At 43.3% G+C, this 553,449-nt stretch overlaps 2 protein-coding genes and 1 long non-coding RNA gene across 3 annotated transcripts; 1 reads left to right on the top strand and 2 right to left on the bottom strand.

Annotated features, from left to right (window-relative positions):
• Positions 1-54,197: 54,197 nt before the first annotated feature.
• Positions 54,198-57,948, bottom strand: NKX3-2 (NK3 homeobox 2). Its single transcript, XM_029606223.1, has 3 exons — positions 57,664-57,948; positions 57,472-57,606; positions 54,198-55,753 (listed from the first exon to the last, which is right to left on the bottom strand). Exons 1-3 carry the CDS (start codon positions 57,946-57,948, stop codon positions 55,280-55,282), a joined length of 894 nt encoding a protein of 297 aa, XP_029462083.1. The 3' UTR covers positions 54,198-55,279.
• A 46,379-nt stretch (positions 57,949-104,327) lies between these two features.
• Positions 104,328-545,414, bottom strand: BOD1L1 (biorientation of chromosomes in cell division 1 like 1). The gene is given in 25 exon segments (XM_029590831.1): positions 104,328-106,024; positions 106,476-106,619; positions 132,166-132,328; positions 135,312-135,396; positions 135,515-135,567; positions 144,151-144,189; positions 144,735-144,765; positions 176,633-176,706; positions 255,653-255,745; positions 307,565-307,631; positions 329,464-329,537; positions 331,383-331,470; positions 362,829-362,920; positions 366,627-371,085; positions 371,087-371,253; positions 371,256-372,132; positions 407,183-407,258; positions 451,181-451,313; positions 481,903-482,017; positions 500,750-500,922; positions 521,628-521,777; positions 540,264-540,899; positions 541,963-542,153; positions 543,929-544,053; positions 544,941-545,414. Coding segments are annotated over 25 exon segments (8,340 nt in total). The 5' UTR covers positions 545,058-545,414; the 3' UTR covers positions 104,328-105,906.
• On the top strand, positions 179,794-191,222 carry LOC115085161. The gene is made up of 3 exons (XR_003854749.1): positions 179,794-179,972; positions 180,091-180,111; positions 191,114-191,222. It is a non-coding gene; the product is annotated as an uncharacterized LOC115085161 (long non-coding RNA).
• Positions 545,415-553,449: the final 8,035 nt, after the last annotated feature.

The following is a 553,449-nucleotide window of genomic DNA, read 5'->3' as shown; positions in this document are numbered from 1 at the left end:
AAAGTAAATGGGGTAGCGGTGAATACATGAGGAAAACTGAGGTACAGGAGAGAGACGTGAGAAAAAAAAAAAAACCGAGAGACGCAGAAGGAAAATAAAGGCGAAAGAGCTGCTATGAGCTCAGAGATGGTGTCCTGGGATCAAACAGGAATGCGTGTGGGGTACCAAAGTCACTAATAAAAAGCAAGGCCAGCCTTTGAACAGAGCAAGCTGAGCGGTCACCCAGGGTGCCGAGAGGCAAGCCCGGCCAGTGGCCCTGCGGGTTTGGTATGGACCTAGTGCAGGCGAGACAACAGGGAAATTGCTAACTGCAGCGTGGTCGTCCTACCCGGTTGGTGGCATTGAAATCGTTGCCAGCCTATACTCCCTTTCACCTTTAAGGGAAAAGAGGTTGACTGTTTTTGAGGCGAGAATGCACTTTTACCCTTCGCTTTTCAGCCAATTCAAAGCGAATTACAGTCAGATACTGTATTTCCTGTTCCCAGAAGGTTTGCAATGTAAGAAGCTCATTCACAAGCCTACATTTTTTGCATGGTAAATGGTCTAATGTGGGGATAGTACGAGGCATTTCAAGTACTTCATGCTAATTGAGCACCAGTACTGCATATATTTAAATGATCTCACTAGCATGTAAATTCCGTTCCCATGAGCAGAAGTATTTAGGGATCCCCTCTTAGGAAACAAGTGAAGGCCCTGTTGTTTTGGGAGACATTTGGTGAAACAGTAAGGGATGACATGGGCAAAGCAGGACATGGTGCATCGAACTTGCTTCAACCCCACAAAAAAAAAACCACACACGCACAGGTCTGGCTTTATAAAAGACTGCAGTTTATTAAAATATCACCTAACCTGAGCCTGCACAACAATATAAACAATGTTCCCCCACCCCTTCAATACCCCCAAACTCATGCCACAATGCCCTCCTGTGGCATATGGAAGCCTCCAATATTCCTCACCCCGCCGCATCCCAGCGAGGGTGAGTCTACAGCCTGAGCAACCACCCCACTGCTCACCGACCGCCTTGTGTAACAGTGCCCCCTGGCTACATGAGTCCTCCACCCCCACCAGTTGCCATCCCTTTTCAAGTTAAATCATTAACAATTGACAGTTTGAGCTCGGGTCTCCACCACAAAGCAAGGACAACCTCTGTTGCCCTTGGTCCCCTACACTGCGGCCCTACCTACACCCACCCAACAATTTTTCTAAAGCCTCCTGAAGCGTGTTATTAAATAAGTCCAGGCCCTCGTCTGACAAATGAACTGCATTGCCCAATACAGCCCTTCACAAACGTCCCACGCCCACTTATGCCTCACCCAGAAAACTTGACCCACAGCCCGATTTGCCTATTCGATTTCTTAACCCCAAGATTCCAGAAAGGGTCATCCTTCAATTTAAATCTAACAATACTATCTGACCAACTCACCATAGTATTTGTCACCTCATTCATTATGCATGCAAAGACCTTTCTTGCCATAGCAATGAAATCTTTGCAAGAGTAATCCCCTATATCATTGTCCCTGAAATGCACCAAAATAATTTCCGGCACTTCCAAACTCTTACCAGCCCTGAGACCATACCCAATAGTATCTCATTCCCCAGTTATCAAAGCAACAAATTTGAATCATCTTCGCCTGCAATCCCAGATGTTCCCCATAAAGTCTCTGCAACACCCTTTGTTGAGCCCAGTGCACAAAAGAACATAAGAAATTGCCATACTGGGTCAAACGAAGAATCCATTAAACCCAACAGCCATCCTGCAATGCTTGGCGACGGCTACAACTATTGGGCCAGGAGTTCCGGCTGCCAAGGATAGCAGAGAAGAGCTTTCCTCGGCTTCGGAGGAGACATCCCTGAGCCCGCTTGATGTCAGGCCTCCACCGCAGGAGCGAGAACGCCCACTGCAGCTGGCAAGGCAGAGCCCCGGAGAGGTTATTTCTGTTCTGAGCCCCGAAGGAGCTTTTGCGGTGAGTGGATCCACTCCAGAAATGCTGGGAACCCCAACTGGAGACCCAAGATGGCCCCCAGCTGAGGAAACATTTTTCATAGTCGGTGGAGGAGAAGGTGAGAGGCTGTTGGAAACCCAGAAATCCTTTGTGATGATCCAGAAACCAGCAACAGTAACCCTGGACTCAATTTGGGACTTAATTAAAAACATGGGTAATGCTATAAGTGATTGCTCCACTAAAATTTCAATGTTATCCCAGCAGCTAGAAACAGTTTGCAAAAACAACCAAGTGCAAATTCAAGAAAAGTTTACTTGTATAGAGGAAGAACTGAATGTAATTAAAGGGGTACAAAGTTCCCTTATTCAGGATGGTGACACCCTGAATAAAAGAATTGAATATGTGGAAAACAGATTGAGGTGTTTGAATCTACGCTTTTAAAATTTTCCAAGGGTGGTGGGGGAATTGCCGTGATTTACTCTAAAGAGATATTTCCTGGAAATACTAGAATTTTCTTCAGAAGAGACTCCCCTCCTGGACAAGGTGTATTTTTTACCATCAGGTTCAAGATCTTAACCGCAGATACTAACCGTGGATCTGGAAAATCTTACTGATTACCTGGAGACCTCAAATTTGATGAGTCTGACAGCGATTTAAGCACAGTCATGAAGAAATATTTTAAGAAATCTAACATCTTATTTATGGGACAACCAGTAAGAATCTTCCCTGACTTTTCCAAGACTACCCAAGAAAGAAGGAAATGTTTCCTTGCTTTGTGGCAGGAAACCATGGCCCTAGAGGCATCCTTTCTAAGATACCCATGTAAATGCTTGGTTAAGCTGAGAGGAGATAATTTTGTTTTCACTGCTCCGGAACAATTAAAACTGTTTATCGAGTCAAGGAAACTGGTAACACCTGTTGGGATCAATGCATTGACATAAAAATTGTATATGTAGCCGTCTTATGCTATGCATTTTCTTATATTTGTTTCCTGAAATTCTCTTTATTATGGCACCTCCCTCATTAGATTGGGGTCTAATGGATACACAAGATGCATTGTGAGAATGTATTTTTTCTTTTTCTTTGTAATTTCTTTAAACAATTGCCTATGTTTTTTTTCCAATTAGTTTTAAATATGGTACATGCTAACTTCATGGAGTGCCCCCTAGTCCTTCTATTATCAGAAAGAGTAAATAACTGATTCACATTTACCCACTGTAGACCTCTCATGATTTTAAAGACCTCTATTATATCCCCCCTCAGCCGTCTCTTCTCCAAACTGAACAGCCCTAACTTCTTTAGCCTTTCCTCACAGGGGAGCTGTTCCATTCCCCTTATCATTTTGGTAGCCCTTCTCTGTACCTTCTCCATCGCAATTATATCTTTTTTGAGATGCGGCGACCAGAATTGTGCACAGTACTCAAGGTGCGGTCTCACCAAGGAGCAATACAGAGGCCTAATGACATTTTCTATTTTATTCATCATTCCCTTCCTAATAATTCCTAACATTCTGTTTGCTTTTTTGACTGCCACAGTACACTGAGCCGCCGATTTCAATGTATTATCTGTTAAGATGCCTAGATCTTTTTCCTGGGTGGTAGCTCCCATACTGAGTCAGACTGAGTCAGACTGAGGTTCCATGAAGCCTAGGATTCTGTTTCCATCACTGTCCAATCCAGGATACAAGTACCTGTAAATACCCAGACAGTAAATAAAGGCCATGCCATTAATGCCAGTAACATGCAGTAACTATTCCCTAAGTCAATTTGATTAATAGCAGTTTATGGAATTCTCCAGAAACTCGTTCATACCTTTTTAACAACTCTAAATAATTTTGTGTCATTTGCAAATTTGATCACCTCATTTATTGTTCCCCTTTCCAAATCATTTATAAATATATTAAAAAATATTGTTCCAAAAGATTCTCCACTGTTTATCTTTCTCCAGTAAGAAAACTGATACATCCTTTCTGTTTCCAATCTTTTAGCGAGTTTGCAATCCACAAATGCACATTGCCTCTTACCCCATGATTTTTAATTTTCTTAGGAGTCTCTTTGCCAAACAACTTCTGAAAATCCAAGTACAATAAATCTACTGGCTTAATTTTATTCACATGTTTATTAACCCCTTCAAAAAAAATAGATTTGTGAGGCAAGACTTCCCTTTGGTAAATCCATGCTGGCTGTGCCCCATTAAACCTTTTCTATATATTCTGTGATTTTGTTTTTTAGGATAGTTTCTATAATTTTTCCCAGCACTGAAGTCAGGCTCACCGATCTATAGTTTCCCAGATCACTCTTGGAACCCTTTTTAAATATTGGGGTTACATTGGCCACCCTCCAATTTTCAGGTAGAATGGACAATTTTAATGATAGGTTACAAATAACTAGTAATAGATCTGAAATTTTTTAGTTCTTTTAGAACGCTGGGGTGTATACCATCTGGTCCAGGTGATTTGCTATGCTTCAGTTTGTCAGTATGGCCTACTATATCATCCAGGTTCACCGTGATTTGGTTGAATTTATCTGAATCATCATCCTTAAAAATTGTTTCCGGAATGGATATCTCCCCAGCATCCTCATTAGTAAACCACGAAGCACAGAATTTGTTTAGTCTTTCCATGATGGCCTTCTCTTTACTAAGTGCCCATTTAACCCCTCGTTCATCTAATGGTCCAACCAACTCCCTAACAAGCTTCCTGCTTCAAATATATTTTTAAAAGATTTTATTATGAGTTTTTGCTCTACAGCCAGATTCTTTTCAAATTCTTTCTTAGCCAATCTTATTAATATTTTACATTTAACTTCCCATTGCTTATACTTTTTTCTATTTTCCTCCAATGGATCCTTCTTTCAATTTTTTAAAGAAGTTCTTTTGGCTAAAATAGTCTTTTCCACCTTGACTTTTAACCATACTGGCAGTCATTTGGCCTTCCTTTCTTTTTAAATATGAGGAATACATCTGGACTGGTCTTCTAAAATGCTATTTTTAAACAATGTCCATGCCTGTTGTAACTCTTAACCTTTGTAGCTGCACCTTTCAGTTTTTTCCATTTTCCTCATTTTATCAAAGTCTCCTTTTTGAAAGTTTAGTGTTAAGAGCTTTAGATTTATTTATTGTCCCCCTTCCATTCACTAAGTAAAATTTGATGATTGTATTTATTGTTCCCTTTCCACTCACTAAGTAAAATTTGATGATTACAAATGTGAAAATGCAACAAATAAGGGCAATTTGTTTCATTTGGAGACACCGAAATGAGTTGAGGGCCTCCGAATGAAACGAACCTGGGGCCTGTCACACCCTGCTTCCTCCTTACATGTCCCCAACAACAACAATCGGCTTCACTCCTCCTGCTTCTTCCTTACACATCCTCAACATCACTGGTGCTTCACTCCTGTTTCCTCCTTACACGTTCCCAGCAACAATAGTGGGACCTGACTCAGCCTGCTTCCTCCTTAGACGTCCTCAAATACAACATTGGGGCTTCACGCCTCCTGCTTCCTCCTTACAAGTCCCCAACAACAACACTGGGACTTCACTCCTCCTGCTTCCTCCTTATACATCCTCATTAACAATAGTGGGACCTTTCTCAGCCTGCTTCCTCCTTATATGTCCCAGCAACAATAGTGGGACCTGATTCAAACTGCCTCATCCTTACATGTCTCTGAAAACAATACTGGGGATTCACTCCTCATTCTTCCTTTCACGTCCCCAAAAACAACAGTGAGACCTGATTCAACCTGCTTTCTACTTACACATCCCCAGCAACAACACTGGGGCTTCACTCCTCCTACTTCTGCCTTACATGTCCCCAACAAAAACACTAGGGATTTATTCCTCCTAATTGCTCCTTGTACCTCCCCAACAACAACACTTGGGCTTCAGTCCTCCCTCCTTACACATCCCCAACAACAACAGTGGGACATGACTCAACCTGCTTCCTCCTTATACATCCCCAACAAAAACAGTGGGACATGACTCAACCTGCTTCCTCCTTATACATCCCCAACAAAAACAGTGGGACATGACTCAACCTGCTTCCTCCTTATACATCCCCAACAACAGAACTTGGACTTCACTCATCCTGCTTCCTCCTTACATGTCCCAAACAGCAACAGTGAAACCAGACTCAACTTGCTTCCTCTTTACATATCTCCAACAACAACACTGGAGCTTCACTATTCCTGCTTCCTCCTTACATGTCCCCAACAACAGCACTAGGGCTTCAATCCTACTGCTTTCTCCTTATACCTCCCCAACAACAACAACAATGGGGCTTCACTCCTCCTTCCTCCTTACATGCCTCAACAACAACAGAGGGACATGACTCAGCCTACTTCTTCCTTACACGTCCCCAATATCAACATTGGCGCTTCCCTCATCCTGCTTCCTCCTTTCACATCCCCAACAACAATATTGGGATTTCTCTCCTACTTTCCCTTACAGGTCCCCAGCATCAACACCAGTGGAACCTGATGCAGCCTGCTTCCTCCTCAAACGTCCGTAAGAACAACACTGGAGCTTCACTCCTGCTTTCTCCTTATACATCTCCAGCATCATCACTGGGGTTTCACTCCTGCTGCTTCCTCCTTAGACATCCCCAACAACAAAAATAGTGGGACCTGAATCAGCCTGCTTCCTCCTTACATGTCCACAAAAACAACAGTGTGGCTTCACTCCTGCTTCCTCCTTACACCTTCTCAACAACAATAGGGCTTCATTCCTCCTTCCTCCTTACACATCCCCAACAACAACAATGGTACCTGACTCAGCCTGCTTCCTCCTTATACATCTCCAGCAACAACAGTGAGACCTAATTTAGGCCTGTATTTATCAAAATGCACTAAATATCGCATGTGATAGGAAAAGGGGTGTATTTTCTCTTCTACAAGGGGGGGAAGGGAGGGAGGGAGATAGAGAGACTAGCCATAATGCCCTCATCCTAGGTAAGTATTTATATCTCTATAGGAGGCCCACCTAGTAACTCGAGGTGAGGTTTAGGTATTAGTGTAGGGGTTAGGGGCCACTTTGACATTCAAAGTGAGATGTACGAACAGAACAGTGCTCTCTTGTGAAAATTTGATGACCTTCGGAGTGAGGAAACTCACCCAAAGATGAGATTTGTGCAATGTTCTCTCAACCTAGCTTGATGTTACCCAGGTAGAGAGTCCATCAAGCTAGGTTGAGAGAACATTGCACAAATCTCATCTCTAGATGAGTTTCCTCACTCCAAAGGTCATCAAATCTTCACAAGAGAGCACTGTTCTGTTCGTATGTCTCACTTTGAATGTCAAAGTGGCCCCTAACCCCTACACTAATACTTAAACCTCACCTCGAGTTACTAGGTGGGCCTCCCATAGAGATATAAATACCTATCTAGCATGAGGGCATTATGGCTAGGCTCGCTCTTTCTCTCTCTCACTCAGCTTAAACCTACTAAACCCCCAGTGGTTGTATGTAGGACATACATCAATTCTGGCACTTATTGCAAAGTGTGAAAAGTTATTGCAATTTGCGCTAAGATAGCGCTTCACATAGGTATTAGTGCAAATTGTGATAAACTGCCTATTACCATAAAACACACCACTTTTCCTATCGCATGCAATATTTAGTGCATTTTGATGAATCCAGGCCTAAGTTAGCTGGATAAGTAGGGCTGCCCCAATCCACTCACTGCCCTCCCATTGGATATCCAGCTACTTAGCCAGATAAGTTGGCCACTGAACATAGCTGGATATTCAGTGGCCGCCACTTACTGGGTAAGTCCTTACTTATCTGAATAAGTAGTGCTAAATATTGGCCTCTCAGTGTTTAACCTGTCTAAAACCATAGAAAAGCAGGAAGGTTTTGTGGTGGACCTGTCACATTCGCAGTTGCTTTGACAAGTAGGTTGTTTTCATCTTTGAATATATGTAAAGTTTGGTGATGAGTGAAACCTAGGACCAAACTGTATGGTGATCAATATTTGTACCATAGGCAAAAAGAGCTCTCATCCCTTTGGGTCCACTTGTTTTATAGATATCATTTGATTAATGCATAAAATAGAGTACTTGCTTCCATAAATACAGTATATGTACTGTATTAAGTTTCACCTGCTTTCATGACTACTGGATAGAATAGGCTGAATTCCCACCACCAAATCATTGATGTGTTTAGGAACAGAGCAATAGGATATAATATAATTATTCCAAATAATCTAGTAATGTTAGCCTAATAGTGTAAAGTACTAATGTGTTCTTTCCACAAAGTAGAACACAACACGATCTTGCCACATTATAGAGTATGCAGTCTTCTAAAGTCTATATTCATTTTCAGTTAATCAACTCTAACATAATTGATCGCCATTATTTTTAAAAGGCTTTTAAAGTTGGTTCAAATATATTAGACCCTTGGTACTTCTAAAACTGGGAATTCAGTTCACATGATGGAAAAGAATGTAAAAATAGTGAATAAGCAGGAGAAATAAACTATAAATTAATTTTGTCAGCATCTTGGAGCTGGTACTGTTAGCTTGAACTGCATGTTCTAGAAAGAGCTGATTGCCATCGACAACTACTGAGGCTTTGGAACAAGTTACTAAATAGTTCGAATATATCACTGCTCTTAATATCAGATGTAAAACCAGGGAGGTTTAAAGATCAGTCCTGTGAACGTCCACTGTGTACTATTTCTCTCTGGAGCATTGCTCTTTTTCTAAAGCAGTCTATACACTTATTGCAGTGCTATTTCTGCAATGTTTATTTTTCAGAACCAAGGGTAATTACAGTGTTTTCTTCCAGCCACATCGATCTGTGGGAAGGGGGTGTGCAATGTGAAGGGGATTCTGAGAGCAGAATATAATTTTCTTAATGGTAGCGGTTTGGAAAATGTAGAGCAATATTTTTTTTCTCTCTTCACGTCTTCTGCAAATAACTTGAGCAAAGTTCCTAGAGGCATGCAGTATAAAATAAACGATGAATAATTCATTTAAAAGGGATAGATCTGACACACACAGACACTTACAGCTTAGCATTCCTCTGTCACTGCACCCACTATGCTATAATATATGAAGAGTAAATTTGTGTAAAAGAAGGATCTGACCTGTAAGTTATGTGCCCTTATCTTAAACAACTAGATATTTAGTTGTTTATGGGCAATTTTCAAAGTCATTTTCCCAGGCCAATTGGCCGATCTGATAATTGCCCTTCTCTTCCATATCATGCTGGGTTAAAAAGAGGTGTTCTTGAGTATTAAGGTGAGTGAAGGATCTGAGATAGCTGCATCCCAGTCTAGCTGCCACTAAGCTCTGAACTTTCAATCCAGATTTCCCTCTTGCTTTTTCTACATTCATTCTTATTATGGTCAAAAGGAAAGGTCAAGCCCGACTTACCTCGGGCGTTCAGTGCTGCAGGCTAAGGCTGACAATTGGAGAAGAGACTGAACAGACCTTGGGCTTGACAAGCATGCCAACAGACCTGGAGATGTCTCTGAGTGTTGGTGCTCTTACCACCCCCTGCTTCTTCAGTTGTGAGCCAATCTGGATGTCACAAATCTGCAGCCAAAGCTGCCAATGTGTGCCCTGGGACGCAGGGTCAGATAGGAGTGCACCTTGTCGAAGCCCCGAGACCCAGGGTGGTGGAGCAGTTGGGACCGTAGATACTGCTGTCACCAGAGATTGATTGGGAAAGCCACCTAGGTGCACCAGTGGGAACCAGAGTCCTGCTGGCACAGCAAGGAGGTAAATTCTCAGCTGAGAGACCCATTACAATGCAGCATATTCTTGATTGCTGTCTCTCAGGTAGGTTGTTCTTTATCTGCTTTGATTGGCAAACCTCGCTGCATGGCGTGGTAGCCGGACAGCAGGTTTAGAAATTAGAGAATCCGTCTCAGAAAGAACTGTTGCCTGTATTCACGAGTGTAGCATGGCTATTATTATTGACAATATGCTTCTTCATGCTAAGGTTAGGCTTATGGAAAATGCTTCCAGAAGGGAAATTTTGCATTTTTCCATCTTTTCTAAATCATCTTTATTGACCCCAGTAGATATGCCGAGGAACTATACGGTGAAGGAGCTTAAATATTCATCCAAATCCCTTCCACCGATTTCTAGAGAATATCATATTTAGGGCTTCTGAATTTAGGTTTTATTTATTTATTTAGAGGCTTTTCTATACCGATATTAGTAGGAACATCATATCGGTTTACATCCAAAACTGCAGGTAGAAATTACATTAAACAGGGAAAGGGGTTGGGATAACTAGGAAAACTAGAGGAGAAGCTAACGAAGGAGAGGGATATAAGGTGCAGATATGTAGAGAAGTAACATGATAACACATGATAACATCATAACATGGTAACATCATAACATGGCATGAGTGTTAGTAGTTTAGAGGCAAAAACTGCGGGGGTGAATTTATGGAGTAGGGTCCTAATCTGGGTATGCCTGTTTGAAGAGCCAGGTCTTTAATTTTTTCTTGAATTTGATGGTGCAGGGCTCGAGGCAGAGGTTCGCAGGTAGTGTGTTCTAGCGGGTGGGAGGGTGGGTCAATAAACCTCAATAAAACACTCCCAATACCAAAAAAGGTATTTATTAAATAAACCAGAAAAACATCACTTTTTTTGCCTATCCTGGATCCTCCACTTTGATTTTGTGCCTTTTCTATGCTGATGATGACTCAGTTTTAAAACTGTATGGGGCGGATTTTCAGAGCCCTGCTCGCGTAAATCCGCCCAAAACCGGGCGGATTTACGCGAGCAGGGCCCTGCGCGCCGGTAAGCCTATTTTACATAGGCCTACTGGCGCGCGCAGACCCCGGGACTCGCGTACGTCCCGGGGTTTTCGGAGGGGGGCGTGTCGGGGGGCAGGCCCGGTCGTCGCGGCGTTTCGGGGGCGTGTCGGCAGCGTTTTGGGGGCGGGTACGGGGGCGTGGCTACGGCCCGGGGCGGTCCGGGGGCGTGGCCGCGCCCTCCGTACCCGCCACCAGGTCGCGGCCCGGCGCGCAGCAGGCCCGCTGGCGCGCGGGGATTTACGTCTCCCTCCGGGAGGCGTAAATCCCCCGACAAAGGTAAGGGGGGGGTGTAGACAGGGCCAGGTGGGTGGGTTAGGTAGGGGAAGGGAGGGGAAGGTGAGGGGAGGGCAAAGGAAAGTTCCCTCCGAGGCCGCTCCGATTTCGGAGCGGCCTTGGAGGGAACGGGGGGAGGCAGCTCTGCGCGCGCAGGCTATACAAAATCGATAGCCTTGCGCGCGCCGATCCAGGATTTTAGTGGATACGCGCGGCTCCGCGCGTATCTACTAAAATCCAGCGTACTTTTGCTTGAGTCTGATGCGCAAGCAAAAGTAGGCTGATCGCGCTTCTTTTAAAATCTACCCCTATGTATTTGATTCAATGGGAAAAGGTACCCAAAAATACTACCTGCACCATAAAAACTGTGATAAAACACTGATTTGTTTTTACCCTCAAAAACTCCTAATTAGCTGGAAAATAAACACCTAAATTTACAATTTATAAATACCTAAAGTAAGAAGCTGTAGTTATACTATGGAAGCAGATGTGAGATCTGATGCCACTGGTGCAATATAAGACATCTCATTGGACAAGATAAATCTTACTGCTGTGCTTGAGAGGTCACCAGAAGATTTGGTTACCCAAGCAAATCTGGTTGCTACATTTACCCTGGAACCTTTTCTTTAAAACCAAAAATGCTTTGTTTTATGAACAAAAAATGTGTATATTTCTTGATGTCTGCTTTGTTACCCAGAAAAAAGGAAACTCTTCCTGGCCATGTTCCAGAAGGGTATTTTTTACTTTATTTTCTGTGCAAGTAATTAAATAAGTCAATGTAAAAGTTATATTTTCTAATCAAGTTCACTTGTGAACTTTCCTTAGAGACAGAGTCAGAAATGTAGCATAGTAACATATGAAATGACTGCAGAAAAAGACCAAAATAGTCAATTCAGTCCACCTAGCAAGGTGTTTAGGGTTGAAACTGCCATTCTGTGCAGGTCATAACCCAAGAACCTCTGGAATACAATTTATGGGGGTACATTTCAATGGGCATGTTGGATTGGAATGTAGCTTTCCTATCAGTCTGGATTATTCACGTTGGTGAATTCTTCTTTTGTTAATTCGCTCCCTTTCTAATTGTGGTCCCTTGAGACTGACATCATTTTTCCTTTTTCCTTTTGTAATTTATGTTTTGTATTCTAATGTTTCTAAGTTGCTTTGTTCTTTTTATTCTGTAACATTTAAAAATTAAGAAAAAAAATACTCCCATTGGAGTGTTTAGGTCAGGGGACTTATTCAGGTTTGCATTTGATTTTTGAAAGTAGGCACATTATTTTGCCCCTGCTCAGCTGCCTGTCTAAATAGCAGGTGCAAAGTATGTGGGCTGTTTTAGCAGGTGTACTTTGTAGTTGCTAAATTTCAAAGGGAAACTACGTATGTAGTTGTTTTGAAAAGTTGCTGCAATGTATGCAGTTTAAAAGTGCCCATATGCAAAGGGCCTGATTCACACAGGTGTTTTTCCCATTCTGGGGCCGATGCTAAACAATCACATTGAAAGCGGGCGCTGAGTGTTCAACACCAGCTTTTCTAGCGCACCCCCATGCATCCCTCCTGGGAGCACCATGCAATATTCAAATTAGGGGTCATGTTGTCAAGGAGGCGCTAGGGACACGTGCGGCCCCCTAGCGCCTCCTTGACAGCAGGAGCCTGCAAGCGGTCGGTCATCTGCCAGTTAGGAAAACAGACGTCGAATTTATCAGTGTCCGTTTTCCTAATCGGCACACAGCCAGGGGTTCGGGAAACGGACGCTTGTTAATTGTGCGTCTGTTTCCTGAACCTGATCACCGGCACTTTTTTTTTTTTTTTAACTTTTTTAAAGATTTTGTTTCTCCTACTTAATATCACAATGATATTAAGTAGGAGAATGTACAGAAAAGCATTTTTTTCTGCTTTTCTGTACAACTTTTGGGAGTTCTCAACAACGCCTGCTCCAGGCAGGCATTAATTTTTGAGCACAAAAATGTGCATATTGGACGTACATTTTTTTTTGCATTGGGTGTGAATAACTAATAGCCTCATTCACATGCATTTACATGTGATGAGTGCTATTGGTTTCGCCACGCATTGTAGAGACGCTAGTCCCCTTGTATTGAGCCCTCTGTGTCTATAGGAAAAGATCTTGATAAATGAGACCGAAAGCTGAATATTCAATATATATAATGCAACAATTCTTTGCTATACAAAAGCAATACATTTTTGTTATATTTTCCATATATCAGAACCCACTTTCCCATAGAATCCTACTATAACTTTGGAGATGCTTTCCTAAAGATCAACCGGGCCTTAGCCCCTCCCTCGGCTAAAACACCAAAACCATTGTAAGACCATGCCCACTTATCCCCACGGTGAGGACCTATTAAAGATGCCGCACTGCTGCTGGGAAGATCATACTGCTCTGTAACACCTGCATTAGCTTTTTGCCTAAAGAAAATCGCAGCTAATTTTGCAGAGAGATCACCAAAAGCGTGCAGTGAATTGAACTCCACGGTCTGAGAGGATATGCTTGGGTAGACCATGGAGCCAAAACACATGCCAGATGAACAGCTTAGCAAGCTGTGGTGCAGAAGGGAGACCAGGAAGAGTCACGAAGTGAGCCATTTTAGAGAAACATAGAAATGACGGCAGAAGAAGACCAAAGGCCCATCCAGTCTGCCCAGCAGGCTATGCACTTTTTTTTTTTTTTTTATTTCTCTCATACTTCTGTTACTCGACTCTTAGTAACCTTTTGGTTCTATTTCCCTTCCACCTGCACCATTAATGTAGAGAGCAGTGTTGGAACTGCATCCAAGTGAATATCTATCATAGTTAGGGGTAGTAACCGCCGCAATAAGCAAGCTACACCCATGCCTTTGTTTACCCAGACTATGTAACTCAGTCCTTGTTGGTTATTGTCTGTATATAGATCCACCTTTCTACGTTCCCCCTGCTGTTGAAGCAGAGAGCTATGCTGGATGTGTGTTGAAAGTGAAGTATCAGACTTTCTCCCCTGCCGTTGAAGCAGAGAGCTATGTTGGAAATGCGTTGAGAGTGAAGTATCAGACTTTCTCCCCTGCCGTTGAAGCAGAGAGCTATGTTGGATATGCATTGAAAGTAAAGTATCTGGCTTATTTAGTTTGGGGTAGTAACCTGTTGTGCTCCGCAGCCGTGGCGCCCCACGACTGCGGCCCCCTACCTGTTTTCGCGGCGCCACAGGAGCCCCGGGGGAGGGCTCCAACTCGGGCCATCCCGCCCGCGCGGCCTCCGGCACTGCCCATTGCAGGGGAAGCCATCCTGCTTCCCCCCAGCGGCGTTTCCCCTCCGCGGGAGAAATCCAAGATGGCCGCCACCATGCTTCAGCTCGAGGCCATGCCCCCTCCACAGAATTAAAGGGACCCATCCCTCTAAATGGTCTCACCTGTTCTCTATCAGCCAGGGCAGAGGAAGTATAAAAGGCAACTTCCTCTGCTCATCCAGTGACTTGGCAATATCCTTCCTCGCTGTCTAGTCTGCTTGCTTCGGTGAGTTCCCTGCGCTTGGACTCCGGTTCCTGTTCCGTCTTGGTGTTCCTGACTTCAGCTTGGCTTTGGTGATTCTCTGGTTCCTGACCTTGGATTGGCAAGCAGTGATTCTCTGGTGTACGACTTTGGACTGGTGAGCGACGACCCTCTGGCACTCGACCTAGAACTCCTTCAAGACTCCATCTCCAAGGGCCCACCTAAGTCCCAGCGGCCCGGGTCCCTACGGGCTCCTCCTGGGAGGACCGCAGGCTTCCAGGGCGAAGCTCCAGTTGGCCTTTGCACCGTTGCTCTGACCTCCCTAGGTCCACCTAAGTCCCAGTGGCCGGGTCCCTACGGGCTCCTCCCGGGGGTCCGCAGACCACCAGTGGTGAAGACACAGCGCCTTATCTCGTCTCTTCATCACCTCCGTGTTTGCCTCAATCTCCAGTGCCAAGAGTCAGCTGATCCTGCCTCCTGTTCTGCCTCGCCACCCGACGAGAGAACCTACGGACCCCCTGAAAGGTATACCATCCTCTCGCCGGCCAAGGGTCCACAAGCCTGAACATAACATAACCGCCATAACAAGCAAGCTACTCCCCGCTTTTTGTGAATGTAAATCCTTATTTTTTCCACACTTCTTCATGCTGTTGAAGCTTAGAGCAATGTTGAAGTCGCATTAACCGTGTGTACGTTTATTGAATAAGGGTATAATCTCCAGGCAGTAGCCGTCATTCCCGTGAGCCACCCACTCTTCATTCACGTCCTCTAGACTTGATGGATCCACAGTGTTTATCCCACGCCCCTTTGAAGTCCTTCACAGTTCTGGTCTTCACCACTTCCTTCAGAAGGGCATTCCAGGCATCCACCACCCTCTCCGTGAAGAAATACTTCCTGACATTGGTTCTGAGTCTTCCTCCTTGGAGCTTCAACTCGTGACCCCTGGTTCTGCTGATTTTTTTCCGACGGAAAAGGTTTGTCGTTGTCTTTGGATCGTTAAAACCTTTCAAGTATCTGAAAGTTTGAATCATATCACCCCTGCTCCTCCTTTCTTCCAGGGTGTACATATTTAGATTCTTCAATCTCTCCTCATAAGTCATTCGATGAAGACCCTCCACCTTTCTGGTCGCCCTTCTCTGGACCGCTTCCATCTGACAGTGACCCATATGGTGTTGTTACCATTGGAGATGGGCAGATCCTCTATAAAGTCCGTCACAATATGGGTCCATGGCTTGCTCGGAATGAGGAGCGGTTGCAAGAGTCCCCACGGTCTTCCTGCTGGAGGCTTATGATGGGCACATGTAGGACAGGACTCTATGTAAGCTTGTGTGTCCTTTCTTACAGTAGGCCACCAATAGTACCGCTGGAGTGTAGAGAGAGTTCTAGACTGGCCCAGATGCCCTGAGCCCATCAAAGAACCCTCTGTCGTAGTCGGCAAGGGACCACCGTATTCCCCGGTGGGACTGGAAAGGTGGCAGATAGAATGACCTTGGCAGGGTCTATTATGTGCCACGGGGTATTGGGTACATCCTCTGCGACGAAGGATCTAGAGAGAGCATTGGCACGACCATTTTTATTGGCTGACAGTAATGCAGCAGGAAATTGAATCGGGTAAAGAAAAGGGCCCAACGAGCTTGGCGATGGTTTAAATGCTGAGCATGATGTACATACGCGAGACTTTTGTAATCTGTGTATACTGTGATCTGGTGTTGGGCTCCCTTGAGCCAGGGTCGCCAATCCTCAAATGCCAGCAATTCTTTATCCCCAATGGCGTAATTACGTTCCGCCAGAGAGAAGCGCTGGGAAAAAAATGAACAAGGGTGTAGGGTATGGGTAGTTGAATATTGGCTCAGAACGGCTCCTACTCCAATGTCGGAGGCGTCAACCTCAACGACAAATGGCCATGTGGGGTCCAGATGACGGAGACATGGTTCCTTGAGAAAAGCGGCCTTAAGATCCTGGAAGGCAGTCATGGCTTTGGGCGACTACTGGGAGGGGTTGCCCCCTTGCGAGTCATGGCCGTGAGAGGTGCAGTCAGGGTAGAATAATGGTGAATAAAAGAGCGATAGTAATTGGCGAAGCCAAGGAATCTCTGAAGGGCCTTAAGGCCAGTAAGTTGAGGCCAATCACGGATGCTCTTTAATTTCTGAGGGTCCATTCTGAACCCTTGGCTGGACACCATGTAGCCAAGGAAAGGAACGAGCTCCTACTCGAAGGAGCACTTCTCGAGTTTGGCAAAAAGTTGGTTGTCCCGCAGGCATTGGAGAACACGAGAGACATCCTGGCGATGGCTTTGAAGGTCTTGCAAGAAGACTAGAATGTTGTTGAGGTACATGACTTCGCACTGGTAAAGCATATCTCTGAAAACCTCGTTCATCAGGTTTTGAAACACCGTGGGTGCATTGCAACAGCCGAATGGCATCACAAGGTATTCAAAGTGACCATCACATGTGTTAAAGGCTGTCTTCCACTCATAGAAACATAGAAACATAGAAATGACGGCAGAAGAAGACCAAATGGCCCATCCAGTCTGCCCAGCAAGCTTTCACACTTTTTTTTTTCTCACTCTCTCATACTTTTCTGTTACTCTTGGCCTTTAGTATCCTTTTGGTTCTATTTCCCTTCCACCCCCGCTGTTAATGTAACCTTTTGGTTCTATTTCCCTTCCACACCCGCTGTTAAAGTAACCTTTTGGTTCTATTTCCCTTCCACCCCCACTGTTAATGTAACCTTTTGGTTCTATTTCCCTTCCACCCCAGCTATTATTGTAACCTTTTTGTTCTATTTCCCTTCCACCCATCGCCTTTGCGGATCCGGACCTCATTGTAGGCTCCCTGGAGGTCCAATTTGCAGAATATTTTTGCTCCTTGAAGCCTCTTGAAAAGCTCCGAGATCAGAGGCAGTGGGTAGCAGTCCTTTAGTATAATTTCATTTAGGCCTTAGTAATCAATGCAGGGACGGAGGGAACCATCATTTTTCCCTACAAAGAAAGATCCTGCTCCTGTGGGAGATTTAGAGGGCCGAATGAAGCCTTTGGCCAGGTTCTCATGGATGTAGTCAGACATGGCTTGGGTCTCATTCTGCGATAGAGGAGGCTCTGTGTTGGGCAGCAAATTAATTGCGCAATCATAAGAGTGGTGCAGGGGTAAAGTATCCGCAGCCTTCTTCGAGAACACATCTGCAAAATAAGCGTATTGCGGTGGAAGGCCAGGAAGATAGAGCGAGGTAGTTATACAAGGCAGAGGCGAGACGGACTCTAGGCAGTTTTCATAACAGGAGGAACCCCAGCGAGAAAGCTGTAGGGTAGCCCAATCGAATTACGGAGTGTGATGCTGTAGCCACGGCAGGCCCAGGACCACAGGGTGAATGGCTTTGTCCAATATGTGGAAAGAAATGGTTTCTACGTGCAGGGTCCTGGTGCGATGCTGAATAGGAGCCGTGGTGTGGGTAACCTCACCAGGAAGAGGTTCCCCATAGATGGATGAGAATAGTAAAGGCACAGGGGAGCATATGGTGGGGATCCGCAGGTGTTCCTTTATTTGTTTTAATATAAAGTTCCCACCAGCCCCGGAGTCCACCAACACCAGAGTGTGGAACTCCTGGTTATCCATTTTAATGGAAACGAGGACAGTCAATGGAGGAGATGGTGAAGTCAGGCCTAGGAGTAGTCCTCCAGCATAACATAGGCCTGGGAATTTCCTGGACAGACTGGACATGAGGCTATGGCATGTCCAGGTTGGCGGCAGTACAGGTAGATACTGGCGGTGGCGGCCTTCCTTGGGAGAAAGTCTGTTCTGGCCCATCTGCATTGGTTCATCCTCTGCTTTATTCTGAGTTCTGTTCATTCTAGGTGAAGGTGAAAGTCGAGTACGGGATGAGCCAGAGGTAGGCTTCCAAAATGCTCTGGACTCTTGAGAGCATTCTTGCAGACGGCGGTCAATACATCCAGTAAGGTCTATCAAGGAGTCCAATGATGCGGGCAATTCGTGAGCCGCCAACTCATCTTTAATCTGAGGGTTCAAACCTTCAAGGAAGATGGAACGTAAACAGTCTGAGTTCCAATGGAGATCTGAAGAAAGGGTTCTGAACTCAATAACATAGTCCATTAATGAGCGAGAGCCTTGTTGGAGATGGAGACGTGATGACCCGGAAATGGCTCTTCGGCCTGGATCTTTGAAGACGGAACAGAAAAGGGCCAGGAACCCCGGGAGATCTCGAAGGACCGGGTTAGCACGCTCCCAGAGAGGTGACGCCCAGGCCAAGGCCTTACCATCCAAAAGGGAAAGGATGTAGGTCGTCTTGGTGATCACGTCTGGGAAGTATGCTGGTTGCAGACAGAAGTGCACATTGCATTGATTCAAGAAACCCCTGCATATTAGAGGGTTCCCTGAAAAGCGTGGAGGTGCCAGCAAGGGCACAGTAAGCCGGGGGACTGGCATAGAGGTGGAGATATTGAGCTTGATAGACGTCGTGGTTGCAGACACAATAGCATCTAAACGAGTGCTCAAGTTGTCGATGGCAGCTGCAAGAGACTCCAGGAAATGTTGCTGTTCGCTGATTCTTTGTACCAGGCCAGGGATGGCCCGGATGGCTGAGACCTCTTCCGGGTCCATGGACTTGGCAATCTGTTATGGATTGTGGGTTTCGTGGACCCTTGGCCCCACAGGTCCACACTGTCGGGAGGCAAGGGCAGGTACGGCAGGAGCTCTGGGAGAGAATCTGTGGGGAGGTCCCATGGAGCGGGATGAGAGACACAGCATCGAGGAACCCCACAGTTAGCAGGTTGGACTGGATAGCAGTACCTGGACAGAGACCTCCGAGAGGGTGGCGCTAGGCAGGCCTGAGGAGTGGGAAGCGCGAGGCAGGAAGTGCCTCGTGCTTCCCACTGTAGAGGCAACCCCGAGGGGCGGCGCTGCATAGCGAGGAAGGTACTGATGTGATGACGTAGGCTAACCCGCTGAACGGGGAAGCCCGAGTTGTTTCTCCAGGTAATGACGTAGACAACCCTGAGAAGCAGGGAAGTGCCAGCAGTCACTGGTGTTAGAACATAGGCACTGCCCCAAGGAGTGGGGAAGCACAAACAGTCTCTGGTGTAGAACATAGGCACTACCCCGAGGAGCAGAGAAGCACAGGCAGTCTCTGGTGTAGAATTAAGCACTTCCCTGAGGAGCTGGGAAGCACATGCAGTCTCTGGTGTAGGACGCAGGCACTGCCCCGAGGACCGGGGAAGCACGGTGATAGGTCTCCCAAGTGGTGAGAGCATTCCCAGAGGTGACCCTACAGAGTGGGGAGCCGGCGGGTAAGAATCCTAGAATGTGCAGGGCTAGCCCGAGGAGCGGGGTAAGCCAGGAGACTGAGTCTCCGGAGAGAGTTCACACAGGCATCTGAGAAGCGGTCCAGAGTCCAAGAAGGGTCCAAATAGTCACCACAGGTCCGAGGAGACAGGAGCTAGTAGAGTAGCGATGGAACTCATTGCCAAGTCAGCTAGCAGGAGCGAAGGCAGTGCTTAAGAACCCTGAGCAATGATGTCATCAGTCAGGGACGCCCCTGAGGTTCCTGCCATAGCAGCTTCAAAAGAGGGCCCAGGAGCGCGCGTGCGCACGCCTAGGAAGGCCCAGAGTCGGCGAAGATGGTGGCAACGTTCCAGCCACCACGAGGAACCATGAGATATGCGGCGGTAGAGGCTAGCCCCCGCTGTGAGCAGGCCCGGAGAGGGAAGCAAGACAGTACAAGACATGAGTAAATGCGTTTGCAGCCACCTGCGACCGACAGAACTTACCTGGTGGAATGACATTTCAAATGACATTTGAAATGACAGGTACCAGCGCACCCTGGATACTGTATAGGCACTGTATACCGCTGTATACAGTAAGATGGATTGCGCACACCTACCGCTTCATTGACGAGCTTTGGACGCCACTTGGATTTGCGTCTAATTTGAATACTGTATCGAGCGGTATGTGAACCAAATTGCGCGCGCAGCAAATGAGGGTGCGCCCGGCACTGCTGCACTCTTTCTTACGTGTCCTTACTGTATCGGCCTGTATGTGCACCTATTTATATCTCTATAGGACAGGGGTTGGGATCCTTTTTGGCTGAGAGAGCCATGAACGCCACATATTTTAAAATGTAATTCCGTGAGAGCCATACAAGACCTACCAAATTAATTTACTACAACCCCCTACTCTCCTGACGCCCCCCCCCCAAGACCTGCCAAATTAATTTACTACAACCCCCCACCCTCCTGACCCCCCCAAGACCTGCCAAAAGTCCCTGGTGGTCCAGCAGGGGTCCAGGGCTCGCAGACAAATCTTTAATAAAAAAGTAAAAATCTAACAAAACCCCCACCCTCCTGACACCCCCCAAGACCTCCAAAATTAATTTACTACAACCCTCCACTCTCCTAACCCCCCCCCCCCCCCCCCCCAAGACCTGCCAAAAGTCCCTGGTGGTCCAGCGGGGGTCCAGGAGCGGTCCGGGAGCGATCTCCTGGACTTGGGCTTTCAGCTGCCAATAGTCAAAATGGCACCGACGGCCCTTTGCCCTCACTATGTCACTGGGGTCGACCAATGGCAGCGGTAGCCCCTGTGACATAGTGAGGGCAAAGGGCCGTCGACGCCATTTTGATTACTGGCAGCCGACAGCCCTTTGCCCTTACTATGTCATAAGGGCTACCGCCGCCATTGGTCGACCCCAGTGACATAGGGCAAAGGGCCGTTGGCGCCATTTTGACTACTGGCAGCCGACAGCCCAAGTCCAGGAGATCGCTCCCGGACCGCTCCTGGACCCCCGCTGGACCTCCCGGGACTTTTGGCAGGTCTTGGGGGGGGGGGGGTTAGGAGGGTGGAGGGTTGTAGTAAATTAATTTTGGAGGTCTGGGGGGGCGTCAGGAGGGTGGGGGGTTTTGTTAAGATTTTTACTTTTTTATTAAAGATTTGTCTGCGAGCCAGATGCAGCCATCAAAAGAGCACGCAACAAAGGAGAGAGGAGACTAAACCCACTCTATACTTCCAACATGCAATTTTCAAAAAATTCTAATATAACAATTAAATACCCAACAAATGACAATATCATAAAATTTTTTGCTCACGTGAGCAAAAATTTTTATGATATTGTCATTTGTTGGGTATTTAATTGTTATATTAGAATTTTTTGAAAATTGCATGTTGGAAGTATAGAGTGGGTTTAGTCTCTTCTCTCCTTTGTTGTGTGATCAATTGGAGAGGTAGCTGCTTCGCTAGTGATTTGATTAGCCATCAAAAGAGCCACATCTGGCTTGCGAGCCATAGGTTCCCGACCCCTGCTATAGGAGGACCATCTAATAGGTCGAGGTGAAGTGTTGGTGGTGGTTTAGGGTTTATGGACCAGTTTTGCATGTAGAGTGAGACGAACAAACAGCACAGTACACCTTAGTGAAGATTTTACATCATTTGGAGTGAGGAAAGTCTTACAAAGATGAAGGGGTACCATCAAGCTATGTTATCTCACCCTAGCTTGATGGTACCCTGCTTCTCAGAGCCTGAAAGAGGATGAGAACAAGCTGTTAACCTGCCAAGAGCCTACTTTCAACTGAAAGTCTCTGCAGGAAATAAGCTGTTCCAGGTATTCCTTGGATGAAAGGACCAATAGAAAGAGGAGAAAGCATAGAGGGAGAGACAATCAGGAACAAACCCAATAGGAAGTTCAGAAACATTCAAACAATAACCAGTCAGAACACGGAACTTAAAACCCTGTAGAAAATTTAAGATGTGCAATATCACAAGATGACGCTGGATGGCAGCATAATAAAAAAAACATATACATACACTGTGGAGGCAGAACAACCAGTATTCCTTGGTTAATCATCTTTCACAAGATAGGGACCCTTTGGCAGAGGATATGCAGTAATAATTAACTGCCTTTAGACCATTCCTACCAAGGCTCCCTTTAAGTTTTTTGTCTTTTCCTTTGTCTGTTTCCCTCAGCAGATTGCATTAAAGGTAACTATCTCTGGAAAAATGCCATTAGTGTTTTCTGTCATCCATCCAGCTGCCACTTGTAACTCTCTCCTCTATCTCCAAACAGTAACTTCAGATGTTCTCGTTCTCTCTCTCTCTCTCTCAGCACCCAATGGCTCTGGCTCTCATCCAAAATATTTCTTGCCTCCAAATGTTTCTTGGCAGGCTCCCTGCAAACAATCTGTAACTCCAGGAGAACAGAACCAGGAAGTATAGTTCTGGTGCTGCACTGCAGGCAAGGTCCCCATTCATCCAACAGAGTCAGCAGTGTTTTGATGAAACTGGAGCATGCCTGTAGCCTGCATTTCATCACCAACCCTGTGTGTAAGTTAAACTTGTGTGTTCACTGCTTTTTCCCAGTCTAAGGGCAAACACATTTCAAGCACACAGTCAAGGTTTGCTGAAATCTAGCAGCTGCAGGTTGCACTTGATGTGTCCAAAGTCTGACATCCTAAATCCCAGTAAGGAACAGGATATTCAATCCCTTACAGTACATATTCATTTCTTCCCAGTCCATACAAGAACATTAGCATGGAGTCTTGTAAAATATAATAGGAAGTTAAAGTCCTATTACAGGTTAAGTTTAGCTCAGAATTTATACCCCCTCCACATAAGAATTGTTTGCTTGTATGTTAATATTAAATTCATATAACAGTATATGGAAAAATAGCTCTGTGTTATATTATATAAATGTTGTGGCCTCTTAATCTCCATCTCACACTGATCAGTCTTTGAGTAATGTTGGCTGTAGGGGAAGGGTGATTTGGAGGATAGCTCAATTGCTAAGGAATGTGGTAGTTGTCCTAAGGCTGCTCAGTTGCCCAGATTCTAACTATGCCGTATATCCTAGCATTCTACTGGCTTCCTCCACTATCTTGTCATCTATTTGACAATTTTGAGGTCATCAGATATGATCACTCCAAGATGCTTGCCCATTTGGAAATTGTCAAAATCACAGAACATATAGAAAGACATGGTTTAATGGAACACAGTCAACATGGCTTTACCCAAGGCAAGTCTTGTCTCACAAATCTTCACTTTTTTGAAGGAGTTAATAAACATGTGGATAAAGGTGAACCGGTAGATGTAGTGTACTTGCATTTTCAGAAGGCATTTGGCAAAGTTCCTCATGAGAGGCTTCTAGGAAAAGTAAAAAGTCATGGGATAGGTGGCGATGTCCTTTTGTGGATTACAAACTGGCTAAAAGACAGGAAACAGAAAGTAGGATTAAATGGACAAGTTTCTCAGTGGAAGGGAGTGCCTCAGGGATCTGTACCCTTACTTTTCAATAATTTATAAATGATCTGGAAAGAAATACTACGAGTGAAGTAATCAAATTTGCAGATGATACAAAATTGTTCAGAGTAGTTAAATCACAAGCAGATTGTGATAAAGTGCAGGAAGACCTTATGAGACTGGAAAATTGGGCATTGAAATGGCAGATGAATTTTAATGTGGATAAGTACAAGGTGATGCATATAGGGAAAAATAACCCATGGATAGTTGCACAATGTTAGGTTCCATATTAGGTGCTACCACCCAAGAAAGAGATCTAGGCATCATAGTGGATAACACATTGAAATCGTTGGTTCAGTGTGCTGCGGCAGTCAAAAAAGCAAACAGAATGTTGGGAATTATTAGAAAGGGAATGGTGAATACAACGGAAAATGTCAAAATGCCTCTGTATCACTCCATGGTGAGACCGCACCTTGAATACTGTGTACAATTATGGTTGCCACATCTCAAAAAAGTTATAATTGCGATGGTGAAGGTACAGAGAAGGGCGACCAAAATGATAAGGGGAATGGAACAGCTCCCCTATGAGGAAAGACTAAAGAGGTTAGGACTTTTCAGCTTGGAGAAGAGACGGCTGAGAAGGAATATGATAGAGGTGTTTAAAATCATGAGAGGTCTAGAGCGGGTAGATGTGAATTGGTTATTTACTCTTTCAGATAATAGAAAGACTAGGGGGCACTCCATGAAGTTAGCATGTGGCACATTTAAAACAAACTGGAGAAAGTTCTTTTTCACTCAACGCACAATTCTGGCATATCCTCTGGCAACAAATTCTGGAATTTGTTGCCAGAGGATATGGTTAGTGCAGTTAGTATAGCTGTGTTTAAAGAAGGATTGGATGAATTCTTGAAGGAGAAGTCCATTGCCTGCTATTGATTAAGTTGAATTAGAAAATAGCCACTGCTATTACTAGCAACAGTAACATGGAATAGACCTGGTTTTTGGGTACTTGCCAGGTTCTTACGGCCTGGATTGGCCACTGTTGGAAACAGGATGCTTGGCTTGATGGACCCTTGGTCTGACCCAGCATGGCATGTTCTTATGTTCATATGTCTTTAAATCACACATTATGCTATGCTCCTGGGTTTCTCTGTCTCAAAAAAATGACTCTGCACTTTTTTTGCATAAAATTTTAGCTACCACCACCTCAATTACTTCTTAGACTTTCTTAAATCCCTCCTCATCTTTTTTCTTCCTTAGAAATGGAACAAAAAGTTGCATAGCTTAGTATCATCTGCAATATCACTTTTAAACATACTAACTAGAGCTGGGCCCCAGGCTAATATCTGTGGTTTCCTACTAATCAAACCTCATCTCCTCAGTGTGATCTGCATTTGTGACCACCAATAGCTGTCCATTATTCAACCAGTTTCTAGTCTAGTTTTTCAAATTAGAACCCAGTCTAATATTGCCCATCTTATTTATGAATTTCCTGTTTGGACACATGTCAACAGCATTACTAAAATCAAAGTAGATTATGTCCTGCACACATCCTTGATCTAATTCCTGTGTAACCCAAAGAAATCAGTCAGATTTGTTTGACATGAACGCCTTCTAGTATATCCATCCTTGTTATCAATTAAACTTAAAATGAATGTGGAGAAGGTACCAATAAGCCCAATATAATTATTTTTTACTCAAGAACCTCTGATATTATGACCTTCATAATAGGCTTCATCATATAGTATTGTTTCACTTTCACACTCAGCCTTATCTATAATCATTGGTCATTTAAAGTACATTTTTTTAAGATATTTTGAAATTGCAACATATCCCCTTATTGTGCAAAAACAATGTGATCCATAAAATATTCCAGCTTTTCTTCACTGTATTACATAACTTAGAGCTGTATCGCAGATGAAAAGCCTTCCACTCCGAGTTATTTCTGCCCGGTAACTCTGCCTGATATGAGACCATGTTTAGGATTTCAACGATCCTTTTTCAAGGGCTTAAATGACTAGAATAAAAAAGGTTCAATGTATGGAGTTTCAAATAACCAATTCACAACTTTCAAGATAATGGAAAAAAGTTACCATTGTAACATATAGCATTAAACAAATGTTTCACCGCACTTAATGTTGCAGTCAATGTTCAAATATGGCGTGGTGGCATGATAGCATTCTATGGAGATCTAGGCGTCATAGTGGATAACACATTGAAATCATTGGTTCAGTGTGCTGCGGCAGTCAAAAAAGCAAACAGAATGTTGGGAATTATTAGAAAGGGAATGGTGAATAAAACGGAAAATGTCATAATGCCTCTGTATCGCTCCATGGTGAGACCGCACCTTGAATATTGTGTACAATTTTGGTCTCAAAAAAAGATAGAATTGCGATGGAGAAGGTACAGAGAAGGGCTACCAAAATGATAAAGGGAATGGAACAGCTCCCCTATGAGGAAAGACTAAAGAGGTTAGGACTTTTCAGCCTGGAGAATGGTGCTGGCCATCCAGTGCTCCTACCATGTGACAGGGGCCGGCCAATGGCACGGATACCCTGTCACATGGTAAGGGCAAAGGGCCATCGGCGCCATCTTTATGAGTGGCAGCCGATGGTCCGAGAACGGGAGATCACTCCCGGGACCACCACTAGACCACCAGGTAATTTTAACATGTTTTGGGGGGCTTGGGAGGGTGGGGGAAGCTAAGGGGTCATTTTTAAAGGGTCGGGTGGGTTTTTTTTTTATTGGGCCATCGGCGCTATTTTTGAGTGGCAGCCAAAATGGCGCCGATGGCCCGAGAGCGGGAGATTGGTCCCCGCACCCCCACTGGACCACCAGGTACTCGTAAAAAGTTTTGGGGGGTTCGGGAGGGTGGGGGAAGGTAAGGAGTCAATTTTAAAGGGTCGGACCTCACTAAAAAAAAATTTACGATGTGAATCAGAACCGAATCTGATTCACATCACCACCGATCAGATTCTTTTCTCCCTCTAGCCGAACCCGATCGTTAAGACAATCGGGCACATGATTCACATCCCTAGGGAATACCCAGAGTGAGGCCACAGATGAGAAGATCCGGTAGTGACCTGCGGAGCGGGGTACGCAGGGGATCCCCTCTGACGAGTGTAGGCATCTCAGGAATACAGATCCAGTAGTGGCACACGGAGAGGGGTATGCCGAGGATGTCTGTATAGTAGATGTTGAAGAACTGGTAGAGATGCAGGAACCCGGAAGTGGCTCCTGTAGTTGGTGTGGCGATATTCTGCAGTGCAGGAAAGTTGAATGGCTTCTACTGAAGAAAGGCAGTAGTGGTTCGGGGTTTGGGGTACACGGCGTGAAGTCCTCAATACAGATCGTATAGTAGAAGTCAGTAGAGGTACTCACAATAGATGGTTCCTGGAGAGAGAGAGAGACCTCAGAAGCAGGTCTAGGAGCAGTCAGGCAGGTAGGCCCTCCAAGGAGCGGATAGCCGGGAACGCAGGGGAGCCCCCGAGGAATGGGTTCTCAGATCATTAGCTGTCAAGACCAAAGTCAGGAACAGGAAGTCCTTGAATGAGGTGGATTCAGCAAGACAGAACTCCATGCTAACTTGAAGAAGGCAAGGGCTGGTCAGATTAAATACACTAGCACAGTGGTTCTCAACCTTTTTTCTGTCGGGACACACCTGACAGATGGTTCTCACATGCGTGACACACTGACCCATGATCGTCATGGGGCTAGATGTAAAAGTACAGTTTGCATCCAAGGGAACCCCCCTGACCCACAATAATGGATGTAAAGCAGAATTATGACATTCCCCATACAACTCACCCTACAAAAAAGATGTTCTGGTATCATCTCAGTAACAGCAACTCAAACTCCTTCTACTTCCAGGCTCAATAGCCCTACTTATGAAAAGACAGCAGTTTACCACCAATGCATGTCCTCTTGAGAAAACACAACAAATAAGACTGATAAAACTCTTACATGCTAGTAAAATATCTCATCTCGGTAACAGACACAGAACTGACCTAACATACTCCCAGGATCTGTAGTAATGCACATAAACTAATCCGCACACAGTTACACCTGTATTATGGAATACACTCAAACAGGAGCAACCCTATCTATGAAAAGGCAACACTATAAATATTAAATCAGGCCCTAAAAACCAATACACCTCTTATTAGGAAAACAGAACTAGCAAGCAGCTATAGATGCCCACACAGAAATAATTGTAAAACTATACTAATAAGCAGAATAAATGTTTCTAAATAGCTATGAACAGAATAACATCCAACAATTAAAAACTCATAAAAACTATTAAAAATTCTCCAAACACCAATAAAATATTTCAAAAAAAGCAGACACATCACATAATATTAAATAATTAAAATGGCAGTCAATCAAGAAAAATAAACTTAAAAAGCCACCTTTACTTACCCCCTCCAGCAGCTCTCCTACTCCTCTTCCATGCAGGCCGTAGCATACAGCAGAAGCAGCAGTAGAGGCTAAGCTCTATACTCATGGTCCTCTTCCTTAATGCCCATGTCTCTCACACACACACACACCATACCAGTCATGCCCCCATGACCAGTTTCTGTCTCTCACACACCAATCATCTCCCAAACAGTCTTTGACACACACACCAGTCACCTTCCTGAACAGTTTCTCTCATGTCATACACACACACAGGCTTCCCACTCCCGTGTTCTACTTATATATACGGGCTTCTCACTCTCATAATCACTTTCTCTGTCTCACACACACTCCCCAGTCTCTCACTCCCATGCTTGTTCTCTCCACATGCACAGGCTTCTCATTCCCATAATCACTTTCTTTCTCTCTCACACACACACAGACACACACAAACACACACCAGACCTGATCTCTCTCATGCATACACACACACACAGGCTTCCCACTCCCATGTTCTTTCAGATATACAGGCTTCTCACTCCCATGCTGTGTCTCACACACACCCAGGTTTCTCACTCCCATGCTCACTCTTCACATGCACAGGTTTCTCATTCCCATAATCACTTTCTTTCTCTCTCTCACACACACACACACACCAGTCACCTGATCTCTCTCATGCATACACACACAGGCTTCCCACTTCCATGTTCTGTCTTACATATACAGGCTTCTCCCTCACATGCTGTGTCTCACACACACGCAGGTTTCTCACTCCCATGCTCACTCTCTTCACATGCACAGGCTTCTCATTCCCATAATCACTTTCTCTCTGTTACACACACATACATACACACACACATCAGTCTCTCTCTCATTTCCATGCTCGCTCTCCACTGCACAGGCTTCTCATTCCCTGAATCACATTCTTTCTCTCATATTCACAAACACCAGTCTCTTTCTCTCATACACACCGTCACCTTACCAACCAGTCTCTCGCTCTCATGCATGCACACACACACACAGGCTTCCTACTCCCATGCTCTCTCTCTCACATAATCAGGCTTCTCACTCCCATGCTTTCTTTCACACACACACACACACACACACACCCCCCAACAGCAGGCTTCTTACGCCCATGCTTTCTCACATACCCAGATTTCTCACTTCAATGCTTTTTCTCTCTCTCACACACACACATCAGTCACCTCCCTGACTAATGTCTCACGCTCTCACATACACATCAATCATCTCCTTGAGCAGTCACTTTCATTGTCTCTCACATATACACATACATCAGCTCTCTGACCAGTTTCTCTCACTCACACACATGCTCTCAATCACACACAGGCTGGCTGCTTCTTTCTCTCACTCACTTCCTCTTCCCAGCCCCTCCTCCAGCACAAATGGTAGCTGCAGCAGCCTCCTCCTCCAGCCCCCGCAAGCCAAGAAAGTAGAATCCCATCGGCCGCGGGAGGCTCATGCTGCTCTCTCCTTTCCCGATTACCATCTTCTTCAATTGCTCGGGGGCCGATGCTGCAGCCGCCACTGCTACTTTATCACATGGCACTGCTCCTTCTCCTTCCCGCGCATCACTTCCTGTTCTGGGTCACAGGGGGGGGGGGGCAGGCGCGAGAAGAAGAAAAGGCCAGCCACAAGTGCCACAGCTTTTTTTTTAGCACTGCTGCCGTTCCCACTGGGCTTGAACGTGTTGATAGCCCGGCGGCAACGGCAGCAGGGAAGAAAAAGCAGCGGGAGAGACCGGGAGCACGCGACACAGCAGCAGGTGCTTGGCGACACACTAGTGTGTCGCGACACACCGGTTGAGAACCGCTGCACTAGCAGGTTGGGGAGGGGAAGCCCCCGAGGTTCCCGCCATGATGTGTTCAAAAGAGGCCCTTGCACGTGCATGCGCCTAGGTAATTCCGGGTCCATGATGGCGGTCAGGGGCGCCCATGCTGTCCTGGGAATGCCGGAGAGGTCGGCAGGGATTAGCAGAGACTGCCATTCTTCCCAGACTTGATGCAGTGGAGAAAAAAGAGGTGAGCATGAGAGGTCGCAGTCGTCTGCGACTGACAGGCGTAACACTATATGAAGCTGCTCCAGATGCCTCTCCATTGTTTTGGCAATAAGTCAATTCCTCCTGGAGAAGTGCTTTGTCAGTGTTCCTGTTCCTGATCCAACTTCTTAGTTCCTGGCTCCACGGTGGTGTTCCTGAGTCCATGCTTTCCTTCCTTGTTTCCTGCAATTGGGCTGCCCTTGGATCTCCTCATCTGTGGTCAGTCTTCCTTAGTCTGTCTTCAGTGTTTCCCTGTGTCCTGTGGTCTCTTGTCTTCCTTCTCTTCATCATCCTCTTCAGATTCATCTTCCGGCTGACCTTGGACTGGACCCGATACTGCTTGACCTTTGCCTGCCACTGACCACTGCCTGTACTCCATCTTTGATTGAAATCTGCCTGCCTCTGACTGCTGCCTCACCCCTGTCACCTGTCCTGCTTGTGGCCTGACCCGACTGCATCTTGCTTTACTGGTCTGCCCCAACCACTGAGCTTCAGGTCTTCTCCATGGAGGCCTGTGCCTACGTCTAGCCGGCCCTGGCATCCGAAGGCTCAACCTAAGGGGAATGAGGGCTGGTAGTGGTGAAGCTCCAGTTGTGATTCTGCTCCAGTGGGGACCTGCTGGACTCCTCCCTGCAGGTTACACCAACCCCACCTCGGGCTAAATATCCATTTCTGCAACAGGATCTATGAATCATCGTTGAAAATTCATTGAAATCTTCTTCTCAGTGTGCAGTAGCAGCCAAAAAAGCAAATAGAATGCTAGGGATTATTAGAAAAGGACTGGAGAATAAAACAGAGAATATCATAATGCCTCTGTATCGCTCCATGGTGCGACTTCATCTTGAGTACTGCATGCAGTTCTGGTCACCACATATCAAAAAAGATAAAGCTGAATTAGAAACGATACAGAGAAGGGTGACAAAAATGATAAAGGGGATGGCACAATCCCTCTATGAAGCAAGGCTAAAGAGGTTAAGACTCTTCAGCTTGGAGAAGAGATGGCTGAGGGGAGATATGAGAGAAGTCTATAAACTAATGAGTGGAATGGATTAAATATTAATCAGTTGTTTACTGTTTCGAAACGTTCAAAGGCCAGGGGACACACAATGAAGTTACTAGGTAATGCATTTAAAACTAATAAGAGAAAATATTTTTTTACTCAATGCATAATTAATTCTAGAATTCATTGCCAGAGGATGTGGTGAAAGCTATTAGTGTAGCTGCATTTATAAAAGATTTGGACAAGTTCCTAGAGGAAAACTCCTTTAACCATTATTAAGGTAGAGTTGCAGAAATCCACTGCTTATTCTTGGGAAAAGCAGCTTGAAACCTATCTACTCCTTGGGATCCTGCTAGATACTTGTGACTTCGCTTGGCCACTGTTGGAAACAGGATACTGGGCTTGATGGACCTTTGGTCTGACCTAATTTGGCAGCAATTTGTCTACATAAACCCCAGAAAAACTTGAGATCTGCTAATAAAGGGCTTCTAACAATACCATCGCTAAATTCGGCCTATCTAAGTCAGGTCAGAGATAGAAGCATTTCCCTGGCCGGCCCTAAGCTGTGGAATGAGCTTCCTACTGAGCTGAGGATCCAAGCCGATAAGAAATCTTTTAAAATGAATTTGAAAACTTGGCTTTTCGGAATTGCTTTTGGAGAGACTGATTAAGAACTATTTTAATATGAGTTTAGAGTGACTGACTAAGAACTGTTTTAATTATTTTATTTATATATCTACGAAGCAGCTATTTTTTAAACTGAGAGTGCGAGACAAAAATTACTTATATATTATGCATTTTAGATTACTTTATATTGTTTTATTATGAATACATTTTATTGTGTTTTATTTTGTTTAATTTAATCCATTTTAAAGGAGTGAATTCATATTATCCGGTTATTTTATTTGTGTTTTATATATAATTTAGTAGTTGTGTATTATGTAAATTTAACTGTTCTTTTATTTGCATTTTATGTTTTGGAAACTGTTGTGATGGCCAGTCTGAACGACGGTATATAAGAATTTTATAAATAAATAAATTATAAATAAATAAAAAGTTTTATGTTCCTATGTTCTTATGTAGTTTCATTGAATTTGTATCTTATCTGGTGGTTATTGCATTAAAAGAAAATTACTTTGTATTCAATAAACAATATTTCAAACAGATTAAGGGTACAGCCATGGGCACCAACGGTTGCCAACTGGCTCCAAATTTTCAGGATAGGTTGATCCACTCTTAGTTTTACTCCCCTGCATGCAGATACTTATAGTCCTGCTTTTCTTAGCAAATGAAATAGGGAAATCTGAATAAGTCCCAGCATGCAATGGGGTAAAGCCAGGACTGGATCAATCTTTCCTGAAAATCTGGAGCCAGTTGGCAATCCTAAATGTAATGATGGACTCCTCTGCAGCTTGCCTCTACTCTGAAAGTTTTGAAGAGAGATTAATTTATACTTCAAGATTTTGGCCCTAAATTCTTTTATGGGTCCATTTTATTGATGACATTTTTTCATTTGGCAAGGTTCAGAATTCAATTTACAATTTATTTTCCCAGTGAATTAACATGTATAAGAATATAAGAAACATCATGCTAGGTAAGACTAATGGTCCCTCGAGCTCAGCATCCTGTCTCTGGTAGTGACCAATCCAAGTCACTGAGAAGGGCGTGGCACATCCAAATGGAAAAGACTTTTCCGTATTGCTCAATCCCAAACGTAAGTGGTGAAGACACACAAATCTATCTGCCTCATAATTATTTATGGTTATGTCCTCTGGAGCCTTGTCCAAGCGGTTTTTAAACTCAGCTATTCTACTAGCCTTAACCAAACTCTCTGGCATCAAATTGAATAGATTAATTGTACCTAGACTGAAAAAAAAACCACTTTCTAAATTTGTTTTTAAACTGCTATCCATTATCTTCATGGAGTATCCTCTAGTCCTAGTACTATTTAACAGAGTAAATAACCACTCCCTATTAACTTGTTCCATACCACACATCATTTTTTAAACTATCATATCATCTACCTTCTCAGTTGAAGAGCCCTAACCTGGTTAGCCAGTCTCATAATCATTTTGGTTGCCATATTTTCTGTCCTTTTTCTAATTCCGCTGTATCTTTTTTGAGATATGGTGACCAGAAATACAGACAATACACAAGGTGCAGTTGCAGCATGGATTGATACAGAGATATTATTGCAATCCCAGTTTTGTTTTCTATTTCTTTCTCAATAATTCCTAATATTCTTTTTGCTTTTATGGCTGCCACTGTGATGCCACCGAGAGAATATGGTCAACCTTATTTTTTAATTCTTTCATGCATGGTGTGTTTCATCATCTGTTCTTGACCACACCTTGCAAAACCTTATAATGATCAGACTGCATCCCTGAGTGACCAGTAACAGGTAGGGATGTGCATTTGTTTCATATGTTTCATATGTTTCCTATACAAGCATGTAATATGAAACATATGAAACATATGAAACGAATGCACATCTAATTGACATGTAATGTGAAACATATGAAACGAATGAAATGAATGCACATCCCTAGTAACAGGTGTATAGAGAAAACTGAGTAAAACCAGATCTGAAATGTACATCTGTAATAGGGATGTGAATCGTTTTAGGACGATTAAAATTATCGTCCGATAATTTTAATATCGTCTTAAACCGTTATGGAACACAATACAATAGAGATTCTAACAATTTATCGTTATAAATCGTTAGAATCGTGAGCCGGCACACTAAAACCCCCTAAAACCCACCCCCGACCCTTTAAATTAAATCCCCCACCCTCCCGAACCCCCCCCAAATGAGTTAAATAACCTGCGGGTCCAGCGGCGGTCCGGAACGGCAGCGGTCCGGAACGGGCTCCTGCTCCTGAATCTTGTTGTCTTCAGCCGGCGCCATTTTCCAAAATGGCGCCGAAAAATGGCGGCGGCCATAGAGGAACACGATTGGACGGCAGGAGGTCCTTCCGGACCCCCGCTGGACTTTTGGCAAGTCTCGTGGGGGTCAGGAGGCCCCCCACAAGCTGGCCAAAAGTTCCTGGAGGTCCAGCGGGGGTCAGGGAGCGATTTCCCGCCGCGAATCGTTTTCGTACGGAAAATGGCGCCGGCAGGAGATCGACTGCAGGAGGTCGTTCAGCGAGGGGTCGGGGGTGGGTTTTAGGGGGTTTTAATGTGCCGGTTTTGCGATTTTTAGATTTTTAGATTTTTCACGATTTTTCACGATTTTTCACGATATTTTACCCCCCCAAACGGCAACAATACGATTCCCTCCCCCTCCCAGCCGAAATCGATCGTTAAGACGATCGAGGACACGATTCACATCCCTAATCTGTAAAGCTTTATACAACGAGGTCAAGGAGTACTCCCATGATGCTTCCTTGGCCTTGGTCATTTTATAAATCTTTATTACAGGATGAAATGTTTTGCCAGTCTATCAACTAAGAAATTTATAGTGAAACAGCAATGTAAATAAAGAAATCTAAAATATCCCATTTATTTTATTTTTTTATTATGTCTTGTAAAAGCAATATAATTGTTTTCACCTTCCATTAGGTGCTCAGGACACCTAACTAGTGCTGCAGACTGAAGATAGCACTTTCAAAGAGACTATCTTCAGTTCACTATCTGCCTTCTGTTTCTTAATCCAAGTAACACGGATGCATTATCATAACAAAACAATTTAATACCAGGAATTCTATCACATCTTTGAGCTTTTTTTTACTCCTAGCTTAACTAATCTTTGGTCTGACCATTTTCCTGTAATGAATAGCAAACTATACACACGCATCCATTAAGATTTTGACTTAAGGTGTATGAGAACCATTTCTCATTCAAAGTGAGGTATTCCACTTGATGACTGTTTTTCTCAGCAAAGGAAATGTAGGTCTTGGAAAGGAGAAAAATTAACTGTATGTTGATGGTATTAGCACATGCAACTTTAAACTTTGCAATTTAAAAGCGTTATAATGTGAGATCTCATTTGCTCTCCCATGAACTATTAGAAATAGAATGTTTTTATTCCTTAGGGATTTATTTCTGGTTAAAGATTTTAAAGCACACATACGTACATAGAAAGATTATTTTCAAACGTATGTTTAATCTCATTGTGATATTATAAATTAGAAGTATTGTCTAATACTTAGCAACACCTATTTCAATTTAAAAATAAATGACTTGGTGTCGCATCTTTAATTATGTAGACTGTGGAGCTTTCTGAAAATGAGCATTTTTTTAAATCACTGCATCAGAAAAGAGCAGAGGACAGTGGAGCCGTGGACGGACACAGCGGGTACAGTACATGCTACAGACCTAAGATCTTGCACCGTCACAAGCGTTTGTCGCAGTTATGTCACCTGGTCCTGATGTGATTCCGAATTCTTAGCAACTCTGCAATTAATTACATTGTAGAATAAACATAAAGGCTTGGTTAGCGACACCATTAAAGCTATCGGTGCTGCCCATTTATTAGACTTAACAAACCTTGCGCTCCGTTCAAATGCATTGGAAGGAAAGGTTCACGATCGAGAAATTATTGATAAACCTGACAGTTGCAACGTATCCTGTGCATTGCAAACTCGCACAGACTTGTACGGCGAGACCCCTTCTTCAGTAATTACTGCACATTCCATCTCAAGTCAGGTGCATTTGTTAATGTTATTATGTTACTAATTGTATTTAGCAAAATACAACTGATTTGAGATGGAATGTGCAATAATAAGTAAGGAAAGTGTCCTGCTATATAAATCTCCACGTTCTTAATAATATAATTAATTGTCTTTACGTTCATTATTAAGCAGAACAGTTATGCAAATACAAACGTTTGAACTGTAATATGTTTTGAAAATCGTGTTAAAAGTTTAAACCTCCCCCCCCCCCAAAAAAAAAAAAAAATCCAAATCTGGAAAATGTGTCTTTATCTTGGTGTGTTTTGGTGCCCGCAGATACTCAGTAAAAGTACCTGTGCCTTCTGTTAACTCGGGAATGTCATAGTATATTTCGCAGGCCAGGGATGCCTGGAGGGCGCTTGGGTGGGTTTTGATGAGGGAGTCGATTCGATTGTTGTCAGAAATCAGGAAAACAGCGCGATGAAGGCAGAACCCCGCAGAAAAGGAACGCGCACAGACATCGCGCTACCCTTCGAGAGCGCCGAGCGGAGTTACAAACGTGCAAACGAAACATCTCGGTGAAATATCGGAAACTCCGTTAAGAAGCGGGATTGGATCAGGAAGATAATGTGGCACGTTCTGTATGGCGTACGAGCAGGAATGGAGCAGGGTCGGTAAAAGGGTGGCGGATCCGAAGGGATTCGGTGCGGTGACTGATTTGATTAGCAGGAGGGGCTTTAGAGAAATGTCATTTCCTTGCAGCCTAACAAATCTATTTTTTCAGCAACATATGGTCTGTGGATTTAGGTGTCAAAAACCGGAGAATTAGAAATGGTAATTTTCCGTCATTAGAGGTGAAACGTGATCTATCACAACAACTGGAACATGTCTCTGTGCTAGCAAATATAATTTTAATGATTAGGAATCATTATGGATGTCAAGCGCACTCCATTAGTCTGTATAAAGAAATTATCCTTGACGTGAGAAATCAAACTATAAATATACAGGCATGGTCGTCACTTATCCCGGACCTTCTGTTATTGAGGAGGAAAATTGCTGTATTTTTCTTACTAGCAAACTGCACTAATAAACAGAATCCGAGTCCTATCGTTGACGTCTCTACGGAAACGAATAACAGAGAGCAGCAAGGGCGTGGATGGGAGACGAGCGGCCGTCCCAATGCGATCACAACAGCCCCCCCTGGGGTCTGATTCAGTAGGGGGCGTCCTTGGGCACTGAGCCCTCGGTATGGGCTGAGGCTCCTCGTGCCCCTTGTGCCAGGGCTGAGAACCGGGCCTGGCTTTGCTGGGCGACCTCCTCTGTGCCAGGCAGTGGGTGCTGGGTGTCCAGCTCTGCTGCCCAGGCTCCTGGCATGATAAAGGGAGGCGGAAGAAGCCGGCGCCTTATGGGACTTGCACAAAAGCAGGGCTAAAAGATTCAGAAGCCATGGGGCAATTCCAAATGCCCTTTGCAGGTCTCGATTTGCCCTTAGGGCCGGCAATTACCGGCTACGGTTCAACTTTTTTTTTTCTTTTTCTGTGAGCTGGAGGAGGGAGGAGGGGAAGGGACTGGCGAGTCACAGCCGGAAGACATGGGATACACTGAAACTAATCGAGCGTCTCTCTTCCCTTTTTTTTCAAGTGTTGAGAAGAAAACGAAAGATAAAGAGACCGAAGCTGTCTTCCTCCCGCCCTGCCCCCTTGGTTCACTGAAGGGTCCTCGCTGGGATGATCTGCTCCCTTCTCTCATGGGAGGGCGGCCGCCTAATACCCCGGGCAGGCCTCCTAATACCGCCCCCCCCCCCCCCCCCCCATGAAGATTCTCCCAGCGGAGCAAAGCCTGCAGTGCAAGCCCCTTCCAGTGCCATCACTCGGGGTCGAGGGTTAGCAGCCCCAGACCTGTGAATGCCCGGTGTTATCAGAGGCATCGAGGTTGTCTGTTTGCACAGACACGAAATAGGAGAAACCTCTCCGGACAGCGCCCCCCCCCCCCCCCCTGCAGTCCCTGGTAGAGGAACATTAAGGATACCAGCCCCGCTCCCCTCCAAACGCATCAATGTGCATCCGAGCAGTATCTGCGCAACCTCCTGCATCCACGCCATTCTCCTTCACATCACTTCCCTTCCTGTTGCCTTTTCTCTCTGCGATTTAAACACCTCGCTTTCCAGACATTTTTTGTTCCGGCCTGTGCTTAAGGGAAAATATTTCCTGCAATGCATCCCTGTCTTGCTCTGTGATATTAGCAACAGGAAAATGAAACGAGATTATTCCAACCCTTTCCCGTTATTTGTCTTGGTTTGGTTTGGGTTTCTTTTCTTTTTGCATTTCCGGGGTCAGAATAGCACTAGAGCTCCACAACAACGTTTTCTTTCAAAAAAAATGTTATCTGCTCTTTTCTCTTCTACTCCAGGAAAACCGTTCTTGCTTCTTTTATCTTCAGCATTATCATTGCAGTCTTGTGCGTTCTCCTCATGGACTTGCAATGCATTTAACGCTGTAATAAATAGATAGCATTTATTTTAACTCATTTAAAATAAATGAGTTAAAAATTGTGCGTTAAAAGGGGGAGGGAAAACTCAGCCTCATCCTACTCTGTTTCTAAGGAGAGGGATTGTAGAGCTGGAGGAAGGAAGGGCCGCAGCATCTATTGCAGATCTCCCAGCAAAGAAGCAAACAGCAAAATGTATCATTTAAAAAAAGCAATTACAGATTATCTTCACCGAAAAATATAACAAACAGTTTGCAAAAAAAAATACAAAATACAAAATATTGTTTAAAAAAATCATTAAGAAGTAATGTGGTTGATGTCAACGTGCATTTAATGTAGAATAATCCTAAACGATTATCAACAAGTCATTACATTTAAAAAGCAGTGCAGTGCAGGATAAAATAAGTGGGAAAAGAGAGAAAAATCAAGTTTATGAGGCCCCTCTGTACAGTTCCAAATGGCGGGGACTGTAAAAGAGACTTTCACAGCGTACAGGGCTGTTTCAGTCCTTGCTCACTGGTGAGATATCGCTTTCCGATGCCCCCTGAATTTTGTTGGACGAAGGCCCCCGGCTCACTTATCCCTACAAATGGGGGTGGGAGCGGAACTGCGAGGTTTCCAAGGCGTTTCGGCCCCGCAGACGATTCATGGGAATACAACTCGATCGGGCCAGAAACAGTGCATAGGTTTTAACCGGCCCCCTTCATGCCTGAGCCTATGGAAGGGATAAATGCGATTTTACCCGTAGTAATAAAAAGAAATACAGGCCGGGGAGGGGGCATAAAGAAGGCACGCGTGGGTTCCTGCAGAGCCCTGCCTGGCGTGCGCCTGCAAGTGATGTCGCCTTGCACTGGAAGGGAAGGGTCTATGGCTGCTGGGCGCTGCTTAATGGGGCCTGCAAATGGATTTCCCGGTCACTAATGCCCCCTGTTACCTCGGAGCCCCGCTTATGCATGCACTGCTCTTTTGTTTGCAGTGAAAGAAGGCAAACGTAGCCCAGTGCGGGTGAAGAGGATCTCCAGCAGGCGCCTCCCGAATCCCTTTCTTTATAAAACTGTATTTATATTTTTCATTTTATGTTGCTAACCATTTAAAATGTCACTCCCCTCTCAGCACACCCAAGTTTTCTTTTTACAGATATTTTGTTCTTGGCGTGGGCCGAGTTATTTTGGAATATATCTATTTTTTATTTAAAAAAAACAACCCCACATCTGAACAATATGTAAGCGTGTAACTAAAGAGAGATTTTGAAAAGGCAGTTGTCTAAATGTATGCTTGGGCTTCTTTTTCCTGCAGCCCTTTTCTTACTTCCAGCATTTGATTTAATGGCCGAAGAAGCTTGTTTTTGCTTTTCTGTTTGTTGTAAAACAAGGCTTTTGTGTTTAAAGTCCTCATAAATTAAAGAGACAGAAAAAAAAATTGTTCAGCGAGACTGGTTTCATTAAAGGCCTTTAAAACTCATTTTCTAAAAATAAAAAATTGCGCTCGGGTTGTTTTCAATTTCCCATGTCTTGCTCTCTAATTTGTTCCTATTCATAAATATGCTTTTTTTTTTTTTGTAGGTTAATTGTGAAGATTCATCACTCAGAAGCCTGCTGCAAGCATTCAGAGTTTTATAGCCATTTGCACCCATTACCAAGGTATAAACATAAGGGCCCTGTTCAACTGGTAGCTGGTTGAACTGTTAGAGCTGCATTAGCCGTGTGTTTACATCTTATGAGCCTGCTTTGCTAAAAGATGTGGTAGATGCATGAACTTTGCCTTTTCGATGCTGTGTAATGTAAGTTATGGCATCCCACAAAGTGCTGGGATTTGACATTTTGGAGTACTACTCTATTAGAGAGGCAGAAGTAACTTTATAAACGGAGTTTCGGACCCAACATTGTACAGGTCGTTTCCTTGACCAGGTCTAAACGTTCTAATGCAGTCTTTCTAGTGGTATTTTTGTTTGTTTGTTTTTGTTTGTTTTATTATTGGTGAGGGTGAATGAGGTTTGCTGTTGTTGTTGTTGTTGCATACGGGGGTGGGGGGGGGTGGCGTGTCTGCATACGGTTTGAATTTTCAGGACCAGAGCATCAGTGACGGAAAAGCAGCTTTAAATTATCAGGAGCATAGGTGAACGAGTAGCGAGTAAAAGCTGCAATCACAGATGCTGAAGTGGTGCAGAGAAGTCCGCCGTGGGGTGGGGAAACTGCCCCAGAGCTGCCACCTGAACACGGGAGCACTCCCGGCGGCCTGACTTTGCCAGTATAATCCCTGCAGCCACCTTTCAGTCCCGAGGCGTGAAACCTTATCCAAGAGCTTTGCAGTCTTGGACCGGGGCAGGTGCTCCCCGTCAAAGGAGGTGCAGGCGGGGCCCCTGGCAGATCGCAGGAGAGGAGAAACGCGCAGTGTGTGGCGCGGCTCCGTTTATACAGCAAAGGAAGCAGACCGCATGGAAATCAAGAGCTCTGACTTTGAAATATGTAACACTGCCAGCCAGATTATTTTTTAGAATTACCCGATCATTGATAGCCTGGATTATTATTATTATTACTATTAAAAATGTACTTCGTTTGGGCTACAATCCGGAGTATCTGATTTGTTGCTAGTACTGCATGCAGATGATACTCCCCAAGGAAAGTCAGAGAGACCATCCCTTTGTGAGTGATTTACTGCAGGGTTTTCTCTCCTTTCTTTGGACATTTTTTGAGGGACTAAAAAAATCCCCAAGTGGCAGTGCCACTGCTATAGGCTACATATAATAACCGAGAATCCCACTCCCCGGCTTTTGTAAGTGTAATCATAAAAAGAAATGAGTTATTATCGCAGGGTGAAAGGGTGCAGTTGGCGTTTTAAATTAGCGATCTCCTTTTGGGCCATTCTGCCCGTTTGACTCACGGAAATCAAGTTGATTGCTAAGAAGGTATGTGACTGGGAGATGATACGTATACGCACACACGACACATACATACCATTAATTTATATCACGCTAGGCTATGGTATATAAGTGGATGCAAAACACAGGGTTTCGGAAGCGTGACCTCGCCCCTATGTGCAGTTATCCCCAAAAGCACATTCTGGGCTGTCAACAAAACACAGATCAGTCTCAGGGAAAATAGCTTTTAACTGTGAGGCGCTAATCCGAAATAAGACGCGCCAGTCGTCTTGTGTACCCTGTACCTGTAAGTATGGCCATGCGGTTTTTTATTTTGTTTTTCCCCAAAGTGAGAAGCAAATGTAGAGGTGGAGAGCAAGAAAGGCATGAAGTGCGGATACTTAAGTAAGCCAATTCATCGCTTCTGTCTTCTCGTAATTAACTGTCAGTAAATAGAGTTCTTTGGAATTACCAGGGGTAAAAGAAATCAGGGACATCTTCCAAACTTTTCAGCCAGGGTATACAGTCAGGAAAGCCACCCTAGGACTCAATTTACGGCTCTCCCTGTACATTTTTTGTTGTGCCAGTTGAAAAGTTCCCAGGACTGGTGCACCAAGCTCGCACAATTAAAAAAAAAAAAAAAACAACCCAGCAATTGGTTAAAATTGCCTAGCGCTGCATGGGTATTAAATTATTTTGAGGGTTTATTTGCATTTTCCGGCGCAAACACTGCTGATCTGCGGGCAAACTAATGCCCAGGCGCTAAAATTAGCGGTGAAGATATTTACAGATAAAGGGCATTGTTATGGTAATTGTGGCGCTGTTTTCATGATGTTCTATAAATGGGACTCAGTCCTACACATTACATATTGGTGGGAAAATAGTTCGGTGTTGTAACCCTCAAACTATACGAAAAATTAAAACGTGTTCAAAGTTGAGAAGTTTTAAAAAATAAACATTGTAACCAAATTTGCCTCTGTTTTTCAGTAGTGGTAAATTTAGACTCCAAAAAAAAAAAAACCAAAGGAAAAAAAAAAAAAACCAGGCAGAGTGGAATGGTTTTTGATGTTGCTATTGTTTTATTTTGGGGGGTGGTGGGGGATGGGGGTTGTACATAGCTCTAATATGCAAATTGTTCATCGGCACCAGTGCTTTCACTGTAGAACTAGCACCAAGAAGTTATAAATAAGCACCTCGGTGTCTTTTGATACATATTACCATATGAGCACTTCCATTAGCACCCGTGCTAAGTCTTGACATGTCAGCTTCAGCAGGTGCTAAAACATTAATCCAACATAACTCCAAGCTGTGCTGTAGCAGATATGCACATAAGTAGCCCTGTATATATTCTGTATGTATGGGTAGATAGATAGATAGATAGATAGATAGATAGATAGATAGATAGATAATCGCATATGATGCTGGTGTAGGCCATCAAAAAGTCCAATATAAAATTAAGATTATCTACACTAGGATCCAATCTTTAAGGATTTTTCAGTTACCAAATAGAAAGAATTTGTAGAATTTAATGCAGCATATTCTACAGGTCCTATTCTATTCTGGAAAATGTCTAGAGCAGTAATGTGAGGTTACATTACTGTCTTTACAGCTAGATGAAAATGTGATAATAAAAAGATTTTGGAGTTAGAAAAGCAATTATGTAAGAATAGCAATTATGTATGAAATAATCTGTCTAAGGACAACAAAGAGGAATTTTTAGCAATTCAAACTACCCTTACTATTGTATTGCAGCAAAGAGCATAAGTCTTCTCTGTTATATTATAAGCATGAATTTTATAGATTTTGTAACAAGTCTCGTAGATTATTAGTTCATCTAATTAAGGGTCAAAGAAATACTAAATATATAACAAAAGAGGAATTTTTAGCAATTCAAACTACCCTTACTATTGTATTGCAGCAAAGAGCATAAGTCTTCTCTGTTATATTATAAGCATGAATTTTATAGATTTTGTAACAAGTCTCCTAGATTATTAGTTCATCTAATTAAGGGTCAAAGAAATACTAAATATATAACAAAAATTAAAGATAAAACTGGTATACTGCATTGCTCAAATAAAGAAATAAATAATGTGCTGCATGATATTATTTACCAGAAATTATATTCCTCAGAATTGAATCATATAGAATATAGAGAGCAATTTTAAAAAATCTGTCTCTCCCTCAAATTATAGAGAGACAATTACAAAATGTAAATGCTCCTTTCACTATACATGAAATACAATTTGCAATTAGTGAGATTTAAATCCCCTGGTCCAGATGGCTTTAGTGCTGCATTTTATAAAATATTAAATGAATTTATTGTGTCTTCTCTTAGTATTAATTGGTAGATTGTCACTATTCTCTAATAAAGCCTGGATCACACTAATTCCAGAACCTGACAAAGATCCTGAACAGCCAAGCTCTTATTGCCCCATTTCTCTTCTTAATCAATATATTAAACAGAATGCAAAGAGTATTGCAAATAGATTTAAACAAATTATACTCTTGCTTGTATCTGAAAATCAAGTTGGATTTGTCCAGGGTAGACATTCAGTGATGAATGTAAGGGAAGTTCTAGCTGTTATAGGATCTTTACAGACAATGAAAAGTGAAAATGTGTTGATTAGTAGAGATGCTGAAAAGACTTTTGATAGAGTCTCATGGAACTACTTGATGTATGCACTGGGCAAATTTGGTATATCAGGCCAAGTAATGGACAGAATTAAACTAGTTTATAATAATCCCAAGGCTGCAATTCTAATAAATGTCTGAAAACAGAGGAATTCCCTATGTCTAGAGCAGGGGTGGGCAATTCCAGTCCTCGAGGGCCACAAACCTGTCAAGGTTTTAGGATACCCTAATGAATATGCATGACATAGATTTGCATACAACTGAGGCAGAGTGCATGCAAATCTCTCTCATGCATATTCATTAGGGATATCCTGAAAACCAGACTGGTTTGTGGCCCTCGAGGACCGGAACTGCCCAGCCCGGTCTAGAGGAACAAGGCAAGATTGTCCACTTTCTCCTTTGCTTTTTATTTTAACTTTAATACCCTTGGTGAGGAAATTGGTGAACTCTTTTTGCAGATGATATGCTTTTATTTATTTCTAACCTAAAAATTCTCTTTACATGATTATGACAGTGTTGGAGAATTTTGGCAAATTTTCTGGTTTTAAAGTAAATGCAAATAAGTCAATTCACCTGGATCTAATTGGGACACTGGAAAAAGGATGAAGAGATTATTTCCCATTTCAGTGGGCTAAAGGATATATTAAATATTTGGGGGTTAACATTTCAAATGACTTGGTGGCAATTTATGACCTTAATATTCTTCCTGCTATTAAGAACTTGGAAACACTTTTAACGAGTTGGCAAAATATTTCAGTATTGCTCATAGGGTGAATATAGCTTATTAAAATGGTGTTGTTACCTAAATGGCTTTCTTTAATTACAGTTCTTATCATTAGTAATACATAAGATTGATATACAAATAATTAATAAAGCTATGTCTAAGTTTTTTTTGGAAAGGAAAAAAGCTTAGGCATCCAATGAAAACTTTAACTTCCTTATAGTGAGGAAGGCCTATCTGTTCCTGATATCACAGGACGAGCAAAGCACGAACAATAAAACATCCACATACACTGCTGTATTCACTAAATGTGTAGTTTTTAAAAGACAGTCACAATTTTAAAGTTAATTCTGTAATCAATACCGAGATAGAGAGACCTGGACAAGATTCATTACATTTAACATTTAATTTTGATCACTAACTATGTTACTGAACCCTATGGCACTTTTGTAATCGGACAAATTGCAGCATTATTACTTTTATGTGCCTTAATGCAAACCGTTGTAATGGTCCCCACCAAACGACGGTATAGAAAAGATTTAAAATAAATAAATAAGATAAATAACATAGCATGTCTGATGAGGCATGCTAGAGATTGGATTTTAGGATCGTCAGTATATAGTGCAACAAATATTGAATGTCAAATGGTGAGTCCTTTAACTTTTAGCTATGTTATCCATACAAAAGTAAAATATCTTCCAGATTTAATAAAAAACAGTTTATTGATTGGTTTACAGCACAGAAAATGGTGGGGCTACTTTCTAACTATTCAATTTTCCTGCCTCTGCAATGTAATGCTGAATTTGAACCAGGCCTTGCCATCAAATTATTTAGTAAATGGAGAAAGCATGGACTGATTTTAGTGAAATAATTTTTCTCTGCTAATGGACAAATTATTTGTACATTTCAAGATCTAGAAAGTAAATTTGGTTTAGAGAATTTTGAGGATTTTTTTGCCTTTCTACAGGTTATACATTATTTGAATTCAATTTTGGGGATTAACAAAAATGCATTTGCATTCAATTCCTTTGACCAAACAATTATGTTCCCTTGTTCAAAAGGACTGACATTTTTTTTTACAGTTTATAAGATACTTTGTAATTTACAATCAGTAAATGCCTTGGATAAACTTGTAGTTAGGTGGCAGGTTGATGCAGGTTGATGAGGTAGTGGCCCATACTTTGAATTGGGGTTTTTCAAAAATGAAAATTTGACTGAGAATATAGCCTTGAGAGAGAAACAATTTAAGATGATGCACAGAATATATAGACCCCCCCCCCCCCCTGTTCAAGCATTTAAAGCGGGCATAGCCAATGCTGATACATGCTCCAAAAGTTTAAAAAAATAAGGGCACCTATATCCATTGTATTTGGATGTGCACTAAGATAGAGGAGTTTTGGGACTGCATTATACATGAGTTAAGTTCCATGGTTAAGTTTATACTCATTAAATCATTACAACTCTGTATATTGTGAATTCCAGATAAACATTTTCCTAAGGAAAAATATGTTAACCTTTTCTTTCAGAAATGTCCTCTAATAGCTAGAAAATGCATATTGTGCAAATGGCTAGATGATACAGCACCTAATTGAACAATGTGAAGATTGCAATTACATCAGATTGAATGTTTGTCTGGACAAGATGGCAAGCCACACAGTTAGCAAAAATGTCTGCAAATATGGCAATCCTATTAATACTTTGCCAAATAAACCTAGCAATATGATCCTTAATACTTATCCAATGAAAAATAAAATTAGCTAAATGTTTGGATGTAAATCATTAATAATGATAGTTTATATTTAAATAGACTGTAAGTTCTAAGTTCTTATTTATGGTAATGATTAGCATTTACATTATTAAGAATTGACGAAAAAAGAAATTTGAGATATGCTACCCTTTTATTTCTTTTTGAAGAATGATGGAAAGGGGTATGGGAGGGGGAGGGAATGTATTAGTTCTTATATTAATACTTACTTTTACTATTTTTTGAAATAGAACATAAAAAAGAAGGGAGGGAATAATATAGTTAGGATTAATTGTATAATCATCATTAATTTTTTTCTAATTGTTATTAGAGCAAATATTGATACTGTATATTATATTTATCACCTGCTCATTGCAATTTATAGCAGTTGATTTTATATTTAAATCCTAATAAAAATGATTGAACATAAATAATAAAAACAATTGAACATAAAAAAATGTAGATATATAAGTTACTTCTTTAACATGAAAAATAAATGTAGGTTGGCTTGTTCTTAGTAAAAAATGGAATACAATGATAAATATTTATTATTAATCAATTAATCAATCCTTCTTTAAAGGAATTTTCTGTTAACCCCTTCAACCCTTTCAACATGTCTGAACAGCGCTTATACAATGTTGTTCAGACATGTCTGTCCATCTGGATGCATGGTGACGTTTGCTTAAGGGGACCAATTGGCTGCAAGGACGCATGAAGGTCAATCATGGTCCTGGGATTTACCCTACTGAAATTCACCAGAACTTGACCTGTGAAAAGTTGAAAAGTGCTACATAGTCCAGGCATGTACACGGTGTTTTACTACTTTGTTTTAATCCAATAAATCTCAAACTTTACTAGCTACTAACCGTGAACAGGCACAGCGGAGTTTACCAAACCAAGGAAGACTTTTAGAAGAAAGAAGAAAGAAAGCTGGCCAAATAGTTGTGTATTTTTCCTTTTAAATAAAAGTTTGTTAGGATGGCTACACTTGGAAAGCAATCTGAACAAGAGCTGAATCTGTCTGTCTACATCCCCCCGCCAAAAGCCTATATTGAGGTTTCAGGCTCCAAAAATGATTTACAGTTTCCCAACAGTTCATTACTTCTTCTAAGTTGTTTAGATGGGGGCACAGAGGGTAAGGTGAATTGTGGATAACATATGCAGTGCTGGGCTGCAAATGGGAATTGTACCTATACTGAACTCTCTCAGTTAAAAGTATAAAAAATATATTTATTTTTTTTTTGCATTTCGTTTGTCTAGACTTCAGTGAATTTGTTTGCAAACTATAGAAGAAGAAAAATAGAGTAACCAGGACATCCAAAGGCAAGGGGGAAATTTGGTTTGATTTGGTTTGAGGGGGTGGGGAGATAGGGGGTTGTGTACTGAAGGTACTTTTTGTCACAACCAAAATATGAACAGGAAACGTAACTAATTGTACGACTAACATAATTTAAAAAGATCAGACCTGAAAAAATAAGCTAATTCATAGCGTGTATAGCTTTTTCTCTCGGAAAAGCAGGTGCCAGAGAATAAGTCTAAGAGCTCTGGTCAAATGCAGAGCTGGACTGGTCCCACATTTTTCGGAGTGCCCGGGTAGTGTCATTCTGTGGGACCTCCTACCTGCCGAGGGACTTCCCGGCCGATCTGCATGCAGGTTGGAGGTGACAGATACAGCAGAGGGCCATTGGCACCGCGCAGTTTGGAGGTCTCTGTGCTGCACGCTTGGCAGTTTAGCGGGGCATTGGCTGTGCTGCCTGGCTCCACTCTCCTGGTACCGCAGTCAGGGTAGCATTAATGAATGCCGCCTCTCCCTACATCACCTCTGGAACTGCACCTTGCCACCTTATTTTACCATAGCCCAGAAGGGTAGAAATCCTTAAAAGAACAACAAAAAAACAGGACTATTGGTCTCTTTTCATCAATCAGATAAGAACTGCTAGCTCAAAATTTTGATTTAAGAAAATTGGAGGCTAATTTATTAAAGGTTGTGCCAGTTTTGTTTGTTTTTTTTTTTGTCACTAGCATTGAAGATAATGGAGTGATTTTGTTGATAAATCTGGAGCAAAACTGGTATAAAATTGCAATAAATCATCCCCTTTGAATTTGCTGGATCTTCTTGAGGCAGGAAATCTTGGATATTACATTGAATACATAAGAGAATAATGAACAAAATAAATAAATAAATGTCTTGCCAGGTACCCTGATTAAAGGTGCCTAATAAAGAAATGCATACATCTATAAATAAACGGGTCCTTGGTTTCAGTCACATTTCTCGTCTCCATACCTTTGCACGTGTCTTCATTTCTTGTTCCAACCCATTCTGCGTCCGTATTAGAAATGTCCACAGATTAAGTCTCCCTTTGTACTAATAACGTTGGAAACTTTTTTTTTAAACCACACAAACAACAACAACAACAACCACCCCTGCCTCCTCTCCAGTTTGGGGCTGAAGAATCCATCCCCTTAATTAATTTAGCGCCAGAAGATGCTTTCTTACCCTGTTCAAACGTTCATGAAGCTGCAGGGCTAGGTTCAGTTTTGTCTAGGGAGGGGGCTGCCTTTACTGCATGCTCAGTCCAGCAGGCCCACAGGAGTTTTCTTTTTAACGTCCATTCCCCTTCGACCCATCATCCCCGTCCCCCCTCTCCCCCAAGACAATGTACACCAGTGTTTCTCTCCATTTATTAGTGGCATATGGCAGAGATCTGAAAATGTTTTCCAGTTTTACGATTTACCTTTGGATTTATTGTCCAATTGCAGAAGAGGTAAACCGGCCACGGATTTTTTCCTTTTCTGATATTTCCGACTAGAGATGAGAGGCAAGGCAAGGTGTGTGTGTGGGGGGGGGGGGGCAAGGTGTGTGTGTGTGTGGGGGGGGCAAGGTGTGTGTGTGTGTGTGTGTGTGTGTGAGTGTGTGTCTGTGTGTGTCTGTGTGTGTGTCTGTGTGAGTGAGTGTGTGTGGGGGTGTGTCTGTGTGTGTGTGTGTGAGTGAGTGTGTGTGTGGGTGTGTGTCTGTGTGTGTGTCTGTGTGAGTGAGTGTGTGTGTGGGTGTGTGTCTGTGTCTGTGTGTGTGTGTCTGAGTGTGTGTGAGTGTGTGTGTGTGTGTGTGTCTGTGTGTGTGTGTGTATGTGTGTGTGTCTGTGTGTCTGTGTGTCTGTGTGTGTGTGTGTGTGTCTGTGTGTGTGTATGTGTGTGTGTGTCTGTGTGTGTGTGTGTCTGTGTGTGTCTGTGTGTGTGTGTGTGTGTGTGTGTGTGTGTTTATGTGTGTGTGTGTGTCTGTGTGTGTGTGTGTGTCTGTGTGTCTGTGTGTGTGTCTGTGTGTATGTGTATATGTGTGTGTGTATGTGTGTGTGTGTGTGTGTGTGCGGGGGGGGGGGGGGCGAATGTACTGTGATTGCTTCCCAAAAGGATTTAAAGTGTGAAAACGTGTACTCACCTAGATGGAGCAGAGAGAAAGGCCGGCACCGTTCCCATTGTGAGACAGGAGGGAAGTTTTCCCACAACAGAATACATAGAATGGCTCAGTGAGAAGGAAAGGGGGGGGGGGGGGGGGGTGCATCGTTGTTTGTTGTCTCTGTAAATTACTGTGACACTTAAAGTGGAATCTTTTTAGGTATTTTGATACTTTTTTAATGAACCAGCAAATGAATACAATAAAATAAATGTTAAAAAAAAATGTGGCGTGCGAGTTTTCCAGACCACTTCAGTCGCTTCTCCAGATGTGAGACAAGCGTAGGCTCTAATGAAAGATAACACAGCTTACACAGATCCCATTTTTTTCTCTCCAAGCCCAATAAGGGCTATTCGAAACCCCCGGAACAATTAGAAAAGAAAGAGGATATGTACTGTAACTTTCCTGGGATAAATGCCCCCCTGGTGATCACTCCCTCCGCCCCTCTCCTGGCTCAGAAGTCCTGATACACGGTGCCCACTTTCTTTCTTCACCTAAATCTTGGCTGCAGGGGAGTGGGAGCTGCAGTCCAGTGTGAGAGCTGCAGGAAAACATTCTTTCCAGGCTCGCATAATCCGACTCACATGAACCGTGGCGCACCGATCCCCTGGCCACGTTACACGAGTCGGGCCAGCTACCCCTCGCATTCCTCGCAACGAAGATCCTCCTGCTGGGCTCCGGAGGCTTTTCCACGCCTTTAATACTAAAGATGAGCGTTTCGTTTTCTAGCAGATCCCCCTGGATAGCTGCCTGTTCGTCTGATACAGGACCTCTTTGCTTGCCGTTTAAATCCTGCTGCGGTGCACTGTACACCATGGTGAGAGCGGTATTTATAAACCCTGCCAATAAAAGGAAGCCTCACGGCTAAAATCGCACATTCTGTGTGAGATCTCGTCCATGAAACCACCTGTCAGGAAGATCAGAAATACACGGTCTCTGCCTGTCCCCTCACATGCGCTCGCCGAAACGTTTATAGAAAGGTTTTTCCTATTAGCCCAGGATCCTTGCAGAGGCCACGGATATAGAACTAGGACACATTTTAATGTTTGGGATTTTATTTTAAGCTGCGTCTATAACATTTCCTTTATAACCACCACCACTTAAACTTCTTTGCAGTTTCATCACGGAAGATGATAATATGTCAGATCAGCTCCTAAGGTTTCCTTCAAACTCTGCCGATGGGGAAATCCATTCAATACCGAATCCCTGTCGGGATGTCAAGTCATCTTGTTTTAGTTTAACTGATGTAATGGAAGTGCCTCGGCCTTGCAATTATGTCATCTGTTATTACATTTGTTTTAATTTCGCTCCTAGCGCTCACCTAGTAATGCAAAAAAAAAAAAAAAAGTCTGTATGCCAAAGCCCTTCTTATTTATTTGGACCAAGCCCAGATGTTGCATTTTATTTGAATTTGGAAGTTACACAAACCGCAGCATTTTTACACTGATCTTATTTTACATCGTAGCTAGAAATCCGAGAAACTATTGCTATAAAATATATTTTTTTCCCACAGTATATGCAGGAACGTCCTCTAAACGAGGCCACGACGAGACAAGTAATGTGTGGAGTTTTAGCAAAGGCCAGCATCAGCTTACCAGGGATGTGTGCGGCTCTACAAAGGATGACGCTTCGGCCCTGCTCTGTTTTCTGATCTCCTGCACCACTTGTGGATCCATCGAATCGGGCCAGAGTCAATCATTGCTCTCGATCTCTCGATTCGGAGCGCTAGCGAGCTCTCCTTCCCAAGGCTGCAGCAAGTTCACATCTCATTTATAGAAATGTCTATGCCGCCCACTTACCAGTCTTTCTGTTCTGGGCGGAAAAGCTTCGGTTCGCTAACAGCCTGTTTCTGCTATTTTTTTTTTTTAAATCTAAATTTAGTTTTAGAATTATTTAGACGTAGTTTATTCCTTGGCGTATCATCTCAGCACCGTTGCCGATACAAATGGTCAGAGCATTACTTCGCAGGCCTTGACTTCCTAGCCGATCAGTATTAAATATTTCCATAAAGGCTCTGCGTCTAAAAATAGAATATATATTTTTTTTTTACTACGAACCGCAATTGTGAAATAATGCGTCTCATTTCCATCTCGAGTGCCGTAGCCCATTTATTACAACGGCAAAAATTAACCTGCTAAAATGTAGCGTCTCCAAACATTTAAGGACGTATTATTTGAAGTCCTGCAAAAGTAAAGAAATGTTTCAAGGTCACATTTTGCATTGGTTTTTTCTTTGGAAGGGGGGGGGAGGGGTGTTGCTGATATTCAGGAAAAAAAATGTAAAAGAAATGTTAACTTTATTATTCTGATTACCCTGATGAGTCGAAAAGACTAAACTGGTTTTCCAGAAATCGTAAGAAAGGCTCTTTATTTTTCTGAGCATAAAGTATGCACCTTTTTTTTTCTCCCCTTCACCCCGCACCTTTAGCGACACAGAAGTGACAGTAAGGCGGAAAGGCACTGGTTAAACCACCCAAACCTAATCCGTTTAAGGCCTTCATAGAAACATTGGGCTCTTCAATCTTTATTTCTAGACGTAGCTGCAACAATAAAGCAGAATTAAAAAAAAAAATAATACCCGGTTAAATCCAACAAAGCGTGTCATAAGTGAGAGAAGAGGATGACAAACAAACCATTGGAACGGAGGCTGTGCAAATGAAGGACAGCATAAGAAAAAGGACCTAGGTTGTATCTTTCATTTATGTATCTGTGTGTGAGCTACAAATAGAAGAGAAGCTCTGCCAGTCAAGTTTTAGCCTGACAATTGGTTTTAGTGCACCAATATTGTCTATTGCATCTTCTGCTCTTAATATGTACATTTTGAAATGAAAAAAAAAAAAAGGTGAAAAGCTCATTCACATTCTACTCAGTAAACTAGGAATATGCGACTGTTCCCACGCGACCGCATTCCTTCCTGTAAAGCCCAGCTAGCAGCGGAGCCCAGTGCCATGAATGACTGTTCCCTCCCCTAGGATGTGGTCGCTGGGTCCCTGATTCAACAGAGCCGTTTCTTTTTCTCCTTTCGACACGGCCGTACCATTATCTGTCTTCAATTAAAATTGCAGGAAAAAAAAAAAAGAGAGAGAGATTCCCTTGCAGCGTGCATTTTCAACTTAGCGAACGCTTTGGGCCTGCAATCATTTGTCTTGCACGGCGCGATGTATTTCTGCATGCATCCTGCAAAGGATGTGAAAAGTGCCTCGGGAAAAATAAGTGCCTGATTCCTCGGTTGGGTTTCTCTTATGCCGCTTTTATGAGAACACCCCCGTGACTGCGCTCCTACCTAATCCATCGTATATTTTTGTCGAACGCAGAAAGGAAAATGCGTAACTGTAAACTGGCTCAATAAATATCAAAGGCACAGTACAATAATCCTATCACGCAACTTGATGGTTACAAAACATCGCCTTCTGCCCCATTCCAGGACACACAAGGAGTTTGACAGACTCGCAGATGCCTTATCCAGGAGCTTACACCTAAGCTTTGAGCTTGTAAAATGGAAATAGTAACCAAGCCCCACAAATCTAGAAATACTCTTAAGTAGGAGCACGCACATCCATATTTTTATAATAAATGTGATATCGTACATTTAGATGTAACATACAGATCACTCACACTTTCTATGCTCTACATTTAGGAGGCCTTCTAAACAGGTTTCAGAAACGTCTGGAGATAAGCTAGATGGCGATACTACCACGACTGGCTGGTTTCTTTCTTTTCTATGGATTTGGTAATTTAATTAGAATTCAGTTTAAAAAATAGTTCTGCTTTCGAAAAAAAAAAAAATAATGCATCCTGAAGCCTGTTTTAAATACTACAGATTACCTGAACTTGCAGAGACTGGAGGCTGTGTTGCCTGCAACCGCTAATGGTCGTGTGGTTGAGAGTCGGAAAGTACAGCTAACCCTGCCGTTTCAGAGTGATCCTTTGGCCATTCACCGTGGGCTGAAACGTTTGTAAAATGGATTGCCAAATGTATGTGTTTTCAAATGCTTTGCTAAATGCAGTTGCACTACAGCCAGCTCTAAGAAAACAGTTGCTGCACAGGATTCAACTAACCCAGGCAATTTGGAAAACAAAATCACCCTACCCACTCACATTCCTCGGCAGTCAACAGCGATTTTAAGTTGACTCATAACTAGTTTGGTAGAACCTGAAAGGAGACAGGATAGTCAAAGTATCCATTTTGTAATGAAAAAAGGTTATTGCGTTTCAAATGAACCTCACACTTGTTTTCGATGCGATGGGGCTCTGATTTGGGAGTCCACACTGATGATTTTATTGGGAGGGGGAGGGAAGGGAAGAAAGATTTCATTCTGATAAATATCATAAATCAACCACGGTGTTATCGGATCCACAGCCGAACGTAACCTTGTACTGGTTCATCTCTTTCTTTCTTCGCACGTGAGCAGTGTTAAAACCTCATTCGGCCACAGTAATTAATCAGGTTGCCAAAGTTTCATCTCAAAGAAGTCTGCCCATCCAAGAAACGAAAAGATTAAAACAAACTCCGGCTACTTTATATCTGCTTTAATTGCTGATTTTTTTTTCTTCATAAATAAAAGTCCTACTTTGAATTTTATGACGTTTAAGAATAACACAGTGAACATAACTCTGTTAAACTAAAATTTATAAATTAGGATTACACAGCGGAGAGATTGGAAACATTGCTAATTATTTTTTTAGGTAAATATTTTACTGGAGTGAACAGTGCCTACGGTAAAATAAAAAAAAATTAAAGTTTAATTATTGGAAAGATTGTTATATTGATGACGCATAAATCACAGTATTAAGGCTATAAGATCGGTTGAGAAAAAGGCACTGAATGGTATTGAGGTTTCCTTTGTAAATCATCAATTAAAAAGTCTGCCTAGAATTATTCACATTGAATATAAAAATAATTTCATCCGGAAAGTGCGAAAAATAATCTTACCCCTAAATATCTCAGAAAAAAAGACCACAGCTCCAAACTGTCTTGTCCTCTGTGATATTTGTCCTTGTTTCTATTAATCAAAATAATAGAGGAGATGGAAGAGCAGATATAGAAGGCACACTGGAAACTGACAGAAGAAAGGGCATCCTTACATTCAGCTCAAAAAATACAGCAACAAAAGCAACACAAAACCAAAATCAGGACATAGAGTCTTGCAATAAAAGTTACAACAAGGCCACAAGCAAATCCAAATAAATCTTCAGGTCACTTCCTCGGGATATTCCTGGTACTCCTTTACAACACTGTCCGCTGTGATTTTTTTTGTGGTTGTTGTTTTTTTTTTTCAGGGGAGGGGAGGGGGTAATGTCACTTTCCTCATCTGAAAGCGGATAAAGTCAATCCATAAAAAATATACTTTATAGACAAAATATTGACAACATGGATACCATGAACTTGAAATATAGAACTATATATTCAGAGCTTGCCAAAATGAAGTTCAGCGGCTTTCCTTTGTTTGATCTTTTTCAGACCCAACCTGGAAGAGTCGGCTGGGTGCTGGTGCTGCTGATGGTTGAACTGGGTTGGGCTGGAGGGGAGTGGGGGAGGGGAGAGTGGCCGTGTGATATCTTCTCCCGCAGTTCCCCCTCTAGGCAAGGACAATAAATAGCCGGGGGGTGGAGGGGGAGGGGAGGGGGGCAATCAGGGAGCGCCCCCGGTGCAGGCGGCGGCCGCCGCCGCCGCCAGCGTCGTCCATCCGGGCAGGCAGTAGTAGGGGTAGTAGTAGGAGGAGGCGGAGGCGGAGGGGGGCTGCAGGGAGAGCAGCGAGGGCCGCAGCAGCTCCCCGGGCTGGTACTGTCTCTGATCGTCGCGCACCAGCACCTTGACGGCCACCTTGCGGGCGGCGGCGGCGGCGGGCAGGGAGGCGGAGGCCAGCAGGTCGGCGGCCAGCTGCCGGCGCTTGGTCTTGTAGCGGCGGTTCTGGAACCAGATCTTCACCTGCGTCTCGGTGAGCTTGAGCGAGGCGGCCAGGTCCGCGCGCTCCGGGCCCGACAGGTAGCGCTGGTGGCTGAAGCGGCGCTCGAGCTCGAAGACCTGCGCGTGCGAGAAGGCGGCGCGCGAGCGCTTCTTGCGCGGCTTGGGCGCCTCCAGCAGCAGCGGCGGCGGCGGCGGCGGCTTCTCCTCGCCCTGGGCGGCGGCGGCGTCCTCCTCCCCCCCTCCGCGGGGGCTGGGATCTGCAGGGGCAGGGGGAGAAGAGCAGAGCCTTGAGCAAACAGAGACTGCCGGCTGATCGCCAGGGCAAACGAGAACATGCACAACACGGATCGAGAATTCATAGATATTAAAAAAAAAAAAAAGGGACATCGTCACCCGTGCAAAACATTACAATAAACATAAAACAGACAACACCTTCCTGCGCTTAGGGAAAGGTTCGTTATAAGGGCTGACTAGCGTGGCACTTGTCCTGCACTCCTACGATCATGGGTTTTAGGGAAGGGAGGGCAGCCTGTCATTTCCTAAACTGCAGCTTGTCAAGGCCTTTTTCAAGGAGGCAGGGGCCCCTAGCGAGAAACTCACATTCATTAAGAACAGAGCACAAAACGCCCAGGCTACTCCCCTAGTTTTTGACTGTTTGTGACTTTCAAGGATGGCTGCATGAAAACGTGGGTGAGGAAACTCAAAATCCACTAAAAGAAATAATGCCGGGTTGGGTTGGCTTGGTTTGCTTGTTTTGTTATTTTACATTATTATGTGAACTATTTTCTTTACAATTAGAGCAAAGGTGCCCCGATTCCTAAGAAAATAAATCCAAGCAAAAAGTCCCTTCAAGAGCCCACAGTTCTATACAATGCACAACTGTTAACAATTGCCCTTCAGTAAGTGAAGAGGAGCTTTGCAGTGAGGGAGAAATCTGCGGTTAGGCCACAGAAGGAGTTGCTCCTGTGCTTTTTGCACTTGATTCTCTGCGACTTGTCACTTTTCCTTTCTTGCCATACAATTTCGTTTGGCATCAAAGGAAGGGGAGCTTTCTGTGTGTACGATTTCCTGTCATTTGGTTTTGATTTTGGATTTTTGCATCCTTCGGTACTACAGTGAGAGATGAGGCCTCTCAGCCCTGCACAATCTCCCATGCTTAGGCCTGGGACAGCGTGTGTGCAGGCATCCACGGAAACTACAACGCTCTCTCTCTCTACGGTTTCTTTTAATAAGCAATTAAAGATGCATAAAAGAAGTGTAGGTAACCTCTATCGTCAGATCGCTGAAACGTAGCGTTTGTAAAATAGGCTGAAATAATATCCAGACATATTTTCCACTGAAATAATTATATCATATTGCTTCATTTTGTAAGATTCCTCATCTATAAAGTTCAAAATAGCACGAATCTTTCTGGTTATTTCTTGAGTGGCTTTTTTTTTTTTTTTTTTGGTATTTCAGGAAATATCTCTTCATCTTCCGGAAATCTTACTTCTAGCTTCAGCACTGCCACAGAGGTAATGAGGGCGCTGCAGGTCCCCCTCAGGGTGCAAGAGTCTGTATCTCCTCTATCAATCAAACCCCAATTGTTCGCCGCCCCTTTCTAAAAATTGTTCCCAGCTCCTCTGAACATTGCAGTTTCCCCTTCAGCAATGACCACTTTTGGGAATAAGCATAAGCCTGGCAGTAGATCCGCTGAAACCTGCATTGCTAAAGCCTTAGGTCTGGATGCAAACTGCCCCCCCCCCCGCCCCCCCGCTAGTGGCTGTGATAACCCTAACCCCTTCCCCAGACCTTATTCAATTATTTACATTTGCAAGTTCTGCGTGGATGCAGGGGACGAAAAGACTTCCCCACCTACCGCAGTGGGGGGCAAATAATAATATCTGCCAGGGTCTGGCTCTCGTGAATGCCGAGGCTTTCTGCGGGGGGGGGGGGGGGGGGTTACCTGACACGCTGGCCGACATCTCGCTGTCACTCAGGCCCGCCGGCTCTTCCTCCTCTCTGGCCCGGGCCTCCCCAGGCTGCCGGGGCCGCCGCTGCCCTCCGGGGTGCTGGGCGCCGCAGGTGCTGCCCGGCGGCGGCGGCGCGCCCTCCTGCTCTGCCCGGGCCGGCCGCCCACTCTCGCCGTCGTTGTCGTCGCTGAGAGCCGAGTCCGAGTCCCCCCAGCAGCAGCCGCCTCCGGCCGCCCGGCCCGAGCCCCCCGACGAGGCCGGCCCCCCTGGCGAAGGGAAGCCCTCCTCCAGCTCCCCGAAGAGCCGCCAGCAGCAGGCGTGGGAGGCGCCGCCGGGGGGCAGCCGCCCGGCCAGGGGACAGGAGCCGCCCCGCTCCTCCTTCTTGGTCAGGATGGCCTGGATGGAGAAGGGCGTCAGGGTGCTGCTGCCTCGGAGAGCCATTGGGGGGGAGGGGGGGGGGGAGAGGGGAGGAAGGGAAGGGGCAGGTTTCGAGAGGGGCTAGAAAGTGGGGTACCAAGCACAAAGAGAGCTGGGAAGGATGCAAGTAGAGCTTACGGGGGGGGGGGGGGGAGATGTAGGGTGATCAGGGAGGGTGTTACATGCAGAGAGAGGGGGAGGGAAAGAGAGAGAGAGGGAGGGAGAGCGCTGGGTGCTTGCAGCTCCCGTACCCCCGATCCCCGGAGCCCGGAGCGGTACCAGCAGCTGCAGCTCGCTTCCCGATCTCAGCTGGGGAATGTCATCGCCTCCTCCGCTCGCAGCAAACCCTCTTCCTGCTCCTCCACCTCCTGCTCCTCCAGCCTGAGGCGCGCGAAGCAGAGCCCCGCAGCTGGAGCCTGGAGTAGCGCTGCTCCACAGCTGGATTCTTTGACGATGGACACTTTTTCTACCTCTCTCTGTTACTGTTCTTTTTTTCTCGTCTCTCTCTAGCTTTTTTTTTTTTTTTTTCCTGCTCTGGCCCCGGTGTCATTCCTCACCTGTGACTGACAGCCCCAACCCCAGAACTCTGATTGGCTGCAGCCCAGTTGAAGGCCAGCACTGATTGGCTGACTCCGGCTGGGCGATGTTGATTTTGTAGTCAGACGTGGGTAACTTGGTTAGAGCAAGACCTGAGCTATTAACCCGTACCAAGCCACGCTGGGATCTGCTCTGCATTACACTGGTCATATTATGTGCTTTGGTTAACTCCTCAGTCAAACCATCTGTTGCAAAATCAACCAAATCCTGAAGAATCTACTCATAAATTAGATAACTGGCAGATAAAAAAAAAATCTATATAAAATAATTTCCCAACTTAAATTATCTTGCTGAAGTAAATCCTTTCCGAAACGCGGTTCTCCTAAAAAAAATCAGCAATTTGCTGACTTTTGGCAGGGAAACCAAATTAAAATAATTTTTTTTTTGTCCTTTGATTGTAGTCTACTTGAATAGGACTGCAAGCTCCATCTTAAATTAGTTTACGGCAAAATCTGAAAATGGAAATGAAATAGATTTCTTACTGACAATTTGGACGTATTTGGCGTTTCATTTCCTAGGAAGCACTGTTTGAAAAGTTGTTTTGTAGGGTCATATGGGCTTATAACTGAATTATTAAAACGGTGCATTTGTAAATATTAATATATTTATAAATATACATATATATATATATATATAAGAGAACAATTGAACGTTTGCGCTTTAATTGCGCTTTACAAATAATTGTAATGCCTTGATTACATTATATGAAGGAAAATAAATTACCTTTGTTTCTACCTGGTGCTTATGTAAAATAATAATAATAATCTGCTAATTGTTAATTAGTGATAATAAACCTTCTAGACATGATTATTGTTCTTACTATAAAGAAATAAAACGCCATTGACCAAATCGAATAAAAATATTTTAGAAACTCATATCCGTTTAAAATTAGAAAAAAATTCCACTTCTATGCAATATTTCAATCCAGTATTTTTCGTTATCCAAAGAGAAAATAAATATTTAAAGAAAAACATTTCCTCTAAAGCTTACAAGCGCAAAAGGTAAAACTAATTTTTATTTTTTAAAACAATATTTATTTGATTTGTTGTTTCGTGTATTAAACATATCTTATATATGATAGAGATTTCTCTGTAGATTCATTTTCTGTTACCCGCCTATTCTTTTTGCCAGAGATCGTCAACATCCTATTTTGTAGTCTTCAGTATCGCCTCTTTAACAACAGATAATCAAACGTTTCTGGCAAAGTTTTGTCAATAACATTTTAAAAAGCTAAACAAAATTTTTTCGGTGATTTGTTTTTATAACCAATAACAAGAATGCTTGTATTTGATGTCAACAGCTATAAAAGCTTTTAAACATAAAACATGAAATCTATTCAATAGCAAGTTTGTATCCAGTGTGGTACGGATACTGGCTCCTGAACAGAAACCAGTATCCAGCCTAGGAAGCAACTTACAGTATATACAGTATGTGACTGTCCTTGGATTGGGTTATTTTGGAGAAATTGGGTGGAAACTGCTTTCAGACGGAGAATTTATGGCTCGCAAGACTCTTGATTTTACAAGGCCTAACCAAACTTGCTAGACATTTTTGCAGTGAAGTTACAATCCTGTAGTTCTGGTCTTTTAAGTGACCAACGCTGTCAATTCCGCCGCCCTCCCCCGGTCCTGCCCGCCCCACCCTTGCCCTTTATTGCGGGTTCTGTTTCTTCTGCCTTGAAGACAGTAAATCCCCCCCCAGGAGAAGAGGAAGAGGAGGATGGATGAGGATTTGGGACTCCGCTGCAGAGGGGCACCCCGGGGAGCTGCCGGGAGGGACCGCACAGCTCGGGCAGGCGAGCTGGGTGGTCTCCGGCAGTGGCACTGGCGAGCTCCTCGCCTCCCCTTCCCCGGTGCGCCGACTGAGGCCGGGGCAGCCCGATGCTGACCCACACTAGGAGATCCGCCTTTGTTTGCTCTGCAACCCAAGTGGCTGTAATTTATGGGCCGGAAAGTAAAGCGAAGTGTCAGCGGCGTGGCCACTGTGGGAAGAGAAGGCACCGAGAATAATACCAGGGAGTGCGGGGAGTGAGAGCCCCCCCGGACACCCCCCCCCCCCCTCTGCCTTTAACAGGAGAAGCGACCGAGGGGGATCTGAGCTGGGGATCCAGGCCGCCGGCGCTTCCATCCAGGGTTTGCAAAATCCAACTGTACAAACGCAGACGGGGTTACTTTAAAGCATGATAAATACAAAATAAAAAAAAATATATGGCTACTTTTAATTCATGTGAATGGATTTGGTTTTTATTGGCCGGATACTCCTGGAAAGAAATCGCCTTCTTTTTGTGTATGTTGACTTTTTTTTTTTTAGAAAATAAGTGACGCTTTGTTATTAACTTTTTGTTATATATATATTTTTTTTTTACCCAGAAACTTCTAACTTTGCTAAAGACAATGCAACTCACATAGGAGGATCTGAATGACCTGCTGATCATTTCAAGGAAAGGTAACTAAAGACAGTGATCTGCAAACGAGTTCACCTGTAATATATTGTTCGTTTATTTATTTGCACAGAACCGTCATCATGATTTACAGGAAAACATTTGTAACTGTAAAGGAGAGATTAAATGCAGGTTCATTACTGTTGGCTCTGTATAGAGACGGATAACCACCGTGGATTACAGGGCACATTTTAATGTAAACAGCTTCAGCAGATTTATTCCTGGGCGCTGCCTATTCCGTCTAAGGGCATATTAATTACTTATCTGCTTATACTTAGATAGCACTGTGGGAAAAAACAGCGTACGAAACAAAAACAAAATGTGCACGATTACGAAAACATATTAGGATTTAACCGCCGCACGTAGTGAGCAGGCCAGTATTGCTCGGGTACAAAAAATTCGCCACTTTCTGTGTCACTGCTGTTCCCTTTGCAAATAATGGAAAAAAATATATAAATATATCAATGAATATATATATATATATATATATATATGAATATATCAATGAATATTCATTGATAAATCTGGCTCCACGTTCGCACCCGAGCAACACTGGCGCAAATGATCCTCCTTCTTCGCTGACTTTTATTATATTGTCATGCACTTTTAAATAAATGGGTCTCTAGGTTTATTATAAAGCCTATTTTCTTAATTATTATTATTTTTTGTCACTCAAAGAATGAGACCAAGTCAGCACTGGACATTTCATCGGAGACTGCAATATTTTTCGGGGGACCAACAAAAGGAGTTTACGCCTAAATGTTAATCTTTATTCTTATGTTTTTAAAGCCTCAAAGCACCCTTCTACCGATGCATCCCGAGCCTTATTTCAACACTGGGCCTCAGAGGCCACGAAAGTTTATGTACAACAGCACCAAGCGAGATCTTCTTTTCAGGAAAACGTTGAAGGCAGCTGCTTTTTGTGGCGGCCTTTTCCAGTTAAGAGCCCACTGTTATGTGTATTTACTGAGCAGTTTGTTGCCTTATTTTTTAAAGTCCGAGTTATTGCCTGTTTTGTTATTTATTTCAATGACTGAATTACTTAGTGGGAGCTACTTATCAGGGTTGTTCCGAGATAATGGAAATAGAACATGTTAAATAAATAAATATTTAAAGATTTTTTAAAGTTTCTCTTTCGTTTCATAAAAGTTATCATAACTTCCCTTGTGTCTCATATTTCCAGGAAACAAAACACAAAGAACATGGTTATGAAAATGATCCTTAAATGAACGTCGTTCAGTAAGGCCTTTTTCTTCCTAAGGTGTGAGAAACAATGAATTTAGATTTCTCTCATCAGTAAAGATGCAATAATTAAAATCTAGATGACAAAGAAAAGATCTTTTTTGTTCTCTCACCCATCAGTTTGATAACTTGAGCTGACATTTTCTGTCCATTGCTTCCAAGACCGCTTCTGTTCAATTAATAAACGTCTGTACAATTATTATCTCCTTGATTTGATATTGTATGCAGATAATAAGAAATATGAACATTTAATCTGATTGCGAAAAGTGAGTGTTTCAAGTCTGGAATCTCAAGATACGAAACTGTAGCAGTTGCAAATTAATATGATCAACTGTCTGATAGAGAAGTTGCGCCACCCAGCGTCGGTAATACATCATTGCAGAAATGTGCGAGCTTGCACATTTCAACAGTAGCGATGACAATACCATTACATAAGTATGTTCTAGTATTTCTGGGGGGAAAAAAAAAACCCCAACATATGCATAAGTCATCTACCAGCTCTTAAAGGTTTAAACCTTTCTATGAGGACCTAGGTGAGCAAATCCCCATTATTTGTACTATGTTCTACTTCTCTGACGATCTTCCGTGACAAAGCCACTGAATTAGGGCACTGTTATTTTATCGTTTTTGTTATTGGCATAGCAGTGCTCCCAGTACACACAAACCTGTTCGAGATAATTCACATAATTATAAAGTCTATTCCCCGAAGGACTGCACTCTAAAGATTTGAGCAAAATGAGATTATGTGATTTGTAGAGGGTCACGCCGTGAGAAACATGAATTGTCTGTTCTCTGAGGGTTGCACCTCTGCGCACCCCTAACATACAATCCTTCTTTCTAACGGGTAGGCTATGTGGGATTAAAGTTAAAACAAATCACGGAGCGGGAAGGGTTACGCCCTGGTACACAAACTGATTTTTGTTTCTGCCAAGAGTTAAGGCCATGCAAGATTGAGACAGCCCAGCGAAAAAGTGAGAAAGAGTTCACATTTTTCACAATAATTTTTTTATTTATTTTTATTTTTTAGCTAAATCAGCACGAGTTGAATTTCCTGAAAATAGATTACTTGTATTACAAGTTTAAAATGTGTTCTTACAAGGAGCCTATTTTATTTTCCAGAGGAATTCATGTCAGTATTATTGTTTATTCATTTGAGTGTCTGCTGCAGTTTTAACGCGGAATACACCGCAAACCCTGGAATATGTTGATACACTTATAAAAGTGGGAGAAAGGTAAGACACTGCAATTGAAAAAGCCCGGGGTTGAACCATGGCTTGTGCGGAAGGAAACCACAAGTTTGGCAAAGAGGATTTCTCCTTGATGTTTTATAAATAGATTTACTATTGCACAGTTGAAGTCGTTCGACTGAAACTAATTTTTTTTTCTCAGTTCTAAGTAGTGCCTCTTGTTTCTATCTGTTATGAATGTTTTCATCTCCTCTCCCTGTGACTAAAATCATTTGCTCTGATTCGATTTATCTGTTATATACACTGAGCTGCAGTGCCCCGTCCCTATGTGTCTGATCTGAAGACCTGCCCCCTAGCATAAATAATTTTAGCTCTGCATATTTCCGTTTAACTTTGTCCTGGTCATCCTTATTATCCAGGTGCCTTTATTTCTGTGCCTGGTCACTACAATCGGGCAGCAGTGCAAACGAGGGCAGGATAGCAGACGGCTCAAAAGTTTGCTGTCGTGCACTCACTGTTCTATTTATCCAGGTGTATTTCTTTGGGGAGACGTACGGTTTTAGTACTTCAAACAAACGAGCCAAGCATGGTGGCAAAGATGTGGCTGCAAGAACACACAGAAAGTGTGCAAAGCAAAGGAAAACTCCAGAGCCTCACGAGGGACCAAGGATCCGAAGTAGGTTGGACCCTGATTGCAACCAAAGGCATTGTTAACTTGCCACACATGTGCAGCACATGAGCCGTCCAGGAGCGTGATGACAGCTCTCTACCTCCCATAATCCAAGCATCTCAAAGAGCACGGGTGCCCTTTGTTATAGACCTAGATATTTGCATAAGTATTTTTTTTTTAAACAGGCACTCAAAACTGAAATGTAAATGCTTTTATGAATTTTGAAGGTATTTTCTTTACTGCTACGTTACTCAATGTTATTTCTTTCTGGTGGAAAAATAACGATGTTTAGATCTTGCCAGGAACTTGTAACCCGGATTGGCCACTGTCGGAAACAAGATGCTGGGCTTGGTGGACCCTCGGTCTGACCCACTTATGGCAACTTCTTATGTTCTTAACCGCTTTTGTAGGATGCAGTGAAACTTTTATCGGGTGCAGAGTTAGGGGCTCGTAGATCGAAGGTTAGTGCCAGCCCTAACTTTGTTATGAGTGTGGCATGAGGGCAAACGTCAATAGTGCTGCATTTTATTATTATTATTATTATTATTATTATTATTAAAAGTAATAATGAAGCCTACATTTCAGCTTGAGAATCCTTGCCCTGCAGGTTGGTTATAGGTAGACATAGGCAGGGCAACCTCTTAAATACATGCAAAGTAACAAATGTGACCAGAATGAGTGCTAAATATTGTATAACCAATTTAATGCTCTGGAGCATTGGATCTCAACCTGGCTCTTGGAGATCATCCAAGTCAGTCTGGTTTTCAAGATGTCCACAGTGAAAATGCGTATGATAGATCTGAATACAATATACAGTATCTCACAATGGGAATCTTGGGTGCGCGCACTTATTGCAGATAACCTGAAAACCAGCCTGGTTGGCTGGCCCCCGAGGACCGACCACATTGAGAACCACAGCTGTAGCGCTTTTTGTTTACCTCGCCACATTTACTATTTTGCAAAGCATGGGGCAACTTGATTGCTTTGTGTTGAAAATACAAAGTTTGAGACTTGCGTTACAGGGCTGTTCCCATCAGTTTTGTGAACTTCCTAACTGTCCTCTTTTCCCCAGTTAGCTCTTTTCCCAGTGGCTTAACCCATTGCTGGCACAAGCCCGAGTGGCTCTGTTAAATTGCCCCTGCCCTGTATGTGCTCATTGCCTTATATTAGCGTCAGACAAAACATTCCCTTAGCCCTAAAATATTGAGTCTGGCACAGCACAAGGAAAAGCAATCGTGCTAGGCTATTGTGAATAGCCTGATACACACATCTCTTAGTAAGTTGATGTTAAGATATGCAGTAGATTTTATGTGTCGGGAGATCACCCATTGATCCCTTTCATCAGGGCTCAGTAGAGCAGGAGGGTGCGGCTCTATTTCTGGAGGGCTGTAATCAGAATAGGCAAATTAACCTGTTTCTTAGACCAATATTCATTGTAGGTATCCCGAAAACCAGAGTTTTGTGCAGCCCTAAAGGATTGGAGTTGCGTGCTCCTGCAAGCCTGCGTTGACATTTTTTTTAAAATGCTAATGAGAACATGGAGAACATGGAGAAAAAACTGTCTAATGAGAACATGGAGAAAAAACTGTCTTTAGCAAGGTTAAGGAAAGGGAGTCAAATTATCTGGCACTACATTATTGGAGGGGAATGAGAAATAGTTCCTTGTCTCCCTTTTAACCCAATTACAGTTCATAGTTTTAGGAATCTTGATGACGCATTGATATGTGATTTGCTGTATCCATCTGATCCTTGCCAACTTGTTTTTTTCCCCAAACGTTATGATACAAAATTTGTATCTGTTGTCCAATATGTTGCAGCACCTCATCAGGGGAACCTGCCGGCGTGCCTGAAAGCTAGTAAATAATTATACAATTGTCTCTTTAAAATATCCAGTCCTTTCTATTTTTTATTTTTTGAAAATTGCCAGATTGACAGCACTGGAAAGACCTTCATTTATATACAGCATTTACAGCACAAGCAGCAAAAGTGTAAGCTTCTGCGCGCTACCCTATCAACGCACCTCGATCCTTGCGCTCTGGGTGGCCCAGTTCTAGGGCTGATAGGGCAATTCGGGCTCCATGCCATCAAAGGATTTGGCTTCGCTACTGAAACTGATAGCAACAATATCAATTAGTGCTTTAAAAAAAAAAAACAACCCAAGGATGATTATAGTCATGTGGACACCTGAAACCAATCCACCACCTCTTTCTGTATGAAACCTGACACACATTTTGTAAAGGCAGTGTCACATTATTTTACCTGTCAAGTCTTTCTGGAATGTTAATTTAACCGTGTCTAAAGATGATATGAAGCAACTGCAAGAAACGTTCGTGACCAGCATGCACCATTTACAAAAGGACACCTAAGTATTTGAATATTTAGTTGCACTTCACATATGCAGCATCTCAAATTTATGTAGTGGTGTGTTAAGTTTGTATCAGGAAATGGCCATGGCCAATGGTTTGTAATTGTTTGGGGAATTTTCCAGAGTATGTTCCTTATTTGCCTTGGGGATTGGAATCCCACTTTTTTTTTTTTCTACAATTGTGGGATGAATTTTAAAAGCGTTGCTCACAAGTGTATGGGCCACTTGTGAGCAACACGTGTTTTAAAATCCACAAATTATGTGCATATGTGCACGGACCCACGTAAAAAAAAAAAAAAAAGAGAGTTGGAGTGTGTCAGGAGGGTTCCAGACTGGGGCCAAAATATAAACAGGTGAATCCATATTTTAAAGCTGGTGGCTGCAGCATGCAGTGGGTTATTACTTAGCCATGCATGTTTACTTCTGCTCTTGATGAGGTGTCAGTCTGGAGAAATCTCTGTTTAGGCCTAAAATGACTGAATGAGGGAGAGTGCAGGCAGAAGAACCAGAAGGAAGACCTCGAAATGGACTGGACAAACTGGTGGACTAATTGATACAAATGGGAATGTCTTTCATGTGAGCATGTTTTAAAATCCACTTACCTGCATGCGTTAAAGCCAACAGAGTCCCAGGGAAGATAGGTGTAATACACTTGCCCGAGTAACCTCTTACAATTAGGAGAACACGTTTGCATGGTAGGCATATTTTAAGTCATATGTATGCAATTGCAGGCATAATTTAAAATTCCAGTCATACCGTAGGAATGCTCGCAACTGCACGCGCACGTATGGGCACCTGTGTGCTTGTTTCAAAGTTACTGTCATACTGCTGAGAAAGTTACCTATTCTGATAATGTCCCAAGGGTCTGGATTTAGAAATCCTCTTCAATTGGTTCATTCATTAGACACATAGAAATAAATGTCCATAAAAAAGTTGTAGGTAATTTTATTTGTAAGACTAACAATGCTTAAAATTAAAAAAGGTCCAATAAAAGGTATTATCTACAGCTTGTTTGTTGACTTATATTTCAGCATATCTAAATGAATTGCCATGGCAACTAAACTACATTATTCACTATTTTCCAAAACTGAAATTTGTGTGTTTCAAAGATATATTTTCTTCAAACTGAATACATACTGAATAAATACATATATGTGCTTTTTATTAACCTCCAGCAGTTTTCAAACTGGTAAACCTACTGAGGAGGGCTTTAAACTAGGATTGTCAGGGATGGGTGGGCAGAGCCCTAAGTTAGATAAAATTACTTGGGAAAGTAAATCTTTAAACAATTATAGAGAAATGAGAGAAAAAAATCCAGTATCTGGAAAGCAATGTGCACTGATGCTCATAGTATTGGAAATAAAGACCTAGATCTAGAGGCAGTCATGGAAAAAGCTGACTTAGATATAGTGGAAGTCCCAAAGACATGGTACATGGAAATCCAAGAATGGAATATAGTAATATTCAGAAAGGAGAGAGTAGGAAAAAAAGAAGAAGGAGCAACAGAATTGCAGGGCTTACAAGGTAAAAATTTGTAACCTATCATTAAATTCATCCATTGTACCTGAAGACTGCAGGGTGGCCAGTGTAACCCCAATATTTAAAAAGGGCTCCAGGGGCGATCTGGGTAACTATAAACCAGTGAACCTGACTTCAGTGCCGGGAAAAATAGTGAAACTATTCTAAAGATCAAAATCGTAGAGCAAATAGAAAGACATGGGTTTTTTGTTTTTTTTTAATCATTTTTAATCATTTTCATATTATAGACATATAAATTATACATTCAATATAACCATTGAATTGCAACTTTAAATTTCAACAGACCTATCCAAAATAAGATAACCAGTCTCAAATTCAGAAAAAAAAAAGACAATTCTGTTGAAAAAAGAAAAATTCACATTTTCTATAATAAACGTCACAGGAATATTAAATATAAATCTGAGACTACTGGAGTTAAATTCAAATGGAGAATAATAAAGTAACTTTATAGAGGATTAGCACATTTACAGCTGGCATAACATAACGCCTGCACATCAAGGTTCAACAGGGGAAGAGGTTACTGGTTCCCGTGATTCAACAAATTGTCGTAGTTGTTTCACCTGAGTAAAAATAAATGACTCAGTTCCCCTCTTTATTATGCAACGACATGGGTATTTAAGCAGAAAAGAAAACCCTAAAGATAGTACTCTTTGCCTTATTTCAAGAAACTCGCACAGCTTATTACGAGTAATTGGCGCTAAATCTGGAAAAATCTTAACATCTTGTCCACAATATGAAATAGGAAATTTCTGAAAATATACTTTCATTAAGTTCCTTATGTCAGATGTTGTTATTAAGGAAACAATTAAAGTCTCTCTATCCTGTGGGGCAGAATTTTCCAAAAAGCTTGTAAGATTTGCTGGGATAGATACAACTGGAGCAGAAGTTGCTTTTTTTTTTTTTACAAAGAAACAAGAATTTATAGAGAGCATATTATTATCAGAAAAACCAAGAACTTCTATGAGAAATCTTTTAAAAGACACAAAGGGAATTTCACCAGCAATTCTTGGAAAATTAACAATCCTTACATTCAAGTGTCTGATATTATTTTCTATCATTTCTAACTGCCTAGAACAGGCTGTTTGATCTTTTATCATTATTGTATTTAAAGCCTGTAAATATTTTACATTTTCTTCAGCTACCTCTATTCTTGTAACAGCTTCATTTGCTTGCTGCAGCACACCCTGAAATTGTTGCTGTAAATTTGAGGATACTGTATCAATTTTTTATTCCAATCTGTTTACAGTTACACTTAAACCACTAACCAAGTCCATTAATGCCCCCAATGTTACCGTCTCTGGCCTTGTTGTTGTTGGCCGCACATCCTCTGGATATTTGGAGTGGAAGGTTTCTCGCTGCTTCCTCACCAAAACTCCTACTTCCTCCTCCTCCTCCGAATCCAGTACGGAGCTTGCTCCTTCAGAAATTTGTGATCGCCCTACCTCTTCAGTAGGTGTCGTTGTTGCATCTCCGTCTGCACCGTGTTGAGCAGGAGGTGGACGTAAATCAGGACAAAGGGAATCCTCATCCAAAGGAGCCTCCCGTTCTCCTACCGGGAGGATTCCAACAGATTCACTGGGTCCCTCTTTTTCCAACTGTGTCATAAAACGGTCGATCTCGAGCTGAAGAAGTAGAGGTAGGGGTTCTGAAGGAAAGATCCTTACCTTCCCTTTTCTTTTAGCTGGCATAGCACAATAAGAGAACAAACCAGGCTCAAGAATATGAGAGTTTATGATGTGCCTTTCACTTAGCCATAGTCTCAGTTTACGGGAGACAGGTAAAGCTTCCTCCTAGTCCGCCCTAGTCCGGAGTAAGCCAGACCAAGTTGTGCACACCCCTTAGGCGTGCATGGCTTTGGTGGTGCGCCGGCGGCGGTGGTGCGCCGGCAGCGGTGGGCTGCCGCGCTGATCTTATGGTGCGTTTCGGCTCCTCCCCTCACGTCAGACCTTGAAGGTAAGCTGTTCCAGGCCTGATTCCGGAGGCCTAGCAGTCCGGTCTCCCAGCGTCTCCAACGCTGCTGCGCCAATCTTATGGCATGTTTCAGCTCCTCCCCTCACGTCAGACCTTGAAGGTAAGCTGTTCCGGGCCTGATTCCAGAGGCCTAGCAGTCCGGTCTCCCAGCATCTCCAATGCTGCCGCGCCGATCTTATGGCGCGTTTCGGCTCCTTCCCTCACGTCAGACCTTGAAGGTAAGCTGTTTCGGGCCTGATTCCGGAGGCCTAGCAGTCCGGTCTCCCAGCATCTCCAATGCTGCCACGCCGATCTTATGGCGTGTTTCGGCTCCTCCCCTCACGTCAGACCTTGAAGGTAAGCTGTTCCGGGCCTGATTCCGGAGGCCTAGCAGTCCGGTCTCCCCAGAAAGACATGGTTTAATGGAACACAGTCAACATGGATTTACCCAAGGGAAGTCTTGCCTCACATATCTGCTTCATTTTTTTGAAGGGGTTAATAAACATGTGGATAAAAGTGAACTGGTAGATTTAGAGGTAGATCTTCAAAAGATACGCGAGCGCGTACTTTTGTTCACGCAGCAGGCGCGTATCTTATAAAATCCGGGGTCGGCACGCGCAAGGGGGTGCACATTTGTGCAACCTGCGCGCGCCGAGCCCAGCGCGCGCTGCCTGTTCCCTCCGAGGCCGCTCCGATTTCGGAGCGGCCTCGGAGGGAACTTTCCTTCGCCCTCCCCCCACCTTCCCCTACCTAACCCACCCCCCTGGCCCTATCTAACCCCCCCTTACCTTTGTCGGCAAAGTTACGCCTGCTGAAAGCAGCAATTATGAAACGCTGGCAACATCTGTGTTTTAGAGTTTTTACTATCAGCGTTGCAGTGATCCCACAAAGATGCAGTAAAAGAAAAGGCAATGGGATACACTAAGATAAGTAAATGCTGCTATGTTTGATTTACAATTGCAATCTGTTCTGCCGGGCAAAACCTCTGCTTGATGAAAGTTTAATGAAAATTGAATATTAAAAAGCATTGAATTGAAGAATTAAAGAAGAAAGTTGGACTTTTAACTAAAAACTAAAAAGAAAAAGAAAGATTTTTCAGACCAGTGTTTGTAACAACTGGATTGGATCCAGTGTTTCATGCTTCCAATCAATACTGAGGTCTTTTCCTCTAAAAAAAAATATATGTGGTGTGTGTAGATTTGAAGAAACAAGTCAAAGAAAGCAGAGGCAGTATAATTCAATATACAATAGCCATTTTTCTGTGATTTGATATAATTGACACTAGTGATTCCCTGAGTGTTACAGTAATTTGTTATTTTACAACTGAGATTCTTTAGCCCACTGAAAATGCACATTAATGACATATCCAAAGGTTCTTGACTATTTTCAGAAATAAAGGAAATGGATCAATCAGAATACAGTTGCTTCAAGTGTATAAATATTTTTTTAGCTGATGGATGAGAATCATTTGGTTTATTTATTTATTTATTTATTTATTTAATTTAGAATTCTTATACACCGACATTCTCGATACAAATATCAAATCAAATTGGTTTCCATTAAAACAAAACAGTCGCGGTTGAGGCGTTACATTAAACAAGGTGTCTGAACAATAGAACAAAAGTATTAAATAGGAATAAATGAATCATTAAACAACGTTAATAGATGAAACAAAATAAATAGAATAAAATAGGGTAAAAGTAAAAAATAAAATGAGTTAAAAATTAAGTAAAATTAATACATGGAACAGCGAACAATGTTGATGTGTGTAACATGAGCTAGTGCATCTGCTAGAGTATCTTTTGTGACGTATGTACTGTCTTTGGTTGAAACAGAGCTAATGCTGGGGGAGGAAAGGTGCAGGACCCTGGGTAATCAGCCCTTGTAAGGTCCCCTGTGGCACCGTGTGCAGTCAGAATGGCCAGAGAATAGGCACAGACTAGAACAGGCTGCATATTCATGAACTTTTATTAACTCACAACAGAAAAGCAACTCTGCGTGTTTTTGCAGTCTCAGAATGTAAAGTCTCTTAGTCTGGTCCTTTCCTAAGATTCCGCCTGTTTCCTCAGGGCTTCATTTTCCCAAGCCCAGGCCTCCATCCAGACCAGGATACCCTGCTATCTGGCGCTTAAGGAGGATGAAGCCAGATCTCTGCATCCATTTCCTTAAGGTATTCTGGGGGTATTTTTGTGTCTACCTCATCACATATCCTTCCCCTCAGCTCAAACCTCTTAGGTTTAGCACTTGCCCTTGCTAAGGGTATACTCCTAAGAAGATCCCTGCTTTTCTGCTCACTTCCCAGCCTATGCTGGGGCTGCCTAAACCCATTTAAGATTTCCCCTCCCCCAAGTCATTTTGGAAATCACTTCAGGGTTCATGGAGTGCCCACTGTTCCAATCTGCCCATAAGCTAACCCCATGGGGTTTTAAACTGGGGACAATAGAGCCCTTGTTGTGTCCTTCGGTTCCCGACGCCCTCTCTCTGCCCTCCTTACCTCTTTGGTGGACTCCCTCTTCGCCCGTGGGAAGATTGGTTGCCACGGTGTCCTTCTGCCGAAGTTCTCCGGCGTCCCCGGACTGGCTAGACGCTGCAACCCGCCATGTTTCCTGGAGGCCTAGGGGCGCACGGCGTGGCCCCGACTGAAGTACCGGCGATGGCGCAAACCTCAGGGACGTCCCCCTGAGATGACGTCACCCGCGATGGATATATAAAGTCTTAGAATTTGCTAACAGATTGAGTTAGCAAGGGTTACTCTATCTAAGCTACTCTGCCTCCTCGGACTTACCAGGGGTACCCGCTCCTCGGGGGCCTCGCTCTCTCCTTTGTTTTTCAGGTGACAGTCTAGAACCGGTACTCGCTCCTCGAGGGTCCTCATTCCCAGACTTGCTCCATATTCTCTTCTGCCTGGAAGTCATCACTGCCAACTACATCAGTGAGTTACCATCACTCTCTCAGAGCTTTCCCTGGAACCAGGTACTTGCTCCTCGAGAGCCTACTTCATTCCAGCTCCTGGGCTTCTATGAGACCTTGTGTGAGTGGTACCATCAGGTTCGGTACATGAACTCTGCATACCCTGCCTACTCATTGTATTTCAGTTTCTCTACAGCTCAGCCTCCAGGGATCACTGTTCCAGTATCTGAGGGACTTCAGCCCAGCCGGGCATTCCAGCTCACTTCTGCCACCTCTGGTGGTTCAATATACTGTTTAATAAAAGAACTAGTGTGTGTCTGTCTCCTAACTCTGAGCCTGATCAGTGGTCCCTCTCGGGATCTTCCCACGGGGCCGTGGTCATTTGCCACAAGTCCAAGGATCCACCCACAACTCTCCTAAAATAACAACAGCCCTAAAACCATTGGATATGAGAGAGTGGGAGGTACCATCACTTCCATAATAGTTTGTCCTGCTGGCGTTGTCAGTAGGATCTGACTGTTGAGGTATTGCTGTCTGTCATCATGTACACAGATAAGCATTGCCTTCTTTTTCTCATTGATATCCCCTCTCTTGATCAAGTCCTTACGAACAAGTGTCTTACTACATCCTGGGAACTTCATGCAGCTCAAAATGGATCACAAATTCCTTAAGTTCCCAATGTAGGATATCCACCAAGTTACAGCATTGAAGTTTTGTGAGAGTATTTTCCCATTTGTGTTCCCACATTTCGTTCTTCTGTTGGGGACTAGGGGTGGGAAGAAGTAAAAATTTTGTTTTGTTTCATTTTTGGGGAGGTTTCCCCCACAAATTTCATTTTGTTTAATGTTTATTTTGTGTATTTCATTTAAAAAATGAAATAAACATAACCTCCCCCTCCAAAAATGAAAAAACGAAAAGAAATGGGGCCTCCTGTCCCCACCACCCATCACTCCCACCCAAACAAATGCTGGGGCCAGGTTCCTCCCCAGTCTCCACTTTACCCAATCCAGGGGGGATCCAATGATGGGGGCCTAGGTCCATACTGAAGCCTCAGCCTAACGAAGGCCTAGGCCGCGGTAGGTCACTGCAACCTCAGCCATACACAAGGCCCTGGCTTGAAAGCTGGGTCTAGGCCTCATCATCGGATCACCCCGGACCGGGTAAACTCTGACACCTCCCTCTAAAGCAGAGGCCTGACGGATCACTTTTTTTTTGTTTTGTTTTCAAAATGAAACATGAAAACCAACAAAATTTTGTATTATTTTTAATCATTTCGTTTTGATAACACAATTTAACAAAATAGTAAATTTCGTCTCATTTACTATTTTGTTTCTCCCATATTCCCATCCCTACTGGGGACTGCCCTCCACAACCTATTTCTTCTTTCAGTGTTCCGCTAGCTATACTCTCACTCTGAGTCCTCAAGCCATAGGCACTCTTTGTCGATGTGGACCTCTGTCTTACAGTAGGTGAATGCCCATGGGGGTGGTTCCCATTTAACTTTACCCATTTCTCCCAAGGGCTCTTCATTTTCTTCTTTTTCATATGGGTAACGTTCAGCCTCATGTCCACTCCCCATAATAAGTGTAGCGAGTGCGAGAGAGCGGTCGCTTGCTCAAGAGATAGTGTGCCCTTAAGCCACAGAACGACTCCAGGGGAAGATACCAGGATGTGCGCTATGGCAGGTGAGGCATATCCGAGCACGGGTGAACAGGTGAAGGACTTGAAGCACTCGGACCTCTGCCAAGCCTGAACGCACCAAGAGGAAACTAGCTACGCAATGCTTGTCTCTGGGGTAGCCCTCCGGCCACTCAAAAGCCCTTTCGGATCTGCCGCCAGGTGACAGCAAGTGCATCAGGATGAACAGAGGTCAAGGACAGTAGATGACTCTGGAACAAGGTCAAGACATGACAAAGACACTTGAAGACTTGGACAAGATGAAGGCACTGGAGACTACTTGAAGGGGCAGATAAAGCACTGAGGCTCCCCTATGAGGAAAGACTAAAGAGGTTAGGACTTTTCAGCTTGGAGAAGAGACGGCTGAGGGGGGATATGAAAGAGGTGTTTAAAATCATGAGAGGTCTAGAATGGGTAGATGTGAATCGATTTACTCTTTCGGATAATAGAAAGACTAGGGGCACTCCATGAAGTTAGCGTGTGGCACATTTAAAACTAATCGGAGAAAGTTCTTTTAAACTCAACGCACAATTAAACTCTGGAATTTGTTGACAGAGGATGTGGTTAGTGTAGTTAGTTTAGCTGTGTTTAAAAAAGAATTGGATAAGTTCTTGGAGAAGTCCATTACCTGCTATTAATTGAGTTGACTTAGAAAATAGCCACTGCTATTACTAGCAACGGTAACATGGAATAGACTTCGTTTTTGGGCACTTGCCAGGTTCTTATGGCCTGGATTGGCCACTGTTGGAAACAGGATACTGGGCTTGATGGACCCTTGGTCTGATCCAGTATGGCATGTTCTTATGACTTGGAGTGGACAAGACGCTGCAAGAGAGAGTCAGACAAGGCACTGTCCCTCAGTGTGGCCTAACTCAGCTCCCATGGGCTGGTCGCGGACCACACTGTCCCACTGTGTACCCTACACAACTGAACAGGCTGGACGCGGAGAGCAGGCCAGGCTTAGGACTGGAACTCAGGAAGGGAGAGGACTCCAGATGGCACTTGGAATGAGAATCAGGACACAGGAGCCAGAGAGACTGGAACATCTGGATGCAGGAACAAACAGGACGTAGGATCCATCAAAAGACCAGGAACACACAACGAAGGACAAGGGAGCTCCCACGAAGAACACAGACCTTGAAGAAGCGAAGATGGACCTCGGAAGCCTCCTGGAGAAAGGAGTTGGAACAAGGAATCCAGGAGCAGGCAACTCCTTGCAAAGGCCCCAAGGAACTGCGAAGAGCCCTTTTATAGTGTGACGAGGAATAACATCATCATCAGATGGGGCCATGGGGCTTTTTCCATCGCTGGCCTTTTAAATCCTGAAGAGAGGCGCGGGCGCGCACCTAGGGAGAAGCCGGCCTCAAAGCAGCAGCAGCGGCATCCTTGCTGCAAAGAGGAAGCATCAGCAGCGGTTGCTCCCTCACCGGGAGGAAATCAGTGGCATCGGTGGCATCTGGGCTGCCGAGGGTACAGCTCCGGCGGCACTCCTGCAATGTGGAGCAGTGAGGACAGCGGCTCCCGCTGCGAGGCAAGACAGGTGAGACCTCAGTGGCAGCACACTGACTGCAGGAGGGTGAGAGCTGCTCACGGTTGGCCCTTATCATAATCCTTATTACTGGGTTGCACGAATCCCTCCAATATCCTTTTTTTCTTTCGATTTGAGGATTGACCATGCTTTGGAGACTTTCCTTTGTCCATGTAAAGTTTAGTCTCTAATCCTGGCTGTATAACCATGTTGATGTCCATTGCTTTGCTTCTATCATACCGAAAATGTCTAGCCAAATGACCTTTCTTTTCACAGCTGAAGCAAGTGGGAGAGGGTATGAAGAAGTGAAGGGCCCCAAATTGCTGGGGTCCTTCACTTCTTCATTGTGCCATGGAGCCTGTGTGGGCTTCTTTTCTATCCTCTGATTATATAAGGCATGAATTGGGCCTAGTGGAAGGCATCTGCCACTTCTAATGCTCTTTACAAAGTGAGCCAGATGCCGACAGACCAAATTCTAGGGATGTGAATTGTTTTTTGACGATTTAAAATATCGTCCGATATATTTTAAATCGTCAAAAATCATTAGGGCCACGATACAATACCAATTCCCCCGATTTATCGTTAAAAAATCGTAAATCGGGGGAAGGGGGAGGGCAGGAACTTACTTACTTGCCCTAAACCAATGGCAGGAAAACCGACACACTAAAACCCCCTAAAACCCACCCCGACCCTTTAAATTAAATCCCCCACCCTCCCGAACCCCCCCCAAATGCCTTAAATTACCTGTGGGTCCAGCGGCGGTCCGGAACGGGCTCCTGCAATTGAATTGTGTTGTCTTCAGCCGGCGCCATTTTGCAAAATGGCGGCCGCAAAATGGCGGCGGCCATAGACCAACACGATTTGACTGCAGGAGGTCGTTCCGGACCCCGCTGGACTTTTGGCAAGTCTTGTGGGGGTCAGAAGGCCCCCCCAAGCTGGCCAAAAGTCCCTGGGGGTCCAGCGGGGGTCTGGGAGCGATCTCCTGCCGCAAATCGTTTTCCATACGGAAAATGGCGCCGGCAGGAGATCGACTGCAGGAGGTCGTTCAGCGGCGGTCGGTTTTAAGGGGTTTTAGTGTGCCGGTTTTCCTGCCATTGGTTTAGGGCAAGTAAGTACTTCCCTCCCAAAGTTGATGAAGTATTAAGGCATTTGGGGTGGGGGATTTAATTTAAAGGGTCGGGGGTGGGTTTTAGGGGGTTTTAGTGTGCCGGCTCACGATTTTAACGATTTTCACGATATTTTAAACACCCAAACGGCAACAATACGATTCCCTCCCCCTCCCAGCCGAAATCGATCGTTAAGACGATCGAGGACACGATTCACATCTCTACCAAATTCTGCATGGGCCAGTTGAGCCCATTTAGGAACTGTTTAAGAAGCACTTGTTTGGCTACTTCTAAGCCGGTCTTTGCCTCAGGCTGCAACTATTTCCACTCAGCATCTTTCAGTCAGTGGAACAGGTTTTGGGGATTTTTCCTGGGCTGTATCTGTTGTCAATAGGTTTCTGAAGAATATCCTACCCTTTTTAGGATGGCAGTCATGACTTCTGCATAGGTGGCCCTTCCCTTATGAATAATCGCTTGAAAGGCTGCTTGGCTTTTGTCTGTAAGCAAATGTGCCAGGTATGTGTTCCAGTTAGCTTCTGGTCAAACTGTCCTTTCAAATTTTCTCAAGAAGATCTCTGGGTCCTCTCCTGCCTTCATCTTAAACAGGATGGGAGGTGGCAGATTCATCAGAGTTGTGGCAGCTTGCATTCGGATGAACTGTTCACATAGATTTTTAATGACTTTCTGGAGCTACTGCTGGCCTTCTTCACCTGCTCCACATTGGCTTATTGGTCCTTGCTGCCCCATAAATCTGTGAAAGGCCCAGCACTGCTCTAGAGCACCTGTGCAAGAAGATTTCCCCTTTCTTTTCTTTTTCTTGAAAAGCAAACCCTGCCTGTTCAGCACTGACTTATTGCTAATTCTCTCTCTGAAGATGGAGCTATTCTCCTTAACCTGTTTAAATCCCTCTCCCAGGCAGCTGGTGTCTCTGGGCACTAGGAAACAAGAAAAAGGAAAAAAACAATGTTTTTCTGTTTGGTGAGGGTTTCTGGCTGTGCAAGCTTGGCTCAGAGATCCCTGAACTGACACCATATGTGGCGCTGTGTGCAGTCAGAATGGCCAGAGAATAGATGCAGGCTAGGCTCTGGCTGGATATTCATGAACTTTTATTAACTCACAATGGAAAAACTACTCTGCATATCTTTATAGTTTATAAACAAAAAAGCGCTATCACAACTTACAGTCTCTCAGTCTGTGCCTTTCTTAAGGCTCCTTCTGTTTCTCTGGGGTTTCCTTTTTCCTCTTGGGCCTGGCTAGATATACACCTTCCCAGGGGCCTCCTCCCGGACCAGGATTCCATGTTGTCTTGGGCTTAAAGTGGACCGGGCCAGATCTCTGGATCTGGTCCATCAAGGTATTCTGGGCTTTTCTTGTGTATATCCCATCACACCATCCTTCCAGCACAATCTTCTCCAAACTGCCTGCCCCTTCCCCCCCCCCCCCCCCCCACCCCTTACAAGCAATTATCTCCTCCCTCTCTACCACCAGCTTTCTACCTGGTCTGCCTTCTCCTCCTCTGTTGTCTTCATTCTGAAGTATGAATGTGCGGGGCTGGCAGGACCTGCAAGCCTATGGGATCCGGGCACATTCAGACTTCAGACTGAAACCAGCAGAGGAAGAGGCAGATGCAGGTAAGAAGCGCTGCTCTTCTGCTGCTAGCGGAAGGCAGAGAGGTGAAGATCACATCCAGGGAAGGAAGAGGATTGAAGTGTGAGGACCACCGCTGTTTTGCTCTGCTTCTCACTTCCACCCTGTAGGGCTTTAAAAAAAAAAAAAGCTGTTTGTTTTGCTGCCCTGGAGCAAGAATGGAATAATTGAGCTTTGCCATTCCTGGGGGTCCCAAGGGGACCAACTGGGTGCAGCCGTGACATATTGCTCCCAATTGCTCCTGCCCACATCACTGTTTTGCCGCTATGTTTGCCCTGTAGGGCTTAAGAGCAAGCTGCTTGTTTTGCTGCCTCACACAGCAAGGATGGAACAGCAGGCTGCAGAAACTGTGTGCGCTGCACCAGTAGAAGAGTTGAAGTGCATTGCAAGGTTAGGGAGGAGATTTGGGGGGGGGGGGGCAAATAAGGGGGAGAGGAATTTTCTTTGTAGCCAGGTATGGGATGTGATTATAACTTCCTGTCACAAGTGTGCATGTGCGTGTGTGCGTGTGCGTGTGTCTGTGTGTGTGTGTGCGTGTGTGCGTGTGTGTGTGTGCGTGTGTCTGTGTGCATGTGTCTGTGTGCGTGTGTCTGTGTGTGCGTGTGCCTCTGTGCGTGTGTGCGTGTGTGTGTGTCTGTGTGTGTGTGTGTGTCTGTGCGTGTGTCTGTGCGTGTGTCTGTGTCTGTGTGTGCGTGTGTCTGTGTGTGTGTGTGCGTGTGTGCGTGTGTCTGTGTGCGTGTGCGTGTGTCTGTGTGCGTGTGTCTGTGTGTGCGTGTGTGTGTATGTGTATGCGTGTGTGTGTGTGTGTAAGGGGAGAGAGATCCAAATCGGTTGTTGTATTCAGCCCCAAAATTTCTTAAGCTGGGTCTACTGTATGTGATATGTTTCTCCCTCCCATATATCGTGATCATTTAAACACATGCAGTCATTGCTAGTGATTCTCAACTCAGTCCTCAAGATACACCCATTCAGTTGGGTTTTCAAGATATTCATAAGGAATATGCATGAGATAGCTTTGCCTACAATGGAAGCAATGCATGCACATCTATCTCATGCAGTTTCTTTGTGGATAGCCTGAAAACCAGACTGGTTGGGTATGTCCCAAGGACTGGGTTGAGAACCACCAGTCTATGCAGTATCTCTATATACCCACAGAGTATCTCTTGCATTTGAGAGACAGGCAGTATATCTGCAGTTAAGGTACTAACAGAAATTAAGCAAACTCATTCATCAGCCATAACTATAAATATAGAAACATGATGGCAGATAAAAAAAACCCTTATGGCCTACCCAGTATGCTCTAAATGTTTCAAAAAGAGCAAAATGACAAGATATAGAAAACATGACATGATCCAGGAAACTTGGCCACCAGACCCAAATATTCATATGCACATGGCACAAAACGTGCCCATTCGCACGGTAGTGTGATTACAACATGTTCAAATTGATCACTACCATCATTTTAGATAGGCCAAAAAAGATATAGAAGTCCCTTTTGAGGTTCCACCATTCTAATAAGAGGATTAGGAAAAACGTATAATTTTCTAATTTGTCTCAGCAGAGCTTGCTGTACTTGGATGAAACATCTGGAGAAGTTGGACTGCTCCATCCCCTCACCTATAGCCACAGAGGATTGAAAAGACGCAGAAGCTAAAATACGTAATGTGTTGAAGAGTTTGATAAGGCCAGGTATAGCGTGAAACCTGGTTGTCAGAGGATCAATGTCATCTTTCATTTCCTCCTAGAAGGACACGATGACTTTTGAGGTCAGTTTGTATCTGCAGGAGACTTCTGAAAGCCCAGGCCCTTGTTCCAGGATTCCTTCCATTTTGCCACCTTCCCCTCTCTTTCTGCACTTTTCTTTTCCTTTCTGCTGCTGTTCCAACCAAAGTATAATGAGAAGCTCCATATTAGTGCCAGGAAGCTCTTTTGTCAGGTAGGGGCTTCTGTAATTGATTTAATCTGCCCTTACTGGCACCATATTTCTGTCAAGGTTCTCTCTGATTTATTTATTATTCAATAAATCCCACACAGCTTTCATTTCATTTCATCTAACTGCTTGTAAAGCGGGTTACCCATGCAGCAGAACAAAATGAAGAACAATCATAAACGTTGGAATATCACATAAAATAAAATAACTATAACATAATAAACATAAAATATGAGGAGGCAGAGAGGAAATTAAGAAAAGGTTAAGTGCAAGCAGCGACAGAGGATAGAGTCAAACTACAGACATAAAAGTTAGAAAGTTATTTATTTGACGTTTGGTGAAATATTTCTGTGCTAGCTGGACAGGGTGAAGGGTGGGGAGAGGCTGGTATCTGTCCTTTTCTCTCAGCCCTGAAATCACTAGGGTATTTTATTGGAAGGATGGGAAAGGAGGAGGAGGTTATGGTGGTGTGAAATATCATAGGCTCAAAATCTCTCTCTTAAAAATTGGCAGCTCCTGTATTGATAGGGGCAGTGGTCAGGGCTTGATTTGAGGAATGGAGGTGAACATTGTTCCCCTTGTTCACAAAAAACCCCCCAAAAAACATTCCCCTGTTATATCCCACAGAAGACAGCAGTTATCTCTAGGATTTCCAAATTGAGGGTTGGAAGCAACATATGAAGCTATGACCCTGGAGCTGGGGAGACACTGCCTGCAAAGCTGCTAGAGCTCAGAACATGCAAGGTCTTATGTAGTCTCTGCATGCATGGTGCTGCCTTAGGCCTGGAGTTTGTGAGTGCCAGGGTGCCGGGACACAGGGGCAGGTCCAGAAAAAGGAAAAATAATCTCTGAGCTCAGGAAAAACAGAGTAGGGAAGTGACTCTAGCCTGTGGAGGAAAGGGAATCAGAAATGGAGAGCTGAACTGCTAATGAAAGGAAGCGTGATGGGGAGTAGGAGTGAGTGAAGGGATACATGAACGGAGCCTGAAGAGGAGGGTAGCTGGCTAAGGAGGGGTGAGAATAGGAACCTGCTGGGAGGTGAAGGGTTGGGAAGAGGAACTGGGAAGGAAACAAAGGACAGGTCAGAGGGAAATGGGAAACAGAGCAGGCTAAGGAAAAGTAGGCAGTGGAGCTGGAAGAGTGGGATTAAACCCCCTCCTCCAGATATAAAATCTAAACTATGCACAAGCAGGAGTGAGAGAAGTAAGAGTGCAGAGAGAGTAAGGAGGAGATTAGGAGAATAAGACAAAGGGGTTGAAAGAAAGTGGTGGTGACAGATGAGAGTAAGGGAAGAGATTGTCAGGCTGATACAGAAGCGCCCGCTCTCCCAACACGCGCCCAAGGCCACTCTCCTGGGTGCGCGATTCAGTAAAAAAATATTTAAATGAGGACCCGTGGTAAAAGGAGGCGCTAGGGACACTAGCATGTCCCTAGCACCTCCTTTTTGGACAGGAGTGGTGGCTGTCAGTGGGTTTGACAGCCGATGCTCAATTTTTCTGGCGTCGGTTCTCGAGCCCGCTGACAGCCACGGGTTCGGAAAACGGACGCCGGTAAAATTGAGCGTCCGTCTTCCAACCCGCGGGCCAATTTTTAATTTTTTTTTTTTACTTTTGGGGCCTCCGACTTAATATCGCTATGATATTAAGTCGGAGGGTGTACAGAAAAGCAGTTTTTTCTGCTTTTCTGTACACTTCCCCGGTGCCGGCCGAAATTAACATGCGCATGTTGCGGGCGCTATTAGTTTCAGGGGGGTTGGCCGCGCGTTTTCAACGTGCTATTACCCCTTACTGTATGAGGGGTAAAAATAGCACGTCGAAAACGCGCGGTCAAACGCGGGCTAACAGGGCGCTCCACTGGAGCACACTTTATTGTATTGGCCTGTGTGTTGTGAATGGGCTGTTGGTTTGGGAATAGAGCAGGAGAGAGGAGACTGCCCTAGTCTTTGTTTTGGCTACATGAGTCTTCCCTATGTCCACATTACCTGCTCTTCTCTGAACATTTATATATAGGCTGCTCAGTCGCATTTACAACCACTGTGTTCTATTTTTTAATTTTTTGTTGGGGGAACTGTAATTTGTGTTCAATTCAGCACCCCTAATCTTTTTCAAAAGTTGGTTGCTTGCCATCCCTCCTGCTGCAATGGCTACAATACAAGATAATGAACAGGTATCCATTTCTACCTTGACGGGGACTCAGCCAACCTTTCATCTCGAGAGACCATCTGAGGTTTCCATGGAAACAATCTGAAAGGCAATAGAAGGTCTGGGCTAAGCCTTATTGGCCCAACTTGCTGTTGTAGTGGACAAAAACTCGGCTTTGGAAAATAAACCATCTCAATTAGAAAATTAATGGAGATAGTGGAAAAAAAAGTTGAGAATAATACCAAGGTTCTCAAGAAGCCTGCTTTGTGACTCCTGCAGTATTTTTCCCAGTGGTAAAATGCTGTCATGAAAAATAATGTGAATACAAAAAATAAACACTCAGGGGTAGATTTTAAAAGGTGCGCGCGTTACCCAGCGCGCGCACATGTATGCCCGATTTTATAACATGCGCACGCAGGCGCATGCATGTTATAAAATCTGGGGTCGGCGTGCACAAGGGGGTGCACAATTGTGCACCTTGCACGCGCACTGAGCCCGCTTTGAGCCGCGCTACCTTCCCCCATTCCTTCCCAGGCCGCTCCGAAATCAAAGCAGCCTCAGAGGGAACTTCCCTACCCCTACCCCACCTTCCCTTCCCCTATCTCCCCAGCCCTTTTCCCCCTACCTTTTTTGTCTTCTTTTTTTTGTTTCAAAACTTACTTCAGCCCTGGGGCTGAAGTAAGTTGCGTGCGCCGGCCGACTGCCAGTGCACGATCCCTGGCACAGTGGCAAATGGCTGCTGTGCCTGGAGCCTCTGACCCCGCCCATGCCCCGCCCCTTCCCACCCCTTTAGTAAAGCCCTGGGACTTACGCGTGTCGCCGGGCCTTTTGAAAATAGGCCCGGTGCGCGTAACCCTTTGAAAATCCGGCCCTTAATACTTTACTGAAATGGACAAGATTCCATTTCAAAAATTGTGATATCTAACTATCTCAAAAAGTAATTGTAATATCTCATTATCTAAAAAAAAATAAAATTGTGGAAAGTGTTGGTGGTTTCACATTAGGTTAATACCAGGTAATCAGGACCATTACATGCCTATAATAGTGGCACGATTGCTTTGATTGTACCACTTGAAAGTTTTGACCTTTAAGGACATTACACCTCTGGAATTATTCTAATTTTTGGTGTAGTATAACTGTTTTTAATTGCTTTAAAAAATTTATCTAAAAAAAAATGGTACATTGTTGAAAGGAGATTGGCAGTTAATAATTATAGACATGTAATGGTCCTGATTACCTGGTGGTAACACTGTTAACCTAATATGAAATCACCAACCCCCAATGTTTTTGAGATAATGAGATATTACAATTGCTTTTTCAGATGGTTAGATATCACAATTTTTGAATCAGTGTATATATAGAATCTTGTCCATTTCAGTAAAGTATTAACAGGGTGTTGATTTTTTGTATTCACTGTCTGGAGTTACACCTTCCAGTGGGTAGTTTTCTCATTTGGTGAAAAATACTGTGACAGTAAATGGTCCCCAAGCAACGCACAATGGCAGCCTCAGGACAGTGGGGCCACTATCACTTAGAGGAATGAGTCACCCCTCCCCCCCCCCCCAAGTCATTAAAAAACCTTGGGGGTCTCCATAGACCCCACTCCTAACTTAAACCAAAAAAATGTTAAAACGCGTTTTAAAGCTGGCCCAGATCAGCTTTAAAAAAAAATCCTCCCCATCAAGCCAAAAGTCATGCCCCCAGCAACTGGGACCCCCATGACTTACGACTCCAGCTCTAAGGCCCCGTTGCTGACTCCAGCTGGCCGAAATCAGCCTTTACTCCATTGCATGATTGGGTACCATCTTAGAATCTCTCAAAATCGTAGATTTATACATGTTTCTAAACTTCCAATGATGCCAGCTATTGATATGTTTAAGCGATGTCTTCTTGAAATGCTGAAGGTGCCAACTCAGTCAATTCCTGCAGTTGCCAGGATATATTCTCTTCTAAGAAGCAAGTGGCCAGCGTTCTACCAGATGAAGTGTTTCAGGTATCAGAGGACAGTTTAGATTTAACATCTGTTTTGGGAACTTCAGATATGATTTTAGTAAAAGTCTCAACTATAATTTAGACATTGGCTTTGGATTCTGACAGAGAATTTTCTTCTCAAATTGTTTTCCAAGCATCGTGAAGATTTATTTCTCTATGTGAACATTCATATTTTCCCTAATGTAGCCAAGATCACTCAAAAGAAAAGAAGGCAATTTCTATTAAAATGAGACCCCATGGTGATTTAATTGGGTGCACTGTTGTGTTTGTTTTCATTTTATTTTCATGTAAATGCTTAGGGGTAGATTTTCAAACATGCGCATGTGCATCCATGTGCATGTGCTTTCTGGCGTGCACACATGGACGTGCCGATTTTTTAACTTGCGCGCATGTTAGAAAATCCATGGGCCATGCACACATACGTGCTAGATTTTATAAACCACGCACATATGTGTGGGTGGCGCGCGCAAGGGGGGGGGGGGAACATTTGCAATTTCCATGCGGCAATACATTCGGGCCTTCCCCAGTTCTCTCCCAGTCCGCTCCAATTAAGGAGCAGACTGGGATGGAACTTCCCTATCTCCCTACCTAAATTCCCTCCCTCTTCCCCTCTCCTCCTAAACCCTACCTTTTCTTTTTTCTTTGTTTTACAACTTACTTCAGCTCCCGAGCAGAAGTAAGTGGCGCACGCTGGCTGGCTGCCGGTGTGCGAGTCTTCGGGACAGCGATCAATGGTGCTATCCCAGCCCACCCCTTTGAAGAGGCCCGGCACTTCTGCGTGTAGCGGGGTTTAAGCTTGTGGCTGGGACCCTTCGAACATTTGCTCGGCGCAAGCAAGGCCCAGCCGTGCCCATAAAACCCAGTATTTATGCACGCGGGCCTTTTAAAATCTACCTGTTAATTAAATATAATAATGGTTAACCATCTCAGTTAACACTTTTCTTAAGCGATAAACCGTTGCAACAAGCAGAAGTTTTGGCTTAGATAAGAGTCTCTCAAAGATCTTTCCATTGGCCTCTTTTGTACTTATTGATTGCTCCTGGTAGGCTTTCCTTACTTTTTTTTTTAATTTTTAGATTGTGTATTTGATCTCCCTACTTTGTGGGCTTAAGGTTAGAGTTTCAATTTTTCGATTACTTGGGAATACGTTGTGTGATTTCTGTATTTTTTTTTATCTCCGATTGTAACTCTTAATGTTACCTCTGAAGAGCTCTTGAAGTTCACATTTGAAAATCAATAAATAAAATTAATTTAATTGGAGGAGGCTTATCTCTTCCACATATTACAAGGTATAACATGACATCACTGTTGCAACATGCCAGTGATTAACTGAGAGAGCAACATGCCCTTTGGTTGCTGTACAGACAGAGGTGTCCTCTCCTTTTTCACTTAATTATGTAATTCAAACTAATATCAAATCAGTTTCTGAATTTTTAAAACACAGTCTTCTCATCTGTTCCACTAGTTAGGCCTGGAGGCAAACAGGATTGAAGATGGGTGCCAATCCTAATTATTTCACTTTTCTTGCCAAGGTGAAATGCAGACTTCTCTCCAAGCATAGAAACATGAGTCTGCGTGCCTGGGAAAGAAAAGGAGTTAATACCATAAATGACATTATGTTGCCTGATGGAGACGCTATCATGCCTTTCCAAGACCTACAGGAGAAATTGATAGCACAGAGACTTGTATTTATTTCTGCAGGACAGGTGTTATGTTTTTTTTTCCATACAAGCACAAATGTTTAATGTCAACAAAACTTTAGATTTATCACTAAAAAAAAAACAAACCAAAAACTTGTCAGATCTTGCATATCACTTTCAATTCTGTACCAATTTATCCTTGAAATAGAAGCAATTTTGTATAATTTAGCCACCAGGTGGCAGCAAGACGTTCCAGTTCCTGTCACAGCAAAACAGCTTTTCTAGTATTAAAAGTCTTTTTGAGAATGCTATACTTAGGGAGGTGCAATTTAAAATATTAAACAGAATTATGGTCCAGCCAGTCAGGGCAATGAAAATGGGAACTGTCTTCCCAGATGTATGTTCTAAATGGCAGAATTCCCTGGAAACTTTCCTGCATTGCATCTGGAGTTGTCAAAAAAATACTAAAGCCTCATTCATGTACTTATGTCAGATCCGCCAACTACAGAACTACCTAGACAAACACAATCTGGCTATAATAATCCATGCACTAAATACCGACAGAAAAGACTACTGTAATTCTTTATTCATTATACTACAATGTACCCATTCAACCCCCCCTTTTTTAAATTTTCAATAAATCTATCTCTATGGGATACCAATTTTTTTCTTTTTTTATATATTTACTTCACCAATATCTATTCTTATTATTTTTGCAATTGAAAGGGTCACTGAATGAGACTTCCACTACCATCTTTAAACTTTTTTTTTGAAAAAATAATAAGAATAGATATTGGTGAAGTAAATATATAAAAAAAGAAAAAAATTGGTATCCCATTAGAGATAGTTATTGAAAATTCAAAAAAAAAAAAAAAAAAGGGGGGCTTGACTGGGTACATTGTAGTATAATGTGGGACAATCCCTTTGAGTGGAGATTATTATTATAATTCTTTATTCATTGGCATCTCCCGATACAATTTAAAATGCCCCCAGCTTCTACCACAGCAGCAAGAATCCTAGTAAGAGTAAACACATCTGACACATAGAACCTATTCTATCTCAGCTATGCTAGCAGTAGCTACCAATAGAGAGCAGGATCAGATTCAAAACACTCTGCTTTGTCTTCAAGTGCATGAATAAACAGGCCCCTGAATCTCTCTCACAACTCCTTCTCCCTTATGCCCGCAAGAGAGAACTCAGATTTTCCTAACTGGCTCTGCTTTCCACCCCACCTCTGGCTTCTGATAGACTGTTCTGCACCAGACTTCGAGCCTTTAGCTGTTAACACGCCAAAGAAGTGGACCAATGCTTCCCTTATCCCTAGGCTTGGATCCCAGCTACCTCACCTTCAGGAAAAAGGCTAAAGCATTCCCTACAGAGACTTCTTGTCTAACGACCTAATTACCACAGAAGTATCCCTATTTCTACAGCAACAACAAAATAACATATGAATGTGTCTTTAAATGTATAGCTGCTCAAGCCAATGTTCCCGCCAAGGAGTGACTAGATGTGTGCAAATTTGTTTTCTGTATGAGCAACAATTTTGTTAAACTAACAATTTTTTGAGCGCCAGTATTAGCGTTGTATGTGAGCAACCACGTAAAACCTGTGAGCGATGCTCCAAAATATATGAGCGATTGCTCATGTGTTTAGCTTAGAGGGAACTATGTGCTCAACCAATATTGTTTGTTGATCTAATACTATTGTAAACTACTTTTTTTTTCCACAACTCTATTTATTAAATTTTCACAATTTTACAACAGGAGTAATTACCACATTGGTAAATAGACATGAATATAACACCAGTGGATTAACTATGTATTAATGATCCGGCTGTTATCCTCTTTCTTGCTTTGTAATTTGATACTTTAAATGTATTGTAATCTGCTTTGAGGCCATTCATGGTAAAAAGCAGAGAATCCAATGTTAATAAATAAAATAAAAATAAATACATGTATTTATTGCAATATTAGGATATGGATCCAATTAAAAACATTTACACTTATGTTTAAAAGAGGGCACTGCTAATACATAGATAGATTTTTTTTGTGCACTTTTGTGGTCTGGTAGGTTTCTTTTTCCCCCATCACCTCCTGTTATTGTTAATAACACACCATCTCCTAGTTATATGATATTTGTCAGTCATGCTCCTTTGAAGAGAGGCAGAAGTATCTGGTACTCCCAACTTCTTTTATCTACCTTTGGAAACTTGACCCTACATCAGATGTCAGACAAAAAGAAATTTAAAAGTGACTTGAAAATATGACTATTCAAAAATGCCTACAGCTTGACATAAACCACCAGTTCCCCATGACCCAGCTAACCAAAACATTCCCTCCCAACCCCTAATTTTGCCAATGTAATACATCCTATCATTTTGAATGTTGATTGGTTTTCATTCTTGTATGTCTACCTTTGTAACACATAGTATAATTATGAATGTTTAACCTGTAAACTGTTGTGATCTAGTGATTCTCACTTGGAACAATGGTATATAAAAACATCTAAATAAATAAATAAATACATATGCAGCAAAGCATAGCTGATTGGCAGAAGGGCTGGAATGAGGTTGTGTTACTAAAAAAGAGCATGTCTTAGCATGCCTGTAATACGTGACTCCTCTGATATTATTACTTGTTTGGAATTTTTCGAGGGCCCTTTTGACATTTTATTAGTTACTATTGACATTACCTAAGATCTACAAGACTGGTGAATTTTTCGGGGAGATCTATTATTTCATCTAAAGGACCATTACTGGGACCTCTATGGGGGAGATTTTAAAAGAAGCGCGCGCTACCCAGCGCGCGCACACGTACACCCAATTTTATAACATGCGCGCGCATGTTATAAAATCAATGAATTGGCGCGCGCAAGGGGGTGCACAATTGTGCACCTTGCGCATGCCGAGCCCGCTCTGAGCCACGCTGCCTCCCCCTGTTCCCTACCCCCTCCACCCTCCCTTCCCCTACCTCCCCTGCCCTTTCCCCCCTACCTTTGATGACTTCCTTTTTTTATTTCAAAACTTACTTCAGCCCTGGGGCTGAAGTAAGTTGCGCACACCGGCCGACTGCCTGCACGCGATCTCTGACAGAGCGGCAAATGGCCGCTGTGTCAGAGGCCTCTGGCCTCACCTCTGTCCTGCCCCAGACCGCCCACACCCCACCCCATCCTCGACCCTTTTTGCAAGCCCCGGGACTTACATACGTCCCGGGGCTTTACACACGTTGCCGGGCCTTTTTAAAATAGGCCGGTGCGTAACCTTTTGAAAATCCGGCCCTATGTGTTTATAGAAAAATTTCTTAATCCATTTGTGTCTAAGCTGCCGTCTTATATACGTGACTCCTCTGATATTATTACTTGTTTGGAATTTTTCGAGGGCCCTTTATCCCGGATAAGGAAGTGTTTGTGTCCTAGGGCAAGTAGGGTGTAGGTTAGAACCCTTTACCCAGGGGCAGTTCTATAACAAGGTAAGGTGTCCACTGGTGGCCCTCTTTTTTCTTTTTCAGTCTGCCCCCGCCCCCAGCCCCCCACCTACGAGCACCAGGCCTGGGCAGGTGGAAAAGGCTTTGTAGCTGCCAGTGGAGCACAGCCCACCAGTGGCAGGAGGAAAGAAGAGGCCCCTGCCTGCTGAGCTCATCCCTCTCACCACCACAAGAGAAAGGGGAGACTGCGCCTAATGGACAGCATTGTGTGGGGTGTGTATGTGATAGAGCATGGATTGCGTAAGAGAGAGCATCTGTATGTGTGTGTGTGTGTGCGCATGTATGTATGAGAGCATGTGCTTGTGTAAGCATGTATGAGAGCATCAATGTGTATGGGTGAAAGCAAGTGTATGTATATGTATGAGAGAGCAGCTGTGTACATGAGAGCAGCTGTGTATGTGTGAGAAAGAGCATCTATACGTGTGTCTGAGAAAATGTGTATGTATGAGAGGGCATGTGTTATGTGTGTGTGAAAGAGCAAGTGTGAGAGCGGGTGTGTGGATAAGAGCATGTGAATGTTTGAGAGAGCATCTATGTGTATGTGAGCGCATGTCTGAACTTGAAAGAACTTGTGTGAGAGAAAGAAAGGAGAAAGTTCCTTCGCTCTCCCTGTTCCCCCCACAGAAATGTCAGGGTGACCGGAAATCAAAAGTTCTCAGGTATGAAAAGCAAGAATTTTTTTTATTCTTACTGTTTTAATTATTGGGTGCTATTTAATGTTCGCCAGTTTGAAATATTTTATTGGTGTTTGGGAATATATTTTTATAATTTTCATATGAGATTTAATTACTGGATGTTCTATTCATCAGCTGTTTAGAAACATTTATTCTTTTTATTAATATGGTTTTACTATTATGATTGCTTGATATTTTATGATGTTTTGTTTGATGTTTTATGAGGAATGGTATTTCTATTTTTCCATTCTTGCACGGCATATAGTCTGGCTTGTGCTTTTCAGTTCATTTTTTTCCACATGTCTGTATATGCTTTATGATCTCTTTATTTTGTATTGGGAGAGGGTCTGTCTGTGTTCTGCATGTGTGTGTTTAAGAAATTCATTGCAGATTTATTGTTAGTTTCTATGCTGCTTTACCTATTGTTTAGAATCTGCCTTTGGAATTTTTTTTTAACATTCAATTTGTTTGTGTTCTGATCTTTTAGATATTTCGTTGATCATTTTGCATTTTGTCGATTTTATGATGTGCATTTATTGTTATGCACTAAAATTTTCAGATTAGCGGACTACAAGGTTTCTAAGTAAATAAATAGACAAATAAATAAATGTGTGACTGAGGTGAGATATCCTGGTAGTGTGAAGTTTGTGTAGGGATCTATAGTAACCTGGCTTGATCTGTGTTCCTATTAGGAAGTGTATTGGTGTATAGGGCCTGCTATAATATTTGTAGGGTGTCCTTTTCATAGATAAAGTTTTTACTTTTTGAATTAATGCTATTTTTTTTTTTATTGTGGAAGGCTTACTATATTGTAACTGTAATTCAGTTTACTCATGGCTTTCTGAAGACAAAGCCCACACCCAACATGCATTACAATAGCCTAATACCATATGCATTCCAAGTGTGTTTTTTTGCTGGGTTTTCTGGTTGGCACACAGCAATGCATGTAAAAATAATATATATGTTGTTATGCTATCTTTACCTAAGAAGATTGTATTTTGAATGTCCTTTTTCATGTAAAATTAGTTATTATAAATGCAGAATTTGTAATTGAGGGTGGTAAGGGCTGGGGGGTGTGGGCAGGCAGTGTGGGTGTGGGCAGGCAGGGCAACAGCAACACAGCAGGCCAAGCATCTATAGAAGTACAACACCACAGTAAGGAACTGATAGGCTGATACAGTAAAAGTCGTGGGAGAGCGGGCGAGCGCCCGCTCTCCCAGCGCGCGCACAGGCCAATCTCCTGTGCGTGTGATTTAGTATCGACCCGCATGCAAATGAGGGCCTGCGATAAAAAGAGGTGCTAGGGACACTAGTGCATCCCTAGCGTCTCTTTTTTGACAGGAGCGGCGGCTGTCAGCGAGTTTGACAGCCGACGCTCAATTTTGGCGGCGTCGGTTCTCAAACCCGTTGCTAGCCATGGGTTCAGAAATCGGACGCCGGCAAAACTGAGCGTCCGATTTTCAACCTGTGAGCTGCGGGCTGATTTAAATTTTTTAAATTTTTAAATTATTTTTTACTTTTGGGACCTCCAACTTAATATCACCAAGTCGGAGGGTGTACAGAAAAGCAGTTTTTACTGTTTTTCTGTACACTTTCCCGGTGCCAGCAGAAATTAATGCCTACCTTTGGGTAGGCGCTAATTTCTTAAAGTAAAATGTGTGGCTTGGCTGCACATTTTACTTACTGAATCATGCATTTGCATGTTGCGAGCGCTATTAGTTTCGGGGGGGTTGGATGCGTATTTTCGACATACTATTACCCTTTACTGAATAAGGGGTAAAGCTAGCGCATCGAAAACCTGCGTCCAAACGCGGGTTAACAGTGCCCTCTGCCGGAGCACACTGTACTGTATCGGCCTGTGAATTAGGAAAGAGGAAGGGTGAGAGGGGCAGGTTGGGCAGCAGAAGCAAGAATGGCAACCGGTAACAAAACATCAAGGCACTGAAGGCAGCAAGTGTGGGCAATGGTTCATGGTAGCTGTGCACTCAGCCCTCTTGCATGGAAATTCAGAGAAGCCCAACAGAGGGAGGTTTAGTTTAGGGAAGAACTCCTTTCCCACCAATTTCTTGGTCAGCTCATGATATCCCCTGCCATTGAGAATACCCTTTTAACTAGGCAAGCTGGCTGGTTGAAAAGAAAGAAAATGCTGGTCATGTGCCCAAAATGGACTCTGAGAGATAGCACGACTGAAATTTCTTCAGGGGTCTCTTGTGCTGGGGGGAACGGGAATATGACGGTCTCTGGTCCCAGGTGCTGTTACTATCACTGGAGGACTGGAGAGTTCATTCTGTGGTAGCAGTTGGGCAGGGGCAGATAAATGTGGAGAAGGAAATGGTAGCTCCTAACAGGCTGCTCCTGCTGACAGTACTGTGTGGGGTGCTCACTCTTTCCTCCAATGCATCCCCACTGCCCCTCTGCATCTGGGGCTCCCATTCCTGCACCCTGGCCACCAGCCTCCCTTTCAAGATAAACAGACTTTTGGATGGGAGAGTGACACTTCCTTTTACCTATGGGCCACATTGAATGGCTAGCATGTAAGGATTCTGGTGGATAAGGGGCTTGAGCCTTTATCCAGTTGCAGCTGCTGGTAATCCACAAGCAGCAACACCTCTGGTTTCAGTCCAGATACCTTCTCTGTCTACCAGCATATTGACAGAGGGGATGATCTCACCCAGGGTGGTTTTCGTGGAACCCAGATCCTCCATGGCATCCTTGAAGGGCTTCAGGACTTGTACCATTGGCATCATGTGTAACCAATTGTGATGCCCCAGGGGGGCAATTCACACCCATCTCAGTTTCCAGAGACAACTCATAAAGGGCTGGTTCCTTGTTCCACTAGCCTCTGCAGCATCAAATAAGTGGAAATCCACTGAGTGCGTACATCTCGAAAAAGCCAGTTCAGAGGCACCCCCACTGCTTCCTGCTTTCCACAGAAATGCTAGCCCTTAGGGATCCTCTGAGCTTACCCCACATCTTTTGAATTCTGTCACTCTTCTGATCATCACCACTTTTGTAAGGGCATTTTGTTTTAATTATTTATTTAGGAATATTTAATATTCACCTTACAGATCATAATAAATCTTGCAAAGCAATGTAATCACAAAAAATGCTAGACATAGCATCAATAAAAATTGAATGAAAAAAAAAAAAAGAAAGATGGGTACGCAGAGCATTCTGGTTGGTTCAGATTTTGCTTGTAAAATGGATGGTACTCCCCCTCCACTTTGGCCAGCCGTACCTGCATCTGAGGATGGCAACGAGTGCACAGGGTGGGGATCACATGCCTACTGAAATGTTGTCATGATGGGTACTTTGTGACTGGGTGTGAAGAGATGCAGCAGCCATTTAAACTTCCCACTCTCTACCATCTACAGGGGCTGGCCACCCAGGACAATCATTTCCCCAATGCACTGTGTCACCACCACCTTCGATGCTACCTCTGTCTTTTAACCCACAACAGTGATACTGAGCACCATCCTACCTGTTCCTTGTTGGTTTACCACTGATGCGAGCATAAGAGGCGGCTTGTCTGCCACCTCACTGGAGAAAAAGGCTGGGGGCTTGGCTTCAGAGATGGACTTTCCTTTTTTTCTGCTGTTTCTATTTTGAATAGAAGATAAAGTCCCCATACTAGTAGTGGTGGCCTCCCCTCAAACCAAAGCTAATGGGTGTTTTTTTAAAAGATGCTACATACCACTAGCAAAAGATAGCTCAGTACATTCCCCCTACTGATGGCCTTCCAATAGTGAATGCCCTCACCAAAACACTGGACCTGCACAATTGTAAAGTACCTCCACATCTGGGATGTCTTGTATGATCCCCTCTTCCTCTCCTTGGGTGATGCTGCTGGGTCTGGGGGTTGAGGATGGACCAGAACGGAAAAAGCCAGGGGTATGTGTCACATTCTGCATTACCTGCTCCTCCCAGAGAGCGCTCTTGGTCCTGGCAGTATCACTGCCTTCTGCAGCTGTTCTCTGCACAGTAACCGGACTCTCCAAACACCCCCAAGCTACCAAAAGTTCAATATCCTCTAAACCTGACAATTCCTCCTGATTCATCCAAATCAGTACTCTCTCTAAATATCTGCTGCACACATTGCTCAGGAGGAATCAGGAGCGGGCAGGCGGGGCAACAACACTAGGCTTCTTTTTAGGGCTCCATTCCCAGTGCTCCTGCTGCTAACACCCATCACTAAACTCTGCTTTCTTCTGCCCCTGCACCATAGGAATAGAGATGGGAGCAGGCGGCTGCTGCTGTTTCCAGCTTGAGCTCCTTGCCTGAACATGCCTCTGGTTTTCATTCTGCTAAAGAAAATTAAAAAGTCTCTCTCTCTCTTGGGTGTGTGACTCCTGATCTTCTCACAAGTAGTATCTCCAGTGTTGTTGCTTGTTGCATTGCCATATGTTCCCGCAGATGAAAAACGTTTAGTGTTACAATGTAGTGTACTGTATATACCAATACAAACACAAACATCAGAGCATGCCACTTTCAAAGCGTGCCATACAATGTCTATTTGTTGACTATAAAGCAAAAAAAAAAAAAAAAAAATAGGATCTGACCAATCGCCTTAGGTACAGGGATTCCTTTATTTAGAGACCAAATAAAATCCACCACACAAATTAAAGTTTCGCCCCTTTAACAAGGCTGCATCAGGGGCTGTAAAAATAGTAAACAATCAATGAGTAAATAAATATAACAATAATAATTATAAAATATATTTACAATTAAAACAAAGGAACTATTTTTGACACAGATGTCATATTAATCATAAGGTATTAGAGTATTATGGGGTAAAGGGGAGGGGAAAGAAGAAAAATTTTGAACAGAGATTGATACCTTTCTGCTATAGTATTTCTTAAATTAAATGAAGAAAAATTATTTTTCACCAATTCATCATTTGTCCTGATGGCATATAGAGGTCCACAGATTGATTATTATTAATGGCAATACTTTTATTACATCACTTTAATCATAAACACAACAGAGTTATGAATAGTGGTGTATATGTGTTTTAATTTTAGGCAAAACTATACTATCAAAAACTTAGGGTCGTTAAAGACACTGCTATGTTTAATATTGTGGTTTCGAAGCACCAAGAAAGGAAACCACAAACATTAGCGGTGAAAATGAATGCTACTGCTAAATATCTTCATGTTAATTATTGAGCCATAAAGTGCAAGGTCTAATAAAAAAGCAGTGGGTTTTAAAGCATAGATGATACCTAAGGCAATTGGTCAGACCCAATTTCTTTTGCCTTCTAGCTGTACTTGACCTTCTTCTGTATTGCTTCCTTGGCCCGACCCTATTTGTTGACTATATACACTTACACTAGTAACATACCATAGAAATGGTCCATCCAGTCTGCCCAGCAAGCTTCTTAAGGTAATATCTAGCATGTTGTGTAGATCATCCCCAGATTTCTGTTAAAGGTAGCCCCGTGCACTTACCCCCCCCCCCCCCCAATCCTTATGATAAGGACAGTAATATTTACAATAAAAAACCAAGCAACTGTCAAACCCTTAAAAAATTACTGCTAGCAACATTTTTAATGGCTGAGGAGCCTTCCTGAAAATTCTGGCAATGCTGACTTGCATTGCTTTTGTACTTGGCCGTAGAAGCAGTCCTGTGCTTTTTCCCTTATGTTTGCATGGCAGTACCCCAGACCGTGAAAGTCGGGGCCTGTGTTAGTTGCTGTCTGAATCCAATTTCCCTTTTCCCTCCCTCACCAAAGTGGGGAGTAATGTTGCAGTTGCGTCAAAAGTATCAAGACTTATTGTTAAGGGTAATAATCCCAGTGCTTCTGCTAAGGGTAGTAACTGTCGCACCAAGCAAGTTACCCCATGCATTCTTTTCTTCATTTCTGTTCTCTAGCCTTTAGCGAGTCACAGTGTTTACCCCATGCCCCTTTGAATTCTTTGACTATTTTTGTCTTCACCACTTCTTCAGGAAGGGCACTCCAGGCATCCACCACCCTGGTAATTTAGTAAGTGACAGTTTGTGGAAGAGACATACTATGCACAACACTGACTCTTTTTTCAAACACAGAAAGCTAGATACCAAAGTAAAGGCTGCAGTATCTGGCTGCCCATAATAAAGTCACTACAGCTGTCTAATACTGCTGTAAAACACAGAGTTCAGTCAGATAGACACATACTCTTACCCCTGTGGAATGCTACAGTAACTCTATAACAACATGGAGATATTATTGTCTCCTATGACACAGTGCCAAGTTGACAACAAGAGGCAACAGCCAACCTTTTTTTTCCTGTCTAAATGCTTTTCTAAACTTTTTTCTTCTACTCTGACAAAGAGCTTCAGAATCAGAACCGTCTTTGAAATCCAAAAGGGAAATGACTGAGCAGAAAACAGACTGCTCACAGTTAAATTTTGCTTTCAGTTTCAGGTTAAAAATAAATGAGGAAGTCACACTAAGATAGGCTAGTTGAAAAAGTACTTCACTTTTATTAGTTCTTCTCATTCCTTGCTCCTTTTCACCCTTGGCTCTGTTTTGTCTAGCTTTCAGAGAAAAAGGGAGAAATTAGGTTTAACATGATAATCTCCTTGTCTTTAATTCAGCCAGACCAGTCCAGATACATGGATTTTGCCTCCCAACCAGCAGATGAAGATAGAAATTAACAGGTTTGCTGAGTTCACCTCTTATAGGCTCCTGTGCTGACCTCAGCCTGCCAGTATTCTATATAAAAGCTAAGATAAATATTTTTAATATACTAAATTTTACCTCACCCCTCCAAGCACAAACTAGAGGACTTCCAAGGAAGAAACAAACAACAGAAACAAGAAATGGAACAGACAATCTGAATTCTAAGGTTTATTACTTCAACATTCAGCACTAACTAGCACAAAAAAGCTCTTATTCTGAAAATGAACCAAGAGAATAATACACTTGACAGAACAGGGAAGTCTTGAAAAGGAAAGGAAATTATCAAGTATGAACTAATTTCTCCTTTCTCCTCATAAAGGCAGACCAGTTCACACTCATGAGATGTAGCCAGACTATCCTTCTACTGAGTGGCACACTACCAATCTTGGTCTCAAGACTTCCAAACCAAAGGAAATCTCTTCCCTGGCTTGAAGGTCGAGAAAATAGTGCTTTGAATAAGTATGCAAGGAAAATCAGGTCACCGCTATGTAAATCTCCAATGGTGACACCAGGAAAAGATCTGTCTACAAAAGCCATCTGGTAGAAACCATTCTCAATTTCTTGGGAAGTGGCAATCCCTTGGATATGTAAGTTTCCATTATTACTTCCTTACTTCAATGAGTTATCAACACATTCAAAGTTGTTCTGATTCTTCTAGAACCACTACATTTAACACATGATATTCTGAGGATATGAAATTATTAATGTTCTTTAATTACAGCAGAACTCTCCTAATACCTAAATGACAAAATTGAGCATACTCTTTGCCTCCTGAGTCCATATGAAAGGAAGGGAGATATACCGTCTGGTTAAGATGGAAAAGAAAATGAAAAACCATCTTAGGAAGGAACCAGGAGAATATACATTGCCTCAACCATAGAACCCCCAAAAGGGATTTTTTACACAATGTAGCTCCAAAATTCATATGGCAGAATATAATGCTACCAGAAAACACCACCTTAAGAGTAAATAGCTTAAGCGACATCTTTCTTAGAAGCTCAAAGAGGATGACCAACCATGTATGACAACATCAAATTCCAATTCCTGCAAGGTACTGATGCTTTTATCGAAGGTCAAATATGCTTCACTTCTTGAAGAAAAGATACATTCAGATGAGATGATAAAAGTCTACCTATCAACTGGCCTTGGTAACAGGCAATAGACACTATCTGCACCTTTCAGAATTAAGGGCCAACTCTTATACAATCTGTTGCGCTGGAGGTGGACTCTTGGCCTGGTGCAGGATTGGTACAGCCCTCTGGTCGGACCCAGAGAGTGCCTGCCACCAGGAGGTGGAGCACACGAGGAGACAGAGGCTAGCTGGACCTTCGCCAATAACAGTCCGGGGTTTCCGCAGGTTGAGCCCTTGGGTACCCGGACCACCTGGACTTAGGTGGGCCTCAGATGGTCTCCCGAAGAGGTAGTGGCCCCTGTAAAAGTCCCTGGTGAGACCTCATTTGGAATACTATGCACAATTCTGGAGACCTCACCTTCAAAAGGATATAAACCAATTGGAGTTAGTCCAGAAGGAGGCTACTAAAATGAGCAGTGGGCTTTGTTCTAAAGCAAATGGAGATAGACAAATATCTAAGCATGTATGCCCTAGTGGAAAGGTGAGCTAGAGGAGATATGATAGAGACATTTCCATGTACAGGAGGCTAGCCTCTTTCAACAGAAAGGAGGTTCTAGAACAAGAGAGTCTTGGGATATGGGTGAAAGTAGACTCAGAAGTAATCTTAGGAACTATTTCTTTACAGAAAGAGTAGTGGATAGATGGAACGGCTTCCTAGTGGAGGTGGGTGAAAACAAAAATAGTATGTGAATTCAATAAAGCATGGGATTAATACAGGGGATCTCTGAGGGAGTGATGGGAATTGAAAAGGCTACATAAATTGAACAGATGGGCAGACTAGATGGGCCATATGGTCTTTTTCTGCTGTCATGTTTCCATGTATCTATGAAATATCCCTGGGACTGAAGAGACTACTTCCAGAGTAAGTCCCTTGCCCAAGGCAATAAATCCAAGCAGCACCCTGGAACCCAATAGCTGAAGATAAATCCACACCATGGATCTCTCAATCCTCAATAAATCCATACAAACTTTCATACTTTTAGTCTGTCAACTGTACCCGGCCTTCCCTGGAATCAAACTGAACCCTGAGGTACTCCACTGATCAAAAGGAAAGCAAGATGCTTTTGTCAAAATTGAAAACCCAGTCCAGATCCTGCAATAACTGCATTACTTTGGCAGTCACTGATTCGCTTTCTGGGTCAACTACGGTCAGATCCACCAAGTGTCCAGATACAGATGCACCAAAAAACCTTCTTTGCATAGGGCCGCCACCAAAGCCATCATCTTGGAAAAAGATCTTTGAGCCATGGCCAACCCAAAAGGGAGAGCCTGACACTGAAGGTGTTCCCCTGACCACCCTACGATCATTGCAAGGAAAACATATTTCTGATAATCTTTTTTTTTTTTTTTAATCAGAATATGCAAATATGCATCTGTCAGATATAACATTAAGAATTCTCCTTGTCATGCTGCTAGTTGAATAACCTACCTTATGCTAGGTTTTTATTTCAGTTATATCACATCACAGAGAGACCTTATATTCATATAAAGTGCAACCATTTATTTAGAATTCACAACACATACCTAAATAGACACATTAAAAACTAAACTAGCCCATTCATTCCACCCATACATTCATACCATCATATTAAAAAACATTTCTTCACCAAAAAGCACTCTGTATAAATTACAAATATTTCAATGTATATATAACAAATCAATATTAATACAAAATTTAAATATATCCCCTCTCATTGGATGAAACCTCCTATTTTATATCTCTGCCCACATATTTCAATGTTGGCCTCAATAAATGTTACGTTATTATTATCCAACGAGAGGGGATATATTTAAATTTTGTATTAATATTGATTTGTTATATATACATTGAAATATTTGTAATTTATACAGAGTGCTTTTTGGTGAAGAAATGTTTTTTAATATGATGGTATGAATGTATGGGTGGAATGAATGGGCTAGTTTAGTTTTTAATGTGTCTATTTAGGTATGTGTTGTGAATTCTAAATAAATGGTTGCACTTTATATGAATATAAGGTCTCTCTGTGATGTGATATAACTACAAGCATAATCAGAGAGTGTGATTAATAGTTGACCCTCTGTGTAATTTACCGTGTAGGTTTTTATTTCAGGCACACATATTAAAGAATATATCCCATTATTTTACCTCTCCCCCCAAACGTTTTAAGTCCTAAAATTTCCCAAAGCAATACTCACTGATAATCTTCAGCCAGCAGCAAAATCTTCTTCTTTTCTGAAATGGTATGTTCATAAGAACTTATAAGCTTAATTCAAGTTTTTTTTTATACTAAGAACGTTTGTAAGCATGACATACCATGAAAAACACTGACTTGAAAATAAATTCAAAGCACCTAAATACCCTAAATGATAAAAGCTTTTACCTAATCACAGCAGTGATTTAAAACTTAGTGTTATGTTCATTTCCATGTACGCTCATGTTAAATAAGTTTCATCATGTGCCTTTTGTCTCTGCTTATAAAGTCCTTGCCTATCACCACCTCTGCTTCTAAGAAGCAGAAGATAAAGGGAAGGAAAGCAAAGAAAGAAACATAAGAACATAAGAAATTGTCATGCTGGGTCAGACCAAGGGTCCATCAAGCCCAGCATCCTGTTTCCAACAGAGGCCAAACCAGGCCACAAGAACCTGGCAATTACCCAAACACTAAGAAAATCCCATGCTACTGATACAATTAATAGCAGTGGCTATTAATTGGGAATATTAATAGCTGGGAATATTCAGCAGCATCCATGCTGCTGAATATCTCAGCAAAGTTAACTGGAAAAATTTAGTTGGCTAGCTTTGCTAGCTGGCAAGCATCTGAATAATAACCTCATAGAAACTAAGGAAGTGCATCAATCATGGCAAGTGGGTAGGGAAAAGGAGGTAGCGCTAGATGGAAGCAAGCACTTGAGTATAGGAGTGTACATGATTCAATTTTCATTTCAGATTTTTGGTTTGGTTTCCTTTTTTATTTGATTTGGATCAGATGCTCATTCATTTCATGTGGGTCATTTGTTTCATTCATTTCCAGTATTTATTTTATTTATTTAAATTGTTTTTATATACGAGTATTCGAAAAATACATCATATCAGTTTAAAGTCAATAGGGGAAGAAATTAATCCATTTTTTTAGATTTTCCATCCAATTTTTTAAAAACTTGCAGGCAGGCATTATCAGCAGAGGCAATAGCTCTGCTCAAGACACCAAAACTGGTATGAATACTCCCATTGTACCAAAAGAGGAGGAAAGGGCACCAACAGCATGAACATCCCAAGCCACAGTGAGGGACAAAGCAGCATGAATCGCAGCAAGATCACCGCAGAGCACCAAAAGAGGGGCAAAACCACAAACAGTGGCTTGAACACCCCAAGGCACAGAAAGAATGGCAAAGGGTACCAACAGTGACATCAGTACACCATGGCATACAGTGAAGGATATTACAGCAAGCATAGTGGCATCAACCTCCTCCAAGGTACAAAGTGAGGGGTGTGACAGCAAGCACAGTGGTATAGAGTGAGGGTAAGGGTGTTTAGTGTTCCAATCAATGTAGTGTGAACATGCACAAAGAGCAGACCAGACAGTCACTTTTGTTAAAATAATAATGCTTGCAATGTACACTATGTCACACACAGAAGAATTAGTACAGTGTCACTGTTGCGACCGTCGCTGCCCGACGGCTTCACTCCGCCTACCTTTCCTTTCTTGCGGCTCCTCCTGCTGTTGATGGACGCCTGGCTGCCGCGGCATCTGCATGCCATCCTCTCCGGCGTCCCTGGACCGGCTTGGGCGCTGCCTCCCGCCATGTTCTTCAGGTATCTTAGGGTGCGAGCACCGCGCAGCCCTCATTCTTATTTCCTCTTTGGCGAGTTCCTCAGGGGTGTCCCCCCCCCATGATGACGTCACGCTGCCCGGATATTTAAGCCTACAGTTTATTGAGTTAGCAAGGGGGTAATCTTACGGATGGGATTCGCTCTCCATACCCAGCTACTCTGCCTTCCAACTCCATTGGACTCTTTCTGCTAACGGGGTACCCGCTCCTCGGGGGCCTCTTTGCTTCTTTCAGGTCGCTATCAGGTAACCGGTACTCGCTCCTCGAGGGCCCATGTTCCCTGACCCGCTATCTTCTCTTCTACTTGGAGAGCTGTTGCTATTATGTTGACTCATGCCACTATAAAATGATATTGAGAGGCAGTGTTGGAGAAGACTTCCTGCCAGCTCCTAGGCTGAAGAATGTTTCTAAGAGTAGCCTGGGTATTCTATCAGCATGGAGGATAGACAATTAATGAAAGAAAAATCAGGGGTATGAAAAGAAAAAAGTAAAAAAGTGCGGCCAGGATTACAAGGCTCCTGTCCAGGTTGGGGATTAATTAAAAATAGTTGTTAAAGTGAGGCAGAGTATTTAAATCCAGTCCTATTTAACAGAAGCAAGGTTGATTAGCTTCATGAGTATTAGATAACATTTGAATTATGGCTTTTTCATACATTAACCAGTCTCTTAGATGCCATTGTCCTTCTTTGCTAAGCAGTCATATTTAACATCTACCCCTGCCTTTTCCAGAGGAAACTCCCATTTTCTTAATTTATAACGAACACATAACCCCCATCCTCAAAGAACTACATTTGCTCCCAATCCAACATTGCATACACTACAAAACCCTCACAATAATACACAAAACTTTACATAACCCAGATACAAACTGGTTACATAACTCCCTCACCTTCTGAGCACTAATAGACCCACCCGATCACGCTAAATAGCAACCCCACATCCAAACTTACCCACTACAATGCCACTAAAGACCGCATAATATCCATTGCTGGCCCCACACTCTGGAATACTATGCCTACTGACATACCCCAAGAACACTGCCTGCATAAATTTAAACAAAAACTAAAAACTTGGCTTTTTACACAAGCTTACTCATGACCTTTTAGGACCTTACCCATCACCTTATACACTCCCTCAGCTAATCTAACTACTCACACCCCCATTTTCGTCCCCCCCACATTCTTTAACCCCTTTACCTCACAACAGTGCGCCTTACCGAGAGGACTATTTATTCCTCAAATATGACTCTTAACTCTATACCTGATGATTCTGCTTAACTTCAAACTACACCTGGTGCATTTATTAGTATACTCTTAATTTATTTTAATTATTTTAATTAAGTTTATCTCTGTTCCTTGTTTTTTGATTATTTACTTTACATTTTCAAGCCTATCAATCCCTCTAGATATATCCCCCCCCCGCCTCTTTTCTTATGGATACACTGTAAAGCTGTAACTATTGTTACACTATAAAGCTATGTTGCTGTCCAACTGTTTATCTGCAATCCATTACGCTGTTACTCTGTAAAGTTGTTCCTATTGTTACACTGTAATTATGTTGCTGCTTCATTGTTTGTCTGTAAACTGAATCGATGTTCCACCAACGAATGTCGGTATAGTAAAAACCTCAAATAAATAAATACATAATGAATATTTTTGACCCAGAAGTTTCCTCCTGCTCCTTTGTGCTTCCAGCTCAATTGGAGCTGGGGCTGGGATCTTCGACCATGAGCCTTCAATCACAACTACTTGTGGATTTTTCCCCTCTTTTTAAATCTTCCTCCAATATACCTAGAGTTTGGTCATTGCAGTGATGGCCCTGAGTTGGAGGTCATGAACCAGGGCTTCTTTCAAAATCCTGAATTAAGTCACTTGGTGTCACCTTTAAGCAATGATCACAACTCCCTTTCTCCTCAGAAGGCTGTGAGTGCTACCTCCACATTATTCCCAACTCTAGCCTGGGAGAATGGAAGACAAATTCAGGGATTGAACTGGGGATCTTTCTCATGACAGTGCTGAGCCACCAGGCTGGCCCCATAATAAATAATTTTATCATTAAACAAATGACCACCAGTGTATTTTCATAAAACCATTTTTTTAATTATATACAAAAAAATCATAAGGGAACAAACTGACATCTGACAGAAATATTTACTGTAGCACAAAAGGAATCCAGAACAAAAGTAAAACAAAACAGAAGACAACAGAGGTTATAAATTATAAAAATACAGAACAAAATAGCTTTTGTTTTGTTTGGCAACTTATCTGTCACTTCACTGCAAGACACAACTGGCTAGATTAGAGGATAAAGCCAAAAATGTGCAAACAGCTGCATGTCAGTTCACGTGAATAAATTTGAAATAGAGCAAGTTTTGCATTAAAATTTAAATTTCCTGTAACTTTACAAAAGGAAAACAAAATCATAAAGAAAATCCATGGTACTTTTTCTCCAAAAGGAAAACCTTTTGCACACACAATTGTTTTCTGTGGCATTTTTTTTTTCTCTTCCAGAAATCACAGGAAATTAAATCTTTGGGCAAAACATGCAGAATTTCAAAAGTGTACAAGCCAGCTGGCTTTTGGGCTTTTTACCCTTTTTTCTATTTTACCTTACTTTGCTTGAAACTTAAATACAGAATTTCTTTTAGCACTGTTATAGGCACCGAAGATGAGAAAATCCTTGAAAATCAGACCCAACGTGGATTATGATATTTTCAAACACTTGCATATTTGTTCTTACTGAAAACAAATTACAAACAAAACAATTCTGACAACAGTGCCAGATAGCATTTTGCAATTAAAGCATATAGATATTTATTAAAAAAAAAAAATCCCACAATGAAATATTGAAGCTATACAGTAATTTGAAAAAGTGTTACTTTAGCAAAAGAAAATTGTCATCAAAACATATTTACAAAACAAAACCAACCGGGTCTTTCATCACCAGAATAGACACATACCGAAAAATACCAGCTGATGCATAGCTCCACTGGGTTCTATAAACACACTTTATTGGTCTTACCTGAACTAGCAGTAATATTGGTAAGCACCTCACTGAGGCCAGCCCTATATTAACATATGCAAACATCATCTGACAACAAATCAGTTCAGTTTTCTTTTCATATGTTATTGACAAGCAGAAACTGAAAAAATAAGGCATTTTCTATGCTAATCTATTTTATTTGAACACATGCAAGGGGAGTGTGTCTATACTGTTGTAGGCTGGCTAATTACAGGATCAAGGAAGAGTAATGGATTTCAGGTGGCAACTTGAGAACTTTGACTATCTTCTACTAAACTGAGCTTTTAGATAAATCCTTCTCATAAATAAATAACATGTTTAGCATCAAACACTGAATTTACAACCAATTTTACATACTTGTATGTACTACTTGCCATGAACTCTTCGCTGCTGCACTTTTTCAAAAGTACATCACAGCACTCTCAGAGCTGAAAATTATATAGAACTTAAGTGAAACATAAAACCTATTTTCATCATCTTAAGAATGTGCCATACATGGAATAAACACAGTTTGTACAGTTCTCAAAAACTTAAGGAAAAGTTACTATCTCATCACAGGTTCAAATCTCTATGTTCTTTTCTTAAAATGCATCTACTCTTTTTTAACATAGCAGGCTATTATTCATAAATAAGGAAAAGCATTATTGCCGCTTTGCTCTTTTGATCAGAGTTTCATCCGGTGGCTGCTGGCCTCGTGTACGCACCGTTGGTGGACTGGCTTCCCTTTTTCGTTTGCTTGCTGATGACTGTGTCTTTGATCTGCATCACCAAAAAACCAAATAAAAATGATTCCCAATATAAAAAGCATTTTTACCCATACTCAATTTTCTAGAGAATGTTTGTTTTCATGCATCAGTACAAGCTTTCCAGCAAGCAGAGTCTGACACCTTGGAAAAAGCCTTTTGAATTTCCCACCTTACTGAACCAACTTCCTTCTTATAAAGCTATTGACACCCTTATGTGGACATGGATACCTCTGCATGCAAATTAAGTACTCCTATGATTTACTACCAAAATATTCTATTTTAGATATATAATGGCTTGGAAAATAAGATTTTTACACCTGGTCACTTCTAATAATGTTTATTACTATTCCATGCACCATGAACATTCCCAAATGTTTTCTATATAACCTTTTAAGTTATAGCAACAGATGGTGTTTCCCAATATATTTCTATAGAGATGTGCTCCATTTTTTTTTTTGGCTTACCGTGGCAGGAGGCCAGATTTATTAGACTTCATTTCTGGTGTGGACTTCTCTTTTGATGATGATAATCGTCGCTCTCTTGAAGGAATGGACTCAGATAGATTGAGTTTGGAAGCTGCTCGTGTAGTTGGCTTATGTGGCTGATTCCTGAATTACAAAAACAATCCTCTGATTATTTAAGCAAGAAATATTCAAAGATGGTTTCAATAAAAAGGACAGCATCACTCAATCAGAAGCCTTTGTCTCTTTGATGGAGACTTTACTTTCTTAAAGTGAGGCACACACAGAATGATTGATGGAACACTTCCATATTTGTTGTCATTTTAACTATTCTTGTTCTTTATTAAGCGTTCATCTTCTTAAGAAACATTGTTTCACATACCAAAGAGGTTTTCTTCTATATTGTTTTCAAATTTTCTAGTGAATTTAGTACATATCAAAGATTTTAGATGGACAACACTGGAATCTTTTTATGTCGTGATACCTTTTATTGAACCACCAAAAAAGATGTAGTAAAATGGGCTTTGAAAAACCACATATGTCTTTTAGTAGTAAAGGAAAGTCAGATATCAGAGTCAGAGATCTATAGGCTTTTACCATGAAGTAAATGTGACAAATGTCACATTGGTAGACCTGAATAAGCTAAAGAAGGCACAGGGTTGGCAATCAGGAGAGGAGAAGAGATGCCCAGAGCAGATAAAAAGGAAAGCAAAGTTGCTTACCTGTAACAGGTGTTCTCCTAGGACAGCAGGATGTTAGTCCTCACATGTGGGTGACATCATCAGATGGAGCCTGGCACAGAAAACTTTGACTGGCAGACTGAGCATGCCCAGCCTGCTGCTATACACGCGAGGTCCCCCTTCAGTCTCGTAAGATAGCAAAATACGAGCGAAAAAATAAAACAACAAAATGAAGGTGAACCAAACATCGTGGGGAGGCGGGTGGGATTCCTGAGGACTACCATCCTGCTGTCCAAGGAGAACACCTTTACAGGTCAGCAACTCTGCTTTCTCCTAGGATAAGCAGAATGGTAGTCCTCATATGTGGGTGATTACAGAGCTCCAGACTGCCTCCTGGGAACAGAGAGACCCCACAGTAGCCAAACAAGGTACCAACGGGCAGAACACAACTGCGGTGTTGTGGGAAGCAGGGGCAGTTTGGCCCCACAGAGAGCACGATACGAACAGTTGGGTTCAGCACTGGAATAGGTTGTGGAGGACAGACTGGCCAAAAGCGCTGTCCTGGCGACTATCCCTGTCGAGACTTAGTGAGCTGCAAAGGTGTAGAGTGAACTCCAGGTCGCGACTCTGCAGATTTCAGCGATAGGGACTGCCCGCAGGTGGGCCACTGATGCCGCCATAGCCCGCATAGAATGAGACTTCACCCTGCCGGCCAGCTGGAGGCCTGCCTGCCTGCTTGGAGCAGAAGGCAATGCAATCTAGGGATGTGCATTTGCTGAAATTGCCTAATTCGTCCTGGTTCGGGGACCCCGAAACCTGAACAAATTTTTCCCGAAATTTCAGGAAAAATTCATTTTCGGTTTATTGCGCACTAACTCCCCGTTAGTGCATGCTAACGATAAAATGTTAGCGTGCATGAACGGGAGTTAGCGTGCACTAATGGGGAGTTAGTGCACACTAACCCAAAATTTGGGTCACCCTGAATTTCAAAGGTCCGAACTGCTGGAAAGCAAAATTGCTTACCTTGTAATAGGTGTTATCCCAGGACAGCAGGATGTAGTCCTCACATATGGGTGACGTCACTGACGGAGCCCTAAAGCGGGAAAGCTTTCTGTCAAAGTTTCTAGAAACTTTTGACTGGCCCTGTGAGGGCACTGAGCATGCCCAGCATGCCATGATATTCTCTGCCACAGGTGTCTCTCTTCAGTCTCGTATGTAGCAAATGCGTTAGCAAAAATAAAATAATAAAAGGTATGAGGCCCAACTCCGCGGGGAGGCGGGTGGGTTGTGTGAGGACTACATCCTGCTGTCCTGGGATAACACCTATTACAAGGTAAGCAATTTTGCTTTATCCCAGGACAAGCAGGATGCTAGTCCTCACATATGGGTGATTAGCAAGCTAGAGGCTGAGTCATTTTGTATTGAGGCAACAGTGAAGTATTGTTGTTGAAATGAGTCAGCTGAAGATCATAGTAGGTTGTAGAAGGAGTTGGGATTAGACTGGGAACAAGTTCTTTAGGACAGATTGTCCATAGGATGAATCTTGTCTTCCTTGCTTGTCCAAACAGTAATGAGCTGCAAAGGTATGAAGAGAAGTCCATGTTGCTGCTTTACATATGTCAAGTATTGGCAGTGAACGATAGTGTGCTACTGAAGTTGACACTGCTCTTACTGAGTGTGCTTTTACTCGCCCTTGGAGAGGAAGGCCTGCTTGTTCATAACAAAATTGTATACAATCTGCTAGCCAGTTGGATAGAGTATGTTTTCCCACTGGTTTACCTGGTTTGTTTGGGTCATAGGAAACAAAGAGTTGATTGGATTTCCTGTGGGCTGCAGTGCGGTTTAGATAAAAGGATAAAGCACGCTTACAGTCCAAGGTATGCAAGGCCCTTTCTCCTTGATGAGAGTGAGGCCTTGGAAAGAATGTGGGTAAAACTATGGATTGGTTTAAGTGGAATTCCGTGACTATCTTGGGGAGGAATTTAGGATGAGTACAGAGAACCACGCTGTCATGTAAGAACTTAGTATAAGGTTCATATGTGACAAGTGCTTGCAACTCACTAACCCTTCTAGCTGATGTAATGGCTATGAGGAAAATAGTCTTCTATGTAAGAAATTTTAGCTCACTGGAATGTATGGGTTCAAAAGGAGAATGCATAAGTCTTGATAAAACCAAATTGAGATCCCATTGTGTGGCTGGATGTCTAATTGGTGGTTTGAGGTGAGTTAAACCTCTCATAAACCTGCTGACAAGAGGTTGTGTAGAGATAGGTGCATCTGCTACCTGGTTATGGTAAGCGGAGATTGCACTTAAATGAACTCTAACAGATGAAGTCTGGAGACCAGATTCTGAAAGAGGGTTATAAGTAGTCTAGTAAAGAATTTGTAGGGCAAGTGAAAGGATTTATGTTGTTTTGCTTGCACCAGAAAGTGAATCTTTTCCATTTGGAAGCATAGTTCTTCCGTGTGGAAGGTTTACGTGAAGCTATAAGCACTTGAGATATATTGGATGAAAGATTGAGTGGTTGTCAGATCAAGCTTTCAACATCCATGCTGTCAGGGATAGGGATTGGAGGTTGGGATGGCGCAGCCGACCCTGATCTTGAGTTATGAGAGTGGGAGCTACTCCCAGACGAATTGGATCCCTGACTGAGAGGTCTAGGAGTGTGGGAAACCATACTTGTCGAGGCCAATATGGGGCTATGAATATCATGGTCCCCTTGTCCTGTTGCAGCTTCACTAGAGTTTTGGTTATGAGCGGTATTGGAGGATACGCGTATAGTAGGCCTGAGTTCCAAGGGCGAGCAAAGGCGTCCTTGGTTGGCCTGTTGTTCAAGTTGTATAGGAATCAGTAGTTGTCCACTTTGTGATTCAGATGTGATGCAAAGAGGTCTACTGTTGGCTGTCCCCAACGTTGAAATATCCTGGTCACTACTGAGGGATCCAGGGACCATTCGTGTGGATGGAATTGACGACTTAGTCTGTCCGCCACTACATTGTGAATGCCTGCCAGATAAGTTGCCTTGAGAAACATGGAGTTGTTCAGGGCCCAACCCCATATCTGAGCTGCCTCTTGACAAAGGAGGTACGAGCCTGTCCCTCCTTGTTTGTTTATGTACCACATGGCTACTGTGTTGTCCGTTTGGATCAGAACAGTCTTGTGTGTAAGGCAGTCCTTGAAGGCATGTAGAGCATAACGTATAGCTCGAAGTTCCAGGAAATTGATTTGAAAAGTTGCTTCGAGCTTTGTCCAAGTCCCTTGTGTTTGGAGATTGTTTATGTGAGCTCCCCAACCCAAGGTGGATGCATCTGTATCTGTAGTTACAGTTATTTGTGGAACTGGTTGTTGAAAAGGTAGGCCCTTGCGCAAATTGTCCTTGTTCATCCACCATAGTAGAGAAGAACGTAGTTGGTGTGTTACTTGAATTTGAGTATGCAGTGGTTGAATGGCTTGGATCCATTGTGATCTTAAAGTCCATTGTGTTATTCTCATGGCTAGACGTGCCATGGGTGTGACGTGAACTGTAGAGGCCATGTGGCCTAGTAAAGTTAGAAACTGGTGAGCTGTTGCTTGTGTTTGTGAGCTGAGCCACGTTGCTAGCAGTGAGATTGTTTCTGCACGATCTTCTGGTAGAAAAGCTCTTGCAAGGTTGGTGTTCAAATCTGCTCCTATGAATTGAAGCAGTTATAATGGTGTGAGATGGGATTTTTGATAATTGATCAGGAAACTCACTGAATGTAGTGTTGCAATTGTTTGACTGAGAGAATCGAGAGCTCCTTGTAGAGACTGACTTCTGATGAGCCAGTCGTCAAGGTACGGGAAGACATGAGCACCTTGTTTGCGTAGATGTGCTGCTATGACTGCTAGACATTTTGTGAACACTCTGGGTGCAGAGGCGAGTCCGAAAGGGAGTACTCTGTATTGGTAATGTTGATGACCCACTATGACGCGCAGGTACTTGCGATGAGGAGGGTATATTGGGATGTGAGTATAAGCATCCTGAAGATCCAGAGAACAAAGCCAATCTCCTTGTTGAAGAAGAGGAAGCATGGTGCCTAGGGAAACCATCCTGAATTTTTCTTTCTTTAGAAATTTGTTGAGATTTCTTAGGTCTAGGATGGGCCTTAGGCCTCCTGTTTTCTTTGGAATGAGGAAGTAACAGGAGTAGAATCCTCTTCCCTTCTGAGATTGGGGGACTAACTGTATTGCCCTGATTTTCAGAAGGGTGGATAATTCTGCTTGTAGAGGAATTAGTTGAGACTCTTGTTGTGGGAAGGCTCTTGGTGGAAATTCTGGTGGAATTGACAGGAAATTTAGTTTGTATCCTTAAGCAACTATAGAGAGCACCCATTGGTCTGTTGTTATTGTTTTCCAGTGAGTGTAAAAATGGGATACTCTTCCACCCACTGGAAGTTGTGTGTGAGGGTTTAAAGGAGTGGCTTGTTCTCTGGGCTGTATCTCAAAACCCAGACGCAGGGCCTGTCTGAGGTGGAGGTTGAGTACGAGGTGCCCTGGGTTGTCTAGTTTGGGCATGTTGCTGTTGAGGCCTAGTGGATCTACCCCTAGATGTTTGGGAGTAGTATTTGCGTGGCCTATAGTAAGGCCTCCTTGTTTCTCTGCGGGGAAGTCGACGAGGAGGCTGTGTGGAAGGATCCTGAGGTATTTGGGACAATTGACGCAAAGTCTCTGTGTGATCCTTCAGTTGTTGGACTGCCTCTTGAACATTTTCCCCAAATAGGTTATCTCCCTTGCATGGAAGATCAACACGTTTTTCTTGGACCTCAGGCCTGAAGTCAGAGGCCTTGAGCCATGCATATCTGCGTGCAGCGATGCCCACAGCTGCAGTCCTGGAGGCAGTATCGAAACTGTCATAGGCCGCTCTCACTTCATGTTTACCTGCTTCCAGGCCTTTATGTATAATGGCTTGTGCAGGTTCTTGAAGCTGTTCAGGTAAAAGATTTTGTAAAGTCCTCCATCTGCTTCCATAAATTTCTCTGATACTGTGTCATGTACAGCTGGTATGCAGAGATTCTGGAATTTAGCATTGAAGATTGATAGATCTTTCTTCCCAAAGAATCAAGGAAGCGATGATCCTTGCCAGGTGGGGTGGAGGAATTAGGGCGGATCCTTTTTGACTTTTTCTGGGCAGATTCAACTACCACAGATTGATGTGGTAGTTGTGCCTTTTGGTACCCTGGTTGTACCAAGTAAGATGAATCCACCCTGATTGTACCAAGTAAGATGAATCCACCCTTTTGTTTACTGATGACACTGTGGATGGATGCTCCCAGATACGGTGTTTGCAGGTCTAAGAGCACCTCATGAATTGGGATTGCCAAAACTTGTTTGGGGGGATCCTCAATTGCAGGACTTCTAAAGTGTGTTGTCTTGAGTCCTGTTCTGCTTCCAATTTAAAAGGAATGGTGTCTGCCATATCTTGGACAAAGATAGGTCTTCAGGTGGGGACTTCTTTCTGGGTTCTGGAGGTGAGGGATCCGACATGAAGTCCTCAGAAGAGGATTCTGTATCTTGGCTATCCTAGGAATCCTCTTCTTCCTGTCTGTGAGTGTGTTTTGTTGTGGATCTCGGTGGAAAATGTAGTCCTGATGGACCTGGTAATGGGTCATCAGTGGGAGTAAGTGGAAAAACATGTTCCCCAGGCTTTTTGGGCAAGGTGTCTATGACATCCTGGTACCTTTGAAGTAGACGTTGGAAGGATGGTAGGTCATGAACATCATCATCATCCATCGGTGTCTGCCTCGATGGCACTGATGTTGGCCTCGACATCGACGTCGAGAGCGGCCTTTTTCCCGATGGAGGCGGCAACATAGGCATCGATACGGGAGTAGTCGATGGTAATTGCGCATATATCGACGTCGATGTGGTTATTATTCTTGGTGTCGACGTCGACTCCTCTAGCGTTCTCAGCGTCACTGGACACCGGCATCGGTGGTCCCACCGGCATCGGCAAAGTTGCCGGCATCGATGCTGGAAGCATCAGCATCGACGAGCCCGTCGGAATTAGCTGTTCCCTCAAAGCCTGTGATATCGCTTGTCTGATGATATCAGACAATTCCGGCGTTACAACTGATGGTACCAGAGCAGTTGTAAGCGGTGGCGAAGGCTGAGGCGTTGGATCCGCTGCAGGGCCCTGCAGGGGATCAGGTGTCGAGATGGGAGGATGAGGCCCAGACCCCGAGGTTTCCTCCGAACGTGGCCGCTTTGCCGTCGACGGATCCTGGGACGCGGATTCAGTCGATGACCTTCGATGTCGATGCCTATGACTTTTGCGGGTCAACGGATTTCGTTGATGTGGACGAGGACGATGATTGATTCCCCGCCGGTCCCGGGGTGGATTTTTTAAGCAGCAAGCGCTTTGTTGCTCCGGCCGGAGACGATTTTGATGACGTCAAAGGCGATGGTATTAACTGAAGATGGAACAAATGTTCCATCTTTTCCAGTCGAGACTTTCTTGTTTTCGGCGTCATTTCGGCACATTGCGGGCAATTTTTTACATCGTGATTTTCTCCGAGACATATCACGCACTCGAGATGCGGATCGGTAAGCGACATCTTACGGGCGCATACCGGGCATTTTTTAAAACCAGTAGCCATATTGCGATCGACGGCCGTCGAGGCAAAAACGGGAATTTGTGAGGAAAAAATTTTCTCCTAAGGAGAATAAAATGAGACAGAGGTACTCACCAGCCGGTGAAGAAAAACCCCTTGAGAGAATTGTGATAGAGAATATCTGAGAATATATGACTTTTAAGTCACCAAAGTATTGAGAAGTTCTCAATGGCTCCTACACCGCGATGCAAACTGCAGTGCGGAAAGACGAAGACTGAAGAGAGACACCTGTGGCAGAGAATATCATGGAAGGCTGGGCATGCTCAGTGCCTTCACAGGGCCAGTCAAAAGTTTCTAGAAACTTTGACAGAAAGCTTTCCCGCTTTAGGGCTCCGTCAGTGACGTCACCCATATGTGAGGACTAGCATCCTGTTTGTCCTGGGATAAAAAATGATTCCTATGTTTCTAACTTGAGATATAATTGGAATGATGTGGTCTTTAAATGAAAGTGTTACTGAAGCATCATGTAGAGATGATGTACTTAAAATAACTTCTATTTTGGAGATACTGAGTAATAACTTGTTATGAAAGAGCCATTAGTTGACATATTGCAGGCACATGTTTATGAGCTTCATGGTAAGATCCCAGAAGAAAGCAAATGCTGCTTACCTGAAACAGGTGTTCTCACAGGACAGCAGGATGTTAGTCCTCACATATGGGTGACATCACAGGATGGAGCCCTGTACGGAAAACTTTTCTGTCAAAGTTTCTACAAAGCTTTGACTGACACTGGCACACAGAGTGCAGTGAGCATGCTTAGCCTGCAATTATCCCTGTGACCACAGGTGTCTCCCTCAGTCTAGTCTTAAAGCAAAAAGCGCAAGCGAAACTAAAATAAAAGTAAAAACGTATACAGACCCAACTCCGCGGTGTGGCGGGTGGGTTTCGTGAGGACTAACATCCTGCTGTCCTGTGAGAACACCTGTTACAGGTAAGCAACATTTGCTTTCTCACAGGACAAGCAGGATGGTAGTCCTCGCATATGGGTGAGTACCGAGTTGAGGATGCCCGAGAGTGCACCAAATGTACCCAAGACGCGCAAAAGGCACAATGATGGGGGTGGAATTTGGAACGGAGGGCATCCTGAAACCCTTAATGGGTTGGTGGAAGGATGTTGGGTAGTTAAACCGAAAAGAATAGGAGTAGATGGACTGGCCAAACATGGAGCATGCCGGCTAGTCGTATCTAAGCAATAATGGCTGTGAAGGTATGGAGAGAGCTCGGGGTCGCAGCAAGATAAATATGTACAAGCAGCAGCGGCCGAAGGTAAGCTATGGAGGAGGCTGGGACGGATGCAACAGATTGTGGTTACACACAATGTTGTAGTGAAATGCCTGCTTGTTGGTAGGAAAAAGAGATACAGACCATCAAATAGGAGGAATAGGTCTGTTTGCCCACTGGAACTCGCAGCTTGGCTTTTGCCACAGAAGGAAAGAGGTGGAATTCCTATGGAGTGTAGTGCGGTCTAGATAGAATGCAAGTGCACTATTACAGTCCAAGGAGTGGAAAAAACCCTCTCGCATTGGTGTGAGAGAGGTGTTGGGAAAGTGGGCCTAGTATATTCTGAGTAAGGTGAGATGCAACATCTACCTTAAGAAGGATATGAAGTTGAAAACGTAAACCACTCGGTCACGGAGGAACGCAGGGTCGGGTGAGTATGTAACAAGGTGTGTAACTCACTGACCCTGTTGGTAGAAATGATGTCTAAGAGGGAAAGAGTTCCCCATGGCAGATTGTTAAGTGAGAGGAACTGAAAGGCTCAAACGGAGAACATAGGAGTCTTGTAAGCACGAATTACATGTCCCATTCCGTGACTAGTGAAAACAGAGGCTGCTTGATCAGTGGATAATCCATGGTAAGCTGACTCAGAAGGGTGTGGAAGGGTTTTTGTGAAGCTACCAGTACCTGAGAACATCAGTGAGTCTATGATATGAGACTGACTTGTGAGAAGGCAAATTGGTTACTGGTGTGATAGACTGAGAAGTATGTGAAGCATACTGGTCTCGGCCAAGACGTGGGTCTGAGGAACAGTGAACCCCGTCCCGTTTCAGCATTAGAAGAGTGCTGGCTATGAAAGCAGGGGAAGAGACACATATAAGAGGGCCTTAATGGAACAAAGGCGCCTATGGGAACGCATTGGAAACATGTGTAGGGAGGAGAATCTGTGCACCGTATAGTTCGATGCGGACGCAGAGGGCAAGTTCGGTTGACCTCGGCGCTAGAAGATTTCTCTCGCTACACATGTAGTCCGAGACCATTCGAGAGGATGGAAACCTATATGGAGAAGGTCTGTTAGTGCGTTCAGTAAGTCTGTTAGATAAGTGGCCAGAGGATGCATGGAGCGAGCAAGGGCCAAGGGTACAGCTGCGGAGTTTCCTAGCAGAGCAGCTAAGAGGTTATGCATGCTTGTGTGTTGGAAAAGCACATTGTCCCTATTCTGTCTGTCTGTATGCACAAAGATTTGTTGCAGAGGCAGTATAGGAAGGCATAAGGGCATAACTCATGGCTACAAGCTCCAGGAAGTTCATGTGAAACTGTGCCTGGAGCGGAATAGATGCATATTGGGTTGAGAAGATGCTAGGTCAAACTTTACAACCCTGAGTAAATGCGAGCATTAGCAGGACCAGACTAGGTTTTGGGGCTAGATCTGCAATATGGATGAGGGACGAAAGAGGTTGAACAGCTTAGACCCACTGATAATGAAATTTTACTGAACCTAACCCATAGCAATTTTGGATCTATGAGGAAAGTGCATAGTGAAAAAACCCCATGGCCCGACAATGAAAGTACTGAGGGGCTGAAGTTACGGAATATGCGCGCAGGGACATATAGGAATTTGTTAGAATGTCTGTGCGGTTGCTGGACAGGAAGGTCGTTGTGACTGTGGTGTCCAGAGGTGTTCTATAAGGGATTTATGGCAGTGACAGCAATCCCAGGCAGTAGATTTATAGTGAGTCATGAAGACGTTAGAGCTCCTTGCTTGGACTGACTGTGGTTATGCAGCTGTCCATGCAAGGAAAAGCGTGAATGATTTTGTACTCCGTAGAGAAACAGCAGTCACCGATAGTGATTTAATGAAATACCCCAGTTGCCGAAGCTGGTGCAACCGGCAGAACTTGGGATTGTAATATTGTTGACTCACCATGAAGCACATAGAAAGATTAGAGGCAATCTACTTACTGCGATATGGAAGCATGGTGACAAGAGACACCATTTTACCTGTCCCTTCTGAAGAAAGTTGATATTTCTGAGGTCCAGGATGGGGGGAGAGTAACTACTTTCTGTTGAAAGAAAGAATAGTGAGATTAAAACTCCCCCACCCACCCTCCCCTCTGCGCTTTGAAGCATCCGGGGGATTGTACCCTGAACCTTGGTACAAAGTGGGGTGGCCGCTCTGATATCCGGCAAGTTGAGAGACCAGGAGGTGTCCAACTGGCGGGGCTGACGTAATCAGGATATCATGTAATCTCCCACGGGAGTGTGAGCGGTAAAAGTCATACCCGCATTTGTGTGTGCTACACAAGAAAACGTCGCGATCTGTTGCCAGGTATCGAGGTGGACTTGCAATTGAAACTATTCGCTGAATCTCGTGTTTAGCAAATCAGCGAATGCATCTGGAATTTCGGTCCTTAATTAGGAACCAGAAACCAGAGTATTAATCAGTACAGAGTCCCATTGCTAACAACGGGAGGATGTCCTGATGTAATCCCAAATGATTGGTAGAGAGGTTCTCTTGGTATTGTGTCCAACATAGCTGGCAATAGCGATATGTGACACTAATACGGCTCTTGGAAGGTCAGACGACCTAGAACCTATCGAACCATATGGCCTGGTTTAGAACAGGTCTCAATGGGATTGTCACTGAAGCGGGATTAAAGTAGAGTACTTACCATCCGTCGTGGATCGCAGAAGGATGAGACGGCGAAGATGGATGGCTCCGTGGATTTCAGGAGTCATAGAGGGATAGCCTGGTGGACGTAGACTCAACTCTGTAACCTGGTATGGTGGCGCAGGTAGAGAGGAGTCCAGGCTGAGCGTATCTGTCGCGACCACATTAATTTGCGGAGGTACAGAACCCTGCATCGGTGTCGGTGGGGAACGCCTCGGGTACAGGGGAGCCATTTTTGACTCGTGAACACGGCCCTCTTTGCAGCGGCTCGATGTCTCGTTACGCCAGTCCAGAATTCTTCAGAACTCGTTCCGGTGTTTCTGGAGCACCAAGGACTGCCAGCACTGTGTGGAACAGTGGTGATGGCAGTGGTGATGTTGCTCGGCCCGGGCATTCTCTGGCACCGAGAAAGCAAATGTTGCTTACCTGATGTAACAGGTGTTCTCACAGGACAGCAGGATGTTAGTCCTCACAAATGGGTGACATCGAGGATGGAGCCCACCACGGAAAACTTCTGTCAAAGTTTAACAGAACTTTGACTGGCCCCTACTGGGCATGCCCAGCACGGCACTGACCCTGCAGCCAGCAGGGGTCTCCCTTCAGTCTGATTTTCAAAGCTACAGGCAGTGCCTAAAAAGTAAAAATAAAACGAACCCAACACCGCGGGGTGGCGGGCGGGTTTCGTGAGGACTAACATCCTGCTGTCCTGTGAGAACACCTGTTACATCAGGTAAGCAACATTTGCTTTCTCACAGGACAAGCAGGATGGTTGTCCTCACAAATGGGTGAGTACCGAGCTGAGGATGTCCTGACTTGCACCAAAGGCACCCAACGGCGTGCAAAAGGCACAACAACTGGGGTGTAATTTGGGAAAGGGCATCCGCACCCTACCGGGCAGGTGGAAGGGTGTTGGTACATCACGTTGGAAAAAGGTTACGCAAGACAGATTGGCCGAAGATGGAGTCCTGTCTTCCAGCTTTGTCCAAACAATAGTGGGCTGCAAAGGTATGGAGAGAACTCTAGGTTGCAGCTTTACAGATGTCAGGAAGCGGCACCGATCGAAGGTGTGCTACTGAAGTCGCCATGGCCCTCACAGAGTGTGCTTTAACACGGTCTTGAAAAGGAATGCCAGCTTGCTGATAGCAAAAAGAAATGCAGTCCGCCAACCAGGAGGAAAGAGCCTGCTTACCCACAGGTTGTCCTAACTTGTTAGGATGGAAAGAGACAAATAATTGAGTGCTCTTCCTGTGAGCAACTGTACGGTCTAGATAAAAAGCTAGAGCTCGTTTACAGTCTAGGGTATGCAGAGTCTGTTCCCCGGAGTTGGAGTGGGGCCTGGGAAAAAAGATAGGTAGTATTATGGATTGATTGATATGAAACTCAGAAACTACCTTAGGTAAAAATTTAGGGTGAGTGCGGAGTACCGCCCGGTCCTGCAGGAGTTTAGTGTAAGGCGGATAGGTAACTAGGGCCTGTAATTCACTAACCCTGCGAGCTGAAGTGATAGCAAAAAGGAATAACACTTTCCAAGTGAGGTATTTCAAGTCACAGGAGTGCAGAGGTTCGAAAGGTGGTTTCATTAGACGACCAAGAACCAGATTAAGGTCCCAAGATGGGGCCGGAGGACGTAAGGGTGGCTTCAGATGGAGCAAGCCTTTAAGAAAGCGTGTTACCAGGGGTTGTACTGAAATAGGGACACCGTCGATACCTTTATGGAAGGCGGCTACCGCACTGACATGCATCCTTATGGAAGAGGTTTTAAGACCTGATTCTGATAGATGCCATAAATAGTCCAAGAATTTAGAGATTGGACAGGAAAGGGGATCAAGGGACTGAGAAGTGCACCATGATGTGTACCTTTTCCATTTATATGAATAGGATCTTCTGGTGGAGGGCTTTCGCGGAGCTATCAGGACACAAGAAACCGAATCCGAAAGGTTAAAAGGCTGAAGGACTAACCTTTCAACATCCATGCCGTCAGGGACAAGGCCTGGAGGTTGGGATGGAGTAGGCATCCGTCGTTTTGAGTGAGTAGATGCGGGTCCTTTCCCAAGGGAATGTGCCTGCAGATGGAGAGATCCTGGAGTATGGGAAACCACACTTGGCGTGGCCAGTGCGGTGCTATCAGGATCATGGTTCCTCCGTCCTGGCGTAGCTTCATGAGAGTCCTCGACAGAAGAGAAAGTGGAGGGAATGCATAAAGCAGACCGGTCGCCCACTTGAGGGAGAAGGCATCCCTCGGCCGAGAGTGCTGGCTCCGAAGGAGAAAGCAGTAATTGTCCACTTTGTGGTTCTGAGGAGACGCAAAGAGGTCTATGTCGGGATAACCCCACTTGTGAAACAGAGAGGTCGCTACGAGAGGATTGAGTGACCACTCGTGTGGTTGGAAGACACGGCTCAGCTGGTCTGCCAATACATTGTCTACTCCCGGCAGGTAGGTGGCCCTGAGGTACATGGAGTGGGAGAGGGCTTCTGCCCAAATCTGCGCAGCTTCCTGACACAGAAGGAAGGAGCCTGTGCCTCCCTGCTTGTTTATGTACCACATGGCCACCTGGTTGTCTGTCTGGATCAAGATTATCTGATTCGATAGGTGAGCTTGGAAAGTTCTGAGCGCGTAGCGGATTGCTCGCAGTTCCAAGAAATTTATCTGGTGCTCGGCTTCTTCTCGAGACCAGAGTCCCTGAGTTTGTAACTTGTCCACATGGGCTCCCCAACCGGTGTGGGAAGCATCGGTGGTTAGGATTACTTGGGGATCTGGTAGAAGAAAAGGTAAGCCCTGCAGGAGGTTGACTTGAGTCGTCCACCAGGTTAAGGACAGGCGTAGCGCTTGTGTAATTGTGACAATGGTGGACAGAGACTGAAGAGCTTGAATCCATTGATGTCGCAGAGTCCATTGGGTAACTCTCATGGCTAGTCGTGTCATGGGAGTGACTTGAACCGAGGATGCCATGTGTCCTAGGAGAACGAGGAATTGGCGAGCCGTGGCAGTGTTTTGAGACTGGAGCTGGCGAGCTAGGGATATTAGAGTCTGGACCCTTTGATGAGGAAGGTAGGCCTTTGCCTGTAAGGTGTCCAAGTCCGCCCCAATGAAGGATAAGGTTTGAGATGGGACTAAGCAAGATTTCTCGTAATTGACAAGAAACCCTAAGGAAAGGAGTGTTTGAATTGTCAATTTTAGGGAGGATTGAGCAATCTGTTGGGTGGAGGCCCTGATTAACCAATCGTCCAGATAGGGGTAGACGTGGACACCTTCCTTTCTGAGGAATGCTGCTACCACGACGAGACATTTGGTAAAGACCCGTGGTGCAGACGCCAGGCCGAAAGGTAGTACTCGATATTGGTAATGGTTTCGGCCCACCAGAAAACGCAGGTACTTGCGATGGGATTGGGTTATCACAATGTGGGTATAAGCGTCTTTGAGGTCGAGAGAGCATAGCCAATCCCCTCTTTGCAGCAGAGGGAGAAGCGAGCCCAGGGTTACCATCTTGAACTTCTCTTTTTGAAGGTACTTGTTGAGGGCTCGAAGGTCTAAGATGGGACGAAGCCCCCCTGATTTCTTTGGTATCAGGAAGTACCTGGAGTAGAATCCCTTTCCTTGCTGAGAGGGAGGGACGGGTTCTATAGCATTTGATTGCAGAAGAAGGGATACTTCTTGTTGTAAGTGAGCCAAGTGGCTGGTCAGACTCCATGCTTGTAGAGGCGGGGAGTCTGCCGGAAGAGTAGTGAAGTTGAGGTGGTAACCCTGTGCTATAATTGCTAGTACCCACTGATCTGAGGTGATCTGTATCCAGCGGTCTAAAAAGTGGCACAGTCGACCTCCCACAGGGATGGCTGGAATAGGGGTCTGGCACGTGCTCTCTACAGGGAAGTCAAAGGCCCGCCGCAGGCCCAGGGGGTGGGGCTACAGTAGGTCTTTGCTTCCGAGGCTGGCGTGGCTGAGCTCTGTTGGAAGTCCGTGCAGGTCGAGGCTTAGCCGATGGAGGATAATATCGACGTGGCCTAAAGAACGACTTTTTAGAGTCCTTCTTAGATGGTTGTTTGGAGGTCACATCAGATGGAGTGGATGAGAGTTGTTTCAACGTCTCGTGGTGATCTTTTAATTCAGCTACAATTTGCTGAATTTGTTCTCCAAACAAATTGTCCCCTAGGCAGGGTAAATCAGATAGACGATCCTGGACCTCTGGGCGAAGGTTGGATGATTTTAACCAAGCCCAACGTCTGGCTGAGATGGCTGTGGCTGAAACTTTTGTGGAAGCATCGAAGATGTCATATGCCGTCCTAATTTCATGCTTCCTGGCTTCAAACCCTTTGTTAAGAAGGGCTTGAAGCTGTGGTTGATATTGGTCAGGCAAGGTGTCCGCATATTCTTGCATCTGTTTTAGGATGGCTCTGTTATATTGAGTCATGTAAAGCTGATACGAAGCTATGCGTGAAATCAACATAGCTCCGTGATACACCTTTCTTCCTACACTATCCAGGAATTTATTGTCCTTGGTAGGTGGTGTTGAAGAGTGTGGCTTTAGACGCTTTGCTTTCTTTTGCGCTGACTCAACAACGACAGAGCGATGATCCAGTTGAGGCTTCTGAAATCCCGGTGCTGACTGGACAAGATATGTGGAGTCAGCTTTCTTATTGACTGGTGAAACAGATGAAGGAGATTCCCAGTTTTTCTTTAGAAGATCCAGAAATACCTGGTGAATAGGGATGGAAGCGATGATTTTAGGAGCATCCAGAAATTGGAGCAGTTCCATCATCTGGTGCCTGTCATCTTTTTCAGATTGTAGCTGAAAAGGTACTATTTCCGACATCTCCTTCACAAAATTAATAAACGAGAGATCCTCAGGAGGAGAACGCTTTCTACTCTCTGTAGGAGACGGTGGTGAAGGTAAATCCGTGTCAGAAGATGTATCATCACCCCAGGTATCATAGGGATCATGTGGGGCTTGAAGCCCTGAAGGTCCTGGTTGAGGATCCGGGATATTAGGAGGAACCACCGAGGGCATCGAGTGGAATCTCGATGGCATCGGTGCTGAAGGCGGAACTGGGAACGGCATCGAGGGCTTCGGTGCTGTCGATGGAATCGGTGCCAGCCTTGGAATCGATGGAGTCGAAGGATATATCGGTGGCGAGGGACGAGAAGGCACCGATGGGACCACCCCTGAAGGGGGAATTATGAACGGTGTTTCCCCTCCCGATGATAATCCTGTCGGAGACGGTGGTGTTGTCGGTGCTACTGAAATCACTGATGGAAGGGCCGTTATAAGCGCCTCCATGCGGTGCAGTAGCGGTGCTAGAGCTTCTACCAGTGGCTCGGTGGTCGGTTCCCTCCTCGGTGGCGGAGTCGGTGGTGGAGTCGGTGCCGGAATCGGTGCCGGAGCCGGTGGAGGTTGGAACTTCTGCATCGCTTTTTCGATGGCCTCCTGGACCAGCCGGTCCAGTTCTGCCCGGAGACCAGGGGTAACGATACCCGGCTCGACGGGAGAGGGAGGCTGAGGCTGAGCCGGAGGGACCACCGTAACCGGTGGGATCACGGCTCCCACACCCCGAGGGGGTGAGGGTTTCCTCGGTGCCTGCGAACGAGACGTGGACGGTGCCAGGTCTGATCGAGGCTTTTTAGTCGGTGGCTCGGTCTGTACGGAGGTCGATGGTTCTGGATCCTCGACGGGCCGAGACTTGTGCCGTCTATGGCGATGTTTTTCCTTCCGATCTCCTCGCCCATCCGGGGAGGGGACAGGAGTCGACGGCCGAGAAGTCATCGATGGTGGACGGTCACCGGAGGGTTGACGATGATGGTGCAACTTCGACGGTGCCGGTTCCGATGACGTCGATGCTATCGATGGCGTTGGGGTGCGAGCATGGAAGAGGAGCCCCATCTTCTCCATCCTGGCTTTGCGACCTTTGGGTGTCATTAAGGCACATTTGGTGCAAGTCAGGACATCATGCTCGCTGCCTAAACACAAAACACAGACTCTATGGGGGTCTGTGATTGACATAGTCCGGGTGCAATCCGGACATCGACGGAACCCCGTCGCCATGGCCTTGGGCCAAAAATTTAGTCGCGGGATCGGTGATTGTCGACAGGCCTCAAGGGCCAAAATCGACGTAAGTCGATCAAAATCGGCAAAAAACTTACCGGATTTCCGCGAGGTTGAAAAAATTTGTCGAAGGGAGACCCCTGAGGGGCAAATTTTCTTCAGAAATAAAGTACCAAATTCCTGTCAGGAACGTGGTTAAGAGCTCCTTTCACCGCGTGGCAACTGCTGCGCGGAAAAAAGAAGACTGAAGGGAGACCCCTGCTGGCTGCAGGGTCAGTGCCGTGCTGGGCATGCCCAGTAGGGGCCAGTCAAAGTTCTGTTAAACTTTGACAGAAGTTTTCCGTGGTGGGCTCCATCCTCGATGTCACCCATTTGTGAGGACAACCATCCTGCTTGTCCTGTGAGAAGGATAGCACCGATGTGCTGGATGGCGTCGGTGGCGGACGGTCACCGTGCCGGTGACAATGAGTGCCACGGTGCTCGGCCCGGTCTTTCCCCAGCGCCGAGGTGGATGCCCTCGCTGTCTTGGATAGCGAATGTTGACGGACTGTCAGCATGCCTGCACTGCTCCTGGCATTATGTAGTGTCGTAGGCTAATACGGGGCTTTAATAAGAACCCAAAGCATGGAGCACTGTGTTTAGGCGAGAGCATTATGTGGAGGTGCTATGTCGGTATTGACTGTGTTGATGGCGGCCGAAGCGGCCTCGAGGGCATTGTCAAAAATATATTTATGAAAAACGTCGATGAACCGGGCAGAGCAAGGATAACAGTGACGAAAGCACTGATGGCATCGGCGTAGGTATCTATGGAAATGATGTGGCATCGAGAAATCGAAAAACATCGTTGGCATTGGAAAAAATGATGCCGGCATTCAAGGAGTCAATGACTGCAGCGATAGGAACATTGAAGGCATCGATGGAAACTACGTGGGTGTCGACGGCATCGGTGGCATGGCCACGAGATTCGATGGCATGGCCATGGGCGCCGACGGCATCGATGGTACCAGCATGGGCACCGATAGCATCAACATTGGCATCGATGGAATCGACCCGGGTATCAACATTGGCATCGATGGAATCAACGCCACCGATGGAATTGATCCGGGCATCGACGCCACCGATGTTCTCGACCCGGGCATCGATGCCACCGATGGAATAGACGATGGCACCGATGGAAGTGTCCTGGGCATCGATGACATTGATAAAATAAACGATGGCATTAATGGAAGTGCCCTGGGTGACAATGGTATTGACCCGGGTATCGATGGCACCAACGACACAAGGGTGTGATCTGCACACAGTAACTTAGATTTCATTCTCATAATCTGCACTTAACACTTATTCTTTTCTATCCAATGTGTTCAATTTATACATTTTTTGTGTTTTAATATAATATATTGTATTGCTTTTCTGCTTCAAATCCTGCTCTTCCTTTATATTATGTTATGGCTACAGTTTCTCCTAGACTACAAATATCACCATCTATGATTATGAAATGCTTATTGTTTGCTATCTAATGTACAAATAAATTCTTCTGCTCACTCACATTTTTAAATCATTTTTTTAGAAGAGAAAACTAGTAGAAAGTATGACATTCTGGTCAACTTCAATTCAAAACATCATTAATTTCGTTAGGAAAAGTGTCACATTTGCCCTTCTGTGTTCCCTCCAAATCAATAAAAAAATTAGTAAGGTGGAAAAGATCTGATGTAACCCAGAGGACTTATCTTTACACAAAGTTTTGTAGATCAAGGTTCACCCATTTCAGTTATAAACAGTGCCCTCAGCCTTTGGCAATTGTGCAGTTGTGGGAAAAACTGCATAATTAGCTTGTTGCTGCATATTTGACAACCTGCCATAGCATAAAATTCCTGAAAGTTTTCACACCTCTTAAGTCAATCATTTGAAGAAAGCTGCAGGGTGCCTGTCTACCTTCAGTCTCAGCTCTCTCTCCCTCCCCTTGCAAACAACCTGCAGGGAACCATCTCCTTTTATTGATTCCTCCATCCCACTTCCTCCTGTCTTGAAGTGAACAGGAATGTGGGGAGTGAAACTGGATTCGATAGAGAAAGCAGTCAGAATGTCTGATCCCTCAAAGAACTCTTAAATCCTTATAAAAAAAAAAAAAAAGATGATTTTGATATAATTCTTTGATGGAGTGATGTCCCTTTAGAAGAATTTCATCTTTATACAAAGGTTCTTTCACATACATGTGGCCAACCATATACCAATTATGTGTTCTGAAGTCTTCAACTGCTGGTGTTCCACAGCTGGCAGAGAGGGCCTTAATTTCAATTCATAGAAGTCCTATGTAATTAACAGCATGACAAAAGGAACATTTTCATTCCTGTAGTACCACAGATCAGTCCAGACTCCTGGGTTTGCCTCCCTGCCAGCAAATGGAGACAAAGTTTCACTGATACTGAACATAACCCAGTGTGCCATCTGCAGTATCTCAGTATTGACCTGTACCCAAGCCAAGATGGCAGGAACAACCATAAATTTCTAAACAAACTTCTAGGCAAACTCCCTCCCTTCCAATAAGTCGGAAGGTGAAGTTGCCCAAAAAGACAATGGAAAACTCGTTTCCCAAATTTATCAGCATTAAAAACCTTCAACAACTCCAAACTATATAAAAAGCAACAGCACGAGCGGTGGTCTCTTCCCCTCAGTAAATGGGTGGATGTCTGGACTGATCTGTGGTACTACAGGAATGAAAATTAACAGGTAAGAACCAATTTTTCTTTCCCTGTACATACCCAGATCAGGCCAGACTCCTGGTATGTACCTAAGGTTCCCTTATCTCAGATGGGACCTGGAGAGTTCCGCTCATAGAACACTCTCACCAAGGCACATGGAAGCCGGAGCCCTGACATCCAAGCGATAATGCCTAGCAAAAGTGTGCAACAACTTCCCAGTAACCTGCCCAGCAAATTTCATGTGGAGGCACCTGTTGTGACTCAGCCCAGGAAATCGCCTGAGAACGCATTAAGCGTGCCCCTAAACCACCTGGCAGCAGGCACCCTTTAGAAATGTAAGTTGACTCGATTGCTTCCTTCAGCCACTTCACAATTTTAGCTTTAGACGCCTTACTTCCCTTCTTTGGACCACTCCACAGTACAAAGAAGTGATCCGATCTACAAAGAGGTAATCCGATCTAAGGAAATCATAAGTGACTTTCAGATATCTCAATAATGCATGCCTCCCATCTAAGAGCCTAAGCTCCCCCACATGAGGCATACAGGAATCCAAATCCAGAAAAGCTGGAAGCTCCATTGTCTGTCTAAGATGGAATGCAGAGACTACCTCAGGCAGAAAAGAAGGCACCATGCATAAAGATACCCCCGAATAAGACATCTGTGGAAGGGATCTCAACACGACAGTGCCTGGAGCTCTGAAACTCTCCTGGTTGAACCATTTTAAAGAGTCAAATCCTTAACCGTAGCTCTCTTTAGTGGTTCAAACTGAGCCTCACACAATCCTCTAAAGACTAGATTCAGATTCCAAGACGGAAACATGTTCCGAACCTGAGTACACAAGTTCTTAGCTCCCTGAAGGAATCATATAACATCTGGATGTGCGGACAAAGGATACCCTTGCACCTTACCCCGGAGACAACCCAATGTCACTCCCTGGACTCTGAGAGAGTTAAAGCCAAAATATACGACACCATAGCCTGAATAGGCTGAGGCTGTACTCTGTCAACAGCAGACCAGAGGATTTGAACATCCTCCAAATTTGACCATATGTAAATGATGTAGAAGGTCGCCTAGCCTGCAGTAAGGTGGAAATAACCGCTTCGGAATATCCCCTCCATCTCATTCGTCTCCTCTCAGAAGCGAGGCTGCAAGACAGAAGTGAGCTGCCTGACCTGAAAATATTGGGCCCTGGAGGAAAAGAGTCAACGAATGTCTGAACCTTAAGGGCCTGTCTATGGCCATGTTGATAAGATCTGGGAAGCATGGTCGATGTGGCCACTCTGGAGCTACCAGGATCATGTTACTTGGCTGTTTCTCTATCTGCCGTAATCCCTTGCCAACCAGAGGTCACAGAGGGAAGACTAAGAAGAATCTCTCGAGTCCACAGCAGCACCAGAGCTTTGATTCCTTCCTTACCATGATCTGTTTAGCGACTGTAAAACCGTGATGCCATGGTGTTCTCTTTGGTTGGGCTACCCCCATATATTGTGAATGAGACACATCGCTGCCTCCGACAGCTCCCATTCCCCAGGGTCTAACTTTCTCTGACTGAGAAAATCTGCAAGAACGTTGTTCACTCTAGCAATGTGAGTCACAACCAGCCACTCCAAGTGCTGTTCTACCCAGATAATTAGCTCCTGGGACTCTTGAGTCACTGCCTGATTCTTGATTCCACCTCAACAGCTGATGTAGGCCACTGTTGTTGCATTGTCTGATAGGATCCGTACTGGATGGACGCATAACCTTGGCAGACAGGCATGCAACACAAAATGCACTGCTCTTGTCTCTGATTGATAGACCATGAGGCCTCCTGTCTCAACCACGGGCCCTGAGCCGACTGATCTTGCCACACTGCCCTCCATCCGGAGAGGCTTGCATCAATGGTGATTATTACCTAATTTGGAATCTTCAATTCCGTACCATGCTTGAGATTGGTGTGAGTAAGCCACCATGAAAGACTGTCCCTGGCTTCCCCTTCCAACAGAAGAGGAAGATGAAACTCTTCTAATAACGGATTCCAGCAGGAGAGAAGAGATCCCCTGCAGAGGCCTCATATGCGCAAACGCATGCAACCAATGCATTAATTCCAATGTCGATGCCATAGAACCTAGGACCTGTAAATAGTCCCAGACCCTGGGCACCAAAAGCTCTAGAAGCAGCCTAATCTGACTCTGCAAGTTTAGCAGTCTGTGAAAAACACTCTCTCCGCCAGCAAAGGTTACTAAGAGCCAAGAGAAACAGATAAGTATGAGAAAAAAGTGTGAAGCTTGCTGGGCAGACTGGATGGGCTGTTTGGTCTTCTTCTGCCGTCATTTCTATGTTTCGATGTTTAAGTCAAACTGAGCTCTCAGATAGAGTTTGAAAGAAGACTAAATGGCTCGTTGCTAGGTTCACCACCCATCCTAGAGACTTCATGTGCATCAGTATCTTTTGTACTGATTGTCGACAGAGGTCCTCTTATTTCACATGAATGAGCCAGTCGTCCAGGTACGGATGTACCAACACTCCCTCCTTTTGCACTGTAGCTGCTCCTACTACCATCACCTTGGTGAAGATATGTGAAGCCAACGCCAGCCGAAGGAAAGGGCTCGAAACTGAAAATGAGGACCATGAACCTCAGGAATCTCTGGTGCTCCAGCCTTATGGCTATGTGCAGATGCACCGTTATGACAGACCTCAGAGTTTCCAAGTGAAAACGGGAAACCTTGAGTGCCACATTTACTTTCTTTATATCCAATATCTCTTGAATTGGATACATACGGGAAAGAAACAGGATATTTAACTTAAAACTGAACTCCGTCCACACTAAGCATGTACAGGGTCTGAGCCAACAAACTAAGCAAGACACTTCTATGAAAAAAGAAAAAATCTGAGTAGAGACCGAAGCGGCTATCAATCATAAGCAATTTCTCCCTCTTCTAGAGGTGAGAAAGCCAATTCCCCATCAGAATCCTCTGATGTCTCATGATCCACATCCCCTTGAATATTACCAGAGGCAGTCTCCCTGCAGCATTTGCCCACTGTGACTGACAAATGGGAGGCCCAAACATGCGATCTCTACATAGGTTGCTTCGCCTTTGCTGGGCACCCATGCAGAAAGGTCTGCGAGCCCTGGAAACATTTCACTCAGGAGGAGAAGAATGGATTTATATTGGAGCCCACATGTCAAAATTTGCTCTCTCCAATCTCTCTCTCTCAGGGAAGATTCTGCCCTCGGGAACAAGGGTGGAGGAGAACTGACTGTTGCTTCGTCTCCCACTCCACTCCCCTCCAGAGACACCATAAGCTGAGGAGATGTCCCAACATGAGCAAAATCTATAGTAGTCAAATCGCTTTCAGCACTGACACAAATGAAGAAAGTGAGGACTGAACTGCTATCAGACAGCAAACCTCACAGATAGCAAGGAGCTTGGACCTGTCTGTCCCCGGTGCCTAGTTCTCCTGAACTTCGGCTCTAGGAGGCTTCCTGCACGCACACACCAATACCACCCGAGCATACATGCACACCCCTCTATGATTTGCGCAAATATGCGCTGAAAACTAGATCGTGGTCATACGCGCACAAGTACATGCATAAATACACACTCGAGTTTAGGTTGCAGTCTTATGTGCACAAGTACCCACGCAAATACACACTCCATTCTAGGTCGCAGCCCTACGTGTACAAGTACCTACGTAATTATGTGGTCAAGTACCTTTGCAAATACGCGCTCTAGTCTAGGTCGCAGATGTATGCACTCAAATCTAGGCTGTGGCCTCATGCACACAGGTCCCTGCACATGCAACTGCCATGCAGCGAAAATGTGCACACACAATTCTATGCAAGTGGGAAAAGAACCACTGCCACGGCTTACCACACAGCTAAGCAAAGCCTGCCTGCACCTTCAGTGCATTTAGGTCTGGATCCATTCAACATCCGGCACCGAAAATCATCGAACGTCTGAAGAGCTTTTCAACAGCTCCGGCCTTTTGACTGGCCGAGAATCCATGGAGACTGGGGCGGAGAACCAGCATCCCTGCTGCTTGTTCCACTAAATAAGCTTTGCACATAAGCAAATTAAAAACTGAAGAACTACTCTACCAGAACCAGAGACTAATCCTCAGTGCAAGTGCCTCTCTGCACCTCCGCAGAACAGGGAAATGCAGGCAATAGTTGAGCAGGGGATATCCCTGCCTCTCTCGCAGATTATGCTAGGGAATCGAAAATGTCTGCCATTTCCGCACTGAAGGGGAAAACCTCAGTGTTACAACCTGTCACCCGTGCGGCTCGGTCTGTTGGTGCGGCCATGCTCGACGCAGACCCTGAACGCCATACCGCTTTTGTTGAATGTGCATGCTGTTCCTCTCCGCACCCGCGGCAAGCAGGGGAACAGTCCCTAGGCACCATGGCAAGCAGGGGAACAGTCCCTAGGCACCACAGAGCCAACACCCAGTTTCTTTCACAGGCAGAGAAGCTGCTGAAAAACCCCATCGCTGATCTCCCCAAGCTGCTAAGGTAGCTTCCCCCTGGAACCCCGATGCTGCACAGATTCCTTTAACTAGTTCCTTGTTCTCTTTTTATTTTTTTTACGCTCTGAGAACAAATAAAGAAACACAGAAACCAATACTTTCCTTTGGAATAGAGGTTCCGGTTCCAAGAGCACAGGCCGCATGGCAGATCAGAAAAGAGCCAGATCACTGGCTTTATCTGTTTCCTTTTGCGAAACTTTAGCAATCCAACCTAGGGCAAACCATATAAAAGGGATACTTCCTTCTCCACTAGGCTTGCAGTACAGAAATGCCAGCAGGTTCCAGTGCTGTCTCATGGGTCATGAGGGATCTGGATCTCCAGATGTCCACCTCATGGACCTCCAAGACTGAGCTATCAGAAGTGTCACCAACCCTCTGCTTGTTGGTCTCAAACTAGGAAGGGGGGGGGACGTCCCCACCAGGACCTCACAACCCCCTGGGAGGATCCAGAACTTTTGTCTTTTAATCTTTTCTCTCCAGACTACAGGTTTGACGCCATCTACCATATGCTGGAGACAGAGAAATACTGAGGGACTGCAGGTGGCACACTGGGTTATATACAGTGTCAGAGAGGGAGGCAAAACCCAGGAGTCTGGACTGATCTGGGTTAATAATGTAACTGAAGATATTGAGGGCATTTTTAGCATTTAGAAGTTCATATAACAAGGACTTTCTCGAGAAAATATAAAAAGGATAGTTGAACTATTTCAATTCAAATCAAAAGTGATATTTCACAGTTAAATGTTTGTAATATATATTTTAACTTGATAAATTGTTGATTTTTGTACTTGGTACATTTTTATTTGTATATAAGCTTAAATATTGTTTAAAAGCAATGTAAATGGTTTTCAATTAAAAACTACATTTTTTTTAATAGTTTGAGGTATGAATCTTTATGCAAAATTATGCAAATCTGCAGCAGAAGCTTGAAAAATATGCTGCAGGAATTTGGGGACTCTGATTATAAGAAGGAGAGACACACAAACACAGAAATCACATACATTTCTTATTAGAAAATACCAACTCTGCCCCTCTTCTATCACCCCAGGATCACTCACCAACTTTGAAAAGGAGAAATACTAAATTTCTCACCATAGACTTATCTCCACACAAAGTTTGGTAAAGCTAGGTCCAGCTGTTCCAAAGTTATAAAGAGGGGGGAGGGGGGGAGAACACACACAAAAACAGACATTTTACCTCTGATAAGTTTCTTTATATTGAACCAAAGCCAAAAATCACCTAGGACATTACCTCTGAGCCTCAAGTCTTGAGGCTGCCCTAGTTGTAGCGCCTTTATGTTTCTCTTCATCTTCTTCCTCTTCATTATCATCCTCATCCTCTGTCTGTTCATTCTTTTCCTCTTCTTTAGCAGCTAATTCTGATCTTTTACGTTTTCTGTCTGGTTCTGATGTTTCTGTTCACACAATTTTAAACAAGGTGTAAGCTCTCTACAAATCATCCAAATGATACTGACCTTGTAGGCAGTAAGTTATCCTGTTTCCTTCCCAGATACAGCTTTTCCAATGCACACAATGTCATTTCTCAAAACATTCCCAACAGTTGCAGGTCATAGACAGAACGAATAGAATTCACGAAGATCTATGAAAATGTGGAATGTAATCATCCATTTGAACTCTTTGCCATTGTGAATTTAATTCACCTGGCTAATGGGGCATTAGATATGGCAGATTTGGACTGCGACAATTTTGCTAATTATTGTCTGACTAAAGTAAAACATCTGCAGGCTGGCCTACCTATGATTCCTCCTATTACAATTATTATAGCTTCTAGTTGCCCTGAGAGATAAGTCTTGTGGATACGTTTTCTTACATAGCTTCCACTGAAGACTTGTCTTAAAAATTCACATTGTTCCCTGGACTCCTGTCTGGCATGGGTCTTTCAGCAGTTGAAGACTCAAATTTTGGAAATTTTGACAACTTTAGTTAACTTATGACTTGGTGAAGGCAAGGTTCCTGAGCAGTTGAAACTTGGAGTACTGCAAGCTATTCTAAAGAAGGGCAATCTTGAAACCAGTAATCCAGCTTCTTAATGCCCAATATTCAATTACTGGTGCAGGGTAAGTTAATTAAGAAGGCTGTTTTATCACAATTAACAGATTACTTGGAAGATAACATCTTGTATGCCCATGAAATGGGCTTTCATACATCCCATAGCACTGAGACATTATTAGAATTCTCTGACTCATTGTTATGCTATATTGATAAAGGGTGAGTTTGTATTATGGTCTTTTTAGTCATATCTGCAGCTTTTGATATGGTTGATCATGTTTTATAATTAGACAGACTCTCTGCCATAGGAGTTGGGGGTTCAGTACTTCAATGTTTTTAGATTTTCTTCAATCATACATATTATCTGTCCAATAACCAAAGATGCTAATAATTCAATTACTAGGCTTCCAAATTGTTTGCAAGAGGTCCACCATGGGTTGGAGTAGAACTGTTTGCCTTTAAATATCATGAAGTCAGAAGCTTTAATGATATGTTGATCTATGACATCAATAGCAATACCTACCTTATCTACTGCAGGTATGCCTATTCATTTCTCGTACTGTGTTAATTTAGGAATTTGATTTGATCTCCATCTTTCACTTAAGTCACAGATTTGTGTATTATTACAGTCTGCCTTTTACAAATTAAGACTAGTCAAGCTGTTGAAATATGTTTCCATGCAAGATTTTCAAACTATTATCCAAGCATTTATTATTGTAATTCATTATCTATGGGTCTGTCTAAGTCTCAACCAAAAAATTTACAGTTAATTTAAAATGCGCCAGCCTGGTTAATTACTGCAACATCCCATTTCAATCATATAACTTCTATCTTTAAGCAGCTACGCTAGCTGATGATTCAATACAGAATTGGATTTAAGAATGCTATAAATATACTGTACATTGTAGTTATTGTTTTATATATACTGTACATTGTAGTTATATTATTATAGTTCTATTTGTCTATATTTACTCAGTTATTCGACTGTTACTTGTAAGGGCCCCGCCCAAAAGTTATTTGTTTTGATGTAAACCGATACGATGTGCAAACGGCTATCGGTATAGAAGAGACTTTAAATAAATAAATAAATAAATAAATTAAGATCTTGTTAATGGTATTTAAAGCAGCACGAGTTGGCAAGTCATATTATTTAAAAGACATTTTACATTCATATGTCCTTGAACACTCTGTGTTCCCAAGGCTAAGATTTGCTCTCATTTCCATCAGTTAAGGAAGCAGAACTCATGTCTACACTACAATGATCTTCATCTACTGTTGGTCCTGTATTACGAAATAACTTACCAGTACAGATTCAAAATATTATCGAGTTGAAGCTTTTTAGACAGAGATGAAACATTGTTTGTTTGAAAAGGCATTTGCCTAATTTTGATGATGATTGTGATCTTGTTTAACATCTGTGATTGTGTTTTATGATTATTTTATAATGTTTGTGTGGTTTTGTTACTCACTTAGGATGGCTGGTTTGCTGTGATAGGAAGGATATAAAATATTTTAAATAAATTAAAAAACAAGTAAAAGTGTACTATTAGCATAGTTTAGAAAAAAGGTACCTAGGGATGGTAACGTTCAAACAGGCCTGAGATGTGGAAATTTTATAATATACATGTACGTACATGTGTACATTCTACAATAACCTAAGCACGTGTGTTTAACTAATTTTGCAATTGGGTACGCATAGTTTTGCAAGAGCCATGCAAGTGGGGCAATTTCATAACAGGCACGCTTCCATGCCATGACCATTATATCACTAGTTCGCCCAGTCTAGAGCTAGGTCCTCCAAACCTCCCTGGTTCTTTAGCCTGTACTCCTCCCAGATCACTGAAACCCATCAGGGATGCCTGTATTTTTTTTTACTTCTATCTCCTCCATAGCAGAAGTAAACTTGCGCGGCCCTGGACCTGGATGCGCGCCCAGGTGTGTAGGTACTTGTGTGCACATCTCTTGGCCATGCCCAGGAACACCCATGCCCCGCCCACATCACAACCCTTTTTTCTCTGATGTGAGAAATGTGTGCATTAGCACATATGCGAGCATCCCCCACTTTATAAAATTGGGTGGACATGCGGATGTGCTACATGCACGCCCATCTCCGATTCTGGCATGCACATCTCTTAAAATTCACCTCTAAATGTTTAATTCATGAAAAAACTGAGTAGTTATAAACTTGTTTATCAATATGTCAAAATTACTTCACTGTACGTCATTACAAGCAGTCATTACTCAGCAGAGACTGGAAAAGGAGCAGATGATTCAGGTTAGGACCCAGGTTAAGGAATTAAACTAAAAGGCATCACATCCGTCGCTTTGGTCAGTGTTGTTAGTCTCTAATATCTATGAATTTTAACACTATGCATTCAGATTGCTTACCTGTTTCTTCAGCAGAACTATAAGAATATTTTTGCTTTCTTCCTCTTTGATTATCATACTCTTCTGACTTTTCTGCTCCATCATCCTATAATTAAATACAAGAACAAATATGTAAGAAAATGCAAGAACAGGCTCTTCCTCATTAATTTCTGTTTATATACTTCAGGTAAAAATCTGAAATATTTCTAATAGGTAATACCTACATCTGTTGAGCTTTTTTCTTCATGTTTTTCTGTGTCCTCTTCACTTGATATGCCTATAAAAGAAGAAAAAATTGAAAGACTAAACACACATGCAGAAATAAAAACTACAAATGTACTTTAAATCAAGTTACATTTAAGGGAAGCTATATAGATGACTTAGTAAAACCTTTGCACAAGCTGCATTGTAGTTGGTTAAATCAGCTCACATAACAGAATAAAATTTGCCTTTCTATAGAGTCCAGCTCTTGTTTTGACCTTTCACCATCCTTTTTAACCTGTAGATCCAGTAATAGAACAATCTTATTGGTCAAAGGTGCTATCACCAGCACTTCTCATGGGAAACATCCAGAGAGGTAGAATACAAGACTAGTTAAAAAAATTTAAAAAAATGCGTAGTACTTGGTGTAGCACCTAACGTTCAGAAAAATTACAGTGAAACTAAGTTGCACAAGTTTTCAGCTGGAAATTATACTAAATTTAGGTTTCTAAAACTTAGGCTCCTAATTTTATGGGTGCAATTCATTTGCTGGGCATGGTCCCTAAGTGCCAAGCGTTTAAAATCAGCATTAGGAGGCAGAAAGTTTAAAGAAAACATCTATGTAAGTTAGCCGGATAAAACTTATCCGGCTAACTTAAATGGGAAATTCAGTAGCACGGCTATGCTGCTGAATATCCCTGTATTTGGTGGTACTTAGCTGAATAAGTTATATCTGGCTAATTTAAACCTGCCCTGTGGCAGGTCTAACTCATCTGATTAGCTGGATAATTCTGAATATCACTATTTACCCAGCTAAGTTGGTTGGATAAGAAGCGCTGCCCCGATCCGCTCACTGCCTGCTCAATGGATATCCAGCTAACTACTTAGCCGGATAAATGACTTATCAGGCTAAGCGGTGGCCACTAAATGTAGCCACTTATCTGGATAAGTAGCACTGAATTTGGCCTCAGTGTAAGAAAATTATTCCTTACCTGCTAATTTTCGTTCCTGTAGTACATAGGATCAGTCCAGACAGTGGGTTATGTCCCCCGTCCAGCAGATGGAGTCAGAGCAAACTTCCGAGGGTGCTGACATATAAGCAGGTGCACCCTCCAGGGATCCTCAGTATCGAGAATATCAAAGCCTAGCGAAAACAACACTAGACAGAAAGTAGGATGGATCAAGCGCCAATCAAATTGTAACCACAGAACATATAACCAATGCAACTTGCAAGGAGTACTGTGAAGAACTAGGCAACCACAACAAAACATCAGAATGCAGGAGTTGGAGGGACAGGAGATAGAACGTACACGAGCAGGCGTCTGACCATTACTGAAGAAAAAACCCGGGTGGGCGTCTGGACTGATCCTATGTACTACAGGAACGAAAATTAGCAGGTAAGGAATAATTTTCTTTTCCCTGTACGTACTAGGATCAGTCCAGACCGTGGGATGTACCAAAGCTTCCCTAAACCGGGTGGGTCCCTGAAGACCCTGCTCGGAGGACCCTGTCCCCAAAGGAACCCGCCTCATCTACCGGCATTTGCAACCGGTAATGCTTCGAGAAGGTGTGTAGCGACTTCCATGTAGCCGCGCGACAGATTTCCTGAATTGGAACATGTTGAGACTCCGCCCGGGACGTGGCCAGGGCACGCAACGAATGAGCCCGGACCCCCTCCGGGGGAGCCTTCCCGGCGCCTATGTAGGCCGAGGACACCGCTTCCTTGAGCCACCTTGCGATGGTAGTCCTAGACGCTTGCAGTCCCCTCTTGTTACCGGACCAAAGCACAAAGAGATGGTCGGACGTCCGGAACTCATTGGTCACTTCCAGGTAGCGCAGCAGAGAGCGCTTCACGTCGAGGCGCCGGAGGGCCTGGGGCGCATCTGCCGGGTAGGCCGGCAGTTCCACCCACTGGTTCAAGTGGAAGGAGGACACCACCTTAGGTAGGAACGAAGGAACCGTTCGAATGGAAACTCCCGAGTCCGTGAAGCGTAGGAACGGTTCCCGGCACGAGAGCGCCTGAAGCTCGGAGATGCGCCTTGCCGAGGCTATGGCAACCAGGAACACCGTCTTAAGGGTGACGTCCTTAAGGGAGGCCTGTCGCAGCGGTTCGTAGGGAGCCTTACCAAGGATCCGGAGCACCAGGTTGAGATTCCAGGAGGGATAGGGATGTCGCACCGGCGGCCGCAGGTGCTTGACTCCTTTGAGGAAGCGCGAGACGTCCGGGTGAGACGAAGGATTTGGATTTCCCGTGGTACGAGCCAGGGAGGCTAGAGCAGAGACTTGCACACGCAGGGAGTTGTAGGAGAGACCCTTCTCCAAGCCCTCCTGGAGGAAGGCCAGGACCTGACGGAGCGAAGGCGCCGTCGCGGAGGCTCCATGTCCAGCACACCAGACCTCAAACACCTTCCAGACCCGTACATAGGCGACTGAAGTGGAGGTCTTACGTGCCTTGAGAAGAGTGTCTACCACGGTTACTGCGTATCCCTTGCGCAGGAGACTCTGCCTTTCAAAAGCCAGGCCGCGAGACAAAAGTGTTCCGCCTGGTCCGAAAATACCGGACCCTGATGGAGTAGCCGCGGAAGGTGTGACAATCGCAGAGGTCCGTCCACTACCAGGTTGAGCAGGTCCGCAAACCACGGGCGCCGCGGCCATTCTGGCGCCACCAGAATGACCTGCCCTGGATGATCTTCTATCCTTCGCACCACCTTGCCCACCAGAGGCCACGGCGGGAAGACGTACAGCCGAACATGAGGGGGCCAGGGTAGCACCAGGGCGTCCACTCCTTCCGCCCCGTGGTCTCTTCTCCGACTGTAGAACCGCGGGGCCTTTGCGTTGCCCGACGTTGCCATGAGGTCCATGGAGGGAGCTCCTCAGCGCCGAGTGATGAGCGACATTGCCTCGTCGGAGAGAACCCACTCCCCCGGGTCCAACGTCTGCCGACTCAGGTAGTCCGCCTGAATATTGTCCACGCCTGCGATGTGGGAGGCCGCCAGGCGGTCGAGGAACCGCTCGGCCCAGGCCATGAGACGGGCCGCTTCGAGGGCCACCCCCGGGCTCTTGGTGCCTCCCTGTCGGTTGATGTAGGCTACCGTGGTCGCATTGTCCGAGAGAACCCGGACCGCACGTTGCCGGATGAGAGGCAGGAATTGGATGAGCGCCAAACGGACTGCTCTGGTCTCCAGGCGGTTGATCGACCAGGACGCCTGTTCCTGTGTCCACTGCCCCTGAGTTGAGCTTCTGAGACACACGGCCCCCCAGCCGGTCAAACTGGCATCGGTAGTGACTACAATCCATTCCGGCGACTCCAGGGGACAGCCCTGCGCCAGGTTCCTGGGGTCTAGCCACCAACGAAGGCTGAGTCTGGCCGCCGGCGGAAGAGGTAGTATCGCCTGATAGTCCTGCGAGACCGGTTTCCACCGCGAGAGTAGCGCCATCTGTAGGGGCCTCAGGTGTGCAAAGGCCCAAGGCACCAGGTTGATTGCGAAGGCCATCGAACCCAGGATCTGCAGGTAATCCCTCGCTATTGGGACCTGGAGAGCGGCAAAATGGAGAATTTGTTCCCTCAGCGACTGGGCCTTGTCCGGCCGCAAGAAGACCTTGCCTTGAGCTGTGTCGAAGCGTGCTCCGAGAAAGTCCAGCTGCCGAGACGGAAGGAGACTGCTCTTGCCGAAGTTGACTACCCAGCCGAGAGACTGCAGAAATTCGACCACCCGGTCGACCGCCTGCTGCCCCTGAGGGAGGGACTTCGCTCGGATGAGCCAATCGTCCAGGTAAGGATGTACTAGAATGCCCTCTCGCCGGAGCGCGGCCGCCACAACCACCATGATCTTGGTGAACGTCCTGGGTGCCGTTGCCAACCCGAAGGGGAGGGCCTGAAACTGGAAGTGCTGTCCCAGAATCTTGAAGCGGAGGAGGCTGTGATGGTCCGGACGTATCGGAATGTGTAAGTAGGCCTCCGTCAGATCCAGGGAAGCTAGGTACTCCCCCGGATGAACTGCCGCTATTACCGAGCGGAGGGTTTCCATGCGAAACCGTGGTATCCAGAGGACCTTGTTGACTTCCTTGAGATCTAAAATGGGACGAAAGGATCCATCCTTCTTGGGCACCACGAAGTAGATGGAATAATGACCCGAGCCCACCTCTCCGGAGGGGACGGGTGAGATGGCTCCCAGGGCTAGGAGCCGGTCCAGGGTGCTTTGTACTCCCAGGCGCTTGTGACTTGACCCGCAGGGCGAGAAGACGAATCTGTCTTTGGGGCGATGCCGCAAATCCAAAGCGTAACCGTGCCTTAGAATATCCAGGACCCATTGATCCGTGGTGATGTTGGCCCACTCCTCGTAAAACCAGGCTAGTCGTCCTCCGATCCTCGGGAGGGGGGAGCGGGCCGGCATGACATCATTGGTTGGACTTGCCGGAAGCTCCCTGCGCCGAAGAATCCCTTGGTGGTCTACGGCCACGAAAGGACCGGGTCCAAGACTGAGACCTGTTCGAGGGGTTTCTCGGACCCTGGGGCTTGGAGCTCCGAAATCGCCGTTGAGAGCGGGACCGATTCCTGGAGAAGGAATTGGAAGGACGATACGACCTCTGGCGGTCCTCGGGCAACCTATGTACGGAGTTTTCCCCCAGGGATTTAATGATCTGGTCAAGATCCTCGCCGAAGAGGAACCTACCCTTAAAGGGTAGAGAGCCTAGGCTGGACTTGGACGAGGCGTCCGCCGCCCAATTTCGAAGCCACAGCAGTCGCCTAGCGGAAACAGCCGAAACCATGGTCCTCGCCAGGACCCGCAGCAAGTCGTGGAGAGCATCAGCCCCGTAGGCAATGACGGCCTCCAGCCTGTCCGCTTGCGCCGCTTCCTCCGGTGGCAATTGCTGTGAAGTAAGGAGCTGCTGCACCCATCGTAGCCCCGCACGCTGGGTGAGAGAACCACAAATAGCTGCGCGGACCCCCAGCGCCGAGACCTCGAAGATCTTCTTGAGGCAGACTTCTAACTTCCTGTCCTGGACATCGCGGAGGGCCGTTCCCCCTGTAACGGGAATCGTGGTCCTCTTGGTGACGGCAGAGACTGCCGAGTCGACCTTGGGTACTTTAAGCAGGTCCAAGAAGTCTCCGGGGAGAGGGTAGAGCTTGTCCATGGCTCTGCCCACTCTGAGCGACGCCTCCGGCGTGTCCCACTCCCGTACCAAAAGGTGTAGGAAAGACTCATGAATCGGGAACGTTCGCGCCAGGGGACGTAGGCCCGCCAGGACGGGGTCCCCTTTGGAGCTTGCTGAGGCTACGGAGGGAGCCGGAGGCCCAGGCGGTTCGACGGGCGGGTCGAGATCCAATTCTTGAAGGACGTGTGGGATGAGGTCAGACAGTTCCTCCTTCCGGAAGATCCGGAGCACCCGTGGGTCGTCACACTCCAGGTGCGCTGCCAGGAGCGAATCCTCATCCGCCGAAGCCGGGTCACCCCCAGGGTCCTGCATTGGGGCCGCTCCGCTGGGTGGAAGAGCCAGGAGCGTCTTCTGGCCGCCCCCCGAGGGCGCTGGATTGGCCCCCCCCACCCCCACCAGCCGGGGCATCTTCGCGGGCGTGGGGTTCGCTGGACCACCGCCTGGCGACCCCCCTGCCGGCTGCAGGCTCTGGCGGTACGCCTGATGCATTAGGAGAACAAAATCCGCCGTAAACCCCCCTGCTGGTGGGGGGACGGCGAGAGCGAGGTCCGTGGAGGGGCCCGAAGCGATGGGGGGGGAGGATGGCACTCGAATCAGCCCCAAGCGCGGCGAAAAACCCTGCTGTGACTCCTCAGCCTCCGAGTCAGCAGCGCTTTCCAGTTCTAAGATGGCCGCCGCTCCCGCCAAAGAAGGGGGCGGGGCCCTTCCCCTCGAGCCGCGGCGTTCCGAGCCTGACGGCGAAAAACGCGGGGAAGCCAGACCGGACTCCCCCCCGGGGAGAGCGACTCCGGAGGAGACATCCCGCGATCCGCCCTGCCCCGGGTCGGCGCCGGGAGCCCCCTGAAATCGCTGCATGGCGTCCGGTAGGTAGAGAGAACTCCCTCAGCGACCGCCCCTGGGGCCGGATCCGGGGAAACCGCGCCGCGGGAGGAGCAGGCTCGTCCGCCCAGGCTCAACTCTGCGAACCCTCCCCTCAGGAGCAGCAGGGGAATGAGACTTCCCTGCTGCTGCGGCCCCGGGGAATGGAAACGTCGCAGGGCCGAGGGGGAGGGGTTCGAATCGCGGCGCTCCGAACAGGGGAGAGGCTGGCCCCACCAGCGTGCCCCTGAGCCGTCCGACGGCGAAGCTGCGAAAGAAAATAACAGCAGAAAATAAAAACTTACCGCCGGAGAGAGGAGGAAAAGAGAGAAGAACAAAGGGCAGACAACAGAGAGAATAGTCCCGCTGGCAAGCTAGCCAGGGCTGTGAGACCCGGGCAGGGGCTCAGAGAGACTCCCTGAGGAGAAAAAAGTTTGTTATTATTTTATTTTTTTTTTTTTTTAAACTCAATTTAGTAATTTAGAACCCCGGCCAGCTTGATCCTGTCCTGAGAAGAAAAAGATAGCAATAATGGGGCAGAAGCCACCAACTGGGGAAGCAAAGGTTCCCCCACTCGCATCTGCTGGAGTCAGAGAGATACTGAGGATCCCTGGAGGGTGCACCTGCTTATATGTCAGCACCCTCGGAAGTTTGCTCTGACTCCATCTGCTGGACGGGGGACATAACCCACGGTCTGGACTGATCCTAGTACGTACAGGGAACTAGCTTTATTCCCCATCCTAACTCCATCCCCAGTGCAGCACACTTTTTAGGAATTAAATTAGGTACCCAAGCTTAATCAGTTTTGAAAGGGGCTGATATATGTGCCTAACTTGCAAAGTTATGCACCTAAACTCCTTGAAAATTGACCACACTAAACCCTGCAACTTGACAATCCCTTCAAAGACAGGCATCACCAATGAATATCGAGACGAGTTAAGATTATTTGCTTGCGGGTAGGAAAATATCAAGGCAGAAGTTTGGGTGCATAGAGAGAAGAATAGTCAGCAGAAAAAAGGAAGTGATATTACCCCTGTACAAGTCCCTGATGAAACCTCATTTGGAATACTGTGTACAGTTTTGGAGACCGCATCTTCAAAGGATCTAAAAAGGATGGAGTCGGTCCAGAGGGCAGCTACTAAAATGATCAGTGGTCTTCGCTGTAAAGCTTATGGGAAAAGACTTAAAGATCTAAACATGTATATCTTAGAGGACAGGTGAGATGGGGAGATATGGTAGAGGCATTTAAATTCCTCAGCGGCATTAGTGTAGAGGAAGTGGGTCTCTTTCAATGGAAAGGAGAATCTGGGATGAGAGTGAAAGGGAGTAGACTATGGAGTAATCTAAGGAAGTATTTCTTTATAAAAAGGGTACATGGAACAGTCTCCCAGTGGAGGTGGTAGAAACATGGGCAATATCTGAATTCAAGAGAGCACAGATCAAGCACAGAGGATTTCTGACAGCATGGTAGTGATTGTAGAGCTGAGTAGCTGTGTGGATGGGCTGTATGGTTTTTTTCTGCCTTCCCATTTCTATGTTTCTAATATCTCAAAACAAGCAATCCCTCTTGTGCTTCTCACTAAAGTTGGGTTTGAAGGCTGTTTAAGAATACCTTCTGCCCATCATCTTATAATGTTCTATAATATATAGCAGTGTCTGAGGGTATTGAAACCTATATAGTCATATTGAGATAAATCTTAGCTTTTGGACCTGTAAAATAGGAAGCAAGATACCTTAATTCAATTTGTATCACCTTTATATTTCTAAGTACCATATCAGTGTTCTACAAAGCTATGCAATCTATACATTAAAATAAATATATATATATTTTTCAAGAAAGCATGGTATAAACGCAGAGGATCCTAGAGGCAAGGTGGTGAGGGGGAGGCTGGGGTTTCTGGTATTGCATTAGAAGGGAGGTCAGGCAGGCAGGATGAGCTTGAAGCTCCTTGTTTGCTCAATATTCTAAGAAAATGATAGGAACAGAGCAGAGGTAAGTGATTAAAATAAACAATACGGCAGACAAAAGAAGCACAACCAAATGATATGCTAGGACTAGGGTAGTCAGATTGGTACCAGCAGACTATAATGCTCCAGAAACCAACTGTGTTGGTACTGGTAGTTTGGTCATGGCTAGATACTATCCAGAAAACCGAAGGGACCAAGGAGGCCAGATGTTTGAGCAGCAGTTTCTCTAGTTTTGCTGGTTGTTTACATTATAACACTTGGATGGAAGACATAGTTGGGCTGTTGGAGTTAATTATGGGCTCCGTATACTCATTCACTCAGGAGGGTCAAGAACCAAGAAGAGAGTCAACAGGATAAGGAGTGATTTTTTTCTCTAAGCTGATGGTATCAATTTATTTTTGCCAAAAGCTTTACATAATACTCAAGTATTTAGAGATGGATGAAAAATATTTTCACCTGATTAAAGACTCATATCTTATAAAGAGGAGATTTGTGTGCCAGAAAAAGAAGTCAAGCTGTTTTTTGAAAATAGCTCTCCTATATTTTGATCATCCTGCTGCTTTATTATGTGGTTAGCATTAACTTTATTTATCAGAGAAAAAAGGTAGGCAATATTAAGTGCTTTTGTAAAAAAAATACAAAACATAAAACAACTTCAAATCTTCCTTGTACTCACAAAGGTGGATTTGTTTGCATTCTGCCAGCTGGGATATTTCTAAGGAGGGAGAGAGAGAGAGAGAGAGAAAGGTTAGGGGACCAAGGGGCCATTCACTAAAGCTTTATCGCGTGCGTTAGGGTCCTAACGCACGCGATAAGGCCTTTTCGCATGGTTTATTTGTTTTTTTATGCCGTCGCATCAATAATAAAACCTTCACAATGGTGCACATTCAAAAAAAAAGCAAGAAAATACAATAAATAGTAATAAAAAGAATAATATCATGCTAATTAAGGGGAGGAGAGTCGGCGGCGGTGTCTTTGCTGCCGGCGATAACGTTACCCACGTTATCGTCGGCAGTAGCGCACCGAATAGCATCACCTTTAATGGTGATGCTATTCAGTGCGAAAGCCAGCAGCAAAGACACCGCAGTGGTGCAAAGGCTGCGGGCTTTTGCAGGCCGGCCCCCCCCTTCGCCCCCCGTTTTCGCTGGATTCATCATTCAGTGATGAATGATGAATCCAGGCCCAAGATAAGCAGAATTTGCATTATGGGTTGATTCACTTTCGTCTTTTCAGAGGTAATATGCTCAATTTTGTTCTTACCAGTAATGGTTGTAGATTGCTGAGGCATCACCTACAATGAAAAAATAATCGCATAATAAACACCAATAAAACATGGCAGCAAGAGGAATGTTGATGTTATTGACTATGAAGTGAATTTTTAAAGGAGTTACATGCGTAAAAGTAGCATATATTGTATCAATTTTCAAAAGCCCATTTATGAGTAAAACACTTTTGAAAATTCAAAGAAATTATGTACAGTTCATAAAAAGAGAAATGTAATCCTAATTGATCATTTTCTTTTATTTATTTCTGCTATACCATTTCAGAATTGTATTTAGTCCCTTTTCCAGCTATTGGAGGCCCAGCATATTCTTTTTAATTTTTTTGTGACATCACTACTACATATTTGGAGCACAGAACGGATTAAGCCAGTATTCCTCTGATAAAGCAAATTTAAAAAAACCTCAAAAAATAGCTATTTATAACAAAGTTTTGGTTTATTTTTGTAAATATGTTTTGAGGATGAATCTCTTTGCATTTAGCTTTCCGCGCGGGTTTCTGGACTGGTGTAACAGAAATAAAGGAAAGGAAATTATCAGGTAAGATTAAATTTTTCCTTTTTCTTCTTTCTGCTATACCAGTCCAGAATGATTGAGAAGTACCAACGTCCAACTATTCCGGGTGGAAGGATGTTAACCCGCTTTAAGAACGCTTATTCCAAAAGGAGCATCTTCTTTGTTAAGAATATCCATTTTTTAATGTTTTGTAAATGAATGCCACTTTGACCACATGGCCATTTTGCAAATATCTGTAGGATTTACCACACTTACTTCCGCCCAAGAGGATGAATGTGCTCGTGTTGGATAGACTTTTCTTATTGCTGGAGCCTGTTTACCTTTTAGCATATATCGCCACCTTTAGCTATCTTACTATGTGGTTTTAGATGCTGCTTCCCCATTGTGCGCTCCTCCAAATAATATGAATAATTTATATGTCTTTTGAAAAAAAAATTATGACTTTAAATATCTTAGAAAAATTGGAGAATCTAAATATTTTAAAGATCTATCTGTTCTTGCATGATCTGATTTCAAAATGCTGGCAGAATAACAGATTGTTTGAGATGATACGCAGAAATCACTTTAGTTTAAAACAAAGATGAAACTGGTCTAATTGTTACCATTTCTGCAGTAAATTAAAAAAACTGATCTCTACAAGATAATGCCTGAATTTCACAAATAGGTTTGGCTGATGTAACTGATACTAGAAAAACTTATTTTAGAGTAAGAAGCTTAAATGTAGCTTGCTTTATAGGTTCAAAAGGTGCAGATACTAAGGCTCTTAATACCAAATATAGGTTCCATTGAGGCACAACCACTCTATAGGGAGGTTGTAACCTCTTTACTCCTTTCAAGAAATATGCAACATCTGGATGGGAAGCTATAGAGGTCCCCTTAACTCTACCTCTGTAATATGAAATTGCTGCTACTTGTACCTTTAAAGAATTGTGTGCCAAGTCTTTTTCTAGGCCATTTTGAAGAAAGTTTAAAATATCTGAAACGTCTGCACGCCAAGGAGAAATTAAAGAATCCTTACAATGAGTTTTGAAAGAATGTCATACATGTATATATGCTAATGAGTTTTTTTCCTAGCCTTCAGTAGGGTTATCACAGATGTACAGTACCCTTTTTGAAAATAAACAACCTCTCAAGAGTTATGCTGTAAGATAAAATGGAGAAGGATCCTCCATTAATATTGTTCCTTGTGCTAGAAATCCTTGGACTTGCAAAAACTGTAGAGGTTGATTGAGTTTTAACCTCATTAGATCCACATATCAGAACCACTAGTATAACTTGAGTTTTCTCCTTCTCTATTTTCCTTAAAGTGCATCCTATCAAGGGCCACTTCCTCTTTGGCCACAGTTGAGCTAGTGCATCTATTTCTTTGTCGCAGTATTCTTTACGTCAGTTGTAAAATTGTTTCATCTTTGCATTTAGGCGAGTTGCCATTAAATCCATTTGTGGGGTGTCCCATCAAATCATTATCTTCTGACACGCCTCTTGGCTGAGCTCCCAGGCCTGTATCTAGATTTCTGCTGAGAAAGCCAGCTTGTATGTTTTCCTATCCAGCTATATGAAGTGCAGATATCTTTCCACTCACCAAAAATAATTTTTCTCCTCAGATATCCCCTGACTCTGAGTTCCACCTTGTTTGTTTATATGTTGATTTATAGCTATGAATGCTACTTTTGTAAACCGTTGTGACCTATACATGGAACGATGGTATATGAAATATTTAAATAAATAAATATGCCACAGCAGTTGTATTGTCACATAAGACTCATCACCTTTCTTTTCTGTAGCGGAAGAAAGTGATATAGAGTTATTCTTATTGATTTGGTCTCTAACCTATTGCTTGGTCATGATGCTTCTGTCTGAGACCATTGACCTTGAACAAACTGATTTTGACAGTGTGATTCTCAACTTGATAATCTTGCATCTTTTGTTACTAAAATCCATGGAGGAAATACCACGAGTCTATGTTCTAAATTTGCTCTCCTTGTCCACCAAACAAAACTACTTCTCACGGAAATAGAGGAGAGGATGGAGTTGAAACTCAATTTTGCAACTGAGGTGACCAATGTGGCAGGAGAGAAATCTATAGAGGCCTCGTGTACTCTTGACTAAGGCACTAAATCTATGGTTACTTTCTTCATTCCAGCAATTGCGGATAGTCCCAAGCTCTTGGGGCTTTTAATGAAACATTTCTTCACTTGATGGAGAACCTTTTGGCTGTTAGATATACACATCCCCCTTTGGTATTTAATATTCTATTGTCTAGGAAGGCACGGTTGCTTTTTGCAAAATTGACTATCCAATACATTCTTCTAATAAAGGTATTACCTTTTTTGATACACTGATTCCTTCCTGAAGAGATATGGCTCTGATCAACCAATGATTCAGATATAGGTGGATCATTATCCCTTTTCTTAGAAATGATGCCACAACCACCATTAATTTGATGAATGTTCTTGGAACAGTTGCTAACCCAAAAGATAGTGTTCTGATCTTGAAATGTTCCTTGGTTATACAAAAAACTATTTCTGATCTCTTTCTGCTATTATGATGTGGAAATATATTTCTGTTAGATACAGTGACGTCAGGAACGCTATTTGTGTAGGATATTCAGTCTTTTGTTCATCCCTTTTAAAACCAGAATTGGTCTGAATGATTCATCTTTATTTGGAATCACAAAGTATACTGAATAAGATCCTTGTTTCTGTTTTTGAACTGGAACAGGATATATTGCTCTCAACATTATTAACTAGGTTGGCATAGTTTGCACTCTGGCTTTCTTCGCAGGTGTTATACATAGTGATACCTTTGAAGGTCTGGTGTATAGGAGAGGCTAACTTTAGAGGATAGCTCTACTGAATGATATCTAAGATGGACTGGTCTGTGATTATGTGGATCCACTCTTTGTAAAATTCTTGAAGGCAAACACCTATTGGCTTTCAAAGAGTGGATCCATAGAGATTTACTGAGAACTATGTGATGCTGCAGTTTTACTTTCCTGGTTTCTCCGAAGGACAACATTCATCCTCTTTTTCTTAGAGGTTGAACTGAAAATTGATTACCTAGTTGATGTCTTCTAGAATCACAGAATTGACCTTTCAAAAATGACCTTCCTCTATCTTCTGGCTTTGCGGTTTGTTTCCCCTAGATTTTTAAACTAATTTTTCTAGTTCCTCACTGAACAATAGCTTTCTTTGATTCTAGCTGAGCTACCTCTTCTCCATCAATAAGCTGTTATATCCAGCGCAGAAGAGCTCTGGCTACACAGCTTGTCATCTGAACTGACAAAACAATTGAAAAACATGCTTTAAGAAGAGTTCTAGTTTTCTATCCTGTGGGTCTTTGAAAGCAGCACTCCTTCCACAGAAACAGTTTTTCTGGGCACTGCAGAGACCATTGTATCAACCCTTCACATTTGAAATAATCTTTCTTGCACCTCCAATGGTAAAGGATAAAGTTTAGAGACAAGACTCTTTCCAGAAACCAGTTACAGATGAGAGTCCCATTCTGATAGAGAATATGGTTTTAATTCTGGAGGGGAAAGGCTGTAGAGGTTTTCCTTATTCTTTTTATAACTGGATCCCAGTTAGGGGCCTCTTTAATTTTATTTTCATTAAGCCTTAAAGAATAATTCACCTGTAAAATTAAGGCAGTAATCTCATCTTTATGGACAAAAAGAGATTATAGAACCCTGTTTCTCTTCAGAATAAATATCGCCTTCTTTCAGGAAATGAACTGCTCCCCTCATAATCATCTTCTATGACTACATTATGAATATCTAAAGGTGGAGAGGAATGTTTTTCACTTGTATCTTGAGGATTCTTTGACTTCTTTGGCAGTTTGCCTGTAAGTAAAGATATGTGATCCTGAAGCCTTTATGCCTTTGGAGCTGAAACTTCCATTCTTTCATTCTGACTTTATAAGAACATAAGAAATTGCCATGCTGGGTCAGACCAAGGGTCCATCAAGCCTAGCATCCTGTTTCCAACAGAGGCCAAACTAAGCCACAAGAACCTGGCAAGTACCCAAACACCAAAAAGATCCCATCCTACTGATGCAATTAATAGCAGTGGCTATTCCCTTTGTAAACTTGATTAATAGCAGTTAATGGACTTCTCCTCCAAGAACTTATCCAAACCTTTTTTTTTTTTTAACCCAGCTACACTAACTGCACTAACCACATCATCTGGCAACAAATTCCAGAGTTTAATTGTGTGTTAAGTGAAAAAGAATTTTCTCAGATTAGTCTTAAATGTGCTACTTGCTAACTTCATGGAATGCCCCCAGTCCTTCTATTATCTGAAAGTGTAAATAACCGATTCACATCCACTCATTCAAGACCTTTCATAATCTTAAAAGACCTCTATCATATCCCCCCCTCAGCCATCTCCTCTCCAAGCTGAACAGCCCTAACCTTGATGAAGCAATTTAAAAATCTTTGAGAATAATCACTAGTGGAAGGAATGCAGGGTGTAATCACTGAGCCCTTTAGAATATGAGCTTCACGAGTCAAAATTGGTGGGTTCTGATTTGCATTTAACTGCAGCTGTGAAGTAACAGTGCCTACTCGAGTCAATTTCAAAATAGCTGCCATTCCAATCCAATCCTTCAACTGAATCAGGGTAAATATGTAATTGTATATTCTTAGCCTTTAAGCTTGATCCAAACTCAAGAGAACTCAATTTGCTGAACAGGCTGAGCCATCTGCTATTGTTGCCCTTTCGCTGCCTCAGACAACACAACGGTGAATTTGCTTCGTCACGAGGAGTGCAAATGGCAAAATCTCTTAAATATTTAATCTCCGCTTTAAATAAAACATCCTTGCAGTCATGGTTTTCTTTTTTTGTTTTAATAATGCCATTCTGATTTACTAAAAGTAGATTATGCAATATTTCTGCTTTTACCAGAGAGGGAAATAGTATGTAAACCTATTACCACAAATCTTAATACAAGACTAGAGACACTATCATCAGTACATGCTCAAAGTTATTTAATCTGCTGTCTCTCGCCCACAATGGGCCGCAGGCAGTTTTTAGCCTTCTGAGCAATATTCATATAATTTATTGTCTCATGTCTCATACTCCCACTAATCCAAAAAAATTTTTCTTTGTACCTTACTTATTTAGATACTGGAATTTCCTTTATTATAGCATCTACAAATCCCAATATGCATTGGCCTAATAACAATATTTGCAAAACGAATACTTAGCCAAAGTGATCTTCAGTTTGGCTAAGTATTCGTTTTGCAAACTATTTCCCTCTCTGGTTTTGCTTTGATTTTGAGTGATTATTTCAGAGGAGGTTGCTTCTGGATTTGTGATATTTTGCTTTTTACATTTTTTTTTTATTAACCAAAGAGATAAATCAAAATTTGAGCTAAAGTAAAGGGAGGGATAGTGTCATGGAAAGTTAGCCCTTGGCTATGACGTAGTTGACGCAGTCTGGCAGGCAAACCGTCTAGACCCGTGCCGACAGAAGTTGGACATGCTCACAACGGAACAAGGTCTAGGCTTCACCTATACCAGCCCTGTTCACTACAGGGTGAGCCCTTGGGTTCCAGGGGCCGGCAGGGCTTGGGTGAGGACTAACAGAGTCAGGTAGCAGGTCAAGGTCAGGACAGATAGCAGACAAGCAGCTTGGAGATATAGGCAGAGGTTGGCGCAGGTGGAGAACAGGTAGCATTAAGGTCAGGTAGAAGTCAAGGCAGGTGGAGATCAGGCAGCGTGGTCAGAATCCAAGGCTGAAGTCAGAATGGAAGTCAGGCAGAGATGGCCAATACATGCACAGACCAACGAAGCAGCAAGGAAAGCTGTCTAACAAAGCCATGAGGACAACAAAGTGGATTAGAAGCCAGAATGTCCGACCATGAATCTTTATTATATGGAGACATATATCTTTAAACAAGCCCGACTCAGGCCGATGTTTGACCTCTTATATTGGGGCTGCGTCAGGGGCTGTGTACAATCGTACATTGGTTTCTAAATGTTCAATGGTATTCAAACAAATTATATCAGATGGTCTCAGCGCTACCATGGCAAATTATTCTCTGCTACAATCGCAGGGAAAATACTGGATTTTGAACAGGTTCCTTATAAAAATTCACTCGATACTGCTGCGGCACAGATTAGTCTCCGCTGCAATCGCAAGAAGCTTGTTTAAAGATATATGTTTATTATATATTATTTATATTATTCTGAAGATGTAAACTTAGATTTTGAAGACTGTAATCTGTAAGCATTTGTACTTATTGTAAGAATTTGTATTTATTATTTAGCTATTTACATTGATCTGTTACCACTTGGTCCTGTTCTCTCCTTTACCTCAAGTTCCAAGTTCCTACAAAGTTAGCCTTGTTATTTTATACCCACTTGTTTGATGTAATTTTCCAATATTGGTTCTGTGTAAACCGAAGTGGTATGTACTAGTACATGAACTCCGGTATATAAAAGCCTTTAAATAAATAAATAAATAAATATGTCTCCATATAATAAAGATTCCTGATCGGACATTTCTGGCTTCCAATACATGGACAGACAAGGCAGGACTGGAGCTAGGTGGGATACAAGGAATGGGACACAGCAAGGCAACAAGACAGAGACTGGGGCAAGGATGGACCAAGACACTGCAGGAACAAGTAAGGCGAGGCAAGGGGGCACAGCAAGAATACGAGCAACAGGCGGTGACATCATCTCCTGGTGTCATTTCAGTTTTCCTGCCATGGGATCTACAAGGCCAGGGGTTGTGTGCGCCTGCCTTCAGAAGCAGTGTGGCTGGGAGGGAGCCCGATGGTGACATTCCTGTCCCAAAGAGGACCAGTGGCATTGGGGTGAGTGCAGGAACCACGGTTGGGCCATCATTACAGACAGTAACTTTATAGAGAATCCTCTTCCTCCACTTCTGACTTGCTCAATTTGGGCTCAACCAATTAACCTCATATGGTGATGAGAGCTTCCTTAATTGTGGGCTCCCTACTCTGATAATTTTTCAGGTGCATGGTCCAAATGGCTAAAATGCCTTTTGATAAAATCTTTCAAATCAAATCTTAGGCTTACCCATAAGAGAAATTACAACTGCTGCTCCACAAGTAGTTCATTCATCAGCTGAAAGCAGAGAATACCAGCTTAATCTGTTCTGTGCTCCAAGCATGTAGTAGTGATGTAAAAATAAAATAAATAAATAAATAAATAAATAAAGAAGAATGCACTCTGCCTCCAATTGTTTTGGACTGGTACAGCAGAAAGAAAAGGAAATAATTTTCAAAGGCCCTTTATGTGTTTAAAATCCAGTTTTATATGCGTATATCCTTTGGTAAATTACCTCCTATGGTATCAAGATGATCTCTAAGATTATCATACGGCACTTAAATAGTATTTAGTTTTACACAACTAAAAACTTATACAATGTATGCCATCCATACATTTAGCCTTTGAACAAGGACCTTCATTTTCATTTTTTATTTTATTTTTCCTGAGAATTTCAATGTTATAACACAAAAGAATCAGTGACAAAATGATTGTTATATTACACAGGATAAAAATCAGTGGAAAAGTCATTTTCCACTGATTTTATTTTCTTATAGCATTGAAATTATTAGAAAAAATAAAAGTGAAACTAAAGTCTGTAACTATGAATTACTTTTTTTTTTTTAAACTAGAGTTCAATTAATTTTTGAGAGCCATAGGCAAAAATGTTTCAGTCAAATAACTATATTATATATATATATCAGTAGCAGTTTTAAATTGATTTTCACAAACACTTGGCTATTTCTGTGAAAACATAAGTGGAATAGTACTTAAGAGTAAATTAAAAGTCAAACATATACATTTCAAAGACTTATGTACCTAGGTCTTATGCTGCTCCTAACATGAATTAATATACTTAATGGCTGTTACTCCCATCTCATATACTCCATTCACAGGAAACTAAGTGTAACTAAAAGTTTAAAAACATTCTCAGATGATATAATTCAATAAGAAGAAAAGCAGAAGAAAGCCTACTTGCCATTTTATGGATGAGAACAGGGCCAGGATTCTATCTAGACCTCAGCCACATTGGATCCAAAGTGACTCCTGCTTAAGAAATAGTGAAAACCACTACTCGAGAGAAATATTTACATTGAGGAACTAGCAGTATGTTCTGTAGTGGGGGGCAAATCTGGTCCACGACTGCTGCAAGTCAAGTTTTTTGGGATATCTATAATGAATAGGTATGAGATTCATTTGAATGTAATAGAAGCAAATGCATCTCATGAATGTTCAGTGTGGATATCTTGAAAACTTGAGGAGTTTGCCATACACCGCAGTTGCCTACCCCGGCTTTTTATTTTTTTTAATTTTTACTGAAGCAACTGGTTCTAGAACTGACAAAAGTGGCAGCTACTTTAGTTTAGTCCTCAGTGCAATGCACATCCTGGTGCAAGAGATAACGATGGTGGGGCTGCTAAGCATTAATGATTATAATGCTATCTAATTTAACATAATCACTGGAGGGAGGATAGCAAGTAAAGCTATTGCAGAAGCATTATTCTTTAAAAAGGAGACTATAATAGAGCAAGGAAGTAACAAAGTGGTGGATGCCACAAGAAGTCTTTTTCAAATATTTATTGATGGAGACGCAAATATCATACACAAGTGCCCTTGTATATGATATTTGCGTCTCCATCAATAAATATTTGGAAAATACTTCTTGTGGCATCCACCACTTTGTTACTTCCTTACGGCTCTACTGGATCGCCTACCCTATAATAGAGCAAGGACATTAGTTAGAAAAAAACCTAAAGGAGCAGTTTCAAAGGTTAAAAATTTGCATGATGTGTGGACATTGCTTAAAAGCTTCATTTTGGAAGCCCAGATAAAATGTATTCCATGCATGAAATAAGGTCAAAGGAAGACCAAATAACTGGCAGCATGGTTCAATGGTCAAGTAAAAGAGGGATTTAAAGCTAAAAAGGCATCATTCACAAAATGGAAAGCAGACCTAAATAAAGAAAATAGGCAAGAGTAAAAGCACCAGCAGGAGAGATGTAAAACAGTAGTAGGACAGGACAAAACAGAATTTGAGAAGGTTAATGCCAGGGATGTAAAACCTTTTTCAAGGACACTCAGAGCAAAAAGCCTGTGAGAGAATCATTTGGGCCACTAGATGACCAGGGGTAAAAGGGGTGCTCAGCCACAGTATCTGAAGATTGGAGGGTAGCAAAAGTGACAATGAATTTTAAAAAGTGCTCCAGTGGTGATCTGAAAAACTGTACACTGGTGAGCCTGATGTTGGTTCCAGGCAAAATGGTATAAACTAATCTTAAAAACAAAATCATTGGCCAAATAACCAGATATGGCTTAATGGGGAAGAGTCAACATCCTTTTGCACAAAACAGAACTAGAAAAGGTTTGAAGGAAGACAACAAAATGATAAAAGGGATTGAACGGCTTCCCTAAGATGAGAGGCTATACACGATATGGGAAAAAAAGAAGGTTGTGAGAGGACATGATAGAAGTTTATAAAATCATGAGTAGGGTGGAACAGGCAAGTAAAAGACTTATTTACCTTTCAAATAATAGGAAAATAAAGGGGCACTCTATGAAATTATCAATCAATAGATTTAAAACATGTTCGCATGTAAATTTCTCGCATGTTCAATACTGCATTACGGGGGCGTAATGCAGTATAAATTAAAATTGATATTGAAGACACGATGCTTGTAAAAAATCGTTTTAGGGTTCTCGTATTCTGAATCTGTGTACTGTGAATTTTTTGTATGTAAAATATGTTTTTGGGAAAGGTGCAATAGTGGTGGGGAGCTTTTTAAGTAAATGATTGGTTGGATGGATGAGTGAATGGTTAGTATATTTTAAGGGATATTTAGTGCTTGTATTTATGTGTATTTATGTGGGAAATTGCGGGTAGTTTGGGTATCCACACTATGTTGAAAAATATAAGAAAAATATAATATATATGTCTTAGGTAAGATTTTCTTGTTTAATGATATTGATGTAATATTTATATATGCCATACATTAAGTCTTGATAAAATGTATGTTTAATAAATTATACAATTTTTAAAAAATTAATTCTTGTTTGTTAAATGGCTATAATAACTGAATATATGTATGAGAAATGTATTGTGTATAATAATAGATATTGATGTCCTTTAGTTGGTACAGGGTTTTATTAAGTTAAGGACTGTTATACTACCCTTGCTTTATTTACTGTATTGCTGCACATGCCCATGCATAAAGCTTCTAGAAGCTTTAAAATCCGTTCCATGCAGGGCTCCAACTGGTGTCACACATGTGGGAGGACTGCCATCCTGCTTGCTCTTGGAGAACAGGTAAATAGGACTCATTTATTTAGACTGTCAAATAGTATTAGCATTAGGGAATATTCCCTGAAACTAACAAGTGGCAGATTTAAAACGTATTTAATAAACTACTGTATTTTTTCTAGTCAATGCATAATTCAGCTATGGAGCTTGTTGCTAGAACACATGGTTAAGGCTAATAGTGTAACTTAAAAAAGGTTAATAGTATAATTTAAAAAAAGGCTAATTGTATAATTTAAAAAAAGGTTTGGACAAGTTTCTGGAGAGCAGGTCCATAAGTATATATTAGCCAGAAAGACTTTTGTTTCTCTACCACTTAATTCTTGGGGAGAGCCAAGTGAAAAAGATTTGCTAAGAACTTCCAGATGACCTCAACTGGTCACTGCTAGAAACAAGATACTGGGCTTAATGGACAGCTGATCTGACCTGGTATGGCATTTATGTTAATTTGATTCTTAGCAGGCTAACAGGCTACTCCCTTTATATTTTAAAAACAGTTTTCACAAGAAACCCTGTGGAAATGGATTGCAATACTGAAATGTCTTATGTACAGATATAAAGATTTGTGCTTCACCTGTACATCTATACAAAAGCAATAACATTTACAAAAATTGCTTATCTTTAACATGTGCTCTCCATAGAAATCATCTGCAGAAGTGGGTTATGTCATTCAATGATGCTGAATCTGACTGTGCTCTCTTACAGCTCAGAAAGACCTAGAGGTCTTTTCTGAGCATCCACAGATATTCCCATGCAGACACTGTTGTGCTAGTCTTCTTGGTTTGTATCAGGAGAGAAGCTGCAACCCGTGATTCAAAGCGGCTGATGTAAGTGTTGAAGCACTTAACTGAACAAGCTTTTTAGAACTGCTTGGCCAAAAATGCTTCTCACTGGGGAGCATCCTCAAGGCAGTAATGTTAGAAAAGGTATGAATAGAAGACTATGTAGCTGTTTTGCAGATTTCAACTATGGATGCAGAGTAAAGATATGCTAAGGAAGTTGTAGTAGCTTGAACTTGATGTGCTTTCATTTTGCCACTAAGCTGTTGACCTAATTTAGCATAGCTGTAAGAGATGCAGTCAGAACTCCAAGGGGAAAGAGTTTGTTTTGTGACTGAGAAACTTATTTCGAATGAGTTTTAGAAAATAAATAACTGGGAGGTTTTCCAGAAGATGTAGACCTCTCTATGTAGAACAATAAAACTCTTCTATAATTCAGGGTATGAAGAATTTGCTCACTCCTACTGGGGTGTAATTTTGAAAGAAATTTGGTAGAACATCCTGAACATATTTCGTGTTTATTACTCCAACCTTTATAGGTCTGAATCCTGGGACCCCACGGCCTGTACCCGATTCCTCTCCTCACTTGAGTTGCCTCACTTAACTCCGGCGCAGCAGCAATACTTAAATCAACCTATTTTGGAAGAGGAAGTTAGGCAAATTATTAGGCAAGCTAAGACTTTTAAGACTCCAGGTCCAGATGGCTACACAGCAGAATTCTTTAAGCTCCTGTCGGATTTATTAGTTTACCCTCTCACGCACACCTTTAACACCCTCATTTCCATGGGCTCATATCATCCTCATACCAAAAACGCACATATCACTCTCATACCCAAACCGGGGAAAGATCACTTAGCTACCATGGCTTATAGACCCATCTCCCTATTAAATCAAGATAAAAAATTCCTGGCTAAAATTCTAGCAGACCGAGTGGCTCTATAATCCCCTCCCTAATTGACCCATGTCAGGTAGGCTTTGTGCGGAAACGATATGGATTCACTAACATCAGAAAGGTTTTATCGCAGATGGGTGAGCCGTATCTTGCTATAAGTTTTAACGCTGAAAAAGCATTTGATAGGGTTGAATGGGATTATCTCTTTCAGATTCTCCAGCATTTGGGATTCGAGGGGTCTTTTGTGGCCGTGGTCCACCTCTTATATCACTCTCCGACGGGAATGATTCTAGCTAATGGGTGGCAATCTGAAAACTTCCCAATTAATAGAGGTACCAGACAGGGCTGCCCCTAGTCCCCCTTACTATTTATCCTACAACTGGAACCCCTACTACGTATGATCCAGCAGGCTCGTGTGGTGCAGGGAGTCCAATTTGCTACTGAAACATTTAAGTACGTTGTCTTCGCAGACGATATACTGGTGTTTCTTACCCATCCCATGACCTCCCTCCCGGCTCTTCTACAAGATATTCAATGAGTTCGGATTTTTTTCTGGCTTTAAGCTTTATGCTGACAAGTCGAAGGAATAGCGTTCCCTCAAACAGTCCGGGACAACTGGGAAGATTCCTTTCCTCTCCTGTGGGTGCAAGAGAAGTTAAAATATTTAGGGGTTTGGCCGTCTACTCGCTTGCAATAACTCTACTCCCTAAATATTTCCTGCTTACTTATAGACACCCAGGAGAGATTGCGGACTTGGCAGTCCCTCCCTTTGTTCTTAGGAGGTTGCATAAACCTGTTTAAAATGGTACTTCTCCCTCGGTGGCTCTACTTATTCCAGAATCTACCTCTGATTTTAAAAAGTAGGGACCTGGAGACTTTGGAAAAGGGGATGTGGGCTTTCATCTGGCGGGGTGGGAAGCCACGGATCTCTCTTAATTCCTTGAAATTACAGGGTGGGGGGAGCCTGGGGATCCCAGATATGGGGCTATATAACTTGTACAGTAATCTAAGACTAGTTCGTGACTGGGTGCTGGGGAATGCTGCCTACCTGAACCTTATGGCTGAGCGCACTCTTGTTGCTCCCTTAGACCTGCACTATGTCCTTCAAGCTCCCACTGGAGATCTGCCTTTTCCAGCTCCGTTGACTATCTTAACTCCAATTCGCCATGCCTGGCTGTTGCTTACTAAATTGCTAACTTTGCCTTTGCTGTGTGCTTACTTATTACTGCTTCGGGGTAATGCAGGGATCTTGCTGAGGTTACAGTTGGCAGAGTTCCAACAATGGGAGGGTCTGGGGATTGCACAATTGGGACACGTTTTGGATAGTGCAGGCCCATTACTATCTCTTCAGGAAATGCACAGGCTCTATGGTATGAGTGGTTCACAGGTCTTCCCCTATCTTCAGCTTCATCATTATATTACCTCCTTACCCCAATCTTCGTTGCAACCCGCTGTATTTCAAGCCTTAGAAAATTTTTTATTGCTGAACAGTCAACACCCTTGCTTTCCTACTACTACAAGCAGCTGAGGCTGCAGAGGAAGATGGATCCCAGTTTGCGGCTTGCCGAGCGTTGGACTGCAGAAGGAATATTTACTGTGTCGGACACAATGATTCAATCTAGCTTCTACTTATTACCCACAGTGTCGACCAATATGTATTTCCGTGAAATGCAATACAAATTCTTATGGAGGGCGTTTATTTCCACTCCGCTAGCCTTTCACACTTATCTGGTTCCCTCCCCACTGTGTGGAAAATGTGGGCAAGTAGAGGGGTCCCTTTCACATCTATTTTGGGCATGTAGTCCTATTAACCAGTTTTGGCACAAGATTGTGCGATACTTGACGACCATCTTGGAAATCAACACACCCCCAACCCGTCATTTGTTGCTATTTGACTGTATAGCAAAATTGCTTACCTTGTAATAGGTGTTATCCCAGGACAGCAGGATGTAGTCCTCACATATGGGTGACGTCACTGACGAAGCCCTATTGCGGGAAAACTGTCAAAGTTTCTAGAAACTTTTGACTGGCACTGTGAGGCCACTGAGCATGCCCAGCATGCTATGATATTCTCTGCCACAGGGGTCTCACTCTAGTCTCGTATGTGGCAATAAGCTTTAGCAAAAAATAAAATAATAAAAGTTATGAGACCCAACTCCGCAGGGTGGCGGGTGGGTTCTGTGAGGACTATATCCTGCTGTCCTGGGATAACACCTATTACAAGGTAAGCAATTTTGCTTTATCCCAGGACAAACAGGATGCTAGTCCTCACATATGGGTAACTACCTTGGGGAGGAATTTTGGATGTGCACGGAGAACCACTCTGTCATGTAGGAATTTTGTATAGGGTGAGTACGTGATAAGTGCTTGTAACTCACTAACCCTTCTAGCCGATGTAATGGCTATGAGGAAGATAGTCTTCCATGTAAGAAATTTAACATCACAGGAATCTATGGGTTCGAAAGAAGAACACATGAGTCTTGTTAAAACCAGATTCAGGTCCAATTCTGTGACTGGAGGCCAAATTGGTGGTTTAAGTTGTGTTAAACCTCCCATAAATCTGCTGACAAGAGGTTGTGTGGAGACTGGTACATCTCCCATCTTGTTTTGGTAAGCTAAGATTGCACTTAAGTGTACTCTTACCGATGAAGTCTGGAGACCAGATTCTGAAAGATGGTAAGTAATCTAGAAGAGAAGTAGTGGGGCAAGTGAAAGGATCAATATTGTTTTGCCTGCATCGCAAAGTAAATCTCTTCTATTTGGAAGAATAGTTCTTTCGTGTGGAAGGTTTACGTGAAGCTATAAGCACTTGAGATACATTGGTTGAAAGATTGAGTTGTTGTAAAATCAAGCTTTCAACATCCATGCTGTCAGGGATAGGGATTGAAGGTTGGGATGGCTTAACCGACCCTGATCCTGAGTTATGAGAGTAGGAGTTACTCCCAGGCAAATGGGATCCCTGACTGAGAGGTCTAGAAGTGTGGGGAACCATACTTGTCGAGGCCAATATGGAGGATATGCGTATAGCAGGCCTGAGTTCCAAGGGCGAGCAAAAGTGTCCTTGGCTGGCTGGTTCTTCTGTTTGTATAGAGAACAGAACTTGTCCACTTTGTGATTCAGATGTGACACAAAGAGGTCTATTGTTGGTTGTCCCCAATGTTGAAATATCCTGGTCACTACTGAGGGATCCAGGGACAATTTGTGTGGTTGGAACTGACGACTGAGTCAATCTGCCACTACATTGTGAATGCCTGCCAGATAAGTGGCCCGGAGAAACGTTGAGTGGTTCAGGGCCCAGTCCCAAATCTGTGCAGCTTCTTGACAAAGGGGATACGAGCCCGTACCTCCCTGTTTGTTGATGTACCACATGGCAACTGTGTTGTCCGTTTGGATGAGAACAGTCTTGTGTGAAAGGCAGTCCTTGAACGCATGCAGCGCATAACGTATAGCTCGAAGTTCCAGAAAATTGATTTGAAATGTTGCTTCGAGTTTTGTTCAAGTACCTTGGGTTTGGAGAGTGTCTACGTGAGCTCCCCAACCCAAGGTGGATGCATCTGTAGTTAGAGTTATCTGTGGGACTGGTTGCTGGAAGGGTAGGCCCTTGCGCAAGTTGTCCTTGTTTGCCCACCATAGTAGAGATGAACGTAGCTGGTGGGTGACTTGAATTGGAGAATGCAGTGGTTGAATGGCTTGGATCCATTGTGATCGTAAAGTCCATTGTGTGACTCTCATGGCGAGACGTGACATAGGAGTGATGTAAACTGTGGAGGCCATGTGGCCTAGTAAAGTTAGAAACTGATGAGCTGTTGCTTGTTTGAGCGGAGCGAGTTTGCCAAAAAGGAAAGTGTCTGCCCGATCCTCGGGTAGAAAAGCCCTTGAGAGGATAGTGTTCAATTCTGCTCCTACCCTGTTTCCCCGAAAATAAGACAGTGTCTTATATTAATTTTTGCTACCAAAGATGCACTAGGCCTTATTTTCAGGGGATGTCTAATACCGTTGAGCTCCTGGCTGCCCCTGCGTCAGCCATGTCCCACCAGTGTGCTGTCAGAGAGAGGTAAGAGTGTGCAGCATTCATGGTAGTCAGCTTGGGCTGACTCTGCTGCTTTTGAACCTCTGCACACTGCTTGGAAGGGGTCCCCCGATGGTACTGCCACCATCCCCAGATGTCAGTAATCTTGCTGCCACTGTCACTGCTGCCACATGGCTATTGGGGAGGCGCCGATTGCTGCTAATGACACTGAAGCCCATTCTGCTGCCTCCTCTGTGCAGGCCCCGTGGGCTTCCACTTTCTCCATGCTGATCTCGTACATTGTGAGATCTGCATAGAGAAAGTGCTATTCTTGCACATTCCCAAAGATTACATGTGCCAATCACTAAAAAGTAATTTATTTTTTTTTACCTTTGCTGGCTGATGTTAGTTTTCTAATCGGTTGGTCACAGGCTTTTTTTTTTTCCACCTTCCCTTTCTTATTTTTTTGCCAATTCCTTTTATATTGTCCTTTTTTCTTCCGTATTTCTTTTCTCTCCGTCTTCTTCCCTCAAACACAGTCAGGTTCTCATTCTCACATGCATTTCTCTCTCTCTCACACACAGAGACCCTCACTGTCACATGCTGTCTCTCATACAATCATTCATACACACAGTCTCTCACTGGCACATGCTGTCTCTCACACACACACAGAGGCTCTCACATGCTGCCTCTGCAAACATTCAGATCCTCACTCCCACACACAATCTCTCAACTCATCTCATACACGCACGCACACACCCTCTACAGACCCTCAGCCTCTCTCTCACCTCTGGGCCTCCTCTTCGCGGGTCGCCGCAGGATGGGCTCTGCAGCGGCCCTGAACTTCTCGGGCCTCTTCCTCGGCCCTGCTACCGGGCCTCTTCCTCTTCTTGGGCCGCTGCGACTTGGGATTCGCAGCAGCCCGCGGCGGCTCCTCTTCTGTACGCGCTGATGCTCTTTCTCCTTCCTGCCCACGCGGCTCCGGCAACGTTTACTTCCGGGGCCGCACAGGCAGGAAGGAGAAAGAGCATCAGCGCATTCGAACGCGATCTTTTTCTTCGGGCAAGGAGGCTCAGCGGCCGCATGAGCCTCCTTGCGCCCGGGCGCATCGGCTCCCCTCCGGATACCACTGCTCGCGTCTGCCCCTAATACTTTGGAAACTTTATTTAAAAAAAAAAAAAAAAAATGATGTCACAGGATTGACCGGCCCACCGGGGGAAGGCCGATCCCCCGATAGGTCAATCCGCCCCTGTTTACAAGGGATGGCTTACTTTCGGGGGAGGTCTTATATTTAAGAATTCGGCAAAATCCCTACTAGGTCTTATTTTTGGGGGATGTCTTATTTTCGGGGAAACACGGTATGAATTAAAGCAGGTGAGATGGAGTGAGATGGGACTTTTGATAATTTATGAGAAATCCCATTGAATGGAGTACAGTAATTGTTTGATTGAGAGAAGCGAGAGCTCCTTGTAGAGTTTGACTTCTGATGAGCCAGTCGTCTAGATATGGAAACACATGGACACCTTGTTTGTGCAAGTGTGATGCTATTACTGCCATACATTTGGTGAACACTCTGGGAGCAGAGACAAGGCCGAATGGCAATACTCTGTATTGGAAATGTTGTTGACCCACCATGAAGCAAAGGTACTTGCTATGAGGAAGGAATATTGAAATGTGAGCGTAAGCGTCTTGAAGATCCAGAGAACAAAGCCAATCTCCTTTTTGAAGAAGTGGAAGCATGGTGCCTAGAGAAACCATCCTGAACTTTTCTTTCTTCAGAAATTTGTTGAGATTTCTGAGATCTAGGATGGGACGAAGGCCTCCTGTTTTCTTTGGAATGAGGAAATAACGTGAATAGAATCCTCTGCCCTGCTGAGTCAGGGGCACTGGTTCTACAGCCTTGGCTTTCAGAAGGGTGGATAATTCTACTTGTAATTGAAGTATGTGATTTTCGCTGAGATGAAAATGACTCGGAGGAAAATCTGTAGGAATTGAGAGGAAATTGAGTTGGTAACCTCGAGATATTATTGACAGAACCCATTGGTCTGATGTTATTGGTATCCAATTGTAAAATTTGGATATGCGGCCTCCTACTGGAACTTCTGGCTGAGGATTGGAGAAGTAGCTGAGTTCTCTGGAAGTGGTTTCAAAAACCAGCAGCAGGTCCTGTCTGTGGAGCAGGAAGAGGCCTAGCTGCCCTGGGCTGTCTTGGTTGCGGTCTCTGCTGAGTCCTAGAAGGCCTGGCACGAGATGTGTTATGACCATGGCTGCTATGCAACCGCCTCACCACCAGAGATCCCCCAAGAGCATGCTCTCCTGGCTGGCCCAGACCTCCCTCTCGGTCTACTCCATATCCCAGACTTCCCTTTATAACCCTGCCTAGCAGTTCCCTTGGTGCTTCGGCATCGAGCTCGTCTGGGCTCCCTGCTCTAGCCTCTTCTGCCTTCTGTGTGTGGCCTACGGGACCTCTGCCTGCTGTTTGTGGCCTATGGGCGCTCTGTCTGCTGTGTGTGGCCTACGGGCCTTCTGCCTTCTGTGTGTGGCCTACGGGCCTTCTGTCCGCTGTGTGTAGCCTACGGGCCTTCTGTCCGCTGTGTGTAGCCTACGGGCCCTCTGCCTGCTATTTGTGGCCTACGGGCTCTCTGTCTGCTGTGTGTGACCTACAGGCCTTCTGCCTTGCATTACGGTGTGTGTGTGGCCTTCGGGCCTTCTCCTTCCCTTGCTGTGTGTGTGTGGCCTACGGGCCTTCAGCCTACTGTGTGTAGCCTTAGGACCTTCTGCCTTGCATTACTGTGTGTGTGGGGCCTTCGGGCCTTCTGCCTTCCCTTGCTGTGTATGTGTGGCCTACGGGCCTTCAGCCTGCTGTGTGTAGCCTTAGGGCCTTTTGCCTTGCATTGCTGTGTGTCTATGGCCTTCAGGCCTTCTGCCCTGCCTTGCTGTGTGTGTGTGGCCTTCGGGCCTTTTGCCTTGTTCTGCTGCCTACGGGCTTATGTGTTTCATGTTCAGTGTTAGTGTTGTCCTGGTTTGTCTGTTCAGTTCTTTGTCAGTCTTGTTTCCCCAGTTCAGTCACTTATATCTCCAGCCAGCATCTAGACTCTTCTGCAGCCCTGCCTCTCTCCACCCTGAGACACCCCTGTTAGTGGTGTTCACGACTCCTGACCTGAGCCCATTCGTAACAGTATGCCGAAGCCATCCACATTTGGAGAGAGAAAGGACTCTGTATGCAGACGGTGAGTCTCAATGGTTTTTTACCTGCACCTACTGTCAAACCCTAAATTATCCAACTTACCAGAACTGTTTAGCTTGTCAGCTTTCTGACCAAGAACACTGGGCTTGCAGCAGCTGTCTGAAAAGGAATGTTTCAGTCTACCAGGAATTCTTAAATTGTTCTGCTCCTAGACCAGGATGGTGGACCTGCTCTTGCATTCCGTGCCTTTTGTCTCCAGGCAAACCCTGCCCCCGCTGCACAGCTAACGGCCATCTGTTTCTCTAGATACCTCAGCCAGATCTTTTACACTATGTCCTGCTTCTGGCCCAACTAAGAATGTTTTCACCATTGGCAGTTTGCAAACAGAGATTTCCAGCACATCATTTCATAAAACTTATAACCAAAAAGCAAGTCGTATTTCAGAAAAACCTAAAACTCACCTGATACAAAAGGCTTCTTTGACTTCCATGCTAGAGTCTCAGAAGCAGAGGGAACTAATTAAACGTAATAGAACTCTGCTTCCCACAGCTGCTCATCAGTCACGACTAACAAGCACCTTCCCAAGACGTTCTAAAACTGCCTGTGTCTTCACTAACCTGCAAGTCCACACTATAGAACCAGGAAACCATGATCTGGAGTTTAAGAATCTGTCTTCATTTACCATGTCCTCTACAGCCCAGTCTTTATCCTCCTCTCACTCCAGCATAATGATTCCCATAACTGGTCAACAATCCACAACTGACTTCATTACTCTGCCATCTCAGACTGTCGCAGTATCTCAGGAGGGACTTGAGCCTGCCCTGCCGCCCCCGGAGGGGCTTGAGCCTGCCCTGCCGCCCCCGGAGGGGTTTGGGCTTAACGCTGTGCCCTGGGAGGGGCTGGAACCTGCCGTGCCACCCCGGGAGGGGCTGGAGCCTGCCATGCTGCCCCGGGAGGGGCTGGGACTTACCCCTGTGCCCCCGGAGGGGCTTGAGCCTGCCCTGTCGCCCCCGGAGGGGCTTGAGCCTGCCCTGCCGTCCCCGGAGGGGCTTGGACTTACCGCTGTGCCTCAGGAGGGGCTTGAGCCTGCTCTGCCGCCCCCAGAGGGGCTTGAGCCTGCCCTGCTGCCCCAGGAGGGGCTTGGGCTTACCGCTGTGCCCCGGGAGGGGCTGGAGCCTGCCCTGCTGCCCCAGGAGGGGTTTGGACTTACCAATTTGCCCCAGGAGGGGTTGAAGCCTGCCGTGCCGCCCCAGGAGGGGTTTGGACTTTCCGCTGTGCCCCAGGAGGGGCTTGAGACTGCTTTTCTGCCCCAGGAGAAGTTTGATCCTGCCCTCCCGCCCCAAGAGGGGTTTGAGCCTGCACAGCTGCCACAGGAAGGGTCTGGACTGGTTGCACTGTTCCCGGAAGGGTCTGAGTCTGCCATACTGCCACAGGAGGGGTCTAAGACTGTCTTTTTGCCCCGGGGGGGGGTTTCACCCTACCCACCCGCCCCTGAACGGACTTAGCATTGCTCTGCCATCCCAGGAAGGGGCTATATTTGTCACACCACCTCAGAAGGACTTTGGATTTGCCATTACGCAGTGTTCCCTGCAGGGTTGAGATCCAGGAGGAGGAGGAGGCCTTGAAGGGGGGGGTAGTGTTACGACCATGGTTGCTATGCAGCCGCCTCACCACCAGAGGTCCCTCACGAGCATGCTCTGCTGGCTGGCCCAGTCCTCCCTCTCTGTCTACTCCATATCCCAGACTTCCCTTTATAACCCTGCCTAGCAGTTCCCTTGGTGCTTCAGCATCGAGCTCGTCTGGGCTCCCTGCTCTAGCCTCTTCTGCCTTCTGTGTGTGGCCTACGGGCCTTCTGTCCGCTGTGTGTGGCCTACGGGCCTTCTGTCCACTGTGTGTGGCCTAAGGGCCCTCTGCCTGCTGTTTGTGGCCTACGGGCCTTCTGCCTTGCATTACGGTGTGTGTGTGGCCTTCGGGCCTTCTGCCTTCCCTTGCTGTGTGTGGCCTACGGGCCTTCAGCCTACTGTGTGTAGCCTTAGGGCCTTCTGCCTTGCATTGCTGTGTGTGTGTGGTCTTCAGGCCTTCTACCTTCCCTTGCTGTGTGTGTGTGGCCTACGGGCCTTCAGCCTGCTGTGTGTAGCCTTAGGGCCTTCTGCCTTGCATTGCTGTGTGTCTATGGCCTTTGGGCCTTCTGCCCTGCCTTGCTGTGTGTGTGTGGCCTTTGGGCCTTTTGCCTTGTTCTGCTGCCTTCGGGCTTATGTGTTTCATGTTCAGTGTTAGTGTTGTCCTGGTTTGTCTGTTCAGTTCTTTGTCAGTCTTGTTTCCCCAGTTCAGTCACTTATATCTCCAACCAGCATCTAGACTCTTCTGCAGCCCTGCCTCTCTCCACCCTGAGACACCCCTGTTAGTGGTGTTCACGACTCCTGACCTGAGCCCATTCGTAACAAGATGTAGGAGGATAATACCTCCGTTGTCTGTAAAAAGGTCTTTTCGTGTCCTTCCTTTGAGGCCTGCGTCCAGAGTGCACAGGAGGATCTTGCGGAAGGGAAGAAAGCTGCCTCAGTGTTTCAGTGTGCTCCTTTAGTTGAGTCACTGCATCTTGGACCTTGGATCCAAACAGGTTGTCTCCCAGGCAAGGGAGATCCACTAACTTATCCTGAACCTCCGGTCTAAGGTCTGAGGCCTTAAGCCATGCCCATCTCCTGGCACTGATTCCTGATGCAGCTACCCTTGAAGCTGTTTCGAATCCATCATTGGCCGCGCGGACTTCATGTTTTCCGGCCTCCAAACCCTTGTGAATGATGGCCTGGGCAGCCTCCTGATACTGAGTAGGGAGAGATGGAACAAAATCTTGGATTTGCTTCCATAAGTTTTTCTGATATTGGGTCATGTAGAGCTGATAGGAAGAAATTCTAGAGTTCAACATGGCCCTTGAAACACTTTACGACCCAGGGAATCCAGAAATCGGTGGTCTTTACCTGGGGGATTTGATGAATGTGTTCTTTCTTTTTGATCTCTTTTGTGCTGATTCCACCACCACTGAGTGGTGAGGGAGCTGTGACATCTGATACCCAGGAGTGGATTGTACTAAATAGGTACTGTCCATTCTTCTGTTTACTGCTGGAACGGAGCTGGGATGTTCCCATAGACGATGTTGTAATTGTAAAAGAACATCATGCACTGGAATGGCTACTACCTGTTTTGGAGGGTTGACAAACTGAAGTACCTCCAAGGTTTGTTGTCTGGTGTCCTGCTCTGTTACTAATTTAAAGGGAATGGAGTCCGCCATTTCCTGTACAACAGTGGTGAAAGTAAAATCTTCTGGAGATTTCTTTCGGGGATCTGGTGGTGATGGGTCAGACATAAAATCCTCAGATGATGTGTCTGAGTTCGTGTCACTCCAAGTGTCATACTCTTGGGTTTGTTGTGGAGGTGCTGAAGTCCTAGGTGGAGGAGGAATGCCAGAAGGTCCTGGCAAAGGATCTTCAGGAGATGAGTCCTCCGGATTTTCCTCCCTTGGATTAGAGGGTAGAGAATCCAATAAATCTTGATATCTTTTCATGAGTATTTGATGTAGTGCTGACTCTGTGTGTCCTGGAGCCCCAGGAAGGAGTGGCACCGTTGGTGAAGGCTTCGGCATCGAAGAAGCGATTGGTGTCTTCGATGATCTCCTTGAAGTCACCGTAGTCGTTTTGTCTTTGTTCTGTGCGTCAGTGCAAGGGTGAAGATTGGCATCAGTGCCGGAACCGATAGAGCCATCGACATTAGCATGGTGTCTGGTAAGACCGAAGGCACCGACGTTGGTATCGATAGTGGCATCGAGGTCATCAATGGAATCGACGTTGCCACTGGCATCAGTGATGTCACCGATATCGATACTGCCATCGATACACAGACAAACGAAGATAGGAACTAATGTACAGTAAGGAACATATAAGACAAGGAAGCAACAGACAAGGATGCCTAAGGAGGCCACAAGGCAAGGCAAAGCGAGACTAGAAGGCCAAGGAGGTCACAGGACAAGGCAAGGTGAGGCAAGAAGACAACAGTAAGGCAATAGCAAGGCAATGTGGGCTAATCCAAGCAACCAAGGAGAATCGAAGAGGCAGAGAGTTGTGGGAGAGGCAAGGCTAAATAGGGCAGGCCTTGATGCATAATGGAGCTATCAAATAGGTAGTTAGAGTGTGAGTGCATGGTTCAGTGAGGACCTCTGCTGGTGTGTGCGTGTGTGTGTGGGGGGGAGGGGGAGGTCTGTCTACTAGACTGGATCGTGACACACAAATTGCTTAAACAATCTGTTCAGGCAATGAATATCCTTACAATGAACTATCTTATCAATAACTAGATCACTTCAAACAAACCCTTTTTTGAACTGGTAAACGATGCAACTCAACAATTTAAATACAATACCCTGCAGTGGCTGGTGATTGTAATTTGCCTGGCAGCTGCGTTTTGCAAAAGTTTTAAAGCATCTTAAAAATAGTGAATTACAATAACCAAAAATTGGTGTTATAATTGCCTGTATCACCTGCCTGAAATCTAGCTGGGGAATCATATGCATTAAATGCCTAATAAGGCACAGTTTAAAAACTGTTATTCTTGCAATACCCTTAGCCTGATATTTCATACTTAATCAAGAAACTAATATGAAACCTAAGTTATGTGTTTTACTCTAAATGGAAACTTTTCAATTAAAAATTGTAGGATTTCCTAGTAGAAAATGTTCATGCTGAAGGTAAATGCAAAGCATCAACTAATTTGCTTTCAAATCCAAGGAGTACGAATCAGAAATGGAAGTTTTGTATGGAAAAGAATCTCATCAAACTTAGCGATTGGCACTGGTGACAATCTGATTGAATGGGCTGATGCATGGATAGGCATTTTTAGTATCCATCAGTTCGATGTGATAAGGAACTATTGATGTGGAGGAGTAGCCTAGGGATTAGAGCAGGGAGCTGTGAACTAGGGAAACCAGGGTTTAAATCCCAATGCTGCTCCTTGTGATTTTGTGTAAGTCACTTCACCCTTCAATGCCTCAGGTACGAACTTAGATTGTGAGCCTTCTGGGATAGGGAAATACCTACAGTACTTAAATGATGGAATATAAAATTAAATAAATGAAATACTGAAGCCTCCCTATATCAGAAGGGCTTCTCATTGCAAATGAGGGAAAGAGTGCACCTGGTAAACAAAAATAAGTGTTAAGTTTTTGTAAGGATGATTAATTAAATATTGGTTGTGTCTGACCTACTGTTGCTGATGCTGCTGTTGTGGACATGGCTTTGGTAAGGGTACAGCTGTTATCTCCTGTGCGAATATAACTGTATTCTGTAAGACTGAAGTTGCTATTTTCTGATTTGTGTCTACTGATCCACATTACCTATTGAAAAGAGTTTGGAGTGTAGAACAATGATATTTGATCAGGTCTACTGTCTCCTTTACAGGAAGCATCTGCTAATTTCTCACATATATCTTTTAAAAAGTCCTTATATATTTAACCAAATCAGTCTCTGGCCCTTATTGAAATTGCTGAAGTTCTTGAGGCAGCACCATTTACATCATAGGAGGAGCATATACAATGTTTCGAACTCTCTTCTGCTTCATTTAAATGTGAAATAAAGTGACCCTGAAAGTTGGAAAGAAGTTGAGAAGAGGCATCCCACAATTCCTGCAAAATATTGTACACAGATTGAACCATATGAAACTGGCAAGCTGATATTCATGATGTTAGCATGGCTAATTGTAAAGTCTTCTTTGCAATGCTATCCAACTTTTAGTGTCTTTCCTCGGAGAAGTACTAGAGTGTGTTTTAAAACATTTGACTTTTGATGGATGACTCCTTAACAAATGATTTGTTTGGAAATTAAGCCTTCCTATGACCCAAACAGTTTGGTCTTTAAATTTGAGGCCCAATTTTCTAGCTATTGACAATGCTATATCTGGGGTTTGCCACATTCTTGACTGAAGCTCCTGTAGAATTCTGTCAATAGGAACTGCTATCACTTGTGTGGAAGTTTGGATATACTTCAAGTATAAAAAAAATTGCTCTCTCCAGATTTAGTCTCTTTTTGAACTTTAAAAGGGATGGAAGCTGCTATTTTCTGAAAAAAAAAAAACCCACATAAAAAACAAACAAACCCTAAAACACACACAAAAAAACCTGGGTAGGCCATATCTTCAGGTGCAGACATGCTCCTGGATGGCTCAAGGAAAGGATCTCATGGTAATCCTGTAGATTTGTTCTCAAAGTGGTAAGAGAATGAGTCATAAGATGGTGAGAATCATCCTGGGAGTCTGACAGGACAACTGCAAGATCTTCCTGAGGTTGACCTGTTTTTTTTTTAAGAAATGGAGTTTCGTGATTTCACAGCTGGGATTCTCTTGCCTCTTTTGAAAAGGAAGAATAAGACTACTTGGATTCCAACCATTTAGCCAAAGATTCTAGAGTAGGATCGAATTGAGCTAGATGAGTTGTAGGGATGCTTTTCAAATATTTATGAACCAAGTCCAACCACATCTTCTCAATAAAAGAATGGTGCTCAGTAGAAGGTAGAACTGCTATTGAAGATAAGTCTGAAGTAGGTACCAAAATTGTTGGAGTGTCCTTTCCATGAAATAAAAAAGGGTGCTATGTCTTACTTGGAAGATTTCTGTGCCAAATAGTGTGGTGCTATCATAATACTGGAAGGAGATTACACAGTAAACTCTTTGGTACTGAGACATCTTATGCCGTGATAGCTTTTGCACCAAAGACTCAGTGCATGAATAATTGAGTTGGCGCCTGAGTGATTCAGTTTAGGAGAGTTTCAGCACTACTTATCAGAATGACCTGCAAGTTTTAGGTGTTAGTCCCTTGGATACTCTTCTCTTCTTTTCAAGCTGTAATGAACTGAGATAATGCTTCAGCTTTAGGTCCCTATGAGATAGGACCCATAGTCACATACAACCAGAAGTCACGTAGTCAGACACATCATATGATGAGCCGAGACAGTGGAGACAGCGGTCACAGAAACCAAGAATGGTCATCCTAAAATTATACTTCGGACAATACTTAAATGGCTTTTTACCTGACATGGAGTCATGAAGTAAAATGTTGGAAGAAAATAGAAGGAAAAAAAAGAAAACCTCTTTAGTTTTTGTGTGTTTATATCTATATAGAAATGACAGCAGAAGACCACCAAACGGCCCATCCAGTCTGCCCAGCAAGCTTTCGCAATTTTATTTTTTCTCTCACATACTTATCTATTTCTCTTGGCTCTTAGTAACCTTTTTTATTCTATTTCCCTTCCACCTCCACCATTAATGTAGAGAGCAGTGTTGGAACTGCATCTAAGTGAAATAGCTTAATTAGTTAGGGGTATTAACCACCGCAATAAGCAAGCTACACCCATGCTTATCTGTTTATCCAGACTATGTAATTCAGTCCTTGTTGGTTGTTGCCTGAATATAGATCCACATTTCTTCATCCCCCCCTGCCGTTGAAGCAGATAGCCATGCTGGCTATGCATTGAAAGTGAAGTATCAGGCTTATTTGGTTTGGGGTAGTAACTGCCGTAACAAGCAAGCTACTCCCCACTTTTTTGTGAATGCAAATCTTTTTTCCACATTTCCTCATTGCCGCTGAAGCTTACAGCAGGGCCAGTCAAAGTTCTGGAAACTTTGACAGACGTTTTCCGTGATTGGGCTCCATCCTGATGATGTCACCCATATGTGAGGACTACCATCCTGCTTGTCCTGTGAGAACTCATAATTCATACCATAAAAATATTCAAAATATAATGCATAGGGAGGATATAAAAACATAGAAATGATGGCAGAAGAAAACCAAACGGCCCATCCAGTCTGCCCAGCAAGCTTTCACAGTTATTTTTCTCATACTTATCTGTTACTCTGACCGCGGAGGTCAGGGCCCTTTATTGGTAACTTTTTGGTTCTAATTTCCTTCCACCCCTGCCACTGATGTAGAGAGCAGTGCTGGAGCTGCATAAAAGTGAAGTATCAAGCCTAATTGGTTAGGGGTAGTAACCACTGCAATAAGCAAGCTACTCCCACGCTTATTTCTTTACCCAGCCTGTGCAATTTAGTCCTTATTGGTTGTCTGAATATAAATAATCTTTTCTTCATCCCCCCCTGCAGCTGAAGCAGTGAGCTGCACTGTTTATGTATTCAAAGTGAAGTATCAGGCTTAATTGGTTCGGGGTAGTAACCGCCACAAGCAAGCTACTCCCATGCTTATTTGTGAATGCAAATCCTTTGTCCCACATTTCCTTTGCCGTTGAAGCATAGAGCAATGTTGGCGTCACATTAACCGTGTGTATATTTATTGAATAAGGGTATTAATCACCAGGTAGTAGCTGTCATTCCCGCAAGCCACCCCCATGCCTCTTCTCTTCATTCACATCCTCAAGACTTTATGGATCCACAGTGTTTATCCCACGCCCCTTTGAAATCCTTCACAGTTTTAGTCTTCACCACTTCCTCCGGAAGGGCATGCCAGGCATCCACCACCCTCTCCGTGACAAAGGATATGATGTCACTCTCATATTCGCTCTAATTTTTCGCGCGGTTTTTAAAGGGATCTCTGTATAAGGACTGATCCAAAAAGCCTATCCACTTTCAGACGAATTTCAGAGGAATTACAAGCGCTGAGATTCAGTTCTTTAAACGCATCAAGGTAACAATTTTCTTTGTTTAAGTAATCCTCTTCAGTATATAAAGTAGATACAGTGGGGTGGATTTTAAAAAAGTTACGCGCGTAATATACGCACATAACCCTTTAAAACACCTCCTGCGCGCGCCGAGCCTATTTTGCATAGGCTCGGCGACGCACGCAAGCCCCAGGACGTGCGTATGTCCCAGGGCATAAAAAAATGGGTAAGGCGTGGCCGGGAAGTGGGCGTGGCCAGAGGCCTCACCACTGCCGCTGGGCCCCGGGGATCGCGTGCCGGCACTCGGCTGGCGCGTGCGCAACCTACACCTGCCCAGAGGCAGGTGTAAATAATAAAATAAAGGTGCAGGGGGATTTAGATAGGGCCGGGGGGTGGGCAGAAGAAATGTTCCCTCCGAGGCCGCTCTGATTTTGGAGCGGCCTCAGAAGGAATGGGGAAAGCCATCGGGACTCCCCTAGGGCTCAGCGCGCGCAAGGTGCACAAGTGTGCACCACCTTGTGCGCACCGACCCTGGATTTTATAACATGCGCGCGCAAGAGCGCCAATATACGTGTGGATATGGGCATGCAAAAACTACTTTTGTATTTTATAATTTGCACGTATAAGATATGTGCAGTTTATTAAAATACATGCACTTATCCAGATAAGTTTTGACTTATTCAGCTAAGTATTGGCTTTTCAGCTGCTAAGCCAGATACATCTTAAAAACACTACTTATCCAGTTAAGGCCTAGATTCATCAAAATGCTATAAATATAGCAGAAATAGCACCCATGATAAAAAAGTTGGTGTGATTAGGAAAATTGTAGAGTTACCGCATCGCACAAACAAATATTGCAACACACATTTTGTTGTGCCTTTCATCGATTCAAATGATATAAATTCTTCAGAAATATCAAATTTGCAGTGAATTTCTCTGACTCTGTATGTAATACCGTTCCCCAAACCCACCCTAACTTGAATGTGCCCATCTACAGTGCTACTTAGAGAGTCCCAGTCACCCTATTAAAGTGCTCGCTCTCTCTCCACACGATAAGGGTGCGGTTATGCGATAAAAACATTTTTGCCCCAGTAATGCAAGGACAACATAAAGAAAAAAAGGTGTAGATTTTCAGATGTAAAATCCCGCGTTACTCTACTGCATTCGTGCTAGCAGACCCTCATTTATCCCAGGCCAAGCAGGATGCTAGTCCTCACATATGGGTGACGTCATCCACGGAGCCCTTAAGCGGGAAAACTTCTGGCAAGTTTCTAGAAGCTTTTAACTGGCTGCCTGAGGCTACTGAGCATGCCCGGCATGCCATGATATTCCCTGCTACAGGGGTCTCACTCCAGTCTTCTTTTTTCCGCGCTGCTAGCTGCATCGTGGTTTCCAGGAGCCCCGTGAGTTACCTCACAACGACAAACTTTAAATTTTAACTTTTTACCCTTTACGGGTCTCGCTCGGTTTGTTACCGGCTGGTGACAAACATCATACTCTTTTTCGATAAAAAGGAATCCGAAATCATCGACGGATGTCGACGGAGAAAACTTCCGGATTCAAAAAATGTCCGGCCTGCAACCGGACTATGTCGATCACGGACCCGCACGTCGAGCGCGTGCGCTGTTTGGGTGGAGACCATGATATCGCCTCTTGTGCCCAGTGTCAAGAAATGACGGTGAAAGGTAGGAAACTTCGCCATGAAAAAATGGCTCAGATTTTTCAAATCCGGGCATCGCCGTCGCCTTATCTCCTCTCAAATTCCTCCTACTTGCATACTAAATGTAAGAATGCCCTAACACATTTTGATGAATGCCTCGATAAGTAAGATAGAAGTATAAATAGTGCTATTTATCAGGCTAAGTAAGATAGATGGATAAGTCTCAAATAAATAGAACTACTTATCTAGATAAGTAGTTCTATTTAAGACTTACCCTGCAATGTTAGCTGGATAGGTAACACTTCAAAGATTTATCCGGCATACTACTTGTATATCTAATAAAATATCCAAATGTACCTGAGAGATTGAACCTTGGAAAGTGTTAACTTTTTACTCTTGCCCCTGCTCTCACCATGGTGCTTGCTTCTGCAAACATACTATTCTTGCATATTTTTACTTCTAATTTTAAAAATATAAACATGGAGATTTTATATGCATAATTTACAAGCATTTACCCCATGTAAGTTGGGTTTTACACGTATAAGTCGAGAGATTTTCTAACATGCGTGGCTATGACATGACCAGCATTACCAATTAGTCTACCAGTTTGCCTAGACAATCTGCTGGTCATCGAGACCCTCCTGGCTCTTCAGCTTCAATTCCCATTTCTCCCAGACTCCTGACCTAGTCAGTATTTCACTTTTAAGACATTTACAATCAATTACGCCAGATAAAGAGCAGGTGTAAATATGCATGAGTAAGCTACCAAATCTACATGCTTAAATCTCTTATAAAATAGCAACTTGCATGTGTAAATGTTGGCCTTTCATGGAACGCTCCTAGACCATTCTATTTTTACGCACACCTTTACTTGCATGTGTATGCAGTAGGTTTCTAAAATAGCATATGCACAAGTATATGCAGATTTTTATGCATACAACATTGAAAATTCAACTTTAAATATAAAAGTTTATGTACAGGAAAGATGCAGTTCAGAAACAAAGATTTTGTAGAATAAAGAATTCATCCTCCTACTACCTTAAACAAAGCATAGCGCATGTAACTGCTAGTATGTTTACCATGTCAAAAAAGCAAACAGAATGTTGGGAATTATTAGAAAGGGAATGGTGAATAAAACGGAAAATGTCATAATGCCTCTGTATTGCTCCATGGTGAGAACGTACCTTGAATACTGTGTACAATTTTGGTCGCCGCATCTCAAAAAAGATAATAGTTGCGATGGAGAAGGTACAGAGAAGGGCGACCAAAATGATAAAGGGGATGAAACAGCTCCCCTATGAGGAAAGACTAAAGAGGTTAGGTCTTTTCAGCTTGGAGAAGAGACGGCCGAGGATGGATATGATAGAGATGTTTAAAATTATGAGAGGTCTAGAACGGGTAGATGTGAATCGGTTATTTACTCTTTCGGATAACAGAAGAACTAGGGGGCACTCCATGAAGTTAGTATGTGGCACATTTAAAACTAATTGGAGAAAGTTCTTTTTCACTCAACACACAATTAAGCTCTGGAATTTGTTGCCAGAGGATGTGGTTAGTGCAGTTAAGTGTTGCCGTGTTTAAAAAATGATTGGATAAGTTCTTGGAGGAGAAGTCCATTACCTGCTATTAATTAAGTTAACTTAGAAAATAGCCACTGCTATTACTAGCAACAGTAACATGGAATAGACAGTTTTTGAGTACTTGCTAGGTTCTTATGGCCTGTATTGTCCATTGTTGGAGACAGGATGCTGGGCTTGATGGACCCTTGGTCTGACCCAGTATGGCATGTTCTTATGTCTCAAATGTCATGGGGGAAGACATGTTAACAAGCAGTTTCTCACATATGGTCCTACTAGAACAAAAATAAACCACTTACCTCATCCTCTTTCATACTTGTTTCTTGGTTCTGCTCTGCTTTTTCATGTGCATCTTGCTCATTGCACATGTTCCCTATTATAAAAAAGACATGACTTTATTAAAGATTATGAGCTTAGATGAAAGTAAAGGAAACTGACTGACTTCTCTATTCTTCTGAAACTATTATGGGATCTATAGGAACATTCGTTTTCAATTTTTATTTTATTTTTCCTGGAAATTTATTAGTGTTTATTACAAGAAGAAAAAAATGATATTTATTTGGAAAAATGGCAAGTAATTTTCTTCCATTTATTTCTTCTATTTTTATTCTTGTAATAAACACTAATAAATTTTAGGGGGAAATAAAATAGAAACTGAAAATGAAAGTCTCTAGGGATGTTATATCTGTAGGGCAGATAGGATCTTGATAAGGATACTCAGAAGCACAGTGCCCAAACCTCTTGCTGAAGCACTGGCTCATTAATACATCAAAATGAAAAATACCCTCTACTGAGACACCAGCATCTCTTCCTACATCACACAATATTCATTCAGTCTCCCATCCAGGTATGAAGCCAGAGTAGCTCTCTCCAGCCTATTAGATATCATAGACTAGAAGAATGTCAGTGGAAATACAGAGGAAAAAACATCTGTCATCTCCATGGACAAAAAATGGCAGCAGTAGCATGGGCAAGCCTATGCATGACCCAAAAAGTCTTCTAGGCTTTTAAGTGACGACACCCACTTGTGTGGTTGATCATCCTGCTTACCCCTTGGAGAAACACAAATATAGCTTTACTGAAAATGTATTTACTTTTTTAAGCTACCCATTAATCATTAAACGTTTAAAGTGAAATAGCAATGAGATCAATCCTAGAATATATATCATATCAATACAGAACAAATGTACATTTGGATAATATATCTACCTCTAAAGTTGCAAACACAATGGATATATATCTCAGAAACATAGAAAAGTCAACAGATAAGGGCTACTTGGTCCACCCAGTCTGGCCACTGATACCTACCTTCTGTTCTGTAACAGATCCTACTCAATCTCAGATTTCCTCTCTTCCTTTCCCTACTACCACCATCTGTTTCTGTATATTACAAGCATTCATGAAATCTGTCCTACCATCTTTGCTGAAAGTTTGCTCCAGGTGTCCACATTTCCTCACATTCCTTTTCAAAGCCCCTGCCCACTCACCCAATATCAGTTTTTTTTTTAATGACTGCTTCTCTTGGAGCTTTTAATTCTATGGCAAATGGCACCTTTTGGTAACTTAATAAAGATTGCTTGAGATCCAAATGTCTGTCATCTCTCTTCTTTCTTTCAGTGTTTGTATATTCTGCACTCTTTAATTCTCTCTATCGGGCCGATTCAGTAAAGTCCGAGGGAGAGCGGGCGAATGCCCGCTCAGGCCACTCGCCCTTGCGCGCGATTCAGTATTTAAATGAGGCCCGGTGGAAGAAACAGGCAAAAGGAGGCGCTAGGGACACTAGCGCGTCCCTAGCACCTCCTTTTGGCCCGGAGCGGCGGCTGTCAGCGGGTTTGACAGCCGACGCTCAATTTTGCCGGCATCGATTCTCAAGCCCGCTGACAGCCATGGGTTCGGAAACCGGACGCCGGCAAAATTGAGCGTCCGGTTTTCGACCAGACAGCCGCGGGCCGACTTCAAATTTTTTTTTTTTTTACCCTTCGAGACCTCCGACTTAATATCATGGCGATATTAAGTCGGAGGGTGCACAGAAAAGCAGTTTTTACTGTTTTCTGTGCACTTTCCCGGTACCCGAAGAAAGGTAGGCGCTAATTTCTGAAAGCAAAATGTGCGGCTTGGCTGCACATTTTGCTTTGTGAATCGCGCGGGAATACCTAATAGGGCTATCAACATGCATTTGCATGTTGAGGGCGCTATTAGGTTCGGCGGGTTGGACGCGCATTTTCGGCCCCTTACTGAATAAGGGGTAAGGGAAAACATGCGTCCAATGGCGGGTTAACAGTGCGCTCCGTTGGACTGTTAACCCGCCACATCTAACCCGCCACATCTAACTGTTTTTAGATGTGGGCTCCAAAGTTAGATACAGTATTCTCAAGGTGGGCTCTCACCAGAGTTTTGTATTGCTGTATTATTTCTTCCCTTTTTCTGCTAGTGATGACTATTTACGCATACAAGCACACCAATAGCCTTTCCAACTGCTTTGTCTACGGATTAGCTACCTTGAGCACATCATGTCCTTCAGGCTGTTGTTCAATTTCATTATTTTACTAAATTTATATCACGCCATACCGAACAAACACCTAGGGATGGTAACTTTCAAATGGGCGCATAGACGCAAATAAACGTGTATATAGGTACGTGGGCAGATATGCAGCAATTTTATATCCTGCGAGCACATACATCTGCATGTTATAAAATAGCCCTAGTACACGTATGTGTGATCCTAAGTTTACAAATATGTGCACACAGCAGTGCAATGTCTGCTTTGAGCCATGTAAGTGAGGGAATTTTATAACAGGCATGCATCCACACCATGACCAGTTTCACCAGTTCGTCCACCAGTTTGCCCGGTCTACAGCTAGGATCTCTAAACCCTCCGGGTTCTTTAGTTTGCACTCCTCCCCCTCCAGTTAATCCAGACCCCTCAAACACCTCAGAGATGCCTGGAAATAGAGACTTACACCTCTTCCATAGCAGAAGTAACTTTACACTAAAATATACCCTGGCGTGTGACCAGGCGCATAGATACTTGCACACACATCTTGTCGTGATTAGCCAAACTCTGCTTTCTGCTTGATACACTGGTAAGTATACAAAGTGGGCCAGAGGTCAGTGATTCTGCAATGTAGAGATTAGCATTATTAGAATATATTTAGTTTGTCTGAAATGTATCACAGCTGTGCAGGCAGATGTTAATGTCAGAAGTCTAGGGTTGGGATAAAAGAGGGAAAAGTGTTAAAGATTACAAAGGAAAGATGTTCTGACATGCTTAACAATGCAAATATAAAAGTATTCCAAAAAGTAATTATCTATGCTTGTTTAAAACAAAAAAAGAAAAATGGAAATTTACAGGTCAAGATGACCTAAGAATACAGCGATATATAATTCATGCTGATTTCTAGAGTATAAGAGAAAAGGCTGTTCCTGTGATTTTTAGAACTCTGCCTTTGACTTGCTCTGTCAGAGATTCTCTTGGTATGCACATATCAAATCTGTAATACTTATTGGGTGTGATCATTATTTCATTTACGTTAGGAGAAGGCCCAGGGATCTAATAGTTTTTAAAGTTTCCACAGATGGTACCATAAACCCTTTATCTTGGACGACTGCATTCCATACTGCTCCTTCGTCTTCTCTGCTGTAAGTATTTCCATCTTGTTTTTTCTTCACTGTTATTTTTTTTTTCTTGTGTGGCATTATTGATGTGGATCCTTGTCTCTCCTCTCTTTCACTCTCCTTTCTCCTTATGGTCCGGCAGCTGTTGTACTCTTTCAATAAGGTGAGTGTTTGTATTTGTCTGTATTTGGTGTATTTTCAACTATTATGTTTTGGATTAAGATATCTTTTTGTTTCAGGTTTGGTTTGGGTGCACCTAATTTTTGATTATTCCCTACCTACATTTTACCAGTTGTACTCCAGTAACTGGGACTGGTCATTGGGTATCCTAGATTGACCTGTAGTAACTGGATGACCTAGGGTTTGATCAGTTAGAAGCTATTGATTAAGAGTTAAAAGCCCTTTTTGGTAGTTCTGTTATGGCTTAGCAAAAGATTGATATTGCTAGTGTGGTCGTTATATTTCTTCTTTTTATTGCTCTGGTTCATATGCTTGTGTATGTGATTATGACGGATGATTGTAAAAGAGAAGAGAGCAGAGACAGCATCACTTGGCATAACCCTTAGGAGTGTTGGGTGACTGCTTTTGATTGTTTGCAGATATGAATAAGATACGTTTGATTTAACTTTTTTTTTTTTTTTTTTACAATGGAAGGATGCTCTTCTTTGCTCTTTCCACAGCCAAATATATCTTCTCGTTAAATGTGGGAGAAATTCAAGCCTGTGACTGTAAAATATTTTTAAAAATGGCATTTAAAAACTAAGGATAATCTTAAATTGCAATTTCCAGAGGAAGGCAGTTTTGACTGGAATAAAACAATATTTGAAAGGGGTATTGAACTCAGCTTTACTGGATGAAGTTGGTAAATTTCAGATGTGGTGGCAGGAAGCATACTTGTGTAAGCAAAATTAATTAATGAAGGATTTAAAGATACTATGCAGAAAACAAAAAATGACTTTAGAATTTACTAAAGCCCAATTAAAAGACTTAAGAACAAAAACATAAGCCTAAGGTAACAAGGGATGAAAATCTACTGCCATGGTATTCTTCCGCTTCATTATATCCTGTTAAACAATTAGAGACTGTATCTAAACTTGTTGAGTCACCTCTAATTGCTCCTGAAGTAGATTTATTAGCGGCTCCAGCATATTAAGGGGGATATTTTGAGATGCAATGAGCTCCTGTAATGCATCATGATCAGTCCCTAATAGTTATGTTAGAAGCCCTGATTATACTCTCCCAGGTCCAAAGAGCAAAGTCCTTTGGGCTAAATATTGCACCTTTAGCCAGAGTGGTTCAGATTCCCAAGTAGTCACTCCACAGTCAGATGCAGCCAGTTCAAGCAGCTAGACTTATCCTCATTTAAGTATAAGCCCAGAAACTGAGAAACTGAGCAAAGCCTTAAATAACTTAAACAACTTCATTAGAAGAAATAGTGTCATCTCCACATCTGGGACTTGAAAAATGTTGCAGTAAATTTCATGATTGTAAACATAATTCTCAGAGAAAAATCACTGAAAGCCAGAGACTGCTCAAAAGGAAACAAGAAGGCATGTATCCTTTACGTGAGGTACCTAGTACCACCTCAGCTGCTAATAATGGTGTACAATGTTCCTTGGTCATATAATGATTTATTGGCTATTAAAAGTTCATTACCAAATTTTAGAAGTATTATTCAGGCGTATGCTCTGACATTTAGGGATATCAATCAGCTATTGATATTAGTTTTGCCACGTGATGTGCGTGACCATTTGATTGAAAAAGCTAAATGGTCCTCAGGGGTAAATCTCCCAATGAATCTGATATGCCCCAGTTGTCACCAAGTTGAGGATTTACTTAAAACAGCTTTAAGAAAGTTTTCTTCCTAAAACAGATCAGTCTAAGATTACAATGTGTAAAATGTTAACTACAGAGGAGCCAGCTATTTGAGCAGGTTAATGGAATTGGGCCAGATTTTAAATGTTACACGCGCGGGGTACATTTGTGCGTGCTACCCAGTGCGCAGAAATGTACACCCGATTTTATAACATGTGCGCGCTGCCGCTCGCATATTATAAAATCCAGGGTCAGCACACGCAAGGGGGTGCACACTTGTGCACGCCGAGCCCAAGGGGAGCCCCGATGGCTTTCCCCGTTCCCTCCAAGGCCGCTCCGAAATCAGAGCGGCCTTGGAGGGAACGCTCCCCCCACCTTCCCCTATCTAACCCACCCCCCAGCCCTAACTAAATCCCCCCCCTACCTTTGTTGCAGAAGTTATGCCTGCCTGAAGCAGGTGTAACTTGTGCGCGCCGGCCGGCTGCCGGCGCACCATCCCCCGGCACAGGCCACTGTGCCGGAGGACTTGGGACCACCCCCGGACCGCCACTACGCCCCTGGCCCCGCCCATTTTTGAAAGCTCCGGGACATACGCGCGTCCCGGGGCTTGCGCACGCCGCCGAGCCTATGCAAAATAGGCTCGGTGCGCGCAGGGGTAGGTTTTCGGGGGTTACGCGCGTAACCCTTTGAAAATCTACCCCATTATTTGTGACATATTCAGGAACTGATGTTCCTGCAAAAGAAGCTAACCAGGAAGCTTTGACAAATTATTTTTTATGGGGCTTAATCCTAAATTGAGAAAGCAGCAAATGCATGCATCACTTGGGCAAAAGAAACTCAGTCTAAAGTTTGCACAACTGCACAGACTTGCTATGAACAAATGATTTCAGCCAAGGCAGTGCAAGCTGATAACGTAATGGCTTTATAAATAAATCTGTTTGAAAATGCTTGTGGGGCACATGGAGGTGGCAGAGGAAGAGGCAGAGGAGGATTCAGAGGAAGAGGAGAGATTGTCCGGTGTCTTCTCCCTTGCAATTACTGTCATGAAATTGGACATTGGAAAAGAGATTGTCCTCTCTTGGCACCTCTTTCGCCACCTACAATGGAATAGTCATTCTATACTCTCACCAGCCACCAAACCATTTAGCACTGATATAATGAAAATGCCATATGCCTACTAAGAGTGCACGGAGACTGTCAGGAATTTTCCTGCTCTTATTCTGTCTTCTGTTCTTCAATTTTAATCTATGTTTGTCCTGTCAGTCTCTGGAAAACCTGTTAAATGCCTTGTGGATACCAGAGCTTCTGGTTATACATTACGAACTGAATCTGCATCAGCAATTCCATTTACAGTTGAGAAGGTAAAGGTTGTGAGTGTAACTAATAATGTGGAGACCCTCCCTCTGTCCTGTTCAGTACCTGTACATATAGGTTCTCTGTAAACATCACATGCCTTTTTCCTGTCATCTTCTTCGCCTTTGAACTTATTAGGAAAGGATTTATTATGTAAATTGAACTGCACCATTTCTTGCTCTCCTAAGGGATTTTTCTTACCTTACCAGAAGAAAAATTTTGTATGGTATAGTCAGTTTTGTATACAGCCCCTTCAGCTTTTTTGGGGCCAGTTTCATCTACATGTGTGCATCCCCCTGATATAGATCTTTCATAAGTGTCTGACAACTTGTGGGCTAAAGGAAGTAATGATGTAGGGCATTTACATATTGATCCTGTGGAGATTTCAGTTAATACAGCCAAAAGGTTGCCATGGAAACCACAGTTTGCATTGAAACCTGAGGCTGTAGAGAGAATTCAGCCAGTGATAAGGGATCTACTGGCTCAAGGGGTTTTAATAAAATTGTTGCTTGCAGATTCAATTTGCATTATTCTATATTGCCTATGTTGAAATCTCATTCTGACAAGTAGAGGTTTGTACAGGATCTCCATTGGATTAATGATGTGGTTTCACCTAGCACTCCAATAGTACCGGATCCTTACATGCTCCTATAATCCTACCTGAGGCCCAGATGTTTACAGTGGTAGATTTATGCTCTACCTACTTTTCTACTGAAATTTCCCCCAAGTCACACTATTTATTTGTGTTCTCGTTTGAAGGTCAGAGGTATACCTGGACCAGGTTGCTCTAGGAGTTTGTGCATTCTCCATCTATTTTTTCATAAGCCTTACACATGGTTTTGAAGTCATTCATATTTCCATGTCATATTGTATTTCAATATATTGATGACCTTCTTATGTGCTCAGCTTAACATACATTGTCACAGTTAGACAACCCAGCTGCTCATTCACAGGCCAATACAGTAAAGTGCGGCCGCGGTTACCCTGCTTCTAACCCGCTTTCTACTCACAATTTGGCCGCATTAGTCCAACCTGCGATTCACTATCCCTTTTAACCCATCCTTACCGCCTCTTTAAATCAACGGGTAACCCTTTCCACCCGTGGCCCCGATTATCGCTTTTTAAACCTGCAGTTTTGCCACGCATTTAACCTGCTAATTTGCCGCCTACCCCTACCCCTGCGTTAGTGTGGAGCGTCAGGCAAGCCGAGACAAAATTTCACAGGCCACGGAGCAGCCCCAGCCAGCCCCGCTTCACTGCCTGACCCCCTAACTCCCCGGGACAAGACCGAAGTGAATCGGGCAAACTTTCCGCCAGCTCCCGCTCACCTGCCCTGGCCGCGTCCATCTCCCGCACTGACAGCTCCGGAGCAGCCCCGGTCTTCTCTCCCCTCCTCCCGGGGACAGCCGGCGGCGACAGCGGGCGCTCCCCATGGCTCCCTATTCTTTAAAAGGTAATGTGCACGCTGTGACCTCGGACGTCGCACACCGTGACCTCGGACATCCAGCCGGGTGCTCAGGTCACGGATGCGCGTTGGACGCGGCTTGCATTTGCATGCCATTTAAATACAGTATCGAGCGGTATGTGATCCAGAGTGTGCGTGCAGCGAACGCGGGTGCGCCCGGCACTAACGCAGCTCTTTCTACCACACCTTACTGTATCGGCCCGTCAGTTAGCTACAGTGGGGCTCAAAGTGTCTAAGAATAAGTTACAACTTTGCACTCTGACGGTCATTTATCTGGGTTTTCAAATATCACAGGATTCTCATTCAATAACATCAGATTGTGTACAGGCTATATTAAACATCCCACAGCCTGTTACTTTTAAACAGTTATGGTCTTTTCTAGAATTAGTAAATTTCTGCAGATTATGGATCTTGCAGTTTGCTGAATTGACATGCCCACTGTATACTTTATACTTTGTTACAGGGAGCTCAGATTTCTTCCTCATAGCTAATACTGTGGAATTCAGAAACAGAGAAATCCTTTTCTGTGTTAAAGCAATGCCTAGCATCCACCCCAGCATTAGGCCTTCCAAATTATATCTTGTCTTATTGTTTTGCCATGAACAAGAGGGAGCTACGTCAGGGGGTCTTAATTCAGCCTCATGGAGGACATCATAGATCTAAAGAGGTTAGGACTTTTTAGCCTGGAGAAGAGACGACTGAGGGGGGATATGATAGAGGTGTTTAAAATCATGAGAGGTCTAGAACGGGTAGATGTGAATCGGTTATTTACTCTTTCGGATAGTAGAAAGACTAGGGGGCACTCCATGAAGTTAGCATGGGGCACATTTAAAACTAATCGGAGAAAGTTCTTTTTTACTCAACGCACAATTAAACTCTGGAATTTGTTGCCAGAGAATGTGGTTCGTGCAGTTAGTATAGCTGTGTTTAAAAAAGGATTGGATAAGTTCTTGGAGGAGAAGTCCATTACCTGCTATTAAGTTCACTTAGAGAATAGCCACTGCCATTAGCAATGGTTACATGGAATAGACTTAGTTTTTGGGTACTTGCCAGGTTCTTATGGCCTGGATTGGCCACTGTTGGAAACAGGATGCTGGGCTTGATGGACCCTTGGTCTGACCCAGTATGGCATTTTCTTATGTTCTTATGTGGTTATTTATTACATCGACTAGATTCAGTTGCTCAGGCACTCCCTTACTTGATTGAAAACTGTAGCAGCTGCTGCACATCTTGTTGAGATGGCCCAGCCTTTTGTTCTAGGTCACAGTTTACATTTATATATCCCACATTCTGCCATGATTTTGTTGAACCATTCCAAAACTCAGTTACTATCTAATGCATGATTTACTCATTATAGACTTTTACTTACAGGACAGCAGAATTTAACTACTCATCGGTCACCTCCTTTAAATCCTGCATCACTGCAGCTCATCCCAGAAGTTGGAAACTTGCATGTTTGTGAAGATGTAGTGCAGCAGAATGCTAGATTTCATCCTGATGTTTTATATGTCCCTATTCAAAATTCAGATATCTTTTTTGTGGATGGCTCCTGTAGCCATGATCCTTCAGGAGCTTTGATTGCTAGTTATGCTATTTGTCTCCTGTTCAGGTGATGGAACCAGGAAGGCTCATTCCACAGTGTAACTAAGCTCAGATAGCAGAATTAGTGGCATTAAAAAGAGCCTGTCAGAGAGCTAAAGATGTCATAGCTACCAATTATTTATATGGCTTCTCAATATGCCTTTGGAGTTGTGCATAATTTTGCAGCTATGTGGAAGAGCCGAGGTTTCGTTACTTCTTCTGGGTCTCCCATTAAAAACTCTCAATATGTAAGAAATGTATTAATGGCTATGTTTTTACCTAAACAGTTAGCTGTGGTGAAGTGTTCCAGATATTCCAAAGAAGATTCCTTTGAAGCAAAAGGCAATGCCATTGCTGATGCAGCAGCACGTGGAACAGCTTGGACTTTGCTTCATAACACACATTGAACTATTTTGTTTTCTTATCACATACCTGAGCAAGTGACCTTACAACATGGTGCTGCTCATGAGTATGCATTGTGGCTGAAACAAGGAGGCACCAACGCACCTGATGGTTTATGAAGGGGCCCAAGTGCATTGCCTGTTACCCCTTCTAACATCTTTCTTGTGTAAGGTAGTTCATGCCCATTCCTATTCTAGCAAGAAACATAGAAATGACGGCAGAAGAAGACCAAATGGCCCATCCAGTCTGCCCAGCAAGCTTCACACATTTTTTCTCTCATACTTATCTGTTTCTCTTAGCTCTTGGTTCTATTTTCCTTCCACCCCCACCTTTAATGTAGAGAGCAATGATGGAGCTGCATCCAAGTGAAATATCTAGCTTGATTCGTTAGGGGTAGTAGCCGCCGCAATAAGCAAGCTACACCCATGCTTATTTGTTTTACCCAGACTATGTTATACAGCCCTTATCGGTTGTTTTTCTTCTCCCCTGCCGTTGAAGCAGGGAGCTATGCTGGATATGCGTGAAGTATCAGTCTTCTCCCATGCTGTTGAAGCAGAGAGCCATGCTGGATGTGCATCGAAAGTGAAGTATCAGGCACATTTGGTTTGGGGTAGTAACCGCCGTAACAAGCCAGCTACTCCCCGCTTTGTGAGTGCGAACCCTCTTTTCTTCTCCCCTGCCGTTGAAGCAGAGAGCTCTGCTGGATGTGTGAAGTATCAGTTTTTCTTCTCCCCTGCCGTTGAAGTATCAGTTTTTCTTCTCCCCTGCCGTTGAATCAAAGAACTATGCTGTATATGCATTGAAAGTGAAGTATCAGGCTTTTTTGATTTGGGGTAGTAACCGCCGTAACAAGCCAGCTACTCCCCTCTTTGTGAGTGCAAATCCTTTTTTCCACATTTCCTCTTGCTGTTGAAGCTTAGAGCGATGTTGGAGTCACAGTAAGCATGTGTATGTTTATTTAATAAGGGTATTGACTCCAGGCAGTAGCCATCATTCTGGCGAGTCACCCACTCTTCATTGGCAGCATCTTGACTTTATGGATCCACAGTGTTTATCCCATGCCCCTTTGAAGTCCTTCACAGTTCTGGTCTTCACCACAACCTCCGGAAGGGCATTCCAGGCATCCACCACCCTCTCCGTGAAGAAATACTTCCTGACATTGGTTCTGAATCTTCCTCCCTGGAGCTTCAAATCGTGACCCCTGGTTCTGCTGATTTTTTTCCTATGGAAAAGGTTTGTTGTTGTCTTTTGATCATTAACACCTTTCAAGTATCTGAAAGTCTGTATCATATCACCTCTGCTCCTCCTTTCCTCCAGGGTGTACATATTTAGATTCTTCAATCTCTCCTCGTACGTCATCCGATGAAGATCCTCCACCTTCCTGGTCGCCCTTCTCTGTACCGCCTCCATCTTGTCTTTGTCTTTTTGAAGATACGGTCTCCAGAACTGAACACAGTACTCCAGGTGAGGCCTCACCAAGGACCTGTACAAGGGAATAATCACTTCCCTTTTCTTACTCGATATTCCTCTCTCTATGCAGCCCAACATTCTTCTGGCTTTAGCTATCGCCTTGTCGCATTGTTTCGCCGACTTCAGATCATTAGACACCATCACCCCAAGGTCCCTCTCCTGCTCCGTGCACATCAGCCTTTCCCCTCCCATCGAATACAGTTCATTCGGATTTCCACTCCCCATATGCATGACTTTGCACTTCTTGGCATTGAATCTCAGCTGCCATATCTTCGACCACTCTTCCAGTTTCCTTAGATCCTGTCTCATTCTCTCCACTCCTTCCGGCGTGTCCACTCTGTTGCAGATCTTAGTGTCATCCGCAAAAAGACAAACCTTACCTTCTATCCCGTCCGCAATGTCGCTCACAAAGATATTGAACAGGACCGGTCCCAACACCGATCCTTGCGGTACACCACTTAAAACCGCTCTCTCTCAGAGAAGGTTCCATTTACCATCACACATTGTCTTCTGTCCGTCAACCAATTTGCAATCCAGGTCACCACCTCGGCACTCACTCCCAAGCTTCTCGTTTTATTCACCAGTCTACTGTGCGGAACCGTATCAAAAGCTTTGCTGAAATCCAAGTATATGATATCGAGCGCTCTTCCTCGATCCAATTCCTTGGTTACCCAGTCAAAAAAGTCAATCAGATTTGTCTGACAGGATCTTCCTCTGGTGAATCCATGCTGCCTCTGGTCCATCAATTCTCCTGACTGTAGATAGTTCACTATTCTCTCTTTCAACAGTGACTCCATTACTTTTACCACCACTGAAGTGAGGCTAACCGGTCTGTAGTTACCAGCCTCCTCTCTGTTCCCACTCTTGTAAAGCGGGACCACCACCGCTCTTCTCCAATCACTCGGCACCACTCCCGTTTCTAGGGATCTATTGAACAGGTCGCACAGCGGTCCCGCCAGCACATCTCTGAGCTCCCTCAGTATCCTTGGATGAATCCCATCAGGCCCCATGGCTTTGTCCACTTTCAGATTCTTTAGCTCTTCCCATACATTATCTACTGTAAATGGATTTTCCTCTGTTCCGCTTCTCTCCAGTTTCCTGTTGTGTAGAGATGGTCCTTCTCCAGGGTCTTCTTTAGTGAACACAGAGCTGAAGTATTCGTTTAATATTTCTGCCATTTCTTCGTCTCTCTCCACATATTGATCATTTTCATCTTTCAATTTCACTATACCACTTTGGACTTTTCTCTTTTCGCTGATGTATCTGAAAAATGTTTTGTCACCATATTTTATCTCCTTGGCAATCCTCTCTTCCGCTTGACTTTTTGCCAACTTGATTAATTTCTTAGTCTCCCTCAGTTGAATCAGATATTCTTCTTTGTGCTCCTCCCTTTGGTATCTTTTGTATTTCTTGTATGCAGTTCTTTTAGCTTTAATTTTGTCAGTCACCTCCTTTGAGAACCAGATAGGTTTCATTTTTCTTTTGCTTTTCTTTACATTTCTAACATATAGAGCAGTTGCCTTGGCGATTGCTCCTTTTAGATTGGTCCACTGTTGATCCACATCTCTCTCATTTTCCCATCCATTTAGTTCTTCCTCTAGGTACTTCCCCATTTCCTCAAAGTCTGTGTTTTTGAACTGTAAAACTCTGGTCTTTGTGCTTCTTTTCCATATTCTTTTAGTGATATTAAACCATACCATTTGATGATCACTGGTGCTGAGGTGGGCGCCCACCTTGACATCAGAGACGATATCTCCATTATTGAGCACTAAGTCGAGAATAGTTCCTTCTCTTGTGGGTTCCAATACCATTTGTTTGAACAAAGATACTTGCATGGCATCCACTATTGCTCTACTGTTTTTAGATTCTGCAGATGGGATTTTCCAGTCTACATCTGGCATATTAAAGTCACCAACGATCACCACTTCCCCTTTCTTACCTATCTTATGGATGTCTTCAACCAGATCTCTGTCCAGCTCTTCCTTTTGGTTTGGCGGCCTGTAAACCACTCCAATATAAATGGATGCTCCATCATCTGTTTTTAGGTCGACCCATAGTGCTTCTTCCTTGCAGCTCAGATGCTTGGATATTATTTCTGACATAAAGAGCCACACCTCCCCCTTTTCTATCCACTCTGTCCTTCCTTAACAAGTTATAGCCTGGTATTGCCGTATCCCAATCATGAGATTCTGTGAACCATGTCTCTGTGATAGCAACGATGTCCAGTTCTGCCTCTGTCATTAGGGCCTGCAGATCTGGGATTTTATTTCCCAAACTATGAGCATTTGTAGTTATAGCTTTCCAGGTACTCTCTTTACGGTTATTGCTTTTCCTGTACTCCTTATGAGGAGTACAGGAAAAGCCAGGAGTAATGAAAAGCCAGGAGTAATGAAAGAAATGCTCACTCACTGCTGGGCTCCTAAGTTGGGGGTCTATAGTGCAAAATGTGGTCAAAAGATGTTCTGCTTGCACAATCCATAATATAGGGAAAGTGTTATAGGTTGCATCCTCACATATGACCGTTCCTTGGGGCCCATTTGTGAGATTGCAAATTGATTTTATTGTAATGATACAGATGTTACAATGGAAATATATTCTCACGGTAGCTTGCATTTTAAGTGGGTGGGTCGAGGCATTTCCTATAGCTAAGGCTGACACAGAGACTGTTGCAAAAAAAAAACTGTTAAAGGAACTTATACCTCGCTTTGGAATTCCTGAAGTTATTGAAAGTGACAGAGATCATCATGTTGTTGGACAGGTGATACAAGAATAGGGTAAAGCATTAGGGATTAAACTATATTTACATTGCCCTTACATACTGGAAGCCTCCAGCCTAATTGAGTGGATAAATCAGAATCTTAAAATAAAACTGGCTAAAATATGTGATAAGACTTCTCTTAAGTGGCCAGATTCTTTACCTTTGGTTTTGATGAGTATAAGAAAAAAGCCAAATAGTAAGCATGGACTAATTCCACATGAGATTTTGTTTGGCAGACCTATGCCTGTACCCACCATACCTAAGTTGCCAGTGGATTTGAATTTTGCACAAGATGAACTAATTCTACAATTTGTATCACAGTTGCACCATCAAACCAAGAAAATTTGTCAGCAGATTACTCCTGTCTTCAAAGAGCCACCAAATACCAAGGCACCAGACGTGCAGCCTGGAGACACTGTCTATTTCAAGGTATTTAAATGTAAGCATTGCCTGAGCACTCGTTGTAAAGACCTTTATCAAGTACTGTTGGGTCTAGATCAGTCCATGCCAGTCACTGTGAAAAGAAAAAAAGCTTCTGAGATAATACAAGCTATCGTTATCAATGGAGCTGAAATTGCCACAGGTCCTGTGAGGCCAGAATCGAATGACTAAAGCTAGAAACATACTTGAGGAGTAGAAGAAAAGGGGCTGCCCAGCGGGGTCCCTTGATTTCTAATGTGTCGATCCAAGTGTTCTTGCTGTAGCGTGTGGTAAAAAGGCAAAGATGTACCTGGTGTGGCAGTGTTTCTTAATGCACTGGCCAATGATCACGCCATTCATGTTTTCTGTCAGGAATGACTATGAGCAGATCACTAAGGCCCATCAAAGCAATATTAACCTTACAGACTGCTGGATTTGTTCAAGAATACCATCTTCAGCTAAACACTCATCTTCATCTTTGCAGGCAGTGCCAACAAATTTTACAGATCCTAGCATCACTCAGGTGCTAACACATGCAGGTAAAACTGTTCCACCTACAGGAACAGACACTACTGAACTGATGGCTCCTGCAATGTTAGCTGAGTGGTGTCATCAGTAAATATCAGAAAAGCAGACTGTGCCTTACAATACTGATGATGATTTTCCCCAATGCCATGAAACTATGACTACTTTTGCAAATGACACTTACATGGTTCCTCCTAGGTAGCAATCTAATGGCTCATGTGTGTTGGTAATTAAAGGTAATGGGTGCTTTTGCCAGTAAATATATTAAAATGATACTTTTGCTAATGTAAGAGGAAGTTTATAAGCAATTTGGATCTTTCGGACATTATTTAGTTTTGCCAAATACTGGACATTTACATCTAATGCCCCTTTCATAACTCATGCACCTCCTTATTCGTCTACAGTGCTATGTCAAAATTAGGCTTCCCATACATGAGTATGCATGGGTTGTATATCTCCCTACTCATCCAAACAATACAAAAGGCCATGCTGGGATTAGTACTCCAGGTATATTTTATATGAATGGGAAAAAAGCTTTTAAAATATATTATGGGAATAATAGTGAGAGGATTACCCTGGGCTATGCTCTTCCCAATTTCTCAGTTCATTGTTTTCAAAATTTGACCAGACAAATTTCTAAGAATTACCACCCAAATATCCAACTCTATAGATGAGTATGACACTCTTAAGGCTTTTATAAAGGTTCTCGTTACTGGAGGAGTTGGTGTGTATGATCTCCAAACTGCCTTTATGAATTTGTCTTCAGAAGTAGAACAGATGGCCCATGAAAGTATTGCAACCCTATCAGAGGAACAAGGGGAAATATCTTCTTTGGCTGGAGTTGTAGAGAATAATCGCATGGCATTGGATATTTTGTTAGCACAATAGGGAGGGGTTTGTCAAGTAATAAATGTTTCTTGCTGTGATATATTGATCAATCAAGAGAAAATGATCAAATACTACTTTGAATGATTTGTCTCAGCAAGTTAATGGTTTACAAAATGAAATAGGAAATGGAATTAGGACTTCTTGGGAATAGGATCATGGAATGGAGGGCTAGGCAAGCATATCACAGGATGGCTATTGGTAATAGTAGTCTTTTTAGTGGGCATATTGCTTTTTTGCATGTATGGGCAATTTATTTTTTATCCCACAAGAAGAAACCTGTCTACTGCATGTACTATTATGGCACTCAAGATTTTTGAGTTGTCCACTGCTTTACCTACTACCTTCATGCCTCAAATAGAAGAAATAGATGAACTTGCGATGGCAGCTCTTGATGAAGAAACCGCTACAGTGTAACTGACCCACTTCTAAGATCTAACACAAGAGACAAATTGTCGTGATTAGCTAAAATCTGCTTTCTGCTTGATGGGTGATGATTCAGATGAACTGAATCAAATCACGGTGAACCTGGAAGATGTGGTAAGCCTGATCGATAAACTGTTGAGCAGTAAATCACCTGGAGCAGATGGTATACACCCCAGAATTCTAAAAGAACTAAAAAATGAAATTTCAGACCTATCTCAATTTGTAAACTCTCATTAAAATCATCTGTGTACCTGAAGATTGGAAGATGGCCAATGTAACCCCGATATTTAAAAAGGGATCCAGGGGTGATTCTGGAAACTATAGAACGGTGAGCCTGACTTCAGTGCCGGGAAAAATCATGGAAACTGTTATACAGAATAAAATCACAAAACATTTAGACAGACATGGTTTGATGGGACATATCCAGCATGGATTTACCCCAAGGGAAATCTTACCTCACAAATCTTTGAAGGGGTGAATAAACATGTGGACAAAGGTGAACCGGTAGATGTGGTATATTTGGATTTTCAGAAGGCATTCGACAAAGTCCCGCATGAGAAGCTTCTAAGAAAACTAAAAAGTCATGGGATAGGAGGTAATGTCCTTTTGTGGATTGCAAGCTGGTTAAAAGACAGGAAACAGAGAGTAGGATTAAATGGTCTGTCTTCACAGTGGAAAAAGGTAAACAGTGGAATGTCTCAGGAATCTACACTTAGATCAGTGCTTTTTAATATATTTATAAATGATCTGGAAAGGGGTACGATGAGTGAGGTGATCAAATTTGCGGATGTCATAAAATTATGCAGAGTAGTTAAATCTCAAGTGGATTGTGATGAATTGCAAGAGGACCTTGCAAGACTGGAAGATTGGGCTTCCAAATGGTAGATGAAATTTAATGTGGACATGTGCAAAGTGATACATATAGGGAAAAATAACCCTTGCTGTAGGTGACACAATGTTAGGTTCTATTTTAGGAGTTACCACCCAGGAAAGAGATCTAGGTATCATAGTGGATAAAACATTGAAATTGTCAGCTCAGTGTGCTGCAGCAGTCAAAAAAGCAAACAGAATATTAGGAATTATTAGGAAGGGAATGGTGAATAAAATGAAAAATGTCATAATGCCTCTGTATTGCTCCATGATGAGACCGCACCTTGACTACTGTGTACAGTTCTGGTCACCGCATCTCAAGAAAGATATAGTTGCACTGGAGAAAATGCAGAGAAGCGCGACCAAAATGACAAGGGGCATGGAACGGCTGCCCTATGAGGAAAGGCTAAAGAAGCTAGGGCTGTTCAGTTTGGAGAAGACAACTGAAGGGGAATATGATAGAGGTCTACAAAACCATGAAAGGACTTGAACAAGTTAATGTAAATCGGTTATTTACTCTCTCAGATAATAGAAGGACCAGGGGAAACTCCATGAAGTTAGCAAGTAACTCATTTAATATGAATCGAAGAAAATTCTTTTTCACTCAACACATAGTTAAGCTCTGGAATTCACTGCCAGAGGATGTAGTTACAGCAGTTAGTATAACTGGGTTTAATAAAGGTTTGGGTAAGTTCCTAGAGGAAAAATCCATAAACTATTAATTAATGAGCAACAGTAGCTCATGATTTATTTAATGTTTGGGTTCTTGCCAGGTACTTGTGACCTGGATTGGCCACTGTTGGAAACAGGATACTGGGTCTGATGGACCCTTGGTCTGACCCAGTATGGCATATCTTATGATCTTATGTTTAATGTTAGGTATACAAATTGAACCAGAGGTCAGTGATTGCACAACGTAGAGAATAGCAATTAAAAGAATATATTTAGCTTGTCTGAAATGTTATCACAGCTGTGCAGGACAATGTTAACGTTACAAGTCTGGGATAGGATGAAAGAGGAAAAATGGTTACATAGTAAAGATGATTTGACATGCTTAGCAATGCAAATATATAAATATGCCAAAAAGTAGTTATCCTTGCTTGTTTAAATTAAGAAAGAAGAACTGGAAATTTACTTGTCAAGATGACCTAAGAATGCTGAGATATGTAATTCATGCTCATTTCCAGAATATAAGAGAAAAAGCTGTTCTTGTGATTTTTTAGAACTCTGCTTGACTTGTTCTCTGTAAAAGAGTCTCTTGGTATCCACATATCAATAAATTGGTAATACTTATCAAGATAACTTGGGTGTGATCATTATTTCATCTAAGTTAAGAGAAGGTCCAGGAATCAAATATTTTTTATTAAAGTTTGCACAATCTCTTGGCCCTGCCCTGGAATGCCCACTCACTTCCCACTCACTTCCCATATTCGCCCCTTTCTTTCCCGATGCAAGATATTCATGCATCAGGACTGTGCGCACATGTGCAAGGCTTATAAAATTGGGTGGACACACACACCTGCTACATATGTGTGCCCATCTCCCAATTTTGGCATGCGCATGGCATTTAAAATTCACCTTTAAGTGGGGTACAATAAATAAAACAAAAAATTATATTACATAAAAATATACAATCATTAAAACACATTATAGAAATATATATATATATATATATATAGATCCAAAAAACCCCCAACGTAATTACGTGGGAGATACCTAGCACCCCTTACATATGATAATCCAATTTAAATACCCCACAAAATTTAAAAATATCAACTTTTTTTATTAGTATTTTGACATGCACCTTACAGATATATTAATACAAAATTGTATCACATACATTATTATTACATACATTAAAATATCTAGTTAGTCCAATGAATGTTAGCCCTCAATTTCTCACCTGATTGCTAAACTCAATCTTACCCTCATTGGACTATTATCCTCACTGTAACGTTGTACTTGGTCTCCTGTAAATGAATCCACCACTTAATTATTAAACAATTTTATCTGCATAGCCTAATTTTATCTGCATAGCCTAATCTGGCATCGTCTTGAGACGATGCCAGATTAAAAAGCATAATTGAGCCATTTTTTGAAATCATTAATTTTTAAAAATAGCCTTAAATTTGGGGATTTAATGGAACAAAGAAAAACCCTTTTTTTGAAATTACTTAATAGGTTCACATTCATATTCGGGAGTTTTCTAACAATTAAATTTTGGAGCTACTTAGCCGGAGTGAATTGAATGTGTTGGTCTGAATCCACTCCTTTAAAGTTTAGGTAGGAGTGGGTATCAGGAAAGAATTTTTAAATATTGTGGTTTCAGTTGTAATTATTAATGAATCATCATGGTATATTTTTGAATATTGATGATAATAAATAATGGGTTAATGAATATGTTTGAATGTTGTTGAAGAGTGGGCATACATATAATAATGGATGTTAGGGGGGAATGATGCTAACAATTTGTCTTAATACAGTTGTGTGATTTTCAGATATATGGAATAGAAGATATTGGTCTTTGTTGATGTTTGGTCTCTATGCAAGTATTCCCCTGAAGAAGCCAACATTGGCGAAACAAGGTCCTTGTCGGGACGGAAGATGGAACCATCAAAATAGAATACACCACTAATTTCTTTTAAGATTGATGGGCATAGCAGTGGTAATTAGGCTATGCAGATAAAATTGTTTAATAATTAAGTGGTGGATTCATTTACAGGAGACCAAGTACAACGTTACAGTGAGGATAATAGTCCAATGAGGGTAAGATTGAGTTTAGCAATCAGGTGAGAAATTGAGGGCTAACATTCATTGGACTAACTAGATATTTTAATGTATGTAATAATAATGTATGTGATACAATTTTGTATTAATATATCTGTAAGGTGCATGTCAAAATACTAATAAAAAAAGTTGATATTTTTAAATTTTGTGGGGTATTTAAATTGGATTATCATATGTAAGGGGTGCTAGGTATCTCCCACGTAATTACGTTGGGGGTTTTTTTGGATCAATATATGAGCAGATAGCACTTGAGGAGACGATAGTGCCAAAAGTTTTTTTGTTTGCTATATATATATATATATATATATATATATATATATACACACACACACATACAGTTTATTCACACACTCACAAATATACCATAACATTACACATACTTACACAATCACAATCCAGTATCAGCCAGCAACCCTGACTCAAAAACCATCTCTAAATCACACTTAATATACTAAACTAAAAGCTTCCTGGAACAATTAGGGCTTTACCAACTTCCTAAAATACATATAATCAATTTCTATTAGAGCCTGCAAGGATAGCAAATGTTGCTTACCTGATGTAACAGGTGTTCTCACAGGACAGCAGGATGTTAGTCCTCACAAATGGGTGACATCGAGGATGGAGCCCAACCACGGAAAACTTCTGTCAAAGTTTCAGGAACTTTGACTGGCCCCTACTGGGCATGCCCAGCACGGCACCAACCCTGCAGCCAGCAGGGATCTCCCTTCAGTCTTGTTTCAAAGCTACAGGCAGTGCCGAGAATAAAATAAAAACGAACCCAACACCGCGGGGTGGCGGGCGGGTTTCGTGAGGACTAACATCCTGCTGTCCTGTGAGAACACCTGTTACATCAGGTAAGCAACATTTGCTTTCTCACAGGACAAGCAGGATGGTTGTCCTCACAAATGGGTGAGTACCGAGCTGAGGATGTCCGAACATGCACCAAATGTACCCAACGGCGTGCAACAGGCACAATAACTGGGGTGAAATTTGGTAGAGGGCATCCGCACCCTACCGGGAGGTGGAAGGGTGTTGGTACATCATGCTGGAAAAAGGTTACGCAAGACAGACTGGCCGAAGATGGAATCCTGTCTTCCAGCTTTGTCCAAGCAATAATGGGCTGCAAATGTATGGAGGGAACTCCAGGTGGCAGCCTTGCAGATGTCAGGAAGCGGCACCGATTGAAGGTGTGCTACTGAAGTCGCCATGGCCCTCACAGAGTGTGCTTTGACATGGTCTTGGAAAGGAATGCCAGCCTGCTGATAGCAAAATGAGATGCAGTCCACCAACCAGGAGGAAAGAGCCTGCTTACCCACAGGTTGCCCTAACTTGTTAGAATGGAAAGAGACGAATAATTGAGTGCTGTTCCTGTGGGCTACTGTACGGTCTAGATAGAAAGCTAGAGCATGTTTACAGTCAAGGGTATGCAGAGTCTGTTCCCCGGAGTTGGAGTGGGGCCTGGGAAAGAAGATAGGTAGTATGATGGATTGATTTATATGAAACTCCGAAACTACCTTAGGTAAGAATTTAGGGTGAGTGCGGAGTACCGCCCGGTCCTGCAGGAGTTTAGTGTAAGGCGGATAGGTAACTAGGGCCTGTAATTCACTAACCTTGCGAGCTGAAGTGATAGCCAAAAGGAATAACACTTTCCATGTGAGATATTTTAGGTCACAGGAGTGAAGAGGTTCGAAAGGAGGTTTCATAAGGCGACCAAGAACCAGATTAAGGTCCCAAGAAGGGGCCGGAGGGCATAAAGGTGGCTTCAAATGGAGCAAACCTTTAAGAAAGCGTGTTACAAGGGGTTGTACTGAAATAGGGACACCCCGATACCTTTATGGAAGGCGGCTACCGCACTGACATGCATTCTAATGGAAGAGGTCTTTAGACCTGATTCTGATAGATGCCAGAGATAGTCCAAGAATTTAGAAATTGGACAGGAAAGGGGATCAAGGGACTGAGAAGTGCACCATGATGTATACCTTTTCCATTTGTAGGAATAAGATTTTCTTGTGGAAGGCTTTTGTGAAGCGATCAGGACATGAGAAACTGAATCCGAAAGGTTAAATGGCTGAAGGACTAACCTTTCAACATCCATGCCGTCAGGGACAAGGCTTGGAGGTTGGGATGGAGGAGGCATCCATCGTTTTGAGTGATCAGATGCGGGTCCTTTCCCAGAGGAATGTGCCTGCAGATGGAGAGATCCTGAAGTATGGGAAACCACACTTGGCGTGGCCAGTGCGGTGCTATCAGGATCATAGTTCCCCTGTCCTGACGTAGCTTCACGAGTCTTCGACAGAAGAGGAAGTGGAGGGAATGCATAAAGCAGACCGGTTGTCCACGTGAGGGAGAATGCATCCCTCGGCCGAGAGTGCTGGCTCCGAATGAGAGAGCAGTAATTGTCCACTTTGTGGTTCTGAGGGGACACAAAGAGGTCTATATGGGGATAACCCCATTTGTGAAACAGAGAGGTCGCTACCAAGGGATCGAGCGACCACTCGTGTGGTTGGAAGACACGGCTCAGCTGGTCTGCCAATAAATTGTCTGCTCCCGGCAAGTAAGTGGCCCTGAGGTACATGGAGTGGGAGAGGGCTTCTGCCCAAATCTGTGCAGCTTCCTGACACAGAAGGAAGTAGCCTGTGCCTCCCTGCTTGTTTATGTACCACATGGCCACCTGGTTGTCCGTCTGAATTAAGATTGTGTGGTTCGATAGGCAATCTTGAAAAGTCCTGAGAGCATATCGGATTGCTCTCAGTTCCAGGAAATTTATCTGGTGTTTGGCTTCCTCTGGTGACCAGAACCCTTGAGTTTGTAAATTGTTTACATGGGCTCCCCAACCGATGTTGGAAGCGTCGGTGGTGAGGATTACCTGAGGGTCTGGTGGAAGAAAAGGCAAGCCCTGTAGGAGGTTGAATTGATTTGTCCACCAGGCAAGAGACAGACGGAGTGCATCGGTGATGCGAACAATGGAGGACAGAGGCTGAACAGCTTGGGCCCATTGCAATCTCAGAGTCCATTGCATGACTCTCATGGCCAGGCAAGCCATGGGAGTCATATAAACTGAGGAGGCCATGTGTCCCAGCAGAATGAGGAATTGGCGAGCTGTTGCTGTGCATTGAGACTGCAACTGGCAAGCTAGGGACACAAGGATTTGAGCTCGTTGGTGAGGAAGGAAGGCTTTGGCCTGTAAGGTGTCCAAGTTTGCCCCAATGAAGGATAAGGTTTGAGATGGGACTAAATAGGATTTCTCGTAATTGACAAGAAACCCTAGAGAAAGTAGAGTTTGAATTGTCAGGGTCAGGGAGGACCGAGCGATTTGCTGGGTTGGGGCCCTGATTAACCAATCGTCCAGGTAGGGGTAGACGTGGACACCTTCCTTCCTGAGGAACGCTGCAACCACCACGAGGCATTTGGTGAAGACCCGTGGTGCGGATGCCAGGCCGAAAGGTAGCACTCGGTATTGGTAGTGATTTCGGCCTACTAAAAAACGGAGGTATTTGCGATGAGATTGAGTTATCGCAATGTGAGTGTAGGCGTCTTTTAGGTCTAGAGAGCAGAGCCAGTCTCCTCTTTGCAGCAGAGGGAGAAGCGAGCCCAAGGTTACCATCTTGAACTTCTCTCTGTAAAGGTATTTGTTGAGGGCCCGTAGGTCCAGGATTGGTCGAAGTCCTCCTGACTTTTTTGGGATCAGAAAGTACCTGGAGTAGAACCCTAGTCCTTGTTGTGAGAGAGGAACGGGTTCTATAGCGTTTGACTGGAGGAGAAGGGATACTTCCTGCTCTAGAAGAACAGAGTGATCGGTGAGTCTCCACACCTGCTGGGGTGGGGAGTCCGAAGGGAGAGACAGGAAGTTGAGGTGGTAACCCTGTGCAATTATCGCTATCACCCATTGATCTGTGGTGATATGGTGCCATTTTTGTAGAAAATGGCCTAACCGACCTCCTACTGGTATGGTTGGAAGAGGGATGTGGCATCTGCTCTCTAATTGAAAGTCAAAAACCCGATGCAGGGCCAGGTTGTGGCGCTGCTGCGGGCTTTTGTTTTTGAGACTGGCGAGGCTGAGTTCTATGGTAAGGCCTCGCAGGCTTAGACTTGGCTAGTGGGGGATAATACTTCCGTGGACGGAAGAATGACTTTTTTGAGTCCTTCTTAAATGGTTGTTTAGAAGGCAAGTCAGAAGGAATAGATGAGAGCTGTTTAAGTGTCTCATGATGATCCTTTAGTTCAGCAACAATTTGCTGAATTTGCTCACCAAATAAATTATCCCCTAGACAGGGCAAATCAGAGAGCCTGTCCTGAACTTCCGGGCGAAGGTCAGACGACTTAAGCCAAGCCCAGCATCTGGCAGAGATGGCCGTAACAGAAAGTCTAGTGGAAGTATCAAAGATGTCATAAGCTGTTCTTATTTCATGCTTCCCAGCTTCAAACCCTTTATTTAGTAGGGATTGAAGCTGTGGCTGGAACTTCTCTGGCAAGGCATCTGAGTACTCCTGCATTTGTTTCAGGATGACCCTATTGTATTGGGTCATATATAATTGATAAGAAGCTATTCTGGAAATCAGCATAGCTCCTTGGTATACTTTCCTACCTATACTATCTAGGAATTTATTTTCCTTAGTAGGAGGTATGGAAGAATGTGGCTTTATTCGTTTAGCTTTCTTTTGAGCTGATTCTACCACAACAGAGTGATGGTCTAATTGTGGTTTCTGAAAGCCAGGTGCTGACTGTACGAGATAGGTAGAGTCAGCTTTTTTGTTTACTGGAGCAACAGATCCAGGGGATTCCCAATTCTTTTTTAGAAGGTCCAGAAAAACCTGATGAATTGGAATAGAGGTGATGACTTTAGGGGCATCCAAGAATTGGAGCAACTCCATCATCTGGTGCCTGTCATCTTGTTCAGATTGAAGCTGAAAAGGGACCAACTCCGACATTTCCTTCACAAAATTTATGAAAGAGAGGTCCTCAGGAGGGGAATGCTTTCTACTCTCCACAGGAGAGGGTGGTGAAGGCAAATCATCGGTGTCAGTAGAGGTATCATCACCCCAGGTGTCATAAGGATCAGGATGCTGACCTGTAGGACCATGAGGGGGCTGTGTACCTGAAGGCCCCGGTTGAGGCTCCGAGAAATTCGAAGGAATTACCGGGGACATCGAGAATGTTCTCAATGGAATCGGTGCCGGCATCGGTACCGGTGTCGGCACCGAAGGAATCTGTGTCGGCATCAAAGGATTCGGCACCGACATCGAAATTATCGGTGGAGCTGATGTGCGTATCGCCCCCGAGGAGAGTGGCGAGGGACGACAAGGCACCAATGGAACTACCCCCGAAGGGGGAATCCGGAACGGTGTTTCTCCACCTGATGAGATCGGTGACCCGGGCATTACGGGTGGAAGGGCCCTTGTAAGCGCTTCCATCCGAGAAAGCAGCGGTGCCAGTGCTGCTGGAATCGGGTCGGTGGCCGGTTCCACTCTTGGTGCCGGGGTCGGTGCCGGAGGAGTCTGGAACCGTAGCATCGCCTTGTCGATAGCCTCCTGGACCAGCCGGTCCAGTTCTGCCCGGAGACCTGGGGTAACAAGACCCGGCTCTACGGGAGAGGGAGGCGGAGGCTGAGCCGGAGGGACCACCGTCACCGGTGGAATCGCGGCTCCCAAACCCTGGAGGGGTGAGGGTTGCCTCTGTGTCTGCGAGACAGGAGTGGACGGTGCCACTTCTGGTCGAGACTTCTTCGAAGGTGGCTCGGACAGTACTGAGGTCGATGACTTCGATTCCTCGACGGTCCGAGACTTATGACGTCGATGGCGATGTTTCTCTTTCCGATCCCCTCGATCTTCGGGGGAAGGGACAGGAGTCGATGGCCGTGAAGACGTCGATGGCGGACGGTCACCGGGAGGCTGTCGATGACGATGAGACTTCGACGGTGCCAGTTCCGATGACGTTGATGCAATCGATGGCGTCGGAGTGTGAGCATGGAAGAGGAGTCCCATCTTCTCCATTCTGGCCTTGCGACCTTTTGGTGTCATTAGGGCACATTTGGTGCAAGTTAAGACATCATGCTCACTCTCTAAACTCAAAACACAGACTCTATGTGGGTCTGTGATGGACATAGTACGCGTACAGTCCGGGCACCGACGGAACCCCGACGCCATGGCTATAGGCCAAAAATTTAGCCGCGGGACGGTCGACTGCCAACAGGCCTCGAGGGTCAAACTCGATGGTAGTCGAGAAAAAACAACGGCAAAAACTTACCGAAGTACCGCGGAGGAAAAAGTGAAGAAGGGAGACCCCTGAGGGGCAATTTTTTCTTCAAGAAAGTAGTTGAAGAGATTCCTGTCAGGAATGTGGTAAGAGCTCCTTAACCGCGTGGCAACTGCTACGCGGAAAAAAGAAGACTGAAGGGAGACCCCTGCTGGCTGCAGGGTTGGTGCCGTGCTGGGCATGCCCAGTAGGGGCCAGTCAAAGTTCCTGAAACTTTGACAGAAGTTTTCCGTGGTTGGGCTCCATCCTCGATGTCACCCATTTGTGAGGACAACCATCCTGCTTGTCCTGTGAGAAAATTTTTTCCACAAACATGAAACAATATAATAAATGTAAAAGCTCTGTCTAGTACTAACCTATCTATTTTCTTAACAAAGGATTCTTCCAGCACAGTTCCTTGCAAGGATCTTAATATATGGTTCAGATGATATCAATATAATTACTCTCACAGGTACTTCACACCAACCCAATGCATTCTCTGAAACGCTCCCTGTTCCACGTGCAGGTCACCAGAGGCAGGCAGAGCTCCAGAGTCTCAATGCGTGGATGAGACGATGGTGCAAGAAAGAGGGATTCAGTTTTGTTAGGAACTGGGGAACCTTTTGGGGAAGGGGGAGCTCTTCCGAAGGGATGGGCTCCACCTTAACCAGGGTGGAACCAGACTGCTGGCGCTAACCTTTAAAAAGGAGATAGAGGAGCTTTTAAACTAGAACAAAAGGGAAAGCCGACAGTCACTGAGCAGCGCATGGTTCAGAGAGAGGTATCTTCAAAGGATACTAATGATGCATTAGAATTAGGGCATCCCGACAGTGAGGCTCCAATAATAAGAAAAATAGTCCAAGTGCTTGTAACTAAAAACTCACCTGAGCTAAAAAAATTCTAACTTATCCCTATCAATTAAAAAGCAGAATGAAAATAGAAACAAAAAACAAACTTTGAAATGTTTGTATGCAAATGCCAGAGGTCTAAGAAGATGGGAGAATTAGAATGTATAGCAGTGAATGATGACATAGACTTAATTGGCATCTCAGAAACATGGTAGAAGGAGGATAACCAATGGGACAGTGCTATACTGGGGTACAAATTATATCGCAATGACAGAGACTGGAAGGGAGTGGGTAGTGGAGTGCCTCAGGGATCTATATTGGGACCCTTACTTTTCAATATATTTATAAATGATCTGGAAAGAAATACAACAAGAGAGGTAATCAAATTTGCAGATGATACAAAATTGTTCAGAGTAGTTAAATCACAAGCAGATTGTGATAAATTGCAGGAAGACCTTGTGAGACTGGAAAATTGGGCATCGAAATGGTAGATGAAATTTAATGCGGATAAGTGCAAGGTGATGCATATAGGGAAAAATAACCCATGCTATAGTTACACAATGTTAAGGTTCCATATTAGGTGGTACCACCCAAGAAAGAGATCTAGGCGTCATAGTGGATAACACATTGAAATCGTCGGTTCAGTGTGCTGCGGCAGTCAAAAAAGCAAACAGAATGTTGGGAATTATTAGAAAGGGAATGGTGAATAGAACGGAAAATGTCATAATGCCTCTGTATCGCTCCACGGTGAGAACGCACCTTGAATACTGTGTAGAATTCTGGTCGCCACATCTCAAAAAAGATATAATTGCAATGGAGAAGGTACAGAGAAGGGAGACCAAAATGATAAGGGGAATGGAACAGCTCCCCTATGAGGACTTAGTGGAGGCTTGATATGGAGCAAGCCTTTTAAAAAGTGTGTTACAAGGGGTTGTACTGATATAGGAACATCCCCAACACCTTTATGGAAGGCGGCTACCGCACTGACATGCATTCTGATGGACGAGGTCTTTAGACCTGATTCTGACAAATGCCAAAGATAGTCCAGAAACTTCAGGATTGGACAGGAAAAGGGGTCAAGGGACTTGAATGACGTGAATCTTTTCCATTTGTAAGAGTAAGATTTTCTCGTGGAAGGCTTTCGTGAAGCAATCAAGACACGGGAAACTGGATCTGAAAGGTTAAGTGGTTGAAGTATTAACCTTTCAACATCCATGCCGTCAGGGACAAGGCTTGAAGACTGGGATGGCGTAGGCTCCCGTCGTTTTGAGTGATCAGGAGTGGGTCCTTTCCCAAGGGAATGTGCCTGCGGATGGAGAGATCCTTAACTTTGGAAACCACACCTGGCGTGGCCAGTAAGATGCTATCAGGATCATGGTTCCCTTGTCCTGATGTAACTTCTCGAGAGTCTTCGAGAGAAGAGGAAGTGGAGGGAATGCATAAAGCAGACCGGTTGCCCATAAGAGGGAGAATGCGTCTCTGGGCTGAGAGTGTTCGCTGCGAATGAGTGAGCAGTAGTTGTCCACTTTGTGGTTCTGAGGGGACGCAAAGAGGTCTATCCGAGGATATCCCCATTGTTGGAAGATGGAGTTCGCTACTAAGGGGTTGAGAGACCACAGAGATAGTTAAAGGGGTTTCTCACAGGACAAGCAGGATGGTATTATTACATCTGTATATAGAAAAACGACGGATAAAAACACGCTACTGCATTATAATAGTTTCCATCCTAAAAGATTAAAAGATAACATCCCTACAGGGCAATTTCTACGTTATAGGCGACTATGCAGTTCCACTTTGGACTTTAAGATCCAGGGCTGAGAAATTAAGTAGTAGCTTTTTGGCCCGAGGATACTCTAGATCATGTGTAAAAAAAGCGTATAAAAGGGCCCTGTACGCTAACAGGGAGAATCTCCTTCTTCCTAATGAAAAAGATGTACCCTCTAGGGTCATTTGTACTGTAGCCCACTCTACGAAGGTATTTAACATTAAGAACATTATACACTGGCATGTACTTTCATCTTTAGGTGTTTTTAGTCAAGAACCTATTTTTGCCATTAAGAAGAGACAATCTCTACGTGAGAAACTGAAGGGGCATAGTGTTGATATAGAAACCCATCACACCCGAGGACAGGTTCCTTGTGGGTCGTGCTCGGTGTGTAGACATGTTCTACAGTGCACAAAATTTCAGCCCCCCAATACAAATCGTTCTTACTTGTTATCAGAATTATTCACTTGTGATAGTAGTGGTGTTATATACATTATTATATGTCCTTGTGGATTAATTTATGTTGGTCAAACATGCAGATCCATCAGAGCCCAGATTATAGAACATCGTAGTCAGGTTAGGGCTTTAAAAGAACATGCCCCTTTGGTCAACCACTGGACCGAGTTACAACATTCATGGGAGGATATAAAGTTTTTTGTGATCAAGAGAGTACAATTGAAAAATGGTGGGGACCTCTCTGCAGCTTTGCGGCGAATAGAACAACAATATATTTATAAATGGTCCACCTCTGCTCCCAAAGGACTAAATGGAGTGCATTTATGTAATTCTCCATTTACGAGGAACAGATAGGTAGAGTGTTTTCCGGCCACATGTATTGGATAGATTGTTTTCTTTAATATAATTGAATTATTAGCTGGATGTTTTTGACTTTGGGTATATATATTAGGTATGGGTTGAGCTTTACCGTCATCATGTTCCTTTCAAACGAGGGGTTGACATCATTTCCGGGTAGGTACCAAGCAGTTCGGTTTGAAGACGGCATGGGTAAGTGTGTTGGATACTATCTAGTTATTGTTGGTTTGTGTTGCAGATTATGAATTTAACATCGGAATCGGTGATATAAGGTAACATAAGGGTATAGTGAATGCACTCTTCCCGAATGTATACTTTTGTTTGCTGAGAAATGGATGATATGGACATTATTATGGAATGACTTTAATATTATTATATTCAATTGTTTTTTGTGAAGTCCTGAAGTGGTTGCGAAGGGTATTCGGTGTGTTATCTTCCTGTGTTCACAGAATTGATTATGGAATTGGTGGTGGAAAACAATTGAGTTATGGACACATATTGAATGGGTCTATGTGATTAAACGGAGTCGTTTGTGTGGTTTCTGAGTATGCCGCCCGGCATTTTGGGGTAGGTAAAGTATATACAGTGGGTTTAGTCGTACATTTTTGTTAAAAACAGTACACATTGCTAATGTGTGATTACTATTATTGTTTTAGGAGTGCTTTATGAAATTGAAGGATCATTTAGAACAGTGATGAAATTATACAGTTCAGAAGTGCTAGTGGATTGAATTGGCGTGCAATTAGAAACGTTCTCTCTTCATTTAGAAATGTTTTCTCTTCATTTGAGACAAAGTTCGTCCCTGAGGAAGCCCTTCAAAAAAAAAGGGGGCGAAACAAAGATCTTTGTAGGATCTATGGACTGTCATCTTTTGGATCTAAGGATTTTCATCATTTGATTCATCATCACTCAATATGTGTTGATAATTAATGTGAATTAATGTATTAACATAAATGTATTTAAATGTTAGTGATTGACATATTTGGTGAAAATTATAGAAACATATAGTTTTGATTTTAATGTGATGTGTGTATGGGGAAGTATGTGTGAGAGATATTTTAAATGTTAGGTTGCTAATATATGTTAAATTAAATAAATTTAAAAAGTACAGTAAATGTATTTCTCTTCTTGTGTTTTATGATATAATTGGTTAAAGAAGAGTTGTTAGGTGTACCCGTGTGTTGTTAAATATACCTGAAGCAGAAAGCCTGCGAGGGAGTCAATTGGACCGTTAGATGATTGAGGGGTGAAAGGGGCACTTAGGGAATATAAGGCCATCGTGGAAAGACAAATTCTTTACTTCAGTGTTTACCGAAGAGAATGTTGGGGAGATACCTGTTCCAGAGACGGTATTCAAGCATGGCGACTCAGATGAACTGAACTAAATTACGGTAAACCTGGAAGATGTGGTAGGCCAGACTGACAAACTGAAGAATAGCAAGTCACCTGGACTGAATGGTATACACTCGAGGGTTCTGAAAACTAAAAAATGAAATTTCGAACCTATTATAATTGATTTGTAACCTATCATTAAAATCATCCACTGTACCTGAAGACTGGAAGGTGGCCAATGAAACTCCAATATTAAAAAAAGGTCTTCGGGGTGATCTGGGAAACTATAGAATCAGTGCTGGGAAAAATCATGGCAACTGTTATAAATAAAATCACAAAACATTTAGATAGACATGTTTAATGGTACACAGCCAGCACAGATTTACCCAAAGGAAGTGTTGCTTCACAAATCTACAAAATGATAAGGGGCATGGAACAGCTCCCCTATGAGGAAAGGCTAGAGAGGTTAGGTCTGTTCAGTTTGGAGAAGAGACGACAGAGTTGGAATATGACAGAGGTCTACAAAATCATGAAAGGACTTGAACATGTTAATGTAAATTGGTTATTTACTCTCACAGATAATAGAAGGATTAAGGGGCATGACATGAAGTTAGCAAGTAGTTCATTTAAAACAAAGTGAACATTCTTTTTCACTCAGGGGCGGATTTTAAAACGAGCGCAAACAGCCTACTTTTGTTTGCGCTCCAGGCGCAAACAAAAGTACGCTGGATTTTAGTAGATACGCGCGGAGCCGCGCGTATCCACTAAAATCCTGGATCGGCGCGCGCAAGGCTATGAATTTTGTATAGCCGGCGCGCGCCGAGCCGCGCAGCCTACCCCGTTCCCTCCGAGGCCGCTCCGAAATCGGAGCGGCCTCGGAGGGAACTTTCCTTTGCCCTCCCCTCACCTTCCCCTCCCTTCCCCTACCTAACCCACCCGCCCGGCCCTGTCTAAACCCCCCCTTACCTTTGTCGGGGGATTTACGCCTCCCAGAGGGAGGCGTAAATCCCCGCGCGCCAGCGGGCCTCCTGCGCGCCGGGCCGCGACCTGGGGGCGGGTACGGAGGGCGCGGCCACGCCCCCGGGCCGTAGCCACGCCCCTGTACCCGCCCCCAAAACGCTGCCGACACGCCCCCGAAACGCCGCGACAACCGGGCCCGCCCCCCGACACGCCCCCCTCCGAGAACCCCGGGACTTACGCGAGTCCCGGGGCTCTGCGCGCGCCAGGAGGCCTATGTAAAATAGGCTTCCCGGCGCGCAGGGCCCTGCTCGCGTAAATCCGCCCGGTTTTGGGCGGATTTACGCGAGCAGGGCTCTGAAAATCCGCCCCTCAGTGCATAGTTAAGCTCTGCTATTCATTGCCAGAGGATGTAGTTATGGCAGTTAGTGTAAATGGGTTTAAAAAAGGTTTGGATAAATTCCTAGAGGAAAAATCCATAAACTATTAATCAGTAAGGAATAGTAGCTTGACATCTATTTAATGTTTGGGTACATGAAAGGTACTTGTGACTTGGATTGGCCACTTATGGGAACAGGATGCTGGGCTTGATGGTTCCTTGGTCTGACCCAGTATGGCATATCTTATGTTCATAAAAAGAGTGAGAGTCAATGAACTAAGAGGCCCTGCAACAAGAACACATGAAATATGAAAGCATTTTCTCTCAGAGAGAATTTTACATGACCATTTGGCTGTGCAGAAATCCTAAAACTGAAAGGGCCCCATGTGACATCATTAATGCAGGATAGCATGCACATTTTCAGCAGAGCATGCTAAAAGCTTCTAGAAGCTATGAAAAAAATGTTCACTGACTGATCTTTGTTGAAAGTCGTCACCCCACATATGAGGACTTCATAACCCTGCTTGCACACTAAAGGGCTAATGCAATATTTGTGAACAGAAAATGGGCACTCAGTGTTGAGCGCCCATTTTCCTAATGCACATCCAGTGACCTCTCCTGGGCACACAATGCAATATTTAAATTAGGGGCATGCTAAAAAGGAGGTGCTAGGGAAAATTGTGCATCCCAAGCACCTCCTCGGCATCAGGCGCACAGGAGAGGTTGATGTCGGTGCAGTTTAGGAAAACGGACGCTCAACCTATGGTCATCCTTTTTTTCGTGTTATCATCAAATACACGCACAATCAGGGGACAAAATGGTGTCGTAGCGAGAGGACGCGCCGAATCGAGCTCCTGCCTCATAAGAAAAAATTACCTTCGGAATGCCCCATACGAAAAGAAAGGGGAAACTAAGGGAGGGAACCTCAACCCCCCTTGGACATACCCCTGTTCAGACGAGGATTCAGGAATTCTTTGGCGTGTTAGGTGAAACGCCAGGACAGTCGGCTGTGGCACAGGAGCTGGAGCAGGCTTCAGTGTCCATCGACGAAATATCGTTGAGCCCTGGCTCACCGGATACTCCTTCCCCCCCTGCCCGAGGAGACGCGCTGGACCCGATGAACCCACCGCAGCCAGAAGTGCAGCATGTGGAGAAATCGATTGAGGTGGAGTTACCAGCAGACGCGACCGGGCAATCTCAGAGCGGGAGGACCTTAGACGCTCTGAGAGAACTGAATATCAGCGTGGCGAGCGGTTCGGGCAGTTCTCTGCCGTTGAATACCGCCGGGGGAAGGAAGCAGATGGACTCGGAGGGTATGAGACAACATTTCAACATACCGGTAACTTCTATTGAGTCTAAGCTCGTAAATAAACCCGAAAATGTAACCTTAGATTCATTATGGTCTGGAATAGCTACTTTAGAAAAAGCTATTTCACTTTCAACAATGGTGAAAGGATTTCAGGAGCAGTTTAATGTAGTGAATCCAATTGTCTTGGCCAATGCAACAAAAATACAAGGAATGGATCTACAAATTCAACAAATTAAACAGGTACAAACTGAATTAATTCAAAGGGATTCCAGATTGGAGAAAAGAATGGAACTTTTGGAGAATAATCTCGATATAACAATCTGAGATTAATTAATTTTCCAAAATGCAAGCTAATCTCACCTAAAGAACAGCTAAAAAATTTCCTTCAAGAATCATTATCTATCTCTAGTGGAGAAATACTGAAGATTCAAAAAGCCTATTTTGTAACAAAACCTCAAAAAAAGGAAAATGGCGGTGAGAAAGGAGATACAGATCATCAGAATAGACGTCCAGAGACTTCCTTGCCATTAGAAGACCTGACAGATTTTCTTGAGACAACTCAGGAAGAACAAATTGAGGAAAGAGGGATATTGTTAGCAAAATTTGCTGATCCAGAGGACAGAGATATGATATTAAGAGCTTATTACAGAAATAGAAATAAGCTGTATCTTGGAGGAAAGATCTGGGTCTTTCCAGACATTATAAAATCTACACAAATCCGTAGGAAGAAATTTCTATCGCTCTGTCCGAGAGCACGACAAATTGGAGCTAAAATTATGATAAAATTCCCCTGTAAATGTATTCTGAATTTTGAAAATAATAGATATGTGTTTACAGAGCCTGACCAATTAGGAATTTTCTTAGATTCGAAAAGTGAATCTCCCCCCGTTCCATTGAGTAGTACCGGTATAAATTAAGTAACCTACTAACTCTCTGTTTATAATGTGTTTAGGTATATTGGTAAACTCTGCTCTGTTTTACTTTATTTTGTTCTCCCAAATTTCATGGTTAAATCAGATAGTAGATGGAGAATTGCATGTCAATATATTTAGTTTAGGAAGCTTATGGGTAATTCAGTACTTTGCTGCTGTTTGTATTTTTCTTTTATTCAGTGAATATCCGTATTTGCTTTCGCTGTAAAGTACTATCTGAAATTTAATGGCATGTATTTAATGCTTGTTATAAATTTAAAAATTCAATAAAGAAAATAAAAAAAAACAAAACAAAAAAAACCCAAATACACGCACAAGATACACAGCCTGGACCGTGTATCTTGTTTGTATATATTGGGCATCCAGAATTAATTTTTCAAACTTTTTTTTTTTTTTTACTTAAATCTGCTTTCTTTGGGGTCCTCCCTATTTAGTATCAGGATGATGCTATTAGGAGGAATCACATAAAGCAGAATTTTTTTTTCAATGCGCCATCGAGTGTGGCCCACCTTTACACCAGTCCTGGGTTGGCATAAAATTTGCCGCATTGCAATGAGCACACTGGCCGTGTGGGAAATTTTTTCCATCATGGGGATTAGCTAATAGCCTCATCTACATGAAATTTACATGTGATGAGCGCTATTTGCTACACAGTGATTTGGACACGCTAATCTTCATATTGCTTCAGGGGTTATGGATGTGGATATAAAACACGCGATCAATTGTGTTTTATTTATTTATTTATTTGATTTATTTATAGGCTTTTCTTTGCCGACATTCGTAAGGCACATCATGCCGGCTTACATTGAACTGTAAAGGAGGAAAATACAATGAACAGAATAACATATCATAGTTAAAGCAAATGGTGTAAAATATGAGCAAAGTAAAAACATTATATGATTATATATAATAACATAAAAGAACTGATAGGTAGGGTGGAAAAGGTAGAAAGAAGGAGAAAAACTTTGTATAAAACTAAATCAACTTTATCTTTATCATTGATTATGTAATACAGGGGTTACAAATGTGCAGAATATTCCAGGGGGAGAGGGTAAGGGGCACTGATGGAAAGGGGAGGAGAGGAAGGGGGTGAGGGGCACAGGAGGAAAGGGGAGGAGGGGGGAGGGCTGGCAGTGTAAAGTCTTAGAAAAAGGTCCATTTAGGAGACGTCTACGTAGTAATTGAGTCAGGGTATGCCTGCTTAAAGAGCCATGTTTTGACTCCTTTTTTTAATTTGTTGAGTGACTGCTCTATTTGGAGGGAGGGGGGGGGAGGGAGTTCCAGAGGTAGGTGCTAGCTATGGAGAAGGCCCTTTCTCTGGTGAGGGACAGATGCGCAGCCTTCAGGGAAGGAATGTGTAGGGTACCTGCATGAGCACTTCTTGTGGGGCGGTTGGAAGTGCGAAAGCGAGGCATTTCTTCCAGCCAGGTGTGATTGAGTTTGTATAATGAGCAGTGAAGAATGGTCAGTGTTTTGTATTGTGATCGGAAGGAGATAGGCAGCCAGTGCAGGTCTTTTAAAATTGGAGTAATGTGTTCTGTTTTGCGAGTGTTTGTTATGATTCTGGCCATGGAATTTTGGAGGATCTGGAGTGGCTTGATTGTGGTAGCAGGAAGGCCAAGTAGGAGGGCGTTACAGTAGTCCAGTTTCGAAAGCATAGTAGTCTGGACTACAGTTCGGAAATCGTTAGTGTGGAGCAGAGGTTTGAGTTTTTTGAGGACATTTAATTTGTAGAAGCCTCCCTTTATGAGGGATTTGATGTAAGGTTTAAAGTTTAGTTGATGATCGATAAAAGACGCCCAAGGTCTCTTACAGCCTGTAATTTGTGTTGTGGAGCAGTTGTGTTCTGTGGTGTGCTGTGGGGAGAGCAGTCAGGATAGGTGGAAATGATGAGTAGTTCTGTTTTTGCTGTGTTTAGAGCTAGGTGTAGGTTGGATAGCATTGATGTTATTGAGGTGAGGCAAGATTCCCAGAAATGCATGGATTCCTCAATGGATTTTTGGATTGGGATAAGAATCTGCACATCGTCTGCGTAAAGGAAAAATTTGAGGCCTAAGTCAGATAGTAATTGGCAGAGGGGTAAGAGGTATATATTGAATAGGGTTGATGATAAAGATGAACCTTGGGGGACATCTTGTGTGATTGGGATGTGTGAGGATTGGTGTCTTGTCAATTTTTACTACGTATTCTCTGTGGTTAAGATAAGAGGAGAACCATGAAAGTGCAGTGTCAGCAATGCCTATTTCTGCCAGGCGGGTCATTAGGATTTGATGATTGACAGTGTCGAATGCTGCCGAGATGTCTAGGAGGGTGAGCAAGTATGAGGTTCCATGGTCCATACCTTTGAGGATGGTATCTGTCATTGATAGTAGTAGGGTTTCTGTATTGATGGCTTTACAGAATCCAAATTGTGAGGGGTGGAGGATGTCGTAGTCTTCTAGGAAATCGGAGAGTTGTTTGTTAACGACTCTTTCCAAAATTTTTGAAATGAAAGGCAGGTTGGAAATGGGTCTGTAGTTAGCTAGGTCTGATGGGTCAAGGTTTGGTTTTTTAAGGAGGGGGTCTTACTACAGCAAGTTTGAGTGGGTCTGGGATGCTACCATGTGTGATGGAGCAGTTGATGAGTTCAGCAATGAATTTTGCAATGGTGGATGGGATAGCGAGGAGAGTTTTTGAAGGAATGGTGTCTAGGAAGTGGGATGCTGGTTTCATCTTCTTTAGAATAGCTTCAGTTTCGGCATTTGTTATGGGGTCGAAGTTTCTGAGTTTGCTCTTGTTGTCAATGCATGGCGGCGATACAGGGGAGGGCTTGGTGGGTAAGCGAGTGAGGATGTTGTCAATTTTATTCTTGAAGAATGCTGCAAGTTCCTGGCATCTGTTACTCGAGTTGTCCTCGTTAAGAGGGGTGGTAGTGGGGTTAGTGAGGTCTGTGACAAAAGTGAAAAGTGCGTTTGCATTGAATTGATAGGCATGGACTTTTTTGGCGTAGTAGTCTCGTTTGGCTTGGGTGATGGCTTGTCGGTAGGTATGTGAGGCGTTGATGTATGTGGCTTTGAGAGTAGCAGATGGTTGTTTACGCCATGCACGTTCTTTGGATCATAGGTCGTTTTTGATCATCTTTAAATCATTCGTGTACCATGGTTTTCTTTTTTCACTTTGCGTAAGGGGAATTTCCTTGTGGATGATAGGGCATAGCTCATTAGCAATGGTAGTGGTGAGATTGTTCCAGGAAAGCAATGCTGTGTCAGGGTCTTTAAGGTCGAGATTGTTAGTTATTTTGTCAAATGCTAGAGCGATATCCTCTGTGTTACAAGGTTTGTGGAAAGAGATGGTCTTGCTGTGATTCTGTGGGGAGGGAGTTGGGGTGTTGGACGTGAGACTGACATTGATAAAGGAGTGGTCGGACCATGGTACAGGGGTAATTACAGGTGTGTTAAGTATAGAAAGTTGTGAATTAACAAAGATGAGGTCAAGCGTGTGACCTGCTTTGTGTGTGGGTTCGTTGATGATCTGACTAAAACCTAGGGACCTCACAGGCTGAGTTGGTAGGGTAGGCATCTACGTGGAGATTGAAATCTCCTAATATAATTGTGGGGAGTTCAGTTTTGATGTTGTCAGTGAGGTATTCAATGATGGGGGAAGGGTTGTGATCAATTATGCCTGGGGGGGCATAGACGAGGCAGATCTGTAGTGATTTGGATTTAAACAGTGCTATTTCTAATTTGGGGGGGATTGTAGAGGTTGGAGTTTGAGGCTGAGGCTTTTCTTGGCTGCAAGGAGTAGACCTCCACCTCTCTTCTTTGGCCTTGGTACAGATAGGATGTCGTAGGTTTTTGTTGGAAGCTGGTTTAGGAAGACATAGTCTGTGTTTTTTAGCCATGTTTCCGTGACTGCACATATGTCGGGGTTGGTTTCAATGAGCAGGTCATATAGTATGTGGCCTTTTTTTGAATGGATTGCGAGTTGAAAAGGGTGATAGCTATTGTTGTTAGGCCCAAGAATTGAGTGAGTGGAGATATCATGATGGGGACTAGGGATTTGCGTTGGTTGGAGGGGTGAGGGTGTGTTGAGTGGGGTTTGCGTAGTGCAGGGCAGTGACGCCTGGGTATGGTGAATAGACACATGTGTGATTTAGAAAAGGGGGGGTTCTGTAGCGAGGAAGGATAGGGAGTCACTGCAGCACAAGTGGGGTAAAAATACAGCTTATGCAGTTTGCTACAAAAGGTGGTAGAGGCTGGGTAACGGGAAGTAGAAATTCAGAGTGGAAGGTTAGAAACTGGAGGGTTAATTACGTATATTGACGAGATTGTTGGAGGGGAGAGGAGTCTTTAGCAGATTGTAGAGCTGTTAAAGTGATCCTTGTTCTTGATTGTGACAGGTGTTGTTGAGTAGGATTGGCGAGGATGGTTAGGTGGCGAAGCTTGCATTAGATGCCTCCGTTGTAGTGTAGTTGCCTGCGGTGGTGTTAAGGCACATAGGTGCTAGGGCCCGCCTCCCCGGCGTCAGATGGACGTGGCTTCAAAACTGAGGCGTATGGCGTGTTGGTGGCTGGTGCAGATCGATGGGGCAACTCTGGCCTTTGAAGATCCTTTGCGTGCTTTTCACTTACATTGAGTGCTGGATGGTGTTAGGAAGGTAGACGTCTGAGTGAGTGATTCGCTGGGTTGCTTGAGGTGGTTAATGTCTGTGATGATTGAGGATATTGCTTGGATGGCGGACTGAGATGAAAGCTGTGGTGGGTAGGGTGAAAGCAGCTCGGAAAGCAGCTGTGGCTGCACCTCGGGGCTGCACAAAGGGGCGCACAAAGGGGCCTGCTCCTTTGTCACGCTCCTTCGGCGCGTGGCGCCTAGCTGCCGCGTCGAAATTGAAAGCCAAACGGGTCACTGGCTTACTTTAAAGGGTCAGTGGGTCCCGCCTCCGGCGATGATGCAGCTGCTGTGCTGGGAGGCTCCGAGGACAGGAAACACGTGGGGCCTGCTCCGGTCCCCGTTGGGTCTCACTTCGGGAGCAAGGCCGGGCGAGTCGCCGGGGAGGCGGTCAGGCAGCGAAGGGAGGGAGTCCCGGGTCACGGGCTTACTTTAAAGGGCCGGTTGCTCCCACCTCCGGCGATGATGCGGCTGCTGATTCTGCTTCCTGAGCTGTGCTGGGAGGCTCCGAGGACAGGAAACACGTGGGGCCTGCTCCGGACCCCTTTGGGTCTCACTTCGGGAGCGGGAGCAAGGCTGGGCCGGGTGAGTCGCCGGGGAGACGGTCAGGCAGAGAAGGTGCTAAGCTATATGGTTTTAAGCTATGTGCCAGCCACTGCGCATGGTATTGCATCAGCCCCTAAGAATTTTTGCCAGGTTCTTGTGGCCTCGTTTTGGCCTTTGTTGGAAACAGGATGCTGGGCTTGATGGACCCTTGGTCTGACCCAGCATGGCAAATTCTTATGTTCTTATATGTATAGCTTGATCATTTGCATATGATTATCTGTTTCAGTACAGTTCATCTATTTTAGGTTATTTATGCTGCTATTATGTTGTTTAGGTTAATGTTAACATGTCATCTATTTATAAATATTTTTAATTATTAGTTTAGTTGAGGGTTTTTGTTGATCTACATATGCTCTGTACTTCTGAACTATGATTTTTATTTGTTGTTTATGTGTGAATTGCTATATGCTTATAACTCACCTTGGCCAATTTTGGAAGGGCATTATACAAATAAAGATAGAAATTGAAATATACATTTATATATCCATATATGTGCATGCACACAAACATACATATATTCTCAAGGCTTAACCATGGCTCTTATTTATTTATTAATCGCTTACAGATACCTAAGCGATTTACAACAGACATACATAGTTAAGAATTTCAGACAACAAAATAAAGACAAAAAATACATGATAATGGGGCAAAATATGCCAATAATTACTTTTATCCAAAATGTTATATAAATGACTAAGTTGTTGTTGTATCCATCTGGATTTGAGCATACTGAAAGCCTAACTGTTTAACTGTAGTTGGAGCGCTTGGATGAAAGCAGTTTAATAAGCCAAGCTTCTGAGCATTCCACAAGGGTTTTCTCAAACAGCTAGCCTTGCTTCTCTTCAGTTTACTGATTAGTCAAGACAAACTTTAAAAGGGAAAGTGGGTAGATTGTGTAGCTCACCTCAATGCTGACAGAGCTAGCTAAAGGTATGCAATTACACTTTTTTAAAATAAAATGTAGCTGCAATGAACCACACAGATGGGAGAACTCTAGCACAGGGTTAACGTCACATAAAAAGAAGAGACAAGAAACGAACACCGCCAACATGAACAGACAACATATTTTAGTAAGGAGGAGCCCTTTTGTCTATTGATTCTTTTAAAATGTAACACAGACATCTACAAGGAAGGCAATCAGGAAAAGCAACAGAAATTGGTCTAAGAAGAAGAGAGTTGGGCTCTATGTCACAAATAGGTCTTATAGGACAGATAGTTCAAACAAACTTGATGACAGGCCAAAGTTAGGAAGTAGTGACTGGTGAATGTGTGAATTGAAATTTATTGTAACTATGTAAACATGTTCTAAAAAGATAGACCTTAGATTAGCTACTAATATCCCCATGGATTTTGACATGGTCTTTAAGGTCATACTTGCCAGGGCATAATAATGAGCAATGCAATCTACCATTCAATTAGAAGCAGATAGCAGTTTGTCCAGCTAAGTTTGGAATTAGCTGGACAGACTACAGTATTTGAATTCCTGCCTCATCAACCAGTGTTGATTTATCTGATAAGTTTTTAGCTGGATAAAATGTACTCTGATAAATCAGAGGCATTTTAGTGGTGTTACAAGGTGGGGATAACTTATCTGGACACCGACATTCAACACAATCCAGTAAGTCTGGTCATACCAGAGAGCAGTCAACGTTATTTGGCTAGCTTTTATCGGGATACCATAGAATTCAGTGGGGTATATTCAGCTGAAGGGAGTATTGGCTGTGTTCTGCTGAATATACAAGTAAAGCTATCTGGGTAACTTTACCTAGATAACTTAACCATTCTCTGCCTTGCTGAATACGGATCTCAGTACATAAGTTGACAGCTCTGAATGTGAAATGGGTGCTTGGGTACCCCCAATATTGAACAAACTCCTTCACTGCGGTTAGGAAAGAGTTATTTGTATTGAGTTTAGCACCCCCAATAGTTTTGAAAAATTGGCTCCCATGTCTCAGTATATATTTTCATCAATAATTTTAACCTGTTAGGACTATGTGTGGATAAAGATAGTGTTAAAGTTAACTAGATTTAAGTAGAGTTTATGTATATTAATGTTTGGAAGGAATGACAAAATGGATGAGGAGGAATATTAAAATTTAACTAAAAAGATTGGATGCAATATCAAATGTATTTATACATTCTTTTTTAAAGCCACAATCAATGGCAATAATGTCAGAAATTGCACACTTAGGACACTTTGCTTGTGGCTCATGTTCAGTGCATCCAAATCATTTAATAGGATTACTCTTACAATACCATATATTAACTCTCATTTTCATCATCCTGTGCAACAGCAGGCTCTGTCTATATCATATGGTGCTCTTGTAAATTATTTTATGAGGGTAAGACAAAACACCCTTTGGATTTGTATGCCAAATCATCGTAGGTGTATTGCCAAAAATGTGAAGCTCCGCTGATTGAACACTGTGGGCATTATTGGATTTAACTTTAGCAGCTTTAGATCAATCATCTCTTCGGGAAAGTGGTAAGATCTGGATGTTTGTCTGTTATGGAGCGCAGAAATTGATTTTTTAAAATGAAAACAGTCATCCCGAACGGGTTAAACAAGGAAGTGGCTTGGTCAGTTTTCTACTGAAGCACGGCTGTTCTATTCTATTATAGCAGTTTAGACAAGCTTTTTAAAATTATCCATCAGAAACATCTGTCAATCTGTCTATAAACTATATGATTAGCTGGGGAGAAGTAAGGATGGGTTTTCATTGCTGGGATATCGGAGGTGATGTTTGATTGGTGAGTTAAGCATGTAAGCCTATTGGTCAACGTTTTAGATTCAGGGACAGCTGAATGATTTACATATGAGTCAGTATATTCTTTAAAAGAGAAGTGTTAAATCCAACATTTTAATGGACAAGACTTCTAGTTCAATTAAGGGTTTTTATTAATTTGGATATTTATTTATATATAAAAGTATTTCTTTAACTTTATATTTGCTCTGATGTTTCTTGCAAAAACAATATTATTTGACCCCTTAGGAAGGCATATGTTTGCCAAAACACTGGGAATGTTAGGTATGCTGATTTCAGAATGTTTATAATTGCTGTTTGATACAAATTAATATCAAAGGGGGCAGGGAAAAGATTGATTCTGGTATCTGTGGAATGATTGCCTGGGGTCTTTGATACATCAATTGCACTAGTATAATAATCAAAGGGTTCTGAACTGTGTTGCTATATCGTTGTGTTCTAAAAATAAGTACTTTGTTTTTGAAACAAATTATTGACAAATGCCAAGATGAACGATTTTTTATTTGCAATATAAAAAATTGTATAAAAATCGGACAATGTTACATGAATATATTGGTGCCTTCATGTCAGTATGCTCTCCTAAGTTACGCTAGGGGTTGGAATTCTGTTCTGTCAAAAATCAGCACATTGCATAACAAATTTTTGGAAAACGTCTTTTTATAGAAAAAGAAAGGAGTTTTTGTGGGAAGGTATAATAAGCATATTATTATGAATATGATTTTAAGTATGGCATTTTAAAAGAAATCCTTTGTTTCTAATAATTCTAATCTTGTGTAAGGGTTCCACTACACTCCTCAACTAGTGTTTAGAATCTTTAAACAATGTCCATACCTCATGCAAACTTAACTTTGCAATGGCTCCTTTTATCTAATTTTCTCATTCTATCACAGCTGTATGCTATTGCAGTAGTTCTACTTAATGTCTTACCTCCAGTGATGATGTCAAATTTCACTGCATTATGATTGTTATTGCTTAGCAGCCCCACCATAGTTACCTTCTTTGTGATGGATTAAGCTATAGCTGCACTAGTTCCTACATAGAGATTGCCTTTTTCTTTAAATCACAAGGTAGAATCCAACTGGTTTCTAAAGGAAATAGAACCAAAATGGCCATTTAGGAGAACTACATTTCCTAAAATCCCTTGCACCTAGGTTCCTAGAGAGCATTAGCAGAAAAGAGCTCAGTCATAATGACTCAGCACAATCACCCTAATTGACTGCAAGGTGTTATAAGACAATTGAGATTCAGCAAAGAGGGATCAACACACACAGACCCAGAAACTGAGGCAGACAGAGAGGCAGCAGGCAAGCCAGTTCCAGGATTCATAGAAGCTGAGGAGGACAGAGAGGCTGAGGCAGAAGCCGAACTGTTCCTAAACTTCACTTTAGCCCAAAGCTAAGTCAGCCTTTCAGATTATCTCTCCCCCCCCCCTATTATTCCTTGCATAGTATGAGAGAAAGGACAAGGCTGCCTGCTTGTAATGGGGTAATTAGAATGGCTATTAATTCTGATCAAGAAAAGCTAGGGAGTTGGTTTTTTTTTTAATATTGGCAACTTTTACTTGCTTTTGCTTTCATCAAAATTGAGCTCAGTGAGAATAAAGATAGAAAAAAAGTTTGAGGGGAGCTTAGTAGTGCTTGGTGGGAGGATAACCAATGGGACAGTGTTATATCAGGGTACAAATTATATCGCAATGATAGGGAGGATCAACTTGGTGGGGGTGTGGCACTTTATGTCCGGGAGGGTATAGAGTCCAACAGGATAAAGATCATACAAGAGACTAAATGCTCAGTAGAATCTATATGGGTAGAAATCCCATGTGTGTTGGGTAAGAGTATAGTGATAGGAGTATACTACCGTCCACCTGGACAAAATGGTCAGACAGATGATGAAATGCTAAGAGAAATCAGGGAAGCAAACCAATTTGGCAGTGCAATAATAATGGGAGATTTCAATTACCAAAAAATCCCAGCGTGCAAGAAACTCACCAAATCCAAAACTAACCAAGTCCATCAGCAAACTTATAGTCAATTTTTTATTGAAATAATGTTTTTAAACAATCATTCCTGGCAACTCCATAGATCTTCAAACATGCAAGTGAACAGTCCCCCGACACGGTCCGTGTTTCGCAGTAGCTTATATATTCATCGTGGAGCATGAATATATAAGCTACCGCGAAACACGGACCGTGTCGGGGGACTGTTCACTTGCATGTTTGAAGATCAATGGAGTTGCCAGGAATGATTGTTTAAAAACATTATTTCAATAAAAAATTGACTATAAGTTTGCTGATGGACTTGGTTACCTGTTTCTTGCACGCTGGGATTTTTTGATTTGATTGATGTGCAAGACGTCTCTGCTTCATGTTTCTGCTTGGTTAGATTTCAATTACCCCAATATTGACTGGGTAAATGTAACATCAGGACTTGCTAGAGACAAAGTTCCTTGATGTAATAAATGATTGCTTCATGGAGCAATTGGTTCAGGAACCAACAAGAGAGGGAGCTATTTTAGATTTAATTCTTAGTGGAACGCAAGATTTGGTGAGAGAAGTAACGGTGGTGGGGCCACTTGGCAACAGTGATCATAACATGATCAAATTTAATCTAATAACTGGAAGGGGGACAATAAGTAAATCTGCAGCTCTAACACTAAATTTTAAAAAGGGAAACTTTGATAAAATGAGAAAAATAGTTAGAAAAAACTGAAAGGTGCAGCTGCAAAGGTTAAAAGTGTTCAACAGGCATGGACATTGTTTAAAAATACAACCCTAGAGGCGCAGTCCATATGTATTCCGAGCATTAAGAAAGGTGGAAGGAAGGCAAAACGACTACCGTCATGGTTAAAAGGTGAGGTGAAAGAGGCTATTTTAGCCAAAAAAACATCCTTCAAAAATTGGAAGAAGGATCCATCTGAAGAAAATAGGATAAAACATAAGCATTGTCAAGCTAAGTGTAAAACATTGATAAGACAGGCAAAGAGAGAATTTGAAATGAAATTGGCCATAGAGGCAAAAACTCATAATAAAAACTTTTTAAAATATATCCAAAGCAAGAAACCTGTGAGGGAGTCGGTTGGACCATTAGATGACAGAGGGGTTAAAGGGGCTCTTAGGGAAGATAAGGCCATTGCAGAAAGACTAAATGAATTCTTTGCCTCCGTGTTTACTAATGAGGATGTTGGGGAGATACCAGTTCCGGAGATGGTTTTCAGGGGTGATGAGTCAGACGAACTGAACAAAATCACTGTGAACCTGGAAGATGTAGTAGGCCAGATTGACAAACCAAAGAGTAGCAAATCACCTGGACCGGATGGTATGCATCCTAGGGTTCTGAAGGAACTCAAAAATGAAATTTCTGATCTATTAGTTAAAATTTGTAACCTATCATTAAAATCATCCATTGTACCTGAAGACTGGAGGGTGGCCAATGTAACCCCAATATTTAAAAAAGGCTCCAGGGGCGATCCGGGTAACTATAGACCAGTGAGCCTGACCTTCAGTGCTGGGAAAAATAGTGGAAACTATTCTCAAGAACAAAATTGTAAAGCATATAGAAAGATATGATTTAATGGAACATAGTCAACATGGATTTACTCAAGGGAAGTCTTGCCTAACAAATCTGCTTCATTTTTTTGAAGGGGTTAATAAACATGTGGATAAAGGTGAACCGGTAGATGTAGTGTATTTGGATTTTCAGAAGGCATTTGACAAAGTCCCTCATGAGAGGCTTCTATGAAAACTAAAAAGTCATGGGATAGGAGGCGATGTCCTTTCGTGGATTACAAGCTGGTTAAAAGACAGGAAACAGAGAGTAGGATTAAATGGTCAATTTTCTCAGTGGAAAAGGGTAAACAGTGGAGTGCCTCAGGGATCTGTACTTGGACCGGTGCTTTTCAATATATATATAAATGATCTGGAAAGGAATACGACGAGTGAGGTTATCAAATTTGCAGATGATACAAAATTATTCAGAGTAGTTAAATCACAAGCAGACTGTGATACATTGCAGGAGGACCTTGTAAGACTTGAAGATTGGGCATCCAAATGGCAGATGAAATTTAATGTGGACACGTGCATGATGTTGCATATAGGGAAAAATAACCGTTGCTGTAGTTACACGATGTTAGGTTCCATATTAGGAGCTACCACCCAGGAAAAAGATCTAGGCATCATAGTGGATAATACTTTAAAATCATCAGCTCAGTGTGCTGCAGCAGTCAAAAAAGCAAATAGAATGTTAGGAATTATTAGGAAGGGAATGGTTAATAGAACGGTAAATGTCATAATGCCTCTATATCGCTCCATGGTGACGCCATACCTTGAATACTGTGTAGAATTCTGGTTGCCGCATCTCAAAAAAGATATAGTTGCGATGGAGAAGGTACAGAGAAGGGCAACCAAAATGATAAAGGGGATGGAACAGCTTCCCTATGAGGAAAGGCTGAAGAGGATAGAGCTGTTCAGCTTGGAGAAGAGACGGCTGAGGGGGGATATGATAGAGGTCTTTAAGATCATGAGAGGTCTTGAACGAGTAGATGTGACTCGGTTATTTTCACTTTCGAATAATAGAAGGACTAAGGGGCATTCCATGAAGTTAGTAAGTAGCACATTTAAGACCAATCGGAGAAAATTCTTTTTCACTCAACGCACAATAAAGCTCTGGAATTTGTTGCCAGAGGATGTGGTTAGTGCAGTTAGAGTAGCTGGGTTCAAAAAAAGTTTGGATAAGTTCTTGGAGGAGAAGTCCATTAATGGCTATTAATCAATTTTACTTAGGGAACAGCCACTGCTATTAATTGCATCAGTAGCATGGGATCTTCTTAGTGTTTGGGTAATTGCCAGGTTCTTGTGGCCTGGTTTTGGCCTCTGTTGGAAACAGGATGCTGGGCTTGATGGACCCTTGGTCTGACCCAGCATGGCAATTTCTTATATTCTTATGTTCTTGAGACTAGGAGCTGTGTGGAAGTTTTAAAATTTACTCATTACTTTAGGAGATTGGGAATGTTACAGCTAAAAGGGAGCTGTGGAGATTGCTAAGAGTCTTAAGAAGTTAACATGATAGTTTTAGGATATTTTATCCTGGCTATAAACCCTACTAGGAGATCATGGAAAAAGGTTATTGGTACTAAACAAGAACAGCAGTTAAGAAAACCAGAAAAATGTTTAGAAATCTGGTACCGTTAGTTACTATCTTGGGAAAGTTTAAAACACTGAAGAATTTTTTTTGGTTTTTTTTTAATTGGGAGTTGCTAATTATACCTAAGCAGCTAAATCAGCAGCTAGCAAGTTTATACAGGAGTAGCTTATGTATTCATTTCCATTTGTTTCAATGCAACTGTGAATACAGAGCCTGGGTGCTGCAGACAAATTAATGTTGAGATATGAGAGCTGCAGCAACTAGTCAGTGGTTTTCTGTGTTTGTGCAAGAGTTAAAAATGTTCTTATGAGTTTTGGATGACTGTGAATGTCACACTTGCAAGTTCAGCTATCAAGGTTGAATGCTACTACACAATTGATATTAGGAATTATAATTAAGGCTAGGAATTTTTTAACAAGTGGCTGTGGAAGATTTTAAAAAACCCAAAATGCTACCATATGTTTAAACCTGCATGTCTTGGATGCCTATTTGTGAAAGGAGATAGTGAAGATAGGAAAAGAGAGCTGCCATTTGATTTAGTGAATGTGATGTTGGTTAACAGTGTGTTAGAAAGTAGTAAGCAAAAACTCATGTCAATTAGGCCAAGGGGTGATCTTAGTTGTACTTTATATTGTGTAAGACCCGACCCCACCCCATACTTTTTGTTGAAGGGAATTTCATTAAAACATTAAATGAAGTTATTATCTGGTGTGAATGTTATCTTTTGGTTCATAAGGGACATCAGTTAGCCCTCTTGCCTAGAATCTAGTTGTTCTAGCCTTGCCAACTAGGAAGCAGCAATGCTATCACCAAGACTCACTTCAGGAGAGCATGCTATGTTGCTATACACTTGCACCAAGTCATGCATTCCTCTGAGGCTTATATCTAACATTGCTGCCCCTCTCAGCAGCTTTATGACACACCCCTCCATGAAGCAGTCATTTATGCCATCTAAAAACGTAACCTCTCTAGCATGTCCCAATGTGAAAGTGACCCAATCAATACTGGGGTAATTGAAATCTGCTATCAAACACGTTATATGAATAATATTTCAAAATTAATGTGTGTTTTTTCATAATTCATTTACTGCATTATTATGGACCATCATACCACCCGTGACGTGCATGCATTTGATGCCTGTATTTTCAGTCACATTGGGTCATCTTTAATCATCGGTCCTGTAAAAGTTTTGAATGTAAGCAGTCTTTTTGCTTTTTTTGCTTTTTTTTGAACTTTTTTTCAAAATTAGTGTGTGGAGGAATTTTTACTTTCATGCAAATCCTGCTCGGATACTTCTACTCGCATATACAGTGATACGCTTACTGCTTCAAAAACAGTCCTGCTTAAATGCCTCTGTTGGCGTTTTAAAGCATTTCAAAGGTGAATCACTTGCCTTCTTGTTCTTCCAAGACTGAGCGCTGCCGCGCTGTTCTTCGGTGTACCACTTTGCGCACGGGTGTCCCCCGTTCGTTGTTTACTAGTGCCGCGGTGCTGCCGCACAAGTCTAGGCTGAGCGCCGCCACGCCGAATCACAGATGTCCGACGTACGTTTCGCAGTGATTGCTGCTTCAGGGACTAAGAGGTATACTTAAATAATGCTTTTGAGAAGTGCATTGTAAATTCCACATCAGTAACATTTCCGAACTTCACGCCATGTCCTCATTCTGGCGTCTATGTGGACACAGACGCCAGAATGACGCTTACTACTTTCTGACGTCTATGTGGACACATAGACGCCAGAATGACGCTTACTACTTTCTGACGTCTATGTGGACACATAGACGCCAGAATGACGCTTACTACTTTCTGACGTCTATGTGGACACATAGACGCCAGAATGACGCTTACTACTTTCTGGCGTCTATGTGGACACATAGACGCCAGAAAGTAGTGCGCCAGAAGTATCCGAGCGCCAGAAGTATCCGTGCGCCAGAAGTATCCGCCAGTAGACGCCAGAATGACGCTTACTACTTTCTGGCGTCTATGTGGACACACAGACGCCAGAAAGTAGTGTGCCAGAAGTATCCGAGCGCCAGAAGTATCCGAGCAGGATTTGCATGAAAGTAAAAATTCCTCCACACACTAATTTTGAAAAAAAGTTCAAAAAAAAGCAAAAAAAGCAAAAAGACTGCTTACATTCAAAACTTTTACAGGACCGATGATTAAAGATGACCCAATGTGACTGAAAATACAGGCATCAAATGCATGCACGTCACGGGTGGTATGATGGTCCATAATAATGCAGTAAATGAATTATGAAAAAACACACACATTAATTTTGAAATATTATTCATACGTGTTTGATAGCAGTGTTTACTTTATCGTTGTATTTTGTACAAAATTTGGATATTTTTGGTGGATCGTAATTGAAATCTCCCATTATTGTGTTTCCAAATGTATTTGCCTTTCTAATTTCAGCTAGCAGTTCGCCAACTCCCATATTCTTACTCATCACACATGGAATTTCTAGTCATAAGGACTCCACAGTGCATTTTATTCCCTGCAGGATTTTTTTTATCATGCTTGACTGGGTCATCATTTACATATAGTGTAACCCCCTCCACCAGATGGATCTGTCTGGACATGCCAGTATGATTTGTACCCTGGTATCACTATATCCCATTGGTTATCCCTCCATCACATCTCTGAGATGTTTGTCTATATCCTCAAATAATGCCATACATTCTAACTGTTCAATCTTACTATTCAGATTTCTGGTATTTGCATACAGTTTAAAGCATATTTTTTAATTGTATATTTATTTGTATTCACAACCTGCTAATTAGCAGCAGATACATCCAGACGAAAGTCATTTATATCTGTATGCTTTTTATCCATATCCACCTGTCAGGGCTATCAGGGGATACCCCAGATTGGAGGTGTTTACCTGAAGAGGCTAGGCCTGAGGTGTGATGGTGGAGCTCAGGGGCTCCAGGACAGGAGGCAGGAAAGAGGTGTAGAGCAGGATCACAAACTGGATATCAAGGCAGAAACATTGGAACATAGGAATCAGAGGCTAGATGAGTAGAGCTTCTGCGGAGCAGATGCTGAGAGGTTTGTTGGACTAGCACTATGTGCCTTCTGAGAGTTCAATATATGTGAGTCTCAATTAAGGGCATACCCAGTGCTGGTCCAACAGTAGACTGCAAAGACATGTCTAACTTTCTCACGTTTACAGGGTAAATGTTCTATTACTCCTAGAGCGCCACTAGTTTCTGCAACTCCACTGTAGTTTCCCAGCCTGCAACTCTTGAGGGCCACATGTTCAAAACTCCATTGGCCCTAATAATGGGCAACATAAGCCTTAACCATAATCTTTCTCCTAGGATATTCTAATTTTCCTGTTTTGCAAGTATCCTTGGAAAATACCTCCCTCTGAACCATGAACGTTTAAGCAATGATCAGCTTTTCTCCAGGACATATTAGAGCTCCATTTGTAGCAGCTCCTGCTGCTGAGACACTAAGCAAGTGGGCTTCTGTGGACTATTTGAAGGCATGTCCAATAGTGTAATCTGTACACTTTTCATATTATACTGAGGATCCAAGTGTCCAAAGTTATTCTGGGCCAACAGTTCATGTAAATCTTTAACCTACCCCTGACAGGAAGGAACTAGCAGGGTCAACTCTCTCTCCCATGATTCCATAGCTGCGAGAGGCTGCAAAATCACTCTTCTTGCAGATTTTGTTGGTATCCCTGGAATTGTCATGGGAGACCAGGGAAGCCAGCTTGTAGAGAACCCTGCAGCTGGGTTGTGGCACTAATGAATTCAGCTCCACATTGTAACACCTTCCCCCAGTGCTGACTGGGCAACAGGAAAAGGAGAACAGCAGCAACATGTGAGGCTATAATGTATGGCACAATTGTCCTTCTGCCATCCCGGTCTGACTACAATCACACAGGTGAATACAGCCATGCGGTTGATAGCTGCAGTTGGGCTCAGGCAACAGATGAGAAAGAAGCCACAAGGCTACCGTTCTCCTCTTCCTGTCACCTATCACTTGGGGGGGGGGGGGGGTTTAAGTAATACTGGGGAAGGGGATTGGTGGGTAGTTGAATGGAAGGGCTGGGGGGGGGGGGGGCTTGAATATAGATAAGTAAAAGGGCTTTCCTTGGCTTAATCAGCACCAGCCAGTATTTGATTGGAACTCCTTGGAATTGGTACATTGGGGTCCCACATGTGCTACCACCTCTCTCTCTACTATTCAGTCTTTATCTGTCTTGACAGGGGCCACGACTATGTAGGGGCTTCTGCCTCAATATGCTGTTTCTGCTGTTTTCTCAAAGCTATGGGCTGAAAACTTGCCCCCACATTGGTCGTATAACTGTGCTATAGACCTTCTGCCTGGGAATGTGCCTTCATGGGCAGGGTTTATCCTCTATTGGATCCAGAGACAGAGGCCATGAGCCAATATATCAATGAGAACTTAGAAAGGGGCTTTATCTAGCATTTTTCTTCCCCAGCAGGAGCAGGCTGCTTCTTCGTGGGCAAGAAGGATGGTTATCTCAGGCCCTGTATCAATGACAGGGGCCTAAACACCATCACAAAGAAGAACTACTATCCTTTACCTCTCATCTCTGTTCTTTTTGACCACCTGAAAGGGGTACAAATTTTCACCAAGTTGGACCTGTGAGGAACATACAACCTTATATGCATTCATAAAGGAGGCGAATGGAAAATCTCATTCAACACCTGCAATGGGCACTACAAATATTTAGTTATGCCCTTTGGACTATGCAATGCCCTTGGCAGTATTTCAGAATATGGTGAACGAAGTATTCATGGATCTCCTATATTCCCACTTGCCAGAGGATGTGGTTAGTGCAGTTAGTGGAGCTGGTTATAAAGGAGGTTTGGATAAGTTCTTGGAGGAGAAGTCCATTAACTGCTATTAATCAAGTTGACTTAGGGAATGGCCTCTGCAATTACTGGAATCAATAGTTTGGGATCTTCTTGGTGTTTGGGTACTTGCCAGATTCTTGTGGCCTGGTTTGGCATCTGTTGGAGACAGGATGCTAGGCTTGATGGACCCTTGGTCTGACCCAGCATGGCAATTTCTTATGTTCTTATGTATACCTCGATGATATCCTCATCTGCTCTCAATCTCTGAGCTAACACCGAACACACATTATACAGGTGCTGCAGAAGCTATGCGAACATAATCTCTATGCCAAGATGGAGAAATGTTTCTTCAAGCAAGAACTTTCCTTCCTGGGATACATCAACTCTTGGATCAGCTTCCACATGAATACCTTAAAACAAAAAGCCATCCTAGACTGGCTTAGCCGGTAGGCCTTTGGGAGCTACAGCATTTTTTAGGATTTGCTAACTACTACAAACATTTCATATCTGGATACTCAACCTTCGCAGTACCACTTATTGCCTTAACCAAGAAGGGTGCGGACACCCGGTGCTGTTCTGCCAAAGTCATCAATGCCTTCTAGACCTCCTGAAGCAGGTATTCTCCTAAGGATTCTGCTTATGGCACACAAATCCTGATCGACCCTTTGTTCTAAAGATAGATGCTTCTACCCTAGGGGTAAGGACTCTCTTCAGCCAACACAGTAACCAAGGGTCCCTCCTGCCCTGCTCCTTTTTCTCCAGGAAGTTCATTCTGGCAGAAATGACTTAGACAATCGGGGATCAGAACTCCTTGTAGTAAAATTGACACTGGAGAAATGGCAGCATCTCCTAGGAGCCAAACACCAGATCATGAGCTATACCAATCACAAAATCCTGGAGTATCTACAAAAAGCACAAACATTCAACTGAAGACAGGCCAGATGGCCTCTTTTTCAATCGGTTTGACTTTGAGCTGCGCTACTGACTGGCTGCTAAGAATCGGAGAGCAGATGCTCTTTCTCATTCCTTCGAGACAGAAGATATCCCAGAGCTCCCTCGATATATTATAGATCTGGCAAGAGTCATCGTTGTCGTTGCCATACCAGTATCCCTTGGGAAAACTGTAATACCCAAGTGTCTGCGCGAAAAAGTGTTGAAATGGGCTCACGGCTCATGCCTGCTAGGACAACCGAGAGTCACCTGCACCCTTGAAACCTCCTGTGTCACTGCTGGTGGCTTCAGGTAAAGTCTGATGTAAAGAAATATGTGGATTCCTGCGCTGCCTATGTTGCAGCACAAGATTGCTTGTGTCCAAACTTGGGGCCTGTTACAGCTGTTGCCAGCCCTTGAGAAACCCTGGACCCAGTCCACTGATTTTATCATGGACCTCCTTCTCTTGCACAGCAACACCACAATATGGGTCATGGTGGATAGATTTTCCAAGATGGCACATTTTGTTCCTTTCCCGAGCTTGCCTTCAGCTCCTGAATTAGCCCATCTCTTCGTATAGAATGTCTTTTGCTTGCATGGGCTGCCCTCTCACATCATGTCTAGTTTACAGCCCAATAATAAAAATGGTTTTGTAAAAGCTTTGGAATTATGCTGGATCTCTCTACAGCCTATTACCAACAAAGGAATGACCAAACCTAAAAATTTAAGTCCTTGAGTTCTTCCTCCTCCTATATATCAATGTCAGGCAGGATGATTGGGCCATCCTTCTTCCAAGGGCTGAATTTTCACACAATAACCATATAAGCACTTTCACCGGTTCATCTCTGTTCCTAGTGGTCTTCGGCCAGCATCCTTGGGTGCCCCTTCTTCCTTTGCAAGTGTCCGATCTGGCAGCCAATGTCACATCCCAGGAGCTCCAAGATCTCTGGCAGATGACCAACCAACTATTCATCAAAGCGGCAGAGCAATCCAAAAAAGCAAGTGGACAAAGGACACAGATCAGCCCAGTTCAATCTAGGAGATCTCGTATGGCTAAACACACAAAACTTACACATCAAATAATCTTCCATCTGACTAGCATTCAGATTTATTGGTCTTTTTCCTGTCCAGCAACAATTGGGGCTGGTAGCATAGCAAATTAAACTGCCTCATTCTCTGCACATACATGACGTGTTTCATGTGTCTCTATTGAAATCACTGGTCCCTTTCTATGCCATCATGGCAGCCACCAAAACTCATGGAAATTGCCTCTAAGACAGACACCAGTTAAGAGGTACAGGAGTCTTTGGATGCTCAGAGATGACGGAACCAGAGTACCTCATACCTTGGAAGAATTATGGACCAGAGGAGAACTCTTGGGAACCAGCAACCAATTTTCAGGACCCCTTGTTGGTAAAAGAATGTCATCGTCTGTTCCTGCAGAAGCCAAGACCCAGAACCCTCAGGAGGGGGCTTAAGGGGTAAGGTATTGTTAAGTTTGGCGACTCACAGGATGGTCCTACGAGCCGCCGCACTCACCCCTCTTTGCAGCACTCAGAACACTGCCACCATGCTACCTCCACCTCTCTTCCATAGGCGGGCACACCCACTCAAAACCCCGTGCCGGGAACCTCTCAAGCTGGCGCCTGATGATGACATCACGCAGCTGGGTATTTAAACCCCAGCTGCACAATGAATGAAGCCTCATCAACAGGTCCTCCTACTGAGGGAAGACATGTTGCTAGTTTCTGCCTCGTCCACCATAGCTTTGTCTCATCCCTCCAGCCTGCTTTTGCCTCGTCCAGCCTAGTCTTGCCTAGTCCAGCGTTCGATACCATAAATCATTCAACCCTCATCAAACAGCTAACTGAAATCGGTATCACAGGATCTGCACTCTTATGGCTCAAATCCTTCCTCAACAACCGGCACTACAAAGTCAGAATAAATGATAAAGAATCCCACCCCATCCAATCCAATCATGGAGTACCGCAGGGTTCCTCTTTATCCCCCACACTATTTAATATCTACCTGCTACCTCTATGCCAACTACTAGAAAGCCTCAACCTTACACACTTCATCTACGCCGACGACGTACTGATCTTAATACCCATCACAGAACCCCTCTCCAGCACCCTAAACTTCTGGAACAGCTGCCTTCACTCCATCAACCACCTACTATCTAGTCTCAACCTGGTACTTAACACTTCCAAAACCGAACTCCTCATCATCACTCCTAAATGAAAACAACCCCCTCATCGGCAACCCAATCTTACCATCAACATCTCAAGTAAGAGACCTCGGGGCGATTCTGGACACTAGAATGAACTTCAAAAAATTCATTCACAACACCACTAAGGAATGCTTCTATAAGCTGCATGTTCTAAAGCAACTAAGACCTCTCCTACACTTTCAAGATTATCGTTCTGTCCTCCAAGCCATACTATTTTCAAAATTGGACTGCTGTAACACGCTACTGCTCGGCTTCCCCGCCTCCACAACTAAACCTCTACAGATGCTGCAAAATGCAGCAGCCAGGATCCTCACAAATTCCCGACGCAAAGACCACATCACACCAATACTAAAAAAACTACATTGGCTCCCCATCCACTATAGAATTCAGTACAAGTCACTGACCATCATCCATAAATCCATCTATCATAATACCTCACTCCAACTAACAATCCCACTCGAACCCCATTCTTCTAACAGGCCGATTAGAGCTGCACACAAAGGAACTCTCCAGGCACCCCCGCATAATTCAGTCATGCACAAGTCTATACAAAAACGAGCAATGTCCTCTGCGGGACCACAACTATGGAACACACTTCCCGTAGATCTTCGACAGGAACAATGCTTGCTCTCCTTTAGAAGGAAACTGAAAACCTGGCTATTCTCCCAAGCCTACCCCTGATTGAAAAGAACTGTTTATGCTTGAACCACTTAGTTAACCATCTATGCTAATCAATGGTGTATTATCTCGTTATACTCTTAGGAGAACTCTGTTTAACCTAATTCTTCCTCTTTCAATTGTCCTGTTTTGTAATCCCTGTTTATTGTAACTTTCTCTCTTCTGGTTATTGGTTTCCCTTGGTTATAATGTAAACCGGTACGATAAGACATTGTCTTGAGCATCGGTATAGTAAAAGAATCTAAATAAATAAATAAATAAATAGTCTCTCTAGCCTGCCTTTGCTTCATCCAGCCCAGCCTTACTTTGTCTCTCTAGCCTGCCCTACTTAGCTATATCCAGCTCCTCTTGCCTCCTTGTCAGTCCTACTGTGTCAGTCCCTCCTGTATCATCCTTGTCTCCTTTTTGGACTGACCACTGATTGACCACTGCCTGGATACTGAGTATGCCTGTTTGCCACCTGCCACTTACCCATTGTTTGGACTCTGCCTATTATTGATTGAAACCCGCCTCTGACTCCTTGCTTGGACATTGACCTCCCTTGCTTGCCACTTGCTTATGACCATTGCCTAGTCCTGGACCATCTCCTATGTCATTCTCTAAGAGACTCTTCTCCTAAGTCCTGTTGGGCCCTGGAAACCAAGGGTTCAACCTGCAGGGAAAGGGGCTAGAAAGCTGAAGCCCTAGACCAGTCTCCTGCCAGAGAACACCCGCTAGCTTGGTACAATAAAAAGTTACGTCACTTAAAACAAGCATTAAGGAAAACAGAACACCAATGGCGAAAACATAACACCACCACTAAAAGTAATTTCTATTGTACATTAAGAATCTACAGGCATGAAGTAAATATAGAAAAAAAAAACACACTTCTATGCCAACAAAATTAAACTAGCCAATAACAATCCAGCCACATTGTTTAATATTGTTAAATCATTAACTTCCCCCTTTCATCAAGATATGTTAGATAAACGATTCCAGTTGCAATCAAATAGCACATTTAAAAAACAAAACAAAACGATATTACACAAGAGTTTAAAGATTTACCTTATCCTGATTACAAAAACCAACAGTCTATAAATCATTGGTCTTCATTTAACAAAGTGTCGGTTGAGACAATTCAAAAAATTATAAACAAACAGAAAATATCCAATTCTCCTTTTAATCCTTGTTCTGGAGTTCTTTTTTAAAAGTTTAGGAGAAGTTTGTGCAGACTTCATATGTGCCTTAATAAATCAATCATTAGAATCAGGTACATTTCCTGATTATCTAAAAGTTGTCCATTACGCCCATACAAAAGAAAAAAATCAGTGGCTTTTACAGATTTTTCCAATCTCAGACCAATTGCTACTTTGACATCTCTATCAAAAATATTAGAATCTGTGGTCCTTTATCAACTAAATGAATATCTATCAGATCATGATATAATTCAAAAGGTCACTCCAACAAAACACTCTTATCATCTTTTGATACCTATATTAGAGGCTTCAACTCTAATACAGATTTTCTATTAGTACTATTAGATATTTCTGCGGCGTTTGATACACTTGATCACAAGATCCTAATATCCACACTTCAATCTATTTGGGTACAGAACACTGTTCTGAATTGGTTCACCAGTTACCTTACAGATCGTAGTTGTCAAGTTAACCTTGGATCATGCTCATCTCAACATTATACACAATCCTCAGGAGTCCCACAAGGGTCCTCCCTTTCACCTTTCCTATTTAACATATATTTAATTCCACTTTGCCAAATTTTATCAGTTTTAAATGCACAATTTAAGATCTATGCGGACGATATACATATCGTCGTCCCATATAAAACATCATGGACAGATACATTTTCTCTGATCCAAATTTATATTAAAACCATTGAGCAATGGCTTACGCATAATAGATTGAAACTAAATGCGAAAAAAACTGAAATTCTATTCTTGTGTCATTGAAAATCCAGACTATAGTCCACATCTCATATTTAAATAGGAAACGATAGGATTCCCATTAACAAAGAAGTCCGCAATCTAGGAGTCCTATTAGATAAAAATGTATCCCTAACAAAACATTTCTAATACTGTTAAAAACTCATTTTACAAATTACACATCCTGAAACGTTTAAAACCTCTACTATTTTTCTCTGCCTTCCAAACAGTTCTTCAGCTTTTTTTTTCCGGTCTTGATTATTGTAATGGTTTATATTTAGGTCTTCCTGAATCTGTAATTAAGCCATTACAAATGGTTCAAAATACAGCAGCCCGACTACTTACCGGTACATCAATGAAAAATCACATTACTCCTATTCTATATAAATTACACTGGATCCCACTGAAATATAGAATCAAATACAAAATATTGTCACTAGTACTGACTCTCATCAATTCTCAAGATTCCATATGGCTGTGTACCTCCTTACGTCTTTACAGACCATCCAGAAATTTACGATCTTTAAACAAGAATTTGCTTGAGGGACCTACAGTTCGCTTGGCTAGATTAAACATCACAAGAGAAAGGGCGTTCTCAGTGGCAGGGCCCATAATGTGGAATTCTCTTCCAAACGACCTAAGACAAATCTCCAGTAGTAAAGACTTTAAAAAGGCTTTAAAAACTCACCTTTTTAAAGAAGCTTTCGCAACTATAATTCAATCCAATAACAATCATGCAGACTAGTGAGAGTTGTATCATCATTGCCAGGTTCTCCCTGTTTTTCTGATTTTTTCAATTCTGCATTTTTCTTACTTTACTTGGTTATTAGAGAAAAATTTTATTTTATTAGTTAGTTTAGTTTAATTAAATGCACTAGATGCAAGGTTAGCGAGGTTTTGATGATGATATTGTATTTCTCTCTCAACTTCCTATCTTTTATTTATTTAATTTATTTATTTAAGGCTTTTTTTATACCGAAGATCATGTACAAGTACATATCGCTTCAGTTTACAGAGAACCAACAATAGGAAATTACAGCAAACAAAATGAACGAACATTGAACATGGATTACATGAAAGGATTAAGGGGAATTTCGAGAAGGCAAACACGAAAATCAAACTTGGATTACATGATAAGGATTAAGGAACTTCGAGAAGGCAAATACATCCGAACTTCAGGTCTATAATGTAGGATCAGGTAATAGGGACTTTAAGTAAAAGCTCTTGAAAAGAGCCAGGTCTTCAGTTTTTTTTTGAACGTTCGCAGGCAGGGTTCTAGGCGGAGTGCTGGGGGAAGATTGTTCCATTGTATGGGTCCAGCAATTGATAAAGCTCGTTTCTTGAGAGCTGACTTGGCAGGGGGAACATGAAGGGTACCTAGGTATGTTGTTCTAATTGGTCTGGAAGCTGAGTGATGTTGTAGAGGGCAAGATAGTTCGAGCGAGGTTAGGGAGTGTATAGTTTTGTGGATCATGGTTAGCGCTTTATACAGAATTCTGAATTTAATAGGGAGCCAATGTAAGTTCATAAGAATAGGGGTGATGTGTTCTCCTCTGCTGGTATTGGTTAAGATTCTAGCTGCAGAATTCTGTAGCATTTGAAGTGGTTTGGTAGTGATAGCTGGAAGGCCGATTAGAAGGGAATTACAGTAATCTATTTTTGAGAAAAGAATGGCTTGGAGAACTGTTCAGAAGTCCTGAAGATGAAGGAGAGGCTTCAAATATTTTAAAATGAGTAATTTATGAAAACATTCTTTTGTTGTGTTGTTGACAAATCTTTTTAAATTCAGCCTTTTATCTATAGTTACTCCCAGGTCTCTTACATTTGTGGTGGTGGACATTTGGAGTGAAGGGAAGTTGTGGATCACCTGAGCAGGATTGTTGTCCTCTTGAGTGATGAGTAGTAGTTCTGTTTTTGACGTTTTGAGTACTAAGTTGAGGTTGGTAAGGAGGCTGGTTATAGACTGTAGGCAGCTGTTCCAAAATGTGAGCGTTTTAGCGATAGATTCTTTGACTGGTATCAGGATCTGGACATCATCTGCGTAAATGAAATGAATAACCTTAAGATTTGTGAGAAGCTGACAGAGTGGAAGGAGGTAGATGTTAAATAAGGTGGGGGAGAGAGAAGATCCTTGGGGGACTCCGAATGTGGCTTTGACAGGGTGCGAATCCTTGTTGCTAATTCTGACCTTTAATTTCCTGTTGTTGAGGAATGACTTGAACCAATCCAAGGCTTTTCCTGATATACCAATGTCTGCAAGGCGGTTAATGAGGATGGAGTGCTTCACCGTGTCGAAAGCTGCAGATATATCGAGTAGTGCTAGCAGGTACGGGGTCTTTTTATCAAGGCCTGTGAGGATTTTGTCCGTTAGAGAGATTAGTAGAGATTCCGTGTTGAGAGATTTGTGGAATCCGAATTGGGCGGGAGCGAGAATCTTATGTTCCTCTAGGTAATCCGATAGTTGTTTGTTCACTATTTTCTCCATGAGTTTGGCGACAAAAGGGAGGTTAGCAATGGGGCGATAGTTAGCTGGGTCCATTGGGTTCAAGTTTGGTTTCTTGAGTAGAGGTTTAAGAGTGGCGAGTTTCAGGACATCAGGGACTGATCCTTGTGTTAGTGAGCAGTTGATAATCTTCGCTAGAGGCTTGGAGATAGTTTCTGGGACAGTGAGCAGTAATTTTGAGGGAATGGAGTCCGTCGGGTGTGAGGAGGGCTTCATCTTTTTGAGAATAGATTCAATTTCAAAGGAGGTGGTAGGTTCGAAAGCTTCTAAGTTTGCTTTCTGGATTAAGTGGGAGACGAAGGGTGATGGTGGTCCTGTGTTTGAGGAAGTCAGTGGGGCTACTAGTTTGAGGATTTTATTTTCAAAAAATTGTGCGAGTTCTGAGCATCTAGATTGGGCTTGGCAATCTGGGATGACTGGAGAGTTAGGTTTCGTGAGCTCTGTGACGTAGGAGAACAGTGCTTTGGCATCGAACAAAAAATTGTGAATTTTGCTCGCATAGTAGTCTTTTTTTGTACGAAGGATGGTGTTTCTGTAGCTGTGCATGGAAGTTTTGTAATCCGTAAGGGTAGAAGGTGAGGGTCTCTTGCGCCATAAATGTTCCTTATGTCTTAATTCTTGTTTGATATTTTTCAATTCCTGTGTGAACCAAGGTTTTTTGTTCCTGTTGGAAGGGTCTAAGCCTTTGGTTTTTAAGGGGCATAGAATATCTGCTACTTGTTTGTGATGTTGTGCCAAGAGGTGAGAGCAGCATCTGCATCAGAGAGATCAAGATTCGCCAGTTCTGTCGATAGCTGAGACCTGAGGTCATCCAGGGAGCATGAGTTCCTGTAATGGATTGTAGTTTTGGATAAGGAGGGAGCTGGGTTTTCTTTAATGAATAGATCAGTGGTGATCATCTGGTGGTCTGACCAAGGGATAGGGGAGCAAAGTGGCGGGGAGGTTTGAGTGAGGCTTGAATTTATGAAGATTAGGTCCAATGTATGGCCAGCTCTGTGAGTGGGATTTTTAACAATTTGAGAGAAGCCCATGGCCTTGAGGGATGAAAGGAATGCTTCACAATTGGAGGAGTGGGGGGTCACATCAATGTGGAGGTTGAAATCTCCCATGATGATGGCTGGAATTTATATTTATATTTTATTTTTCTAGAAAGATTCCGGCTTTCCGGTCTATTGTATTCATTTTTTATTTTATTTCATTTTATGATTGTTTATTACATTTAATTTTATAGTATATGATATCTTATTCTTAATTTGTATTGTAAACCGTTTTGATCAATTATATATATTGTTAGACGGTATAGAAATATTTTAAATAAATAAACAAACCTCACCACAGCAGCAAAGGTCTACACACATTATATGGATGCTTTAAAGAAAGTCACATATGCATTAGTTCTGACTACTGCAACGCTCTATATTTAGGATTGCCGGGAAAGATAACTCTGATTACAGAAAATGCAGAATTCATCTGTGCAGTTATTAACTAATAGTGCTAGATGAGTTTCAGCCAAGCCATTATTGTGACAGCTATATTGGCTCCCCATTTCATTATGGTGTCAATTTAAGTGCATTGTATTGGCATTTAAAATAATGAATAGTCATTGTCCTCCTCATTTAAATGGGAATTTAAAATGGTATTGTAGAGGTAGGCTTCCCCAGTCTGCACAGAAATGCAAATTACAACTCCCCTACAGTAAAGGCTCTTTGTCATGTTATGTAGAAACATACATTTTCAGCAGCTATTCCCTCACTGTGGAATAGTTTGCCACCTCATCTTAGAGATGAAAATAATTTGCTATGTTTTAGGAAGCGTAAAGAAGTGAATAATGTCTAATTATGTATTTCAGGCTTGCCTAACAAGTGTTGGAAAGAAGTAAAGGTTTAATTTAAGTGTTATTATCTGATTGTTGTATATGATGAATAGTTTTCTGTAATATGATTTAATTTTGTGTATTTGATTTATTGTACATCACATTTAGTGATCTTTTTTAAAATCTGTACAGCAATTGATAAATATCAATACGATGAAATAAAATTGCAACTCCTGCAAGTCTAGCTAGCATAAGACAAGAGCTCCAGATCTGAACTTAATGGGTTTCTATACAGTAGCACATGCTTTCGCTGGCTATCTGGTCAGAACTTGTGACTTAACTGTTAAAACTGAATATTGTACAATGGATTCATTAGTACTAAATAATGTCTTTGGGAGGAAGATCTTGCTAATTTACAGTAATTTTTCCTAACCTTTATACAAAGAGTATGTAAATCTAATTTTTATGTAGTAATCAGATAATGTTTACATTATTTGGGATATGGTTGTATAGACAATGAAAACTTAGGTATATAGTTTCACAAATATACCTTATTGATCTGTTTCCTTGATTTATATTGATTTGGAAGTAGTAGTTGGTTTATTTGAAAATGTATGTGAGATCTTTAATTACTTTAATATTTTAACAAGCTTGTTTTCTGTTATTAAAGGAATGATTTAGAAAGTCAGTATTTTCAATTTGTTGTGAAGTCTGAACAAAAAAAAAGATGTTAAGTGTTTCATTAGATAAAAATTGTGTACATTTATTAAATTTATAAACTTTTGTTTTGGAAACTGGCTTTGAATTGATATATTTAAAAAGCTATTTTTCCCCACATATGTTTTATAGTATTTTCCAAAGATTTTTTTTAACCAAATGAGGCTATATATATACTGCTGGCGATGCATGGGATTCTGTGACAACACAGGGCAGATAAAGCTATTAACTTTAAGGGTATTCTTCCCATCCATTAATATTTTGGGTTTTTTTTGCCTATTATATGAGTTTTATTTATTTATGTATTTTTTATATACCGTTGTACAGAACACAAATTTCTCTCTCTACGGTTTACATATAAAATAAAAAAATCATCATAAAAGTTAGAAAAAAGAGCAAAAAATACAACATTCAATATAAAACAAATATAAAAAAACCATAACACTAAAATTTTCTACTTTTAAAACAGGGTAAAAGTATAAGGGCAGGTAAAAAGAATAAAGATAAGAATGTTCCCCTCTTTTACAATTCTCCTGTTTCTCAGTTACCCTCTTGGGAATTGGTTCCGTATGCTTGTTGAAAGCACCATGTTTTAAATCCTTTTTGAATCTCTTCAGATTGTCTTGTACTCTAAGCTCTTGTGGCAGACTGTTCCAAAGTTTTGTCCCTTCGATTGAAATAGCTCGGTCTCTGATTTCACTTAAATAAGCAGATCTGACTGTGGGTACTGAGAGAAGTCCTTTATTAGCTGACCTTAGGTCTCGCTGAGGTACGTGTAGTTTAAATTGCTCAAAAGTAAAAGGGTACACATTACTATTGATAGCATCTAGTCAAGCTGCTAGTTAGTTCAGAAACAACCATCACAAATATGCAGCTAGAAAAATATTCATACAGTGAATCATTAAAGATTCTACTTATTCAAAGATGAATTGAATTTTGCAAGACAAGAAGTTAGATTAGCTTCCAATCTATTTCAGCCTCTTTGCAAGTAATAGTAGTCATATATCATTGTTTTCTCTTACATGGTTAAATTTGTGATATTTAGAACTGATCACATTTGGGCTGTTGCATCACTGTTTCTAATTCCAGAACTTTGCTTCAAGTTGTGAAATTAAATACTTGAGAAAATGATTCTTGGAAGCTCATTTAATGATTAATCCAATTTTGCATAGTATATACTGAACCTGCACATCATAGCTATAACAAATACATACACTATCTAAAAGTCAATTTAAGAAAAATGTTTGGGACTCTCTATTTTAGGTAGGTGGTAAAAATAAGTGGTGAACAGGACATCTTGTCAATGCTAGCGAGGATTTTAATAAACTTGCTAGAGCAAAAAGCCATTTTGGGGAAAAAACTGAGATAAAGGAACAATGATCAAACTTTTTCTTTCTTACTGAACACCAAACACACATTTCATGGTTTAACTTCCTAAAAACTAAGCTTAATGATGATATAAAGAATTACTTAGGTAAGTAGTGAATGTTTCTTTTTTGATAAGAAAAGAGGATGAAGACAAGAAAGATGGAGACCTGGAGTACATAGACAAAATTAATCTGGCAGGATAATGAATACTGAAGGGGAATTGCCATGCATACTATAATAAATCAAAAGGCATATGTGTGTGATACTGCAAGAATTGATGAAACCCACATACTCTTTTACATGATGACATTTTTATTTTAATTAGTTAATAAAATGTATTCCTTTTCCAATTGGCATTTGCTTTAAAAGGCACTTACATTCCAACAAAAACCATCAGTATTACTTTTGTCCTTCCAGTTCATTAATAAAAATTGTATAACAGCAGTCCAAGCACAAACCACTGTAGGATCTTATTTGCTACCATATTGCACCTGATATATATGCCATTAATTATATCCCACTAGTTTTTACCAGCATGCATATACAATCTCTGAAGCTCATAATTCATGGTATTTTATGAAAACTAGCTAAATCCTGATAACCCATATCAATTATTTAATTCTTACTAATTATCTCCTACCTCTGAATATTCAAAATCTTATCTTTCACAATAGTTTCCCAGTACTTTCCTTAGAACTGACATTAAGACTCACTGGTTGTACTTATTTTGCTTCACAAAATCTAGCAGCTGCAGGAAAGCACAGTTGCTCACCCATAAACATTCTCCTCGTATCCCCCTTCCTGTGACAATCCTACTTTCCCTCCCCCCCCTTTTTTTTTTCTTCTGGGATCCCCTCCCATGCACTTTGTAAAACACCTAACCTCATCCTTTTTTCCCCTCCCTGCTTTCCCCTCCCAATCTTATTTCTTGGCCATCCCTGGTCTGACTCGTTGAATTGTGTTTGTATCGCATCAACCCCTGACTTGCTGTTTGCATGTTATAGTTTTAATACTCCCCCTTCCTAGTTTGAATTGCACTGCTCCCGGTTCTGCCACCTGGCTGTTATAGTTTTATGAACCCCCCCTCAGTGTGAATTTAATGTTTATTGTAATGCCTTGTTACGCTGCGTTATTTGTTATCTGGAAACCAATGTGATGTTCCCAAGGAATGTCGGTATATAAAAAAATGTTGAATAAATAAATAAATAAGATGTGTTCAAGGACAACAGGATAATCAGCCACAAAACTGGGTGATGTAATCTGATGGTGCTGTCACAAATAGTTTCAAATACTTTAGGAAAACCTTTGCCAGACTTTTTTGAGCACGAATGAAATTTCTCATGTAAACACTTCTACTATATAGCTTATCTGAACAACTTAATAAGAAGAGAAGAACAAAATTGCTTACCTGTAATGAAAGTTACCTTAAGATAGCAGTTTATCAGTCCCACAAGATGGATGACACGGAACACTTTTTCCTAGAGTGTTCCAATTACACGGAACACTTTTTCCTAGAGCGTTCCAATGAAGACATAATGAGCATGCATGATAGTCCCTGCTCTATGCTCCTAGTCTGCCACATTTTCATGGTACCTCAGATCTCCAATTAAGCTAAGTGCAACTCCAAAAGAGGATGAGGGAGAATATGTATGACTAGCAAACTTCTACCTTCACAGAGAGCAAGTATGGCCTACCTGTAACTAGGGTTCTCCAAAGATAGCAGGTTAAATTAGCCATAACACATGGGGTGCCATCATCTGACAGCAGCATCATGGACTCAGAGTTCAATAAAGATATTACTCAGTATCGGTGGGAGTGTCCATGCCTGTGTACTGCCTCATAACCCCCTCTGCCTCTTCCAGAGCTTAAACTTTAGCAGGGTAGTCGAGTCTTCAAGAAGGTAGTAGGAATTAAGTATGGTTAATTCATCCTATTTATGGAGAATCCTGTTTTGAAATAGACATAATGCATGGGTAGTCCCAAGTTGAGGGTTGCATTGCAGAGCAATAATTTAGACCACCCTCCACTTGATGGAGGCCGGTTTGTCTATATGAGTGAACAAGCTGTTCAGAACTGCTTGTGCAAAGTTACTGCCTCCTCAGGACATGTCCCCCAACAGTAATGGGACACGAACATGTGCACATATAACCAAGTAGCAGCTTTTCAAATTTCTTCAATACAAGTGGCCCTAAGATAAGCCACTGAAATAGCCATGGTTCTCCTTGGATATGCTTTAAAGTCTGTAATCTGTAAACCAGCCAGCATACAACAGTTATGTGGCAGTGGCAGTGAAACCTTTTTTTCTCTGGGCCGGATTTTAAAAAGGTTACACGCGTAACCGGTCTTACGCGCGCCGGGCCTATTTTAAAAAGGCCTGGCGACACGCATAAAGACCCGGGACGCATGTAAGTCCCGGGGTTTGCAAAAAGGGGTGGGGAGGGGCCAAAGGCTCAGGCACAGCGCCATTTGCCGCCATGCTTGGGATCACGCGCCAGCAGTGGGCCAGCGCGCGCAACTTACTTCAGCCCCAGGGCTGAAGTAAGTTTTGCAATAAAAACCAGAAGTCATCAAAGGTAGGGAGGAAAGGGCGGGGGAGGTAGGGGAAGGGAAGGTGTGGTGGGTAGGGAGCAGCCTGGGAGGGAACGGGGGAAAGCAGCGCGGCTCTGAGCGGGCTTGGCACACGCATGATGCACAATTGTGCACCCCCTTGTGCGTGCTGACTCTGGATTTTATAACATGCGCGCAATTGTTGTAAAATCGGGTGTACATGTGCACGCACCAGGTAGCGCACACACATGTACGCCCGTGCGCTCCTTTTTAAAATCTACCCCTCTGTGTCTATCTGCTGGTAGAAAGGCAAAACCCAGGAGTCTGGACTGATGTATTGTATGAACAGGAACTTGATTATTTTTCTTTCCAATTCTTCAAGATATTGGTGGGGCCGATCTTGTATTCCAAGGCTGTATGATAGTACAGGGACTGTAAGCTGGTTGGTAGCTTGTGTCTTGTTTCATGCTGGTTCAGGTATTCGTCAATATCAGATTCATTCTTCTATAGTATTCTTTACTGATCTTATCTCTCAATGCTTTATGAACTTTTCCACATTCCTCTACTCCTAGATATTTATATGCGCACTCCTGCTCCAGTTCTTTTGATTTGCAATCTTCAGTCAGGGAGATGTTTTCAGATTTGCTTACTTTTCTTGAGAAACTCTTCACCACACAGAGTTGTTGTGCTAGATGAGCATCACAAGAACTTTAGAGTTTCAGATCATCAAGTAGTAAATGGGAAACCTTCGGCAGGGAAGTGGTTGCTCTAGGATTAAGGCGAATTCTATTAGCCAGGGAGATAATAGGAGTACTCGACCGGTTTGATGCCAGACAGAACAGAAGAAGTAGCAGGGAGTCTTCTCTGAATGTTCCTCGCTGGATCTTAATATTGAAGATGACTTATTGTCCATCCTCATAATTCAGGTGGAGTGTAGTCTGCCACATTTTCATGGTGAACTAGATGTACTCGCTCAGTACAGGATTCCCTTTGTATATTTCGGCAATGTATTATCCAAGCTAGTGGGATGCTAACAAACGAGCCGATGCAGTAAGGACGCGTAAGAAACAGTGCGGCAGTGCCGGTCGCCCGCTCGTTTGCCATGCGCATATTCTGGTTCACATACTGCTCGATTCAGTATTCAAATAAGATGCAAATCCAAGCGGCGTCCAAAGTGAGTCAATGAAGCGGTAGGCGTTTGCAATCCATTTTACTGTATAGAGTGGTATGCAGCGCCTATACAGTATCCAGGGTGTGCTGGTACCTGTCATTTGAAATGTCATTCCACCAGGTAAGTGGATGGTTCTTTTCTACAGACCCCGCTGCCTTGAGCGCCCTGCTGGACGTCCAAGCCGCGACCTTGGACGTCCGGCCAGGCGCTCAAGGCAGCGGTGCCTCCGATCATGGACGCCCGGATACAGGCGGGAAGGTCCATGAACAGACGCTGCGACCTTTGAAATCCGAGGTCGCGGCTTCCGTTCATGGACCTTCCCCCTTCTGTGGGCCCCGCTGCCTTGAGCGCCCGGCCGGACATTCAAGTTTCCCAGTACATACATGGATTTGCATCACTGTATTCTCAAGTTTGTATTCTCAACTCAGCTATGCGTTCTTATTTCAGCGTTTACTACAGTCTTATTCTAGACGCAGGAGGAAGGCTTCTTATAGGCGTTCGTACAGGCGTCCATGTCTCTGCTGGACCCCGGAGCCTCAGGACGCCTAGCGGATGCCCATCTCTCCGGTACCCGTAGAGGCGTCCATGTCCGGAGCCTCAGAGACGTACAGTTTAACCCTAGCCTGGCGCGGCTCCCATCTAACGCCAGGGACAGGGTAGGCGGTAAATATTCAGGTTAACGATGTGGTAAATAAGCTGGTTAACAGGGCGATAATGTGGGCGCACGTTACTGTATCGGAGGGAATAGCTAATCCGATCATTAACATGTCATATACATGTGGCGGGCAGAAAGGGATACGCGTCCTTTTCGGCAAGTGGTAAGGACGCATAAAAGCCGATACTGAATCACTGGTACGCCTTACGCGTCCAAAACGTTCGTCCAAAGCGGGTTAAAAACCAGGTAACCACGTCCACGCTTTACTGTGTCGGCCCGAAAGGCATTAAGAACGTGCCATACTAGGTCAGACCAAGGGTCCTTCAAGCCCAGCATCCTGTTTCTAACAGTGGCCAATCCAGGCTATAAGTACTTGGCAAGTACCCAAAAACTAAGTATATCCCATGCTACTGATGCCAGTAATAGCAGTGGCTATTTTTTAAGTCAACTTGATTAATAGCAGATGCTATATTGAGGTTTTGATTATGCATGCAGCTGGTTATAATGGCTTTATTCAGCATCAGCTGATCTTTGCTTCTATAGGCTCCTCTTTTGTTACTTATCTGTTCTATTGCCAAGATGTTATTAGAACTGATGTCTGATATATTCTATTTGCATCAATTGCAGTGAACAGTTTATATATTGTAGGTAAGCAGATTATCGGTAAATAGTTTTTTTTGGGTGGGCGGGGGCATTGTTCTGCTCTTCCTGTTATTAGCCATTGTGGAGTTAATTCTGGCTTTCTAATCCAGCGCTTCTCAACCGGTGTGTCGCGACACACCAGTATGTCGCCAAACACCGGCTGGGTGTGTTACGTGCTCCCGGTCTCTCCCGCTGCTCTTTCTTCCCTGCTGCCGTTGCCGCCGGGCTATCAGCACGTTCAAGCCCAGTGGGAACGGCAGTGGTGCTAGAAGAAGCTGTGGCACCTGCGGCAGGCCTTTTCTTCTTCCCACGCCTCCCCCCCCCTCCTTGACCCGGAACAGGAAGTGATACGCTGTGAGCAGGAAGGAGAAAGAACGATGCCACGTGGAAAAGTAGCAGCGGTGGCTGCAGGATCGGCCCCCGAGCAATCGAAGCAGCCGGTAATCGGGAAAGGAGACAGCAGCATGAGCCTCCCGCGGCCGATGGGATTCTTCTTTCTTGGCCTGCGGGGGCTGGAGGAGGAGGCTGCTGCAGCTACCATTTATGCTTGGGGAGGGGCGCGGGGGGGGGGGGGGGGAGAGGAAGTGAGTGAGAGAAAGGGAGAGGAGCAGCCAGCCAGCCAGTGTGTAAGTGAGAGAATGTATTTGAGAGCATGTGTGTGACTGAGAGAAACTGGTCAGAGAGCTGATGTGTGTGCATATGTGAGAGACAATGAAAGTGACTGCTCAGGGAGATGACTGATGTGTATGTGAGTGTGAGAGACAATCAGGGAGGTGACTGGTGTGTGTGTGTGTGTGTGTGTGTGTATGTATGTATGTGAGAGAGAGAGAGAGAGAGAAAGCATGGAAGTGAGAAATCATGGGAATAAGAAGCCTGGTGTTGTGGGGGTGTGTGTGTGAAAGAAAGCATGGGAGTGAGAAGCCTGATTATGTGACAGAGAGCATGGGAGTGGGAAACCTGTGTGTGTGTGTGTGTCCATGCATGAGAGAGAGACTGGTTGGTAAGGTGACTGTGGTGTGAGAGAAAGAGATTGGTGTGTGTGAATGAGAGAGAAAGAATGTGATTCAGAGAATGAGAAGCCTGTGCAGTGGAGAGCGAGCATGGAAATGAGAGACTGGTGTGTGTGTGTGTGTGTGTGTAACAGAGAGAAAGTGATTATGGGAATGAGAAGCCTGTGCATGTGAAGAGTGAGCATGGGAGTGAGAAACCTAGGTGTGTGTGAGACACAGCATGGGAGGGAGAAGCCTGTATATGTAAGACAGAACATGGAAGTGGGAAGCCTGTGTGTGTGTGAATGCATGAGAGAGATCAGGTGACTGGTGTGTGTGTGTGAGAGAGAGAGAGAAAGAAAGTGATTATGGGAATGAGAAGCCTGTGCATGTGAAGAGTGAGCATGGGAGTGAGAAACCTGGGTGTGTGTGTGAGATACAGCATGGGTGTGAGAAACCGGTATATCTGAAAGAGAACATGGGAGTGGGAAGCCTGTGTGTGTGTGTGTGTGTGTGTGTGTGTGTGTGAGAGTGAGAGAGAATGAATTATGGGAATGAGAAGCCTGTGCATGTGAAGAGTGAGCATGGGAGTGAGAAACTTGGGTATGTGTGAGACACAGCATGGGAGTGAGAAGCCTGTATATCTCCTATACCCCTACCCCCTCCTCTCCTTTCCCCTCCTCGCTACCCCCTTCCCCTTCTCCCTGCCCCTACATTTAATATTATTATTGTAAATAATTTCATATGTTAAGTTCTTAAGGGTACATGCATCCTTTACATCCTGATGCATACCTACTCTTAACATGCATAATCATCATCCAGTTCGTTTTACAAAGTTGTATCCTTGCTCGTTGACTCTCTCTATCCTTGTTCCTAGTTCATTGTAATATCGTTGACTCTCTCTATCCTCGTTCATTGTAATTTCCTTTCTCAGTTAAATGTGAACCGACATGATGTGTCCTACGAATGCCGGTATATAAAAATTGTTAAATAAATAAATAAATAAATATCTGAAAGAGAACATGGGAGTGGGAAGCTTGGGTGTGTGTGTGAGATACAGCATGGGTGTGAGAAACCGGTATATCTGAAAGAGAACATGGGAGTGGGAAGCCTGTGTGTGTGTGTGTGTGAGAGAAAGAAAGTGATTATGGGAATGAGAAGCCTGTGCATGTGGAGAGAACAAGCATGGAAGTGAGAGACTAGTGAATGTATGTGAGACAGAGAAAGTGATTATGAGAGTGAGAAGCCCATATATGTAAGTAGAACACGGGAGTGGGAAGCCTGTGTGTGTGTATGGCATGAGAGAAACTGTTCAGGGAAGGTGACTGGTATGTGTGTCAAAGACTGTTTGGGAGATGATTGGTGTGTGAGACACAGAAACTGGTCATGGGGGCATGACTGGTATGGTGTGTGTGTGAGAGACATGGGCACTAAGGAAGAGGACCATGAGCATAGAGCTTAGCCTCTATTGCTGCTTCTGCTGTGTGCTACGGCCTGCATGGAAGAGGAGTAGGAGAGCTGCTGGAGGGGGTAAGTAAAGGTGGCTTTTTAAGTTTATTTTTCTTGATTGACTACCATTTTAATTATTTAATATTATGTGATGTCTGCTTTTTTGAAATATTTTATTGGTGTTTGGAGAATGTTTAATAGTTTTTATGAGTTTTTAATTGTTGAATGTTATTCTGTTCATAGCTGTTTTGAAACATTTATTCTGCTTAGTAGTATAGTTTTACAATTATTTCTGTGTGGGGATCTATAGCTGCTTGCTAGTTCTGTTTTCCTAATAAGAGGTGTATTGGTTTTTAGGGCCTGATTTAATATTTGTAGTGTTGCCTATTCATAGATAGGGTTGCTCCTGTTTGAGTGTATTCCATAATACAGGTGTAACTGTGGGCGGATTAGTTTATGTGCATTACAATGCATGTCCTCTTGAGAAAACACAACAAATAAGACTAATACAAACGCTTACATGCTAGTAAAATATCTTGGTAACAGACACAGAACCGACCTAACATACTCCCAGGATCTGTAGTAATGCCTTTGGGCAGGCATTAATTTCTGATAGTAAAATGTGCGGCTTGGCTGCACATTTTACTTTCTGTATGGCGTGGGAATAATAGGCTCATCAACATGCATTTGCATGTTGCAGGCGCTATTAGTTTTTTGGGGGTTGGACACACGTTTTCCTCGTGCTATTACCCCCTACTGTATAAGGGGTAATAATAGCGCGTCGAAAACACGCGTCCAGACGGGGGCTAATGATGCGCTCGGCCAAGTGCCCCATTCTGTATTGGCCTGACTGATAGCCAGTTTTCTTCAGCTTATCCAAGAGCCTGAAGTAGCAGAGATCCTGCAGAGGGGAGGTATTCTGTTGCAAGTCTGGAAGGGGTGTTATGATTTCATCTGCTGTACAGCTTTATTGTATCCTGATTTGGACTACTATAACACTTCCCACCTGCAAAGGCCTCCAATGAGCTCTATTCAGAGCTAGCCAAGCCATCTTTTCAATGCTTCCTGAATAAGCTTGTCTTGCAACCTCCACTCCACCAGGAGTCCTCAGCACGCTTGGCCTCCTGACTTGCTGAGGTGAAGAGTATAGGTCCTGCAGTGCTCTTTATGTTCTGCATGGTCCAGCGCACTGCCCCGAGAGGGACCTCCAGGAAGAGCAGCGATGGCAGTGTCCTGCTGCAATGAGAGGGGCCAGCATCGCTGAGTAGCACACTCATGGGGCCTACCCGCGAGACACATAATGTAACAAATCCATGATGAAGAGTAGCTGCACTGAGGCTTGGGGCTCTTACCACTGGGCACCTTTCTTAGGGTTTCCATGTTCCAGACATGATACTGCTGCATACCGGGAGGCATACAATCACAAACTAGCAGATGGAAGAGTTGCGGAGGCTCAGGATCAACATCTGGCACCCACAGATGCAGGCCTTAAACTTTCTTACCACAGACTTCTTTACCATGAGCTTCTCTATGCCTTTGAACATTTCCTTTTGAATATTTGTATATAATACTTTTTTTTTTAAGAACTTAAAAGTTCTATCTGAGGGTCTATCAGGCAGTGGCAAAATTTTTAAAAAAATGCAATGAGGCAAAAAAAGGCACAAGGCCAAAAGATGAAAAAAATTGAGAGAGACTAGGACACATTCTTGAAGTAGCTCAAAGAAAGACTGAGGGGCTCATGAGGCAGCATGTAGGCAAGAAATCTTATGCTGCACAGTGAAGTCTTTATTGAGTTCTGAAAGCTGGGTCTGTGTTGGTGCCATTAGATGACATCACTCCATGCATTATGGCTAATTCGTGTTGCTTGTCAACAGAGAACACTTGTTACAGGTAAGCAACTTTATCTAAAGACAAGGTCATCAATATTCAGAGCCAGTTAGCCAGATAAAGAGGGCCAAATCTATATATCTGGCCCCATGCAGTGGCTGCCACTAAGCTAGATAACTACTTATCTAGCTAAATAGTTAGCCGCCTAAGTTGTGAGCAGGATGGGGATGTAACAGAGGAGTTATTTATCTAGCTAACTTAAGGCCTGATTTACTAAGACTTTTCTCACATTCTGTGTCTATGGGAAAAATGCTTAATAAATGAGGCCCTTAGCTGGATATTTGGGTAAGTTGGCCAGATAAGTTGCTCCTGCTGTTAAGAAAGTCTAAAGTTAGCCAAAAACTTATCCGGGAATATTCAGCTAGCCAATCACAAGTAGTTTATCTAGTCTCAAAGATGGGGCTCTATAGCAAAGGATGGTCTTCCACAAAAAAGGGGAAACAACAAACCACCAACAGGGCACAACAACTGTTTTGTGGTAGACTTCAAATGAGGGGAGAAGCAGTTGGGCTGTAACTTTCAAACAGACCATAGAAAACAATTACCCAAACCTGCTACCATGCCTAGAATCTGGGTGTAAATAATGTGATGCAGATATGTGAACAGAAGTCCACATTACAGTCCTGCATATCTCTTCAACAGAGGTTGACCTTTGACGGACAACTGATGCAGTCATGGTCCTGACAAAGGGCCTTGACATGCCTCTTCAAGGTCAAACCTGTTTGGGCAAAAGTGAAGAATATGCAGTCTGCTATCCAATTAGAGTTCTCTTCAAAACAGCAATACCAGGCTTGTTGAGGCAAAAAACAAACAAAAAGCTGGATGAACTTTTTCAGGACTTTGTATACTCTAGATCAGTGTTTCTCAACCACTGATCAGTGGAATTGCAGTGGTCCCTGACAGCATTTTTGCCTGTCTGCAGAGTAGCAGTTATTGCAGGAGAAAGCAGACTAGCCCGCAGTCACCCAAGTACCGGCATCACCCATCTGCTTGCAGCCATGAGTGGGACATTCTCTAATGCCTTAAATCACCAAGTCAAAATGTCCCAATAGCATCTTCACTTCAGGACCCACAGTACTGCACACTGCTGCTTGCAGGTGCAGGAACAGATTACAGTCACTTTCTGGCTCTTCACTATCACTGGTGCTAAAAAGCTGATCGGTCAGCAAACCATACATGAATATCAGGCTTAGCTGAGCTCCATACTGCTACTTTTGTAAATAAATAAAAAACTAAGAGGCTACTGGCTATGCTGACAGAAGCACTGGACCCTTTAAAGAGACAGCATCTACCCTCAGTGCCTCATTGTAAGTATTTTTAGGCTCTGGCTGCACTATCCTCTAGATCAGAATGAGGCCACCTGATTTTTTCCCCCTCCCGTGCACTGGGTGCAATGAGCACAGCTACTTTGTCATAATAATTGTAATTAAAACATTAGGAAATGGCTGGGTTGAGACTGAAGGAGACTCCTGAAGTGAAGGGACATGTGCATGTACTCCCCCGACCCCACACACACTGTTTAGCCATTGAGAGAACTCCATGTTCTTCATGTCATAATAGAGAACAACTTCTCCCCCACTCTTCTTGAGTCTCCCCCACAACTCTGCCAACTGTTCTACATCAGTTTAGGTGGTCAACCAACTGGTCCTTGGCATTAAAAAGGTTAAGAAATACTCCTCTAGATGAAGGCTATGGCTGTCTTACAGTCTAAGATGGCAAGGCTTTTTCACACCTTTGTTAGCATGTGAACTTGGGAAAAAATGTTGGAAGGATGAGTGCAGTGAAAGTCTGAAAACACCTTAGGTAGAAATTCAGCATGAGTGAATAGCACCACCTGATATGAAGAGCCTTGGTATAAGATGAATAAGTCATTAAAGCCTGGAGTTCTTAATTTGCAGGCTGAAATGACTGCTACCAAAAATAGGACCATCCAGGTCATGTGCTTTAGCCCACAGAAGGACTGAGGCTCAAAAGGGTTTTTTGTTAATTGCATGAAAACAACACAAGTCCCATGACACTTGGATGGCTTCATAAGAAGCTTCAAATAAAGCAAGCCCAGTATGAATCTTAGGATAGGGTGTAGTATACAAATCAGTCTTCCTTCTACATAATGAAATGTGCCAATTACACTAGGGTATACCCTGACAAAGTTGGATATGTAGAACACAGCTAAGCAGTTTTGGAGGGCGGCAAAAGAAAGGATCTAGGGTAGGAGTGGCCAAATCCAGTTCTCGAGAGCCACAAACAGCCTAAGTTTCAAGAATATCCACAATAAATATGCATGAGATAGATCTGTATACAATGCAAATCTCTCATATGCATATTCACTGTGGATATCCTGAAACCTCGTCTGGCTGTAGGGTCTCCAAACAGGTCTGAGAAGCCCTGGCAGTATTGCCTTTATCCCCAAAACGTTCATGTGAGCTTTTTCTCCTGCAGGGACCGGGGACCTGAGTATGAAGGCCATTTAGATATGCATTCCCTCCCAGGTTGAAAGTATCTATGGTTAGGACAAAAAAATGTCCTTTAATATGGAAGGGCATGTCCCTGGTCAGAACAGAAAGGAAAACCATCAAAACAACAAGTATTTTAGCCTCTCCCGATACACTGATGTGCTCCTGTAGTCCCTGAGTGACTTGGCTCCATTAGGACTTTAGTGACCACTGAGTTATGTCTCATCTGGAGATTTCACCACCATCTGAAGGTACATACATGTTTCTCATATAATGTGTATATATTTAAGACAAAAAAGAGGATGCAAGTTTAATACACATTATCAAATTATATAAAACATTTTAATACTTTATCAAATATTATAAATATAAAAAATCATTCCTACCCTCTGTCATTTCTTAACATTATTACATAAATAATTATGCATCTGGAGATTTGCCATGGGAATTATGTGGACAATTGAGGCCATAATGCCCAATATCCTCAACATGGCCCAGGTCAATATCTGATAACTCTGCCTCACTTTCTCTATGCTGGACATGAACCAAGATTCATTTGGCAAGGAGAAAAACTATGGTTCAAGTTGTGTCTAACAGAACCCCAATAAATTCAAACTGAAGTGCTGGACTGATTTTGGATAATTGATGCCGAGCACTAGCAGGTCCAGCACCCCGATGGTGCTATGCATAGAATTGTTTATCTTTTTTCCAAGAGGTAATTTTGACCAGCTGATCAAAATAGGGACACACATGTATTCCCAGCTTGCATAAAAGTATCCTGATGATAGCCAGTCATTTTGTAAATACCTGCAGAGCTTATGCAAGGTCAAAAGATATCATGTATCACTGAAAACTGTATGAACCCACAATAAATCTGAGATACTTCCTATGACCTGGCTGTATCTCTGTTTAGGTGTATGCTTCCTTCAGATCCAGAGAATCTAGCCCGTTGCCTTCCTTTAGAAGATATAATACAGTGCTGTGGAAAAGCATCTTGAACTTTTCTTACTTTAAGGCCCTTAGGTATAGGAGAGGATGATATCCCTCTGTTTTCTTTGGAACCAGGCATTACATGGTGTAAAATTTCCATTCTTTTTTTCTGCAGTGGGAAAGTTTGAACATTTTGGCTTGCGAAAGTATGGAGATCTCCAAATTCAGCAATTCCTTGTGTGAACCAAAGTTTTCCTTGGCGAACAATTTGGAATTTCAAACAGACGCAATCTGAAGCCCTCCAATATGGTCCCAAGTAACCAATTGTCAGATATTAGCAACGGTTTGCGTAAATTGTTTGCTTCACTTCAAGAAGAAATTTTTCTGGCATGGAGACTGAAGTGCTGACTATGGATTCTGGATCTAGTGTAAACTTCCCCCTGGTTTTGACTGGATAGCCATGTAGAACTTAAAACCTCTGTTCTCATGATGGCAGGGTCTGAAGCCCTGTTGCTGGACCCTGAAAACATCTCCTCAAATGTGAAAATTGCATTCTAGGTTCCTAAATCAGGTACTTACTAGAAGTGGAGGTTATCTTGGAAGAAGTACTAGAGAACTCAGGCAACCTCCTTGATGTTTTTCTGAAGAGATTCTGGAATAAGCCATATTAGTGAGCCTTTCTTGAATGTCTTCATGAAGGCTAGATATTCGCAGCCATGAGAGTCTGCATTCTTCATGTGCTAAGCAACCCCCCATGCCACTTGCCTCAGAAGTAATTGGGTTATGTGACTTTTTATAGTTTTGTTTTTGGTGCAAGCTTTTTATATATTTGTTTTGGAGTTTTGTTCTAATTGTTCTGTTTTTAAGTTTATTGAATGTATTGAATTTTCATTTAACTACATTACAGCACTTTGGGCAATCCTCATTGCTGGGGCCAGGAAGATGGTTATTAATTCATCAAACAGCTGATCTAAAGGATGGCTGACTTTCTTTGGGGGTGTCTTGAGGTCTCCCAAAAACTCAAAGCTGAATCTTCAGAGACTGGTACTGCAAATGTGCAGAATGGAATAAAAAGCTTTCCTCCATGCATAATTGCTTTAGCAGTGAAAGCAAACACTACATTATTTCTCTACTTTTGGAGCTGTGAGAAGGAGAACTGCATAGATGTAGCTTCTCCTTTGACTGGCCCTCAGTGCCATTTCACCTAAGCTTCATGCTTAAGCTTTCAGAGTCTGCTCTGAGCAAGCTGGGAGAATGAAAACTGTTTTGTTCTATGGACCTATTCATAGGCTTCAGCACTAAAGGCAGGAGTCAGAGGCATAAAAGAGTTCATCAGCAGCCCTGAGCTTCCAGTGTTTAGTGCAGCTCCACAGTCCTTATACTTCTTTGAAGCCAGCTCAATGAAGCTTGACTTCTTCTTGATCTCAAGATAAGACACTCATCATGCAGAATCTTGATGACCATCCACTGCTACAGGATGTTGCTGGATACATCATAATACTCACCCTGATATTTATAGCAGGTTCTATGGTGGTCAGTTATGGACATCAACTGGCTGCAGATTGGGAGCTTCTTGAAGCCACTCTTCTTCTCTGCCACTATCCAAAACGTAGACAAATTATAACGAGATGAACATTTTAAAAACAGACAAACGACTCAAGGAGAAAAAGGGGGCTGAAGCAGGGAGGCCTGGAGACTACTGAAAGAGTGGCCTGCCAACATGGATGTCAAAAAAGAAATAACACACTTTAAATACACTGAAAACTCCCTAAGTATTAGGAATGGGAAAAATATACCAAATGCAGCCTGCCTAAGAGGGAAATTTGGAAAAAATAAGCCAACCCACCAAAATCAATGCAAGGAGCTGCAAAAAAGCAAGTGTAATTCTGTAATGTGACAATCAGGAAAAAAATGAACAGAGGCATGTCATACAAATAACCAAGCATGCTCAAAGGACTCTTGTAGTAGCTGGAAATCTCTAGGAAAAAAAGTTGTGTGTTGGTGTTGTCAGATGACATCATTTGTGTGACAAGATAAATTAATTTTCTTTAGAGAAGAGATTGTTCTGTTCTCTGAAAATAAAAAAACAAACCTGTCACAGTTAAGCAAATTTGCTTTCTATGAAGACAAGCAAGATAGGAATTCCTAGCTAAAGAGTTGTCTTTCAACAAAAAATGGGACAATATGAACACATTTGCCAATGGGTGCAGAAATATTTTTGCTGAATAAAAACTCAATTAAGTTTTTTGTTTTTTTTAAATAAAGTATTCCAAAATAAAAATAACAGGCATTAGGAAAAACTTAAATTCTACCCCCCAAAAAGACCTTGGATGAATCAAATGAGTAAACTTGCTGTCACACTGGAAGTAAGTACCTAGACAATGACATAATGTGCATATTGAACTCTGTGTCATAAACATCAGATTTCTTCAGTGGAGGTTTACTGTAGATGGGCCACCAATGCCACTATGGCTTTTATATTATGAACCTTGATCTGGCCTACTAGAGTCAAGGCTTGCAATCAGCTTTTCAATTAGAGCTTTATATTTGGCTACAGAAATACCTATTTAGGTTAATATAGAAAAGGCCTATTTGGGTTAAAAGAAATAGAGAGCCTGATGAACCTCCTAAAAAATTAGATTCACTGTAGACTGAAGGCGATAGCTCTCTTGAAATCCAAACTATGCAGGACTTGTTCACCTCTACAATCAACTGGTTTAAATGGAAGTCCGACACCACCTTATATTGCGGAAGTGGATCCTTAGACTGAGGTAGAGTTGGTGCAACCTGCAGGGAAGAGACTTGCAGGTCCCCACCATCGGTAAACAGAGTTGGCTGCAACATTGGCCCAATTGGAGCTTTACCAATACCAGCCCTTGTTCCCCTTAAGTTAAGCCCTCGGGTGCTGGGGCCACCTGGACTTAAGCGCGGAGATGAAGATCCCTTACTAGAAGAGGTTGCAGGCCAGGCACAATAATATAACAGAGTCAGGATGAGCAGCGGTCGGGACAGGAAGTGGACAATGGAGACCGGTTCAGGCTGTGGTCAGAAGAGGGCGGAGTTCACTCAGTGTTGTAGTTCAGGCAGTGGTCAGGATGGGCAAGGTTTGAGCAGTAATGGTAAGCGGGAAGTGGTTAGAGGCAGGGGGAGGTCAAGCAGCATCGAGGTTCAATCCGAGGTCATATCCAGAAGTCCAATCAGATGAGATGAGGAACAAAGGAGGAAAGGAGAACGAGGAACCACAGGAGCAAGATGAGACTCTGAAGACAGACAAAGAGAAGACTGACCACGAAGTCAAGAACTCAGAAGACAAACTAGACTGCCAAGGAACTAGGACAGGATACAGGAACTCAGGAAGGACACATGGAATCAGGAACCAGGAAGCAAGGGTCAGGAACCAGGAATGCAGAGGCAAAGCACTTCTCCAAAGGAGTTGACCTATTGCAGAGGCATTGATGTGGTTTTCGGGCTGGCTTTATATACTGGAGTCAGTGATGTCAGTCAGCACCAGCCATGGTTTCCAGCCACTGGCCCTTTAAGAAGGGCAAGATCGGTGCATGCACCTAGGAGGGCACGGGACAGAGGCAGCACTGGATATTGGCTGAGGGTGGTGGTCTGCTGTGCTGATGGGGAAGAGCACCATCGGAGGACACAGGAGTGGGGAAGGCAGGCAGTTCGCGGCAGGTTACCGCATGAAAGTTGGGAGATCTCCCACGGCATCTGCTGGGGCCGGCTCAGATCCGGGGCTGGAGGTAAGAGCGGCGGTCCAAGGGACAGACCCGTGAACTGCCAAACACAAAACCTTAGGCAGGAAATTGAGATGAGTATGAAGCATCACTCTGATAGAATAAAATTCAGAATAAGGTGGATAAGTCACTAGGTCGTGGAGCTTACCAACTCTGTGGCTGAAGTGACTACCACCAAAAATATGATCTTTCAGGTCAGGTACTTTTTCCTACATGAGTCAAGAGTTTCAAAGGCAGCTTTGCTTGATGGACGGCTGTAACTGAACAAGCCCTATATAAATTTGACAACTAAAGGCTGAACAAAATGGGGTCTCCTTCTACATGCTAGTATTAAGTGCCAGCTGCACTGAGGGGTACTCTAACAGTTGATTTTGGAGAACAGAGCCTGAAAGATGTATAAGATATTAATATAGATTTTGTAATAGTGCAAGAGAAGGGAACTAGGACCTTGCCTTCACACCAAATACCAAACTTTCTCCCATTTCAATCCATAAGATCTTCTGATGCACTAACCTTCTAGATGTCAAAAGGACACCCTGGCAGGTAGCTTGTTCGAGATGAACATTAGAATCACTGGCTATGTACTCCGGATTCAGTCAAAAACCTGTCCCTGGTTTTGACTTGGTTGCTATGCGGGGCTTGGAGTTTCTGTGTTTGTGTGCATGAAGTATTGAACTCTGCTGTGGATGGGGACAGATGCTCACAGGGAAACATCTTTTGTGAGGAAAAATTTGGTCTCTTCTGCTGCCCACTCCTTAAATAACTTGATTAAACTTGATTAAAACTTGAACTGGTTCAACTAATTTCCAAACTGGAGACCGCCAGTGCACTCAACCAATTAACGCCAAAACCAGACAAACTGTGGGTGTCTTGAACTAGGAGTAGGGGTTGTTTGGTTTCGGCGTTAATTGGTGTCCGAGTCGCTGTCAGGGAAATTCTTGGTTAGGCGAGTAGGGCCGGGAGGATCTTGTGCTTCCAGTAGGGGTTGAGCCCAGGGTGCAGCCGGGGCTGATTGCACCTGAATGAAGGCTTGCAGCCCTTGGAAAAATTCTAACCAGGAGAAGTTCCCTGGATCCATTATAGTCCCAGGGGGAGTTGGCATAGGAGCCCCTGATGTGCCCTCTTGCGGAGGGGCCATCTCAGAGATGCATAGATCCAGAGAACTATCGTCTGTAGTAGTTCTGGACTCATCCCCCAACAGGGAGGGACCAGGCTTTGGTTCCCCCTGGGCTTCCTCGCAATGCTGGCACAGGCAGGACTCCAGTTCCGGCTGCGCGGCTCTTATGTGGCAGGCTGTGCAAAGAGAGTACCTTCTGGCCTTCTTGGGTGCTGGTGCCATTGCCTCTAGTTTCAATGTGTGCATGTAGCTGTGCGTGTGGGGTGTGCTCAGTTATGCGCGCGGTGTGCGCTCGGTTGTGCGCAAGGCCCAGTTGTGCGCACGTCTGTATTGGATGCGCGCAAGTTAGGTGCATCGGCTGCCTGGCCTGCCCCGCGCGTACCGATTGAGAAGGGAAGATGGCACCGACAACCCCTGCGAGTAAGATGGTGCCCCACTGAGGGTCTCTACGTGTATGGACCCTTGCACCGGAGCAGGGCCTAGCCCAACCAAGGCTGCTCAACCCGATTGGAGCTCCCTTTTAAACTCGCCGGAAGAAGAATTCGGTACTGCAAGCTGAGTTCTGGAGACTGGAGACCCGAATTTAAAGATTTTTTCTTACCTGGTCTCGGCGTTTATCGATCATGTGCCAGATGGTCTCCAGCTGTGGGGGGAGAAGGAATTACCTTCACTGCCGCGCTCGGTTCTGCACCCGTTGACTTTCAGCCACCCTGGGGGCTAAGTCCACGCTGGGAACCGGCTACCGGACCAAGGCACACCTGAGGGATATGGGAGCTCACTTCAGGAATTCTCGCCTGGGGGAGGGACCCTTAGGTATCACCACAGGAGCGCGGGGCTCCATCTTCTTTAAGGTAAATTTTGTTTCTTCTTTGCTGTAATTCTTAACACTATTCTAGTGTGTGGGATAGTGTCCGCATCAACTAGGAAATGGAGAAATACTGAAGAGCTGAGGTTACTGCAGGGGTATATCTAGAGTGACGTCAGCTTTGAAATCTGACTCCATCTCCCATCTGCTAGCAGAAGAGCACTATTACTCATTGGTCCTGAGTCCATCTGGCTACACGCTAGGAAATAGTGCATTTCTGTAGTTTTTTATATTGATGCCTTAAGTGCAGATGGAGCACCGGACTTTAACCTGGAGGCAAAGATACACTGAAGATACACTGACATCTTTCAGCAATTGCCATAATTAGGGTCATCACACTCTAGTCCCAGAAAATGGATGTAGGCTTTGAAATGATCAGTTATAGATATTTTGAAGTTGAATTGGGAAAAGTACTTGATGAGGCTGGCCTTCTGTGACACAGTGAGGAAAGTAGCTGATGTGAAATCAAAGGAGAAAATTATCCTTGATAAAAAGGGAGAGCCCAAGCCAAAGCAAATACTGCACTGAACAAAAAAGGTTCTGGGACTTGAAACCTCAAAGTAAAAACTATATATATAAAAATGACCAAAACATTATCTAAGAACATCATTAGGGTTAAAGTAGTAAACCCCCCCCCCCCCTCCAAAAAAAAAAAAAACAAACCACTGAAGTTACAAACTATGAAAAACTCTGTCAAAGTTCAGCTGTGGGAGAAAATATATCCAAATTGTGGTCAAAAACAAACTGAAGGGGTTCCATAAGGTTGTATGTGCATGGCATATTCTACACATGCCTGAAAAAGCTTTTCCAGGGCTCTCTAAAAGATTGTCCACGTTTGCGCTGTTGGATGTTAGCCACTTGTATAGATAACATATCCTGCTTGCTCTTGGAGAAATTCTGGTGACAAGATATCACTGAATTTAGAAGAAGCCTGTCCATACTGAAAATGGTGCCATCCAGTACTGCTACAAAATCTATCTATACATGTTTAACAGTAGAACTGAACATCCTGGAAAGTAGCCTTTTTATCAGTTAGTTTTTCTCCTGTTCTTTTGGCCTTCCAGTTCAATTGGAATTTGCTTTTACTGTACTACAGCCTTCATTCACAACTACCTAGGGTTTTCAACACCCTACCCACTTATTTTTAGCTCTCTTTCTCTTTTCTAACTCAGATATTGTAGCAACAGTCCTTTGCCAGGGACAAAAATGGCAATTCCTTCTGGAATTTGGTATATGTATTCCCTGATTCTGGCACTAGGCTTCTTCCAATGTCAATGGCTGAAATTCCTTTTCCTCAGTGGCTATGAACTTTGCCTCCATGGAATGTTCAGCCTCTGCCAGCCCAAGGAGCAGAACCTCTGCAGCAGAAGTAATCTGCACGCTCCGGTCGGCTGCAGGCACACGCTTCCCCAGGACAGCATAGAATGGCGCTGTCCTAGCCCGCCCCCTGCCCTGCCCCTTTGGAGAGGCCTAGCACATGTGCGCATGCCTAAGTTTAGGCGCGTAGCCGGGTCTGTTTTAAAATGTGCGCAGCGCGCGCAAGGCCCAGCCACATGCATAAACCCCAGTTTTTACACGCACAGGCCTTTAAAAATCTGACCTTAAATGTTTTATGCCTGTCTCAATCCCCTCTCAGTTTGTAAGCTCCAAATTTAAAGGCACTCAAAATCTTATAGGGACTTTAACTTGTTGAGAGGCATAACGGTGCTTAAGGACATCCATAAACATCCCTTTGGATTTGGATTTTGTATTTAATCACTTGCACCGAGAGGCTTCTCTTCATATCTATTACCTGTTCTGTCAAGAAACATTTCTTTATGCCTCTCCTGAATTTATCCCCTACCAGTCTCATACCAGAACTTTGCAGTAGATGATCCTTTCTACTGAGAAATGTTTGTCTTTTGTGCACTATTTACACAATTAAGGTATTTGAATATATTTATCGCACCTGCTTTCTATCAGCTCTCCTGAAAGGTTATATACACATATACACACACATTAATATTGCATGAATTAGAAGGGGATACCAAAAAAATTTTTGAGGGTCAGCTTGAGCCTAGTAGCAGCATAGTGGTGAGGGCTGTGAACAGTTATGTATCTAGTTTGCATATATCATTCAACAGATGTTAAATTGTTTTATATAAAGCAATTACTGGATCATAATAAAAAATTGTGATTAATATTGGATGTGAGAATGTTTTTATAAAAATTATAATTGAAACAATAAAAGTTTTGTATATTATCAATGAAAAAGTTTTTGATGTATGGTGTTAATAATAATATAAATTGAAGTGCTTTTTTCTATTCTCCATTTGGGGGTTACTTTTTGTATATCCAAAATCTCACCTCAAATAGCTTATGATGCAGACTCCAGCTGAACTGCTTCTACTTTGTTTAATCAGTTTGGAGACCTGGCTTCCAGGTGAAACAATATTCCAGATGAGATAACAGCATATGAATTGCACATAGGGAGAGGTATAACTAATTTATAATAATCCTGAGTACACTAGCATTCCTCTTGCTCCACTGCTGGTTTCTTAAATTATTTAGATCAGACATGATCATGTCAAGATCTCTGACTTGTTTGGTTTACATTATTAACCTCTATCACATACATCTCCATTAGATTTCTGCCCTCCAAATTCACTCGATTTACATGACACCTTACCTCAGTCAATTACTGGCAAGTATAGCTACCTTTCCACTTGGCCAAGTAATTTTTGTTCATTCTCTTGTATAATGATAGGTGGTTTACAACACACACTACATAATATTACTGAGATTTTTTTATGAAAAAAAAATGCACTTATGTTTTTGGGATGTCTGTCAGTTTGCAACCTGTAACGTCACAGGAGGGGACAAGTGGCACAGGCGCACAAAACAAAATTGTAAGTGGTGGGGTCAAAAACCACCACTGGCTCACTCTGGTAGACCCATTCTGGTGAATTGAAGACTGTCATCACAGTAGCTTGTCAATACTTTATCACTACTGATTGGGCTGGCATACAATAAGGAGAACGCCGTGCATATGATTGCTTCCTCTTCCTCCGGGAGCCCAAGAAGGCATGTTGAAATGCATGATAGCAAAGAGGGTTATGAGGGCGAATGAAAAAGAGATCAGCTGGGGATTTGAGAAGGAGCTGGGGGATAAGAGGAGGATCAACTGGGGAATGGGGGGGGGGGGGGTCAGACTGCAGAGGCAGGAGAGAGGAGTGAGAATAAAGAGGAGAAAAAGTAGTCTAAATAAAAAAAAAATTGTTAAAACACAAAGAAAAAAGTCTAGAATTATGTGGCCATGTCACGTCACCCCTCTCTTCTTCTGCCACACATTTAATAGTTTGACATTGCCATGGAATTTTAGACTTTTCTTATTCTTAATTTCTACCAATACTCCTTCCATACTGTCATCTGTTTTTCTTTGTGTATCTTTTATGGATATGAGATAATTCATATTTGATAAAAAAAACATCTCTACCATGTTCTTTTCAAGAAAATGTGTAAATTGTTGCATTTATTTTTCAGTGTAAGACTGGTCCCTCCAAATCTCCATCTAAATAGCCATCTATGGTTCTCCAATTTCAGTTATGTTGATTATTGGAAGTGGCAGACTTCTTTTTCCTTTATGTTAGTTTCAGATTTAGTCCTCCAAATTAACCTGACTGAAGTGGGTTATACTAAGTTTAGTTCTGGGTCTCTCCTTGCTGTTTGGACTTCCTCTGCACTACACTATTTATTGTAGTCTCACTTGTTAACCTATTTCTTCTAATTTAGCTAGTTCTTCATATGGGCCTTTGTCTCATTCCAATATACACTGTATTTCCCAGAAGGTCCCCTAATGCTGAAACGTCACAGCCTTCTGTGTTGACAGAAATAGACAGGGGCTCCTGTCCTCAGAAAACTACTGTATAAGTGGTTCCTTTTCCTTCACTACATTGCCTTTATACAGAACATAGATAAGAGGAATGGAAGAATTAATTGTCCTTCCTTTCTTTAATGAAATATAGTTTTATTAGGCCAAGGTTTTATGTCAGAATTCTTTTGTGCTCTAGAAGAATGACATTTAGTTGGGGGTGGGGGGATGCATGTACAAATGCTTAGCTAACTAAAACCTAAACATCTAACCAGTATTTTCTCTATCTTAGAAGTGTCATGTGAGGCTGGGTAATGTTTTTCCTCATTCACCTTTGAATTTGTTTCTTGCTGTACTATACCTATGTCATGTTCAGCTGCTTCCCTAATGTGTATTTTTAACATGGTGTTTGCATTTTACTGTGAATGGTTCCAAGGAAAAGTAAAGAAACTACATACTCTGGCTTAGGGTTGACTATAAATACTTATTGATTAAATTCCTGGAGCATATTTCTTCATGTACTAGGTTTATTATACATGCAGAGGCTCCAAAGTTTGTAGATTAACACTGGGGTGACCTCACCGAAGATGCCTGCATGAACCCCAGGTTTATACGATGCTCCTGAGAAAAAAAGGCTGAATGATGTTCAACCCAGACCACACCATCCGTAGAAACTTTGCGTGTAAGATGTCGGCTGGTTCCTCTTTTTGAGCGGGCAGGCAGAATGATATTTTTGTGGGCCTATGTGGAACACAGAAAGAGATATTAAAGATGATATATTTCTTAAACTTTCTTTCCCTGGAATCCTCCTAGAATGACATCTGAAGAAGGGACCTGTGTGGTCTTGCATACTCATGTACTACATTATCTTTTATTTGTCGGTCCAATAACAGTTATCACAAGCTATAAAGATTCCAGTCTGTTCTAGGATCGATGCACCTGTTTCCCTGTAAATGAGGGTCTTTGGGACTTTGACTGGAAGGATTGGCCCTGATTTCAAAGGGTGGAAATAGGGGAGGTTAGAAGAAAAAGTCCAGTAAAAAAGGGAGAAATGTCTCTATTACTATGGGTTTGTCTCTCGCATACATTTGTATGATGCATCTTTGTAGTCTCTATATCAAAGGGTTCTAAAATTCATTAGAGACCTCCTCACCAAATAAGTCTTGTTTTCGGGCAATCAAAATATGCACATTACAATATATTTCATTTCCTCATGAATATTAATTGTATATATACAGCAAACTATATCTGATACTTTAAACTATGTCTGTAAGTCAAGAACAGATTTAGGGGACAATTGTTCTAGGGCTTTTAGCAATTATTGGGAAGGCACATCTGTATTCTCATAAAGGGAATGGGAGGGAATTTTCCAATAGTACTTGTATCCAGCAAATAATTTGGTAGGGGTTGCCACTTAGAGTGTCAGTAAAGCCACCAAGGCACTTCAGACAGAAACAGTACTATAAATGTACACAAACTCTGGAAAAATAAAATCAGATTTTCTGCAGACAAGCTTGTGACTTCTTGCTCAGTCTCAGGCCCAAATCCTTTTTGATCATTATTAAAGCTTATTTTTCAAACTTGTCATCAATATACTTTTTATTCCATGTCTGACATAATGGTCTGTAACAATTAAGAGGGAAACAGTTAGGAAAGCATTCTCATTCATGAAAAACTGCTGGATAGAGATAGTCTACAATAATTTGGAGAGACGCAGGATAGACTTGCACACTTTGTAACTAGTGATGGGCAGAAAAAATAGTGAACTCCTTGATTGTGATATTCTTCCATCACCATGGTCAGAATTGTGCATTTTCCATAAAAATACCTATTTGTTACACAGATAAGACTTCCAAAATTGCAATATTTTAGGTATTTGCCCTTGCATTGGTATTTAACTCCTTGCAATTTGTTAAAATGTCATCTCTCCTACATCTGCTTATACAACTAATACCAACATGCTTCATGACTGACAGGTCTTTCCTAGTTCTGCTGAGCATTCTGTCTACCTTAGGCATGGTATACTGTTTTAAAGCATTTAGGAGACAAATAACCAAACAGCTCTCACTACTGGAATAAAATAACCTTAACTATATACTTAAATATTAAATCCCTACATAATTTGATGTCCCCCACAAAAAGGAAAGTATGTTAAGGCACTAGAGAAAGTTGAACTCTGCAAAGTCCCTGCATCTCCTATGCACCCCTCTTCATCTTCTGCTAGTCAGAAAAATGTGGGTAGGGCACACCTGATGCTCCCTTTTCACCCTTCTAGCTCTAATCGCCATCATCTACCTAGAATACCTAAAAATGACAAGAGGAGGGTGACACTTTATAGATGAACCAATTTATTGAGGCATGAGCTTTCAAGGACAAACTCCATGTCATCTGATGCATGGACTCTTGTCTTTGAAAGCTCATGCTTCAATAAATTGGTTTGTCATAAGGTGCTATCCCATCTCTTGTCATTTTTGCTACACCAGACTAACATGGCTATCCCTTTGAAGATCTAGAATACACAATTAACTCTCTCACTAGTCTCCCCCTGCTAGCTCATGTGTCAAAGCTTATTCTTCTTTGGTCACATTGAAGTGCTAATACAAATGGACTATTATTTCTCATTGTACTGATTAGAGCTCTTAGTTGATTATAGAGTAAGACCTCTGTCTGCAAGCATATTTTGCACAAGTAAGCCTCATGATGTTGCTGCTCCAAGAATTTACACATTAAGATGTGCAGTGGATGTCATTCTCCATTTTAGTTCCCCACTTACACTCTATCCCACCTATTCTAATTACAGATAGATTTAAATTTACTGCTAAATTATCTCCTGCTAATATTAATATTTAAAACACACTTTCTTAGTAACCTTATGCAATAAAGCTTTTTTTCAACAAGCCTAAGGAAACAAACAACTTACTAAATAGTTTGTGAAGTTTAACCATATTCAACCTTAACCTGTTCTACATTTAATTACTACTACAGTACTCCGAAGTTAACCTGGCCTTTACTAAAAGCTGAAAAGATATGACACCCTCTCAGGGGATAGGAGGGGATTACAGATTCTTACTTTATCTGGGATGGTTGCGGGAGAGGGAGATGTAAGGGATGATGGCCAAGCCTTTTATTTCTGGTTGGTGTGAAGGGTGGGGTGGGGACATCAATTTGCCAATGGGCCCTATGTACCAACCTGTATAATTCAGAATGGCACATCACTCTTCCTGTTTTTGGCACCACAAGAATTTTGAAAACCCGTAAGCCAGTGTTTTGATCTACTACACTGAGATCAGCACAGTTGGTCCACAAAGTTTGAAAATTCCTGCTCATTGTGCTAGGAGTGGAACAGCATTCTGGAAGGAGGTGCAGCATGCCAGTCAGGATATGGTCTCATACCATTTGGCATGCATACAGAGAGCTGCCAATCCCTGGCCTACAGTAACTTTTACTTGCTCTGTCAAGGGAATCACGCAGCACAAAGGAACTGTAGCAAATCAATATAAACTAAAACTTATTACAGATAGTTTGAAAACTACTGCTTATTACAGAGCTAAAAAGCAGTAAAAAGAATAAACATCTGTAAATGTAAGACTCTAAAAAATCTTAAAAGAGTAGCATTTAAAAATCAATCAGGAACATAGGCAAGCCAAAACATGTGAAAAAAAAGGGGAATAAAGTTCAATTTCTTACCTGCAATGTCCATTCTTTGATGGCATGTCAACTAAGTTATACACACATAGGTCATCTGACCTATATAATATGCATTATTGTCAAAATATCTGGAGAGCTTTCCAGAAAAAGCTTCTGAACGTGTGGCAAGAGACCAGAACAAAATCAGTCAACTGCCACCCACTTTAAATGATTAACAAAAAGACATGATCAAGAACAACTCCCAAAATGGAAAGTGTGTATGTGTATATGGAGAGGAGGGGGGTGTTTAATTACGTTACTCCACTGAGCTGCTTTCACAGAAACAAAGAACACGATGGCAGATAAAGACCATATGGACCATTCAGTTTGTCATTAGAGAATGAACATTAGAATGATGTAATTTCACTTTCTAGGAAACAGACCCACATATATGGGACTAGTAAATTAAAGTTTACCTTCAAATACAAGGGGGTAGACAACAGCATGGCCAATGGGGAACAAAAATCTAATGTTTCTGCCTGAAAAACCATTTCGTTATTTTATCTTTTTCCTCTTGATTTTCAACGGAAATGAAACGTCAAACAGGCAACAGAAGACACAAAGACAACTGTGGAAACAAAGAAAAAAGAGCCCTTAGGAAGATTAAAGTTGGGCGTTATCCTAACAAAGGAACTCATCAAATCAATAGGCCAAATTTGAATCCTGATCAGGAGACAGTATCAAGGCAGTACTGTATAACAGTGAGAAATTAAGCATGTAGTTAAAGACTGAGTTTTCCCACAGGAACATGAAATCTGTTAGTGTTAAAACCAACAAAAAGTTGGACGCTATAAAGGTTTAATTGACTCTAAGGGTATTTGTCTGCTCCAGACGTTATTTATTTATTTATATATTTTGTATCACGCAAATCCAATTCAAATTGAGCAGTGTGGTTTACAATGATACAATCATAAAAATACAACAAACATCACAAACAAAATGTGATACATATAAATAATTAATAATAATGTGCCTAAAATATATTTTTTAAAAGGTCATCGCTCTCTTGCTTTTCATGATATGAAGTGCAGCTTTTTCCTCATCAGCATGAGGGCAAGGGAAAATATTAAGAATGACTTTCTAAGTCAGAAGACCAAGATCTTACACATACGTTTAGGATGGGTGTGAAGCGTTATGACATTTAGTGCAAGATCCAGAAATTACTAAGGAAGAGAGCTCATACGTTTTGGACTTAAGTGAGTGGCAGCTGAGCTTTTAATACTTGGGCTGGCCCAGTGGTTCAGTGATAGTGCTCCATATTGGCATATAGAGGACCTGGATTGGATTCCTGTGTCAGAAGGGAATTCTTTGCATCCATCTTTATAAAAGAGGATGTTGGGAAAATACCCTGCCTGAAACATTCTTTAATGGTGGAAATTCTGAGCAACTCAAACATCTGTGACAATGGTAGATGTAATAGATCATATTGACAAACTAAAGAGGTACGAATCACGGAACGGAATAGCATCCACCCCAGAGTTCTAAAAGAACTAAAATTTCTAACCTGTTACTAGCAATCTGTAACTTATCATTTAAAACAGCCATGTTTTCTGAAGACTGGAAGGTGGCGAATGAGATATCAGTTTTTAAAAAGAGATCCAGGGGTGATCCAGGAAACTATAGACTGGTGAACCTGACATCTGTACTGGGCAAAATGGTAGAAGCCACTGTTAAAAACAAAAACCACTGGTCATACAAACAGAAATGGCTTAATGGTTAAGAGTCAACCTGGTTTTAACAAGGGGAAATCTTGCCTTACCAATCTTAAAATTTAAGGTGTATATAAACATGTAGATAAAGGTGAGAGACAGTTTATATAGTGTATTTGGATTTTCAGAAGGCATTTGACAAAGTCCCACATGAGCGACTCCTCAGGAAATTACAAAGTCATGGGATAGGAGGCAATATTCTATTGCGGACTGATAACCAGTTAAAAGGCTGGAAACAGGGGATAGGAATAAATGGTGTTTCAAATGGAGAAAGGTAGTTAGTGGAGTACTGTAGGGATAAGCCAATCATTCTAAAAAGGGGTGTGCAAATTAACGGCTCCCCTATGAGGAAAGGCTAAAGAAGTGAGGGCTGTTTGGTTTGGAGAAGAGACAACTGAGAGGGGATATGATAGTCTTCTGTGAGCCAGCAGTGAACAGTGAACCGGGAAATTAAGAGAAAAAAAGGGAGAAGAGGGCTCAGAAACCTGCAAAATAAAGAGAAGCAGCAGGACCACGTGGTGAGTGATACTGCTCCCACCCCCAACCCAGCCGTCTAGCCCAGCACTGTTTTCAGGCCCTTAAATTGCAGACGCTCCCTGGGGCGTCGCGCACCAGGCATCGCGCACCCGAAGGAGCGCGACCTAAGGGGCCTGCCCCTTAGTGCGCTCCTTTGTGAGCCTTTGTGAGGATTCAGACGAAAGGCCCTCCTTTCGCTACACTACCCCACCACAGCAGTGCTACACGCCCCTTTGTGCAGCCCCAAGTGGAGACTCTGCCTCTAGTACGGCTCAACATTTGCTTCGCCTCCATTATTACTTATCCTGCCCTCTTCTACCACATCCTGGTGGTTCAGGCATTCTGAGAAGCCTCAGAGCTCCACCAGCTATCATAGCCACAGGCTCCTCCCTTTCCAGCCCCACTCGATCTACCAGCACTGCCCGTAGTTCCAGTAGCCACCATGTGTTCCTTCAACATTCCTATCTTCTACAACCGTCTGAGAAGACTCCCTAAGCCCTACCCACATTCACGCAACCGACAACAGAGGATCATCCCCATCTCTATAACGCCTTGCACACAACTACTAGGCCTGGCACTTTTCTCACTGACTTTATTCAATGCTCAGTCCATCTCTAAAAAATCACACATCCTCAACGACCTCCTAAACGATACTAAACCAGACATCTGTGCTATCACAGAAACCTGGTTAAAAACTACAGATACAGTACTTCTAAATCAGCTACCTACCCAGGCTTATGACCTACTCTCTATTCCCAGGATAAAAAAAAAGAGGAGGAGGGCTGCTCCTAGCCGCCAAAAAAGGATTAGGCCTGACCCTACAAGCCACAATTACAACAGCTAACCTCGAATTTTCCCTCTTCAAATCAAAATACCTTCTAATCGGATTGATTTACGCTCCCCCAGGAATTCTCGAGGCAGACCCATCCCCCATCATTGAACTAGCCGCCAAACATCTTAATGCAGGAAAACCAGCGATCCTCATGGGAGACTTCAACCTGCACGTGGACGTCCTACCTCGCTCCACCAACTGCGAAACCCTACTCTCCTCCCTCGGCCACATGGGGTTCAGGCAAATTGTCAACGAACCCACCCACAAGGCAGGTCACACGTTAGACCTCATTTTCGTAAATGAAGGAATATCGTCCGTTAACAATCCATCATGCCTACAGGTCCCTTGGACGGACCACCGAATCATCTCCACGGCTCTAGAGATCATGGAACACCCTCCCCAAACTACACATGCTACCTCAGTCGCCATCAGAAAACCTTGTACTGGAGAAATCCTCAGCTCTCATTTATCCAAAGAACTAGCTCAACTAAACCTCTCAGACATCAACACTGCCACTACCTCATGGATCAACATCACCAATAGGGTGGCTGATCAAGTATGCCCCATGACCACGAAATTGCTCCATCCTGAAAAAGACAACAGGAAACCCTGGTTCACGCCGGAGTTGAAGTCTCTCAAACAAGAGCTCAGATGTAAGGAACACAGGTGGCGAAAAAACCCGTCCACTATTACCCTCTTGGCTTATAAATCTTGCCTAAACTCTTACAGAAACATCATCAATATAACCAAGAAAGAATTCTTCTCAAAAAAGATCCACCACTTTATCTTTGACTCTAGAGCTCTGTTTTCCTATGTGTCAGCCCTCACTAAACCAACTACCCCTCTTATACCAGACACACAAGCATCCAACAAAGCCAACGAACTGGCGGTCTACTTTGAGAAAAAAATAGACACCCTCCTCGCTCCTCTCAAGGGGCCCTCTCCTCAACCGAACTACCCTCCCACCACCAGCACCCAACCCACATGCAATACAAAGCAACTACAGCTTCGATGGCTTCCCTTGAGCAGACGTCCGCCTTAGAAATTGAAAACATCCTTAGGAAGATGAAGCCCTCGTCCCACCCACTTGACCACATCCCATCCAATCTACTGTTCTCCATTCCTAACATCATCGCTAAATCGATAGCAGACATCATAAACTGCTCGCTCTCCCAAGGTCAAGTCCCTGACCAACTCAAGCTTGCTATTCTCAAGCCTCTCCTTAAAAAACCTAACCTTCCACCCACTGACCCAGCTAACTTCAGACCAATTGCCAACCTCCCAATGATTGCAAAAATCATGGAGAAGGTAGTAAACAGAGAACTATCCGAATTCCTAGAAGAGAATGACATTCTAACCTCCAATCAATTTGGATTTCGAAAGTCACTGAACACTGAATCTCTACTAGCCTCGCTTTCTGATAACATCCTCATCAACCTGGAAAATGGTCAACCTATCCTTCTCGTCTTACTGGACCTCTCCTCAGCGTTCAACACTGTGAACCATTCCTGCCTCATTCAGCGTCTAGCAGATATTGGTATAACAGGTTCAGCGCTCAACTGGTTCATATCTTTCCTTGAAAACAGGCAATACAAGGTTAGGATTAACAACAAAGAATCACTCCCTATCAGATCAAAGCTGGGGGTACCTCAAGGATCATCCCTTTCACCTACACTATTCAATATTTATCTCCTTCCACTCTGCCATCTACTTTCTAACCTCAAGCTAACACACTTCCTATACGCGGATGACATTCAGATCCTCATTCCGATAATGGAATCCCTCCACAAAACGTGGTCTTACTGGAACAGCTGCCTTTCAGCAATCAAAAGCATGCTAACAAGCCTCAACCTCGTGCTAAATACTAGCAAAACTGAAATCCTCATAATAGCTCCAGACAAGTGCTCTCTATTCAACCCAACTAGTTCCACCCAACTCTCCTTCACATCAATCGACCACACGCCACAAGTAAGAGATCTTGGTGTACTTCTGGACAACCAACTCAACTTCACCAAGTTCATAAACAATACTACCAAAGACTGCTTCTTCAAATTGCAAGTCTTAAAAAAATTAAAACCTCTTCTACACTTCCGAGACTTCCGCTTGGTACTACAATCTATCATCCTCCCTAAACTGGACTATTGCAACTCACTCCTCCTGGGCCTGCCAGCCAACACCATCAAACCACTTCAGATGGTGCAGAATGCGACGGCCAGAATTCTCACTAACACCAAAAAATGGGATCACATCACCCCTATCCTCCAAAATCTTCACTGGCTGCCTATAAAATTTAGGATACAATTTAAATCCCTCATGATGATTCACAAGGCTCTTCACAACATCTCCCCTCTCAACCTATCCTTCCAACTACAGCAACACATCTCCAATAGACCAATCAGAAGTGCATACCAGAACATGCTTCACACCCAGCCAACAAAAAACTCATTGAGGAAACGAGCTCTGTCCACTGCAGGTCCTCATCTTTGGAACCTGCTCCCACCGGACCTCCGCCAAGAACCATGCCTTCCGACATTCTCTATAATAGTTTTCCTGTATACTTGTGTTAATGTATTCTGCCTTGAGGCGACTGTTTTAATGTATTTCCGCCCTGGAGGCGACTGTTCAGTTCCTTGTAAACCGGTGCGATATGTATTCTTTACAGGAACATCGGTATATAAAAATTAAAAATAAATAAATAAATGATAGAGGTCTACAAAATCATAAAGGACTTGAACAAGTTAATATAAATCGGTTTACTCTATCAGATAAGAGAATGACTAGGGGGCACTCCATGAAGTTAGCAAGTAGCTCATTTAAAACAAAAAAAATCGAGTTAAGCTCTGGAATTCATTGCCAGAGGATGTGGTTACAGCAGTTAGTATAACTGGGTTTAAAAAAGGTTTACATAAATTCCTAGAGAAAAAAATCCATAAACTGCTATTACTCAATAAGGAATAGTAACTTGAGATCTATTTAATGTTTAGGTATTTGCCAGGTACTTGTGACTTGGATTGGCCACTGTTGGAAACAGGATGCTGGGCTTGATGGACCCTTGGTCTGACCAAGTATGGCATATCTTATGTTCTTAATCAAACTTTGCAGGCCTGAGCAACACAAGACAAAAGTCAAACCAAGTGATCGCCCCTGCAATTTTATTGCCTGTGAAAACTACATAGGAAGAACAGTAACGGCTGCTTCTCCTCTATCGAGCGTCTGTCTTCACCTTACAATTTTTTCTGATACAGCCAAACACAAACTTGCCAAGTCTGTGGCTTTGACAAACATTGTATCCAGTAATGAGTAATTGTTCGACAGATGTCTTTTGGATCATGTCAGCATCTTCATAAGAATATGCCCATATGTACCAGCTAAGAAGTCATATTGGAAGCGCACTAATCCTATGGCAATGGATTGTGATAACATCTAACTGCCTAACTTTTGGATCATATATGAGGTTCTCAGAAAAGAAAAAGGACTTTGGATTTACATTTTCAGGACCACACCACAGTGTACTACTTGTTGCTGTGCGTGAAAACTTCACACCCATGAACTTGGCATCTGGGACTTCTCAAGAAGTTCAAGCTAAGCTCCAAGATCAGGCTCCCAATTCAGTGCAGCCTGCTCCATTAATTGTGGAGTACTTGCCGACATCATCCTTACCTAAGCTCTGGCTAGCCAAGTCATCTTCGCCCTGTCCTTGGCTGCATAATTTACAGAGGTGTCTGTAAGTTCTGGGTCTGCCACTCAGACTGTGATGTTGACCTGTCATTTGCTAGCCAAAGGTAAAGCTGTCTGCCCTCCATACTGAGACAGGACCATGATTCTCCAGAAGGATGACCCAAGACTGAAACAGTCTCTGAGAGCTCTTCATGCACACTAGGACAGTATTATATAACGAACTAAATTTGTCCTTTAAGCTGGAGTAATTTCATTGGCACTGCATATGAGAAGTGCAAGTTGGCTTTGAGCTATACGAAGGTTTTTAAAACCTTTGTAACAAGAGTGCTTTGCTCTGTTAAAACAGAAACCTAAACAATATCTACCATATATAAATCCATTGTATATTTAATGCTGCTACAATAAAAATCTTATGTACCTCTAAAAGGTGTAAATATTTTGTTCTTTTATACCTGAATTTATGACATATATTATCTGATTTTACTGTCAGATAAGAGATTCTACAGTTATGGATTATAGAACCACAGGGATTTGTACTGGGACTTATGCCATTTAACATATTCATAAATGATGTGGAAAAGGGAATGAGTGAGGAAATTAAATTTGCAGATGAAAAAATTATTCAATTTTGTTAAAATGGCAGCAGATTGCAAGGAACTGCAGAAGAAGATTGTGAAACTAAAGACTGGGCAACTGAATGGTAGTTTTTATTATGAGTTTTTGCCCCTATGGCCAACTTCATTTCAAATTCTCTCTTCACCTGCCTTATCAATGTTTTATACTTAACTTGACAATGCTTATGTTTTATCCTATTTTCTTCAGATGGATCCTTCTTCCAATTTTTGAAGGATTTTTTTTTTTTTTTTTTAAGCTAAAATAGCTTCTTTCACCTCACCTATAACCATGACAGGAACCGTTTTGCCTTCCTTCCACCTTTCTTCATATGTGGAATACATATGGACGGCGCCTCTAGGATTGTATTTTTAAACAATGTCCATGCCTGTTGAACACTTAACCTTTGCAGCTGCAACTTTCAGTTTTTTTCTATTTTCCTCATTTTATCAAACTTTCCCTTATAAAAGTTTAGTGTTAGAGCTGCAGATTTACTTAATGTCCCCTTTCCAGTTATTAGTTTAAATTTGATCATGTTAAGATCACTATTGCCAATTGGCCCCCACCACCGTTACCTCTCTCACCAAATCCTGTGTTCCACTAAGAATTAAATCTAAAATAGCTCCCTCTCTTGTTGGTTCCTGAACCAATTTCTCCATGAAGCAGTCAATTATTACATCCAGGAACTTTATGTCTCTAACAAGCCCTTTACCCAGTCACTATTGGGGTAATTGAAATCTCCCATTATTATTGCATTGCCAAATTGGTTAGCTTCCCTGATTTCTCTTAGCATTTCATCATCTGTCTGACCATTTTGTCCAGATGGACGGTAGTATACTCCTATCACTATACTCTTACTCAACACACATGGTATTTCTACCCATATAGATTCTACTGAGCATTTAGTCTCTTGTATGATCTTTATCCTGTAGGCCTCTATACCTTCCCGAATATAAAGTGCCACACCCCCACCAAGTTGATCCTCCCTATCATTGCGATATAATTTGTACCCTGATATAGCACTGTCCCATTGGTTATCCTCCTTCCACCAAATCTCTGTGATGCCAGTTATGTCAATCTCATCATTTGCTGCTATACACTCTAACTCTCCCATCTTACTTCTTAGACTTCTGGCACTGGCATACAGACATTTCAAAGTGTGTTTTTTTGTTTGTATTAACAATCTGCTTTTCAGTTGTTAGGGATGATTCGGAAATCATTAGCTTAGGTGATTTTTTTACATATAGGCACATGGACTACGTTTGCTTTTATTGGAACCTCTCTGTTGTGATGCCCTAACTCTCCTATTTCGTTAGTATCCTTCAAGGATACATTTCACCAAACCATTTGACTGATGATAGTTAAAATCTGAGTTCATCATCTGACACCCAGAGAACATAGCTTGAAGGGAAGAAATAAGCTTATGGTAACTTTTCCGTCTTCAAGAAATAGTATAGATCTCTTAGGTCCAGAATGATTCTATATTCTCCTGTCTTTCTGAAAAGCAGAAAGCACACAGAGTAAAACTCCTGCTACTTTTCTGTAGTGGGAGAGGTCTGACTACACAGGCCTCTAAAAAGAAGACTATTCCCAACTTTTGTTCATCCTGGAAAGGAAATGGCTTGACTGCCCTCGAGGAAGGGAAATTTGGAGGAACTTCCAAAAGGTATAATCTGTAACATTCTCAGACATTACATCTGTCTGAGCATAACACATGAGCTTAGTTTCTTTGGAGTCTGGATAGGAAGACTATTTCTTTGGCTGTTACTGAAAAACCTGATCTTGGCTTTAACTGGGTGGCAATGAATGGCATACAGCAGGTTTCTAAGAAGTCTAGGGTAACAAACCCAGAGCAGCCATGGTTATAACCCTACCATCAACAAGCATGTGGCAGCTGGATGTTTCAGACTATAGTCCGACTTTTTACAAATGTGTGGATTATTATAAAACCTGATGGTAAGACCTGGGAAGGTGCCTGGATTTTGGATTTAGTATGCCTCTTATAAGAACCAGAGACAACAATAAGAACTAAAATAGCCTATCAATGAAGGAGGTGGAAGCCAGCACTGTAACAATTTAAATATGCTTGGGACGTATACATAGGGCAGCGGTAGAAACAGGGATGAGAGGCTGAGTAGAAGATGTGTACGAGGAATGAAGGACATAGGAGGGAGAGAAAGCCCAGTTATTGCTTCAAGTATGGGAATTTATATGCTTATCTATCCAACATGGTAGAAAACCAGGCAGACTGGATGGGCCAATTGGTCTTTATTGTCATTGACCATGCTATTATACTACTAGCTATCTGATGTCTAGGCTAGGGAGATCCTAGAAATGTTTCCAGTGTGATCTTGAAAGCTTATGTATTACAATAGTTTTTGGTTGTTCTTTTTGGGGATAATTATGTAACATCACACACAAATTAGCCAGCAAAAATGCACATAAATCTGCTTTGAAAATTATCCCAACAAATCTATATGTACACAATAATACATTTGATGGGCATATTTTTTCTGTGAGATTTTATACATAAAGTTTTTTAAATCAAAAAGTATGTACGCAAGTCCCAACCCACCCAGATTCCAAACCCTGGAACACCCCTCCCCTAGGCTATAAAGTACTGAAGGTGCATACAGTGTGCAACTGCATGCGCGTATCAGTCATGCAATTTTTTAAATGGCCATTTCTACTTGTAAAGTATTACTTTATTTGTAGATTCCCTTTGAAAAGTACCCTCAAGGATATTACAAACATCTAAAGTTTCTCTCTGGAAATAATTTCTTCCAAAGCAAATTTCTATTCAGTCCTGGATGGGGATGGCAGATTGGAGGTATCAGAAAAAATATGAAAGTTGGCTTAATCATTAACAAAATATCTTTTACCCTCTCCCCAAAAGGTTTAAAGACCTTCTCCTTTACCAATTACATCAGTAACCTGCAAGTCTTCTGTAAGGCAAGATGTATGTAGCCAAAAAGTCCTATAGAAACAGTGGCCCTGGAAGAGGATCTATGCTGTATCAAATACATTAGAGGCTGAATGAACTAAATGTATCTTTCACATCTTTTCTTCAATGATAAGGAAATGAAAAGTTCTTGGTTTGTTTTGAGACACAGGAAAAAACTGCACTATAGTTCACAACATATGCAAGTAATTATGTAAGCAGATTTGGTAGTCTGTTCTGCAGAATCAGAGCATAGCATTCTTGTAAAATTCCTTCCTATGGTCTTGGCCTGATGGGACGGGCACATGAATCTTAGTGCTCAGTCAATAAGAGTCAATTTGACCACTAGACTCCAATGAAGAAAATTCTAGTGGTTAAATCACATAGCTGCTTGCACAATGAATATGTATGTTGCTATTTCATCACTACTAGAACTGAGAGGACAAGGGCACTGACAATGCCACCAACTCTTTAAGAAAAGGAGCATCCAAATATTTCAAGACATCTAAAGCAGTGCTTTGGATTCTCCTGATGCCTGTAAATCTCAGAAAGAGTATTGTGTGCAATTCTGCTTGCCACATCTCAAAAAATATATAGTTGAACTAAGTGACCAAAATGCATAAAGTGGATGGAATACCTCCCCGTATGTAGAAAGGCTAAAGAGGTTACAGCTATTCAGCTTGGAGAAGAGTCAGTTGAGGGGGGAAATGACAGATCTATAAAATCAGGAGTAGATTAGAATGAGTAAATGTGAATTTATTCTTTAAAAAAAAACAAAAACAAACAAACGAGGGGACACGCCATGAAGTTAGCAAGTAGCATATTTAAAATAAATAAGAGAAAATTCTTTTTCACACAACACACCATTAAGCTCTGCCAGAGGATGTGGTTAAGGCAGTTAGTGTAGCTGGGTTTAAAAAACAGTTGGATGAGTTCCTGGAGAAATATTCCATAAACTGTTGTTGACCAGGTGGACTTGGAGAAAACCACTACTTATTGCCAAATATGAGCAATATGGGATCTATTTACTGTTTAGGATCTTGCCAGATACTTGTGACCAGGACTGACCACTTTGGAGACAGGATACTGGGCTTAATCTGACCCAGTATGGCAATTCTTATGCCCTTAACAATCTTAGCTATATTTTGAACAAATAAGGAAAACAAATGTCCTCAGATGAAGAACAATTCCCAGATGGCCCAGGAAATGGCTCTGAAGGGAGATGTGGATTAGAGTGGTCTTCAGAAATCTGAGACCCAAATCAATAGGATTCAACATTTTCTGATCCTTTTAGAGGAACTGGTACAAAAAGACAAAGCGGACATAGAAAAGGTGCAAAGAAAGACAACAAAAATGATAAAGAGGATGGAAAAGCTACCTTATATGGAAAGATTAAACAGATTATGGCTCCAATTTAGGAGAGAGACAACAAAGGGGATAGGACTGAGATTTATAAAACCATGAATAAAGTGGAATGGGTAAATAGGGAATGGTTATTTACCTTTTCAAACACTACTAGGACTAGGGGACATGCCATGAAACTAACAATTGGCAGATCTAAAACAAATCGTAGGAAGTATTGTTTTCACTCAGCATACAATAAAGCTATGGAATTAGCCAGAGGAGGTGGTCAAAGCAACTAATATAATGGGGTTCAAAAGACGGTTGGATAAGCTCCTGAAGGAAAAGTCCATAAACAGTTATTAACCAGATAGACTTGGGAAGACTATAGTTTATCCCCGAATGTGAGATAAAATAAACAGATTAACTATGGGTGATCTGCCAGGTACCTGTGACCCAGGATGCTGGGGTCGATGGATCTTGGTCTGACCCAGCTTGGTATTTATGATATAATGTTTTTAGGAAGAAATAGGACTGGGAGTAGGCAGATCCCCAAGGAGACTTTCATTAGCTGGAGTTTAAACATACCTAGTATCACAGTTGTGAAGGGCAGAGGTGCAAGTCCACATGTCAAACTGACCAATGTAAGCCTTGGCACAGTTTGCAGCATGGCAAGTTAGGAGAACTATGCTGCCAAAAGCACAAGCATACCAGTTATCCAAAGTGAAGCCTTGAGTCAATAGAAGGTCACTTGAAGTACCCATCAGAGGCATACCTGATGCTGAAATATTAACCCTCCAAAGATATTTCAAGCAAGCTATCGATACAGTTCTACTGATCTCCAATCCAATCTGTTCTCAATTGATAACAGGTAGTCTGTCATGTAGATGGCAGCAATAGCACAAAAACTGTTTTGAAGATTAGACCCACAAAGCTGTAAGAATCCACCCTAGAAGTGCATACCAGCTTGAGACCAACGTGGGAGGAGAGGTAAGCCCCCATGTAGGGCCATTTTGAGCATGGAGGACCACCACATCAGAGTCCTCCAAGCTCTGTTCTGATGGGGAGCACCAATACACTGAAGCGTCTATGCAAGGCTGTTCAATATTCTGCTTTGACCCATGGCCCTTAAAAGCATTGAAGTGGTGGAAGTGTTATGTGTCTTTATTCAAGGCCCTGGTTTCAGGTTGAGAAGTTCAAGCATATGAGGGCATGATTAACTTTGGTACCCTACACGGCTCTTTTCCTCTGCCTTCCAGGCCTTTTCCAATTGGACTTTGATCAATAAGGTAGGCCCAAATCTTTTCCTGCTAGACAAATTGGAAGTGATATCCTGATTAAGTGTCACATCTAGTGATGTTGTGATCTTTCCCAAGACCTATGAAGTATTCCTAACAATGGTCAGGATTGGATATTTTCTAGAAGAATCAGGAACATCTCTTGAAGGAAGAAAAAAAATTGAAGATTTTTTTTTTTTTTTTACTTCAAACAGAGAAGAAAATCCCTGCATGGACCAAGGGCCTAGCTCAATCCAGATCAGTGAAGCAGAGACCTGTAATTTATATATAATGATACATTTTGTAATCTTCAAAAACTGTCAAAATGTCTAAGGACACTACAAGAGAAAACAATTGAGAATTAAAAAAAAAAATTTGAGATGTCAGCACAGAACTCTAAAGCTCCTACCCCCTATCCCAACACCAGACAAAACAAAAACAAAAAAACAAAACAGGTGTAGTGAGACCATGCACTTTGCACAATTAACAAAACTGAATGGCATTTGGTTTGGTGTTCCGCAGGTTCCTTCCTGTACACGCTCAGAAGCATTTTCTGGAAAGACTGGCAGATGTTCCTCCAAAATACATGGCATAGATAGCAAAATTGCTTACCTTGTAGTAGGTGTTATCCCAGGACAGCAGGATGTAGTCCTCACATATGGGTGACGTCACTCACGGAGCCCTAATGCGGGAAAACTTCTGGCAAAGTTACTAGAAGCTTTTAACTGGCAGCCCGAGGCTACTGAGCATGCCCGGCATGCCATGATATTCCCTGCCACAGGGGTCTCACTTCAGTCTGGTATGTAGCAATAAGCGTTAGCAAAGTAAAATAATAAAAGTCTGAGGCCCAACTCCGCGGGGTGGCGGGTGGGTTCTGTGAGGACTACATCCTGCTGCCCTGGGATAACACCTATTACAAGGTAAGCAATTTTGCTTTATCCCAGGACAAGCAGGATGCTAGTCCTCACATATGGGTGATTAGCAAGCTAGAGGCTGAGTTATTGTCCATGTAGTTAGCAGTGATGCGTTGAGGAAATGAGGCAGCCGAAGATCACAGCAGGTTGGTTGTAGAAGGAGTTGGGATCAAGCTGGAAACAAGTTCTGTAAGACAGATTGTCCATAGGCTGAATCTTGTCGTCCTTGTTTATCCAGACAGTAATGAGCTGCAAAGGTGTGAAGAGAACTCCATGTTGCTGCTTTACAAATGTCAATGATTGGCACTGAACGAAAATGTGCTACTGAAGTTGACATTGCTCTCACTGAATGTGCCTTTACTCGCCCTTGGAGAGGAAGGCCTGCTTTCTCATAGCAAAACTGTATGCAATCTGCTAACCAGTTTGATATAGTATGCTTACCCACTGCATTACCTGGCTTATTTGGATCATAAGAGACAAAAAGCTGATTGGATTTTCTGAGGGATGTAGTGCGATTCAGATAAAAGGACAACACACGTTTGCAGTCCAAAGTGTGCAAAGCTCTTTCTCCTTGGTGAGAATGAGGCCGTGGAAAGAATGTGGGTAGAACTATGGTTTGATTTAAGTGGAACTCTGTAACTACCTTAGGAAGGAATTTTGGGTGTGTTCGTAGAACCACTCTGTCATGGAGAAACTTTGTATAAGGTTCATACGTGACAAGTGCTTGTAATTCGCTAACCCTTCTAGCTGATGTGATGGTTATAAGGAAGATAGTTTTCCATGTGAGAAATTTGAGATCGCAAGAATGAATGGGTTCAAAGGGAGAACGCATTAATGCTGTTAAAACCAGATTCAGGTCCCATTGTGTGACTGGAGGCCGAATTGGTGGTTTAAGGTGAGTTAGACCTCTCATAAACCTACTGACAAGAGGTTGTGTGGATATAGGTGCATCTCCCATCTTGTTATGATAAGCTGAGATTGCACTCAAATGTACTCTGATTGATGAGGTCTGAAGACCGGAGTCTGAAAGATGGTACAAATAGTCTAGAAGAGAAGTAGTGGGGCAAGTGAAAGGATCAATATTGTTTTGTCTGCACCACAAAGTAAATCTTTTCCATTTGAAAGAATAATTCTTTCTTGTGGAAGGTTTGCGTGAAGCTATAAGCACTTGAGAAACATTAGTGGATAGATTGAGTGGTTGTAAGATTAAGCTTTCAACATCCACGCTGTCAGTGATAGGGATTGAAGGTTGGGATGGCGCAACCGACCCTGATCCTGAGTTATGAGATTGGGAGCTACTCCCAGGCGTATGGGATCCCTGACTGAATGGTCTAGTAATGTGAGAAACCATACTTGTCGAGGCCAGAATGGGGCTATGAGTATCATGGTCCCCTTGTCTTGTTGTAGCTTCACTAGAGTTTTCGTTATAAGCGGTATTGGAGGATACGCATATAGCAGGCCTGAGTTCCAAGGGCAAGCAAAAGCATCCTTGGCAAGCTGGTTCTGTTGTTTGTGTAGAGAACAGAAGTTGTCTACTTTGTAATTCAGAGGTGACGCAAAGAGGTCCGTTGATGGTTGTCCCCAACGTTGGAATATCTTGGCGGCTACTGAGGGATTCAGGGACCACTCGTGTGGTTGGAATTGATGACTGAGTCTGTCTGCTAGCACATTTTGAATTCCTGCTAGATAAGTGGCCTGTAGGAACATTGAGTGGTTCAAGGCCCAGTCCCAAATTTGTGCAGCTTCTTGACAAAGGAGATACGTGCCCATACCTCCCTGTTTGTTGATGTACCACATAGCTACTGAATTGTCTGTTTGGATCAGAACAGTCTTGTGTGAAAGGCAGTCCTTGAACGCATGCAGCGCATAACGTATAGCTCGAAGTTCCAGAAAATTGATCTGATATGTGGCTTCGAGTTTTGTCCAAGTTCCTTGAGTTTGAAGAGAGTTTATGTGAGCTCCCCAACCCAAGGTGGATGCATCCGTAGTTAATGTTACCTGAGGGACTGGTTTCTGGAAGGGTAGGCCCTTGCGTAAATTGTCCTTGGTTGTCCACCATCGTAGAGATGAGCGTAGTTGGTGGGTTACTTGTATTGGATAGTGTAACGGCTGAATGGCTTGGATCCATTGTGATCGTAGAGTCCATTGGGTTACTCTCATGGCGAGTCGTGCCATAGGAGTGACATGAACCGTGGAGGCCATGTGGCCTAGTAAGGTAAGGAACTGATGAGCTGTCGCTTGTTGTTGCATGGAAATTGAGTGCGCCAACAGGGACAGTGTGACTGCACGATCTTCTGGTAGATGTCTGTGCAATGTCTGTGTTTAACTCTGCTCCTATGAATTGGAGTAGATGAATTGGAGTAGATGAGAAGGGTTCATGTGGGATTTCTGATAATTGATGAGGAATCCCAGTTTGTGAAGTACAGCTATGGTGTAATTCAGTGAAGTTATTGCTCCTTGTTGTGATTGACTTTTGATGAGCCAATCGTCGAGATAAGGAAAAACATGAACACCTTGTTTGTGTAAGTGTGCTGCTATCACTGCCAGGCATTTGGTGAATACCCTGGGAGCTGAAGCGAGGCCGAATGGTAACACTCGGTATTGGAAATGCTGACGTCCTACTGTGAATCGCAGATACTTGCGATGAGGCGGGAATATAGGAATGTGTGTGTAAACATCTTGAAGATCCAGAGAACAAAGCCAATCTCCCTTTTGTAGGAGTGGAAGCATGGTGCCTAGTGAAACCATCCTGAACTTTTCTTTTTTTAAGAATTTGTTGAGATTTCTGAGATCTAGAATGGGACGTAGGCCTCCGGTTTTCTTTGGAACGAGGAAATACCGGGAATAGAATCCTCTGCCCTTCTGACTGTGTGGTACGTGTTCCACAGCTTTTGCTTTCAGAAGAGCGGATAATTCTGTTTGTAATTGAGGTATGTGATTGAGATGGGAGTTTTGTGGTGGAAACTCCTGAGGGAGAGATGCAAAGTCTAGGCGGTAGCCTTGATGAATTATGGACAGGACCCAATGATCGGTTGTTATTGTTGTCCATTCCTTGTAGAAATGGGATATTCTCCCTCCAACTGGCAAGGTGGCATAGGGATTGGGATATTGGCCTTGTGCTCTGAAATTTGTTTCAAAAGCCCGAGGTAGTTCCTGTTTGAGGAGGTAGTTGGGGCCTCGCAGACCGCTGTTGTCTTTGTTGTGGTCTTTGTTGAGACCTTGGAGGTCTTGACCTAGAAGCGGGAGGATAGTATCTCTTTGGGCGATAGAAGGGATGTTTCGCTCCTCTACGTGGTGGTCTGCGAGTTGTGTGGGTTGCAGGGTCATGAGGCAGCATAGAGAGTTGTTTTAGTGTCTCTGAATGCTCTCGAAGTTGGGCGACGGCATCCTGCACTTTGATGCCAAACAAATTATCTCCCTGACAGGGAAGGTCTACTAATTTGTCCTGGACTTCAGGGCGTAAATCAGAAGCCTTTAGCCAGGCCCATCTTCTGGCACTGATGCCGGATGCTGCTGTTCTAGAGGATGTTTCAAAAGCATCGTAGGCTGCCCTTACCTCATGCTTTCCTGCATCCAAACCCTTTTGGATAATGATTTGTGCTGCCTCCTGGTGTTGTTGAGGCAGAGAGGGTAGAAACTCTTCAATCTGCTTCCAGAGATTCCTCTGGTGCTGCGTCATGTAAAGCTGATATGCAGCAATTTTGGAGTTGAGCATGGCTCCTTGGTAGATTTTCCTTCCCATCAGATCTAAAAATCTACTGTCCTTTCCTGGAGGGATTGAGGCATGAGTCCTGGTTCTGCGAGATTTTTTCTGAGTAGATTCCACCACAAGGGAATTGTGAGGAAGTTGAGGTTTCTCAAATCCTGGGGCTGCTTGAACAAGATAGGTAGAGTCTACCCTCTTATTTACAGCAGGGGTTGTACATGGATGTTCCCATATCCTCTGCTGAAGCTGTAATAGCACTTCGTGTACCGGGATGGCCAGATTGTGCTTAGGAGGATCCACAAACTGTAAAATTTCAAGCGTCTGTTGCCGCTCATCCTTTTCATGTCCAGGTGGGCACCCACCTCAGCACCAGTGATCATCAAACGGTATGGTTTAATATCACTAAAAGAATAGGGAAAAGAACCACAAAGACCCGAGTTTTACAGTTCAAAAACACAGACTTTGAGGAAATGGGGAAGTACCTGGAGGAAGAACTAAAAGGATGGGAGAATGAAAGAGATGTGGATCAGCAGTGGACCAATCTAAAAGGAGCAATCACCAAGGCAACTGCTCTATATGTTAGAAATGTAAAGAAAAGCAAAAGAAAATTGAAACCTATCTGGTTCTCAAAGGAGGTGGCTGACAAAATTAAAGCTAAAAGAACAGCATTCAAAAAATACAAAAGATCCCAAAGGGAGGAGCACAAAGAAGAATATTTGTTTCAATTGAGGGAGACGAAGAAATTAATCAAGTTGGCAAAAAGTCAAGCGGAAGAGAGGATTGCCAAGGAGATAAAAAATGGTGACAAAACATTTTTCAGATACATCAGCGAAAAGAGAAAGGTCCAAAGTGGTATAGTGAAATTGAAAGGTGGTAATGATCAATGTGTGGAGAGAGATGAAGAAATGGCAGAAATATTAAACGAATACTTCAGCTCTGTGTTCACTAAAGAAGACCCTGGAGAAGGACCATCTCTACACAACAAGAAACTGGAGGGAAGTGGAATGGATGAAAATCCTTTTACAGTAGAAAATGTATGGGAAGAGCTAAAGAATCTGAAAGTGGACAAAGCTATGGGGCCTGATGGGATTCATCCAAGGATACTGAGGGAGCTCAGAGATGTTCTGGCGGGTCCGCTGTGTGACCTGTTCAATAGATCCCTAGAAATGGGAGTGGTGCCGAGTGATTGGAGAAGAACGGTGGTGGTCCCGCTTCACAAGAGTGGGAATAGAGAAGAGGCTGGTAACTACAGACCGGTTAGCCTCACTTCGGTGGTGGGAAAAGTAATGGAGTCACTGTTGAAAGAGAGAATAGTTCACTATCTACAGTCCGAAGAATTGCTGGACCAGAGGCAGCATGGATTCACCAGGGGAAGATCCTGTCAGACAAATCTGATTGACTTTTTTGACTGGGTAACCAAGGAATTGGATCAAGGAAGAGCGCTCGATGTCATCTACTTGGATTTCAGCAAAGCTTTTGATACGGTTCCGCACAGGAGACTGGTGAATAAAACGAGAAGCTTAGGAGTGAGGGCCGAGGTGGTGACCTGGATTGCAAATTGGTTGACGGACAGAAGACAATGTGTGATGGTAAACGGAACTTTCTCTGAAGAGAGAGCGGTTTTAAGTGGTGTACCGCAAGGATCGGTTTTGGGACCGGTCCTGTTCAATATCTTTGTGAGCGACATTGCGGACGGGATAGAAGGTAAGGTTTGTCTTTTTGCGGATGACACTAAGATCTGCAACAGAGTGGACACGCCGGAAGGAGTGGAGAGAATGAGACGGGATGTAAGGAAACTGGAAGAGTGGTCGAAGATATGGCAGCTGAGATTCAATGCCAAGAAGTGCAAAGTCATGCATATGGGGAGTGGAAATCCGAATGAACTGTATTCGATGGGGGGGGAAAGGCTGATGTGCACGGAGCAGGAGAGGGACCTTGGGGTGATAGTGTCTAATGATATGAAGTCTGCGAAACAATGTGACAAGGCAATAGCAAAAGCCAGAAGAATGCTGGGCTGCATAGAGAGAGGAATATCGAGTAAGAAAAGGGAAGTGATTATTCCCTTGTACAGGTCCTTGGTGAGGCCTCACCTGGAGTACTGTGTTCAGTTCTGGAGACCGTATCTACAAAGAGACAAAGACAAGATGGAAGCGGTACAGAGAAGGGCGACCAAGAAGGTGGAGGATCTTCATCGGATGACGTACGAGGAGAGATTGAAGAATCTAAATATGTACACCCTGGAGGAAAGGAGGAGCAGGGGTGATATGATTCAGACTTTCAGATACATGAAAAACTTTAATGATCCAAAGACAACGACAAACCTTTTCAGACAGTAAAAAATCAGCAGAACCAGAGGTCACGAGCTGAGGCTCCGGGGAGGAAGACTAAGAACCAATGTCAGGAAGTATTTCTTCACGGAAAGGGTGGTGGATGCCTGGAATGCCCTTCCGGAGGAAGTGGTGAAGTCTAAAACTGTGAAAGACTTCAAAGGGGCGTGGGATAAACACTGTGGATCCATCAAGTCTAGTGGGCGTAAATATAGAGGAGGTGGTAAAACACTGCACAGAGCGGCAGTAGCCACAGAGGCATTCACGGAGCGGGATGCCAGTGGCCAGTAGTTGTTCCACCTTCAGGCAGCAAAATACTGCACGGAGCGGCAGTAGCCACAGAGGCATTCACGGAGCGGGATGCCAGTGGTTTGTGTTCCACCTTCACGGAGCGGAAGGTTGGAGGGCTGCCATCTCCAAAAAAAAAACCAACAAAAAAACCAAAACAAAAAAACAAAAAACAAACAAACAAAACAGAGGTGGGTAAGAGTATGGGGCAGGGGTGTGGCCGTTTATTGCGGCAGTTGCTACCCCTGATTGAGCTGGATGTTCATTGGGATGCGGATGCGGCACTGCTCTCTGCATTGGTGGAGGGGTGGAAGGGAATTGGGGCCGGAGGGTGCTGGAAGCCAATAGTGACGGGGGAGGGGGAGAAAAAAGGGGGGGGGGGGAAGATTAAAAAAAAATGGATAAACTGCGTAGCTTGCTGGGCAGACTGGATGGGCCGTTTGGTCTTCTTCTGCCGTCATTTCTATGTTTCAGCCTGGAGTTGGAAGGGTATGGACTCAGACATTTCTTGAATAAAAGATGAAAATGAAAGGTCCTCTGGAGGTGACTGCTTTTTGGCTTGAGGTGGAGAGGCCTCAAACAAGAAATCTTCTGAGGAAGGCTCAGATTCTGTATCTGACCAAGTATCAGAAGTAGGTATGTGATATTAGAAGTAGGTATGTGAAAGGGAATTTCCTGCTGGAGTCCATGGGGAGTTCTATGTACAGGGAGCTTCTCCATGCATCAGACCCGTGGCACTCAGTATAATTCAAACAATTTCTGTTTCGTTCTGGCACATTTTCTTGGTCTTTGCATCATTTGTTAAATGTCATCACGTGTCACCTGTGTGCATTTTCAGGCGTGGTGAGAGGCGAGCGTTCCTAATGAAGCATCTTCTACATTTATTGCATGAGAATGGTCTCTCTCGGGGCAGGATCTCCATATGAGTTTGTTCGTGCAGACCTTGATCAGAATGAACCTCATTTGTATGCCAGGGTTTATTTGGGATGATATCATGTCTCCCCTGTGTGGATTTTCATGTGTCTTCTGTGAGAATGTTTTATCACACTTATTATATGAGAAAGGTCTCTCTTCTGTTTAAACTTTCCTGTGCGAGATTAATGTAAACATAGCAAGGAAGGTTTTCCTCCACTCAGGACTCCGATGTGGACTTTCTGGTTCAGTGAGAGGTGCCATTGAAGTATCTCTGAGTCATCAGAGAAGGTAGTGTTCAGTTCAGTCCTATTTCACGCTTGTACGTTATTTAAATTATTTGTTAGCAGTTTGTATTTAATATCTCGGGTCCCAGTTTGATGTAACCCCTGTTCTATGTAATGTTATTCCAATAATTTGTTTCGCTGTAAACCGATGTGATATGTATTTTTACATGAATGTCGGTATAAAAAAGTTCTAAATAAATAAATAAAATAAATATTGAGGAGGTTCAGGCCTTTGAGGTGGAGGTATCCCTGAAGGGCCTTGCAAGGGATCTTGTGGGTTCGGTGAAGTCTCTTGATCCTCTTCTTCTTGCCCAGGTATTATGGGCAATGAAGCCAGAAGGTCCTGATACCTCTTAGTGAGGATGCTGTGTAACTGTGCTTCAGAACTAGAAGTGTCTGGAACTGTGGAAGTAGGCTTCAGTGAAGAATGTTTAAATTTCCCCGATGACTTTTGTGTGGAAGATGTTCTTCTTGGCAAAGGTGCTTTAGACGGTGCCATGGTGTAGAGAGACATCGATTGTGTAATCGGTGGCATCGATGAAGTAGTGAAGGTAAACATCGATATTGGAATCATCGATGATATAGGTCTGGCTGGCATCGAAGGCATCGGGAATTGTAAAGGAACCGATGGTATCGATGGTATGTATGTTGGAACTGGATCCATCATCGAAGAAGTCATCAGCGGAATCGATGAAGACATCGCTGGCATCGGCGTATATGCCGGCATCGACTGAGACGTCGGTATCATCGGCAGAGTCGCCGGCATCGGCTGTGAAGCCGGAATCGAAGGAGTGGTTATCGTCAGCGATCCCGCCGGCATCGACACGGTGGTCGGCATAGACATTGTTGTCGGCATTGGCGATGACGCCGGAATATGATGCTGTAAGGCATCAGTGACTATTTGTTTAATTAAAGCAGTCAAGTCAGTAATCGAAGTCGATACTTGCTGTGATGTCGACGGTATCGATTCCGAAACCGATGGAACCGTAGTTGAGGAAGACTTTTGCCTCTTAGCGGTCGGCTCCTCCGGCGGCGGGAGCAGCGGGATAGATCGATGCTGTCGGTGCTTGTGCTTCGATCTTGGTTCGGATACCGACCTTGTCGAAGATGTGGAAGGTGTTGGAGAAGAGGCATCCCCCGAACCCTCCGGAAGTCTTTTCTTGATCAGGATCTTTTTTGTAAGGCCTACCGGCGATGATTTTGTAGAAGTCGTCAGTGAAGGCCCCGATTGAATCTGGAAAATTTGTGCCATTTTTTCTTGGCGGAGTTTTCTGCCTTTTGCCGTCATTTCTTGGCATTTTGGACAGGCAGTGATGTCATGCTGTCCCCCAAGGCATCGAACGCATTCGGTATGCGGGTCCGTTATGGACATTGTTCGGTTGCAGGCTGGGCACTTCTTGAAGCCTGATGACATTTTGACTCGACGTCCGTCGATAAAAAAAATCTGAATTTGTTAGCGAAAGCTAAATTGTTTGTCACCGGCCGGTGACAAACGGTATGAGACCCGAAATGGGCAAATTTGTTAACGAAAATTTTTAACTTTCTCGTCAAGTTGTGAGGAGAACCTCACAGGGCTCCTGTGACCGCGATGTCGATGGCAGCGCGGAAAAAAGAAGACTGAAGTGAGACCCCTGTGGCAGGGAATATCATGGCATGCCGGGCATGCTCAGTAGCCCCGGGCTGCCAGTTAAAAGCTTCTAGAAACTTTGCCAGAAGTTTTCCCGCATTAGGGCTCCGTGAGTGACGTCACCCATATGTGAGGACTAGCATCCTGCTTGTCCTGGGATAACACGTGAATCATTGTGACTCCCATTAAACCTACTTGACTTCAAAAGAAATAAGTATAAAACAAAGTGAATCTTCTTACTCTATTGTCTCCATCTGTCTCCTTTTAATAAAATTGTGCAATATCTTAAACTTTGTTTCTTTCTTCTGCAGCATCTACAAGTACCATTCTTTCCAACACATTCATTTTCAGTATTAGTTTCTCTTTCAAATTACCCTACTATCCAGTTGCTAAGGCTCAGGAATTAATTGTCTGATTTAATTAAAGCATCTTTAATGAAGATATTTTAAGATAAATTAAATACATTCTTAGTCAATAATACTGATGGGTGGACATATAACAATCATAATCAACAATGGGTATCTAGGACATCTGGAGGAAAGGTGAACAAGATGGATAAATGTTGTTATTCAGTTTAAAAAAATATGCATCTAGGTAAAATAGAGAAAGCCAATATAGTAGAATTGCTTACCTGTAACAGATGCACTCAGAGGACAGCAGGATGTCAGTCCTCACACATGGGTGATATCATCGAATGGAGCCTGGAATGGAACCTTTATGTCAAAGATTCTAGAATTTTGACTGTGCCTGACTGAGAATGCCCATGCATGTTAACATACCATACATCCAAACGATGGTCCTTTTAGTCTCATATCTTAGCAAATACAACTGAAGCCAACTCCAAGGAGAAGTGGGCAGGTTTCATGAGGACTGATATCCTTTTATCATTGGAGAATACCTGCTACAGGTAAGCAACTGTGCTTTCTCAGAGGACAAGCAGGATGATTGTCCTCACACATGGGGTATCCCTAATTACAGACTGACCCGAACGAAAAAGAGGGAAACAATGGCCAATGGCAAGGCATTTAATATTTTTGTTGGCAACAAGTCTTTTTTCCATTTTATACTTATCTTATGAAGAGTAGCCTAGAACAAAAACAACAGGCCTTAAAATGGAAAGGAATTGTGTTCTACATCTGAAATTCCACAGGATAGACTGGCCAAATCTACTGTCACATTGACCATCCCTATCCAAGCAATAGTGAGATGTGAATGTTTGGCGAGAATTCCGCGGCACAGCTCTGAGGATTTCCCCCATAGGGACTCATCGCAGGTGAGCCACAGACCCTGCCATAGTTTGGACAGAGTGATCCTTGACATGGCCTACCAGATTAAGGCCATCCTGGACAGAACAGAAGGAAATGCAATCTGCTAACCAAGATAAAGTCTGTTTGGCAATGGCTATCCCCAGTTTGTTGGTGTCAAATGAAACAAAAAGCTGGGTGGACTTTCTATGGGCTTCAGACCACTACAGGCAGAAGGCCAAAGTTCTTTTGCAGTATAAACTGGGCAGTTCTTGTTCATCTTGATGGACATGTGGCCTGCGAAAAAATGTTGGAAGAATGATTGACTGGTTAAAAAAAATTTTCTATTATCACCTTAGGCAAGAACTTAGGATGGATGCACAGAACTACCCTATCATGATGAAATCTGGTATACAGTGGATAAGTTACCAGAGCCTGGAGCTCATACCCTGCGAGCTGAAGTGATTGCCATCAAAAATACAACCTTTCAGCTCACAGGAACATCATGACTGAAAGGGAGTTTTCATCAGCTAGATCAGTACCACATTAAGGTTCCAAGACACAAAGGGAGGCCTACTGGGAGGTTTTAAATGAAGCAGACCACACATGAATCTGATAACCAAAGGCTGTGCAGGTGATAAGTGCCAACTTCACTAACGTGAGCCCTTACTGAGTTGGTTTTGAAACTAGACCTAGACAGATGTAGAAGGATTTAGGACCTTCTGCTCACACCACAGAGCTAACTTCTTCCATTTAAATGCATAGGACTCGCTAATGGAATCCTTTCTTGAAACTAGAACTAGACACACATCATATAGATCAGGGGGTTGCAAGGTCAACCTCAACATCCAGGCAGGGAGAGATAGGGACTTGATGAACAGCTGGCATAATCTTACTGTGTGATGGGTTCTGGGGAAGTGCCCAGCATGATTGGCTCCCTAATGGACATCTTCCTGAGGAGTAGAAACCAAGTATGTCTTGGCCAAAATGGGGCTATGAGGATCTTAGTCCCCTAGTTTTCTCTCAGCTTCAACAGTATATTCAATACTAGTGGTATCTGAGGATATGCATAAAGACGCCTACTGCCCCAATTAAGGGTGATGGCATCTGAAGCTAGTTTACCCTGTGCCCATTTTATGGAACAGAAAAGCCAAACCTTCCTGTTCAGATGGGATGCAAACAGATCCGCCACAGGTGCCCCCATTAGCAGAATATCTATCTTGTTTTTCCCCGGTCCAGTGACCAGTTAGTGACTCCAGGATTCAGCTCAATCTGACCGCCAGGACATTTTCCATGCTTGCCAGAAACCTGAGAAGATTCTCTTGAGAAATAGCCCAGTCCCATAGCTAAAAAACTTCCAGACACAGGAGGTATGATCCCATGCCTCCTTGCTTGTTGATATAATCCATTTAAACTAGGACCACACTTTTGGCTAACCGATCTCTAAAAACATTTACTGCATACCCAATTGCCCTCAGCTCCAACAAGTTTATTTGATAAGCTTTTCCTGAGCAGACCAAAGATCCTGGGTGAAAAGCCTCTCTACATGAGCTCCCCATCCCTGTTTGGATGCATCTGTAATAAGGATAATTTGGACTAGAAAGATTAGGAAGGTTTTTACCCTGGTCAGACTGGAATTGTCCCACTACCTGAGCAGCTGAGTGATGTGGATACTATCATATAGATCCTGGGTGACCTGTAGCCATTGAGATTTGAGGGTCCATTGGGATCTCACATGGAGACATGCAAAGGGAGTGACATGTACAGTGGATGCCATATGGCCCAACATCCTGAACATGTGCCATGCTGATATCTGCTGACTCATCTGAATCCTTTCCACTTCAGATATCATGGCAACAGCCTTCTTCTATGGAAAGAAGGCTTTTGCCTGAGTTGTGTCTAACAGAACTCCAATGAACACCAATTGAGATTTGGGGTAATTGAGAAAGAACCGTAGTAATCCAACACATGGATAGTCTTGTGCATCGATTCTATGACACCCACCTGCAATGTGCTCTTGACAAACCAATCATCCAGGTAGACATACACCCCCATCTTGCTCAGGTGCATTGCCACAATAGCAAGGCATGCAGGGCTGATGCTAGGCCAAAGGTCAGTATACAGTACTGGAGGTGATAATTCCCCACCATGAATCAGATATTTTCTATGATGGGGGAATACCTCTAAGTGAGTGTAGGCATCCTTGAGATTGACACAGCATATCTAGTCCCCTTTTGAAAGGAAGGGAATTAAGGTACCCAGGGAAAGCATATTGAACTTTTCTCTTTTTAGAAATTTGAGGTGCTAAGGTCTAGGATGGGAATCAGTCCTCTTGATTTCTTGGGAATCAAGAAACACTTGGTCTAGAATCCCCACCCTCTTTCCCTTGGTGGAATGGGTTCAACTGCTCTAGTCTCCAATAGGGGGAAGAACTCCTTTTGAAGGAGTTCCTAATAGAGTGAGTGACCCCATTTTAGGTCCAGGGGTTGATTTGGTGGGATGCCCAGTAGATTCAGTTTGAACCCTCTTCTTATGATGCAGAGGACCATTGGTCCGAAATTACACTGGACCAACAGTTTTCATAAAACCTCAGCCTGCCTCTAACTGGAGGGCCAACAAGCATGGATAGCAGGATGCAGACTAAGCTTTCAGTGATCCAGTCAAAATCCCATCCTGGGAGCTGACTGGGGTGCTGGAGGTGGCTTAGGGGCCTAGGTGTGATTGGGACCTAGGGTGCGGATAATATTACTTCTTTGGTTGGAAAAAGGGCCTCCTGTGTCCTGGCCTCTGATACCTCCCGAAGTGGAGGATGGATCTAGAGCAGTACTGGAAAGTTGCTGTAGTCATGTACAGTGTTCACAGACTTTTGCTACTGCTGCTTTCATGTTACCTCTGAAGAGACTCTCTGCTGAATATGGCATGTCTACAAGTTTTTACTGGATTTCTGCCAAGTCTGAGGGGAACCAATTCCCATGGTAGAGACCCTCAATGCTGTCTTTAACGCATTAAATGTTGAGAGGATCATGTGGTTTCTGCACTCTATTCCCTTGTCCACCAATGACTGGAGTGTGTCTTACTGCTTCTGAGGAACCTGCTTGACAACCACCTACACATGTTTCAGCAGGTTCCGCATATGTTGGTGCATGAAGATCTGGTAAGATGCTCTGTGGGCATTCAGCATAGCTCTCTGAAAGATTTTTCTCCCAAAAGTGTCCAAGGTCCAAGACCCCATGGGCCAGGAGGGTCCAAGACCCATGGCCCATGGGTCCAAGACCCCATGGGCCTCCTGGCCTCTTGAGAGTGGATTTGACCACCACAGATTGGTGCAGTAGCTCTCTTGCTTCAAATCAGGAAACCTTTTGGACATTTGTCTTCCTATTAATAGGAGCCACAGAGAGGGCGGTTCTACCACATCATCATCTGCATGTCCTGAAAGATTTTGTCGACTAGGACTTTCAAGACCTCCTTAAGAGATTCCACAAACTGAAGGATGTCCAGCATTTTGTTTTTGGTTTCATCCTCTGTAAAGTAAAGAGTACATTTTTTAAGAGGTTAATAAACATGTGGATAATGTGAGCCAGTGGATGTAATGCATTTTTAGAAGCCGTCTAAGTACCTCATGAGAGACTCTTGAGAAAATTTAAAAGTCATGGGTTAGGAAGCAATGTCCTATTGAGGACTGCAAACTGGTTAAAAGACAGGAAGCAGAAAGTAGGATTAAATGGCCAGTTTTCTCAGTGGAAATGATAAACAGTGTAATGCCTGCCTCAAGGATATTATGAAACCAATGCTTTAAAATTATTTATAAATGATTTGATAAAGAGAACAAGTGACGTGATCAAATTTGCCAATGATACAAAATGATTCCGAGTTGTTAAATCGCAAGCAGATTGTAAAAAATTGCAAGAGGATCTTTCAAGACTGGAAGACTGGGCATTTAAATAGCAGATGAAATTGAATGTGGGCAAGTGCAATGTAATGCAAATGCGGAAAAGTAACCCACAGGATATTATGAAACCAATGCTTTAAAATTATTTATAAATGATTTGATAAAGAGAACAAGTGGCGTGATCAAATTTGCCAATGATACAAAATGATTCAGAGTTGTTAAATCGCAAGCAGATTGTGAAAACTTGCAAGAGGATCTTTCGAGACTGGAAGACTGGGCATTTAAATAGCAGATGAAATTTAATGTGGACAAGTGCAATGTAATGCAAATGTGGAAATTTGCAAATTACACGAGGTTAGGTTACTTATTAGGAAATTTGCAAATTACACGAGGTTAGGTTACTTATTAGGTATTACTACCCAGAAAAAGGATGTTGGTGTCATAGTAGACAATATTTTGAAATCTTCAGTTTGGTGTGCAGCGGCAGTTAAAGCAAACAGTATGTTAGGAATTATTAGGAAAGTAATAGAGAATAAACAGCAAATGTCATAATGTCATGTATTGCTCCATGGTGAGGTTGCATGTAGAGTACTGTGTGCAGTTCTGGTTGCCACAGCTCAAAAAAGATATAGTTGCATTAGAAAGGGTGCAGAGAAAGGAAACCGAAATGATAAAGGGGATGGAATGGCTCCCCAACAAGGAGAGGCTAAAGTGGTTGGGTCTGTTCAGTTTGGAGAAGAGATGGCTCAGGGGATATATGATAGAGGTCTATAAAATCATGAGTAAATAGAACGGATAAATGTAAAAGAGTTATTTACTCTAAAAAAAAAAAATAGAAAGACTAGGGAAAATAATTAAGTTAGTAAGTAGGACATTCAAAACAAATCAGAGAAAATTATTTTTCATTCAATGCACAATTAAGCTCTGGAATTCATTACCAGAGGATGTGGTTAAGGCATTTAGCTTAGCTGGGTTTAAAAAAGGTTTGGACAAATTCATGGAGAAGACAAACTTATTAATCAAGTTGACATAAGAAATAACCACTACTTACCACTGCTCGATAGCATCATAGGATCTATTTACTGTTTGGGATCTTGTCAGATACTTGTGACCTGGATTGGCCACTTTTAGAAAAAGGATACTGGGCTTGATGGACTCTCGGTCTGACCCAGTATAGCAAGTTGCTATGTTCTTATATTAGTATGACCTCTGCCACTCTCCGGACAAAAACTGAGGAGAAGAGGTCCTCAGGAAGGGAATTCCTTCTCTTTCAGGAGGAGAAGGGACAAAGGAGAGGCCCATCAATTCCTGTCTTCAGAGTCTCCTGATCCGTACCTGTAGCCCCATCAGTATTTAGAGTCTGACTCCCCATGATCTGCTGGTGGTAAAAATGCCAGTGGTGCCTGATCCTCAGCTAAGGTCTCAGGAAGCAGGGCACTTGGCTGTTTTGGCCTGGAGCCTGACAAGTAATGACACCCTGGGGAAGATTCTGCTCCCAATGAGCATCAACAAGATGGCAAGAATAGACTTCAGTCCCCATTTGGGAATTTCATCGGTTCCAGCATTGACATCGGTGCTGGTGAATGGCCTCCGGGCAGCTGAAGGGACTTGAACAGCAGCCCAAAGATGGTCAGTGCCTAACTCAGTTCCCTCGAAGCTGAACCACCGAGGCCCTGCAGCGCCTTCACCAAGGCCAGCTAGATCTTTTTATCCAACTGTTCCTCGAAAACAGCCAATGCTAACATCGACAAGGATGTAGGAAGGGTAGCCACAGCCTTCTCTGAACAGAGAGGTACATTGGTAGTGGACACCAGGACCTGTGGAGGATGACGTGAATTCTGGATTTTCTGAGAGGATAAGCTCTCCTCCCACTGGTTCGCTTGGGGGGGGGGGGGGGGAGGGGTGTCTCAGTGGCCAGACCATCCCCACTCCCAGCATTGCACATCTAGGGAGACCGATGCTTCTTTGGCTTCCTTCACTGCCACAACTGAAAAGGTATAGCTCATTGCTTTCCTTGATTGGGAAGAGTCAAGACAATGGCCTGCCCCCAGGTTCCCTATCGTCCCTCAGCACAGAGGAAATTGACAGCTTCTCTGATGCCAATGACAGTGCCTCCAATGATGTAGTTCTGAGGTCCCTTAGTATTCATACCTCCCATGTCAAAGCCAGTGGATCAGACTTCCAGTGTCCAAAGTGCATCTCCATCAGTTCCATTCAGGACAGTCGTCCTTTCGGGGGTCATGATTGTGCATTTGTCACACTCCACGAAATCATGCGATGTCTCTAAGCAAAGGACATAACAATCATGAGGAACAGTGATAGATATAACCCTGGTGCACCAGGGGCATTACTGAAACCTGCTAGACATGCTCAACCAAAAAATAAGGGAAGCAAAATCAAATTCAATGGCTGCAACTATTGATGCCTACTGAGCACAGATGGTACACTGACCTGCAAGGCCTGGCGCGACTGGGTGTGCATACTGTGCATTTGCACAGGGCAGCAAGCCAGCGGCAGCAGAAGAGGCTGCGGGGCCATCAGTGGAATTCAACTTGTCGGCAGCTGAAGAAGAGAGGCCACTGGCAGCAGAAGAATGAGGCCGCCTGCAGAGCTCAACCCACCAGCTGCAGGAGGAGGAGAGAGGCTGCCGGCAGCTGAAGGAGAGGCCTGTGTTTTTGTGCATGTGCACCCATGCACAACTTCCACTCCCCCCATCCCCCAAGCAGGAAGGCCATTGGGCCATGGTGAAGCTCATCGCACCACTGCCAGATGACAATAGGAGTCAAGGTATGTAGTTGTGTCAGCTTGTACGTGTGTGTGATAGCCTGTGTTTGTTTGTGTGTCTATGTGAACATGTGTGTGTGAGAGCCTATGTACTTGTGTTGCAAACGCAGATGCGCGGTCGCTTGCTCAGAGAGATTGTGAGCCCTTGGGTCATGGCGCGGCTCAGGGAGGAGCCCCAAGACACACCATGGAAGGTGAGAGTGGTCAGGCACGGGCTGGAGCAAGGTTGGACCAGGATCAAGACTTGGAACATCAGGAACTGGAATAAGGCAGGCTCAGCCCTCAACTGGACCTGCAGGCACCGGTGAGACCCAGCAACGCAATGCTGGTCTCAAGAATAGCCATCCGGCCACTCGGTAGCCCTTCCAGACCCGCTGCTTGGGAATGACGATGAGTGCGTGAGGCCAGACAGAGGCTGAGACTAGGAACAAGATGAGACATGGAACTCAGGAACTAGAAAACTCAGACGAAGACTCGAGGAACTTGGAGGACTCAGACGAGGATAAGTGGAACTTGGAAGACTGACAAGGTTTCATGGAACTTGGAAGACTCGGACAAGGATCCAGGAAACTTGAAAGACTCGGGCGAGGATTCAGGGTTCAGGCACTAGTACAGGGTGAGCACTGCACCGCAAAACTGCACCGCAGCGTGCCCTACACAGCCGCCCATGGCTGGTCAAGGATCACGCCGAAAGTGAGACAGACTCACGGCGAGAAAGTGAAGATTTGGAAACGGGAACATGTCAAAGATTGAGGAGAGGCCTGCACCGAGGCACACCCTACACAGCTGCCCATGGCTGGTCGCGGACCACGCTGGAGCGGAGCAGGTTCTGGCTTGAGTTTTGGACATAGACGGAAGCAGGCACAAGGTACTCCGACGACCAGGAACAGGATTCAAGACGCAGGATTCAAGAGCAGACCTTGGCTTTAAAAACAGGGCCTTCCGGAGACTTGCGTTGCAGACATGAAGACAGGCCTCGTGTCACGAAGCGCCCTACACAGCCCCTCATGGGCTAGTCACAGACCATGACTGTGGCATGCCAGGAAGGGTGAACAAGCAGGAAACCTAGACGCAGGATGAAGCACTGGAGACTAGGACATCAAGACCAGAAATGGAACACGGAACATCAGGAACATCTGGACATGGAACATCAGGATACCAAAGAGACAACAAAGGAGCTCCAACGAAGAACAGGACTAGGTACATCAGGACAAAGGAGACCAGGAACATCTAGGACATCAAACAAAGAGCCATCTAAACACAAGAAGACCACGGAGGATCTTGACCGGAGAAGAGACGCATGAATGACCATGGAGACCCGATTTGAAGGCCTGAGGAAATGGAGGAGAGCCCTTTTATAGGGCTGGACTAAGGAGCAGGCTGATGATGTCATCTGGTGGGGCCATGGGCTTTTCCTGCCGCTGGCCCTTCAAATATAGAAGTGAGGCGCACGCCAGTGCCTAAAGGAGCCCGGGAGGTGGAGGCAGTCGGGGAGACCACTGTTGCGAACCTGCCCTGTTTAAGCTGCCCAGACAACTTCTCCACCTTTTTACTTCTTATGCAGCCCGGAGGCTGCCGACGCCTGTCCCACGTGGCGGGAGCCACGCTATTTTTATTTCTCGCGATCTGGAGACCGCCGAAGCTCCTACATGCAACTGCAGCTGCGTCTTTACTTCTAAAGCGACATGGAGGCCGCTGGTGTCCTTCTTACGGGGCAGGGGCCGCTGTTAGCGTCCCTATGCAGTACGGAGGCCGCTGACGTACCTTGGGTCCTCTGGGGAAGAGGACCTGCATTCCTGGGCTCTCCTGTGGTGGGAGCCGCCATCAGTTCCACTCTCTGCGGCAGGGAAGCCGCCTGTGTCCTCGGGGCCTGTCTGAGGCCTAGTTCCAGCATCGGGGCCTGCTCCTCCTCCTAAGCGTCGCAGTAGGGCCACTTTCCATGGTCCTGCACTTCCTGCCTGCTCCTCCTCCTAAGCGTCGCAGTAGGGCCACTGTCCATGGTCCTGTACTTCCTGCCTGCCTCCTAGGGAGCGAAGCCGTGTCTTCCTTCCCTTCTTAAAGGGACAGCGAGGGAGTAGTCCATCAGTGATGTCATCATGGGTGTCACCTTTCCTACAGTATAAAAAGGTCTTATCTTCATTCCTTCCTTGCCTTCGCAAGGAGCCAGTCCTTAGGACTTTTTGTCTTCAGCTTCTCAAGGCACTTCGTTTTATGTGGGATCCCGAATCTTTGTGATGTCCTCACACTATGTCTTCGTCCTCTTCTGGTCTCTCACCTCGTCAGCCTCTGTGTTCCAGATCTTCCTGATGTTTGTCCTCCAGATGTCTTCACGACTATGTCTCATTCCACCGGAGGACCCTTCTTCATGGCAATGCAAGTCTCCTAGAGGTTCCAGCTTTTATCTTGACTTTGTCGCTGAGGCATTCCCTTGAACCATGGGCCCTGTCTGGATCCTCGGAGTCTTCAACTTGCCTCCACTCTATAAATGAACTCTATTCCTCGTTCTGTTCTGGTGTGGTCCTTGCCTGGCCTTGATCGGCTGTGCAGGATGCACTTGGTTCAGGCTTCGTTTGAGTCTTCACTTCATCATTTTTCTTCCTGTGTGGGGAACCACCAGCATGGTCCGTGACCTGTCTTCACTGGCTGAGTAGGGCGCGTGATGTGCAGTACCGACTCAGCATTCTGCAAGCAACTCGAGTGGGGACCCACTAGCGTGGCCCGCGGCCAGCCTACCCAGCTGTGTATGGCGCGCTGCCTGCGTGGTCCGAGACCAGTCCTGCTAGGATGTGTAGGGCGCGTGATGTACAGTACCGACTCAGTATTCTTCAAGCAACTCATGGCCTTCCTGAGTTCCTTTCTCTACGTGATTAGAGTCTCATTTCACTCCATGTATCCAGATTCATCTTTCTCTACATGTCCAGAGTCTCGTCTCACTTCAAATCTTCGTCTGATGTCCTCATCCTTTGACCACTGACTGCCCTGTTACAGTTGCTGCTCAGTGTGGCATGTCCGAAAGGGCTTGGAGTAGTCTGAGGTCCACTCATGAGACCAACATTGCATTGTTTGGGTCTCTCTCCACTGCATACATGTTCAGCTGTGGTCAAGGCCATCAATCTTACATCTTCAGCCCATGCTGGGGCACCTCTCACATGCCTCGTTGCTTGCTGGAGCTCCTCTGCGGCTGTGTCGGGGCCCAGGGGCACACGAAAACCCCGAGATGGGATGCTACCCACGTTCCCACAACAGCCACATTGTTGGCATTCCTGCCGCGAAGAAGAGGAAGAAGACAGCGGCGGCATCAGGGCCGCATGAAGAGGCAGCTCCTGCAGTGAAGAGGAATGGTGGTGGCCCCTCGTGCCACATATGGCAGAGTCGGGCCATATGGGAGCAGCAGTGGCGAGCCAGGGTGGCATAGGCCGCAACAAACAGGGGTCCTGCGGCATCCTGCCGATAGTCGGGTGCCGGCGCAGTGCCGGGTAAGTGAGGGCCTGTTCGCAGGATGAGCGTGTACAACTCTACCTCCCCCAATCCACGATGATCTCAGGGTGCCTGGAAATCAAAAGATACTAGCAGAAGATTTTTAAATCCTTATTAGTTTTAATTATTGGGTGTAATTTGATGTTTCTCCTCTTTGAAATATTTAATTTTTGGGGGGGAATAAAAAAGTTTTTAATTATTGGATTTTTTATTCATCAGATGTTTCAAAATATTTTATTGGTGTTTGAGAAATTTTGGATATTATTCATTAACTGGTTTGAAATATTCTTTTTATGAATATGATTTTACTATTATGATTTATATTTCTTGATTTTATTATTTAATATTTTATGAAGAATGGTAATGTTTCTGTTTTTCCATTTTTGCTCTGCATGTAGAGGCTGACTTTGTGGATTCCAGTGCAGTTCTTCTCAGCACATTTCTGTTTATTCTTTCTGATCTCTTCATTCTGTATTTGGTGAGGTTCTGTCTGTATTCTGCATATGTGATGGAGGTGAAGGGGTGGGGCGTATCAGGTTTTAAAAATATAGATTGAAAGAGGGAGCTGGGCTTTATTTGATGGGCTGGGACAGAGACTAAATGAATCGGGGGGGGGCAGCACAGTTATTAGTCACACAGGGCAGAAAAAAACCTAGCCCTGCCTGGAAGTGAGACTTGCAGTGATGCAAACCACGACCTGAGACTCTGCAGAAAAAGAAAAACAGAAAGGGACCCCATGTAGAGGACTAGTATGTTAGCATGCATAGGCATGTTCAGTGAGGCACACTCAAAGCTCTAAAAACTTTGACATAAAAGTTCTGTGGTGGGCTCCACCGGATGATGTCACCCATGTGTGAGGGCTGCCTTCCTGTTTGCCTACGAGAAACACCACCACCTCTGTAAAATAAAAACCTTTGTTGATTCAATAAAAATATATTAACACCTTCAAAATTTTAAAACCTATAGTTAAAAGCGAAAGTAAAACAGTTTTCTTATTTAAAAGATTCACATTTATTGAAAAATTCTTATATTCCACCCTATTCAATTACAATCAATTCCAGGCAGACCAAAGTATTAAACATAAAACAAAATCACAAACATTTACACAGATAAAGATTTCATCCTTATCAAACCACTTATCATAGAACATTCCACAACTAGAAGAAAATGAAAAAATAAAATGAAAACAATTCTCAATGTGCAAAAGCCTTCAAAAAAATAATGGGTCTTAATCTGTTTACAAAAAATCTTACAATCATATCTCTCAACTGTAAAGACAAATAATTCCATATACAGGATCCAAATACAGCAAACACGTTTAACAGTTTTCTGCAACTGAACATCCCTAAATAAGGGAACGACTAACAAAGGGTGGTCAAATGAATGAAAATGCTAATGTGTCAAATAATTTTGGAATAGGTCTGGCAGATACTGCAGCCCATTTTCATGCAAGCTTTAAATATCAGCACCAACATTTTAAACTGAAACCTTAACGCAACAGATAACCAGAATTTTTTTTTAAGTCAAGATGTAATATGTTCATGGACCGAACAGCCAGTAAGAAAGCGTTCTGTTGAGTTTTATGTAGCTGTAATATAGTAGATTTCGGTAGCCCAACACAAACTACATTACTGTAATTTAGCATGGTGAAAATGAAACTCTGAAGCATTGTCCAAAAATCATCTTTAGGTAGAACATATTTCAGCCAATGCAAAAGTCGTAGCTTAAGATAAACAGATTTCAGAGCAGACCTGATCTCAGCTGACATAAATTTGGTATCAATCACACCAAGATCATGTATTTCCTCCGATATAGGAAATGACTGCCCATTAATTAGAATTTTACAAAGTTCGGAGGTCAATATCCCTGACAAATCCAACAGATTTGTCTTTTTCAAATTTAATACCAATCTGTTAAGAGACAACCAGTTCTTAACTACTTTTACACAAGCCATAAACTTGTACAGAACTAAAGAACAATGTAATCCCAACTGGTATAAAAAAGCATAAATGTGGAAACGTTCATCAAAAGAGGACATTAAAGCATTCAACATCTGTACATAAACATTAAATAACATAGCCTACAAGGCTGATCCTTGGGGGCTCTCCTGAATGGTCTAAATACCAGCTAGATATGGAATTCGCTATCCTCGCTTGATAGAATCTCTCAGTTAGAAATGATTCAAACAATTGTAGAACCTCTTTAATTCCAAACTAAAACAATCTATTATAATAGCTTGAGAAATCATATCAAAAGCTGAAGACATATCCAGCAAAACAAGCACTAATGAACCTCCAAAATCTAACTCCGTAAGAACTGAATTCTGTAATAAAAACCATGACAAAATTCATTCTGAAACCTATCCAGCAAGTTATTTTCTGCAAATATGGAACTGCAGCAAATCTTGCATACTAGTGAATATCAAAATTCATTTTCATTTGTCATTAGCATCTACTTTACATATCAAATTGCAGAGGATCCAATAATTGCAAAGGACAGTTTGTCTTTCCAGTTTTTTCCTTTGCCTGGTCATCAAATCAGCTATCCCAATTAGCAGGTGACAGTCAAGGGTGAATACAAAAAGGAACAAGAAAGAGAATCTAACATTGGCAGGTAATCAACATTGAGAGGATTCTTAGTAATTAATTTGGTGTGACAATTTTTAAAGTTTGCTAATGGGAATAATGTACAGTTATAGGAATCTGTAAGCAAACAACATGGTCCTTATGCCATTGGAGATGTTAATTTAAAATCTGAACAATGGGAAAACTTTGAAAGTGACATACTTTTACTTTAATGAAGTCACTTTTCACTTTATTAAAAAAAAAATAAATTTGATAACTTACCAGCAACAATACAGATCTGACAGTTTTAAGCCATATCACTGCCAAGACTTATTTTAAAGAAGATTTTGTAGCTTGAAAACCAAAATTTATTTCAGGGATGGAGCACAATATTTTACATGTTTTAGTTTAGCTTATAGCTTGTTTCAAGAGTATTGCAAATCACTCAAGGCCACTGCAAACAACTCACGTAGAAACATAATGGTGGAACAAGACCATATGGCCTATTTTAGTCTGCTCATCCACAACCATCTTAACAATGCCTACCTCTCCCCTCAGAGATCCTCTGTGTTTATCCCATGCTTTTGAAAATTAAAATACTATTCTTGTCTCTACCATTTCCACAGGAAGGCTAGTCCATGCATCTACCATCCTCTCCATAAAGAAATATTTCCTTAGATTATGCCTGATCTACACCTTTGCCCTCATCCCGTGATCTCTCATTCTAGAGCCTTGTTTCCACTGAAAGAGACTCACCTCCTCTGCATGGAAATCTTGGAGATATTTAAATATCTTTATATCTCATTTCCCCTATCCTGTCTTTCCTCCAGGTTAAGCATGGTTAAGTCTGACACCATATGCTTTAGAATGAAGACCATTGATCATTTTAATAGCCTCTCTCTGGATAGACTAACTAATTATATCCTTTTGAAGGTGCAGCCTCCAGACATGTATGTAATATTCTAAATGAGATCTCACCAGGGATTTATACATGGGCAATACCACCTCTTTTTCTGCTAAACATTCCTCTTCCTATGCACACAAAAATCATTCTGGCTTTTGCTATCATCTTATCCATCTATTTGGTCACCTTAAGAGCATCACATACGATCATCCTCAGATCCCACTCTTCTTTTGTGCGTTGAATTTCACCCCCAAAATGTACCACTCCCCTTGGGTTTCTGCAGCCCAAATGTCTATTTTTTTTTTTTTTTTTTTAGCATTCAATCTTAGCTGCCAGACCCGAGACCGTTCCTCCTCATACATTCCACATCTTCCCAGCTGACTACCCTGTTGCAGACTGAGGTATCATCTGAAAAAGACAAACCTTTCTTGACAATCCTTCTGTGATATCACAAACATGTTATAAATGTTGAATGCATTATTGCATAAAACCATTTCAAGAACTGATAGATTGCATTAGGACAATATATTGATTTATTTTATTTATTTAACAGTTTTATATACCGAAATTCTTGTAAGAAGTTACAAATCAATTCAGTTTACATTGTAACAGTAACAAAGCCTCAGAAGAGAGCAATTACATTGAACAAGGGATTACAGGAAAAAAGAAACGGTTAACAATGTAAACTGTAACAGTGCCTCCGAGAGAGCAATTACATTGAACACAGGATAGCAAAAAACTAAGATCATGAAACTGAAAGAAAAAACCCAGATATTGCAGAAAACAAGGGATTGCAAAGAACACTAAGATCATGAAACTGAAGAAAGACAAGGGTATAACTCAACAATATATTAACAGGCTTGTAGGGCTATGATTAGGTTTGAAGAACTTGTCTTTTGTTTTTAATGTCATCACCCTCCGGAAGCCCTTTCATGGCTGGTAGATCTTGACATTGATATTTAGCTGTTGAACATATTGCCATATGTAAAAAATGGTGCCATCAATAATGAACCTTCATGTTCATCCCACTGTCACTACACTATAATCAGCTGAAACAGCTTATCACATAGGTGTCTCAGCTTTTTAAGCAAAGAATATCTTCAGGGGATATCCACACAGCAGAAATCTAAACAGAAGCTCTTCTTTGTTCTAGAATAGTCCATCAGTTCAAGAAATGGTTTTATACATTGATTTGTTATATTTTTTTTGAACATGTACGATGTGTTTCAATGATTTACAATATTCTTGAACCAGTTTTAAAATAAGCCATAACATTTACATATTGGATGAAAGTCATTTTATTTGCATGGAGCTTGAGCTATTTTTTAAAATAATCTTACAGAAGTGTGCAATTACAAGACTGTTTCATATATTATGGAGTTGATTTTGAAGTATAAATATCTTACGCAATGTTGACCAAAGCTTAGTGAGAAGGGAGCATTCCTGTTTCGAACAATAAAAAATGCTGTGCACATTTACCAACTGATGAAAAAAACAGGAAAAAAAAATGCTAACAATAAAACTACTTCAATATCATTAACATTCCATCCAATAGTATGTTACTCTTATACAATATTTTTAGCATGATGTATATAGTGCTGACTAAAATATGATTCTGAGGCCTATCACCCAAGCTGAATGTCAAAAAAATATTAGGGCTTAAAATGTTTTTCATTTAGTGGTCAAGGTGCCAACTAAGTCCGCAATGGTCTAGGCATCCCTAGTACCCTAAATCTTTTCCAGAGACGAGTTAAAATCTAAGAATGACCACTGGCTAATTGATTAGTTTTACAAAAAAAAATCTCAAAAACAAAAACAACCTTCATGTTCTTGTTTTGATTCAAATGGATCATTCAGGAGTAATTTACAAGAATTCAGTCAAAACAGTGTAGTATTTCAGACCACACTAATTCATGCTAAAACTTAACTTATTTCATCGCCAATGCTATCGGAAGTTACATGAAGTAGTAAACATTAAAAGTTGTCTCAAGAAATGAAACTATCTTTTACAGAGGTCAATAACGGCATTTTGGATTGTGTTGCAAAACTAGCACCATATAAACAAAATGGAGGTAATTTTCAAAAGGATTTACATGCATAAAACTGGGTTTTACACATGTAAATGCACTTTACTATGTAAGAGGGCTTTTGAAAATTGCTATATTATATCCCTTTGAATTATCCATAGGGTATACATGTGTAAGTGCATTTTATGCACGAAAATGGCTTTTGAAAATTGCTGTTAGTATGTTAAATTTACACATGTAACTCCTTTGAAAATTACCTCCAAAATAGGCTACTAATGTGAGATGGTGTGACTTACTGGATTTATCCTCTGTTTCATCTGTTTCTGCAGTTTCATATACTTCTTCCTGAGCACGTTTTTCTGACTGTAATTAGAAAAGAAATGTTATACTTGTTCTATTTTCAAAGCGTATAGAAAAGATTTTCCTATATAACTTCATTACTATATTGTTAAAATCAATAAAGGGAAACAGTGATACCACTGCTCAACAATGGCAAATTTATTACTAACTGAATTACAAAATGTTAAAAAAAAAAAAAAAAATTGAATTCATAGGAGATTTAGTATTTCTTTTATTTATTTAAAATTTCTTATTAACCACCTTTCTGACTCCTTGGGGTTTTCCAAAGTAATGTACAAAGTAAAATAAAACAAATAAAATACAAACACAATTCATACATTAACACAAACCACAAACAAAACAAATATATAAAAATGCAATATAAAATATACCAGCTTAAATCAATAACAAGAACATTAGCATAGATGACCATATAACCCACAGTTGTCAACCACATCTTATGCCATACATTCACATCATACCACCACTGTTCCCTTCAGCTCTCATCTGTACCAAATCACATACCATCCAACAGAATAATCACAGACAACAGCTGGCCTATTAAAACAGAAATAATATCTTCAATAGTGAGAAAACAACCATGTTTTCACTTTTTCTGAAAAGTGGAATAATTGTGCTCTATCCTAATGTCAAGGGGTGATATGTTCCATAATAAAGGACCAACTGTTAAAAAAGCTTTTGCCCTCAAATGAGTGTCTCTTTGAAGGATGGGACAGAGAGAAGTGCACCCTGACTTAATCTTAGTAGTATTTGCGGACACTACCAGATTAATTTGTTTTTAAGATAATCTAGACTATTACTTTTTAAGGTCTTCAACATCAAAACGATTATCTTGAATTGATATTGAGCTTTTACTGGAAGCCAATGCAATGACCATTTAACAAATGAAATAAAGGCCCATCTTGAACAACCTAACACTATTTGCACTGCCACAATCTAGACTAGTTGCAATTTATGTATCTCTCAGAGAGGCCTATACACTAGCCATTACAATAGTCCAGATATGATGTAACCAAGCCTATAAGAAACAGTCTTAATAGAGTTTAAGTCTAAAACAGACATAACTGCTAACTAACCTCATTTTATACATGGCTATAAGTAGAGATTAGTCAGACCTGGGAGATAAGAGCTTCCATATCAAGATCTGTGTCAAATTAAACCCCTAAATTCCATAATAAAATGGATGGGTTTAAAACTCAGAAATCCACTTTTACTGGAATAGTCAAAATCCCAGGTGTCTTATCTCCAATCATCAAAAACTTAATCTTCTTTGTATTCAAAATCAAATTGTTTTTCAGAAACTAACTACATACCTCTGTCAGCTTATTATTAAACTGAGAAAAGGCATTAGTTTTACCTTTACTCATTGCAAACAATCTGTACATCATCAGCATTCAGGTACTCTTTCAGGCCTAATTTATGGACCAATCTCCCCAAAGCCAGCATACAAATATTAAATAATAAAGGAGATAAAGGTGAACCTTGAAGGACCTCACAACGAACTGACCTAGGAATGGATAAAACATCTCTAATATTTACCATAAGAACATGCCTATACTGGGTCAGACCAAGGGTCCATCAAGCCCAGCATCCTGTTTCCAACAGTGGCCAATCCAGGCCATAAGTACCTGGCAAGTACCCAAAAACTAAGTCTATTCCATGCTACAGTTGCTAGTAATAGCAGTGGCTATTTTCTAAGTCAACTTAATCAATAGCAGGTAATGGACTTCTCCTCCAAGAACTTATCCAATCCTTTTTTAAACACAGCTACACTAACTGCACTAACCACATCCTCTGGCAACAAATTCCAGAGTTTAATTGTGCCATAGTTTATCTTCTGGTCAAAAGAGAAGAAATCCACTGCAGGATTAGGCCTCCAAGCTCCAAAGGCTTATATTTATCCAAAAGGAAAGGATGATTAACTAGATCAAATGCTAAAGTTAGATTTAGGAAAGCCAGTATAACATAGGATCCCTTGTCTACCAGCAAAGAATATTATTATTTACAGCCACTAAATTTCTGTGCTGTGATCAGCATGGAAAACTTCATGATAGGGATCTAAACCTCCTGACTCCTTAACAAAATCTGACAGTTGCTGCATAACTATTTATTCAACTAGTTTAGACAAAAAAGGAATACTAGTGACCAGTCTATAATTTGAACAATCCAAAACATCTAGACCAGGTTTTTTTCAAAAGTGGCTTAACCACCAAAACTCGAAAGCTAGGTGGACTACCACCCTCACACAGTGAATCATTTTGCACTTTCAAAAGATATTTTAAAATTACATCTGGCAACCCAATGATGAGGCTGGAGGGACAGGGGTCTAGTGGACACAATGTTATTCTTGTTTTAGCAAGAAATCTTTTTTTTTTTTTAAATTTAATATTTATGCAATTATCAACAAATTTCCACAAAGTAATTTTGCTACAGGAACAAAGTCAAAGTAAAAAAAAAATATACAAAGAAAGACAAATTAGAGAAACATATCAAAAAACCTCACTCAAACATACTTCATAAATATATGGGGAGAGACTAACAAAATAACAAATAGAAAAATTAAATAAATTAACATCCAGTGTGAATTTTACCTATTACTCCCATTACCTTTACCTATTACTTTCATTATTGCCATAACGCTAAGCTATTCAGGACATCACAGGTATAAAGGTGGATAGATTCTTAGCATCAAGAAAAAATCTTAAATGTTCTGGCACATGAAAAACACAACTGGCAGATTTGTTATTTAACACCTTGAAACAAATGAAGCACCAAGGGCATGATTCTTGGTGCATAATTAGAAATTTCCTTCTCTTTTGTTGAGTAACTTTAGCCAGGTTAGGTATATCCATAATCTCTCTGTCCCAGAAAAAAAAGATTTAGCATTACAAAAAATGATTGCATAATCAAAAGCCAGAAAATTTTTAAACTCCATAAAAGATGGTGCCTCAAATGGCTTGATCATAAACTGTTAGTCCTATTCTAGACTCTCCAACTCAGTTTGTAAATTAAAAACTTCAGAAGAAAAATATCAAGCAAATTAATTACTATCAGGTACGCTATCAAAGCCATAAGACTAAGGGCAACAGTATTCTCTAGAGCAGTGGTTCTCAACTTTTCCCCCATCATGACACACCTGTGTCATGATGTGTGACATACTGCTCATTACAATTCACGGTAGAAATAAAAAATAAAGCTCCAGTATTATTTTTATAAATATAAGTACTCTGTCTGAACAGAAATTGCATAAATAGTAAACATCCCATACCAAAACACCAGTTTCCAGCACTCAAACAGTAACCACCTTATCTAATAAAAGATACCACTAAAAATATTATACCAGGCCTTAAGATACCAATACACCTCCTATTAGGAAAATGGACCAAGCCAAACTGCTATACAGCCCTACACAGAAACTACATGCCAGCAGAATACTTTAACCTAGTCACATGTGCAGACCCTCACCTAACAAAGAATAGAGAGACCATAAAGCATAACTAGACACATGCAGACAAAAACTGAACTAGAAACTGCAACAAGCCAGAGAGACTGTATGACGTATTAAAGGAAAAAGAGAAACTTTATGAGTACTCAAAAGAAATCAAGAAATTAAAATCAATAGCAGTAAAACCATACTAACAAACAGGCCGATACAGTAAAGAGCGGTAGGAAGAGGTGCATTACAGCCGGGCGCACCCGCGTTTGCCGCACGCACAGTTCGGATCACCTACCGCTCGATACTGTATTGAAATCGCATGCAACTGCAAGCCGCGTCCGAGAAGTGTTAGGCCCGCACAATCCATTTTACTGTATAGAGCGCTATACAGCGCCTATACAGTATCCTGGGGGCGCTGGTACCTGGAAATGACGTTTGAAATGACAGGTACCAGGGGGGATTGCGAGTCCTCTCTCCCCCCCTCCCGAAGCAAGGCAGGGCGAAAATTAAAACAAAAGTGAATAAAGTGTAATAAAAGTAAACTTACTGCATGTGAATTTTCTTTGAACAGTCCTCTCTCTCTCTCTCCTCCTCCCGAGGCGCGTACTGCGGCTCCCCTGCCTCCCGGGGGGAGCCAGCGCGAAAGCGGCTTCCAGTGGCCCCCCGTCGGCGAAGGTGAATGAATGTGCGCCTGTGCGTGCAATTTGGTCGCTCAAGGTGTGACGTCACGACGTTTGGCGTCACGGCGTGTGACGTCGGCGTTCGCTAATGCACTGCCTTGAGCGCCCAAATTGCATTCATTCACCTTCGCCGGCGGGGGCTGCTGGAAGCCACTTTGGCTCCCCTGCCCCCGCCGGCGAAAGTGAATGAATGCACGCCTGTGTGTGCAATTTGGGCGCTCAAGGCAGTGCATTAGCGAACGCAGATGTCACACGCCGTGACGTCAAACGTCGTGACATCATGCCTTGAGCTCCCAAATTGCACGCACAGGCGTACACAGGCGTGCATTCATTCACCGCCGACGGGGGCTGCTGGAAGCCGCTTTCGCTGCCGGCTCCCTCCGCCTGGATGAATGCACGCCCGCTGGCTCCCTCCGCCTGAATGAATGCACGCTGGCTCCCTCCGCCTGGATGAATGCACGCCCGCCGGCGAAGGTGAGTGAATGAATGCACGCCCGCCGGCTCCCGCTGCGTACGGGCATGCATTCATTCACTCACCTTCGCCGGCAGGCGTGCATTCATCCAGGCGTACGGGCCATTTAACATTCATCCACCTTCGCCGGCGGGGACTGCTGGAAGCCGCTTTCGCCGCCGGCTGCCCCCGGGAGGCAGGGGAGCCGCAGTGCGCGCCTCGTGAGGAGGGGAGAGAGGACTGTTCAAAGAAAATTCACATGCAGTAAGTTTACTTTTATTACACTTTATTTACTTTTGTTTTAATGACATGTCGAGCCGATTTTCGCCCTGCGCCTTGCTTCGGGAGGGGGGGATTTTGACCGGAGCCTGCCTATTGCTGTCACACCACACTAACGCCAGGGTAAGGGTCCCGGGGGGTGAGGGGGTCATTTGCCCATGAAGTTTCGTCTCTCTGACCTGACGCTCCACACTAAAGCAGGGTAAGGGTAGGCGGTAAGTTAGCAGGTTAAACGTGCGGCAAAACTACAGGTTAAAAAGGAGATAATCGGGGCGCACATTACTTTATGGGAGGGAATAGTTAATCGGAGTGTTTACATCTCATATACATGCTGCGGGCGGAAAGGGTTACCGGTTGATTTAAAGAAGCGGTAAGGATGAGTTAAAAGGGATAGTGAATCACGGGTTGGACTTACGCGGCCAAATTGTGAGTTAGAAGCGGGTTAGAAGCAGGGTAACCGCGGCCGCGCTTTACTGTATCGGCCTGCCAAAGAACAGATTTCAAAATAGCTGATGAATGGAATATCCAATAATTAAAAACTCATATCAAACATTTCTAGATACCAATAAAATATTTGAAAATAGACACAAAGACCCATAATGAAAAATAAGGATAAAAAAAAATGCTTTGCTCTGTATATCTGGGAACATTTATTATCCAGGAGCCCTGAGATTGTTTTGAATTTGCAGGAGGGATGGTTTGCTTGCAACTTTCTCTTCTCTCTGTCACACAGAAGCTCTCTCTCTCTCACACATATACACATGCTCACTCTCTCACTTTCACCCATGCTCGCTTTCTCTCTCTCACTTTCACCCGTGCTCTCTCTCTCTCACTTTCACCCATGCTCTCTTTCTCTCTCACTCTCACTTTCACCCATGCTCGCTCGCTCTCTCTCTCTCACTTTCACCCATGCTCTCTCTTTCTCTCTCACTTTCACTCATGCTCTCAATCACACACACATACAGGCTCTCATTCACTCACATGCATGCTGCAACACACACACATAGGATCTCAAATACATATAGTCATTTACTCATTTCTCCCTGTTAACATGTTACAAATTGTTATCTTATTACAATCTGTTATCTTGTTACAAACTTTTATCTTGTTATACTGTACAATAAGCATGGTTATGTCTTATTTGTTCTAGTTATCTGTAAACCGATATGATATTTCGATCGAATGTCGGTATATAAAAACAATAAATAAATAAATAAATAAATAAACATATGCTTGCTCGCTCGCTCACTCACTCTCCCCCCACCGAACTAGAGACAGAAGCAACCTCCTTCACTTCCAGCCCTAGCAGCCTCGAGAAAGGAGTCCCATCAGCCGCAGGGGCTGTTGCTCCTCTTTTGCTCCGCAACACGCTTCTTCAGGCCGATGCTGCCCACATTAGCATGGTCTCTTCTTCTTGTGTGCGCGGCCGCTGCATACCACTTCCTCTTCCGGGCTGTGGGAGGCGGGAAGAAGAGACCATGCTGGTGCCACTGACTCCAGCTCTCCTGCTGAGTTCTGCCCGGGCTATCAGCATTTGAAGCTGGGGCGAAGGATGAGTTCCTATTTCACTGGGGCAGGGGAAGCAAATGGGTCAGCGGGGAACCAGGAAGTGTGGCGACGCACTGGTGTGTCACGGCATACCGGTTGAGAACCTCTGATCTAGAATATGGAAAATATCAACTTTCTTGTTTCTTGGTTCCTATAATCCTTATTTTTTTTTTCTCCATTTTCATCATCTTTCCAAATTGTATTCTATATTTACATTTTTTTTTTTAAATTTTATTTTTAATCATTTTTAATTACAGAGAAAGTCAAACAAACTCACTACAGAGAAAAAGAAATGCATTTGTACATCTCAATCTGAAATATGAAAGAAAACAAGGAAATTTTATACATCTATATGCAAGAAAAATATTTTCCAAATACCACTTATTCATTTCTTATCTTGCGTACTATCAGCATTCCCCTTATTTAGAAATCTGGATCCGGGGGGACAGAATATAAGAAGGAAACTATATATAAACTTTACCACAAAGGCTTAACGTAAGTAAATGACCATCACAATTATGTAGGATCCAATTTAGGGCTTTGAAACGGGGTATCTATCACCCTTCTTGCATTCAAGAAAGATTTCAATTGCTCAGGATAAATAAAAATGTAACAATCCTTTGATGATCTAATGACACATTTGCATGGATATTTTAAAACATATGAGAAGCCGAGAGCAATTACTTGAGATCTCATGGTAAGAAAGGCCCGTCTCTTATCTTGAGTGACCGGCGCAAAATCAGGAAATATACGTATCTTAGTTCCCCTAAATTGGAGATCAATATTTTTAAAATATCTCTTCATCATTTCTGTGATATCCTTCTCTATTACATTTTTTTTAGAAAATATAAGCATACATCTTTTGTGGCAACATTTTTCCCAAAATTCTCTTTCACTCTTCAGTACTGACATTTATTATTTAAAGAATTTTTATATACCGTTTTTCTGGATAAACCATTCAAAGCAGTGTACAATCTAGCAAAATATGGCGATGTCGTCTTCAAAACCTTTGCTCAATCAAATGCTATCCTAAATAGATAGTAACTCTAGCAGCCGCGACTGTAGTGTTGTCCTGTCTATATCCCACCCATCACCTCTAACTGACCCTTAGCCATACATAACATACATTCTTTAATACAATGGAATAACCACACATACAGATATTGGATTAAAAAGGCTGCAGCTTTATTAACAGTATGTATAGACCCCTAGACAAACTGGTACCTGAACTGGTATGACAATTCCCAAAGACTGGGCTACACCATCACCTCCCCTACCCCCTGTAATAATCGAGATAGGCAGCATTGAACCCAGGCCCCCCACCTTGTCCTAAGAAAGGGGCCCCTAACCTGCAGAGTATGGAACACCACTGTCCTACACTGCCCAAGGTGCCAGTCCACTGCTGACCCAGACCATGATGCCCACCTGCAGTATGTCCAAAATGCTCCTACTGGCCCAGGTAACCGCCATAGGCATGAGGTAGGGCGTGCCCTTGCCTCATGCCCCCCACTAACATCTAGCTGCGGCCGACAACAATTCCCCAACAACCATCCTTCCAAAGCCTCCTGCAGGGAATTGCTGAATGTCGACAAGATAGCCAATGTCGAAAAGATGGACTCTATCCGGCCTAAACCAATCTTGGCATTGGTCATCCGCCCATTCATGTCTTATCTGGCGACTGCCCAGCTTACAGGTCCATACCCCAATCTGATGGTTAACCTTCTTGTATCCCCTCCTTCACAGTCTTGAATCATTCAACTTTGGATGAGAAATAATACCCCACCACAAGAAATAAGTATGCAGGAACCAAGTAGATAACTCAGCCAAGTCATTCTTGATCCTCATAATTAGCTGCTTGCTTGATAATTCGCCAAGGTCATTGCCCCCAAATGTATTATGATGGCATCTGGAACTGCCCTTGAATCCCTCAAGCACCAAAGAAAGGGCAACAACTAGTCCCAACACATACCTGGCTTGCCCATCCATGTGATGACCGGCCCGCGAGGTGCCAATCCCAAGTGCGGTTCGTATAGGCGATCACGTGCTCTCCTAGTGGCCCAATGTACAAAAATGAAAGTGTCCAATAATCCAAGCCAACCATTGAGCCTGGGGCGGATCTGCAAATACAATTAAGAATCATTAGTAGGAGTGCTCACCCGGTCTATCCTGACATACGAACTGACTGCTGCCAATCTCCATCTTCCTATTTGCTGTATGGTGTCGGTCCAAAGACCTGTTTGTGCGGCACTTGTGCCGCTCCAATCCCAAAGGAGTGTGTGGTAAATTTCCTGGTGTCCAGCCCCATTCTTGTTACTGCCATTCTGAGCACAGCAGAAGAATGATATCTGGTCAATGGGACCTGCTCGGCGTACACCAACAAGTGTACACACCCACAGGGTTGAACTGCTAGATACTTCTCCATGTTGTGGACCAGACAAGTGCTGCATGCCTCGATCCGCTTCAAAGACAGGATTGCTCCTTTTCACGTCTGGTTGGTTTTTTACCTGTGTATCATGATGCAGAGCGCTAGAGGTGTACATGACACGTTCTGCAAAAGTATGCGACTGGTGCCAGGATCATCCTTGTTAGATGCAACCAGCTCACTCATGTGTAAAAGTCCAAAAAAGGCCGGCAAGAAGGCAAGACGAAACAGGTTGATTTCAAAGTCTGAGACACAGATGGATTGCTAGAGTACCCATAAGGTTCCCAACAGGTCATGTGTTATTGGAAGTTGTATATCGGTGGTCGGCCCCACCTTCCTCGACCAACCAGCCAACATCCTCTTCAGCAGGAAGGACTTGGTGGGGTTTCCCCATCCACATGCTTTCAAGAAGGCAGACAGACCTGCTAGGTGTTTGACCACGGAGCCTCTGGAAGCCCCCATTTCCTTGGCTGAAGAGACATACTTTACCATCAGGTCCTCTTGGATTGGTCCCTGCCTCCACCCATGTTACATAAGGAATCTTGTCACGTGGTCATAACTTCGACAGTATGCGGACCATGTGGCCGTGGCCAAGGATCCCTGTACTAAATCCCTGGTGATTGAAGACCGACCAACCATCCATAGGTGCTCTGCCATTGGCATTCCCTGTTCATCCGCTGTAGGTATTTGCTTGAGAAAGATTTTCCACTTAGCACGAAATAAGGAATCAGCAATACCATTACAAACCCCTGGAATGTGCCTTTTCCTCACTGTAGTACTGATGTGCAAATCCACTAAGACCACCTCCCTTAGCAAGTCTACCACCTTGGGACATTTAGCTAATTGTCTGTTCAACATCTGTGCAACCGCTTGATTGTCACACCAAAAAACTATATACTTGTTCTTCAATCTGTCGCTCCATAATCGAAGGCTACCCATATGGGGAATAATTCCAGAAATGTGATGTTCCACTTCGCTGGCTAAGGCTCGGCGCACCAAGCCCCTTGACAAAATACACCGAAGCCCCAACCCCCTGAGGCATCCGAGTGTATGTCCAAGTCTCTACTTGAGAGGAGGGGGTATCTATCATATGGACACACCATTACATTTGTTAAAAAATGATGCCCATATAGCGATATCTGCACACACTGCCTTCGACACTCTCATGAAGTGGTGCAGCTTACTGATGCCAACTGTGGCAGCAGCCAACCTCCTCAAGAAAACTTGCCGCATGGGAATTACTCAACAGGCAAAGTTCAGTGTACCCAAGATGGCTTGGATCGATCGCAGCACGAGTTTTTTTTGCTGTCGATGCCTGCCTCAACATTGCACGCAGATTTTTCTGCTTTATCATCTGGGAGCCTAGACACCATGTTGATTGAATTCAGCTCTATACCAAGAAAACAAATGATGGTCGAAGGACCTTCAGTTTTGTTGTGGACCAGGGGAACACTGAAGTCGTCAGCAAAGGATTGGAACTCCTGCAATATGCGTGCAAAAGCGTCCGATTTCTTCAGCCTGACAAATAAAAAATCATCTAGGTAATGGATGATGTTGCTTGATCCTGTCTGCTGCAATGTCACCCAATGAAGGAAAGAGCTAAAGAGCTTGAAGTAGGTACTTGACACCAAGCATCCCATTGACATGCATTTAGCAAAGTAGTATTGGTTTCTGAAACAAAAGCCCAACAACGGGAAGCTCTTTGGATGAACTGGCAATAGCCTGAATGCTGACTCTATATATGACTTTGTCATTAATGCGCCCACACCGCACTTCCCGAGCAATGCAATCACTAGGTCAAAGGAAGTGTATTGGACTGAGCACTCTTAGGGGGTTGGGGGAAGGGGGAAGAGAGCTGATCGTTCACAGAAGAGAATGGAGGGTAGGAGAGTTTCTGGATGAGACAGAACTTTCCCTTCTCCTTCTTGGGAATTACTGCCAGAGGCAAAAGGTATACTTTCTGAAAAGGCTGATGTGAAAATGGACCTTCCATACATCCCAGTGCCAACTCAGTGTCCAATTTCGCTTGTACGATGGAAGCATGTCACACCGCTGATGGAGCATTGGGGGTAGTTGTCCTATCCAGCTGACCCTGAAATGGAATGGGGAATCTGTAGCACCTCTCTATGTTTGGAGTACTGATTGAGTCAAGGGATCATAACCGACACAGTGATGGGTGATGGTGCTTTACTAAATTGCTGGAACCTCTCTCCCTTTTCCATTACTCCCCCCCACTCCCCGTTGGTTTCTTGGAGCATTTCATGACTGGGTGACGAGTGGCACAGGTTGAACAAACATGCTTGAACTTGAGAGTCCTGGAACGTGCATGTTGCCTTGTTGCTGTCCTCTTAGCCTGTGTGGTCGATGAAGACTTCCTCGATGCCTGCAACCATGCTCCTGCATCACTTGCCTTGCATATTATCTGCTTCACCCATAAGCTGACATCCTGCTCTCCCCAGGACATTAAATTATTTTCTTCCATTTTGTCTCGGAATTTCTCGTCATACTTCAGCCATGCCCAGCCTTCATGTTCCTTATATGCTTTGAGGATGTTATCGGCATAACTCAGTATGGGACCATATTGGGAGGGATCCTCGTACCCCACCACACTTATATACAGGAAGGCCAGGGTCCAATTGATGATGTTCCTGGGGACTCTTTATTCAGCACTCTGTGGTGCACCCTACTCCTTCGTTTTCCTCCTTGCAGCCCTCCGACGCCTTCCCTCCAAGATGCGAAATATGTCGATGTACACTCGCTTCCGAATCTTCCGGCGAAGTGATCTGGGATCACCCTCTCACATTTCAGATAGGGTGGTGAGTGCCGGGGGACCTCTGCCTTCTTTGCCTGCTCCTGCTACCATGGGTTGAGGGCTGTTATTGTTCCTGAGGTCTGAGCCAGTTGTCACCGAAAAGCTAGTGTTTGAACTCAAGCTGGCCCTACGCTTGGCGCTTAGCCTTGCAACCTTTTGTCACCAGCCGGCTTGCCTCCATCCGCACATGTGCCCCCTTCAGTATGCATGCCACTCCCGGCCTCCCCTCATGATTCACCCTTGATGCCTTCTCTCTTCTGGCCTGCCAGCCCTGCAATGCTAGATGTTGTGACTGCAGCTTGATTCTGTGGATTAGGCTGTGTTTCTGGGTCATTTTGGGTTGCTGGTCCAATATGCGATACCATCATCGTCGGCGTGTTCCCAAGGGTCTCCTGCATACCTGTCATGGTGCCTCCTTCTGTCACTCCCATGCTGTGATATGAGACCTCTCTTGCTGTCTCCCCTCAACTGTGTGGGGTACAGATTCCAGAAGGGGGAGCTGGCCTGTACCCTCATGGTGGGGGGTAATGAATACGGACTGACCAAACCGCTGTATGAAGAGAAATCCCATTGTATCAATGCACCGTGTAGACGAATATCCGGGTCCCATCCGGGTTCTGAGCTGGGCGGATTGACGCCCAAGACGGGTCTCTGCTGCCAAACTGCGTTATCCAGGTTCATATATGTTTTCCTCACTTCCCACTACCGCTGAAGCAGATAGCAATGCTGTATATGCTTTCAAAGTGATGTATCAGGCTTAATTGGTTTGGGGTAGTAGCCGCCTTAATAAGCAAGCTACCCCCACACTTATTTGTTTACCCAGATTATGAAGTTCAGTCCTTGTTGGTTGTTGTCTGAATGCTAATCCTCTTTTCCACATTTCCCCCTGCCGTAGAAGCAGAGAGCAACACTGTATATGCAGACAAAGTGATGTATCAGGCTTAATTGGTTTAGGGTAGTAACTGCCGTAATAAGCAAGCAAGCTACCCCCATGCTTATTTGTTTACCCAGATTATGAAGTTCAGTCCTTTTTGGTTGTCTGAATGCAAATCCTCTTTTCCACATTTCCCATTGCCATTGAAGCAGAGAGCAACGTTGGGGTTGCATTAACCGCGCAAGAGATTTTTTGAGCAAGGGTAGTAATCATCAGGTAGTAGTTAACATTCCAGCAAGCCACTCCCATGGCTCAACTCTTCATTCCCATTTAGAATTTTTTTTTAATTGTTATATTTTTAAATTATTATTATAGATTTTTTAAATGTCTAGTGGGGTTTGAACCCGCCGCCAAGATAACCTCGACACCGTGTGACCTGCTCCCCTCTTTCCGCGGCCATGCTGGGTCAGACCAAGGGTCCATCAAGCCCAGCATCCTGTTTCCAACAGAGGCCAAACAAGGCCACAAGAACCTGGCAATTACCCAAACTCTAAGAAGATCCCATGCTACTGATGCAATTAATAGCAGTGGCTTCTCCAAGAACTTATCCAATCCTTTTTTGAACCCAGCTACACTAACTGCACTAACCACATCCTCTGGCAACAAATTCCAAGCTTTATTGTGCGTTGAGTGAAAAAGAATTTTCTCCGATTAGTCTTAAATGGGTTACTTGCTAACTTCATGGAATGCCCCCTAGTCGTCCTATTATTTGAAAGTATAAATAACTGATTCACATCTACTCGTTTACGACCTCTCATGATCTTAAAGACCTCTATCATATCCCCCCCCCCTCAGCCGTCTCTTCTCCAAGCTGAACAGCCCTAACCTCTTCAGCCTTTCCTCATAGGGGAGCTATTCCATCCCCTTTATCATTTTGGTTGCTCTTCTCTGTTCCTTCTCCATCTCAACCACATCTTTTTGGAGATGTGGCGACCAGAATTGTACACAGTATTCAAGGTGCGGTCTCACCATGAGCGATATAGAGACATTATGACATTTTCTGTTTTATTAAACATTCCCTTCCTAATAATTCCTAACATTCTGTTTGCTTTTTTGACTGCTGCAGCACACCGAGCCGACGATTTTAAAGTATTATCCACTTTGATACCTAGATCTTTTTCCTGGGTGGTAGTTCCTAATATGGAACCTAACATCGGGTAACTACAGCAAGGGTTACTTTTCCCTATATGCAACACCTTGCACTTGTCCGCATTAAATTTCATCTGCCATTTGGATGCCCAATCTTCCAGTCTTGCAAGGTCCTCCTGTAATGTATCACAATCCGCTTGTGATTTAACTAGTCTGAATAATTTTGTATCATCCGCAAATTTGATAACCTCACTCGTATTCCTTTCCAGATCATATATATATATATATATATATATATATATATATATATATATATATATATTGAAAAGCACCGGTCCAAGTACAGATCCCTGAGGCACGCCACTGTTTACCCCTTTCTACTGAGAAAACTGACCATTTAATCCTACTCTCTGTTTCCTGTCTTTTAACCAGTTTGTAATCCACGAAAGGACATCACCTCCTATCCCATGACTTTTTAGTTTTCTTAGAAGCCTCTCATGAGGGACTTTGTCAAACGCCTTCTAAAAATCCAAATACACTACATCTACCAGTTCACCTTTATCCACATGTTTATTAACCCCTTCAAAAAAATGAAGCAGATTTGTTAGGCAAGACTTCCCTTGGGTAAATCCATGTTGACTGTGTTCCACTAAACCATGTCTTTCTATATGCTCTACGATTTTGATCTTGAGAATAGTTTCCACTATTTTTCCTGGCACTGAAGTCAGGCTCACTGGTCTATAGTTACCCGGATCACCCCTGGTACCTATTTTAAATATTGGGGATACATTGGCCACCCTCCAGTCTTCAGGTACAATGGATGATTTTAATGATAGGTTACAGATTTTAACTAATAGATCAGAAATCTCATTTTTTAGTTCCGTCAGTACCCTAGGAAGCATACCATCCGGTCCAGGTGATTTGCCACTCTTTAGTTTGTCAATCTGGCCTACTACATCTTCCAGGTTCACAGTGATTTTGTTCAGTTTGTCTGACTCATCACCCCTGAAAACCATCTCAGGAACTGGTATCTCCCCAAAATCCTCATTAGTAAACACGGAAGCAAAGAATTCATTTAGTCTTTCTGCAATGGCCTTATCTTCCCTAAAAGCCCCTTTAACCCCTTGGTCATCTAATGGTCCAACCGACTCCCTCACAGGTTTCTTGCTTCGGATATATTTAAAAACGTTTTTATTATGAGTTTTTGCCTCTATGGACAACTTCATTTCAAATTCTCTCTTCGCCTGTCTTAATGTTTTACACTTAACTTGGCAATGCTTATGTTTTATTGTATTTTCTTCAAATGGATCCTTCTTTCAATTTTTGAAGGATATTTTTTTGGCTAAAATAGCCTCTTTCACCTCACCTTTTAACCATGATGGTAATCGTTTTGCCTACCTTCCACCTTTCTTAATGTGTGGAATACATATGGACTGCACCTCTAGGATTGTATTTTTAAACAATGTCCATGCCTGTTGAACACTTTTAGCCTTTGCAGCTGCACCTTTCAGTTTTTTCTATTTTCCTCATTTTATCAAAGTTTCCCTTTTGAAAGTTTAGTGTTAGAGCTGCAGATTTACTTATTGTCCCCTTTCCAGTTATTAGTTTAAATTTGATCATATTATGATCACTGTTGCCAAGTGGCCCCACCACAGTCACCTCTCTCACCAAATCCTGCATTCCACTAAGAATTAAATCTAAAATAGCTCCCTCTCTTGTTGGTTCCTGCATAGATTTAATAATAGATGTAATTTGATTGTTAAAAGTACGACTAGAGTCAATAAACACTTCCAAACTCTTTGCATGCACCCTGGTATTCTCAATTTGAATAACCTGTGGGGCACCCAAGGAATACTATGCTGCAACACTAGAATTTCAGTTTTAGACAGCCTTAAAGCCAACTTGCTATGTGTTAACCATGTCTAAAAGAAGAAATGCAACAGGACACTAAAGCAGAAGTACAATCCCATGAGGAACCTAGTTGAATATAAAATTGAATGTCACTGACATACAACCAATATCCATATAGAACCCAGCCAAAAGTCTGCAAATCAGAGCCATACAGATATTAAATAATAATGCAGTAAGGCTGAGCTTTGTGGGACACTGGTATTTAGAGGGTAAAAAAACAGAACAATTTGAACCGGTTTGTTTGTTGTCTTCAACCACACAAACAGGATCAAAGCCAGTTTAAGACAGTCCAAAGATTCCACTCTCCCTCAGTCAATACAGAAGAATCTGGTGATCGATAGTATCAAATCCTAAAGAAATATTCAGCATAACTAGCACAAATTTATTCCCTGTGTCAAGGCCTCATCTAAGGAATTCACGAGCGTAGAACCACCTTGGTACTCAGAGATTTTCTGAATTTTAATTGCAAATGGTCCAACACTAACTAGATGATCATGAAGGAAATTTGAAAGCTGCTTTAGCACAAAAAATTCCATCACTTTGGCAACAAAAGAAAGCGATGAAATATGTCTGAAGATTGTGAGATCAGAGGGAAGAATGGTTTCTTTAAGAGAGAACTCACAGAAGTCTGTTTAAGTGAACACAGAACAAGACTCTCATCCAAAGAAAGGTTAATCAAAGACCGCATTACATTGATTCAAAGGGCAGAAGGCTTGGATTTGAAGATGACATCAGTTGTAGACTTCAATTTCAGAAAACACATCAAAAAACGACCATCTAACCTCAGACTCCTCAGAAAAATTTAAGAACCAATTAGGGAAATTTTTGCAGTTTTGGATAATAGAAGGACAAATTGTCAATTAATAGAGGATTTTTGATCAGAAAAGGGTGCATAATGAGATGTGGTCAAATTATGAGCAATGCTAAATGGCTCTTCTTTCTGAAGATCAAAATCAATTATTAACCAAAGATCCAAGGGCATACTATTCTACAAACATGGGGCTCCTACTGAGAAAGTTTGTAGCCTATATAGGACTAAGCATATTTCCTGTCCAGTAGGTATTTTAAACAATGCACCCTTACAGGACCACAATTAGCAACCAGGTGTATATCAAATCAGTCTGTGTACCAAGTATGAAGGGTCTACACACCCTAAAGCTAAAAACAAATATAAACAATATTAAAAGTTTAAACTAGGCTCTAATCTAAATAGGGATTCAATGTAGTTGTTTAAGCAATTTATTCATACTTTATTTAAAATATTTAAAAACTGTCTTCATGGCTCCAGCAATGGGCACTACCCAAGAACAATAGTTAAAAGAAAATATAAGAAAATATAAGACATTCAATAAACAAAAACACAGCAAGTTTGCTTTCCGTAAACGGGTTCTTCTTAGCAAGATGAATTAGCCATGACAAGTGGGTGATGTCATTTGATGGTGCCAAACAGACCCTTCTCTTACACCATGGATCTTTTGCTCTACTGAGCATGCTCGCAAGTTCCCACACGGGTGCTACCTCATGAGCTTCTCAGTTGACTGCACAGCTCAGTTTTAGCTTGGTTGTCAACTCTCCAGGAAGGTGGACAGATATTAAACATGGCTAATTTATTCTGCTGTCTATGAAGAAACTCATTTACAGTAAGCAAATTTGCTACTTCTATCAACAAGCAGAACTGAATTAGCCATGACATGTAGAATCCCAAGCTGAGAGTTACAAGAGAGCAACATGAACATTCTTGGAGAGTGGATTACCTTGTGAACAGGTTGCACCAACATCTTGCTTAAAGTTACTGGCACTTCTAAATAGACTGCCCAGACAGTAATTGGTTGTGAAGGTATTAACTGACAATTAAGCTGCAGCTTTGCAAATGTCTTCAATAGGCATGGCTCACATATGAGGCACTGAAGTAGCTATGGCTCTCACTTGATGAACCTGGACAGTCTGTGATCTGGAGGCCAGCTAAAGCATAGCAATGTATGATATAATCTGCTATCCAGTTGAACAACATGCTCTTGGCAACTGCTATTCCTACTCTGTTAGAATGACAAGAGACGAAGAGTTGAGAAGCCTGATGAGGTGGTTGAGTTCTCTTTAGTTAATAAACTAAGGCCCTTTTTCAGGCCAATGAATGGCAGACCTTCTCCCCTTTATGTGCCTGAGGTCTTGAAAATAATGTAGGCAATACAATGGCTTTATTCAAATGAAAAGCCGAAACTACAGGGTGGCCCATGGAAAAGTAGCCTGCCTCCAATGCACTGATATTGGAGGTGGACTACTTATCCATAAGCCACCCTGTACTTTTGGTATAAACTTGGAGTGAGTGGAGACCACTCTACAAAGAAAATCTGCATATATGGTGAATAATGAACCAATGCCTGAAGCTCACTGACTCTTCTTTAGACATAACAGCAACTAGCAGCACTGCCTTCCAGTTGAGGAACTTCAAGGAAGCCGCCTATAATGGTTCGTAAGTAGCTTCATGAGTTGCGCCAGTGCCATATTGAGATCCCATGGAACTAGCGGTTTGGCAAGTGGAAGTCTTGTATACTATAAGCCTTTCAGGAACTTTGACACTAAAGGATGTAATGTAAGCTGCAATGACACTAAAATTCACTTTGCCCAATGTCGAACTGAGATCCAAGAAGAAGAGAAAGAATAAGTATTGAAGCAACTCCTCCATAAGCAAATAGATCCAAGGAAATCTTTTCCATTTAAAACTGTAAGCTCCTCTAATTGAAGGCTTCCTGGCAGATATTATTTCATCTATATGTTGAGGTAGGCCATAGGGACCACATGTACTGCTGCCATGTGACCCAGAACAACTAGAGCACATTGGCCAACTTATCACGCACATCCAGACTGCTGTCTCTCAACCAAGCCATTCAGCGTGTTCCAATGGCCTCTGCAATGGATCTGGTTGTGATATCGAATGATTCATACAAGAAGTGGAAAAGATGATACTCACACTCCTCTGCATCCCAAAGAACCTGCTGATAATGTGTCTGTTCTCTGTCTAACATCTAAAAGTGGTTTCAGCTTTTTCAACCAATCTTTTAAGTAGTGCATCATGTAAAATTGGTGGGCCATAATGAAGGACATTAAGAACATAAGAAGTGCCATGTTGGGTCAGAGCAAGGTCCACCAAGCCCAGCATTCTGTCTTTGACAGTGATCAGTCCAGGTCACAAGTACCCAGCAGACGACCAATAGTTGGTCTATTTCTTGTATCTCACTCCCAGGGATTTGCGCTGGTTTTTCCAAATCTACTTGGCTGATAACTGTTTATGGACTTTTCCTTCAGAAACTTATTCAATCCTCTTCTGAACCTCATTATATTAGTTGCTTTGACCACATTCTCTGGCAACATATTCCATAGCTTGATTGTACACTGAGTGAAAAAATAGTTCTTATTTATTTATTTTATTTATTTCGTAATTTTTTATATACCGCGGCACGTTAATAACATCACCTCGGTTCACAATAAACAGTAAATTAGCAACAAACTTTACAGTCAATATGATAATGAAAAACAGGTGTACATAATAAATCAATTCAGAACAATTTAAGAAAACAATTCAGTAACTCAAAACCTTAAATTAACTATGATCATTATCAATCGATCAGAGATAAAAGCTAATCATAATCAATCAATATGAGATACAAGAACAAGTGCAATGACATTTCAGAAAAATGTAAAAGATCAATGGGAGAAGGCTTGTTCAAACAGCCAAGTTTTGAGGTTCTGCTTGAATTTCCTATGGCAGGGTTCTAGACGCAGGTCTGTGGGCATTTTGTTCCATATGTTGGTTCCCGCAATCGTGAATGAGCGTTCTCTTGTAGCAACGTGTTTGATGTGTTTGAGTGAAAAAGACGCCAGTTTGGCTTGGTGTATTTTTCTTATTGGTCTCTTTGAAGTGTGGAATATGAATTGATCGGAGAACCATTGCATATCTTGGTTATAAATAGACTTGTGAATGAGAGTGAGAACTTTGAATAGAATCCTTGATGCTATAGGAAGCCAGTGAAGGTACATGAGCGCTGGCGTTATGTGTTCATGGAGGTGGGTATTAGTGAGTAAGCGAGCAGCAGCATTTTGAAGCATCTGTAACGGCTGTATGGTGTTTTTAGGGAGACCTAGTAATATGGCATTGCAGTAATCCAGTTTTGATAATATTGTTGCTTGTAATACTGTTCGGAAGTCATATGGATGTAGAAGCGGTTTGATTCTTTTTAGCGTATGTAGCTTGAAGAATCCGTTTTTGATTGTAGCCATGATGAATTTCTTTAATGAGTTATGTCCCCTATTCTTAGTATTGTTTGAAATACTAATGTCCCCTAGTCTTAGTATTGTTTGAAAGGGTAAATAACCATGCCCTATTTACCTGTTCTATCTCACTCGTGATTTTATACATTTCATATCCCTACTCAGTCGTTTCTTTTTCAAGTTAAATAGCTCTAATCTGTTTCCCCTTTCTCCATAAGGGAGCTTTTCAACCCCTTTACCATTATCATCATTCTTCTCTGCATCTTTTCTATGTCTGCTATATCTTTTTTGATATGGGGTGATTAAAACTGCAAACAATATTCAAGGTGTAATCACACATTAAACATTAAGCTCTGAAAAACCTTTTTCTAACATTCTAGGAAGGTCCTTGCCTGGTGGGGTGTTGGAGAAAATCATCTGCTTTGCTTGTTTTAATGGTAGTTGGACTACCCCAAACCCCACGGTTTACTGCAGTTTCCTGGGTAAGTTTTGCACAGGATGCTGGATTCTCCCATATTCTTGTTTGTAAATCCTACAGGATCAAGTGCACTAGGATTGCTGCAGGCTAGGACAAACTCGGAAGAAGTTTCCAGGATTCAGAGAAACCTGAAGACTTCAGAGAGCGGTCCTTGTCCTAATGAACACTGACAACTAACATTTTCCCCAACTTGTCCAAGTATTTGTAATACGAGAGATTTATGGTAGTGAAGAGTTCTCTGGTGGATCAGATAGATGGTCATAAAGAATCCCCATAGACCTTTCTCAGAACCCATAAGTGAGGAGACTAACTCAGGACCCCAAAGATGATGTAGATGATCTGGGTGGGGTCCTAGGGCATATTTCGGACTGTTGCGTCTCGAGCTCCATTGGCAAGAGGCAGTTGGGGACTAGATTTTGCTCCTGGATCTCCCACAGTGTGCAGGCAAAAATAACTTCCCCTTGAGGGAACAAAACTGACACTCTGGACAGGAGAGATTGAAGAGTCCCTTCCTTGTCCCTAACTGCCAGCAAGGCAAAGAAAGTCTTTACCAATTCCACTAATTGGTCAATGGGCTGCTGTGCCCTTTGGCCAGAAGTTGGGAGGGAGAAACATCATCTTCTGCAACCAGTTTAGGTTCATCTTCTTGAGAAGCTCTCATTGGACTCCAGGGGGTAGTCCCCTCCTGGACCAACTGAACTGGCGGATGAATGGAAATCAGAGCAATCATGGAACTTATCAGATCTGGTGTCTTCAGGCGAAGTCCTTGCTCAAGGAATCTAGATGGAGATATGACTCTCGAGATGGTGGAAGATAAGTGAATCCCCCTTGGGGCCTCTTGCTGCCTGATCCCATATCAAATGTGTTGACGGAGCTGAACATAAGGTTTACTTTTTTCCCTACTTCAGTGGTACTAAAAAGTGCTGATGAGGGGCTCAAAGCAAGCTTGAGAAGAAAAACAAGAAATACCAAAAACTTAGAGGGAGAGAGAGTACATGTCTGTGAAGGGGCTCAAATGCAAAAAGATTGAGGGGCTCAAGAGGCAACTCCTGTACATGCTCAGTAGAGTAAAAGCTCTATGAGCTGAGAGTGTAGGGTTTGCTCGGTCCATCAGATAAAGTAACCCAGGTATCATGGCTAATTCAGCCTTGCTTGTCAAGGGAGAAACCAAACAAAAAAATAACTTACAGCAAAAAACAAAAGTAAAAAAAAATCTACATAACCCCCAATCAACAAGGCAATCAGCTACAACCCATCAATGTCTTTACTTAGCTAGCTTTATCAATGAGGCGGACATGACATTTTGATAAGGAATAGAAAAGCAGTACTGTCTATTTGTTTATTTTTAAAACAGTGATAGCAGTTAAGGAGGGGCTTTCAAAATCCTTGACCAATATTAGCACCTCAGGAATTAACCAAAAATGAAAACTTAAGATGGGATTTTAATGACTGTCATAACTACCAATTGAATTAACTATAATTCTTTTTTCTTGCTGCTATTGCTGCTTTAATTTAATAAGCTCACCTACCTCTCGAGATTTTCCTCCAGAACTTGAGCTATGTTCCTTTTTTGATCTTTTTAGTTTGCGTGATGGTTCACTTACTAAAACACAAAATTAAAAAAATATATATATGATGAACCACTTCTCCTTCTAGATGTTAATTCTGGTAAAGAGTATAATTCAGTAACAGTGTTCATGTGAAAAAACGGATGAGAGCTCAGAATGAACATTCAGCAAATGTATAAACGAGAATAGGGAATTCAGGGCATTGACTAAAACTATTTGATTGCTTGCTCCTTCACCCTCTCTCTCTGAATTTTGTAGGGATTTTAGTTATTTTCCCGATCTTGTCATAATCCTTTTAAAATTGCTTCTACATTTTAGTTTAGACTCTAAGTGAAAACATCCGACAGGCTAGGAGTTAGTAGGCATTTTTATTTGGATATGACAGTAAGTTTGGCAGCTAAAAGAGGTTAATGTGCTAAGCAAATCCTAATAATAATGGACTTAGCTGCTGACTTAAATCCTAATTAGCTGCTGACTTAAATCCTAACAGATCTAGGAAGTAATCTACAGCATAAGAAAGCAAGATATCATTACCCAACAATATGATGTCCCTGCCAGAAATATTAAATTTAGACTTAAGAAATTAAGACGTGCCATGCTGAGTCAGACCAAGGTCTATTGAGCCCAGCATTCTGATTCTGATAGTGGCCAGTCCAGGTCACAAAAAATACCTGAAAGAACCCCCACAGTTGATCTATTTCTTATATCTCACTCCCAGGGATAAGTACTGGCTTCCCTGAGTTTCTCTGGCTAATAACTGTTTATGGACTTTTCCTTCAAGAACTTGGTACAACCCTCTTTTGAACCCCAGTATTTTAGTCTCACTATATATGCTTAAACATACCCTTAAGAGAACAAGCTCTTTAGCAGATATCTGGAGTATCAGGTCAGTCTGTATTGAGTAAGAAAAGTTTGATTAAAAAAAAAGTTATATTGTGTTCCCCAATGTAAAATATGAATTGACAAATTTGATGTTACTTGAGATAAAGGATCACTGATCACCAGAGATCACAAGCACCAGTTCTGCCTCCCATTCTTATAGATAAACAATGTGTCTAACATAATACATCAACATAATGCATTATGCGTCCGCATAAGTTGCCTAAACTAGAGGGATGCAGTAGGAAAATTAAATCACTGACATCAGTTGTCAAGTCAGACATCAAGTCCTTGAAAGAATTATTCACCCTATCCCTCTAGTAAAGTCAAGTTTCTTGAATGTAAACCGATGTGATATGTAAAGTCGAACACCGGTATAGAAAATAAACAAACAAACAAATAAATAAATAAATATAGTAAAGATTTGGTGAATCTAACTCATAGGGCAACAATAGTGTAGAAGGGCTAACAAATATGCTCGCTATACAAAATGGCTGCAGATCATACAAAATGGAAGATACTCATGTATGCCCAGCTGTCAGTGCTTATATTTTGTTTCTGCTGCAAAGTCATGATTTATAAGAAATCAGTAGTACTAAATTTTGATAACAGAAAAGATATGACTAAATCTGAATAAAACCAAGCTGAAGACAGAAGCAATTTGAGACATGTTCATCTATGCACATGTTCGCCATGACAGCCTCTCTATAATAAAAGGGAGTTTCCTCTTTCCAGTATCCACCAGTGTTAAGTCTGTTTTTATTTACACGTTTTCCCCAACACCGGTTCCTCTTCACAAAAAAATGACATCTATAACCAGCACAAGAGTCGTCCCTCACAGTAGTTATATAGCACTTATTAGAATTATTGTGCTACAAAAAATGTTTTCTATAACCAATTCCTTGGCTCAGAGGCGTTTCCTATAAAATAGGATCACTGTATTTTCTGCTACAGCATATTTTATAAAGTACTATAGAACATGTTTAAGTATTTTCACTTACCTATGTCCTCTGTAGAAGAGAAAGCTTTAAGAGCCTCTTCATTGGGACTGTGCTCTGCCCCATAGACTCGCTCAAATGTGCTTCTCTCCTAAACATATGTATACATTAAAATATATACACATTTTTTATTTATGCAATTTTTGCAAAATTATATCAACTAATCAATGGTGATAAGGAAAATTAATGAGTATTAATGACAATCTTAACAAAATAAAATTGTTTTCTTCATTATAACACCCCAGAAATTAAAGTCCACAGACTTGGGGAGAAAAAGCCAAGGAAATCATATTTAGAAAATTAACAAACATATCATATGGTAGATATGAAATAAATCATAAATATCTTATTCCACCTTATATGAACGTAACACATTCATATCCCCAACCAGTGAGCAAATATGGAACGCTGGTTCCAGTTTCCATCTGTTCTAAACTTCCTCAAATGTTCCCCCTTCCTACCTCTCCCCGCCCCACCTCTTTTCATCCCCCAAAAGCATCCCACCCACAATTACCCCTCTCCCCCATGAGTCCCACCCTCTACCCCCCATGTTACCTGAAGTCACCATTTGTTATACAGTGCTCTACCCAGTTCGTATTCGTTGTTCCCCCTTAACCTCACCCTAACTCAGTTCTCTGCTAGGGTGCCCCGGTGTTACCAATTTTGTTACCAATTTGTTACCAATTTGTATAAGTTGTATAAGTTCTATAATTTGTATAAGTTACCAATTTGTATAAGTTGTTATCTTGTAAACCGGAGTGAAGGCAAGCCGCTAAACTTCGGTATAAAAAAGCCCCGAAATAAATAAATAAATAAAAGCACAAAGGGAAAAATTACCACCAAAATTAATATATTTAGCTGAAAATTTCAGGGAAAAATATGTCCCCAAGGAGGATAGGTGCTGTTGGTATCTCAGAAAGGATCAGTGATGCTCTTAGATCACTTTATTTAAATCAGGATAAAACCTAATTGTTGGATTTAGCATACAATATCTTTATTATGAGAAAAAAATAAAGATCTTAGCACCCAATCCCAATCTGCAGAGCTCTAAAAGAAATGGCAAAAGAAGAATGGTTCTTGATAACATTTCTGAAGAATCAAATAGTGAAGTCAAATCAAAACTATCCCCAGTAACATAGTAACTGGTGACAGATAAAGACCAAAGTAGTCCATCTAGTCAGCCCAGCAAGTTGGTTTTTTTTTATGGTAATAATTGCCGCTCTGTGCAGGTTACACCCAAGCAGAAATGTAAACTTTAAGTGTAACGGAAGTTACCCCATTTCTTCATTTCTATTCTCTATCCAGGATAGATCCTCTGTGTTTGTCCCATGCCCTTTTGAATTCCATTACCATTCTGGTCTTCCCTATCTCTTTTGGGAGGGCATTCCATGCATCCATCACCTTTTTCCATGAATAATATTTCCTAACATTGTTCCTGAGTCTTCCCCCTTAGAATTTCATATTGCGACCCCTAGTTTTACATTGGAAAAGATGTGACATTTGTGCATCACTTATTTAAGAAATTTCTAGATCACATAGTGTTTCTATGAGGTTTACAAATAATGAAATGCACACCTACATCATCACCTTATACAACAATTTGCACACTGAAGTGCAAGCCACAAAAAACCTACAGTGACTACTTGCACTTCCTTCCAGAAGTGCTAACTCACTCCCCCATCTACCTCAAGAAGCCTGAAGTAACACCTAAGTAATTACTAAAATACAGCCCATAACAATATACAAAAATGGAGCCAAGTCCATCTCAAACATCTATTTCAGTGGAACCAACCTACCCTATTGAAACCATTACAGGACAAGGAATATATGGAAATCTCCACAGAACCTCCCAATACAAGCAAAAAAAATGAGCCTAAAGCTGATCTATCCCGAAATGTAACCTCTCCTTGCCTAATGCTGACTCTCTTATTACTAAACAACCGATCTCTAAGAATATACCATTGATAAATGATCTACTAGAACAAAAACCTACCATTTTTCTGCATCACCGAAACATGGTTGAAAGACAGTGATAATGTTCTCTTAAATCAAACTGATACCCCCAATTACGATATCTTTCACTTCCCCAGACACAAATGTAAAGGTGGAGGTCTTTTAATAATCATTAAAAAAAAAAAAAAAAAGAACTAAATGTAAACCTTACAAAGCAGAGATTACCCCCCCCCCCCCCCCCCCCCCCCCCCCGAGGTGGCAATATTAAAAGCAACACAACTAAATATGGGTACTGTCTATTGCTCAGCTGGAACACTTCAAAAAAGACTGCTCACCCCAATTGAAATTTTCACAAAAGCATTTCCATCTCCTGAATCCACAATAATCATTGGGGACTTTAACCTACATGTAGACAGCATACAAAAAAACCACTGCAAGTGAAATCTTCCTAGATACGATGGAAGTAATGGGCTGGTCATAATTTATAAACAACTCCACTCATAAAGCAGGTCACATCCTTGACCTAATACTCGCCAACCACAAGAACTGCAAAATCAATTCATCCCACTACATATTACCCTGGAATGACCACCAGCTAATAAAAGCAGATTTATCCCTGTTCAACACAAACAAAAAAACAATTTTACATATGAATCAATTATTCACATACAGAAAAAAGACAGAACCGAAAATACTTAAAGAGACTATTAAAAATAAGATAATTGACCTCAAGTATGATAATGCCTCCTCAGCTTTTGACTCCTGGGAAAAAAACATCAATGAGATAGCTGATATCCTGTGCACAGTCCAGAAAAACACTTTCCAAAATGAACGCAACACCTCTAAAATTAAGAAATCTTGATATAATGAAGAGCTAAGACACACTAAACAAATCCTGAGAAATCTGAAAAACTATGGTGGAAATGCCATTCTACAGAATCTCTAGAAAAATACAAATCCTTAACAAAATACCGTGAATAAATCAATAAAGCAAAAAAAAAAAAAAAAAAAAAAAAAAAAAGGATTACGCCAAACTGATTCATGGCATAATATTAAATTCAAAACTACTATTTGAAACAGTCAAAAACCTAATCAGGGACCTATCTTCATCAATCACAAACAACCACAACTTTACAAAGAACTCCTGCAATGAATATGCCACCTCATTGCAAGACAAAATCATTAAGTTAAAAACACAATTCTCCATCTGCTTATCAACAAATGAACAGGAATGAAAACATTAGCAAGCAAAATGGAGTACTTTCGACACAGTATCAAAACTTGAAACTGACCAAATCATTACAAAAATTAAACCAGCTACCCACTCACTAGACCTGATCTCTGCAAGTTCCCTGAAAACATGACACAGACTTATAACTCCAACAACTCCAACTATGATCAACTATTCACTATCAGAAGGATTAATTCCAGATAGAGCAAAACAAGCCACGATTAAACCAATCCTAAAAAATCAAACTGGCAGAATCGATGATTGGGACATTTATCGACCAATCTCCAACCTGCCTTTCACTGCTAACGTCCTAGAAAAAGCAGTGCTATCACAATTAGAAAGCTACTTAGAAGACAATATTATTCTAAACCCAAACCAATTTGGCTTCAGAAAAGATCACTCTATTGAAACCCTATTCATTTCCTTAAACGACCCAGTACTACAGTGATTTGACAATGATGAATCCTATATCCTGGTACTAACCCACTACATATATGCGGACGATGTCCAAATTCTTATTCCAATAACCAAATCACTGCAAGATACCCTCCATTTTTTGAATTCTTGCTTCCTCTCCATATCCAAGCTTCTCGAGGACCTCTGCCTAATTCTCAATGCCAACAAAACCGAATTCCTCCTCATAACCCAAGATGGCAATTACCAGCTCTCTAATTCTCATCCAGTGGCAACCCCCTCTTTATCTCCTCTGGTCAAAAACCTAGGAGTTATCATAGACAACCGACTGAATCTCAAAAGCTTTATTAACAACACAGTGAAAGAATGCTTCTTCAAACTCCAAGTCCTAAAAAGACTTAGACCCCTACTCCACCCCGAGGATTTCAGATCAGTTTTGCAAGCAATCATATTCTCTAAAATTGATTACTGCAATTCTCTTTTACTTGGTCTCCCAGCTATCTCCATAAGACCTCTACAAATGTTACAAAATGCCACTGCGAGGATCCTAACTAAAGCAAAAAAAAAGGGACCACATCACTCCAATCCTAAAGAATCTCCATTGGCTTCCTATAAAATATAGAATACTCTACAAATCTCTCGCAACCATACACAAATCTATCTACAAAACCTCACACCTCGATCTCAGGATCCCACTGCAGCTACATTCATCATCCCGTCCACTGAGATCGGCACAAAAAGGCTCGCTAAAAGCCCCTTCAATCAAAATATCCTCAAACAAGAGAGCCTTCTCCACAGCCGGCCCCAAACAATGGAACTCTCTCCCTTCAGACCTTAGGCTCGAACAATGCCCAATAAACTTCAAAAAAAGACTCAAAACCTGGCTTTTCACCCAAGCTTACGCCTGATTCGACTTCACTAACACTATCTCGTCTGGGTCAACACACCTTGTGTCCCACTAGATAATTAGCCCAGAACAATTATAATCTCCTCCTGCCTAAGATGGACTACGGGTTACATGACCAATCCGAATCGCTTGTATGTTAGATTTCAATATGTTAGATTTCAGTAATGTAAAATGTTGTCTCTCATAATGTTCCATGCAATTTAATTTAATTTCATTAATTTTCTCCCAGTTCTCATTCCCTTGTTCTATGTAAGACATTCGTGTTATGTCATCCCAAAGTTAAATGTAAACCGAAGTGATTGATAACATTGTTACCAGAACCTCGGTATATTAAAAAAAGTTAAATAAATAAATAAATAAATAATTGATCTTATAGCAGCCTTCGACCCCGTGGACTACACTCTACTGTACCATCAGTTGAGAATAATTGGAATAGGTGTAAAGGTCAATGATTGGTTTTCCTCTTTCCTAGCAAATAGAACATTCCAAGTAAAATTAGACAATCACTTACCCAATACTTTCCCAATTGACAGAGGTATTCCCCCAGGGATCTGCACTCTCGGCTACACTATTCAAGATATATATGTTAACCCTATGTACATTACTAGCTTATCTAGGAATCAAATTCTTCCTATATGCAGATGACATACAACTACTTCATCCCTGTCCACCTACATGAAAGCAGTACAACAAAAACTCTCTCAATTGAAGCTAACTCTAAACACACAAAAAACAAATTATGTGGTTAAGGAGAAAATCCACATTAATCAAACCGCCAACCTTTGACCTAGAAAATTTTAGCATTATACCCTCAGACCATGTATGAGATCTTGGAATTTAGATCAATGAGAACCTAACAATGAAAAAAAACATGTAAATAAAGTAATTAAATCAGGATACACCAAGCTGAGATTACGACACCAGCTGAAACCATTGCTAACAATACAAGACTTTTGCACGGTTTTACAAAACATTAATATTTTCTAACATAGATTACTGCAACTCCCTAATACTAGGCTTACCCGCAGGACTACTAAAACCACTACAGTTACTACAAAATGCCTCAGCCAAACTTTTTCTAGGGACTAAGAAATTTGACCACATCACCCCCTTGCTAATAGCACTGCACTGGCTTCCAGTACAAACCAGAAATCACTATAAAGTATTATTTCTAATTTTTAATATCATTAACAACATTAACCCAGGCATAATAGGAGTGACTCTCCAACCATTCACACAGCAGAGAACCCTAAGATCACAAAACAAAGTACAATACGGAACACACACCTAAAACAAATGAGAGAGAATGTTTTCTATAGCGGGCCCAAGACTATGGAACGCTCTTCCAGAATCACTATGCCAAATAACAGAAAGTTTCAAATGAAAACAAAAAACATGGCTCTTTATAAATACATACAAACTTATGTAAAACTCCAAGATGATAATAACATCCTGTCGGAACATTAGATTATGCTAACAAACTGAGCAATAAATATTGAATGATGTATACTGTATGCAACATGAATAATGTAATGGAAATCTTAGGTTATAATTCTACTTCAATTAATATTGATGTATCGACCCAGAATACGTATTTACTGTTGAGATGAATTAGTGTATAAAACCTACCTAGAAAATATATTTGCTAGAAAATGTATAAGCTTTTATATCAACCTAGAACATGAGCATTGACCAGAATAAGAATGTTGATCCAGCAACTGTAGGCTGATATTGTAAACTGTTGTGATCTTATTCTGGAACGATGGTATATAAAACGTCCAAATAAATAAATAAATACAATAAATAAATTACACGTTACAAATAAAACCTTAAATAGACAAAAACATAAAAATGCATAAAAATAAAAAAATTCAACAAGTTTAATAAATCATACTTGGCTCCGCATTTCCAGGTATTACAGATCCATCATCACTCAAATGGTGTGTCAAATCAGCATAAGCTCTTATCAACTTTCCATTTACCTGCACTATATTAGCATTCACCCTCTGCAATAAACAAGATGTAACTAAAGAATAAAAATCATAGCAAAGCTACTACAGCCACACTGACATCTGACATCACTCCACTCAGCATATCACATTATTAAAAGCCTATTGAGAAAGGAATATTTTTACCAAATTTCTAAATTTTAAAAAGGAAAGCTCAGACTTAATGATCTATGGAAGGGCATTCCAGATAGTGGGTCCCTGAACATAGAACAGATGTTCTCTGAATTCATCAAGTCTGATTTGTTTGAATGAAGGAATGCATAAGATTTTGTCTCTCTGATTGAAGGCTACGCATGGGTTGATACAACTTCAGCGCAGCGTTAACGTTGGGAGAGCTAGCCTTAAATTCTCTTGAAAAACAGTAAAATCTTAGATTTGATGCGCCAAGCTACTGGGAGCCAGTGAAACTTGACCAAAGCTAGGGTGATAAGCTCTCGGAGCGATGTTCCAGTGATCATGTGAGCAGCTATGTTTTGAACCAGCTGCATCACACATCAAGTGGTAATGGACAGCCTACACATAGGGAATTACAGTAATCAAGAGAGGAAATCATAAGAGTGTGCATGAAAACATTTAGATCAGCCTCATTCAAAAAAGGACGCAATCTGCATTCAAGGCGTAGCTTATAGAATACCCCCTTCACATTAATTCCTTTCAGGTATTTGAAATTCTATCATAACTCCCCTGTCTCTCCTCCCCTCCAGGGTATACATATTTAAGTCCTTCAAATCTCATCAAGTCTTTTCATGTACACTCCACTTCATATGATTGCTTTTCTCTAAACCGCCTCCATTCTGCATTATCCTTTTTGAGATATGGTCTCCAGAACTGATCACAGTATTTCCTCATCAAGGACCTGTACAGCAGCATTACCTTCTTTTTCCTGTTGGTTATGCTTCTCTATGCAGCTCAGCATCCCTCTGGCCTTAGCCACTGCCTTGTCATATCGCTTTGCTGCCTTCAGATGATCATACCCTATCACCCCAAGTTCTCTCTCCCAGTTTATGCACATCAGTCTTTAGCTCCCCATCATGTATAACTCCTTTGGATTACCATACCACAAATGCATGACTCTGCACTTCTTGGCACTGAATCCCAGCTGCCAAACCTTTGAACACTCCTCAAGCTTTCCTAGGTCTCTTCTCATTCTCTCTACCCCTTCAGGTGTGTCCACTCCGTTGCAGATCTTAGTTATACAAAAAGACACATTTTATCTTCTAAGCCCTCCACAATATTGCTCACAAAGATCTTGAATGGAATAGATCTCAGAACCAACCCTTGAGGAATTACACTTATTACTCTTCCTTCTTCAGAGTAGGTTCCATTTACTACTCCTTATTGATGCCTGTCAATCAACACTTTGTTAATCCATTCCACCATTTTGGGACTCACTCCCAGGATTTTCATTTTATTCCTGAGCCTCCTGTGTGGGACTGTTTCAAAAGTCTTGCTGAAATCCAAGTAAACCACATTGAGTGCTCTTTCATGATCCAATTCTCTAGTCACCTAATAAAAAAATCTATCAATCCTTCAATCAACATCTCACTAGCTGCAACACAAAGGACACTAAAAGTAGCACAGGAAATATAAGATGCAAAATCTATCAGATTTTTGACAGGAGCTTCCTCTGCTAAAATAATGTTGCCTCGAGTTCACTATTCTTTCCTTCAGCAGTTATCACCATTAATTTTCCCACCAATGAGGAAAGGCCAACCAGCCTAAAGTTTCCATCCTCTTCCCTGCTATCACGTTTGTGAAGCGAGACCACAACTGCCCTTCTCCAATCCTGTGGCACTACTCCAGTCTCCAAGGATCTTTGGAACAGGTCCTTCAGCAAACCCACCAGCATTTCTCAGAGCTCCCTTAGTATCCTGGGGTGTGTTTCATCCACCCCTTGGCCTTGTCCACTTTCAGTTTTACTAGTTCCACCCAAGCACTCGCTTCTGTAAATGGGGATGTATCTATTTCACTCTCATCCATTTCCTTGCAAACAAGCAAGTCTTTTCTCCAATGTCTTCCTTAGTGAAAAGTAAACTGACATATTTATTTAATATTTCTGCCATTTCTTCATTTTTCTCCACACCTTTTTCCTGGACTGTTTTCAATCTTACAATGCCATTTCAGGCCTTCCTCCTTTCTGTCATATCTAAAAAAAATGCTTTGTCATCACATTTTACCTCTTTAATGATCTTTTTTTCCCACTCTAGCTTCTGCTATGCTGATTTCTTTCCCCATTTCATTCAGCTTCACCAGGTATTTTCCCTTAAATTCCTCTTCTTGAGTTTATTTTATTTTTTTTAATGCTTCTCTTTTTTGCCTTTATTTTCTCAGTCATCAACTTGGAGAACCATGTCAGTTTCCTTTTTCTCTTACTTGTATTTACTATTTTAAAATAAAGGTTTGTTGCTTTTGTTATAGCTCCTTTTAATGTGACCCACTGTTCTACTTCACCCATCTCCTCCCAGCCTTCTAGCTCCTATCGAGGTATGTTGCTATTTTCCCAAAGTCTGTTTTTTTTTAATTAAATCCAGGACTGATCTTCATGGGATTTCTCTCCCTCTTGGTTGTCATATCAAATTATACTGTCTGATGACACTGTTGCCCAGGTGGGCACCTATCCATATATTAAAAATATCATCTCTATTTATTAATACCGGGGTCCAGTATCACTCCTCCCCTCATGGGTTCCATCACCATTTGTCTGAGCACAGCCTCTTGAAGGGCATCCACAATCTCCACACTTCTTGCAGATTTTGCAGCAAGGATACTCCAGTGCACATCAAGCAGATTATGGTCTCCAACGAGCAATATTTCTCCCTGCCTTCCTATCTTCAGCCAGATCTTTATGCAGTTCTTCTGTCTGATCTGGAGGCCTGTAAACCACACCAGTAGAAATGGAAGTATCATCATCTTTTTTAAAGACACCCTGCTTCTTCCATTCCCTACGCCCCCCTGGATTTTAGTTGCATGTCTACTGTTTTTTACATAAAGAACTACTCTTCCCCCATTTCTGTTATCTCTGTCCTTTCTGAACAAGTTATAGCCTATATGGCTGTATCCCATTCATGAGACTCTCTGAACCATGTCTCTAGAATAACAATAATATCCAAGTCCACCTCCACCCATTAGAGCCTACAGATCTGGAATTTTATTGCTCAGACTACATGATTTGTGCTCATAGCTTTCCAGCTTTTCGTACTCTGCTTGCTACTTTTCCGGGTCACCTTTTCTGCCCTTTTGTTTACAAGTGGACTATTTCTCCACCCACTTCCTGTTTTTGTCGGGGGTGACACTCCAACTTCCTTCTGCTACCGTCGCTCTCTAGTTTAAATACCTTATGACATGTGATCTGAATTTTTCATTTAAGATCCTTTTTTCTGCCAATATAGGCCATCTTTATCACATAGCCTTTTACTGTTCCATACATGGCTCCTGCCCCTAATATATCCAAAACTTTCTTCTTTACACTAGATTTGAGCCATGTATTGAGATCATTATCTCAGGCCTCCTCTTACAACTTGTTGCTCCTTTTAAATGAAAGTAGATAGTAAAGCTTGAAAATTGGTAGAAAAGCTTCTACATAATACTTTAACACTTATTCATTCAACACATCCAATAGTAGCACAGTAACAGATTTTGGAACATTAATAAAAACACATTCACCAAGAACTCAATCTGGTTCCAGGGCTTTATTATCCGTAATAGGTACAGTATTAGTTGACTGTAAAGAGAAAATGTTGCTTTCACAGTTTGACAAATATTAATTAAATTTCCTAATAGCAACATTGTGTGAAGAAAACTTGGAGGAAGTTACCAATGCAGAGCCAAACAGCTAGTTTATATTCTCAGCTAAGAAAGCTTCCAGTGTTCAAACTTGCACTAAAGAAATGGTGGGAGGACTGGGCAGAAGGGAGAGGGAAAACTTTACTGGAGTTGGTACTAGGGATAATGCTCAAAGCAGAAATAGCTGCAAGTTCTCCTGAGACTTCCCCCAAGCCAGCAGAAGTTACCTTCACTGAAATCCAGCTACCAGCACTCCCCATTCTCTATCTTGAAGAACTGCAGAAGTTGGTCTGTTGCCACTGCTCCTCAGGTGCCCTCTGCAACTCTCTGGTGCATAACTAGGGATACAGATTCACACAGAGGGGTCCGAGATTCCAACATAACCATGATAAAGCAGCGGAAGCTATCATCCAATGCCTCTACTATGACAGTTTTGATCATTGGCTCTCTTGGAAGAAGGGGGGAGCAGTTTTTACTCCTGAGCTCAAAGAAATATCAGGGTCCAGCACGGACAGACACCATCTTCCCCAGTGCTTCAATTTGGCATGGCCACAACACAAGGGTATTAGTGGGTCAAGTCAGAAGGGGGGGGGGGGGGGGCACCAGATGCAACAGTCACAGATTTAACCCTCCCCTTTCTATTCTTGCCTTTAGCAATTTCACTGGCTGTTGGTGCAGTTGATTTGCAGAGTTAGGAACTATACTTCCACCATCTTGAAGTCAGCCCTCTCATACATTAAAAAACATTTGGTGTATCATTTTTCCTACTTAAATTTAAAAGGATATGGTCAGGGCTGGTACAATAAGAATAGATAACATTTATTATTTTTTAATTTAATTTATTTCCCACTGAACTATCATGTCCTCAAGGCGGGTTACAATATAACTAAGCACACAAAAAGGGAAGACCGAATAATTATTTTTTCAAAGAATGCTCACCATCTATATTTTTTTGTAATCAGTTTTTTTGAATTTTGAATTTTTTTAATTTTTATGATGTTAATAAAAATTGTTAAGAAAGGAAGTGAACTGCATCAGCAAGCCAGCCAGCTTTTCTCCTTCACCGTGGAGATCGCCCGGTCCTCTCAATCATTTTCAGTCACTTTCAGACAGCATTGAAGAAAAATATAGAGCCTTCTCATTTCAAGTTGCCTACACTGTATTGTTTTGTTCATCAGCCTGTGTTGGAGTTTAAAAACATTTACTTCCCAGCTCAAGTGAGCCTTTTCAGTTTAAGCTGTTCTTACAGCCAGCATTGAAGAAAAATATACAGTTTTCAGCTCAATTTGTCTATACTGTACTGGGAATTAATGTCAACCTGCTTTTGGAGATTTAAGAAAAAATACATTTTTGACTAATAAGGCTTTCCTGTAAAATGGATTACATATACGAGTGACTGCAAATGATTGAGAGGACCGGGCGATCTCCACAGTGAGGGAGAGACGCTGGCTGGCTTGCTGATGCGGTTCACTTCCTTTCTTAACAATTTTTATCATAAAAATTTAAAAATTCAAAAAAACTGATAAAAAAATATAGATGGTGAGCATTCTTTGAAAAAATAATTATTCAGTCTTCCCTTTTTGTGTGCGATTACCCAGCTCTTTTTTTCGATTACAATATAACTAAAACAGCTTTTATTCCTAATTAGCAGCATAGAGCAAAGATATGCAGGAGTCCTGGCTGCACATCTCATTAAAAAAAAAAAAAAAATCAGATCAGAAGGTTAGGCCAATCCCCTTCCTTCAGTCAACATCTCACTAGCTGCAACACAAAGGACAGTAAAAGTAGCACAGGAAATATAAGATGCAATATTTTTTTTTATTATTATTATTTTTTTTTTTTACATGTGCCAATATTTAATTTGCACAGAAATAATTACAGCTTCAAAGTACAGATGAAATGTAACAGTAATTAGATCACTTGTTCAGGTTTTATTTAGTATAATCTTCCTCTGTGGGCAAAACAAATTAAAGTAATAGAACTAATTCATATTGCTTAAACTATAAGCACTATACAACTGTAGACAGGTACGCCATTGCAGTATAGAACACAAAGGGGTAGATTTTAAAATGTGTGCGCACACATGGATGCACCGATTTTATAACATGCGTGTGCCAGCGCGCTATGTTATAAAATCCATGGGCCACATGCATACCCTGTTTCCCCGAAAATAAGACATTCCCCGAAAATAAGACCTGGTAGAGGTTTTGCTGAACTGCTAAATATAAGACCTCCCCCGAAAGTAAGACCTAGCAAAGTTTTTATTTGGGAGCATGCCCGTCGCACAGAACACCAGAGCATGCAGCTGTGATTTTTTTACCCTGCAGGATTCACAGTTAGTTGTCATCACAAACCAGCATAACCAGACAACTATTCAGAATATAATAAATGTTCATTTTTTTGTTCAACAATATATGTGAATTCTTCTTCATGGAAAAATAAGACATCCCCTGAAAATAAGGCCTAGTGCATCTCTGGTAGCAAAAATTAATATAAGACACTGTCTTATTTTCGGGGAAACACGGTATGTGCAGGTGGCGTGCACAAGAGGGGGAGAATTCATGCAAATTCCAGGAGGCGACACATTCGGGCCTTCAGTTCCCTACCCCCCTACCTAAACACTCCCTCCATCTTCCCCTCTCCTCTCCCTAAACCCTACCTAGCTCTCTCATTTTTTTTAGAACTTACTTCATAACCCGAGCTGAAGTTGCATGCACCAGCCAGCTGCTGGCGCGCAAATGTTTGGGACAGCATTCAATGGCGCTGTCCTAGCCCCACCCTGACCCCACCCCTTTGAAGAGGCCTGGCACTTATGCGCGTACCGGGGTTTACGCTCGTGGCCAGGCCGCTTTGAAAATGCGCAGGCCTTTTAAAATCTGGCCGAATGTCTCTAAGTTACCTCTATTTCATGTCAAAAATAGTGAAAACAATTGTACAAAGCTTAAGAGTGTTCTTTAACTCATCTTTGTCATTCAATGTATCTCAGTGTCTCGCAACATCTGGATATGACGCATCTGGATATGACGCAACAAGAGTGGCATTGAGCATGTCACTCTTGTTTCCTTTGTTAGATGGAGATCTAAGTAAGTAGTTATATCTTTATACTTTTGTAATCTTAATTCTAGTTTTTCATGGCCAGACTGTGCATATTTTCCCAGATTTATCTAGGATCATTCAGGAGTGGAGAAGAGGGTTTCTTGTTCTGAGGAGGTATTAGCAGTAGGTGCTATCTTTATGTTACATTATTCCTGTAAATGTGCACTAAATATTGTTCTGATAGTTATATTATTTTTCTCCCCCCGAGCAACTTAAGATCCTTTATTGATGTTAGGAAGGTTCTTATATCATCTCCAGGTCCCACTGTAGATCAGTGAGCTTGAATTAATTAATAAAGGAGTTACCATTGCTATGGTCTTTTCCTTTGTATTATATTTTATGAATTCTCCTGTTTTTTGGTTTTTTGTTTGCTTTTCCTTTTTATTTCCATTGTTGGGAAATGGTTAACATTAATTGGCTGCTTGTATACTTAATTTATTATGTTTTATTTTTTACGGTTTTTCCATTCATATTGCAATGCAAGTTAATGGTTACATGCTTTGTTTTGTATAAATGCTTAATGAATAAAAAGTTTAAAAAATGTGTTTACATCATGACAGTTCCCCTTTCAAAACCACCCACCTTACCCTCTTATTTTTCACAACTGATATGCAAATTACACAGCAATATAGTAGCTAACATGAGAAAAGACCAAATTGCACATTCAGTATGCCCAATTATTCTCTACAGGGAACCTGTGAGGCTCAATAATGGTAGCTATTTAGATCAGGCTGTGAAGATAGAATCAAACTAGTAGATGTCTGTCTGGTAGGCTGCAATACTGTATAACTAGAAAACCTTGCAGAAATACAGTCAAGCGACAAAGGCGGCCAGATTTGGGAAACAAACACATTAGTATTGCTGCTTATTTAGATATTATAGAATTTTGTGGCTAGACATGAAAAAGGAGGGATGCAGAAGGGAACTAAGAAGATATTTTAACTCATCTATCCAAGATGATTCAGTACAAGGAGGAAGACAAAAAAAGACTGCCCTGGATAAAAAGAGATCTTGCAGACAGACACTGTGGCTGGAATCTGGGATCAATCGTTGGCAGTATGGCCAGAATAACTTTCAGTTTCAAAGATGTTCACTTTTCCTGTCAGGTGTGTGGCCCTTAGGGTCATCTTGAAAAATGCCCCAATTACATATGACAATCTCGCAACTCAGAAGGAAGGAGGTAGAACCTGAACATCTGGTTGTCTTCACAAGACAAAGTTGCCTGTAGCTTGAGGTTGATGTGAAACCTTTTTTCCCAGAAAAACCAGGTACCCTTAAGCGTGAAGCTCTTGGAGGCAAGCTCCCAAGTCCTGTGAGTAGAATAATTTAAGAACATAAGAAATGCCATGCTCGGTCAGACCAAGGTCAACTGAGCCCAGCATCCTGTCTCCGACAGTGGCCAGTCTGGGTCACAAGTATCCGGCAGATCCCAAAACTGAGATCTGTTCTAGTTGCGTTCACTATGTCCTCTGGCAAAAGATTCTACAGCTTGATAATGCATTGAGGGATAAGGAGAAATTTGTTCTCAACTGATACTTTCTTTTCCAGGAGTCCAGCCAGACCAGTCCAGACAGATTAATTATGCCCACCAAAAAGCAGATGTTGACAGAGACTAACTGGCATGCTGATATTAGTCCTTATAAGCTCCCATGCTGATTTTAGCCTACCAGTATTACCTGTAACAAAATAATTCTTAAAACATTTATATCACACTTACACACTAGGGGGCTTCCAAGAAAACAAACAAGAAAGCCAAATGATTAATCAAGGATCAACCTCTGCTAGAGTGCTCATATGTGCTCTTTATTTCCTTATTCTTGCAGAATAAAAACATTTAGCAGAAACAGGGCAGACTGTGGACTGGTCTGGCTGGATTCAAGGAATGGAGAAAGCAAAGTTGTTTACCTGTAAAAGGTGTTCTTTCAGGACAGCAGGATGTAGTCTTCACATAAGGGTGATGTCATCAGGCGGAGCCCTATTACAGAACACTTTTGTCAAAGTTTCTAGAAACTTTGACTGGCACACTGAGCACACCGAGTATGCTCATCATGCCATAATCCCTGTGTCCACAGGGGTCTCCCTTCAGTCTCATTTGTATCAAAAAGCGCGAGCGAAAAAATAAAATTATAAACGTAAGTGGACCCAACTCCGTGGGGTGGCAGGTGGGTTTCGTGAGGACTATATCCTGCTGTCCTGGGAGAACACCTGTTACAGGTAGAAACTCTGCTTTCTCCCAGGACAAGCCGGATGGTAGTCCTCACATATGGGTGATTAGCAAGCTACAGGCTGACTCATATTACAATAGGCCAATTGGCCAACTCATGCAGCAGGCACAATAATTGGGATGCTATTGGCAATGATGAGGCAGCCTGAAATCACAGCAGGTGGTTGTGGAAGGAGTTGGGCATTATACTGGAACAAAGTTTTTCAAGACAGATTGGCCAAAGGCAGAGTCTTGACGGAATTCCTTATCTAAGCAGTAGAGGGCTGCGAATGTGTGACGAGAGCTCTATGTCGCAGCCTAGCAGATGTCGGCAATTGGTACTGAATGATAGTGTGTTACCAATGCTGCCATGGCCCTTACAAAATGTGCCTGCACTCACCCCTGGAGAGGAAGACCTGCTTTCTCATAGCAGAATTCGTAGTCTGCTAGCCAGTTGGAGAGAGTTTGTTTGCCCCTTGGAACTCGCAACTTGTCTTTGTCAAAGAAGCAAAGAGTTGGGTGGATTTCCTATGGAGTACAGTGCGGTCTAGACAGAATGCAAGTGCACGCTTACAGTCCAAGGTGTTCAAAACCCTCTCACCCTGGTGAGAGTGAGGTCTTGGGAAAGAGTGGGCAGACTATAGACTGAGAAAGGCTGTGCCCATTTTAAGAAGAAATTTAGGGTGAGTACGGAGGACCACTTGGTCACGGAGGAACCTAGTGTCGGGTGAGTATGCAACAAGGGCTTGTAACTCATTGACTCTTTTAGCAGAGGTGATGGCTACAAGGAAAATAATTTTCCATGTCAGAATTTTAATGTTATAGGCATGCAAAGGCTCGAACGGGAAACGCATGAGCCTTGTAAGCACTACATTTAGGCCCCATCCCATAACCGGTGATCGTAGAGGAGGCTTAAGTTGTAGAAAGCCCATGATAAGCCGATTCATAAGGGGTTGAGCCATTAACAGGGCATCCCCTACTCCCTGGTGATACACTGAGATGGAACTGAGGTGTACCCATGCAGAGGATGACTGGGGACCAGAATGCGAAAGGTATCCTAGATAGCCTAATAGAGATGGAGTGGGGCAGGAAAAAGGGGCCAATACCTTTTTGTGCACGCCATTTGGTAAATCTTGCCCATTTCGAATGGTAAGATTTATGTGTGGAAGGTTTTCGTGAAGCTACAAGTACCTGAGAATATCAGTGAGTCTGTGTTATAAGGTTGACCTATGGGCAGGCGTATTGGTTCCTGGAGTGATAGGTTGAGAAGTATGGGGAAGCATACTTGTCGAGGGAGGTATGGGGTTATGAGAACATTGAAAACCTGTCCTGCTGTAGCTTCACGAGAGTTTTGGCTATGAGCGGTAGTGGAAGAGACGCATATAGGAGGGTTTTGCTGCAGGGGCGAGCAAAGGCATCCATGGCTAACACATTTCGAAGCCTATGTAGGGAGCAAAATCTGTCCACTCTGTGGTTCGATTCAGAGGCAAGAGGTCGATAGTTGGTTGACCTCAGCGCTTGAAGATTTTACTCGCTACACATGGATTCAGAGACCACTTGTGGGGATGGAGACATTGATTGAAATGGTCTGTTAGTATGTTCGGTATGCCTGTTAGATAAGTGACCCGTAGATGCATGGAGTGTGCAAGGGCCCAGGCCTAGAACTGCGCTGCTTCCTGGCAGAGCAGATAAGAGCCTGTGCGACCCTGTTTGTTCGAGTACCACATTGCCACTATGTTGACTGTCTGTATCCACAAAGTTCTGTATGAGAGGCATTGTTTGAAGGCATAAATGACATAACGCATGGCTCGAAGCTCAAGGAAGTTGAACTGAGACTTTTCATGGAGCAGCGTTGACGCATTTTGGGTTTGGAGGGTGTTGATACGAGCTCTCCAACCCAAGTCGGATGCAACCGTGGCCAAGATCATCTGAGGATTTGGTTACTGGATCGGTGATATGGATCAGGGACGAAAGCGGTTGAATGGTTTAGAGCCAGTGAAATCTTAAAATCCACTAAGTTTTTCTCATGGCTAGACTGGCCATAGGAGTGATGTGGATCATGGAAACCATGTGGCCAAGTAATGGAAGAATTGATGGGCTGTGGCCAAGTTGCATGTGCGCAGAGATGTGGACAATTTGATAGGATGTCTGCGCGGTTGTTGGGCAGGAAAGCCGTTGCGACTTTAGTGCCCAGATCTGCTCCATATGGGATATATGGTAGTTGATCAGAATTCCCAGCCAAATATAGGAGATTTATAGTGAGTCTTAGAGAATTTAGAGCTCCTTGTTTGGATTGACTCCTTATTAGGCAGTTGTCCAGGTAAGGAAACGCGTGAATGCTGTTGTTTTTTGTAGATGAACGGCAGTCACTGCTAGGCATTTGTTGAAGCTAGTTCGAATGGCAGAACTTGGTATTGAAAATGTTGACGACTCAATATGAAGCATATAGAAAGTTCAGATAATAGAGGCAACCCCCTTGTTGTAGTAAGGAAAGCATGGTGCCGAGAGACACCATTTTGAACTTTTCTTTCTGAAGAAATTTGTTGAGGTTTCTGAGGTCCAGGATGGGTGGAGGTCACCTGTTTTCTTTGAAAGTAGGAAATAGCGGGATTAAAATCCTTGCCTTGTTGCGTCTGTGAACTGTATCCCGAGCCGTGGTCATCAGTGGGATGGACCATTCTGTTCTCTGGCAAGGTTGAAAAATCCAGGAGCCTTCCTGACTGGCAGAGCTAGTGTGATCTGGATATCAGTTGGTCTCACGCGTGAGCAGTAGAAGGTCCTTCTAGCATCCCTTTTTGCTGTGCAAGAAGCATAGAGAGCTGTCGCAGGGTCTCACGGTGGCCTTGCAATTGAGCCACTGTCTGCTGGACCTTGTGCAAGAAGAGATGATCTGCGGTGCATGGCAGATCAGCTAGTTTATCTTGTACTTCGGGCCGTAAATCAGGGGCCATAAGCCAGGTTCACCATCTAGCACTGAGTCTTGTTGCTGGCAATGGGAGGACGTTTAGAAGCAATCACATGTTGCTCGAATTTCAAGTGGATGGCAGAGAGGTTCCCTTGGTGTTGTGTCAAATATAGCTGGTAAATAGTAAAATGTGACACCAATATAGTTCTTGGAAGAAGTTACGACCTAGAGCCTCCCGAAAACTTCTGGTCCTTTTAAGTGACCAGGTCGAAAGGGATAGTTTCAGACACGTCCTTTACTTAGGTTTAGATGGGATCGGTGCTGAAGTGGGATTAGAGTGCCCATCGCCCTTCGAGAATCCCGGGATAGGTATAGGGGTCCGTGAAAGCTCAGAAGGACGAGTCAGCGTCGATGACTTAGTCTATCGTTGGTAGGTGCCACAACAAGGTGGTGCCACAACTGTGCAAATATCGATGGCTCCAGTGTTTGTAGATTCCGGAAGGCATCGAGGACAGCCTGACGGATGAGGACGTCCAGCTCCTCCCTGGAAGCTGGTATAGGTAGCACAGCTACAGGGGGAGACAGGCTAGGCATTACTGGCACTTCCACATGAATCTGTGGTGGCTCAGTACCCAGCACCAGTGTCAGTGGGGAAACACCTTGGTGCCTCGAGTGCAGAAGAGGATGGAGACTCTTGTACCCGGGCCCGCACGCAACTGGCTTAATGGACATTGATGCCAGTGCGGTATCAGTACTGGCACTGAACGCGGAACCACGTCGGTGCCAGTGATGATGTTTCCCTTGGTGCTCGGCCCGGTCATTCTCCAGCACCGAGGAAGATGTCCTCTCTGTCCCAGATGGCATTGGTGACGGACTGTCACTGTGCCTCTACTGCTCCTGTCATTGTTTCTCGCCCAAGGATTGCACGGGGCTCTGGTTGAGAACCTGAAGAATGGAACATTTTCTTTAGTTGGGGGCATAGACGGCCACCACAACGGGAACTGTGGACGTCCCAATCCCTCTAGCCCCGATGGGAGATCACAACAAAGGACACTCGCGGGCATCGTGGGGTGGACAGAGGGTGATAGACATAGGGAGAAGAGGGCCGCAATTCGGTTGGTAACCCGGGGGAACAGATAGTGAGGTGACAGGAACCAACCGGAGAACAGGGCATAGCACTCATCGAGCGTCAATGAAATGTACACGAAGGTAGACCCGTGTAGGGAAATTATTTGTGATGTAAAACTTCAAGTGTTTCTGTGAGGAAAAGTTGTAAGAAAAATCTCACAGAGCTCCTAAACGTGAGGCAAACTGCAGCGCAGAAAGAAAGAGACTGAAGGGAGACCCCTGTGGACACAGGAATCATGGCATGCTAGGCATGCTCAGTGTGCCAGTCAAAGTTTCTAGAAACTTTGACAAAAGTGTTCCGTAATAGGGCTCCGCCTAATGACGTCACCCTTATGTGAGGACTACCATCCTGCTTGTCCTGGGAGAAATTACTGAACTGATAATTTCGTTTTCCTTAGTTTAGACAGATGGACACAGGACCAGTGGATTTATGCTCCCCTGCCAGCAGATGGAGACGGAGCAAGCTGACGTCACAGTATATATACCCCTGCAGTGACCCCAGCTTGTCAGTATTCTCTTCAAAAGTAACTGTGGACAGACTAGAAAAAAAGTGATAAAACATGATTAAAAACAGATAACCAGAACTATACACAACCAACCATTAACACTGAATTTACATAAGATTCTAGGTACCCCAAGCTAGGGACTGAATGAACACTTACCAGTAATCCCTTGGGACCCATAGCCCCACAGGAGGACTATTGACGTACTCATGCAGCAGCCGAGGGTAGAAAGCTGAGTCCATCTGTCTACACTAAGGAAAACAAAATTATCAGGTAAGTAATTTCTCCATTTCCTAGCATGTAGACAGATGGACTCAGAACCAGTGGGATGTACCAAAGCTATTCCCCAACAGAGTGGGAGGCTGCCTGCTGTCCAGTCAACAATGAACGAGCAAAAGCTGCATTCCCCAAGGCCTGCACATCCAGATGATAAAACCTGGAAAAACTGTGTAAGGAGGGGAGACAACAGACTAACCTCTGTCCATGATATTGCCTGAGACCTAATGGAATGAGCCCTAACCTGAGCCGGCAATGGCTTTCCAGCATCCAAATACGCGGCCGTGACCACCTTCTTAATCCAACGAGCTATGACAGCCCGTGAAGCCGGAGCGCCCTGCTTAATCCAGACATGGAGAACAAACAGGCAATCCATCTTTTGAAGAGACTTAGAGACCTTCAGATACCGCTCAACAAGATGCTTAACATCCAAGGAGCGCAAAAGGTGAAACTCCTCTGCATCCCTGACCTTAGCCAGGGATAGCAAGGAGATGGTCTGATTCAAATGAAAGTCCGAGACTACCTTGGGCAAGAAGGATGGAACAGTATATGCAGCTGTAATGCCCCTGGAGTCACCTGAAGGAACGGCTCCTGGCAAGATAGGCCCTACAACTCAGAAATCCAACACGCAGAACATATAGCCACCAGGAACACAGTTTTCAAAGTCAACAACCATAAGGAAGGCTATGTAGTAGTCAGAACATAGGGCCTGCCAAAAAGTCAAGCATCAAATTAAGACTCCACAATGGAACCGGTAACCTCATGGGAGGTCTAAGGTGCTTCATTCCCTTCAAAAAATAGGCCATATCAGGATGAGACTACAAGGAAATACCATTCACCAGGCCTCTGAAACAGGCAAGAGCCGCAACCTGCACCTTCAAGGAATTAAGGGCAAAGCCTTTATTCAATCCATCCTGAAAAACAAAAAATCCAGAATGAGAGGGATCTTAAACTGAACGAAGAACACCCCATTCTTTACACCACGCCTCAAAAACTCTCCAAACCTGCACATAAGCCAAGGAAATGGAGAACTTGCAAGCACGGAGTAAAGTGGCAATCACCACAGAGGAATAAATACACTTTAACAGGTGGGCCCTCTCAAGGGCCAAACCGTAAGACAGAATTGAGTCAGATCCTCGTGAATCAGATCCATGTTCAGCAGAAGATGAAGGGGGGCCTCCAAATCTACATACCACGGACACCTGGCCCAGTCTGGGGCCACCAGGAGTACTAGCTCTCTGTGGCTTTCAATTTTGCGAATTATTCTGCCCAGCAAGTGCCATGGAGAAACGCATAAAGCAATCTTTCTTTGGACCAGACCTGTATAAGAGCGTCTATTCCTGTGGACCACGGATCTCTCCTGCAAATGTTGAACCTTCACATTTCGAGAAGTCACCAGCAGGTCTAGGAATGGAAGGCCCCAGCGATCCATAATCAGCTGAAATGCCTCTATTGACAACACCCACTCTCCTGGGCCCATACTCTCCCTGCTGAGAAAGTTCGTTCTTAAGTTGTCTTTTCCTGCAATATGAGAGGCCAAGATCATCTGCAGATGACCTTCTGCCCATTTCATCAGCTGATCTATTTTCTGCAATACTTGCTGGCTCTTGGTTCTGCCCTGGCAATTGATATAGGCCACCGTCTTCACGATGTCAGACATCAAGCAAACTGCTTGATTCTGCAGCCTGTGGCTGAACTGCAAGCATGCCAGCTGTATCGCCCGGGTCTCCAGGCGACTGATGTTCCAGCGGGATTCTTTGGCATTCGAGCGCTCCTGGGATGTTAACTCCAGACAATGAGCCTCCAAACCGTGGAGACTCACATCTGTCGTACCAACCAGGCCAGAGAGGACAAGGGAACTCCCTTTCTTGGAAGATCCTCCTGCCACCACCACTAGAGGTGGGAGCAGATTTCGACTGGCAAGAGGAGCCAAACTGCATAATCCTGAGACTGTGGGCTCCAATGCGATAGTGGAGAGCGCTGAAGGGAATGCACATGTGCCCTTGCCCACGACACCACTTCCAGGGTAGCTGCCATCAAGCCGAGTACCTGTAGGTAAGACCACACCGTTGGGCATATGGTGTACATCAACTGACGCACTTAAGACATCAATCTCTGGATCTGCCCGTGTCACCCAAGAGCGGAGACGCGATTTTCTTGTTTTGAGACCACAGATTATAGCTCTGGGTTTTTCTTTTGTATTAATATACCCATGTAAATGTGTTATTCACTCTCAGAAGGAATGTTATGTTTTTTTTTCTATCCTGAACAACTTAAATCATTTATTAACTCCAGGAGTATGTTATCTAGCTCTATTTCTCCTGGCAATATGTATTAGCTGCTGAGTACAAGGTAAGCCTTGTTTCCTTTTAAATAGGTTTTCCTCTATCTCCCTTTTTTTCTGCCTCCCCCCATTAAATTTCCTTTTTGAAAAATGACCTATCATTAAGAACATAAGAACATAAGAAAATGCCATACTGGGTCAGACCAAGGGTCCATCAAGCCCAGCATCCTGTTTCCAACAGTGGCCAATCCAGGCCATAAGAACCTGGCAAGTACCCAAAAACTAAGTCTATTCCATGTAACCATTGCTAATGGCAGTGGCTATTCTCTAAGTGAACTTAATAGCAGGTAATGGACTTCTCCTCCAAGAACTTATCCAATCCTTTTTTAAACACAGCTATACTAACTGCACGAACCACATTCTCTGGCAACAAATTCCAGAGTTTAATTGTGCGTTGAGTAAAAAAGAACTTTCTCCGATTAGTTTTAAATGTGCCCCATGCTAACTTCATGGAGTGCCCCCTAGTCTTTCTACTATCCGAAAGAGTAAATAACCGATTCACATCTACCCGTTCTAGACCTCTCATGATTTTAAACACCTCTATCATATCCCCCCTCAGTCGTCTCTTCTCCTATTTGAATATGCTGGCCAATTTTTTCTTTGATATCTCATTTTTGTTTTCTTAAGTAAGGAATATCTTGCTTGTATAATGTTGAAATAATTTAAAAAAAAAGTGTTGGTGTTCCAATCGGCTGGGAATATGAAGTTAAGCCTCAAATTCCCCCAACTGCATCACCATTATTATAGAGTGTAAGGTTTTCATTCGAAAATGAGTCCCCTTCAAATGACTGTTGACCCTTTTGAGATCCAAGATGGGACGAAAGGAGCCCTCTTTCTTGGGCAAAATAAAATAAATGGAATATTTCCCAATACTTTCTTGAGACGCCTTCAGTCTGAGAAGCCTTTGAAGCGTGAACTCCACTGCCTGCTTCTTCTGCAGGCAGTGGCAAGGGGACTCCATGAACACGTCCTGAGGAATACTGCGAAATTCTAGTGGATACCCATTGCGTATCACCTCCAGAACCCACTGGTCCTACGTGATCTCGACCTGGCTCCGATAAAAAAGAGACAGACATCCCCCATTTGCTGTTCTGGAAGGTGGGTCAGCAAACCTTCATAGGGAAGCTCAGGAAGGTCCACCACCCAAGCCCACTCTTCTCTTGGGCTGTCGGGGACAAAAGGACTGAGACCTACTGAAAGGCCGAGTCCGCACGAAAATGTATGGAACCCCATAAACGACCCCCTCATACCAAAGGGGCACTGTAACTGTTTCTTATCCTCCAGCAACCAAGGCACCGGAGACTCACACCACTTACTGGCCAGTTTCTCCAACTCACTCCCAAACAAGAGCGAGCCTTTAAAGGACATCTTGGTGAGACTGGCTTTGGAAGCTGTATCAGCTGACCAATTTCGCAACCGGAGTTGACGCCTGGCCACTATCACCGAAGCCACTCCTCTGGCCGAGGTCTGGTCAAATCACAGACTGTGTCTACAAAAAAAGCGGCAGTAGGCTCCATAACCACTCTGGAATTCCCTCCAGACTCATCAACCTCCTGAGAGAGAAGCAGACAAAAACTTGCCAGTGGGGCACAACAGGAGGCAATCTGTAAATGCATCACCACTGCCTCAAATGCTTGCTTAAGAATAGCCTCAAAACGTCTATCATGTACATCCTTCAAGGCTGCTCCTTCCTCTATGGGGATAATTGTCCACTTAGACATGGCACATACCAGAGCATCCACTTTGGGAAAACACAAATGCTCTCTCACAGCCTGATAAAGGGGGGTACAGGCCATCCAATGTCTGACCCCCTTTAAAATTTGCCTCTGAGGCATCCCATTCCAGATCAATTAATTCCTAGATGGTATTCATCACCAGAAAAAACCCAAAAGGCTTTACATAAGGAAACCAAAATAGAATACTTCCTCGGCTCTGACATAGCATCTGAACTAGGAATACCCAGCTGTTTCAAGGTCTGGGAAATCAGGGCTGGCAGCTCATCTCCTTAAAAGAACAGTAACATGGTTCAATATGGTTCCAGCCCTGGAGGAGTTTCCCCATCTTCCAGGGAATCCAGGTCACTTCATCATCAGTGCCATCCGGACTCCTGTCGGGAACACCCGCAGGGAGCTGGAGCGAGCCCTGGTGTGTAAGCACAAGACTGGAAGAGGAAGGAGCCATCAGCTGAGGATCAGACCGGACAGAAATGAGGGAAGTGGAGGACTGCACCTGAAGAAAGGCTTGTAAAAGCCTTGAAAAAATTCCACCCAAGAAAAAGCAGCCGGGTCCAGACCAAGCCCAGAAGGAACTAGAGCTGGTCCCTCAGAACTACCCTCGCAAGCAGAGGAGCCAATCAAGGGAGAACTAAGATTTGGAGCCCCCCCAGTCAAGGCCTTGACCAACCCATCATCAGAATGGGAAGAGCCTAGTTTAGCAAAATCCAAAGAAGACAACTCTCCCTGAGCGTCTAAGCAGCACTTACACAGGTTAGAAGCAAGGTCAGGCTGAGAAGCCCTAATATGACAGGCAGCACAAATAGAAAGGCACTTAGGATTCTCGCTTACTGGCGCCATCGCTGCGGTCAACGTGTGTCGGAATGGCTTATGTTCAAAAATGAAATGCGCCCAAAAAATAAGCACTTAGAAGAAAGCATGGCAAGGCGCACCCACAACCTGTGCATCAAGGTAAGCACATAAAGTTTGTGCGCATAAAAAGCGCACACAAAAACCAAGCGCACAACAGGGTGCAGAGCCGACACACTGTGCACACAGTTGGCCTTATATAGGGCAGTAGAACATGCACAAGACTGCACAAAAATGGCTGCTGCGGCCTATCACACAGTGTGCAAGAAAAAAGCCGAAGTGCGGGGCCTAGCCCACCGGGGGCGGCCCAACCCGCCAGTCCTGCTCCCCCGCCGTTGAAGCAGAGGGCCATGCTGGCTTTGCATTGAAAGTGAAATATCAGACTTGCTCCCCTGCCGTTGAAGCAGAGGGCTATGCTGGATATGCGTGAATTGTCAAAATTTCCTCCCCTGCCGTTGAAGCAGAGGGCTATGCTGGATATGCATAAATTGTCAAAATTTCCTCCCCTGCCGTTGAAGCAGAGAGCTATGCTGGATATGTTGTGAAGTGTCAAACTTCTTCCCCTGCCGTTGAAGCAGAGAGCTATGCTGGATTTGCATTGAAAGTGAAGTATCCGGTATTTTTTGGTTTGGGGTAGTAACTGCCATAGCAAGCAAGCTACTCCCCTGCTTTTATGTGGTTGCAAATCCTTTTTTCCCCACATTTCCTCTTGCCGTTGAAGCATAGAGCAATGTTGGAGTCGCATTATTGAAAAAGGATATTCATCTCCAGGTAGTAGCCATCATTCCCTCAAGCCACCCCCATGCCTCTTCTCTTCATTCACATCTTCTAGACTATGGATTCACAGTATTTATCCCACACCCCTTTGAAATCCTTCACAGTTTGGTCTCACCACTTCCTCTGGAAGGGCATTCCAGGTATCCACCACCCTCTCCGTGAAGAAATACTTCCTGACATTGGTTCTGAGTTTTCCTCCCTGGAGTTTTAAATCGTGACCCCTGGTTCTGCTGATTTTTTTGCAACGGAAAAGGTTTGTCGTTGTCTTTGGATCTTTAAAACCTTTCAAGTAGCCTTCTTCTGGATCCTCCTGAAAATACTTTCTTTCACCCCCTCCCCCGAAAGTCTTGTAAGCCACCATATCAATTATAATCCACTGCAGTAGCAATTTAAAGGACTGCCCACTGATTTCTATGCGATCTATAATGATCAAAAATCCAAGTCTTATAAAAGGAAGAAAATCTCAATTCTCCATAGGCTGCCCTCCCTGTACAAATCCTTCCCTCCCTCCCACTCCCGGGCCGTCGGTTGCCAGTAATCAAAATGGCGCTGATGGCCCTTTGCCCTTACCATGTGACAGGGGCTACCAGTGCCATTGGCCAGCCCCTGTCACATGGAAGGAGCAATGGACGGCAATGGGAACTATGCACAAATACTGTAATATGCAAGTATAAGTTGAGCAAGCATTTTTCTGCCTTTTTTTCTGGAATACATTTCTCAACTTATACACGAGTATATACCGTGATGTCAACTTTGCTCTGTCTCCATCTGCTGGTAGACGTTCATAACCCACTAGTTGTGGATTAACCTGTCTGAATGCTAAGAAAAGATGAATTGCGCCATATCCCTAATATTGTAATGGTTTCTTTTGGTTAAATAGGACTTCCTGCTATAATAGGAGATGGACCTTCCTTAAATTTCCTAGTCAACCAGACTACTTCAGATTTTGAAGAATTTACTTTAAGCATAGACTTTGACCAATGGTCACTTTGGTTAGGCAAATGAATACTGCAAGGGAAACTGATGTCAAGGAATCATAAATGGCAATAATATGAATGTCATCTGCATAAAGATAGTTTGAGAGGCCAAGACTTTGTATGGGCGTGGCTAGGGAAGCTAAATACAAATTAAAATGAACTGAAGATAATATCGAACCTTGAGGGACCCCATAATTGATGTGACTGATTTGGGAGGTAGAAGAAAGCCAAGACACTTGATAAACCCTATCCGCAAGAAATGAATTAAACCAATTCAAAACCTGATTACATAAACCTATAATCAAACATTCTCTTTAATAATAGCTGATGGTCAACTCTGTCAAAGGCTGTGCTCATATCTAAGCTAACAGAACATCTTACCACTGTGAAGGTGGTTTGCTATTTCTGTAATAAGAGCGGCTAAGGCTGTCTCGGTACTGAAAACTTTCCTGTACCCTGATTGCCTTGGCTACAAAACTAGTGTTTTGTCGAGAAAACCTAAAAGTTTAATTTGTACTACCTTTTCAATAATCTTGGACACTAGGGACAAATTGGGAATAGGACAATAATTGTGTTTTTTTTTTTTAAACAGGATGAACTGTTGCTGTCTCTAGATATACAGGTAATACTCAAGACTAGTGTTAATATATAGTAGAAAAGGGTGAAGCCCTAATTCAGGGTTCTTAATATATGTGAAGCCCTAAGTTAGGGTTCTTAAAATATTTAAATGGCAAAGGATCATGAATGGAGGATGTAGAATTCAATTGATTGCGGATAGGCTGAAGGCTGGCTAACGTAACTTTGTTAAAGTAAGATAGCTTACTAATAGGGATAAGACTTTCATCAAAAGCAAAAGGCGCTTTTAAAGTCCAAGGAGAGGGTTGTGTTGGATGCTGATAATTCAGCATGAATCAATTAAATTTTGTAAACAATTTTAACAGCAGTCAAGTTTGTAGCAACAGTAGTGCTACAATCTTCTAATCTGGAAAGATCACATATAAGTTTAAAAAGCTTCTTTTTTGCTAGCCTTATCTAATATTTTTCTGTAATATTCCCTTTCTGCCTTTTTATTGCTAAGAGATAATGCTTAATGTATTTTTTTTTTAGTGGCTGTTGGTCTTCAGGAGGCCTACCTTTCCACTATTTCCTTTCTTGATGTCTTAACTACCTTTTAAAACTTTTAAGATCTACATGATACCATGGAAAGCTGTTTGTATCATTCAAAAGTACAATAATGCATAGTGGCAATTTTGCTCAAGACTGGCAATCAGTTTGTTATTCCAAATATAACTTTTTTCTTCCAAGGAGGAATCGCAAAATCTTGCAGAATTTCAACAGCTTGTGACAATTTTTCAATGTCAAGGTTGTTCGCATTGCACATAAGGATTTTTTCCTTTTTAGGTGGTGAGTTATGAGGCATTATATAAGGCAAGAAAAAAAGTTATCAATACATGGTCAGGTCCAAACAAACTTAGATTCAGATAATCTTTGGCGCTCATCTGCATGCTAATTAAAATAGCCTAAAAATAAAAAATGTGAAATTCTAACTGAACAGTCATTGATCAGAGAAATTAAATCATGAAGATGGGAATAACATTTAAAACATATATTCCCAGATAAGCGCTTAGATCTCAGAACAAAAGCCTGCTAGAAATCCCAACCATAAAAAACTCTCATCAACAAATGAGACAAAGCGATATCAACTGCAGGCCAAATGCTATGGAACTCAATGACAGAGAATCTTCGAACAATAACTGACATTAAGAAATATAAGAATGAACTGAAAACTTGGCTATTCGATAATGCCTACTCTCTGACAGGTATAACCAATTCCTTCTCACTCTGATAACCAACTATGTCCTTCACATTACCCCCATATTCTCACCACCCCCGCCCCCCCCCCATATCGATTACAAATGCATCTTATATGTCTGTCTTTGAAGTACACCCTTAGATTTGGAATGTTTACCTATATGTATGCCTGCCTTTGAAACTCATCATTTGTGAAAGCGTCAAACTTGTACATCGTTACAAACTAGTGATTCTCACATGGAGCGATGGCATATTAATAAACAGATTAGTTACAAAGGGGTGGTTGATAAATTAAAAGAAAATTAAATCTAGGTGTGTCCAATTGAAGGAATAAAAACTTGGTTGTGAATTCATGGTTAATAGGTATCGTCTTGAGGAGGAGTGTGCTGAGATAGATAACTGCTATGCCCCCCTCCTTTATGTTTAAGCCTGTTTTTATGAAAAAAAATGAAATTAGGAAGGCAAGTTTGCCGTAGGCAGGTAAAATCGCCAAGAACATAAGAAATTGCCATGCTGGGTCAGACCAAGGGTCCATCAAGCCCAGCATCCTGTTTCCAACAAAGGCCAAACCAGGCCACAAGAACCTGGCAAGGACCCAAACACCAAGAAGATCCCATGCTACTGATGCAATTAATAGCAGTGGCTATTCCCTAAGTAAACTTGATTAATAGCAGTTAATGGACTTCTCCTCCAAGAAGTTATCCAAATCTTTTTTGAACCCAGCTACACTAACTGCACTAACCACATCCTCTGGCAACAAATTCCAGAGCTTAATTGTGCATTGAGTGAAAAGAATTTTCTCTGATTAGTCTTAAAAGTGCTACTTGCTAACTTCATGGAATGCCCCCTAGTCCTTCTATTATTCAAAAGTGTAAATAATAGAATCACATCTACTCGTTCAAGACCTCTCATGATCTTAAAGATCTCTATCATATCCCCCCCTCAGCCGTCTCTTCTCCAAGCTGAACAGCCCTATCCCTCTTCAGCCTTTCCTCATAGGGGCGCTGTTCCATCTCTGTTCCATCCCTGTAATGAACAAAACGTGAAGACTATGAACCAATAGGCAGGGCTTGCTTCATTTGAAGCCTCCCATCATGTCTCCAACTCAACGTGGTTTTGTTCCAGCTGATGAAAGCTCCCTTTAAGCCACTGCACTCCTGTGACCTGAAGTACATGACTTGGAAGGTCCTATATTTGATAGTGGTCACTTCAGTACACAAAGTCAGTGAACTCCAGGATCTAGTAACTTATTCACCTTATACCAAGTTTCATCAAGATAGGTTGGTTCTGAACTCCTAATCGAAGTTCCTGCCTAAGGTGGTGTCAGAATTCTATCATAACCAGTCAATCAGCCTTCCAACATTTTTTTTCCCAGGTCACATACCCTCATAGGTGAACAAAAACAACACAGTTTGGAATGCAAGAGAGCCTTGGTCATCCACCCGAAGCCAATAGAAAGACCATCCAGCTTTTTCTTTCTTTTGACACCAACACACTGGGGATTGCCATTTCCAAACAGACTTATCCAATTGGCTAGCAGATTGCATTTCCTTCTGTTATGTCCAGACGGACCTAAATTTGATGGGCCATGTCAAGGTTCTCTCTGTTTGAGCCATGGCAGTGTCGGTGGCTCACTTAAAATCGAATCCCATGGAGGAGATTTGCAAAGCTGGAACGTCACATTCTCTCCACTCATTACAACTCACTAAAGTTTGGACAGGGATGGTCAATGCAATAGTAGATTTGGTAAGTCTGTCCCATGGATTTTGCTTGAGATGTTAAAGCCAACGCCATTCCTTGCTAGGGCCCATTCTTTTTATTCTTGGCTGCCCCTCATAAACCAGATAAAATGGAAAAAAGGCTTACCAACAAAAATGTTTTGTTGTGTCTGTTGACACTTTTTTTTCAAGCAGTCTGTAGCTAGGGATTCCCCACTTGTGAGGACTGTCATCCTGCTTGACTTCGGAGAAAGCAGGGTTGTTTACTTCTAACAGGTCTTCTCTAAGGACAGAAGAATGTGAATCCTCATAAGACCTGCCCACCTCCTCTTGGAATTGACTTCTAGCAATAAATGTTAAGGTGCAAAACTGAAAGGGCACCCCCGCTTGGATGCATGGCATGTTGGCATGCAGAGCACGCTCAGTGAGGCACAGTCTAAGTTCTGGGCTGGGCTCCACTAGATGATGTCACATACACATACATTAAATTAAGTTACCTTGGTTTACTGATACTTTGGCACCTATCATGACACCATTAAGAAGTTGTTTCCTGGATGTTCTGGGTTCTCACCATTTGACATAGTCCTTTATTTGCATAACATGATATATTTGTGGTTTCAGCTAGCTTTATAGTTTAAGCAGCAGTCTCTGTAAACCCCCTCTAAACTCTGTACCCTTGCAAAGCTAAAAAGACAATTCACATTTAGAATATTTGCAAGTGGGATTCTGGAGGGTTATTTAAATTTATGAAAGATAATATCAGTTCAAGTCATGTGCACATACAGCTAAATAATACAGTTCATATTACCAGAGATATTACAGTAACTATACCTCTTTGTCTTCTATCTTCATGTTAGCTTCCTGCTTCAATTCCTTTGCTTTGTCTGGTAGAGTAACTTCATTACCTAAACAAATATGCATAGCTGAAGAGATTGAATATTCTTTAATAACTGGATTTATTCTCAAAACAATGTAGCCACAATAATTTACAAGAGTTATATTAAACTGGATTTTTTGAGGAACTTAAATGTTGCTGTATGTATTAGATTTTTAAATTTCAAGGTAAAACAGCTAGCTTGCACTGTATTTAACAATCAACAAAAACAGTATTTACTGCTTTATCAGTTTCTTGGGATATTATAAATATTTTCTCTTGGTTTTCCAGAACATTTTCATAAAATGTGGTATGTTTTTCAAATCCATTTTGTGTTTACATCTTTGGTATTTATCCCACTACTAGTTTTGTACAGAGAAGACCACCATTGGAAACAATCTTATATAGACAGCAGGAGGAAACAGTGTGGATTAGTGAATGGAAATTTACCTATAAACATCTGTGTGAATTTATGTTATTGTCCTAGGATAAGAAGCATTAATTTTCTCTCATTTCTTAACAAAAATGAACTCTTGTAAATTACTGCTAAATTTCAAGAATAAAAACAGAATTTGCTGTTCCTTGCTTACAAGCCTGGCATTTCAAATGAAATTGTCAGGTAGTCCTGCAACCTCTTACTGGTTAAACTACTTTGGTAACTAAGTAACCAAACTATAAGCTCCATAGAGAAGGGATTGCCTATGTGTATGTGTACAATGCTGCATGTATCTGGTGGCACTATTAAATAAAAAATAAAATCCTCCAGAAAAAGACTAAAGCTCATACATAGTGATTAATAAAATACCAAGAGCCTGAATTCACTATGGGAGTCATTTTCAAAAGGACTTACATGCTTAAAACTGGATTTCACACATGTAAATGTTTATGTGGGCTTTTAAAAATTGCTTCAATATATGCTATTAAATTGTCAAAAGGTTTTATTTGCATAAGTGCACTTTAAGCATGTGAATGGGCTTTTGAAAATTGCTACAATACTATGTTACATTTACATGCATAACTCCTTTGAAAATGACCTCCTAACACTTTTCTCTCATTCTGTATCCAATGGGAAAAAAACTTATTGAACCTGGCCATAAAACTATACAAATGTAGACGCTGTATATTTCGAGAAATTCACAAACAGCACAAACTGTTGCTTTGATAGTTAGAAAGCTTATGCTGTAGAATGCTATGGCTGTCAATTATTGTTGGTGGCATGAGGTGAGTGGGCATCTCTCCTGCTCCTCTGGACACCCATAGATGGAGTAAATGGGGGCTAGGGTGGTTCCCAATCCCAGGAATTTTGGGGAGGATGAGGAGGGCACAGGGGTGCATGGGGCAGCCCCATTTTGTTTTCAGGGGAGGAGTTTAAAGTTTGTTTCTGCAAAGGAACAAAATGATACCCTGTAAAGGGGGGGGGGGGGGGGGGGCGATGGGAGGAGAATGAAAAACCCAAACACAAAAAAAACGTTTTGGAGACTGCACACCCTTATTGTGCAGTAGGGACATCTACTAGCCAACTGCAGAGCAGAACTGTAGCAATCCTCCATGCCACTTCGCTTAGTATCACTGTTGTGATGGTTAGTCAGGGTGCACAAGTAAATGGAGGAAAAAATGAAAGCTCATGATACCCAAAGTCCTGGGTGGACCAAGACTGAGTGAGCCAAGAAAGAGCAACAGTGAAGCAGTTGGGATGTAAACCTACTGAAAGTAGTTGCTAAACTTCATATGAATCAGAAAAAACAGCTGAGAAGTTTTGTCACAAGAATGTAACTATACAAAAGCAGGGATTGTATAGTAAATTCTTGTGACAAAACATATTGACAATTTAATGGCATATTTTGTAGCAATTTTTAAAAGCTTATAAATATGCGTTAAGTGTATTTAAATGTGTGAAAGCAGTTTTAATTTGTAGACAAAGAGTAAGTGGAACTGGGATGGGCCGTAAGATGAGCGAAGCCAGGGCCAGGTGTGACCTGTGCAAAGGGGCAGACCAGGACCAGGTGTAACTCTCCCACACACACACATACCCAAACACATTTTTCACTCTTAACATGCTTGATGAGCACTGGTAAGTGGACAGCTGGGGGTTGGGGATGCAGGATCACTGGGATAAGAAGAAAACAGATAGAAAGAATATAGAGCGAATGAGGGTGGTAGAGAGAATATAGCTCTCTCCAACACCCTCCTCCTCGCTGCCCTAGTGATCCTGATGCTCCATTACCAGCCCCCCAGATAAATTCCCCAGTAGTCCTTAAGTCTAACCTCCTATTCCTGGTGATTCTCAAGTCCCTCCTCTTCCTGCACCCTCTCCAGCAACTCTCCTCCTCTCCCTCCTTGGTCAGTAAAGTACATGCCTCCTCTTCAAGCCAGAATCAGATGGCTTACCTCTGCTTTCTGGGCAGGAGCAGACTGGATTGCCCTGTTCACTGTCCTCAATTTCCTTGGACAGGGATGTGGGGTCTGGAATCCAAAAGCTTGGTATGATCTTTGCCTCTCCCCCACCACACCCAATCCTTTTTCCACCCCCTCTGATCATGTTACTCACAGACTGTCCCCCATTCTGATCTTCTCACTCATTTCATAGACTCTATGGTCCTCTCACTCACACCCCACAGCACTTTTGATCGCCTGACTCACTCTTTCCTCCTCTCCCTCACACCAACCTACAGCCTCTCCAATCCCTTCACTCATTCTTTTGCCCTCCAGAATCCTATCACTCTCTCACTCCCCTGCCTCTGCTCATGCCCCCCTCCCCAACACATCTCCTCATTCACTCTCTTGGCCCTTTTCATCTTCACCAGGGTAGTCACCACCAGAAAAGATGACAGGGTCTGAAATGATGGAAGTTAACACACCCAGGAGTGGAAGAAGCAGTCAGGCTGACAAGCATTTACCCCCCCCCCCCTTTTTTTTTTACCTTGGCTGTTGTCTCTCAGTCTCCCCAATTGTGGTGGGAAATTGCACCAAACTCAAATGTCATGTGGTTGCCCTCGTCTCAGGGTAAGCAGCTCCAAAACTCACTTCTCTGCTGTCTTCAAGGGCTGGGGGAGGGGGGTCATATACATTTCATGCAACTACTGGCTTCTATTCTCGTTTTCCCATGACAGCCAGCATTGATATACACTGCTGGCTCTTTCTGCTTTTTTGGTCCCAGAACAAAGGTGGCAGAACGCCATTCTTGTTTTTGATGCCACAAACTATGCCCATGGCAATGGATACAAAAAAGGGGTTGAACTAGTACCAGTTTCAAAGTTGTGATTAATAGTGCATTTCACCAAGGTTAGGGCCGAAGCCTTGACAATTGGCAGTACTGTTTACAAATTTCAAACCTGAGCAAATTCAAATTCTTTTTGTGTCTGTTCTTTGCTCTCCTTTTGCTTCAATATCACCCCCTTCCCTTTCTCTTCCCTGCAATACAGGAGGAGAGGTGAGGGGAGGGGTAACAAGGAGGGGGAAGTGCTGAATTTGGGAGCAGAGTGGATGTTCTCTTCTCTGTGTGCTTCAGGCTCACACCCCTCCCTTTCTCTTTCCTGCAGGCTGCCTGGAGAGGATGGGGAGAGAAAACAATACCTCCTGCTGCTTTGCCTCTTAAGCCTTAAAAAAAAAAAAAGTCCCGGAACTATGTATCTGGCTGTTCCCCCACAAATTAAGCCCTGTACATAAGTATTTTACTGGTCATATATTAGCAGTGATTATGAATTTTACTTCCAAAATATGTTTACATTTTTGATAGTGTACAAAGTAATTCTCACCCAAATTAGTCATCACAGCTTCTTGATTAAGTTCTTGAAATCCAACTTTTTGATCAGTTTCAACAACTCCGCTCTGTTTATAAACATGATCACATTCTTCATTATGAGAAACCGCATCACCGTGTCCTGGCTTATATTCTGAAACGAACTGATTAGACTTCACGATGGCCGACGCACTCTCAAGTGCAGATACTAAAGACAATCTTGCAATATTTTGAGGAGAATCTGACATTTCATAACCAAGGGTTTTGGTCTGCTTTTTGTCTGTAGCTTCGTTGGAAAACATCACATTAATATCTTTGGTATCTTGAATATTATCTTCAACTATTTTAAAATTGGTATCCACTTCTGTTAAAGAAATACCTTTAGAGACTGGAACAAACACAGCTTGCTCTACATCCACCAGTGTCTCTGGATTCTTAGTCTGTTCTGTATCTGTGACTCCTGAAGTGAATTCATCTTCTACTGATGTTCTTTTCACCACATCATTGTCCATTTCATTACTAATACATTCTTCTGTACTTGCAGGGATTAAGGTACTCGCACACTTTTCTGTCTCTACAGGGAACTGTAAACATTTCACTATTCTTTCAGTGTCTGTGGTATGAAAGGCTTTCTCAATTTTTTCTTCTGAGCCTGAACTAGTAAGATGGTCCTCACTTTCTTCCACAGACACAGTGAATCTGGGACTCTCATATGTTTCCTCTATTGAATGTTTATTTTCTGAATCTGCAGCACTTAAATTAGGCTCTGCCTTTTCTTCCATGCTTAGATTGGTTACTTCACTTTTGAAGCTTTCTTCTGCACTTGTGCCAATGATACCACATCCGGCATCATTGTCTATATTAGATGTAGCTTCAATAAATGTGTCCCCTGCACTTGTGACAGTCAAAGATTCCTCTTTTTCTTTCTTTTCAAAACTAGTACAGACCACAGCGCCTGTATCTTCTTCTATACCAGTAGAAACTTCTGCATTCTGAGGATTTTCTTCTATGCCAGTGCATGTCAAAGAATCCTCATTTCCTGTGCCAGAACTTGTTACAATACCTTCATCTTCTTCTTCTTTAGAACCTGTACTAGTGATAATACCCTCATCATCATCTGCATCTTTTCTAGTTACAGTGAGATTACTTCCTTCTGTACCCGGAATGCTTGTAAAGCCGTCACCTTCTTTGCCTTCTGTACCTGAGCAAATCATAAACACTACATCATGTTCTGAGTCTGCACCCATCAGGGGACTCTCATTTTCTTCTTCTTCTGTTATGCCTGTACTTGTCACAGCACCATCACTATCCTCTGTTCTTGCATTAGTAACAACTTCTTCAGTATCTAGTTCTGCATCTGTGCTTGACATGGCATCACTCGTGTTTTCGATACATGCATCAGGTATAGCACTATTAATACTACTTTCTTCCACAACAGCACCAGTTACAACACCTTGACTGCAGTGTTCTGTATCTGCATCAAAAACAGTAGTACCACCTGCTGGATATTCTTCATTTACCCAAGCCACAACATTGTTGTCAGATTTTTCTGGGCTCGCACATGTCACCTTATTTTCAAATTCTTCTGAATCTTCACTAGTTATGGAAGCATCACACATTTCTACGCCAGCACTGGTAACAGCACCATCACTATCTATTTCATCTACACCACTAACAAATTCTTGTCCATCTTCACTATGCTTTTTTTCAGAGCCTGCACTGCTTACAATATTCTCTTTTTCTTCTGTGTGTTCACTGTTTAGATGGTCTCCTCTTTCCATCACAACTATTACAGTTTTACTTTCTTTTTCTTCATCAGTCACAGAAGACTCATCTTCTCTGTTAACACTTGTGCTGGTCATGAAAACACCATCTTCTCCTGAAGCCGTGCCAGTAAAAAAATTCTCACATTCTTTAGCAGATACAGCAACCAAACATTCAGTAACTTCTGCTTCTGTAGTGGCATCGGTATTTCCATCATTTTCTGCCATTACCAAGAACTTAGGTGCTCCTGTGCAAACAAGCACACCAATATTTTCTCCTTCGGTACTTGAAGTGGTTGTTAAATCCTCAGCTTCTTTTTGAGTATATTCTATGGCTCCTTCACCCAATTCACTATGGAGGCCGATATCCATCACAGTGCCTGAAGATGTTGCTGTTTCCTCACCCTCATTCTGGGAACTTACAGCTAAATCGTCTTTCCTTTCTTGTGTGTCAGAGCCTACCAGAATGCTTGAAGAGCTTGCTGCATCCTCATCACTCTTTCCTGAAGATATAACAGCTTCTTCAGTTTTCTCATGCATGCTGCTGTCTGTCACAGTGCTTGAAGAGGCTGCTGCAGCCTCATGGTCCTTTTCTGAAAACATCTGGACAGTTTCTTCTTTGTCTTCTTCAGAGCCACTGTCCATCATAGTGCCTGAAGAGGTTGCTGTGTTCTCACTTTCCTTTTCTTTGCACAGAAAAGTACTAACAACTTTTTCTAAGGTTCTAATATCCAGTATACTGCTGGAAGAAGTTGCTGTATTCTCATTTTCCTTTTCTGTGCATATAATAGCACCTTTCTCTTCTTCCATGCTGCTATCCAACAGGGTTCCTGAGGAAGTGGCTACCTCATCTTCCTTTCCAGAGCATATTATGATACTCTCATGTTGCTCCCTTTCTGTGCAAGTATCCTTCACACTACTCTCAACTTCATTATCTGTACCTGTGTCTATCACAGAATCCCGGTCTGCCACATACATCATAGTGCCCTCACTGTCTGGATCAGATTGCACCAAAAAGTCCAGAGTTTCTTTTGTACTACTGTCCAATAAAAATCTTTCACCTCCCTCTACACTGTTGCAAACAAGTATTTTTTCATTTTCTTCCTCTCTAACAACCAATATGCCATCACCATTTGCTACATCAGCTTCATTTCCAGTTATATCTTTGTTTGATTCTTCTGGTGCGAGAACCATGATAGCATCTCCTCCTCCTGTTCCAACATCCTTTACAGCACAATCATCTTTTATGAAAGCTCCAGTTACTAAGTCATCTTTTCTTCCAGCAGCATCATTACAAGCAATTTGCTCTGCAACTTCATGCTCTTCTGTGGCACTAACTTCATCTACATGTATTGTAGGCTCATCTTCTTTCGTAGTTGACATTACAGATATCTCATCTTTTGATAAAATAGTTATTTCAAAATTAGTTTCGCTCTGTGGATCAGCACATCTTTTAGTTTCACTATAAGCTTCTGTATGAATGCCCATCAAAGTGCTATCAATTTCTTCAGCCTGTGCTCCATTCATAGCATTTTCATAGCATTTTTCTATACTAGTGTCCATAATGTTCTCATGCTCCTCCAAACTAAAAGAGTGCATAGTACTTTCGTTCTGTACCACAGCAGGGAGTTCTGTGCTATCATTCAAATTAATGGAGTCATGTAAACAAGAACTCTTTAAATAATCAGTCTTATCTTTACATGTATCAACTGTAGAGTCTGTGTCTTCTGAAGGGTACTTATGACCTGAAAGTTCGGCACTCTCCTCTTGTGCAGAAAAGCTCATTAATGGAGAAACATGTTCTTTACTAGGACTGCCAATATTTTGGGATTCATCATCAACTGTGTCTTGCACAAAAACACTGCTAAGAGGGTTAAGCAAAATTCTGTTTGTTTCACCAACAATGGTAACTTGTTTAATGGGTTCTTGTTCTCCATAAGAATGTTTGAAGTCATTATTTAAGACATCAACAGCAACTTCCTTTAGAACATTTTCATATTTAAATAGTTGTTCAGAATTTGAGAGAGTCATGATTGGAAACTCGAATTTTGAATTGCATTCTGATTCTTTAGCACCTATTATGGTGTCTGTAGGTTCATCTCTTGAAACTTGCTGATCCTTTTCAGTACTTTCAGTGTCATTCTCTTTTTGTAAAACATCACTGCTTTTTGTTTCCAATTTAGAAATATGTATAATTTCCTGAGTTTCTACCTCATCAATTTCCATTGGCTCTGCTTCTCTTTCAGAATTCAGTGAATCATCCCCTGTTTTATTCTGTATTTGATAGGATGTAACTCTATCATTCAGAAACATTTCAGTTTCTAACTTTGCCTCTTTCTTAGATATATCTGCTGACAAGCTTTCTTTTCTGCTGTCACATAGTCTCTTAACTGTTTTTCTACCCACAGATGAGCTGCTACCTTGCATTCTTCCTTGATTATCCTCAGTTTCTTTTAGCTCCTTTTCTTCTGATTTATCTTCTTTCTTTTTCATTTCTTTACTGCTATGCTTTGAACTTCTATTTTTGTGACTTTCTGCTGATAATCTTCTTTCTGTTTTAGAATAGCTCACTTCTCTGTCACTTTTACATCTCTCTTTTATTCTATCTCCAGGCATTAGTTTTGCCTTTTGACTAGGTTCTTTCATTGGATGTGCAACATTTTCAGACTCAATGTCCACCCTTTCTTCAAATGTTTTATCTTCATTTTTTGAATTTACGATGTCTCTCTGTATCAGTTTCTTCTGTGCTCTTATCTTTATCAGGCTTCTGGCCCATCTCCTGCAATTCTGTTTCAAGAGATTTTGTTTGCTTGCTGTAATATTTTGACTTGTTTTTGGATAAAAGCTTCTCATCTGAAAAGCTCTTGACTTTTCGTCTGTCTTATGAACACTATCTTCTTGTTTTGGGTTGCTATCTGAAATAGTTGACTCTGCCTCATATCTATCATCAGTACCACTTTCAGACTTTCTCTGAGATGTAGCCGTATGCTGCTTTGCAGTTCCATGAAGCTCTCTCTGTATTTTGGGATCACTTGATCGTTTGGATTTGTGTTCTAATTTTGATTTTTCAATTGAAAGATATTTTTCTTTCCTGCTGTTTTCTTTACGTAAATTTTCGTCTGTTTTTAAAACTTGATCAGAAACAGTTTTGCCTTCTTTACTGGATATTAATGATTTTCTTTCACTCCTGTATTTACTTCTTCTGTCATTCTTATCTTCTGAAGATACCTTACTTTGCAGGCTGTGTTTCTGTAAGTTCTCTTCTCCTTTCAAACCTCGGTCAGAAGACTGAAGTTCACATTCACTAGTTGTTTTTTGAATACTATCTGCCCTGTATCTATGTTTTGAGGAAGACTTGTCTTCTGAGAAATTTCTCTCTCTCTCATTTTTGTCTCTGTATGACTTGGCTTCTTTCTTAAGACTGCTCCTCAGGTTCTGTGTTTCTGTATCAATGCTGTCTTTCTTGAGATGTTTTTCAGTTTTAGGTCCACTTCTTTGTTTCTGTGGTTCCTCGGGGGTAGTCTCTAATTTGTCAGGCTGCTTTCTTACTTCTCGTGTTTCATTGTCTTGCACTGAACCTTCCATTAGCAAAGAGCTAGAGGTCTTCTTCTTTTGCTCTCTTTCCACTTTGGCATCACCTTTAGTATCTTCAGTCAAATGTGCTGGTTCAGAAAATCTTCTTGAAGGCTTACTGGTTTCACTTTTGACATGAAGATGTTTCAGTTCCTTTGCGTAGGAAGAGGATGATTTCTCATATACCTGTGATGAAACAAATGAGTATTTAAAAAAAGGATATCATTAACACCCCAATCTGTACCACACGCAAAAGGTTCATTTTATATATGCATTGCTACTATTCTGATTGCTTGAGCCATCCTTAAAGTCATATTCAGTCACTATGACAACGGAACAATTATGAAGTCAGATCAGTTATATCTAAGAAAATTCTACTGCCAATAATAAAAAATAAAAATCCACAAAAAAACACCCTGATGCTCACTTTGTCATATCTAATTTGTCGGTACTGTTTTCAACTTCTTAAAATAAAAGGAATATTTCATATATTATATTGACCAACAGTGTGACAAAAAGTAATCTGAAACTCATAATAAGATTTTTAATCATACTAGGTGAAGAGTTACTAGTCTTTTGTGTTACTACTTTGTTTTCAACATACTGTGCACATCTGATGAATTGTTTAGAGGTGAAAAGCAGAGGGAGCACTGCTTTATCTATACTGAGAACATCACTGCATTCCAATGTGTAGTTGGCTTTGCTCCCACTGCTGATTTGCATGTGCAAGATATACTTACCATGCTTCTGGGTAAAGGTTCTATAAAAACAAAGCTATGCAGCTATCTGCCTTAATTAATTAATTTCACATTTTATATGCTTTATGTTATTCTTTTAAAGACTGAAATAACTGTTATAAATGAAACTTTCACATTTTCTGTTTTAGTGGTTCATGTTACATTAAACAAAAAAAACAATGTACAAGACATAGAAAGATGCCTTCAAAAATTTACATTGACCAGAACCACATAAGGAAAAAACAGGACATATTTTTGAAAGGAAAAAAGTAATTTAAATCTAGGGCAAAATTGTTCCAAGTAGTTAGGATGATTATCCTGTAGAGTGCAAGAATTATTTCACTGCACTGCAGAACTGGATACCGAGGCACAGTGTGTGTTTGATTTTAATACTTTCTACCACAGAGACAGATGAAGATGGTTGTGCTTCACTGGTCCTTTTGGCCTGAATATGCAAATATATCAAATACGTCTTTGTGCTTTAAAACAAATACACGCTGCTGGAGGAGCTTTCTGTAGAAAAAGCTTTATACCTTGCTTACATTCAGACAAAACAAACAAAAATAAAAACAAAACAAAGAAAAATAAAAACAAAACCACACTACTTAGCTTGTTGCCCTCATCCAAATACTATAAAGTACCATTACAAACAAGCACCTCCAGCAAAATCATTGAAACCCCAAATTTTTTTTTTGTTTTTTTTTTATAAAAAGGCTCTACATTGTTTAATTACAAATCAGTAATAAAAACAAAAATCCAAATGAGCATGAATCCTTAACATGCTAGGTTTTGGATTCCATTATCTCTAATATTTGCCATGCTGACCACTGTTTCTGTTACTTGTCTCTATTGCTATTATTTTGTGCCCCCTTCTAGCAATTATTTTCTTCTCTAGATCATTTTTTTCTAACACCTCCATTTTCTTAGTCTCTCTTCCTTTTTACATATATGTTTTCTTCTCTGACCTTAAGTGTCTTTTATTCCATGTTGAATTAAACCTCAAAACTTGTCTTAGCACTTAGTTAAGAACATGAGAACCACCATACTGGGTCAGATCAAGGGTCCATCAAGCTCAGTATCCTGTTTCCAACAGTGGCCAATCCAGATCATAGGTACCTGGCAGGATCCCAAATGGTAGATAGATTCCAAGTTGCTTAGTTCCAGGTTTAAATACATATGAAAAACAACTGCATAAAGATTTTTTTTTTTTTTTTTTTTTAAAGATAAGCATTCTGGAATTTACTATGATTAAACAATAGTGCACAGAAGAAAACAGTATTGTCACTGTGTCTCTACTAAGAATATGATTATTATCAATACTATAAAAATAAAAAGGGAAAAGAATTTGTTACAATATGCTTTACAAAAATTGAGCAGTCAGAAAAATAAATAATTGCTTCCTAATCGGTTACCTTAATGGAGAAAAATAGCTCAGACGCCTGTTTTTGTGTAATATGAGTTTCCTTGGTAACATGCATTTTCAATAACATATTAAAATGAAAAAGCACTACAAATATTTTCAAAGTTTTATAATTTATATTATCCTTTATAAATGATACACAGTTGTAGTAATACTGGGGCATTTGTAGCCTGAGAAATTCTGTAGTTGCCACATAATGTGTTGGAGGAAGGGATCCTTAGTAACTATGGGAACAGTAAACAGTAGACTTGATTCTATTTGGGAAGGGGTTAATAACAGACTGAAATTGGTAGCAAGTTCAACTGAAGTTGAATGTAGCTTGTCAGTCCGATCTGTCATTGCATACAGCTAGTGGTGATTTTATTTAAAAAAAAAAAAAAAAAAAAAAAAAAAAGGTACTGGGGGTTGGGGCCAGTGATGGCCACCACCTTCCACTCTGGCTGCAGTGGGAAAAAGAAGCAATCTGCAGCAGTTCAAAAAGGTTGAGAGAAGCTGGTGCCCTGGCAAAAAATAAAATCAGAGACTACATACAGCTCAAGTTAATACTAATGACTTCAGAAAAACATGCATGTGCGCACATGTGCTTTCTTTTTTTTTAGGGGGAGGGGGGATGGATGGGAGTGTGATGAGATGTAAATATTGCACTGAATGACACTTGCTTTCCCCTATTTTACTATCTCCTGCACTTAGTTTTGTCTAATATTTCAAATAAGACCATTTTAAAATTTTAAATACAAAAAAAAGTTACATATTCCAATATCTATATTCTAAAATATTTTCATACCTTTGGATTTTTCCCTGTACTATATTGTTCATGGTTTCTGCTCTACTGTAAAGCAGAGTTGCTTACCTGTAACAGGTGTTCTCACAGGACAGCAGGATGTTAGTCCTCACATATGGGTGACATCATCAGGATGGAGCCCAATCACGGAACACTTTTGTCAAAGTTTCTAGAACTTTGACTGGCACCTACTGGGGGAAATGTTATCAGTGCCTGTAGCTCACTGATCCTGCGGGCAGACTTCAAAGCTAGAAGGAAAAGCACTTTCCAAGTGAGATGTCGTTGCAGGAGTGCAGAGGCTCAAACGGAGGTTTCATGAGTTTTATTTATTTATTTATTTTTAATTTTTATATACCGAGGTTCTTATAGAGACTATAAATCACTCCGGTTTACATATAACGATAAACTGCCCAACAGAGATAAGGGGGCTTTACATAGAACAGTGGTACATATGGAACATTATAACTGGATGACAATTTAACATAATGATAATAAATAATATAGAATAGTTTTACTTGTAATTAATAAAATTATGTAATTTTATTAATTTGCGCTAAAACCACATTAAGGTCCCAAGCAGGGGCCGGGGGATGAAGAGGGGGCTTGGGGTGAAATAAGCCCTTCATAAAGTGCAGTACTAGGGGTTGTGTCGAAATAGAGACATCCCCTGCACCCTTATGGAAGGCGGCCACAGTACTGACGGACTCTAATGGAGGAAGTTTGCAGTCCCGACTCAGAGAGGTGCCAGAGGTAGTCTAAAAACTTTGATGTGGGTCTGGTAAAGGGATCTAACTCCTTTGAAGTGCACATAACGAAAATCTATTCCATTTAGAATAAGATCATCTAGTAGAAGGCTTTCGTGAAGCCACCAGGACTTGGGATACAGAGTCAGATAGATTGAGAGGCCGCAAGATTAGCCTTTCAACATCCAAGCTGTCAGCAACAAGGCCTGAAGGTTGGGATGGCGCAGCTGTCCGTTCTTCTGAGATATCAGAGATGGATCTGTGCCCAGGGGAATTTTATGGATGGACTGAGAGGTCGCGAAGGATGGGAAACCAAACCTGACGCGTCCAGTGGGGGGCAATGAGAATCGTGAGGCCCTTGTCCCGGCATAGCTTCACGAGAGTCTTGCTGATGAGAGGAAGTGGTGGGAAGGCATACAGGAGGCCAGTCGCCCATGAAAGAGAGAAGGTGTCCCTCGGTGGAATTCTTTGACTGCGATGTAAGGAGCAGAAGTTCTCCACCTTGTGATTGTGAATCGATGCAAAGAGGTCGATGCTCGGATACCCCCACTTCTGAAATATCTGATCCGCCACTGCGGGGTTTAGGGACCACTCGTGGGGCTGAAACGTACGACTGAGTCTGTCTGCTAGATGTCCACGCCCACCAGGTAGGTTGCTCTCAGTAGCATCGCAAGAGAGAGAGCTAAAGCCCAAATTTGTGCTACTTCCTGACACAAGAGGTAGGAACCGGCCCCCCCTGCTTGTTGATGTACCACATCGCTACTTGATTGTCTGTTTGGATCAGGATGGTCTTGCTGGACAAGCAATCTCTGAAGGCTAGAAGGGCATATCTGATCGCCCTGAGCTCCACAAAATGTATCTGATGTTGCGCTTCCGCTGCAGACCAGGTACCATGAGTTTGCAGGCGGTCGACATGTGCTCCCCAACCTAAAGTGGAAGCATCAGTTGTCAGAATTATCTGAGGTTCTGGAGCCTGAAACGGTAGCCCTTGGAGCAAATTGGACTCTTGGATCCACCAAGCAAGTGAGAGATGAAGCTGCCTGGTGACATGGACAATGTTGGACATTGGATGGTGGGCCTGAGACCACTGTGATTTTAATGTCCACTGTGTTACTCGCATGGCAAGACGAGCCATTGGAGTAACATGGACCGAGGACGCCATATGTCCCAACAAGGACAAGGACATCATGAGCAGTCATAGTTCGGCAAAACCGCACTGTGCGCGCGAGCACTGCCAGCATGTGAGCTCGGTCCCTGGGAAGGAAAGCTTTCGCTTGGATAGTGTCGAGATCCACTCCGATAAAGGAGAGGGATTGAGACGAACTCAGATTGGTCTTCTGATAATTGATTAGAAATCCCAAGGACAGTAGGAGCCGCACCGTGAGATAGAGGGAGTTAAGAACCGCCTCCAGAGACTGAGCACTCAGTAACCAGTTGACTAGATAAGGATAGACGGGAGTGTCTAATCGTCGCAAATATGAGGGTACTACTGCCAGGCATTTTGTGAATACACAAGGGGCTGACGCCAGGCCGAATGGCAGTACTCGGTACTGGAAGTGCTGGTTTCCGATGAGGAACCAAAGGTATTTTCTGTGAGATGGGGTAATCGCTATGTGCATGTACGCGTCCTTTAGATCTAGAGAGCAAAGCCAATCCCCCTGTTGGAGCAATAGGAGTAGAGAGCCCAAGGTTACCATCCTGAACTTCTCCTTTCGAAGATTTTTGTTTAGGGCATGAAGATCTAATATGAGGCGAATTCCTCCTGTCTTTTTTGGTATTCAGAAGTATTGGGAGTAGAAGCCCTGTCCCCTTTGCAAAGGAGGAACTGGCTCTATAGCATTGGCTTGCAGGAGGGAAGCTATCTCCCCTTGCAGGAGATGAGTGGTCGGAGGAAGTCCACCCCGGCCGAGGTGGAGAGTCAGACGGTATGGAGAGGAAGTTTAGATGGTAACCTTGAGCTATGACCGACTGGACACACCAGTCCATGGTGACCTTTAGCCACATGGTGGTGAAGTGGCAGAGCTGGCCGCCAACTGGCAGAGATGGCAGAGGGGGAAGATGACCATTGCTCTCTAGCGGGGAGTCAAAACCCAGAGGCAGGACCAGGTTGCGCAGGTGGCTGTGGCTTCTGAGACCTGGGTTGTCATGGTGGAGGTTTCTGAAAAGGTCAAGGGGGTATAAACTTTTGCAAATTTGCAAGAAATTCCTGAAGAAAATTTTTCCTATCAGGAACTTGCGAGAGAGCTCCTAAATCTGCGTGGCAAAAGCTACATGGAAAAAAAGACTGAAGGGAGACCTCTGCTGGATGCAGGGTTAGTGCCATTTTGGGCATGCCCAGTAGGTGCCAGTCAAAGTTCTAGAAACATTGACAAAAAAGTGTTCCATGATTGGCTCCATCCTGATGATGTCACCCATATGTGAGGACTACCATCCTGCTTGTCCTGTGAGAACCTTGTCTGTTCTCTCTCAGTTCCTTTTCTTGGTTCTTTTATTATGTATTTCTAGTCTTTCTATACCATCTTTCTCTCCAACATCTATTTAAATCCTCCTAATCTCCATCTGTCTCCTCACTTTACCTCCAAGTCATTATTCCTTCCCTACTCTCTTTCTAACCCAGAGCTTTCCTAAACTTTAGCCAACATGACCTCATTTTAGCACTTGAAAATTCTCATGACCTAGAGGACAACCCAAACAAAATTTGCACAGGTACAGTCCCCTCACTCTTACACCCTCCCCACACTCCCATTGATCCCCTCCTCTCAACCTACATCCCCCCTTCAAAGAAGCTCCTCTCAACTTTTGCCCCTTCAGCATACCCTTCTCTCAACTTCTATCCCCCAACTTTTCAACTCCCCAGCCCACCCCCTCTCCCCTTTTTGCATGCCTGAGCTGATCTTCTCTAATCTCCAAGCCCTTTTTATAACCCCACCTGATTCTTAGTTATTCCCTCCATCTCACCCCATCCCCCATTTTTTCTGTGACCTCCCATCCTCACCTATAACTCTTCTCTCATATCCACCCCCCCCCCACCCCGCTCCTCCCTTACATCCCACAGCCAATCTTCTCTAATTCACCTTATCCCCCCTCCACGGTCAATCCCTCTTCAGCTGGTCCAACCCTTAAACATTCTGCATCTGAACCCTCCCTTTAAATAGCCTCTAAACATATCACTGGCAGATCAGCAGCAATATTTTCCTTTGGGCTATGGGCCAAAGGTGGAGGACAGCTGGTGAGGAAAGAGTGCTGGTTGATGACAGGGGCAACATTTTTCCTTTGGGTGGGTTCAGTGGTGAGTGAGGAGCTGTGGCAAGATCCACTACCTCGTCTACACCCATCCCTCTCCTCATTGCTAGTCCTAAGTCCAACAGTGATCAGCATGTGGAAGCAACATTAGTAATGACCTTTTTAATTTATGTTATTTATTGTTATTTATGACCTCTTGTTACCTTTTCACTTGTTAATTATAAACCGACATGATGCGATACCCATCGCGAATGCCGGTATAGAAAAACTTAAAATAAATAAATAAATAAATAATGAAAGTCAGCACAAGGCCTGTGAATCAGTGTAAGTTCATAGGCCCTGCAGTCACCCCGATCCCTCTTAGTGCATGGCTTCCTGTTTCTAGAGAATGTCATAAGAGGGAAGGGCCACTCAAAGCCTGTGAGTGTATGCTGGCTCACAGAACCCATGATCATTTCCACTAGTGTTACTGTTGGTGGCTAAAGAGTACTGCCATTTGAGGCACCAGCTGAAAGTTTTGTGACCTTATATGGAGGCTGACCTACAGTTTGAGAAGTTCTGTTCTAATCCCTTAGGGGTCGATTTTAAAATCCGCGCGCATGTCATAAAATACAATTCCTGCGCCACATGCACAGCCAATTGTAATATCGGCATGCGCATGTGGGGTGGGTGTCCTCTAATGCGCGCAACGGGGTGGAATTTTCTAAAGAAACGCGTGGCAACCCAACAGGGCCTTCCCCAGTTCCCTCCCAGTCCATCAAATTACAAAGCGAACTGGGAGAGAACTTCCCTAGCCCCCTAACTACCCATCCTACCTTTTCCCCTCTCCTCCCTGACCCCTAACCCCTACCTAGCTAGCCCAATTTTTTTTTTGTTTTCATACTTCCTACTCCTTCGAAGCAGAAGTAACTTCGGCGTGCCAGCTTGTTGCCGGCACACGCTTTCCCGGGACAGGGCCTAATGGTCGCTGTCTGGGTCGGTCCCTGCCCCACCACTTCTGCACGTACCGGGAGATACACAAGTGGCCAGGTTATTTCTAAAATGTGCTCGGTGCGTCCACAGCCCAGCCATACACATATCCCCCGGATTTTACACATGCGATCTTTTTAAAATTTGGACTTTAGCTTTTACCCTGTTATCTCAAAGGCCTAGTATTTTTCAAATTATTCTCTCAGCCTCTCAACATTTTTAAACCAATCTTTCACACTCCTCTATTACCCCTATCAAAATTATCCATCTTCCTCCATCCATATCTCATCTTATCTCCCATCCTTCCACTCCCACTATGACCTTATTTATATCTTTCCCACCACAAAGAAAGCAGAGCAGCTATGTGCTAAATAATTCTTATCAAGCAGCTTGCTTGATAATGATCATGCATATTCTCCTAAAAGATCTTTATGCGCACATATGCATTAAGGGGTACATTTTTTTAAACTTACGAGCAAGCATCCATGTGCGCTTGCTTCCTGGCGCTCATATATGCGTGTGCTGGATGCGCAAGGAGGGGGGCTTATGCAATTTTCGCGCAGCAACGCATTCCGGCCTTCCCAGGTTCCCTCCCACTAAGCTCCAATTAAGGAGCAGTCTGGGAAGGAACTTCCCTACCCTCCTAACCTCCCTTCACTTTCCCCTCTCTTCCCCACCCCCTAAATCTAACCTACCTTTCTCCGGAGCAGAAGCCACTTGCACGCGCCAGCTGACTGCCAGCACACGCTTCCCTGGCACAGCAGCAAATGACCGCTGTACTGGCTGACTCCAGCCCCGCCCCTTCCCACCCCTTTATCTGGGCCTGGCACTCTTTGAAGATGCGCGCAGCGTGCGCAAGGCCCAGCCACGCACGTAACCCCCATTTTTACGCACGCAGGGGATTAAAAATTCAGCTGATATGCATTAAATATACATATACCTGGTGAAAGTCTCTTTGCAAATCAGAGATATATCTTAGAAAGCAGCTCCATTATTGGTGAAAATAGCTTACATGATTTTTGACACTGCAGTAACATTCAGTGACCTTCTCAACTTACCCCTGGTGCTTTCTAGCATGTTTGTTAAAATAAAAAGTGCTTTGTTTCATTTTGTCCATTAATTTGTTTATCCATCTAGTCATCTATCTGCGACACTAACATTGCTGGCAGACAAAATGAAATAAGTACTTGAGCAGCAGGGCCCTGCTGAGCACCGTGTTAAGAGCAGCATGAATAGCAGGTAATCCCCAGGTCTTGCTAGTTGAAGACTCAAAGGAGCCCAGTGGTGAAAGAAAAGTAGATGGGGATCTCAGGTTCCACCAGATGAAAACTGGAGCAACTGATGGCAGAAGAAATGTGGCTTCTTCTAACATAGGGGTGGGCAAAACTTTTTGTGCCAGGGCCTCACTACAATTTATCGGCCGCAACAAGGGCTGGGGATGAGGGTGGAGGTCCCTCTTGGAGCTCCTCGGCACGACTTTGAAAACCCTACCACTTGCTACAAGCTTTTCAGTATCCAGCAGGCTAAAGCACCATCATTTTTAGCACTTAAGAAGCCTCTTCAATCATGTATCACAGAGCAACAAAATCAGCACAATCTTCAACCCAAGAAGTACAAGGTGTTTCCTATATAGCAGACTACCTCACCTCAGTTACAAATGCAGAACATAGACACACTCTCACAAATTAAGAATAAATAGACCATAAAATATAAATAGCAAAGTGCAGACAAAAGTAAACTGAAAACCACTACAAGCGAGATTCCTATGCAGTACAATAATACAAAAACAGAAATATCACCATTCCTCATAAAACAAAATCAAGAAATATAAAAAAATCATGATAATAAACCATACTAATAAAAATATTTCAAAACAGATGATGAATAGAACATATATTAAGAAAGGATACAAAAAATGTTAAACATTTCCCCAAAATCAATTAAATATTTCAAAACAGCAGACATATCAAACACCACACAATATTTAAAATTAATAAGGATAAGAAAAATTGTCCCCCTCTCCATATCTATGAACTTTTGATTTCCAGTCACCCTTAGATTGTAGTGGATTAGTGGAGGGGAGGTGGAGGGAACATACAAACTTTCTCCTCTCTCTCAAAAACACATCCACACACTCAAACACTTTTACCCTCTTTTCTCACTCCCCTCTTCCATGTCCTCCCTCCCCCTTGCCTCTCACTCACCCTTCAATCACTGCCCTTTCTCTCCCCTCGTCACCTTCCCACTCAATCCTTCCTTCAATCTCAGTCACCCATCACTCCCACTCTCTTTTCTTTGTCACTCACCTCTTCCTCTCATTCACTCCCTTCTGTCACTCACCCCCTTCCCGTCACTCTCTCTCCCCATTCACTCCCTTCCCTCTCACCCCATTCTCAGTCACATACCCTCTCCTTTCCCTCCCCTCTTAGTCACTCACCTTCCTCCACCCCCTTTCCTTCCTTTGCTCATACCTCTTACTCTTCCCCTTTATAACCCACCATGTCACTCACCCCTCCTGCCCAAGTCGTATTAGTCTTCTTCCGGCTGACTGAGTGCTGGAAGCCTACCAGCAGGTCAACTTCTGGCCCAACACTATGCACAGCCTCTTCTTATTGGTGGGGCATGGGAATCCTGCCAGCATGTCACTACATGGTACCACAGGGCCTTTTCTTGCTGGCAAGGGGTGGGAACCCTGTCAGTGTGTCATTACATAGTGCCGACGCTCTGACCTGCCTGCCTAAGTGCCTGATATCAGTCAAGTCCTGACTGTGCAGTTCAGCAAATCATAAAGAGTAACTCTCGGGCAGGCAACTAGGAGCACAGATGAAAATTTTTATAAGAGATAGGCAGGCCAGAAAAAAGTTGATGGGTCAGATTCGACCCGTGCGCCGAAGTTTGCCCACTCCTACTCTAACATATACTTCCACAACCCCTATTTAGAAAGCACCAGTAAGACCAAACCACCCTATAATCCAATCCCCTCACATGCACACACGGCACCCCTCAGCACACACCTAACCCTCACCCATCCCATTGCCACTGCCCTCTCCCCACTCATATGCAGCTACCCATCCTTTTCCAGCTCATGGAATTATAAAATGTGCTCTTTTAAACTGCCAAGCAATGCCAGACTTGTTATACTTGAATACGTTGTCATGATAATTGTCCTTACTCTATATATTTAAAGTAATTTCATTAGTCTACTAAAAGTGCAATTGGACTTTTTGATCATCTTATAAATGCATAAAACCCTGTTTCCATAGATTTGACTGTTTCCACAAGGCACACAAAATAATTTGTTTCTGGGGCTGTCTTCACTAGCATATTTTCCCCTCCTGCTGTCCCCAAGGTGTAGGCCCTTTCTGTGGGAGTGAAGGCAAACCTTCTTGGCCCAGGCAGTGGGTTGACTCTTCCTTATGTATGTGTGTATGTACTCCTATCACTGTTTTTATCACTATGATGCTGTGCTGCAGGGATACCCAGGATGGACAGTTTGCGTGTTCAAATAAAATGTACTTTTATTCTTCTACAATAAAAGAAATGTCCAAATAATATATAGTAGAGATGTGCTTCGGGTAAAAATGTAGTGTCGGGCTTCCTTTCAGGGCCCCTTGCGGGAATTTCGTTTTTCCTGCGGTTCAGGGTTTGTTTGTTTTTTCCGGGGTCCCTGATTTTCGGGTTAGTGCGCACTATCGGGCGTTAACGCGCACTAACTCAAAAATTAATTTTTTCTGAAATTTTGGAAAAAATTAAATCTTTTTTGGTTCTCCCGAACCATTCCGAATTAGGAAATTTCATTGACATTGCCTAATTCGGGAAAAACGATTGCACATCCCTAATATATAGTAGTGTCCAATTAACAGCTGGGTGGTGTTTACACTGGATTCTTTCACCAAACTTACTTACTCCCTCCTGTTTAATTGCCCTTAATCTCAGGTTCCTTAGGATGTTTACAACTCCTATACTTAGGGCATAAATCGTTTCAGTGGCCAGGGAAATCCTATTGGTGAGGGAATCCCTTATATCCCGGAAAAATCCCACCTGAGTCCATAAAGTTCAATCTTCTTCACCCCAGCCTGTATCCTGTGTCCCATAGGATGGAGATCCAGTAGTGAGTCCCCAGATCTTGCTCTTTCTTCCCAAATTTCTGCTGGATGTGACCTCTCTGGAGGAAAGGTTTGAATTAGGAATTGGAACCCAGAGTTTACAGCCCTGGCTCCAAGGTGAGGAAGGGTGGTACAGACCTCACCAACCAAAAATAGGAAAAAAAAACCTCTCTATCCAAAAACCTCCTCTGGACTGAACTCTGTCACTATAGCTCCTTTCCTCACTTGGACAGGGACTTGCCAGTCTTCAGTTCCCTGGTCTCCAGATCCGGGGAATGGCCATCAAAGGGAAGGACCCAAGTTTCACCTCCAGTCTGAACCAAAAAAATAACCAAATTCTTAAAAGTCTTTCTTGCAAAAGTGAGGCAAGTCCTCACAGGCAAGCAATGAACTATCAGGAATCTCCTCCTCTAAACCGAAAATACCAAGTAAAGGTGATACACCTTTACACAGCCAAGTAATAAAAAACTCACTCCTCAAAGGCTAACAAACTGACCATATTCTCTTTGTCAAACCTTTCCTCCAGAGCCCTTTTACAATCCAGAGTGTGCAGTGCCCATTCACCCTGGTGAGCATGCAGCTTTGGAAAAAAGGAGGGCAACACAGTGGACTGATTGAGATGGAACTCCGTGACCATCTTAGGAAGGAGCCTCGGGTGCCTATGTAAAACCACCTTATCATGACAAAATTTTGTTTAAGGGGGTATGACACCAGAGCCTGCAGCTCACTGACTGCACGCTGAAGTAACTGCTACCAAGAAGATGACCTTCCAGTTTAGGTACTTCAAATTGCAAGACTGCACGGGCTCAAAAGGAGCCTTCATGAGCTGGGACAGGACCACGCTGAGGACCCAGGAGACCACTGGGGCCAGAGTAGGATGTTACAGCTGCAACAAACCTCTTACGAAGCGCCCCACGAGCGGATGGGTGGAAATGGAAGCACCATCTGACCCCTGATGGTATGCTCCAATGGCACTAAGGTGACCCCTCACTGAAGTGGTCTGCAAACCAGAATTGGAAAGGTGCAATAGGTAGTCCAAAAGCTGCGATGGGGAACAAGAAAAGGGATCCAGACCACGCCCAACACACCACACTGAAAACCTCTTCCACTTAACATTATAAGACTTCCTCATGAAGGGTTTCCTGGATTCCAAGAGGACTCGAAACATGCCTTCTGAAAGGCCAGAGCCTGTACGGTCATCTAGTCAACATCCAAGCCATGAGAGACAGAGCTTGGAGGTTGGGGTGACGAAGCCTGCCCCGGTCCTGAAAGATCAGGTTCGGATCTGTCCTCATCTGGATCGAAGGGCGCGAGGCTAGCTCTCATAGAAGCGGGAACCAGACCTGGTGAGGCCAAAAGGGTGTGACCACAATCATTCTGCCTCGGTCCTGTTGGAGCTTTTGGAGTGTTTGAGATCAGCGGAAGGGGAGGATAAGCGTAAAGCAGATCGGTGCCCCAATGAAGTGAAAAAGTATCCGACACCTAACCCCTGCTCTCCCTTCCCAGTGAGCAGAATTGATCCACTTTTCTGTTTTCTGGGGAAGCAAATAGATCCACATCTGGGGTCCCCCACAAGCGAAAGAGGCGGTTCACTACCTCTTGATTCAGGGACCACTCGTTGGGTCGGAAGGCCCAATTCAAAGAGTCTACCAGGACTTGTCCGTCCCAGGGAGATACACAACTCAGAGGAAGATGTAATTCTCAAGGGCCCATGACCAGATTAGGACTGCTTCCTGATAAAGGGCATACAACCCTGTTCCTTCCTGCATGTTCAGATACCACATCAGCATCTGATTGTCATTCTAAACCAGGATCACCTTGGACAGATAGTCTCTGAATACCCTCAGGGCATATTGGATCGCCCATAACTCTGGGAAATTTATCTGGGACTGCTTCTCCTGCAAGGATCAAAGACCTTGAGTTTGGAGGTCTGCAACATGGGCTCCTCATCCCGTGTGAGATGATTCTGTGGTGAACACAATCTGAGGTTGTGGACCCAGAAGGGCATCCCTTGCTCTAGATTGGACAGGGTTTTCCAACACATGGGGGATTGCTGGAGGGGAATGGTGAGCAGGACATGTGCCCGAAGATCCTGGGTGGCTTGACATCACTAGGACCATAATGTCCACTGAGCCCTGCGCTTGTGAATCCAAGCAAATGGGGTAATATGCACCATCACAGCCATATGCCCCAGAAGTTGTAGAAACTAGAGTACCAAAACATCAGAGCAAATGGAGACTACCCAAGCCAGGGCAGCAAGAGTCTCTGCCCTGTCTCGAGGCAGAAAGATTTTCTTCTGGACAGTGTCCAGTCTGGCCGCAATAAAGTTCAGTTTCAGCGATGGCTGGAGATTGGATTTTGGACAGTTAATCAGAAATCCAAGATTCTCCAGAATATGGATGGTAACCTGTAGGGAATGCAGCGGCCCCTATTTGGAGTCGCTCTTGGTAAGCCAATCGTAGAGGTAAGGGAAAATGTGAACACCTCGCCTCCGAAGATAGGCCCCCACTACCACCAGGCATTTGATGAAGACCCAGGGCGCTGACGCTAGGCTGAAGGGCAGAATGCAGTATTGATAGGGGTCCTCTTCCACCAGGAATTGTAGGTACCTCTGATCCATTGGAGAAATGGGGATATGGGGGTATGCGTCTTTGAGATCGAGGAAGCAGCGCCAGCCCCAGCCCTGAGGAGGGGAATCAAAATACCCGAATCATTTTGAACTTTTCTCTGATAAGAAAACGGTTCAAGGCCCTCTGATCCAGAATGGGGCAAAGGCCACCAGTTTTTTCTTGGAAATCAGGAAATACCTGGAGTAGAACCCGTTGGCTTGGCGGGACTGGTTTGACCACTTGAGCCATTAAGAGGGCAGAGAGCTCTAATCGTAGCATCTGCTGGTTCTCTCCGCTTCTTCATGGGGACAGTGAGGAGAACGAAGTAGAATTCATTGGAAATGCAATTTGTACCCTTCCTTAAGAAGGACAGGACCCAGTGATCTGAGGTGACTGCTGTCCATCAATCTGCGAATAGTCGCAGGTGATCCCCCACAGGGGGATTGGCCTTCTGAGACAGGGCTGGCTGGCTCAAACTCCCTAACCTCCAGTTAAAATACCGCGACAGGGTTTTGCGGTGGGATGGGAGTCAGTCGGGGTCTATGAGGTTGATGTACCCTTGGTCTCGCCAGGGCCTGTTGAGGTCTCGATCTAGAGGCCAGTGAGTAGTACTTCCGTGGTCGATAAAAGGGCTGCCTCGGATAATGGCTGGGAGGCTGAGAATCCGAAGTGCTGGCTGACAACTGTTGAAACGTTTCATGATAGTCCTTCAATTGGGCCACCACCTCTTTGAAATTGTCCCCGAAAAGTTTCTCGCCCATACAGGGCAGTTCTGCCAGATGGTCCTGGACCTCGGGGTGCAAGTTGGAGGCGTGTAGCCAAGCTATACAGAGAGCCCCAAAGCCCGCGGCAGCAACCCCAATAACTATATTGAACATGTCGTACACAGAACTGAATTCGTGTTTATCACAGTCCAGGCCTTGCTGGACAATTTTCTGGAAGTCCTCCTGGAATTGCTGCAGGAGGCGTTCTCCCATCTCTTGGGCTTGTATCCAAGAGCCGCCTCTTGCAACTGCTTCCAGAGGTTGCAGGAGTATTGGCTCATGTAGAGCTGGTAAGAGGCAATGCGGGCAATGAGCATGGCCCCCTGGTCCACTTTCCTTCCAAGAGTCTCTATCACTCTATAATCCTTGCCCAGGGGCGCTGAGGCATGAGTCCGAGAGCACTTGGGCTTCTTGAGAGCAGATGCAACCACTACCAACTGGTGTGACAGCTGATGCTTCTCAAATCTGGTAGCCTGTTGGACAAGAAAAATCCCATCCACCTTCCTGTAGACGGAAGGTATTGTGGGAGGGGGTTTACAGATCCTCAGCATCAACTCTTTAAAAATCTCGTGCACCGAGACCGCCACAAACTCTTTAGGAGTCTCCACGAACTGGATGATTTCCAGCATCTTATGTCTGGCATCCTCCTCCGTTATTAACTGAAATGAGATGGCCTCAGCCATCATCCATACAAAACCTACAAAGGTCAAGTCCTCTGGATACCTACTTCACTCATCTAGAGAAGATGGTTCTGAATGGAGACCTTCCGCATCCTTGGAGGAGGATTCTGCAGAGTCACCCCCCCAGGAGCCATATGGGGCCTCATGCTCATTGCAGTCCACAGGGGATGGGGTCCTTGGTGCTCAGCCTTCGTCCAGAGGCACAGGCATCGGTGGCACCAGTACTGGCCACAGCAAAGCTGGACAGTGGGCTGCAGGCCTCTGTGTCCCTGCCAGCCTCAATGGAGCTTCCTCCTCCTTAGAACTGGCAATGAGTACTTTATGAGTCAGGATAAGCATCGGTGCCCTGCCAGGCATCGATGACCTCTCAGAAACAGAAGTCAACTGGGTCAGTAACACACTGGTAAGCATGTCAAACCTTTCCAGCAGCGGATCCAGCAGGGAGAGTACTGCTACCAGCACCATCTGTGCCAACGGTTTGATGCCCTGCAACACCCACTCCACCTCCAGCTGGACCTTGAGCACCAGCTCCTCCTCGAAGTTTGCTGATTCCAAAACTGACTGGGAGGAAGAAGGGGTGGCCAAATCTTCCTTGGATCCCAGAGGTAGATCAGCAACTGGCACCAGGACCGGTGGAGACTGTCATGGACCCCCGACATCGATGGAGGATAGGAACTCTTCACCACGGGGTCGCTTCAGGGGCATCATGGCATGAGCCAGTGCTTTCTCGAGCCCGGCATCATGCATTGAAGATGACTGGTGTCGATGCTTCCTCGGCTTCCTTCTGTGCTCGGCCCAGTATTTCCCAGGGCTGAGGTCGATGACAATAAACCGATGTCCTCGACCTGGAAGAGACTGACAGGTGCCGGTCTCCAGCGCCCCTATCCGCCAACAGCATTGACGGAACCAACAGCTCTGCCGATGTTGATGGCTCTGTGTCCATCAGCGCGGCTCCAAGGCCCATTGGTACAAATGCTGCCGATGTCAACGTTGATGGCTCAGACTCCCACGACACAGAGTTTCTCCATCTTGTCGAGTTAAGCGCAACATCCCTTAGGGGTCATCTGGGCACACATGCAGCAATCCTGGTTGTTGTGCAACGACCCCAGGCATAGGAACATATACCTCGTGAGGGTCCATGATGGACATAGTCCTCAGACACTGGGGGTACAGACAGAAACCAGATGAGGCCATGACGAACGAAAACAAAGGGAAAAACGAGAAACTGTGATAGCAGCCGTGCGATGCCGGCGATCACAGAGACATTGCTGCCACAGGGGAAAGGAAGCAAAAACAAAATTACTGAACCACCGAAAACCCTGACTGAGGGAAACCAAGAGGGACCCGTGTTCAATGAAATCACAAGAAAAACCAAATAGACACAGTGGAAAAGTTTCCAGAGGCAATTTCAGAAGAAAAGCCATGAACTCACTCAATGACAAGGTGCTCGCTCTGCAGAAAAATAAAAAGATACTGAAGGAGGACCCCGCGAGGATGTGTAGAATAGGAAATGCTGGGCATGATCAGTATGTACAGTCAAAGTTCTAAAAACTTTGACATACGTTTTCTGTACTGGGCTCCATCCAATGATGTCACCCATGTATGAAAGCTACCATCCTGCTAGTCCTAAGAGAAAAGTGATGGATTAAGATGAAGGAAGAGGGAAATCCTACAAAAGGAAGTCAAGAAAAGGAGAAGACAATAGGGGAGGGAGAGAGGACAGGAAACAGTAAAACAAAGATAAAACAGGAATTTTCAGAGAAAAGAATGGAAAGACAACCAGATGAAGTGGAGAAAAAAATGAACTAGAGAAGAGAAACTGATATTTAACAGTTAGAATTTTTTTTTTAATTTGCAACATAAGCTTTATTTACTTCTACAATCATTGTGTATGGAAATGCTATGCAAAAATTAGCGATGTATAATACTCATTGGATATATTATCTTTATAATCCAACAAAATGGTGCCCTTGCACCTATTCAGCACAAGAACCTGAATAACAATTTTGGTCCTGGTTCTAAAATGTCATTTTAGGGCACTATCACAAACCAACCACTGTACAAAACCTCTAAAAGACAGGTCAATTTCAAGAAATTTAGACTTTCTTTTTTTATATTCCACTTTTCACAATTTTTCAGCATTTCAAAGCAGATTACATTCAGGTATTATAAGTATTTCCCTATCCCCAGAGGGCTTACAATCTAAGTTTGTACCTGAGGCAATGGAGGGTAAAGTGGCTTGCTCAAAGTCACACAAGGAGCAACAGTGGGACTTGAACCCTGGTCTCCTGCTCTAACCACTAGGCTACTAGATAAAACCCTAAAGGGGTTCAAATTTGTCCCAGGAAATTTAATCTCATTATTTTCTATCAGTTTGTATCTGCACTCTACTTCATTTCAGGGACTGTTGACTTGATTTTCAAGAATCTAGTTTAACAGGCCCTAATTGTGAGGCCTGTTGTCCAGGTGAATAAATGTTCATCTCATCACACCTTGAAAAATGACTTCAACAGCTGTCAGGATAGTAATGACTATACTAATATACAGTATTAATACCAAAAAAATCCTTCACAACAAATTGTAAATCAAATGCTTGTGTGTATTAGCTACATTTGATTAGGAGGAAAGACCTCAGAAATGCATTGACGCTTCAGCATATACAAAGGTATGGTGCGCAAAACTCTGATGGAGCAAACAAACTTGTGCAGTTTGCTCCAACAGAGTGTTAAAACAGTTTGAACAAGTTTAATGCAATTTCACCTTGAAGCAGCAATTACAAAACATTGGTGACTGACAGTTTTCTCGATAGCTGCTAAAAAAAAAAAAAAAGCAGCAAAGAAAGAAAATGAGAAATTACCACTTACCTGATGATTTCCTTTTCTTTAGGACAGTCAGATTAATCCAGAACAGGTGAGTTATGCACTTCTACCAGAAGATGGAGAAGGAGCAAACTATAGTCACAGTAAATATAGCCCTGCAGTGACATCAGCCTGCCAGTATTCTCGTCAAAAACAACTGTGGACAGACTAGCAAAACTTGATAAAACAGATAACAATTTCAATACTCAGCCAACAGGCAACATTGAGATCAGACAAAAATGTAATATAACACCAATCTAGGGACTGAACGAAACATTATGAGTAATCCCTATAACATGTAGCCATGAAGGACCATAATACAGCCAAGGGAGGGAACCTGGATTCATCTGACTATCCTAAAGATAAGGAAATTATCAGGTAAGTATTAATTTTTCATATCTTAGCATCCAGTCAGGTGAATCTAGAACAAGTGGTATGTACTCCCGAACAGGACAGGAGGCTGCCCGTGTTCCAGTCAAAACCACACGTGCAAAGGCTGCATCCTCCCGGGCTTGCACATCCAGACGATAATACCTGGAAAAAGTGTATAACGAGGACCACATCACAGCTCGGCAAATGTTGATGGTAGACAATTTCACTTCCGCCCATGACACTACTTGATCTCTAATGGAATGAGCCCTGAAATGATTAAGCAATGGCTTCCCAGCATCAACATATGCAGCCGTGACTGCCTCCTTAAACCAGCGAGCTATGGTAGCCCACAAGCCAGCATTCCCTGCCTAGTACCGCCGTGAAGAACAAACAGGTGATCCGTCTTCCATAACAAGGCTTAGTAACCTCCAGATACTGGACAATATGTCTCTTGACATCCAAGGGTTGAAACAAATGATACTCCTCAAAATCTCTCTTTGTCCAGATAGGGTAGGGAGATGAACTGATTCAAGGGAAAGTCAATGACCACCTTCAGTAGAAAAGAAGGAACAGTATGCAGTTGTACCACCCCTGGAATGACCCGGAGGAAAGGCTCCTGGCAAGAAAAGGCTAGCAGTTCAGAAACACTAAACACAGAACAAATTGCCTCAATAAACACCATTTTCAAGGTCAGTAACCGCAAGTTCAGGTTACGCATCAGTCTAAATGAAAGGCCCACTAAGAAATCCAGTACCAAATTAAGACTCCATAAGGGCACCAGAAACCTCAAAGGAGGAAGATGTTTGACTCCTTTCAGGAAACGGGCCACATCAGGCTGAACCGACAGCCATCCACCATTCAACTGACAAACAGATGAGAGCAGCTACTTGAACCTTTAAGGAATTGAGGGGGCCAAGCCTTTATTCAAGCCATCCTGCAAAAATTCCAAAATGAGCGGAATCTTGACCGAATAAGGAAGAGTACCTTGATTCTCACACTAGGCTTCAAACACTTGCCAAACCCGCACATAGGCAAAGGAAGGGGAGAACTTTCTAGCTCTTAGCAAGGTGGAAATCACTGCCGCAGAGTATCCACGTTTCAACAAGCAAACCCTTTCAAGGGCCATACCGTTAAGACAAAACTGAGTCAGATCTTAATGAAAAATAGGACCCTGCTGCAACAGATTCCTGTGCACTGGAAGCCGAAGGGGTGATTCCATCAGGAGCTGCCGCAGATCTGCATACCAAGGTCTCCTGGGCCAATCTGCAGCAATCAAGAGTACCATCCTTCTGTGGTGCTCGATCTTTCAAACTAATCTGTCGAACATGGACCATGGAGGAAAGGCGAACAGCAAATTGTATTCCAGCCACTCCTGCATCAAGGCATATATCCCCAATGACTTCGGATCTCTCCTGTGACTGAAAAATCTCGGAACTTTCACATCACGAGAAGTACCTAGCAAGTCTAGAAACGGGAGACCCCTGTGATCCAGAATAAGATAAATGCCTCGTTTGATAGCACCCATTCACCTGGGTCCAATCTTTCCCTGCTGATAAAGTCTGTTCTTTCATTGTCTTTTCCTGCTATATGCAAGGCTGAGTTCTCTGGAGATGTAGTTCGGCTCATTCATAAGTTGTTTCAATCTCCTGCAACACTTGTTGGTTCTCGGTTCCACCTTGCTGATTTATGTAAGTCACAGTCATTGTGTTGTCTGATATTATTCTGACCACTCCACCCTGCAGCCTGTTGCTGAACTGCAAACTTGCATGCCGAACTGCCTTGGCTGCCAAACGTCTGATGTTCCAGAGAGAATCTATTGCATCCCAGCGTCCTTGCACTGTTAGCTCCTGACAGTGAGCTCCCTAACCATGGAGGCTCACATCTATTTTCAGTACTAGCTGGACCGGTGCAGCTAGGGAAATTCCCTTCTTTAGATGCTCTGGCTGTAGCCACCACTGCAATTGGGAAGAGACCTCCATCGGCAGACTGAGCCGAATTGAATAGTCCAGAGTCTGCAGGTTCCACCGAGACAACAGGGAGCATTGAAGAGGACACATATGCGCTCTCGCCCATGATACCACTTCCAGGGTTTCTGCCATTAAAACAAGTACTTGCAGATAGGACCATACAGTCAGGCGCAAACGTCAATAGATGTAGTTGTGACATTAACTTCTGAATACGAGCTTCTGGCAGGAAAACCTTGCCCTGCTTCATGTCAAACCGAACCCCAAGGTATTCCAATCACTGAGCAGGCTAAAGGCTGCTCTTGACCAGATTCACAACCCAGACAAGCTCCTGCAACAGGGAGATCACCTTACAGGTCACCAGGAGGCTCTCCTCCAGCGACTTGGCTCGAATCAACCAGTCGTCCAAATACGTATGTAATAGGATCCCATCCTCTCTCAACTCTGCCGCAACTACCAATATTTCATTAGAAAAGGTCCTGGGAGTGGTGACCAGACCAAAAGGCAGTGCCCGAAACTGATAATGGCATCCCAGAACTGTGAATCATAGAATGGATCGATACTCTAGTCGAACGGGAATGTGAAGATATGCTTCGGACAGGTCCAAAAAGGTCAGAAATTCCCCCTACTGTAAGGCCATTATCACCGAGCGCAACGTCTCCATGCATAAATGCGTCACCCACAAATGGCAGTTGATACCCCTGAGATCTAGGATGGGATAAAAAGGATCCCTCCTTCTTAGGCACAACGAAATAAACTGAAAATCGGCCCATATTTTCTTGAGACATGGGCACCAGAATCATAACCCTCAGACAGAGAGAGCCATGCCAATGTATCCTCCACTGCCTGCTTCTTCCGTGGGGAGTGGTAGGAAGAGACCATGAACACATCCCGAGAAATACCGCGAAACTCCAGCACATATCTTTCTCACATCACCTCCAGGATCCATTGATCCGATGTGATCTCGACTGACCTCTGATAGAAGAGAGAGAGGGGGTGGATTGGCAAACCTTCATTGGAAGGCTTGGGAGAATCCACTACCTGAGCCTTCTTCCCTGCTGGACTGCCTGGGATGAAAGGACTGAGACCTACCAAAAGGTCGAGTCTTCTGAGAGGTTGCTCCTCTACAGGGTATAAACTGCTTGAATCCCCTAGTACAACCTCTCATGCTAAAGAAGCGTGGCCTCTGCTTCTTATCCTCTGGTAATCGAGGAACTGGTAATTCGCCCCAGTCAAATTGGTCAATTTCTCCAACTCATTCCCAAACAAAAGCGAGCCTTTAAAGGGCAACTTTGTGAGGTAAGCGTTGGAGGTTGCATTGGCCGACCAATTTCTCAACCATAACAGACGCCTGGCCGCTATTACAGAAGACACCCCTCTGGCTGAGGTGTGGACCAAACTGCAGTCTGCATCTGCCAAGACGGCAGCCATCGGAATTCACCCAAGAGTCATCAACCTCTTGAGAGAGAAGTAAACAATAGCGAGTCACTAGGGAACAAGAAGCTATTTGCAAAGTCATTGCCATTGCTTCAAATGCCTGCTTAAGGATAGTTTCAATCCTTCTATCATATACATCCTTCAAGGCCATTCCTCCCTCCATGGGGATAGTCATCCGCTTGGAGACTGCACATACAAGTGCATCCACATTCAGAAAACAAAAAGGCTCTCTCATCACCAGTTCCAGAGTACAGGCCTTCCAAAACCCTAACTCTGTTGAAATTAGCCTCTGGGGTGCCCCACTCAAGATCAATCAATTCTTGAATGGCCTCCATCACAGGAAAAAAAACAAGGCTTTATGCAGAACAACCAAATGGGATTTTTCTTTGGCTCCGACATGGAATCTGCCCCATGGACTCCCAGCATTTTCAAGGTCTACGTAATCAGGGACTACTGTTCATCTCTATGAAAGAACCGTAACATAGTCCTATATGGTTCTAATCCTGGAGGAATTTCACCATCCTCAAGAGTCCAGATCGGCGGTGTCATTTGTGCCATCCAGATCTCCATTGGATAGTCATGCTGCCACTCCAGGAATAATCTGGTGCTTACAGGTATGTCCAGGCAAGGTTTGTACCTGCGACTGACCTGGGAGCATTGGATGGGGCTGAGGACTGTGCCTATAGAAAGGACTGTAATCCCTGGAAAAAGTCTACCCATGAAAACATAGAAGTATCCAGACCAGGAGGTACCTGAGGCGTACTACTCAGTAAGCTGCCTTCTCCTGCTGAAGAAACAGTTAGGGGAGTTCCAAAGTCAGGCGCCCCCACCTGAAAAGTCTTTACCCAGGCCTACATCCAGTTGGGAAGAACTAAGCTTAGTGAAATCAGAGGAAGATAATGCTCTCTGAGCCTCCAAACAGTGCTGGCATGAGTCAGCTGGCACTTGGGTGAGATGCCTGAATATGACAGGCAGTGCAAAGAGAAAGGCGCTTAGGTTTCTTAGATATAGGTGCCATTAGACCGGCAGCATGCTGATCGCAGCTGGAAGTGTGCGTCTATCTTTTTTTTTTTTTTTTGGGGGGGGGGGGGGGGGAAGAGGGCATCCAAAAATTCTAGGTGTCTAAAAATTAGGCATCTAACACCTAGGCATCCCACTGGCTAGGCACCCAAGACTTAGGCATCCCTAGGATAGGCATCATAAAAAATTAAACGCACAGCAACGCTAAACTTGTGCCCACAGGTAAGTGGACAGTCACTTAAGGTGCCGCTTGACTTGGGACACACAGACTACTAGACCTGCCTAAGCATCCAACTTGGACATTCAGCTAGATGCACACACTGAACCAACAATCCTGTTGAGGGCAGCCTATAGAAAGCGAGCAAAACTCCATTGATGCCCACCCCACCACACGGCTTGCAGCGAAAAGCTTGAGCAGGGCCTAGCCTCCAGAGGCTGCTCAACCCACCAGGCTGCCCACATCCCTTCACCTCCCACAGAGTGGAATGGACATCGGAACTGTGCACCGAGCAAGGAGACCAGGGGAAGGAAGAATCCCTATGGCAAAAAAAACTCCTTCACTGTCTCTGCATTTTTTTTTTTTAAACTTGCCTGAGCTCAGCCTTACCTGGCTGAGTACAGAGATGGTCTCCAGCTGCCAGGAGAAAGGGCATTTGCTGTCACTGCCATGCTCAGCTTCTTACACCCACTGCCTTTCAGCTGCTTATCAGCTAAGTCCACACCGGCTGAAAAACCAGCTACCAGACCAAGGCACGCATCTGAGGGAACACGGAAATCACTTCAGGAATTCTCAACTGGGGGAAAGACCTTTTGGTATCACCACAGGAGAGCAGGGGAGGTTTATTTTCCTCATTTCTCTCTTTTTTTTTTTTTTTTTTAAATCAAAGCCATCCCCAGTAGGGAGATGCATATCCATCATCTGCTAGAGATGGAGAATACTGGCAGGCTGATGTCACTGCAGAGGTATATATATACTGTGACATCAGTTTGCTCCATCTCCATCTGCTGGTAGAGGTGCATGACCCACTTGTTCTGGATTCCTCTGACTGGATGCTAAGAAAAAGCAGTTTTGCCTCAAAGCCTGCCATGCTTATTATAAGATAATTTACAGTATTCTCTTGCTTATCACATAAAGTAGTGATTAATTATATGAGAAAGTGAATCTCAAAGCAAGTTGCAGCATTCTCTACTTATTGCACAAAGCAGCAGCAATTAAAGAAGGGGAAACCTCTTTCTGAAGATTGTTTTGTTTCACAGATTATACTAATCAGTTTGCCTCATAAGAAGCCAAGCCTAAGTGCAAGGTTTTTTGGGGGGTTTTTTAAATTAAAAAAATTAAAAAATTATGTATAAAAAATATATTTAAAAACTCAGCGAGGTCCTTGGTAAGCAAAATAAATACAAGAAATCTGCACTAAGGATACAGGCAGGTTGTTTTTTTTTTAATAAGTGAAAGTCTTTTTTAATAAAGAATGGGTCAGATGGAGGTTTTTTAGACTGGCGATTACAAATGAGCATAAGCCTCTATCACCTTTGTCTATGGTGAAGCATCAATGCATTTCTGAGGTCTTTTTCCTCCTAATCAAATTCATCTATTACATATAAGCATTTAATGTACAATTTGTTGTGAAGGATTTTTTCCGTATCTTTTTTCCTTCACTTGCCTGTTTTAATTTGATTTATACTAATATATTATCAAAGCAATATTTTCTCCAGAGTGCTCTGATGCACTACCAGCACATATTTGGAAGACTCTGAGGAAGAAAATACATTTTATACATAGGCTATGTATCTGTTCTGGTCAGATTCTTGTCAGTGCCCTGAGGTAAAAGTAATCAAAGCTTTTGTTTATTCAGGGACTGGAAGCCTTCAAACTTTTAAATAGCAACTACTTGGAGCCTCTGCAGAAAAACAAAGATGTTTACATATTAGCTATTCATCTGTCCTTCACCCTAACAGTCATCATCTCCTGTAAAGGAAACAGATTATGGAGCCACTTGTCAGATTCTTCTATAATTCTACTTCTTTGCATACTTGTCTTTAAAAACAAAAAATTCCTCTCAATCTAAAAATGTCAGTGACTAGAATCTCATTTTGTTGAGTAGCAAAAAAGCACAGAAAGTGCAAGCAAACCAGAGATCAGAATACAACCTCAGAAGATTGGATACTGCTTCGATACTAAGTACACCTAATTAATTATTAATCCTCTTTATTCCATTGTAAAGCTGTGGTAAACCTGGCATGTGTTTTCTCTGTATAAGGGGGGAGAGGCTTTTCTTTGTGTGGGGAATCTTGCATGTCCTAGCACCTTATTACAAAGATGTGGCAAGACTGGGAAAAACCACTGTTCGATGTTCATGAACATGTACTTGTTGGATGGTGCATTTAATTATGCAACTGAACTAATCTTTTTCTTTTTGTTTTGTCTATTCCAGAATGGAAAGAACATGAACTTTCACTGCAGCTGAAGTCAAACAGATGATGTGATGACAGCGAGGAGTCATGCAACTTTGAAAATGAAATGTATTAGGTTAATGTTCTTGACAAGGAACAATGCACTAAGCCAGATGATTACCTCTCCCTTGAAAATACAGCCAGCATGGATGGAAAGGAGTTGCCAGTGAAGTCAGAGATCTCAACCCTTGTAGTAGGACAAGTAAGAGGAGCATTACATAGAAGTCATGACAGAGAGAAAGAGGCAGAATACCAATAAGACAACAGAGCTAACAACTGACATCCAAGACGCTGTCACTATGAAACATAAATGGGGGCTGAGGCAGAAAGAGCAACAAGGACAAAAGATACAGGGATCAGGACACTATGCAAGAATGTGCTGACTCCATGCATGATAGCCAGCAGCAGACAATAGTGAAACATGTCTCCTATTTTTTATTTTTTTATAAAACTGAGCTTCTGTCATAGTGAAAGAGACAGAGAAGCTCTTTGTTACATCAGGATGTGGAAGGAAGGATATCCAGACATACCCCAAGAATGGAAATGGTGGTCAACACTGACATTAAGGTTTATACTGGCCTTCTAGTGTTGAATGCTTTACTTCATGGCAGCTGTGCTGGAGCAGTTCTGGTCTGAAAATTTAGGTTGTTCCTACTTTACAGCCCAGGAAGCCTTCAACAATTTCAGGAAATCACAAAATTCCCACGCTTTGAAAACAAAGCAATAGTAGATCAGATCAGAGAAAGCTCAGGATAAACGTGTAGTGTTCTGTAATGTATGGACTCTTTCTGCAGCAATTGAAAAAGTATTATGTACCAGAGAAACACCTCACAGTTAATGGGTGGCTGATGGACTTTAGGAGATGCTGTCCATTCAGGTAGTACATGACCAGTTTTAAGAAGATAATTTTAGGCAGTTTATCTAGATCCAAGGAAGACTTTGTGATGGATCAGAATAGGCTCTAATGATTGAGGACTATTGCATATAAGTTGAGAACAGAGATTGTATAAAGGCATGACACTATCACGTCATTCCCAAGACTTCCTGACAACAATGAGCCGATAAAGAGCTAAAATGGCCCCAGGGAACCGATGGTGTTTCTTAACACCTTGGAAGATCAAATACCAAAGACTAGTACCGATACCAATGAGTTGATAATGAGTTAAGACATTTATGGGCTGATGCAATACAGTGCGCTCACACGAAACCCTAGCACCTCCTTGCAAGCGCAACCCCCTAATTTGCCTATTGCATGGCGCCCCCCTTGCGGGCACCATGGGTGCATTAAGAAAGCGGGCGCTGAAAAGTCAGCGCCCGCTTTCCGCGAAAATGATTGCATCGGCCCCCTAGTGTCTCTTAACAAATGGGAAGATCAAAGACTAGTACTGAAATACCTTCCTGGATAAAGTGCAAATTGAAACATCTAACTTGCAGAAGGATATATAAGGAATTGCATTTGCCCATTTTATCTGGATGATCTGAAAGGAGCAAAAAGCGATACAACTGGTTCTTTTTGGGGGCCCCGAACTTGCAGTCTTCCAGGTTTTTCCCAAAGACACTGTCTTATAGACATATAAGGGAAGTGTTCTCTGTATAATAATTCATCTTTATTTCTATTTCCTATTTACCTGTATTTATTTATGTATCGCTTGTATTCATTTTTTATATTACTTATTGCTGATTTTCTATCCATATATTTACAACATTTAGTAAATTAAGATTTGCTTTACCAGACTGTGTGTAGAGTGTTATATGACATAATATATTATATACCCCCAGATGGCCACTGAGTATACCAGTAAGACATACAAATACAGATGTAAAATATGGTGGTACTGAGATGCTGCATCTTTCTACCCATTGAATAGAGATATCTATTTACAAAAAGAACCAGGGGAGAAAGCAGAGTTCTTTATCTGTAACAGGTGTTCTGTGAGGACAGCAGGATGTTAGTCCTCATACATGGGTGACATCAGATGGAGCCCGATGCGGAAAACTTATGTCAAAAATAAAATAAAAAATAGGAGAAACCCAACTCCTTGGGATGGCAGGTGGATTTCATGAGAACTAACATCCTGCTGTCCTCAGAGAACACTTGTTACAGATAAGCAATTCTGCTTTCTCTGAGGACAAGCAGGATGGTAGTCCTCACACATGGGTGAATCCCCAGCTATAGGTTGCTCCCAAACATAAAGGGGACCAACAGATGCCCAACCAGGTGCGAACGGGCACAACACCGGTGCTATTGGTAACAGAGGGGGGAGACAGCCTGAACACAAACAGGCCCTAGGTGGGAGAACTGGGTTCTACAACTCAAACAGGTTCCGAAGGACAGACTGGCTGAATCTGTCATATCAGCCATCTCTATCCAGATAGTAATGAAATGTGAATGTGAGGAGAGAACTCCATGTCACAGCCTTGCAGATCTCCTCCATGGGAACTGCTTGCAAGTGGGTCACTGACATTGCCATGGCTCTGACAGAATGAACCTTGACATGACCCCCAAGATGCAGACCTGCCTGGGCTTAACAGAAGGAGATGCAATCTGCTAACCAATTGTATAATGTCTGTTTGGCAACGGCAATGCCCAGCCTATTCCTATAAAAAGAAATAAAAAGTTGGGTGGACTATCTATGGGCTTCTGTCCACTCCAGAAAGAAGGCAAAGGCTGTTTTGCAATCCAAACTGTGCAGTGCTCATTCGCCTTGGTGTGAATGAAGCCTGGAAAAGAATGTTGGCAGGACGAATGACTGTTTAAGATGGAAGTCCGTCACCACCTTAGGCAGGAATTTAGGGTGTGTACGCAAGACCACCCTGTCATGATAAAACAGTGTAAGATGGATAAGTCACTAAGAGCTGGAGTTCGCTGACCCTGCGCGCACTGAGGTGAACCGCCACCAAAAATATGACTTTCCAGGACAGGTATTTCAGATCACAGATGCGCAGCAGCTCAAAAGGAGCACTCATCAGCTGAGCTAACACCACGTTGAGGTCCCAAGCCCCAGCGGAAGGCCTTAGGGGATGTTTCAATTGAAGCATGCCCCACATGAAACATACAACTACAGGCTGTACAGAGATGGGCGTATCATCTATACCTTGATGGTATGCGCCAAATGCACTGAGATTAACTGTAATAGAGTTGGTCTTTAAGTCAGCTTCCAATAGGTGTAGAAGGTAGTCATGCAGATTTTGTGTGGGGCAGAACGGATCTAGGGCCTTCTGCCCACACCACACGGAAAACCTCCTCCACTTCAGTCCATAGGTCTTTCTACTGGAAGACTTTCTAGAAGCCACCAGGACTTGAGACACATCCTCTGAAAGATCAAGCGGCTGCAGGATTAACCTCAACATCCAGGATGTGAGCAGAAGGGCCTGGAGGTTAGGTTACTGCAGCCTGCCTTGAGCTTACATGATGAGATCTGGGAAGTCCCCAGACTGATCATCTCTGGATGGACAACTCCTGTAGGAGTGGAAACCAGACCTTTATCGGCCAATGAGGGACAATGAGAATAATAGTCCTCTGTCCTCACAAAGCTTCAAGAGAGTCTTTGCCACTAAAGGAATTGGAGGATACACATACAGAAGATCCTTGCCCCAATGACAGATAAGGGCATCCAAGGCTGATTTGCCATCTGACCTGTACAGGGAGACAGAACCAAGATATCTTCCTGTTGCAGGGTGACACTCCCCCAGAGGCAGTATATTCACTTTGCTGTCCCCTGGGTCCAGGGACCACTTGTAGGATCTGAAGGCTCGACTCAGCCTGTCCACTATCTCACAAAGAAGAATATCTGATTCAACTGAGGGAGACAAAGAAATTAATCAAGTTGGCAAAATGTCAAGCGGAAGAGAGGATTGCCAAGGAGATAAAATATGGTGACAAAACATTTTTCAGATATATCAGCGAAAAGAGAAAAGTCCAAAGTGGTATAGTGAAATTGAAAGGTGGAAATGATCAATGTGTGGAGAGAGACGAAGAAATGGCAGAAATATTAAACAAATACTTCAGCTCTGTGTTCACTAAAGAAGACTCTGGAGAAGGACCATCTCTACACAACAAGAAACTGGAGGGAAGTGGAACAGATGAAAATCCATTTACAGTAGATAATGTATGGGAAGAGCTAAAGAATCTGAAAGTGGACAAAGCCATGGAGCCTGATGGGATTCATCCAAGGATACTGAGGGAGCTCAGAGATGTGCTGGCGGGACCGCTGTGCGACCTGTTCAATAGATCCCTAGAAACGGGAGTGGTGCCGAGTGATTGGAGAAGAGCGGTGGTGGTCCCGCTTCACAAGAGTGGGAACAGAGAGGAGGCTGGTAACTACAGACCGGTTAGCTTCACTTCGGTGGTGGGAAAAGTAATGGAGTCACTGTTGAAAGAGAGAATAGTGAACTATCTACAGTCTGGAGAATTGATGGACCAGAGGCAGCATGGATTCACCAGAGGAAGATCCTGTCAGACAAATCTGATTGACTTTTTTGACTGGGTAACCAAGGAATTGGATCGAGGAAGAGCGCTCGATGTCATCTACTTGGATTTCAGCAAAGCTTTTGATACGGTTCCGCACAGGAGACTGGTGAATAAAACGAGAAGCTTAGGAGTGAGTGCTGAGGTGGTGACCTGGATTGAAAACTGGTTGACGGACAGAAAACAATGCGTGATGGTAAATGGAACTTTCTCTGAAGAGAGAGAGGTTTTAAGTGGTGTACCACAAGGATCAGTGTTGGGACCGGTCCTGTTCAATATCTTTGTGAGCGACATTGCGGACGGGATAGAAGGTAAGGTTTGTCTCTTTGCGGACGACACTAAGATCTGCAACAGAGTGGACACGCCGGAAGGAGTGGAGAGAATGAGACGGGATTTAAGGAAACTGGAAGAGTGGTCGAAGATATGGCAGCTGAGATTCAATGCCAAGAAGTGCAAAGTCATGCATATGGGGAGTGGAAATCCGAATGAACTATATTCGATGGGGGGGGAAAGGCTGATGTGCACGGAGCAGGAGAGAGACCTTGGGGTGATAGTGTCTAATGATATGAAGTCTGCGAAACAATGCGACAAGGCAATAGCAAAAGCCAGAAGAATGCTGGGATGCATAGAGAGAGGAATATCGAGTAAGAAAAGGGACGTGATTATCCCCTTGTACAGATCCTTGGTGAGGCCACACCTGGAGTACTGTGTTCAGTTCTGGAGACCGTATCTACAAAGAGACAAGGACAAGTTGGAAGCGGTACAGAGAAGGGCGACCAGGAAGGTGGAGGATCTTCATAGGATGACATACGAGGAGAGATTGAAGAATCTAAATATGTACTCCCTGGAGGAAAGGAGGAGCAGGGGTGATATGATTCAGACTTTCAGATACTTGAAAAACTTTAATGATCCAAAGACATTGATAAACCTTTTCCATCGGAAAAAAATCAGCATAACCAGAGGTCACGAGCTGAGGCTCCAGGGAGGAAGACTAAGAACCAATGTCAGGAAGTATTTCTTCACAGAAAGGGTGGTGGATGCCTGGAATGCCCTTCCGGAGGAAGTGGTGAAGTCTAAAACTGTGAACGACTTCAAAGGGGCGTGGGATAAACACTGTGGATCCATCAAGTCTAGAGGGCGTGAATAAAGTGGAGGCATTCAAACAATGCACGGAGCGGCAGTAGCCACAGAGGCATTCACGGAGCGGGATGCCAGTGGCCAGTAGTTGGTGTTCCACCTTCACGGAGCGGAAGGATGGAGGGCTGCTATTTCCAAAAAAAAAATAAACAAAAAAATAAAAACAGGGGTGGGTAAGAGTATGGGGCAAGGGGGTGGCCTGCTTGTTACAGCGGTTGCTACCCCCAATTGAGCTGGATGTCACTTGGATGCAGATTCAAAGCTGCTCTCTAAATCGGGTGGAGGGGAATTAGGGCTGGAGGGTACTGGAAGCCAATAGTAACAGGTGGGAGAGAGAAAAAGGGAAAAAAAATGGATAAAGTGCGTAGCTTGCTGGGCAGATTTGATGGGCCATTTGGTCTTCTTCTGCCGTCATTTCTATGTTTCTATGTTTCAGGGAGCTGCTGTCCTCAGTGCAAAAGAGCCAAGTCATGTAATTACCACAGATAGTAATCTGCACTGCCAAGACAATGGGAAGAAAAAAAAAAAAGAATGTTTCAACAGAACTTCAACTTTCTTTCATAGAATAGTTACTTTGCAGGTGACATCAGAAACCAGGGCACTGACCTGCAGCATCTGAAAGACACTGGGTAACAACTCATGGCAGTGGATACCACTTGTTCAAAACTTTGACACACTTGGGATTGCTTTCAGGGGATTCTCACCCTGTTAGAAATATTCCCTCCACTGCCAAATGAAAAGGAAAGACCTCTGAAGGCCTGCGTACCCCTTGGAAAGAAGGATCTGATACCAGAATCTCCTCAATCTTGGAATCTGAATATCAACAGATGTGACCACTTGAGATATAAGGAAAGCAATTTCATCCTTGAGGAAAAAGCAGATGGTAGAGTCATCTTCTGATGTAAACTCTCCTTCCTCCAAATCCAAAAGCATAGCACATTCAAGCAGCATTTTCTGAATTATCAAGAAGGCTGTAAAAATGTTGATAGCAGTAATTTTGATATGGGATTGATATGGAGTTTTGATTGTTCAAATTACTACCCTTAATATAAGGCTTGGGAGTAACCTGCATGGAGTGACAATTACTTCCATAAAAAACTTGCTGGGCAGACTGGATGGACCATTTGGTCTTTTTCTGCCATCAATACTATATGTTACTATGATTTGAAAAGACTGATTATGTCCAAATCCTTCTTCACTCTGGAAGCCAGGGCAAGCTCAAAGACTCTCCCACCCGCCACAGGCCACCTCTCTATCCAATAAGGGATGTTTTACCAATGAATTCCTTAAGGCAAGAGCATCTGAGACAGACTCCTGACTCGAAGAACCTAGGCCCCCTCCCACCGGTCCTCTAGTACAGCAAAGAAGGCTTGGTAGAAAAATCTGAAAATGTCAAGGAGAGAAAGCCCCTAGAGTAGAAGGGTAGGGGGCCCAAAGGGATTCTGTACTTGTCTCCCCCTCCGGGGCAAGAAGATGCTCTGCAAAATTCTTATGAAAATACCTGCATATCTAAGTGGTAAAGAGGCAGAGATGCAAGGCAAAGGCAACCCACAGTAGAAGTCATTACTCTTATGTTTCGTATCACATTTTTGCTTAGCACTGAATGCATTCTTTGTAAGACAAAGGCAGTATATGAGAATGGAATGTCTGGAAAAGACTAGTGCTGCAAATTCACTATGGAAAAAGTATTCAGAAATGCAGAAATGTACCAAAGGTCAGGGCTTGCATTCCATCGTAGCTTTAGGCTCATCTTTCATGCCGAAAGTATTTGCATATTAAAGTTAAGGAATTTTCATCAACCACTTGAAGAAATGTTTTGCTAAGTAGCTACATCATTGGTGTATAGATTAGAGGAGATGATCTATTTAACCTATTGTATCGTTTCTAGACTGTTCAGGTAACCTGCACACTCCTTAGATACCCCATTTACCCATTTTCTTTGAATAAAAATGTTCCTCTTAACTGCCGGTGTGAAGCGTTTCTTTCCAACTCACATCAAAGTAGAAAATCGGTAGCCCACCTAAGCCAAATTTAGACATACTAGGTGACCGTGCAGATGGAAACAAACCATGGGAAAATTGTAAATTGGCAGCCATTCCCACAAGCGTGCATGTCTCAGACGAGGAGGAGGTAGTAGCATGGGCCTCAAATAAGGCAGTTGGAACTGGAACAAAAGTACCCCCCGAGAACTCAGAAGTCACAGACCCAACAGAATCCAGAGCTTTCAGGTACAAACTTAGATTGTAAGCCCTCTGGGGATAGGGAAATACCTACCATAGTACCTGAATGTAATCCACTTTGAAGCACTGAAAAAAGTGCAAAAAGTGGAATCTAAATAGATGACTCCTCCCAGCAAACCACTGCCTCCTTTGCAGAAGGAGTAACAGAAGCCAGCAATGTTGTAGGCATACCAGCTTCCACAGCACCTATACAGACTACCATGCTATGACATAGCCAATTAAGAAACTCTGACAAGTCACAGAGATAGTACAGCAAAGCCTCTAAAGAAGATATGAGATCTTCACACCATTAGGCCCCAATCCAGAACTGGCCCAAAAACTCCCTTTCCCACCCCTACCCAAAAGGTGTTTTACCCCCTTATTAACATCCAGCATCTCCAGCTGCCACTGACAGAAAGCCTCTCAACTGCCTTTCCTATCCACCTCCACCGCACAAGTTTTATTCTGGTTATTATGGAGGGAGAGAGGAGAGAGAAGGAAGGAAGGGAAAGGAAGAAATTATTGCTAGGAGGATCCTGCTAAAAAAAAAAAAAACTCCTACCCTCTGGGGTTCACTACGCCTCAGCAGGGAACCTGGGAGCCATCATCAAGGGCTCTCTTAGGTGGAGAAGAAGCTTGGCCTGCAGTTGCTTGGCTAGGGAACTTGAACAAAAATAAAATGGCCCTATAAATTCAGAAGCAGCACTAAGCTACCTAAGTACCTAAGTAGCACTAAGCTACCTAAGTAGTAGAACCACCAAGATGCTCCAACATTCAAGGCCAAGGACTGAGACACAGGAGCTAAGGCTCCTGCTGCACTAGACCAGTATGTCCTATCATTTGCTGAAGACAGACAATACAGGCTTGTAACTTGGGCTGCACCACCATAATTACCGGTAATGAAGTCATGGAAAAAGTTGTGTCCTCTATCTCCATCTGCTGGTAGAACAGGATAAACCCATGTATCTGGACAAGGAAGTTATAGATCGACTAGGAATGTGAAGGGTAAACAGGCTTAGCCTTGTTCTAAGCTTACATAGGTATAATTAGAGCTCAGTCTGAGCTAGAGTTTATGTTTTTGCATTTTTTAAATATTTACATATTGTTTATTCTTTCTGCTTTTTATCCTTACATAAATAAACCCACTTGGACATTTTTTGTGGTCCTTTGCATTAACTAGTCTTATCAATATGTATACCCATCATGCATTCACAAAATAAAATGTAAGAGCAACATTCCCAATTAAAACACACACCTCATTGGTTTTGTGTATTTCTCTGGAACCTTCTTCAAAACGCTCACATTTTCTTTTCCCACTGTCTTCAGCAAATCTGAAAAACAAATATGAAAAACTATAAAAGTTTAAAGTTGTATGTCTAAATTGAGAAGCTAAGCAGAAATGGTGTGACTTTTTTTTTCCTGGTAGTGTTTCAAACAGAAGTTGCAGATTCTTAGATTATCATTTGACTGGTAGACCAGAGTTGCTTACCTGTAACAGGTGTTTTCCGAAGATAGCAGGATGTCGCCCTCACCATGGGTGACATAATCGGCACGGAAAATTAATGTCAAAGTTTCTAGAACTTTGACTGATCCTCACTGAGCATCCTCAGCATGCATTATACTAAACGTCCACACGGGGTCCCCTTCAGTCTTATAATATAGAATTCAAAAATAAAATAAGGGGAAGAAACCCACTTAGTGGAAACCCACAGGATGGTGGATGGGTTTTTTGAGGACTGACATCTTGCTGTCCTTGGAGAACACCTGTTACAGGCATGCAATTCTGACTTTCTCTGAGGACAAACAGGATGGCAGTCCTCACATATGGGTGAATCCCTAGCTACAAGCTGCCCCCAACATGAAAGAGAACCAACAAACACCAAAATAGATGCCAACAGGCACAACAACTAGTTTTGTTGGTAAGGAGGGTTGGCAAGGAGAGTTGGGTTCTACTCTTCAAACAAGTTCTGAAGGACAAACTGACCAAACCTATCCAAAAAATAATGTGATGTGTGGAGAGGACTCCACATAGTAGCTCTATAGATCTCCTCCATGGGAACTACTTGCATAGTTCAAACAAAGTAAGCATTGATAGGGCCCCCAAGATGCAGTCCCACCTGGGCATAACAGAAGGAGAAGCAGTCTACTAGCCAATTAGAAAGTGAGTGTTTGGCAACAGTGATGCTCAACTTATTCCTATCAAAAGAAATAAAAAGTTGCGTGGACAATCTAAAGGCTTCTCTGTTCACTCTGGATAGAAGGCTAAGGCTCTTTTGCAGTCCAAACCGTGCAGGGCTTGTTCGCCTTGGCACAAATGAAGCCTGGGAAAGAATGTTGGCAGGATAATGGACAGGTTAAGATGGAAGTCTGACACCACCTTAGGCAGGAACTTATGCAAGACCACCCTATCATGGAAAAACTTAGTGTAAGGTGGATAAGTCACTAAGAACTGGAACTCACTGACCCTGCCTGCTGAAGTGACCACCATCAAAAATATAACAAGGGCGCAGTGGCTCAAAGGGAGCTTTCATCAGCTAAGCCAAAACCACACTGAGGTCCCAAGATACAGTGGGAGGCCTTAGGGGAGGCTTCAACTGAAGCAGGCCCCACATGAAATGTACATTTACAGGCTGTACAAAGATGGGTGTACCATCTATACCAGGGGTGGGCAAGTCCGGTCCTCGAGGGCTGCAAACCAGTCGGGTTTTCAGGATACCCCTAATGAATATGCATGAAATAGATTTGCATACAACTGAGGCAGTGTGTATGCAGGTCTCTCTCATGCATATTCATTAAGGATATCCTGAAAACCCGACTGGTTTGCAGCCCTCGAGGACCGGAATTGCCCACCCCTGATCTATACCATGGTGGTATGTGCAAATTGCACTTAAATGACATTTAATACAGATGATCTTCAAGACAGCCTCTGATAGGTGTAGAAGGTAATCAAGCAGTTTTGTGGAGAGCAGGAAAACCGATCTAGGGCCTTTTTCTCACATCACAAGGAAAACATCCTCCACTTCAGTCTAAAGGATTTTCTAGTGAAAGGGTTTCTGAAAGCCACCAGAGATTGAGCGGTTGCAATATTAACCTCTCAACATCCAGGCTGTGAGCAACAGGGCCGGGAAGTCACAATCTGCCTCGATCCTATGTGATGAGATATGGGGGAGTCCCCAGTCTGATCGGTTCCAAAGTGTTTATCTCCCTGAGGAGTGGAAACCAGAACTGTCTCAGCCAATGGTGGGCTATGAGGATCGTAGTCCCTTTGTCCTTGTTAAGTTTCAAGAGAGTCTTTGCTACCAATGGAGCTGGAAGATACACATACAAGAGACCCACGCCCCAGTGCAAAGCGTCATCATCTGAGGCTGGTTTGCCACATGTCCTGTACAGGGAAAAAAACAGAAGAACCTTCCGTTACAGATGCTGTGAAAAGATCCACATTCGGGCTTCCCCAGAGGAGGAAATCGGATTCACGACCCCTTGGTCCAGAGACCATTCGTGGGGTCTGAAGGCCCGATTCAGTCTGTCCATTATTATATTCTCTGTTCTGGCCAGGTAAATACCCCTGAGCACCATCCTGTGGGATGGAGCCCATGACCAGATCTGGGCCGCTTCCTGGCACAGGAGGTACGATCCTATACATTCTTGTTTGTTGACATACCACATTATTACCTGGTTGTCGGTTTGGAACAGGACAATCTCTGAAAGCCCACAGTGTGTACCTGATTGTCTGGAGCTCCAGGAAATTGATTTGATAAAGACATTCCTGGGTGGACCATAGTCTGAGTGCTGAGCTCATCTATATGAGCTTCCCAACCAGGGTGGATGCATCCATGGTAAGGACAATTTAGGTAGGAGAATTTGAAAGGAAATACCACGTTCCAGATTTGAAATTACTCGCCACCAGGACAAAGAAATTTAGAGAAATGAGGTGACTCGGATGTGATCCTGGAGGTTCTGCGTGGCCTGATGTCACCGCAACTTCAGGGTCCATTGGGCCTCTCATATGTGTAAATGTGCCAAGAGAGTGACATGAACTGTCGCAGCCATATGGCCCAACAGCCTCAACATGTGCCAAGCTGACACCTACTGGCTCATTTGAATCCCAGTCGCGATGGTCAGCAGGTTGATAGCCCTTTGTGAGGCTGGAAGGCTTTGGCCTGAGCTGTGTCTACCAGGGCTCCAATAAAGTTCAATTTAGGTGAAGGGCTAAGATGGGACTTGGGGTAGCTAATGAAGAAACCTAGTGTCTCCAACACTCGGATGGTCAAGCATATGGACCCGTTGGCCCCGCCTGAGAGGTGTTCTTGACCAGCTAATCATCCAGATACTGGAAAACGTGAATTCCTAGACTGCGAAGCTGTGCTGTCACATGACCAGACTTTTCAGAGACACACATGGGGCTGACACAAGCCCAAATGGCAGCACAAGATATTGGAAGTGCTGTTTTCCCACCACAAATATGAGATACTTCCAGTGACTTGGGAAGATCTCAATATAGATGCATAGGTCTTTGAGATTCAGGGAGCATACCCAGTCCCTTTTTTGCAAGAAAGGGATCAGAGTTCCCAGGGAAACCATCTTGAACTTTTCTTTTTTGATGAACTTGTTCAAGGTCCTTAGGTCTAGGATGGGACGGAGTCCCCCTGATCTCTTTGGTATCAGGAAGAACCGGGAGTAAAAACTCTATCCTCTTTGCCCTGAAGAAACAAGTTTGATCACTCTGGCCATTAATAGGGAGGAGAGCTCAGTTACTACAACCTCCAGATATGCTACCGGGCCCCAGAACACTCTTGGGGGGGCAATTTGACAGTGCATTCAATAAGTTCAATAGGTACCCTTGGTGGATGTTGGATAAAACCCAGTGGGCCGAGGTTACACAGCCACCAGGTCAAAAAGAATTGTAGCCTTCCCCTGACCGGAAAATCCACCGCCTTGGATACGGGTGTCTGAGCTATGTTCCCTACAATGCAGTCAAAACCACATCCCTGGAGTTGATGGAGGCACCGGCTGGGGCTTCAGGGCTCTTTGTTTTCTGAAATGGCCAACGGAGCCCTGATGAGACTGGTGGGCCGAGGTGTCTGAGAATAGTAATTCCTCAGGTGGAAGAAAAGCTTCCTTGGCCCAAGCCTCGACAACTTCTTGGATGAAGAGGATGGGTTGGGAGTGTTGGTGGAGAGCTGCTGAAGGGTCGCATGTTAATCCTGGATTTGGGCCACCGCATCTGTGACCTTATCTTCAAAGAGATTCTCTACAGAGCACGGCACATCAGCGAGTCGCTCCTGCACCTCTGACGTGAAATACAAGGCTCACAGCCATGCAAGCCTGCGGGCACCAATTACCTCTGCAGAGACCCTCAATGCAATTTCGAAAATATTATAGGTTGAGCAGACCTTGTGTTTTCCACACTTCAGGCCCTTAAGCACTAGTGACAAGCGTGCATCTTGCGACTGCTGATGTAGTTGCTAGACAACATCCAGCACCTGCTTTTAGATGTCCCGCATATATTGGCTCATGCAGAGCTGGTAGGCGGCTATGCAGGGAATAAGCATAGCCCCCTGGAACATCTTTCTCCCAAGAGAGTCCATCGCTGTGATCCTCCCCCAAGGATGTGGAGGAATGGGTCCGAGAACACTTGGCCGCCTTGAGAGCAGATTCAACTACCACCAATTAGTGAGGCAGCTGACATTTGTCGAATCCGAGAGTCTTCTGGACGAGATAAACCACGTCCACCTTTCTCTTCACAGGAGGCACTATGAGGGGTGTTCCCACATTCTCAACAGCATCTCCACAATGATCTCTTGCACTAGGATTACCACAATCTCCTTTGGAGGCTCCCTGAACTTGAGGATATCAAGCATATTGTGCCTCATAACTTCTTCAGTCATTAACTGAAAGGGATGGCTTTCACCATCAACCAGACAAACCCTGTGAAGGTGAGGTCCTCTGGCAGAGACTACTTTCACACCTCTGGAGGAGCTGGATCTGAGAAGAGACCATCAGAAGCAACATTAGAGACCATGGATGAGTCATACCCCTATGGGTAATATGTGCCCTCATCCCCACTATTATCAACCAGGGATGGGGCCCTGGGCACTTGGCCTTCGCCCAGTGGTGCAGGCACAGATGGATCTGGATGTGGTGCCTTTGCTGATCTGGGAGGAGCTTCCTCTTCTGAGGACCCAGCAATGGCGACTGGATCAGCAAGAGGCAGCGGCGGTCTTTGCAGAATATCAATGTCACCCTGGGAAGACGCCGGCTAGGTGAGCAACATACCAATGAGTGAATGCACGGATTCCATCAGCTGTTCAAGGAAAGACAGTGCCGGTGCCGTGATGCCAAGGCTGCGCATTGCCTTCTCGACAGCCAGCTGCACACACCTCTCCAGTTCCTCCTCGAACATCGCCAATGCCAACACAGGCTGGGATGGAGGAAGTATAACCAGACCATTTTCACAACTAAGAGGAGGATTTGTGGCTGGCATTGGGACCAATGGAGTTCATGGAGCACCATCATCGATGGAGGATTGGCTCTCCTCGCCGCAAGGTCGCTTCAGGTGCATCACAGCAGAAGCTGGTGATTCTCCATGCCCAGCATCATGCACAGATGGAGACCAATGCTGATGCTTGGCACAGTTCTTCCCCAGTGCCAAAGTCACTGACGAGGAACCCAATATCCTTGACATGGAGGAGTCAGATGATGACCGGTCTTCAGAGTCCCTAACAGCCGACAACCTTGACAGAACCGAATATCCCGCCAATGTCGATGGTTCGGTGTCCACTGGTTCAGCACAGAGGTCCCTCAATGGCGATGCCTCCAATGCCAATACCGATGGATTGATCTTCACCAGCCTGAAGGGGCAGTCCATCTTGTCGAGCTGGATCTTCCTGGCACATGTGCTGCAACCCCGGATGTCATGCGATCCCCCAAGGCAGAGCACACATCTATCATGGGAGTTTGTGATATACATGGTCCTCATGCACCAGGGGCATTGCTTAAATCCTAAAGTGGACATGTCACGAAATAAAAGAGACGCAAGATCAAAATAGATGGGGGCGACTGTCCATGGCCAGTGGGCACCAAATGCACCACTGCTCCAGGAGTATCAACAATGAAAAGAAACTTACCAATAAACGTTGAAAAATCTACCTAGGACACTAAGAGGAGAACCAGGGGGGATTCAGCATTGACTGCGTGAGGAATTAAATGAAAAATTGTGAAAAATAGTTTTTTTGAAAAGTAAGCCAAACAGTAAGACAAAGAGTTTAAAAAGTGAGGCTCTCACCCAACTGCAAGACAGGCTCCACAGAAAAGAAGAGACTGAAGGGACCCCATGCGGACACATGATATAATGCATGCTGAGCATGCTAAATGAGGCTCAGTCAAAGTTCTAGAAACTATGACATAGGTTTTCCATGCCAGCTCCATCCAATGTCACCCATGTGTGAGAAATGCCATCCTGCTTGTCCACGGAGAATTAAAGATACTTTGGCACAAGATACCTGTCAGAACATTAAACAGACTTCAAGTGAAAAAGGAATTGCAACCGAATGCAAAATACAGGACTATTCTTTCAGGAGCTCACATCAAGCAGACAGACAAGACTGCAATGAATTTAGCTGCTAAAAAAATCTTGCAATTAAATTCATTTTCAATAGGCAAGAACTGAACCCATTAAAAAGTGATTTTTAATCAAACTTAGCAGATATGACAAGTAAGTAACAGAGCAGCTTCATATAAACAACACAAAATATTCAAGTTGAACAGAACCCATTTATTTTTCTATCTGGAATATCATCTGTATGATTTAAGCTTTGCTTTGAACTGACTGAGACAAACTTATTAGCTAGCTAGCTAATTATGCTTTTTTCTTTGTGTATAAGATGATGGTCTCTCAGGGAAGCCCTGCCTAATGTCATTGCAAAAGGAGGCAAAGGACGGAAGGTTATGTGCTGAGATAGCTCTAATTGGAAAAGGAAGTATGGACTCACTCCCTCCCATGTAGATTTTCTTCCATCAGTAATTGAGCGAACTGTCATTAGCTCCAGAAAAAGAGAACAAAGGAAAAACAAAATATGATACAGAATGGGGGAAACAAAAAAAAAAAAAAAGAAATGAAACGTTAAGTCAGGGGAATGCATAACTGCCTTGTTCTTTGCTTTGACAATTGATTTTCAACAGTTGCATCCTATAAATATCCTCTGAATGAAGTACAATTTATATTGGAATGAACCCCAGCTGTATGCAAGACACAATGCACATGCACAGTAGACTTAGGACAGGAAATGGGAAAGACTTGTTGTTTAACATAGATAACTGATCGTATTCATCAGGCCCTTCTCAGTAATGAGCATATCAACAGACTGAAACAAGGAAATTTGATAAAGGTACACAAATAGACCATTTCTTGAATGGACCTGTAAGTTCTGGATAAGTCTTTAGCACTCTCCACGGGTTGGCTATGTTAAACAGTTGGTAAAAAAGCAGTGTCACAAAGGGCACTCCCCTTTGTGCATCCCTTAGTAGTTACACAAACAAGAAAATCCTACTATCAATACAACTCATCTCAACCATCTGGTGAACCAAAAATGGAAACCACCAAGCTTCCTCCAAAAAATTCTTCGAATGAAAAAACCAGGAATCACAAGAAAATAAGTAAGTACAATCCCTCAAACTCAACATACAGGAATCTAAAGACATACTCCAAATGCATGCTCCTATCATTCATCCTTATTAACGCACAATCCATAGTTTAAAAAATGCCTATCATCTCAGACTTACTTTTCGATAATAAACCAGATTTCATAGCAATCACTGAAACCTGGATAAAAGACTCTGACAACGTCTTAATTAACCAAATACAAGACCCTTCAAACAAATCATTCACAATCCCAAGACCAAGAAAAAAAGGCGGTGGTCTAATGCTAATCATAAAGAAAAGCTTACAAATGAAACTTACCACAGCTAAGATATGCTCCCCATTCAAAATTGCCCTCTTTGACTCTTCAAAGTTACAAATCTGCCTATACTGTCCTCCTGCAACCTTAGAACAAAATTGCTCCCCTTTTATAGAATTCATGATTGGTTTATTGAGGGTTAGGTTGGCAATCATCCTTAGCGATTTTAACTTACTCATGGTCTCACGTCCCCATCATCCATATGCAAAACCATCACAGATGCTCTTGCAACAATGGGAGTAGAACAAATAGTCAACGGAACACCACACAAAGCAGGACACACCCTTGACCTAGTTTTTATCAACACCAACATCTGGAACTCACACCACATAAAAATCACTGAAATCCCATGGTCAGACCACTACCTCATCCATGCCACCCTTACTCATAACACTGCTCTTTTTTTATAAGTGTTGCCGTGTCAGTAGCGTTTCTCCTATTCAGTTTACTATGTTATGGTTGCTGGATTCAATTAGTATATATATATATATACTGTGCTCTTTACATTCACGTTTGATTAGTATTTTCAGTGAGCGCTTCAGAGTGGTATCAGCAATGTAAGTATTGCTTCGGTTTGAATTCTGTTTGTGCAAATTTGCCAAGGTAGCAGCATTTCTCTTATCCTAGTTCTCTCCGGTATGGTTTCTGCATCTAACCGCTAAATTCACAAGTCAATGTTTTTTTCATATATACGTTTGATTACTTTTTGTGTGATTTAATTTGCTGATAGATATATATATCACTATAGTGGATATTTAATACAATAGGGAGACTGAGTTTCACAGCTTTTCTGTACTCCATTGCACTATTTCGCTTTTCTCTCACCTTTATTCAATTGTAGTAATATACAGTTTTTTGCCACAATTAGTTCTTGATGCACGATAACTGTCTGTCACTATTCACTAATATAAGTGTTTAACTAGAGGTTATAAATTTTCCTCCCACTTTTTCATTTTTTTCTCTTTTTTTCCCTTTTTTTTCTCTTTTCATTTGATTTAGCTTTTTCAACAAATATTCTTGCGACCACCACATTGTGGTCGCTAGCATATAATTCACTTTCACTATTACATTGCACCTCTGTCACTAATATACAATTCATCCTTATTAAGGCTGCATTTTGGCAGATTATTTTTTTATTGAACTGAATATTAACAATTTTTAAGAATAGCCTTTCAAATATTTAGTTTTAAAAATACATTACAGTTTGTTCAATATTTGGCATGATTATATCAGAAACATAACACTTTTTTTGAATCGCTTGCAGTATGTGGAACCATTAGTGAATGGAACCAACAGATGTTTAAGCAATACTTACTTCACATAAGGTGTGTCATTTTCACATTCCAAGTTAAATAATTTTTTCATTCTTTCTCCTGTTTTTTGAACACATTCAAATTAGTGTTATGACTTTTACAGATATGTCTATACTGCGGATGACATTTTGAATTCCATTGTGACTCTATCAGTGTTTTCAAATTCAAGGTATTAAAAATATATTTTTTTGAATAATTTATATATATATAGGTCTCTTATGAATATTTACGATGTTACTCATATGCTCCTTTCCCAACATACGTGATCTATTTTATGGTATATCTGTTCTATCATTGTGTTTCTATGTGAGGTTCTTAATCTTTGTTTTTAATTATTTTTAATTGTATGTAAGTAATTAGTCTGTTTTTTAGTTATTTTAATCATTTTATGATTTTTTATGTATTTATGATTTATTCTATTTATATATGTTTACTTGTAGCCCCTGAGGCAGCGACTGGAATGTGGCGAAACTCGGCCTGAGTCGGGCATTTTTAATGAACACGTCTCCACCCAATAAAGATTTGGCAAAGATTTCCTTGGGCATCTATTTCTTTGTTGTTTCCTCAGACCACTACCTCATCCATGCCACCCTTACTCATAACACTATACCCACCACAACAGAAAACTACATAAAAACCATTTCATACCGCCCTGCCTTTGATAGCGAAACACTGCAACAAAATCTCCAAGAGGAACTCAAGAACATTGACTTCAAAAACACAGAAACAGCAACATCATGGATAAACATTACCAAAGCCATAGCAGATAAAACAAACCCAATCATAAAAACAATAAAGAATCCTAAACATAACAATCAATGGTACAATGACACCATAAGATCAGCTAAACGAGAACTCAGGAAAAAAGAAAGATTCTGGCGCAAGAATAAAACCTCCCCATCACTCAATGCATACCGATCCCATTTAGCAATTTACAAAAAACATATCCATAATACAAAGAAAGATTTCTACTCGACCAAAATAATCAAATACCAACAGAACCCCAGAATGCTTTTCACCATCGTAAAAACCTCACCAAATCACCTAATGAAATAAGAGCACCTCCCAACACAAGCAAAAGCAACGATTTTGCAGAATACTTCACTGAAAAAAAATCAGAAAATTAATAAACAACTCTAACATAAACACCACTACACACCCCCAAACTCCAATACCATCTCTGGAAATATCAACAACCTGGCATGAATTCGACTTTCCCTCATCACTTGAAATCCAAAAAATAATCAAAAAATGAGTCCAGCAAATCACCCCATTGACAGCATCCCCATACAAACAATTAAACTGCTTGACAACTCAATAATAAAAACAATAACGGACATAGTCAACCTCTCCCTCACCGAAAGGATATATCCTTAAATGCTTAAAATCCACAATCAAACCATTAATAAAAAAGAGCAACCTAGACCCGGAAAACATCCAAAATTATAGACCCATATCAAAGCTACCTTTCATTGCAAAAATCATAGAAAAAAAATCATCCACTCCCAACTATCAGAATACTTAGAAACGAACAACATACTTCACCCCGCATAATTTGGTTTCAGAAAAAATTTAAGCACAGAAGCATTACTCCTATCACTTAATGACACAGTTCTTCGAGGATTCGACAAAGGAATAAGTTACATTTTATTACTCCTAGATTTATCAGCTGCCTTCGACACAGTCAACCATTCCATTCTACTCGACAGACTAGCTGAAATAGGGATAACAGGCACTATACTAAAATGGTTGACCTCCTATTTATCTCAAAGAAATTTCCAAGTAATATTCAACAACCTATCAAATAAAGTGAACCTAAATACAGGAGTCCCACAAGGATCTGCCCTGTCAGCTACACCTTTTAATATCTATCTCCTACCAATCTGTCACACACTGGATCGCCTAGGATTGACCCATTTCCTTTACGCTGATGACATTCAAATACTGGTTTCAATTCAGAATACACTTGAAGAAACCTACGAGAAAATAACCTCTCTCTCAAAAATCAAACAATGTCTTTCCAACTTAAAACTCATAATAAACATCGAGAAAACTGAATTAATCATCCTTGACAAAAACAAATCAATGACTCACCCATACAACTACTCAAAACAGAAAACCCAGAAACAATAATCTCTCCTGTTGATCATGCTAGAAACTTTGGAATTACAATTGACAAAGAATTATCCTTCAAAACCCACATAACAAATGAAATCAAAGAAGGTTATCACAAATTACTGACACTCAACGTCTTAAACCTTTCCTCACACAAAATGATTTTAGAACAGTCCTGCAACTTCTATTATTTGCAAACCTAGACTACTGCAACACTCTACTCCTTGGTCTCCCTTTTACTACCATCCGTCCACTCCAAATACTGCAGAACGCAGCCGCCAGAATTCTTACAGGAACTAAGAAACAAGAACATATTACACCAACTCTCATCGCCTTACACTGGCTCCCAATAAAATACAGAATAGAATACAAAGTTTTATCAATCCTCCACAAAATAAATCGCAGGACAACAAAACTACTGGCTAACCAAACACATTGAATTACATGCTCCAAAAAGGAACCTTCGCTCAATGAATAAAGGCCTCCTCAAAATTCCTCACGGAAAAACCACGCATCTATCATTAACCCGAGAAAGAGCCATATCCATCGCCAGCCCCTCTCTATGGAACTCTTTACCCCACAATCTAAGACTTCAATTTGACACTAAAACCTTCAAAAAAGAATTAAAAACCTGGCTATTTACCAGAGCCTTCAGAGACACACTTAATCATCAACACCAATAGACTCCCAATCAGACAACACCAAGAAAACAGAGATAACACCCGGTCTACCCATGAATTCTGAACAGAACCACAAAACTTACAATAGTCGTTCAAGAACTTTTCCTATATATAATAACTAACCCTACTATTAATTCCACCAATGTTATCTAACTTTTCTTTTTTTCAACTATGATATTCTGTTAAAACCCTCAAATATTTTTCTCAAATCCTACCATTTCCTACTCCCAAGTCCCATGGTCAGACCACTTTCTCCTACAGTGCAAGACCCACACCAATGCAATCAACAAGATCGAATCCAAAAACACACTCTTTTAAATACCGACCACTGTTCTCTCCCGACCTTCAACATGAACTCGAAAAACATCTATCAAACATCGATTTCTCCAATATCACCAATGCCACACACAAACCAAAACAACAACAGAAACGGCCAACACCATAAACCCTGAAAGAACCAAACGAATCAACTCAAAAAGACAAAACAACAACCCCTGGTTCAATCCACTGCTAAAGGAGACCAAATCTAACCTCAGAAGAAAAGAAAAAGACTGGAGAAAAAACAAATGTCAACTAACACTTGAAAGATACCGAACCTACCGCGCCTACTATAAAAGCCTAATAAACAAAGCAAAAAAGGAATATTACAGCAAAAAAATCCTAAACTCTTCAAATAAACCAAAATCCCTCTTCAACATTGTAAACAACCTAATCACAGTGAACAACATCAATACCAACCTCACACAAAAAAACCTAAGCCAAGACCTCGCAAACTTCTTCAAAAACAAAATCAGAAAAATATCTGAAAAAATAACCAAGACCACATTCTATAACCCAATCCTGAATCGTACAAACATCTCACCCTGGGCCCACTTTGATCCGATATCAATCTCTGAAACAGAGAAGCTCATCAAATCACTGAATCCAGCCAGACACAAGCTTGATACATTACCAACACACGCACTAAAAGAAATCTCCCAATCACATCAACCATCTCTGCAATTATAAACAAATCACTAGAAGAAGGAGATCTTCCGACCAACCTAAAAGTCGCCACCATAAAACCAATCTTAAAAAAAAAAAGAACCTTGATCCCTACGACCTGAGTAACTACCGTCCCATTTCAAACCTCTCATTCCTCGCCAAGCTAACCTAGAAAGCCGCCCTTAAACAACTGAACGACCACCTTGATACAAACAACATCCTATACCCAACCCAACACGGCTTCAGAAAAAATCACAGTACATAAACTCTACTCACCAACCTAACAAACACGATCATAAGAGGTTTTGACCATGGACAATGATACATTCTCATTCTACTCGACCTGTCTGCTGCATTCGACACAGTCAAACACAGTAGCCTAATCGCCAGGCTTTCCGAAATAGGACTAACTGGAAAAACCTTAGAATGGTTCACTTCCTTCCTCCAAAACAGATCCTACAAGGTAAACCTAAACAACCACACCTCTGACGCCATCCCTCTTGAAACTGGAGTACCTCAAGGATCCTCGCTATCTGCCATCCTATTCAACATCTACCTACTACCACTCTGCCAACTTCTGTCAAGCCTCTCCATCACCTACTTCCTGTACGCTGACAACATTCACCTAATCATCCCAGTCTCAAACTCCTTGGAGAACACGCTAAAAATCGCAGCCACGACCATTAACAGAATCAAACTTCTACTAAACCAACTAAAGCTCTGCATCAACACCGACAAAACCGAATGTATGCTGATTGAAAGAAACTCCAGTGATCACCTGAACCACCCCATCCTCATCGATAGCACCCCCAAACTAAAAGAATTTGTCAAAGACCTAGGATTCTGGATCGACCCCCAACTCAACCTCAAAAAACACATCGCCACTAAAACAAAAGACGGCTTCCACAAACTTTCTATCCTCAAACACCTCAAACCCTTACTTAACCAATCCAATTTCAGAACCATTCTTCAATCTTTGATATTCTCAGGCATCGACTACTGCAACTCCCTCTTGATAGGTCTGCCAAAATCAACTTTACACCCTCTTCAAATTCTACAAAATGCCACTGCTCAAATTCTCACTGGCCTCAAAAGAACTGACCATATCTCACCCGTACTAAAAGACCTACATTGGCTCCCCATTGAAAAAAGAATAGAGTACAAACACTGACAATCACACACAAAACAATTCACCACAATGACTACGATTACTTCAACTCCCTAATCCAAATTCACCATCCCCATCGATGCACAAGATCAACCAACAAAGCACGACTCGAAATCCCACCAGTCAACTCAGCCAAATTAACCACCACCAGAAAGAGCGTTCTCAATAGTTGGACCCCACCTCTGGAACTCCCTTCCGTCCAACCTCCGGACTCAAAACAACACCATTCTGCTCAAAAAATTACTCAAAACATGGTTCTTCAAACAAGCTTATAAAGATGGGATTGGATAAACCAACATATACGACAACTACAGCAGTTCCCCTACCATTTTCCTCACCTTCCCCTACAATCCCTTCCCTTCTCCTCCAATCCCTCCCACCACCCCCCTATCACAATCTATCTTAACTCCCCCCAAACACCCTCTCACTCATTACCCCCTCTGAACCAGGTGTTAACTGATGTTTCTAGCACCCTCTCCTGACTCACTATTGTATATTTTTCTCTCTTCTTATTAAGATCTTTTCCATAGTTTATCTCCAACCCTCGCACTTAAGTTGATCAACCGCTTTCAATATATATCTCCGCCATAAACTCTTACATGTTAAAGTTGCTATTTGATTGTTATTGTATCTCGTTAAAAATGTAAACCGGAGTGAAGACCTTCACCAATACGTCTGTATATAAAAGCCTATAAATAAAAATAAATAAATAAACTGTTATGATGGCAAAACCGAATGACTGTATACAAAACATGCCAACCAAATAAATAAATAAATAAAATATAAGTTTAAGATTGTGGAACGGATACACTTAAATATGTTGTTACTGCTCAAAAGCTTCAAGCTTGTACTAATTCTATTATACTTTGGTGCTACCCACTTATGCAATATATAGCATACTTTATAAGAGGGCTTGATTTTCAAAGTGATAACTGGCATGTAAGTGGCACTCTGAAAACCAATTAGGGATTGTGGAGTAAAAGTAAACATACATGTGAAACCCTATTTGATACGCATTTTAACAAAAAAAAAATCACGGGCAGGGGCTAAGGCTGAATCCACTTAATTTATGAGTCTTTATATATTACTTAAAATCTTGCTATGCTTTTTCCTTGCTTTTGGATATTGTTGTATGCCTCACCCTTAAAGTACAGAAACTCTCCTCTTCCTTTAACTTCACCCGCTCCACACATAAACCATTCTACTGGAAATAGTTGCATATGTGCCATGTTTATATTCATATATTGGTTAACCAGGAAACCAGGTATGCTAGCATTTCTTGAAGATGAGAACTGACTACATTTGACTTAAGAGGCAAGCATATGGGCCCTATTTACCAAGCATTTTCCCCCACAGAAACAAAATGGGAGAACCTTTACTAAATAGCACCTTAGATAAATAGTTTTTCTTTCTTTAGAGTAATAAGAAGCCAAACCCAGCTCCACAGAGGAAGCAAAAGGTGAGGAAAGGAAAAGATTAAAGCATTGATTAAAGCTGTTGCGACTAACGTGGGAGAGAAGAGATGTAACAGCATTACTCGCCACTTTAGCACTTTAATTCTTTTATGGAAACCATTTGTCATTTCAAGAATGGACTATAATACATATCTGCTTCATTCTCCAAAATCCAGTGGTTAACCTTTTACTCCCCTGAGGAAGCCATTTTCAATGGCAAAACGAGGATCTTCTATTGGGCATATTTATTTGTTTCAGTAACACTAGGCTGCAGCAAGGTACTTTCAAGTACTCTTTCAACATAGTATTCATTTCAGTCTATATGTTTAATGCTGAGTTGCAAAGAAGGATTTCTGAAGAATCTTTTCAACATTAGTGTTTTCCAAAGTAATCGTTTTCATGCCAGTTGTTTATATATATTTCTCTACTTTTTTTGCACATAAGCTTCGCCTTAGTAGATATAAGAAACTATTTAATTTTGATTAAGGGGTTTTTTTGTTTTTTTGCTAGAATTGATTACAAACGCTTAAGGCCTGTTGGCATGTCGTGTGACAGTCCAATATGTTTGCTTGCTATCTGTTGGAAGTAGGTTATGATATCGCTTTTTTCCCCCCTTGTTTTTAAGTGTATTGTTTAGTTTCATATGCTTTTTTGATATAAAATTTGTACAAATTTCTCAATACAGTAGTTTTTGATCCTGATTATAACAAAAACTGAAAAGGTTTAGTTTATGTATCCTGTTGCCAGGTTACATGAGGAAATCATAAAAATGGCAGGTTTAAAGGAAAAAAAAATTTCAACTAGCATTGCAGCTTTTCTAACATGCTGCTATATAGCTTAAAAAATTTAAGTCCTTGATTTTTTATATGTATGTACACAATAAAGATAAAATGAAACGTACATTTAAGGGAAATGACAACATATATAGATAAGCTGCATTGCTAGTTGAAAATCTCATTTCTCGAAACCTATGTCATTTCTTACAATTTCCCCATATAACCTGGCAGATTTAAGGAACTGGGTATATAAACTAAACCTTTTCAGAACAGTATTTACATTTGAAAATGGATCAGGAAGAAAGTGAAGACTATCCCCACCTGAAAATTTGCAAAATTTAATGATTTGCTAAAAAGTATAAAATTGGACTTTAAAATAAACATGCATCAAAAGCATATTACATGCAAAGGCAGGCATTTGATTCACTTTCAGTAACATAAGAACATAACATTTGTCATACTGGGTTAGTCCAAAGGTTTATCAAGCTTAGTATCCTGTTTGTAACAGTGGCCAATCCAGATCACCAGTACCTAGCGGGATCACAAAAGGTCAGTAGATTCCATGTTACGTATCCCAGGGATAAGCAGTGGATTTCCCCAAGAACACCTTAATAGTGGTTTATGGACTTTTCTTCCAGGAACCTGTCTAAACCTTTTTTAAACCCAACCACACTAACAGCTTTCACCACATCCTCTGGCAATGAATTCCAGAGATTAATTATATGTTGAGTAAAAAAATGTTCTCTAATATTTGTCTTAATTGTATCATCAACTAACTTCATTGAGTGTCCCTTAGTCTTTCTACTTCTTGAAAAAGAGTAAATAACCAATTTGCTTTTATCTGTTCCACTCCATTCATTTTATAGACCTTTATCATATCTCCTTTCAGTCATCTCTTCTCCAAATTGAAAAACCCTAACCTCTTTACCCTTCTTCATAGAAGAATTGTTCTATCCGCTTTATCATTTTGGTCACCCTTCTCTATAACTTTTCTAAATCAGCTATATTGTTATTGAGATGTGATGTACAGAACCACACAAAATACTCAAGGTGCAGTCGCACCATGGAGTGTACAGAGACATTATGATATTCTCTGTTTTATTCTCCATTCCTTTCCTAACAATTCCTGGCATTCAATTTGCTTTCTTGGCCACTGCCACATACTGAGCAGAAGATTTCGACATATTATCCATGATGATGACCAGATCTTTTTCCTGGGTGGTGACTCCCAATTGTTTAGCTATAATATAGGTTGCTCTTGCCTACATGCATCACTTTGCACTTGCCCACATTAAATGTCATCTGCCATTTGGATGCCCAAACTCCCAGTCTTGCAAGGTCATCTTGCAATTTCTTACCATCCTCTGGTGTTTTAACAACTTTGAATAATTTTGTATCAGCAGCAAACTTGATCATCTCACTCGTTCCCACCTCTAGATTATTTATTAATAAGTTAAAAAGCAGAAGTCCTAGTATAGATTTCTAAGGCATGCCACTATTCATCTTTCTCCATTAAGAAAATTGTCCATTTAGCCCTATACTCTGTTTTCTTTTTAACCAGTTCTCAATCCACAATAGAACAATGCCTCCTATTCCATGACTTTTTAATTTCCTCAAGAGTCTCTCATAAGGTACTTTGCTTTCTGAAAATCCAGATACACTATATCAACTGGCTCACCTTTAGCTACATGCTTATTCATGCCTTCAAAAAAATGTAGCAAATTGGTGAGAAAAGACTTCCCTCGACTAAAACCATGTTAGACAGTTTAATAGGACAAAGCTATCTATATACTCAGTAACTTTAATCTTCAGAATAGTTTCAACTAGAGATGTGCATTCGTTTTCAATGCAATGGCAATCCGCAACATACATATATTTATTTATTTATTTATTTATTTAACGTTTCTTTTATACCGATGACCGTTTGCACATCGCGTCGGTTTACAGCAAACACAAACCATTGGGCGGAGCCCTTACATAAAACAGAATATAGTGAGCTAGGTAACATATAACAAATGTTTGGGAGGAGCCCTTACATAAAACACACAACCACGGTTAGAAGCCATGGGTATATGATAAGTACTTGAACTATAACAATAATTATATACACAGTTGGTGCGCAGTACAAAATCGATAGGCAAGAGGCGTTCATACCAGGATATCAGTGTAACATTCGTAGAGTAACATTCCTAGTGGGGAATTATGTAATGGGGGGTGTAGTGGAGTAAGCCTGCTGGAAAAGCCAGGTTTTAAGCTTCTTTTTGAAAGCGGGGGTGTAGGTCTCAGTGCGAATATCATGGGGAAGTGAGTTCCATAGCGTGGGGCCGGCAAGGGAGAAGGCTCTGTTCATTGTGGATGTGAGCTTAAAAGATTTGATAGATTGGGCTTGGAGTGTTCCTTGGAGTGCTGGGCGGGTAGGTCTCTTGGAAGTACGGGGTAAAAGGGGAGGGTTAAGCCAGTTGAGGTTGGAATTTAATAGACACTTGTGTATGATCGATAGAGTTTTATAAAGAATTCGTGACTGTATGGGGAGCCAGTGTAGTTGCATGAGTGTGGGGGTGATGTGTTCTCTTTTCTTTGTGTTTGACAAAATCCGAGCGGCGGCATTTTGAAGGAGTTGGAGTGGCCTGGTGTGTATTGCAGGAATGCCAAGCAAGAGCGCATTACAATAGTCAACCTTCGACAAGATAATAGCTTGAAGGACCGTACGGAAATCATTGACATGAAGCAAGGGTCTAAGCTTCTTTATTGTTTGCAGTTTATAGTAGCAATCCTTTATGATGGATTTGATGAATGGTTTGAACGAGAGGTGATTATCAATAATAACTCCTAGGTTACGAGTGTGTGACGGGAAGTTGGTGGCAGAGTAGGCAGGAGGGATGTCTGGGAGCAGTTGCTTATTCGATATGACTAACAGCTCGGTTTTGTTGGTGTTAAGTGCTAGGTGCATGTCCTTAAGGAGCTGATTGATAGAGGAGAGACAGGATTCCCAGCTGTGTAGAGCAGTTTGGATGGTGTCTGAGAAGGGGAAGATGATTTGTACATCATCAGCATATATAAAATGCTTAATGTGTAGATTAGAGAGTAGTGTAGTGAGGGGCAGCATGTATATGTTAAACAAAGTAGATGAGAGTGAGGAACCTTGGGGAACACCTTGGGGGAGACTGATGGGATCAGATTCATTGTTGTCGATAGAGACAGTGAAAGTACGATCTTGGAGATATGATTGAATCCAATCAATGGCCTTGCCAGCAATCCCAATATTTCTGAGTATGTTGAGTAGGACATCGTGATTAACAGTGTCAAACGCGGCTGAGATATCAAGTAATGCGATAAGGAAGGATGATCCTGAGTCGATTCCTTTGATAAGGGTATCGTGTAGGGAGAGGAGCAATGTTTCAGTGCTTAAATGCTTCCTGAAACCATATTGTGTTGGAGGGAAGATGTTATTCTGTTCTAGGTGATCGGATAGGCGTGTGTTTACTAGCTTTTCAAGAACTTTAGCTAGGAGGGGTAGGTTGGACACCGGTCTGTAATTAGACAGGGTGGTGGGTTCAAGATTGGCTTTTTTGAGGATGGGTTTCACTATGGCTTGTTTCAGAGGAGTGGGGACGATGCCATGCTCTAGGGAACAATTAAGAATATTTGAAATGGGTTTAGCGATAACATTGTGTATAGAAAGTAGGAGTTTAGAGGGGATAGTTTCAGAGGGGTGAGTGGAGGGTTTCATTTTCTTAAGTATGTTCTCTACTTCGAGGGAGGAAGAGGACTCAAATGATGAAAGGGAGTTGGGGGAGTTGATGATGGGAAGAGAAATATTGAGATTGTTGTGCGAAAATTGTGCTGTGATGGAAGATACCTTGTTTTTAAAAAATTGTGCTAATTCGTTGCAGCGATTTGTGGAGGATATATCTGATTGTTGTGTGTGTATGGGAGAAGTCAAGTTAGCAACCATGGTGAAAAGAGCCTTGGGGTTGTATTGCAGACCGTTTATTTTATTGGCGTAGTATTCCCGTTTGGCATGTTGGATAGCATTTCTATAATCATGCATATGTTGATAGTAGAGAGTTTTGGTAGCGGGGGATTGGAGTTTGCGCCATGACCTTTCCGTGGCTCTGAGTTGGGTTTTGAGATTTCTGAGGGAAGGAGTGTACCAGGGCTTCTTGTTTTTTCTGTAGGGGTTGATAGTTTTTGTTATCAGGGGGCAGTGCTCATTGGCAATGTTGCGTGTGTAGTTAACCCAGGAGGATAATGCATTATCTGGGGATGATAGATCAATTTGCTTGTCTAAGTCTGAGCAAGCTGATGAAATGGTTTCTAAATCGCAGGATTTGCGAAATTTGAGGGAAATGGGCTGCCGGGGCGTGGGCAATGGGCTTTGGGGGAGGGATAGTCTGGTCTCGATAAGAGAGTGATCAGACCAAGGTATATATATATATATATATAAATGGGCTGCCGGGGCGTGGGCAATGGGCTTTGGGGGAGGGATAGTCTGGTCTCGATAAGAGAGTGATCAGACCAAGGTATATATATATATATATAACGTCCCTACTCATTGTATTCGTGGGTTCATGAAACGTATCGCGATCCCCCACGAATACAAACATATCATTAGTTTCATTCTTTTGGCTCGCAGTGATTTCTTAGCGGCCATTCGAAATATGAGATAGCAAAACCAGCCCTTTCCTGTGAGTCATATGTGACCTCACAGCCCTGTCAGAGTGGGTCAGACAGGTTGGCAAGGAGACCAGAATGCAACCTATCAGAGCTAAGCATTTTTCTAATGCGGCCAATCGCACTCAGTGCTCTGTGACGCTGTTCCTGATGATGCAGCGCTATTTATACGTTAAGCATGAGGCGTGCCATGCACTTTCTTGGTGGGGATGGTCTGGGGAGGTGGCTGTACTCAGAGCTAGTCTGAGTATCTGAAATCTGTATTCAATTGCTAGCTACTTTGATAGAATTTTCCATTGAAAAACATATTTGTTCAATTTGGCTGCAGTGCTGCCGCCAGCCAGCTAGCGTAGCCAATGCCATGCTTTTTTTGACCGCCCTTTTTTTTTATTGATCTGAGACGGTCTCTCTGTGCCACTTGGAGAAGCTGCTAGCAGTGGCATTTTTCTGCTTATTTTACCCCTTGGGGTAGGTTGCAAGCAGGATTTGAGTGTTGTGGGTGGGAGATATATTAAATTGCTAGCTACTTTTATAGAATTTTCCATTGAAAAACATATTTCTTCCTTTTTGCTGCTGTGCCAAGCAAGCCATCCTTTTTAACTGCAGTTTTTTGTTTTTTTTATTGAACTCTTCGTGCTCTTTTAAGCCAAGAAGACACGCAGTGCACTCATTGGGCTTCAGTGGGCACTGGGCAGTTTTGCAGACTCACATATATATTATTGTGACAGCAGTGCTCTGAATCCAAATCCCCAGTGGGCCTCTTTTGTACTTTAAACTTTGTTGTGTGCACAGACATTACATTAGTGCGCATCAAGACACTGCCTGTGGGCAGTCAGTTTTGCAGACTCACATATATTGGGATAGCGGTTCTCTCTGAAGCCAAATCCCCAGTGGGCCTCTTTTGGAAATAATTCTTTTAATTGAAATCCCTAGTAGGCAGTGACATTAAATCCATAATGTCAGGGAAAGCTAGACATGGTTGAGTGATTGGGACTGGGAGAGGAGGCACCTCAAAAGGGAGTGCCAGTCCCCCATTAAAGTTAAAAAGGGACCTGTTCCAATCTAAAATCTCTGGAGGGGCAGGCAGTTCCATCCGTAAAAAAATGAAATCTAAAGATGACGCATCACCACCACCTGTTTCTGACCCTGTAGTTTTGGAGGTGAGGGATGGGGAGGCTGAGTCATGCAAGACAAAATGGTGACACCCAAAAGCAGCAGTGCAACAGCAGACTTGACTTAGAGTTGACAATGTAGCGCAGGCATTGTTTGCTTCTGATTCCGATGAAGAATCATCTTGTGTGGGATTCTCATCATCAGAAATGGAAGTAGTAATAGCTGACAAAGGTTTAGGAGGATTCGTTAGTCCTGACTTAGCCTCCACTTCAGTGCTGCAGGGGAGAGATGAAACTGATGATGATGAGGAGGAAGAGCAGTCAGCAAAGGCACAGAGTGTGACTGATGCCCCTGGCATTGCTTCTCAGGGTGCACGCACTACTTCAGCTCCCGTGCCAGCATCCACCCAGAAGGCTATAGAGAAGGGATCACGAAAGACATCTGTGATCTGGAGCCACTTTAAAGTGATGGAGGACCTGCGTTTTGCTCAGTGTAATTACTGTGTCAGGGCTATTAGCAGAGGCAAGCAAATTTAATTTAATTTATTTATTTATTTAAGGTTTTTATATACCGGCATTCATGAAACGATCACATCATGCTGGTTTACAAATAAACAGGGGTGCAATAAATACATCAAAACAGAAATAATGTGTCGAAGAAAGCAGTTACAATTAACAAGGACTATTGAACTGGGATCAGAGGAAATAAAGATAGTTTAGCAGAGATTAAATTATATACAAGGAGATGAGGTACAGCTGCTGTGTTGGATATGTTGATGGCGAGATGCATTAATTTAAGTCCGGGAAAGCTTGCATAAACAGCCAAGTCTTGAGTCTTTTTCTAAAGGTTAGGAGGCAAGGCTCCTGCCTGAGATCGGGAGGGATGGAGTTCCATAACGGTGGGCCAACTGTGGAGAGGGCTCGATCTCTTAAGGTAATGTGACTAGTGGTTTTAGTAGGGGGTACATGGAGGGATCCTCTGTATGCATCTCTGGTAGGTCTTGTGGAGTTGTGTAAGCGGAGAGGAAATTGTAGGTCAATTGTGGTGTGTTGATGGATGATTTTGTATATCAAGGAGATGGATTTATAGATGATTCTGAAGTGAATTGGTAGCCAATGAAGGTCTTTTAGAATTGGGGAAATATGGTCTCTTTTCCTGGTGTTTGTTAGTAAACGGGCTGCTGTGTTTTGTACCATTTGGAGCGGTTTGGTGTAGGAGGAAGGGAGACCAAGTAGGATAGCGCTACAGTAATCTAACTGAGAAAATAATTGCTTGGAGGATCGTTCTGAAATCTTGGGCGTGGAAGAGAGGTCTTATCCTTTTTAAAACTTGGAGTTTGTGGAAGCAGTCTTTGGTCGTTCTGTTGATGGAGGCTTTGAAGTTCAGCCTGTTGTCAATTATCACTCCTAAATCTCTCACTTGAGTGGTTGGTGGGTTGGTTGGATGAGAAGCGGTGAGATTGCTGTTCTCTGGAGATATGAGTAGTATTTCGGTCTTGGAGGAGTTTAGTACTAGATTTAGGCTATTGAGGAGACGTTTGATTTCTTGGTGGCAGGATTCCCAGTAGTCGAGTGTTTTCGAGTATAAGCCTTTGATGGGGATCAGGATCTGGATATCGTCTGCGTAGAGAAAGTGTTTTAGGTTGAGGTTGGTGAGGAGTTGGCAAAGTGGTAGAAGGTAGATGTTAAAGAGTGTCGGGGATAGAGAGGAGCCTTGTGGGACTCCTACGGATGAGTCATGGCGTGAAGATTCTTTGTTTTGGATTTTGACCTTGTAACCTCTGTTGCTGAGAAACGATTTGAACCAAGATAGAGCAGAGCCGGAAACTCCTATGGCAGCTAACTGGTTGATGAGGATGGAGTGGTTGACGGTATCGAAGGCTGCCGAAAGGTCCAGAAGGACCAGCAGAAAAGATTGACCTTTGTCGAGACCCAGGATGAGGAAGTCTGTTAGGGAAGTAAGGAGGGATTCCGTGCCTAGATTTTTATGGAATCCATATTGCGAGGCAGATAGAAGTTTATTATCTTCAATGTAGTCCGATAGTTGGGAGTTCACAAGCCTTTCCATAATCTTAGCAATGAAGGGGAGATTGGCTATTGGGCGGAAGTTGTTAGGATCTTTTGGGGCCAAATTTGTTTTTTTTTAGGAGTGGTTTTAGTGACGCCAGTTTGAGGTCGTCTGGGAAGGAACCGTGGGAGAGAGAACAGTTAATAATGTCCGCCAGTGTTTTGGAGATAGAGTATGGAATTGTGAGAAGAAGTTTGGTGGGGATATGATCCGCCGGGTGAGAGGAGGGTTTCATTCTTCTTAGAACAACTTGAATCTCAGAGGAGGAAATGGGTTCGAAAGCTTCGAGGTGAATATTTTTAATGGGAGGCTGCAGAGCCGATGGTAGGGGGGCGATCTGGGAGGGTAGTTGGGTAAGAAGACTGATGATTTTGTTTTGGAAAAACGATGCAAGTTCTTCAGCTTTGGATTGTGCTTGGTTACTGGGAAATTCTGGGGGGGGCGACCCTATCCTAATTAGATAGATGTCCTAATGGAACATCTATCTAATTTTGGCATGATGCATCATATGAAGAGGCAACACCCAACAACAGTACTGCTATCTGGGGATGGTGGCAGTACCAGTCAGGAGACCCCGTTTTCCAGGCAGCGTAAAGTGGTTGAAAAGGAGCCGAGTCACCCCACACCCTCAGCAGTCAGGTGGCAGGCCAGCAGCCCCCTGCCATGTTGCAGAAGCAACAACCCACAATGGAGGAAATGGGATGGTGTGCGGTAACGCTATCCCGGGGTAGGAGGCAGGCAGCCTCAAAAGTTGTAACCAGGAGCACTGGGGAATGATTGCTCTTGATGACCAACCCTTGCAGATAGTGGAGAATGTGGGTTTCAAGCATTTTCTGAAGGTCGTAGTTCCAAATTACAAAGTCCCCTCCAGAACCACATTTAGCAGAAAGGTCATCCCCAGCCTGTACAAGCAGTGTCGCAGTCGCATCCAAGCGCTGCTAACTAAGGCAGAGGGGAGTGTGCATTTTACCTGCGATATCTGGACTGCCATGAATGCTGCAAACTCTTACCTCTCCCTGACAGCACACTGGTGGGACCTGGCTGCGGCAGGGGCAGGCAGCAGCTCTATTAGTGAACAAGTATCAGGGTGGAGGTGGGCTTTACTGCACACCCACCTGACAGACGAGGCCCATACCTCAGCCAATATTCTAGCATGCATCAGACAGATGCTGGTGGGCTGGCAACTACACCAGTGAGACAGGAAACTTCAGGCAGGGTTCTTTGTCACAGACAATGGTGCAAACATGGTAAAGGAAATATGCGACGGGCACTTTCAGAACTTCCAATGTTTTGCACACACTCTGCACCTGGTAGTGAAGTCAGCTCTGGGGTTGGAGTCCAATGACCAAGAGAATGAATACCTGCATACATTAATACACAAGTGCAGGAACCTAGCAGTGCACTTCCACAGAAGTGTGAAGGCAGGGCAGGTTCTCTGACAAAAGCAGACTGATTTGGAGATGCCTCATAAGCATCTCATTCAAGACATTGCCACCCGGTGGAATTCCACTTATATGATCCTGCAGAGGTTAGTGGAGCTGCAGACACCCCTTCATGAACTTTCTGGTTCAATGGATATAGGTGTGCAGAATCCCCTAGGGCATCATGATTGGTTAGTCATGAGTCAGCTGGTAAAAATCCTGCAGCCCTTCAAGGATGTCACGGAGGAAGTGAGTTCCAGAAGTGCCACCTTGGCTGACATCATCCCTTTAGTTAATTTCCTGGATGAAAATTTGGAGGGCTTTAAACAGGAAGAGGGAATGACAGCTGAGGTGCTGCATTGTCTTGACTTTTTGCAGCAGCAGGTGGAAGAGAGATTAAGGCCTTTAACAGAAGACCACACATACATGCTCGCCACAATCTATTATCCCCGTGTGAAAGGGAAACTCGCCCTACAGTCCAATTGTCTCATTTGTGAAGGACATGCTGTTACTAAAAGTCCGTGAACAGGAGCGCCATAGGCAGAGACAGATTAGGCATGAAGCAGAGGAGGAAACAGCGGGCACTTCAGAGAGTTCTGCTAGCCCAAGCAGGAGCAGCACTCTGTCAGCGACAGCTAGTACCTCCTCTTCCTCCACTTCAGTACGCCAAAGGCATGTTGCCCATAAAGAATCATCTGCTCTGCTATGGGCTAGAGAGAAAGCAGCTGGCATGAGTGACTTTCAACCCACCCAAAGCAAAGGAGATACCACAGCACAACTGTCAGTGACACGGTATCTCTCAGAGCCCACAGAGGACATGCAGACAGATCCGCTGGCATACTGGGCACACAAGTACACTGTCTGGCCACACCTAGCCAAAGTGGCTCAGCGATATCTGTCATGGCCACCGACCAGTGTGCCCAGTGAACGTGTATTTTCAATGACAGGGGATATCATGAGCCCTCACTGCTCAAGGCTGGCACCAGAGTTGATGGAAATGCTAGTGTTTTTGAAAATAAACCTGCCTTTGCTTGGGTTTCCAAATTTTCCCTGTGAATGGCAAGATGAATAAAAGCAATTGAAAGCCTTGCAGCAGCTCCAACTGCCTCCAATGCTCCAGCACTGCAGCAAATGTACCTGACCTGAAATGCTGTGCCACTCTGTCCACTGTCCAGGCTGTACCTCCCTACAAGGGTTTGACCTTGAATGCTGTGCCTTTCCGTCCAGGCCTTATGTCCCTAATAGGGCTTGACCTCTAACGCTGTGCTTGTCCGTCCACATTTGGAATGTAAGAACATAAAAAGCTGACTTCAGATGTTTGGAGCTTGCATATTTAATATGCCTAATAGTTTTCCTGACCTTCATAATATGGGCCAAGTTCCCAAAATCTCTCTTAGCTGCCAAAAGTAAGGTTTCTAGTACTACAGAATACTGGGGGTAGTTGCACTCTAGTTCATCCTCTGTGTTCCCATAGTTTACAGAGGCACTGTGTAAACTACAAAAACAACAGATTGATATTGCAGATTTGGACTTGAGTAATGGTTTTCTTATTTCTGAAAGCTCTTCATGTTCCTTTGTCATCAGCTGAAGTGCATAAGTACAGTTAATAGCTTCTGGGTATTTACAAGGGCTTGATCTCTAACGCTGTGCCTGTCTGTCCAGGCCTTGGATCCTTAAAAGGGCTTGACCTCTAATTTCATCAAAAATCATAACTAAGTGGATTACTATTGCATCAGACCTGTTTACTCCCTTAGATATACTAGACTGTATTCATAAGAGTTGATCTTATAAATGGTTGCATTGTTGTCTGTTTTTTCAGTTAATCTGTTGATCTGTAAAGCGATTGCTAAGTTTTTGTTATCTGTAAACCGAGGTGATGTGCTCCACGTGCCCCGGTATATAAAAACTTTTTAAATAAATAATGCTGTGCCTGTCCGTCCACATATGGAATGTAAGAACATAAAAAGCTGACTTCAGTTCTTGCTTCACAAATGGCAGTTTCTATTGCTCTAAAAGCGTACTCTGTTGAATTATCTTTCAGAAATGAAAAAGAAGACATGTTCTTCTGGCAGTGAACCAGTTCTGGAAAAAGTGACAGATCAAACCACAACAAACCCGCACAAAGGAAATCCTCGAATGCTGTGCCTGTCCATGCAGGACTTATGTCCCTACAAGGTCTTGATCACTAATTCTGTGCCTGTCCGTCCAGACCTTATGTCCCTACAAGGTCTTGACCACTAATGCTGTGCCTGTCCGCCCAGACCTTACGCCCCTATGAGGGCCTGACCTCTACCCTCGAAAGCTGTGCCTTTCCATCCAGGCCTTATGTCTCTACAAGGATTTGACCCATTAACACTGTGCCTGTCCGCCCAGGCCTTATGTCTCTACAAGGGTTTGACCATTAACACTGTACCTGTCCGTCCAGGATTTACGTCTCTACAAGGGTTTGACCTCGAATGCTGTGCCTGTCCGTCCAGGTCTTATGTTCCTACAAGGGCTTAACCTGTATCCTCTAATGCTGTGCCTGTCTATCCAGACCTTATGTCCCGACAAGGCCTTGACCTGTATCCTCTAATGCTGTGCCTGTCCATCCAGGATTTACGTCTCGACAAGGGTTTGACCTTTAATGTTGTGCCTGTCTGTCCAGGCCTTATGTCCCTACAAGAGCTTGACCTTTATCCTCGAATGCTATGCCTGCCTGTTCGTCCAGGCCTTATGTCCCTACAAGGGCTTGACCTCTATCCTCGAATGCTATGCCTGCCTGTTCGTCCAGGCCTTATGTCCCTACAAGGGCTTGATCTCGAATGCTGTGCCTTTCCGTCAGGGCCTTATGTCCCTACAAGGGCTTGACCTGTATCCTCTAATGCTGTGCCTGTTCGTCCAGGTCTTATGTCCCTAAAAGTACTTGACCTCTATCCTCGAATGCTGTGCCAGTTCGCCCAGGCTTTACGTCCCTACGAGGGCCTGACCTCTATCCTCAAATGCTGTGCCTGCCTGTCTGTCTAGGCCTTATAAGAACATAAGAAAATGCCATACTGGGTCAGACCAAGGGTCCATCAAGCCCAGCATCCTGTTTCCAACAGTGGCCAATCCAGGCCATAAGAACCTGGCAAGTACCCAAAAACTAAGTCTATTCCATGTAACCATTGCTAATGGCAGTGGCTATTCTCTAAGTGAACTTAATAGCAGGTAATGGACTTCTCCTCCAAGAACTTATCCAATCCTTTTTTAAACACAGCTATATTAACTGCAGTAACCACATCCTCAGGCAACAAATTCCAGAGTCTAATTGTGCGTTGAGTAAAAAAGAACTTTCTCCGATTAGTTTTAAATGTGCCCCATGCTAACTTCATGGAGTGCCCCCTAGTCTTTCTACTATCCGAAAGAGTAAATAACCGATTCACATCTACATTATGTCCCTACAAGAGCTTGACCTCTATGTTCGAATGCTGTGCCTGTCTGTCCAGGCCTTTTGTCCTTACAAGGGCTTGACCTCTGTATGCTCGAATGCTGTGCCTGTCCTTCCAGGCCATATGTCCCCACAAGAGCTTGACCTCTATCCTCAAAAGCTGTGCCCGTCCATCCAGGCCTTATGTCCCTACAAGGGCTTGACCTGTATCCTCTAATGCTGTGCCTGCTCATCCAGGCCTTATGTCCCTACATGAGCTTGACCTCTATCCTCTGATGCTGTGCCTGTCCATCCAGGCCTTATGTCCCTATAAGAGCTTGACCACTAATGCTGTGCCTGTCCGCCCAGACTTTACGTCCTTATGAGGGCCTGACCTCTATCCTCGAATGCTGTGCCTGTCCGTCCAGGCCTTATGTCCCTGCAAGAGCTTGACCTGTATCCTCAAATGCTTTGCCTATTCGTCCAGGCTTTATGTCCCTACGAGGGCCTGATCTCTATCCTCGAATGCTGTGCCTGTCCATCCAGGCTTTACGTCCCTACAAGGGTGTGACCTCAAACACTGTGCCTGTCCATCCACATTTGGGATGTACGAACATAAAAAGCTTAAGAACATAAGAACATAAGAAATTGCCATGCTGGGTCAGACCAAGGGTCCATCAAGCCCAGCATCCTGTTTCCAACAGAGGCCAAAACCAGGCCACAAGAACCTGGCAATTACCCAAACACTAAGAAGATCCCATGCTACTGATGCAATTAATAGCAGTGGCTATTCCCTAAGTAAAATTGATTAATAGCCATTAATGGACTTCTCCTCCAAGAACTTATCCAAACCTTTTTTGAACCCAGCTACACTAACTGCACTAACCACATCCTCTGGCAACAAATTCCAGAGCTTTATTGTGCGTTGAGTGAAAAAGAATTTTCTTCGATTAGTCTTAAATGTGCTACTTGCTAACTTCATGGAATGCCCCCTAGTCCTTCTATTATTCGAAAGTGAAAATAACCGAGTCACATCTACTCGTTCAAGACCTCTCATGATCTTAAAGACCTCTATCATATCCCCCCCTCAGCCGTCTCTTCTCCAAGCTGAACAGCCCTAATCTCTTCAGCCTATCCTCATAGGGAAGCTGTTCCATCCCCTTTATCATTTTGGTTGCCCTTCTCTGTACCTTCTCCATCGCAACTATATCTTTTTTGAGATGTGGCGACCAGAATTGTACACAGTATCAAGGTGTGGTCTCACCATGGAGCGATATAGAGGCATTATGACATTTTCCGTTCTATTAACCATTCCCTTCCTAATAATTCCTAACATTCTATTTGCTTTTTTGACTGCTGCAGCACACTGAGCTGACTATTTTAAAGTATTATCCACTATGATGCCTAGATCTTTTTCCTGGGTGGTAGCTCCTAATATGGAACCTAACATCGTGTAACTACAGCAACGGTTATTTTTCCCTATATGCAACACCTTGCACTTGTCCACATTAAATTTCATCTGCCAATTGGATGCCCAATCATCTTACTTAAGATGTTTGGAGCTTGCATATTTCATATGCTCAATAGTTTTCATGACCTTCATAATATGGGAGCCATGTTCCCTAAATCTTTCTTAGGTGCCAACATTAATATTTCTTCTAGTACTATAGAAAACTGGTGGTAGTTGCACTCTAGTTCATCCTCTATGTTCCCATAGTTTACAGAGGCACTGTAGGGTACAAAGTCAACATAGGTCGATATTGTAGATTTGGGTGGGAGATGACGTCAGCACTTCTTTTGGTCCTAACGGCTGAAAAAATTGAGGCAGTGTGATCCTGGTGGCTCCAGAATGGACTAGGTAACACTGGTTTGTGGGTTTAATGGAATCTTGATTTGGAGAGTCCCTTAAGATTTGGTCATGTTCCCATACTGCTGCATCAGGGTCCAGTTTTCTTACAACAGGCCTTTGTCTTGTGGCCTGACTTTTGATAGGAGAAAGCTGAGAGTTAAGAATTATTCAAAGGAAGGCATTGCAAACTTGCTGTAAGCCAGGTATCTCTCCACCTCCCTGGTATAAGTGGGGGTTTGGATGACTTGGCATCCAGTGCATACCCACTCAGAAAATCTGGCACCCTGTGTTGCTTCGCCCCGTTTGCCTCACCTTATTCATGGCTCCTCCCGCTTACCTTGGGAAAATGGCTACTGCCATCTCATAACATTACTGATCTTTGCTTCTGTGTAATTGATGTACGCGTTCCTCCATACCGCGGAGGCAACTTCTCTGAGATTCTCATTTGTAAAGAGCAAAGATGGATTTTCAATTTGCACAGTTTAACACCGTATGGGCTAAATAAGGAAAGTGAATGGCGCTATTTCATTTGAATTGTATGTAGATCCTTGAATATATCACTATTTTTCCCTTGTTGACTTTATGTGCGGCATTTTTCAATTTTGTAATTATTACACTTTGTTAAAATTGTTGATTTTTTCCTGCAAATTGTTTGTATTTATCTAACTGTAAATTTTCACTATATGTAATTTTTAGACCCTGTACGGCATTCACAGCCGCAACTGCTTTAGTTCTCCTTTACGTCGTCTTTCTATCTTTTTAGTATTTTGTTAGTCTTCTGTCACGTCCGGTTTACAGCACTGCTTGCTGATTGGTTACTGAACTTTCGCGCCAAAATTGTTGAAGTTAAATGGCCATCATGTTTTACGTGCGCATTGCACTCCCAGTGACGCCAAATGTTGAATCGTACACAAATATGTTTAAAATGTCTTACTAAATTTAAGGGAGCCACTTCCATTAAGAACATAAGAAAATGCCATACTGGGTCAAACCAAGGGTCCATCAAGCCCAGCATCCTGTTTCCAACAGTGGCCAATCCAGGTCATAAGAACCTGGCAAGTACCCAAAAACTAAGTCTATTCCATGTTACCATTGCTAATGGCAGTGGCTATTCTCTAAGTGAACTTAATAGCAGGTAATGGACTTCCAAGAACTTATCCAATCCTTTTTTAAACACAGCTATACTAACTGCACTAACCACATCCTCTGGCAACAAATTCCAGAGTTTAACTGTGCGTTGAATAAAAAAGAACTTTCTCCGATTAGTTTTAAATGTGCCCCATGCTAACTTCATGGAGTGAAGTCCATCCTATTTTTAAGGTATGGTCCTCAATGTATTTCTGTTTTACTTTTTAGAATAACTAAAGTTTTGTCTGTCCCTCCCGACGCAGCCTCGCGGCGAAACACGGGTCCGTGTCGGGGAACCGCTTTTGCATCTGAAATTGCTGTAATACACACTGTGGAGTTGCCGTCTAAAATGAATACACCTTATTATTGAATACTGTGTGGACATTGAATTCTTCCAAGCCCATAATTAGGCATAAGCAACAAAGGCAACTGGAGCGCCAAATATTGATGGCACCAAATATCGAGGCCAAAGAGGAGCCTGCTTCTGTTCGACTTAAGACCAAGTATTGGGACAACAAAAAAAAATAAAAGGCTTTGTGCCTATGGGATGCCACAATGTCAAATCCAGCTGTATACACCGAATAGTGCTACCGAAGTGATAAATACTAGTAGCAGCAGAAGCCAGAAGAACTGTCATATCAACCTCAGGCAATTCCAGACTTTTTTTTTTTTTTTTTTTTTTAACGTCAACCAGCAAACTAAATACTAAAGGATCCAAATGAAATTTCTGCCGCTCTAGAACACCAGCTTCTCACTGTACCGATATGCATATGGACTAAGCACCCAGAGGGAAGCAAGACTACTAGGGCAGCAGAACATGTAAGCCTTGCTTCCCTTTCCGGTTCTAGTCTGACTTGGAATTGGCAAGTTATGCAGAGAGCCACTAAATGACTTCACCTGTTCTGGGCCTTAAACCATTCCACTGAGAAGTAAAACTCAGAGTGGATTATGAGATTGAACTCTAACCTAGAGAGCCTCTTTTTTTCCCCACCCCCATTTGAAGGAACATACCCCAATGTTACAAACCAGCTGTAAGAAACTTACAATCTAGATTAATGTTCTGCAGGCTGCAAAGAGAAACTCTAACCCCTTATCAGTCTCCCACACTCACAAAATGGCTGCCACATCAACAGGCCTTCATTCTTTGGCATCAATCATATCTGAGGGAGCCACTGAGGCAGCCCGTCCCCCTGTCCAGCAAAGAGTCACTGAAGTACTGCCATACAAAGCTCAGTGAAGGGAACAATTATGTATCTCCTCTACCAAAGTTCCCCTAACCACAGGAGGAGATAAAAATTGGCCATCATTCTTCACTGCTCTTCTTGCTAGCTGTCCTTTTACACAATAGTGGAGAAATCGTTCTCTAAATAGCCCTCCAGACCAACTACACATACAGCACATAGACCGAAGGACTGTAGGTGGAAGCAGCGGTCTATACAAATTAAGCACCACCTCTCATGATAAGCAGGAGTGGACTTATTTGCAGTGCTATGCGGGAGAGAAAATTCACAAACTCCCCAGGCTTACCACTCCCTCTCGTTGATCCAACTGCACTGTTCTGAGGGGCCCGTACCATGGGCAAGATCGCTGCAGAGCTGCTTTTACTCCTGCCTCCCCAAGAATCCTAGTCACTCAGGTTCTTTCCTCCTGATTTATTTTTTATAACATACATAAAGGGACAGAACCCCCCAAAACAATAGAGAAATATCTTACCTGATAATTTAGTTTTCCTTAGTGTAGACAGATGGATTCAGGCCAGTGGGTTTATGCTCCTCTGCCAGAAAATGGAGACTGAGCAAGCTGATGTCACAGAATATATAGCCCTGCAGTGACCCCAGCCTGCCAGTATTCTCTTCAAAAGCAACAGTGGACAGACTAGCAAAAAACTTGAAAACTGATTAAATATAGGTAACCAGAACTCTACTCAACCAACCATAAACACTGAGCTCATATAAGATCCTAGGTACCCCAAGCTAGGGACTGGATGAACACTTCCAGGTAATCCCTTGGGACCTAGAGCCCCACAGGAGGACTAACACGCTCATACAGCAGTCAAGGGCGAGAAGCTAAGTCCATCTGTCTACACAAAGGAAAACAAAATTATAAGTAATTTCTCCATTTCCTAGCCTGTAAACAGATGGACTCAGGACCAGTGGGATGAACCAAAGCTATTTTGCAATAGGGTAGGAGGCTGCCCACGGTCCAGTCAACACTGCATCCTCTCGGGCTGCACATCCAGATGATAAAACCTGGAAAAAGTGTGTAAGGAGGACCACGTTGCAGCTCGGCAAATATCGATGGGAGACAACAAACTAATCTCCGCACATGACACTACCTGAGCCCTAGTGGAATGAGCCCTAACCTGAATAGGCAACAGCTTTCCAGCATCCACTTATCCAGCTGTGACCACCTCCTTAATCCAGCGAGCTATGGTGGTCCGCAAAACCAGAGCGCCCAGCTTACTCCCGACATGGAGAATAAGCAGGTGATCCATCTTTCAAAAAGACTCAGAGACCTCCAGATACTGCAAGACAAGTTGCTTGACATCCAAAGAGCGCAAGAGGTGATACTCCTCCGCATCCCTGACCTTATCCACGGATGGCAAGGAGACAGACTGATTCAAATGAAAGTCCGAAACTACCTTGGGCAAGAAGGATGGAACCGAATGCAGCTGAAACACCCCCGGAGTCACCCGAAGGAATGACTCCCGGCAAAACAAGCCTGAAGCTCAGAAATTCAATGCGCTGAACAAATAGCCACCAGAAATGCAGTCTTCAAGGTCAACAACCGCAAGGAAAGGCTATGCAGTGGTCGGAACTTAGGGCCCACCAAAAAATTCAAGCACAAGTTAAAACTCCACAATGGAACCGGTAACCTCAAGTCCTAAGATAAATATCTCCCTTCAAACCGACCAACAGAACAGAGTCGGATCCTCAAGAAGAATCAGCCCCTGCTGTAAGACATCCATGTGTGGCAGAAAATGAAGGAGGTTTTCTCCACAAGGAGTCTTCGCAAATCTGCATACCACGAACCCCTGGGCCAGTCCGGCGCCACCAGGAGTACTAGCCCCCTGTGGCCTTCAATCTTGCGAATTATCCTACCCAGCAAGGGACACGGAGGAAAGGCATAAAGCAATCTGTCTTCTGGCCAAACCTGTACGAGAGCGTCTATTCGCATAGAACGGGGATCTCTCCTGCGACTGCAGAATCAAGGACCCTTTGCATTTTCAAGAAGTCGCAAGCAAGTCTAGGAACGAAAGGCCCCAGCGATCCACAAACAGCTGAAATGCCTCGGCTGACAATACCCACTTCTCCTGGGTCCAGACTCTCTCTGCTGAGGAAGTCTGCTCTTACATTGTCTTTTCCTGCAATGAGAGGTCGAGATCATCTGCAAATGACCTTCCACCCATTCCCCATAAGCTGGTCTATTTCCTGCGACCCTTGCTGGCTCTTTGTTCCTCCCTGGTGATTGATATAAGCCACCGTCGTCACACTGCCTGACATCAAGCGAACCATTTGACCCCTTAACCTGTGGCTAAACTGCAAGCATGCCAGCTGCACTGCCCAAGCTTCCAGGTGATTGATGTTCCAACAGAACTCTTTGGCATTCCAACACCCTTGGGCCATTAACTTTAAATAGTGAGCCCCCAACCTTGGAGTCTCACATCTGTCATGAGTACCAACCAGGTCAGAGAGGACAAGAGAACTCCCTTTTTCAGATGATACTCCTGCATCCACCACTGGAGGTGAAATCAGATTTCCATTGGCAAGTTGAACCGAACCGCATAGTCCTGAGACTGCGGGTTCCAACGAGACAGAGAGTGCTGAAGAGGATGCAATTGAGCCCTTGCCCACGGCACCACTTCCAGGGTAGCCGCCATCAAGTCAAGCACCTGTAGGAAGGACCATACTGTCGGGCGAATAGTCACTGACACACTTGAGACCGATTTCTTGATCCGAATCTCAGGTAGGAAAACTCTGTCCTGCCTAATTCAAATCAGACCCGCAGATACGCCAACAACTGGGAAGGCTGAAGATTGCTCTTGGTCAGGTTCACCACCCAACTGAGCTCCTACAATAGGGAGATCATCTTGTGTGCCACCAAGCAGCACTCTTCCTGAGACTTGGCTCGAATCAGCCAGTCATCCAAATATGGGTGCACCAGGATCTCTTCTATTCGCAAGGCTGCTGCTACTACCACCATAACCTTGGAAAATGTTCTGAGAGTGGTAGCTAAACCAAAGGGCAGCCCCAACACCTCAAAGCATAGAAACTGTTGCTTGCCTACCATCTGCTGGCAGGCTGAGCACAGCAAAGGACCCTATAAGGGGTGATGTCAGCAAACCTGTTGTTCTCTGCCTCTATATGTTGGTGGTGGAGCACAACCTATGCATCTGGACTAGTCTGATTAGATGAAGAGAAAAATTATTTTGCTTAAAAAAGAAAAGTTGAAGACTGGCCTATAACTCTCAAGAATTCTATGGTTTGAGGAGGGCTTCTTTAAAATACATCAGACCTCGGCATGCTTAAGACACCCCAGCTGCATTGCTTCATTAGGTGACAAATTCACAATAAATGTCAAACAGTTTAACAGCAATTCCCCAGCAGATTTTACCAGCAAAGAAAGACAGGGGTCCAACTCATAGGAAGTGACTCAAAATCATCCACATCACTAGGTCAGACAGTCAGTCACCTCTAGGAGTGGTAACTAGCTCCACAGCAGAATTCTATTCAATTTTAGTCTATTTTTTTCTAAAGAAAACTGGGAAAATTGGAGTGTCAAATCTGATCCAAAAGGGTGGATGAGAGTTTTAACAAATTCCTGGCTTCTCTAAGTAGTGCTTGAGATCCACAGACATTCTATTAATGGCAGTTCAACAAAAATTCAATTTTGCATTTTCGGTGGCTGCCTTATTAGACTTGATATGATTTAAGCACTTGAGCTTGCTGGAGCCTGTTTTGTGCCATGCCTTTTTAAGACTCCTGTTACACAAATGAGAGTAGATAAGACAATGGGACTAGGTGGAGTAGAGCAAAACATATTGAAACAGCTCATGAAAATACTGACTGTGCCCTTATGGCTCTTTTCAACTTGTCTCTGGAAACAGGGGGAATCAGGAGAGACTGGAGGACAGCAGATGTAGTCCTTCACAGAAGTAGATCAACAGACCCATCAGTCTAACTTCAGTAGTGGGGAAAGCCAGCAAAATATTACTAAAGAATAAAACAGTGAAGCACCTTGAAACAAGTAAACTACAGGACCCCAACAAAATGGTTTCACAAAGGGAAGATCCTCAAAGAATGCAATCAAATGTGTCTGCAAGGTGACAAAAATGGTAGATCAGGTGATGAAGTGGAAATTCTCTGTATTTCAGAAAAGATTTTGATGCTGTTCTGCTCACTTGACTGGTAAGCAAACTAGTGAGTATGGGAATAAGACAGAAAATTGTTACCTGGCTAAGAAACTGGTTGAGCAACAGAACTCAAGAGTGGCAGTCAATGGAGTCTGTTCTGATGAAACGAAAGTGCTGGGGTCAGTTCTCTGCAATTTGTTTTTTTATTAGCAACATTAGAAATATGGAAACATAGAAATGACGGCAGAAGAAGACCAATAGGCCCAACCAGTCTGCCCAGCAAGCTTTCACACTTATTTTCTCATACTTACCTGTTACTCCGACCACTGAGTTCAGGGTCCTTATTGGTAGCTTTTTGATTCTAATTTCCTTCCACCCCCGCCATTGATGCAGAGAGCAGTGTTGGAGCTGTATCAAAGTGAAGTATAAGGCTTAAAGTTTGAAGGTAGTATACGTCGTATCGAGCAAGTTACCCCGATGTTTGCATACTCACACTGCTCAGATCAATGCCTTGTTAGATGTTGACTGGATGTAAATCCTATTTCTTCATCTCCCCCCCCCCCCGACCATTGAAGCAGTGAGCTGCGCTGGATATGCCTTCAAAGTGAAGTATCAGGCTTAATTGGTTTGGGGTAGTAACCGTCCAAACAAGCAAGCTATTCCCACACTTATTTGTTTACTCAGACTGTGCTACCTTATTGGTTGTTGCCTGATTGCAAATCCTCTTTTCCACATTTCCTCTTGCCGTTGAAGCATAGAGCAATGGGAGTTGCATTAACCATGTGAACGATTATTGAATAAGGGTATTATTGAATAAGGGTAACGATTATTGAATAAGGGTATTATTGAATAAGGGTATTAATCACGGTAGTAGCCGTCTTTCCCGCAAGCCACCCCCATACCTCTTCTCTTCATTCCCATCCTCCAGGCTTTATGGATCCACAGTGTTTATCCCACGCACCTTTGAAATCCTTCACAGTTTTGGTCTTTACCACTTCCTATGGAAGGGCATTCCAGGCATCCACCACCCTCTCCGTGAAGAAATATTTCCTGACACTGGTTCTGAATCTTCCTCCCTGGAGTTTTAAATCTTGACCCCCTGGTTCTGCTGATTTTTTACCAATGGAAAAGGTTTGTCATTGACTTTGGATCATTAAAACCTTTCAAGTATCTGAATGTCTGTATCATATCACCCCTGCTCCTCCTTTCCTCCAGGTATACATATTTAGATTCTTCAATCTCTCCTCATAAGTCATTTGATGAAGACCATCCACCTTTTTGGTCGCCCTTCTATGGACCGCCTCCATCCTGTCTCTGTCCCTTCGGAGATACGGTCTCCAGAACTGAGCATAGTACTCCAGGTGAGGCCTCACCAAGGACTTGTACAAGGGGATAATCACTTCCCTTTTCTTACTCAATATTCCTCTCTCTATGCAGCCCAGCATTCTTCTGGCTTTAGCTATCGCCTTGTCACATTGTTTCGCCAACTTCAGATCGTTAGACACTATCACCCCAAGGTCTCTCTCTTGTTCCGTGCACATCAGCCCTTCACCCCCCAAATACATTTCTTTTGGATTTCCACATCCCATATGCATGACTCTGCACTTCTTGGCATTGAATCTCAGCTGCCATAACTTCGACCAGTCTTCCAGCTTCCTTAAATCCCATTTCATTCTCTCCACTCCTTCTGGCATGTCCACTCTGTTGCAGATCTTAGTATCATCCGCAAATAGACAAACCTTACCTTCTATCCCGTCCGCGATGTCGCTCACAAAGATATTGAACAGGACCAGTCCCAATACCAACCCTTGCGGCTCTCCGCTCATTACCGCTCTCTCTTTAGAGTAAGTTCCATTTACCATCACATATTGTCTTCTGTCCTTCAACCAGTTTGCTATCCAGGTCTCACCACCTTGGCTCTCACACCCAAGCTTCTCATTTTATTCGCAAGCCTCCTGTGCAGGACCGTATTATAGAGGGACCTGAAGGAAATATATGCTTGTTTGCAGATAATACAAAAATCTGTAACAGGAAAGACACATCCAGAGGGTAGAAGAATGAAAAGGGACTTCAAAAAATTGGAAATGTGGTCAAGGAATTGGAAGCTGTGATTAAATTTAAAAAGGTACAAAATGCCGCCATCTGGGGCACACCAATATTTATTAAAAACATTTGTTTCCCACCCTTCCTGCGTTCTGGGAGGGGTACAACAAAATATATATATTGCAAGTGGTAGTACAACACAATCAGTAAATCAATTGACACCAGAGGTCAAGAAGCCAGGATTATAACATGTTGCTGGGCTGGTTCGAGAATGCCTTCTGGAAGAGATATGTTTTTAAGGCTTTTTAAAACAATTTTCTTTCATGGAGACTTCTTAATTCTCTTGGAAGGATATTCCAGAGGAGAGGGTCAGCTGAGAAGAACGCAAGTTCTTTTGTCTCATTGAGGTGGGCTACCTTTGGGGAGGGAACATCAAGGAAGCCCTGACCGGAGGATCTCAGTGATCTTACAGGAGCACAAATTTTCAGTACAGAGGTAATCCAGGAGCAGTGAATATTGTGAACAATAGTGTGTATGAACATGGCTAACTTGTATTGGATACAGTATGATATGGGGGCCAGTGAAGGGGCTCTAAGACAAGAGTGATATGATTACGATTTGGCCCACCATTGAGAAGACTAGCTGCAGAGTTCTGAATGATATGAAGAGAATGAATGGTACGTGCTGCAAGACCAATGAAAAGGGAATTACAATAGTTGATACCTGAAAAGGGAAGAGATTGTAAGACAGAATGAAAATTGTTAGAGTCTAGAAGGGGTTTTAGATGGCTAAGTAGGCCAAGTCTGTAGGAGGATTGAGTGACTATTTTGATATAGAAACATAGAAATGATGGCAGAAGACCAATCGGTCCATCCAGTCTGCCCAGCAAGCTTCACACTTCTGTTTTCTCATACTTATCTGTTTCTCTTGGCTCTTAGTAACCTTAGGTTCTATTTCCCTTTCACCCCCACTATTAATGTAGAGAGCAGTGATGGAGCTGCTTCCAAGTGAAATGTTAAGTTTGATTAGTTGGGTAAGCGGCAGCATAGCTCTCTGGCGTTGAAGCAGAGAATTGCGTGAAGTATTAGTTTTTCTTCTCCCCTGCCGTTGAAGCAGGGAGCTATGCTGGATATGCATTGAAAGTGAAGTATGCCTTGAAAGTTACATTAACTATCATCAAATATTGAAAAGCCTAATAATTGGTAATTGAATAAGCCTAATAATTGGTAATACCTATAGCCCATGAACCCATCCCTGTTTTTTTTTTTGTTTGTTTTTTTTTCTTTTTTTAATTGGGAGATGGCAGTCCTCCATCCTTCCGCTCCGTGAAGGTGGAACACCAACCACTGGCATCCCACTCCATGAATGCCTCTGTGGCTACTGCCACTCTGTGCAGTGTTTTGCTGCCTGCTCTTTATATGCGTCCTCTAGACCTGATGGATCCACAGTGTTTATCCCACGCCCCTTTGAAGTGCTTCACAGTTTTGGACTTCACCACTTCCTCCGGAAGGGCATTCCAGGCATCCACCACTCTCTCCGTGAAGAAATACTTCCTAACATTGGTTCTTAGTCTTCCTCCTTGGAGCCTCAGCTCGTGACCTCTGGTTCTGCTGATTTTTTTCTGGCGGAAAAGGTTTGTCGTTGTCTTTGGATCGTTAAAGTTTTTCAAGTATCTGAAAGTCTGAATCATATCACCCCTGCTCCTCCTTTCCTCCAGGGTGTACATATTTAGATTCTTCAATCTCTCCTCGTATGACATCCGATGAAGACCCTCCACCTTTCTGGTCGCCCTTCTCTATACTGCTTCAATCTTGTCTCTGTCTCTTTATAGATACGGTCTCCAGAACTGAACACAGTACTCCAGGTGAGGCCTCACCAAGGACCTGTACAAGGGGATAATCACTTCCCTTTTCTTACTCGATATTTCTCTCTCTATGCAGCCCAGCATTCTTCTGGCTTTTGCTATCGCCTTGTCGCATTGTTTCGCAGAATTCATATCATTAGACACTATAACCCCAAGGTCTCTCTCCTGCTCCGTGCACATCAGCCTTTCCCCCCCCCATCGAATACAGTTCATTTGGATTTCCACTCCCCATATGCATGACTTTGCACTTCTTGGCACTGAATCTCAGCTGCCATATCTTCGACCACTCTTCCAGTTTCCTTAAATCCCGTCTCATTCTCTCCACTCCTTCCGGCGTGTCCACTCTGTTGCAGATCTTAGTGTCATCCGCAAAAAGACAAACCTTACCTTCTATCCCGTCCGCAATGTCGCTCACAAAGATATTGAACAGGACCGGTCCCAACACCGATCCTTGCGGTACACCACTTAAAACTGTCTCTCTTCAGAGAAAGTTCCATTTACCATCACACATTGTCTTCTGTCCGTCAACCAGTTTGCAATCCAGGTCACCAACTCGGCACTCACTCCTAAGCTTCTCGTTTTATTCACCAGTCTCCTATGCGGAATCGTATCAAAAGCTTTGCTGAAATCTAAGTAGATGACATCGAGCGCTCTTCCTTGATCCAATTCCTTGGTTACCCAGTCAAAAAAGTTGACTTTTTTGACTGGGTAACCAAGGAATTGGATCTTTCTCTGAAGAGAGAGCAGTTTGAAGTGGTGTACCGCAAGGATCGGTGTTGGGACCGGTCCTGTTCAATATCTTTGTGAGCGACATTGCGGACGGGATAGAAGGTAAGATTTGTCTTTTTGTGGTCTTATATGGAGATATGGTCTTGTATGGAGAGAACAAGATCAATAACAACTCCAAGACTGCAGACATTCTGAGACAGGTAATGTCTTCGTTATTGAAGGTAACATTTGTTGGAATATTAGAGATTGGGAAACAAGATAATATAATAATTTCGGTTTTCATGATATTAAGAGCTAATTTATTTCTGATAGACACGAGTGAGAAGTATATGAGGTAATGGTTACACCATGAAATTTCAGTAGCAGAGACACCCGCACATCCAGTGAAAAGGAAGAGTTATTAATAAAAACCAAGTCTAGACAATGACTTTTCTTGTGTGTACGAGCAGAGATGATCTGCTGCCACCCACAAGAGAAGATGGTGTCTAAAAGAGTCTGAGCAGAGAGTGATAAGGACAGAGCATCAATGTGGAGATTGAAATCTCCTAGAATTATGCTAACGTCAAGATCGAGATTAAGTATAGATTCAAAGAGAAGAGGAGTTCTGAGAAAGCAGTCTAGGAGGGCAGTAAGTTAAACAGATATTAATGAAAGATGATTTTAAGCAAAGTAGCTCATATGGTAGTAGAATTGTAACATCTATCTCTGTAAACTTAGGATGTTGTTAAAAGAAAAAGGCTAGACCCCCATCCCCTATGGCCTTGTCTAGACTTGAAAATGTATGAATAGTCTGGAGGGCAACAACGGTTAGGGACTGGAACATCATAGTTCTTGAGCCACGTCTCTGTTACACAAACAACCATAGGATCCTGAAGCTAGTAAATCATATATAACGGCAGTTTTTTTGGCTATCGACTGTGCGTTAACCAAGAGGATGATTAAAGTAGTAGATACAGCAAGAGAAGAAATGGACATTATTGAAATATGTCTCAGAGTTCTATGGAAGGACAGTCGCTTTGGTCAGCGGATATTACAGTGATCATAGCATCCTTGACCCATGATTATTGGAATCCTAGTTTGCTCAGGTGATAATGGCATATAATATTCAGCTTTACCTTCTTTAGCCATGTCAAGAGTAGTAGCCACTTATCAATTAGAAACAGGCAGTTTTTAAACACGAAAGAGACCTAACTGTAATCATCTCTGATAATCTGAAGGCAGCCAGTTAAAATAAAGCAAGAGAAAAATCTACCAGTAAGTAAAGCTATCAGCAGGAAAAAGGAGGTAATGTTGCCCTTGTATAGGTCACTAGTGAGATGCCATCTTGATCACTATTCATCTCTTTAAGGACACAAAGGATGGAGGCAGTTCAGAGAAGGGCTACAAAATGGTATGAGGTCTGTGACACACACTACACATAGATTAAGATCCTCAAAATGTAATCAGTGGAGGAAAAAGGAAATATGATAGAAACATTCAGCTATTTAGCAGGCTTTATAAGTACAAGAAGGTACAATTTATTTAAAAAAATGAAAAATAAATTCAAGGATAAGAATCATAAATATTATGATGTTGAAGGTTCAGAGGAAACACCTTTTTTTGATTATTAAAAATAAAAAAAAAATTATAGATGCCTGGAGTAACTTACCAGAAGAAGTACTGGAAACCAATAGTGTCAGAATTTACGCACGGATGTGAGAGATACAGAGGGCGGTTATAAGGTCAAGGCTGAAAGGACAGGTAAAAGACACAAGGGGGAAGGAGAGAAGAGAAAGAAGAGGGTAGACAAGGACTGAGTGCTAGTTTAAGTACATTAACTTGTATGTTCATCTACACAAAATTGTACAGAACCAAAGAAGAAAGATAACTAAATTGGAAGTCCTGCATATGATCTCTAACTTGTATACAACAGCTGGGAGATATTCTTCACAAGAGCAATGTAGATGGGAACAACCAGGGAAAATGAGTGAGGTAACTGTACCATAACTATCATCACCTATTACACTACTGACACAAATCACAGTAAGTAGTGATATGTTTTGGGCTGAGAATCATTTAAATACACACAAAGCTTTAACAATATATTATAGTACTTTTATCAGGTAATAAACAAATACACAGAGTGATCAATTTCTGTTCCTTGTTCCAATTTCTTTTCTACATTTAAAATAAAATACCTTGAATCTCTCTTTCTTTTCTTGCTCAGGGCAACCTTTTTTTCTAAAAACTTCTGTTCTTTTAGTACTTCCTTCATGCTGGCAGGTTTTGATTTCAGGTTTTTGGTAGAAGATGCTTCCAGGTTCATTTTGCCTTTGATATAACAGTGCAGAATGTGACATCAAAGTTTAGACAAATACACAATTTTACATTACTACAACATTTTACCCATTCTATAATTCTGTACTACATACTACAGCAATATATATACTCCACATTGGAGAGACAAGCACTTCACGAAGATGAACTGCACAATATCAATTTCTAAACACACTACTATGTGGCATAGTTCCTTCTAAGCTGAGCATGAGTGCAATTGCTCATACATTTTGGAGCATCGCTCGCAGGTTTTACATTGTCATTCACATAAATTTTTCTTTGTGCTATGTGTGCTCAAAAATTGTTGGTTTAAAAAAATTGTTGCTCACACGAAAAAAAATTTGCACTCGCTTAGTCACTCCTTGGAGGGAACACTGCTGTGTGGTGCAGTGTGTGTTTAGCAAGATCTTGGTTTAGTACTGCTTTCAAAAAAGACATTTCTAAGAAACCATGCAACAATGGTAGTATGACAAATTGAAAAATACCAGAAAATCGAGGTCTTTCATAAAGTGGACAATCCAAACATTTAATATAAACAAAATCAAACAGCAGACAAGCAATTAAAATTACTGAAATGGACTGCAGATATGTGAAACATTTTGCTTGAAACACACGCCACTCTAAGCAAAACATTTCTAAACCATTATATACTGGGGAATATATTGATTAGAGGTTTTATCTTAAGCAATAGTGTCTACCTAAACATTCCTCAACTACAGAACCCATATTTCTTTGATGATATCTATTACTACAAATTATATGGCCTAGATAATTTGCTCTGATTACCTTGCCATTCATTCTACTTTGCAATAATTTTGTTTAATCTTCTATCTGTATCCTCTGTCACTGAACACTTATAAAAATTCAGTAGATGTTTTGGTGTCAGTGAATTAAATTACCATAATATTTCCCATACCAATACTCAAGAAAAAATCATCCCAATGCCTCATACTTAGTTTTATAAAATAAATTTAACTGGTAATTTATATTCAGAATTTTTCAGAAAACTAATTCTAATCAAAGCAGATAATGTTACTGTCCCGGGCCAGCCGGGGTCGCTGGAACCTCTCTTCGGCCAGCAAGGCCTGGCCTCTGCCGCAGCGTACCCTCCGCGAGGGAGACGCCGTCGATCCTCCGTGCTTGGCCCTGCCCCCTAGACGCGCATGCAAGGGCTCTAGATTTAAAGGGCCCAGCGCGGGAAGACAGAGGACAGCCCAGAGATGACGTCGGACGCTGCCCGGATATTTAAACCCTGCTTCCACCTCTGTGCCTTGCAACGAGGTTCACTCTTTAATTAAGGTCACTAGTTGCTGCTTTGGACTTTGGCTTCTGTACTGGCTTCTGACTACCGGCTCCCGACTACTGGCTTCTGACTTCAGCTCGTCCACTGGCTTCTGATTCTGTCTTTCGTCCTGACTACGGCTCTCACCCAGGAGGCCTCTCCTAAGTCCAAGCAGCTCGGGTCCTCACGAGCTCCTCTCGGGGGGACCGTGGGCTTCCAGTGGTGAAGTTCCAGTTGGCCTCCTGGCCTCAGCTCTATTCTTCTCTATCCCTGGAATTCCTCTTCAGACACCGACCCACAGGAGACCGCACGTAAGTCCAAGCGGCTTGGGTCCTCACGGGTTCCTCCTGGGGGGACCTCGGGCTTCCACTGGTGAAGATCCCTCCGGTCTCCTGCCCTGTGTCACCTCCCGGTTTCGACTTCAACTGTGGGCCTTCCCACGGTGTGTCATCATCTGTCCCAGCCGGCTCAAGGGTCCACTAATCCAACAGTTTGCAAGGCCATGGACCCGGCAGATGTGGCGGGCTTAAAGGCCATCCCCGGAATTGCCCAACGTTTGCAGCAACAGCAAGTCTGCCTGGATACTCTAATGGTGACTGTAGACAGACTGGCCAATCGTATTGATGGAACACTTGCACTCGTACCTCCTGCGCCAGTTGCAGCGGCCAATCCTGGACCAGCGACGCCCACACAGCTGCCGGCACCCTCGCAGTACTCAGGGGAAGCGAAATACTGCCGCGGATTCCTCAATCAGTGTTTCATCCGATTCAATCTGCTGCCTTCCCAGTTTTCGATGGATCAGATAAAGACCAGTTATATTATTTCTTTGTTGGATGGGAAGCCCCTGGCCTGGGCCTCTCCGCTATGGGCACAGTTCGTCTCGGCCTTTTGACATATCTTCGACGAGCCTTCTCGCAGGCCCACTGCCGCCTCTGAGTTACTTCAGCTACGCCAAGGCAACCGGTCCCTTGCCGAGTATGCGTTGGAATTCCGCACCCTGGCAGCCGAGTGAGACTGGAGGGATGACAGCCTCCAAGGCATATTCTTGGAAGGTATCTCTTCAAGACTCCAAAATGAGCTAGTGGCGAGGGACCTCCCGGATGACCTGAACAGCCTGATTGATTTGGCTAGACGGGTGGACCGCCGTATCCATCGCTGTTTTCAGGAAGGGAGGTCCGGTCGTAAACCCAGTAACTCTGAGCCTACATTTCCCCAACCGGTACCCTCCTCCTCTGCCTCTCCCGGAGACCAGGACGTAGAACCTATGCAGCTGGGTTGAGGTCCAATCTCGCAGGAAGAGAGAAGACGGCACCGCGCTCAAGGTCTGTGCCTATATTGTGGTGGCAAGGGGCACTTCCTAGCCCGATGTGGTGAGCGGCCGGGGAAACGCCAAAACCTAGGGATCATTGGGGAGCTGACCCTAGGTAATACATGTTCCGCCTCCTCATGTACTGTACAGGTTACCCTCGTCTACCCCGGGGGTACGTTTGATACGCTGGCTTTGGTCAACTCCGGAGCCGGAGGGAATTTCATCCTCGCAGACTTCGTCCAGCAGTTGCAGATTGAGGTCCAGCCCCGAATCCCTCCTATCCGGGTATCTTCTATTCATAGTACTCTTCTTCCGGAGAGTATTACTACCTGCATCAAGCCCTTGGATCTTTGCATCGGCCTCCTGCACGTGGAAGAGATCTTTTTCCTTATACTGGAGAAATCCATGCATCCCATCATATTGGGCTTACCCTGGCTGCAGAAATACTCCCCAGTCATACACTAGGATACTCTTCAGATCGCATCTTGGGGCCCATCTTGTTTTGACTCCTGCCTGACGAATATTCCTTGTCCCAGTGTGCCCCTCTTGACCACACCCATGGCACTCCCACCACAGTACCAAGACTATGAAGATGTCTTCTCTAAGGAGAAAGCTGAACTTCTTCCAAAACACCGGCCCTTTGACTGTGCCATAAACCTGGTTCCTGGCAAAACGCCTCCCAGGGGGCAGGTTTACCCCTTGTCGCTTCTGGAAACTCGGGCCATGTCTTCGTATATTCAAAAGAATTTGGACAGCGGTTTCATTCGTCCCTCTAACTCCCCTGCCGGGGCCGGGTTCTTCTTTGTGGCCAAGAAGGATGGGTCGCTCCTCAACGCCATCATGCGACGGGACATGTACCCTTTGCCTCTGATTCCAGAGTTACTAGACCAGCTGCAAGGAGCGAAGGTCTTTACCAAGTTGGACCTCCAGGGTGCCTACAATTTGGTACGGATATGACCCGGCGACGAATGGAAGTCTGCCTTCAATACTAGAGATGGGCACTACGAATATTGGTCATGCCCTTTGGCTTGTGCAACGTCCCTGCGGTCTTTCAAAACCTCATGAATGAGGTCTTGAGGGATATACTGCATACCTCGGTTATAGTGTATCTCGATGATGTGTTGGTATATTCTAAGGATTTGTCCACACACCATGTACAAGTGCGGGAAGTAATACAGAAACTTCGGGACAATCGTCTCTTTGCCAAGTTAGAGAAGTGCCAGTTCGAGCAGGAATCCTTGCCATTCCTCGGATATATAGTTTCATCCACGGGCTTCTTTATGGACCCTGATAAAGTGGCGGCTATTCGGGATTGGCCACAGCTGGTAGGGGTCAAGGCCCTACAACGCTTCCTGGGTTTCACCAATTTCTATTGCCAGTTCATACCCCATTACTCCCGGATGATGGCACCGCGAATGGCCTTTACCAGGAAGGGTGCCAATACGAAAAATTGGTCCCAGATGGCAATAAATGCTCTCCAGAGGCTGAAGGAAACCTTTCTCCTTGAGGTCTGTCTCCACCATCCAAATCCGCAGCGTCAGTTCATCGTGGAGGTAGATGCATCTGATTTTGTGGTAGGGGCTGTCTTGAGCCAGTTATCCACGAAAGGCAAACCCCTACCATGTTCTTATTATTCCCAGAAATTCTCTCCAGCAGAGAGAAATTATAGTATCGGAGATAAAGAGCTCCTGGCCATGAAGCTCGTACTGGAAGAGTGGCGGCAATGGCTGGAGGGGGCTCAATACACCGTGATCGTCTATACGGATCACAAGAACCTGGAATCCTTGTGCCGAGCCCAACACCTTAATTCTCGACAAGCCCGATGGTTGCTCTTCTTTAGCCGGTTCAATTTCCACCTCCGATACAGGCCAGCCTCCAAGAACATTAGAGTGGACGCCCTCTAGGCACGGCTGAAACAAGGGATACCCCGGATCTGCCACGTTATATCCTCGATCCAGCCAAAGTCCTTCTTGCATCTTCAGAGGTGGTTCCTATGGGTAAGACGGTTGTACCCATTTGCCTGCGCAGGAAGGTGTTGTCATGGGCTCATGACTCCTTGACCGCAGGGCATTCGGGGGTCGCTCGGACTTTGGATCTGCTGACTGAATATTACTGGTGGCCTCAGGTAAGGAGAGATGTTCATCTTTACGTCAGCTCCTGCCCGACAAAAGATGCCGAAGGGTCGCCCATGGGGGCTCCTTCAACCATTGCCTATCCCCACCGAGCCATGGACCAATTTGTCCACTGACATCATCGTGGACTTACCACCTTCAGAAGGGAAAACAGTGATTTGGGTCACGATCGACAGGTTTTTGAAGATGGCCCACTTCGTCCCCCTCACTGAGTTACCAACGGCACCTGAGTTGGCTAGCCTTTTCGCCCAGCTCAACTTTCGCCTACATGGACTTCCTCTCCATATTGCCTCTGACCGGGGCTCACAGTTCATGGCCAAATATTGGAGATCACTTTGCAAGAAATTTGGGGTCCAGTTGGACGTCACGACCGTCTTTCATCCCCAAGGCAATGGCCAAGCGGAGCGCACAAACTGGACCTTGAAAGCCTTCCTCCGAGCCTTCGTGGGAGACCTACAAGATGATTGGGTGGCTTTACTCCCGTGGGCAGAATTCTCCTACAACCACCATAGGCATTCAGCCACCGGTAGGCCTCTGTTCCAGGTAGTCTATGGGAGATGTCTCCTACGTCTAGGGAGGGTGTCAGTAGCCCCCTCAGCCGGGATATGCTTGCTCAGCAAGGCGTAGAAAGCATGTGTAAAAGATAAGAAATGTGAAATGTATAAAAGCCAGCTCCTGAAGGGGAGGGGCACGCAGATTTCTGAGCCATTGTTCTCAGCTGTGTCTTGCATGCAATAAAAGTCTTTCTTTTCGGACCAGTTGTCTGGGGCCTCTTTTCTGACGGTAACATTTGGCGACCCAGATGGGACCGGGGCCCTGGGGATGCCACATTGGCCCCCCAATCGGTCCGGGAGATTTTGTGGCGGAGTGATCCCCCAGACTTGCCTGGTGAGTGGCCACCGCTGAGTTCAGTGATCAGGTTTCTGAGGGGGTCATTCCACGGAGATCCTCTGAGACCTTTGGGATTGGTTGATCCGGAAAGAAGACTTTTCTTGACAACCCGGGATCTGATCTGGAACCTTGCAGGCGAGTATTGGGAATTTTAGTCCGATCCCTTAACGGATTGAAGGGGGCCCTGATCAAGCCCTGCCAAGTGGCCGAGTAGGAATCAGAAGATTCTAGGTTCTGAAACCCCACAGCGGCTTGGGAGGTATTGGTTTCTTGTTGTGTGAAGGAGAGTGTCTGTAATCAGACAAAGAATCACTGCATTTTCTTTAGAAAAATTATGGTAGTTAAACAGAATTTCTGCTGTGGTAGATCGGTTAGAGAAATTTCTTTTTGTGTCAAATGCATTATTTCTTTTGATCTACTCTGGTGATGCCCATTGCAGACTATTTTTACTTAAGGAAAACCTATTAAAAGTGATTGTGAATTATTTATCTGTATATGTGTTAATAAATGTGTACTGATACAAGGAAAATTGAACAGCGGCAGTTAGCCTATGGTTTAAAAGCCTGCGAGGCTGAACGTGTAGCTTGCAATCTGTTTTTTTGTTTGTGTCAGGTTTCTGCTGTAGTATAATGCATTACAATTGTTATGCACAAAGAGCACTGGGAGCTGAAGAGTTAACTAGGTTGGCTGGGCAGAGGCTGCTTCTCAGCGGGACAATTTAACCCCTAAAACATTTCTCTGGTACGTTTGGGTTTTCAAATTATTAATTAAGGATTGTGATGTATGTAGCTGCTATCTGTGAATTGCAAGCACATGTACCAGGGATTTTTTAATTGTTTTAAACCCTAATAGGAAGAGATTTTTGGTTTACAGATGCTGCACAAGATCCTTCATTACTTATTCCAGAGAGTTAAGATATTTTAGTTTGTTATTAAAGTAGAGATGTGTTTCCTGCATTTATTGTATTAAAAGGTAAACTTCGAATGTGTCAATTATAAGTAAGATATTGCGTTTGCATTTCCATGATTACTCACAAGATGATCTGGCATAGTTTACAATCAGACCATTGCATATGTCATTTGACAGACATAATATGATGGACATTTTATAGCAGCAAATTCATTATTACAGTACAAAAATGTAATTATAAAATGGTAGTGCGTTCCACTGCGTGTCAATATGTCAGTACGTAGTGCGTAATGCATTTCATTGCGTGTCAGATATTAGTGCATTCAATATGGCTGTGCGTTTCAATGCTGGCGTTGTTAATCAGAAGTTTTCAGTTTTCTCATATCTTCCATCCCAGTGTCCTCCCTATGCTTATCCTTTGCTCCCTTGCCTATTCACTCGATACATCCACAGGTTAGTCAATTATTTATTGGGTTTTTTTTCATCAGCCTATTGCAGGGCACCTGTACAATAAGAATATTCTCTAATACCATGTTAATTATTGTTCTTACTTGTTTCCTATATATTATCTGTTATTTAAAAGTTCTGCCTTATATGTAATGCTATTCAAGCAAGTTTAATTGTTCTCTATATAAGAAGATCGATATATATATATATATATAAAAAAACAACCAATAATAATGATAATAAGGCAGTTACAGTAGAACGCATGATAAAGTATGAACTCTCTTTTGCTGACACAGTTTATTTTGAAGCTGTCTCTGGGAAAATGAGAGGAGAAATTTAAGAATGGGTCCTTTGTTAAAGCTTTTCTTGTTGCTTCTCGGGCTAGCAGTAGTTAAATATGCAGGGCATAGCAAGGAACCGGCAAGATAAGACAGCCAAGCATGCAGTTCTGACTGTGGGAATTATAGGATGCCGTTTGTAAAAGCACAGAGAAAACAAAGACTTAATATTAAAAATTTTGATTCGGTGGCAGGCGCAAGATAAGGATTATTGGAAGTTGTGGGCAAGAGGAGGGGGCCACTATGCAAGATTAGGAACAAGATCAAATATGATTCGGCCCAAATGATAAAGTAGTGGCCCCCACACATATATATATATATATACTGCAATTATGTTCTTTTACCACTGGTGGGGGCTGGTTACAGCAGTTAGGGCTCTGGCTATTACCATATGTTCTTAGTGTTTGCAATGTAATTGGTACAAGGCTTCCAAGGGTTTGATCATCACTCCTGCACACCTAAAGCGCCCCTGGATCTTTGCCTGCAGATCCAGGTTGACTTTATTGAATTAACCCAATGCCAAACTTACAAGTATGTAGGAAGTAATGTTTTGCAGCTTCTCAGCATCGTCTGAACTGATTTGCCTCCAGGCGCAGGTCACCTATTCAATTTCCAGATGGACTGTGATCTTTTCATCGTATTTTGAGGTGTATGAGAACAGGGATCAGGAAGAGAAGAAAAGGGCCCGTCCCTGCAACCAGGAACTTAATAGTAGTATCGGACGGGACCTGCTGGGTAAACTACAGACCACATTTAGAGTTCAACCAACAGGGGAAGTTAAAGCCTCCTTCGGGGACCATCCAGTGATACTCATCTGCCCCCTCAGGGAGGAATGGAGATTACTTCCTCAACCAGTCAATACCCAGAAGACACCCCCCATCATCGACAGAGACGGGATTTGTCCTGGAGGATTAGTCGTGAACGCCCCCGGTCTGGATCGAACTAAAGCAAGGCGCCCAAATAGTTAACCAAACTCAATACCCCGTGCCATATGCCGCCAGATGCAGTAATCGGATCTGAGTCAGAAACACCTGAAACAGGGAGTCCTGGAAGCAACCAGATCTGAGTGGAACACGCCTTTGTTACCAGTAAAGAAACCTGGTACCAACGGCTATCGACCTGATTTAAGATTTAAGAAAAGTGAATACTCAAGTGGCAGATTTGGTAGCACTCGTGCCAAATCCGTATTCAATCCGTCAGAAAATTTTTGCCTTCACTTGAAAAATGCGCAAACTGGAGAAAAGCAGCAGTATACTTGGACTCGCCTACCCCACTCTGTTCTCGGAGCAACTGGCCAAGGACCTGAAGATGTACCGGATCACACATGGGCCAGTTGTACAATATGTGGATGATCTCTTGCTATTTAGGAAACATACCATGAATGTGCGGTATCAACCCTGCACTTGTTGAAGACTTTATACTCGAAAGGGTATCGTGCAAGCAAAAAGAAAGCACAGATTTGTGAAGTGGAAGTAGAATATTTGGGCTTTCGTATCAGAGAAGGCACTCGTCGGCTTGGAATCTCTCGGACTAGTTCTATAAGAGCTCAACCTGTACCCACCTGTAAGAAAGAACTCCGTGCATTTTTGGGAGCTGCAGGATATTGTAGACTTTGGATTGCAAACTATGCAATTATTGCTCAACCATTATTGATAAATTATGAGGCAAAGAAGCAGAATCTCAGCCCTTTCAATGGGAAAAAGAAAGAAGCCTTGATCTCACCCCTTGCTCTAGAGTTACCTGATATAGCAAAACCATTTCATCTGTTTATAGATGAGAAGAAAGGCATGGCCATTGGGGTATTGACTCAAACTTTTGGATCGTGGGAACGACCTGTTGCATATTTGTCAAAAGGAATGGACAATGTTGTTAAAAGATGGCCTGGTTGCATTCGAAGCATTGCTGCCGCATGCTTATTGATACCTGAAGCTGTTAAATTAACATTTGGTCAGACTTTACAGATAACAACTCCCCATACTGTACAGGGACTGCTCGAGACTCATGGACTAAAATGGATGACTAATTCACGTCTCGTCAAGTATCAAGCCTTACTGTGTGAAACACCTGAAATTCAAATATTAGACAGCAAAAACTTGAACCCGGCCACTCTTATGCCGGCACCTGAACCAGTTGCCCATGACTGTGAAGAAGTCACGACTACAATACATTCCAGTAGGCTAGACCTGAGGGATCAACCCTGGCAAGGAGCTTGGACTTTATTCACTGATGGGAGCAGCCAAATCATTCATGGGATATGTTCTGCTGGATATGCTGTAGTATCCAAAAATGAAATCATTGAGGCTCAACCTCTTCCACGTCTGCACAAAAAGCTGAACTAATTGCCCTTATTCGAGCTCTGCAGTTGGCAGAAGGAAAAACTGTAAATATCTATACAGACTCTAAATATGCCTTCCTTACAATTCAAGTGCATGGAGCAATATATAAGGAACGAGGTTTCTTGACTGCAGAGGGAAAACAATTGAACAATGCATCAGAAGTACGTGAATTACTAGACGCAGTTTGGCTACCTCGCAAGGTGGCTGTAATGCATTGCAAAGCACACACCAGGAAATCAAATCCTATTGTTCAAGGAAATCAGAGAGCAGATGAAGCAGCAAAAAAGGGCAGCTCGGGAACACTTCCAAGCAGCATTAATTGCATCGAATCATCAGGCTTCAGGCAGTCCTGGAGCTCATCACCAACTACACTGCTTTCACTCAAACTCTGGGCAAAACAAAATACCAAGATTATGACTGCAGTGTACCAGAATAGACTGGTTTTAGATTACCCTCTGGCCCAGGAAGGAGGGTTTGCGGAACATTTAACCTCTCCAATTGTTGTTTACAGGTAGATGACCAAAGCAAGGTTATCCAAGACATCACTGATCGCATGGTCAAGATGGCACACGTCCCTGTCCAGCAGTGGAATAGTGCTTGGGACTGGGCCAACGGATTCGGTGGTTGGTTTTCCATGATTGGTGGATTTAAGAGCTTGTTTGTTATCCTAGCCAGTTTAATTCTGTTTTGTCTTTTAGGACCCTGCATTATTCCTTTCTTGCTCAACAGCCTTCGTCGGATGATGGAGGACATTGCTGAACGCAAAAAAACCACGCAGCTCCTGTCACTGTACATGTATTCCTCTGAGCCTATAGAACCTGTTTAACCATCTTCATGTTTTATCCTGGGCCATCTTCCCATACATGACAAGTTCGGGCTACAAAGGGGGGTGGAGCCAATAGGGCCCATCCATCTCAAACCCGTGAAGAAACCACCGGACTGTTTGGGAAATTAGGGCCCCCTGAGAACTCAATTTGCTAACTTTTCTTGTTTCTGTTTCTTTTGGCCTCACAGCGGCTATGTGATGGTGTGATACTTATCAATCTCTATCTATGATAAGTATCAAAGGGGGGAATGTAGTGGGCTGAAGGCTTCACACTGACAGAGGACAATCTGAAACTCCTGCCAAATAGGACTTCATGTACCAGAATTCCCTGCTTCATGACAGGTTTACTTACAGATACAGCTGTAATTAGGACATTGAGAAACTCTCTGTCAGCACATTTTCATTTTTGGCTTTGCTGTTCTTATTCTCTGATAAGCTTTCACTGTTGTAACCTAGATTAGAACAATGAATGTATTATATGCAGGACTGTATTACTACAGACTCGTGAATTCCTTTCCAGAACTGCAAGTCCCGGCAGCCTCTCCTGCAGAACTTGGGAGAAGTTTCACGAAAGTTCCAGGGTGTCTAGGGAGGGGGTCAGTAGCCCCCTCAGCCGGGATATGCTTGCTCAGCAAGGTGTAGAACGCATGTGTAAAAGATAAGAAATGTGAAATGTATAAAAGCCAGCTCCTGAAGGGGAAGGGCACGCAGATTTCTGAGCCATTGTTCTCAGCTGTGTCTTGCATGCAATAAAAGTCTTTCTTTTCGGACCAGTTGTCTGGGGCCTCTTTTCTGACGGTAACGTACTTGCCCCCTTGCTTGTTTACATACGCTACTGCTGTGGCTTTGTCTAATAATACCAGGACTAACATTCACTTCAGTAACGGAAAAAAATTAATAAGGATTAACCTGATAGCCATTGTCACTAGCCTGTTTATGGACCATGCCACTTCCTCCTTGGACCAAAGGCCATGAGCCAAGCGACCAAAACAATGAGTTCCCCAACCCACCACAATCCCATCTGTGCTGACTATGATCCAATTGGGAGATTCCAAATCCATTCTCTTGAGCAGCATGCAGGGTGTAGCCTACCAATCTAAGCTCCCCCTTACCAGGGAAAATATGGGTAAATGAGTCCTGTAATTTTGGGACACAAGGGACCATGGAGACAGCAGGGACAACTGCAGTGGGCACATGTGAGCCCTGGCCAATGGAACTAGGTCCAAAGTAGCTGCCATGAAGCCCAGAAGCTGAAGAAAATCCTATACCTTGGGTGCCCTCTGGGACTGAAAAGCCTGTACATGTAATATTAACTTGTCAACTTTTTCCTGGGTTAGGAAAGACATCCTTATTCTTGTGTTGAAGCAGGTTCCTAAATACTAAAGTCTGGAAAGGATTCAGACTTGTCTTTAACATACTGAATCATGGTAGAAAAATACCAAAAAGGTGCACCCACCTGCCCAGAAAATGTTTTATTTATTTATTTTTAAGGATGCCAGCAGCTGTCCCTCCCTGCAGGCCACCCCCAAGCATTCTGTTAAGGGTAGTAGCAGCTGCTGCTCTGTGCAATTACCCACAAGAAGAAACAAACTTTAGGTGTAACAGATAAAGTTACAGAAGGAGGGCAGAGTAAACAGCACACACATATAGATCAATAGCAACAAAAATAATGTGTGGCAAATAATATACTGATCAATAACAATCAACAAAAAGATTTTTTATTTTGCATATGCACACATCAGTTGTGCACAATATTGAACTCCACAGTAAATGGTATTGTGTAAATGAAGGACCCCGACACGGCCGTGTTTCGCATCAGGGCAACCAAATTATTCACAAATTTCTATTATGTATTGAGGGTCAAGATGCATAATTGTTTCTCAAGGGTGGTATGCAGCACGGGATAAAGTTTAATAAAGGAAGAACAATTTGAAGGAGCCACGGAAGAAGCCGTGATGCCAAATGAGTGGATCACCTTAATAAACTCGGAGTCCACAAGGGACTTTCACAATTCAAGCAAATGAACTAAGCAAAACAGTAAGAATGCTGGAAACATCGCTAAATCAAAGGTGATTATTGAGTTGAACAGCCAAGCACGGTTAAAGCATAAACCGGGCCAGGTAGATCTCTAATTATAGATTCAATGAAAGAAAGTACAGCAAACTCTTCAATCGCGATGTTATCATTTGCCACACATTTTTGCTACAGATAAAATTACCACATTTTTTCATTTCCATTCTCTAGTTAGCAGGGGTCCTCTGTGTTTGTACTACGCCCTTTTGAATTCCATTACTGTTCTTGTCTTCATCACCTCTTCCAGGAGGGCATGCAATGAATCCACCATCCTTTCTGTGAAGAAATATTTCCTGACTTTTTCTAGAAACTCCCCCCTTGGAGTTTCATATCATTACCCCTAGTTTTACAGCTTCCTTTTCATCAGAAAAGATTTGATTTTTGTGCATCATTAATTGCTTTCAGTTATTTGCCGGTCTGAATTAAATCTCCTCCGTTTCTTTCTCTCTTCCAAAGTATACATATTAAGGTCCTTCACAGTCTTATCTCATATGGATTTCTATGCAGACCCCATACCATTTTGGTTGCCCTTCTCTGGACTGCATCCTTTCTGTCTTTATTCTTTTTGAAATGAGGTTTCCAGAACTGAACCCAGCATTCTAGGTGAGCCTTACCAAGGTTCTCTACAGCATCACTATTACCTCCTTTTTCCTGCTGGTTATACCTTTTTCAATGCAGCCCAGCATCCCTCTGGCCTAGCCAACACTTTTTCACATTGCTTCATTGTCTTCAAACTAATCACCTGCACTGCCAGAAATGACCATATCGCACCTATTCTTTTCAGCCTTCATTGGTTTCCCATTCAATGGAGAATCAAGAACAAAGTTGCCATGCTGACTCTTAACTCTAAAAACCCTGCCATGGGCAACTTCAACACTTCAGGCATACGAACCAACCAGAACCTTGAGATCCTCTCAAAAAGCATTACTAAATATACCTCGCACAACTGCATGCACTAGAGATCATGCCTTTTCCATTGCAGTGCAAAGCCTTTGGAATTCTCTCCCTCAGGAACTTAGGGTGACTGGGTGCCCAAAACTGTTCAAATCTGCACTGAAAGCAAACTTTTTTAAACAAGCTTTTTACACATTTTAAATTTGACTATATCTTTTATTATAATATTTTATTTCTATTTTAAATTTCAAGTCTTGATGAAATCATGTTTTATCTCACAGATTTTATATTATTTATGAATAATACTATGTTTATCTGTTTTTAAGAGTTTATGTTAGACTGTGTATATTGAACTGTAAGCCGCTTTGGACTAATACATTAGCAGCCTATAAATGCGAATAAATAAAAAAAAAATAAAATCAGACACTATCACCCTGAGGCCTTTCTCACAGTTTGTGCACATCAGTTTCTTACCTCCCCCCACCCCCAACACATACAACTCCTTTCTATTGCCATGCCCCAAATGCATAACTTCCAGTTCTTAGTACTGAATCCCAACTGCCAAGTCTTCGACAACTTCAAGCTTTCCTAGGTCACTTCTCATTCTTTCTACTTCTTCGGGCATGTCCACTCTTTTGCAGATCTTAATGTCATCCACAAAATAAAAATTTTACCTTTTCTAAGCCCTCTCCATTTTCTCTCACAAAGATACTAAACAGAACAGGTCCCAGAACTGATCCTTAAGGCACTATACTTATCACTCTTCTTTCTTCAGTATAGGTTCCATTTACCACTATTCACTGACATCTGTCAGTCAGCCAATTTGTGATCCATTCCACTACCTTGGTACCCACTCCGGCTTCTCTATTTATGAGCCTCCTATACGGGACCGCATTTAAAGCCTTGCTGAAATCCAAGTAACCTCATTTAGCCCTCTACCTTGATCCAATTCCAATAAAAAAATAATCAGAATTATTCAACAGGAACTTCCTCTATTAAAGCCCTCTTGTCCCAGATACTATAACCCATTGGATTGCAGATAGGTCATTATCCTTTCTTTTAGCAGCATCTCTATTAAATTTTCCCACCAGCTAAGTAAGGCTAACTGGCCTGTAGTTTCCAGCCTCCTTCCTGCTCCCACTTTTGTGAACCAGGACCATGAGCGTTCTTCTCCAGTCCTGTGGCACCACTCCTGTCTCCAAGGATCTATTGAATAGGTCCTTTATCAAACCCGCCATCACTTTTCACAACTACCTAAGTATTATGGAATGTATCTCATCTGGCCCCATGGCCTTGCCCACTTTCAATTTTCCTAGTTCCACCCAAACACTTTCTTTTCTAAATGGGGATATATCTACCCCATTTCTCATCCATACTCTTGCTAGCAAGCAATGGTCATTCTCCAGTGTCTTCTTCCTTAGTGAAAACTGAACTGAAGGATTTCATATGCACCTTTGCACAAGGCAATAAATCTAAGGCAGTCACCAAGGAACTCAGTACCTGAAAATAAATCCAGACTGTGGATCTCTGAATCTTCCATAAAAACACACACAACATTCTACATCCATCACAATTTGGATTTAGGAAACACAGGAACACAGAGTCGCTTCTTCTCTCATTAACGGACAACATCCTGATGGGCCTCGACAAAGGTCAGTCATACTTGCTGGTCCTTCTAGACCAGTGGCTCTCAACCCTGTCCTGGGGACCCCCCCAGCCAGTCGGGTTTTCATGATATCCACAATGAATATGCATGAGAGAAAATTTGCATGCTATGGAGGCAGTGTATGCAAATTTTCTCTCATGCATATTCATTGTGGATATCATGAAAACCCGACTGGCTGGGGGGGTCCCCAGGACACGGTTGAGAACCACTGTTCTAGACATTTCTGCTGCATTTGACACTGTTAACCATACAATCCTCATCGACCGCCTGACGGAAATAGGCATCTCAGGATCTGCACTCCACTGGCTAAGATCTTTTCTAAGTGACAGATATTTCAAAGTAAAAATAAGCAACAAAGAATCTTCACCCATAGCATCCAAGCAAGGAGTACCCCAGGGTTCATCGCTCTCCCCGACCCTATTCAATATCTATCTCCTCCCATTATGCCAACTACTCAAAAACCTCAATCTCACCTTTTTCATTTATGCGGATGACGTGCAGATCATTATCCCCATCAAGGATCCTATGTCGACATCCTAACCTACTGGAACAGCTGCCTCCACACCATTAATACCCTCCTCATGAGCCTCAGCCTGGTTCTCAATACTTCCAAAACTGAGCTTCTGGTCATCGCCCCCAACGACAACAACCCACCAGCCAGCATCACAAACCTACCATCAGTAAATCAAGTTAGAGACCTTGGAACCACCCTAGACACCAGAATGAACCTCAAAAAATTCATTAATAACACCACAAAAGAGGGCGTTTATAAACTTCAGGTCCTAAAACAATTAAGACCACTACTCCACTTCCATGACTACAGATCGGTCCTCCAAGCCATAATTTTCTCGAAAATCGATTACTGCAACGCTCTACTGCTTGGTCTCCCAGCCTCCTCCACCAAACCCCTCCAGATGCTACAAAACGCAGCAACCAGGATCCTTACTAACACACGCAGGATGTACCACATCACTCCGATACTAAAAATACTCCATTGGCTACCCATACATTCCAGAATACTCTTCAAGACGCTGACCATCATTCACAAAGCCATATATCATCAATCCTCGCTCCAACTAACCATACCTCTCAAATTACACTCTTCTTCAAGACCTACCAGATATGCATATAGAAGCGCCCTACAAGTTCCTCCCAGCAGCTCCACTAAACATAACTCCATCGATAAAGAGCGCTATCCACAGCAGGACCATATCACTGGAATTCTCTCCCACCAGACATACGCCAGGAACATTGTCATCTTACTTTCAGAAAAAAACTGAAAACTTGGCTCTTCGCCCAAGCCTATTGCTGAAGAAATCTATGGTACCTGTAAGGACCTCTATCCCCGGTAGATGTCCTCTCGCAGCTACATTAAGTATCCGATATTCTAGAACCGCCCTTGTATATTAACATTGCAATGTATATATGTATTTAAGTTCATCAGCAAAGCAACTGCTCCCTGCCGATAGTCTCTTCTATACATTTAGAATAGAAATTGTTAATCTTTCTTATTCTTCAAAAGCCATGTTTGATCTCCCTGTTTTAATGTAACTTTTTCGCTTCCTATGTTTACTGGTTTCCCCTTGTTTTTTGTAAACCGGTACGATAAGACCTGTCTTGAGCATCGGTATATTAAAAGAACCTAAATAAATAAAAAAAATAAAAATGCACTTGGTTCTGCAACTTACGGATCTTTATATTTGTCAACCAGTCCCAGCCTTCCCTGGTGTTGAGCCAAACCCCCAGGTACTGTAAAGATCAAGAAGAAATCAAGACACTTATCAAAATTGGAAACAGCCCAGATTTTGCAATAACTGTATCACTCTGGCTGTCACAGATTTGTTTTCCTTGGCCAACTTTGGTCAAATGCACCAAAATACATTCTCTGCACAGGGCCATGTCACCACAACCAAGACTTTGGAAAATGTTCATGGATAGCCTATTACTGAAGGTGTCCACATCCTCATCACTGCAAGGGAAGTATATTGCTTATAACCTATCCTTCTCCCTCCCTGCCCTCACTACATCCAGTGTTCTTAGGGACTATGAGAGAAAGTTCCTCTTTAAGCCATAGGTGAATTATCCTCTTCCCTAGGAGAACATTCCTACTCCTCCAACTCTCCCTCACTGCAATTTCCCTTAAAATCTTAAAGTCCATAAGCGAAAGATCCAAAACCGCAGAACTTTCTCCCCTCCCAATCCTCCTATAGAAACATAGAAATGTCAGCAGAAAAGGACCAAATGGTCCATCCAGTCTGCCCAGCAAGCTTATGGTAGTATCCACTCACCGTGTAGGTTACGCCATGTTCATCAGTTTCCCACACTGTAAAAGTCAGGACCCTCATTGGTTGTTGTTTGAATCCAATTCCCCGTTATGCCTTGCCATTGAAGCAGAGAGCAACGTTTAAGTTGCATCAAAGTACCAGTTTTATTGATTAAGGGTAGTAACCACCGCGCCAGCAAGTTACTCCATGCACTCTTTTCATTTTCATCCTTTAGCCTTTAAAGAATCACAGAATTTATCACATGATCTTTAGAATTCTCACTGTTTTGGTTTTCACCACCTCCTCCAGAAGGGCATTTCCAGGCATCCATCACCCTCTCCGTGAAGAAATATTTTCTGACATTGGTTCTGAGACATCTTCCCTGGAGTTTCATTTCATGACCCCTAGTTCTGCTGATTTCTTTCCAACAGAAAAGGTTTGACATTTGTACATCATTAAAACCTTTCAGGTATCTGAAGGTCTGTATCATATCACCCCTGCACCTCCTCTCCTCCAGGGTATTCCACGACCACCCCCCCCCCCCCTCCAATCACACAGAGCTCTGTCGACCATTGAAATGCGCCTCACCACCAGGCGCCGGCGAGCGGGGAAGCCACCCTCCATCTTTGGGCCCCCGCATGAAATTTCCAGCAACATGAGAAAAGAAGGGAGATGAGATGAACATCGGGTGGTGAGGGGGAATAGAGAGATGAATGAATGTGAGAGGAACCTGATCGGGAGACCACGCCCCCCCACCCCCCGACGTCACACAGAGCTCCGTCGACCGTTGAAATGCGCTGTGCGTCGCGCGACAAAGGGGTTCTCCCCTTTGTGCACGTGCCAATTATCATCTTTGCAATCGGTTGTCTCTGTTTAATATGCTCCCTGTTATATATTTTACTCAATTGTTAAAAACATTGTAATCTGAACTTTGTAAACCGTTATGATGGCTCTACCGAATGACGGTATATAAAACTCTGCAAATAAATAAATAAATAAATATTCATGTCCTTCAGTCTCTCCTCATAGGTCTTCTGATACTAACCCCACACCATTTTTGTAGCCCTTCTCTGTTGTCTCTATCCCTTTTGGTATAAGGGCTACAGAACTGAACACAGTACTCCAGGTGAGGCCTCACCAAGGACCTGTACAAGGGCATCACCACCTCCATTTTCTTACTGGCTATTTCTATCTCTATGCAGCCCAGCATTCTTCTGGCTTTAACTATCGCCTGTCACATTGCTTTGCCATCTTCACCATCTCCTCTACTTCTTTTCTCATTCTTTAGAGTTCTGAACTCCCAGAAGCAGTTCCGAGGAAAGCGTCCCACAGGACAGAAACCCGGAGCTGCACTTTGTACTATAGAAAATGGACTGATGTAAGCACTTCAGAAAATCCATTGGAATAGAGGCCAAGGAAGAAGAAGGAATCACATCTCCACCTGAAGAAATGGAAGCTGCTTATCTTGGAACTCTAACCAGCAGAGCTACAGATCAGACTGCTGAAACATCTAAGTCCACTGGAACCAGCACATGCGGCCCCTGCTTTGAGCTACTGCCTTCTTGTGGTTCCAATATGGCCATTATTCCCGTTGCAGCAGCAAACATGCCAGCAAGAGCAGCCGGTTGATGCAGCCCTCCCAGGCCAAACTATGCGTTATGCCTTCTCTCCCTCTCCTCGTCACAAAATTTACAGACGCTTCCCTCCTCCCAGCATCTAACAGTGTGATCCACATGCGCCACAAAGTACGGAGCACTTCCCATGCTTCTGAAGAGACATCATCGCTTCCTCCTTTTCCTCTCCTGCCTCAGCCCGCAGTGCCTCAGAAGGCAAACTGTTGCTCTGCCACCTGATTTCTTTAACAGCTTTTACAGTAGAGTACCAGACACAGCCACAGGCCCCAAAAAGAAGGAAAAAATTAAGAAAACAGAGCCTTGTTTAGTCTTTTTTTTTTTTTAAAGGAGAGACTGCAGAAGAAGAGGGAAAAAGCATGGGGTAAGTCCAGTGATCATAGCCAGGAAAACCCTGTCCCAACAACTGGAAGCCCCTTGGTTCACTGGCTGTGCTCAATTAAGGGAGGGAGTAAAAGACTTTCACCTAAGGAGCTGTCATCCAAATTTCTATTTTCTTCACCAGGCCTCAGCTCACAGCACATGATATTTGTCTGCCATTTGCTAAAGACAGAGAATACTGGCAAGCTGAAGTCAGCACAGGAGCCTATAAAGAGTGATGTCAGCAAACCTGTTAGTCTATGTCTTCATCAGCTTTTTGGACAGATCTGGCTCGCTGAAGAAGAAAGCAGATTCAAGTGAAATGCAGAAACTATTTTGGGCAGAAACTTAAGATGGGTACAGATCACCACCCTTTTGTGAAAAAACTGCAGGTGCAGAGAGTATGAAAGCAACACATGTAGTTCACAGACTCTTCTAGCTGAAGTGATAGTGACCAAGACCATCAGCTTCCATGTCAGAAAGTTCAAAGAAGCAGACTTCAGTGGTTTGTAGGAAGGCTTCATAGGTTTTACTAAGATGAATTGATATTCCATGGCACAGGTGGTTTTATAACCAGAGGCTTTGTATGCCACAAGCCCTTCATGAATTTTGATATCAGAAGATGGAGAGATCAGTTTCCTATTGAAGAGTGATAAGTAGTAATAGTATCAATATGCACCTTCACTGACTATACTGAGACCCAATGAAGAGAGGCAAAACAAGTATTGCAAAAGATCCTTGGGATCACAGGCGAATAGGGTCAGAAACCCCATTTGGCAATAGGTTCAGAAACAGGTCTGTAAACAGGCTGAGCTTCTTTTTACATCATCTAGATCACTTAGATCCACCAGTCATGGCCTTCTAGAGGTAGCTTTGCCAAAATTAGCACATCTGGCTGAAACTTGCAGCAGGGACTTCTTGGTTGCAGGTCCATCAATATGGAATTCTTTGCCTGAAGCTCTTCATTTGATATCACAACTTTCATTATTTAAAAAAAGTACCCAAGACCTACCTCTTCGGAGAAGCATTTTACTTGGAAGAATAACTCTTTCCTCTGGAACAACATAGCTCCTACTAGTGGTCAGTCAGTTTGAGGCATCTTTGTACATATGCGTTTAGATGTAGACAATTAAATCTGCAGCTTCACTTTCTTTTGTTTTTGTTTAAATAGTCATTTATTTAAATTTTTAAGATGTCTTAGTGTATCTCATTTCGATCTTTGTAGAATGTGAGTAATAAATCCATGCATACACACTTCTAGTGGATGGCTTCTTAGATGTGATCACAATGCTCTCAACCTGATTGAATAGTGACAGCAAAGATACTATCGAGCACATAACATCCATATTATCAAGTTGAGGAAGAGGGGGTTCAGGTGACGTAGAATACACTTCTCCTGCATTTGTAGTATTGGATTTGTCCCTATAGGAATCGTAGGGAACATTAACAACTTGATAAGATGAGATCCATACCTATCTAAGCCATTCTGAAGCAATTAGGATGAGCCACGCCTGATCTTGAGCATCTTATGAACTGTCCACACCACTAATAGAAGTGGCAGAAAAGCATACAGAAGATCTGCATTCCACCCCAGTAGAAAGTGTCTAGAGCAGATTAGAACTTGCTTTGAAGAATGGAGCAAAGGTTTGACCTTCTCATTGCTTTCTGATTCAAATAAATAGATTGATGGTCGACCCCATAGAGTTGAACATCTACTCCTTGATCCAGAAACCATTATATGTTATATTATGCACTGACTTTCTGAAGTACCTCATCTCTGCTGTATTCAAGAATGCTAGTTTGAAATTAAAGGAAACAAAGGACTCTGACTACATGGTGGAATACAGCCAGCCAACACCCCAGACCTATTAGCTGATTGGTCTAATATATTCCCAAATCAGAAGCCCTGCACTTATCTAGAAATAACACTCTCAATATGTTCTGATTGGTCAGTATGGAAGGTATAAAAGGTTCTGCACACTACTAGAACTTTGGGGTGGCTTGGTGACTGTACAGTTGTATGGACCTGTTGCCCCCCAGAACAAACTATGTCCTTGTGCTTTGTTCTGTTCCCTCTCCCTATTCCTTTTGTCTCTCTCTTTCCCTAATAAAGTCTCAAAGTTAACTATTGCAGCTGTGTTTTCCTTTAGAATAAACACCATTCTTGTGTAGGAATATTCTACTGAGGCAACCCACCATCATGTTGGAGATTCTGGACGGCAAGTCACCTTGTGGAAGGCCCCATGACAGCCAGCTCTTTGAGATTCCTGACAGAAAGTCCAGGATCCTGTAACTCCCTGCATGTTCATGTAGAACATTGCTACTTGATTGTCAGTTTGGATAAGAATTATCTTTCCCTGAAGTAATGTGTGAACTCTCTCAATGCATATCGGATAAGAAGTTGATCAGAAATAGAAATTCCATTGCCAACCATGCTTCCTGACTTCAGGAGGATCCTGTATGTGCGCCCACCCTCTTGTGGAGACATCCATAACTAGTTTCGTTTGATGAGGTAAGTCTTAAAGAGGAGACCCTCTTTCTAGCACCAATAGGTCCAGCCACCAATGACGGGATGCGTTTAACTCCAGAGATACCATTCTAGAGTAAAACAGCTGACACCACTGAGAATGGAGGCCCCACAAAAAAGCTCTCATGTTCAAATGAGTTACATGGACCAGAATTATCCATGTTGTATTTTCCTTACAATGGTCAGGTTGTGTTTCCAGAGAAGGTTTTTGGTAATTGTATGAATAATATCAAGTATTAATTAAATAAGAATGAACTCTCTCTGAATGTACAAAAAGAAGCCAAGCTTCTTTGGGTGGGGAAAATGCCCTCCCAAATGGAAACTATACTTCAGTCTGTTTCAAGAATATTTCTATGCCCATTTTATCCATTTTATGTGAGGTATGAAGTTTGGGTTGTCATGTTTTGCCTGCTGTGCAACGTCACTGTGCCTATTCCAGTCTGCTGTGATATGTCCCCACCAGCAGAGGTTTCCAGTGAGCTCTGCCCCCAACTATCTGAGCTATCCCCTCACTGGCTACCCGACTCTGCCTGTGGTGCAGCTTCCTCTCCATCAGGGGGCCTCAGCGAGCTTCATCTCCAGCATTACCAAATCTCGTCCTCACTGCTCGCACCATACCCAACCTCCATGCCCATTTAACCCATCCTTGGCCAGAAACACCTTGCCATTTCATGGAGTCACTCTTGGCTCCTTGACCTGGCCTCTGTCTCTCATTTTAATCCTTGTGGCCCTGGGCTTCCTGTTTCCTTATTTCTAGTTCTGTGGCCTACTCAGGCCTCTCTCACCATGTGGCCTCCTGGCCTTCTCCTGTTCCTTGCTCTGAGGCCTACTCAGGCCTTATTGTGCCTAGGGGCAATGAGGCCTTATGCTTAGTGGCATCCAGGCCCTCTCCTATGCTGCCTTTGGGTCTCAGTGTGCCATGTTCAGTGTTGTCTTGTCCAGCAAAGTTCAATCCTGTCTTCCTTGCCTAGTCCAGTCCTTGACTGGTCTTGTTGTGTCTCGTCCCAGTCCCTGTCTTACCATTGTCTTATTGGGACAAGGTCCAGACCTTTGTCCTGGGCATGCTCCAAGAACCATCCTTGTTCCAGACAAGCCCAGCCAGTTCCAAGATTCCAACCTTGTACCAGTACAGCACATTCTATGTCAAACTTCCTGCCCTGTACCAGTCTAGTCCAGCCTGCTCCAGCTTCTAGTATGCAGTCATAGAAGCCAAGTCCTGCCGCCCCACTCCCAGAAACAAAGGGCTCAATCTGCAGGGGGAGGGGGCTGGCTAGGTAGAAGATAATCCAAGCTCCAGCCATGCAGTTCTGTATGCCTCCTAAGGGGGTATTACCTGTTTTCCACACAGCTCCCCATAACATGGGGGTCATATTAGATTCACAACTGAAGTTGAAGCCATATGTTTGCCATTTTGCAAAAGTAGCATTTTATAAACTGAAGATGCTGTAACCTTTAAAATCTATAAACATTAGTTTTAGGACATCTTGATTACTGTAGTAGCTTCTATGTAGGCCTTCCAGTTAAATTGATACATATTTTGCAGCTCATAGAGCATGCCACTGCCCATTTGCTTGTAGAGTTAACAAGGTATGATCACATTATCCCAGTTTTATGAGAGCTGAATTGGTTTCCAATCAAATGGAGGTTCAAATTTAAATTGTTGGTACTAACTCAAAAGCTTTTGAATGCTGAATACTTTTGTTCTGTAAGAAACAACATTTCATGGTATACGTCATCCTTATGCCACACAAGCAAACAGGCATGAAACGACATGAGTCAGGGCTTTTACGTTTGTATCGCAATACTGTGGAACTTGTTGACAGTGCAGCTTAGAAAGAAGAATAACCAAAACATTTTTAGGAGGCAAATTAAGACCATGAGATCTATATTCAGACATTATCCAGCTAACTTAACCAGCTAACTTTGGAGGCATTTTCAACAGTGCAGCCACACTATTGAATATAGCCAGCTATCTTAATTAGCCAGCTAACTATAGCAGCTAACTTTAGGAAAGCTCTTTGACTTGACCAGACTTAGCCGGCTAAGACATCTGGCTAGCTGAATATTAGAGTCAGCCAGTTAACTTAGCATGCTAATTCAACTCCTCCCAGTTATGCCCCTGGTCCGTCCTAACTTATCCAGCTAAATTCTAGCTCCCTAACTTATTAGCCATCTACAATTTAGCCAGATAAAGGCTGAATATAGCCAGGTAAGCCATTTAGATAGATAACTATTACATTCTCCATCTAAATGGCTTTTGAATAAGAACCTCCATGTTTTTTTAAAGAGATGTTTGAATGATGGCTTAATTGATTTAGTTTACAGTTATATTTTAAGCCACTGTTTGTTTTATTGTTGTTAGATTTATGTATATTTTATGACTGGTCATTTGTCGTGGCTTAGTTACTTTTTTTTTACTGTTATATTACTGCTGTTGTAGTTTGCTTTACTTATATGTATTATGATTGTTCCTTTCTGATCCACACTGGACAAAGTTTTTTGGAAGCTTTGGAATACAAGATTTTTTATTTTTTTTTTAATAATTATATAAACAAACTCTCTCACTGTTGCAAGTTCAGGAAGGCAAATAGCCCTGTCCAATTGGAGGAATGCTTTCTCCTTCAAATCTATCCAACTTACAATAAATTTGATTCTCTGGTTCTCTGGGCAGGAATGTGGTTCGATAAGACTTTAAAAAAAAAAAAAAAAACAAATGATCTCACTGTAGCAAATTCTGTACTAGTGTTGGAAGGTAGCTAGCCCTTTTCAATAGGAGAAATGCTTTCATGTCTAACAAGTCTATCCAAGCCACGATTAATTTCATTCTCTGGGTGGTAATGAGATTTGATTTGGCAAAATTGACTAGAAAGCCAAGAGACTGAAGGAGTTGCATCATCTTCTTCGAAGAGTTTAGCACCCTCACTTGAGAAGATGCTATCACTATCTAGTTGTCCAGGTAAGGGAAAACACATATCCCCCAATAACAAAGATGTGCTGCCACTACCGCCAAGCACTTTGTGAAAACTTTCAGGGCTGCTAAGAGGCTGAAGGGGAGAACTTTATATTGATAGTATGACTTCTCCACTGTGAATCTTAAGGTATTTCCAGTGAGAAGGATGAATAGGGATGTGAGCCTATGCATCCTTCAGATCCAGAGCACATATCCAGACTTCTACTTGGTTGAAGGGCAAGATAGTGTGGAGAGAGAATTCACCTTGAACGTCTGCTATAATCCCTTGTTCAGACTTCAAAAATCCAGCATGAGTCTCAATCCCCCTATCTTCTTGAAGATAAGAAAATAGTGGAATAGAACCCCTTATTACATTTGTCTAGAGGGACAAGCTCTATTGCCTGCTGGTTGAGAAGGAACTCCACCTTAAGACGGATACTGATTGAAGATTAAATGTTGAAGCAGCACTGGAAGCCGGGAGAAGCACAAACAGTAACCAGACTCCAGAATTTTGAGACCCAATGGCCCTTGGTGATCTTTCCCCACTCAAACAGCTGGATTCTTCAGTCTACTGGAGGGGCCAAGATCTGAGGGTCAGGGCTTGCCAAAAAATAGTTTGGTCTGAAACTGCTGCAGCGCTTTAGGACAATTCCTCTCACATAAACATTCTTGAGCAGGAAGTTGCTGCTGTTGTAGCACAGATGTAGGTTGGTATCTCTAGAATTGGCAGAAGGGGAGTACTGAAAAGAAGGTCCGCTTAAAAGTGAAGTAAGACTGCCTGGAGGTAGAAGACTGGTCAGTCCCCACTGCCAAGCTAGATGGCTACATAGTGTTCCTTAATCTGAACAGTTTCTCTGACCTTGTCTCCGGAGCATGGAACATCGGCCAACTTCTCTTGGGCGTCTTCCCATAGGCTGCTGGCCTTCAATTAGACCATCTGGCATGCCCCAATGGCCACTGACGAGGATTTTGCCACCATTTCAAGACTCTTACACTGCCCAGATGAGGTGCTGCTCACAATCTGCGGTGTCTAGGAGAGCCTGGCAACATGCCTACTGTTACTAATCCAGGGTTTCTCTAAGGGTTTATGAATGTAGTCATGTAAATACTGCACCATATAAAGTTGGTGGAAGCAATGCGGATGTTCAGCATGAAGCTCTGGAAGAATTTCTTCACAAAGTTGCTTAGCAACCTGGGCTCTTTACCTGGTGGTGTACTGGGAAATATCCAGGTCTTCTCAAGTCTGCCTCAAAGCCAACTACTACCACTGACTGGTGGTTCAATGAGACTATGCCAAAATCAAGGGCCTACTACAGTCTACTTCAGATCCTGCTTCCTGGCTACTGGGGGTGGGGGTGGGGGGGGGGGAACAGCAGACAAGATTATCCCACATTCTCGTTTGCAGGTCCCACAGAATCTGATGAACTGGTATCGCTGCTGGTTTCGAGGAAGTCTCCTATATATGAAGCAGGCTGAAGACATATGAAGCAGCCGGAAGACTTCCTTATGGGGTCCCTACCTCCCCTCCCCCACCAAAACGTTGACTCCAATTGCCTTACCTAATTTTTCCAGGAATCTGGAGTATGAGAGGTCTTCTGGAAAGGATGAATGTCCAGCAAGTCGGGTAAGTGATCCGAGGGAATTCTTACAGACCACTTCCCCAAACCGAATAAGAAATTGCCATGCTGGGTCAGACCAAGGGTCCATCAAGCCCAGCATCCTGTTTCCAACAGAGGCCAAACCAGGCCACAAGAACCTGGCAATTACCCAAACACTATGAAGATCCCATGTAACTGATGCAATTAATAGCAGTGGCTATTCCCTAAGTAAACTTGATTAATAGCCATTAATGGACTTCTCCTCCAAGAACTTATCCAAACCTTTTTTGAACCCAGCTCACTAACTGCACTAACCACAACATCGGACAACAAATTCCAGAGCTTTATTGTGCGTTGAGTGAAAAAGAATTTTTTCACTCAATGCACTGGATATTAACTAGTCTCTGCTAAGAAGGGGTGACATGCCCAATGGAGGTGAGTTATTTTCCTTCGCAAGGATTTCTGATTGGATATTCTGGGTGTGGAAGCAGGAGGGACTCTCCCTTAAAGGAACAAATCTGGCATCCTGGACAGGAAAGCCTGAAGGATGCTCTCCTCGTCACTGGCTGCTAAATAAGTAAATAAAGTCTTCACCAGTTCTTTGATGTGGTCCACGGACTGATGTGTTCTTTGGACTGGAGTTGGAGAAGAGACATCCACCTCTGTGACCAGTATAGAGTCATCGTAGTCATGCAGGTGCAGGCTGGAGAAGGTACAGAGAAGGGCTACCAAAATGATAAGGGGAATGGAACAGCTCCCCTTTGAGGAAAGACTAAAGAGGTTAGGACTTTTCAGCTTGGAGAAGAGACGGCTGAGGGGGGATATGATAGAGATGTTTAAAATTATGAGAGGTCTAGAACGGGTAGATGTGAATTGGTTATTTACTCTTTCGGATAGTAGAAAGACTAGGGGGCACTCCATGAAGTTAGCATGGGGCACATTTAAAACTAATCGGAGAAAGTTCTTTTTCACTCAACGCACAATTAAACTCTGGAATTTGTTGCCAGAGGATGTGGTTAGTGCAGTTAGTATAGCTGTGTTTAAAAAAGGATTGGATAATTTCTTGGAGGAGAAGTCCATTATCTGCTATTAAGTTCACTTAGAGAATAGCCACTGCCATTAGCAATGGTTACATGGAATAGACTTAGTTTTTGGGTACATGCCAGGTTCTTATGGCCTGGATTGGCCACTGTTGGAAACAGGATGCTGGGCTTGATGGACCCTTGGTCTGACCCAGTATGGCATTTTCTTATGTTCTTAAGTGCACCCCCACAAGAGTAGGCAGGACCACAGGACAAGGCTTGAGTTTATCTTCTGCCTAGCCAGCCCCCCTCCCCCTTAGATTGAACCCATGAGTTCTGGGGGTCGATAGGGCTTAGCTTCTTCGGCAGAACATCATGGTGTGTCAGGCTGGAAGAGGCTGTACAAAGCAGAAAAAGTACAAGCAAGAAAAAAGTCAGACATAGGCTGGATGTTGGAGCAGAGACAGGCTGGAAGGTGAGGACTGGATACTGGAGCAGGCTGGACAGACATGGGCTGGAATTGAGGACTGAATGCAGGGCACGGGCTAGGACAGGATGTAGGTTCATGCTGGGAAGTGGATATAGTGTGCAAGCTGGACCAGGCACAAGGGCAAGGACTGGGAAACAGACAAGGAACTGAACAAGGCAGCACAAGACAGAACAAGGATGGGACAGGACTGGACTAGACAGAACAGGCAACAATGAATAGGGAAGCTCAATAGGGCATAAAGCTGGGTATGAGAACCTAGTAGGTTATGAGGCAATAAGGTAAGGCAGAGAAGCCCAGGGGGCCATAGAACAAAGAAAGGAGGCCCAGGAGACCAGAGAACAAAGCAAAGAGGCCTGGAAGGACAAAGGGCAAGGCAAGGAGGCCTGGCGCGCCACAGTGTGAAACAAGAGGCCACTGGACAAGGCAGAAAGCCTGGGTAGGCTGAAAGGCAAGACGGGAATGAAAGAACAAGATGGCCAGGTCAGGGAACCAAGGTGACCTGATGAAGAGGCAACTAAGTAATAACAAGGGTGGGTTAAATGGGGCTGAGGCTTGGGCATGGTGTAACCAGTGAGAAGGTCCTTGGCAAGACTATAGGTAAAGTTCACTGAGGACACCTGGTGAAGGGAAGACTGCGCAGCAGGCAGAACTTTGGCACGGAGAGCCGGTGTAACAGGCAAAACTATGACAATCGCCTTGAGATTCATGCACCGGACTCTAAGCAGAGATTGCCTCCTGGGTAACCAGCATTAGGGAACAAATTGAGACAAAGGGCATGACCGTGCAGATGGAATCTGTGGTTTCCAAATGTAGTCTGGGCTGGATGTTCCTGGCGGACAATGCTGAAGAAGCCCTGGAGGTTTAAGGATCTAGGAACAGAATACAAGACTGTGATAACAGTGCCAAAACACAAGGAGGGCCACCCAAGAAGAATCCCCATCAGGACCCAGGTCACTGCCAGCATCAACTGCATTAGCTGCTCTGTAAATTTCTGCACCAACTATACTGAGAGCCGGTGTGTTGACAGTGCCAAAGATTTCCACACCTCTAGCACTGCTTCTTTGGCAGAGATGTGCTCAGGAGTTTGCCAGCTCCTGAGCCTTGGCTCAACCCCGGGACTACAGCAGATCTGGAGCCCAGCGTCAAAAGTGGGGGAGCCCTGCCAGAGGAGAATCTGCTGAACTGGGCATGGAGCAAACAAAAGAAGGCCGCACGCCGAGAAAAGGAATACCTCTGTCTCAAACTGACCTATCGAGTGCCTCCATCTTTCATACCCAGTTCTTCTGGGATCTAGGGAACATCCACCAGTCATAACTGGCAAAGTCATGATAAGGCCCCCGATCTAAGACTTGAACCAAGTCATCAGGAGTTCAAAAAAAAGCTAAAAACCTGGCTTTTCCGCCAAGCCTTCCCAGACACTTAATGCTGCCTAGATGCTATGATAAACCCAATTAGGGGATACCTCATTGAATTATCCTATTATGACTTTTTTTTAACTGTACTATGATTTTGAGTTCAAACGTTTCTTGTAATTATACTATACTATGTTTAATTTGTACTTTGTTCTATTATTCTATGTAAAGCCCCTCCCCTTTTTGGGGCATTTCACTGTTATATGTAAACCGGAGTGATTTGTATTTCATATAAGAACATCGGTATATAAAAATAAATAAATAAATAAATAAATAAGGTCCCAGGCACTTGTAGCAGATGTTGTAGCCATTGGTTATGGACATCTTAAAACCACAGACACTATCCTTGAAGCCAATGGGTGTTGTCTTTTTGATTTTTCTTCTTCTGTATTACAGTTAGATAGATATTTTTTCTTGGTAGCACTGAAAAATGTTGTTGAGAGTGTGCAAAGGCAACTAGACTTAATAATATATAGATAATAGATTAATAGATTTAATGAAATTAAATAAACTTAATTTTAAATAAACTTAAGTTTAACTTAAAATTAAACTTAATAGATTTAATGAAACTATTAGTTTCATTAAATCTATGGTAACCCTCCGCTACCCTCTCCCCCCCACCTTCCAACCCCCTTACTATCCCTCATTCCTACCCCCTCCCTCGGAATACCTTGTTACCCCAAAAAGCCAACTCTTATCAGTTCTTACCAGTTTTGACACGTTACTCCCCATGCTTAAGCTGTATCCAAGTTTTTCTCTCCCCCTGTTTTATGTAAGACAACTTTGTCACTGTTTTATGGTTGCAATGTAAACCGGAGTGATAATTAACTCTGTTATTTGAACTTCGGTATAGAAAAGTTATAAATAAATAAATAAATAGACAAAGGAAAAGCAGAAATAACTACTAGAATCAGAAAAAAAGAAGTCTCTAAAAAAAAACAAAAAACAGGAGGGTATAAATCTGTGTGGAAACTGAGACAAAAAAAAAATGATTGAGGAGTTAATGAGGCAGCGTATGCTCAATAGTAAAACTTTACTGAGCTAGAGAGATGGATCCATTCAGTGTCATTGGTTGACATTGCCCCATGTGTCATGACTAATTCAGCCCTGCTTGTTAATGGAGAACTAGTTTTAGACAAAGCCTGAATGATTCTCAAATAAGGCTATGCAACCCATTTTGAATAGAATTATTACATCACTCATGTCTGCACTGTAAATCTGCATACCTTGACTCTTTGATTTTAAAGATTTTGTTTTTTCAACAGCTTTTTGTTTACGTTTTTCTTCCAGTCTTTCTCTGTTTATCTGTCTCCTTAGCAGCCTCTCTTCTTTTGCTCTAGCCTGAAAGTAGAAAAATAAACGTCAGTGGGTGAAAAATGGATTTGCCCCACTTCATTCTGCATAAATGTATTTATTTATTAGTTTTATTTCTTAGTTTTTTATACCGCTAAAGCAGATCAAGTCTGGTCAAAGTAGTGTACAAATAATTACAACAAATTGCTGAAAATAATGTATTTTACACTTAAATATATAAACTGTAGTCTCACAAAGATACTAAATACAGCTGCAAAATGATAGATAAGGTTTAAAAACTGGTAAGTGCAAGGACTGGACATTCTGCCTGACTTTTTACTAAGTGTTCTTTTGGTGGATAAGAAACACAATGAAAATAAATCTCTCTCCACTTTCAGGTATTTCAGGTATTGCCTACCTGAAATAGAGAAATTACTTACTTGATAATTTTGTTTTCTTTAATGTAGACAGATGGACTCAGGACCAAAGGGTCATGTGCTCCCCTGCTAGCAGATGGTCTCAGAGTCAGGTTTCAAAGCTGATGTCACCCTAGATATATCCCTGCAGTGACCTCGGCCATTCAGTATTCTCTCCAAAAGGCATTGTGGACATACTATTGAAAAAACTTGAACACAATTTAATAACTTGATTAAAAACTTGATTAAAACTGGTGACCGAAATTGTACTCCACCAAAAATAAGCGCTAAATCCCAGATACCCAGATCTAGGGATAGGATGACAGCTTACTCGTATCCTCTTTGGGATCAAGATTCATGTGCGATTCCTTGGAACTGTTCATGGGCAGCCATGGGCAGGATTGCTGAGTCCATCTGTCTACACTAAGGAAAACAAAATTATAAGGTAAGTAATTTCTCCATTTCCTAGTGTGTATGTACAAAAGCTTCTCCCGAACGGGGCGGGAGGTTGCCCGTGGTCTGGTTAACACCACCCTCGCAAAGGCTGCGACTTCTCGGGCTTGGATGTCAAGGCGTTAGAACCTGGAAAAGGTGTGCAAGGAAGACCACATCGCTGCTCAGCAGATGTTGAGTGGAGACAGTAGCTTAGCTTCTGCCCAGGATACTGCCTGGGCCCTAGTGGAATGAGCTTTAACCTAAAGGAGTAAAGGTTTCCCTGCCTCTACATAAGCTCCCGTGATCACTTCCTTGATCCAGCAGGCTATGGTACTCGCGAAGCTGCTTTGCCGTGTTTCCTTCCACTGTGAAGAACAAGTAATAGGTCTGTCTTGCGCACTGGTTCTGTATGTTCTAGATAGCGTACTAACAGCCTACTGACATTTAAGTTGCATAGGAGGCAGTAGTCTTCTGAGTTCTTGTGTTTATCTAGGGACAGTAAGGAAATGGACTGGTTCAGGAAACTCCAAGACTACCTTTGGCAAGAAGGAAGGGACGCAACATTCCTGGAGTCAACCGGAGGAACAGCTCCCGACATGACAGCACCTGAAGTTCAGAGATGCGAAGAGCGGAGCATATTGCCACCAAGAATACAGTCTTCAGCGTTAACAGATGTAGAGACAGAGCGCTCAGCGGCCGAAAGGAAGGCTCTGCTAAGAAGTCCAATAATAGATTGAGGTTCCATAGGGGGACTAGCCACTTTAAGGGTGGTCGGAGGTATTTAGCTCCTTTTAGGAAATGGGCCAAGTCCAATGTGTCAACAGGCGGGCTCCGTTAACCTCGCCTCTGAAATAGGAGAGAGCCGCCTCCTGGACCTTCAAGGAGTTGAGACAGTCCTTTGTTCAGGCCGTCCTGTAAGAATTCCAGAATCATAGGGATCTTATACATCTGAGGGGGCACCCCGCTTTCCTCACACCAGGCCTCATATATTCTCCAGATCCGCACGTACGCCAGGGACACAGAAAACTTCCGCGCACGGAGCAAGGTGGCAATTACAGCCGCCGAATATCCACACTTTGTCAGGCGGGCCCTTTCAAAACCGAATTGGGATCTCATGAAGGATTGGACTTTGTAAGAGAAGGTCCCTGTGCAGGGGGAGGCATAGTGGGCTCTCCACCAGAAGCCTCCGCATGAATGCATACCACGGGCATCTGGGCCAATCCGGGGCCACCAGAAGGATTATTCTCTCTGTGGTGTTCAATCTTGCGAATGACCTTGCCCAGCAGAGGTCACGGAGGGAAGGCGTACAATAAGTCCTTCTCTGGCCAGGTCTGGACAAGGGCGTTGATCCCTTGGAAGCGCTGATCTCATCTGTGACTGAAGAATCGGGGGAACTTTGCATTGTGAGATGTGGCCAATAGGTCGATGGATGGGAGGCCCCAGCAATCTACTAGTAGCTGGAAGGGTCTGGTCAACAACTCCAATTCCCCTGGATCCAAACTCTCCCTGCTGAGAAAGTCTGCTCTGACATTGTCTTTTCCCGCAATGTGGGAGGCCGAGATCCCTTGTAGATTTAACTCCGCCCATTCCACAAGGGGGTCTATCTCCAGAGACACTTGGTGGTTTTTGGTTCCTCCCTGGTTGTTGATATAAGCTACCATAGTTGGGTTGTCCGACATCACGCAGGCTGCTTGTCCCTGGAGCCTGTGGCTGAATTGCAGACACACTAATCTGAAAGCTCGGGCTTCGAGGTGGTTTATGTTCCAGCATGCCTATTTCTTGGTCCATCATCCCTGGGTTGTCAATTCCTGAAAGTGGACTCCCCACGCTCCGAGGCTTGCGTCTGTCACAAGGTCTAGCCAGTTCGGTGGGGACAGACTTACCCCCTTGTTTAGATGCACTTCTTGTAACTACCACTGGAGCCAAGAACATACTTCCGTTGGTAGGTGGAGGCGAATCGAGTAGTCTTGAGACAGTGGGTTCCAATGTGACAGCAGGGAGAGTAGGAGTGGCTGCATGTGTGCCCTTACCCACAGTACTACCTCCAGGGTTGACGCCATCAGACCGAGACCAGGAGATAGCTCCACACCTTGGGGTGCATTGTGTTCGTCAACTGATGCATTTGGCACATTGGTTTCCTTATCCTCAAGAGAGGGAGGAAGACCTTGTCCTGTTTGGTGTCGAACCGGACTCCCAGGTACTCTAAGGACTGGGAGGGCTTAAGACTGCTCTTGTCCATGTTCACAATCCAACCGAGTTCCTGAAGCAGGGACCTGATCCTGCTGGTCACCTGGAGGCTCTCTTGCAAAGACTTCACCCAGATCAGCCAGTCATCTAAGGGTGACTTCTTTCCTCAGTGCTGCCGCTACGACCACCATATTATTGGAGAATGTTCTGAGGGCGGCTGGCAGGCCGAAGGGCAACGCCCGGAACTGATAATGGCAGCCCAGTACCGCAAAGCATAGGAATCGCTGGTGGTCTTGACAGATTGGGATATAAAGGTAGGCCTTCGAAAGGTCAGGGATGTTAAGAACTCTCCCGGTTGTACGGCCATTATGATGGAGCGAAGAGTTTTCATGTGGAAGTGAATTACCCGCAGATGACTGACGCTCTTGAGATCCAGGATGGGGCGAAATTAACCCTCCTTCTTGGGTACGATGAAATAGATGGAATAACGCACCATAATGTCCTGGGGTGTAAGTATCAGGGTTATAGCCCTCAAATTGAGGAGCCTTAACATGGATTCTACTTCCAGTTTTTTTGTGCTGGGAGTGCCAAGGTGAAATCATGAACATGTCTCGAGGGATGCTGTGAAATTCTAGAGCGTATTCTTCTTGTATGATGTCCAGTACTCATTTGTCTGACATGATAGCGACCCACCTCTGATAAAAGGGGGATGGTCAGTCCCCTATCTCCTCGTCCTGTGGATGGGTCGGCCAAACTTCATTGGGAAGTTCGGGTCGAACCTGAGCCTGAACCAGTTCCTCTTTTTGGTTGTCGGCTCCGAAAGGACTGAGACCTTCCCGAGGACCAAGATGTCTGAAATGATGAGTTTCTGTAGGGCTGGAAGCGCTGGGAGCCCCTGGCCCGACCCCTCCTGGGCAAGGAGTGCTGTGACCTATTTTTCTTATCTTCCGTTAGCCGAGGCACTGGAGATTCACCCCACTTACTGGCTAGCTTTTCCAATTCGCTTCCAAACAGAAAGGATCCCTTAAGGACATCTTTGTGAGGTTTACTTTAGAGGTTGCGTCTGCTGACCAATTTCACAGCCAAAGCTTCTGGCCGCCATCACTGTACTCCTCTGGCCGAGGCTCGCACTAGGTCAGAGCTTGCATCTGCTAGGAAGGCAGTGGCAGGCTCCATCTCCTTTCTGGGATGCACACCTGAGCTATCTGCCTCGAGAGAGAGAGAAGCAGACATGAACGAGCCACCAGGGCACAACAGGAAGCGATCTGCAGTGTCCTTGCTGTCGCGTCAAAGGCTTGCTTAAGGATGGACTCCAACCGCCTATCGTATGCATCCTTCAAGACCGCTCCTCCCTCTACTGGGATAGTTGTTCACTTCGAGATGGTGCAGACCAGAGCATCCACTTTCGGGAAACGCAGGCGTTCTTTGGCTACCGGGTCCAGGGGGTTCAAGGCCTCCAAGGTCCGACCTCCTTTAAAACTGGCTTCTGGGGTGTCCCACGCCAGGTCAATCAACTCCTGGATGGCTTCCAGCATCCAGAAATAGCAAGAGACTTTCTGTAGAGCCACCAGGATGGGATTCCTCTTTGGTTCTGACATAGGGTCTGGTGCCAGGAACTCTCAGAGTCTTCAGTGTCTGGGAGACCAGGGCCAGCAATTCATTTCTGTGGAAAAACCATAGCATAGTCCTGTATGGCTCCAGGCCTGGAGGGATTTCCCCATCCTCCAATGAGTCTGCATCCCCACAGTAGTTCGTGATGACAGCAGTGTAATAAGCAACACATAGCTCACCCGAGATAGTCTCATGCTAATGTGAAGAATCTCTCCAGAGCTTTCTTGATATGCAAGTGATTTCTTATGCTGTCATCAGAGACATCTACTACAGATCAGCAATTTTGCTTTCTCTTCATTCGTAACAACTAGGACCCTCTCCTAATATTTCATAGCTGTCAGACTGAAGCTAAACTCTGGTTATATCGTCCACTACATGGAAAACTCTGACAATACACATAAATGGAACACCTTATCTAAGGGATGTCTTCAAATAAAAAAGGATATGATAAACAGTCGCCAACAAGTGACAAAAAGCTCCAGTTGTATGCTTGTTCTAGTACAATTATTTTTATTTTTTATATATATATATATATATATATATATATATTTTTTTTTTTTTTTTTTTTTTTTTTTTTTAAAGGAAAAGACATTACAGACCAAAGAAAACAACCCAAAACAAAACAAAAAAAAACTAAAAGAAAGGGCCATCAGAAAGGGAGTTGGGTTTTATTCCACAAATAGTTCTTGAAGGATGGATAATTCAAATCTAGCATCCTGACCGGAACAGAGAAATGAAGGGCAAATGTATGACCTTAACTCCATGTTACAACATTGCACATCTTTAAGGAGATAGGTTTTAGATTGACAACAGATGAGGCCATGGCTGACAGCATGGGCCTTGATATGCCCAGGGCATAACAGTAAGCAGCCTGTTGTGATCTAAAGAAACAAAAACAACGAGTGGACTTTCCAAGGGCTTTATCTCATGCTGTATGGAGGCCAACAATTCTCTGCATTCCAGGGTGTGAAGTGCAGTTTCTCTCTTACGTGCATGAGGATGAAGGAAGAACATAGAAAGTCACTAAGGCCTGAGGCTAACTGACTTCATGCTGAAGTGATTGCCAGCAAAAATGCAACCTTGCAAGCAAGGGTACTTAAGCCCACAAGAGCCTACAGACTCAAATGTGACTTATTAGTTAGGTTAGATGCACACTGATAACCCTCAACATTGTGGGAGGCTTCAGTTTGAGCAAACCCCACAACTAAAGGCTGTACTGAAAATGAGTTCCCTTCTACAAGGTGACAATAGACGCTGCAGTGATTGCAGAGTTGTTTACCTGTAATTGATTTTCTCCAAGATAGCAGGAGTCCTCACAAATGGGTGATATCATTCAATGATGTATGGCCTAGAACTTTTATGTCAAAGCTTCTAGAACTTAGACTGTGCCTCAGTGAGCATACCCAGCATGCCAATATAACAGTCTTGTACACATTAGCATATATAACTGGAAGCCAACAGAGGGGAGGCAGGTGGATTTTCTGAGGGCCGATATTCTACTCTCCTCAAAAAAACATGTTACAGGAAAACAAATCTGCTTTCTCAGAGGATAAGCATGATGGTAGTCCTCACAAGTATGGAATAATTTTAGGCAGAAACTTAGGATAGGGATGCACAACCAACCTATCATGATGAAACTTGGTATAAGGTGGATAAGTTACTAAAGCCTGGAGCTCACTGACCCAGTGCGCTGAAGAACTGCTACCAAAAACACCATATGTGCCAGATAAGGTACTTTAAGTTACAGAAGGGTGGTGGTTCCAAAGCAAGCTTTCATTAGCTGGGACAAACAGACGCTGAAGTCCCAAAATCAACTGCAATACAAATCAAACATTAAAAAAAAAAAAAGAAAATCAGGGAGAATTGTTAAACTATCAGCATACTTCCAGAAGAAAAGGAAGCAGGAGAATCAAAGTTTCATTACAAATGTGCAATCACTCATCTGCACAGACAAAAATTTGCCTTCCTGTACTAGATTTCAGAGTGCACCTGAAGAAAATACGCAAGTTTAGCAGCACAGGGAGGGTCCTGGATTGGTTTGACTAGACTCAAGGAAAGTAAATCAGATAAGAATTAATTTCACCTTCCTATTCATCCAGTCAATCCAGTCCAGACAAATGGGATGTACCCAAATACTCCTGAATAGAGTGGGATGCTGCCAAACCTGCTCCCAAAAGCTTGAAAGCAAAGGCTTCCTCCCTGACATCTAAGCGATCATGCTTAGCAAGGGAATGCCAGGAAAACTAAGTCACCACCTATACAACTCCAAAGGCGATGATAACCTCAGATGTGCCCAAGAAGTAGCTGACGTCACATGAAACGCACACTTACTTGTTTAGATAAGGGACTACTAGAAATCACACAGGCAGACTCAATAAGCTGTGTAATTCAATGCACTACTACAGCTCTAGATGCTGAATCACCTTCCTCACTCCAATATAAAACCAAAAAATGATCGAACCAAAATTTCCTCCCACGCCAAAACCACAGCATTTAAAAGACCATTGTATCCCTTTAATCTTTACGCTCCCGGTCACCTCATGTTGAAACTGACACAGGTATGTATTTGCTTCTTCAAATATACTGGCTTTATCCCATTAGTATATTGTCCCACAGTGTTATTAATTTATGTTTCTATTTTCAGATTTGATACTTTCATGTTTGTCCCTCCCGACGCTGCCTTGCTTGCCGGGACCCGTGTCGGGTCTGTGTCGAGGGTCCCGTTTTGAAATGGTATGTGTATTTCAAAACAGTGGAGTTGCCGTACCAAGTAAAAATTTATAATTGTGAATAAGACATCTGTGTGGATTTTTAATTTGTTCTGCACTTCTCCTGCCTATCTGATTCTTCCCTTTGCTATTCCTCTTTCCCAGACTCTGGGGTGAGCATCTTAGGGGCTCTCAAGGGCTTTTATAAGCCCCTTGTCCAACGATCTCACTTCTGTTGCAGTACCTAATTTCTGTAATCCATAAAAAGCTTGGTGCATAAGGACAAAATCAGAAAAAAAATTCTACAGTGGAACCCTACCAGGTCCATAGCTGGGCCTGGGCCTTGCTCTGATCCTATCAATTTGTCCCAGGACCTTCCCCAGGGTCGCTTTCCTCCCTAGGGGCGTGGAGGGACAACTCTTCTTCTTCCCCAAGGACTAGGGGAGTCTCAGCAGTACCTCCTCCAGGTGCTTTGAAGGCTCTACCAGGCCAGAAATATACCCTGCCTCTGGGAGCTGCATAATCAGTCCATCCACACCTTGCAGGAGACAGAAATCACTGCAAGAGCCAATGATCATTCTCCTTTTATGACCAAAGTGAAGTCATGGAAAAAGGAGGGTGTTCTCTCTCTCCAAGAGCCGAGGAGCAATGTAATCCCAAATTAAATGGACAGGTCTTGCAGATGAAAAAGAATTTTTCATTTTTCCTATTTTCCAATCTTTGCTCTTTCCTTCAGCCAGCTTTCCTCCTTCCCTCCCACCAAAGCTGCACTCCCCTCCGAGCTTCTTCCTTTCCCCCAGATGCTTTACTCCTGCCTTTTAGCCAATTCCCTATAGTTTCTTCTTCCCTCCATCTGGTCCTTCTCCAGTATCTTTACATGACGTGGCATGCTTTCCTTTGACAGAAAAAATAGGGACCAGCTGGTTTCCAATGTTATCGCAAGAAAAGAACTAGCTGTAAAATACCACAAGTTATATGGATGATATTATAAGTTTATAGTAAAAACCAATCTTTATTCTATTAATGGTTAGAAATTTCAAAGAATATTTATTATGGAGACAAAAACCTCAGAACTGGTAAACCAAGTAGTTTTACAATGGTTTTTTGAACCAGTAAACTCAATCATAGGTTTCTATATGTCTCCCTTTTTTTTGTTTTTCATAAAAATAATTTCACTTCTTAACGTGATGAAATTGGATGTTCTAACGAATATTTCAAAATCAATAATGAATTCTCATTTTGATGAAACTTTTCTCATGACGTGTGAGCGAAAAACTTTTGAAGAAAATAGACTCTTTGATGATACGTCTATTTCTTTGGCAGAGTTAATCTGCTTACTGATAGCATGGTCAGCATATTTACCGCTTAATACTTCACTTGTTAAGTGTATATTTCAACAAAAAGCTTCTCCGCTTGCTCACATCATCTTTTCTTAAGAATAATATCCATATTCACTTGTGTGTTAAGAGCCCAAAATTGGTATAGTTGATTGAAAGGACAAGATAAATTTATGATTTCTTTGCCCTGCAAAGTATAGCACTTATCTTTAAGACTTGTTGCAATTTTTAATACTTAAACAAGTCTGTGCTTAGAATCCCCGCCAACGTCAACGTTTCGTATACGCTTCTTCAGGGCGGATTGATACGATCTGTGACTTGTAACTGTGACTTAGAAGCCCGCATGTTACAAGTCACAGATCGTATCAATCCGCCCTGAAGAAGCGTATACGAAATGTTGGCGGGTATTCTAAGCACAGACTTGTTTAAGTGTTAAAAATCGCAGAGACTGCTTGAATTACCTGCTAAGTTCCCTCAGCGACGCCGGCCTGACGTCAGAGGGAGGCGCCAAGGAACAGCTAAAAGAGCGCACTCCTGCGGCGCGGCGCTGCCGCCGGCGCGTCGCCAAGGGGCGCGCGCGACTTTGTTCGACTTAGTTCGAGGAGTTCTATACCTGTTCTAGTCTTTTAAATAAAGGCATTCCTTATAACTCACCGAGATTAAGGACATTAATAGTCAAAATTAAGATCTATGATGCCAGCAAAAAGGAAGGGCAAGATTCGGGTCTTCCCCTCGGTACCCTCATCATCTGCTCTAACTCAGCTGGAAATCAATAAGTTTTTGACTCAACTGGAGAACCGAGGAGCTGAGGACTCCGTTGGAGGTACGCGAAACGGAGAGTCGTGTACCCCCCAGGAAGAAGCCTCCCTCAGCCCAGATAGCCGCCCACCTCCAGCTCAACGTAATGAGGACAATGGAATAGGTCTGCAAATCCTGGAACAGGAGCAAGACCAAGGGGGGCCATTAGTCCCGAACGAGGAAAATCTATTACAAACAACATCAGAGTCTGGACAGGTAACACTTGAAAGGATATTACATGCTGTAAACAGTTTAAGCAGTGCTATGGCCCGAATGGAAAAAAAAATGGACAATGTAACTACAGATTTTCAGGGGAAATTATTGTCAGTACAGACCCAAAATAATGAGACAATCCGTAGATTAACTGAAAATGAGAAAAGTATAAAATCGTTACAACAAGTAAATGTTTGTTTAATAAAGGACCATATGGCCAGTGCGAGACGGCTGGAATTTTTGGAAAATAGGATGCGGCACCTTAATGTACGAATAATAAACTTTCCACAGGTACTGGGAGAGATACCTTATATATCTTTAAAAAGATTTCTAAAAGAAAAATTATCCTTTGCGGAGGAAGCAATTCCACAAATAAACACATGTTACTTTCTCTCACAAAAATCCCAGGTACCTGTCAACTTAACTAACTTTTTAGAAGATTCTACATTAGATGTAGTTAATAGAAATACACTAATTGTATCTTTTGTTTCAACTCAAGATGTGAGTAGTGCTATGAAAAAATATTTTTCAAGATTTCCAATAAGTTTCCATGGCCAGACGGTCAAGTTATATCCCGACTTAGCTCCAGTTACCAGAAACAGACGTAAGGAATTTTTAGCCCTACGTCAACAGATTGTCTCTTTGGGATTTGGATTTTTATTACGTTTTCCATGTAGATGTGAGTTAAAGAAAGGAGATCAAATATATGTATTTCATCAAATTGATCAATTACAACAATTTGTAGAAGCACAGCAATCCAATATACCAATAATTGAGGCACCAATAGCAGAATCATCCCCTACAAGTGTTATACAGATAAGTGAGTAGCTATGATGGGTATAGAAAGGAACAGTTGATTTATATAGATTAGGTGTTTAATTACAATATCATATCTCCGTTATTCCTTAGTTCCTCAACTCAGCCTCCCTTTTTTCTTTGTTAATATATTACAATTGAGAGTAATTATTTCATTAGTCCAGAAGTATTTTGAAATCTGTATTTATGGGAATTCAAATGTTAAATACAGTTTTATTTATTACAATTGTATTTACCATACTTATTATAATTTTCCTTTTCTGTAAACACAGGATATATATTTTATTAACATAATGTTTTGTTTAAATATTTTCTTTGTAAATTTGAAATGAAAATGATAAATAAAGAATTAAAAAAAAAAAAATTGCAACAAGTCTTAAAGATAAGTGCTATACTTTGCAGGGCAAAGAAATCATAAATTTATCTTGTCCTTTCAATCAACTATACCAATTTTGGGCTCTTAACACACAAGTGAATATGGATATTATTCTTAAGAAAAGATGATGTTGCTATATTCCAGCTGCCGTTCGAGGCAGTAGAGCATGGTTTGGAGTCCTGTGAAAGAAACAACTTCCAAAATGGCCGCTCTTCATTGAGAAGTTGAAGATCTAACAGGAACAGATGCACCAATTTAAGGATCCTCAGCATGCAAGAAGGTAAGGAAGGGACTGTTATGATATTTTTATGTCATTTCATCCTGACTTGCCTTAATCTCACTTTTGACCCCCCCCCCCTCTTGATTAAGTGAGCTCACAGAGTCCCTTCCAGGCCACCTAGGCTAATAGTTTTCAAAATCTTAAGATACCAACAATCGCTCACTATCCTGACCACTGCTAAAGTCAAGTCACCAGCCCAATTTGATAATATGCGGCTTCTTTTTGTGCTTAACCTTGCTCAAACTGCCAGACATAAAAAACAGTTTTTGGCGTGCCAACCGCAACTCAGGGATATTGGCACTAAATACGGCCTTCTTTATTCAACACAATAATCATACCAAAACCTTTGACTTGCCATAAGATCTTCAACATTACCTTGAATATTTTAAAGGTTCTTCAGCAACAGACACTTGAATTTCCATATCCCGATGCACTATTTATTCTCTTCATGTCTCTGTTTCAATTGTAATTTGTGCATTTCAAGATTTGCCCAGAACAAGCCTAGTTCTAGTTTCTGACTTTATGCTGAAATTTTCTTTATACAACTGCATAATTTCTAATGTCTTTAGTCCCTTTTAATTTTTTTTTATTCTGCATGGCATTGCTACAAAAGGAAGTGACTATGCAAATACTAGATCCATTCTTTGGCTGAAGTTTAGGAGCTGCCTTATCCTTGGACTCACGCAACCCTTGCCTTCCCCCCCCCCCCCCAATTTGGGGTTTTCGTGAATTGCGCTTTTTTTAGCTTGCATCTTTTGTATTATGCTTTGCTGTTCCTTTCTCTCAGGAGATTATCTAAAACCCCGCATGTTCATGTACTTGTATTATGGTATTTCTTTTCTCTATACTTCTTGGATATTGTATGTCAGTAGGATTATTTATGCATGCTTTCACTGTATCTTTTGCAATGGCTACTGACCTCAAAATATACTCATTAAGTGTTAATGGTATAAATCACTGCATTAAAAGGGGAAAAAAAAGCATTAACGTATTTTAAGTCACTGCACCCAGATATAGTATATCTCCAGGAAACTCATTTATCTTGTATGGAATCCTAGTATCTCAAGAGACTAGATGGGCCATATTTATGCTGCGGCCTCCCATAGGTGTTACTATTTTGATTAATAAAACTCTTCCTATTCAAATTTTAGGGCAAGAAGATGATCCAAATGGAAGATGAATTGCAGCAACTATTAAAATCCAAGATAGACCCCTCTTTCTCCTTAATATCTATGCTCCCAATAAGGACATTTCTCATTTTTTTCAGGATGTCTGCTCTCTGCTCTTTAAATATGCCTATTTTCCTGTACTTCTGGGAGGGGACATTAATCAATCATTGGATATTGTTTTGGATAGTCAATCCTCATGTCCAGAGAGATTCTCTTCTTCTTACACAGCTATACATAATATCATTGAGACCCATGGCTTGGCTGACCCTTGGAAAAAGACTTTATATTTTATTCATTTCCACATCAAATCATATTCACGTACTGAGTCGAATTATCAAACGATATGGCATGATAAGGAAATGGCAAAAACTCGTCCTCTACCATTATGGTCCATCCCATTCTATCCTCCATATCTAGTCTCAGTTCAAATCTTTTCATAATGACCATATATAATGCTTTTCGAGTTTTAGAGTATACTGGGAAAGCTGTTGATCCCTTAGATCAGGGGTCGGGAACCAATGGCTCGCGAGCCAGATGTGGCTCTTTTGATGGCTGCATCTGGCTCGCAGACAAATCTTTAATAAAAAAGTAAAAATCTAACAAAACCCCCACCCTCCTGACGCCCCCCAAGACCTCCAAAATTAATTTACTACAACCCCCACCCTCCTGACCCCCCCAAGACCTGCCAAAAGTCCCTGGTGGTCCAGCAGGGGTCCAGGAGCGATCTCCTGGACTTGGGCTGTCGGCTGCCAGTAGTCAAAATGGTGCCGACGGCCCTTTGCCCTCACTATGTCACTGGGGTCGACCAATGGCGGCGGTAGCCCCTGTGACATAGTAAGGGCAAAGGGCCGTCGGCTGCCAGTAATCAAAATGGCGTCGACGGCCCTTTGACCTTACTATGTCACAGGGGCTACTGCCGCCATTGGTCGACCCCAGTGACATAGTGAGGGCAAAGGGCCGTCGGCGCCATTTTGACTATTGGCAGCCGACAGCCCAAGTCCAGGAGATCGCTCCCAGACCGCTCCTGGACCCCCGCTGGACCTCCCGGGACTTTTGGCAGGTCTTGGGTGGGGGGACAGGAGGGTGGGGGGTTGTAGTAAATTAATTTTGGAGGTCTTGGGGGGCGTTAGGAGGGTGGGGGGATTTGTTAGATTTTTACTTTTTTATTAAAGATTTGTCTGCGAGCCCTGGACTCCCGCTAGACCACCAGGAACTTTTGGCAGGTCTTGGGGGGGGGGGTCAGAAGGGTGGGGGGTTTGTAGTAAATTAATTTGGCAGGTCTTGGGGGGCGTCAGGAGAGTAGGGGGTTGTAGTAAATTAATTTGGTAGGTCTTGTATGGCTCTCACAGAATTACATTTTAAAATATGTGGCGTTCATGGCTCTCTCAGCCAAAAAGGTTCCCGACCCCTGCCTTAGATAGTCTTCTTTGAAGCCAATATGGTTGAATTATTTTTTTTTTTTATTAATAAAATGCATATTAATTGGCCTATTTGGTACCAGGCTGGTATCTGGACAATTGATTAGTTGCTTCTGATTCTCAGTTTTTGTCTTTCCCTCAAATGACTGCTATATATGACATTCCCCCATCACAACCAATGGCTTCAAAGCGTTAATAGCAGAGCCAATTGTAGCACTAAGTGGCCACCTAAAAAGAACACATGGGGGTAGGAGAGCCACGTGGGCAGTTTGGCCTCCTTATCGGCACGCCCAGAAGAGGAAGTGAGGTGGACCCATGCAGGAATAAGAGAAGAAGTGCGAGCAAAATTTGAAGAAGCACAGCATCAGCTCCCGCAGCCCCAAGAAAGAGAACAAGACACGTCAGCCACAGGGGCTGGAGGAGGATAGGCTGAAGCTTCAAGCTGTTGCTGCTGTTACTTGTGCTTCCAGGACGAGAAACATCACGTGTATGTATGCCTTTGTAAGACTGAGCAACAGCCTTGCGTTGGCATGCCTGTGTGTGTGTGTGCATGTATGTGCGCGCCTGTGTGAGACTAAGCATGTGAGAGTAAGACAGCCTGTATGGGTGCCTGTGTGAGACTGAGCATGTGAGACAGCCTGTGTGTGTGTGTGTGTGTGTGTGTGAGACTGAGCATGTGGGAGTGTGTGTGTGTGAGACTGAGTGTGTGTGTGTTTGTGTGAGAGACTGAGCATGTGGGAGTGTGTGGGAGTGTGTGTGTGTGTGTGTGAGAGACTGAGCGTGTGGGAGTGTGAGACTGAGCGTGTGTGTGTGTGTGTGTGAGAGACTGAGCATGTGGGAGTGTGTGTGTGTGTGTGTGAGAGAGACTGAGCGTGTGTGTGTGTGTGTGTGAGAGAGACTGAGCGTGTGTGTGTGTGTGTGTGTGTGTGTGTGTGTGTGTGTGTGTGTGTGTAAGAGAGACTGAGCATGTGGGAGTGTGTGTGTGTGTGAGACTGAGCGTGTGTCTGAGCGTGAGTGTGAGTGTGTGTGTGTGAAACTGAACCGTGAGGGAGGGAGACAATATATACATACATGAGAGGAGAAAATTTAAGCAACCCCCCCCCCCCCCCCACCACCACCACCACCCTTGCTAATCCAAGATTTCAGGGCACTGTGAAATCAAAAGTTCCCAGCTATGGAGAGCAGGGGATTTTTTTTTTTTTTTTTATCATTATTAGTTTTCATTATTGGATGTTTGTGCCTACTGTTTTGAAAAGTTTTATTGGTGTTTAGAACATTTTTACAAGTTTTTAATTGCTGGATGTTATTCTATCCTTCAGCTGTTATGAAATATGTATTTTTTATTAGTATGATTTTATTATTGAATTTATATTTTTTTTTATTTTTTATGAGGAATGGTGATTCTGTTTTTCCACTGTTGTACTATTGTGATTTCCAGTTCAGTTTGTCTGTATATTTCTATTCATACTACAGTATGCTCTTTTTATTCCGTATTTGGTGAGGGTCTGTCTGTATTCTGCATATATGCCAGAGGTGAGATTCTCCCAGCATGTAGTTTCTGTGTAGGGATCTATAGCAGTCTGGCTTGTTCTTTTTTCCTAATATGAGGTGTATTGGTATTTTAGGGCCTAATGTAATATTAGCATTTCTATCTTTTCATAAGTAGGGCTGTTACTGTTTGCATGCTGGCAATGTTTTTGTATGGAGGTTTTACCATATTGTTTTGTTATAATTCTTTTACTCATGATTGAGTGCTAAGCCCACATTGAACACGTATCAATAGGCCTAATGCCATATAGGTTCTGAGTGTCTTTTTTTTTTTTTTTTACTTTTTTGCAGGGTTTTCTGGTTGGCACCACAATAGTGTATATAAATATAATTTACATGTACCGTATTTTCCAGCGTATAAGACGACCCCCAACTTTTCCAGTTAAAATATAGAGTTTGGGATATACTCGCCGTATAAGACTACCCTTCTGTGTCACTATATAACCATACTGTATGTGGTACCCAGTATACAACAATCAGCCAATCACAGCAAGCGATGTACCTTACCGGTGATTGGCTGGTTGTTGTATACAAATCCTGCTTGGATTGGTCAGCTCTCCCTGCTTGCCCAGCCCTCCCTGTCTCCAAGACTATCAGAGCGGTAACGCATCCCTCTGGCCCACCCTTGTATCCTATTACCGGTACCTCCTTCTCTGCCTCTCAGATCTCGCTCCTGAGGACTGCAGTGAAGTGGCGCAGACGTGCATGTGCGAGATCTGAGAGGCAGAGAAGGAGGTACAGGTAATAGAGATGTGAATCGGAACCAGAATCGGTTCTGATTCCGGTTCACATCGTGTTTTTTTTTTCGTCCGGCCCAATCGTTTTTTTGTTTTTTTTTTAATCGGCTGCGCCCGAGCCGATAAACAAAAAACCCACCCCGACCCTTTAAAACTAATCCCTCAGCTTCCCCCACCCTCCTGACCCCCCCCCCCCCCCCAAGACCTGCCAAATTAATTAAATACAACCCCCACCCTCCTGACCCCTCCAAGACCTGCCAAATTAAATACAACCCCCCCACCCTCCTGACCCCTCCAAGACCTGCCAAAAGTCCCTGGTGGTCCAGCGGGGGTCCAGGAGCGGTCCGGGAGCGATCTCCTGGACTTGGGCCGTCGGCTGCCAACAATCAAAATGGCGCCCACGGCCCTTTGCCCTTACTATGTCACTGGAGTCGACCAATGGCAGCGGTAGCACCTGTGACATAGTAAGGGCAAAGGGCCGTGGGCGCCATTTTGATTGTTGGCAGCCGACGGCCCAAGTCCAGGAGATCGCTCCTGGACCCCCGCTGGACCACCAGGGACTTTTGGCAGGTCTTGGAGGGGTCAGGAGGGTGGGGGGTTGCAGTAAATTAATTTGGAAGGTCTGGGGGGGTTAGGAGGGTGGGGGGTTTTGTTAGATTTTTTATTTTTTTTTTATATTCGCTCCATAAGACGCAGATATTTCCCCCCCCACACACACACTTTTGGGGGAAAAAAGTGCGTCTTATGGAGCGAAAAATACGGTAATTATTTGCCCTATAAGACGACCCCCGGCGTATAAGACGACCCCCGACTTTTGAGAAGATTTTCAGGGGTTAAAAACTCGTCTTATACGCCGGAAAATACGGTAATTTTTTTTTTTTTTTTTTTACTTCAGACTACTTTTAATGTCATTTTTCATATAAAATCTATTATAAATGCCTAACTTTTATCTGTGGAGGGCAGGATACGCAAGGCTGTACGGTTCACAAGGCAGACTTCTTCACTCACTGGGCCCAGAAGGACACAGCTCTTGTCCTCCATTCCTCCTGGAGCCCTGCGAGAAATGGCAATTCTCTTTTGGGCCAGTGAAAACTGATTCTATCTTTCTCTGCTGGGCTCAAAATGACAGCAAAAGAAAAAAGGCTGCTGGCCCCACAGGAGACAGAGAATGCAGCTTGTACAAAAATTTCTGTTCAGAGAGTACTCTTATTTTTCCCTTGTGTCATTCTTAACAATAAAAGTAATACTGAGGCTTTTTTTTTAGTTTAGCTGTGGATTGTTGTGAAATGTGTGTCACATGTGACACAAGGGGAAAAGGGTTGAGAACCACAGGTCTACACTATAAATATGAGAGAGAACTTGTGATAAGATATCATAGAATAGACAGTTGATTGCACAGAGGTCAGTAGAGCACTATTTTGACTCTTCCTTTACATTTTGAATCCTAATTTTATAATTGTTTTACCTAACAGATATTTCTACTAATGCATCTCTTCTATTCTATATGTATATATTTTTTTTCTATGCTCTATTATATTTATAATGCACATTATTGTGCACTTTTGCAATGCTTTTTGCATAATGCCTTATTGTATTGGTTCTGGATACTTCTTGCAGTTGCTTGGTTAATTGTTCATGTGTCTCCTGAGGCTTTATGCCAATAAAAAGATTTGAACAAAAAAAAAAGACAAAAAGAATGTTAGGAATAATTTGGAAAGGAAAAGAAAATAAAATTGAGAATTTCATAGAGCCTTTGTATAGCTCCATGATGCAACCACACCTCGAGTACTGTGTGCAGTTCTGGTTGCTCCATCTCAAGAGAGACACAGTTGACACAGCAAGGGGACAAAAATGCTAAAGGGGATGGAGTATACATCCTTCTCTAAATATTACAGAAAAAAAAAAAAGCAGCTGCAGGTATAAAAACAACTGCCATACTTGGTCAGATCGAGAGTCCATCAAGATCAGTATCCTGTTTCCAACATTGGCCAATCCAGGTCACAAATATCTGGCAAGATCCCAAACAGTAGACAGATCCCATACTAATGCCAAGGGATAAGTAGTGGCTTTCTCCAAGTCTACATGATTAATAACAGTTTATGGACTTCGCCTCCAGGAAGTTGTTCAGACATTTTTTTAAACCGAGCTATGCTAATTGCCTTTACTACATCCTCTGGTAAGGAATTCCAAAGCTTAATTTTGCAATGAATGAAAAAGAATTCTCAGATTTGTTTGAAATGTACTACTTACTAACTTCATGGAGTGTTCCCTAGTCTTTGTATTTTATTTGAAAGAGTAAATAACCAATTCACATTTACCACTCATGATTTTATAAACTAAAATATCCCCCCCCCTCAGCCGTTACTTCTCAACAGCCCTAATCTCTCTAGCCTTTCCTCACAGAGCAAGAAATCACTAATTGTCTTGAAAGATCCTCTGCATCAGCATGAGACGGAATTACATGATACTTGTTGCTTGTTATCAAAGAACTGATTCCCAACTTTCCTAATTTAGTGACTTTTTCTTGATTGAGGAAAACCTCTGCCTAGCACTCTCCCCTCACCATCATCCTTCAAAATATAGTATGGACTACAGATACAAATGATTCCAACTTTCACTGGGAAAAATATAAAATACTTCTTGAAATATCTTAACTTCTGGATGAAAATGTATTCTATTTTTATGTATTATATGCCCCAAGTAGTCTGAGAAAGAATGAATTCAAACTTACAATAGTCAGTCGGCGCTGTTCCACTGTCAGTTCATCATCAGAATCACTGTAGTATTTTGAGTAAAGATAGGGTTTATGAACATAAGAATGACGCACAATCTTTGGTCTACCCTCAATCTGCTCATTAGCTTGAGATTTTGTTTTAGTATGAACATCCATCTTCTCTTCTTCATCTAGAAAATAGCCAAACGGAGGGAACATTCTTGTGATGCAATTCAGACAAGCAATGTAACACTGAGCAATTAATACGCAATACTGAAATGCATACAATATTCAAGTGTAAAATCCGACAATCTATAAAGTGAGAACATTCCCTCAAATGAGGAAAACTGCCACTGAAAGTAATCTTATTTTCAGCCGGGAATAAGCATTAAGAGAACATCAGAAACTAAACTTGCTTGTTAATTTATTTTAGCTTGAAGAATACTAGTAAGTGTTCATCCAGTCCCTAGCTTGGGGTACCTAGAATCTTACCTGAGTTCAGTGTTTATGATTCATTGAGTACAGTTCTGGTTACCTGTTTTTAATCATGTTTTTTTGCTAGTCTGTCCACAGTTGCTTTTGAAGAGAATACTGGCAGGCTGGGGTCACTGCAGGGCTATATATACTGGGGACATCAGATTGCTCAGTCACCATCTGCTGGCAGGGGACCATAAACCCACTGGTCCTGAGTCCATCTGTCTACACTAAGGAAACAAAATTATCAGATAAATAATTTCTCCATTTCCTAGCATATAGACAGATAGACTTAGGAACAGTATGATGTACCAAAGCTACTCCCCAACAGGTTGGGAGGTTGCCCGCAGTACAGTCAACACCGCACGAGGAAAGGCTGCATCCTCCCAGACCTGCACATCCAGACGATAAAACCTGGAAAAAGTGTGTAAGGAGGACCACGTCGCAGCTCAGCAGATATCGACGGGAGACAATAGACTAACCTCCGCCTTCCTGCAACTGTATAATCGAGGAACCTTTGCATTTTCGAGAAGTCACCAGAAGGTCTAGGAACGGAAGTCCCCAGTGATCCACAATCAGCTGAAACGCCTCAGCTGACAATACCCACTCTCCTAGGTCCAGACTCTCCCTGCTGAGAAAGACACTCTTACATTGTCTTTCCCTGCAAAGTGAGAAGCCAAGATCATCTGCAGATGATCTTCCGCCCATTCCATCAGCTGGTCTATTTCCTGCTATACTTGTTGGCTCTTGGTTTATCTCTGGTGATTGATATAGACCACCATTGTCGCATTGTCTGACATCACGCGGACCGCTTAATTCCGCAGCCTGTAGCTTAACTGCAAGCATGCCAGGCATACCGCCCGAGCCTCCAGGCAATTGATGTTTCAGCGGGACTCTTTGGCATTCCAACGCCCCTGAGCCGTTAACGCCAGACAGTGAGCACCCCAACTGTGGAGACTTGCATCTGTCATGAGTACCAACCAGGCCAGAGGGGACAAGGGAACTCCCTTTTTCAGATGATCTTCCTGCAACCACCACTGAGGTGAGAGAAGATTTCCAGCAGCAAGTGGAGCTGAACCGCATAATCCCGAGACTGCGGGTTCCAACGAACAGCAGATAGCGCTGAAGAGGATGCATATGTGCCCTTGCCCATGGCACCACTTCCAGGGTAGCTGCCGTCAAACTGAGTACCTGTAGGTAGGACCACACCGTCGGGCGTATAGTGTTCATCAACTGACGCACTTGAGTCATCAATCTCTGGATCCGAACTTCTGTTAGGAAAACTCTGTCCTGTCACTTTTCAAACCGGAACCCCTGACACTCCAACGACTGGGATGGTTGAAGATTGCTCTTGATCAGATTCACCACACAAACAAGCTCCTGCAATAAGGAGATCACCTTGTGTGTCACCAAGCGGCTCTCTTCCTGAGACTTGGCTTTAATAAGTCAGTTATCCAAATACGTGTGTAACAGGATTCCTTCTTTTCGCAAGGCCACTGCTACCATCACCATAATCTTGGAAAATGTTCTTGGAATGGTGGCAAGACCAAAAGGCAGCACCCAAACTGATAATGGTGCCCCAACACCGCAAAGCGTAGAAAGCGTTGGTGTTCCAATCGGATGGGAATATGAAGGTAAGCTTCTGACAGATCCAAGGTCGTCAGAAATTCCCCAACTGTACCACCATTATTACAGAGTGTAAGGTTTCCATTCGAAAATGAGTCACCTTCAAATGACGGTTGACCCTCTTGAGATTCAAGATGGGACAAAAGGAGCCCTCCTTCTTGGGCAGAACAAAATAAATGGAATATCGCCCCATACTTTCTTGAGACGTGGCCACAGGAACCACAGCCCTCAGTATGAGGAGCCTTTGAAGCGTGAACTCCACTGCCTGCTTCTTCTGTGGGGAGTGGCAAGGGGACACCATGAACATGTCCCGAGGAATACTGCAAAATTCCAGTGCATACCCTTCATGCAACACCTCCAGGACCCACTGGTCTAACGTGATCTCGACCCACCCCCAATAAAAGAGAGACACGTCCCCCTATTTCCTGTTCCAGAAGGTGGATTGGCAAACCTTCATTGAGAAGCTTGGGAAGGTCTGCCATCCGAGCCTGCTCCTCTATTGGGCTGCTGGGGACAAAAGGACTGAGGCCTACCAAAAGACAGAGTCTGCTTTAAGGTCATCCCTATCTAGGGATAAAAACGTCTGAAACCCAGGAAACGACTCCTCATACCAAAGGGGCGCTGTAACTGTTTCTTATCCTCTGGCAACCGAGGCACCGGAGACTCACCCCACTTTCTGGCCAGCTTCTCCAACTTGCTCCCAAACAAAAGTGAACCTTTAAAGAGCATCTTGGTAAGATTGGCTTTGGAAGCTGTGTCAGCTGACCAGTTTTGCAACCAGAGTTGACACCTGGCCGCTATCACCGAAGCCACTCTTCTGGCCGAGTTCTAGACCAAATCACAGCCTGTGTCTGCAAAAAAGGCAGCAGAGGGCTCCATAACTACTCTGGAATTTCTTTCAGGCTCATCAACCTCCTAAGACAGAAGCAGACAAGATCTCGTCACTAGGGCACAACAGAAGGCAATCTGTAAATTCATTACCACTGCCTCAAAGGCTTACTTAAGAATAGCCTCAATCCTATCATGTACATCCTTCAAGGCCACTCCTCCCTCTACGGGGATAGTTGACCACTTAGACACAGCACATACCAAAGCATCCACTATGGGAAAATGCAAACATTCTCTCACAGCCAGATCCAGGGTGTACAGGCCTTCCAATGTCTGACCCCCTTTAAAATTTGCCACTGGGGCATCCCATTCCAGATCAATCAATTCCTGGATGGCATCCATCACTGAGAAAAAAACAAGAGGCTTTAAGTAAGGAAACTAAAATGGGATTCTTCCTCTGCTCTGACATAGCAACCGAACCAGGAACAACCAGCTGCTTCAAGGTCTGGAAAATCAAGGCTGGCAGTTCATCTCTATGAAAGAACCGCAACATGGTTCGATACAGTTCCAGCCCTGGAGGAACTTCCCCATCTTCCAGGGCATCTGGATCAACCTCATCATTGGTACCATTCGGATTTCTGTCGGGAACACCTGCAGGGAGCCAGAGAAAGCCCCAGCGCTTAAGCATAAGATTGGAAGAGGGTGGAGCTACTGGCTGAGGGTCCAACCGGACAGAAATGGGGTAAGCGGAGGACTTCACCTGAGGAAAAGCTTATAAGCCTTGAAAAAATTCCACCCAGGAAAAAGCAGCCGAACCCAGACCAAGCCCAGAAGGAAATGGAGTTGGTCCCACAGAACTGCCCTCACCAGCGGAGGAGCAAGTCAAGAGAGAACCAAGATCTGGCACTCCCCCAGTCAAAGCCGTGACCAACTCTTCATCAAAATGGGAAGAGCCAGGCTTAGCAAAATCTGAGGAAGACAACTCTCCCTGAGCATCTGAGCAGCGCTGACACAGGTTAGAAGCCAGGTCAGGCTGAGAAGCCCTAATATGACAGGTGACACAAATAGGAAGATGCTTAGGCTTCTTACTTACTGGTGCTATCATTGCGGTAAACAGTGTGCCGAAATGGCTCACGCTCAAAAATGAAATGCACCCAAAAAAAATAAATGCCGAGAAGAAAGCGCATCAAGGGGCACGCACAACCTGTGCACCAAGTCAAGTGCATAAAAAATAAAGTTTGGGCATGTACAAAGCACACCGAAAAACCCAGCGCACAACACATGCGTAGAGCTGACACACTGCGCACACCGATGGCCTATAGATATCAGCAGAACATGCATAAGAGCGCACGAAAACGGCCGCCACAGCCTACCCTGAGGTGTGGAAGAAAAAACCCTAAGTGCGGGTCGTAGCCCACCAGGGGCCGCTCAATCTGCCAGGCTGCCCAGTTCCCCAACCTCAAGGGGAGCGGGAACAAGCGTCAACACGGCGCACCAAGAATGGAGACCTGAGGAAGTCCTGAAACCCCTCTGTATCTGATTCAGGTAAAACTTTTTTTTTTTTTTATTTTGTTTTTAAAGCTTACCTGAGCTCAGCGCTTACCAGCTGAGCACAGAGACGGTCTCTGGCTGCAGGGGGAGAGGGCACCTGCCGTCATTGCCGCATTCTGCCTGCTGCACCAGCTGCCTTTCAGCTGAACTAGCAGCTATGTCCGCGCTGGGAAACCCAGCTAATGGAACCAAGGTAAACCTCTGAGGGACCATGGAAATCGCCTCAGGAATTCTCCATTGGTGGAGGAAACTTTGGGTATCACTGCAGGAGAGCAGGGCTTTCTTTTCCTGAATTTAAAATTTAAAATTTCTCCTTTCAAAAAACTCAAAGCAATCCCCACAGGGAGATGCAAGTCCACCATCTGCTGGAGATGGAAAATTGTTGAGGCTGAGATTAGTGGACCCTTGGGCCGGCCGTGCGGATGAAGATTAGATGAGAAGAGAACTCCGCTGAGATGAAACGGCCGTGAGGCGGCAAGGAACCAGGAGACCAATCAGGAGCTTCGCCACTGGAAGCCGCGATCCCTCCGGGAGAAGCCGGTGAGGATCCGGGCCGCTGGAACTTAGGAGTGGTCTCCCGTAGCAGAAGTCCAAAAGAGTGGAGAACAATCAGAGGATTTGAACTGGCAGCAGGCAAATGAAACAGTCTATGAACCAAAACAGGAACCAGAAAGTCAGTCAGTCCGAGGGCTGGAAAGCATGAACTGAAGTGGAGACTGGAACTGGCAAGGAAGCAGGATCAGGCGTGGAAGCTGGAACAGAAGAGCAAGCAGGATCTGGAGCGGAGGCTGGAACAGGCGAGCATACTGAATCAGAAGTACAGGACCAAGGACAGCAACAGTCACTCCTTTGAAAGAACATGTTACAAAGCAACGACTTCAGTCAGACCCTGGATCAAAATATTCTGCTGACGTCCGACGTCATCTCGGCTTCAATTTCATTCCCCTGCACTTCCAACTGCCTCTTCTTGTGTCTGCGCATGCCTAAGGTGGGCGGAGCTCTGAGACGCTGCAGCAGAGAGGACCGAGAAGGCCGGTTGCAAGTCCAGCAACCGGGACTGCAACAGAAAATACTGGCAGGCTGGGGTCATTGCAGGGTTATATATACTGCGATGTCAGCTTGCTCCATCTCCATCTGCTGGCAGGGGAGCATAAACCCACTGGTCCTGAGTCCATCTGTCTACACGCTAGGAAATGTATATTTTATCTATTGTTTCACCAAGAACAAAGAGTTAGAGAGACAACATTTAAAACATTCAATCTTAAACTAAATATGTCAGGAAAACCAGACTATTATGATACTCATATCTTTAGAGGCAACACAAAAGGAACAGTCAGATTGTTCTTAAAGTCCTACATAAGTTTATGCTCTTTGGGAGCTTCCTTAGGGGTATAAAACCTTCTCTGAAACCAACCTCAAAACACATGCCTTTCCCAATAACCAATACTGTCTAATACAAGATAGCTAATCCTCAATTCCTATCTGGATTACACGGATTGAGAAATTACTACTTACCTGATAATTTCCTTTTCTTTAATGAGGACAGGTTAATCCATACCAGTGGGTTATGCACCTCTATCAGCTGATAGAGACGGAGCAAAGCTGATGTCATGATATATATAGATATATAGATAAATATATATATATATATATATATATATATATATATATATATATATATAGCTGTGCACCAGCTTGCCAGTATTCTCTGCAAAAGCCAGCTGTGGACAACCAAAGAATATATTATCATAACCATCAAGACAATCATTCAAACAATCAGTTAACAGAAAAAAAAACACCGAGATCAGACAAGGAGTGTAAAATTACTAATCTAGAGACTGGATCTAACACTTATTAGTAATCCCTGGAAGCGCAGCCACTCAGGACAATAGAACCACCATGCGGCAGCCAAGGGCAGGGTGGTGGATTAACCTGTCCTCATTAAAAAAAAAAAAAAAGAAATTATCAGGTAAGTAATAATTTAACATTTCTTAGCATTCAGACAGGTTAATCCACACCAGTGACATGTACCACAGCTACTCCCAAACAGGGTGGAAGGCTGCCCATGGTCTGACCACCACTGCACATGCGAAGGCTGCGTCTTCCTGGGCTTGTTGTGTGAAGAAAAAAAAAAACAAACAGAGCACAACTTGGCAAATGTCTATGGGAGACAACCATCTAATCTCTGCCCATAACACTGCCTGAGCCCTAGTGGAATGAGATCTAACCTGAATAGGAAATGGCTGCTCATTATCCGAATATGTGGCCATGATAACCTTCTTAATCCAGTGGGCTCTCATAGCCCGCAACGCCGGCTCACCCTGTTTACTCCCACCATGGCGTATAAACAGCCGGACAGTCTTCTTGAGAGGTTCAGAAACCTCCAATACCTCAAGATATGCCACTTGATACCAAAAGTCCATAACAGGCAATATTCATCCACCTCTCTCTCTCTCTGCCCAGAGTTGGCAGGGACTGATTGATTCTAGTGAAAATTTGAGACCTTCTTTGGCCAAAAGGATGGAACAGTTCACATCTGGATTGTTCCCAGAGACACTCAGAGATGGTTCCCGGCAAGACAGAGCCCGCAGTTCAGAAACTCTATCCACAGAACATCCTCTAGTAAGTAACCTCAGAAAAAGGAAACGCAGTGGTCGAAAGGTTCCCAGAATTCCAGAACCAGATTAAGACTCCACAAGGAAACGGCAACCGCAAGGGGGTATGAAGATGTTTCATCCCTTTCAAGGCTGTGCCACAATCAGATGGGCTGACAAGGGCTCACCATTCACGTGACCTGTACTTTCAAGGAATTAAAGGTCAAGTCCTTACCCAACCCATCCTGCAAATATCTGAGTGGAATTTTAACTGAATGAGGATGAACCCCTCATTCCTCACACCAAGCCAAAAACATTCACCAAATGTGACCATAGGCTAAGGAAGCAAACAACTTTCTTACTCAGAGCAAAGTGGAATGCACTGCAGAGGATTATCCACACTTACGAAACTGAGCTTTCTCAAGGGCCACACTATAAGACAAAAATAATGTCGGCTCTCCAAGAAGAATATGCCCCTGTCATATCAGATGCCTGTGGACAGGTAATTGGAAAGGATATTCCACCAGAAAGAAGCCTTTGCAGATCTGCATACCATCGCAGATCTGCATACCATCGCAGTTCGGTTTCCGCCAATCTCGAAGCACTGAAACCCTACTAATCTCATTAACGGACTCTATATTACTGAATCTTGAAAAAAAGACAACCTTGTCTTCTCATCCTCCTAGATCTAACAGCAGCTTTTGACACGGTCAATCATAACACATTAATAGATCGTCTGGCAGACATTGGTATTAGAGATGAGGCCCTCAACTGGTTCAAATCGTTCCTACAGAACAGACAGTATAAGGTCAAGGTCAACAAGGAAGAATCTCAACCAGTCACCTGCAACTTAGGAGTCCCACAAGGATCATCACTCTCTCCAACCTTATTCAATATTTACCTTCTGCCACTCTGCCAGCTCCTCATCAACCTGAATCTCGTTCACTACTTATACGCAGATGATGTTCAGATACTGATTCCAATTACTGAATCTCTCCAAAAAACTCTGGACTTCTGGAACTCTTGCCAACAAGCCATCAACAACTTACTCGCTAGCCTCAACTTGATCCTTAATCAAAACAAAACAGAATATCTCCTCATCTCCCAAAACGGAACCTACACAATTCCAAGCACCATCATGTCTACTCAATTAACAATAACCCCACAAGTCAGAAATCTAGGAGTTATACTTGACAACCAAATGAATTACAGATCACTCATAAATAACATCGTAAAGGATGGATTTTTCAAATTACAAGTCTTAAAAAGACTGAGACCACTCCTACATTTCAAAGACTTCCGATTAGTTCTACAAGCAATTATTCTCACGAAAATAGATTACTGCAACTCACTTCTACTGGGTCTCCCTGCCAACGCCATAAAACCGCTACAGATGCTGCAGAACGCGGCAGCGAGGATCTTAACCAAGTCCAACAAAAGAGACCACATCTCACCCATCTTAAAAAGCCTACACTGGCTTCCCGTCAAATTCAGAATACTTTTCAAAGTGCTCTCAGTAATCCACAAGGCACTACACAACCTGGCACCACTCGAGCTCAAATTCCCTCTCCAACTCCACACCTCTACCAGACCAGTGAGACAAGCCTACAAAAACAACCTTCAAATTCCACCGATGAAGTCAGCAATAAGTAAAAGAGCTTTCTCCACAGCTGGGCCTAAACTCTGGAACACTCTCCCGCCAGATCTCAGATCAGTGCAATGCTCCACTACATTTAAAAAAAGACTCAAGACTTGGTTATTCAACCAAGCTTTCCCATAACATCAACCTGCGGAATATCCCTGCCAATATCCCCTCCGTGGTAACTCGCTAGAGAACTATATGAATCTTCTCTAGAAATCACATGATCTTTGGCAATCTACTATCAAAACCCAACTTCTAGCCTACATTAGGCACCATACCTGTTAAATATGTTAATTATGTTATTACCCCCATTTATCTTAATCCAAGTTAATTTCGACCTGTTCATTGTAAGACATTTACTTGTCATTGTTGTTATTGTTTAGAATGTAAACCGAATTGATCAGTAATTCTGTTATTGGAAAGTCGGTATAGAAAAATGCTAAATAAATAAATAGTCTCCTGGGCCAATCTAGTGGCACCAGAAATACCAACCCCGTGTGTCTTAAATTTCCTAATCATTTTTCCCAACACAGGCCACAGGGAAAAGGCATATAGAAGCTTGCCTTTTGGTCCCTCCTGCACAAATGCATCAATACCTGAAAACTTCAGATCTCTCCTGGGACTGAAGAAGCGAGGAATCTTCACATTGTGTGATATCACCAGCAAGCTTAGAAATGGGAGGTCCCAGCAGCCCACTGTAAGCCAGAACGCTTCGTTGTACCATTCCCTTTCTCCTGGATTCAGACTCTTTGCTGAGAAAGACTGGTCTTACATTGTCTTTTCCTGCAATATGCGAGGCTGAGATCTCCTGAAGATGTACTCCCGCCTATTCCATGAGTTGTGATACCTGCTGGCTCTTTGTTCCTCCCTGTGATCAATGCAAGCCATTGTTGTTGCACTGTCTAACATTACTCGGAACGCTCAACCCTGCAAGCGATCAACCAAATCGCAAGCATGTCAACCAAAGAGCTTCCAGCTGATTGATGCTTCAGAGGTACTCCTCTGTACTCCAGTGCCCTTGCACTTTCAACTCCTGACAGCAAGCCTCCCAATCCTGGAGGCTCGTATCCATCATGAGTAGTAGCCAGTCCAGTGCTTATAGGGAAACGCCCTTCTTTAGATGATCCATCTGCAAATACCACTGCAGTCGGATGCTAATCACCACTAACTGAAATTGTATCAAGGAGTTCTGAGACTGTGGATTCCAAAGCATAAGCAGTGTGCGCTGATCAGGACGCAAATGCGCCCTTGCCCATGGAACCACCTTTCAGATGGCTGCAATCAACCCGCACACCTGTAAATAAGACTGCATCACCGGGCGTATTGTTTCTGTCAATAGTTGCACCTGCACCATCAGCTCTGAATGCGAGGACCCTCAGAGGCACCTGTCTTGCTTCATGTCAAAAACTAACACTTAGATATTCCAGTGTCTGGGATGGCTGCAGATTGCTCTTGGCCAAGTTCACCACCCAATCTAGTTCCTGCAGAAAGGAGCTCAGCTTGCGTGATGCTTGAAAATTCTCTTTCATAGGTCTTGGTCCAAATTAGGCAATCATCGAAGTAAGGGTGGATCAGAATACCATCTTTTTTTTTTTTTTTTTTTTTTTTTTTTTTTAACACTGCTGCTACCAGCACCCTGACCTTAGAGAAGGTTATGGGTGAGGTGTCCAAACAGAAGGGTAGCACTCAAAGTGATAATGTCGCCCCAAAACAGTGAAATGCAGAAACATGTTGATGCCTCAGCCGTATGGAAATATGCAGATAATCCTCTGACAAACCAAAGAGAGTTAATAAACTCCCTCAACTGTACTGCTCATATCAGCGAGCATAAGGTTTCCATGCAGGAACGAGTCACTTGCAAAAGCAGAATGATTTCCTTGAGATCCAGGATGGGGCAAAGAAATATCAGCCTGAATTGTCTTGAGACCTGGAATCACAACCCACAGGCTGAGGAGTCCTGACAACTTACACTCCACTGCCTGTCTTTTCTGCAAAGAGCTGCAGGGAGACACCACTAAAACGTCCCAAGGCACGCTGAGAAACTCCAGAACATAGCCATCTCTTATCACCTCTAGACTCCACTTGTCTGATGTGATCTTGATCCACCTCCAACAAAAAGGAGAGACAGGTGACCCCCTACCTCCTGTTCCTGGGAGTGGGTCAGCACACCCTTATTGAGGGGTTCAGAGGGGCACCGCCACTCAAGCCCATGCCCCATCTGGGCTGCCTGGGTCGAAAGACTGAAATCTACCCAAAGGTCGAGCTCTATGAAAACTCGCTCCTCTGTACGGTCAAAAATGTTTGAAAACTCCCCAGCATGATGTATCATGCCAAACAAGTGTGTCGCCTGCTTTTAATCCTCTGGTAACTGAGGAACCTAAGACTTACCCCACTTATTGGCCATTTCTTTTTTTTCTCACTCTCAAACCAGAATGATCCTTAAAAGGCCATTTCGTAAGAGTAGGCTTTGGATTGTCTCATCAGCCATAGCTGTTGCTCAACCCAGATTAGCTTCTGAGATCAAATGAGATTGAGCTTATCTAGGGTGGTAAGGCTGTAGGGCACTGCCCTGAATTCAAACCAGAATCATTGACTTCCTGAGAGAGAGCAAGGAATAATGAACCACCAGGAGCAGTAAGAGACCATCTGCATTTCATTGCCACCGTCTCAAGGCCTGCTTAAGGATAGCCTCAATTCTTCTATCCTGTACCTCCTTCAAGCTGCTCACCCTTCCACAGGGATAGTCGTCCGCTTGGTGACGACACACACCAGCGCATCCACTTTCAGAAAGCACAACTGCTCTCTCTCTCTCTCTGCAGGATCCATGGCACACAGCGCTACCAAGACTTGCCCCCCTGTAAGAACAGCATCTGAGGCATCCCATTCAAGATCAATCAATTCTTGATAATGATTCACACAAGGAATCTAAATTGGATTGTTTGGCTTCAGCACACGGCACCCCCAGCATCTTCAGTGCCTGGGCAATCCAAGCTGGCAACTTATCTCTATGAAAGAAACAAAACATTGTGCAATACAGTTCCAAACCCGGAGGAATTTCCCAACCTCCAGGTACTAAGATCCACTTTCACCATCTGTGCCACATGGGTCCCTATCAGGGTGACCCATAGCAGGTGTAGACACACCTTGACGCTTACCTGCAGCACCAGGTATACAGGAATTTGCAGACTGCAATCCTGAACTCTTAGGCCTACCATATCGGCGACTGAGCAAAAACCTGCAAGCGGGGCCTAGCCAAACGGTTGCTCAACTCTGCAAGCTGTTTTGCGGCAGACTTACGCATAGGAACGTGCGTGAATGCCATCATGGCACATACCAAAACCAGGGGGGCGACACTCCTGCACCTACTGAGAAGCCTTCCCCTGCCGACGATCCAGTTAGGGAGTCCCAAAACCAGGCAACACTTCTGACAGGTTCCACTCCGGATCATTCCCGCATCATTCTGGAAAGGGCGGGCTCAGCCAAAGCAGCCGGAGAAAAAAAAACTTTCCTGAGCCTCCAAGTAGCACTGATACAAGTTAGTTTTTTTTTTTTTTTTTGGGGGGGGGGGGGGGGGGCGGCGGCGTTGCCAAGCTGAGATGTCTGAATATGGAAAACAGCTCAAAACTAAAACCCGCTAGCTGCACACTCCCAAAGCATCTGACCATTGTGCACCCAACTGCGTGCCCACACAAGCAAGTATGGACAGAGTGGCCAAAAACAAGACCTGTTCAATAAGCATCCAAAAATTATAGGTGCACAACACGCAATACAGGTAAGCACCCACCTGAGTGCTCACTGGGCACACGCAAGTGCAAGCTGATGGTCAGTGTTTTATAGCAGACTTGTGCACAGAAAAGCGCACAAACTCTGCCGCAATCAACTACGCAGAGTCTAAGCAAAGTCTGAGAGCGGGGCCTAGCCAAAAGTCTGCTCAACCTGCCACGACTCCCCCAGCTCCCTTGGAGGCAGGAATGGATGTCAGATCATTGTGCCGAGGCTCAGAGGCCAGAAGGGGAATGGGAACCCTCATTCCTTTATCTTTTTACTCATTACCTGAACTCAGCCTGTCCCGACCGAGAATAGGATCAGTCTCCAGCTGTGGGGGGGGAGAGAACAAAGGTCTTCACTGCCGCACTCGGCTTCCTGAACCCACTAGCCTCTCAGCTGTTTCACTCTTACAGATAAAGTCCACGCCGGAAAACCAGCTACTGGATCGAGGCACTCGTCTAAGGGCAGGGATCCGCAGATATCACCTCAGGAAAACTCAACTGAAGGAGGGACCACAAGGAATCACCACAGAAGAGCGGGATGAATTAATTTCCTTCTTCTTTTCTCCCTCATTTTATACATATACATATAGAAAATTACATAAATATATATATAGAAAATTACATAAATATATATATAGATATATATATATATAGAGAGAGAGAGAGAAAATTACATAAATATATATATATATAGAAAATTACATATATATATAGAGAGAGAAATTATATATATATATATATATATATATATAGAGAGAGAGAGAAAATTACATAAATATATATAGATATATATAGAGAGAAAATTACATAAATATATATATATATATATAGAGAGAGAGAGAGACAGAGACAGAGAGAGAAAGAGAGAGAGAGATAGATATATAGATAAGAAAATTACTTCCTTACCTGCTAATTTTCGTTCCTGTAGTACCAAGGATCAGGCCAGACGGTGGATTATGTCCCCCATCCAGCAGATGGAGTCAGACAAAGCTTCGGAGGGTGCTGACATATCAGCCAGTGCACCCTCCCTAAATCCTCAAAGCCAGAATAACAAACTAGAAAGGATTGGATCAAGTGTATCTGAAAGTACATCAAATGATACTAACAATTGCAACTTGCAAAGAGAACTGTCGAACAGCCTCGAGGAACGGAGGCGAAAGACCAACAGAAAACCAAAAATAGCAATGTAATGGCAGATCGAGTAGGCAAACCCCAGTATCCCAGCAGTAACCGGGAGGGCTTATGGACTGATCCTTGGTACTACAGGAACGAAAATTAGCAGGTAAGGAAGTAATTTTCTTTTCCCTGTACGTACCAGGATCAGTCCAGATGGTGGGATGTACCAAAGCTTCTCTAAATCGGGTGGGCCCCTGAAAGCCCTGCTCGAATGACCCGATCGCCAAAGTATCCGGAGGTTGGCGACTGTAGATGCAGACGGTAATGTCTTGCGAAGGTATGCAGTATCTTCCAAGTCGCAGCCTGACAAATTTCCTGAGATGAGACGGACTGGGATTCCACCCAGAAGGTTGCCTGTGAACGGAGTGAATGGACCTTGACCCCCACTGGAGGAGTCCGACCCGCACTGACATATGCGGTCACTATTGCTTCCTTGAGCCATCTCACGATTGTGGTCTTTGTGGCCTGCGACCCTTTTCGTGGCCCCGACCAGAGGATTAACAAGCGGTCGGAAGTCCTGAAGTCGTTAGTAACTTCCAAGTATCAGATTAGGCTGCGCTTGACGTTCAAATGTCATAGAAATCTTGGCTCGCCGGCTGCGAAGGACGGGAGCTCTATCGTCTGATTCACATGGAAAGTTGAGACAACCTTGGGAAGGAAGGAAGGCACTGTATGTAAGGATACCCCGGTGTCCGTAAAATGGAGGAATGGTTCCCTGCACGAGAGTGCTTGGAGTTCCGAGATGCGGCGTGCGGAGCTAATGGCCACCAGGAAGACTGTCTTTAGGGTGAGGTCCTTGATGGTGGTGTGGCGAAGGGGCTCGAAAGGAGGACCTGCGAGAATCCTGGGGACCAGGTTAAGACTGCAAGAGGGGCAAGGGTCCCGGACCGGAGGCCGTAGATGTTTCGCCCCCTTGAGGAAACGGGTGATATCCGGATGAGACAAGAGAGAAGGGTGATCGGTTGACTGAATGAATGAACCCAACGCGGAAACTTGTAATCGCAGAGAATTGTAGGCGAGTCCTTTGTCCAGGTCGTCCTGTAGGAATGTGAGGACCTGGGGTATTGAAACCCTGCTAGTATGAGTGTCGTGGTTAGTGCACCATGACTCAAAGACCTTCCAGACCCTCACATAGGCGACCGAAGTGGAGGTCCTCCTAGCCTGTAGAAGGGTTGAGACTACCGCGTCAGGGTAACCTTCAGGCCGCAAGACAGAAGCGTTCTGCCTGGTCGAAAAATACCAGCCCTTGGTGGAGTAGACGAGGAAGATGCCCGAAGCACAGCGGGCCATCCTCTGAGAGGTTGAGCAAGTCCGCAAACCACGGTCGTCACAGTCACTCTGGGGCTACCAGGATGACGGGCCCCCGATGTATCTCTATTCTTCGTAGCACCTTGCCCACTAGAGGCAAGGGCGGGAATACATAGAGGGGGAGATGACCCGGCCAGGGGAGGACCAGTGCGCCTACGCCCTCCGCCCCGTGTTCCCGCCTGCGACTGAAGAATCGTGGCGCCTTGGCGTTTTGAGGCATCGCCATGAGATCCAGGCAGGTTGTCCCCCAGCGACTGATGAGGAGCTGCATCGCCTCTTTGGAGAGAGACCACTCCCCGGTATCCAGAGTCTGTCGGCTCAAGTAGTCCGCCTGAATGTTGTCTACGCCTACGATGTGGGAAGCTGCCAGGCGTGTGAGGAACCGCTCTGCCCACGCCATCAGGCGGGCTACTTCGAGAGCCACATGTCGGCTCCTCGTTCCGCCTTGGCGGTTGATGTAGGCTACAGTGGCCGCGTTGTCCGACAGGATCCGCACTGCTCGATTTCTCACGAGAGGCAGGAAATGAATAAGTGCCAAACGCACCGCCTCGTTTCCAGGCGATTGATTGGCCAGACGGCTTGCGCCTTTGTCCACTGCCTCTGGGCGGAGCTCCATTGACACACTGCTCCCCAACCCGTCAGGCTGGCGTCGGTGGTGACCACCACCCAATCCGACATTTCGAGCGAGGTGCATTGTGCGAGATGCAGTGGATCCAACCACCAAAGGAGGCTGGATCTGGCAATCGAGGGGAGAGGGAGGACGAGCTGGTAGTCCTGCAATACCGGTTTCCAGCGCGAGAGTAGTGCTTCTTGTAAGGGACGCAGATGCGTGAAAGCCCATGGAACTAGATCGATGGTGGAGGCCATGGATCCCAGGATCTGCAGATAATCCCAAGAGGTGGGCTCCAGAAGCGAGGCGAGGCGAAGCATTGGATCTGGTCTCGGAGAGATTGCGCCTTGTCCGAGCATAGGAAACCTTGCCCTGAACTGTGTCGAAGCGCGCGCCCAAGAAATCCAAATGCTGCGAAGGCCTAAGGCTGCTCTTGGCGAAGTTCACCACCCAGCCGAGAGATTGAAGGAGTTGAACGACCCGAGAGACTGCCCGCTGTCCCTGGGAGGTGGTCTTCACCCGGATGAGCCAATCGTCCAGGTAGGGATGGACTAGGATTCCCTCCCATCGGAGAGCCGCTGCCACTACAATCATGATTTTTGTGAATGTCCGCGCTGCGGCCGCCAATCCAAGGGGAGAGCCTGGAATTGAACGTGCTTGGTTGAGAATCTTGAAACGCAGAAATCTCTGATGAGCCTTGTGGATTGGAATGTGGAGCTAGGCCTCTGTCAGGTCCAGAGAGGCGAGGAACTCTCCCTGATGTATCGCCGCGATCACGGAGGGCAGGGTCTCCATTCGGAAGCAAAGGACCCGGAGGGACTTGTTGACCTCCTTGAGATCCAAGATTGGGCGGAAGGCTCAGTCCTTTTTGGGTACGATGAAGTAGATTGAATAATGGCCGGAACCTACCTCTCCGGAGGGGATAGGCGAGATGGCCCCGAAATCCAGGAGCCTGTCGAGGGTTTGTTGCACAACATGTCGCTTGTGACTGGACTGCACAGTGAGAAGAGAAATCTGTCCCTTGGGGTGCGAGCAAACTCCAATGCGTAACCGTTCCTTAGGCTGTCTAGGACCCACTGGTCCGAGGTGATTTGAACCCACTCCTCATAGAAGAGGGATAGTCGTCCTCCGATCCGGGGGGGGGGGGGGGCGAGGAGTGGGTGAGCCTGGCATCATTGCTGGACTCAGGTCTTGGCGATTGTCATCGTCTACGTCTATATTTTGAGGGTGGGGAGGAAGAGGGAAACGAGCGTGACTACATTATCTTCTGAGGCACTAGAGGATAGCCTAAGGTGCTGGGTGGCAGGCAGCAAGGCAAAGAAGGTCTGGAATAGTCAAGAAGTGAAGCTCATCGAACAGCGCATCTTATTGAGTTAACAATTCGTGAAATGACGTGGATAAAGAAGTTGACGGATTTAAGATAAAACATCCCCTGAGGAAAGACTATGGATGTCTGAAATGTGGCCTCGTTGGGAGGGCGGTACATTTTTGATTCACGTCAAGCTTAACTTTTTTGATTTAGAAATGGAGACGTGCTTGACAGCATATTGACTAGTATGAAAATAGAGGTGACGAAACTGTAAGATTCAATATTTAAAATTGTGAACTGAGATGCACACAATTTTTATTTAAAAAAAAAAATGTTCCTTTGATAAAAAATCCACAACACATTAATTGGATTGATTTATCATACTCAAACATAAATAACTGATGGAGGTTGGAGGGTTGATGATTAAAAAATGATATGAAACCTTCGACTCCACCCTTAAAACTTTTTTCTTCAGATTTTATAGTGTGATTCATCGACATAGCACAGTTTGTGTGTTTTTTTTAATTAAGGATTTTTTTTTTTAAGTTAAAAGAGAATGGATGGTTGAGGCAGCATATTTGGAGTTGATCATAGTCAGTTTTTTTGGAGCCATCGACTCTTGAACAACGGCTTTTGGTGGTTGCTTCAATGGGGCCTTCAGGTCTTTTGGGGTTTCTCCCCTGAACCCCTACCTTCGGGCTTAGATGCAGGGATGAGTGGAGCGGGTGGAGGAGTGTCCCCTGCTCCCCCCCCCCCCCCCCGAAGTGCCCTGGGCATCTCCGATAGCCGGGGAGCCTTGGCTGGTAGTGGCTCGAAACCGGAAACCCTAGGATTCTCCAGGCGCTGCAGGTAAGCATTGTGCATAAGCACAATGAACTCCGCCGAGAACGCGGGGGGGGCACCGGGAGAGCTAGCAAGGGAACCGGGGTAAGCATCAGAAATCCTCCCCTGCATCTCCTGATGGCTGCTGCACGTTGTCCCCTGCTTCCAAAATGGCCACCGTTCCCGCTGAAAGCGGGGACGGGGACGGCTCCTGTAGTCCACGGCACGCTGGAGCACGCGAAAAAGCTTTATCCCGCGGCAGGGAGGCACCTTTCACAAAGACCCTCATGTGACCCTCGTGACCCCGGGCCGCCGAGCAGCAGGCTCGCAGCAGGCTCGCAGCATGCTCGGGGGCGACCGGGGGGGGGGGGGGGGGGGGGGGGGGGGGGAGGAGGAAGAGGAGGGAGGTGAGCCGCTCTGAGCCGACAACCGAAGAGCGCCGCGGGGAACGGGAAAGACGCCTCCGCTGTACCCTTATCCCCGGTAAGTGACAGCAGAGGAATGTGCCTCTCTGCTGAGGCGGCCCTGGGGAATGCGCGTCTCGGGGCCACTGGGGAAAGCACGGCGAGGGGGGGAGGGGCTGGCACCACCAGCATCCACCGCCCTAACAGTAAAGAGGCTAGAACCTGTAGGAGGAAACAGGAAAAAAAATAACAGAAAAGCCCGAAGGAGCCACCTTCCCTTCCTTCCACCGAAGGAAGGTAAGGTGCCCACACAGCACTGCTTGCAAGCGATGAGAAAACTCCCACACAGAGCTTCTAACTTTCTTAAAACTCTTTTTTTTTTTTTTTTTTTTTTAAACAAACTTGATCCAACCTTGAGAACAGAAGAAGAAAAAATAGAATTGTGGAGAAAAGTCCACCAAACAGGGGACGCACACGGTTCCCCTACTCCTATCTGCTGGAGTCAGAAAGATATTGAGGATCTAGGGAGGGTGCACTGGTTGATATGTCAGCACCCTCCGAAGCTTTGTCTGACTCCATCTGCTGGACGGGGGACATAACCCACTGTCTAGACTGATCCTGGTACGTACAGAGAGATAGAGATATATATATATATAGAGAGATATATATTTATATATAGATATAGATATATATATTTATGTAATTTTCTCTCTCTTGCTATATATATATATATATATATGTATGTAATTCTCTCTCTATATATATTTTATGTAATTTTTCTCTCTCTCTCTCTATATCTATCTATATATATAGATATATAATAGATATATATATATATATATATATAGAGAGAGAGAGAGAGAGAGAGAGAGAGAGAGAGAGGGGGGAGAGAAAATTACATAAAATATATATATATTTATAGAGAGAATCACAAATATATATATATAGCAAGAGAGAGAAAATCATATATATATATATATATATATATATATATATATTTATAGAGAGAGAGAGAGAAAAAATCACATACATACATATATATACCGTATTTTTCGCTCCATAAGACGCACTTTTTTCCCCCCAAAAGTGGGGGGAAAATGTATGTGCGTCTTATGGAGCGAAAAAAAAAACCAAACAAAAATCTAACAACCCCCCCCTCCTGACTCCCCCAAGACCTGCCGACTTAATTTACCGCAACCCCCCCTCCTGACCCCCCCCAAGACCTGCCGACTTAATTTACCGCAACCCCCCACCCTCCTGACCGACATTGGTCGGTCTCAGTGACATAGTAAGGGCAAAGGGCCGTCGGCGCCATTTTGATTACTGGCAGCCGACGGCCCACGCTCAGGAGATCGTTCCCGGACCGCTCCTGGACCCCCGCTGGACCACCAGGGACGTTTGGCAGGTCTTGGGGGGGTCAGGAGGGTGGGGGGTTGCGGTAAATTAAGTCGGCAGGTCTTGGGGGGGGGGTCAGGAGGGTAGGGGGTTGCGGTAAATTAAGTCGGCAGGTCTTGGGGGGTCAGGAGGGTGGGGGGTGTTAATTTAAAGTGTGGGGTGGGGTTTTGTTTGGGGGGGGGAGGGGTTCCAAGAGAAAAAAGTTTTCTGATCTGGGGAGTGGACCGAAATGGCCCTCCCCAGACCCGAAAACAAAATGGGGAGAAAAAAAAAAAAGCTATGCACTCCCCTAATTTGCTCCATAAGACGCCCAGACGCAGAGCCGGTTTAGCACAATTTTTTTTTTTTTTAATTTTCCCCCTCTGAATCCTAGGTGCGTCTTATGGTCAGGTGCGTCTTATGGTCAGGTGCGTCTTATGGAGCGAAAAATACGGTATATATATATTTTTTTTAAGTAATTCCCAGTAGGGAGATGCACGACCACCATCTGCTGCAGCAGAGAATACAGGCAGGTTGATGCCGGTGCAGGGGGATATATAGCCTGACATCAGCTTTGCTCTGTCTCCATCTGCTGGTAGAGATGCATAACCCACTGGTGTCGTTTAGCTGTCTGAATGCTAAGAAATAATACGATGTGTACAGAGCTGTAAATGTAAACTGTTCCTCTGACAATTGCAGCAATCATATAAAACAAAACACCACCCCATGTCAATGTTCTTAGAGCTGACATAAAAGTTACTTTAAAGAATAGCCTAACCCATATGCTACCTATAAACTTGGAAGTTTATATAAAAAGCCTTTGTGCATGTAACTGAGTTACACACAAAAAAACAAGTTTGGAAATTTTACCCTGCTGACCACATACATTTGTGTTCACAAAATGGATCCAGAGATAAAGGGATCTCAATGGAGGTAACTCAGGTGTGGGGCTAAACCTTAGCCAGGAAGCTCACATATTGAGCACTTTAATGCTAAAATTACATGTCAAAGTCTGGTCAGAAAAGCAGCAGCCCTAACTTTATCTGACTACATTCATTTGGAGACTTGTGTGTGTTTAAAGTCCTGTTGGCTATCTGTGAAAAGTTACACAAGTAACATTCTCCAGATATATTTAATTGCCAGCATAATGAATATCGACTTTGATCTCTGAACACAAAAGTGCAATCTACTGAGGCTTAGCTCTATTATTGATTTAGCAGGATCAAGAATTTGACCATGCTATATTTTTGCTCAGCTGGTTTGTTTTATGCATTTAACTTTCACAAATAAAATTAATATGATATTATATTTCATGTAAACACCGAAACACAAAGTTTACAGAAAGGTGAGATATTAAGTTCTGCACAACAAATCTTCATGAAGCAGTTAATCACAGAATTGATTTTACCATCCGATGTGATCTCGCCTTCTTCAGTGCTGTCTGAGACTACAGATACTTCTTCACTCTCTTCTTCAAAGGAAGAAAGATCGCTGGTATGGACGGAGCTAACTGTAACATCAGTGAGGGCATCCAAATCTGAGTCTTCTAAAGAACACTCTTCAATAAGAAATTAAAACAAAAGGTAAAAAAGCAATTAGGGTATGAAGTAGATGGAATTGACAACTATACAATCCTTGCTGCTAAAAAACTTCCCATTTATATAAAACTACTAACACCTCCGTGCACTGTCATGACAGAGCAGCAGGCAGAAGTAGAGCATACTGACCAATCCCTGTTGCTACTAAAACGGTGTAGGAGACAATGAAATTTCTACTGCATGGAAACCATGGTTTTTGTTTTAATTTTTAGAGAAACAGTGCACACTGAGGATTTAAGCACTATCACCAATTCTACAAAGTCCTGTACCCAAATAGCCATCCAAGTTGGCAAGATGGACATGAAATAAGCAGCCCTTGCCTCTATACCAGGAATGGGCAATAAACTAAGGCCTACAGACCAGTACTGGCCTGCCTCCCCATCTTTCTGGCCCACCTACCTCCCACATGGATATAGCCTGCTACCATCTTCAAACAGCCTGCATGTACAGCCTCAAATTATTAGTAATGGCCCATAATAAAAAGCTGACATGAATGATGTTCATTATTGATGACATTGGGCTGTACCTCAGGCAGGCTGCTTGAGGAGAGTGGCGTGATAGCTCGTCCTATAAGAAGAGCCAGCGAAGCCCATAGCAGGCCTTGTAGTGTAGGAGAAAGCCTGAAGCGTTAGAAGTGCAGAGGCTTTCTGCCTCTGATGTCAAGAGCAGCTCATGGTCTGAGCCAACCCCAGCATCACTGTCCACTGCCCTTGGCATTCTCTCCACAGTTACGCAGCTGAGTAGATCCGGAGGTGAACAGCAAGAGGACAGGCAAAGTCACCCACTGAGGCGTGACATAGATGTACCTATCCATAGTATGAAGATTTTTGCATCCTCTATTTCAAATCAGCTTTCCATGATATGGGAGATTCCCATGATTTGTCCAATAGACCCTCTAGAACCGTAGGAGATGGAAGTGCCGTTGGCTCCAACGGGATGCCAAAAATCTTGAGAATGTCATGCACTGCCGACCTTAGATCTAGCAACTTTTTTATCTCTGCCTTTAAAAGGGAACTCACCTTCTCAATGAACTTTGAATATGGCAAGTCCTCTAGATGTGAGGAAGGTTTCAGTTGCTCCTCCAGGGGGTCTGATGGAATTCCCATAGATTTACCCGGAGAAGTTGGCCGGAAGTCCGTAAGTTTTTTTTATCAGGTTCTGAAACTGCTGGACTCAGGTCTTGGCGATTGTCATCGTCTACGTCTATATTTTGAGGGTGGGGGGGGGGGGGGGGGGGGGGAGAGGGAAGCGAGCGTGACTACATTATCTTCTGAGGCACTAGAGGATAGCCTAAGGTGCTGGGTGGCAGGCAGCAAGGCAAAGAAGGTCTGGAATAGTCAAGAAGTGAAGCTCATCGAACAGCGCATCTTATTGAGTTAACAATTCGTGAAATGATGTGGATAAAGAAGTTGACGGATTTAAGATAAAACATCCCCTGAGGAAAGACTATGGATGTCTGAAATGTGGCCTCGTTGGGAGGGCGGTACATTTTTGATTCACGTCAAGCTTAACTTTTTTGATTTAGAAATGGAGACGTGCTTGACAGCATATTGACTAGTATGAAAATAGATAGAGGTGACGAAACTGTAAGATTCAATATTTAAAATTGTGAACTGAGATGCACACAATTTTTATTTAAAAAAAAATAAAAATTTTCCTTTGATAAAAAATCCACAACACATTAATTGGATTGATTTATCATACTCAAACATAAATAACTGATGGAGGTTGGAGGGTTGATGATTAAAAAATGATATGAAACCTTCGACTCCACCCTTAAAACTTTTTTTCTTCAGATTTTATAGTGTGATTCATCGACATAGCACAGTTTGTGTGTTTTTTTTAATTAAGGATTTTTTTTTTTAAGTTAAAAGAGAATAGATGGTTGAGGCAGCATATTTGGAGTTGATCATAGTCAGTTTTTTTGGAGCCATCGACTCTTGAACAACGGCTTTTGGTGGTTGCTTCAATGGTGCCTTCAGGTCTTTTGGGGTTTCTCCCCTGAACCCCTACCTTCGGGCTTAGATGCAGGGACGAGTGGAGCGGGTGGAGGAGCGTCCCCTTCTCCTGAGATAGGAGGGTCTTCCTACTGCGGTAGCTGTAGCAGTGTATCTGTTGATGACTGCAGAAGGTGTGTGTACCATGGTTGGCGCGGCCATGCGGGTGCCACTAGGATTAGATGGGCCCCGTCCTGCATGCACTTTTGTAGAGTACGAGTGATAAGCGGAATCGATGAAAACGCATACATTAGTGGCTCTGTCCAGTGTATGAGAAAGGCGTCTTGGGCGTCCCTGCATGGACTAGGCCACACTGAGCAAAAGTGAGCCACCTTCCGGTTGGATTCGGTGGCGAAGAGCTCCAGCCAATGAAAGCACATAGACGGGCGTGCTTTCATTGGCTGGAGCGCCCATCAATTTGGGCGCTCCAGCCAATGAAAGCACATAGACGGGTGCGCGTGACGCACACCGTGACGTCACGCGCGCCCGTCCATGTGCGCCCAAATTGACGGGTGCTCAGCCAATGAAAGCACGCCCGTCTATGTGCTTTCATTGGCTGGAGCGCCCGTCAATTTGGGTGCTCCAGCCAATGAAAGCACATAGACGGGCGTGACACACGCCGTGACGTCACGCGCGCCCGTCTATGTGCTTTCATTGGCTGGAGCGCCCAAATTGACGGGCACTCAGGCCAATGAAAGTATGCTTCGCTTCACTCGCGCCGTGACTGGAGAGGGCACAGAACAGTGGGCTCTCACCCGACTTGATAATTTGATGAGGGCCGAACCAGGAGAACCGGGACCTGCCGGGGGGGAACGCTGCAAGCTTTCGTCGGTGGCTGCCCCTCCCGAGGACGGCAGAGAAGGAAAGGAGCTGAAGCAACAAAAAGTAAGAAAACAACAAAAGGTAATGTCGAGTCGCTTCTGGAGGAGGAGTTTTAGGTTTTTAGAGGTTTCCTTTTGGGGGAAAGTTTGCAGTCTACCATTACCCCTGCCTCTAACGCAGGGGTAAGGGTAGGCAGTAAGTTAGCAGGTTAAACGCGCGGCAAAACGGAAGGGTAAAATAGCGATAGTCGGGGCGCGCATTACTGTATGGGAGGGAATAGCTAATTCGATCATTTACATTTAATATACATGCCGCGTGCGGAAGGGGTTACCCGGGGATTTAAAGAGGCAGTAAGGATGGGTTAAAGGGGATAGTGTTTCGCAGGAAGGGCTAACGCGGCCGGAAAGTGAGTAGAAAGCGGGTTAGGAGCGGGGTAACCGCGGCCCCACTTTACTGTATCGGCCTGATAGTTGTTGACCCTAATGTGTCAACAACTAAACCCCCTCAAAAACCACCCATAATTACTCCTGAACTCACAAAAGCCACACAATATGTTCCCCCTATCTCATCACAAAACGCCCTCCTCAATCAACCACCACCCCTCCAACAGAATTAGGCGTTTGTTATATATCCCAACTAGAGACACACTGAAAAAATTTACCTCTCTCATCTTCCTGCTCATTAATGCCCAAACTCTTATAAAAGAATTCATGATCTCTGACCTACTACATGATCAAAAACCAGACTTCCTAGCAATTACCGAAACCTGGCTTAAGAAAACAAACTGTAATAACTAACCAAATACCCAACAACCAATATGATCTCTTCTCAATTCCCAGAACACTACGGCGAGGAGGAGGAATAATGCTAATAATAAAAAATAAATTTGCTATGAAGTTAATACCACACAAACTACCACCCCAATATGAAGTAGCTCTCTTCGATTCAACTGACCTACAAATCTGTTTTGTGTACTGCCCCCCCCCAGGAATACTAGAAAACAATATCTCCCCACTAATAGAATTTTTCATCACAAACATCAATCATAACAAACCCACTATAATTCTAGGAGACTTCAATCTCCACACTGATGCGACAACTATCTCATTCATGCCAAACACTCATTGAAGTCCTTTCCGCTCTGAACTTTGCTAGCAGTAAAAGAACCAACCCATAAAGCCGGACTCTCTCTAGACCTCATCTTCACCAACGACAGCTACCTTTGCAACACTTCAGTTTCCTGCGCACCAGTTCCCTGGACCGACCACTTCCTTCTAAACTGCCGAACTGGAATTATCTCTAAAAGTGAGACAAATGAAAGCATCACCACCACCTTCAAATACAGACCTCCCTTCCCAATAGAGGTACTACAACAAGAACTTGAAAAACACCTTCCCAACATGGACCTCTCAAACAGCAACATCGCCACCCATTCATGGATAAAAATAACCTCAGAAGTCGCTAACACCATCAACCCAGAAAAAACCAAGCACCTCAATTCCAACCGAATTAACTCCAATCCCTGGTACAATAAATAACTGAAAGACACCAAACTCACTCTGAGAAAAAAAGAAAAAGAATGGCGCAAAAAGAAATGCCAGATTACCCTAGCCAACTACCGCATTTACCTAGCATACTATAAAAACATACTAAATAAGTCCAAGCGAGAATACTACAGCAAAAAAATTCAAAAATTTTCCCACAATGCTAAAATGCTATTTGAGATCATGAACAAGCTAATCATGGATACTAACCCAACTTCTATCTTCTCAAGCTGGAACTTAAGCCAAGACCTAGCAAACTTCTTCAAACAAAAAAATCAGCAAAATGACAGAGAACCTAAACATCACTCCACAAAATAACTTCTCACCTGCCATCAAAGACACAGCACCTTGGTCTACCTTTGAACATATCTCCTGCACTGAAATGGAGAGTCTAATGAAAACATTAAAACCACCCAACCACGATCTCGATAAAATACCTACTCACACCCTAAAAGAAATCGCTCAAACCATTTCACCAACCATAGCAACGATCATCAACAAATCCCTGGAAGAAGGAACCCTACCTGACATTCTAAAACTATCCATAATTAAACCTATACTAAAAAAAAAAAAAAAAAGGAACCTTGATCCCGCTGAACTTAACTACCGCCCGATTTCCAATATATCATTTCTTGCCAAATTAATCGAAAAAGCAGTTCTCAAACAACTTAACCAGCATTTAGAAAAGAATGACATCCTCTACCCGACACAACACGGTTTCCGAAAACATTTCAGCACAGAGACCCTTCTACTCGCCCTAGCTGATACGATTATAAGGGGCTTTGACAAAGGCCAAAGCTTCCTCCTTATCCCACTTGATCTGTCCGCAGCCTTTGACATGGTTGACCACAGAAGCTTAATCAATAGACTCTCCGAAATAGGACTCACAGAAACAAAACTGAACTGGTTCGCTTCCTTCCTAAGCAATAGATCTTATCAGGTAAACACCACCAAATCCGATTCAACCACACTTGAGACAAATGTTCCCCAAAGTTCGGCCTTGTCAGCCACACTGTTCAACATCTATCTCCTTCCACTATGTCAATTACTATCAAGTCTCAACAAAACATTCTTTATGTATGCTGACAACATTCAACTACTAATACCCGTCACTGGCACACTAGAAAATACCCTCAAACTAGCAACCACACACCTAAACTCCATCAAACAACTCCTTAACAACATGAAACTCTGCCTAAACATGGATAAAACGGAATACATCCTATTTGAAGAAAAGCCAAAATAAACAACAGCAGCAGCAATCTTCTCATCAAACTAAATGATAAAGTGAAAGATCTCGGGATCTGGATTGATCCAGAACTTAATCTAAAAAAAAAACACACACACAAACAAAACAACATTTCCATGAAGATAAAAAAGTTTTAACAAACGGCTAACCTTAAAACATCTAAAACCCCTCCTAAATCTACAAGACTTCAGAACCATCCTTCAATCCCTGATATTCACGAGTTTTGATTACTGCAACTCTCTCCTATTAGGCCTCCCCAAAGCCACAATGCGACCACTCCAAATTCTGCAGAATACAGCTGTAAGAATTCTAACCGGCCATAGTAAATCTGAACACATAACACCTGTACTAAAAGCCCTACACTGGTTACCCATCAAAAAAAGGATCGACTTCAAAGTTCTAACCATATTACACAAATCAATTTACGGAAAAGAAATTGATTGCTGAACAATGCTATCCAAATATACACCCCACAACGAAACACAAGAGCAGCCAATAAAGCATTACTATCAATACCCACACTCACCTCCGCCAGACTTACTTCAGTCTGGGACAGAGCGATCTCCCTTGCAGGACCACGCCTCTGGAACACCTTACCAGAAAAGATTACGAAAACAAGGCAACATAAAACTTTTCAGAAAACTCCTAAAAACCTGGCTCTTTAAACAAACATATAAAGACGGTATCAGATAAATACTCTCCCTTCACAGATCCTCCCCCCTATCCTAACATCGACTTTCCCTCATGATTAGCACTCGACCTTAGCAATGAACTAAAATAATAACTATATTAACTAAGACTCTCTCAATATATGAAGTACCATCCCCTATTATCCTCGTTTCCATACCCTCCAATCTCCTCCCCCCAGAATAATAATCACTCCTCTGTTATTCCCCCCCTTATAGTTTGATATCTATCTTATATATCAACTAATTTCCCTCTACATCATTTCCCCAAGATTTCTCGCTATAATTTTCCCAGTTGTGTTTGGTTTTTTTTTCTATTTTGTGTAATCAGTAATAACTCCAGTTAACAGTTATGAAAAAGTCCCTCTCCCCCCCCCCCCCCATATTATTTATTATAATGTTCTTCAATCCTGCGCTCTGTTATTTGTAATAAGCTGTTACGTCTGTAAACTGTTGTGAAGGCTTGTTCCAAACATCGGTATATAAAAACCGATAAATAAATAAATAACATATGCCATAGAAATAGAAGGCCGATGTGCCTGAAGGAGAGTGGAAATGACCTGCTCGGAATATCCCCTCAATCGCCACCTCTCAAAAGCCAGGCCGCGAGAGAGAAGTGATCCTCCCGATCCGAAAATATGGGCCCCTGATAGAGTGAATGCGGAAGATGTGCCAGCTGTAGAGGACCTACCAAGGCTAATCGCACCATGTCCAAGAATCACGGGTGACGCGGCCAGTCCAGAGCCACCAACACTACACTGCCTGGATGCCGCTCTATACATCGTAAAAGCCAACCGATGAGAGGCCAGGAAGGAAAGGCATAGAGAAGAATGCCCATGGGCCAGAGTGTCCGGTCCTACCGAGCCTATTTCTCAACGACGGCTGAAAAAGCGTTCCTTCTTCGCATTGGCTCGAGTTGCCATCAGATCCAACTGAGGCACGCCCCACCTGGCACAAATGAGGTTCCATGCTTCGGGAGCTAACTCCCACTCTCCCGGATCGAGCTGTTGCCTGCGACATGAGACGCGGAGATTCCTTTGAGATGGCGCTCCGCCCAAGCGAACAATAGCCTTGCCTCCAATGCCACCACGAGACTCCATGTCCCGCCTTGCTGGTTAATGTAAGCTACCGCTGTCGTGTTGTCCGAGAACACTCGAACCATTGTGTCCTTGACCAGAGAAAGAAATGCTCGGAAGGCGAGCTGGACAGCCCTCGACTTGAGGCGGCTGATGGGACCAGGATTTCTCCGTTGGAGACCAAAGCCCTTGGGCGGATTTGTTGAGGCAGACTGCACCCCATCCAGATAGACTGGCATTCGTGGAGATAACCACCCAATTCAGAGGGTCTAAGTCCACTCCCTGTTCCAGGTTGCAGAGTTAAAGCCACCATGATAGACTGATTCTGGAAGGAGAGGTAACTGTATACAGAACTGTTCTGACACCAGACTCCACCGCGATAACAACGCAAGCTGCAACAGACGCAAATGAGCGAGCGCCCACGGGACAAAATCCAAGATGAAGGCCATGGATCCCAGAACCTGTAAGTGATGCCAAACTGTCGCATTCTTCCTCTGAAGCAGGGCTTGGACCTGATCCTGCAACTTTGTTACCCAGTCCGCTGCCAGAGAAACCATGCCTCAGAAAGTGTCGAAGAGTGCTCCCAAGTAGACCAACGACTGCGTGGGTTACAAATGACTTTTCTGGACATTTATGACCCAGCCGAGCAACTGCAAGGTGAGCATCACCCTCTGAACAGACCTTACGCAGTCCTCCTGAGACTTTCGCTTGGATTAGTCAGTCGTTGAGATACAGGTGAACAAGGACTCCCCCTATTTGCGCAGGAACGCCACCATGACCTTGGTGAAAGTACTTGGAGCCGTTGCCAGGCCGAAAGGGAGAGCTTGAAACTGGAAATGTTGGCCTATCAACTTGAAGCGGAGGAACCGCTGGTGAGCCCGGCAAATCGGGATGTGGCGATATGCCTCGGTGAGGTCTAACGACACGAGAAACTCTCCTCTGTGTACTGCGGCCACCCCAGTTCTCAATGTCTCCATGCGAAAACGGGGAACTCGCAAACACCTGTTCACCTTCTGCAGATCCAGAATGGGACGAAAGGTGCCCTATTTCTTGGGAACCACAAAGTAGACCGAATACCGTCCCTTACCCTGTTCCGCCAGAGGAACTGGAACAATGGCCTGGAGATCGAGCAGCCATTGTAGAGTCCCCTGTACTGCCTTGCGCTTGTCCTGCGAAGCCACGTGAGACTCCACAAAGGCCTCCCTGCACAGGGCGTGAAAACTCAAGAACGTAACCATCCCGGACCACTTCCAAGATCCATCGGTCCAAGGTAATCTTTTCCCACCCCGCATAGAAGCTCGACAATCTGCCTCAGACAGCTTCTACGACGGAATGGGTGCCCCTGGCTTCATTGGGTAGGTTTTCCACGACCAGCACCCTGGCCCATGGACTCTCTGCCTAGGCGCCGACCTCCACAGAAGGACTGCTGATGTCCTGAGGCCGGCCTGGACCCCGAAGGAGCTGAAGACCTACCAGGGCGAAATCTGCGAGAATCCCAAAAACGAGCCCGCGGGGGAAAAACATTCCCTGAAGGTTTCCTATCCTCTGGAAATCAGTTGCTCTTGGATTCCCCCAGCAATTTTACCATCTGGTTGAGATCCTCCCCGAAGAGAAGCTTGCCCTTAAAGGAGAGTTTACAAAGTTGAGACTTGGAAGATAAGTCTGCTGACCAATTACGCAACAGAGCAGTCTACAAGCCATGACCGCTGACACCATACTACATGCCGAGGTCCTAATCAAGTCATACAACGCATCCGCGACATAGGCAACTCCTGCCTCCAAACGCGCAGCTTGCAAGGGCCCCCCCACCGTCGGGACTGGGGGTTGTGGCCACCTCCTGAACCCAGCAAAGACAGCATGAGGCTGGCACAATTCGCTGCCCTGAGACTCAGCGCCGAGACCTTGAAGACTCACTTCAGATGAATCTCCAGTTTGCGGTACTGAATGTGCTTCAGCGCAGCGGCCCTGGCCACAGGAATGGTGGTCTTCTTAGTCACGGCAGACACTGCCACGTCCACCTTCGGTATCTTTAGAAGATCCAAAACATCCTGCGATAGCGGGTAAAGCTTCGCCATGGCTCTTCCCACTTTTAAACCCGCATCTGGCGGGTCACTAGCTTGCGGACCCTACTTAGGTAATGGGAAGGAAGTCGTCTGACCCTGAATCCCATCCAGGACCGGGTTGACACCTTCGCTGTCTGATTCCTCCTGTGAAACTTTGATCCCCAGGATCTCCAAGATCTGGGGAATGAGAGATCGGAGCTCCTCTTGCTTAAACAAGCGCACAACGCTGGTATCATCACCTTCCGAAGGTGGGAGGTCATATTTGTTCCGGGTCATACTGTATCACATCACCCATATCCTGGATCTTGATCCACCCCAGGGTCTGAGATATCCCCAAGTGGGGCCAGCAACCTATCCCCAACCTTGAGTCCCTTGGTGAACCGCTGCAGGGTGATGGCGGTCCGGGGACCCCGTGGGTATCCGCTTTGGTAGAGGTTCCAGTAAAGGGTCTTGGCTGTGCTGCTCTCTTCAGGATCTCCTGTTTCCTAGCCAGGAACGCCTGATGCAGCAGGAGCCCAAACTCAGGGCAAAACTCCCCTGAATCAACACCACCTCCCGCAGGAGGGTCCAGTCGCCCAGGGTCATCCCCAAACGCAGGAATTTGGTTCACCGGAGAAAGAATGGGAGGGGCCTCCTCCTCCCTCATCAGCTGCCGCGAGTTACCCTCCCCCACCGAGGAGGACTGCGGCCCAGAGGACAGGAGCCCTTGCCTGCTTGCTGCTCTCCCCGAGGAAGTTCCCTCCTGCCCTGAAGAACAGAGAGAACACGGGGAACTAGCATTTATGGCCTGTCCTGATGCCCCACACGTGCGGCAGTTTCCCAACTTAGGCCGTGGTGCCATTGAGAAAAAAACTCCAGTCAGAAAACCTTTGTGAGACTGCAGGAGCTAAAAATAGAAAAACTCCCTGCCGGCGCGAAATTGCTGTGAGGAGAGCTGCCAGCGCAAATATAAAGAGAGGCCTCACACGCGCGCGAAGGCCTACACCCCCCCGCCCCGCCGACCTACCCAGAGCCCCGGGTCGTCGTAAGGACCTGCGGGGTTAAACTCACCACTCCAGCTGGCCTGCCGACTAAACGGCACGGCTCATCCCCCAAATGAACTCCTCCTACCTTGAAAGGCTTCTTCCTTGCTTTCTTTCTAACCTGAGAGAGTTGGAGTCTGAGGAATGAGTGAGAGGAGCCTCCTCAGTGATCGAGGAAACCAGGAGCCCCTGGATATCGAGACACTGGCAGCAATGCGGGCGAGACAAAGGCAGGGGTATCCAACCCCCCGGACAACCGGCTTCAACTGAGGCATGGCCCACGAAGGTGCCTAACTCCTCAGAAGCTACACAACTAACTACAAACTGGCCTATCCTAGGAACAAACCTGTCCCTAACCTTTTTTTTCTTTAACTGACTAACAGACTGCAGGTTTGGAACTCTACCATCTGCTGGCGTCAGAGAAATATTGAGGGGCTGCAGGTGGCACTCTCCTTAAGTAGCAGAACTCAAAGTTCTATGTTCTCTGACTCCATCTGCTGGTAGGAATGCACAACCCACTGATCTGGACTGATCTGGGTACGTTCAGGAACTACAGACTCAAGAGATATGATCACATTACTCCTATTTTGTCAGACTTACATTGGCTTCCAATCATTTATCTTATAAAATACAAAATTTTATGTCTCACTTTTCGTGAATTATATACAAGTTCTCCATCATATCTCGTTAAATTGCTATCTCCTTATGTAACTATACACGCTTCGCCATCTGTGATTCGTCTTGACTCAACTAGAAACTCTTCTTTTAGCTATCAGGCTCCACTGCTGTGGAACATGTTACCATTTGACCTTCATGTTTAAGTTAATTTTGTAAAGTTTAAGAAAGCAGTTAAAACCTGTGTTTTTCATACAGGCATTTACCATCACCTAACAACAATGTAACTTGTCATTTTATTTGTATTAGTTTTTTTTTTTTTTTTTGGGGGGGGGGGGTGTTGAATTTTTTTTAAAGGAATGACTGAGGTTTTGTTTTAATTAGAATGGTATTATGCTTTGTTATTTTTTTCTCCCCTTTATTTAACTGCACACATTTTTATTTCCTTTTATGTTTTATTGTATTCCCGCTTGGTTAACGTAATTTACAGGCAGTATATAAAATTTTAACAAACAAGCAAATAAAGGGTAATGTCCATTTTAAATGTGATTGAGGTGGGTAGAAGAGGACTTAAATGGCCAGCTGGCTAGTGCAGATTCAGCATTAGTCAAGTTAAGTCCATTCAATCCTAGCAGAGTCTTCTAAATCCAGACAGATAAGTTTTAGCCAATTAGATTTAGGAGAATTTTTCAGCTAAAAAATTTCCTAAGAATAACTAGCTAAAGGTAGCCAGTTACCTTGTCATGCAGTGGATCTCTGAAAATGGACCTCTATGATTTTAAAACCTAGGGCACTTATCCATCTTTATTATGTGATGGGAAAAGTTCAAATGTTCCCCTGTGAGTGTATAGTGATACTATACATCAGGAAACATCATTTTTGCCTTATAGTTATAGGCTCCTGATGGGTGCTGTCTCTTGGCTGTCTTATTAGGGATCAGGTATTTGGGTACAGGCTACCCTGCTACCCTGAAAGGCATAGGAAAATGAGTTTTTACCTGATAATTTTCGTTCCTGTAGTTCCACGGATCAGTCTAGACCGAGGGTTGAGCCTCCTGTCCAGCAGATGGAGACAGACCAAAACTGAAAGGGTATCCTATAATCAGGACAGAGCCTACCCTGCAGCCCTTCAGTATAACCATTGTCAAAGCAGCAAAAGGCATAAGATCAAGCAAGTAATAATATAAGTATTAAAATTGTTGAACAGACAGACAAGAGAACAATAGAATAATTGCATGAACTGTGTAACTAATTGCTCTTGCATGACTACCCCTGATCATCGTAAAAGATGCTTCTGGTGCCTTCAATGAGAATTCAAGATAGCCATGCAAAGACACTCCTAAAAGAAGGAGAAAACAGAAAGGAGTTCGAGCGGACAGACCGAGGAAACACGGGAGGGCGTCTGGACTGATCCATGGTACTACAGGAACGAAAATTATCAGGTAAGAACCAATTTTCCTTTCCCTATACGTACCCGGATCAGTTCAGACCGTGGGATGTACCAAAGCTTCCCTAAAAGGGTGGGACCGAGACAGTCCCGCTCAAAGTACCTGCCGACCGAAGAACCCAAACACTGGCGCCTGTACGTCAAGGCGGTAATGTCGAGCAAAGGTATGCAGGGATTTCCAATTAGTGGCCCTGCATATTTCCTGCAGAGAGAACGATTGACTCTCCACCCAAGACGTAGCTTGAGAACGCAAGGAATGAGCCTGGAGGCCTTCTGGAACCGCCCGGCCTTGGCAGATATAGGCAGAGGAAAATCACCTCCTTCAACCACCGAGCGATAGTAGTCTTAGAAACTTGGTTACCCCTATTTGGACCACTCCACAGGACGAAGATGTGGTCGGAAACCCGGAAGTCATTGGTAACCTGAAGGTAGCGGAGTAAAACATGTTTCACATCGAGGCGACGAAGATTACTCCCCACAGGACCCACTATATCCTCAGGAGAGAACGTGGGAAGCTCTACCGACTGATTGACATGAAAGGAAGAGACAACCTTCGGCAAGAAAGACTGTTCGGTCCTGAGAGATACTCCCTAATCAGAGAACCGCAGAAAAGGCTTCCCGACAGGATAATGCCTGAATCTCCGACACCCGTCTGGCGGAGCAGACAGAAACCAGGAAAACTGTCTTGAGTGTCAAATCCTTATGGTAGCCCGACGGAGAGGTTTGAACTGCGCCGCTCATAGAGCCCGGAGAACTAAGTTAAGACTCCACAAAGGACAAGTGGCCCGGACGAGCGGCTTCAAATGCTTGGCGCCCTTGAAAAAACGGACATCCGGGTGAGAGGCCACCGCATGACCTTCGATGGTCCCCAAGAGGGAACAGAGAGTGGAGACTTGAACGCGCAATGAGCTGAAGGAAAGACCCTTGGAGAGGCCCTTCTGAAGGAACGAGAGAATGATAGAAACCGAAGGCGAACGGGCTGAGACACCCGCTTCCGCGCAGGCATTTTCAAAGATTTTCCAAACGTGGACACAGGCTAGGGAGGTAGACTGCTTGCGAACCTGAAGCAGAGTGGATATCACTTCCTCTTTATAGCCCTTCTTCCGCAATCTCCGCCGTTCAAAAGCCATGCCGCTAGACAGAAGCGATCCGCCTGGTCGAAAAATACGGGACCCTGCCGGAGGAGGCGGGGGAGATGCTGAGACAAAGAGGACCGGTCGCCAGATTTACCAGATCCGCGAACCACGGTCTGCGGGGCCACTCGGGTGCTATGAGAATGACCGGCCCCCGGTGGAGCTCTATTCTTCTGAGAATCTTTCCCACAAGAGGCCACGGGGGAAATACGTAGAGGAGAACGTTGTGAGGCCACGGAAAGACCAGAGCATCCATTCCTTCCAAGCAATGCTCCCTCCAACGACTGAAGAATCTGGGGGCCTTGGCATTCCTCAAGGTTGCCATCAGGTCCAGGTGAAGAGAACCCCACCTGCGAACCATCAGATCCATTGCTCCATCGGACAACTCCCACTCGCCGGGATCGAGGCGTTGCCGACTGAGGAAGTCGGCTTGTACATTTTCCTTGCCCGCTATATGGGAGGCCACTAGACGATCCAGGTGCTGCTCCCCCCAGGCAAAGAGCTTGCTGGCCTCCAGTGCCAGACGACTCAGAGTACCCCCCTGACGATTGATATAGGCTACCGTGGTGGAGTTGTCCGAGAGGATGCGCACCGCCTTGCAGCGGAGTAGCGGGAGAAAAGCCTTGAGGGCCAGGCGCACCACAAGAGCTTCCAGATGATTGATGTGCCAGCGTGACTGGGTCGGGGACCAGCATCCCTGCGTCATCTGGAATTGACAGACCGCTCCCCAGCCAGAGAGACTGGCGTCAGTCGGGACTATGACCCACCGCGGAGTCAGCAAAGGTATCCCCCCTCAAGAGATGCGCCGGCGACAACCACAATTGTAATTCTGTGATGGTAGAGTCGGAGAGTGGTAGAGTCATCTGGAACTGTTCGGACACTGGCTTCCAGCGGGATAACAACGCTTTCTGTAATGGTCGCATATGCTCAAAGGCCCAGGGGACCATGTCGATAGTGGAGGCCATCGTTCCCAGAACTTGCAGATAGTCCCATGCCGTGGAAAGTGGGAGAGAGAGAAGATTGTTCACTTGGTCGATGAGTTTGAGCACCCGAGCGTCCGGGAGAAACACTCTTCAGACTCGGGTGTCGAAGCGAGCTCCCAGGAATTCCAAGACCTGGGAGGGCTGGAGATTGCTCTTGTGGAAGTTGATGATCCAGCCAAGTGAGGTGAGGAGAGCAAGAACCCTGTCAACTGCTAGACTGCAGAGAGACTGTGACTTGGCTCGCACGAGCCAATCGTCCAGATAAGGGTGAACTAGGATTCCTTCTCGAAGTGCGGCTGCCACGACCACCATGACCTTGGTAAGCATGCGGGGAGCAGTGGCGAGGCAGAAGGGCAGAACTCGGAACTGGTAGCGTTGGTCGAGGATGTTGAAACGGAGATACTGCTGACGCTCGCGGCGAATGGGATGTGGAGATAAGCCTCTGTCACGTCGAGGGAGGCCAGATATTCGCCTGGACGAACCGCCACTATCACCGCCCTCAGGGTCTCCATTCAAAAATGAGGTACCCAGAGAGCACGGTTGACCTTCTTGAGATCCAAGATTGGATGAAAGGAATCGTCCTTTTTGGGTATGACGAAGTAAATGGAATACTGGCCAGCGCCTTGCTCCTCCACTGGCACTGGAACTATCGCTCCAAGAAGCTGGGACCTGTCGAGGGTCTGACAGACAGCAGGTTGCTTTAGTCGGCCGCAAGGCGACACAAGATGGAGATCCAGCAGGTCCCTGGCAAATTCTAACGCATAGCCGTGTTCTAGCACCTCGAGAACCCACTGATCCGACGTAATTTTGGCCCATTCCTCGCAGAACCGAGAGAGACACCCACCTAGGTTTCACACGGAGGAATGGAACGGCCGGAACTCATCGGGTACCGGACTTGGTGGCCGGATGTTGCTGATTACCCTCTCTGAAGGCCCAGCGGCCCCGAAAGGAATGAGACCAGGACTGCGACCTGGAAGAGGTCCATCTTGGGAAAGAACCTCGCGCCCTGTTGTTGTACCGGCGTTGTCCCTGGAAACGGGTATGTGTCGGGAAAAACGACTTAGACTGTTTAGGACGGTCCTCTGGCAGCTTATGGACCTGGTTCTCACCCAAGGATTTAATAAGCTGTTCTAGGTCTTCTCCAAAGAGCAACTTACCCTTGAAAGGGAGCATGCCCAGCTGGGCCTCAGAAGAAGAATCCGCGGACAAATTACGCAGCCAGAGGAGGCGTCTGGTCGACACCGTGGAAACCATTGCCTTGGCCTGGATGCGAAGCAAATCACAGAGGGCATCCGTGCCATAAGCAATGGCGCCTTTTAAACGCTCCGCCTGCTCAGCCTCCGCAGACGCCAAGTAATTGTTGGACCCACCTGAAACTTACTCGCTGCATGAGACTGCTGCAGATCGTTGCCCTGACTCCCAAGGCTAAGACTTCAAAAATTTGCTTAAGGAAAAATTCAAGCTTGCGGTCTTGAACATCCTTCAAAGCTGTGGCACCCACCACCGGGATTGTGGTATGCTTGGTGACCACGGATAGAGAAGAATCCACTTTGGGAATCTTCAGCATGTCCAGGCAATCTTTAGGGAGCGGATAGAGCTTGTCCATAGCCCTACCAACTCGGAGACCCGTCTTGGGTGCTTCCCATTCACGTAAAAGAAGTAACTTATGCATGGGATGGAAAGGAAACATACGCGTAAGAGCAGGAAGCCCCGCCAGGACTGGGTCTGCGTTTGCCAGCATCGCGGCTGTCACGGTATCCTCCGGGGGGGGGAGCATCAATACCCAATTCCTGCAGGATGAAGGGAATGAGAGGTTCGAGCTCTTCCCGCTGAAAGTGACAGAGTACCCGGAATCATCCCCCTCCGGGGGGGGCGGGGGAGGCACCAAAAAATCCTCGTCCGGATCCTGGAAGGGGGGGGTCCAGGGGGAGTGGTGCCCCCGGGACAACCCGTACGGAACCTGGCGCTTCTGGGACCCCCGTGGGTAGTGGAGCAGATACCCGAGGGATCTTCAGGGGAGGGGGACCCGCGGGAGGGTCCACATCTTCCCGTAAGCCGGCTAAATAAGATTTGTGCATTAGAAGCACAAACTCCGAAGAAAATCGGGGCCGACAAACTTTTCCTGAGGGGAGGGGAGGAGGGGGGGGTAGTTCCTGAAAATCAGGGCCATCTTCTGTCTGGAGCTCCGAATCGGCATCGAGACTGACACTCAAGATGGCCGCCGTGCCCACGGTTTGCTGGGTCGGGAACGGCCTGGCCATGCGCCGGGGAGCGTGTCCCCAGGCTAAATTCTTCAGCGCTGCTGAGGAGGGGCCCTCCCCACCCGACAAGCAGCCGGAACACAAATTATCGCGGGAGAGCCGGGGGGGGGGGGGGGGGGGGGGGGGGGGGCCGGCTCTCCACAAGCCAGGCAGACATTAGAACGCGGCATGGAGGCAGAGGAAAGCTGCCGCGAGTAATCAGAGAATAGCTGATGAAGGAAAAACCCCCAGGGAGAAGAGCAGGCGATTGAACCCTGCACTCTCCCGCTCCTGACTCAAGTAAAGTTACTGTCTGCAGTAGGTAAAGCCTGCCTTAGAGTTATAGTTAAATATAACCTGGTTTTTGGGTTTTTTTGTATGTGCTTAGGGGAATGACATCTCCCTGACAAAATACCCGAGGAATTAAGCTTCTCAGGTAAGGCAGGAGCCGAAGGGGGAGTGACTGGCACCACCAATATCGCCCCTAAGTAACAGGTCACTGGGAAGGGAGCCTAGGCTGACCAAGTCAAGGGGCAAGCCCCCTCCCCAGGCCCAAGAGCGAGGGAGACAGAGCTGTCTCCCTAACACAGAAGAACAGTGAAAATGTAAGTCAAATTCTGTTTGTTTTTTTTCTACAATTAATAGAAAATACTTGCTTGAGCTTGCCCTATGAAAGAGAAAGAAGGAAATCCCACAGGGAAAGGGCAAGCTAACAGGGAACCGCAGGGTGAGCTGTCTGGCATCTGCTGGAGACAGACAAATACTGAAGGGCTGCAGGGTAGGCTCTGTCCTGATATAGGATACTCTTTCAGTTTTGGTCTGTCTCCATCTGCTGGACAGGAGGCTCAACCCATGGTCTGGACTGATCCGAGTACGTACAGGGAACGACAGATTATAGTTCTGCCTGGAAGAAGGATTATTCCACAAATACACAAGCAGTGTAAACCTGGAAGAAAGGGAGGCTATTTCTGGCTTATTCTGAATCTGGTAGTGTTAAAAAAAAAAAAAACAAAAAAAAACTGCTCTAAGTTTGTTTCTGTTACAAAAGTGGTCTTCCTCTGCATTATCAAAAACAATACAATACTTTAAGGCAAATTTAAACCTCTTACTCTATTTCACAATAAAAAGTGATTTTATGTACTCGAATAGGCTAACCGAGCAATCTGGTCCTTTTCTGATGCATAAAGCCCCTCTACATGACAAACAGCAATGTTTATGCTAGATCCAAAAAAACTGTTTCAATCAACAAACTGAAAAAAAAAAAAAAAGAGCTTGCAACTTTCTATTCTGCCATTTGATGTAATGATGCAATCTTGTTTACTATAAATCAAATTGTAATTGGTCTGATAATCACATATCTATAAAACTAACAGTACTTAAATAGGTAATTTCTGGACTCCAGTAGAAACCATGTCACCTTGTTATGTTCATATATGGAGGCAAACTTTCAGACAAATATGGTAGACAGAAATGCAATACAGATTGGTAATAATCTAGAAAGAATGCCAATTAGGACATGAGCCATATGAAAAAATGAAACAATATTGGACAAGACTGTCCATTTTCTCACCAGGAATCGCACCATCTTCTTTGGCCCCTTCGACCATCTTTTGTTTGCTGCTGGTCTTGTCAGGAGCTGGTAGCTTTCCTGCATCCATGTCCTTTTCTTTCACCTGCTTTTCCTCCTTCGTCCGCGGGCCCTCATCATTCTTCTTGGCAAGCTCATTCTTTTTTTCCAGCTTGTTTTCCCTCTTTTCTTCCTTTTTCTCACCCTTTTCACTGCTATCCATTTTCCGCTCAGTTTTATCTGCCAATTTGCCTCTCTGTTCTTCATTTTCTTGGACAGTCTCTTTGGTAGGCTGAATTAAGGTACTGGCTTCTTTAGAGGAAGCTGTAACCTCCTCACTTGGGCTTGGGGTGTCCATTAACTCTTCCTGTTTCAAAATCACTTCAGCTCCTTCTCCTAAAGATTCAGGGGCAGGTTTTTCTTTGTCATGTATGTCTTCTGGATTTCGCTCCTTCTCTGTGCTGGCATCAATACTCTGTTGGGAAAGAAGTTTTTTGGATGTCTTCTCATTGCCTTTAGGGTTTGCATTTTCATTGGAGGCCCAAGCAGCGCTTGCCTCTTGATTTAGTGATGTTATTGTTTCCAATATAGACAAAGCATTGTCTGCTGCGCTAATACTAGGACCAGCAGAGGATATGCCTTTAAAAAAGAAAGGACAAGAATTAAATTCACCATCATTTTCATAATAACCTAAAACAAGACAAAGGACCTGATTCACTAAACCTTTTTTCCCCCATAGACAGATAATAGGGAAAAAGCCTTAGTAAATCAGGTCCAAAAGACAGTCAAAGAAATCAGACCAGTTACAATGTTTAACAGACCAAAAAGGAAACTGTAGTTGCACATATTACTCAAAATCTTTTTTGAGAAAATTCCTAATCCCCTTTAAATATGGAAATTTGTAAGGTAATAAAAAACTTCATCAATTCATTTGTCTAAAAACCTGACAGGCTAAGAAAGGAAGTTGTAGAACAAAGGATCATTATACAAAGCTAACAGCAGGTAGATTCTGGAGCAACATAAGTAAATATGGTAGATGTATGGCAGTGTCTCCCAAGGGAGTTGACAGAAGCAAAAATTGCATATTAAATCAAGTATGGGATAATCATACTGCACCATAAGGGGAAAATGGGTAGACTGGATGGTTCTTTATGTCTATTTGCCAGCATACCCTTATACCTTAAGGGTCTCCCACACAACATCTGTTTCACAGATTTAAAGGTTAATATATTTTAGGAAGCAAATATCTGAATGTAATTTACTATTATTTATTTATTTAGGTCTTTTTTATACCGACACTCATGATACCAATCATATCGTATCGGTTTACAATAAACAGTGGTGCAATAACATTAAAATTAACAACTTCGTGAACAATAGGCTAGGAGAGAGGGAGAGAGTGAAAAGTTACAATAAACAGGGGTACTTGAACTGGGAGGAGGAAAAGCCAGAGTAGTGGCTAGCATAGAAATAGGTAGTATTTAGTCTCAGAAATAAATAATATACAGATATATACATAAGGCTATAATAGACTCTAGTATTCAGGACTGAATGTATGTCTATATCATTGAACTATACTATATCATTGAACCATCCCTCACAACACACCCAAAATTAGTAATATTGTACAATCTTTTCAAACACAAAGAAAATCCCCAGATCACCTGCTGCCAATACTAAAAGCGTTCATTCAGTAAAGTACCTTGAGCTGTGACAGAAGAATCCATTTTCTCTTCATTTTGGGTTGTGCTAACATTTGCCTCCTCTTTGTTGTTTGCTGTGGCCAAAAACTCATGCACAGCTTTCTCCACCTGAGGTCTGAAAGTATGGTTTATCTTTGGGTCCACAACCTGAGAGATGATTCGGTCAATACCAGATTCCAACATTCCTGACCTGGAATGAAAAAATCCTATAAACATACTCAGATTAGGAATAAAGGGTCTGATTTACATAGTAATTTTTCAATGAACATAAAACAGGATAAACTCTTAGCAAAAATGTCTTCTTTCCATTGATTACCATAGTTAAAGTTTTCCTATTTTCACCAATAAATTCCAAAAGGAGCCCATTCAAATCTATCACATGGCCAACAGATGTCTATGTATAGGGGGCTATATTCACCAACAAAGACAAATAAATCAAGCTTCTAATGTGTGGTTGGTCATCTTTAAATTGGCCCATACGTTGCTGAAGTGTCATAATCAAGGTGCAATTCAAAATAGCATTTTTCCGAAAATAGCATTTTTCCAGAAAAAGGCCTAACATCCCCAACAAAACACAGAGAAACTTGCAGGCGATGTGCCTGTAATTTACTACATGCAGAATTTTAAATAGTGCAGTACACACCACACAAAAATAGCCTGAGAAAGCAATTTTTGCAAATAAAACCACTCACATCTCTGTGCCACCGTATTAGAAGCTAGTGCACACTGCCATTAGTATATGCACACTGACAGTTCTACATGATGCAATGCCCCATATATTGTGAACACTGTAGGCTATATTAAATGGAAATCATAAACCTCACATGGAACTAGAGCAGAACAAGGAAAAAGAACAAAAAAAAAAAAGAAAAAGCTTCCTCCCCTCTTAGAGAATCCACCTGCATGTGCTTCCAGTGTTTATTTGGCGAGTAGAAGCAGAAATGCAATTGGCAAATATTGGCCACCTGAATTAATTTTAGTGAGTACTGGCCAGAATTTCAAGTCATAGTTGAGCCTTGGCATAGTGTAATAGAAATCTGAAATGAGATTATCTGATCATCAAAATAAGACAATCCTAGCATTTCCATTCGACACACAATGACTTTTGCAAGGAAATGTATATGGATTTAATACCTCCCTTGTTAAATAAATTGCTAGTTAAAACAAACAAACAAAAAAACCCCCCCATCTACTCAACACAAATAGAAGCAGGGCACAATTTGTTATTAGCATAGAGCTCCAATGCATAATGATCTGCACATTTCATACGAAACCAAAGTATGGCTGAAAAGCATCCTTCCTCTGCATATTATTTTTGTGTTTCCACCCTGCCCCCTCTTCTTCACCTACCACTCCACAATCACAACCCCCTTTTTCTTCCTCAACAGTCTCTGCCACATAACCCTTCCTCAGATGACATTTATTTATTTATTTATTAAAGGCTTTTCTATACCGAATTTCTTGATACAAATCAAATCAGCTCGGTTTACATCAAACAATTAGGAACTATAACCAACCAAACAGTAAAGACAATTTGAAGGAGAGTAAAGTTACATTATAACAAGGATGTGTAACTTGGAGGAGGAAAAATAAGAGGGGGACGAGAGATTAAGATATACATTGGAGTATGCGAAGGTGATAGGTAGAATACCTCATGATAAATTTGTAAACATTCTCTTAAAAATTTATAACATGCCAGGCACCAAGCAAGCCTTGCTAGCTTAAGGAGTATAGTGATGCCTGCTCCAACATACACTCTTAGGGTACTTCGCAAATCCCTGGAAGCTATCTGTGTCACAGCAGCCCTCTTGTCTCATGCTTCAGGCCTAAGCACAAGATTCCATGGCACACCCAGTAACAGCGATTCCAAATCCTGATCTCCCCTCCCTCCTTCACACCATAGTACTGTGCTCTGAGTCATGGGGCTAACCCTTGTGTTTCTCTTACCAAATCTATCTGACTTACTTGAGCACTTGCTGCCTTATATTGTTTCTCAACTGGTTCTTGTTGAGGTGTGGACTCCATGTGTGACTTGCCAAATGGTTAGACACAAAGTTGTCAACCCGTTGTCTCAGATTTTGATATGCAGGCTAAGAAAGAAAAATATCAGACAATATAAGCTCAGGGCAAAAAATGACAGTCTTTATCTGAGCAATTCAGTATTATGATTATCATATTTTAAAAACGATGGATGTCATCAAGAAGATAGTGATGAGTTACATAGCCCTAATAATTCCAAATTATACATTCTTTCACTTAATTACAGTTTTCATATAGCACAGTGATTGCCTTGCACTAACAACTTGCTTTACTGTTGGGAAAAGTGTGACATAAATGACTTGATTTGACAGGCAGTGTGTCAGAATCCATGAAGCTGAGGATTTAAGTGGATAGGGTAAGGTACTTTAAAAAAAAATCAAGCTTTCAGTATGGACCAAAAGACTGAGGATTGGAAAATATCAGAATGATTTTACTCCAGAAAAAAAGATAAAAGCAAGACTGTCTGTTTCAGATGAGGAATGCAGTGACGTAAGTAAAATGCTGAAATTATTCTTGTATATCTGATTAATTACTGGATGGGGGGGGGGGGGGGGTTAGGGGCGAAGCACCGTTTGTATTAAGCGTTATACTTTCACAGTCCATATTTTGGATGTTTTCATGTTTTCGATGGAGAATAAACTATCCTTTCATAAGAAATGTCCTTATCTACGCCAGTGATGCTCAACCTGAAGATGCTGCTGCGGGGTAGAGAGCGAATATTATCCTACTGACAGATATCACCGAGAGGCAGAGTAGACATCGGCGTAGGGGTTGCTGCAAACAGGAAAATCCGAGGGGGAGCTATAACTAAGGCTGAAGAGCCTCAACCTCCTACCCATGGCCTGCGCTCGCACAACACCCTCAGCAGCGACAGAGTCAGTCCGAGAAAGGGGCGTCTGGGCCGAGCCTCTCCTCGGCCGCGCTGCCCTCTCCATACCTTGGTGTCCACATCGGCCAGGCAGTCCCTGCGGAACTGGTCGAACAGCCCCTGACTCTTCAACTGGTTGACGATGAGAGAAACGAGCTGCGGGTCCCCGGGCTGCAGGTGCGCCATCGCGGAGAGAAGAAGGGAAGGGCACCGCGCGGCCGCCGGAGAAACCTTCTCACACACAAACTCCTGCCCGCAGGATCCGTTAGCCCGGCAGCCGCTCGCGCTGTGTTGTTGCCGCGCAACTTCACCTCCAACCCGGAAACAGAAGGGAACGAGTGGAACTGAGGTGCGCCGGATGGGAATGGAGGAGGTGCAGCCAAGAAGGGATACGGAAGGCTTGCGGTGGAAGGAGAGGGCACCCCATTCTCCCGCAGCGCCCCCTACGTTAGGGAAGCCCGGAGCGCCGAGCTCGTGCACCTCTGTACTGCGCTTGCGCAGGACTTGGCACTGTGTTTTGCTGGGTCTGGGGCTTCCTTGATGCTGCTGAGGGCCGTATCCGTGTGCCGTTTATAGCGCGAGGCGGAGGCAACATAGCAGTTATGCCGAGGGAATACTCGACATGTGAAAAACCGAGGGTACGAAGGGATGCTACCTGTTCCATACGTCACTGCCAATGCAGGGTAGGCACATGGTTTGTGTGCCTAGCCCAGTGATGGCCAACCTTTTGCGCTCAGTGTGTCAAAATTCATTAAAAAAACCGAGCATAACTCGGGTGGTGTGTCCCTTCTAGAAAAATCCATAATTTTGTGATATTTGTAGCTCTAATATTAAAAAACAAAAAGTTATAATTTTAATATATGTTCTGTATTTATTAATAAAGCAAAAAAATATAATTCTTTACCTTACTTGCTTAGTGACTTTTTTGTTGCTGAATTTCATTGGCTAAATCTTCAATTAAAACACTCTCTCCCCCTCCACCACCACCCCCACAAACTCTTACTCCCCTGGAATTTCTCATACACACTCACACTCACTGGCTCCCTCACATACATACACACACACACACACACACACACACACACTGAACCCCAGGCAGGCTCCCATTCATTTTCACACCACTCCCGCTCTATCCTCCAGGCAGGCACCAATTCATTCTCACGCAGGCACCCATGCATTCACACACATACACCCCCATGCAGAGTCCCATTCATTCACATGCACACACTAAAGGCAAACCCCCCCTCTCTTTTGCCAGCAACCTCAGAACCTCTCTCATTCCTCTGCTGCCACTGTCATTGCTGCCGCATGGCTATTGGGGAGATGCCGATTGCTGCTACTGACACTGAAGCCCATTCTGCTGTCTCCTCTGTGCAGGCCCCGTGGGCTTCCATTTTCTCCATGCTGATCTCGTACATTGTGAGATACGCATAGAGAAAGTGCTACTCTTGCACATTCCCAAAGATTACATGTGCCAATCACTAAAAAGTAATTTATTTTGTTTTTTACCTTTGCTGTCTGATCTTCATTTTCTATTTTGTTGGTCACATGCTTTTTTTTCCCACCTTCCCTTTCTTATTTTTTCCACCTTCCCTTTCTTATTTTTTTTTGCCAATTCCTTTTATATTGTCTTTTTTTCTGTTTCTTTTCTCTCCATCTTCTTCCCTCAAACACACAGGTTCTCATTCTCACATGCATTTCTCTCTCTCACACACACACAGGCTCTCAATGTCACATGCTCTCTCTCATACAATCATTCATACACACAGTCTCTCACTGGCACATGCTGTCAGACTCTCACACACACAGGCTCTCTCTCACTCCCACATGCTGTCTTGCTCAAGCACATGCCGTCTCTGCAAACATTCAGGTCCTCACTCTCACACACAATCTCTCAACTCATCTCATACATGCACACACACACACCCTCTACAGACCCTCAGCCTCTCTCTCACCTCTGGGCCTCCTCTTCGCAGGTCGTCGCAGGATGGGCTCTGTGGCAGCCCTGCTACCAGGCCTCTTCCTCTTCTCGGGCCGCTGCGACTTGGGATTCGCGGCTGCCCGTAAACGCAAGCGCTGCTCCTCTTCTGCACGCGCCGATGCTTCACCTCCTTCCAGCCCACATGGCTCCGGCAACGTTTACTTCCGGGGCCGCACAGGCAGGAAGGAGGAGGAGCATCAGCGTGTTTAAACGTGATCTTTTTCTTCAGGCCACGGCCCTGCCTATCTGCCTGTCGCTGCGCCCGGGGGCATGGGGGGGGGTGTGGAGGGGTCCGGAGGGTGGGGGGATACTAAAAAACTAGTTTTAAAGGGTCGGCGCAGCCGATAAAAAAAAGGCTCGGCACAGCCGATTAAAAAAAAAAATTCCCATTAGTCCACGAAACGCTGCGTGTGTCAGCAAAAAGTCTCGGCGTGTCACCTCTGACACGAGTGTCATAGGTTAGCCATCACTGGTCTAGCCTTTCGGGAGATGTTGCAGTATCCTGAATTGTCTGATCAGATTTGGCTAGCTTTAGTCTTATTTAGGAGCCAGTAGATAGATAAGCGATTTGTGCCGTGGCCAGCTGAAATAGCTGAACTAGCTCTAGGATGGTATTCGAGATATCTCAAGAATATAAGACCATTGCCTTTAGCACGTAGTGATTTTAAAAATAAAAACTAAATTTAGTGCTATGCGTAACTTCAGCTATAAAGACTACAAAAAAGGTAAATGTTACTCACAATTCTAAGTAATTAGTATTGATATTTCTGCTCATTCCTGGCATCATTTAAAGTCCCCAGAATGAGAGCGTACATGTCTTTATATTCTTCTGAAACATTAATGCAGATCTGGAGCTTAAATAAATACATATTTGCCATACTGAATCCAACCAAAGGTCCATCAAGTCCAGTATCCTGTATCCAGCAGTGGCCCAGGCAGATGTTAAGTACCTGGCAGAATCCCATACTGCTTATCCCAGGGCTAAGAAGTGGATTTCTGTTGTGATTCCGCTCGTGGGAAGGCCCCGTGAGAGGACTCACTCTCCTTCCGACTCACCTTTGCCACCAACGCTGCTTCAGCCTTGCTGCTGCGCCCCATGGCGGGAGAGTTGCCGCCAATGCTGCCTGTTTCCTATACAGCCTCTTACTCTCCTGATGCTGCTTCTGCTTTCTGCATGGCCTGAAACGCCACCAACATTCTCTGACGTGGCGCGCACCTCTGCTCACAATTTAAAGGGACTGCAGCGGGAAAAGCTCCACGGCCCCTTCTTGATGATGTCATTGCTTCGGGCCTTTAAAAGGACACTTTCTCCGTTGCTCCAGGCCTTCTCAAGGTACCGGTTCTTCAAGGGCTCCTGTTTCTTATAGTCTTCTGTTCCTGAGGCCAAATTTTCATTCCAGTATCCAAATCTTCAGTCCAAGTCTTCAGAGTACTGTCCAAGTCTTCGCCACTGGTTCAAGTCTTTGGGGTCTCTTCCGAGTTCCCGAATCTGAGTTCCAATTTCCTGAGTCCGAAGTCTGAGTTCTGAGTTCCTGAGTTCTGAGTTCCTGGGTTCTGTCCCTGGTCTCTGGAGTTCTTGTTCCAGCCACCTGCCTGTTCCACGTCTTGAGCCCTCAGCTTGTTCCTTTGAGCCATGTTCCTTTTTAAAGCCATGTCCAAGTCTTCAGTCCAAGTATCCAGCATCTTGTTGTTATAATTAGTGAGGTTTGGGTGGACCCTTGGACACTGTGGCAGCTGACCACGCCCATGGGGAGAAGTCCCGTGAGGAGCCACAGGTCAGGCTCAGCTTAGGACACACAAACACAGAGATTGATTTTTTATAAGACAATGTGATGAAGCCACCCGAGGTGGCAGTAGTGAACAGTAGAAGTAGCCCGGCTGGGCTAGTATCCCTCAGGCGCTGGAACAGCGACTCCTCTGGTAGCAGTGCTGTAGTGGAAAGAACTGAGAATAATGAGCACAGTGGAATATGCACAAAGCCCCAGTATGGAGAACCCCAGGATAGGGAGAGCAGACCCTCGAGGAGCAAGTACCTGATTCCTGAGAGCAGAGAGGCCTGAAGGTAATGTACTCACACAGCAGTTCCACGTAGGAGTTGGCACTAGGGCTGGAACGGAGGCGGGCCCTCGAGTAGCGAGTACCTGGTTCCAGGGAACAGCTCGGAGGTGAAGATGGTAGTACTCACTGGTGTTGAAGATAGCGAATCCTTCCAAAAAGAAGAGAAGGTAGGAGCAGGCAGCGAGTCAGGGAACATGGGCCCTCAAGGAGTGAGTACCGGTTTCCTGATAGCGACCTGAAAAGCAAGTGAGGCACCCAAGGAGCGGGTACCCCATTAGCGTTAAGAGTCCAATGGAAATTGGAAAGGCAGAGTAGCTGGGTACGGAGAGTGAATCCCATCCGTAAAAGATCCCTTGCTAACTCAAAGGCTAGCAAACATCGTAGGCTTTAAATATCCAGGCAGCGTGATGTCATCACGGGGATGCCCCTGAGGTTTGCGCCAAATAGGAAATAAGAGTGAGAGCCGCGCGGCGCATGCACCCTAAGGTACCAGCGGAGCATGGCTGGAGGCAGCGCCCAAGCCGGTCCAGGGACACCGGAGAGGACGGCAGGCAGACGCCGCAGCAGCCAGGCATCCATCCATAGTGAGAGGAGGTGCAAAGAAAGAAAGGTAGGCAGAGTGAAGCCGTCGGGAAGGGACGGTTGCAACACTTGTCCACGTCTCCAGTCATCTTTGAGTCCTCTGCCTTCGTCTGTCCTCATGCTCAAACCGCTTCGAAATGGCAGTCCAAAAGGGCTCTTGGTGTGGCCAGACAGCTACCCCAGAGACCAGCATGGGTTGCTGGTTCTCAGTTCCAGGAGCGCAAATGTTCCTGTTCCGAGTCAAGAGTGGTCTCCAGATTCCTGTTCCAAGTCTAGAGTGTTCCTGTGCCAAGTCAAGAGAGTTTCAGCCAGCCTGTGTCTGGATGTGCTCGCTCGCCAGTAGCCTGGACCATGGCATTCCCAGCGTTGTGTCAATTGTGTCGCAGCACAGGGGCTTATGCTCTTGAGTGCCCATCCACGCTTACAACAATTTCTGCAACTCCACCTTAATAATGATTTGTGGACTTTTCATCCAGGAACTTATCCAAACCTTTATTAAACGAATCTTCACTAATAGTTTTCACCACATCCTTTAGCAATTAATTCCAGTGCTTAATTATGCATTGAGTAAAAAAACATTTTCTCTTATTAGTTTTAAATGTATCACCTAATAACTTCATTGTGTGTCCCCTAGTCTTTGAACTCATTGAAAGAGTAAAGAACTGATTAACATTTACTTGTTTCATTATTTTATAGACCTCTATCATATTTCCCCTCAGCCATCTCTTCTTCAGGCTGAAGAGTCCTAATCTCTTTGTTCCATCCCCTTTATCATTTTGGTTGTCCTTCTCTGAATCTTTTCTAATTTTGTTATATCTTTTTCGAGATGTGGTGGTGACCAGAACTGCACACAGTACTGAAGATGAAGTTCGCAACATGGAGATATCTGGTGGCATTATGATATGCTCTGTTTTATTCTCCATTCCTTTCCTAATAATTCGTAGCATTCTGTTTGCTTTTTTGGCTGCTGTTGAACACATGACAGAAGATTTACATGTATTATCATCTCCATCTTAATAATGGTTTATGACAGTTCCTGGAGGAAAAATCTATAAACCATTATTAAGGTGGCATTGCAGACATCCACTGCTTATTCCTAGGATAAGCAGCTTGGAATCTGTCTACCCCTTAGGATCCTATCAGATACTTGTGATCAGAATTTGCCACCACTGTTGGAAACAGGATACTGAGCTTGAAGGACACTTGATCTGACCCAGTATGGCAAGTCTTACATTCTTATGATGATGCCTAGATCGTTTCCTTGAGTGGTGACTCCTAATATTGTGTAGCTATAATTTTGTTAATCTTCCCTAAGTTTATCACTTTTCATTTGTCCACAATAAATTTTATTTTCTATTTGCATGTCCAATCTCCCAGTTTTGCAAGGTCCTCTTGTAATTTCTTACAATCCTCTTGTGATTTAACAACTTTGGATTAATTTGTCATCGGCAAATTTGGTCACCTTACTCACTGTTCCCATTTCCAGGTCATTTATAAATATATTTATAAATGACCTGGAATTGGTTATTTATAAATATATTTATAAATATATAAATTTATTTATAAATGACCTGGAAATGTGTTCCCTCCCTCCCATCCTATTTCCCGGCTAACCTGTAGCAATATTACGATATGTTGTAAATAAGTTCCTCTCTGCATTTATGGTTGGTTGGTTCTCTCTCTCTCGCTCTACCTGCATTTCTCTCTTTCCTCTCCTATCTCCCCTACCCCTCTCCCTTTTCTCGCCTGTTCCCATCCCTTGCCCCCTGTTCATTGTAATTGCTCCTTCTTTGAGTTATTTGTAAAACGGCATGATGTGTCCTACGAACGTCGGTATATTAAAAGCTGTTAATTAAACAAACAAACAAATAAATAAATAAATAAATAAATAAATAAATCCCTGAGATACTTATTCACCTTTCGTCATTGAGAAAATGTACCATTTAGTCCTACTCTGTGTTTTCTATCTTTTAACCAGTTCCTTGACCACAATAGAAGACTGCCCCCATCCCATGACTTTTTAATTTGAGAAATTGCTTATTTATTTATTTATTTATTTATTTATTTGAAATATTGCCTGCATTCTCCAAAGTTTGGGGCGAGATTCTGTTTGTACATACATAAAATAAATCCACATACAGACAGACTCAGTAATTTAAAAATAACACTTAAAAATAGTGGCTTCTAGCACTGAGGAACTTTGTCAAATGCTTTCTAGAAATCCAGATACACTGTATCAACTGGTTCACCTATAGCCACATGTTTATTTACAACCTTAAAAAAATGTAGCGATTGTTGAGACAAGACTTCCCTTGGCTAAATCCATGCTGGCTTTGTCCCATTAAACTATGCCTATTATATGTTCAGTAATTTTGTTCTTTATGATAGAAACTATCATTTTGCCTGGCACAGACATCACACCACTGGTCTGTAGTTTCTGGATCACCTCTTGATCCCTTTTGAAAAATTGGTGTTACATTGGCAACTCCCCAGTCTTCAGGTATCACAGATGATTAATAATGACAAATTATTAATAGCAGGTCTGCAATTTCATTTTCCAGTTTTTTCAGCACCCTGGGATGCATTCCATCTGGTCCAGGTAATTTGCTACTGTTTAGTTTATCAATTTGCCCTATTACATCTTCCAGATACACTGAGATTTGTTTCAGTTCTGCTGCATCATCACCTTTGAATATCATTTCTGGCATGGGTATCTTCCTCAGTGAAAACCACAGGAAAGAATTCATTTAATCTCTGTGCTTTGGCTTTGTCATCCCTAAGTGCCTCTTTTACCCCTTGAAAGCTTTGCTTTCACACAGTAAGATCAAAAAAGGCCTTAGTGGCCAGCTGGATGGTAGGCAAGTGCTTTGCCTGTGAGCTACTGCTTGGCTCTAATAAATAGAAATTAAACAAGCTAGAAAGGTTTGTATGCAGCTTGAAGCCCAAATGTTGTGGGCATGGACCCTTAGATCAAGGTGGAGTGAGCACAATCTGCAAGGTGGAGCCCTGTAGGTCCCTACTTTCAGTAGACAGAGTTGGATGAGGCAGAGGCCCAACTGGAGCTTCGCCCAGCCCACGTTCCCCTGGGGTTGAGCCTTTGGGTGCCGGAACTATTAGGTCTTAGGTAGAGGCCTCTGCTGGTCAGAAGATCTGTTGAGGAGGCTGGGTCGTACAGGCGAATTTGGAGGCAAGCTCGGATCAGTGGCAGATGGTGTACAAAAATGTCCAGGAGAGAGACAGAAGTCAGAGGCAGGTGGCATTTGAGAATGTCCAGGAGGCAGACAGTGGTCAGTGGCAGCTGGCATTCAAGGAACATAAGAAACATAAGAACATAAGAAAATGCCATACTGGGTCAGACCAAGGGTCCATGAAGCCCAGCATCCTGTTTCCAACAGTGGGCAAACCAGGCCATAAGAACCTGGCAAGTACCCCAAAACTAAGTCTATTCCATGTTACCATTGCTAATGGCAGTGGCTATTCTCCAAGTGAACTTAATAGGAGGTAATGGACTTCTCCTCCAAGAACTTATCCAATCCTTTTTTAAACACAGCTATACTAACTGCACTAACCACATCCTCTGGCAACAAATTCCAGAGTTTAATTGTGCATTGAGTAAAAAAGAACTTTCTCTGATTAGTTTTAAATGTGCCCCATGCTAACTTCATGGAGTGTCCCCTAGTCTTTCTACTATCCGAAAGAGTAAATAACCGATTCACATCTACCCGTTCTAGACCTCTCATGATTTTAAACATCTCTATCATATCCCCCCTCAGTCGTCTCTTCTCCAAGCTGAAAAGTCCTAACCTATTTAGTCTTTTCTCATAGGGGAGTTGTTCCATTCCCCTTATCATTTTGGTAGCCCTTCTCTGTACCTTCTCCATCGCAATTATATCTTTTTTGAGATGCAGCGACCAGAATTGTACACAGTATTCAAGGTGCGGTCTCACCATGGAGCGA

Source organism: Rhinatrema bivittatum, chromosome 1, assembly GCF_901001135.1.
Source record: "Rhinatrema bivittatum chromosome 1, aRhiBiv1.1, whole genome shotgun sequence".
Classification (NCBI taxonomy): domain Eukaryota; kingdom Metazoa; phylum Chordata; class Amphibia; order Gymnophiona; family Rhinatrematidae; genus Rhinatrema; species Rhinatrema bivittatum.
This window is presented reverse-complemented; position numbering and strand designations above follow the sequence as displayed.

Excerpts from the sequence above, each read along its gene's own strand:
- NKX3-2 (XM_029606223.1), bottom strand. The coding sequence starts at position 57,948 with ATGGCTCTCCGAGGCAGCAGCACCCTGACGCCCTTCTCCATCCAGGCC. Across the intron at positions 57,607-57,663 it reads ACGGCGAGAGTGGGCGGCCG|CACCCCGGAGGGCAGCGGCG; the intron begins GCCCGGGCAGAG and ends TGCGGCGCCCAG. Across the intron at positions 55,754-57,471 it reads CCCCCCCCCCCCCGCAGAAA|CCGCCGCCGCCGCCGCCGCT; the intron begins GCCTCGGCATTC and ends GGCGAGGAGAAG.